The sequence below is a fragment of the Somniosus microcephalus genome, chromosome 3 (genome assembly GCF_052327205.1).
Source record: "Somniosus microcephalus isolate GS21.2 chromosome 3, FLI_Smic_1.0, whole genome shotgun sequence".
Classification (NCBI taxonomy): domain Eukaryota; kingdom Metazoa; phylum Chordata; class Chondrichthyes; order Squaliformes; family Somniosidae; genus Somniosus; species Somniosus microcephalus.
The window spans coordinates 43,160,177-43,736,892 of record NC_140989.1 but is presented as its reverse complement, the minus strand read 5'-3'; the positions used below and the strand labels follow the sequence as shown (position 1 = coordinate 43,736,892).

At 47.0% G+C, this 576,716-nt stretch overlaps 3 protein-coding genes across 4 annotated transcripts in view; 1 reads left to right on the top strand and 2 right to left on the bottom strand.

Annotated features, from left to right (window-relative positions):
• fmn2b (formin 2b) overlaps window positions 1-166,259 on the bottom strand; it is a 583,001-nt gene extending 416,742 nt beyond the window's left edge. For both annotated transcript variants that reach the window (XM_085980275.1, XM_085980276.1), the window contains exons 1-5: window positions 166,171-166,259; window positions 128,050-130,029; window positions 50,581-50,756; window positions 28,881-29,025; window positions 6,517-6,578 (exon numbers count right to left, since the gene is read on the bottom strand). In XM_085980275.1, the coding sequence (XP_085836401.1) occupies window positions 6,517-6,578; window positions 28,881-29,025; window positions 50,581-50,756; window positions 128,050-129,976 (2,310 nt within the window). In that variant the 5' untranslated portion in view covers window positions 129,977-130,029; window positions 166,171-166,259. The remainder of the gene's footprint in view (window positions 1-6,516; window positions 6,579-28,880; window positions 29,026-50,580; window positions 50,757-128,049; window positions 130,030-166,170) is intronic.
• A 60,352-nt stretch (window positions 166,260-226,611) lies between these two features.
• LOC147121008 (uncharacterized) lies at window positions 226,612-241,030 on the top strand. Its single transcript, XM_085977629.1, has 2 exons — window positions 226,612-227,533; window positions 240,883-241,030. The coding sequence occupies exons 1-2, from the start codon at window positions 226,632-226,634 to the stop codon at window positions 241,028-241,030; spliced, it is 1,050 nt and encodes a 349-aa protein (XP_085833755.1). The 5' UTR covers window positions 226,612-226,631.
• Window positions 241,031-274,932: 33,902 nt separating this feature from the next.
• chrm3b (cholinergic receptor, muscarinic 3b) lies at window positions 274,933-552,875 on the bottom strand. The gene is made up of 4 exons (XM_085980266.1): window positions 551,727-552,875; window positions 384,819-384,925; window positions 366,890-366,996; window positions 274,933-278,114 (listed from the first exon to the last, which is right to left on the bottom strand). The coding sequence occupies exon 4, from the start codon at window positions 278,093-278,095 to the stop codon at window positions 276,296-276,298; it is 1,800 nt and encodes a 599-aa protein (XP_085836392.1). The 5' UTR covers window positions 278,096-278,114; window positions 366,890-366,996; window positions 384,819-384,925; window positions 551,727-552,875; the 3' UTR covers window positions 274,933-276,295.
• Between the last annotated feature and the right edge of the window lie 23,841 nt (window positions 552,876-576,716).

The window sequence follows — 576,716 nt, the reverse complement described above, 5'->3', positions numbered from 1 at the left end:
GCAATGTCCGAGGTTCAACAACTTGAAGAACAGATTCAACTGGGAATCCTTTCAGTGGAAGAACAGGACACTGTAAGAATGGTCCCTGAACATGAACTAGAGAGCATCAGGGCGCAACTTTTCCGAGCGCTGAAAGCCAAAGTTCAAGAGGAACGTAAGGTGGAAGTATTGGAGAAAGAGGTGGATGAAATGGAGAAGACTCTGATCCACCGTGTTCCCAGGGAAGAGTTAACGGTCGGCCAACTCCTTCATATGCTGAAGGACAAGACTTTGCAAGGGGAACAATCTGAGCACGAGCTTCAATCTTCAGGGGGAACGAGTTCGGAGCTCTCAAAAGTCACGGAGATAGCTGAGGTGGCAACACAAATTTTACAAGGATGCCAAAAGTACGTTGAATCACGTCAAGGTGAACAGAAGAAGGTGGAAACCGTTACTTCAGTAGTAGGGTTAAATAGCCTGATAACGCAATTACCGATGGAAAGGAAGGTATTGAACTCACAAATGAGGTCCGTCGTGAAGGAATGGCAGATAACCCAGGAAGAGCGGGATGAATATGAATGCATGAAGGCGGCTTTTCAAGAAAGATGTTTAGGGAAGGAACCACCGTCAGCTAACGTCCAGACGGGTGAGGAGGATGAAGAAGTCTCTCTCGCTGGCCTAGCTCAGGACAAACCTGAATATTACCATGACCTGTTGAGTGACACTGAATATTATGAGGATGTGGTCTGCCCAGCTTGTGATGAAAACTCTCAAAGTGCTGAAATCCGGATGAAGCACTTAAGGTCTAAGGAACGTAGAGTTGGTGGCGCTACAGCTGGCAGCCGAGAAAGGAGCTCCGAGAGTTTCAAAAAGGCAGAAAAGAAAAAGAAGCAGAAGACAATAACTGTCTAAAATATTAGCACTTCTACCATTCCAGGCGGGACATTACGGAAGGAGCTAAATTAGTTGAAAAACTGGAAAATGTCAAGACAGCCAGTTGGTTGTAAAAGTCCGCACTGCTGGTTCAACAGGATGAAAGTTCAAGCTGTTACGTCAAGAAAAAGGCTATGGAGGAGTCACGCTAGCCAGGTGAACTGGCTACACCAAAGAAATGTTGTTCGGAATGAGTCAAGATCAGAGACTGAATCTATGAACTGTTTCCGCAGAGACGGAACCTGTGAACTGTTTCCACCGAGATTATATTTGTAAATTGTTTTATATGACATTGACTCCACCGAGATTATATCTGTAATTTGTTTTATAGGAAGTTGAAGATATGTATGTTTAACGGGGACTCAAGTAATAAGCTAAAAAGGGAGGATTGTAGTGTATGTACCCGTCTACCTTTAAGGGAACTATTGAATGTAACCGTTCACCTTTAAGGGAACTACTTTAGGTGTGGCACTATTTCTTTGGTTTCTGTATACTGTAATACCGATAGTGACCACACCAGTATATAAGTGTTGTAGCAGGATTTCTGGGGCAGATTCGCCCGGACCTTCGAATAGTAAAGACCTGTTTGTTTGTTACTTCTGAAGTCTGTGTATTTATTAACTGCACAACCCACAGACTTTACAATTTTATTCATCAATAATTGAACGATTGCCAGTAACGAACGCGGATATAGAGAAGGAGACCCGCAATGATCCGGCGCTGTCTCAGGTATATGATTTGACGGTGAGGGGATGGCCAACACATGGCGACTCACTGTTGCCAGCATTCTCATCCAGAAGAGAACAGCTGTCAGTATGCCAGGGGACAGTGATGTGTGGATCCAGAGTGGTGATTCCACCCAAGTTAAGGGAGAGAGTGCTAAATGAGCTACATGAAGGTCATCTTGGGGGGGGGGGGGGGGGGGGAGTGAAAATGAAAAGCCTTGCTAGGGCTTGTGTGGTGGCCGGGAATCGATCAACAAATCGAAGACCTAACTAAGAGCTGCTCAGGATGCCAGAAGGTCCAAAATGCACCACATGTCCCTCTACACCCATGGGAGTGGCCCTCCTCTCCATGGCAACGGGTGCATATTGATTTCGCTGGTCCATTCATGGACTCAATGTTCTTAATAACAGTGGATGCTCACTCGAAGTGGCCGGAGGCGATAAAAATGTCCTCAACCACTACAGAGAAAACGATTGCAGTCCTACGGACCATATTTGCCAGAAACGGTTTACCAGAGCAGATTTGCTCTGATAATGGACCACAGTTTGTGTCCGAAGAGTTTCGAAAATTTATGAGAAGGAATGGGGTAAGGCATTACACATCCGCCCTGTATCATCCAGCCACAAATGGATTGGCTGAGAGGTTCGTACAAACCTTTAAGAAGGCGATAAAGGCCATGCGCGACGATGAAATTCCACTACAGCATAAGGTGGACAATTTCTTATTAGCCTACCGAAACGCGACACATGCCGTTACCAACCAGACCCCGGCCATGATGTTCTTTAACTGAAGGTTGAGATCTCGTCTGGACTTGCTAAGACCAAATGTGCGAAGAAATGTTGAGGACAAACAATTCCAGCACATCAATGAGAAGCCGACAAGGAGCTTCAATGTAGGACAACCAGTCTTGGCCCGTGACTATCGAACAGAGAAATGGCAAGGGGCCATTAATGTACACAGTGGATGTCGGGGAGAACATTGTGAGACGCCACGTCGATCAGATCTTAGCGTCACAGGAACGAGTCAACCCCATGTCTCGAGTACCTGGGGATGAACCCTGACATACCGGTAGCATCTACCTCAGAACCAGTAGCAGTGGAACCCGATGAAAAGGGGCCAGAATCGCCTCTGCACCAAGAACAAGAACCTCAGGAAAGGCGCTATCCCGAAAGGGTCAGGAAGCCGCCCCAAAGACTGAATCTATCAATGGACTATTGTTGTTTAATGTACATGTTAAAGTGTTAATTGTTATTTGAATATTAGGGGTACTACTAATCTAAAAGGGGAGGAATTGTGGTGTATGTACCTTTAAGACAGAACTACTTTTACAGCTCCTGTATACTGTAATACCGGCAGTGACCACACCTGTATATAAGCCTTGCGCATGCCTCTGTACTCCCAGTCTTGAAACTACCCTCCTCCAGTAAATACCTGTTAATTGTTAAGTTACAGCATCCGTGTGGTTATTGAAAAACATCATACTCTCAGAATCACGGATCTAACAACTGCCAGTAATTAACACTTACCACGGCGTGAAAGGGAACTTTAGGCTGAAATGGACAAACCCTAAATTACTGTGGTGAGTTTACTTAGCATCCACCATGAAAATACAGGAACCTCATGCTAGTCAATGCATTTGAATGAGAAGCCAGACAGTGAGATGCCATTTTTGCAAAACTAATTGCGGAGCGGTGCATCTCCGACAGCAAGTTCGATTTCCACGTTTAATCGTGCATCTGCCCTTGCCTGAAGTTGCTGTACCATTTGCACATAAATAATGGCAAGCGCCATTAGCCTCACCGTTACCTTGATGGCAATATTTTGAGCCAATGTACTGTGGTGCCCATTACGGTATATATAGAGATATATATATTACATAATATTTAGAGAAAGGATACAACGAATGATACCAGAAATGAGGTTAGCGTTAAGAAAGGCTTAAAAAATGGGGCATTTTTCCAATTAGCAGAGGGAGTGTAAGGAAGGATCTAATAAATGTTTACAAAATTATGAAAGGCTTTGAGAGGGTAAAGCATGAAAGATAATTTTCACTGGTTGATGAATCTCTAACAAGGGACAGACTCAGGATCAAAACTAAAAGAATGAAGAGGGACATTAGAAGAAAGATTTTTTACAGACAGTGATCACAAGTGGCTAATGTGGCGGCATAAAAGGATAAAAATAAAAGGATGCCAAAAGAAAGGATTTGGATTTACCAGGAATGACAAGTGCTCACCATATGAGGTGCCGGATAGACAGTAAATGGGCTGCGTATTTTCACATTGGGTAAAGATGGTCAAGATTATGAAGATAATACTTCATAACATCCCAGCATTTTAATTCATAGTGACAATTTTTAAATTTTTCTTCCAACTTCCCTCTTAGTTTTGATCCAGATTCAGCAGCTTGATTCTTGAATGGGACCCCTTAACCAAGCAGGGCTTTTCTTACATTGATAAATATTTTACTGGTTTCACAAAGAGGCTTCTGCACTAAATTCAGCAGTGATAAATGAAAACACTTAAGACAGAGAACGGACAAGACTCCATTTTTTTTTTTTACATTTAGTCTTGTATTCTAGACCCCCAAACCACTGGGAAACTGGCTATTTCTATTGATCATGTCCAATACTGTCAGTATTTTAAACACTTTGCTCAAATCGCCCCTGCTGTAATGAACATAACATAGCACGCCTCTGGCTCCAGCCCCATCAGCCTTCTATTGGCTGCACGCTCAGACTCAGTTGAGTGGTTCACAACCCTTGACCCCAGAACATGGACTTCAAAATCCTCACTTCCAAATCCCTCCACGGTTTCACCCCACTTAAGCGGAGTAATCTTCACTAGCTACGCATTTAAGAATGTAATCCATTAGTACTGGATTACCACTTACTGGCCTCGCCCCCTGCCTCCTCACCAGTTTTTTCACTACACCATTGGAGGTTGAACTTTTGTCATCTTTGGAAAACAATCCCCAAGCCATTCTGCCTTGCTTCAAAAGCTTCTCTTTAACTATACCTTCCGTTCCCCTTCCCTTTAGATTTCCTGCCTCCCGACATTACAACAGTGACTACACTTCAAAAGTACTCCATTGGCTGTAAAGTGCTCTGGGATGTCCCGGAGGTCAGGAAAGGTGCTCTTGAAATGCAAGTCTTGCTTTCTTTCTTTCCATTCAACCCTCATATTATTGCTTAAACATTCTCCTACATGAGGGGAACTATAAAAAAAATGCAAAGTATCATTGTTGCATTTAGTGCTATGCACAATATTTCCATCAAGCAACAATATCAGATCTACAGCACTATTCCACTCTCTGCCTGCTATTGAAGCAGTAAATACGGGTTTAACTTTCCTTACAGCTGGTTAATTATTATATTTCAACAACGTTAAAACCAATTATGTTGGCCATGTGACTGACTGATGCACAATGTTTAACTTGAGACCCAAGCGGCTCTCCTCCCCCAATCAGTTATTGCCAAGAATGGTTTTTCCCCCTGGGAGGAGGAAAGGGATGAGGGCAGAGAAATTAATTCTTAAATTTGAACTCTAAAAAGCTTTGGGAAAGATAAAGCAATTTTGAAATGCTGTTGCTCAGTCCATAGTTCGATAGCTTTGAATAGCCAAAAAGTCTATTTATTTAAAATGTAAGTGAGCAATTACGACCTGTGTCAGACCAAAACACTGTTAAACTTAAGAACATGAAATGCAGTTTGTTGTCACTTTCATTGTGGAGAAATGTGAAGTTATCCACTTTGGTAGGAAAAATAGAAAAGCCAGAGTATTTTTTAAATGGAGAGAGATTGGGAAATGTTGGCACACAGAGGGACCTGGGTGTCCTTGTACACGAATCACTGAACGTTAACATGCAGGTACAGCAAGCAATTAGGAAAGCAAATGGTATGTTGGCCTTTATTACAAGAGGATTTGAGTATAAGAGTAAAGATGTCTTACTGCAATTATACAGGGCCCTGGTGAGACCACACCTGGAGTATTGTGTAGAGTTTTGTTTTCCTTACCTAAGGAAGGATATACTTGCCATAGAGGGAGTGCAATGAAGGTTCACCAGACTAAAGCCTGCAACTCTGCCGATGCACTTTATTATGGTCATATTTATGCTAATATATATGTACAAATGTATGTTGAAATGTTTAAGTGTCCTAATCCAAATTGTACACTCTCGGGAGCCGCAAGCCTACATTCCGTTGTACTGCACTTGTGCACTAACAATGACAATAAAAGTTGATTTGATTTGGTTCCTGGGATGGGGGGATTGTCCTATGATTGAGTAGACTAGGCCTATATTCTCGGGAGTTTAGAAAAATGAGTGGTGATCTCATTGAAACATACAAAATTCTTACAGGACTTGACAGGGCAGATGCAGGGAGGATGTTTCCCCTGGCTGGGGAGTCTAGAACCAGGGGTCACAGTCTCAGAATAAGGGGTCAGCCATTTAGGACTGAGAGGAGGAGAAATTTCTTCACTCAGAGGGTGGTGAATCTTTGGAATTCTCTACTCCAGAGGGCTGTGGAGGCTCAGTCGTTGAGTATATTCAAGACAGAGATCGATAGATTTTTGGATATTAAGGGAATCAAGGGATATGGGGATAGTGCAGAAAGTGGAGTTGAGGTAGAAGATCAGCCATGATCTTATTGAATGGAGGAGCAGGCTCGAGGGGCCAAATGGCCCACTCCTGCTCCTATTTCTTGTTATGACTTTGTTCCAAACAAGGGTGCTCCCCATGTCTGTTAAGTAGTTGAAGCATAAATCATCTAAATAATCTCAACAATTCTGATTTTTCACAGTTAACCCACACTACACGATCCCCTTGCATACATTATCAATGCACAGTAATAGAAATCATTTCAGAGTTGTAGCTTACTTGTAATGTGCGTAGTTCCTCTTTCTGTATCCTCTTCAGACTTAAAACAGCATCTTGATTCTCTGTAACAAGACAGCAGTTGTCCTGAGTCACCACAAGCGTGAAAAGCATTTATAGTCATTCAATAAGTTTGTTCGGTCTTCCTTTCTTTCCCAGTTCAAATAGTCAAATGTGCTCTTAACGCAATGGTAATTAATACAAAAAGGGGGGGGGGGGGTTGCGGGGGAGGCAAGACTCCCAGAGTGGTAGGCACACTCATTTACTTTCAGCAAATTCATCAACATTCATGCTCTAGCACTCCTTCAATGAGTGGAAATGTCAAAAGAAAAAAGCACAGTAGACAAGTTTCCAGTTGATTAAACTGAACTACCACAAAAGCGCCAAGCTTTGATGGATATTTTACAGATGTCACTTCAAAATATCAGCAAAGTAGAAGTGAGCAAAATCAGTTCCGAGATTCCCTTTTACTCGACTACTGCTGATTAACTTCAAGGTCATTTGGAGGAAGAGGGTTTAAAAAAAATTTTAAAAAACAAACTTTAAGTACATGTTCCTGAACATTGTGGCACTATTATATTTGCAGTTGTATATTTTTTGGCAAATTTATCCCAGCTCAACAGGTTAGTTATACCTTGAAATGAAAGATCAAGTAACATAGACCATAGACATTTTAAACCATTCTGTATGCTATCACAGTATACTTCCTTAGAATTTTCTTATCCATTTAATTATATCTAGACAAACTTCAGAAAGCAAGGAAATCCTACACTTTACAAATGATCAAAAGCAAAATTTGCCAAAATGTAAACTTTTACTTTCCTTTGCTAAAACCCAGTTCTGCCACACCACCAACCCCCGGCCCCACACATTACTTCAGCTCAGCCACTCACCCCTTCAAATTCCAGAATGGAACAGTCCCTTAAAATTTTAAGCTCTCTTCTGAAGAATCTGGCTTGACATTTTCTCTTGTTGGTCCATAAACTGATGTAACCATAGCAGCTAACCAGCAGTCTATTCTGAACTGTTCAGTTCTTTCAAACACTGATGCTGGCTCTCTGCCTGTGAACTGCTACACTTTTTTGCAGTTTGGCAGGAGGGGGGGGGGGGGGGGGGGGGGGAGCGGTGGGGGAAAGAGAAGATTGAAGTTGGGAAACTGCTCTACTGCACTTTGGATTTGCCAAATTAGCTGCAGAACAGAGACACCTAGCAAGGAGTTACAAAGCTGCAGTCAAATCAAAAGGACTCCTACGCCATAAACAATTGGAGCAGTTTCAGAAAATAACTTTGGCCTTCAGCTCACTGCCACGTATTAAAGTATTTAGGCCTCGATTTCCCAAATTCAGTGCCGACGTCAACCCATTCATTTTAAATGGGTTACCGTCAACATTTAAAAAAACAGAAAATCTAGGCCTCCGTGTTCAAGTCAGAGATGGCATGACAAACAAAAAAACCAAAAAGTTTGCAACCTTTCCCCAAGTCAGAGGAGGGGAATGTGCAGCAGAAATGATGTGCAGCAAAGAAGTAATTTATTCTTAGGCTGAACAGAAGCTCCATATAATTACTCAACAAATGTTGACCAGTTCCATCATGATCAGCTAGAGGTGCCAACCATCCCAGATTGTCCAGCAGTCTTCCGGAATGGAAGGTGAATCTGCCGGGCACCGTTGCTAGCGACCCGGCAGAGTCCCAGTAGTATTAGTGGCCGTACACAATAGCGACCGTATCGAATGGAGCACATCCGAGAGGACTTCCTGCCAGCGGGAGATAGGGAGGCCCTTGGTCCTTAGAGCTAGAGTGACTGCTTTCCATACTGTCCCGTTCTCTCGCTCCACTTGGCCGTTACCCCAGGGGTTGTAGCTGGTGGTACGGCTCGTGGCGATCCCCCTGGACAGCATGTACTGGCGTAGCTCTTCACTCATGAAGGACGCCCCCCTATCCGTATGGATGTAGCTCGGCATACCGAACAGGCAGAACAGGCTGTTGAGGCATTTAATGACCGTGGCGCTGGTCATGTCTGGGCAGGGGAAGGCGAATGGGAACTGGGAGTATTCGTCCACAATGTTCAGGAAGTAAACATTGCGGTCGACGGACGGGAGGGGGCCCTTGAAATCTAAGCGGAGCCGCTCAAAGGGCCGTGTAGCTTTGATTAAGTGGGCTCTATCTGGGCGGTAGAACCGAGGCTTGCACTCAGCGCAAGTGCGGCAGTTCCTGGTCAGGGACCGAACTTCCTCAATCGAGTAGGGTAAGTTACGGGACTTTATGAAGTGGAACAGCCGCGTGACCCCTGGGTGGCAGAGGTCGTTGTGGAGGGTCTGTAGCCGATCCCCGGTGGCGCTGGCACACATCCCTCGTGAGAGGGCGTCAGGGGATTCGTTAAGGGCCCCTGGCCGGTAAATGATGTCGTACTCGAAGGTGGAGAGCTCGATCCGCCACCTAAGAATCTTATCATTTTCAATCTTCCCCCTCTGTTTATTATTGAACATAAACGCTACTGACCGCTGGTCGGTAAGTAGGGTGAAGCGTTTGCTGGCTATGTAGTGGCGCACTGCCTCCACGATGGCTTGGGCCTCCTTTTCCACGGAGGAGTGTCTGATCTCGGGCCCTTGGAGGGTCCTCGAGAAGAAAGCTACGGGCCGCCCCGCCTGGTTGAGGGTGGCCGCCAAGGCGAAGTCAGACGCATCACTTTCCACTTGAAATGGAGTGTTCTTGTCCACTGCCTGTAGCGTGGCCCGCTCAATATCCTGCTTAATGCTTTTGAAGGCGGCGTGGGCCTCAGCAGAGAGCGGGAAAGAGGATGCTTTCAAGAGGGGGCGGGCTTTGTCGGAGTAGTTGGGGACCCATTGGGAATAATAAGAAAATAACCCCAGGCATCTTTTCAGTGCTTTGGGAGTGTTGGGCAGGGGCAGCTCCCGTAGGGGGCGCAATCGGTCGGGGTCTGGTCCGATTTCCCCATTCTCCACCACGCTGCCTAGTATGCAGAGGCGCGTGGTGTTGTAAACGCACTTGTCCTCGTTGTAGGTGAGGTTGAGTTTTTGTGCGGTTTTCAGGAACCTCTCGAGGTTCGAGTCGTGATCCTGCTGGTTGTGACCGCAGATGGTGACGTTGTCGAGGTAGGGGAAGGTTGCCTGCAAGTGGTGGTCATCGACCATGCGGTCCATCTCCCTCTGGAAGACCGAGACCCCGTTCGTCACCCCAAAGGGGACTCTGAGGAATTGGTAGAGGCGTCCGTTTGCCTCGAAGGCGGTGTACGGGCGGTCCTCTGGTCTGATAGGGAGCTGGTGGTACGCTGACTTGAGGTCGATGGTGGAGAACACCCGGTATTGGGCGATTTGGTTCACCATTTCTGATATGCGGGGTAGCGGGTAGGCGTCTAGTAGGGTGTACCTGTTGATCGTTTGACTATAGTCGATCACCATCCGTTTCTTCTCGCTACCCCTTACCACTACCACTTGGGCGCGCCACGGGCTGTTGCTGCGTTCAATAATGCGCTCTTTCAGGAGCCTGTCTACCTCGGTCGCGATAAACCGCCTGTCCTCCCAGCTGTACCTCCTGCTTTTGGTCGCTATTGGCCGGCAGTTAGGGGTAAGGTTCGCGAATAGCGAAGGCGGCTTTACCTTCAGGGTAGCCAGACCACACACTGAGGGGCGGCTGGGACCCACCGTACTTGAGCGTGATGCTTTGGTGGTTGCACTGGAAATCCAGGCCCAAGATCACGCTCGCACATAGGTTCTTCATGATTAATACTTTAAAATGATCATATACAGTTCCGTTAATGCACAATTGTACCGTGCAGTAACCCAGAATGGTCGATGTCTGGGTTTTGTCAGCCATAGAGATGGTACCCTGAGTAGGGACCACCTTTAGGGAGAGTTGTTGTGCCAGTTCTGGGTGGATAAAGCTCTCCGTGCTTCCACTGTCAATTAAGCATTTAACCCGGCACCCGTTTACCTCGATGTCCACCATTGATCTGGATAGCGGGTGCGGCCTGGTCTGGTCCACTGTGACCGATGCCACTGTAGGGCCCTGATCGATACAAGATGGCGTCCACGCTGTCTGCTCACAAGATGGCGGACCCCATGAGGTCGGGCAAGATGACGTCCAAGATGGCCGCTCCCACGGCGCACACGCGGCGGTGGCGGGTTTTCCGGCGGGGTCCCCTCTGCACACCTTCCCGAAGTGCCCCTTCTTACCGCACTTAAAGCAGGTGGTGCCTTTCGCCGGGCACAGGTTTCTGGTGTGCTTTGGCTGCCCGCAGAAGTAGCAGTTGGGTCCCTGACGCGTCGCGGCTGTCGTAGGGCTTCTGGGGGGGGGGGGGGAGAGCGGGGCCCAGCCGGTGTCGGGCGGGGAAGATGCCTTCCAAGATGGCGGCGCCCTCGGTGCACACGTGGGCTGAAGAGTAGGCGTCCGAGTTTCTCTGGGCCACATCCAGGGATCGCGCGGTGTCCGCAGCCTGTTTCAGGTCCAACCCCGTTTTTTCCAAGCAGTCTTTGCCGGATGTAAGTGGAGCTGAGGCCTGTGATGAAGGCATCGCGAACAAGCTCGTCAGTGTACACCGCGGCTTTTACATCTCGGCACTTGCAGTCTTTGCCAAGCATTTTCAGGGTGCTTAGGAACTCCTCCACCGATTCCCCAGGTCGCTGTGCGCGGGTGGCGAGCAGGTGCCTAGCATACACCTCATTCGTAGGCTGCTGGTAATGCGCCTTTAAGATGTCGCAGGCGGCCAGGTACGTCTCGGCGTCTTGGATGAGGGGGTAAACCCGGTGGCTTACCCAATTCCGCAGAATTCCGAGTCTCATCCTTGCAGCGTCCGTAGCGTCTTTGACGGCTGCGGAATTGTCCAGGAAGAATTCCATACACTCAAACCAGTGTCCGAAGCGTGCTGATGCGTCCGGAGCATGTTGATCCAAATCCAAACGTTCGGGTTTCAGGAGTTGATCCAGTGTTGAAAAAATAAGTTAATAAAATTGATGTGCCTCAATAATTCCGAGACTCGAAGGTAGCAGAACAAAACAAGGCTTTTATTAACTTAGAACGAAACACGTAAGCGAGAGAGATGTCGTCCTTCTGGAGATTGGGGCTAGACTGAAGCTAGCTTACAAACGGGGCCAGGTATGGGCGGAGCCCTACACACAGCACATTCCAGTATACAATACAGCACATTCCAGTACACAATACAATGAGGTCTGGGGGAAGGGAAATGACACTGAAACCGATCTCAGTCACAGGCAGTGATGAATGGAAATATTTCATCACAGCTACTTTGAGAAGCCCAAAGCTTTGACAGCAAATAAGACACAAATATCCAGTCTAACAACACTCATTTCAGGTACTGTACTCAAATCGCAAGCTGGTGATCAGCAGCAGGTTGAATTTAGAGTTCTATAGACCTAAATTATAAAATGAAACCACCAAATTATAGGGTGGGTTAAAGCAGCATAGATCATGGTCAGCTTGGCATAAGGTAATCAGAAATATCTTTCAGTACAGATTTTTGTTGCACAACTGATTTAAACACTGGTGCCAGAGTGATTTTAAAAGTAGAAACTCCTGCCTATTCTCACACAATGTTTAAACTTGAACAGCCTCGATTAATCCATAAAAGTACAAACACTCGAGCATTCTCTGCTGGTTGTGTGAATCTAATTCAGAGGCAGGTAGCATATCTTCACTGTGTGGCTGGACCCGGTTCTGTAGCTGACTGGCTCAGACCAGCAGATGCAGTATAAACACACACTGAAGCGTCAGATTCTGGACCAGAGAGACTGGAGAGCTACAAGCAACTGCGGGGCAATCATTTAAAACTTTACTAGGGATTTAATTTTAAAAAGACAGACACTCATCGATGACACCAAGAATTCAAACACCGTTTATAAAAAGGGAAGGCTTGTCCAATTTCTAGTAAAAATCAATCAAATGGGGAGTTTGCAGCTCAGCTACTGCAGAAGACCCAGTGGAGGTGGAAGCAAAATTTTGTAATGCACTGATTATACTGCATGTTTGGCATTGATACACCAGTCTTCCGCGTCACAGTTTCGTGAATTTTAATACTGATTCTAGGTAGTCTATGATATTTATAATGGAAACTGCCTATGTAAGCTTGTCACGGTCATTACACTCTCCCACCAGTGGTGGCACTGTAGCACCCTAATTTGCGACTCTCAGCCCCTCAGCTTGTATTGTGGAGAAACTCCTATATTCCAACCAACTCTACTTCCCAAATTACCACAAGTTTTACTAATTAACTATAATTCATATAAAAACAATATTATACAAAATAAAGGCCAGAATGTATGACTTCAAATGGGGACAATACATTCCGGTCCAATTATTCCCCACCCTCTCTGCACCTAAAGACTGCATAGTGTTGATTCCGTGTGCAATGCCACAAGAGATTATCGCGCGCATGCACGCACGTACGCACACACTGCCTGTATGCCCTGGAGTTCAGAAGAATGAGAGGTGATCTCTTTGAAATGTATAAAATTCTTAAGAGGCCTTGACAGGGTAGATGCCGAGAGATTGTTTCCCCTGGCTAAAGAATCTAGAACTAGGGGGCATAGTCTCAGGATAAGGGGTTGGCAATTTAGGACTGAGATGAGGAGAAATTTCTTCACTCAGAGGGTTGTGAATCTTTGGAATTCACTACCCCAGAGGGCTGTGGATGCTCAGTTGATGAGTATATTCAAAACTGAGATTGACAGATTTTTGGGCACTAAGGGAATCAGGGGATCAGGGGACAGTGTGGGAAGGTGGAGTGGAGGTAGAAGTTCAGCCGTGATCTTATTGAATAACGCAACAGGCTTGAGGGGCGGAATGGCCTGCTCCTATTTTTTCTGTTCTTATATACACATACAATCTAGGCATGGGTGTATCGGGCACAATACTAAAATTTGCAGATGAAATAAGGAGCACGGTTAAATGTAAAGTGGACTGCAGGCATCATAAGGGCGCCACTGATTAGTATATTGGGGGGGGGGGGGGATAGGTGTCAAATGAAATTTAACGGAGAGAAATGAGACAAATTATAGAATGGTTACAGCACAGGAGGCCATTCGGCCCATCCCGGCTCTCTGCAAGAGCACTTCAGCTAGTCCCGCTCCCCCGCCCTTACCCTGTAGCCCTGTAATTTTTCTTCCTTCAGGTACTTATCCAACTCCCTTTTGGAAGCCACAATTGAGTCTGCCTCCATCACACTTTCAGCCAGTGAATTTCAGGTCCAAACCACTCGCTACATAAAAAAGTTCTCTTATGTCGCCTTTGGCTCTTTTGCCAATCACCTTGAATCTGTGCCCTCTGGTTGTCGACCCTTCTGCCAAAGGGAACAGTTTCTCTCTATCTACTCTGTCTAGAACCCTCATGATTTTGAGCACCTCTATCAAATCTCCTCATAAGAACATAAGAAATAGGAGCAGGAGTAGGCCAATCGGCCCCTCGAGCCTGCTCCGCCATTCAATACGATCATGGCTGATCTGATCCTAACCGCCAATCCACTATCACAGAACCATCTCCTGAATCTAACAGAATTAGACACACGAAATAAGAGCACGATCAGGCTACACGGCCCCTGGGCCCGCACCGCTACCCACAGGGCCATGACCGCTCCGAACCTAGACTCATGTCCAAATTCCTGCCCGCTCCCCGTAACCCTCAATTCCCTTTACTTCTAGGAAACTGTCTGTGGTAAACCACTGTTATAGTTATCACTGTATATTGTTCTCACTGTTCTCACTGTCACATCACTACACGAGGTCGCCTCTTGTCGCACTGTTATACCTGGGCTGACCACCTCCGACTCCGCCCATTACCTGCCCAGGTATAAAGGTAGCTGACTGGCTAGTATTCCTCCCTGTTGGATCGGATCACCCACGAGGGTGGGCTCTGTTATTTAGCCAATAAAAACCTTCAGTTACGTTCTTAACTCGTCGCCTTTTATTGGACTAATTGATAGGCATATCAATTTTATTGGCTAAATTTTAAAGATGTCTGATAATGAACAGCAACAGCAAGGAGCTCACCCAGCAGCACAGCAACAGCAGCCTCCAGACAACGGGCCACACCAGCCGGCTTGGCTGCAAGCCTTGAAACCACCATACCTGGATCTAAACCCACAGGCACCAAACTCAGCCAACGACTTCAAACACTGGCTGGACTGCTTCGAATCGTACCTGGAGGAAGCCGTCGTCCCTCAGAGATCCAAACTAAGAGTCCTGAAAGCCCAAGCGAGCCCGAGAGTATATACACTCATCCAGGACATGACTACGTACGACGACGCCATCAACCTACTGAAACAGCAGTACCGGAGCCCGGTAAACTACATGTACACTAGGCATCTCTTAAGATCTCGCCAGCAACAGCCAGGAGAATCGATAGCTGAATTTTCACGAGCGCTGAGACAACTCGGCAGGAACTGTGACTTTAAAGCGGTGACGGCTACTGCGAACATGGAAGACAATGTCCGCGACGCCTTGGTGAGAGGCCTACGTTCCGACTACACACGGCAAAGACTGCTTGAAGCTAAGGACATAGACCTGGACAAGGCCGAAGCCCTCGCCCTCACCCTAGAGGCCACCCAGCAAGACCAGGAAGCGTTTGCCAGGTACTATTCGCGACCCTGGGACTCGGGCCCGACCCCCACCCCACCACCCTTCACAGCGCTGCCCCCGGGACCTACCTCAGCGTCTGCATCACGGATCCGACCGGGCCCGCTAGCCCCGGTACCGGCCCCGACATCAGGCAACCCCGATCGGGCCGCTGGCTGCTTCTTTTGCGGCCAGGAGAAGCATCCGAGGTCGCGCTGCCCAGCCAAAAACTCGACCTGCAAAACCTGCCTCAAGAAAGGCCACTTCTCCAAGGCCTGCAGAAGCAAATCCTCAGAAGCCAGCAGTGCCTCATGCGAACCCTGGGGGCGGCCATCTTTGTGCGGGGCAGCCGAAGCCTGCAGAGCCTCATGGGAAAACCAGGGGCGGCCATCTTTGTGCGGGGCAGCCGAAGCCTGCAGAGCCTCATGGGAAAACCAGGGGCGGCCATCTTTGTGCGGGGCAGCCGAAGCCTGCAGAGCCTCATGGGAAAACCAGGGGCGGCCATCTTTGTGCGGGGCAGCCGAAGCCTGCAGAGCCTCATGGGAACAGCAGGGGCGGCCATCTTTGTGCGGGGCAAACGATTTAAACAGAGCCTCATGTGAACTACGGGGGCCGCCATCTTCGCCGCCATCTTGTCATGACAACGACGCGCTCATCTACACCCTAGCTTCCGTGACCCTGGATCAAGCCCGCCCGCACCACCTGGCCAGCTCAATGATGGACATCAAAGTCAACGGCCACGCCACGACCTGCCTGTTCGACAGCGGAAGCACGGAGAGCTTCATCCACCCAGACACGGTGAGCCACTACTCCCTCCCCGTCCTGCCAACGCGCAGCCGCATCTCGATGGCATCGAGGTCGCACGCCACAGACATCAGCGGCTACTGTGTCGTGACATTGTCGGTTAAAGGGACAGAGTATAAAAATTTTAAACTCCTCGTACTCCCCCAGCTGTGCGCTGCCGTCATACTAGGGCTGGACTTCCAATCCCACCTCCAAAGTGTAACCCTAGCATACGGTGGACCCCTCCCCCCACTCACAGTCGACAACCAGCGAAAGTTAAACCGCCCACCGCGTAACACCTGCAGCCTATCCACCCTCAAGGTACCGCCACCTTCCCTGTTCGCTAACCTCACCCCCGACTGCAAACCTGTCGCTACTAAGAGCAGGCGGTACAGCGCTGGGGACAGAGCCTTCATTAGCTCTGAGGTGCAGCGACTCCTGAAAGAGGGCATTATTGAGGGGAGCAGCAGCCCCTGGCGTGCCCAGGTGGTGGTAGTCAAGACCGGCGACAAAAATCGCCTGGTTATCGACTACAGCCAGACCATAAACAGATACACCCAGCTGGACGCATACCCCCTCCCCCGCATATCGGACATGGTCAATGAGATTGCACAATACCGCGTATTCTCGACCATCGACCTCAAGTCGGCCTACCACCAACTCCCCATCAGCCCGGAGGACAGCCAGTACACCGCCTTCGAGGCGAATGGCCGCCTCTACCAATTCCTTAGGGTCCCCTTTGGTGTCACCAACGGGGTCTCGGTTTTCCAACGGGAGATGGACCGGATGGTTGACCAGAACGGACTACAGGCCACTTTCCCCTATCTCGATAACATCACCATCTGCGGCCGCAACCGGCAGGACCATGACGTGAATCTGGAGAAATTCCTCCGTACGGCCCAACGGCTGAACCTCACCTACAATAAGGAGAAATGCGTGTTTAACACAGCGCGCCTTGCCATCCTTGGCTGTGTAGTAGAGAACGGAGTCATCGGCCCCGACCCCGAAAGAATGCGCCCCCTCATGGAGCTACCCCTCCCCCACTGTCCAAAAGCACTTAGGAGAACCCTGGGGCTTTTCGCCTACTATGCCCAATGGGTACCCAATTATGCGGACAAAGCCAGACCCCTCCTGAAAACCACATCCTTCCCCCTCACGGAAGAGGCGTGCGCGGCCTTCTCCCTCATTAAGGGAGACATAGCCAAGGCCACAATGCACGCAGTGGATGAGTCAATCCCCTTCCAAGTGGAGAGCGATGCATCCGACTTCGCCCTAGCCGCTACCCTTAACCAGGAGGGTAGGCCGGTAGCCTTCTTCTCAAGGACCCTACAGGGCCCCAAGACCCGACACTCGTCGGTCGAGAAGGAAGCCCAGGCAATTGTGGAGGCAGTACGGCGCTGGAGGCACTACTTGGCAGGCAAACGATTTACCCTCCTCACCGACCAACGCTCGGTTGCCTTCATGTTTAATAACAAGCTGAGGGGCAAGATCAAGAACGACAAAATCTTGAGGTGGAGAATCGAGCTTTCCACCTATGATTATGAGATCTTGTACCGGCCCGGTAAACTGAACGACCCCCCTGATGCTCTTTCACGCATTACATGCGCCAGCGCGCAAAGTGATAGACTTCAGACCCTCCACAATGACCTCTGCCACCCCGGAGTCACCAGACTCTACCATTTCATTAAGGCCCGCAACCTGCCATACTCCATCGAGGAGGTCAGGACCATGACCAGGAACTGCCAGATCTGTGCTGAGTGCAAACCGCACTTCTATAAGCCGGACAGAGCAAGCCTGATCAAGGCCACCCGCCCCTTCGAGCGTCTGAGCATCGACTTCAAGGGGCCCCTACCGTCATCCGACCGTAATGTGTACTTCCTCAACATCGTTGATGAGTACTCCCGTTTCCCCTTTGCCTTCCCCTGCCCAGACATGACCAGTAACACGGTCATTAAATGCCTGAACAAACTCTTCGCCTTGTTCGGGTTCCCGAACTATATACATAGTGACCGGGGCGCCTCCTTCATGAGCGAGGAACTCCGTCAGTTCCTATTGGAGAGGGGTATTGCAGCAAGCAGGACCACCAGCTACAACCCCCGAGGGAACGGCCAGGTGGAAAGAGAGAACGCGACGGTATGGAAGGCCACCCTCTTAGCCTTAAAGTCTAAGGGCCTCCCAACCTCCCGCTGGCAAGAGGTCCTCCCGATTGCGCTGCACTCCATCCGGTCACTACTTTGCACTGCCATTAACACCACCCCCCATGCCTGAATGTTTGTCTTCCCCAGGAAGTCGACTACGGGAACCACCCTACCAACCTGGCTGACCTCTCCGGGACCCGTCTTGCTGCGAAAGCACGTGAGGGCCCATAAAACGGACCCCCTGGTCGAGAAGGTGAACCTCCTGCACGCCAACCCCCAGTACGCCTATGTGGCTTACCCAGACGGACGGGAGGACACTGTCTCCTTACGAGACCTCGCACCCTCACCCCCCCCTCCCAACCCCCCGAGTCCAGCCGAGGTAGACGGCATGCCGGAACCCCACGAGCCTTTGCCGACTACGCAGACACCAGCTTTAACACCGGATAATGTAACACCGCCGCTGCGACGATCGGAGAGGCTAACGAAGCCTCCGGACAGACTGACATACCAGAGCTGGTAATACACTTCACCCCGCCGGACTCTAATCTAAACAAGGGGTGAATGTGGTAAACCACTGTTATAGTTATCACTGTATATTGTTCTCACTGTCACATCACTACACGAGGTCGCCTCTTGTCGCACTGTTATACCTGGGCTGACCACCTCCGACTCCGCCCATTACCTGCCCAGGTATAAAGGTAGCTGACTGGCTAGTATTCCTCCCTGTTGGATCGGATCACCCACGAGGGTGGGCTCTGTTATTTAGCCAATAAAAACCTTCAGTTACGTTCTTAACTCGTCGCCTTTTATTGGACTAATTGATAGGCATATCACTGTCTATTTTGGTTTTAAATTTATGTAATGATGTAGCTTCTACAGCTTTTTGGGGCAGCATATTCCATGGACCTACCACCCTCCGAGTGAAGTAGTTCCTCCTCATCTCAGTTTTGAAAGAGCAGCCCCTTATTCTAAGACTATGCCCCCGAGTTCTAGTTTCACCCATCATTGGGAACATCCTCCCCGCATCCACCCGATCCAACCCCTTCACAATCTTGTATGTTTCAATAAGATCGCCTCTCATTCTTCTGAACTCCAATGAGTAGAGTCCCAATCTACTCAACCTCTCCTCATATGTCCATCCCCTCATCCCCAGGATTAACCGAGTGAACCTTCTTTGTACTGACTCGAGAGCAAGTATGTCCTTTCTTAAGTATGGACACCAAAACTATACGCAGTATTCCAGGTGCGGTCTCACCAATACCTTGTACAACTGAAGCAATACCTACCTATTTTTATATTCTATCCCCCTAGCAATGAAAGCCAACATTCCATTGGCCTTCTTAATCACTTGCTGCACCTGCATACTAACCTTTTGAGTTTCGTGCACCAGGACCCCCAGATCCCTTTGTACTTCAGTACTTTCCAGTTTCTTGCCATTAAGATAATAACTTGCTCTACGATTTTACCTGCAAAAGTGCATAACCTCACACTTTCCAGTGTTGTATTCCATCTGCCAAATCTCTGCCCACTTACTTAGCCTGTCTATGTCCCCTTGCAGGTTTTTTATGTCCTCCCCACTCACTACTTTCCTTCCCATCTTAGTATCATCTGCAAACTTTGATATGTTACACTCGGTTCCCTCCTCCAAATCGTTATAGATTGTAAAGAGTTGGGGACCCAGCACGGACCTCTGCGGAACACCACTAGTTACTGATTGCCAGTCTGAGAATGAACCATTTATCCCAACTCTCTGCCTTCTGTTAGATAGCCAATCCTCTATCCATGCCAGAACATCACCCCCAATCCCATGATTTTTTATCTTAAGCAATAATCTTGTGTGGCACCTTGTCAAATGCCTTTTGGAAGTCTAAATACACTATGTCCACTGGTTCCCCTTTATCCACCCTATATGTTACTTCCTCAAAGAACTCCAGCAAATTTGTCAAACATGACTACCCCTTCATAAAACCATGCTGACTTTGTCCTATTAAATTATGATTATCCAAATGTCCTGTTACTGTCTCCTTAATAATGGACTCCAAAATTTTAACTACCACAGATGTTAGGCTAACCGGTCTATAGTTTCCAGCCTTCTGTCTACTGCCCTTTTTAAATAAGGGTGTTACATTAGCAGTTTTCCAGTCTGCCGGGACCTTTGTTGAGTCCAGGGAGTTTTGGAAAATTACCAATGCATCCACAATCCCTACCGCCCCTTCCCTCAAGACCCTAGGATGCAAGCCATCAGGTCCAGGTGATTTATCCGCCTTGAGTCCCATTATTTTACCAAGTGCCACTTCCTTAGTGATTTTGATCTGTTTATCTCCTCCCCCCCCTTTAGCCCCGTTTGTCCAGTGTTGGGATATTCTTAGTGTCCTCTGCCGTAAAGACTGATACAAAATATTCAGTGTTTTTGCCACTCCATATTTCCCACCATTAATTTCCCGGTCTCATCCTCTAAGGGACCAACATTTACTTTAGCCACCCTTTTTCTTTTTATATAACTATAAAAACTCTTACTGTCTGTTTTTATATTTTTTGCTAATTTACTTTCATAATCTATCTTCCCTTTCTTAATCAATCTTTGTTATTTTTTGCTGTCTTTTAAAGTTTTCCCAATCCTCTATCCTCCCACTAGATTTGGCTACCGTTTTTATGCCCTTGTTTTTAGTCAAATACTATCCTTAATTTCTTTACTTAGCCACGGATGGCTGTCTTTTCTTTTACACCCTTTTCTTCTCAGTGGAATATATATTTTTTGGAAGTTGTAAAATAACTCCTTAAATGTACACCACTGATCATGTATCGTCTTACCCTTTAATCTATTTTCCCAATCCACTCTACTCAATTCTGCTCTCATACCTGCATAGTCTCCTTTATTCAAGCTTAGCACGCTTGTTTGAGATCCAACCTTCTCACCCTCTAATTGAATATGGAATTCAACCATGTTATGGTCAATCATTCCAAGGGGATCCTTTACTAGGACATTTTTAATTAATCCTGTCACGTTACACAGGACCAGATCGAAGGTTGCTTGCCCCCTGGTCGGTTCAGTTACCTACTGCTCAAGAAACCCATCCCTAATACAATGAACTCATCCTCAAGGCAGCCCTGCCCAATTAGATTTGTCCAATTAATGAGATAGTTAAAATCCCCCATAATTATAGATGTTCCCTTATTACAAGCCTCAACTATTTCCTGATTGATACTCCGTCCAACAGAGTTGCAACTGTTCGGAGGCCTATAGACTACGCCCACTAGTGTTTTTTTCCCCCTTATTATTCCTTATCTCCACCCAAACGGTTTCATTATCCAGATCTTTTGACCCAATATCATTTCTCTGTATTACAGTGATTCCTTCCTTTATTAACATAGCCACCCCACCTCCCCTTCCTTCCTGCCTGTCCTTCCTGATCGTTAAATAACCTGGTATGTTTAATTCCCAGGCATTGTCACCCTGCAGCCATGTTTCTGCAATGGCCACAAGATCATACCCATATGTAGTTATTTGTGCCATTAATTCGTCTATTTTGTTACGAATGCTACGTGCATTCAGATAGAGAACTTTCAAAGATGTTTTGTGACACTTAGTTCCTGCTTTTGCCCTTTTTATTACTTTACCTTTTACTCCATACCTTCTGCCCCTTCCTGACATGCTCTGGTTTTTAATTTCCCCACTGCTACCTAAGTCTATGACCTTCTCTGTTTTCATTTTTATTATTTGCTCTCTAGGAACCTCCCCCCCACTAGTTAGTTTAAAGCCCTCTCTACAGCCCTAGTTATATGATCCGCCAGGACTCTAGTCCCAGCACTGGCCAAGTGAAGCCCGTCCTTGCAACCTTCCCCTCTCTAAGGCAAACAACCGCAGTCCCTCATCCCTGGAATCATTCTCAAATCTTTTCTGCACCCTCTCTAAGGCCTTCCTGAAGTGCGGGGCCCAGAATTGGAGACAATACTCCAGTTGAGGCCGAACCAGTGTTATACAAAGGTTCATAACGTCCTTGCTTTTGTATTCTGTGCCTCTATTTATGAAGCCCAGGATCCCGTATGCTTTTTTAACCGCTTTCTCAACCTGCCCTGCCACCTTAAACGATTTGTGCACATATACCCCCAGGTCTCTGTTCATGCACCCCCTTTAGGATTGTATCCTTTAGTTTATATTGCCTCTCCTTGTTCCTCCTACCAAAATGTATCACTTCGCACTTTTCTGCGTTAAATTTCATCTGCCAGCCAGTCCATGTCCTCTTGAAATCTCACTATACTTCCAAGTTTTGAGACATCTGCAAATTTTGAAATTTTGCCCTGTACTCAAGAAATGCTGTGGTCCTAGTACCGGCCCCTGGGGAACACCACTGTACACCTTCCTCCAGTCCAAACATCAACCGTTCACCACTACTGCTTCCTTTCGCTTGGCCAATTTCGTATCCATGCTGCCACTGTCCCTTTTATTCCATGTGCTTCAACTTTGCTGGCAAGCCTATTATGTGGCACTTTATCAAAATGCCTTTTGGAAGTCCATATATACATCAACCACCTTGCCCTCATCAATAAACTTGATCAAGTTAATTAAACACCATTTGCCTTTAACAAATCTGTGCTGGCTTTCCTTAATTAATCCACACTTGTCCAAGTGACTGAACTTTGTCCCCGATTATCATTTCCAAAAGCTTCCCCACTACCGAGGTTAACCTGACTGGCCTGTCGTCGCTGGATTTTTTCCTTACACCCTTTTTTGAACAAGGGTGTAACATTTGCAATTCTCCAGTTCTCTGGCACCACCCCTGTATCTAAGGAGGATGGGAAGAATATGGAGAGTACCTCTGTGATTTCCTCCTCAACATCCCTTAGCATCCTAGGATGCATCCCATCTGGTCCTGGTGACTTATCAACTTTAAGTTCAGACAGCCTTTTGAGTACCTGCTCTACCAATTTTTATCTCAACCAGTATCTCCACAACCTCCTGGCAGCATCTTCTTCCTTGAAGATAGATGCAAAATACTCATTTAGTACCTCAGCCATGCCCTCCCACAAAGTGGGAGGGAGACTAAGGAGAGAAAATGCACACTAAATGGTAAAGTTTTAAGAAGGAATAGAAGAGCAGAGGGACTTTGGGATTCAGATACACAACTCTTTGGTGTCCTATTCTAGGTACTCTAGGATGGCAATGCCACAGAACTGGTACAGTAGAGATTTACTAAGATGGACATCATGGATGAGGGGTTTGGTTCTGAGGAGGGAATGGAGAAACTGGAATTATTTTCATCAGAGCAGACAAGGTTAACAGTAGATCCAATACAGGGAATCAAAATTATTCAGACTAAGTTTGATGAACTGAATCGTGAAAAATTACTTCTACAGGTCAATGAGTCATTAACTAGGTAACAAATTTACCACCAAAAAAAATTGAAGGAATGTTAGGAGAAACGCAGAGGATTTGTGCTTCAGTAACAGTGGTGGAAGCAGGATCCATAATGGCTTTTAATATTTGAAATAGTAGGTAGCCCTTTAAGAGCCAGCGTCGATGTAGTGGGCCAAATGTCCTCTTCTGTGCCATAAAATTCCATGATCTCATGGTAATTTCTTTTATATTCCTATCCTCATTTACTTATCCATAGTCTCCTTGCTTTGTGGCCACAGTACATGTAGCAGGTTACACATCTGGACAGCATGTGGCAAGCCCAGCAACCCATCTCAAACATTTGCAACTTGTCTCTTCAATTTTCTCAAACAATTCTCCTGTCGGATCACGGTTTACGCAAAAGCTGACTAATTCGCTATCAAAATTATGACATAATTGCAGCTTTTACTCTTAATCAAAATGGCAAGTGAGAATAGTTTTGTCCCCCAAAAATTGTTCTTTAGCCCCCATCAAGAGGTGGGTCCACAAGACAGTGCAATGGAAATAACTTGCAAAGCTATCTTTAATACCCACCTTCAATTTCCTCTACAGGCATGAATGCATAAAGTGAATAAGAAAAGCTAAGTTATTTCACAGGAGAGAGTGTGAGTTTTTAAAATTAAAATAATTCTGGAATCAGTAAGGTAGACCAAAGCAGCTTAACTGGTACAGAGGGTATTTCCATTACAACAGACAAAATTGCAAGGTGATTCGATAGAGGAGCTTGAAATTATAAAAAAGGGTTGGTACAGAGTAGGTAGAAACAGACTTTCCTGTGTTCGAGGGGTCTGGAAGCAGGGTGCATAGATACAAGATTAAATGCAAGATTTAGGACATGGGATGAGCAGCTTTTCCTCCCCGCCTTATTGTCTTTTGCACAAAGGGCATGGAAAGCTCTACTGAAGTTAACAATTGCAGCAGAGACCTTGTCAACATTTAGGAATAGGTTAAATAGGTAGCTGAAGAAAAGGCTTTTCAGGGTTGAGTGGGCCGAGATTGCATTAGTGTCATAAGATACCAGAGTCTCTGCTGATGGGACCTTCTTAAATGCATTAAAGTTTTATAATATAGTTTCACAGTACCAAATAAATAAATAAAATAAACTCTGGAGGGGAAAAGTACATGAAGATTTCCAGCCTTAGCTATCCAAACCATATGTAGGTATAACATTCTAATGTAAACTATGATGCAAGGGTAAGTTCGCCTTTAAGTAATTAACTGATTTGCAACGCATCAACTGCTAAACTACAAGTCAAATATTAAAGTTACATTAATGAAGAGGTAAATTTGTGACCCCCCTCACTTCAGTTCATTTGTCACTACCATTATCAAAATAGACATTTTCCCCTAAAATAATTAAATGAGGTCAGCAGGCATACAGATAGCCATCTGGAACAAAGAAATACCTAATTTTCCATCATCAACATGCACAAAGTTAGTTGTGAATCAATTCCTCAGCATACACAAGAGTTAACAAAAACAACATGTGTTTATATAGCGCCTTTAAAGTAGTAAAACGTCCCAAGGCGCTTCACAGGAGTATTAAAAGACAAAATATTTGACACCGAGTCACAGAGAGAAATTAGGGCAAATGACCAAAAGCTTGGTCAAACAGGTAGGTTTTAAGGAGGGTCTTAAAAGGAGGAAAGAGAAGTAGCGAGGTGGAGCGGTTTAGGCAGGGAATTCTAGAGCTTAGGCAACAGAAGGCACGGCCACCGATGGTTCAGTAATTATAATCAGGGATCCTCAAGAGGGCAGAATTAGAGGAGCACAGATATCTCGAGGCTGGGGCGGGGGGGGGGGGGTGGTTGTGGGGCTGAAGGAGATTACAGAGAGATAGGGAGGGGTGAGGCCATGGAGGGATTTGAAAACAAGGATGAGAATTTTGAAATTGAGGCGTTGCTTAACCAGGAGCCAATGTAGGTCAGCGAGCACAGGGGAGATCCGGGGTACAGTAGCACAGTGGTTATGGTTATGACTATCTCCAACAAGCCGTTTGATATTCAAATCACCGAATCCCCCACCATCAACATCCTGGAGGTTACCATTGACCAGAAACTTAACTGGACCAGCCACATTACTAAGGCAGGGGCTCCGACAAAAATTTTCAGAACCTCTCTGGCCACAGGGGTGGTATCAGAGGACAGCTAACATAGTACCATTATTCAAGAAGGGTAGTAGGGATAAATCAGGGAATTACAGGCCAGTGAGCCTAACATCAGTGGTAGGGAAATTATTGGAAAAAATTCTGAGGGACAGAATTAGTCTCCACTTGGAGGCAAGGATTAATCAAGGATAGTCAGCATGGCTTTGTCGGGGGGGGGGGGGGGCGGAGATCATGTCTAACCAATTTGATTGAATTTTGAGGGGGTAACTAGGTGTGGATGAGGGTAGTGCAGTTGACGTAGTCTACATGGACTTCAGTAAGGCTTTTGATAAAGTCCCACATAGGAGACTGGTCAAGAAGGTAAGAGCCCATGGGATCCAGGGCAATTTTGCACATTGGATCCAAAATTGGCTTAGTGGCAAGAGGCAGAGGGTGTGATGGTCGAAGGTTGTTTTTGTGACTGGAAGCCTGTGTCCAGTGGTGTACTGCAGGGATCGGTGCTGGGTCCTTTGCTGTTTGTAGTGTACATTAATGATTTAGATATGAATGTAGAAGGTATGATCAGTAAGTTCGCAGATGACACGAAAATTGGTGGGGTGGTAAATAGTGAGGAGGGAAACCTCAGGTTACAGGACGATATAGACGGGCAGAACAGTAGCAAATGGAATTTAATCCTGAAAAGTGTGAGGTGATGCATTTTGGGAGGACTAACAAGGCAAGGGAATACACAATGAATGGTAGGATCCCAGGAAGGACAGAGGATCAGAGGGACCTTGGTGTGCATGTACATAAATCCCTGAAGGCAGCAGGACAGGTAGATAAAGGTGGTTAAAAAGGCATATAGGATACTTATATTCTATGCCTCGGCTAATGAAGGCAAGAGCAGGGAGGTTATGATGGAGCTGTACAAAACGCTGGTTAGGCCACAGCTGGAATACTGTGTGCAGTTCTGCTCGCCACACTATAGGAAGGATGTGATTGCATTGGAGAGGGTGCAGAGGAGATTCACCAGGATGTTATCTGGGCTGGAGCGCTTCAGCTATGAAGAGAGAGACTGGACAGGCTGGGGTTGTTTTCCTTGGAGCAGAGAAGGCTGAGGGGGGATCTGATTGAGGTGTACAAAATTATGAGGGGCATAGATAGGATAGATAGAAAGGAACTTTTCCCCTTAGTAGAGGGGTCAATAACCAGGGGGCATAGTTTCAAGGTAAGGGGCAGGAGGTTTAGAGGGGATTTGAAGAAAATCTTTTTCACCCAGAGGGTGGTTGGAATCTGGAACTCACTGCCTGAAAGGGTGGTAGAGGCAGGAATCCTCAACATTCAAGAAGCACTTGAAACGCCATAGCATACAAGGCTATGGACCAAGTGCTGGAAAATGGGATTCGAATAGACAGGGCTTGATGGCTGGCGCAGACACGATGGCCGAAGGGCCTCTTTCACGACTATGACTATCTACAAGAGCAGGTCAGAGGCTGGTTATTCTGTGGCGCGTGTCTCACCTCCTGACTCCCCAAAGCCTCTGCACCACCTACAAGGCACAAGTCAGGAGTGTGATGGAATAGTCTTCACTTGCCTGGATGAGTGCAACTCCAACACTCAAGGAGCTCGACACCATCCAAGACAAAGCAGACTGCTTGATTGGCACCCCATCCATCACCTTAAACATTCACTCCCTCCACCACCGGCGCACCGTGGCTGCAGTGTGTACCATCTACAAGATGCACTGCAGCAACTTGCCAAGGCTTCTTCAGCAGCACCTCCCAAACCCTCAACCTCAACAACCTAGAAGGACAAGGGCAGCAGGCACATGGGAACACCACCACCTGCAAGTTGCCCTCCAAGTTACACACGATCCTGACTTGGAAATATATTGCCATTCCTTCATAGTTGCTGGGTCAAAATCCTGGAACTCTCTCCTTCACAGCACTGTGGGAGCACCTTCACCACATGGACTGCAGTGGTTCAAGCTGGCGGCTCACCACCACCTTCTCAAGGGCAATTAGGGATGGGCAATAAATGCTGACCATGCCAGCGACGCCCACATCCAGTGAAAGAATTTAAAAAAAATAAAAGCTTGCATTATGCAGTTTATCCTGCATCATGTCTCTTATTATTGATCAAACCAAGTTTAAAACAATCAAATTATTAGGTTGGTAACATGAACATATTAAACTGCAATTACTCACCATTCCTAATAATTTTTTTGCAGAGCATTTATTCTGTATAGTGATCTGAACAATTTATAAATATTTTTGCTTTTGTAGGAATGATACAGGAACCATTAAAACGTGTTATTAAAACTCGATAAATAGGTTCCCCCACCCCCCCACAACTTTTATTTTAAAAAGTTGTATGGTTCACAGATGATTCCCAATAGCATAAAATATCCTGCATTCAGGCCTCTGAAAATCCTGGTCAAGCCGGCTGCTCGGGGGTGCAAATCTGCACCCGGTGTTGGCTTGGTGGAAACCTCCCTGGATTCGAAGTAGCAAGATCATAATGCAACATTTTAAAATGCTGCAGTGTGTAAAAGATTAAAATAAAAAGTTACGATTTTGAGAAGCCTCATAGAATCACAGTTTTGAGAAGTCTCGTAGAATTAAACTTACAGATTTGCAATATATTTCGCAATCAATCTGAAATGGCACTGCTCCATCTCGGAGCTACCCCCTACCTTGATCCTTTCCTCCTGCACCAATTATCACGGTGATAGACTTCAGTGACACGAGCTATGGGTGGGCCATGATCGATGGGGCTGTCTTGAATGGTTGGCTACCTGCACTACAACCCTCCGGGGAAAGAGTGCGATTACATTGAAAAGCTCACTTCCTCTCCCTTTGTGGGCAATTTGGATCTTCTACAACAAAGTAACTTTCAACATGAATTATCTTCAAAACTGCCTGGACTGTATAGAGGGGAATCTGCGGAGACAGCCCAAACCACACATACTGCTGAGATTGCTCAGAGCATAGGATATCAGACTTTCCCTGCATCTAGGATATCAGACTTTCCCTGCATCAAGGGGTGAGGCCTGTGCTCTATCTAATGACTTTTCTTGCATCTGTGACTGCTTTTGTGCAACCAGCACGCCATTGGACTTTAACAGAAAGGACGCAGGGTCGGCACTAGACTACAGATGTAGCAGAGGCTGAGCCGACTGGTACAACTCCCTCTCTGCAGGGAAGCAGCCTTCAGTTGGCTGCCTCAGATCAGCAGAGGACAGACTGGGAAGTTGCTGTACAAAGAGAATCGCGATACAAACCACAACCAACGCACTTCAACCCCATTAAAGCAAGTCTTCAAATATTTCTCCCACCCCCGCACCCCCCACCCCCACCAACCCTGCCATCAAGTTTGCTCACCTGATTCAACATACTTCAGCTTTTCTTCAGCCCAGGGTTTTTCCGGTGGCCACATGGTCTGGATTCTCCCAGGGATACGACCTTCCATGTGATCACGTGACTGGGTTGGTTGGCTGACCGCTGCCCACGTGTACAGCTTGTCTTGCTGTAGTCAAGAAGAAGAAGAAAAAAAAAAAGGCAAGCGTTAACTTCGAGAAGTCTGATGAGGCAAGCAGCTCATCTTTCAAGGGGATTAAAAAAAAACTGATTCACAGACGGACACTGCTTCTTGCAAAAGGTTTTCAAAACTGTATTGCTGAGATAGGATACCCACAGTTTGAGGGGGGATAATCTTCAAATGATACAAGATAGGCTTTTGCTTCCAACAACACTAATCTCTCAAGTTCCCGGCAGCACCCCCATACAAAAAGGTGAAGGTGCGAGCTGGATTTCTTGTCTTTTGGAATATACTTCCTATGCAGTATTAAGTTATACCACTACAAATTTTAAGTTTTACCTGCCCAAGACATCCACCTGCAAAGGTAGGCATCGGTCTTTCCTTGGTCTGCAGATCGCCAGTGTGGACGCATACGACCTCGTCGAGTTTTCGCTGGACGGTTTTCTTCAACCTCAGCAAAGCTAGGTCAGCGTCTGCCTGCTTCATTTTACACAAAGTCGGCCCGTCACCCCACTTGGCATCCTTCCTCACTACCAGCAAGCTTGTGAAAATGTCTGGCACCTTGCCTTCTGAACTAGTAAAAGTGGAGGCGGTATGGGTCCAATTATTGTTATTACAGTTATCAAGAAACTCATTCCTTATGGGTGCTACATCAGTAATTTCCACTCCTGCTTCTGATACAACCTGATTACATTGATTGATTGATGCAGCGACAAAACTACCACCAGTACTGTTGCTGCAATTCAGATTGGGTGGCGGCTGGCCCATTCGCTCTCCCTTTGCATCATTGTCTCCAACAATTGAAGCATTTCCTTTTCCACGATTTCCCACCATCAGCTCCTCTATTCCATCACAAGCGTTGCTGTCATTGTTGTTCCATTCCGGGAGGTCCCATGCTTTTAACTGGTGTGTGGAAGCCAAGTGTTGCAGCGCAGTCCCTTCTGCTGCTCGTCTACTCTCCCGCTGAAACTCGGCAGGTTTTGAAGCGGCCTTGCCCTTCTGCTCAGCTGTGCAAGAGTTGGAAACAGTATTTTCTGCCGCTTCCAATGCATTGTTCAGGATGTCAGCCAAGTTTAGGCTATCATCTGCCGTCTCACAGGAGGACAGTTCAGTCTCACCTAGCATTTTATCACACGTATCTGCGGCCCCCTGATCACGAACAGACTTCCACAATTTTGTCTGGGCTTGAAGTTTCACCACACATCCTGTGACTTTCATTATCAGAGATCATATATTCTGTTGTCTCATAGATCAGTGGTAACAGCAGAATAATCCTTTGAAGGTTTAAAGAATGCCTCATTATTAATCTATATATTTCTTTACGTTCCAGTACCAGATGATATCCCCCACATCTCACTGCATCACAAGGCTCCCCCGTTCAATGCCTATGCTCCTGCAGGGCTCGGAGGTGTGCAGCATACAGACCGAAGAGATCAACTTCCAATGTAACTGATCCAGTATTAGAACACTAGGAGCAAGGTTGCACTAAATCATTAAACAAACAGCCAGGTTGCATCGACATGCCAAGCCTCTCCTGCATCCGGTTCGGAATTATTATCTGTGTACTAAAACCAGCATCGTCATTCACCGTAAAACTACCCACGTACAAACTACTCATTTGTATTAGGCACACGCACAAATCAAGGACACCGCAGGGTCATTGGAAGTCAAATGCTACTGGTCAAATCAGGCAGCAGACTAGCTAGAAAAATCAATTCGCATAAACTTGATCAGGATTCAGTGCCTGCTTCAGCAATGTGGCTGGAACACCAACATTCTCACGCTATAATCCAATCAGCTGAATATTCAAGACTTTCACACAACCAACAAATGCTGTGTTATATTAGGTTAACATCACGTGCCGAGAGTCACAGCACAAACACCGGGATATACTGCAGTACTACGACCGCCAGCAAAGGAGGCTGCTTTGTGCATCAAGAAAAACAAGTGAACGTTATTGTAAACAGGAGTGGGATCTTTGAAAGAACTAATTGACCAATTTGTGCCTCAACACAAGTTGACGAGAATACACGGTTTCAAACTACTACTAGCCAAAGGTCAACCAACCAAAGTGCTTTTAGTGGTATTATTTATTTTAATGAACCTAATTAATAACACCAATTGATACTGAGGCTCCAACTGTGCTCTCAGGTGCAGTAACACACAGCTCCCCTCCACCCCATTATCCAAGCCAGCTATGTGCATCCTTAACTTGCCAGGGCAACACCACCAGCCACTCAAATAGCAATGTGGGCAAGGTGCATGCAGTGATACGGCTCATCAATACCCCCATGTATTTTCTGATGGGGGTGTGTAGGGCATGATTGGGAGTGGTTGTGGAGCTCAGCTCATGTCCAGCCAAATATGGAGGATCACTTATTTGCCTTCAGCGCCAAACAGAATGACAATATAGAAATGGACACACACACACTCTCAGCACATCAGTGCTACAAGTACAGAGCAGCAGTATCAATTGGGCATTGCTGCTACCTGGAGATATTTTGAAATAAATGCAGCTCCTGCTTTGAAAACTGACTTTTTAAAGTAACATTGCATTGACCACCTGATTAAACTGGTTATGCTAAAAAAGAAATGACTAATAAATGTGACAGATATGGAGACAGATATCTGAATTTATTGCCTGGAGTTGGTGAGTCATCCTTTTCAACCACTGCAGCCCTTGTACTGATAATACTCACAATGGTGCTAGCTCGGGAATTGCAGGATTTTGAGCCAGCAACAAATGGTTGCACATGTCCAAGATTGGCATTTGCATAAATGGAACCTATTCTTGGCCAAGTTTGATAGAGATTTTGTCGACGTGATCCACAGCATGGGATGGATTTATGATTCAGACAGCACTCCTTCAAAGTAACGTTTTGAAAAGCTGCCGTGCCTCATTGGTAACTTTGCAAATATACCTATAGAAAGCTGCCTATTCATTAGGATAGGCCTTTCACCAGGAATTCTTCTGGAGTCATTCATGTTCATTTTTATTTGAAAAGTCTGTAAAAATCGATAAATGAAATAGCAAAAAGCACAAAACACTTTCATAGCACCTTTGAACTAGGCCAATTTACTACAGATGCAACGCTCCCAGAACTACCTGCTCTCCCACATGTAATGGGAGTCGAACATGCAAGATGTCAGTCTGTTACATTAATTTATGGCCTCAATTTCTCAATATATAGTGAAGACTGCTATAGAAAAGGCCCCATCTGTCATTTGCACCACTCCCTATTTGTATCAATGTTGGTTTATTTCTGCACAAGTATTACACAAATAGGGGCATAGATGAATAAAAGACAGACTTACATTTATATAGCGCCTTTCACAACCACCAGACATCCCAAAGCACTTTACAGCCAATGAAGTACTTTTGAAGTGTAGTCACTGTTGTAATGCAGGAAACATGGCAGCCAATCTGCACACAGCAAGCTCCCACAAACAGCACCCATAAACAGCAATGTGATAATGACCAGATAATCTGTTTTTAGCGATGCCGATTGAGGGATAAATATTGGCCAGGACATCGGGGAGAACTCCCCTGCTCTTCTGCAAAATAGTGCCATGGGATCTTTTACGTCCACCTGAGAGAACAGACGGGGCCTCTGTTTAACATCTCATCCGAAAGACAAGACGAACAAACAACTTTCTATAATACAAACGGACAGAGAAAGAAAGTTCAAGGAGACTATATGCTCAAAGGCCAATCGCATCGGTACATCTCCATAAAATAAAAATTAATATTTTAATCTGCATTTCACACTTTATGAAGGATGTACATCACGGCTTTATATTCAGATGAGTCAAGCAGGTCCCACCTTTCATAAGTTACTCAGAAGAAAAAAAAACACCCCATAAAACTCAAACCTTCGACCACTCCATCGCAGACAGAGTAAATCAGTGTGTCAGATCAGATAACGGTTTGAGCTCAAGAGGACATTCAAATGCAGTACTGAAGCAGTGCTGGACTGTCAAAGGTTTTGTCCCTTAGATTGAAGCATCAAAACAGAGTCCTGTTTGCTGGATCTAAAAGATCCATGACACTATTGAGTAATGTCCCTCTGGTGTCTTGACCAAAAATTGCTTATTCAATCAAAACCACCAAAAAAGTAGGATAACCTATCGATTTATGTGGGGAATTTATGTAGGTAAAATGACTACCATGTTTGTTAACATAAGTCACTATTTAAAAAGTAATATTACTTGAAGCACTTTGCGAAGTTTCAATCCAATAAGTTGCTATATAAATACAAAGTTATTTATAAAACTATAAACGTGCAGGTGATCAAGGCTAGGCAAAATATTAAGCTTCAGAGCTCGGATCGGAGACAGCCACTTATATGGTACAGTATTTTCATACAATTTGAGACAAATGGAGATTAACTCACTGTACACAGTTGGCCAAAAGTCTTCTGTATTGATATTCAAAAGCACCAGTTGCAAACTTTAAGTTTGTTAAAGTTTATTTTGAAAGCACTAATTATGCAATAAGGTTCAATTTTGTGCATGGTTTGCGAGTGCGGGTTAACTCGTTTACTTCCAGGAGCAATTTTGGGAGCATCAGCAAAAGCTGACTCATGTTCATGCTCTCGTTCGGTGTCAATTGATTTTTTTTGTTGTTGATTGCGCTAAACAGCAACCAAAAAGGGCCTCTCTAAATTCCTAAAGTTTTGCTTAATCTGTTCGGAGCCTGTGTTGCAGCAGTGGAACAAAGGCGGCGGCAGCATGCACTGAAACATGTAGGGCAGTGAGCAAACAAACGCATACAAATGCATAGAACAGCAAGGAGAATGCTGAAAAATCCCCAAGTTGTCCTGACGTGCTATAAACAGACCCATGCGGCTATCTAGACCACATGCTACCATTTAAAGCAAGGCCTGTTATGTTGCTGTAATAATGAATATCTAGACTTCAGTAGGCAAGAGCTCAAGTCTGAAAGGACAACATTGTTAAAATGTGAACTTTGTATTGTGATTATGCACTCAGGATCAGCACATTACGAGCAGGATTACTGACATTTACAATACTCGCTGGCGTTCAACAGATTGGCATGGCGTCAAACTGTGAAATTTTATGTTGGTTTATTTTTAATGCATTAAAAGTACTAGCAACAGCCCAAGGTTAAAATGTTCAAAGTGCTTTGGTCTGGATTCTCATTTATTGCAGTAGCCCACACTTCAAAGAGGGGCTTAACTGCCTCATCCTAACTCAGTTAATTCTCTAGTGGAAAGAATAGCTTGCAACAGTGGGGCATCTTGTACCCTGCAACAGCTAGCAAACCTGCTCATTTATACAATGCTCAAAACTACAGGAGCCCAGATCAGGGATTTCATCCACTTTATGCAATTTACAATGGCTAACAGATGCTAGATACTTTTTTACAGCCCTGCAATGCATTGATCTAGGGGTAAACTGCATTTTAGCTGAAGTTGTTGGACTGCAGATGTCACAGTACACGGTGTCTGCCAACACCAAAGTGTTATACCAGCCAGTGTCAGCAGTGGCTCAGTGGGCAGCACTCTCGCCTCTGAGTCAGAGGTTGTGGGTTCGAGTCCCACTCCAGAGGCTTGAGCACAAAAATCTAAGCCGACACTCCCAGTGCAGTACTGAGGGAGTGCTGCACTGTCGGAGGTGCAGTCTTTCAGATGAGATGTTAAACCGAGACCCCGTCTGCTCAGGTGGACGTAAAAGATCCCATGGCACTATGGCTGGGTTATCCCCAGTGTCCTGGCCAATACTTATCCCTCAATCAACATCACTGAATCAGATTATCTGGTCATTATCACATTGCAGTTTGTGGGAGCTTGCTGTGTGCAAATTGACTGCTGTGTTTCCCACATTACAACAGTGGCTACACTTCAAAAAGTACTTCATTGGCTGTAAAGCACTTTGGAGCGTCCGGTGGTCGTGAAAGGCGCTATATAAATGCAAGTCTTTCTTTCTAATATTTGAAACAATAAGAGTTTGCACTCCCATTTGAATTCCTCGAGGTCTTTCTCATGTGGTCTAACCTGACAGAAATAAGAGAAATGCTATTGGCACATGTAAAGATTAGCATTGTTGCACTGACCATGATTGAATGAGACATCTCAAAAGCAATTAAGGATTTAAAACAAGTGAAACGGTGTGTTTTTCAGTAGTTAATTGGATTTTTAAAGGCTGGTCCAGACTCGTGAATACTTGATCAGATGGCTCATGTATTTCCAGTGAACCTCTATCCCATATGGTTTCATTTCAAGAGACTCACTAAAGCAAGGTGTATGTATTGCAAATGACCACTTGTACACTGTAAGCTCCCAATATCTTTGCTTCTATTTAGTGCACAAAATTTGATTAGTTATGTTGAGTCTGTGTTTTCCAAATGTAGTTATGCTGAATAACTGGACACAGACAACAGAATACTTACAGGTCTTTAGTAATTGAGGGTCAGGGCTGAACTGAAATACAAACTGCTCCACAGAGTTTATATACCGGTGTGGTCACCACCGGTACTACAATATACAGGAGCCATCAGAAAGTAGTTCATCACCTTAAGGTAGTTTCTTAAGGTGGTACAGGTTACATACACTACAATTCCTCCCCTTTTAGCTTAACAGTGTACACCCCAAATTAAACATAACATGGATAACATATATACAACTTTCATACAAACTGTTCAAAGATTCAGTCTCTGAGGAGGCCTCCTGATCCGGGCCGGATAACGCCTTTCAGGGGTCTCTGGTTCTCGTTGCTGGGGTGACTCATCCATTTGATCTCTTATGGATTGAACATCATCATGTACGTTCGAGTCTGAGGTAGATGCTACAGGCTCAATAACTTCAACTGGTGTCTCTGCCGTAGACATGGGGTCGACCCTTGTTCTCGATTCCACAAGTTGGTCAGCATGACGTCGTATTACGTTCTCACCAACGTCTACCGTGTACATCAAGGGTCGTTGTCGGGCACGAATTGTTCCGGATTGCCATTTATCATTCCTGTAGTCCCTGGCCAACACTGGTTGTCCTATTTCGAAACTCCGAGTGCCCTTGTTATTTACGTGCTGGAATTGTTTGTTTTCGACTTCCCTACGCACATTGGGTTTTAACAAATCCAATCGGGACCGCAACCTCCTGTTATAGAACATTATGGCAGGGCTTTGATTTGTCACTGCATGCGTGGCGTTTCGATATGCCATCAGGAAATTGTCCACCTTGTGTTGTAGTGGAATATGGTCTTCACTCATGGCCTTTATCGCCTTTTTGAACGTTTGTACAAATCTCTCGGCCAACCCATTTGTAGCCGGATGATATGGGGCAGATGTATAGTGTTTCACCCCATTCTTCATGAATTTCTGGAATTCTTCTGACACGAACTGTGGTCCGTTGTCTGAACATTTGTTCCGGCAGCCCATTCCTTGCAAATATGGTTCTTGGAACTGCGATCGTCTTTTCAGAGGTAGTGGTCGACATCTTAATCACTTCTGGCCATTTAGAATGTGCGTCTACTGCTATCAAAAACATGGAATCCATGAATGGACCTGCAAAGTCAATATGCACACGTTGCCATGGGGTTGAAGGCCATTCCCACGGATGCAGCGGTGCAATTGGAGGTGCATTTTGAACTTTTTGGCACCCTGAGCAGCTTTTAGCCAGATCCTCTATTTGTTTGTCGATACCTGGCCACCACACATAAGCCCTAGCAAGGCCTTTCATCTGGACTCCCCCCAGATGACCTTCATGTAGTTCCTTCAGAACTCTCTCCCTTAATTTAGGAGGAATAATCACCCTTGTTCCATACATCAATGTTCCTTGACAGACGGACAGCTGCTCTCGTCTGGCTGAGAATGCCGGTAACAGTGGTTCGCCATGTGCTGGCCATCCCTTCACTGTCAAATCGTAGACCTGAGACAGTGTCGGGTCGTTTCTGGTCTCTCTCTCAATACTCGCATTGGTGACTGGTAAGCATTCGATGATGGTCGAGTGAAATATCTCGACAGGGTCAACTGCCGGTGCCTCTGCCGCTGTAGGTAGTGGCAGGCGCGACAGCCCATCAGCATTACCATGTTGCTTTGTACCTTTGAATTCGATATCATATTGATGTGCCCCTAGGAAAAGGGACCATCTCTGAAGCCTCTGCGCCGTCATAACTGGAACACCCTTCTTAGGGTTAAAGATGGAAACCAACGGCTGGTGATCTGTCAGCAGCATAAACCTTTGGCCTTGCAGGTAATGGTTAAATTTCTTAACTCCCCACACGAGGCTGAGAGCCTCCCTATCTATCTGAGCATAGTTGCGCTCAGCGGAGGTCAATGATCTGGATGCGAACGCGACTGGCCTTTCCAAGCCATTTGGCAACTTATGTGAGAGCACTGCCCCGATACCATATGGAGAAGCATCACAAGCTAAACGAATAGGCAGCGTTGGGTTAAAGTGAGCCAACAATTCCTTAGAGGTGATCAGTGCCTTGCATTTCTGAAAAGCCCGCTTACAGTCCTCACTCCACTTCCATGGTACTCCCATTTGCAAAAGAGTGTTCAGCGGGTGTAACACCGTGGATAAATTTGGAAGAAACTTGTGGTAATAGTTAATCAACCCAAGGAACGACCTCAACTGGGATACATTTTCCAGAGCGGGAGCTTTCACAACAGCTTCGATCTGGTCAGGTGACTTATGAAGCCCCTCCTGGTCAATGACGTGACCGCAGTACGAGATTCGCTTCTGAAAGAACTCACATTTCTGGCAATTAACTCAGAGTCCATATTCTTTCAATCTGGTGAGCACCTGCTCCAAATTCGCGAGGTGTTCCTTATCATCATCTCCTGTAATCAGAATGTCGTCCAGGTAGCATTGTGTGCCTGGAATTCCCTGTAATACCTGCTCCATGGCCCTTTGCCAAATCGCTGGAGCCGATGCCACTCCAAAAACCAGTCTATTATACCGATATAAGCCCTTATGTGTGTTGATCGAGAGATACTGGCGTGACGCTTCATCAACTTCCATCTGTAAGTACGCCTGCGCCAGGTCTATCTTGGTGAAGTGTTTCCCGCCAGACAGCGAAGCGAAGATATCCTCAATCCGCGGAAGCGGATATTGCACCGTGTGAAGAACCGGATTAACAGTGATCTTGAAATCGCCACAGATGCGAACCTTCCCAGGTTCCCCCGGCTTGTTGCTCAATGAACGCTTCATGACGGGAACAATGGGCGTGGCCCAATCGCTCCAGTCCACCTTTGACAGTACTCCTGAACGTTCTAGCCCTTCCAGCTCTGCTTCCACAGCAGGTCGTATCGCATAAGGTACCGGTCTGGCTTTGAAAAATTTTGGGTTTGCATGTTCTTCAACCTTGATGTTTGCCGTAATTCCTTTCAGTGTTCCCAGTCCCTGTTGGAACACCTCCTTAGCATCGTCCAATATTTTGGACAGTCGTTTAGGTTTGACATCGTCCTCTTTACAGGAATCTAGAGTTAGTGCTTGTAAGGAATGCCCGTCCATATTTATTCTCCGGATCCATTCCCGTCCCAGTAGTGGTGGACCTCCCTCAGGTAACACATACAAGTCCATTCCCTGACTTTCTTTACCATTGTAGACCACCTTTACCTTTATCTTTCCAATGGGGTATACTCTTTGCCCCGTGTATGTTTTCAATACAATCTCCGTATCCCTCAGGGGAATGTGTGAGAATAACCTTTTGTACTCTTGCTTATTCATGACTGTCAATGCCGATCCAGTGTCCAATTACATCTTCACTTGGACTCCTGCTATCCGAAGCATGACCCAGATAGTTTGGTGGTCTGCTGTGTTACCCACATTATGTATTTTTAGACAACCCAGTTCCTTACTGCTGGAGTCTGAATCCGTCTTCTGTTCATCCGAACTGTTCTCTGTCACCTTGTGTACTTTCTTGTACTTCTCCTGCGGCGGCTTTTTGTTGCTGGTCTTCTTTCCTGACCGGCATACTTTCGCTATGTGACCAAGTCTGCCACATTTCCTGCATTCTTTATCTTTGAACCAGCACTGGTTCTGATCATGCGTTGTCCTTCCGCAACGATAACACTTTACTGCACCCAATGCCATTTCATTGGTGCTGAATTCCGATGGCCTTTGCTGCATTTCCGCAGTGCCTCGTGCTGCTGCCTCGTGCGATGCTGCAAGCTTTGTCCAGCGTAAGATCCTTTTCCTCTAGCAGTCGCTTCTGGGTTCCTTCCTTTAGTAGCCCACACACGAACTTATCTCTGAGCGTCTGCTAGTCCTGTACCGAACTGACAGTACTTTGATAACTTGCGCAGTTCAATTAAGAATTCAGCGTTGCTTTCCTCTTTAAGCTAAATTCTTTTGTAAAATTTAAATCGTTCCGCTATCAGCAGTGGCGTGGGGTTTAAATGCTCTTGCAGGATAGTAACAATCTCAGCGAAACTCTTTCCTACCGGTTTATCTGGTGTTACAAGGTGCCTTAATAACCCGTACGTCTTCGCACCCATCGAGTTTAATATGGTTAGTGCTTTCTTATCCGCCGGTACCTCATTCGCTGTACAGTAAACTTCAACGCGTTCCACATAAGTGGCCCAATCTTCTACATCGCTATCAAAAGCAGTGATGTTACCCGTTATTGGCATCTTGTTGAGTTTCCTTTATTTTATTTATTTTTCCAAAATGGCGGCTTCCCACGCTTGGCGGCTTTTCCCGCGCTTATCTTCTTCCCCCGCCGACTAAAACGGCGATTACCGCGCTGTTGCCGTTCGCGCCTCCCAGGGATGATCACTGCCTGTTGCTGATGGTGGACTTCGTGGCCAGCAAATCCAAACCGGGTTCTCGATGCCTCCCGTGCGATGCGGTGCTCAGCAGGATGATGAGGGCGGATGCCCCTTTGACGCCCGTTCTGAGGACGAAGCTTCCTTGGATGCAAAACTGCCGCTAGGTACGATCAGACTCGTCGCCACTGTTGAGTCTGTGTTTTCCAAATGTAGTTATGCTGAATAACTGGACACAGACAACAGAATACTTACAGGTCTTTAGTAATTGAGGGTCAGGGCTGAACTGAAATACAAACTGCTCCACAGACTTTATACACCGGTGTGGTCACCACCGGTACTACAATATACAGGAGCCATCAGAAAGTAGTTCATCACCTTAAGGTAGTTTCTTAAGGTGGTACAGGTTACATACACTACAAGTTAGTCTATACAAACCAGGTTTAGCTTATGATATTTCCAATAGCCAACAAATTAGAAGACATAGCAGGAATTCTGGTCACCAAGCAACTTACTGCAATCAGGATTAATTCATTAGTACGATAGCAAAATACTGCAGATGTTGGAAATCCGAAATAACAACAGAAAATGCTGGAAAAACTCAGCAAGTCAGGCAACATCCGTGGAGAGAAATTTCCAGCATTTTCTGTTGTTATTTAGGATTAATTCATTGTTGGGAGCAGGGCACATTACCTTGAACACAGCATGTGAAAGGTAGCAAATGCAGATTAGAAAAGGAAAATGGCCCACTTACTGCATTTGAAAAGACATGACTTGTAATTCAAGGCATGAGGAAATCTGACTTTTCCTTACAATATAGGCATTACAATTTGATGCCTAAACTAAATATCTGAACAGACCTGATCACGTATTGTGATATTTTGAAAGGACTAATTTTGAACCGAGCGCGGGACTTGGCTACAGCTACTACCAGTTAAAGAATACTTGCATGCTTCATCACTTTCTTATTAGTTAGTGCGTAATAGTACCAAGTACACAATAATCATGCATGCGTACCCAAGCTTGTAAAAATATTTCCAAGACAGGGATAACTGAAGTATTGAAAATTGCAGAAAATACCAGAAATGCTCAGGAAACTGTTCCGCATCTGATAAGAGAATGAGTTACATTTCAGATGTTGACAGACCTGCTGTGTATCTCCACGATATAGCTTTCATTTCAGATTTCCAGCATTTACAATTTTACTTTTCAACACTTCATTGCATTTTTTCCATGTGCAATGGGATAAAATTTCTATTCTTTAACATCTCTCACCCCCCCCCCCCCAAATTGTTGAAATACACTACAGAAGCTTACAGCACAGGAGGCCATTCAGCCCATCATGTCTGTGGCGGTTCTTTGAAAGAGCTATCTACTTAGTTACACACCCCTACGCTTTCCCCCATAGCCCTACAATTTTCTCCCCTTTAATTCCTCATGATAAATTGGTCACCTTCAGTTTGAAAAGTTATCGATTTGTTCTACGAGTCAGGGCGCAGACAATTTCTTAACTGGGGCTAAGCCACTTGGAGACAGCAAGAAACACTCCAGCAATTATTTCCTTCTCATTTTTATTAGAAAAAAGCAGAATGATCGGGAAAAAATAGGCACATACACCACAACTTTTGCAAGTCTGATCCCATTAAGTAGCAGTTAATGAGCGGCTGCTTCGGATGAGACTTTAAACAAAGTTCCCGTCTGCTCTCTCGGGTAGACATAAAAGATCCTATGGCATATATCGAAGAGGAGCAGGGGAGTTATTCCCGGTGTCCTGACCAATAGTCACCCTCAAATCAACATCACTAAAACAGATGATCTTGTCAATATCACATTGCTCTTTGTGGGAGCTTGCAGTGCGCAAATTGGCAGTCATGTTTCCTACATTACAACAATGACTACACTTCAAAAAGTGCTTCATTGGTTGTAAAGTGCTTTGGGACATCCGGTGGTCGTGAAAGGCGCTTTACAAATGCACGTCTTTCTTTCTCAGGATCACTCTGACTGGTCCCTCAGTTATTTTTTAATGCATCTTCCCTCAAAGCACACTCAAGTAAAGCTCTGAACTGCCAGCAGGTTAAAAAAAAAAAGCATACTTATTGTGTTAAGAGTAAATTAAACCTCCAAGTAACTCATTTTCTTTATTCTTCAAAGTAATTAGTTTAAGATATAAAACAAGCTGCATAGCACAAGGTTGCATACATTTCATTATACACTGCACCTATTCTACAACTACATACTAAATGCTATCTCCAATTTCAATAGACTGGGTTTGGTCAAGTAAATGTCCTAAGCACAAATGTGTATGAATGGCCAAAGCTGCTTTCTAAATTGGCATTGGGTGTAGATTTTCATGCAGATGGATCAGTGAATGCAAGACATCACAAATCCCAGCTTGATTAAACATCTACTTCACAGCATATAGTTACCATTTTATTCTTGGCTCGACAGATGGGACACAGTTAAAAACGATGGCCCCAAGCAACTCAAATACAAAGCACCTCCCTTTAGAATTGCAGCTTTGTTCGCACATTCATTTTGATTCCTAATTTTCATTTCCACAGCAGCTGCGCAATGACAAGTCGTTTCCTACATTTGAGATGTCTCGAGTCTTTATGGCTATTAATTGGCCAGCAGAGGCCTACTTGGGCTTGCTATATAACATTTTCATCCCTTCCCTCTCCCACATAATCCTCTCTGTCCAAACAGAGGTGTCTCACCATGATGGAGTACTAGCAGAGAACAGCCTTGCTTTCAAGTTATAGATGAACTAAAGCTTGAACTCAGATCTATCTGAAAGACAGACATCTGTGCTTCATAACCATATTATTTTATTAGTTGTACCAGTAAAATGGCTATCCTGGTTTTGGAGTTATGTTATTAAATGCTTAACTGACAATTTATGGTTAATGTAAACTTGCTGCAGAGTTCTAAAGTCACAATAGAGAGAACATATACCTGGCATCTGGAATTTTAAAAAAAGGTACTTGATGCCTGGCTTAACTCCAGAGAAAAGCTAAGTGAGACTTCCTCCTCCAGGGGGTGAAATAAGTTCACACTGATGCCACACATGTAGTGCAAATTACAATGTTTGACAAAACAGAAACCTCGGCTTGTGATCCCATCACTAGTTGAAAAACATTTTCTACTTCATAATGTCGACCTTCAAAAATGGAAATGTCTGACTTTATGAGCAACCTTATTCACACACTGAACATTACATGGCAGTAAAGAAGTTCACCAAGTCCTGTGTTAAACAAGTACTGGCAAAATAATGGTCATCAATGCAAACAGCTCACAATCACGCAAATTCAGAGCTCAAAACAGTTCCGACAGTACCATTAGAACCAGCGACAGCAGCAAACCCTCAGTAAGGCTCATCTTCTCAAAAACCAGGCTGTCGATTGGAAGCTTTGAGTCATTGTGCCATATTTAGTCCTCCATTTGTGTCAATAAATCCTGCTTTGCAGCCTCCAAAAGGGTGGATCTGAACTCAGGAGAACCAAAGCTTTTCTCATCGATAAAGGAGTCATAAAAAAAATTCTGGATCTTAATGATCTTACGACAACAAATTAAGGAAAGGATTAAACTTCCCATTGCAGAAATCAACAGACCACAGAGACCAACATAACCCTGAAGCCTGAGCTTCTGGAACAGAATCTTAGCTTTTTAAAAGAAACAACTGCCAACAGGAGGTCCATTTCTGGACGACCTCTTCGCTACAAAATATGTTAAGAATCACGATGTGAAGAGAGTTCATTTGTGAAGCTTGAATTTGTTGAGGAGGGCTATTGCGGTGCTGCCTTGCATCATAAAGTACCTCTGTGGCAGATCTCCAGGGGAGGAGTCAGGGAAAGCGAGCGCAAGTCCCTTCTTATATAGAAATTTCATGACTTGGCAGGTTGATGTTACTCTGGGCATAGCTGCTAAGACTTGCTGGCTGTTTTTGAAGCCGAGTACAGTGCTTTCCACTTTGTCATAGGAAAGGAAGTTCTGGTATTTAGTCTAGCAGGAACCTCAAAATCCCCAGCCATACATTCCCAAAGAACAGAGTACCTTCCATAGTGGATTATTGATAGCTCAAAACATTGGCCTAGAAATTTATTTCTGGCGGTAGCGCATTATCTGATCGGCCGGCCGTTATACACAGCGCCCGATATTCAGCTCCACTGCAGTCAATAGAACCGAACAGCAGGCGCTGCCTATAACGGGCAGCCAATCGGATAGCCTGTCTTGCGCTGTCACCAGAAACAAATTTCTAGACCATTATCTCCAACCTCAAGCAAAGGCTTTGGCTGTAGCTACGCGTTGAGCTAATTATGACAATGCAGATCAACCCACTGTACTTGACAGCACACTATAGGGATTTTGAAAACGCCTTTTCTCAAAGCAGTCATCCAGTTCAGCTATCCCACCTTTTCTAGTGGTGCTGGAGCCAGAGCGCATCCTTACTCAATGTGGAAAACTACAGGTCAGCCCACAACCGGCTATTTTTTTTCCTCCTCTCAAGACAAATGGAACCTGTACAGGAGGCTTTTCCTGTAGGATAAAGTAGGGACTGGCGTGATGAGAAAAAAGCTGCAAACAGAAGACCATTAAATTAGAACAAGTAATTTGTTTTTAAAAATAAAGATATTGGACTCTTGGACTAAGTTGCATCATTTCAGATTTCCTAACTACTGTAGGATTCTCAAAATTAACAGATCCCCCAATACGAAAGAAAAAAAAACCTATTAAAAATGGCTTTGGACTCTTGCTAAAAACTTCAGGAGTGATAAATGGGCATGTTGGGCCTAACAAGGAGATTCAAGGTCAGAAACAGACTTGGCATTTTAAAAGGACATATTCAGGCATGTTTGGGAAAAGGCTGCTGCAGAATTTGGGATCCACCTCTGTAGTAGACAGTGAGTATACGAGGTAGTCAAACTGTCTGGGGGAACTGTAAACGTCACTCAGCCCCTATCAAGAAATTTTACATGCTAACAATAGGCCCACGGAAGAACAGCCTCACAGAACCCATCAAAATCATGAATAAAACAAATCGTTTCGCCAACCTACAAAGAATCTCAGGCCCCACAGGAAACTCAAAGCTTGAGGACAATTCACTACAATTAAATAAGAGCTCAACAGCTCAGGAAAACCATCCCGAAACTACTTCTCACATTTTTAAACTATTTCAACTCAGGAAACCATCCGGAAACCGCTTAAACAATTTACACAACTCAATGTTAACGAGCCTGCCAAAATCCAACAATAAACCTAAACTGATTTGGCGCATAGATTAGCAGGCCTTGATTAGTATAATTGGAGGCCTATTCAACTGTTAAGGGTACGTTCACGAAGTTCAACCACAAGGAGAGCCATCATCGAGTAACATCAAGATCAAGGAGCAAGCATCTCGAAGAAGTAGTAGTAACACACCGTCGACACCTCGCGGCACCAAGGGCCCCACGAAACAACCTACCGAATACTACCTTCAGCCAACCGGGTAATACTGGGCCACCGCGACCAACGGAAAATCAACTCGGAAGAAACCGAAGATTCGCAAGTCTTTTCCACTCTACAAACTATCCTGACTTACCCCTAGGTAAGATTTTATTCAAGAGACTCTAGGCCCTATTTCTAACCAAAGAAAATTGGGCACTCACCTGATAGATCCAATATGCACCCTACCGCATCAGCGGACTCACGAAGACTGACCAAATATGCAGGTGAAGTCCTCTACCGCGTCCGGGGTACGGCAGGCCCCAACTGACACATCTAGCGAAACCCAAAATCGCGAACTAGCTCAACTGTCAAGGAGTCGTTTTAGTGTGCATTATCCCTGGTCCTTCAGAGCCAAACTTAGCTGTCAAGGTGGGATTGGGAGGGGAAGAGAGATTGGTCTACTGTAATTTATCCCTCGTGTATGTTGAAGTGTTTCCCCATTTTATTAGTGTTATTATTGTGTTGTATTTGCTTTCTCAAATAAAAATCAAAGTTCTTGCGCCAAAATTCAGTTGTCTGCTGCACTTTTATCACAACCCCCAAATAAGTCCAAGGTCTAGAACCAAGGGAGTGGGAGCGATTCGAACTGCTCATAAGTCAGAGGTGAAGCTGACCCCAAACACCAACCCCTACACTATTTCCTCAGGTTTTCTCTCCCTTCCTTACAGTGCTGTATTTGATACAGTACCTTGTGTACATTTGGACACATCCCCAGGACACACTTGGGGACTGGGGGGGGGGGGGGGGGGGGGGGAAAGGAGGGGAAAGTGAAAGATTTAATGGCCATGTTAAACCCAGGGCTCTACGTACAAAAAGGAAAGTGAAAGATATCCCAGATCATGCATAAATGACACCAAAGGCAGTTTGGGAATCGCTCAAGTCCATACAGTCTTGTTATTTGCCTTCGCACCTGTATACCGAGGACTACTTTTCCACTTGTGATGCCAACACTAACCCATTTCAAGTGAATGGGTTACCCTGGGGTATACAGTCAGAAGGTCAAGGTGCAAGCTTCCATTGACATCCTAATCAGATTGCCACTACACAAGTTAGGACCAGAAACAGAAAAAGCTAGAAACACTCCGGTCTGTCAACATCTGTGGAGAGCACCAACAAGACATTTCAGGGATGGACAGTGATCAGAGTGGGAACTTATGATGAACAGCATTTAAAAAAAAACAGAAAAAAGAGTGACAGAAAAAAAATGCCACAATGCAACCACACACAGGAAAGAAATAATGACCTGTCAAGTGCTTAAGTGGAGCACAAGAGATAGTAAAATGGCAGAAGTGATATTAACACGTGACTATCAATTCTCACTACAGATTCTGACTGACCTGCTGAGTACTTCCAGCATCCTCACCACACTTTGCCTTTTGTTAAAAGTTAGGACCAGTTTAGTGAATAGAATAAAAAGATGTCAATAGTTCCAGCTGACCCCAATTGCTCCTACCTGGCTTGAATTATGGATAGTTCAAAAAAAAAGGGGAAAATGCATTTATTAGAGAGTAACAGTAACATGTACCCAATAGTAACGGTCAATCTACATATCATGAAGTGTTGCTGAAACCCCATTTTATTTGTTACCCTTGCCTGCATACCAAGGGAACTTAATTTTCTTAAAATGGAAAGTGCCTTCCTTGTGCTTCAACATCCCGTAAGAAAATTAAGTTACAGTGGCCTCGTCCTGAAATATGAATGGGTGCTACATGGCGTTTGTCACAGCTGCCCAGCATGGCAGCAGAGAAAATAAGCACAACGTAAATAATTACGATAGCAAAATACTGCAGATGCTGGAAATCCGAAATAACAACAGAAATTGCTGGAAAAACTCAAGTGGTCAGGCAACATCCGTGGAGAGAAATTTGAGTTGACATTTCGGGTCGAAACCCTTCTTAAACGTCAACTCAAATTTCTCTCCACGGATGTTGCCTGACCTGCTGAGTTTTTCCAGCAATTTCTGTTGTAAATATTTACCCCTTGCCTCTGCAATAGACTTTGGTCAACCTTGTTCTGCTTTATTAGCACGTGAGAAAGGGTAATGAATAGAATTAGGTTTCAATAGCACTTGCATGATTTGTAGATTGGCAATTGCTATTAGCTCAACTTCATAGTCAATACTTTCCCCCTCTTTTGAACTGTCCATAGTTACAATCAAGCAGATACATACATTTAGTTTGCCTCAGGCCCAGAACACCAACTTTTAATTCTAGCACTAGTGCAGCTGAGCTACATATCAAACATTGTACAGGCCATAGCGTGACATTTGTGCTGTTGACCCAGATTTTCCTGGGGACTGGATATGGCACATCTGCACTGGCGAGACCCTTGAAGGGTGCAAAGGAAAGGGGAAAATTATGAAGTAAATTACTTAGGCTGTCACTCGGTGTTCCATTTTTTCCCCTCGGTCATTCGCACCACTCCGACTGGAAGCTAATTTTCAAAGCTCCCTCCCCGCACAGCTGAAAACAATGGCGATCACGATTTTGCTGAATTCTCGCCAGTTTTCAAACCGCTGCCACTTAAGACTTAAAAATAATGGAGCTGGTGGCGCCGAGAGTTTTAGCTGATTGATCAGTTTGTAAGAAAATTTGCTCACACAATTAAATATGGGCTAGTGAACTGGCTGAGCACACCTGTGAATTGCTGGACTCTAATTCATGACAATTTGACATAGAAACATAGAAGATAGGAGCAGGAGTAGGCCATTCGGCCCCTCGAGCCTGCTCCGCCATCGAATGAGATCATGGCTGATCATCCAAACTCAGAACCCTGTCCCTGATTTCTCCCCGTATCCCTTGATCCCTTTAGCCTTAAGAAATATATCTAACTCCTTCTTGAATATATTTAATAAGTTGGCCTCAACTGCCTTCTGTGGTAGAGAATTCCACAGGTTCACCACTCTCTGGATGGAGAAATTCCTCCTCATCTCAGTTCTAAATGGCTTACCCCTTATCCTTAGACTATGACCCCTGGTTCTGGACTCCCCTGCCATCAGGAACATCCTTCCTGCATCTAGTCTGTCTAGTCCTGTTAGAATTTTATAAGTTTCAATGAGATCCCCTCATTCTTCTAAACTCTAGCAAATATAAGCCTAATCGACCCAATCTCTCTTCATACGTCATTCCTGCCATCCCAGGTATCAGTCTGGTGAATCTTCGCTGCACTCCCTCCATGGCAAGAACATCCTTCCTCAGATAAGGCGACAAAAACTGCACACAATACTCAAGGTGTGGTCTCACCAAGGCCCTGTACAACTGCAGCAAGACATCCTTGCTCCTGTACTCGAATCCTCTTGCTATGAAGGCCAACATACCATTTGCCTTCTTAACCACCTGCTGCACCTGCATGCTTACCTTCAGCGACTGGTGCACAAGGACACCCAGGTCTCGTTGCACTTCCCCTTTTCCCAATCTATTGCCGTTCAGATAATAATCTGTCTTCCTGTTTTTTGCCACCAAAATGGATAACCTCGCATTTATCCACATTATACTGCATCTGCCCAATCACCCAACTTGTCCAAAATCATACTGGAGTTTCTCTGCATCCTCCTCACAGCACACACGCCCACCCAGCTTTGTGTCGTCTGCAAACTTGGAGATATTACATCTAGTTCCCTCGTCTAGATCATTAATATATATTGTGAATAGCTGGGGTACCCTGCAGTACCCCACTAGTCACTGCCTGCCACTTGGAAAAAAAAAACATTTATTCAGACTCTGCTTCCTGTCTGCCAACCAGTTCTCTATCCAAGTCAGTACCTTACCCCCAATCCCATGTGCTTTAACTTTGCACGCCAATCTCTTATGCGGGACCTTATCGAAAGCCTTCTGAAAGTCCAAATACACCACATCCACTGGTTCTCCCTCATCTATTCTACCAGTTACATCCTCAAAAAATTCCAGTAGATTAGTCAAGCACGATTTACCTTTTGTAAATCCATGTTGACTTTGTCCGATCCCGTCACTGTTTTCCAAGCGCTCTGCGATTACATCTTTTATAATGGACTCTAGCATTTTCCCCACTACCGATGTCAGGCTTACCAGTCGATAATTCCCCGTTTTCTCTCTACCACCTTTTTTAAATAGTGGGGTTACATTAGCTACCCTCCAATCCATGGGAACTATTCCGGAGTAAATAGAATTTTGGAAGATGACCAGCAATGCATCTACTATTTCTAGGGCCACTTCCTTAAGTACCCTAGGATGTAGATTATCAGGCCCTGGGGATTTATCGGCCTTCAATCCCGTCAATTTCCCTAACACCATTTCCCTACAAATACTGATTTCAATACGGACAACATGGTCTAAATGGAAACTGGTCGACCAATTCCACCTAGAGATCGGGAATAATGCTTTTGATAAGTGCCAGACTTCAGCTTTGCATAAATGCCGGTTAAGACTTCACATTATCACCCTTGTTTATATAGTCAGCAAATCGTTGGGAAAATAGCTTATAGAAGCTTCAGTTTAGAATCAATTTTCCACTACAAACAGAAATGCTTCTAACTCCCATCCCATAATGACCATTAGCAATCACATTTTCTAGCTATCAAGCACATTTTAAGTAGTTCACATTCCAACTCATATTAGCTTAATTATTTAAGCACTACTCCCACATAGTCCTCAGCCCTGGTATACGCCATCAATGAGCCAGTCACGAGTCCGCTTCCACAGATATATTAGGCATAATTCACAAAGTTAAAAAAAGCAATCATGGTCTCATTCAAACTCCTAGCTAAAATCAACTCCCAATCTGGCAAGTGAAGAAAAGCTCATCATTGTACATTAGGGTTGCCAACTGTGGTGGAACTTATTCCTGCAGGTTTTACCACATGACCTCGTGCCTCCAGCTGCCCCCCTCCCAGTCAGTCAAACAGCCTTCTTCCCCCCGCGGCCCCCCCCCCACCCCATCTTCAATACTTTTATAACTCACAAAAGGAAAAAAAGTGTTCAAAGCCAATGAAAAAAAAACACAATTTCTTTTATTCCTAGGATTTTTCTCCCAGGGTTGCTTGCCGCAGTGTCCAGGAGATTAACCTTCAATTGCTGGAGAGGTCAGGATAATCCTGGAGGGTTGACAACCCCATTATACATATGCAGAGATACGCACACAGCAGCAAGTTCTTGATTTGTAAATCACTACCACACATTTAAAAAATCATAGCTCATACGTTTCAATCAGTAATTTGCAGATATGGCAGCTTCTGAGCTCCCCCTCCCCCCTCCCCCCTCAACACCACAATTTCGGAACGAAATTCCCAGGCAACTTTAATTCAGAGAAGACTGGATTCAGCAAGAATCTTACAGGAATGAAAAGAAACTCACGTCAAACTTGGTGCCGGTTTGCGGGACTTGTCCACAAAATTGTTCTCTGAAGCAGTCCCCAAATGGAAGTAGCAAACCCATGGCCAGAATACGACAGCAAAGCTTTTCCGCTTCATGTTCGCCTGCAAGCTGCACATTTTCCTGTTGCCCAAAAAGCTTTTCAAGTAAGGTTCTTCCTGTAAATAAAAAATTGAAGCACATGTTCAGAGAAACATTTAAAAGTCTTATGAACAGTAAGGAGCACTAATTTATCTGCCGAATTTGCAAGATAAACTCTTGTAGAGGTTACTGGATGACCAGTTGTATGCTGCCTCCATTTAAGTTGCAAAAAGCATCAAAAGGCACAAGTGCTACAGCCTTCAGTAGATTAGTTGGTCATTCAACAAGTGAACATAAACTCAATAATGCTTTCCACCATCGAAATATTCCACTTTTATTGATGTCTCAGCACATGAAAACAACTTTTTACATAATGTAGAACCTAGCACGAGAACCATTTTTTGAGATGGAAAAGGGGAAAAAAAGTCAGATCTTTGGACATTAGTATATACCACATACAGGAGATCATTTTATTACTGGATCCATATCATTCTCTAGCTCGTGTAATTGTACCATTGATGCATGAAACCATGCTCAATGCCCTACATGTTCAATTGCATTTTAACGTTAGAGCCAACAGGGCAACCACTCGCTACTAACATTGAGCGGCCTGCAAATTAAGTCTTACCTTTTTCCAAGGAAGTCCATTTTATAAACTTTTGCTTCACACTGGCTACAATTGTACCGAAGCTACTGTGAAGCTGAAAGGAGGCGGGACTCCCTCAAAAATGGTTTTATGCCACCTACCTAAATTTGATTCAGGGGACTACGCAGTTTGTATTAGTGCAAAGAAACTGCAGAGTGTAACTGGCCTATTAATGCACTGGCCTATTAATGCCAGGACTGGATATTAGAATGCAGCAGGATTAATAACAGATTTTAATTGCTGTGAATGACAAATTGATGCCGTACCTCACATGGGTTTAAACTGGGAACTGGGGGTTGTCTAACTATCTAACATGATTCAATACATATTCACAGCTCTTGTGACATTGTTCACAGTAAGGTGGAAGCTACACTGTTTGAGCAAGACAAGTACATGCCATGTAATACATGGTAGTCTGATGCTGAGGAGCAGCTGTGTTCAAACTGGTGCGTCTCTTAATTGGTGCAACACTAAATTAATTAGGGAGATCTTAAAGTCAATTGGAAGTCAGAATAAAGCAAGAAATAACTGGCTTTGTGTTTAAAATACTTTAAGTGTAACTCCTGAAAGTCAGTCAATTAGAAGCCATTTTAATTGTTGAGATTTATGCAATTTTGGGTGACCTCTGTCACTATCTTGCAATTTTGTTTCAACTGCTGTATCTCTTTGTATAAGAGATGAAAATAGTGCAAACAAAAGCAAAAACACCCTTCCTTCAGATCATATGCTCTGAACTTAGAAGGAAATCAGCAAATCAACCCTTCACTCAGCTAGAACATCAGACCTAACTGAGTTACAGCTGCCTAATCAGATGCGACTTTCTTCCGAAGGCTGTCAAGATGTTATTGTTTCATCAGCATTGGCATGTTTACATTTTGCATGAACCCTTCTGTGAGGCTCCTTCCCCAAATCCAATGCCTCCAACTCATCTCCAAACTTTATAGCCCCTCGAGGTTCAGATGGTACAGTGTAAACATAATGAGCCACCTTTGTCCCTCAACAAAATTGTCTGCAAGACCCAGTGGGAGAGGAAGAAATTGCATTTATATAGCACCTTACACAGCCTCAGGACGTCCCAAAGTACTTTACAGCCAATGAAATACTATTGAAATGTAGGAAACATGGCAGCTAATTTGTACACAGCAAGGTCTGGATTCACTGCAATTTATGTCCTGAAGGATACAAATAACTACAAAGAAAAGGTCTATACCTCATTAGGCCAAAAAAAAAGCAAAAACTACAAATAATTTTATCAGAAATTAAATGGCTAGCTTCCTCTGTTTGATTTACCAGAGCCAAGCTCAACCTTACCCAATGGCAGCAAGATACCTCTTCTCTAGGCAGATGTGGACTGCTATGAATAACAGGTTCTGTGTTTAATACATTTGCGATTTGCTCAGCTGAACACAAATACAAGTAATTCGATGACTTGCTGAATGGTTGGTTTGGATGCCTTCTGCAGATGCAAACCGTTGTCCATTTAACAGTGGATGTGTAGTAACCTGTACGTCAGAAAGGATGCCACTGCCAACAATCCTTGGATGACAAAGTCAGGCCCAACAAAGATCTTTATACTAATCATGTATTCCACGGCTATTAAACCCAATATCGCTTGTAGAATTTCCTGATTCTCGTATGAAAATTGCACCAGTGTAGGCTACAGCAAGCCAGCTTTACTGGATGATCTGTAGACAGTTGGCCAACTTGGACTTTTGTCCCCCACAATGAAATAGCTGAGGACCAAGGGATGCGGGATCAATCAAAAGTCCGTGTAGTCAGAGACCAAAATGTCAAACTGTAGGAGTCTACGTACTCCTAGCAAAAAATACTGAACTCAGAGGTTCAACAGAAAAGGTTTAATTGTTGAGCCCACATGTTGAACACAAAAAGGCGTCAGAGCTTACACCAAGTCGGACTGCTTTTCATCAGTCCACAGCTTCGACTGCCCCTCCCCCGCTCTGGGCTCAACTATGTTGCAGATCGAGTTTCTTAAAGGTGTGATCCTTCTTAAAGGCGTGACGCCCGATTTATAGTCTACGGACCGAAAAGCAGATTGTGTCCTTTCTGTGATCAGTACGCCACACAGCTCCCCCCAGAATCCGCTAGTAGGGAGTGTACGAACTGGCGTGGCGGCTTGATGGCACGGCCGGAACGGCTCTTGGCGGTTGGTGTCGGGAGTGGGGCGGTCGGACGCATCGGGCTCTTAGGCGGTCTGCCCCGCGGTGGGGGTTGGCCCACTTGAACGGGTTCGTCGGGCTCTAGGTGCACCAGCTTGAGCCGGTTGACCGACACCTTGTCAGTTCTGCCGCCCACTTCGAGGAGGAAGAACTTGTTCCCCATCTGGAGTACCTTGTAGGGTCCGTCGTATGGGGGCCGTAGAGGTCCTCGGTGGGCGTCATGGCGCACGAAAACAAATTTGGCCATGTGCAGGCTAGGTGGTACGCGGGTTGCTGGTTCGCCGTGCCGGCCGGTGGGTACCGGAGCGAACTGTTGTGCTCAGTTACCGAAAGCGCGGCGTTGCTGGTCAGCCGACCAGGGGGTCATGGCGGTGGGCAGGAACTCTCCAGGTACGCGCAGCGGCTGGCCGTACACGAGTTCTGCCACCGAGGCTTGCAGGTCTTCCTTGACCGCGGAGCGTAGGCCAAGTAGCACCCACGGGAGGCGGTCGATCCAAGCCTCATCCGAGGCTGGCGCGGAGGGACGCCTTCATGGACCTGTGGAATCACTCGCACAGTCCGTTGGCTTGGGGGTGGTAAGCCGTGGTGCGGTGAACGGACACCCCGAGGTTTCGGGCGATGGCGGCCCACAGATCAGAGGTGAACTGCGGGCCTCTATCCGACGTCATGTCGGAGGGGACGCCGAACCGAGCGACCCAGGTACCGATGAACGCCCTCGCGATGTCGGCGGTGGTGGTGGACGTCAGTGGAGTGGCCTCGGGCCAGCGGGTGGTACGGTCCACGATTGTCAGCAGGGGCGTGTGACCTTGTGATGGCAGCAGGGGGCCGACGAGGTCGATGTGGACGTTGTCAAACCTTCTTTCTGGCACGGTGAACTCCTCGAGTGGGGCTTTGACGTGCTGGTGGATTTTGGCACGCTGGCAAGCTATGCAGGATCTGGACCAGACACGCACATCTTTGCGCAGGCCGCGCCAGACAAATCGGTTGGCCACCAGTCTAATGGACGCGCGGGTGCCGGGGTGCGAGGCCGTGGACGATGTCGAACACCCGTTTTCGCCAGGACGCCGGGACTACGGGGCGGGGTTGCGCCAAGGAGGTGTCACATTTGACTGACGGCGGACGGGCCGCAGGCGACGTCGGTCAGTCGCAGCCCTAGGAGGGTTGTGGGTGCAGAGAGCAGATTGGGGTTGGTGTGTTGCTCCGCTGCCAGTTGAGCATAGTCCACTGCCAGGTGGGCGCCGTGGAGGGATAGGCAGTCGGCCACCACGTTGTCTCGACCGGAGACGTGCCTGATGTCCGTGGTGAATTCAGACACCGCGGCAGCTGGCGTTGTTGCCTGGCTGACCATGGGTCCGCAGATTTCGCCATCGCGAATGTCAGGGGTTTGTGGTCGACAAACGCGGTGAAGGGGCGGCCCTCCAGAAGAAATCTAAAATGGCAGACTGCCAGGTACAGTGCGAGCGCTCGCGGTCAAAGGCGCTGTATTTGGCCTCCGAGGGGCGAAGTTGGCAGCTGAAAAAGGCCAGCGGTTGCCAGGCCCCGTCGACCCACTGTTCGTACATGGCGCCGACCGCGTGGTCGGAGGCGTCAGTGGTGAGGGCCACCCTGGCGTTGGGCTGTGGGTGAGCGAGCATGGTGGCATCGGCGAGCGCCTTTTTGGTCGAGTCGAAAGAGGTCAACATGTCTGCTGACCACTCGATCGCCATTCTGTCTTTCTTACCCCGGAGGGCTTCGTATAGGGGCCGCATGAGGGAGGCCGCTCCGGGAATGAAGCGGTTGTAAAAGTTGATCATCCCCAAGAACTCCTGGAGGCCTTTGATGTGGTAGGCCGGGGGAACTGCTGGACGGCTTGCACCTTGGCGGGCAGGGGAATGGCTCCGTCCTGCGTGATGTGGTGGCCGAGGAATTCAATCCTGCTGAGGCCGAATTGGCACTTGGCTGGGCTGATGATGAGCCCGTGCTCACTGAGCCGCTGGAACAGGGTGCGGAGGTGCTCGATGTGTTCCTGCTTGGAGGAACTAGCTACCAGGATGTCATCCAGGTAGACAAAGAGGAACTTCAGGTCCCGGAGGACCGAGTCCATGAGCCGCTGCAAGGCCTGGGATGCGTTTGAGGCCGAAGGGCATTCGGAGGAACTCGAATATAGTCCAAAAGGGGTGATTATGGCCGTCTTGGGAACGTCCGTGGGGTGGACTGGCACCTGATGGTAACCGCGCACCAGGTCGACTTGAGAAGACTGAGCGGCCGACCAGTCTAGCCGAGAAGTCTTGAATGTGCGGTATGGGGTACCGATCCGGCATGGTGGCATCGTTTAGGCGCCGGTAGTCCCCACAGGGGCGCCATCCCCCATCGGGTTTCGTGACGATGTGGAGTGGGGAGGCCCAGGGGCTGTTGGAGCGGGGGATGATGCCGAGCTGTTCCATTGTGGCGAACTCTGCCCGCGCGATCTCCAGCTTGGCCGGGTCCAGCCTACAGGCGTGGGCATACACCGGTGGGGATGAAGTGTTCTACCCCGTGCTTAGCAACTTTTGCAGAGAAGGTCGGGTTGGTGAGGGCTGGGAACTCAACCAAAAGTGCCGAGTAGTCGTCCGTTGAGCGGGCACGGCACTGCCACGCCATTTCGGCGGGTTGGGGGGGGGGGGGGCGGCAATGGCGCCCGGGATAGGTGACATGATGTTCATGTCCACGAGGCGGCGCCGAGGCTTGTCAGCCAACAGGCCGTGGGCGCACAGGAAACCCGCACCGAGGAGCGGGGAGAGCACCTTGGCTGTGATAAACTCCCAGTGGTAGCGGTGGCCTGCGCGGTCGATGGCGACGGTGCGGGTGCTGTACGTCCGGATGTCGGTGCCGTTGGCGGCAGCCAGCGCAGGGCCGCCTCGCTGGATCTCGAGGGCGGACGCGGGGATGATGCTGCGCTGCACGCCTGTGTCGCATAGGAAACGGCGTCCGGAGGCGCTGTCCGTAACGTACAGCAGCGCGCCTGCTTGCCCCACGGCCATCGTGTAGGCCGGTGTGGGGGCAGTTGGAAACGTGCAGGGATGGCTGCAGCGGCGTGCCCGTGCACCGAACCGGGTATGGAAGTAGCAGTAGCCCTGGGTCGGAGGGCTTGGGGGCCTGGGGGGCCTCGTGGCCGAGCGATAGAGGGTGGAGCGTGCGCCAACGCTGTGGAGGCCAGGTCGGGGGTGACGGCGTGGTTGGAGCCGGCGGGCAGGACCTTGAGGTCCGTGAGGCTGGATGCCACGATCGCCGGGCGGATGCTGGGAGGTAGTTGGCGGATAAAGAGCGTGCGGAAGAGGGAGCCGGGCGGTTTCTCGTCGTTCAGAGCAAGCATGTGTGAGAGCAAGTCTGATGGCGTGGAGTCACCGAGGCCCAGGAGGTCGAGGAGGTGGCAGTTGCGCAAAAATTGGGAGGCTGTGAATTTTTTAAGGAGCGCGGCCTTGAGATGTGCGTACTTGCCTTCCTCCAAAGGGTTTTGTAGTGTTGTCCAGGCTTTCGTGATTGTGGAGCTGCCCAGGGAGGCGAGGAGGTAGTCGTACATCGTTGCGTCGGGGGTGATGCCGCGGAGTCGGAATTGCGATTCGGCTTGAAGGAACCAGGCAGTGGCTAGGTTCTCCCAGAACTCCAGCAGCTTCACAGAAACTGCGTTTGTGTCAGCCATGGTTACGCTTAGGAGTCGTCCTGAGCGTCGGAGTCACCAATGTAGGAGTCTACGTACTCCTAGCAAAAAATACTGAACTCGGAGAGGTTCAACAGAAAAGGTTTAATTGTTGAGGCCACATGTTGAACACAAAAAGGTGTCAGAGCTTACACCAAGTCTGACGGCTTTTCATCAGTCCACAGCTTCAACTGCCCCTCCCCCGCTCTGGGCTTAACTATGTTGCAGATCGAGTTTCTTAAAAGGTGTGATCCTTCTTAAAGGCATGACGCCTGATTTATAGTCTACGGACCGAAAAGCGGATTGTGTCCTTTCTGTGATTGGTACGCCACAAAACTCTCATTTCTATGGCCCGAGGAAAAAGAATGTTTGCATACTCTATTCTTAGAGGGTCCTTTGACTAAATATCCTCAACACACTCCTAAGGAAACAAGTTGCTTTAATTTGAAGGGAATCCTCAAAGTGAAAGCCATTGCACTTTTCCAGAGTCTCTTTTCTCAATCTGACAGATGTTGTCTTCATTCCAAAATAATTTTGATATGGTTTCCCTCACTGGAGTGTGTTCCAACCGTGCAGATTCAGTGCTTGAACATCAGTGAATAATATACAAAGCACCTGCTCATTTCAATTCTGATGTCTATCTTGACCCCAATGTTATTCTTGCCTCTGGTTGGACATACTATAAATCTTCTCAATCCAAAAGGGGAATTGTGTGTTGGCTGAGACAGGCCTGGCCAGTTGATACTAATAAGTGATGTGCATGCACTGTAATACAAAATACTTGAATATATCTCGTGTGTCATTAACATATGGACCAGAGGAAGTGACGACTCATTTTAAAATATTTGTCACTAGCCGTTTTATGTTAGTGATTTTGTCTCTGGAAAAAAAGGCGGGAATGTGGAGTTGAGGTTGAAGGTCAGCCATGATCTTACTGAATGGTGGAGCAGACTCGAGGGGCCTGCTCCTAATTCTTACAAACTGCTGATAGCTTTCTCTCAAGGCAGTAACATTGCTGGATGCAGATTGCTCCTGCAACCAACACCACGAGTTAACTTGTGCGTGAGTGAGCAATCACATGTCCCTACGTAACAGTGGTGACACTTCAAAAGCAGGCATCATTTACAATTTCTATCCTACAAAAACATCATTTGTCAGTCAAGATCATGGGATAGAGATTTTACACAGTATTTCAGATTTTTGCAGGGTGGAGCAGAAACATTTAACTGGTGGCCTATCAATAGAGATTGCAAATTTAAGACAAACATTTTTTTTTCCAAATTGCAATGTCCAACTTGCTGCATCTGCTCCGACGATGCCACCTTCCACACTAGTGCTTCTGACAGGTCTTCCTTTTTCCTCAACTGAGGATTCCCCTCTACCATGGTTGACACGGCCCTCGACCGGGTCCATTCTATCTCCCGCACTTCTGCCCTCACCCCTGCCCCTCCCTCCCAGAACCATGATAGGGTTCCCCTTGTCCTCACTTTTCACCCCACCAGCCTCCACATTCAACAGATCATCCTCCGCCATCTCCAACGTGATCCCACCACCAAACACATCATCCTCTCCCCTTTCAGCATTCTGTAGGGACCGCTCCCTCCGAGACACCCTAGTCCACTCCTCTAGCACCCCAGAGGCCTGGACTAATGATCCGGAGATGCAAGTTCAAATCCCACCACGGCAGCTGGGGAATTTATTTAAATTCAGTTAATTAAATAAGTCTGGAATTAAAAGCTAGTATCAGTAATGGTGACCATGAAACTCAGATTGTCATTAAAAACTCATCAGGTTCACTAGTCCTTTAGGGAAGGAAATCTGCCACCCTTACCTGGTCTGACCTATGTGACTCCAGACCCACAGCCATGTGGTTGACTCTCGACTGCCCTCTGAAATGGCCTAGCAAGCCACTCAGTTGTAACAAACCACTACGAAAAATAAAACTGGACAGACCACCCGTCATCGACCGAGGCACCAGCTTCAGACATGACAACGGCACACCCAGCCCAGACAACCCTGCAAAGTACTCACCAACATCTGGGGACTTGTGCCAAAATTGGGAGAGCTGTCCCACAGACTAGTCTAGCAACAGCCTGACATAGTCATACTCACAGAATCATACCTTTCAGCCAATGTCTCAAACTCCTCCATCACCATCACCATCACTGGGTATGTCCAGTCCCACCGGCAGGACAGACCCACTCGGGGTGGCAGTACAGTCAGGAGGGAGTGGCCCTGGGAGTCCTCAACATTGACGCCAGACCCCATGAAGTCTCATGGCTTCAGCTCAAGCATGGACATGGAAACCTTCTGCTGATTACCACCGATCACCCTCCCTCAGCTGATGAATCAGTACTCCACCACTTGGAAGAAGCACCGAGAGTAGCAAGGGCACAGAATGTACTCTGGGTGGGGGACTTCAATGTCCATCAAGAGTGGCTCGGTAGCGCCACTACTGACCGAGCTGGCAGAGTCCTAAAGGATATAGCTGCCAGACTAGGCCTGCGATAGGTGGAGAGAGAACCAACACGAGGGAAAAACCTACTTAACCTCGTCCTCACCAATCTACCAGTCGCAGATGCAGCTGTCCATGACAACATTGGTAGTAGTGACCACCGCAGTCATTGTGGAGACAAAGTCCCGTCTTCACACTGAGGACACACTCCATCGTGTTGTGTGGCATTACCACTACAGTAAATGGGATTGATTCAGAACAGATCTAACAGCTCAAAACTGGGCATCCATGAGGCACTGTGGGCCATCGGCAGCAGCAGAATTGTATTCCACCGCAATCTGTAACCTCATGGCCCGGCATATCCCTCACTCTACCATTACCATCAAGACAGGGAACCAACCCTGGTTCAATAAGGAGTGTAGAAGAGCATGCCAGGAGCAGCACCAGGCAAACCTAAAAATGCAGTGCCAACCTGAGGAAGCTGCAACACAGGACTACATGCATGCTAAAAAGCAGAAGCAGCATGCTATAGACAGGCCTAAGCGATTCCACAATCACCGGATCAGATCAAAGCTCTGCAATCCTGCCACATCCAGTCGTGAATGGTGATGGACAATTAAACAACTAACGGGAGGAGGAGGCTCCATGAATATCCCCATCCTCAATGATGGCCGAGCCCAGCACACAAGTGCAAAAAAGACGAGGTTGAAGCACTTGCAACCATCTTCAGCCAGAAGTGCAGAGTGGATGATCCATATCGGCCTCCTCCAAAAAAGGTCCCCACCATCACAGAAGCCAGTCTTTAGCCAATTCGATTCAGTCCATGGGATATCCAGAAACAGCTGCGCACATTGGATACAGCAAAGGTTATGGACCCTGACAATATGCCGGCTGTCGTGCTAAAGACTTGTGCTCCAAAACTAGCTGCATCTCTAGCCAAGCTGTTCCAGTACAGCTACAACACTGGCATCAATCCGACAATGTAGAAAACTGCCCAGATATGCCCTGTCCACAAAAGAACAGGACAAATCCAATCCGGCCAATTACCACCCCATCAGTCTACTCTCAATCATCAAGCGGCACTTACTCACCAATAACCTGCTCACTGATGCCCAGTTTGGGTTCCGTCAGGACCACTCGGCTCCAGACCTCATTACAGCCATGGTCCAAAACAGGGAAACACAGCTGAATTCCAGAGGAGAAGTCAGAGTGACTGCCCTTGACGTCAAGGCAGCATTTGACCGAGTGTGGCATCAAGGAGCCCTAGTAAAACTGAAGTCAATGGGAATCGTGGGGCTAACTCTCCACTGTCTGGGGTCATACCTGACAAAGGAAGATGGTTGTTGTGGTGGTTGAAGGTCGATCATCTCAGCCGCAGGAGTTCCTCAGGGCAGTGGCTTAGATCCAACCATCTTCAGCTGCCTCATCATTGACCTTCCCTCCATCATAAGGTCAGAAGTGGGGATGTTCGCTGATGATTGTACAGTGTTGCGTTCCATTCGCAACTCCTCAAATAATGAACCTTACAGCAAGACCTGGATGACATTCAGGCTTGGGCTGATAAGTGGCACGTAACAGTCACGCCACATAGTGCCAGGCAATGACTATCTCCAACAAGTGAGAGTGTAAACACTGCCCCTTGACAATCAACAGCAGTACTATCACCGAAGCACCCATCCTCAACATCCTGGGGGGTCACCATTGACCAGAAACTTACTGGACCAGCCACAAATACTGTGGCAACAAGAGCAGGTCAGAGGCTGGTTATTCTGCGGCGAGTGTCTCACCTCCTGACTCCCCAAAGCCTTTCCACCATCTACAAGGCACAAGTAAGGAGTGTGATGAAATACTCCACTTGCCTGGATGAGATTAGCTCCAACAACACAAGCAGCTCAACATCATCCAGGACAAAGCAGTCCGCTTGATTGGCACCCCATTCTCCACCACCGGCATACCATGGTTGCAGTGTGTACCATCTACAAGATGCACTGCAGCAACTCGCCAAGACTTCTTCGGCAGCACCTCCCAAACTCGCGACCTCTACCACCTAGAAGGACAAGGGCAGCAGGTGCATGGGAACACCATCACCTCCAAGTTCCCCATCAAATTACACACCATTGTGACTTGGAAATATATCACCGCTCCTTCATAGTCGCTGGCTCAAAATCCTGGAATTCTCACCCCAACAGTATTGTGGGAGTACCTTCACTACGTGGACTGCAACGGTTCAAGGCGGCGGCTCACCACCACCTTCTCAAGGGCAATTAGGGATGGGCAATAAATGCTGGCCTCGTCAGCAATGCCCACATCCCAGGAATGAATAATTTTTTTTAAATTTTTTTTTAAATAAATGCCTGGGACATTGCACCCTAGGCAAACAACAGGCTCACTTTTTTGCTTTTGGATTACTTGTAGGATTCCATTTCATGCATATTAAATTCATCCCCAGTTACATATCAATCATACCACTTTCATAAACTACAAAGCTGGTTTATTAAGAAAGAGAGAGAGAAAGAGAGAGAGAGAAAGAGAGAGAGAGAGAGAGAAAGAAAGAGAGAGAGAAAGAGAGAAAGAGAGAAAGAAGAGAGAATTATTTAGTGAAGTTAACAGTAACAGGAAGAGTTCAACTCAGTCCAAGTAACAGCAGCTTTGAACCAGATGATGAAAGGGTGAAATAGTGGAGTTCCTTTGACTGGCTCTTGTTGCTGACCTTGCCTGGGAAATTAAATGGACAAATGCTTCTCAGAAGGGAAGTAGCTGCCAGATCCATTTTGGTAATAGTGTTCCTATCTATGGACAATGCCATATCTAACTATCACATCAAAAATGTTTGATTATTGTCTCCATAATTCTATTTGAAATACAGTCTCACCTTTAAGAGAGCCTGACAGACAGAAGCACTTTACTCCAACAAGGGACAGGATGCTTTGCAAAACAGACCCACTTATAAGTTAGGAGAGATAGAAAGCCTGTAAATAAATTACTTGAAACATGGCCAAACTTCAATAGAATGGCTTCCTGGTTTTGTGTTTGACAAATCTATTAGAGTTCTTTGAGGATGTAACGAGCAGGGTGGATAAAGGGGGACCAGTAGATGTAGTGTATTTGGATTTCCAGAAGGCATTCGATAAAGTGCCACATAAAAAGGTTACTGCACAAGATAAGAGCTCATGGTGTTGGGGGTAATATATTAGCATGGATAGAGGATTGGCTAACTAACAGAAAAGAGAGTCGGGATAAATGGGTCATTTTCAGGTTGGCAAACTAACTAGTGGAGTGCCGCAGGGATCAGTGCTGGGGCCTCAACTATTTACAATCTATATTAATGACTTGGATGAAGGGGCTGAGTGTACTGCAGCCAAATTGTTGATAAAGATAGGTGGGAAAGCAAGTTGTGAGGAGGACACAGAGTCTGCAAAGGTTAAGTGAGTGGGCAAAAATTTGGCAGTTGGAATATAATGTGGGAAAATGTGAGGTTATCCACTTGGTAGGAAAAATAAAAAGCAAATTATTTTTTAAATTGAGAGAGACTACAGAATGCTGCGGTACAGATGAAACACAGTTAACATGCAGGTACAGCAAGTAATTAGGAAGGCAAATGGAATATTGCTTAGGTGGATGGAGTATAAAAAGGTAGGTAACATTCGCACCACACAAGTGCCAGGCAATGACCATCGCCAACAAGCAAGACTCTAACCATCTCCCCTTGACATTCAATGGCATTACCATCGCTGAATCCCCCACTATCAACATCCTGGGGGTTACCATTGATCAGAAACTGAACTGGGCCAGCCATATAAATACTGTGGCTACAAGAGCAGGCCAGAGGCTGGGAATTCTGCGGCAAGTGTCTCACCTCCTGACTCCCCAAAGCCTTTCCACCATCTACAAGGCACAAGTCAGGAGTGTGATGGAATACTCTCCACTTGCCTGGATGAGTGCAACTCCAACAACACTCAAGAAGCTCGACACCATTCAGGATAAAGCAGCCCGCTTGATTGGCACGCCATCCACCTTCAACATTCACTCCCTCCTCCACTGGTGCACTGTGGCTGCAGTGTGTACCACCTACAAGATGCACTGCAGCAACTCGCCAAAGCTCCTTCAACAGCACCTTCCAAACCCGCGACCTCTACCACTTAGAAGGACAAGGGCAGCAGACGCATGGGAACATCACCACCTACAAGTTCCCCTCCAAGCCACACACCATCCTGACTTGGACCTGTATCACTGCTCCTTCAGTGTCGCTGGGCCAAAATCCTAGAACTCCCTTCCTAACAGCATTGTGGGTGTACCTACACCATATGGACTGCAGCGGTTCAAGAAGGCAGCTCACCACCATCTTCTCAAGGGCAATTAGGGATGAGCACTAAATGCAGGCCTAGCCAGCCAGCGACGCCCACATCCCATCAATGAATAAAAAAAGTCTTGCTACAACTGTTGGTGAGACCACACCTGGAGTACTGCATGCAGTTTTGGTCTCCTTATTTAAAGGAGGGATATACTTGCATTGGAGGCAGTTCAGAAAAAGGTTCACTAGGTTGGTTCTGGAGAAGAAGGGGTTGTCTTATGAAGGGTTGAGCAGGTTGTGCCTATTCTCATTGGAGTTTAGAAGAATGAGAAATTATCTTATTGAAACATAAAAGATTCTGAGGGGACTTGACAAGGTAGATGCAGGGAGGATGTTTCCCCTCATGGAGGAATCTCGAACTCGGGGACATAGTTTCAGAATAAGGGGTCACCCATTTAAGACAGAGATAAGGAGGAATTTCTTCTGAGGGTTGTGAATCTTTGGAATTTTCTACCCCAGAGAGCTGCGGAGGCAGAATCATTGAATATAGTCAAGGTGGAGAGACAGATATTTGAGCTACAGGGGAGTCAAGGGTTATGGGGAGCGGGCAGGAAAGCAGAGTTGAGGCCAAGATCAGAACAGCCATGGTCTTATTGAATGGCGGGGCAAGCTCGAGGGGCCAAATGGCCCACGCCTGCTCCTATTTCTTATGTCTTTATGTTCTTTTATGGTGCCCCGACCTTTTCATCACTAGACATGAACAAGAGAGTGCTTAGAGACATGCCTTGGCTTCAGTCATGAAAAAATGAGTTGCAGAAGGGGAGGCATCCTAGAGGTTGCAATGTGCTGTAATTCCTTCTAATTTCACTTTGAGAAACATTAATTTTCATCTCCAGTCCTTGCATTCTATGCTCTCAATTCAAGTTAAATAATCAGCTTACACCCATGTGCTATGCATTACTCTCACCATTTTAAAAAACTCTGTCAAGTGCCCTCTCAGACCAAAACAAAGTTCAGTTTGGATTCCTTTTCTACTCTATTTACCAATTTCCCAGTTTAGAATACGTGAAAGTTACAGAAAATAATAAGCCATTCAACACACTTTTATCGGAGTCCTAACTGCCGCCATTGTGACCAGACAGGCCTGTCCACTTTGTTCTTTGAAGTGATGTGTTGCGATGGACTTGAATTAAATGGTTGTCTGCAACAGAAAGAATGAACTTGCATTTATAAAGCGCCTTTCACGACCTCCGGACATCCCAAAGCGCTTTACAGCCAATTAAGTACTTTTGAAGAGTAGTCACTGTTGTAATGTAGGAAACGCAGCAGCCAATTTGTGCACAGCAAGCTCCCAAACAGCAATGAGATAACAGCCGGATAATCTGTTTTAGTGATGTTGGTTGAGGAATAAATATTAACCAGGACACTGGGGAGAACCTGCTGCTCTTCCTCGAAAGCACCATGTGATCTTTTACATCCACCTCAGAGGGTAGATGGGGCCTTGGTTTAACATCTCACCTAAAAGACAGCACCGCCGACAGTGCAGTGTTCCCTCAGCACTGCACTGAATGTCAACCTGATTGTCTAACTAGGTTTGTTTTCAGCAAATATCCACACGATGTTAACTTAGAGATGCATCCTCATGAATAGGGGGTTGGAGGTCTAACTTTGTAAACTGCTATAATTCCCACCATTCACAACTTTGCTACAACAATCTTGTCCAAGTGTCACGCACGTTGATTCAAGCTACGCAATGCATTTTGGCATGTCATACTGAAAATTAAACTCCAGGTTTGAAATGAGGTTGAGAAACGGTCACTCATCCTGATTAGAAATCTTACTCCAAATTTCCCCCCCAGTGGCGACGGCCATGCAAGATTCAGAAGCTGTTTTCAGAGAGGGAGGGGATTACCCATATACAGAAACCACTCTGTCCACCAGTAAGACTAGACAGGGAGCGAGTGACTGAAGAGAACAATTAGTGAAACCTGTAAATTACAGACACCTTAGGGACTGGCATCAGCTGTCCTTTTTTTTTGCAGATGTCCTTATTTTCAAAGTGATTGCTGGGTAAAGAGCTCCCTATTCCACAAAAGCGGTTTCTTACACAAAATCCGCATGTCTCCTCACGCTGACCGGCCTACGCTGGCCTCATGAGAAAGAAACCAAGCTGTAAGGGGAAGCGCCAGTGATCCCGACTCAGTGAAAGTTCCAGATACAGCAGACTGTGTGCCATGTTTTAACTTGTAAAAAGGCTTGGTGCTTTGAAGGCTATCTGTAGTTCGTAATTTGCAAGTTTCAGATTGCCGCATGTATTTTACCATGCAAATTATTTGGGTCTCAGTAAGTGTCTGTTTATACAGGTTTTACTGTACTAAAAAGGAGTCTTATGCAAAATGTGGGCACTGATCTTTTATTAGCCAAATTGCTGCAATGCTGTTAACAGGAGCAGGATCAGGATCCTTCCCTGGGGAACTTTATAAATTCTGACTTAACAATCAACAGGTCTCTGGCAATGATGGCCATGGTGAGTCAGAGATTGAAGAGGAGCACACTAATGAGGATTTAAAAAATTGCAAGAGATTGCTTCGAGGCAGCGAATCAATTATTTTTTGCTTGGATCCTGGAAATAAACAGCCTTTCACATATCCATTGCTGGAGATAAATAACAAAAGAAAATGCTGGAAATACTCAGGTCAGGTAGCATTGTGGAGAGAGAAGCAGTTAATGGGCTGGATGGAGGCAGGACTACTACTTTGGGTTTTAGTCCCGCCTCCATTGAGATACAGCCAATCCACGTGATTTTCACTTGATTGACCTTGTTGAGCCCGCCCAGCGGGCTCAGCAGGCCAATTAAGGGCCACCCGGCAACAGGTGACGTCACAGATTGAAATTTCATCTGTCAAGACGTGTTGACAGATGAAATGTGTTTCACAGCTGTTTGAAGCCGTCAAACACTGACAGTCTGACTTCTAACCCGAGTCCTTCTACACAGACTCAGGTAGAACTGTCACCGGCACGGAAAGCTGCAGACTGTCACTTTTGACAGATCGCGGCCATTCTGCTGTGTGTGCCGGCTGAATGATGGACTCTTAAAGCCTTCCTTCCTCTAGGCTTCAGAAGGTAAGTACAGGTACTTTAAACTTCTTTACACACTTTCCTTTGCACTCATGCACCCATCACTCACCTGACCGCCGACATCTCGACCCCTCCAAGTCCTTCAACCCGACGGCTCTAACCTGGCGTGGTTTGGAGCCATCGGGAATCCCACACGACGCCCCTCAAAATAGGGATTAGGCTAAAAACTGCCTGTTAACAGGCACGAATCCCTTCCCGCCTCGGGTCGGCGGGTCCCAGTGCGGGGCGGGTACCCGCCTCCTTTGAAACTTACATGGAGGCGGGTTTTGGGCGGGATGGTGTCGGATCCCCGAATTCGGGATTTTAGCCCCCGCACACCTAAAAGCCCGCCTCACGGCACACTGAAAATCGACCCCAATGTTTCAGGTTGATGACTCTTAATCAGAACTGGAAAAAGTTAGAGAAGTAACAGATTTTTAAGCAAGTGTGGGGCAGGGAAAGGGTGGAGGGGAGGAAAGAACAAAGGGAACATCTGAGATAGGATGGAAAGGAGGAAAGATTAAAAGACAAAAAGGATGATGGTGCAAGGCAAAAGGAGATGGTAATGGGACAAGTTAAGAATCAAAAGACGACTCAAGATGAGGTGTAAATGGCAATGGCAGAATCAACAGCTGCCACGAGAGAAAAAGAAAAAAAATGTAGGGGCCGAGGTTATAGCCTGAAATTGTTGAACTCTATGTTGAGTCCAGAAGGCTGTAAAGTGCCTAATCGAAAGATGAGGTGCTGTAAATTTATTTTTCAAAATATTAACATGTTATAAAGGGGCTAAAAATAAACTGATTTAATAAGTTTTTAAATGAAAAAATTGATAACATTTTATTTCTGTTTTTTAAAACTCTTACGCTGGTAAAAGCAGGCCTTACACCTGCTTTTACCAGGCATAAGAATTTCAAAGGCATTTGCTGGGCAGAGGTTGGGCAAATAGCCCAACTCTCCGCCCACAGATGCCCTTTTCCTGGGGATGTGGAGGATCTGTCAAGAACAGATCACAAGTTCCGGGTTTTAGTGCATGCGCAGCACACGCCTAAACCCGAAACTTGCGCGGCCCTTACGGGCACGTACACATGCGCAAGGGCCGCAAATTACGGCCATTATCTTTATTATCCATCTGTTTAGCATGTGGGTTTGTATAGTGAGGGAGAAGTAATGTTTATAAACAAAGCATGAAGCTAATTTGCAACCGTCATCCTTTACTAAATAAATCTACAATAGTAGCTTGTGCCACAGAATGGCACTGCTTAAATAAGCTCTTATCAGGACAGTTTTGACCAAACTTGCATAGTGATATAAACCTTACAGAATATCAGCTGTTTGCAATAAAATATAATTTTAATGAAATAAAACTGGAGCAACTATTTTGATTATACCATGTATTCCACAACATTATTCTGCTGCTAAAGTGTAGATGTGTAACCACGCAAGATTACAGTGCAACATTCCACATTCTTGAAGTCGGTGCGTGGATTGATTACAGGTCAGACGCGATCTCGAAGTGTGATTGCCAAGGTTAATTTGTAGTTAGACATCGAGTGCGTAGGACGTTCAGTTGCTCTGGTGATGGCTTTCTTTGCTCTTTTTTGAAAAGTGACAGAGGAAAGAGGTTGCCACGTAAACACGCGTAGAGGGAGAGAGACAATAGTTGATCTTCCTTAGTATTGCTTGCATGTCAATGGATGCAGCTTTATTATGAAGTGGACATTCTGAAAAAGATGAAAAGTTGTTTGGGAAAGTATTGCTTGGAATGAGGGTTCAGGAGAGGGTGTGCGAGCAGTTCATGGGCCTGTAGCGACAAAGAAAATTAGAGATGATTGAGAAAATTGAGCAATAAAGGAGCAGTGAGTAGTTGAGGGAGGAGTAGTTAGGGCACAACCGTTTTTTGTAGGAATTGGGGTAGTGAGAATTTAAGTTGATGGCCAGGGAAAGTCAGTATTTGAGGACATGGTGTTATGTGGAGGATGGGCAGTGAGCATTTGGGGGTGGGTAGTGTAATGTAGGGGGGGGGAACTACTTTTTACAGCTCATGTATACTGTAGTAACCACACCTGTATATAGCACTGAGTAGTAATCTGTACAGTTCAGTTCCAGAGTGAGCCACGTTGAGTAAACACCTGTTGTACCGTTCCCCTGTAGTCTTGTGTCTTATTACTTTCGGACACAACATTGGCGACGAGACAAATTCGATCCTACCTGCAACTCTGCATCACCTCCCAGGGATTCGTTCCTGGAGACCAGTAGATTGGAGGTCAAGGCCAGAGACACGGGCGTCGACCATGGGCAACTGCCCAGTCATCCAGCAGAGACTCGAGAATTGCGGGGGAGGCTGTTGAGAGCCAGGCTTGGCTTTCCAGTCGCAGTGGTGCAGCGAAACGGGCTGGCAACAGGTAGTGCGCAGACCCTTCCCGGACAGCGGCGGGCTAGAGCCCGACCGAGCGGCACAGCAAAGGGCTGAGCAGCGTCGACGGGGGTGGGGGGGAAAGGAGAGAGACAGAGAGAGAGACAGAGAGAGACGCAGCTGGTGTTCAGGGGCCGAGCAGCATTGAGGAGAGAGAGAGAGAGAGACGCGCAGAAACCCGCGAGGCGCCGCCATTGCCACGAGGACCGCCGAGCGGCGTTGGCAGCAGCGCAGAAGAATCGCGCGAAACCTACAGGGTGCCGCCATTGCCATGAGGACCGCCGAGAGCGGCGTTGACAGCAGCGGGGGAGGAAGGAAAGCACGGGAGATGCCATTTTAAACCACACCCAAAATGCCGAAGAGTGGCAGTATCACCGCATTTGACAATGAAGTCAAAGATTGGACTACATATGTCGAACAAATAGAGGTATACTGCAAGGCAAATGAGGTGTCAGATGACAAGAAAGCGCCGGTATTGTTAAATTTAATGGGTGCAAAGACGTATGGCTTATTACGAAATCTAGTAACCCCAGCAAAGCCAGTGGGAGTGTGTTTTGGAGACATAGTGACGATACTACAGGAACATTTAAACCCCACACCGCTGCTGATAGCAGAAAGATTCAAGTTTCAAAAACGGAACCAGCATAAGGATGAAAGCAATGCTGAATATTTAACAGAACAGCGCAAACTATCGAAACACTGCCAGTTTGGAACGGGACTGGCAGATACCTTAAGGGCCAAGTTAGTGTGTGGGCTTCAAAGTGAAGGAACCCAGAAACGGCTTTTATCTGAAAAGGACCTTACGCTGGACAAGGCTTTCAGCATTGCGGTATCATATGAAGCAGCAGCACGGGGCGCTGCAGAGATACAACAGAGACCGCAAGAATATGGCACAAACGAAATGTCATACAGAACAGAGAAGTGCTATCGCTGTGGCAGAACAACACACGACCACAATGATTGCTGGTTCAAAGACAAAGTGTGCAGACAGTGTGGAATAGTAGGACACATAGCACGAGTCTGCAGGTCGGGAAAGAAAACCAGCAATAAGAAACCTACCAAAGAAAAGTACAAGGTACATAAGGTGACGGAGAATAGTTCAGACGAACAAAAGTGTGATACCGACTCCGAAAACAGGGAGCCGAGTTGTCTGAAACTACATAATGTGATCAAAACGGAGGATCACCGAACCATTTGGGTCACTCTCAAGATAGCAGGAGCCCAGGTAAAAATGGAATTGGACACAGGATCAGCCCTAACAGTCATAAACCAATGGGACTACGAGCGGCTATTCTCACACATACCCTTGAGAGAGACAAAAATTATTTTGAAGACGTACACGGGGCAAAAAGTCTACCCCAAAGGAAAAATAAGGGTGACCGTTATATATAACGGTATGGAAACTCCAAAACTAGACCTGTATGTATTGCAAGATGGAGGACCAACATTACTGGGGCGTGAATGGATCCGGAAAATACAGCTGGATTGGCATTCCATACAAGCACTGACTGTGGCTACCAAAAAGGATGACGACGTCACACCTGGGCGACTGTCAAAGATCCTAACCGACGCGCAAGAAGTGTTCCAGCAAGGACTCAGAACACTAAAAGGCATGACAGCAACAATTAAAATCGAAGAAAACGCAAGGCCAAAATTTTTTTTTTTTTTTTCTTTTTTTTTTTTTTTTTTTAAGGCCAGACCGGTACCTTATGCGATCTGCCCAGCCGTCAAAGCAGAGCTGGAGAGTTTGGAACGTTCAGGAGTACTGTCCAAGGTAGACTGGAGTGAGTGGGCTACACCCATCATCCCCGTGATGAAAAAGTCGTTGAGCAGCACGCCTGGGGAACCAAGGAAGGTTCGCATCTGTGGGGACTTGAAGGTAACAATGAACCCAGTCCTTCACACCGTACAATATCCACTTCCGTGGATTGAAGATATTTTCGCCTCGCTATCTGGAGGGAAACGCTTCACTAAGATTGATCTGGCCCAGGCGTATCTGCAAATGGAGGTAGAAGCAGCATCAAAAAAATACCTCACAATCAACACCCATAAAAAGGTCTCTACCAATACAACCGGCTGGTATTCAGGGTAGCATCAGCTCCGGCTATTTGGCAAAGGGCAATGGAACAAGTCCTGCAAGGGATCCCAGGGACCCAGTGTTATTTGGGCGACATCCTGGTCACAGGCGAAAATGACAGTGATCACCTCGCCAACCTGGAGCAGGTGCTCACCAGATTGAAGGAATATGGGCTCCGAGCTAAAATCGCCACAAATGCGAGTTTTTCCAGAAGCAGATCTCATATTGTGGCCATGTTATTGATAAAGAGGGGTTACATAAGTCCCCAGAAAAGATTGAGGCAGTAGTCAAGGCTCCAGCACCGGAAAACGTGTCACAACTGAGGTCGTTCCTCAGGCTGATAAACTACTACAATAAGTTCTTGCCAAATTTGTCTACAATACTACACCCACTGAACACCCTACTGCAAACTGGGGTGCCATGGAAGTGGAGTGACGAATGTAAACGAGCTTTCCAGAAGAGCAAAACACTAATCACATCGAAAGAGGTATTGGCCCATTTCAACCCAGCATTACCAATTCGGTTGGCGTGTGAAGAGTCACCCTACGGTATTGGAGCGGTGCTGTCGCACAAATTCTCGGACGGCTCAGAGAGGCCAATAGCCTTTGCGTCACGATCACTAACCTCAGCTGAGCGTAACTACGCCCAGATTGACAGGGAGGCCCTCAGCCTAGTGTGGGGAGTGAAAAAGTTCAATCACTATCTGCACGGGCAGAAATTCAGCTTGCTGACTTACCACCAGCCTCTTGTCTCCATTTTTAATCCGAAGAAGGGCGTTCCAGTGATGACTGCGCAACGACTACAAAGATGGTCACTCTTTCTAGGGGCGCACCACTATGAGATTGAATATAAGGGCACGAAACAGCATGGAAATGCTGATGGGCCATCACGCCTGCCACTGCCTACTGCGGAGGAAGCACCAGCAGTAGATCCTGTCGAAATATTTCATTCGACTATAGTTGAACACCTACCGGTAACTAACGCTCGTATAGAAAAGGAGACCCGAAATGACCCGACACTGTCTCGGGTAGATGATTTGACGGTGAAGGGATGACCAGCACATGGCGACTCACTGTTGCCAGCATTCTTGACAAGGAGAGAACAGCTGTCAGTGTGCCAGGGGACCTTGATGTGTGGATCCAGAGTGGTAATTCCACCCAAGTTAAGGAATAGAGTGCTCAATGAGCTTCATGAGGGTCATCTGGGAGGGCTAAAAATGAAAAGCCTTGCCAGGGCTTGTGTGGTGGCCGGGAATCGATAAACAAATCGAGGACCTGACCAAGAGCTGCTCAGGATGCCAGAAAGTCCAAAATGCACCACCACATGCCCCTCTACACCCATGGGAGTGGCCCACATCTCCATGGCAACGGGTGCATATTGATTTTGCTGGTCCATTCATGGACTCAATGTTTTTAATAGCCGTGGATGCGCACTCGAAATGGCCTGAGGTCATCAAAATGTCCTCCACCACCACAGAGAAAACTATTGCAGTCCTACAGACCATTTTTGCCAGGAACGGCTTGCCAGAACAGATTTGCTCCGATAACGGACCACAGTTTGTGTCCGAAGAGTTCCGGAGGTTTAAGAAGAATGGGGTAAGGCATTACACATCCGCCCCGTATCATCCAGCCACAAATGGATTGGCTGAGAGGTTCATACAAACCTTTAAGGCGGCAATAAAGGCTATGTACAATGACAACATTCCACTGCAGCATAAGGTGGACAATTTCCTGTTCGCCTACTGGAATGCGACACATGCAGTCACCAACCAGGCCCCGGCCATGATGTTCTTTAACCGAAGGTTAAGATCTCGCCTGGATTTGCTCAGACCAAACGTACGAAGGGATGTTGACAGCAAGCAATTCCAGCACATCCACGAGAAGCCAACAAGGAGCTTCAATGTAGGGCAACCAGTCTTGGCCCGCGACTACCGAACAGAAAAATGGCAGCCAGGAACGATATGCACGCAGCAGGGCCGACTAATGTAAACAGTGGACGTTGGGGAGAACATCGTGAGACACCATGCTGACCAGATCTTAGAGTCACAGGAACAAGTCAACCCCATACGTACCTGGTGAGGAACTCGACGTACAGGTTGCATCTACCCCAGAAACAGTAGCATCGGAAGCTGATGACCCAATCGACGACAGGGTGCCAGAATCGCCTCCGCACCAAGAGCGAGACACTTGGGAAAGGCGCTATCCAGAAAGGATCAGGAAGCCTCCCCAAAGACTGAATATATAAATGGACTATTTTCAGCTAATGTTGTATGTTAAAAGTGTTAATTGTAATTAGTTTGATATTTAATTGTTGAGTGTTATGGTACTGTTAATCTAAAAGGGGAGGAATTGTAATGTATATACCTTTAAGGGGGGGGGGGGAACTGCTTTTTACAGCTCATGTATACTGCAGTACCAGCAGTAACCACACTTGTATAAAGCACTGAGTAGTAATCTGTACAGTTCAGTTCCAGAGTGAGCCACGTTGAGTAAACACCTGTTGTACCGTTCCCCTGCAGTCTTGTGTCTTATTACTTTCGGACACAACAGGTAGAAATGGATGTTTGGGATCTGGACAATGAACATTTGGAGGATTACTGGACAATGGAGAGTAGGTAAACTGAACATATTGCTACAGAAACATTTCAACACTTCTTTATACACTGGGCCAGATAAATAGCTGGCACAGCTCTGGTTACAATGTTTAGATTGCATTTTCTAACTATTTGCACAATCCAGGCGACAGGAATGAAATGCTGTCTGTTTACCAAAGAAGCTTTCAAAATTTAATTTGTTTGAGGTATTTTAAGTTTGAGGGAAGATCACCTCTCCCAACTCAAAGTTAAACAAATGTTAATATCTGGAACTCTGCCAGAAAAAATATCATTCTGCAGATTACCTTCAATTTATATGGAATAAACTCAAAAATCCTTTAGTACAATGGAGAAGGGGAGCAAAGACCACCACTCACACTGAAAGAAGCTTACCAAAATACGATGGGAAATTCTGAACAGGTTCAGACTGTGCGATCATCTGTGCTGAGGCCTTCACAAAAATATTAGGAGGCTACTTAACCACACAAAAATTATTATAGGCACAACAACAACTTGTATTTATATAGCACCTTTAACGCAGTAAAACATCCCAAGCTGTTTCATAGGGCCGTTATTAAACAAAATTTGACACTGAGCCACATAAGGAGATATTAAGGCAATTGACCAAAAGCTTGGTCAAAGAGATAGGTTTTAAGGAGCGAATTAACGGAGGAAAGAGGTAGAGGGGCGGAGAAGTTTAGGGAGGGAATTCCAGAGCTTCGGGCCTCGGCAGCTGAAGGCACAGCCGGGACACTTTCGTCATGACATTTTGTTGAGCTCGCTGCAGTTTTACTTCGAGCCCAAGTGCAACAGAGAGAATAGGAAGATAGCAAAATACTGCGGATGTTGGAAATCCGAAATAACAGAAAATGCTGGAAAAACTCAGGTGGTCAGGCAACATCCGTGGACAGAAATTTGAGTTGACGTTTCGGGTCGAACCCTTCTTCAAAACTGGAAAGAAAAGATAGATCGGAGGCAGGGCTGCGATCGGACAAAAGAATAAAAGAAACAAAAGAAGTAAAAAAGACAATAAAAAGGTATAAGAAGCTAGACGAGATGGTAATAGGCTGAGATTAGGTGTAACGTGTACTGGCAGGGCAAGAGATAGCTGCCAGGTGTGAGAGAGAAACAAAAGGAAAGGGGGGGGGGGGGGGGGAGAAAAAGGAGTGGAAAAATTACAAGAAAAAATGAAATATGGGCCGAGGTTATGATCTGAAATTGTTGAACTCGATATGGAGTCCGGCAGACTGCAGAGTGCCTAATCGGAAGATGAGGTGCTGTTCCTCGAGTTTACGTTGAGCTTCCGTGGAACAATACAAGAGGCCAAGGACGGTGAGGTCCGAGTGGGAATGGAGCGGTGAATTAAAATGACAGGCGACCGGAAGCTCGGGGTCACCCTTACGGACTGAACGGAGGTGTTCCGCAAAGCGGTCACCCAATTTGCGTTTGGTCTCGCCAATGTAGAGGAGACCGCATCGTGAGCAGCGAACACAGTATACTAGATTGCGAGAAGTACAAGTAAATCGCTGTTTCACCTGGAAGGGGTGTTTGGGGCCCTGGACAGTGGGAAGGGGGGGGGGGAGGTATAGGGGCAGGTGTTACATCTCCTCCGCTTGCACGGGAAGGTGCCAGGCAAAGGGGAAGGGCTGTTTAGGGTGATGGAGGAGTGGACTAGGGTGTCTCGGAGGGAGCGGTCCCTGCGGAATGCTGAAAGGGGAGGGGAAGATACGTTTGGTGGTGGGATCACTTTGGAGGTAGCGGAAATGCCGGAGGATGATCTATTGAATATGGAGGCTGGTGGGGTGAAAGGGGAGGACAAGGGGAACCCTATCGTGGTTCCGGGAGGGAGGGGCAGGGGTGAGGGCAGAAGTGCGGGAGATAGAACTGACACGGTCGAGGGCAGCGTCAATCACGGTAGAGGGGAATCCTCGGTTGCGGAAAAAGGAAGACATGTCTGAAGCACTGGTGTGGAAGGTGGCGTTGCCGGAGCAGATACGGCGGAGACGGAGAAACTGGGAGAATGGAATAGAGTCCTTACAGGAAGCGGGGTGGGAGGAAGTGTAGTCCAGGTAGCTGTGGGAGTCAGTGGGCTTGTAGTGAATATTGGTCGATAACCTATCCCCAGAGATGGAGACGGAAAAGTCGAGGAAGGGAAGGGAAGAGTCCGAGATGGACCATGTGAAGGTGAGAGAAGGGTGGAAATTGGAGGCAAAGTGAATGAAATTGTCAAGTTCAGGACGATAGCAGGAAACGGCACCGATACAGTCATCAATGTATCGGAAAAAAGTGGTGAGGGAGGGGACCCGAGTAGGACTGGAACAAAGATTGTTCCACATAGCCCACGAAAAGGCAGGCATAGCTAGGACCCATGCGGGTACCCATGGCAACACCTTTGATTTGGAGGAAATGAGTGGAGTTAAAGGAGAAGTTGTTCAATGTGAGAACAAGTTCAACCAGGCAGAGGAGGGTGGTGGTGGATGGGGACTGGTCGGGCCTCTGTTCAAGGAAGAAATGGAGCGCCCTCAGGCCATCCGGGTGGGGGATGGAGGTGTAGAGGGATTGTACGTCCATGGTGAAAAGGAAGCGGTTGGGGCCAGGAAACTGGAAACTGAAAGTGGCGGAGGGCGTCCGAAGAGTCGCGGATGTAGGTGGGAAGAGACTGGACAAGGAGAAAAGATAGAGTCAAGATAGGAAGAGATAAGTTCTGTGGGGTGAGAACAGGCTGAAACGATGGGTCTACCAGGGCAGTCCTGTTTGTGGATCTTGGGAAGGAGGTAGAAGTGGGCTGTGCAGGGTTGGGGAACTATGAGGTTGGTGGCAGCAGGGGGGGAAGATCGCCAGAGGAGATGAGGTCAGTGATAGTCTTGGAAACGGTGGTTTGATGTTCGGTAGTGGGGTCATGGTCCAGGTGGAGGTAGGAGGTGGTGTCGGAGAGTTGGTGTTCAGCTTCCGCTAGGTAGAGGTCAGTGCGCCAAACAACAACAGCACCACCCTTGTCAGCGGGTTTAATGACAATGTCAGGGTTGGATCTAAGAGAATGGAGTGCTGCAAGTTCAGAGGGAGGTAGGTTGGAGTGAGTGAGGGGAGCAGAGAAATGGAGACGGCCGATGTCACGGCGGCAGTTAGTGATGAAAAGATCTAGAGGGGGCAAGAGGCCAGGGGGAGGGGTCCAGGTAGAACGGGAATTCTGCAAACGGGAGAAAGGGTCAGTTGTGCGGGGGGGGGAAGACTCCTAGCCAGAGAAGTGGGCACGGAGACAAAGGCGACGGAAAAAGAGCTCAACATCGTGCCGAGCTCGAAATTCATTGAGGTGGGGGCGTAAGGGGATGAAGCTCAGGCCTTTGCTGAGGACTGATCGTTCAGGGTCAGAGAGTGGAAGGTCAGAGGGGATAGTGAAAACACAGCAGGGGGTGAGATTGGGAGAAGGGGGGTCAGAGGAAAGTGAAGGGGGAAGAAGGTTCCAGAGGGGCGTTGGTGTCCACGAGTTGATGAAGCTTGCGATCCTTGACATCGGAAAGGAAGAAGAAAAGTTTTTCGTTGAAGCGTCGGATGAGTCGAAGGATGAAATGGAACTGTGGACCCGGACAGCTGAGATAGAGTGCGCTGGTGTTGCTGAAGAGAGAAGCCGAGAGTGTTCATGTGGCACCGCATGGCGTTGAGCATGGATCTCAGGATGCAGTGCGAGCAGTAGTTCGAGGAACGATGAATATCTTGGAGATATTTGTAATCCTGGGTGGATCCGAAGCACGAAGGGTGGAAGCTTAATTGGAATCCACGTGGAATAATAGGAAGAATAGATACAGGAAACTTTGGTTTATCCGGGAGGTTAACTGTCCGGAATGCTCGAGCCACCGGCAAAATTCAGGAGTCGGTTCAGTAAGTTTTTTTTCTTTTCGTTGCTTTTTTTTTTCCAACCAGTCAGGCTCTGCAAGGTCTAACTAAAGCTGTTGCTTAGCTACAGAGACGCTTGCAAGCTACGGCCGACTGTTTAGAAGCGGTTGCTAAGAAACAGGGTTTGTTGCTAGATACGGAGCTCGAAACCTCCGTATGTTTTAACATTAGCGCTGGTTAGTCCGGCAGTTTTGATGGGACAGCAACAGCTCGGTCCCGTCGGTGCCGGATATCAAAGTTTCGTGTAGTCATCTGCTTGTACTGTGCGTCATGTGACCATCACAGTTGTTTGTCTCAACTGCTGCACGTCAGGACTGACGAGGTTGGGAATGTATGAATCAGAAGTGAGGAAATCGGCTTAGCTAAAAAAAGATAATGGATAAAAAATCAGAACATTACACTCAACTACAAATTTGTCTCATCTGTCCAAGTACCTTCAGTAATATTTTACTGAAGTCGTCACTCTTTGCCTCTGCTGGGCCAGCGCTAGAACTATCTGCTGGAGGCAGATTCTGCAATCACCCCCATGATACACAAGCAGCATTTGGTCAGTGTGTTGCTCTTCAGCTTCCGACAATATCCGCTTCGTTGTGTGACAAAACTAGTTGAAGAAAAGCAAGATAAAACTCAAAACTACTTTTTTTTTAAATATATAAAAGTGCAACTTTTCTATTGAATGTTTTTAAAAACAGATGATGAATGAGTGACCCCCATTTGATCACTGGTTACACAAGATTTGTTTATACAGCTGCTGAGAGAGAGACTAAAATGCTAATTACTTGCAGTCCAGTGGAAAATACCAGACGCCTGCAAGTTAATTTATTATCTATTAACCTGTTAACTGTAGTGTATGTACCTTTAAGAGGGAGCTACTTTTACAGCTCCTGTATACTGCAGTACCGGCAGTGACCACACCTGTATATAAGCCATGAGCATGCCTCAGTACCCCCAGTCTTGAGACTACCCTACTCCAGTAAATAACTGTTGATTGTTAAGTTACAGCATCCGTGTGGTTATTGAAAAACATCATACTCTCCGAATCACGGATCTAACAGTGGCGACTCGAATCTACCTGCAACTCTGCATTTCCCTTCGAGGATTCGCTCCGGGAGGGCGGTGGAAGAAAGTCGAGGCCAGAAGCACGGGCGTCGACCACGAGCAACCGCCCAGTCGTCCGACAGAGTGAACATCGCAGGGGAGGCTGTGGAGAGCCGGGCTTGGTTCCCCAGCCATGACAATCAGCAACAGACTGACATGTACAGTGCAGACCCTTCCCGGACAGCGGCGGCTGGAGCCGACCGACGGCGGAGAAAAAGCAGAGCAGCGTCGACGGGGTAAGATAGAGGGTGAAGTGCACAGGGCGCAGCCGGGGGTTGAAAACTGAGCGGCGTCGAGGAAAAACAAAACGGAGAGAGGGTAAAGCAGCAGCCGGGTTCAGGACCGAGCGGCGGAAACAGGAAAGGCGCACAGAAAAAAAAAACGCGCAGAGCACAGCCAGGGCTCAAGGGCTGAACCGTGTCCGCGGGGAGAAGGGAGAGCACGGGAGACGCCATTAAGGAGGAAGAGCGCGAGAGGCGCCATTTTTAGAAGCCGCAGCAGAGAAGGGCGAGCGCGGGAAGAAAGGAAAGCGCGGGAGACGCCATTTTGTGCCAGCGGAGAAGAAGGGAAAGCGCGGGAGACGCCATTTTTGACAGTAAATCACACCCAGGGATGCCGAAGAGTGGCAGTATCTCTACGTTCAACAATGAAGTCGAAGATTGGGCGACATGTGTGGAAAATATTGTGGTGTACTGCAGGGCAAATGAAGTGCCAGATGCTAGGAAAGCACTGGTTTTGTTAAATTCCATGGGTGCAAAAACTTATGGGTTGCTGCAAAACCTAATAACCCCAGAGAAGCCTGTGAACAAGAATTTCGAAAGCATAGTAGAAATCCTACAGGACCACTTAAACCCCACACCGCTGCTGATAGCAGAACGATTTAAGTTCCATAAAAGGAACCAACACAAAGACGAAAGCAATGCTGAGTACTTAACGGAACGGCGCAAGCTATCAAAACACTGCCAGTTTGGAGTGGGACTAGCAGATACATTAAGGGACAAGTTTGTGTGTGGGCTGCAAGTGAAGGAACCCAGAAACGGCTTCTATCAGAAAAGGATCTTACACTGGACAAGGCTTTCAGTATGGCAGTATCACACGAAGCAACTGCAAGGGGCGCTGCAGAGATACAACGGAGACCGCAAGAATATGGCACCAATGAAATGTCCTATGGAACAGGGAAGTGTTATCGCTGCGGCAGAACAACACACGACCAGAAGGATTGTTGGTTCAAGGACCAAGTGTGCAGACAGTGTGGAAAAGCAGGACACATAGCAAGAGTCTGCAGGTCTGGGAAGAAAACCAACAGCAAGAAATCTCCACAGGAGAAGTACAAAAAGGTACACCAGGTGATGGACAGTGGTTCAGACGAGCAGAAAAGTGACAGACTCCGGAAGCAAGGAGCTGGGCTGTCTGAAACTACATAAGGTAACCAAAATGGAGGATCACCAGACTATCTGGGTTACACTCAAGATAGACGGAGTCCAAGTGAAAATGGAATTGGACACAGGACCAGCCCCAACAGTCATAAACCAAAGGGACTACAAGCAGCTATTTTCACATGTACCCTTGAAAGCTACAGAGATTGTCTTGAAGACGTACACGGGGCAAAAAGTCTACCCCAAAGGAAAAAAGGGTGAAAGTGATATACAAAGGCCAGGAAATACCTAAAATGGACATATATGTATTGCCAGATGGAGGACCACCACTGCTAGGATGTGAATGGATCCAGAAGATACAATTAGATTGGCATTCCATACAGGCACTGAAGGTTGAGGCCAAAAAGGATGACGACGTCACACCTGGACGACTGTCAAAAATGCTAACTGACGCAAAAAGAAGTGTTCCAGGAGGGACTCGGAATACTAAAAGGCATAACAGCAATGATCAAAATAGAGGAAACTGCAAGCCCAAAGTTTCTTAAGGCCAGACCAGTGCCTTATGCGATCAGACCAGCTGTCGAAGCAGAGCTGGAAGGGTTGGAACGTTCAGGAGTACTGTCCAAAGTAGACTGCAGCGAGTGGGCTACACCCATCGTTCCTGTAATGAAGAGGTCGTTGAGTAATACGCCTGGGGAACCAAAGAAGGTCCGCATCTGTGGGGATTTTATGATAGTGAACCCAGTCCTTCACACGGTACAATATCCGCTTCCACGAATTGAGGGTATTTTCGCCTCGCTATCTGGAGGTAAACGCTTCACCAAAATTGATCTAGCCCAGGCGTACTTGCAAATGGAGGTAGAAGAAGCCTCGAAACAATACCTTACGATCAACACTCAAAGGTCTCCATCAATACAACCAGCTGGTGTTCGGGGTAGCATCGGCTCCGGCTATTTGGCAAAGGGCGATGGATCAAGTCCTGCAAGGGATTCCAGGGACCCAGTGTTATTTGGATGACATCCTGGTCACGGGCGAAAATGACAGTGATCACCTCGCCAACTTGGAGAAGTTGCTCCAGATTAAAAGGAATATGGGCGACGAGCTAATCGCCACAAGTGCGAGTTTTTCCAGAAGCAGATCTCGTATTGTGGCCACGTCATCGATGAAGAGGGGTTACATAAGTCCCCTGAAAAGATTGAGGCAGTAGTCAAGGCTCCAGCACCGGAAAATGTGTCACAACTGAGGTCGTTCCTCGGGCTGGTAAACTACTACCATAAGTTCTTACCAAATTTGTCCACGGAATTACACCCACTGAACACCCTACTGCAAACAGGGGTACCATGGAAGTGGAATGACGAACGTAGATGAGCTTTCCAGAAGTGTAAAGAATTGATCACATCAAAAGAGGTGTTGGCCCATTTCAACCCAGCACTACCAATTCGTTCGGCATGTGATGCATCACCCTATGGTATTGGAGTGGTGCTGTTGCACAAATTCCCAGACGGGTTGGAGAGGCCAGTAGCCTTTGCATCTCGGTCACTAACCTCAGCCGAGCGCAACTACGCCCAGATTGACAGGGAGGCCCTCAGCCTAGTATGGGGAGTAAAAAAATTCAACCACTATCTGCATGGGCAGAAGTTCACCTTGCTGACTGACCACCAACCACTTGTCTCCATCTTTAATCCTAAGAAGGGCGTTCCAGTGATGACTGCACAATGGTTACAAAGATGGTCCCTGTTTCTAGGGGCAAATCAATATGAAATAGAATATAAAGGCACGAAACAGCATGGAAACACTGATGGGCTATCACGCCTGCCACTGCGTAGGAAGCACCAGCAGTGGACCCTATCGAGATATTTTATTCGTCAATAATTGAACGATTGCCAGGAACGAACGCGGATATAGAGGAGGAGACCCGCAATGATCCGACGCTCTCTCGGGTATATGATTTGACGGTGAGGGGATGGCCAACACATGGCGACTCACTGTTGCCAGCATTCTCATCCAGAAGAGAACAGCTCTCAGTATGCCAGGGGACAGTGATGTGTGGATCCAGAGTGGTGATTCCACCCAAGTTAAGGGAGAGAGTGCTAAATGAGCTTCATGAAGGTCATCTGGGGGGGGAGTGAAAATGAAAAGCCTTGCTAGGGCTTGTGTAGTGGCCGGGAATCGATCAACAAATCGAAGACCTAACCAAGAGCTGCTCAGGATGCCAGAAGGTCAAAAATGCACCACCACATGTCCCTCTACACCCATGGGAGTGGCCCTCCTCTCCATGGCAACAGGTGCATATTGATTTCGCTGGTCCATTCATGGACTCAATGTTCTTAATAGCAGTGGATGCTCATTCGAAATGGCCTGAGGTGATAAAAATGTCCTCAACCACTATAGAGAAAACGATTGCAGTCCTACGGACCATATTTGCCAGGAACGGCTTGCCAGAGCAAATTTGCTCTGATAATGGGCCACAGTTTGTGTCCGAAGAGTTTCGAAAATTTATGAGAAGGAATGGGGTAAGGCATTACACATCCGCCCCGTATCATCCAGCCACAAATGGATTGGCGGAGAGGTTCGTACAAACCTTTAAGAAGGCGATAAAGACCATGTGCGACGATGAAATTCCACTACAGCATAAGGTGGACAATTTCTTATTAGCCTACCGACACATGCAGTTACCAACCAGACCCCGGCCATGATGTTCTTTAACCGAAGGTTGAGATCTCATCTGGACTTGCTCAGACCAAATGTGCGAAGAAATGTTGAGGATAGACAATTCCAGCACATCAATGAGAAGCCGACAAGGAGCTTCAACGTAGGACAACCAGTCTTGGCCCATGACTACCGAACAGAGAAATGGCAACCCGGAACGATATGCACAAGGCAGGGGCCATTAATGTACACAGTGGATGTCGGGGAGAACATTGTGAGACGCCACGTCGATCAGATCTTAGCGTCACAGGAACGAGTCAACCATGTCTCGCGTACTTGGGGATGAACCCGACATACCGGTAGCATCTACCTACGAACCAGTAGCAGTGGAAACTGATGAACTAACCGACGAAAAGGGGCCAGAATCGCCTCCGCACCAAGAACAAGAACCTCAGGAAAGACGCTATCCCAAAAGGATCAGGAAGCCGCCCCAAGACTGAATCTATAAATGGACTATTGTTGTTTAATGTACATGTTAAAATGTTAATTGTTATTTGAATATTATGGGTACTGCTAATCTAAAAGGGGAGGAATTGTAGTGTATGTACCTTTAAGAGGGAACTACTTTTACAGCTCCTGTATACTGCAGTACCAGCAGTGACCACACCTGTATATAAGCCTTGAGCATGCCTCGGTACCCCCAGTCTTGAGACTACCCTACTCCAGTAAATACCTGTTGATTGTTAAGTTACAGCATCCGTGTGGTTATTGAATAACATACTCTCCAAATCACGGATCTAACATTAACAACTTAAACCAGCAAACTATTCTCAGGCTTTTAAATCCCAAGATACTGTTGGACTCATCTCTAGTAATATAATGGCCCAATTCTTGCTGTGAGAATTGTGGCGAGTTCACAATGCACGTTGTTATTAATGCGCAAATCGACCAGCAAGTTCAGGCAAAGAAGAGAAATGCCGCAAGTTACAAATCCCCATAAGCTACTGGTCAATTTATGCCGCTCACCTCGCACAAGCATCTCGCCCTCAACCTCCCAGTTATTAGGAACTTGCTGGATTTGCACATTAAGCTTGAATTAAACTCGCCGCAGAAACTTAGAGCATTTACTTAACAGTGAAAATTACCCTTTAACGATGCGATGGCTATGTTTAGTTGCCAACCTGGCTTCGGCCTTTATCTCAACTGCTCCCAATGGGCCTCTTAGCAGCACAACCTCCAACTCACCGTGAGCAATGCCACAGGAAATCTTCGAGTATTAAATAATTGAGCTCTTATAAGTAACATGGGCAGTTATGTAATAATCGTGAATCTCCAATAACATGGCTGAAGGGTACCGAGTGTGGTACTGCACATTCAGGCTCCAAATGAACTAGGCTATGCAAGGTCACAAGCTTGTGCCAACTTTTCTCCACACAGCGGGCATCTGATGCTTGTTGTACCCTAAAGAGGTATTGAAGGGAGCTCAATACTTGTCCAGAGATGGAGGAAGGAAAAAAAAATCAGATGACGTCAATGTTCACAATCTAGAATCTGTACCCCCAACTACAGAAAAAAACCAGAGTTTTTTTTAAAAAGCCTTTTTACGTTTCCTTGTTAATGCAAAGTCAATGAAGAGGCGCAGAGTTTTCAGGTGTGGTTTGATGCTGCTTTTAATCCAGCTGCCTACCAACAAAACCTCTAAGTGAACACTTGTTTTTCAATGACGTTAGGAACAATTGAGTTAAACAGCCACAGAGGATCTCATCAGCGGTGCTGTGTTACAAAACACGTCCTTCAACCAGGGGATTCCACCCACACTGCATCATCTGCAACGCACCTACTGTTGCTCACCATTGAGAAAGTATCCAGGTCTGTTGGGCTTTTTTATATTTTAAATCTAGTAGCTTCAAAAGGTGCTGCCCAAGCTTACACTTTAAAAAATAAATAAATAAAAAAATTTATAAGAAAAATAAACAAATATTTGGAACTGGTCTGGAAAATCATATATCACGTCGAAATACAGTGCAACGGCATGGAATTCAGAAAACCAACTGTATAATATTCTTGTCTAGCAACAGGTGTCAAAACTCATAATGGAGTCTATTCAGAATCAAAGCTGCATTTCTTTGTGGGTCTAAAACTTCACGTATGAGCATAGTGTAATAGATTGAAACCCTTTTACATGAATGTTTCCAGCCACGAAAGGAGTCCACGAGGAATAGCTTTATGAACCAGTAGAGTAAAACAAACTAATTTTTCCTAACAGCAGCTAAATTATAGGAAAGATTCGGATTTCCCTATTTGGAGGGAGCTGCAAATGATTTACGTAAATCAGATTTTCTGTATTAAAATTACAGATGTCAAAGCCACTCTGACCTGCAGACAATTACAAGTAGAAAGCTATTAACTCAGCAGTTGGCAATATGGTTTCTCCAGGAGCCTTGTAGATTACAGAAACATCAAAAATCATTTCTGTTCAATCTGATTTTTCACATCAGACGCATTAACTTAAAGTACCAAAAAAAATATGCGTGTCTATGTAAACTACTGACAAGAATCGATTGTAGAAGGACAATAAATATACCCATGAAATAACTAATGCTGTAATCAAAATTTAAGCCATAGAAAGTTAAATCAACGTGCAGATTATTATACAGGAGCCTATATTGAATAAATTGCTGTCGTCTGCACACTGAATGCCCCCTTTTGTCAATCTCAGCCAAGGGATGGGAAGGTGCTGATCTACCCGAAAGTTTCCATGAATACTCAGTTTGCTAAATAATCTAGGCTGACATCAGGAGTGAACATCCAAAAAAGGAGACAAACTTAAAACTTCAGGATATTACTCAGTGTGTTGGTGTCATTCACTCACTCATTCTCTTCTCCACTCACCACCCTAAACATCATTCTTGCTTTTCTTAAAAAAAAACTCCCTGTGGAGCTATGAAACCATTGAACTTTTGACAGTTCAGTCCCATCTGATATACATGCAGAAGGTCAGACATTGAAATGAAATTTGAAGTTAGAAACCATTTTGTGTATAAGCAACTATCTCAGCAATGCAGAGTCCAGAAAAGCAATAAACTTTACAAAGGGCAATTATCCAAGTCTTTGGCATTCAAATTTGGGAAGAGCAGTGACAAGTTTTGTGTGGGGGGGGGGGTGGGGGGGGAAGAGAGAGAGAGAGAGAGAGAGAGAGAGAGGGAGAGAGAGAGAAACAGTACCTCAGGGCAGCTTGGAATTGTTATCTACCCATCAGAACCAGTCATTGCTTCCAGTTTTTGGTTGATACTGGGCTTAAAAAAAAAAAAAAGTACAATGGTCTGATGCTCAGTAATTACTTATAAAACAAAAAGCAAAATACTGCAGAAATATAAAAACCTTTTTAAAGACATAGAAACCAAGAGGGAAAATAGTCCTGAAATCAAAGGTAATCCCACCAGTAATACATAGAGAACTATTTAAAGGATCCATGTAGATGTTGAAGGGCCACTGTGTAAATTCAGATAGGAAAAATGATTACTAGCGGCTTTTGGAGAGAAAGAAACCTAATTTTTTACGATTACATCACTTCACATAATACAATGCCTTGTTCATAAAGCAAACAATTAAATTTTAAAAGGAAAAGTTGCCAAGCACTTTTGAGGACTGTATCCCTTTATATTTACTTTTGGTTTTTGTTTAGTACAAGTTTAGACTCTCCAGAATAACCAAGTAAATGTCAACTACCATCACAGTTTAGTGCTCCAGTGGCTTCATATACACATCAAAATGGTAGAACAGGTCCTAACTTTGCATCTCCAGAATCTCAATAGAAATTTGCACTTTCCTCCTTAAAAAGAGCACTTTCATTAACAGCGTAAAATCAAGTATTTCAATCAATTCATGTCAATTGTGTTCCTCATCAACTCCAAACATTTGGGCATATTATAAGCCCAGTAATAAAATCAATGTTCCATACATAGCTCATAGTTCAATAATCTTAACAGTATTTACTTAAAAGAAAATTGTCCTGACATAGGTCACATCAGGTAGTATTATCGAACAAGTTGGTTATTCTGATCATGCATATCTTCAAGCGGAGACTCGTCAGCTAGTTGATTCATCTAATTTCTACATTTTTTGGAGTATGCTCATACAAGGTCCAAATGGGAGATAAACCCATTTCAGAAAGTCACTTTTATGGGAGAGGGTGGTATGGATGTTCAAACGGAGAACAACGTTTCCTCAAGAGTGTAGGATTCTCAAAATTCCCACATTTCCCAAGTTATCAATAAGGGACCCTGAAGGACAAGTTATTAATAAGGGTACCCTAAAAGGGAATGGCTTTTGGACTTTATGGCAAAACCTGCAAGGTTAAAGCAGGCCCCTGCAAACAGTATGTCAATCAAATCAAATCAGCTTTTATTGTCATTGTTAGTGCACAAGTGCAGTACAACGAAATGTAGGCTTGCGGCTCCCGAGAGTGTACATTTAGATTAAGACAAGTTAAGACAAGTTCAAAACCTTAAAACTGGACATCCTGGGCCTGTGGGAGACAGCTTTGATTTGTTATTTTGAAACCAGACAACTGGATGAGACAGAATACGTATTCTTCCCTTTAAAACAAATCAACTTAGGAAAAGACTTGATTAAAGCCCATCAAACCTCTGCATAAATAATCATTTACAGTTTGAGCTAGCTACCAAGCCAGGAAGACACCAATTAACATTATGTATAACAAAACACCCAGACATTAAAAGCCATTTAGCAATGAGACAACCGCCCAAAAACCAGTTAAAATGAATGGCTATGATCACCTTAACGAGCCCACCAAAATCAGACAAAGAACTAACCCTGATTTGGCGCGCAGATAACAAACTCAAAAACAGTATAATTGTAGGCCCACTGGTAACCAAAGACGCTAGCTATCGACCCGACACCAGAGGGGGGCCAAGTGAAGCCAACAGGAAGGCTCACGCAACATCATGGTGAGGGGGCACGGTGGGGCAGGCGCGACCGAAGACGACTAGGCCGCAACCGCAGCCTTACACGAGGACTGACCATGAGCACCACAGTAACAGAGAGGGCCGGGTAAGCCATACCTTCAGATCATTACCACTACACAGGTGATGGTCTAGGCCACCGCAACTGAGCCGACACCGAAGACCGCCAACTGAACCCCAGCCGCCACAAAACCCGACGACTAGACCACCGGAAGAAAACCCAAAGTTTTCCACTCTACAAGCTAAAGTACCCAACAAAGACTTTACTCTCCCTATTTCTAACCAAGAAAAGTGGGTACTTACCAGACAAATCCACAACCGCACCCATACCGCATCTGCGGACTCCACCCACCTGAAGAACCTTCGCAGATTCTAAGGCTGGGACTACGTGGCGACGGCAGGCCCCAAAGGACACAGAGCGAACCCCAAAAACGCAACCGGCTTAACTGACAGGATTCGAACGGTCAAGAAATCCCTGTTGGTGAGCATAATCCCTGGCCCCTTTTAGCACAATTTAGTTAGATATTGGGGGTGGGACAAGGGTAGGGGGATTATTGTGATTTTTTTCCCTTGTTGTGCCTTGCATTCCCCATTCCTAATTAAGTGTACTCTTCAATGCCTGTAACCATTCCAGTAATCCAAGTGTATAATTTGATTGTGACTAATAAACACCGTTTTCTTGCACCAAACCAGTTGTCTACTCCAATTTTGTATCGCAGCCTGTACCCAAGTCCGGAGTCCAGAACCAAAGGGGTGTGGGAGCAATTCGAACCGCTCAAAACAGTCAGAGGCAAAGCTGACTCTACACACCACCCCCTACAAGAGGAAAGTCAGGCCAAAGAAAGTTGATTTCAGCTGCACACATGAACTAGATCGAATGCAAGATGAGCACTGCCAGAGGTTAGTGTCTGTCTGTACTCCCAGAAGGAAAATGGAAATTCCATTTTAAAGAAAGGAAGTTAATTTAGAGAGAAATCCAGTAGGAAATAGTATTATAACTTTAGACATCTAATCTTGGTTTTCTTCTGAATAATTTGATATTTAAGGAATTATTTGAACTTCTCTCACCTTCTACCCATCTCTTAGACATCTGGGAAATTTGGAAATAATAATTAACACTTACATGTCGTTAAGGTACACGTTAGGATCACAAATAACTAAGGCTAGCACAGACTAACATAATTAAAACGCAGAGAACTTTGGGAAGCTTGACCTAAATTGCTAAACGCTGAGCAATGGGGGAAACTGAGTCTAGGATGGAACCTTGTGACCTAGATAACAAAACCACAAAAGTCTCGGAATAGAGGTAAGCAGTTCTTACAGCCCAGGTGACAGACAAGTGACCATCACAAGCAGGCTGATCTCTGCAACAAGTGCCAAGAGTAACGGTCAAAGCGATGTCTGCAGTTTCTCCAAGTAAAAGGTGTACGTGCAGAACATGTTTCTTGCGGGTTTTTGAGTATAAAAGTAGTTGCTGAGCACTGTATTGGCAGAATTCTCACGACCTTGCTGGAAGAGAGTCTTCTCAGTGTACACGTGAATAAAGTTATCGCTGTACCGTACCGAAGTATCAGCTGAGTCTGTTCAACTCAACACATGCCAAAAGGAGATTCCACATGACCAGAAACAAAACTTAAGACAATAGTCAGAATAAATAATCCTTCAGGAAACCTTCAATAGCCATATGGAAAAAACACTGAACCATGTTTGTCATTGATTAAGAACCAATACACTATCTTCTTATAAACTTGATACACGCATCGTTTGTTTTGTCCTATTTAAGCTTGCATTGACTTTGTATCCCTGCAAGCTGTTAGATGTGCTCAAACTTTAAAGTAAGCAAATCTATTTGTACAGTTTTACACATTTCTCCCAATACGACTATATACTTACTGAGAAGCTGCACATAATTGCAGAGTCACCCACACTAGATTAGCTTCCAGTTCACTCACAGATAAAGTAACCATGTCCATTGCCAAAGCTTTCAACTTCAGCAGGGGTGTAAAGTGGGCGATATCGGATCGGCCATTGATTACACACCCTGCCAGATTCTCTCTTCCATGACAAGGCAAATCAGGTGTACACAATGGGCAGCTGATCCAACATTCCCTGTTTTACACCCCCAAAGTTCTGCCCCATATTTTTGTTGGAAACTGAAGAGGGGCCTGGCCAAGGTGCTGATTTGTGATAGCTGGTATCATTTTATTTATAAAGATGTGACATAGTAACAGTTTCAGGAAGATGATCATTGACCTTCTAGTCCACATAGCCACAGTATTCCATTGGTGCATTTCTGATAACCCTGTTGACAAGAGGCTGTCCAGTTCCTTCTTGAAACCCATAGAGATTTCTTGTTCCACCACCTCTAGTGCTAATCTGTGCTAAATACTGGTATTGTATTAAGCTTTCAGGTACAATTATACTTACCAGTAAAAAAAATTCTTGCATTTCCTATTTTCATTTGTTGCCCTTAATTTGGAAATATGATTTATGCTTAAATTGTGTGCACAGCAGAAAAGCTTACTTGGATCCACTTTGTCCAAACTTTTCATAATGTTAAACACGATCATATCCCTGCTCAGCCTTCTCTTTTCAAGAGGGGGGGGGGGGGGGGGGGGGGGGAAGACCCAGGGTAGTCAATCTTTCCTCATACCTTTAAGTTGTGGGATCAATGCTATAGCCCTTTACTGTACCCCCCCCCCCCCAAAACACCACCAAATAATTGAATATCCTTCTTGAAATATGATGTGGCGATGCCAGTGTTGGACTGGGGTGGACAAATGTAAGAAGTCACACAACACCAGGTTATAGTCCAACAGCTTTATTTGAAATCGCAAGCTTTCGGAGCGCTGCTCCTTCGTCAGGTGAAGTCTTCACCTGATGAAGGAGCAGCGCTCCGAAAGCTTGCGATTTCAAATAAAGCTGTTGGACTATAACCTGGTGTTGTGTGACTTCTTACACTTCTTGAAATAGGAAGATCAAAACTGCACGCAGTCCTCCAGGTGTGCTCACAAAGCCCAAATACAGTTTTAAAATGACCTCTCCTAGATTTATGTTATACCCCTTGCTATGCTTCCCAACCTTCGGTTTGCTCTTTTTAACAGTCAGGTACAGGTTAAATATCTGACAGCGAGAGGGAATGGAAAGAGGAATTTTTTTTTAAATAAATGGAAGGGGTCAACTTCCCCCCCCCCCCAATCTCAAAATGCACATTTTAATAATATTGAAGTGAATAATTGAGTGAAAATAATTGTCATTTTACTAGGAATAGCATGGATTACAGAGTCTAGTTCTGTATATACAAGCCTCAGAATTAACACTGACCTATTGCATCAAGACCAACAAAGCATGCTACACACTAGCCTAGTATACAATAAGCCCCTCCACCTCTCCCAATCTGTTTCTTCCTTTAAGGTCCTCATTAAAATCCACCTCTGACCAAACTTTTAGTCACACTTCCCCATATATCTCTTTCTTTGGCTCAGCGTCTGCTTTTTCCTTAAGATACTTTTTCAAGTAAAGAAACTATTTCAATGCAGTCTGGCAGTGATTACTGCGGTCATGGTCTTAACCGCCCCCTGGCAAACTACCTGTAGATGCATAGAGTAGAAGTCACATGACTAAGGAAGGGCAGGTGTCAAACTCCTTACAGCAATGCAGAGCGCAGAATACATGCAGCAATGGGCAAGGAAGATCACTGATGAGTTACCACACCTGAGATTACTAGAGAAAAAGGGGTATGGAATTAAGAGGATAGAAACCTGGATTAAAAATTGGTTAGAAAGGAGGAGAGAAAGAGTAAGAGTGAAGGGGCAGTTTTTCAGCATGGAAGTGGGTAGTGGTGTCCCACAGGGTCAGTTCTGGGGTCACATCTATTCACTCTGTAGATCAGGGATTTGGATTATAGGCCTAGAATGAGTGGTGCCAAAATTTGCAGATGATACCAAAAATAGGAGGTATTGTTAATCCTTCAGACGACCAAAGCAAGTTGCAAATGTGAGGTTGATAAGATGGGGGTATGGTCTAGAAAGTGGCAGCTCAAATTCAATGTCAGTAAGTGTGAGGTGATCCATTCAGATGTTTTACCAAAAGGTAAGAAGAAAAAAAGGGAACTAAAAATGCCCCCACTCCTCCATTTTATCTTTTGGAACTTAACCACAAAGTAGCATGACCAATAGTAATACAGTAGAAAGCCCAGATCATCACATCCTTTTGATTAACGGTTGCCATGTGGCAACCAGCTTGAACTCCAAAGCGGTCATGTTCAAATCATGGCAAGCTGAAGAGGATTGGATTCATATGGCATTTTTAGTTGCAATATGATCATGAATCAGTCCAGGACCATGCAATTAGATCATGATCACAGGTTGAAATCAAATTATCTACCCGTCAATGTCAAGTCGTGATACAAGTGCTTACACTATGCGCACCATGAAATAGATGCTGCATTACCATTGACAGCAAAAGTATCATCTATAACAGTGATTTTCCTAACACTGCAAGGAAATAACGTTAAGTACAAATGCCCCTGCACTAATATGTTAGCAGCTGCAAACTCAGTTTATACTGGCTCAAGCAAACCACAATGTAATATTGACTTCTTTCCATGTTGCCATTTAAACAGAAGCAAAAGTGTTTTGTTTTAAGTGCTAAAATTCCCTATTACTGAAATAAGTTGCCTTCTTCCAAGATCTTTTTATAAGATAGAATCAAGTGGTTCTCTTCTTTACAATGTAACATTTATTTGCATTTTAGAAGCTATTTGACAATCACTGGATTCCACGTCCACTAATTTAGGTGCACACAGTTATAGGCTCACAACCCATTCGGCAAACTATTACTCAATTCATATGGTTGTCGAAAAGCCAAAAGCCTTTAGCTACCCTTTTCTTTGACTTTGAGAGCGGCTTGCTGCTGAGCAGTGGTGAACATCTGGAATACAGACTGGTGCACTGTCAGCCAAAACTGATAGGTGCAGCTGGGCTAAATAGTTGCCGGCTCACACACTCTCACTTATAAATGAATGGTCAAAGGTTGGACGGACTGGCTTCCCATGTAATAGAGCAAAGGCCCATCACTCTCTGGTTGTCATGACTCTTCATTTACAACATTTCAAAGCAAATAGGCTTACCATAATGATAATGCAAAAGGACTTGCATTTATATAGCGCCTTTCACGACCACCAGACGTCTCAAAGCACTTTACAGGCAATGAAGTGTAGTCACTGTTGTAATGCAAGAAACGTGGCAGCCAATTTGCACACAGCAAGCTCCCACAAACAGCAATGTTATGATGGTTGAGGGAGAAATATTGGCCAGGATACCGGGGATAACCCCCCTACGCTTCTTCAAAATAGTGCCATGGGATCTTATACGTCCACATGTGAAAGCAGTCGGGGCCTCTGTTGAATGTCTCATCTGAAAGACGGCACCTCCGACAGTACAGCACTGGAGTGTCAGCCTACTTGAACCCACAACGTTCTGACTCAGGAGGAGAGTGTGCTACCCACTGAGCCACAGCTGACCCAAATAGATCTGTAGGCTCTGTATTGGTGAATGATTCTGCTGTTGAGACCCAGCCAGACAAAAAAAATCATTTCACAATATTGAAGCTATTTGCTTCAGGAAAGTCACTTCTTTCATCCAGCAGTCAAGGGCATAATTTTCAACTTCCCTGCCTGGGGCAGTAACCTGATGGAGCAGAGCTCTCATCCCTTGTTGAACTGGCTTGATTTTTGATCCATTGAAACAATGGAACTAAATTTGGGCGGGTTCTACAATGGGTGGGTGGACCTGCTCCGCCATGTTACCACCCAGATGGTGGTGTTGAAAATCCCCCTTCCCCCACAAGTCTGCTAGGTACACTGGGAAATGTAGTGCAATTATAGACTGCAGCTCAAAGCACATCCATCAATACCTGAGAGGCAGGCCCATTTAATTTAATAGTAACAGGAAGCTCAAATCATTTATAGCCTTAGGGTAAGCTTCTATGAACAATGTATGGGGCTTTGTGATCCATTAAAATTACTCATGTGCATTCGATTCTGCAAAGTTTGAGGAATTTCACCTATTTAAACATTAGTTTGGCCCCAGCTGGAGTATTGTGTCCAATTCTGGGCACCACACTTTAGGAAGGATGTGAAGGCCTTGGAGATGGTACATAAGAGATTTACTAGAATGGTTCCAGGTGTGAGGAACTAGTTACATGGATCGACTGGAGAAGCTGGGGTTGTTTTCCTTAGAGCAGAGAAGGGCAAGAGGAGATTTGATGGAGGTGTTTAAAATCGTAAAGGGTTTAAAGAAAGAGTAAATAAAAGAGAAACTGTTTCCAGTCTTCTCCCCTTCTTCGGCAGTCCCTCGGAACCGAGGATGACTTCCAGTGGCTGAAGGGTCAATAACCAGAGGGCACAGATTTAAGGTGATTGGCAAAAGAATCAGACGACATGAGGAAACATTTTTGCACACAATTAGTGGTTAGGATTTGGAATGCACTACCCGATAGGGTGGAGGACACAGATTCAATAGTAGCCTTCAAAGTACTTGGAGAAAAAATTGCAGGTATATGGGGAAAGAGCAGGTGAGTGGGACTAACTGGATTGCTCTTTGAAAGAGCCGGCACAGACTCAATGGGCCGAATGGTCTCCCTCGGTGCTGAACTATTCTATGAACAATCTGTTAAAAAGATAAGCTATCTTTATTCTTTGCACACTTTGGGTTAACTTTTCCAAGGGCTGTGCAGCACACTGGGCCTGACTAACCTGATGGGTGGAACAGGCCAACAGGTGGCGCTTGCCTGCCACCTATTGCCTGAGGCCAGAGTAATTTCGATGCCTGGGATTCAGTTACTTGCAGCCGGCAACCTGCGGGCGCCAAACAGACATGCCAAGGCAGCTGACTAGTTGGGGAGGGTGGGAATCAGATTGATTACTACGTTTAGCCAGCTGACAGTTGGAGCGATGGGGTTAAGCCAGCTATTACAGGGGGGGCTGCAATAGCCAGCAGTGGGCTCCTCCCGGCCCCACAAATATCAAAGTTAAAATACACTTTGGCTCTTTTCTGAGCTGCTAACAACTGTCTCTTTAAGGGCCATTGCTTAGGCTGCTCAATAACTTTTTGTACCTCACAATTGCACATCATAAAACCCTGATTTTCACTTTACAAGTGGCCTCCCACCTGAATCAGAACCTTACATAAACAGGGAGGTAAATGACCGGAGGGCATTTTCACGCCATCAATCCCCCTTGTTGCCAGGAGGGGGGCCATTAAAATTGGCCCCAACAAGTCCACACAATTGAAACAGCAGTGTTCAATAGACCTTTAGCTACTTATATAAAGAAGCCAAGTGCAAGTGCTGGAAGTCTAACAAAAAGAGTGAATGCTGGAAATAAACAGAAGGCATGTCAACCTTGTAAAGAGAAAAGGTTTCGGGTGCAACCTTTCATCAGAACTGAATAAGTAAACCTTTTAGTCGGGCTGAAGAAAAAAAAGGGAGTAATGCAGAGAAAGAATTAATCGATACTGCTGAGAGAGAGAGAAGTTGATGGGTAGAATGATTTGAATGCATGAAAAATAACTGCTTTTATGTTGTTTTTCATTCAGCGTTCAGGTACCCAGTCTGCATGAATTGGCTTCCAGCATTTATGCTGTTAAATTTAGTTTTCCGTAACCCACTGACTGGCTCACAGACCCTCTGCTGTGCTATGGAAACCAATTTTTAACAGAAAATGCTCCAGGATCCAGCTCACTGACACTGGGCTCGAAATCTAAATTTAGAAAAAAAAAGCAGCTTTGTATTTAAAGAGAAAGATGACCTGGATGTAATACAATGCAATTTAATTAAAAACTCTTTAATCTGTATGCAAACCAAAAAAGTCAGCTTTTTTTAAAATGAAAGAATGTCCCCTTAAAAAGGAGGAGTGCTGCGCACTAGACTAGTATACAACAATTTTGGTTAGGCTGTTGGGAGAGCTGTGTCGAGAGGGTTACAGGACAACACAGTTTACACTATGGAAAGCATTGTTGAACCCTCGGGAGATACAATTTACATACGACTCTTCCCTCCTCACAACGACACAACAGGCGGCACTGAACATTTAAATTTTTAAAGCTGCACCCCTTTCACCAGCATTTTACATAACAGACTGCACTACAGGGTCTCCTAGCAACCAGGCAGCCAACAGGAAACCTAAAGTAACCAATTAAGGTGGTCCCCGCTGTCAAAACCACAAGGAAAGAAAACATTTTTTTTACCCCCTCTTGCTGCTTCAAGACGTCACATCTTAAGATAATGCCAACGTGTGCCATATCCCCGTCACAAATCACGAGCCTCTTTACTGACCTATTCCAAGCTCTAAAAACATTGCACTTGGTTTATACTCAAGTAGGAACAATCTGTGCTGCAAATCTCCAAAGAGCACAATATTTTTGGCATTTAACTTGTTTTTTCTACTTTTGAATTCAACAGTCCCTGTCGTAAAATCTTGCTTTACATATAGTCGTGTGTCCCACTCGTGTAATTTATAGAAAATCTATGGAATGGAAAATTGAGACCCTATTAACCCAGTGACCTGTAATAACTGGACGGTTTCTAATTAACACACACACACACACACACACACACTTGTGATTCATCATTGAGCTGCCTCCAAGCCTGGTAATTTGTTCCCAGAAAGAATAAAAGCAGATAGCTCCCTCGTACACAAATCCTTGGTTTCGGTTTTGACCAGACAGCTTCCGAAGCTTTAACCAATGGCAGAATCACAGTGCAATTAAACAAAGGTGAGGAACAATTCAGCAATTTCAGGTCACAAGGTTAATAGCACCGCAATTGAAAATAAAGTCTCAATTTTCCATTCTATAAATTTTTAGTAAGTTACAGGAACATGGCACAATACAATTCATAATTTCCTGCAAAGGCTCAGGTTCTCTTTTTGGAACGTCAAGTTAAATGCCAAAACTAAAAAAATTGTACACCGATTTAAATACCCTGCAGATTATACTCAAATGTGGTCTATATAGATGATAGATTTTTCCATTTAGGCTAGATTTTCTACCCACTAGCTGTAATATATATATATTTTTTTAAACTTAGGCCTGTGTCTCAGTCCAATGAACTCTATCCTTTAGTTTTTTCAGTTGCAAAATTAGGGATCATCACAATCAGAACTTGACATACAAGGTAGTCCTTCCTCTACAGGAGAATCACATCAAAAGTCATTGTTAAAATGTAGCGGTGTGGGATATAATTCTATTCTTTCGAATGACCCTAGAAGCGCTCATTTTTAACATTGGTCGTTGTAAGTTCTTGTTTTTTTTTTTTTTTTTTTTTTTTTTTAAGGTAACTGTCTGTCGAGTGCCACAGTCCCAAATGTTATCGTGCTCAAGGGCCATTGAAGAATACTCCAAAGTGCCACAGTACAGAATGATGGGACACAGTTTGCAATGTATGGCTGCAAAGCTAGCTATCTCAAAATGAACAATCCTGGACAATTGCTGCATGAAAGCTAGACAACCTCATAGGAAGTGAACCCTTTACCCTCCCCTTAAAAAAGTACAACTGTTATTTCTAATAAAATGATAGCTCCCATCATTAAAACACAAATCTTTCCGATACCAACACAGCACAGCATTCCAAAAGCATTCCATGTTTTCTTTTAATGTTCAGCAAGATAAGGAATGGTTATGGCACTGAATCCCAACTCTAGTGACATCCCACAGCCAAGTAGGCCATGAGTGAAGGCAAACTAGTTGCTGCATGCATAAATGAACAAGAGACATGCACAAAAAGGGAGGGTGGCTACAAATAGCCCTGTAGGCTGTATTGGCATCACTACCATTTTTGATGAGACGGTCTTCTTCATATTGACTAGACAAAGTTAGAAAGCCTCAGAATTCTTGAAAGCCCTCCCCAACCCTGCAAAAGCAGACAAATACCAGTGTTGAGGTAATATGCCTGCATTTCACAATATGAAAATAAAAAGTGTGACAGACAGGGCCCCAAATTTCCTGCAGAAACCTTTTTTTTTTTTTTTAAATGAGGGGTGGAGTCAAATGGATCTTCTACCTGCTGACTGATGTTTTCCCCCCAAAAATCCCACATAACCCATTCACCCATCACCCCTGTGCTCGCTGACCTACATTGGCTCCCGGACACCTCCATTTTAAAATTCTCATCCTGGTTTTCAAATCCCTCCATGGCCTTGCCCCTCCCCATCTCTGTAATCTCCTCCAGCCCCACAAACCCCCGCCCCGAGATATCTGCGCTCCTCTAAATCTGGTCTCTTGAGCATCCCCGATTTCAAACGCTCCACCACTGCCTTCAGCAGCCAAGACCCTCGCAAAACCTCTCTACCTCTCTTTCCTCCTTTAAAATGCTCCTTCAAAATCTACCTCTTTGACCAAGCTTTTGGTCACATGCCCCAATATCTCTTGTGGCTCGGTGTCAAATTTTGTTTGATAATCGCTCCTGTGAAATGCCTTGGGACGTTTTACTCTGTTAAAGGTGCTATATCAATACAAGTTATTGTTGTTTATGGTGCAAGTTCTGAGTTTGGGGCAGAGTTGGGGGGGGGGGGGGGGCTGGTGGGGGTGGAGAAAAGCAGGAGTTAACTTAGCTACTTTGCCACAGGGGGCTGTGGGAACTGGTAGTGCCTCCAAAAAAAACTTTGAGATTGCCTACTTCACTTCCCAGTGAATACCCCATTGCTCCCCAACCCAAAGCCTCAACACTGCTGGAGTTCAGGAGATTCTTCACTGTGCCTGGCATCGCGACACATTTCCCTCCCATCTAAAATCACCCACCCACAAATGGGCGGGCATTACTATGGCGCCAAAAAGATGCAGAACCCTGCCAGTGGTTCTGCCCCTCCCACCACCCTCCTGCCCCCCCCCTCCACCCCCACTGTTATAGATCTGCTCTCGGCAGCTGCAGGAATCTCAGGACCCAGGTCGCGTCACTTGCGGATTGTAAATACTTGTATGCACAATCCATAACCTGAAGATTGTTAATTTGCGCCATAATATACACCTCATATGGGTACAGTCTCACTAGGTTGACCATGGACTCCGATGCAATTAAAAAAAATACGTTCCTTTCTTCACCAGACAACGAAATTACTGAAGTTAGTGTACCCCAAAAAAAATCCATAAACTGAAGTTTGAGAAACACTCCCACAGCAATCTGGAATGCATCAAGTCGCATGTAATATATATTTTGAAAAGAAACGACATTGATTGAGCATTGTTACTTGGCATGAAGTTTGCAGTTATGGACCAAATCCATAGAGCATCTGCATCAGCTTAGAGATCAAATATATAGAAATGTTTCGGAAATGTATGCAAAATGTGCAGCAATTAATATGTAGCCAAATGCTACCTGTAGGTATGCGCACACAGGGGAGCAAGAGAGAGAGAGAGCGCGAGCGCGCGGAATGACAAACTACAGGAAGGGACAGAAAGGTATGGAGTAAAAGGTAAAGTAGTAAAAGGGGAAAAAGCAGTAACTAAGTGTCACAAAACATATTTGAAAGTTCTTTATCTGAATGCACATAGCATTCGTAACAAAATGGACGAGTTAACGGCACAAATAACTACATATGGGTATGATCTTGTGGCCATTGCAGAAACATGGCTGCAGGGTGACCATGACTGGGAATTAAATATATCAGGTTATTTAACAATCAGGAAGGACAGGCAGGAAGGAAGGGGAGGTGGGGTGGCTATGTTAATAAAAGGAAGGAATCACTAATACAGAGAAATGATATTGGGTCAAAGGATCAGGATAGTGAAACAGTTTGGGTGAAGATAAGGAATAATAAGGGGGAAAAAACACTAGTGGGCGTAGTCTATAGACCTCCGAACAGTTGCAACTCTGTTGGACGGAGTATTAATCAGGAAATAGTTGAGGCTTGTAATAAGGGAACAGCTATAATTATGGGAGATTTTAACTATCATATTAACTGGACAAATCAAATTGGGCAGGGCTGCCTTGAGGATGAGTTCATTGAGTGTATTAGGGATGGGTTTCTTGAGCAGTATGTAACTGAACCGACCAGGGGGCAAGCAACCTTAGATTTGGTCCTGTGTAATGAGACAGCATTAATTAAAAATGTCCTAGTAAAGGATCCCCTTGGAATGAGTGACCATAACATGGTTGAATTCCATATTCAATTAGAGGGTGAGAAGGTTGGATCTCAAACAAACATACTAAGCTTGAATAAAGGAGACTATGAAGGTATGAGAGCAGAATTGATTAGAGTGGACTGGGAAAATAGATTAAAGGGTAAGACGGTACATGATCAGTAGAGTACATTTAAGGAGTTATTTTACAACTTCCAAAAAATATATTTTCCACTGAGGAAAAAAGGGTGTAAGAGAGCGCCATCCGTGGCTAAGTAATTAAGGATAGTATCCGACTAAAAACAAGGGACTATAAGGTAGCCAAATCTAGTGGGAGGATAGAAGATTGGGAAGTCTTTAAAAGACAGCAAAAAATAACTAAAAGATTGATTAAGAAAGGGAAGACAGATTATGAAAGTAAATTAGCAAAAAATATAAAAACAGATTGCAAAAGTTTCTATAGTTATATAAAAAGAAAAAGGGTGGCTAAAGTAAATGTTGGTCCCTTAGAGGATGAGACCAGGAAATTAATGGTGGGAAACATGGAGATAGCAAAAATGCTGAACAATTATTTTGCATCAGTCTTTACGGTAGAGGACACTAAGAATATCCCAACACTGGACAAACAGGGGGCTCTGGGGGCGGGGAGGAGCTAAATACGATTAAAATCACTAAAGGAAGTGGTACAGGTAGACTATCCTTTATTCGAAAACCTCGGGACCAGCCGTGTTTCGGTTTTAGGAAAATTTCGGATTTCGGAAGGTGCGCGAAAACACTTCGGTTTTCAGAGGTAATTCGGTTTTCAGGAGTGCGGATAAAGGATACACTAGCCCTTATCTGAAAGGGTGGGATAAATAATGACTATAAATACTGTAGTTACAGGGATAAATACTGTAGTACAGTTTATTTGTAAGGAAAACATTCAGTAAAACTTCAAACATGTACAGGTACAAACTAAGCTAAATACCTGTACATAAACATGCAATAAAGGTACATTACATCTGGCTTGAGGATCTTGGAGAAGATGGTACATCAGTGTTGTCATCAGGTTGGAGTTGGACATCTGAAGATGGGCCAGGAACAGGATTCTCAAGTGATAAACATGACTACGACAGACAGCCTTTTTAAAGACTTCTTCCAGTGTCATCTGTCTCATTAACATTGGTTTCTGTCTAAGCAGTCTCTCTAATTGAGTAAACTTGCATAATCTCTTGCTCACTGATAAATGCACGTTTTTCAAGGCCAGCAATTAACTGATCACGCATGGTCACCATATCGTCTATGGGGATTTTTTCACCTATCGTCTATGGGGATTTTTTCACCTGTGTTCACAATGTCATCATCACTACTGTCCTCATGCTTGTCTTTATTTAACACCATTTCAGCAATTTCCCCATCACTCAATGAATTCACAACAGGTGCATCATTGTCAATGTTCAGCACTTCTTCGATGTCAGCTTCCTCTAACGTATTTACACTTTCGGATGATAAACCTTTGGCGTAAGTGAGGAGGTTTGATGTCATCTTCTCCTGACTGACAGGAAATCCTTCAAACTCGTCATCTGCAGGTCCATCTTCATGAAACATCGTTGAAGGCCAAAGTCTGTGCCAAGCATTTGTTAATGTTGGTTTGTCAACATCGTTCCAAGCATTAGCAACTGCATAAATGGCATCCTTAACATTGAATTCTTTCAGGAAGCTTTGGATTCCTTCGCCTCTGTTGATTGCATCAAGCATAGAGTTCAAAAAAAGTCTTTATACTTGCTCTTCATGGAGCGTAAAATTCCTTGGTCACAAGGCTGTATTAAAGATGTCACATTAGGGGGAAAGTTAATGCCGAAAACATAACTTTTCACAAGAAGTTCAGGAGGGGGATGTGCGGAGCAGTTGTCCAGGAACAATAAAATTTTGCAGTTTTCTTCCAGTCCAACTTGCCTGCAATGAGCTCGTGTCGCTGGTACGAAGTGGTTATTGAACCAGTGAGAAAATATCCCTTTGGTTACCCATGCTTTCCTGCTCGCATAATAATGCACAGGTAAATTGCATACACCTTTCAAACATCTCGGATGTTGGCTTTTTCCAATCACTACCAACTTTAACTTGTGTGCCTGCAGCATTGGCACACCCAAGAACAGTCAACCTGTCCTTAGCATCCTTAAAACCTGCTGGTGCACTCTCATCAGCCGTTGCTAATGTTTTTCTAGGAACGTAGCACCAGAACAGAGCGGTTTCATCAGCATTGTAAATTTGTTCAGGACCGAGGTTTTCATCCGATATTATTTTTGCAAACTCATCTATGTAATTTTCAGCTGCTTCATGATCAGCAGAAGCTTTTTCACCACAGATTTTCAGATATTTTATACCATGACGCTTCTTAAATTTATGCAGCCAACCTTCTGAATATTCACTCTCAACTTCAATGTTCAGTTCTTCATGGTATATTCTAGCTTGCTTCATGACCATCAAACCAGTCAGTGGCACACGTTCACCTCTGCGTTGTCGAATCCACTCAATCAGCACACGGTCAAGATCTTCATTTTTTGCCCTATGCAATGTTTTCCTAATTTTCATTAGTTTATGGTCATCACTGTCAGTGTAAAATTTCAACAACTTGTCTTTGTTTCTTTAAGTCATATACGGTGGTACTTCCTGTGGTGTATGTAACCTGTTCCACCTTGAGAACTTAAGCCTGTTCCACCTTAAGAGATGTACTACTTTCTCTGGCTGCTGTATACGTAATACCGGTGGTGACCACCGGTATATAAGCACTGTGTAGTAAGATTGTATTTCATATAGTCCTGACCTCCAACCAGTAAAGACCTGTTGAACTTTAAGCTTGTAGCCTGTGTGTTATTAATTACAACTAGAACACAGACTTGACAGTGGCGACGAGTCAGATTCTTACCCTGCGGCAGTTATATCCACGGCGGCTTCGTCCACAGAACAGGCGTCCGAGAGAGGTTTCCACCCTCATCACCCTGCTGGAAGACACGTCGCGCGGCAGACATCGAGAAACCAGAGTGCAGAAGACATCCTGAACTCAAAGCCTCCATCAGCGGCTGTCAGCTATCTTCTTTCTACCTCGGTAGTGGGTAAGCCGGGCAGCGACGCGACCAGAAAATCGGCCACGTTGGCTGTACAGACGGGGAGGGAAGACGGAGGAATAAGGGCGGTGAGGTCGATCGCGACCGGAGATAAGGGCCGGGCCGCAAGGCGCAGCGCGAGGACATCGATCGCGGCTGGTGATAAGGGCCGGGCCGCATTCGGGCTAAAAAAGGTGCAGCGTCTGGGGGCAACTGAAGGTGCGAGAGCCGCGGTGAAGCGGAGACAGCGTCGGGGGGAAGGGTGAAGACTGCCAAGCGCGGGAAAACCGCCATTTTGTAGGCGGACGAAGACAAGAGCGCGGAAGCCACCATCTTGGATAAAAATAAAAAGAAATTAAATTGCAACGATGCCTAAACATGGGAACATTAATACCTTTGATAGCGACATCGAAGATTGGGCTATGTATGTAGAACACATACAAAATTATTGTAAAGCAAATAAAATCCCAGATGCAGAGAAAGCACTAACATTATTAAACTTAATGGGTGCGAAGACATACGGGCAATTGAAACACCTTGTATCACCAGATGAACCGGCGGATAAGACGTTCGAGGAGATTGTCACGGTCCTGAAAAATCACCTAAACCCCACGCCGCTGATGCTAGCGGAACGATTTAAATTTTACAGCAGAAGGCAGCTGAAGGATGAAAGCAATGCTGAATACTTAATGGAATTGCGTAAGCTAGCAAAGTACTGTCAATTCGGAACAAGATTGACAGAGGCGCTACGAGATAAATTTGTGTGTGGTTTATTAAAAGAAGATACACAAAAGCGATTGCTCGAGGAGAATGAGCTGACGCTTGAGAAAGCGGTCACTATGGCAGCAGCACACGAAGCCGCAGAGGCACGGCAGTAATGCAGCTACGGTCACTGGAACTCAGTACAAATAAATTGTGTTTGAGTACTGTAAAATGTTATCGTTGCGGAAAGACAACGCACGATCAGAACCAGTGTTGGTTTAAAAACCAAGAATGCAGAACGTGTGGCAGGCTTGGCCACATAGCTAAAGTATGCCGGTCAGGAAAGAAGACCAGCAACAAAAAGTCACCGCAAGGAAAATACATAAAGGTGCACAAGGTGACAAAGACCAGTTCGACCGAACAGAAGTCAGATTCAGACGCTAGCAGTAATGAACTGGGTAGCTTAAGAGTACACAACGTTGGTAAGGATGCAGATCTCCAGACAATTTGGGTCACCCTTCAGATAGCAGGAGTCCAAGTAAAGATGGAATTGGACACTGGATCGCCATTGACGGTCATGAATAAGAAAGATTACAAAAGGTTATTCCAACATATTCCCCTACGGGATATGGAGATTATATTGAAAACATACACGGGGCAAAGAGTGTACCCCGTCGGAAAGATAGAGGTAAAAGTGGTCCACAAGGGCGAAGAAAGCCAAGTAATGGACTTATATGTGCTACCTGAAGGAGGTCCACCACTACTGGGACGGGAGTGGATTAGGAAAATGAATATGGACTGGCACTCCTTGAAGGCACTAATGGTAGATTCCGGGGAAACAGATGTCAAACCTAAACGATTGTCCAGAATATTGGATGATGCTAAAGAGGTGTTCCAGCAGGGACTGGGAACACAGAGGAATTACGGCAAACATCAAGATTGATGAACATGCACAACCAAAATCTTTTTAAGCCAGACCGGTACCCTATGCAATACGACCTACTGTAGAAGCGGAACTGGAAGCGCTAGAACGTTCAGGTGTACTGTCTAAGGAAGATTGGAGTGAGTGGGCTACGCCCATTGTTCCCGTTATGAAACGTCCTTCGAGCAACAAGCCAGGAGAACCAGGGAAGGTTCGCATCTGTGGAGATTTCAAAATCACCGTTAATCCGGTGCTTCACACGGTGCAGTATCCGCTTCCGCGGATTGAGGATATTTTTGCTTCGTTGTCTGGCGGGAAACACTTCACCAAGATAGACCTGGCGCAGGCGTACTTGCAGATGGAGGTTGAAGAAGAGTCACGCCAATACCTCACGATCAACACGCATCGAGGTTTGTACCGGTACAATAGACTGGTTTTTGGAGTGGCATCGGCTCCAGCAATTTGGCAGAGGGCCATGGAGCAGGTATTACAGGGAATTCCAGGCACACAATGTTACCTGGACGATATTCTGATTACAGGTGATGGTGATGAAGAACACCTCGCAAACTTTGAACTGGTGCTCAACAGACAAAGAGTATGGACTTAGAGTTAATCGGCAGAAATGCGAGTTCTTCCAGAAGCGGATCTCGTACTGTGGTCATGTCATTGACCGGGAGGGGCTTCATAAGTCTCCTGACAAGATAGAGGCAGTTGTAAAGGCTCCCGCTCCGCATAATGTCTCTCAGTTGAGGTCGTTTCTAGGACTAATTAACTATCACCATAAATTTCTGCCAAATCTATCCACGGTACTGCACCCGCTAAACGCTCTTTTACAGAAGGGGGTACCATGGGAATGGAGCGAAAACTGTAAGAAGGCATTTCGCAAAAGCAAAGAATTGATCACCTCAGAGGAAGTGTTGGCTCACTTCAACCCGACACTGCCTATTCGGTTGGCTTGTGATGCTTCTCCATATGGTATTGGGGCAGTACTCTCACACAAGTTGCCAAATGGCACGGAAAGGCCAGTCGCGTTTGCATCCAGATCATTGACCTCCGCTGAGCGCAACTATGCGCAGATCGATAGGGAGGCTCTCAGCCTTGTATGGGGAGTGAAGAAGTTTAATTACCTGCAGGGCCAAAAATTCACACTTCTGACAGACCATCAGCCGTTGGTATCCATTTTTAACCCTAAGAAGGGTGTTTCAGAGATGACAGCACAGCGTCTCCAGAGATGGTCCCTTTTCCTAGGGGCACATCAATATCAAATAGAATTCAAAGGTACGAAGCAGCATGGCAATGCTGATGGGCTGTCGCGCCTGCCACTACCTGAAGAAGAAGAAACGACGAAAGTTGACCCTGTTGAGTTATTTCATTCGACCATCGAGTGTTTACCAGTCACCAATGCAAGTATTGAAAGAGAAACCAGGAACGACCCGACACTGTCCAGAGTCTACGAGGTGACAGTGAAAGGATGGCCAACACGTGGTGATCCTCTGTTACTGGCATTCTCGGCAAGGCGAGACCAGCTGTCCGTCTGCCATGGTACTTTGATGTACGGGACAAGAGTGATTATTCCTCCCAAGTTAAGGGAAAGAGTTCTAAAGGAACTGCACGAAGGTCATCTGGGGGGAGTTAAGATGAAAAGTCTTGCTAGGGCTTATGTATGGTGGCCGGGTATTGACCAACAGATAGAGGAGTTGACGAAAAGCTGCGCTGGGTGCCAAAAAGTGCAAAATGCACCTCCGATCGCACTACACCCATGGGAATGGCCTTCAGCCCCATGGCAACACGTACATATTGACTTTGCTGGTCCATTCATGGACGCCATGTTCCTAATTGCGGTGGACGCACATTCCAAATGGCCAGAAGTGATCAAGATGAATACCACTACTTCAGAAGAGACAATTGCGGTGTTAAGAACAATATTCGCAAGGAACGGATTGCCAGAACAGATCTGTTCGGACAATGGACCACAGTTCGTGTCAGAAGTGGACAAGTGCGAAGTTATCCACCTTGGGTGCAGGAACGGGAGGGCAAATTATTATTTAAATGGCAATAGATTGGGAGAGGGGGAAGTACAGAGAGACCTGGGTGTTCTTGTACACCAGTCACTGAAGGCGAGCATGCAGGTGCAACAGGCGGTCAAGAAGGCAAACGGTATGCTGGCCTTCATAGCAAAAGGGTTAGAATACAGGAACAGGGATACCTTGCTGCAGCTGTACAGGGCACTGGTGAGACCACACCTCGAGTACTGTGTACAGTTTTGGTCGCCTCATCTGAGGAAGGATGTTCTTGCCATGGAGGGGGTGCAGCGGCGATTCACCAGGCTGATACCAGGAATGGCGGGAATGACCTATGAGGAGAGACTATGTAGTTTAGGGATGTACACACTGGAGTTTAGAAGATTGAGAGGGGACCTCATAGAAGTGTATAAAATTCTGACAGGTCTAGACAGACTGGATGCAGAAGGAATGTTTCCCTTGGCGGGTGAGAACAGAACTAGAGGACATAATTTAAGGATAAGGGCTAAACCATTTAGGACAGAGATGAGGGGGAATTTCTTCACTCAGAGAGTGGTGAACCTGTGGAACTCATTGCCACAGAGGGCAGTGTACGCCAGCTCATTAAATATATTTAAGAGGGAATTAGATATATTTCTACGGGCAAAAGGGGTTAAGGGTTACGGAGAGAAGGCGGGGACGGGATACTGAATTAAAGGATCAGCCATGATCTCATTAAATGGCGGAGCAGGCACGAAGGGCCGAATGGCCTACTCCTGCTCCTATCTTCTATGTATCTATGTATCTATGTAGAAGAATCCCAAAAATTCTTAAAAGAAGAATGGGGTGAAACATTATACCTCTGCCCCATATCATCCGGTGACAAACGGGTTGGCCGAGAGATTTGTCCAAACATTCAAAAAGACAATAAAGGCCATGAACGATGACCAGATTCCGCTACAGCAAAAGGTGGACAATTTCCTAATGGCGTATCGAAACGCCGCTCATGCAGTGACTAACCAAAGTCCTGCCATGATGTTTTATAACAGGAGGTTGCGGTCCAGGTTGGACTTGTTAAAACCAAATGTGCGGAGGGAATTGGAAAACAAACAGTTCCGGCATATTAATAACAAGTCCACTCGAAGTAGGACAACCAGTGTTGGCAAGGGGCTATGGAAACGAAAAATGGCAGCCCGGAACAATTCGGGCCAGACAAGGACCTCTGACGTACACAGTAGATATTGTTAACAATGTGATAAGGCATCATGCGGATCAACTGATAGAATCAAGAGCAAGGGTCGAACCCATGGTTGCGACAGAGACAACTGTGGAAGACGTTAATGAACCTGAAGCATCTAGCTCGGCAGGGACTGTACCTGATGATGATGTCCAATACATAGGAAACCAAAAAGCAGAGTCACCTCAGCAACAAAAATCAGAGACTACTGAAAGGCGTTATCCAGACCGAATCAGAAGGCCTCCTGAGAGACTGAACCTTTGAACTGTTTATACCTGAAGTTATATATGTATATATGTTATGATGTTATGTTAAATGGGGATATGACTATTAAGCTAAAAAGGGAGGATTGTGGTGTATGTAACCTGTTCCACCTTAAGAGAACTTAAGCCTGTTCCACCTTAAGAGATGTACTACTTTCTCTGGCTGCTGTATACGTAATACCGGTGGTGACCACCGGTATATAAGCACTGTGTAGTAAGATTGTATTTCATATAGTCCTGACCTCCAACCGGTAAAGACCTGTTGAACTTTAAGCTTGTAGCCTGTGTGTTATTAATTACAACTAGAACACACAGACTTTACACTTCCCACACCATATTCAGTAAGATGTCGCACAGATACACCACGATCAAGCTTCTGCAATAACTCCACTTTCTGCAATATCGATAATGAGCGATGCTTCCTTTTCTGCTTCTCACTGTTACCCATTGGGGTATCTGCAGCTCTTTTTAGCATTTTCACAAATTTCTAAGAGAGCTGCAAATATCTAAGAGCTGCAAATATCTAAGAGAGCTGCAAATATCTAAGAGAGCTGCAAATATCTAAGAGAGCTGCAAATATCTAAGAGAGCTGCAAATATCTAAGAGAGCTGCAAATATCTAAGAGAGCTGCAAATATCTAAGAGAGCTGCAAATATCTAAGAGAGCTGCAAATATCTAAGAGCTGCAAATATCTAAGAGAGCTGCAAATATCTAAGAGAGCTGCAAATATCTAAGAGAGCTGCAAATATCTAAGAGAGCTGCAAATATCTAAGAGAGCTGCAAATATCTAAGAGAGCTGCAAATATCTAAGAGAGCTGCAAATATCTAAGAGAGCTGCAAATATCTAAGAGAGCTGCAAATATCTAAGAGAGCTGCAAATATCTAAGAGAGCTGCAAATATCTAAGAGAGCTGCAAATATCTAAGAGAGCTGCAAATATCTAAGAGAGCTGCAAATATCTAAGAGAGCTGCAAATATCTAAGAGAGCTGCAAATATCTAAGAGAGCAGCATAACACCTGCGTGGGTCAAGCATCGGCAGCGTCGGGTCATGCTTTGCGCCACTTTCGGCTTTCAGAGGTTTTCTGGTTTCGCATGTGTGGATAAAGGCTGGTACACTATCTCTTATCCGAAATGGGGTGGGGGGGTCGTGGTCGTGCGCATTTCGGTTTTCAGAAGTCATGCTTTGCTCCACTTTCGGCTTTGAGGTTTTCTGGTTTCGGATGTGCGGATAAAGGCTGGTACACTTACGCGGAGCGATTTCGGTTTTCAGAAGTGCGAAAAAATGCTACACTATCCCTTATCCGGCTAGGCCTGTAAGTCGTGCGCCACTCTGGTCATGTCGTGCGCATGACTTACGCTGACCGAAAAACCTTCGGTTTTTAGAGGGTTTCGGTTTTCGGAAGTCCGGATAAAGGGTAATCTACCTGTACTTGGTAAAATAATGGGACTCAAGGCGGATAAATCCCCTGGACCTGCTGGCTTACATCCTAGGGTCTTGAGGGAAGTGGCGGTAGGGATTGTGGATGCAATGGTAATAATTTTCCAAAACACCCTGTACTCAGCAAAGGTCCCGGCAGATTGGAAAACTGCTAATGTAACACCCTTATTTAAAAAGGGTAGTAGGCAGAAGGCTGGAAACTATAGACCTGTTAGCCTAACATCTGTGGTTGGTAAAATTTTAGAGTCCATTATTAAGGAGACAGTAACAGGACATTTGGATAAACATAATTTAATAGGACAAAGTCAGCATGGTTTTATGAAGGGGAAGTCATGTTTGACAAATTTGCTTGCGTTCTTTGAGGAAGTAACATACAGGGTGGATAAAGGGGAACCAGTGGGCAGTGTATTTAGACTTCCAAAAGGCATTTGACAAGGTGCCACACAAGATTATTGCTCAAAATAAAAAAAATCACAGGATTGGGGGTAATATTCTGGCATGGGTGGAGGATTGGCTATCTAACAGAAAGCAGAAAGTTGGGATAAATGGTTCATTCTCAGACTGGCAATCATTAACTAGTGGTCTTCCGCAGGGGTCAGTGCTGGGTCCCCAACTCTTCACAATCTATATTAACGATTTGGAGGAGGGGACCGAGTGTAACATATCAAAGTTTGCAGATGATACAAAGATGGGAAGGAAAGTAGTGAGAGAGGAGGACATAAAAAACCTGCAAAGGGACATAGACAGGCTAAGTAAGTGGGCAGAGATTTGGCAGATGGAATACAATACTGGAAAGTGAGGTTATGCACTTTGGCAGGAAAAATCATAGAGCAAGTTATTATCTTTGTGATGAAATATATGCCTTCATCAGCCCCTGTGTTTTACCTGCTTTGTATTGTGTGAACCGCCCCCTTTTGTTCCTATTGTGTGTATTGGCTACGCCCCTGTCTTTTGCCATATAAAAGGTCTCAAGAGCTGTATGAGTCATTTCTACCAGACGAACCCGATGTGGAAAGACCTGCAATGCTGCAATGTTCTTAGTGATTAAAAGCCTTTAGTTGAATCCTTTAAACTCCTTGTCTGAGTTATTGAAGGCACATCAATTTTAATCACTAAAACACCAAGATGGAGCGACTCCTGAAACCAGAGCGCTTGGATCTGGACCCCTATGCCTCAGATGCAGCCACACAGTTCGGACACTGGTTCCAATGCTTCGAATTTTTCATTGCAAACTCATCCACCACCATAGCAGCCGCAACCGCCACCGGAGACATGAAACTGGGAATCCTGCGAAACTGGGTGAGCCATCGGGTCTCCCCTCTCATCCAAGATGCCACCAGCTACAGGGATGCCTGCACCATTCTGAAGGCCCACTACGTGCGGCCAATAAACGAGGTGTACGCCAGGCATCTTCTGACTACTCGCACGCAGCGGCATGGAGAGTCACTAGAGGGCTTTATGCTAAGCCTAAAAGTACTGGGCAGAGACTGTAACTGTAAGGCCGTGTCTGCCATCGTGTACACGGAGGAGCTGATCCGAGACTCCTTTATTGCGGGCCTCAGTTCTAATTACATTCGGCAGAAACTGTTTGAAAAGGAGGGACTGGACTTAAAACAGGCTATGGGCATAGCGCGATCGCTGGCTATGGCCCAGAGGAACTCTGAATCCTGTTCCTCAGGCCACGCGGCCCACTCCGCCTCGTGCGCGCCGTGGGGGCCGCCATCTTGGAAGCCATCTTCACCTCCCAGGTCTCAGGCCAGCCCAGCACCATCGGAGCCCCAGCCTCCACCCAGGAGCCCCACTACTGCCACGATGCATCGGGGCCCGAAATGCTACTTCTGCGGCCAGGACAAACACTCCAGGCATCTGTGCCCAGCGAAGGGCACCACCTGTTTTAAATGCGGGAAGAAAGGACATTTCAGCAAAGTCTGCAGAGGGAACCCCGCCTCCAACTCCACCACCGCCGCGTGCGCGCCGTGGGGGCGGCCATCTTGGACGCCATCTTGTCCACCCTCATGGAGTCCACCATCTTGCCCCGACTACACGGACCTCCAGGACCCACTGGTGGCCTCGATCACAGTGGATCAATCCAGGCCGCATCCGTTGTCTAGATCGACGATGGACATAGAGGTAAATGGGAACAAGGTTAAATGCTTGATTGACTGCGGGAGCACCGAAAGCTTTATTCATCCTAGCCTGGTAAAATGACTTTCACTAACGATAGTCCCCACACAGGGCAAAATCGCCATGGCTGATAAGACTCATACCTCAAAAATTACAGGTTTCTGCGCGGTTATGTTGTCGGTAAAAGGCACTGATTACAGAGATTTTAAACTGTTGATAATGCCAGATCTCTGTGTGAGCGTGATCTTGGGTCTGGACTTCCAGTGCCACCACCAAAGTATCACGCTTACCTACGGTGGGTCCCAGCCGCCCCTCACAATGTGCGGTCTGGCTACCCTGAAGGTCAAGCCGCCCTCTGTTCGCCAACCTCGCACCCAACTGTCGACCCATAGCGACCAAGAGTAGGTGGTACAGCTGGGAGGATAGACGGTTCATTGCGTCGGAAGTAGAAAGACTCAAGCGGGAGGGTATCATCGAATGCAGTACCAGCCTGTGGCGCGCCCAGGTAGTAGTTGTTAAGGGTAGCGAAAAGAAGTGGATGGTGATAGATTATAGCCAGACGGTTAATCTATACACCCAGCTAGACGCCTACCCTCCGTTAACCAAATCACGCAATACCGGGTGTTTTCCACCATCGACCTAAAATCGGCATACCACCAGCTCCCCATTAGGCCGGAGGACCGTCCATACACCGCCTTCGAGGCGAACGGACGCCTCTACCACTTCCTCAGAGTCCCCTTTGGGGTAATGAACGGGGTCTCGGTCTTCCAGCGGGAGATGGACCGCATGGTCGATGAGAACCAGTTAACAGCCACCTACCCATACCTAGACAACGTCACCATCTGCGGCCACGACCAGCAAGACCACGACTCGAACCTCGCGAGATTTCTGAAAACCGCCCTCAGACTCAATCTCACCTGCAACGAGGATAAGTGTGTCTTTAGCACCACGCACTTCTGTATCCTGGGCTGCGTGGTGGAAAACGGGGAAATCGGTCCGGACCCCGACCGATTGCGCCCCCTACGGGAGCTACCCCTACCAAACACTCCCAAGGCCCTGAAAAGGTGCCTGGGGTTTTTCTCCTATTACGCCCAATGGGTCCCCAATTATTCCGACTAGGCCCGTCCCCTCCTGAAAATCAACATCCTTCCCGCTCACGGCAGAGGCCCACGCCGCCTTCAACAGCATTAAACACGACATTGAGAAGGCCGCGCTGCGGGCAGTGGACGAAAACATCCCTTTCCAGGTCGAAAGCGATGCGTCCGACTTCGCTTTAGCAGCCACCCTCAACCAGGATGGGCGGCCCGTAGCCTTTTTCTCAAGAACCCTCCAAGGGCCCGAGACTACGCACTCCTCGGTAGAGAAGGAGGCCCAGGCCATAGTGGAGGTAGTGCGGCACTGGAGGCACTACCTAGCTGGCAAACGCTTCACCCTGCTTACCGACCAGCAGTCGGTAGCCTTCATGTTTAACAACAAACAGAGGGGGAAGATCAAGAACGACAAAATTCTCAGGTGGCGGATCGAACTCTCCACGTTTGAGTATGACATAATATATAGGCCGGGGGCCCTCAACGAATCCCCCGATGCCCTATCACGAGGGATGTGTGCCACCATCCACAGTACGCGTACGTCAAGCACGCCGATGGGCGTGAAGACACCGTGTCCATAAAGGACCTCGCCTCGGCAGGAAGCGACGATGACCCATCACCACCACCCCCAGAAGAACCTCCACCATCCCCAGAGGTATCCTCACCACCCCCAGAAGTACCTGCAACACCCCCAGCACATGGGTATGCCCAGGAGGGCACCACGGACTCCCGGTCAGAACCCGAGGTACTGTTGCGACGTTCAGGAAGGACTATCACACCCCCGGACAGACTAAATCTGTAGAAGGGGTGAATGTGATTAAATGTGCACCTTCATCAGCCCCTGTGTTTTACCTGCTTTGTATTGTGTGAACCGTCCCCTTTTGGTCCTATTGTGTGTATTGGCTACGCCCCTGTCTTTTGCCATATAAAGGTCTCAAGAGCTGTATGAGTCATTTCTACCAGACGAACCCAATGTGGAAAGACCTGCAATGCTGCAATGTTCTTAGTGATTAAAAGCCTTTAGTTGAATCCTTTAAACTCCTTGTCTTCGAGTTATTGAAGGCACATCAATCTTAAATGGCAAGAAACTGGAAAGTACTGTAGTACAAAGGGATCTGGGGGTCCTGGTGCACGAAACTCAAAGTTAGTATGCAGGTGCAGCAAGTGATCAAGGCCAATGAAATGTTGGCTTTTATTGCTAGGGGGATAGAATATAAAAACAGGGAGGTACTGTTGCAGTTGTACAAGGTATTGGTGAGACCACACCTGGAATACTGCATACAGTTTTGGTGTCCATACTTAAGAAAAGACATACTTGCTCTCGAGTCAGTACAAAGAAGGTTCACTCGGTTAATCCCAGGGATGAGGGGATGGACATATGAGGAGAGGTTGAGTAGACTGGGACTCTACTCATTGGAGTTCAGAAGAATGAGAGGCGATCTTATTAAAACATAAGATTGTGAAGGGGCTTGATCGGGTGGATGCGGTGAGGAAGTTCCCAATGATGGGTGAAACTAGAACTCGAGGGCATAATCTCAGAATAGGGGGCTGCTCTTTCAAAACTGAGGTGAGGAGAAACTTCTTCACTCAGAGGGTAGTAGGTCTGTGGAATTTGCTGCCCCAGAAAGCTGTGGAAGCTACATCATTAAATAAATTTAAAAACAGAAATAGACAGTTTCTTAGAAGTAAAGGGAATTAGGGGTTACGGGGAGTGGGCAGGAACTTGGACATGAGTCTAGGTTCGGAACGGTCATGGCCCTGTGGGTAGCGGAGCGGGCCCAGGGGTCGTGTAGCCTGGTCCTGCTCCTACTACTTGTGTTCTACTTATGTGTTAGATTTCAGGAGATGGTTCTATTCCTGTTCCTGGCTGGGGTGGAGATCACCTTTTACAGAAGGTAAGTACTGTAGAAAATATAGGGACAGAGTGATCTCCTGGACGAGTTTCGATCGCCTAGATGTGTCGGAGAGGAATTTCCCAGATTTTTTCTCCCAAATTGGCCATTGGGTTTGTTATCTGGTTTTTCGCCTCTCCCAGGCGATCACATGGGTTTGGGTGGGATGTAGAGTGATAGTAGATTTGAGGTTAGGATCAGATCAGCCATGATCTTATTGAATGGTGGAGTAGGCGCGAGGGGCCGATTGGCCTTCTCCTGCTCCTATTTCTTATGTTATGTAGTAGTGCTTCCTCCAACACCTGGAAGCATGCATTTGTTGAAATTCTATTAAAATAATGAACTTTGGGATGCGATTGCTTCCAAGTCCATGTTTACTGATTCATTCCTTCTTGCTGAATTTGGTCTGTACTGCCCATTGCAGTTTCCATTTGAAGTCCATTCACTCCATAGCAGTATTTTCACAACAGAATCAATCTTTCCATGATAACATTGCATCAACCTCAAACTTTGCTACAATAATCAAAATCATTTTTGCTAAAATCAAATATATATAAGCAACTTGGAGCAATGCCATAATTTTAGGGTGCTCTCTGGTAATGCAATGGCTCTTTTACAATAACATTAGTATAAACAGCTAGTCATTCAGCAGATGAAAAAAAACTAGCATGTATACAACCTTTTACATTTCCTGTTCTACAAGCCGTGAAAACATATTCGAACACAAGCCTCCATGTTCGAGAGGAGACTCCAAATACAGGCTAATTTCTTTAAGTATTACTTTATTCAGGGCTTTTCTTTCCCCCCTCCTCAGCAAAACATGCATCCTCTGTACCTTGCAATTTAAGGAAGATGTACTGGGGTATTACAGAACCAACAAGTACGGAGAGTGAATCACCACCAGGACTCCAGCTCCTGATCATGATACAATGAGCCTCACTGGAAGACATAAATCTGTGGATGCCAGTGAATGCCTTTGATGAATATTCACTGTTGTCACTTTTACACAAGAAAAGCAAGTTGAGCGAGGGACCACAGGCTGCTCGCACTCCTGTAACAGTACTTTAGCATGATCCAGTGCCTTCACTAAAGGAGGAGAATGAAAAAATCTCATGATTCTTCAGTGTTTGAGTATAAGATACATATTGTAAGCTTTCCAACAAGTCAGTCTTTTTTTTAAATCTTTTCTTGCTGGCATATGGTCCCATGGACATTGGCTAGCCTCCAGTGCCTCATCCAAGTGCCCATTATTTATGTTCAAGTTTTGGATGTTGAATGTTGGCAAACTTTAATTCAAATGGGGCATCACAACCAAACATGATTGCACCTGAAGCCCACACAATTGCACTTTCAGCAAAGATAACTTGAGTGTAACAAGGAGGTGAACCTAGTCAATTTTAACCATCATTCACCTCAGAGTGCTGAGGCCAACTGTTAACACCCCAACTGAAATCAACTAGTTCAGCGGAGATCAAGGTTTAAACCTTACTTGGTCTTACAGCGACTCAGCCAACAAGGCATGTCTATCATTTGTTTTGTTAAAAAGGTAGATAAAATATAAAAAAGGTCTCCCCACACATATACGGTTGCAGGAGAGGGTCACACGGGACTATATTTTTTAATGTTTCTTTCACACACACACAATCCTTGATAACTTACTACAAAATGCTGATGCGGATTGGAAACAGGGGGCTATTTGGGGGGGGGGGGGGGGGGAAAAGAGGGAGGAGGAGGAGCTAAACAGGATCAAAATCACTAAGGAAGTGGTACTCGGTAAAATAATGGGACTCAAGGCAGATAAATCACCTGGACCTGATGGCTTACATCCTAGGGTCTTGAGGGAAGTGGCGGTAGGGATTGTGGATGCATTGGTAATAATTTTCCAAAACTCCCTGGACTCAGCAAAGGTCCCGGCAGACTGGAAAACTGCTAATGTAACACCCTTATTTAAAAAAGGGCAGTAGACAGAAGGCTGGAAAATATAGACCAGTTAGCCTAACATCTGTGGTAGGTAAAATTTTGGAGTCCATTATTAAGGAGACAGTAACAGGACATTTGGATAAACATAATTTAATAGGACAAAGTCAGCATGGTTTTATGAAGGGGAAGTCATGTTTGACAAATTTGCTGGAGTTCTTTGAGGAAGTAACATAGGGTGGATAAAGGCGAACCAGTGGACGTAGTGTATTTAGGCTTCCAAAAGGCATTTGACAAGGTGCCACACAAAAGATTATTGCTTAAGATAAAAAATCACGGGATTGGGGGTAATATTCTGGCATGGATAGAGGATTGGCTATCTAACAGAAGGCAGAGAGTTGGGATAAATGGTTCATTCTCAGACTGGCAATCAGTAACTAGTGGTCTTCCGCAGGGGTCAGTGCTGGGTCCCCAACTCTTTACAATCTATATTAACGATTTGGAGGAGGGGACCGAGTGTAACATATCAAAGTTTGCAGATGATACTAAGATGGGCGGGAAAGTAGTGAGTGAGGAGGGCATAAAAAACCTGCAAGGGAACATAGACAGGCTAAGTAAGTGGGTAGAGATTTGGCAGGTGGAATACAATACTGGAAAGTGTGAGGTTATGCACTTTGGCAGGAAAAATCGTAGAGCAAGTTATTATCTTAATGGCAAGAAACTGGAAAGTACTGAAGTACAAAGGGATCTGGGGGTCCTGGTGCACGAAACTCAAAAGGTTAGTATGCAGGTGCAGCAAGTGATTAAGAAGGCCAATGGAATGTTGGCTTTCATTGCTAGGGGGATAGAATATAAAAATAGGGAGGTATTGCTTCAGTTGTACAAGGTATTGGTGAGACCGCACCTGGAATACTGCATACAGTTTTGGTGTCCATACTTAAGAAAAGACATACTTGCTCTCGAGTCAGTACAAAGGTGGTTCACTCGGTTAATCCCGGGGATGAGGGGATGGACATATGAGGAGAGGTCGAGTAGATTGGGACTCTACTCATTGGAGTTCAGAAGAATGAGAGGCGATCTTATTGAAACATATAAGATTGTGAAGGGGTTGGATCGGGTGGATGCGGGGAAGATGTTCCCGATGATGGGTGAAATTAGAAGGCATAGTCTTAGAATAAGGGGCTGCTCTTTCAAAACTGAGATGAGGAGGAACTACTTCACTCAGAAGGGTGGTAGGTCCATGGAATATGCTGCCCCAAAAAGCTGTAGAAGCTACATTACATAAATTTAAAACAGAAATAGACAGTTTCCTAGAAGTAAAGGGAATTAAGGGTTACGGGGAGCGGGCAGGAATTTGGACATGAGTCCAGGTTTGGATCGGTCATGGCCCTGTGGGTAGCACAGCGGGCCCAGGGGCCGTGTAGCCTGATCCTGCTCCTATTTCGTGTGTCTAATTCTGTTAGATTCAGGAGATGGTTCTGTTATAGTAGATTGGCGGTTAGGATCAGATCAGCCATGATCTTATTGAATGGCGGAGCAGGCTCGAGGGGCCGATTGGCCTACTCCTGCTCCTATTTCTTATGTTATGTTCTTATGTAATATCATGTTAGTTTTAGATTTGCACCAACATTAACGGTTTCAAAATGAAGTCAGTTCTGGTCTGGTATACGTGCCTTTTCAAACTCCATGGAAAAAAAGTGTTATCCCTTACCTTGAGAACAAAATAACAGCTTTATGACTAATAACTCAAGACAAGAATGGCAAGAAAGGTTTAGATCAGCAAAATCATTTGATACTCATGACAGGGACTGTCAAACCTCATTAATTTGAATGAGACTGCATTCGGCTTTAAAAATGTGGCTTAGAACTTGAACAAAATGTGGTCTATTTTTGGTGCGTCACCAGCCCCTCAGCTTTTGTCTGACATTGGCCTAGAAATTCGGGTCCCAATGCGCGAGTTCGCACGGGGTACTCACGCGTAGGCCCAACGAAAGTGCCGGTTTCATGCATGCACTGCGTGGGAAACCGGCACTTCCGTTCCCCTGAAAGAAGGGGTTCAGAGGTCGAACGTGTGCGCCGGAGAGGCAGCGCGTGCACATCGACCTTACGTTTTTTTGGGGGGTTTTTTTTGGCAGTGTTCTCCGAGAGGGTAAGTCTCCAGGAGTTACACTTTTAAAAAGCAGGTGTAAGGCCTGCTTTTAATAAGGTAAGTGGTGAATTAATTAAAATTAAAACATTTTTTCCACAGGTTTATTATTTTTAAATACTTTAAAGGTAAGTTTATTTTTAGCCCCGTTAGAAAATGTAATTAATTCTCTCAAAAATTTAAATTGTTTAAAATAGTTATTTCATGTAATTTATAGTTTGTTAAAAAATGATTTTTTTTTTAATGTGAGGTTTGTGAGATTTTTTGGGGCTTGTAGTATTTATAGGTTTGACAGCTCTTCCTGTCAAACTTATGACTGAAGCATTCCCTGCTACCATTGGCTCTCCATGGCCCACATGATCCCAGGGGATGCATCGAACTAACAGCGTCCGTGGGATACGCAAGCACTGTGCAGTTGGAGCAGGCCCAGGATCAGAATCCCACGCAGGCCCACAGCTCAACGGCCGGCGCGCTAGCTAAGTGCAGGTCAGGGGCTTGCACCCGCGGGAAGCCCCCGACCCGAGTTTCTGGGCCAATACTCTCTCCTGAGGGTTGTACCTACTTGCTGGCTCCCGTGCTACCAATCACCCAAGTAGCCATTATGCACTTGCAAGCCTGGACAATAAATGTCGACAGGCTACTTTCTTGCAGTGGGCAAGCAAGGTCAAGCCCAATTCAGACCACTTGTATGCACGCCCCCACAGGGACCATAGCAAGCTTTCCTCTCTCGAACCCAGAAGCACTGTGATCATTGTAGTGCTCCAACTGCCATCCCAGTCGAGGTTAACTAATTCAGTCTAGACTAGGGATCGAGCCTAGAAATTTTCCTCATCCACATTACCCAGATAGTCACTGGATAAATTTAGCTATCAGGGAAGCCCCAACATTCTCCTCCCTAATTTCCTATTCGGAGTATAGTTCCATGTACTTCAATGTTGTTGTGAGCTTATCTTTAGATTATTGAAATCTCACTTTTCATTCCTTCAATGTTGATGGCTTACTTAACAGTGAAGGATAGTGACATTCATATTTAAATGAAGCTTCACAGAGTTTCTGTCATTTTAGACATTACATTCATACTTTGAATGGCATTCTAAAAATATTCACTCAAGCACTAAAGAAGTCATGAATATTTATCGTGGCAACGACCAGAATTCTAAAATAGATCAAATCTCTGCCACAATCACTAATTCACAAAAGGTAATGACACCAAAGTCTATGCAATGTAGAGTCCCCATATTAACCTTGAGCTGTAAGAAAACACTGCCAAAAACCTGGCTTCCAGGCTGGATTCATTAGTCAACCCCGGTTAAGCCAGATGATGTTTGTGGCAGATTACCGCATCAGCACAAACACATCCACCCTGGTAATGTGACTGAACACAGTGTTTCAGTAAATGGCCTTTAGGGTAGAGAATCAGATACTCTGGTCAAAATCCACTGCTTTGCTCTCCTCAATGTGCATAAACAGCTCACTCAAACAAGGGGCAAGGCAGGTCCACCTTCCATCATCCTTCCTGTTCATAAAGCCCCTACCCACAGCCATACAAATGAACTTTGACAGACATGGGATAGAGCACAGAATATCATTGCGCATATGGCATTCTGCTTTAGATCATCAACTCCACTACTTTGCTCACCAGTATCTTCTAGCCCGTCAGACTTCAGTGGCCTCTCAGGCTATAAACTCAACAACTTCAAAGCAAAATCTATGGCCCAACCACCCTGAAAAATCTGGAGTCTAGCCATTGTCCCAGACAGAGATTGGCTTCAAATACCCAAGGGAACTGATGTTCAAATTCCCAGCCCATTGAAGGAGGAAAACAAAATTGTCCTCCCCTCCAGTCCAGCATCTATCCAGGCCATTCTTCCCATCTCACTACAAGGGAGAACAAGCACTATAAAGATAAACACACGTCCATGTCTTTTTAATCCATTGCATCCAATCCAAATCCTGGCACAGCTGTATTATGACCTTAACAAGCACATAACCAGTTCTTTGTGCAGGGAGATGGCCAAAGATATACCTATGAGGAGTGCAGCTTCCCAAGAGGGAAGGCATGCTGAGCCCCTCAAACCTCTGACACTTCTAAGGGGCGGAGCAGCTACAGTGGGCAAAACACCAAGAGCAGGTGAGCACGGCCTGAAATGAGGCTTTCCTTTCAAAATCTCTCGCTGGGAATGGAGCCAAGACTGACTAACCAAACCCAATGCACAAAATTCTCCACAGACCCCCCGGAAAAGATCAGTCACAGCCTGGAATCACCCAAAAGCATTACAGGCCCCGACAGCCTGGAGGGACACTCATTACAAGTTGTATCCAAAATTGGCTCAGTGGCAGGAAGCAAAGGGTAATGGTCGACAGGTATTTGTGTGACTATAAGGCTGTTTCCAGTGGGGTTCTGCAGGGATCAGTACAGGGTCCCTTGCTTTTTGTGGTATATATCAATGATTTAGACTTCAATATAGGGGGCATGATTTAAGAGGATTTCAGATGATACAAAAATTGGCCTTGTGGTTGATGGTGAGGATGAAAGCTGTAGATTTCAGGAAGATATCAATGGACTGGTCAGGTGGCAGAAAAGTGGCAAATGGAATTCAAGCCAGAGAAGTGTGAGGTAATGCATTTGGAGAGGGCTAACAAGGCAAGGGAATACACAATAAATGGTAGGATACTGAGAAGTGCAGAGGATCAGAGGGCCCTTGGAGTGCATGTCCACAGATCCCTGAAGGTAGGACAGGTAGACAAGGTGGATAAGAAGGCATATGGGATCATTTCCTTTTTAGCAGAGGTGTAGAATATAAAAGAGCAGAGAGGTTATGCTTGAACTGTATAAAAGACTAGTTAAGCCACAGTGAGAGTACTGCGTACAGTTTTGGTCACCACATTACAGGAAGGATGCGACTGCTACAGAGAGGGTGCAGAGGAGATTTATGAGGATGTTGCCAGGACTGGAGAATTTTAGCTATGAGGAAAGTTTGGATAGGCTGGGGTTACTTTTCTTTGGAACAGATGAGGCTGAGGGGAGACTTAATTGACGTATATAAAATTATGAGGGGCCTAGATAGGTCCTTCCTATTCACTATCTCCCTTAGCAGAGAGGTCAATAACCAGGGGGCATAGATTTAAAATAAGGGTAGAAGGATTAGAGGAGAGTTGAGGAGAACTTTTTTCACCCAAGGTGGTGGGGTCTGGAACTCACTGCCTGAAAGGGTGGTAGAGGCAGAAACCCTCAACACATTTAAAAAAAATTTTTTTTTTAATATAAAAGTACTTGGATATGCACTTGAAGTGCTGTAACCTATAGCACTACAGACCAAGAGCTAGAAAATGGGATTTTGGCCAGCAGACAGGATGGGCTGAATGGCCTCCATCTGTGCTGTACATTTCTATGATTACACAGAGGACGAGTTAGTCCAATAACACAGCTGCAACCTTCCAGAGGTTCTCACCACAAAGAGCTTCAGGCGTTGGTAGGAGATAAGCAGCACCAGAATCGCCGAGCTGATCGACAAGGACCAAATTGTGTCCTTTCAGCAGCTGACAAGCTCGACATTTCCCAGAGGATTGCTTTTGCTGCACACAGATCCAACACTGCACTGGGTTTAAAGTTCATGCTGCAGAATTCCATAGGCAAACAAGCCTTACTAGAACTGGTCAAAATGCAGATTCCTTGCCACCTCCTCTATAAACCACCCCTCACCACCCCCACACCCCCCCCCCCCACTCGCCCCACCCATCAAAATCCCATGGCTTATCTCATATGCCTCGATGCAAAAATCATCCTTCAGGTCATCGGATGATACTGAAATCAGAGGAATTGGATCCCTCACTCCCAAGGCAGCAATGCAAGGACGCACCGAGGCCGATTCGCATGACCACCAACAGCAGTGGGGGCAGAGTGACCAATTCAAAACACTCCATTGCCCACGCTGACTGCGCAAACTCAATTCCACCAATCCCCAAACGGGAGCCGACAAAAGGGTGGCTGTAGGGTCCTGCTCCAGCGCACATGATGACCCTACACCTGCCTTTAGGTTCTACAGACCACCAAAGCGGTGACTAGTCTCATCATACTTTTAGACCCACCACGTGGCATCTTAGCTTACTTGGTAGTATCCGCATGTCAAAGTCAGAAGGCTGTGGGGTCGAAGCCCCACCAGAACCTAGGCTGACACTTCAGTGCAGTGATTGCGCCACATCGTCAGGGGTGCCTCCGTTGGATGAGATGTTAAACCAAGGGCCTTGCCTCCCTGCTCTGGTGAATCATGTACTGCCATGGAATCTTTTCAATGAGAAGCAGGGAGCTGTCCTTGTGTTCTGGCACAACATTTCTGCCTCAACTGTCACCAGAGAAAACAAATTGGTCAATCTCATTCCGGTTTGTGGGACCTTTGTGTAAAATAGTTGCTGTATTTACCCACATAACCTCACTTCAAAACAAATTCATTGTGCGTGAAATACTTTGGGAAGTTTCGGAGTCATTTGTTCCTCGTTGGCATGGCAAAGAGCCCCTGCCACTCGCAGTCTCGTCCAGATTTGGTTCCAAAGAGTGGGTCCCACAATTTTTTGTCACAACTCAGCATCCGTCACAACAAACCTGGGCAATCTACCTGTGGAACGTCTGCCAGGCAGAGCAAGTAGCCCCCAAGTCTAGGCTGTGTGCCAAGAACACACCAGGAGTTACACACCCACTTTCTGCAGGCCCCCTCACCCAAAGCCCCATGCCCAGCCTGTGAATGGTCAGATCCTTGCCCACCACACAACTCCTGTCCTCCCACAGATACCAGGAGCCTCCTCCATCCAGCACCAGAGACTATCACTCCCTCATGTGACCCAAGCTTCCCGACAAGACTCCAACTTTGCTAACTCGTAAACAAATGAGAAAACCTGTAAAACTTGGCTTGAGCCCTTGATGCATGTATGAAATGAAAGCTCAAACAGCATTTACTCATATTCTGGGTTCTAGATTGACTCCAGGGTGAAAATTCTTCTACAACTCAATGTTTATCATATGATTCTTCAGAAAAATCTAGCGCCAAATTTAAGCTTTTAATCTCAATACTTTCGGGGATGATTTTGCCAGCCCTGGGGAGGCGGGACTGCAGAGAAAATGGCAGAATCTGGGGGCAGGCACCCATCCTGCCTCCATGCCATCTTCCAAGGAGGTGGGTAGCTGACCCACGCCAGATCCCGTCTCCGAGGCGGGAAGGGGATTACAGCCACTTAACAGGTAGTTAACATGCAGTTAAGAGGATTATTCCCATTTTTCCACCAGAGGTGCGGGCTTCCCGACGTTGGGAAACCCTGCCAGGGCCACCGAGGCGAGCAGTGGGTCTGCAGGGGTCAGAGGGGTGCAAAAGTGCGCTGTGGAGGTAAGTGATGGGTGCAAGAGTGGAGAGGTGAGTGAAAAGTGATAGAAAATGTTTACTTACCTTTGTTTCTTCCTGCAGGCTTCAACAGTTGGGGAACCGGAGACTCCCGCATCTCACTGGCAGAGATGACAGATGGCTGCTGCATTCTCTGATGCAACAGCCATCGGATTTCTGCTCAGCAGATAGGTTGATGAGTCTTGAATACAAGGACTCAAACAATAGAGAATGTCAGTGTTTGACAGCTTCACAGAGCTGTCAAACGATGACAATTCATCTGTCAAAAAAAGCACGGGTCGGCCACAAGTCGATGGAGGCGGGACTAAAACCCGACAAGCAGCAGTCCCGCCTCCAGCGCACCCCCATTGGCAAAAATCATCCCCTTCATTTCCAAACCAAATCCATTTTAAACCCCCATGATGGGTTTATAGTGACTGAATAAGTTAAATTCTACTTTTTTGTTCCATGATATGCTGGGGTTTTTACCGATATTTTGGGACCCACATTCTGTAATTTAATTCATTCTTCTGTGAAAACTGTAAATCAGTAGCCTTACTGATTACATTCATTGCAATCCATCATGACAAGGCATCTTTAGTGGAGTTCAAACAGCCTTCAACAGTCAATACTTCATTGGCTGAACAAATTTAATTTACAAATGGATCACATATAGCCTATAAAAGAGCTAATGTAGCAACAGGACACTTCAAATTAATTTTTGTTGATATTATATTTGCAGATCCGAAACTCCATTTTGTTGAGTGAGCACCCTGGCTTCCAAGCCAAACGGTTACAATATTGATGCAAACTTAACTACATTTAAATGTAAATCCCACCTCCAAGTCTAGTTGGAAATCAAATTCTAAAGTTAAGCAATGATTCCCAGTTTTTGAATGTGCGTGCAAAAACTTCATCCATAATTTTCCAATCCTCTCTGGCTACAGGTGTGGTGCCAGAGGACTGCTGACGTGGTACCCTTGTTTAAAAAGGGAGAAAAAGGGATAGACTGAGTAATTACAGGCCAGTCAGCCTAACCTTGGCGGTGGGAAAATTATTGGAAAAAATTCTGAGGGACAGGATAAATCTTCATTTAGAAAGACAAGGATTAATCAGGGACAGTCAGTGTGGATTTGTTAAGGGAAGGTCATGTCTGACTAACTTGATTGAATTTTTTGAGGAGGTAACAAGGAGGGACGATGAGAGTAGTGCGTTTGATGTAGTCTACAGGATATGGATTTTAGCAAGGCTTTTGACAAGGTCCTGCATGGCAGACTGGTCACAAAAGTAAAAGCCCATGGGATCCAAGGCAAAGTGGCAAGTTGGATCCAAAATTGGCTCAGAGGCAGGAAACAGAGTAATGGTCGAAGGGCGTTTGTGTGACTGGAAGGTGATTTCCAGTGGGGTTCCGCAGGGCTCAGTACTGGGTCCTTTGCTTTTTGTGGTATATATCAATGATTTGGACTTGAATGTAGGAAGTATGATTAAGAAGTTTGCAGATGATACAAAAATTGGCTGTGGTTGATAATGAAGAAGAAAGCTACAGACTGCGGGAAGAGATCAATGGACTGGTCAGGTGGGCAGAACAGTGGCAAATAGAATTCAATCTGGAGAAGTGTGAGGTAATGCATTTAGGGAGGGCTAACATGGCAAGGGAATACACAATAAATGGTAGGACACTGAGAAGTGCAGAAGATCAGAGGGACCTTGGAGTGCATGTCCACAGATCCCGAAGGTAGCAGGACAGGTAGATAAGGTGGTTAAGAAGCCATACAGGATACTTGTCTTTATTAGCTGAGGTATAGAATATAAGAGCAGAGAGGTTCTGCTTGAACTGTATTAAACACTAGTTAGGCCACAGCTAGAATACTGCGTGCAGTTCTGGTCACCACATTACAGGAAGTATGTGATTGCACTAGAGGGGGTGCAGAGGAGATTTACAAATATGTTGCCTGGGCTGGGGAATTTTAGCTATGAGGAAAGATTGGATAGGCTGGGGTTTTCTTTGGAACAGAGGAGGCTGAGGGGAGACCTAATTGAGGTGTATAAAGTTATGAGGGGCCTAGATAGAGTGGATAGGAAGGACCTATTTCTCGTAGCAGAAGGGTCAATAACCAGGGGGAATAGATTTAAAGCAATTGGTCAGAGGTTTGGAGGGGATTTGAGGAGAAATGTTTTCACCCAGAGGGTGGTGGGGTTCTGGAACTCACTGCCTGAAAGGGTGGTAGAGGCAGAGACCCTTGTCACATTTAAAAAGTACTTGGATATGCGCTTGAAGTGCCGTAACCTACAAGGCTACAGACCAAGAGCTGGAAAGTGGGATTAGGGTGGATAGCTCTGTCGGCTGGCATGGACAAGATGGGCCGAATGGCCTCCTTCTGTGCTGTAAATTTCTATGATAAACCAGGCTGCGTTTTTAATCCTGACCAGTCACCAAATGGTTAACCCTAAAATTACTGCTACAATATTTCAGATTCACGTTTAAACTTAAGCAGCCAAAAGTCAGATTTGAATACCTGATGTTAGAACATAACATAATAGAGCAGGAATAGGCCACTTGGCCCCTCGAGCCTGCTCCGCCATTCAATAAGATCAAAGCCACTTCCCTGCCTGCTCCCCATAACCTTTCACTCCCTTATCTTGCAAAAATCTGTCTATCTCCACCTTAAATGTATTTAATGACCCAGCCTCCACGGCTCTCTGGGGCAGAGAATTTCACAGATTTACGACCCTCCGAAGAAATGCCTCCTCATCTCAGCTCTAAAAGGGCGACCCTTTATTCTGAAACTATGTCCTGAAATGTTGCCCTTCCCTGCTTGGTAGTGTTCCTGTCCAGTTGCAAATGCTGATGAATACGAGGGTTCAGAGCAGAATTGCAATGTAAATAATGTTGACCATCATATTAGATTCAGAATGCCGGCTCTAGCTCAGTGGGTAGCACTCTCACCTCGGAGAGGGAAGGTTGTGAGTTTAAGTCCCACCCCAGAGACTTGAGCACATAAAACTAGGCCTACGCTCCAGAGCAGTACTCCGAGCGCTGCACTGTCTTTCGGATGAGACGTTAAACTGAGTCCCCGTCTGCTCTCAGGTGGATGTAAAAATTCCATGACCCTATTTTGAAGAGGAGCAGGGGAGTTATCCCTGGTGTCCTATCCAATATTTATGTCTCGATCAACATCTGAAAACAGATTATCTGGCCATTATCTCATTGCTGTATGTGGGAGCTTGCTGTGCGAAAATTGGCTGAGTTTCCTACATTACAACAGTGACCACACTTCTAAAAGTGCTTAATTGGCTGTAAAGTGCTTTGGGATGTCCAGTGGTCATGAAAGGCGCCATATAAATGCAAGTCTTTCTTTTTAATGGTGCAGCCTGATCTAATCCACAGTGCTGTGTGTTAACTGAACCAGCCATACAACTGAACTCACTGTGGGGTTAGCCCATCTCCAAGCACCTCTTGCCCAGTCAAACAGCAAATACTCCAACTTTCCATCCCTGCGACCACTATCTACATTTCAGTCATTTTCAATGCACGGCTGGTGGATTTTCTAAACCAATTTTAGTTTACAGACCGACTAACTCCGTACAGGACAACTTAAGGGACAGTGGAACCTCTGCAATAGTTAAAACCCAAGTAAGACCACACTCACCAGTGAAGATCTCGGGGTAGATGACGTCAGATAACGAAGCTCTTTTTGGGGGCCCCAGAGGTAGAATTTCTGGAAATCCCGAATGTTGCAAATTATCCACAGACCCTGCCTTCTTTATACCGCCTCTCTTTGGCCGTTTCAACTCCTCTGTCCAGTCAGCTGATCGACTGAGCGCACCCTTCCCACTGGAGAATCTCTGCTGTCTGGTTTGTTCTTTGCCCCGTTTCTGGTCAACTGTATGTCGCCTCCTCTGAAACAGAGGGCTCTGCGACGGCGAAACGGAGGGGGAGTTACTTGGAGAGCTCAGCTGCCTGGTCGTGGTTCTAACAAAGATGGCACTAACTGGAGGATACGGCCTGACCACCGTTGATGCGGCAACAGGGAACGGCCTGTACGATCGGAGCGTGCTTGCAGAAGTTTCTGGCTTCCGTCCATTAACACATTGGGCACTATTTTTAACTGCAGAGCCAGTTCCATCAAAAAACACATCTGAATCATACCCGGTGTGGCTATATGCCAGCATATTTTCAGCACTGTAGTCACCATCGTTCTCTCCAAGGCAGCTTTGATCAGCATCATTGCAAGTTAAATTGGCTTGATCACAAAGGCTGACCTTTTCAGGAGTTCGACAGACATTTGCGGAGAAGTCAAATCCATTTTGTGCGAATGCAACATCACTCACAGGGCCATTGCCCACCTTTGGGCTGTGGTCGGCAGCGGTTTCTATGGAAACCTGCCTCTCGTTTACTGCAGCCTTTAGATGCTCTGCATTTTCATTAAATCCATTACATTTAGCTAAAGTGCTGTAGGATTCCTCAGCTTTAGTCTCCGTCTCGTCCTGCTCAGGAAGGTTCGAGAGAGAGGCAAGACTGCCTACCTTGTCGGCCTTTGAGGAGACATGCTCCACATCTGGAACGTTTTCTTTGTTGGCAATGCCTGCCAGGGCTACAAATTGCTCAGTTTGTAGGAGGCTACTTTCAGTTTCTTTCTCCCATGTTTGCCGTTTCTCAGCAGCTGCGCTAATTGACCCCTGCTGCAGCTTAATGGCATGCTGAATATCAGAGAGCAAGTCCTCATGTTCTGTGGCTGAATGAAAGCTGTAAATATCTGTATCCGAGCCAGAGCTAACCCTTTGTCCGTCCTGGAGCTCCGAAGCAGCTGGAAGGCTGTCGTTGGTGATGTCTAAATGCTCAGCTTCAGTGTCCGATAGGCCCCCTTCATCAGCAGAAATGCTTATATCGGGAGTCTTTGTAACCGAATGGATGCTGTCTAATTCTTCAGTGTGCGGGGCCAGATTTTCCAATACATCATCCTTGGATCCACCAGTGCCATTCTTACCCCGTGACAGCGGTTTTCTCTTCCTAATGGAGAACACCGATCGAGAAGACTCGGATTTTTTCCGTCTGCTGCCGTCACTTCCCTTGCCGTGTTTTGCGTGCGTTTTCTTACCTCCCGACCCTTTCTTTGTGCCATCAGCATCCTTGGGCCTAGCGTCCTCCACGCATTCCTGCCCGTCGCCTCCAGCCTTTTTCAGCTTCCCGTCCTGGTTCCCCATGCTACCGAATGGCCAAAAGCTCTTCCCCTTCAAGCCATGCTCAGCCTCTCGGGTCCGGTCCGCCGGCGCCGAGCCGTTAGCTAAGCCAGCTGTCGTAGTGGCACCTCCCGGAGAAGCAGAGAAAACAAACGCTCGCTCGGTGCCGGAGATTCTCCCATCTGCTGTTGCAGTCTTTTTGCATAATGTGGTCCCCTCCTCTGGGACATGCTCAGTACGGTCTGTGCTTTTGCATGGGCTGTGAGCAAGCAGCCCGGCAGCCTTCTCCACACAAGGGATAAAGCACTTCTCGGTGATGTTATCGGTCAGTCTCTCAATTGTGTGAATGGCTTTCATAGCGGAGTCGGCATTTCTTTTAAAGAGGAGAAAATCCATCAGATGAGGTCAGAAGCACACGACTGAAGCTTTGAAACACTGCAATTGTTCTCCTGGAAGGAAGAAAAGAAAGAAAGTGAGGGGGGTTAAAAAAGGATTAATTACACACTGCAGAATTAGTTTAAAAATAGAAAAGATAAAAATGTAATGCATCTGTAGTTTCTGTTCCCATAGAAACAGATTATAGCCCACAAGGATACAGGATCCCTAGGGAGATCAAAACAGACTGCCGTGACTCCCCTCCACAAAAAAACAAAATCAATGGATTAGAAGCATCCTGGTCTGTCTTGGTGAAAGACTGATTGGTGCTCATCCTTTTTGCTTGCACCAGATGACACCAAAAGCCAACATTAAGCAAACGTTTTAAGCTTTGCTGAGGCTGTACATTTCCAACTGGTGCTTGACAACACAAAGACTTTCCTAGTAGAAATTAACTGCAAATAACAAATTCACTTGATTTTAAGCACAGGATCGCTCCTACAAGATAAAGCATGCTTTCACATTTAAAAGTGGGTATTACATTTCTAAAAGCAGCTGCATGCTTTACATTGTAGGAATAAGTCAGAATATAGAAGCTTTCAGTTCAAGATCCATTGCTGAGGCAAGGTGGATTGCTCGGTTAAAGCAGTTACAGATACAGACCTCTTGCGTACAAGATAAGCAATGACATGCACCTGTGTATATATGTGCATAAATAACACTAGTCATTGAGAGAGCTGGGGGGGGGGGGGGGGGGTGGGGGGTGGAGGAAGGGGGCAGGGAAGAAAAGGGAACAGCGAATGAGTCAACAATAGATCTTGGGAATACTGCTTCAGGCTCTTCTTCTGACTGACTGAATCAGATAACTGTAGAACAGAGAAGTAAGAGAGTGATAAAAATCATTACAAATTAAGAAACAATTGGCCTTAAAATAACCAGTGTCCTATAGTTTAATACAAGAACAAACTCAACACTCTATACATTTCCAAAAACATACAAATGATCAATTCTCAATGTGAACATGCTGTGTTGTGTGTAACCGGGTGACACAGGTTATACACACTTTGTGCTACAGACATTGGGAGCTGGACAGGCACAAAAACTGCAGTGCCTCATACCACATAGGTTACTTGGTCTGAAAAATTCAGCAGTTTCTTAGTTTCTGATCGTATATAGCCTGACATGCATGAGATTTAAAATTCCCCTCAAACTTGGGGTGGGGTCAAAAGAGTGCGAAGATGAAGGGTAAAGAATAGAATCTACGCAAATAGACCAATGAATGTTGAAATAGTCGGTGAATTTTGGAGACAAGCTCGATCCATAGGGATGAATTTTCCAAATACTCCAAACACATTGGCCTGGGTTTTACACGTATGCATGCCCAAGATTTTCCTCCCCATTCATTTTAATGCACAGGGAAGCTGGAGGCTGGTGAACAAAGGTGAAATATCCTGGCTATTGACTGTAGTAAAGATCTTCAGCTTGGTGTCCCTTTTGGTTCAGTTATAAAATATTCCACCAAGCATGGAACATAGAGCGGGAAGGTCCGAGGTTCCATCCCAGTATCAAGCTCTCTCTGCCAAGGTGGAAGTAAGTGTGCCGCGATTAGTACTCCTAAAATGGTGGTGGAGGGAGAAATTATAAAAAGGAGGCTCGACTATGATGCCCTCACAGTTGAATAGCCTATGGTTAGTCTCACGTGAAGGAAGGCCATTTAGGCAAAGTCTCAGAGGGCAGCTAGCCTTCATAGGACCAAGACTGGCCATCAGCCAGTGTATTCAGCAGAAGAGGAAAAATCTGGAAAAGGTGTTTATTTAAAAGAAAGACTCTCTAGATTTGCTCATGCAGCACACAGAATATATCCTTTCAAGCCACAGACTAATTGCTAATTCTTAATAATAGTTGTGGTAAACCACTTTTATCGTTCACTACCGTTACACTATGGTTATCACTGTTATATCACTGTTATATCGTTACAACAGTGTAAACAGTGATAACCAGAGTGTATCACTACACGAGGTCGCCTCTTGTCACGCTGTTATACCTGGGCTGACCACTGCTGACTCCGCCCATAGCTCCGCCTACTTGCCCAGGTATAGAGGTGGTCGACTGGCTGGTATTCCTCCTTGTTGGATCCGATCACCCACGAGGGTGGGCTCTGTTATTTAGCCAATAAAAACCTATAGTTACTTTCTTAACTCGTCGCTTTTCATTGGATGAATTGATAGGTATATCAATTTTATTGGCTAAATTTTAAAAATGTCTAACGAACCGTCAGACCAGTCAGACGCCCAGCTACAACAGCCACAGCAGCCGGCCTGGCTGCGAGCCCTCCGACCGCCGTGCCTGGATCTAAACCCACAGGCAGCAAACTCAGCCCTCGACTTCAAACACTGGCTGAGCTGTTTCGAATCCTACCTGGGAGAATCCGGCGTGCCTCAGAGATCCAAACTAAGAGTGCTGACCGCCCAAGTGAGCCCTAAAGTATTCGCACTCATACAGGACCTTACTACATACGAGGCCGCCATCAACCTGCTGAAACAGCAGTACCGGAGCCCGGTAAACTCTATGTATGCCAGACACCTCCTAAGATCCCACCCGCAACAGCCAGGAGAGTCTGTAGATGAATTTTTACAGGCACTACCAACACTCGGCAGGGACTGTGACTTTAAAACGGTAACGGCTGCAGAAAATACTGAAGAGAATATCCGCGATGCCTTCGTCAAAGGCTTTCGGTCCGACTACTCACGGCAAAGACTGCTCGAATCAAAGGACCTCGACCTGAACACAGCTGCAGCCCTCGCCCGCTCCCTGGAAGTGGCCCATCGAGACCTCGAGGCGTATTCCAGGTACTGTACTGCGTGACCCTGGGACTCCGGCCCGACCCCGGCCGCAATACCCCTCGCAACGCCACCTCCGGGACCTACCTCAGCGTCGGCATCCCAGAACCGATCGGGACCGCCACCCCCAGTACCGGCTGCAACATCAGACCCCCGCGATCGGGCCGCCGGCTGCTTCTTCTGTGGCCAGGCGAAACACCCGAGGATGCGCTGCCCTGCGAGAAACGCGACTTGCTCCCATTGCCAGAAGGCCACTTCGCTAAGGCCTGCAGGGGGAGAGCCACAGACGCCAGCAGTGCCTCATGCGAATTGTGGGGGCGGCCATCTTTCATCCAGGCCACAGATGCCAGTATCCCCTCGTGAGAGCGGCCATCTTTGATCAAGGCAACCGACACCAGCAATGCCTCATGTGAGTTGTGGGGGCAGCCATCTTATTCAACCTCGTGGGCGCCGCCATTTTGTCCACCACAGTCGACCGCCACCTTGTCGCCAGACCCGACCACCGCCTCACCCGCAGACTACAGCAGCTCGCTCAGCCATACACTAGCCTCCGTCACACTGGACCAAGCTCGCCCGCATCACCTGTCCAAGTCCATGATGGACATCAAAGTAAACGGCCACGCCACGACCTGCCTGTTCGACAGCGGAAGCACGGAGAGTTTCATACATCCAGACACGGTGAGCCACTACTCCCTCACTGTCCGGCCAACGCGCAACCGGATCTCGATGGCATCGAGGTCCCATTCTACAGACATCAGCGGCTACTGTATTGTGACCCTGTCGGTTAGGGGCACGGAGTATAAAAATTTTAAACTCCTCGTCCTGCCCCAGCTCTGCGCTGCCGTCCTACTAGGGCTGGACTTCCAATCCCACCTGCAAAGTGTCACTTTGGCATATGGTGGACCCTTCCCCCCACTCAGTCGACAACCAGCAGCCTTTAAACCGCCCACCGCATACCACCTGCGGCCTATCCACCCTCAAGGTCCCGCCCCCCCCTCCCTGTTCGCTAACCTCACCCGCGACTGTAAACCCGTCGCCACCAAGAGCAGGCGATACAGCGCCGGGGACAGAGCTTTTATTAGCTGTGAGGTGCAGCGTCTCCTGAAGGAGGGCATCATCGAGAGGAGCAACAGCCCCTGGCGTGCCCAGGTCGTAGTCGTTAAGACCGGCGATAAAAACCGCCTAGTCATCGACTACAGCCAAACCATAAACCGGTACACCCAGCTGGACGCATACCCCCTTCCCCGCATATCTGATATGGTCAATCAGATTGCGCAGTACCGGGTATTCTCCACCATCGACCTTAAGTCGGCCTATCACCAACTCCCTATCCGCCCTGAGGACCGCCAGTATACAGCCTTCGAGGCGAACGGCCGCCTCGACCACTTCCTTAGGGTTCCCTTCGGCGTCACCAACGGGGTTTCGGTCTTCCAAAGGGAGATGGACTGGATGGTTGACCAGAACGGGCTGCACGCCACGTTCCCCTATCTAGATAACGTCACCATCTGCAGCCGCGACCGGCAGGACCACGATGTTAATCTGGAAAGATTCCTCCGTACGGCCCAACGGCTGAACCTCACCTACAATAAGGAGAAATGTGTGTTTAACACCTCGCGCCTTGCCATCCTCGGCTGCGTAGTAGAGAACGGAGTCATCGGCCCCGACCCCAAAAGAATGCGCCCCCTCATGGAGCTTCCCCTCCCCCACTGTCCAAAGGCGCTGAAGAGAACCCTGGGGCTCTTCGCCTACTATGCCCAATGGGTGCCAAATTATGCAGACAAAGCCAGACCCCTCATGAAGTCCACCTCCTTCCCCCTGACGGCAGAAGCGTGCGCAGCCTTCTCCCTCATTAAGGGAGACATTGCTAAGGCCACAATGCACGCGGTGGATGAGTCTATCCCTTTCCAAGTGGAGAGCGATGCATCCGACTTCGCCGTAGCCGCAACCCTCAACCAGGAGGGGAGACCGGTGGCCTTCTTCTCAAGGACCCTCCAGGGCCCTGAGATCCGACACTCTTCGGTCGAGGAGGAGGCCCAGGCGATCGTGGAGGCTGTACGACGCTGGAGGCATTACCTGGCAGGCAAACGATTTACCCTCCTCACCGACCAGCATTCGGTCGCTTTTATGTTTAACAACAAGCTGAGGGGCAAAATCAAGAACGACAAGATCTTGAGGTGGAGAATCGAGCTCTCCACCTATGATTATGATATCTTGTACTGGCCTGGTAAACTGAACGAACCCCCAGATGCTCTATCACGAAGTACATGCGCCAACGTGCAAACTGATAGACTGCAGACCCTCCACAATGACCTCTGCCACCCCGGGGTCACCAGACTTTACCACTTCATTAAGGCCCGCAACCTGCCATACTCCATCGAGGAGGTCAGGACCATGACCAGGAACTGCCAAACCTGTGCCGAATGCAAACCGCATTTCTTTAGGCCAGACAGAGCAAGCCTGATCAAGGCCACCCGCCCCTTCGAGCGCTTGAGCATCGATTTTAAGGGGCCCCTCCCGTCCTCTGACCGTAATGTGTACTTCCTCAACATCATTGATGAGTACTCCCGTTTCCCCTTTGCCTTCCCCTGCCCAGACATGACCAGCACCACGGTCATCAAATGCCTGAACGACCTCTTCGCCTTGTTCGGGTTCCCGAACTATATACATAGCGACCGGGGCTCCTCCTTCATGAGCGAGGAACTTCGCCAGTTCCTATTAGCGAGAGGTATCGCTGCAAGCAGGACCACCAGCTACAACCCCCGAGGGAACGGCCAGGTGGAAAGAGAGAATGCGACTGTCTGGAAGGCCGTTCTCTTAGCCTTAAAGTCTAAGGGCCTCCCAACCTCTTGCTGGCAGGAAGTCCTCCCGGCAGCGCTGCATTCCATCCGGTCACTGCTTTGCACTGCCATTAACGCCACCCGCCATGAACGAATGTTTGTTTTCCCCAGGAAATCGACTACGGGAACCACGCTGCCAACTTGGCTGACTTCTCCAGGGCCCGTCTTACTGCGAAAGCATGTGAGGGCCCATAAAACGGACCCCCTGGTCGAGAGGGTGGTCCTCCTGCACGCCAACCCCCAGTACGCCTACGTGGCATACCCAGACGGGCGGGAGGACACAGTCTCCTTACGAGACCTTGCACCCTCGGGCACCCGAGACACCACCATTACCCCCCACCACCCCCCCAAATCCAGCCCAGGTAGACGGCCTGCCGGAACCCCACGAGCCTTCGTCAACCACGCAGACACCAGCATTAACACCGGAGACTGCAACACCGCCGCCGCTGCTGCGCCGATCAGAAAGACTTACGAGGCCTCCGGACAGACTGACATACCCGAACTGGTAGTACACTTCACCCCGCCGGACTCAAATCTAAACAAGGGGTGAATGTGGTAAACCACTTTTATCGTTCACTACCGTTACACTATGGTTATCACTGTTATATCGTTACAACAGTGTAAACAGTGATAACCATAGTGTATCACTACACGAGGTCGCCTCTTGCCACGCTGTTATACCTGGGCTGACCACTGCTGACTCCGCCCATAGCTCCGCCTACTTGCCCAGGTATAAAGGTGGTCGACTGGCTGGTATTCCTCCTTGTTGGATCCGATCACCCACGAGGGTGGGCTCTGTTATTTAGCCAATAAAAACCTATAGTTACTTTCTTAACTCGTCGCTTTTCATTGACTATTGATATACCTATCAATTCATCCAAACAGCTTCAATAAATAAATTTAAAGCTACATTCAGCTTCTGAATGGGACACCCTTCCAGCAGCTCTGTCACACTGTGTACCAACATTAATTTAGCTCTAGTAGAACATCTACTAGAACTCCATTATCGTTGTATTATGCGACTACAGTGATGGTAGAAGGCAAACTAGATGGACCTTGGTCTTTTCTTGTCGAGTAATTTCTATGTATTTACCAGCTATTCATTGCTATCTTAAGCAGTCAGCTCGGAGATATGTGACAGTGACAAAGTGGCCTGCCGACCAGCTTTCCTCTCCCTCTACAGAAGGGCCTAACATCTCTACAACAACACAAAAGAGACGGAGATCAGTGCCCATTGTGTGGGATCATGAATTAAACTTGAAACTTCCTGTTCTGTAGTACAGTATACCGTAATGCCAGTGCACCAAGCACAATATTACCCGCAGAAATAAGCATATGTTTACAATGCTACCAATACGGAGCGTTGGGTGGCAACCGCAGCTCAGTGTTAGCACTCTCGCCTCTAGTCAGAAGATTGTGGGCTCAAATCCCACTCCAGAGAACCGAGCACATAATCTAGACTGACACTCAAGGTGTAGTACTGAGGTAGTGCTGCACTGTCGGAGGTGCCGTCTTTAGGATGAGAGGTTATCCGAGGCCCCATCTGCTCTCAGGTGGACGTAAAAGATCCCATGGCACTATTTCGAAGAGCAGGGGAGTTCTCCCCGATGTCCTGGCCAATATTTATCCCTCAACCAACATCAAAGATTATCTGGCCATCATCACATTGCTGTTTGTGGAAGCTTGCTGTGCGCAATTTGGTTGCCACATTTCCTACATTACAAGCGACTACGTTTCAAAAGTACTTAATTGGCTGTAAAGCGCTTTGTGACATCCTGAGGTTGCGATAGAAAGACTTGCATTTATATAGTGTCTTTTTTTTTTAAACCAACATAAAATTTAAAAAGGCCATCATGTCAGGGGGAAACAAAAAAGTGTTCGTTTACATGAAGTAGTAAAAAGGAGGATTTTACTGAGATGTTCAAAACTCTTTAGGGGATCAACAAGTGGATCTGTGAGAAACTAACAGCCATGAATAACGATGAGGGAGAAAGGAATGGAACTTGGAAGAGGGAAAGGTGAAAGGAGCCGAAGGTCAGATTTAACCATTTCACAGAGGGTGGTGCATGTTTGGAATGGACTGCCCAGGGAGGCGATGCAGGCCAATAACACGAGTAACTAAGAGGCAGTTGATCAGGCATTTGCTGAGAAAAATCAATTAAAGGATTAATTGACTCGGTCTTCCCCAGTCCTACTCTCCTGGTCGCTACCATTAACAAAACAGCGTAAACATTAAGTGAGAACAGGATCATTCTTCACTGTCATGCCGCCACAGTGCAACAGTCTGCCAAATTTCCCCACAGAACTGTCATTGGAACTTGTGAAACCACTCCATATACAGCCACTAAAATGGAGTCAACTTTCATGTTTAAGAGCTTATTTCACATAGGATATGTGATTGCTTATGGAAATGCGTCACTTGAACATAGAATTCTGAAGACTTATCATCTCCTCAGCCTATGCACTTCCAGCATCCAAGAAGGGGAAGAGAGGGGGAGTTAACGTTTCAGGCCGATGACCCTTTGTCAGAGCTGGAAAAAGTTGGAGATCGAACAGGTTTTTAAGCAAGTGCAGGGGCAGGGAAAGGAGGGAGGGGAGGAAAGAACAAAAGGGAAGGTCTGTGATAGGATGGAAGGCAGGAGCGATTAAGAAACAAAAGGGATGACGGTGCGAGGCAAAAGGAAATGGGAATGGGACAAGTAAAGAAACAAAAGATGGCCCCAGGTGAAGTGTAAAATGGCAATGGCAGAATCATCAACAGCTGCCATGAGAGAGAAAAAAAAAATCAGATTTCCAGCATTTGTATGAGAGAGAAAGTGGTGCCTGGTCACTATCCCACTGCCTCTCCAAAGCTGTGCAACTGACTTTAGCAGCTCATTGGCTGAAGACATTGGGAAACCTGTCTGTCTTTACTCCAACACCACGATGTTTTATGTATCTAAAGTTTTCACTATTAATACTGCACTTCAAAATAGACATAACGAAGTAAAAATGAAACTATTCCAGAAGCAATCACCAAGTTTGTTTCATCAACACATTGATAGCTCACAAAAAGAGTTACATTTCATGATTCTGTAGGTATATATTTTGCCTAACAGATATATGCAAACAAATAGGACAGTAGAGACTCAACATGCCATGCCAGGATGGCGTCAGTGATCCTCCACCTGACCAGTACATTCATCCAGATACTAGTGGGAAGTCTAGTTGTGTTTGCAAAAGATCATGCAATGTTTACATCATTGGAGCACCCAAGGACTTTTCCTGCAAATAAATAATAAATGTTTAAAGACCAACAATATTTTGCCAATGTGATGGGATACACAAGGTCTAAATTATTGATTTATTCCATATACAGGGGCCTACAGCAAAGTGAAGCCTGGGTACAATACGAGTTAACCATATTCATACCTCCTAAACTTATCCTTATTTCCTTCAAACTATTCACAAACCTCAAATATTCCTGAACCATCTTCATTGCCAAAATTTCATGCTGGTCTTTAGAAAAATTAATTAGTTGCAGGACAAAAATAATGGTCATTACAAGTTACACAACAGAAAACTCTAAGGCCGGAATATTGTCGCCGCTCAGCGGACGGGATGGGTGGCGGGTCAGCTGTTAAATTTAAAGTGATTGACAGTGGGTCATCTTCCAAAATTCTATAGACTCTGGAACAGTTCCCATGGATTGGAGGTTAGCTAATGTTACCCCACTATTCAAAAAAGGTGGTAGAGAAAACAGGGAATTATAGGCCGGTAGGCCTGACATCGGTAGTGGGGAAAATGCTAGAGTCCATTATAAAAGATGTAATAGCAGAGCACTTGGAAAACAGTGACAGGATTGGACAAAGTCAACATGGATTTACAAAAGGTAAATTGTGCTTGACTAATCTACTGGAATTTTGAGGATGTAACTGGTAAAATAGATGAGAGAACCAGTGGATCTGGTGTATTTGGACTTTCAGAAGGCTTTCGATAAGGTCCCACATAAGAGATTAGCATGTAAATTAAGGCACATGGAATTGGAGGCAAGGTATTGACTTGGATAGATTAGTGGTTTGCAGACGACACAAAGCTGGGTGGGCGTGTGTGCTGTGAGGAGGATGCAGAGAAACTCCAGTATGATTTGGACAGGTTGGGTGATTTGGCAGATGCAGTATAATGTGGATAAATGCAAGGTTATCCACATTGGTGGCAAAAACAGGAAGGCAGATTATCTGAACGGCAATAGATTGGGAGAAGGGGAAGTGCAACGAGACCTGGGTGTCCTTTTGCACAAGTCGCTGAAGGTAAGCATGCAGGTGCAGCAGGCGGTTAAGGTGGCAAATGGTATGTTGGCCATCGTAGCGAGAGGGTTCGAGTACAGGAACAAGGATGTCTTGCTGCAGTTGTACAGGGCCTTGGCAAGACCACACCTCGAGTATTGTGTGCAGTTTTGTTCACCTTATCTGAGGAAGGATGTTCTTGCTATGGAGGGAGTGCAGTGAAGATTCACCAGACTGATACCTGGGATGACAGGAATGACATATGAGGAGAGATTGGGTTTATACTCACTGGAGTTTAGAAGAATGAGAGGCACTCTCCTTGAAACTTATAAAATTCTAACAGGACTAGACAGACTTGATGCAGGAAGGATGTTCCCAATGGCCAGGGAGTCCAGAACCAGGGGTCACAGTCTAAGGATAAGGGGTAAGCCATTTAGGGCAGAGATGAGGAGGAATTTCTTCACCCAGAGAGTGGTGAACCTGTGGAATTCTCTACCACAGAAGGCAGTTGAGGCCAATTCATTAAATATATTCAAGAAGGAGTTAGATATATTTCTTAAGGCTAAAGGGATCAAGGGATATGGGGAGAAGGCAGGGACAGGGAACTGAATTTGGATGATCAGTCACGATCTCATGGAATGGCAGAGCAGGCTTGAGGGGCCGAATGACCTACTCCTGCTCCTATCTTTCTAAGTTTCTATGAATCTGCTGTCAAACTGCACACACTGGACTTTCCCGATGTCGGGTCTCCCAGCGCTGAGCAGACCCGGCAGGCAGTGGTGGGGGGACCCAATTCAAATCATTAGTGGCTTGTTTACAGCCACTTAATGCTATTTTCTCAGCTTTTTGAATTTGACAGGTCACCCACCGGTTTCCCACTGTGCCTAGACCTCGTTTATAAAGCTGAGGCGGGAGGTCAGTGGCCATTGAATCAGCTGATGAGTTGACAACTTCAAATATCAAGTCAAAGCTCCCTGCTGATTGAGAAATGTCCCCTTAACCACTAGCTTCTCTAAACTGCATTTCCACTACAGATTCAGAATGCTGCAAGTCTTCACACAAGTCTCCATCCAGTCTGATCTCATTACCTCTCCCACCATTGACAGATCACTTCTGTCATCTCTGATTCACCTGTCATCTATTCCATCAGCATTGGTACACTTTATACCCTCGCACTTTGGTCCTTAGAATCCCAACATGATCAGCTTGAGCACCAGCAGCACCAGGCACACCAGCATCACCAACACCACCACCAACCTTCTCTGCAATCAACTGATGCTGCACAGGACACAGGGCATCAGCACTCGACCACATTGCTGCCCAGGATGCTAGGGATGGCCTCACCATGGCCAGATTTACTTCACTTGACGCTGTACATCCTGGCTGCCACATGATATGCCAGGTTGGCACCACCCCACACTAACACCATAAAGCATCCCTATAATGCCCAAGCCATTCCTTTCACATTCATCACTCATCAGCATACAGTTCCATACATCTCAGTGGTAGGGTTGCCAACTTGTTAGGATTGGCCTGGAGCCTCCAGGAATTAAAGAGTAATCTCCAGGACACTGCGGAGACCAAACCAGGGGACAAACCATTGGGGCATTAAACATGTGATTTCCCATTTTCTGTGAACACTGCTCTTTACTAGTTATAAAAATATGAGATGGGGAAAAAGGCTATTTGACCAAATGGGGCTGTTGGAGATGGGAGGACATGTGATGAAACCTCCGGGAATACGTCCAACCAGAGTGGTCTGCCCTCCTCAGTGGCTCGCTGGTAGCAGATTGCTCATTCTATCCACAGTTCCTGGCTGAGAGAAAGACCTGGGTCAGGGAAAGGGGCTGGGGGAAAAAAAAACAGATTGAAGGTTTCTCCTTTTAAAAAAACCAAGTATGATGGAGGAGGTGGCAAGGGGTGGAGGGCAGAAGGCAAGAATGGAAGAGGAAATACAATTAGAAAAGCAAAAGTATGCCAGTTATAAATTGTTCAAGCTTAGTCAACAATTTAGTTCAGGAAAATATTAACTCTGATTATAAACAGTTACCAGATTAACTAGTAAAAAAGGCAGACTTGCATTTCTATAGCGCCTTTCACAACCACCGGACGTCTCAAAGCGCTTTACAGCCAATGAAGTATCTTAACATCTTGCCAAAAATGAATTGCAGGAGGAAGAACGTGGCAGCAATAGCTAGAAAAGCATGTCCGAGCAATCACCTGAACTCCCAAAAAGCAAAATACAAAATCAACTCTGCAGTTTTGTATGGATGAGTCACCTGGAAATGTGCACTCCTGGCTGTAATATGCTCAACAGCTTTGACGAGTTAGTAACAATTCTTTATCCGTTAAACAATTAATTTGTACTTGAATTCAAAAATACATTGCAATATGCTTACTACTAAAATGTGAAGTAGCTTCTTTTTTTAAAAATAAACTGAGCAGACTAAAAGACTCATTGCATCATAAGCTTAAAGTAGTCACTTTATAGTTCTACATGACAACCTATTTCACCCGGTCGAGAGCAGTAGAACCGAGGCTGCAGCCTGCTCTTGAAGGAGTAAATTCAGAACTAGTCTGCAGAAACAATTTTTCAGCAAGCGATTAATCTATGGAACAGGCTCCCTAGGGAGACAGTGGGAAACACTGTTGATTTATTCAAATGCAAGTTAGATTGATTTCTTCCAGAAAATAACATTTTGGGCTACAGTATATGAGTGATTTGAGACATGACATGTGCCAAGTGTAGCAGGCTTGGGAAGAATAGGTGACTTTGGACCTATGGTTCCCAAAGCTCTCCACCACTGGGGGGTTTCCTCGTCTCATGTCTGGGTCTGTTGTAGACTAATTAATAGAGGTTGATTGCTAGGATTAGTCAACAGCTCCATCATCATTGTATCATGAGACTACCAGGGTGGCAGGTGGTGAACTGGATGGAGCTTGGCCTTTTCTCCCCCCATTCAGTAACTCGTATGTTCAAGAGTTTGTTTGTAATGACGGCTCGAGGAATGGATGGCAGTGGATAACAATCATTCATAACTTATCTACACAGTGTTTCTGCAGCTATATTACTTCAATACATTTTTAAATACTAAATACTATTTTAGGGAAAAGTGAAAAAATGCTTCAATCTTTAAACAGCGTCTTACTCTACCGATGTGCCTAACTAGCCCTCAGTGCAAACAGCACAAGTTTGCATTTGTTGGTGCTCAACCTGGAAGGTGCATTTACAAAGGAATGAAACAATCAGTCTGATGCCTTTCCACCAGGCTCAGCCAATAGTGTCTCAGGAGGCAGGTTTTAAATATCTGAATTACTGTTACAAGCATAACAAAAGAATACATGGTCCCAAATAGAATCCAGATTTACAACACTGCATAGGCTTCCGCTTTTGAAATGAAATCCAGACCAGAGTCCAGGTCGAATAACCAAGCAACACTTCAAATCGAAGATCATGCAAGAGCTATGGGCATTTGGAAAATGTGCACATGGGGCGGCTCACCAACATCAGTCACCTCTTTCAGAGGGCAAGGGAAATAACTTTTTTTTTTTTTTTTTTAAATATAAAAACAACCTCGCATAGCATTCACGCACCAAGGATTAACACTTCACGGGGAGGGACTTGCATATATATATAGCGCCTTTCACGACCACCGGACGTCTCAAAGCGCTTTACAGCCAATTAAGTATTTTTTGGAGTGTAGTCACTGTTGTAATGTGGGAAACACAGCAGCCAGGTTGCGCACAGTAAGCTCCCACAAACAGCAATGTGACAATGACCAGATCATCTGTTTTTGTTATGTGGATTAAGGGATAAATATTGACCAGGACACCGGGGATAACTCCTCTACTCTTTGAAATAGTGCCCAGGGATCTTTTACGTCCACCTGAGAGCACAGACAGGGCCTCTGTTTAATGTCTCATCCAAAAGACGACACCTCTGACAGTGCAGCACTCCCTCAGCACTGCACAAGTCCCTGGAGTGGGACTTGAACCCACCACCTTCTGACTCAGCAGCGAGTGTGCTAAATAAAGCTCATTTAATTTGATTTCACCAAAGTGATCTATTAAGATCAAAATTTTGCTATATGGAGAGTTAATTTACACTACAACTGTAATTTAGGCATGAACCAACTTTTCTTTGCACCAGCATTACAATCTGCAAGTGTAAGTGCAGCCTTAGTCCAGGCCTGTCCCGACACTGCAGCAAAACTAAAAGACTACATGGAGGAGCTGGTCTTGCTCTGCTTCATTTTTAAAGTCAAGTTAATTTAAACCACAAGCTGAGCTTTAGTGAAAAGCAGAAAGCTTCTCGTACAAGATGCGTTGAGCTCCCCCCAAACAGTTAATTGGCTAACACGCATCATCAGAAGCGGAACTGAGCCATGCAAACCAGAAGATCACAGGTTCAGAGCCTGATCTGTGCCAACTTAATTAATACCAGTCAGCACAGCAAAAGGCACCCTGCAATCCGTCACAGTGCCCTTTGCAATTGGGAAAGGGAAGAAAATCACTACTGCCAGAAAAGGCACACGTGGGAGGACGACAGGAACTGGTACAGCTATGACACTGAATGTGCAAGCTCCTAATCAGATCTAATTTTAGAATATATAAAAAGTACAGGACCTCTCACCTGTCAATTGCTGACAAAACTTGGTAAGGATTACCTATATCCAGAATTAAAAAGTTCTCTCTGGGGCAACGAGCCCAGGTGGGACCCACTATTTTCTTCCTAAGATTTAAGTAACGGTGTTCCAAAAACCTTGTCTGTGACATGCAGTCAAACATCACAGTTGCTCAACCAAGGGAACACAGTTCAAAGCTCCAGCCAATATTTCCACTTCATTTGGTTTATGGGACAAAAAGCAAATAAAAAACAAAAACGGGCATTTTAGGCTCATCATCCAGAAGCGTATATTTATTCGAAGTAAAGTAAATTTAAAGTGGCAAACATATACAAAATTAGCTTACTTAAATAAGAGGAAGCCTTTTATTTGCTAATCCTGTTTTTAAGATTGATTAATAAAAAACCATTCGACCCACACAATCACCGTTACAGACACTTGAGATATTTTTTTTGCCTTTAAAGGGGTTCGAGACATGCTGGATGAGAGAGTTATCTCGAAGCTCAGGAATTCTGTACCAGCGTTCAGTAAATTTTACAACTTAGTGATTTGATAAGTGTGGTCAACCACCCAGAAAAACAGAGCCAACAAAACAAGTACTTTGGCCTTTGATGTTTAGACAGTCAAGAGTAGAACCTCAGTAGTTTCACCTTCAGGACAGCTCATACTCCCCATTCCTTCCCTCCCTAAATAACTGAATGGCTGCTGGATTTTTTCTCTGATCTAACACTCCTCTCCTGACAGTGCAGACTTATTCTGAACTGCACCTCACACAAGTGGCCACTCAGTTTGCGGAATGGCCAGCGGCAAGATATTTTCCTGTGAAAAGCATCACAGCAGAGTTTGATCCTATCCCCAGCTGTTATCTGCATGCATGCACTTTCTACCAGGTGTCATTAGATAACAATCAGGAGAACATCTCCCAATGTACTACTTCTTCTTCTGGCTCATACTTACTGCTGCCACTCCAGCTAAGATCAACTGACTCAGCCAGACCAAGGATTGAGGCAGCATGCTCCCGATTGCTATAGTTCAGTATTACAACAGGTGGTGAACTTACCCATTGGGACATTGGTTTGGGTAGGGTGTGGTTGGGGGTTAATGTTCAACTCCACTCATTGGATGGCAACCTGGCAGAGCCCATTCTACAGGAAACTCTATTATCCAGCACCAACGGGACCAGCGTGGTGCCGGTTTATCAAAAAGTCCGGATTACAGAGAGATATAGTTAAAAGGCACGAGAGCTCCGTACACAGCAACAAATCCAGGCTTCCCTGTTGCTTAGCAACATGTGCAGGAACTCCGGCCACAGACCAAACATCCCTGTTGCTTAGCAACAAGTGCACGAACCCCAGTTACACAGCCACAGATCCAGGAACTGCCGCTAATATGAAGTAAAACTTACCTGAACCTACTCCTGAATTTTGCTGGTTAACAGAGATTTCCGGTTATTTAGGTGCCGGTTAAAAAAAAGTTTCCTGTAGATCCTGCCCCATTTTTGTTCCATTGAAAGCATTGGTTTCCTAATTGAAAAAGATAAATCGAGTACTGGCTTTTCAAATGGTGGGCCTCAAACATCATTAGATATATTCTGGTCGCACAAGACACAACCCAAGCATCAAAAGAAAATTGTGTGGAGTTTGAAGCAAGAACCAATCCAACAAGTGAAATAATTTCACATTGGAGACAACATTCGATTCTGTCTCAAACCTATACAGGGTGCAACACGTAAAGCAAAAAGTAGCAGTCTACCACTTCCATTATGGAAATGGTATCAATTGTGTTACAGCCTTCACTACATTGTGCTGCATTTTTATGTATTTGCATTTGAGCTGCCCTGTTTTGCAAGCTCTCACTCTGCTGTCCCTCCCGACAGTTTACTTGGGGAACTGGAGGACTGAACTAAAAGGCCCGATTTTAACACGGGCCTGTTTTGGGTGGGTAGACAGCAGTGTTAGAAACTCAGCTGCTGCTCCAGGAATGAGGCTCAAGACAATTTTATCTCCTGGGCCACACTTAAAGCCCACCAGTCGACTTACAAGCAGGAAGTGGTGGAAAATCACGCAGCCCTGGAGACCACCCGCCAACATCAGGTAGGAGGTGGGACCAGCTGCGACAGGAGAGGCCTAAGCTTTCCTTCGACTCAGTGGAGCATAAGAACGTAAGAAATAGGAGCAGGAGTAGGCCATTCGGCCCTTTGTGAGCCTGCTCCGCCATTCAATGAGATCATGGCTGATCTGCCTTAGCTCCATTCACCAGCCCTATCGCCATATCCCTTGATGCCTTTACTAGTCAGAAATCTATCAACTTCTGTTTTGAATATACACAATGACTGAGCCTCCACAGCCCTCTGGGGTAGAGAATTCCAAAGATTCACCACCCTCTGAAGAAATTTCTTCTCATCTCAGTCTTGAATGGCCTACCCTTTATCCCGAGGCTGTGGCCCCTGGTTCTATACTCCCCAGCCAAGGGAAACATTCTCCCAGCATCCACCCTATCAAGCCCTGTAATAATTTTGTATGCTTCAATGAGATCCCCTCTCATTCTTCTGAATTCAAGAGAATACAGGCCTAGTTTACTCAATCACTTCTCATACGACAGTCCTGCCATCCCAGGAATCAATCTTACATAAGAACATAATAGGAGCAGGAGTAGGCCAATCGGCCCCTCGAGCCTGCTCCGCCATTCAATAAGATCATGGCTGATCTGATCCTAACCGCCAATCCACTATCACAGAACCATCTCCTGAATCTAACAGAATTAGACACACGAAATAGGAGCAGGATCAGGCTACACGGCCCCTGGGCCCGCTCCACTACCCACAGGGCCATAACCGAGCCGAACCTAGACTCATGTCCAAATTCTTGTGAAGCTTTGTTGCACTCCCTCTATGGCAAGTATATCCTTCCTTCGGTAAGGAGACCAGAATTGTATACAGTACTCCAGATGTGGTCTCACCAAGGCCCTATATAATTGGAGTAAGACTTCTTTACTCCTGTACTCAAATCCTCTTGTAATGAAGGCCAGCATACCATTTGCCTTCCTAACGGCTTGCTGCACCTGCACATTCACTTTGTGACTCGTGTACAAGGACACCCAGGTCCCTTTGAGCTTCTGCATTCCCCAATCTTTCACCATTTAGGAAATACTCTGCCTTTGTTTTTTCTACCAAAGTCGATAACTTCACAATTATCCACATTATATTCCATCTGCCATGTTCTCGCCCACTCACCGAGCCTGTTGAGATCCCCTTGAAGCCTTTTCACATCCTCTTCGCAACTGACACCTAGCTTTGTATCATCAGCAAATCTGCTCCTCCTGACCCCACAAAGATTAAAAGGAAAATGACTTTTGTGCCTCTTCTAGCCCCAGTCCCATCTTCATCTGGCCGGGATAGATACTTGCAGCTTCCTGTTCGGGCAATTAAAGTTGCAGTCGGGTTCTGACACATCAATGGTACCGGACGTGCATATTAAAAAAGGATCCCGCTGGCTATGGGTGACTGTCCCGGCCGCCAGCTCAGTAGAACAGGTTAACAATCAGAGATCTTCGTGGGTAGCACGTTTAATGAGGTGGTCACACCGCAGGTAACGAGTGCACAGACAGACAAGGAATGGGTGACTGCCAGACAGAGTAAAAGAACTAGGAAGGTAGTGCAAGAGTCCCCTGGGTCCATCTCCCTCTCAAACAGATTTTACGTTTTGGGACCAACGACATAGGTAGGAAGAGGGATGAGGTCCTGCAGCAAGAATTTAAGGAGCTAGGTAGCAGATTAAAGAGTAGGACCTCAAAGATTGTAATCTCTGGATTACTCCCGGTGCCACGTGCTAGTGAGTATAGGAATAGGAGGATAGAGCAGATGAATGCATGGCTAATGAGTTGGTGCAGGAGGGAGGGCTTTAGTTTCCTGGATCACTGGGCCTGCTTCTGGGGAAGGTGGGACTTGTACAAGTTGGACAGGTTGCACCTGAACCAGAGCGGGACAAATATCCTTGCGGGGAGGTTTGCTAGCAATGTTGGGGGGGGGGGGGGGGGGGGGTTCCAAACTAAAATGGCAGGGGTTTGGGAACCTGAGCAGGGAGACAGAGGAAAGGAAAACAGGGCTAAAAGCAAAAGATCGGAAGGAGAAAAACAAAAGTGGCAGTCAGAGAAATCAACAGTTTAAATCAAACGTGGCCACAGTAAATAATAATTCTAATAGGTCTAAGAGTGTTAAAAAAAAGCCTGAAGACTTTGTGTCTTAATGCGAGGAGCATTTGTAATAAGGTGGATGGTGGATGAATTGGCTGTGCAAATAGAGGTAAACAAATATGATTTGGTTGGGATTACGGAAACATGGCTCAAGGATGGCCAAGACTGGGAACTCAACATCCAGGGGTATTCGATATTCAGGAAAGATAGGCAAAAAGGAAAGGGAGGTGGGGCAGCACTACTGGTTAAAGAATGGATTAATACAATTGGTAATGAAGGATATTAGCTCTGATGATGTGGAATATGTATGGGTAGAATTGAGAAATACTAAGGGGAAAAAAACATTAGTGGGAGTGGTATATAGACCTCCAAACAGTAAGGCGGAGGTTGGGGATGGCATTAAAAGGGAAATTAAAGAAGCGTGCAATAAGGGCACTGCAGTCATCATGGGTGACTTTAATCTACATATAGATTGGGCCAACCAAATTAGTAACAATACTGTGGAGGAGGAAATCCTGGAGTGTTTACGGGATGGTTTCCTGGACCAATATGTCGAGGAACCAACCAGAGATCAGGCCATCTTAGACTGGGTATTATGTAACGAGAAAGGATTAATTAGCAATCTTGTTGTACGAGGCCCCTTGGGTCGGAGCGATCATAATATGATCGAATTCTTCATTAAGATGGAGAATGAAGTAGTTGACTCAGAGACAAGGGTCCTCAATTTAAATAAAGGAAACTACGATGGTCTGAGGCGCGAGTTGGGTAGGATTGATTGGGGAATGGCACTCAAAGGGTTGACGGTGGATAGGCAATGGCAAACATTCAAAGACCGAATGGATGAGCTACAGAATTTGTTCATCCCAGTTCGGCATAAAAATAAAACAAAAAAGGTGACTCAACCGTGGCTAACAAGGGAAATTAGGGATAGCATAAGATCCAAGGAGAGGACATTAAATTGGCCAGAAAAAGCAATAATCCTGAGGATTGGGAGCAGTTTAAGAGTCAAAGGAGGACAAAGGGATTAATTAAGAAAGGGAAAATAGAATGAGAGTAAGCTAGCAGGGAACATAAAAACTGACTGCAAAAGCTTTTATAGATATATGTGAAGAGAAAAAGATTGGTGAAGTCAAGCGTAGGTCCCTTACAGTCAGAATCAGGGGAATTTATAATGGGAAACTAGGAAATGGCAGGCCAACTAAATACATACTTTGGTTCTGTCTTCACAAAGGAGGACACAAATAACCTCCCAGAGATGCCAGGGAACATAGGGTCTAATGAGGGAGAGGAACTGAAAGAAATCACTATTTGTAGGGAAATGGTGTTAGGAAAATTGATGGGACTGAAGGCCGATAAATCCCCAGGGCCTGATGGTCTACATCCCAGGGTACTTAAGGAAGTGGCCCTAGAGATAGTAGATGCATTGTTGGTCATCTTCCAGAACTCGATAGACTCTGGAACAGCACCCATGGATTGGAGGGTAGCTAATGTTACCCCACTATTTAAAAAAGGTGGTAGAGAAAAAGCAGGGAATTATAGACCGGTAAGCCTGACATCGGTATTGGGGAAAATGCTAGAGTCTATTATAAAAGATGTAATAGCAGAGCACTTGGAAAGCAGTGACAGGATCGGACAAAGTCAACATGGATTTACAAAAGGCAAATCATGCTTGACTAATCTACTGGAATTTTTTGAGGATGTAACTGGTAGAATAGATAAGGGAGAACCAGTGGATGTGGTGTATTTGGACTTTCGGAAGGCTTTTGATAAGGTCCCACATAAGAGATTAGCATGCAAAATTAAGGCACATGGGATTGGGGGTAAGGTATTGACTTGGATAGAGAACTGGTTGGCGGACAGAAAGCAAAGAGTTGGAATAAATGGGTCATTTTCCGAGTGGCAGGCAGTGACTAGTGGGGTACCGCAAGGATCGTTCTTAGGACCCCAGCTGTTCACAATATATATTAATGATCTGGACGAGGGAATTGGATGTAATATCTCCAAATTTGCAGATGACACAAAGCTGGGTGGGAGGGTAAGCTGTGAGGAGGATGTCGTGAAACTCCAGTACGATTTGGACAGGTTGGGTGATTGGGCAGAAACATGGCAAATGCACTATAATGTGGATAAATGTGAGGTTATCCACTTTGGTGGCAAAAACAGGAAGGCAGATTATTATTTGAATGGCAATAGATTGGGAGAAGGTGAAGTGCAAAGAGACCTGGGTGTTCTTGTGCACCAGTCGCTGAAGGTAAGCATGCAGGTGCAGCAGGCGGTTATGAAGGCAAATGGTAGGTTGGCCTTCGTAGCAAGAGGGTTCGAGTACAAGAACAAGGATGTCTTGCTGCAGTTGTACAGGGCCTTGGTGAGACCACACCTTGAGTATTGTGTGCAGTTTTGGTCACCTTACTTGAGGAAGGACGTTCTTGCCATGGAGGGAGTGCAGCGAAGATTCACCAGGCTGATACCTGGGATGGCAGAAATGACGTACGAGGAGAGATTGTGTCGATTGGGCTTATACTCACTGGAGTTTAGAAGATTGAGAGGGGATCTCATCAAAACCGTGTCAGGTCTGCACAGACTAGATGCAGAAAGGATGTTTCTGATGGCCAGGGAGTCCAGAACCAGGGGTCATAGTCTAAGGATAAGGGGTAAGCCATTTAGGACTGAAATGAGGAGGAATTTCTTCACCCAGAGAGTGGTGAACCTGTGGAATTCTCTGCCACAGAGGGCGGTGGAGGCCAGTTCATTAAATATATTCAAAGAAAGAGTTGGATATATTTCTTGAGGCTAAAGGGATCAAGGGATATGGGGAGAAGGCAGGGACAGGGTACTGAATTTGGATGATCAGCCATGATCTCATTGAATGGCGGAGCAGGCTCGAAGGGCCTACTCCTGCTCCTCTCTTCTATGTTTCTATGGATACTGCTGGGGGAGATGGTTTCTCAGGGGAATGCAGCAAGAGCCAAGTCCCTGGCACTATGAGTGGCTCAGCTGCACAGGAGGGGAGGGAGAAAAAAAAAGAGTGGGAGAGCAATAGTGATGGGGGATTCTATCGTAAGGGGAACAGATAGATGTTTCGTGGTCGCAGACATGACTCCAGGATGGTATGTTGCCTCCCTGGTGCCAGGGTCAAGGATGTCACTGAACGGCTGCAGGGCATTCTGAAGGGGGAGGGTGAACAGGCAGAGGTTGTGGTCCACATTGGTACCAACATAGGTAGAAAGAGGGATGAGGTCCTGCAACAAGAATTTAGGGAGCTCGGTAGCAGATAAAAAGCAGAACTTCAAAAAGGTTGTAATCTCTGGATTGCTCCTGGTGCCATGTGCTAGTGAGTATAGGAATAGGAGGATAGAGCAGATGAATGTGTGGCTAAAGAGTTGGTGCAGGAGGGAGGGCTTTAATTTCCTGGGTCACTGGGTCTGCTTCTGAGGAAGGTGGGACCTGTACAAGTCAGACAGGTTGCACCTGAACTGGAACAGGACCAACATCTTTGCGGGGAGGTTTGCTAGTACTGTTGTGGGGGGTTTAAACTAACTTGGCAGGGAGATGGGATACAGAGTGGAGCTATAGTAGAGGGTGATGCACAGCCAAATAGAGGGGAAAAAAACAAGTCAGCCTGGAAGGCAGAGCAAATATGTAACGGCACAAGGGAGTATGGAATGGATGGCATTTATTTTAATGCAAGGAGTCTTGCAAGTAAGGCAGATGAATTGAAGGTGTTGATGAACACATGGGAGTATGATATTGCTGCTATCACAGAGACATGGTTGAGGGAGGGGCAGGATTGGCAGCTCAATATTCCAGGGTACAGAATCTTCAGGTGAGACAGAGGGAGGAGCAAAAAAGGAGGTGTCGCAATATTAATCAAGGAGTCAATTACTGCTGTAAGGAGGGATGATATCTTAGCAGGTTCCTCTAATGAGGCCATATGGGTAGAACTTAAAAACAAAAAAGGGGGCAAGCACTTTGCTGGGAGTGTACTATAGGCCCCCAAACTTTCAGGGGGAAGATAGAGGAACAGATATGTCAGCAAATCTCAGAAAAGTGTAGAAATAATAGGTAACAGAAGGGGATTTCAACTTCCCCAATATTAACTGGGATAGTCAGAGTGTGAAAGGCTTAGAGGGTGTGGAATTCTTAAAGTGCATCCACGAGAGCTTTTTGAGCCAGCATGTAGAAAGCCCTACAAGAGAGGGGGCCGTACTGGACCTAATCCTAGGGAATGTAGCCGGGCAAGTGATAGAAGTGTCAGTAGGAGAGCATTTTGGTGACAGTGACCATAATTCGGTGAGATTTAAGGTAGTCATGGAAAAGGACAAAGATGGACTGGAAATAAAGGTTCTAAATTGGGGGGGGGGGGGGGGGGGAAGGCTGATTTTAATATGATAAGGCAGGATCTGGCCAAAATGGACTGGGATCAGCTACTTGTAGGAAAATCCACATCGGAGCAATGGGAGTCTTTCAGAAAGGAATGAGAGAGTACAACGTTAACATAGTCCCACCCTTGACGTTTACGGGAACAAGCCCAGGGAACCCTGGATGTCAAGGGATATACAAGAATGGGTTAGGAAAAAAGGGAGGCTTTTTGGCAGATACGAAGGACTAAAAACCATGGAAGCCCTAGAGGAGTATAGAAAGTGCAGGGGGGTGCTTAAAAAAGAAATTAGGAGAGCGAAGAGAGGGCATGAAAAAACACTGGCGGGCAAAATAAAGGAAAATCCCAAGGTGTTTTATAAGTATATTAAGGGCAAGAGGATAACCAGGGAAAGAGTAGGGCCCATCAGGGAACAAAGTGGCAATCTGTGTGTAGAGCCGGAGGATGTAGGTGAGGTTTTAAATGAATATTTTGTATCTGTGTTCACTATGGAGAAGGACGATGTAGGCATAGAAATCAGGCAGGGGGGACTGTGATGTACTTGAACAAATTAGTATTGAGAGGGAGGAGGTACTAACAGTTTTAGTGGGCTTAAAAGTGGATAAATCCCCAGGCCCAGACAAGATGTATCCCAGGCTGCTGTGTGAGGCAAGGGAGGCGATTGCAGGGGCTCTGACACAAATTTTCAGAACCTCTCTGGCCACAGGGGAGGTGCCAGAGGACTGGAGGACAGTCAATGTAGTACCATTATTCAAGAAGGGTAGTAGGGATAAACCAGGGAATTACAGGCCAGTGAGCCAAACATCAGTAGTAGGGAAATTGGAAAAAATTCTGAGGGACAGAATTAGTCTCCACTTGGAGAGGCAAGGATTAATCAAGGATAGTCAGCATGGCTTTGTCAGGGGGAGATCATATTTGACCAATTTGATTGAATTTTGCAAGGGGCTGACTAGGTGTGTGGATGAGGGTAATGCAGTGGATGTAGTCTACATGGACTTCAGTAAGGCTTGACAAAGTCCCGCATGGGAGACTGGTTAAGAACGCAAGAGTCCTTGGGATCCAGGGCAATTTGGCACATTGGATCCAAAATTGGCTTAGTGGCAGGAGGCAGAGGGTGATGGTCGAAGGTTGTTTTTGTGACTGGAAGCCTGTGTCCAGTGGGGTATCGCAGGGATCGGTGCTGGGTCCTTTGCTGTTTGTGTACATTAATGATTTAGATATGAATTTAGGAGGTATGATCAGTAAGTTCGCAGATGACGCGAAAATTGGTGGAGTGGTAAATAGGGGAGGGAAGCCTTAGGCTACAGGATGATATAGACGAGTTGGTTAGATGGGCAGAACAGTGGCAAATGGAATTTAACCCGGAAACGTGAGAGGTGATGCATTTTGGGAGGACTAACAAGGCAAGAGAATACACAATGAATGGTAGGATCCTAGGAAGGACAGAGGATCAGAGGGACCTTGGTGTGCATGTACATAGATCCCTGAAGGCAGCAGGTCAGGTAGATAAAGGTGGTTAAAAAGGCATATGGGATACTTGTATTCTATGCCTCGGCTAATGAAGGCAAGAGCAGGGAGGTTATGATGGAGCTGTACAAAATGCTAGTTAGGCCACAGCTGGAATACTGTGTGCAGTTCTGGTCGCCACACTATAGGAGGGGTGTGATTGCATTGGAGAGGGTGCAGAGGAGATTCACCAGGATGTTACCTGGGCTGGAGCACTTCAGCTATGAAGAGAGACTGGACAGGCTGGGGTTGTTTTCCTTGGAGCAGAGAAGGCTGAGGGGGGAACCTGATTGAGGTGCACAAAATTATGAGGGGCATAGATAGGGTAGATAGAAAGGAACATTTCCCCTTAGTGGAGGGGTCAATAACCAGGGGGCATAGTTTCAAGGTAAGGGGCAGGAGGTTTAGAGGGGATTTGAGGAAAAACTTTTTCACCCAGAGGGTGGTTGGAATCTGGAACTCACTGCCTGAAAGGGTGGTAGAGGCAGGAACCCTCATAACATTCAAGAAGCATTTGGATGAGCACTTGAAACGCCATAGCATAAAGGCTACGGACCAAGTGCTGGAAAATGGGATTAGAATAGATAGGGCTTGATGGCCGGCGCGGACATGATGGGTTGAAGGGCCTCTTTCTGTGCTGTATAACTGACAATCGGCGCTCCCAGCAGCTTCAGGATGGCTAGCTAACCTGGGTGATTCCAACTGCCCACCCGCCTGGTTTCTGTAGGGTTAATATCGTCCCCCAAAGCTTCAAATTTGTCGGCAAGAACGCACTCAAATCACCGAGGATCAAAATTAAAGCAAAGATTTGACTTCCCCCCCCCCCCGGCAAACGTTTTCCATTACTTCATAGCTGCAACTCTCATTTATATGCGTGATTTAGAAGAAAGCTTGCAATGTCGTGCTTCATTAATTGGTGGTTTTTTTAAACTTCTGTGATCAAACATATTGGCAGCAATTGCAAAATAGCTTGACTGCACACACTAATCAAAATAAGACAATTTGATTTATTGGACAATGGTTGCAATTGCCAACATTGCACGAAGGCACGATATTGAGGCTGACGGGAAGAATGCTAAAGAAACCCTGGAAATGGATTGCGCCAAATGCAGTTTTGGGCAAGTTTTTCTTTTAAAAACATAAGTTTTTATGTAGAATTAAAGATATCATGGGGGAGAAATTGGGTGGTGCCTCTTTTGGGTCGCTAACGTCACCAGGGCGCTAATGTTAGCGCCCCTCCGCCGGAAATTCAATAGTAGCGCCTCAAGCAGGAGGTGGAGCGCTACTGGAAGCACTCCACCTTGGGGCGCTACTACTGAGGATCGCAGCGCTACGTGCAGTAGCGTCGTGTCATTGCAGGCCTCCCTCCCCTGATTAAAGGGAACGGGCCTAGCGTTGTGCACACCAGGGCCCTGCTAGACCACCGGGGAGCCGTTAAGACAGCCCGGCACACAAGAGGAGTGCCGGGCTGAGCGATCGCAGCCGGCACTCCGAAAAGCAAAAGGGAAAGGGGGCAGGTGCTGGTAGTCGGCCAAAATAAAAATGGTTGCCCGACACCTGTCCCTTTAAATACCGCCACTGCAAAAACGCCCTCTGACCTTGTCGGACATATCGTTGGCGATAGGTCAGGGAACGCAAGTGAAGTTTGCGGCCGGGGCGCTACGCATGGCAATGACGTCATTGCCGGCAGCACAGCGTCGTGGGGTGCTACCAGCTACTGCCGCCGCTAACCTCCTGCTGAATTTTGCAGGGGCGCTCGGGGATTTGCACCAAGTCCCGTTCGCCCATCACCCCCAGGGTGCTGACCAACCAAATATTTCCCCCTACAACTTTAGATAAATACCACGAAACAAAGATGGAAACTAATCCCAAATGCCTCCCATGAAGAACGTTGGCCGGTAGTAACAGCTAGCAGTGAAAATACAGGCAACGTGAAAATAAGCATGAACGGAGACCAGAGGGTGATTAGGTTCGAGTCTCCGCCCCTGCTTCAGCTCATCTGCTGCTGAAACCCTCATCCATGCCTTGGTTACCTCTAGACTTGGAAGCTATTCCAAAGCTCTCCTGGCCGGCCTCCCATCTTGTACCCTCCATAAACTGGAGCGCGTCCAAAACTGTGCTGCCGTATCCTAACTCGCACCCGTTCACTCATCACCCCTGTGCTCGCTGACCTACATTGGCTCCCGGTCCAGCAATGCCTCAAATTTAAAATCCCTCCGTGGCCTCACCCCCTTCCCCATCTCTAATCTCCTTCAGCCCTACAACCTTCAGAGATCTCTGCGCTTCTCCAATTCTGGCCTCTTGCACATCCCCAATTATCATCGCTCCACCATTGGTGGCTGTGCCTTCAGCTGCCTCGGCCCTAAGCTCTAGAATCCCCTCCTTTAAGATGAACCTTTAAGCCTACCTCTTCGACCAAGCTTTTGGTCATAGGCCCCAATATCACTATTTGGCTTGGTGCCAAATTCGGTTTGATAACGGTCCTGTGAAGTGTCTTGGGATGTTTTGCTACATTAAAAGGCGCTATATAAATGCAAGTTGTTGTTGAGCTGATTAGAGAAGGCTGAGAAACTAAATATTTCTTCTAGTGTCCAGAAGATTTTACAAACTTTCAGCACTAGGACATAGAACATTCTATTTTGGGTACAGGTTGCCAATTAAAATCACCTCAAAGTCTTGGTCACCATCGTCCAACAGCCTTCCCGCAACCTTCCATTTTAACCTGCTCTTCGAGCAGGCGTTAAGGACAACCATCGGAAACCCGCAGAGTCATTCTTTTAAATATGCAGATTGGGCGCCGATGATGTCATCAGGCCGGACTGCTATTTTAACCAGTGGCCTGAGCGGGGAAGCTGTTGTGACTTTACTGCCAGGTGAAGTCAGTGGGAAGAAGAACTGGGGCCAGAAAAGGCAAGTTTAAAAAAAAAAAAATTAAACAAACACTTTGCCTTGTGGGGCCGGGGGGGGGTGGTGGCGAGAGCGAGAGCAGGAATGGTCCCTCGGACCCCACAAGAAAAGTTTGGCCTCCCCTCCCCTCCACCCCCGGCCCCGATAGCAAGATCTTCCCAGCACCACCGCCCCCCCCTCGTGGTGGCCTCGTGCAGCCTGACATTTAACTTCCACCTGCCGGCTATCAGCCATTCACCACCCCCCCACCCCCAAACCTAGAGCCGCCCAAGATCTCCTCCCTGTTCTGCCCAATAATGTGCCTTCAACCCAAAACCAAGCGAAACATCCCCTACTGCATCAGGGTACATTTCCCCCACATCTAATCTTCCTTCAAGGCTATATGGATATTTGTAGTTGTGGGGGAGGTCTGTACTGTGGAATTGCTGCAGCTAAAACTTATTACACATTAGGACTGTTCTAACTTTGAGAGAATGAGACTTTCCATCCACGCGGACTTGATATAAAATCAAATCTACAACACGCCAGAGCTTTGTTTTATATATTGGAAAATAATTCAAGTTCACTTTGGGAAATAATTCAAGTTCACAAAAAGTGAAGAGCGAGCAGGATAGCCCATGTAGATTGTTTAAAAATCAACCTTGGGCAGTAAAAAAACTTCCCAAAAGTGCACGCACACTTTTTTTTGTGTCACTCTGCAACAGAACACAGGCTAATTGGACACAAGCTTAAAATGTGAAGCTTTGTTAACTAATTGATTCACCCACAGTAATAAATCGCTGCACTTCCTTCATATCACATCTTTTAAACTTCAAATTGGAAGAAATTTCATAAGAATGGCAGAGTAGGCGCGAGGGGCCGTACGGCCTACTCCTGCTTCGCCATTCAATAAGATCATGGCTGATCTTCAACCTCAACTCCACTTTCCTGCCAGATTGCCATATCCCTTGATGCATGAATGCAACATTACTGTTTCACTTTGAGGATAATTGCAAAGACCAACATTTACAGTGCAATGCATAGTGATCCTAAGATTCAAAATGCACTTCCCAAACAAAGGCATCCCAACATGCTTGACAGCTTAGACGTTAAGCAGTTGTACAAAGCATAGTTGTGGTGACCCCTAGCGTCCAGCTATTTACAATACAACCATTTTACTTCAGAATTGCTTCAAATATTCCCCAGCAGTTTTTCAGTACATGAACAGGCTAATTCTTCAGAATCAAACATAAATTGCTAACAGACAAAAGGCAGAGGTGCAGGTTACAATTCAACAAACAAGTACTTTAGCTATTCAGCTCACCTTTTCCCCCAATCACAGGATATACAATTTATATCAGATATTCTAACTTATTCAGAACTAAATAATTGTAGGTAAAACTTACAAGAAAATGTTCCAAAAATGTGTGTTTCTTGGAAGGTAATCAAGCTAAAACCTGTGAATATTTAACATTGCAAGCTACATTATTAAATCCTAACCATCCATACATTCCACAAAATACATTGCTGAGATCCCAGCAGCACAAGGGACGATTATAAAAATCAATAAAATATTTGGTCATCTATATCTACACGCTTAGAATCTCCAATCCCATTCTTATTTATATAACTCATCTACGACAAGTTGAGAAACATCCACGATCACTAACAATTTGAAAGGTTTATCCTTGAATCCTTCTTATAGGGTTCAAAGATACTTGGCTCATAACTTATCCTTTTGACAAATGCTAGCCCTCTAATTTTGTGTTGACTAGTGTTTTTTTTTTAAAACTGGCAAATATTTATACAGCAGCACTCACAGCAGTTTATTCTAGGGCAAAAGCACCTCTCCCCACGAAAGGCATTCTCCGTTTCATTCTGCATTACATTACAGATGGCAAGAGATCAGTGACACAGCAATTAGACCCATTCATAGGTCAACCTCTTCCAATATTGTGCTGCACAAAGTCTCCACTCTGAAACTTGGGGCCATTCATAATTAACAAGAGTACAAAAGTGAGCAATGGTCCAGATGCATATTTTTACATATTAATTACGTTGGGAACAAGGTTGCCATACTTTTGTGCACAAACCTTTTGATCACATGCAAATATGTGAAGAGTTAACATTAATGTTACACACTAATATGCAGAAAAAACAACAAAATGATGGCAGTGTCAGATCATGCCAAAACAACAATTTGGCATCAAAATTAAATGTCCTTTAAAACTTAAATTGGCACAGAAACCCATTGAATTTGTGAAATTAAAAACCAATGGGCATAACATCGGCTGGGTTGAGCACATACGCTGCATCGCTGACCTGCTTATCCACTTCACGAAGAATAACCCCTTCACCACTGTTCAGGAGAAATCTAGAGACCAAGGACAATCCAAAACGCCTCTTCACAAAAAACAGCCTCCGTCAACCCTCTAATCTGCCCTCTCCATCCTCACTACTAAAGCAGTGAGGGGAACTCATGGATTTCAGCATCAGTAAAACGGAGGCTCTTTGGCTGCTCTGCTCCTTTGACCCATCCTTCACTGCCCCAAACATTGTCGGTTCTGCTACATCTCTCAGCTGCCCCTCCTGTCCTCTGCAAGACCCACACCAATTCTTATAACCCTTCCGAACACAGCCAGACTGTAGTGTATGTAACCGTCTACCTTTAAGAGACTATTGTATGTAACCGTTCACCTTTAAGAGAACTATTTTAGGTGTGGCACTACTTGTTTGGCTTCTGTATACGGTAATACCGACGGTGACCACACCGGTATATAAGTGCTGTGGCATGATTTATAGGGCAGATTCGCCCTGACCTTCGAATAGTAAAGTCCTGTTGTATGTTACTCCTGAAGTCTGTGTCGTAATTAACTGCACAACCCACAGACTTTACAGTGGCGACGAGTCCGATCGTACCCTGCGGCAACAATATTTTCAAGCAACGAAAGAGCGTCGAAAAGAGGCAACCGCCCTCGTCATTCGGCTGGGAGAAAACTCAAGGCTGCAGCAATAGAAAGGAGGAAGACTTTAGCGACAAAAACTTCCATCAGCAACAGGCACTGACTGTCCCTTCTGCCACGGTGACTGTGAGTAAGGGAAAGTGAAAAGAATAGCTGGAGGATAAGGGCTGGGCACTCGACCACTGTCGAGGGGGAAAAGGAGCCGGACAAAAAGTCGGGTCCAACGGCGTCGTGAGAGACCGCGACCGGCGGGAAAAGCCGGGCGGTGACCGAAGCCACGAAGCGCTGCGACCGGGAGCGTAGGCGCGGGAAGAGAGAAACTCAGCCGCAGCCGGGGAGAGAAGCACCAGACTGCGAGAGGGCTGGGAGGCGCGATTGGGGTCCGAGCGAGCGGGAGAGGCAGAGCCGACCAAGAGAGACTGCGCGAGAGCCAGTCCAGCGGCTGAACTGTCCTCCGTCAATGGGGTGTAACCAGCGCCGGTAGAGCCGAGCGAGCGGGAGAGAGGCAGAGCCGAGCAAGGGGAACTGTGCGAGAGCCAGTCCAGCGGCTGAACCTGTCCTCCGTCAACGGGGTACCCAGAGCCGGTCGCCCTGCCATAAAATTTAAAAAAAGGGAAAGCCTTGAAGCCGACACGCAGGCTGTGAACCTGAAAGCCAGCGGCCGTCGCCCGTGGGGAAAGTGTACCCCTCCCGCCAGGGAAGAAACGCGGGAAGCCGCCATTAGGCGGGGAAGAAGACAGAAGCGGGAAACCGCCATTGAAGTGGGCGGGGAGAGAAGATAAGAGCGGGAAACCGCCATTTTCGCGGGAAAACCGCCATCTTAGAAAAAAAAAGAAATAATAATTTAAAGAAATACTTGTGTTGTTCCCAAAGAGAGGAAGATGCCTAAGCGTGGTAACATCAACGATTTTAATTCCGAGGTAGAAGACTGGGCCACGTACGTGGAATGCATTGAGATCTATTGAGGCCAATAAAATAGAAGATGACAAAGCTATAACCTTGCTGAACTCGATGGGCGCAAAGACATACGGGCTCTTGAAGCATCTACTAGCACCAGCTAAACCGGCGGATCAGACTTTCGATGATATTGTGGCTGTCCTGAAGGACCACTTGAACCCTACACCGTTGATGTTGGCGGAACGATTCAAATTCTATGCGAGAACGCAACGGAAAGACGAAAGCAACGCAGAATACTTGGTCGAACTGCGTAGACTAGCGAAATACTGCCAGTTTGGAGGGAATCTGACAGAGGCATTGCGAGACAAGTTCGTGTGCGGGTTGGCAAAGGAAGGAACGCAAAAGCGACTACTCGAAGAGAACGACCTTACACTTGACAGGGCTGTCCTTATTGCAGCATCGCACGAAGCCGCAGTGAAGGGAACTGCGGAAATGCAGCTAAAGACAGCCGCACTAAGTGTGGATCAAATTACCTCGACAACAACAAAATGCTATCGTTGTGGGAAGACAACACGACCAGAACCAATGCTGGTTTAAGAACCAGGAATGTAGGAAATGTGGCAAACTGGGTCACATAGCTAAGGTATGCCGGTCAGGGAAGAAGACCAACAACCAAAGGACCAACAACCAAAGGAAGCCATCACAGGAAAAGTACAACAAGGTACACAAGGTGGCTGAGAAGAGTTCAGACGAACAGAATTCAGACTCAGACCCAAACGGCCAGGAGCTGGGTAGTCTGAGAATTCACAATGTGAGTAAGGAAGCTGACCTACAAACTATCTGGGTCATGCTAAAAATAACTGGAATCCAAGTGAAAATGGAGTTGGATACTGGATCAGCTCTATCAGTCATAAATCGAAGGGATTACCACCGGCTATTCTCACATATACCCTTAAGAGATACCAAGTTCGTATTGCAGACATACACGGGGCATAAAGTATACCCCATGGGAAAGATAAGAGTCAAAGTGAGAGATAGGGGTAAAGAACACCCAAGAATGAACTTATACGTACATGAGGGAGGACCACCACTTCTAGGACGGGAGTGGATCAAGAAAATAGACATGGAATGGCACTATCTAAAAGCCATAACGAGTGAGGACTCGGTGCAGACAATCAGCTCAGATTCTGAAACGGATGACGATAAGACCAACCCAAATATGAAAGACAAGGCTGAAATGGACTTGCCGACGAAGGTTGGAAAAACGAAGGCATGCATAAAGGCTTATGCTCCAGAGAAGAACAAAGTTTCAGAACAGAACTCCACCGAACAACGACAACCTAGTTCGACAGAAAATTCTGAGCCTGTTCAAGTTACGGACATATCCATGACGGAAGAACACCGAGCTCGGACTCAAACTTATTTCAAATTACAACAACAATTAGAACAATTGAGTTACCGTCTCGTACAAGAGATGAAAACAATGAAAAAGTTCTATGACACCGAATGGGAGAATCTGGAAAGACAACAGAAGCAGCTAGCTCAAGCAGAGAGCGACCATAGAGCCATCGTGACCAATTACCGATCACATCTCCCTTATGCTGTTCAGGAGTTAGAATATTTGCAGAAAGAAGCAAATGAAGAGGAATCTTCAGGAAGCCAGGATTTTATTCCAGTTCTTCTCTACGACTCGTTACAAGCAGAGTGTGAGAAGTTGAAAGAACAGTATGAACAGGCCCAAGCTACAATTCTGGAAGGGGTTAACTCGGCAACCTCCGAAAAGCTAGTTTCAGTGGAAGCATATGAGCAACTGAAGGTTGAACATGAGCAAGAAGTCCAAAGGCTGCAGGAAATTCTTGATGAGCTCAAGGCCAAGACAGACTCATCGGTAGAAGTTCCATCCATAAATGAGAAATTAGAGGTGAAAGACATGGCAGAACCCGAAAGACAAGATGTACAAGAACTCAAAAATATTAAAGGAAACCCAAGACAAATATGGGGCGGCAATGACCGAGATTCAACAACTTGAAGAACAGATTCAACTGGGAATCCGTTCAGTGGAAGAAAAGGGAACTGTAAGAAACACAGAGACTGTAAGAATGGCCTCTGAACATGAGCTAGAGAGCATCAAGGTGCAACTTCTCCAAGCGCTGGAAGCCAAAGTACAAGAGGAAAAGGTGAAAGCATTGGAGGAAAAGGTGGATGAAATGGAGAAGACTCTGACCCACAGTGTTCCCGTGGAAGAGTTAACGGTCAGCCAACTCCTTCATATGCTGAAGGACAAGACTCTACAATGGGAACAATCTGAACACGAGCTTCAATCTTCAAAGGGAAGGAGTTCGGAGCTCTCAAAAGTTATGGAAATAGCTGAGGTTGCAACACAGATTTTACTGGGATGCCAAAAGTACGCTGAATCACGTCTATGTGAACAACAGAATGTTGAAACAGCTGCTCCAGTAGAAGGATTGAATAGCCCGATCAATCAATCCCCGATGGAAGGGGAAGTGTTGAAATCACAAACGAGGTCATTAGTGAAGGATTTGCAGGAAACCCAGGAAGAGCGGGATGAATATGAACGCATGAAGTCTCTTCAGGAAAGATGTCTAGGGAGGGAACAACAGTCGGCTAACGTCCAGTTGGGTACGGAAGAAGTAGCAGGCCCTCTCGCTAGACTAGCTCAGGACGACACCGAATATTACCATGACCTGTTGAGTGACACTGAATATTACGAGGATCTGGTCTGCCCAGCTTGTGATGAAAACTCCCAAAGTGCAGAAATCAGGATGAAGCACTTAAAGTCTAAGGAACATAGAGAGATGGTGGCGCTACAGCTGGCAGCTGATAAGGGAGCCCCGAGAGTCTCCAAGAAGCAGAAAAGAAAAAGAAGCAGAAGATGATAACCATCAAAATCATTATCACTCCTACCAGATCATGCACGTGGGCCCTACAAAGGGAGATAAATCAGTTTGAAAGTAAGGAAAATTACCAAGGCAATACAGCTGTTTGTAAAAGTCAGCATTGCTGGTTCAGCAGGACGGGAGTTCAAGCTGTTACGTCAAGGGGAAGACTAGTGGAGGAGTCACGCTAGCAATGTGAACCGGCTACACCACAGCGATGTTGTTCGGACCGAGTCAAGACTAGAGACTGAATCTATACACTGTTCCCACAGAGACTGAACCTGTGAACTGTTTCCCACAGAGACTATATCTGTAAATTGTTTACCTGAAGTTGAATATATGTATGTTAATGAGAAATAGTATGTTGTAAGCTAAAAAGGGAGGATTGTAGTGTATGTAACCATCTACCTTTAAGAGACTATTGTATGTAACCGTTCACCTTTAAGAGAACTATTTTAGGTGTGGCACTACTTGTTTGGCTTCTGTATACGGTAATACCGACGGTGACCACACCGGTATATAAGTGCTGTGGCATGATTTATAGGGCAGATTCGCCCTGACCTTCGAATAGTAAAGTCCTGTTGTATGTTACTCCTGAAGTCTGTCGTAATTAACTGCACAACCCACAGACTTTACACAGACCACTCAACTATCCCTCCTCAGCTCAACATATAGTAACATTGTAAACTGCTCCTTGTCTGCAAGCATTGTCCTCCCACCTCCCCCGCCACCCTTAAATAGCTCACCCTCAACCTCACTGCTTGTCCAAGACCTGGCTGTAGATAAGCCAGAACGTTCAAGTTTATCATTGGAAAGAACAAAGCCATCCGATATAAACTTGTCAGAAATTGGCACCCAAGTCAAATTTCAACTCCCCAGCTACTCACTCAGGCTGAACATTGGAATGTTCTGTTTGAGCTTTCAAAATCCACATCCTATCCATCACAGTCCATTTCCACCTCCTCTATCAATACTTTATCTCCCACTTTGAAACACATCCACATTACTACCTCCAGGGTAAACCTCGCCATTGCTCACCTATGTAGATCCCAAGCTCCACTCTACCTAAACTGACTCATCCAAAACCTCACTACCTGCATCCTAAACTGTCCCAAGTCCTGCCGCCTATTAACCCTATCCTCACCCACTTCCAGTCGCTCCCCATCACCCAGTGTAGAGTTTGATAACAATATCCTCAAACTCTTTTACAGAGACCACCAAAGCCTGGCTGCATTCTTCTTATAGAATCGTAGAGCACAGAAGGGGGCCATTCAACCCATTGTACCTGTGCCAGCTTTTTTTGAAAGAACTATCCAATTAGTCCCACTCCCATTTCAGCCCCACATCGCAGGTCACCCTTCAATATTGGCCCCACCATCCATGGCAGAGCCTTCAACCATCCACCCCCTCCCTGCAGTTTTCTTCCTAAACTCCACCACTTTACTTCATCTCAGTCTCAAAATATTCTCCACAACCTTGCCTTTAGTCAATATTCCCTCCATTTCCCATTTCTCCTCTCCCTCCCATGAATCACACCACAGTATATTAAAACAGTACTAGACAAATGTAAGTTGTCAGCTTAGGCAATTGCATTGACTATATTGAGCACAAGAAAGAAATATTCCTACTGGTGAATCAAATGCCACACACACACACGTGGAATTTGAGTTCTGCCCATTGCAGAACTACTTGTTGCTTTGTCCCACAGCACCAGATGGATAGCAAGAAAGACACTGCATCAGAGCAGTTACAATTGTTTCATAAATTAAAGTCCTGGAGTTAGATTATCCCAGGCAGTCAGGAAGAAAATTCATAAGAGCTTTACCCTACAAGTGTTTCACTTAAAGAAAATCCACAATTGTGTAACTTGTATGTGGTGTATTGAAATGAGTACAGTTCACAGGGCAAAGTCTTTCATTCATTCATTCACCTTCTGCTGTTATGGTTAGTAGGTTCAGCATCAGTTGTCTACTGTTGATATTCACCACTCTTACCTCCAAGGTTAAAACACTAAATGACACTGAACCTTTAGGCCTCATGAAATGAGGTTTCTCATTTGTTAATTAAGTACTTCAACTAATCTCACCTGGAACCCATTTATTGGAGCATTAGTACAATTAAAGAAAGACACACACAGTCACACCCCTGGCTAAAGGGATCGTCTTTGGAGATGGAAAGGGCACTCAAAACAAGTATAAAGGGAAAGGTTACTTTATGATGTATAAAACCTCAATTTGTAGTTGCAATTTTGATAAAACAGTCACATTTTGATTTAAAAAACAATTGTTAGCAAGTAATGTGCTACAGCAAATTTAGCCTTACCCAAAAGACACATACGATGAAAGCAATAGCCCTTCTGACAAATTAGACTTGGAATAGACAGCAATCACCTGTGAGGATAACATTTAAAGTTGTTTGGGTAGCTTCAGAGTATTGCTTTACTTGATCACAACTTTCACATTTCTTAAACAGACATTTTGGATTTCACAAAGCCAAGAATATTATACTCCCCTGTACATATTAGTATCCACCACACATTTTGCTCAACATAAATAAACTATCAACTAAAACTAATACAATTTTACGAAAACGGGAGTGGGGATCGCAATGCAGGATCAACCTGCTCCTGTTCAAAGTAATGCAGGCAACACACTAACTTTGCTGCCTCTGCTCTATCCCCCCTGTTATGCTGCAGGCCAAGGGGGGTGGTAACTACAGCACCCATGACTGGGAGCAAGTTGTCTGACCAGAACCAAGGCCTTCTCCACTTGCAGCACCACTCCCCGTCACCTCACCAACTTTAAAAAGAACCAAACACTTCTACGAACTTACACAGAGCCAGTAGAAATTAATCAGTAACTGACCTGAGAGTGGTTGCTGATCTCTTTAAATATCGCTGGTGGGGTGTCCTTGCTCGTGCTGGGCACATGTTCAGCTGTGCGAGGTTAAGACGGGGTGTTAGCTCCAGCGTTGATTGACGAAAATGGCAGCGCTGGTGTCGTCACGATCTGCCCACTCGACATATTTCCGGAGCACGCTCCTAATGCCCGGCCTACGCCCTCATCAAAATGGCGTCTGGCGCGGCCTGCACCAGAGTGTGTGCGCGCAGCACTGACACCATTTTCCATACAAAACGGCACCCGTAGAGCTGAAAAATCTGGCACTACGGAGCCGAATTTCTATACGTAGTCTTATCAGTGATTATTGTGTAGGAGATTACAGCAATTCTATCAATAGTATTGGTTGTTCCATTATATCTACATCTTCGCAATTTACCTTTAATCAACGGATCTGCCAAGTCTTTTCCATTTTAGGTTGATCCAAGAAAATCTAATTCCGCCCATATTGATTCCCGATGAGTAATCTCCAGTTTGTGAGTACAGGAAACTCTTGTTTAAATGGCACCTAAATATCCGGAAATCTCTATTAATCGGCAAAATTCAGGAGTAGGTTCAGGTAAGTTTTACTGTATATTAGTGGCCATGTAACCGGGGTTCCTGCACCTGTGGCCGTGTAACAGGGACTCCTGGATCAGTGACCGTGTAACCGGTGTGCTGAGTAACGGGGCTCTCGTACCTTGGTAGGTATACCTCTCCATTATCCGGAATTTTTAATCAACCGGCACCATCCCGGTCCCGTAGTTGCCGGATATCAAAGAGTTTCCTGTACTGTCAATTCAATTCACAGTATGCTATAAAAGGTGTTGCTTTTGGCATTAAATAAATACAAATTATCTTTATTCTACTGATGTCCTTTTTGCTTCAGACTAGCTTTTCCATTCTAACCGATAAGTTCATGTCCATCTCAACACTAAGAGCTCATTGTGGCAGCAGCATACACAACTGTCAGAAAGAAAGATGATTTTCTGTCAATTTTAGTTCAAAGAACTGGTAAAGCTTCCAGCAAATTTGAAACATCGACAATGGATCAAAAATGAGAACTCATTTGCTGAAGATAAGTACTCCATCTATTTCCTGTATAACAGGTGCCAGTTATAATGCAGTTAAAAGGTTCAGATGAAGTCCATCAATTAAAAGAGAAAAGAAAGAATAATTTCTAAATGCCAGCTGAACCCAGAAATTAGATTCTATCCATTGAATCACTCTTTTCCAGCTGTTATTAAGATAATTTTCTTTTCTTTGTCACTGTAGGATTTACCATTTGAGCTGAAACATAATGTGCAGGTGATTTTAAGTCTTATGTTGTGTTTAATGAGCTCGGCCCACACTGTAAATACAGCCTCGCCCAAACTCGGAAAATGGGGTCGGGGCTGTTTAAAGGACAAGTGACATGTTTTAATGAGGCCTTCACGTGCCTGAAGCATGGGTACCAAAACTACCCTTCTGAAATTGCCTCGGCCAGGACCTGGGCATTTGATGTCCTGGGCCCAATAATACACGCCTCACTACTGTTGTGTGAGGTTCTGTCAGTAGCAAGGGCCCTTGCAAAACAAAGCCACACATCTGTCTTCTTTGCGTAAATAAGACCACAAAGGGACTGCAGAGCTTACTGGGTTGCCATACTATCCTTTCATCTATTGGTCCTGAGTTTCAATCCAGCCCAGACTGGTGAATGAGATGAAAATTTCCTCTCGCTGTCTCGCTCTCTCTGCATCTGTTAGATTTCCAATGAATGAGTTTGAGCGATCTCACCACCTCCCAGTGGGTGCATGTCCAAAGCACAAAACGTTCCTTAATTAGGTACAAATTGAGACTTTCATTCATGGAATCCAGAAGATTGGCTGGTATGTAAAACACAACTTTCATGCTGGTGCATGTGTAGGAGAGATCTTCCGAAAATAGGGTGAAAGCATATTGTTATGGCAGATGAAACGTAACACTTCGTCTGGACTGGAAGCATTTGAGGTGATGCTGGGTGTCAACGGTGGAAAACTATTCCATCCATTCATACTGATACTGCTCAGCTTAGTAAAGCAAAAGCCACCAATAACAAGTGGCCATTGTTATCCATATTTACATGTTTCCAGCATTGTGTATCATGAACGACTTTGTATTGGTTGTCCGTGTATCTGACTATATTTGCCTACGTAGCAAGAGTCATTGCACTTCAACAGTTATTGTGTGAAGTGCTTGGAGATTTTTATTTGTGCTGGGCTACTTGCTAAGAGCAAGTATTGATGAAGCAGCTGAAGATGGTTGGGTCCAAGATACTGCCCTGAGGAACTCCTGCAGCAATGTCCTAGGGCTGAGATGATTGGCCTCCAACAACCACAAACATCTTCCTTAATGCTAGGCATGACTCCAGCCAGTGAAGAGTTTTCCCCCTGATTCCCATTGACTTAAATTGTTCTCGGGCTCCTTTATGCCACACTTGGTCAAATGCTGCCTTGATGTCAAGGGCAGTCACTCTCACCTCACCTCTGACATTCAGTTCTTTTGTGCATGTTTGGACCAAGGCTATAACGCGGTCTGGAGCTGAGTGGTCCTGGCGAAAGCCATTGTATATGGGTATTTCCAATTATATATACTTAAAAAGGAAAACTTTGCCGGGCTATGAGGAATGAGCGGGGAATTGGGACTAATTGAATAGTTCTTTCAAAGAGTCGGTACAGACACGATGGGCCGAATGGTCCCCCTCTGTGCTATATGATTCTATTGACTCTATAAAATAATAGTGCTACACCTATAGCTCAGGCAACTGAAGATTGGACCGCAGATGCCATATCATAATCATAATCAACTTTATTGTCATTGTTAGTGCACAAGTGCAGTACAACGAAATGTAGGCTTGCGGCTCCCGAGAGTGCACATTTAGATTAAGACATTTAAACATTCAACATTCATTTGGCTTGTAATACATTAACATAAACATAACCATAATAAAGTGCATTGGCAGATGTGCAGGCTTTAGAGTTTATTTGTGGAGTTCAGTAGGATGACAGCCCTGGGAAAGAAGCTGTTCCTAAATCTGGTCGTTCGGGTGCGAATGCATCTGTAGCGTCTCCCAGATGGCAGGAGGGTGAACAGACTGTGGCTGGGGTGGGTAGGGTCTTTGATGATGGTCCGTGACCTCCGTAAACAGCGTTTCTGGTATATGTGCTCTATGGTCGGTAGCCGGGTGCCGGTAATGCGTTGGGCAGTTTTGACTACCCGCTGCAGGGCTTTCCGGTCATAGTAGCTACAGCTGCCATACCATACTGTGATACAGTTCGTCAGGATGCTCTCTATTGCTTATTGGTGGTCTGCAGTGCAGATAACCATAGGGCCAACCTAACCATAAAACCCTTCAATATTGTGCGTTTAGATGCACTACAATATAATGCTAAAGCTCAGCCTCGACTACTGCTACTCTTTATCATCAGTTCTCACCCTGTGCTTGGTGCTCAACTTCATCTTGATCTTCTCTTGTATTGTGTGTATCTGTGCTGGTGCCTGTTCCAATTGGGGATACAGATGGGTGGTATTGAGGAAAGTACTGTTCTTTGGGTGTACTTTGTAGACCACTGAATTATCCTTTTCTTTTGCTTATTGTATTGTCATTATTGGGCCAATTCACAGTTGGGTTTGCTGATGCTGTTAGGAACATAAGAACATAAGAAATAGGAGCAAGAGTAGGCCAATCGGCCCCTCGAGCCTGCTCTGCCATTCAATAAGATCATGGCTAATCTGATCCTAACCGCCAATCCACTATCACAGAACCATCTCCTGAATCTAACAGAATTAGACACACGAAATAGGAGCAGGATCAGGCTACACGGCCCCTGGGCCCCCTCCGCTACCCACAGGGCCATGACCGATCCGAACCTAGGGGGCCGAGGAATCGGCTAAGTGGGCTTTGACAGGTTGTGAGTAAGCAACAGAACTAAAAATAAAACAAATGATCCGGTCATTTTTCTCATTGCTGTTTGTGGGAGCTTGCTGTGTGCAAATTGGTTGTTGCGTTTCTGACATTACAACAGTGACTACACTTCAAATTGACTGTAAAGCGCTTTGGGACTTCCTGAGGTCGTGAAAGACACTATATAAAGGCAATTCCTTCCTCCTTCTTCTAGCATTGTTGGACCTGCCAAGACTCAGTTTGTCTGTAAAATGCTATCTGTTCTTTTCTGTTCTTTTCTAATTTTAGCGCCCCGAAAAAGTTAGCACCCCTGCGCCGTAAATTCAGTAGTAGCGCCCCAAGCAGGAGGCGGGACGCTACTGGAAGTGCTGCCCCTCCTTCTTGGGGCAGTACCAGTGAATTTCGTGGCGCTATGTGCAACAGTGCCACGTGCGTTGGCACGTAGCGCCGTGGTATTGCAGGCCTCCCTCCCCTGATTAAAGGGGAGGGGCCTAGCGCCGTGCGCACCGGGGCCCTGCTGGATCACCGGGGAGCGGGGTGCCGGGAAAACAGCCTGGCACTCAAGAGGAGTGCCGGGTTGAGCGATCGCAGCCAGCACCCCGAATAAAAAAGGGGAAGGGGGCAGGTGCTGGCTGTCGGCCAAAAAAAATGGCCGCCCGACACCTGCCCTTTAAGTAGCGCCACCGCGGCTGCAGAAACACCACCCTGACCCTGTCGGACCTATCGTCTGGCGGTAGGTCAGAGGGCGCTACCCAAGGTTGCGGGCGGGGCGCTGCACCTTGGGCCGCTACCGGCTACCGCCGCCACTAACCTCCCTCTGAATTCCACAGGAGGCGTTAGTGGTGCTGCGCCCGGGCGTGAGGGGCTTTGTGTCCCGTTGGTGCCCCCTGGGGGCGCTAACAGGAGGCGCAAAGCAACCCAACCTTTCCCCCATTAAAATACCATCGAGTTGTGAGCTATGGTATGCAGGAGCTTTCATTATGTGAGTACACTTCTGCATCGGAATTAAAAATGCATTGGCATCGCGCTGAGGTGCAAGGTCACAGTTGCTAGCAGCCTTTGCGAACCTCAGCCAAATTGCTGTTCTTCATACGTGAACCTATACGGTGAGCATTCAACCATAGGAGATGTGATTGGACTCAGCCCAATCCTATTGCCACCCAAGGTCCACAGATGCACATATTTCAACAGGGATCACTGGATTGTGATCAGTCGTGGGAGCTCTGACTGAGTCTTCTCCCAGTCTATTCGTCTTCCTTGATTGAGAGTGGCTGCCTCAATACAGGCAGATACTCCTGATCTAGATGGCTGAGTAAGGTACAAGATGATACATCTATCACTCAGCTGCTGAGTGGCACCAAATTCTAACTTGGCTTTGTTAGAGCAAAATTGTTTTCATAATCGTTTTTCTATATAACTAATTGATTACTATATATTATATTGTGGCAGAACCACTGAATGACTCTGGCTAACTGTATATAATTCTCTTTAACGATGTTCTAACACCAGCCTAAACCTGTACCATTGTGTTAGGCATTACTGTGTTTTGTACATAGAGTTTGCATGTATGGGGCGTGGCCCCTTTAAGAGCGTGGGAAAACGCGGGCAAACGCGATGACGTCACGTTGCAAACCACGGGGCTGCCCAGGCAGTCCTTTTGGCATCTCTGTTGAGTAAAGACCTGTTTAGTTGTTCTCTTGTGTCGATCTCCGTTATTCGTTCGAATTAGTTAATTCCTACATTGGTGACCCCGTTTTTGTGAACGTTTTCACATAAGAAGAGCACAGCATGGAAGCAAACGGCGTTTCGCTAAAGCTACCACAGTTCTGGGAGCAGCAAGCGCCCTCGTGGTTTATTCAGGTCGAGGTCCAGTTCGCCCTGAGGAACATCGATGCGGATCAGACCAAGTACCTTTATGTGGTCTCCGCACTCGACAGCTCTACCGCCTCTCAGATCGTCAGCCTCCTCGAAAACCCCCCAACGGAGCGCAAGTATGAAACCTTCAAAGCGCGGTTACTGCAGGTTTTCGGGCTCACAAAATTGGAGCGCGCCCGTCGATTACTCGCTATGCCTGGGCTCGGGGACTCCAAGCCTTCAGAGTTGATGAGCCAAATGCTCACACTCCTGGGCTCAGAACAGGAATGTTTCCTATTCCGCGAGATTTTCCTCAGCCAACTTCCTGAACAGGTACAAGCTGCCCTGGCCAGATCTGAAATTGAAGACTGCGCAACACTCGCTGCGGAGGCTGACAAAATTTTCGCTGTAACTCGGCAGTACTGCGCCGCCACGAGACACCCATCCCCCGCAGACGCCGCCCTAGCTCGTCAGCCTGCTGGGCTGTGTTTCTACCACACGCAGTTCGGCGCGAAGGCGAAGCGTTGCCGCCCTCCCTGCAGTTTTCCCCAAAAGAACAAACAACAACTGATACTGTGACCACCGAGGAACGGGTCTAACGGGCACCCCGCGGCCGCGATGGCGATCGGCAACGTGGGAAAATTGTTGTTCATCACTGATACTCCGGTCGTTGTTTTCTGTGCGACACCGGGGCGCAGTGCAGCATTTTACCCGAGTCCGCCCTCGATGTGCAGACGGGGAATCACGGCCCCACCCTTGAAGTGGCCAATGGCGGAACAATTCGGACCTTCGGCAGACAGCGAGTGGAGGTGTGCCTCGGGGGGCAACGTTTTCACTGGGAGTTTGTTACGGCCAGAGTTTCCCAGCCCCTCCTCGGCGCGGATTTCCTGGTCGATGTTAGGAACCGACGGCTGATCAACGCAGCAACTTTTAATTCTCTTCCGTGTTACCGCAGTAATACTACGTCACGCACCGTCTCCTGTGCGTTCCCAACTCCTGATGAGTTCGCTCGCCTGCTCGGCGAATTCCCCGACCTGACAAGACCCACGTTCTCCTCCACAGCCACGAAACATGGTGTGGAACACCACATCACCACCAGCAACCCCCTGGTCTACGCGCGGGCCCGGCGCCTGGAACCTGGCAAGCTGGCGGTCGCAAAGGCGGAGTTCGCAACCATGGAACGGTTAGGGATTATTCGCCGGTCGAATAGTCCCTGGTCTTCACCCCTCCATATCGCCCCGAAGCCTGGCGGCGGATGGCGGCCATGCGGCGACTATCGACGCCTCAATGACGCCACCACCCCTGATCGGTACCCGATCCCCCACATCCAGGATTTCTCTGCCCATTTGGCAGGGATCACCGTGTTCTCAAAGGTCGACCTCGTCCGGGGCTACCACCAGGTCCCAGTTCATCCACAAGACGTCCAGAAGACCGCAGTCATCACCCCATTCGGCCTCTTCGAGTTTTTACGAATGCTGTTTGGGTTAAAGAACGCCGCCCAGGCTTTCCAACGCCTGATGGACTCCGTGCTGCGGGACCTCAAGTTCCTCTTCGTCTACCTGGACAATATTCTAATTGCCAGTCCTACTAAGGAAGAACATACCTGTCACCTACGCACCCTTTTTCGACGCCTCAGCCAACACGGCCTGATTATCAACCCGGCCAAGTGTTAGTTTGGCCTGCACCAAATTGACTTCCTGGGGCATCGCATCACCTCAGAGGGAACGGTTCCTTTACCTTCGAAAGTAGAGGCGGTGACATCCTTTCCACACCCGCAGAACGTAAAGGCCCTGCAGGAATTCCTAGGCATGGTAAACTTTTACCACTGTTTCGTGCCTAAGGCGGCACTACTCATGCAGCCCCTGTACGAGACCCGCTGCCAGGAGCCACCATCGCCCTCACCACCGACGCGTCGGACTACACAGTCGGTGCCGTGCAACAGCAGTGGGTGAACGGGACGTGGCAGCCGTTGGCATTCTTCAGCCATCAACTACGGCAGAACAAGAGAGCATACAGCACGTTCGACTGGGAGTTGCTCGCCCTTTTTCTGGCCATCCGCCATTTTCGGTTCCTACTGGAAGGACCTCCTTTCACCACCTTTGTGGACCATAAGCCGCTAACCTTTGCAATGGCCAAGACCGCCGAACCGTGGTCAGCCCGACAGCAGCGTCAACTGACCTACATATCCGAATTCACCACGGATATACAGCACGTGGCCAGTAAGGACAACCTGGTGGCAGACTGCCTCTCCCGCGCGATCGTCAATATGGTTCATTTGGGCATCGACTACGCTCTCATGGCAGCGGACCAAGCTTCAGACCCGGAAGTCCAAGCTTACAGAACGGCCATCACTGGCCTCCAGTTGGCCGACGTCAAGTTCCATTCGGCAGGTACCACGCTGTTGTGTGACGTCTCCGTACAGGATCCTCGCCCTGTCGTGCCGGTCGTGTGGCGCCGCAAAGTGTTCGACGCCATACATGGGTTGTCACACCCAGGAATGAAGGCCTCTCAGAAACTGATGTCAGCGAAATTTGTATGGCATGGCATGCATAAAGATGTCCGCGACTGGGCCAACACCTGCGTGGTCTGCCAAAAGGCCAAGGTACAGCACCACATCAAAGCTCCGTTGGCCACCTTCACAGTTCCGGAGCGACGTTTTGACCATGTCAACGTGGACCTGGTAGGACCACTCCCACCCTCCCATGGTTTTTCACACATCCTGACCATGGTTGACCGCACCACCAGATGGCCGGAGGCGGTCCCCCTGTCGTCATCCACTACTTCGACGGACGTGGCCAGGGCATTCATTTCCTCCTGGATCGCCCGTTTCAGAGTGCCCGCAGCTATTTCATCAGACAGGGGACCGCAGTTTTCCTCCGAACTCTGGAATGCAGTGGCCCAAGGACCCAGTGTCAAATTACACCGCACCACAGCCTACCACCCACAGGCGAATGGCCTCTGCGAACGCTTCCACCGGTCAATGAAAGCCGCCCTGAGGGCCAGCCTCCAGGACGCTGGATGGGCAGACAAGCTACCGTGGGTCCTGTTGGGCCTTCGCATGGCCCCCAAAGAAGACCTTCACTCTTCATCAGCGGAGCTTGTGTATGGTCAGCCGCTGCGAGTCCCAGGGGACTTCCTACCAACATCGACGGAGCCATGGTCCGCGTCTGCCCAGCTTGCTAGTCACCAAGAGGCGGCCAGATGTTTCGCACCGGTGCCCACTTCACACCACGGGCTGCAGAGGTCACACATTCCCACGAAACTTCACAAGGCTGAATACGTTTTTATTCGCCATGACGCACATAGGGATCTGCTCAAGGCCCCATATACCGGTCCCTTCCGCGTGTTGGAAGCAGGGGACAAAACCTTCACGGTAGATGTCAGTGGTAAACCGGACCACATTTCGGTCGACCGCTTAAAGCCAGCACATTTATACCTCGACTGCCCCGTCGAGACAGCACAACCGCCGAGACGGGGTCGGCCACCCATCGTCGTTACGGCAGACCGAGTGCGACCGCCCGCCAGACCGCCAGCCGACCAGCAGCCTCCGCCTCGAGAGTACAGGAGTCGTTCTGACAGGCTCGTCAGACCCCCTCACCGTTTGACTTTGTCCGTTAAAGCGAATTCTGGGGGGGCGCATGTGGCAGAACCACTGAATGACTCTGGCTAACTGTATATATTTCTCTTTAACGATGTTCTAACACCAGCCAAAACCTGTACCACTGTGTTAGGCATTACTGTGTTTTGTATATAGAGTTTGCATGTACGGGGCGTGGCCCCTTTAAGAGCACTGGAAAACGCGGGCAAATGTGATGACGTCACGTCGCAAACCACGGGGCTGCCCAGGCAGTCCTTTTGGCATCTCCGTTGAGTAAAGACCTGTTTAGTTGTTCTCTTGTGTCGATCTCCGTTATTCGTTGGAATTCGTTAATTCCTACAATATATATAAAAAAAACTTAGCACTTCTGCCAGGCCACCCGTACCACCATTTTGAATAAGAGTAGGCTGAGTAAATCACAGGAGAGAATTTCCGCCCACTTGCTGCTTGACAGCACTACTTAGGCATCAAGCAATACAGTAATAAGTCCATCCATGCATTTGCAGCTATAAGGGACCCAGAGATAGAGCAGAGGGAGGTGGGACCAACTGTGTTCGAGTATTAATTCTTAATTCAGAGATTTGATCTCACACTTCACAGCACTATTACACCCCCACCCATTAAAAATAGTGGTAGATCCGTAAATGGGAGCGGTCATCTGTTATAATCACTCCCATTTACCGAGCTCCTGTATTTTCTCCTTGGGTGCTTTATTTGATAGTAGCAGTGATCTGCTCTCAGGAGCTCTGTCAAAGATCTTGGAACCAGACATCCAGATGTTAGGACCACCTCAATCACTCAGTGTTTCCACTGAGATATTATTTTTCTTCCCTGCCTTCCTGTGGGAAAGTTTCTCTTCGATGGCTTGTCCAAGATCCAAGGTTCAATCTGAGAAGAATTACAACAATAACAACAACAACTTGTATTTATACACAAGTCACAGTGTCAGCTGTGGTTCAGTTGGTAGCACACTCGCTTCTGAGTCAGAAGGTTGTGGGTTCAAGTCCCACTCCAGGGACTATGATCACATAAAGCTAGGCTGACACTCCAGTGCAGTGCTGAGGGAGTGCTGCACTGTCGGAGGTGCCGTCTTTCAGATGAGACGTTAAACTGAGGCCCCCGTCTGCTCTTTTTTAAAATTCGCTTATGGGATCTGGGCGTCGCTGGCAAGGTCAGCATTTATTGCCCATCCCTAGTTGCCATTGAGAAGGTGGTGGTGAGCTGTCTTCTTGAACCACCACAACCACCTTCCTTTGTGCTAGGTATGACCCCAGCCAGTGGAGAGTTTCCCCCCCCCGATTCCCATTGACTCAGTTTTATGAGGGCTCCTTGATGCCAGACTCGGTCAAATGCTGCCTTGATGTCAAGGGCAGTCACTCTCACCTCACCTTTGGAATTCAGCTCTTTTGTCCATGTTTGGACCAAAGCTGTAATGAGGTCAGGAGCCGAGTGATCTTGGCGGAACCCAAACTGGGCATCAATGAGAAGGTTATTGGTGAGTAAGTGCCGCTTGATAGCACTGTCAATGACACCTTCCATCACTTTGCTGATGATTGAGAGTAGGCTGATGGGGCGGTAATTGGCTGGATTGGATTTGTCCTGTTTTTTGTGGACAGGACATACCTGGGCAGTTTTCCACATTGTCAGATAGATGCCAGTATTGTAGCTGTACTGGAACAGCTTGGCTAGAGGCATGGCTAGTTCTGGAGCACAAGTCTTCAGCACGATAGCCTGGATGTTGTCGGGACCTATAGCCTTTGTTGTATCCAGTGAGCTCAGCCATTTCTTGATATCACGTGGAGTGAATCAAATTGGCTGAAGACTGGCTTCTGTGATGGTGGGGACCTCAGGAGTCGGCTGATATGGATAATCCATTTGGCACTTCTGGCTGAAGGTGGAAACACTTCACAGCTTTGTCTTTTGCACTCACGTGCTGGGCTCCACCATGATTGATGATGGGGATATTCATGGAGCCTCCTCCTCCCGTTAGTTGTTTAATGGTCCACCACCATTCACGACTGGATGTGGCAGGACTGCAGAGCTTTGATCTGATCCGTTGATTGTGGGTTCACTTAGCCCTGTCTATAGCATGCTGCTTCCACTTTTTAGCAGGCATGTAGTCCTGTGTTGCTACCCCAGGTTGGCACCTCATTTTTAGGTACGCCTGGTGCTGCTCCTGGCATGCTCTTCTACACTCCTTATTGAACCAGGGTTGGTGGTAATGGTAGAGTGAGAGATATGCCGGGCCATGAGGTTACAGATTGTGGTGGAATACAATTCTGCTGCTGCTGATGGCCCACAGTGCCTCATGGATGCCCAGTTTTGAGCTGTTCTGACTCTATCCCATTTAACATGTTGGTAATGTCACACACGATGGAGGGTGTCCTCGGTGTGAAGACGGGACTTCATCTCCACAATGACTATGCGGTGGTCACTACTACCAATGCTGTCCTGGACAGATGCATCTGCGACCGGTAGATTAGTGACGATGAGGTCAAGTAGGTTTTTTTCCCTCGTGTTGGTTCTCTCGCCACCTGTCGCAGGCCCAGCCTGGCAGTTATGTCCTTCAGGACTCGACCAGCTCGGTCAGTAGTGGTGCTACCGAGCCACTCTTGGTGATGGACATTGAAGTCCCCCACCTAGAGTACATTCTGTGCCCTTGCTATTTTCAGTGCTTCTTCCAAGTGGTGTTCAACATGGAGGAGTAATGATTCATCAGCTGAGGGAGGTAGGTGGTAATCAGCAGGAGATTTCCTTGCCCATACGTGACCTGAAGCCATGAGACTTCATGGGGTCTGGAGTCAATGTTGAGGACTCCCAGTGCCACTCCTTCCTGACTGTATACCACTGTGCCGGTGGGACAGGACATACCCAGGGATGGTGATAGAGGAGTTTGGGACATTGGCTGAAAGGTATGATTCTGTGAGTATGACTATGTCTATGTTGCTTGACTAGTCTATGGGACAGCTCTCCCAATTTTGGCACAAGTCTCCAGATGTTGGTGAGGAGGACTTTGCAGGGTCAACTGGGCTGAGTGTGCTGTTGCCGTGTCCATAGCCAGTGCCGAGGTCGAAGCCAGGTGGTCCATTTGGTTTCATTCTTATTATATTTCTTATCAGTTAGTTACAACTGAGTGACTTGCTAGGCCATTTCAGAGGGCAGTTACGAGTCAACCACATTGCTGTGGGTCTGGAGTCACATATAGGCCAGACCGGGCAAAGACAGCAGATTTCCTTCCCTAAAGGACATTAGTGAACCAGATGGGTTTTTACAACAATCCGATAGTTTCATGGTTACCATTACTGATACTAGCTTTTCAATTCCAGATTTATTTAATTAACACACTGGCGGCAGCAACGAGAGCGGCCCTGGGTGGAGACTGAGCGCGGAGACCGAGGAGTTAAAGAGCGGGGAGCGAGAGCGGCCCAGACTCACTGGCAGCAGCAGCGAGAGCGGCCCTGGGTGGAGATTGAGCACAGAGACCGAGGAGTTAAAGAGCGGGGAGCGAGAGCGGCCCAGATACACTGGCGGCAGCAGCGAGAGCGGCCCTGGGTGGAGACTGAGCGCGGAGACCGAGGAGTTAAAGAGCGGGGAGAGAGAGCAGCCCAGACTCACTGGCGGCAGCAGCGAGAGCGGCCCTGGGTGGAGATTGAGCACAGAGACCGAGGAGTTAAAGAACGGGGAGAGAGAACAGCCCAGACTCACTGGCAGCAGCAGCGAGAGCGGCCCTGGGTGGAGACTGAGCACAGAGACCGAGGAGTTAAAGAACGGGGAGAGGGAACAGCCCAGACTCACTGGCAGCAGCAGCGAGAGCGGCCCTGGGTGGAGACTGAGCGCGGAGACCGAGGAGTTAAAGTGCGGGGAGCGAGAGCGGCCCAGAGTCACCGGCGGCAGCAGCGAGAAGTAAAATGTAATCGAAGTGTGACGTCACCAGAAAGCAGGTAAGTGATTGGTTGGTGAGTATTTCTCTCTTTCTCGCTTTTTTCCAAACTTACTTTTTGTGGTTTATAGTTTCTAGGGTCTCTGCTGTGTAGTGGGGAGTAGTAGGGCCCTTGAGTATATCATTGAATTGTAGTGTAATTAGTGCTATTGATTTGATTTAATTTAATTTGAATTAATTAAAGGGTAATTCATGGCAGGACAGCTCGGCCCCTTGGCATGCTCTTCCTGCATTATGTGGGAAATCAGGGACACTTCCTGTGTCCCTGACGACCATGTGTGCGGGAAATGTATCCAGCTGCAGCTACTGACAGACCGCATTGCGGCACTGGAGCTGTGAATGGATACATACTGGAGCATTTGCGATGCTGAGGACATCGTGGATAGCATGTTTAGGGAGTTGGTCACACGGCAGGTAAAGGCTGCATAGGCAGGAAGGGAATGGGTGACCACCAGGCAGAGTTGTAGGCGCAGGCAGGTGGTGCAGGGGTCCCCTGTGGCCATCCCCATTTCAAACAGATATATCACTTTGGATATTGTTGAGGGAGATGGCTTATCAGGGGAAGGCAGCAGCAGCCAACTTCCTGGCACCTGCTGCACAAGACGGGAGGAAAAAGAGCGGGAGAGCTATAGTGATAGGGGATTCTATTGTAAGGGGAATAGATAGGCGTTTCTGCGGCCGCAAACGAGACTCCAGGATGGTATGTTGCCTCCCTGGTGCAAGGGTCAAGGATGTCTCGGGGCGGCTGCAGAGCATTCTGGAGGGGGAGGGTGAACAGCCAGTTGTCGTGATGCATATAGGTACCAATGCTATAGGTAAAAAACGGGATGAGGTCCTAAAAGCTGAATATAGGGAGTTAGGAGGTAAATTAAAAAATAGGACCTCAAAGATAGTAATCTCAGGATTGCTACCAGTGCCACATGCTAGACAGAGTAGAAATAGAAGGATATTTCAGATGAATACGTGGTTAGAGGAATGGTGCAAGGGGGAGAGATTCAAATTCCTGGGACATTGGAACCGGTTCAGGGGGAGGTGGGACCAGTACAAACTGGACGGTTTGCACCTGGGCAGGACTGGAACCAATGTCCTAGGGGGAGTGTCTGCTAGTGCTGTTGGGGAGGGTTTAAACTAAAATGGCAGGGGGTTGGGAACCTGTGCAAGGAGACAGAGGAAAGGGAAGCAAGGATAGAAACAAAAGACAGGAAGGAGAAAAGCAAAAGTGGAAGGCAGAGAAATCCAGGCTGTAAATCAAACAGGGCCACAGTAACTAAGAATTCTAAAAGGACTAAGAGTGTTAAAAAATCAAGCCTGAAGGCTTTGTGTCTTAAGGCGAGGAGCATTCGTAATAGGGTGGATGAATTAGCTGCGCAAATAGATGTAAACGGATATGATATAATTGGGATTATGGAGAAATGGCTCCAGGGTGACCAAGACTAGGAATTCAACATCCAGGGTTATTCAATATTCAGGAAGGACAGGAAAAAAGGAAAAGGAGGTGGGGTAGCATTGCTGGTTAAAGAGGAGATTAACACAATAGTAAGGAAGGATATTAGCTCTGATGATATGGAATCTCTATGGGCAGAGCTGAGAAATACCAAGGGGCAGAAAATGTTTGTGGGAGTTGTATATAGACCCCCAAACAGTAATGCTGAGGTTGGGGATGGCATTAAACAGGAAATTAGAGACGCATGCAATAAGGGCATAGCAGTTATCATGGGTGACTTTAATCTACATATAGATTGGGCTAACCAAATTAGTAACAATACTGTGGAGGAGGAATTCCTAGAGTGTATACGGGATGGTTTCCTGGACCAATATGTCGAGGAACCAACTAGAGATCAGGCCATCTTAGACTGGGTATTATGTACTGAGAAAGGATTAATTAGCAATCTTGTTGTGCGAGGCCCCTTGGGGAGGAGTGATCATAATATGATAGAATTCTTCATTAAAATGGAGAGTGAAGTAGTTGACTCAAAGACTAGGGTCCTGAATTTAAATAAAGGAAACTACAATGGTATGAGGCACGAGTTGGCTAGGATGGATTGGGGAACGTTACTTAAAGGGTTGACGGTGGATAGGCAATGGCAAACATTTAAAGATCGCATGGATGAACTACAGAATTTGTTCATCCCTGTTTGGCATAAAAATAAAACAAAAAAGGTGACTCAACCGTGGCTAACAAAAGAAATTAGGGATAGCATAATATGCAAGGAGAGGACATATAATTTGGCCAGAAAAAGCAGCAAACCTGAGTATTGGGAGCAGTTTAGGATTCAGCAAAGGAGGACAAAGGGATTAATTAAGAGGGGGAAAATAGATTATGAGAGTAAGCTTGCGGGGAACATAAAAACTGACTGTGAAAGCTGCCATAGATATGTAAGGAGAAAAAGATTGGTGAAGTCAAGCGTAGGTCCCTTGCAGTCAGAATCAGGGGAATTTATAATGGGGAACAAAGAAATGGCAGACCAATTAAATTCATATTTTGGTTCTGTCTTCACAAAGGAGGACACGAATAACCTCCCAGATATGTCGGGGAACATAGGGTCTAATGAGAGGGAGGAACTGAATGAAATCAGTATTTGTAGGGAAATGGTGTTAGGGAAATTGACGGGATTGAAGGCTGATAAATCCCCAGGGCCTGATAATCTGCATCCTAGGGTACTTAAGGAAGTGGCCCTAGAAATAGTAGATGCATTGCTGGTCATCTTCCAAAATTCTATAGACTCTGGAACAGTTCCCATGGATTGGAGGATAGCTAATGTAACCCCACTATTTAAAAAGGGTGGTAGAGAAAAAACGGGGAATTATAGACTGGTAAGCCTGACATTGGTAGTGGGGAAAATGCTAGAGTCCATTATAAAAGAAGTAATAGCAGAGAACTTGGAAAACAGTGATAGGATCGGACAAAGTCAACATGGATTTACAAAAGGTGCGTGACTAATCTACTGGAATTTTTTGAGGATGCAACTGATAGAATAGATAAGGGAGAACAAGTGGATGTGGTGTATTTGGGCTTTCAGAAGGCTTTCGATAAAATCCCGCATAAGAGATTAGCGTGTAAATTTAAAGCACATGGGATTGGGGGTAAGGTACTGTCTTGGATAGAGAATTGGCTGGCAGACAGGAAGCAAAGAGTTGGAATAAACGGATCTTTTTCCGAGTGGCAGGCAGTGACTAGTGGGGTACCGCAGGGATCGGTGCTAGGACCCCAGCTATTCACAATATATATAATCTGTGGTAAACCACTGTTATTGTTTTCACTGTCGTTCACTACTGTTATCGTTATTGCACATTGTTACCTCTTGCTACTCACTGTGTACCAATGCATGCCTCAGCTGGCTCCGCCTACATGACCTGGTATAAAGGTGGCTGCCCGGCAACCCACTTCCTTCTTGGAACCAGTCGTCCACGAGAGGCATGCTCTGTTCTTTAGTTAATAAAAACCTTTTCATTACTTTCCTAATTCATCGCCTTTTATGGAGTAATTGATAAGTGTATCATAATCATAATCATAATAATAATCATAATCAACTTTATTGTCATTGTTAGTGCACAAGTGCAGTACAACGAAATGTAGGCTTGCAGCTCCCGAGAGTGTACATTTAGATTAAGACATTTAAACATTCAACATTCATTTGGCTTGTAATACATTAACATAAACATAATAAAGTGCATTGGCAGATGTGCAGGCTTTAGAGTTTATTTGTGGAGTTCAGCAGGATGACAGCCCTGGGAAAGAAGCTGTTCCTAAATCTGGTCGTTCGGGTGCGAATGCATCTGTAGCGTCTCCCAGATGGCAGGGGGGCGAACAGACTGTGGCTGGGGTGGGTAGGGTCTTTGATGATGGTCAGTGACCTCCGTAAACAGCGTTTCTGGTATATTTATTTGCTCTATAGTCGGTAGCCGGGTGCCGGTAATGTGTTGGGCAGTTTTGACTACCCGCTGCAGGGCTTTCCGGTCATAGGAGCTACAGCTAGACAATGGAACTAGATGTAATATCTCCAAGTTTGCAGATGACACAAAGCTGGGTGGGCATGTGTGCTGTGAGGAGGATGCAGAGAAACTCCAGTACGATTTGGACAGGTTGGTTGATTGGGCAGATGCATGGCAAATGCAGTATAATGTGGATAAATGCAAGGTTATCCACTTCAGTGGCAAAAACAGGAAGACAAATTATTATCTGAACGGCAATAGATTGGGAAAAGGGGAAGTGCAACGAGACCTGGGTGTCCTTGCGCACCAGTCGCTGAAGGTAAGCATGCAGGTGCAGTAGGCGGTTAAGAAGTAGCAGTTCATAGTGAGAGTATTTGAGTACAGGGGCAAGGATGTCTTGCTGCAGTTGTACAGGGCCTTGGTGAGACCACACCTTGAGTATTGTGTGCAGTTTTGGTCGCCTTATCTGAGGAAGGATGTTCTTGCCATGGAGAGAGTGCAGCGAAGATTCACCAGACTGATACCTGGGATGGCAGGAATGATGTATGAGGAGAGATTGGGTCGATTAGGCTTATATTCGCTAGAGTTTAGAAGAATGAGAGGAGATCTCATTGAAACTTATAAAATTCTAACAGGACTAGATGCAGGAAGGATGTTCCCGATGGTTGGGGAGTCCAGAACCAGCCTAAGGATAAGGGGTAAGCCATTTAGGACTGAGATGAAGAGGAATTTCTTCACCCAGAGAGTGGTGAACCTGTGGAATTCTCTGCTACACAGGGCAGTTGAGGCCAATTCATTAAATGTATTCAAGAAGGAGTTGGATATATTTCTTGAGGCTAAAGGGATAAGGCAGGGACAGGTTACTGAATTTGAATGATCAGCCATGATCTCATTCAATGGCGGAGTGGGCTCAAGGGGCCGAATGGCCTACTCCTGCCTTATCGTCTATGTTTCTATGTAAATGCCCCAGTTGCCGTGCTGGGATTTGAACTCCCGTCTCTGGATCATTAGTCCAAGCCTGCTGGATTACTAGTTCAGTGACATTACCACTAGGCTACTACCCTCTCAGGTGGATGTAAAAGATCCCATGGCACTATTTCAAAGAAGAGCAGGGGAGTTATTCCTGCTTTAGGCACTTTGCAGCCTTCTGGACTTAACATAGAGTTCAACAACTTCAGATCATAACCTGGCCCCTATCATGTATATATATTTTATTATCCACACTTTTTGTTTGTGCTTTCTCTTCTTCTCTCCCACATGGCAGCTGTCCTTCATTCTGCCAGCGTAATTTACACTTCATCTAGAGCCATCCTTTGTTTCTTAACCTGTCCCATCACCATCTCCTTTTGCCTTGAATATTCTTAATGTCTCTCAATGTCTCTTAATCTCTCCTGCTTTCTATCCTATCACTGACCTTCCCTTTTGTTCTTTCATCCCCTCCCCCTTTCCCAGCTCCTACACGTGCTTAAAAATCTGTTCCATTTCCTGCTTTTTTCCAGTTCTGACGAAAGGTCATCGACCTGAAACGTTGGGGTAGATTTTCCTGGAGCCGTCAGGCGGGGTTTCAGGCGTGTAGGGGGAAATCCCGAATTCGGGGGTCCCGACACCATCCCGCCCAAAACCCGCCTCCACGTATGTTTCAAAGGAGGCGGGTACCCGCCCCGCACTAGGACCCGCCGACCCGAGGCGGGAAGGGATTAGTGCCAATTAACTGCCTGTTAACAGGTAGTTAACAGGCAGTTTTAAGCCTAATCCCTATTTTGAGGGGTGTCGTGTGGGATTCCCAACAGCTCCAAACCACGCCAGGTTAGAGCAGGCGGGCCGTCGGGTTGAAGGACTTGGAGGGGTCGCGATGTCGGTGTTCAGGTGAGTGATAGGTGCATAAGTGCAAAGGTAAGTATGTTTGGTGTGTCTAAAGTGTGTAAAGAAGTTTGAATTACCTGTACTTACTGTTGTGTTTGTACCGCTATACACAACTACATAAAATAATAAAGCAGTAGAGACTGAGAGTAACTTCAAGTGATCTTTACTGGGTAACTGGAACTTCGGCACTGACTATACAAATCGATACGCGTCTGTTATATACGTTCGCAACTAAAGATGTACATCCGCAAAACAAAGTAGTCCCTTAAATGTTGTATACATTACACTTCCTCCCCCTTTAGTTTAATAGTATATTAACGCAAAATTTCTATAATTAACATACAGTAACCTACAGTTTTCTTAAAAGTAACAAAATTCAAATTCCAACATAACATTTTATTTTGTCAACAGCCCTTTTACAAGTCAAGTCTCTGGGGAGGCCTCCTCTGCCTCTCTGGGTAACGTCTCTCCAGACTCTTTTGCTTTGGGGAATGAGACTGTACAGGTACAGGTGCATCAGGTGAGCTATCAGCACAGGTAGAGCTCTCAGCTGTGGATGAGGCTGGTGCTGATGCTGATGAATCAGGAGTGTCTGTTCCCATGTCAAGTGAGTCTGGGCGAGGTATAGGGGTGTTTTCCACCTGAGCATCCAGAATTTGGTCCACATGACGTCTCAAAACGTTCTCTCCCACATCCACAGTATACATCAGTGGTCCCTCTCTTGTGGATATTGTCCCTCGTTGCCACTTTTCCATCCGGAAATCACGAGCAAGAACTGGCTGTCCCACACTGAAGCTTCTTGTTGGCTTAGCATTCAAATGTTTGAACTGTTTGTTCTCTACATCACGACGTACATTCGGTTTAAGAAGGTCCATGCGAGATCTCAGGTTCCTGTTCAGAAACATCATCGCTGGAGTCTGATTAGTGGCTGCGTGTACTGCGTTCCGATAAGCAAAGAGGAAATTGTCTATCTTGTGTTGCAGTGGTAGATTCTCGCTGTACATTGCTTTGATGGCCTTCTTGAAAGTCTGTACAAATCTTTCTGCCAAGCCATTTGTAGCTGGATGGTACGGGGCAGATGTGTAGTGCTTGATTCCATTTGTCCTCATGAAACTTTGGAATTCGTCAGAGACAAATTGTCGTCCATTGTCTGTGCAGATTTGTTCTGGTAGGCCATTTCTAGCGAACATGGTCCTCAGAACTGAAATGCTCTTTTCAGATGTGGTTAATTTCATTTTAATGACTTCGGGCCATTTGGAATGTGCATCGACTGCAATCAAGAACATGGATTCCATAAACGGTCCAGCAAAGTCGATGTGCACACATTGCCATGGTGATGAGGGCCATTCCCATGGATGGAGAGGGGCTTGTTGTACTGTATGTACCTTTAAGAGCCCCTGTGTACTGTAATACCGGTAGTGACCACTTGGGTATATAAGCCTGTATAGTGTCTTGTATCTTTTAGTTCACCTCCAGACTTTGTTCAGTGAACACCTGTTAAACCAACTCCTGCATTCCGTGTCTCCATTAACACACGGATACAACAGTGGCGACGAATTGGAAACGGATTTACCTGCAATTCGGCAGCACCTCAAGGAGATCGATTCCTCAGACGAAAGTCGAAGAAAAAAAAAGAAAAAACTGTGGTTTCACCAGCTAGCCGGGCTGGTGGCAGGTACTGCACTAATCCTTCCTGGGCGGCGGGCTGGGGCTCGATCGGGTGGCTCTACAGCGGGGCCGAGCAGCGAGTCGGAAGGCGGAGACAAACAGAGACGGAGGGTGCAGCACTCAGGAGACGGGCGGCGCTGCAAAGCAGGTCGGTGTTCGGACCAAGCAGAGGGAGGGAAAAGTCCCAGAAAGTCCGGCGGGAACGAGTCTCCAACTAGTAAAAATATCTGTGTAAATAAAAACCACGGAGAACAGCGTTGTCAGCAGCAGCAGCGGCGGGAAAGCGCGGGAGGCGCCATTTTTTCTCGGCAGGGAAGAAAGGAAAGCACGGGAGGCGCCATTTTTGATTTTCAGGATGCCTAAGACTGGCAATATTACTGCTTTCGATAGTGATATAGAGGATTGGACCACATATGTGGAAAGAGTGGAGGTATATTGCACAGCGAATGAAGTAGACGATGATAAAAAGGCATCGGTACTTCTAAATCTGATGGGCGCAAGGACATACGGGCTGTTACGAAACTTAATCACTCCAGCCAAACCGATGGACAAGAATATTAAGGAGATTGTTGATACCCTACAGGAGCACTTAAACCCAACACCGCTGCTGATAGCAGAACGATTCAAATTCTTCAGGAGGAATCAGCACAAGAATGAAAGTAACGCTGATTACCTCACCGAATTAAGAAAGCTGTCAAAGCACTGCCAATTCGGGGCAGGACTGGCAGATTCTCTGAGACAAATTCGTCTGCGGTCTCCTAAGTGAAGGAACACAGAAAAGGCTACTTTCTGAGAAAGATTTGACACTGGACAAGGCTTTCAGTGTGGCTGTATCATACGAAGCAGCAGCAAGAGGAGCTGCAGAGCTACAGCAAAAGCCACAGGACTTCGGCACCCATGAAATGACATGGGGTTTCGAGAGAGATGTTATCGCTGCGGCAGATCCACCCATGACCAGAGGGACCGCTGGTTCAAGGACAAAGCATGCAGGCAATGCGGAAAGATGGGACACATTGCACGTGTATGCCGATCTGGAAACAAAAGATCCACTGACAGAAAAAAAAATCAATAAGGAAAAGTACAGAAAGGTACAAATGATGATGGACAGTAGCTCCGAAGACCAGAAGAGCGATAGCGACTCCGGAAACAAGAGACTAAGCTGTCTCAAATTACATAATGTAATTGCCAAAGAAGATTACCAGACCATTTGGGTTACCCTCACGATAGCGGGGTCCCCAGTTAAAATGGAGCTAGATACAGGATCAGCTCTGACCGTCATAAGTCGACGGGATTACGAGCGGCTATTTCCGCATATACCTTTGAAAGACACATCCATTATCTTGAAGACATATACGGGGCAGAAAGTATACCCCAGAGGGAAAATAAAGGTGCCTGTTGTATACAACGGCAAGGAAATACAGAAGTTGTATTTATACATTCTGAAGATGGTGGTCCACCACGGTTGGGACGTGAATGGATCAGGAAGATACGTTTAGACTGGCACTCCATTCAGGCACTGACGGTGACCAGTAAGAAAAAAAATGATGATGACGCCATACCTGAACGATTAAAAGACATCTTGGCCAATGCCAAAGAAGTGTTTCAACAGGAACTGGGAACCTTGAAAGGCGTCACCGCCTCAATAAAAGTGGAAGATGCGGCAATTCCCAAGTTTTTTAAGGCAAGGCCGGTGCCATACACAATTCGTCCAGCAGTCGAGGCAGAGCTGGAGAATTTGGAAAAGGCAGACGTGTTATCCAAGGTAGATTGGAGCGAGTGGGCAACACCCATCGTCCCGGTCATGAAGAAAACATTGAATAATGATAAATCTGAAGAACAGAGAAAAATTTGCATCTGTGGGGACTTCAAGGTGACTGTAAACCCGGTCCTTCACACGGTACAGTATCCTCTTCCGAGGAGAGAAGATACTATCGCCTCACTATCCGGAGGGAAACGTTTCACCAAAATTGACTTGGCACAGGCATATCTACAGATGGAGGTTGAGGAGGCCTCTAAAAAGTATCTCACGATAAACACACACAAAGGCCTGTACCAGTACAATCGACTGGTTTTCGGAGTAGCATCAGCTCCAGCTATCTGGCAAAGAGCTATGGAGCAAGTCCTGCAAGGGATTCCGGGGACTCAATGCTACCAAGACAACATCCTTGTAACAGGAGAAAACGACAACGAGCACCTTGCCAATTTGGAGCAGGTGCTCACTAGGCTGAGAGAATGGGGCCTACGAGCAAATCGCCCCAAGTGCGAATTTTTCCAGAAACAAATATCATATTGTGGCCATATAATTAACGAAGAAGGGTTGCATAAGTCACCTGAAAAAATTGAAGCGGTCATAAAAGCCCCAGCACCTGAAAATGTCTCACAATTAAGGTCGTTCCTGGGATTGATAAATTACCATCATAAATTTTTACCGAACTTGTCAACTGTTCTGCACCCTCTTAACGCACTGCTACAAATGGGAGTAATTTGGAAATGGAGCGAAGACTGTAAACGTGCCTTCCATAAATGCAAAGGCTTGATCACGTCCAAGGAAGTGTTGGCTCATTACAACCCATCACTGCCAATCAGACTGGTGTGCGATGCATCCCCTTAAGGCGTAGGAGCGGTATTATCGCATAGATTCCCTGATGGCTCGGAGCGGCCGATAGCTTTTGCGTCACGCTCATTGAACTCAGCTGAGCGTAACTATGCCCAGATCGACAGGGAAGCACTCAGCCTGGTATGGGGAGTGAAGAAATTCATCCATTACCTACACGGACAAAAATTTACCTTGTTGACTGACCATCAACCCCTTGTCTCCATATTCAACCCTAAAAAGGGCGTTCCCATTATGACAGCGCAAAGGCTACAGAGGTGGTCCCTTTTCCTAGGGGCACACCAATATGACATAGAATACAAAGGATCAAAACAGCATGGGAATGCTGACGGTTTATCGCGCCTACCGTTGCCAACGGTAGAAGAGGCACCTACAGTGGAGATGTTCCACTCAACCATAGTGGAATGTCTACCAGTAACAAATTCTACCATTGAAAAGGAAACGAGAAATGACCCGACTCTCTCATGAGTCTACGATTTAACGGTGAAGGGCTGGCCAGCACATGGCGAACCACTGTTGCCAGCATTCTCGCAAAGAAGAGAACAGCTGTCAGTGTGCCGAGGAACCTTGATGTGTGGATCCAGAGTGGTGATTTCACCCAAACTCCAGGATAAAGTGCAAAAGGAGCTTCACGAGGGGCATCTGGGTGGAGTGAAAATGAAGAACCTAGCCAGAGCATTTGTGTGGTGGCCAGGTATCGATGGAGACATCGAAGAAATGACCAAGAGCTGTCTAGGATGCCAGAAGGTCCAAAACGCCCCACCACAAGCCCCTCTACATCCATGGGAGTGGCCCTCATCTCCATGGCAAAGGGTACATATTGACTGCTGGTCCATTTATGGACTCAATGTTCTTAATCGCGGTTGATGCACACTCCAAGTGGCCGGAGGTAATAAAGATGTCCTCCACCATCACGGAAAAAACCATCACAGTATTAAGGACCATATTTGCCAGGAATGGGCTGCCTGAACTGATCTGTTCTGATAATGGACCGCAATTTGTGTCCGAAGAATTCAGGAAGTTCTTAAAAAACAATGGGGTTAAGCACTACACGTCCGCCCCATACCATCCCGCCACCAATGGATTGGCTGAAAGGTTTGTCCAGACCTTCAAGAAGGCCATAAAGGCCATGGGTAATGAAGACATAAATCTACAACATAAGGTAGATAACTTCTTGTTTGCATACAGGAATGCAACACATGTGGTTACAAACCAAACTCCCGCCATGATGTTTTTCAATAGAAGACTAAGATGCCGGCTGGATTTGATCAAGCCAAACATCAGAAGGGACGTAGAGAACCGGCAATTTCAAGGCATGAATGAAAGGCCAACTAGAACCTTCCAGATAGGTCAACAAGTTTTGGCCCGGGACTACCGTACCGAGAAATGGCAGCCTGGAACTATTTGCACACGACTAGGACCGCTGATGTATACCGTGGACATTGGAGAAAGCATAATAAGGCGCCATGCTGACCAGATCATAGAGTCATCCGAAAAGGGACAACCTACACCACAACTCTATACGCCTAATGATGAAGCAGAGATACCCATAGTATCTACCTCCGATCCGGTGATACTGGAACCAGATGAACCCGACACTGGCATTCAAGCCGAATCGACCTTGCCAAAAGAACCTACTACACCACCGAGGCGTTATCCGGACCGAGTCAGGAAGCCTCCAGAGAGACTGACTTATAATTGATTAACTGCAGCAAATGTGTAGATCATTGTTCTTGTAAACATGTTAATTAATGATTACTTAAAATGTTATGTACTAATTATCTAAAAGGGGAGGAATTGTAGTGTATGTAGCTTTAAGAGCCCCTGTGTACTGTAATACCGGTAGTGACCACTCAGGTATATAAGCCTGTATAGTGTCTTGTATCTTTTAGTTCACCTCCAGACTTTGTTCAGTAAACACCTGTTAAACCAACTCCTGCATTCCGTGTCTCCATTAACACACGGATACAACACTTGTGGTGGTGCGTTCTGGACCTTTTGACATCCTGAGCAGCTCTTTGTCAGGTCCTCGATCTGTTTGTCAATTCTCGGCCACCACACGTATCCACGGGCAAGGCTTTTCATCTTTACCGTACCCAAGTGGCCTTCATGCAGTTCATCTAGCACTCGGTTACGAAGCTTGGGAGGAATCACAACTCGTGAGCCACACATCAGTGTTCCCCGACACACTGATAACTGCTCCCTCCTAGCTGAGAATGCTGGATACAATGAGTCACCATGCGCTGGCCATCCCTTCACAGTGATGTCATAAACTTTTGACAATGTAGGGTCATTGCGTGTTTCTCTTTCAATGAGGGAGTTTGTTACTGGTAGCTGCTCAACTATTGTTGTGTGAAATACCTCTGCTGAGTCAACTGTTGTAGTTCTCTCTGAGGTCAGCAGTGGTAAACGTGACAAACCGTTGGCGTTGCCATGTTGCTTGGTCCCCTTGTGTTCAATGTCATACAGGTGAGCCCCTAGGAAGAGTGACCATCGCTGTAGCCGTTGTGCCGTCATCACTGGAAAGCCCTTCCTTGGGTTGAAGATTGAAACGAGAGGCTGGTGGTCAGTTAACAGTGTAAACTGTTGACCATACAAGTAGTGGTTGAATTTCTTGACACCCCACACAAGGCTGAGGGCCTCTCGGTCAATCTGTGCATAATTGCGTTCAGCTGTAGTCAGTGATCTTGAGGCAAAGGCTATTGGTCTTTCTGAGCCATCTGGGAACTTATGTGACAACACGGCACCAATGCCATGGGGTGAAGCATCACATGCCAGTCGAATAGGTAAGGATGGGTCAAAGTGAGCTAGCACCTCTTCTGAAGTAATGAGTCTTTTACTCTCTTGAAAAGCTTGTTCACAGCTGTCACTCCACTTCCATTGTGACCCTGTCTGTAGCAGTGCATTTAGAGGATGTAACAGTGTGGATAGGTTGGGCAAGAACTTGTGATAGTAGTTCACCAGTCCAAGATATGATCTCAACTGAGACACATTTTTCAGGTGTTGGTGCATTAATCACAGCTTCAATCTTGTCTGGAGACTTGTGTAAACCGTCCTTGTCAATCACATGTCCACAGTATGAGATTTCCTTTTTGAAAAACTCACACTTGTCTCGGTTCGCTCGGAGCCCATACTCCCGTAACCTGATGAGCACCTGTTCAAGGTTGGAAAGGTGGTTGTTGTCATTCTTGCCAGTAATGATGATGTCATCAAGATAACACTGAGTACCTGGGATCCCCTGCAGGACTTGGTCCATTGCCCTTTGCCAGATTGCAGGAGCTGATGCCATTCCGAATACCAGCCGATTGTACTGGTAAAGGCCTTTGTGCGTATTTATTGTCAGGTACTTCTTTGATGCATCATCAATTTCCATTTGGAGATAGGCCTGGGCCAAGTCAATCTTTGTGAAGTGTTCCCCTCTTGACAGGGAAGCAAAGATGTCCTCAATGCGAGGCAATGGGTACTGTACTGTGTGGAGGACTGGGTTAACAGTCACTTTAAAGTCTCCACAGATGCGCACTTTTCTTGGCTTTCCTGGTTTTGTGCTGGAGGTTTTCTTCATCACTGGAACTATAGGTGTTGTGTATGTACCTTTAAGAGAATAACTGGTCTCAGGCTGCAGTACCGGCAGTGACCACCCCTGTATAAAAGGCACTAGTGAGCCTCTGTAGTTTCAGTTTCCCGATTGACTTCATTCAGTAAAGACTTGTTTTGTTCAACTCCTGCTGTCCGTGTCTCAATCATTCACGGACATAATACTGGCGACGAGCAGATACGAACTTACCTACAGTCTGCACCACCTCCTGGGATCCATTCCTGCAGCGAAGTGAGCAGAGGTCGAGGCCAGAAGGAAGAAAGAAGCAGTAGAAACGGGCGTCGACCATGGGCATCCGCCCCTGTGTTAGCGGAGTTGAAGATTGCTGGAGAAGCTGTCGAAAGCGGGGCCTGGTTCCTGTCGACGGTGCTTCAGCTAATCAGGCTGGTGGCAGGTAGTACACTGATCCTTCCTGGGCTGCGGCGGCTGCGAACCCGAGCGGGTGGCTTGCAACGGGGCCGGGCAGCGTTGTCGGGAAGAGGAGAGAGAGAGGGTGGAGCACACAGGGCGCGTCCGGTGCTACGAAGCCGGGCTGCGTATAGACCCGAGAAGAGGGAGGCAAAGAGTCCCACAGTGTTGTTCCACGACGGGAAAATAATAAAAAAAAGAAATATTAAACGCGCAGGAAACCGCGAGGAGCTGCAGGTTGCAACGGAAACCACGGAAAGCAGCGCTAGCAACAGCGGGGAAGAAGGCAAAGCGCGGGAGGCGCCATCTTAATCAGCAGGGAAGAAGGCAAAGCACGGGAGGCGCCATTTTGTTAAATCGGGGAAGAAGGCAAAGTGCGGGAGGCGCCATTTTAGATTTTCAAGATGCCGAAGACTGGCTGTATCACTGCCTTTGATAATACAATAGAGGACTGGACCACGTATGTGGAAAGAGTCGAGGTATATTGCGAGGCAAACAAAATAGCCGATGAGAAAAAGGCATTGGTATTACTAAACTTAATGGGCGCTCGAACGTACGGCCTATTGCGGGACCTGATTACTCCAGCCAAACCGAAGGCGAAGAGTTTTAACGAAATTGTTGCTGTCCTACAGGAACACCTAAACCCTGCACCGCTGTTGATAGCAGAAAGATTTAAATTTCACAGGAGAACTCAGCATAAAGATGAGAGCAATGCTGAGTACCTTACGGAACTACGCAAGCTATCAAAGCACTGCCAGTTCGGAGCAGGACTGGCAGATACCCTACGGGACAAATTTGTCTGTGGACTCCTGAGTGAAGGAACACAGAAGAAGTTAATGTCAGAGAAAGAGCTGACGCTAGATAAGGCTTTCAGCGTGGCAGTATCGTACGAAGCAGCAGCCGGGGAGCTGCGGAAATTCAACAAAAGCCACAGGAATACGGCACCCACGAAATGACACGGGGATTTGCAAAATGTTATCGCTGCGGCAGAACTAACCATGACCAGAAGGACTGCTGGTCCAAGGACAAAATATGCAGGCAATGCGGAAAGATGGGGCACATTGCACGAGTTTGCAGGTCTGAGGAGAAGACCAGCGACAACAAAAAGGCTACTAAGGAACCGTACAAGAAAGTACAAAAGATGACGGACAGTAGTTCCGAAGACTAGATGAGCGATAGTGAATCCGGGAACAGGAGACTAAGCTGTCTCAAACTTCACAATGTAATCGCAAAAGAGGATCACCGAACCATTTGGGTCAACCTCACGATAGCAGGGTCCCAAGTTAAAATGGAATTGGATACAGGATCAGCGCTAACCATCATGAATCGACGAGACTATGAGCGGCTATTCTCACACATACCCTTGAGAGAGACATCCATCGTCTTGACGACGTATACGGGGCAAAAAGTATACCCCAGAGGAAAAATAAGGGTGCCTGTCGAATACAACGGCAAGAAAATATGGAAATTGTATCTCTACATACTGCAAAATGGTGGACCACCGTTATTGGGACGTGAATGGATCAGGAAGATAAGCTTAGATTGGCACTCCATTCATGCAATGACGGTGGACGGTAAAAAAGATGAAGACGTCACTCCTGGACGATTGTCAACAATCTTAGCTAACGCCAAAGAGGTATTTCAACAAGAACTGGGCACTCTTAAAGGCGTAACCGCCTCGATAAAAATAGAAGAGAATGCAATTCCCAAGTTTTTCAAAGCAAGACCGGTACCATATGCAATTCGCCCAGCCGTCGAGGCAGAGCTGGAGAATCTGGAGAAGGCAGGCGTGTTGTCTAAGGTCGACTGGAGTGAGTGGGCGACACCCATCGTTCCTGTCATGAAGAAAACGTTAAGCAATAAGTCTGAGGAGCCAAGGAAGGTTCGCATCTGTGGGGATTTCAAGGTGATGGTGAACCCAGTCCTTCACACAGTACAATATCCTCTTCCAAGGATAGAAGACATCTTCGCCTCACTGTCTGGAGGGAAGCGTTTTACAAAAATTGACCTAGCACAAGCATATTTGCAGATGGAGGTTGAAGAATCTCTAGGAAGTATCTCACGATAAACACTCACAAAGGTCTTTACCAGTATCATCGATTGGTATTCGGAGTAGCATCGGCTCCGGCGATATGGCAAAGAGCGATGGAACAAGTCCTGCAAGGGATTCCGGGGACTCAGTGTTACTTGGACGACATCCTTGTGACAGGTGAAGATGACAGTGAACACTTTAACAACCTAGAACAGGTGCTCACTAGACTACGGGAACATGGGCTACGAGCCAACCGCCCCAAGTGCGAGTTTTTTAAGAAACAGATATCGTATTGTGGCCACGTGATTGATGAAGAGGGGTTACATAAGTCCCCTGACAAAATTGAAGCGGTTGTTAAGGCCCCAGCGCCTGAAAATGTGTCGCAACTGAGGTCATTCCTCGGATTGGTGAATTACTACCATAAGTTTTTGCCGAATTTGTCGACAATTCTGCACCCACTGAACGCCCTGCTACGAACGGGAGTAGCATGGAAATGGAGCAATGACTGTAAGCGGGCCTTTCAGAAGAGTAAGGACTTAATCACTTCAAGAGAAGTATTGGCTCACTACAACCCAGCACTGCCGATCAGACTGGCGTGTGATGCGTCTCCCTACGGCATTGGGGCGGTACTGTCACATAAATTCCTTGATGGTTTAGAGAGGCCGATAGCTTTTGCGTCACGCTCGTTAACTTCTGCCGAGCGTAACTATGCCCAGATTGACAGAGAGGCCCTCAGCCTAGTGTGCGGGGTGAAGAAGTTCAATCACTACCTGCACGGTCAAAAATTTACTCTACTAACCGATCATCAACCTCTTGTCTCCATTTTCAACCCTCAGAAGGGCGTACCGATAATGAAAGCACAACGGCTGCAGCGGTGGTCCCTTTTCCTAGGGGCACACCAATATGACATTGAGTACAAAGGAACTAAACAGCATGGGAATGCTGATGGATTCTCACGCCTACCGTTGCCGACGGTGGAAGAAGAAGACCTTGCAGTGGATCCAATGGAGTTATTCCACTTGACCATAGTCGAATGTCTCCCTGTGACGAATGCAAACATAGAAAAGGAAACACGGAATGACCCGACACTATCACGGGTCTATGATTTAACGGTGAAGGGATGGCCAGCACATGGCGAACCACTGCTGCCAGCATTCTCGCCGAGAAGAGAACAGCTGTCAGTGTGCAGAGGAACCTTGATGTGTGGATCCAGAGTAGTAATTCCACCTAAGTTGACGGATAGAGTGCTCAATGAGCTTCATGAGGGTCATCTGGGTGGGGTAAAAATGAAGAACTTAGCCAGAGCGTTTGTGTGGTGGCCGGGAATCGATAGAGAAATCGAAGAGATGACCAAGAGCTGTGCAGGATGCCAGAAGGTCCAAAACGCCCCACCACAAGCTCCTCTACATCCATGGGAGTGGCCCTCATCTCCATGGCAAAGGGTGCACATTGATTTTGCTGGTCCCTTCATGGGCTCGATGTTTTTAATTGCGGTGGATGCACAGTCAAAGTGGCCAGAGGTAATAAAAATGTCCTCAACCACCACGGAAAAAACTATCACAGTTTTACGAACCATATTCGCCAGGAATGGGCTGCCTGAACAGATTTGCTCTGACAATGGACCACAGTTTGTGTCTGAAGAGTTCCGGAGGTTCTTAAAGAACAATGGTGTTAAGCATTACACACCTGCCCCATATCATCCAGCCACTAATGGATTGGCCGAGAGGTTTGTTCAAACATTCAAGAAGGCTATCAAGGCAATGTGTAATGAAGATATACCCCTACAACACAAGGTGGACAACTTCTTGTTTGCCTACCGGAATGCGACACATGCGGTTACCAACCAAACTCCAGCCATGATGTTCTTCAATCGAAGACTACGATGCCGCTTGGATTTGGTTAAGCCAAACGTCCGAAGAGATGCGGAGAACAGGCAGTTTCAGAATATGAATGAAAGACCAACCAGGAGTTTTAAGATAGGTCAACCAGTTTTGGCCCGGGACTACCGCACTGAGAAATGGCAGCCAGGAACGATTTGTACACGGCAAGGACCTCTCATGTATACCGTGGACGTTGGAGAGAGCATTGTAAGACGCCATGCTGACCAGATTCTAGAGTCACTGGAAAACGTCAACTGCACACCACGATCTGATACACCTGGCAATGAAATCGATGTACCAATTGCAGCTACCGCAGAATCGGTGATATTGGAAGCAGATGAACCAAACAACGACATTAATCCTGACTCAACCTTGCCAGAAGAACCTGATACCCCAAAGAGGCGTTATCCAGACAGAATCAGGAAGCCTCCTCAAAGACTGAACTTATAATTGCTTAAACTTAACCAATGTATCTAGCAACCGTAATTGTGATTGTAATTAGTTATCATTTAGTTGTTAAATGAATGTTATGTACTGTTTATCTAAAAGGGGAGGAATTGTTGTGTATGTACCTTTAAGAGAATAACTGGTCTCAGACTGCAGTACCGGCAGTGACCACCCCTGTATAAAAGGCGCTAGTGAGCCTCTGTAGTTTCAGTTTCCCGATTGACTTCATTCAGTAAAGACTTGTTTTGTTCAACTCCTGCTGTCCGTGTCTCAATCATTCACGGACATAATAATAGGTGTGGCCCATTCACTCCAATCCACCTTAGACAGGACCCCTAACTGCTCCAAGTTCTCCAGCTCTGCTTCTACTGAAGGGCGAATTGCATAAGGCACTGGTCTGGCCTTGTGGAACTTTGGATTTGCGTTCTCCTCAATCTTAATTTTTGCTTTCATGCCCTTAAGTGTTCCTATTCCCTTCTTGAACACTTCCTGAGAGTCAGAGAGTATTTGTGACAGTCTCTCAGGAGTGGCGTTGCTGTCCTCCTTTGCTGACACAAACAGTGCTTGGATGGTGTGCCAATCCAACTGTATTTTCCTGAGCCATTCGCATCCCAGTAATGGTGGTCCTCCATTTTCCACTACATAAAGGTTCAATTGCGGTATTTTTTTTTCTTTGTATGTCTCTGTCACTTTTATTTTACCTTTGGGGCACACTCTTTGTCCTGTGTATGTCTTTAACAGTACTTTATTGGCCTTAGCGGTATGTGTGAAAACAGTCGTTTGTAGTCATGTACAGAGATCACTGTTAAAGTTGAGCCTGTGTCCAACTCCATTTTCAGCCTAACTCCTGCCACTTCTGGAGTAACCCATATTATTCTGTGATCCCCTGTCTCTTTCACACTGTGTAGTTTTAGACAAGCCAGATCCTCCTCCTCTGAGTCTGTGTCACTTTTTTCTTTATCTGAACTGTCTCCAGTCACGTAATGTACCTTCTTGTATCTATCTTTGAAAGGTTTCTTGTTTTCAGTCACTTGATGTACCTTTTTGTTACTCTGTATTGTATCAGTTTTCGGCTTCTTATTTGCTTTGCAGACCCTTTCAATGTGCCCTCGTCTGCCACATTGTCTGCAGTCTTTGGCCTAGAAATTCGGTGGGGTTAGCGCCCAATTAGAGGCGTTAGAGGGTCTTGCGCCGGAATTATAGCTGGTAACGAAATTGCGTTGGGCCCTACCATCGGCGTTAGCCGGTAGCGCTGCGCCGGCACCGATGACGTCATCGGTGTGCGCAGCGTCCCGGTTGCCGTGGTAACCCGGCCCCAAGCCCAAATTCAGTTGCGGCCGCCTCGCCCGTGGCAGCCGCAACCAACGATTGTTGAAAGACACCTTTGCACCGGCGCATAAAGGTGGAGCGGCGGCCGGCCGCTTTCCCGGCGGCCGCCTGCCCGCACCTCCCTCCCTGGACTCCTCCACCACCCCCCCGCGGCACTGATGTGTGTGGCCCGCGAGCCCGGCTCTTCCCCGAGGTGCCGGGCTCATTTGTCGGGCGAATCGACCGGCCAGCGGTCGGCTGCAGGCAGCTCCTCCTTAACAGAAGGAGGAGGCCTGCAGTACCCAAGCCTGCCGCACCGCCTCGGGTGCCGCAGCGGGGGATTAGCGCCTCAAAACTGCACTGAACGCCCATAGTGAGGCGCAAAAACCCTCCATTAGCGCCCGCCGCCGTCTGGGCCCGGGGCAACCGAATTTTCGTCGGGCGCAGCGGCATTAACGCCGGCGCAAAATTTAGGGCGCTAAAGCCCTGGCGGGCCCACAACCGAATTTCTAGGCCTTTATCTTTAAACCAACAGTCATTGTGGTCATGTGACATTTTGCCACAGTGATAGCACTTCTTTTCTTGTTTCAGTGACATTTTATTCGTTGAATATTCCAGGGATTTTTGTTGAATTTCTAAAGTGCCACGTGCTGCTGCTTCCATTGATATTGCGATACTCAGAGCCTTCTTCAATGTGAGGTCTTTTTCAGACAGGAGCTTCTTTTGTGTGCTTTCACTTTGCATGCCACACACAAATCTGTCCCTCAATGCGTCTGATAAGCCCACTCCAAATTGGCAATGTTCTGATAATTTGCGCAACTTTGCCAAATATTCAGAAATGCTTTCATTTTTGCTCTGGTTCCATTTATGGAATTTAAATCTTTCGGCTATGAGCAGTGGTTTGGGGCTTAAATGGTCTTGGAGTGTGTCCACTATTTGTTTGAATGTTTTGTTTGCTGGCTTTTCAGGGGTTAATAAACTACGTAGCAGCCCATATGTCTTTGCACCCATAACACTCAGCAAAACAGTGGCTTTCTTTTCTACCTCCACTCCGTTAGCCTCACAGTACAACTCCACTCTTTCAATGTAAGTTGCCCAGTCTTCAATGCTGCTATCAAATGCTGCAATAGTGCCAATCATCGCCATTTTTTTTTTCAAACCCGTTTTTCTTTCTTTACTAGTTAGCTAGCGTCATGCAAGTCCTGTGCACTTTTCACTTGACTTATGTATCCCCTGCCTAGCTTAGCAAGCGTACTCCGTTATCTCTACCTTCTCGCTCCTTTCTTCCAAATTTCGGTGTCCTCTGGATGAGAGGCCAGAATAGGAAGACGTAGGTTCATAATTCTCATCGCCAATTTGTTGTGTTTGTACCGCTATACACAACTACATCTATCTATCTATCTATCTATATATATATATAATAAAACAGTATGTCTCTCTGTCTGTCTCTCTGTCTGTCTCTCTGTCTGTCTGTCCGGCTATACAATCAAAAGTTATAGAGCGTACCTACACATATGTTATATCAAAAGAAAGACTCTCACAGGCGTATTTACTTTTTGGTCGGACAAAAATTGTGCCGACGGTATCAAAAAACTTTCAAAATTCCGCTCATTATCCGCTCACTAGCATCGAGTGACGTGAAGGTTGACCAATCGTACAGTCGAGCGACCCGACGGTCGACCAATCGCTGCGTCACGGGGGCGGGTTCATTGCGTGTGCGGGCGGGCCATCCTAGAGTCGAGTGACGTGACAATTGACCAATCCTACAGTTCAGTGACCTGACGGTTGACCACGGTTGGCGTGTGTGGGCGGGCCTAATGCTTCTAAGTTGAGGTGAGTGGCCGCCATCTTGATTCCAAACTCTTCATTTCTTTTTCCCACTTTCTGCGTGTTTCTTTTCAAATCTAGATTTCCAGCAAAAAAAAAAGTTGCTTTTAAAACACAAATTGTTTTTTAAAAAAGTTAATTAATTTGTAAATCTTTTCTCTAACCTCTATAATTTTCCTACCTTTCACCGTTTTTGCAGGCAGGCCTCGAAGCCTGGGCCTCTGTTGCCCAGCCATGCCCATGCTACGCACCTCCCGTCCCGCTCAACAAGCGGCCCATGATCACCGCCATCTTTCTAAAGGCTGGCGGCGCGGGACTGAGGCGAGCGTAGCCATCGCCGCCATCTTAGTAAAGGCGGGCGGGGTGGGAGTCAGCGCGCGTGTCAACGTCGGCCCGGAGTGCAAGCGAATCGGCGGTCTTCAAGCCAGCTCGGGCGGGGCTCGGGAGGGCGGGAAGGGGGGGGAAGGGTTACCCCGGCAACCCGGCCCGGCCCTCTCTCACAGCCTCAAGCCGGCTCACGCCCGTTCCCGGGGCTTGGCTCCAGCGCAGACCCAGCCGCAATCGGCGGTCTTGAAGCCAGCTCAGGAGGGCGGGGCTCGGGGAGTGGGGCTCGGGAGGGCGGGGCTCGGGAGGGCGGGATGGGGGGGGAAGGGTTACCCCGGCAACCGGGCCCGGCCGTCTCTCACAGCCTCAAGCCGGCTCACGCCTGTTCCCGGGGCTTGGCTGCATTTGCGGCCGTGGGCCACTCACCCTCTCTCTCTCCTTCCCTCTGTCTCTCTCTCCTCCCCCCCTCCCCTCTCCCCTGTCCCCTCTCGCCCCCTCTCCCCCCCCTCCCTCCCCTCTCCCCCCTCCCCCCTCTCCTCTCCCCTCTCCCCCTCTCTCTCCCCCCTGCCTCTCCCCCCTCTCTCCCCCCTGCCTCTCCCCCTCTCTCTCCCCCCTGCCTCACCCTCTCTCTCTCCCCCTCTCTCCCTGCCCCCTCCCTCCCCCTCTCTCTCTCCCACCTCCCTCCCCCTCTCTCTCCCCCCTCCCTCCCCCTCTCTCTCTCCCCCTCCCTCCCTGCCCCCTCCCTCCCCCTCTCTCCCCGCCCCCTCTCTCCCCGCCCCCTCCGTCACCCTCTCTCCCCCTTTCTCTCTCTCCCTCCCTCCCTCCCTCCCCCCCTCCCTCCCCCTCCCTCCCTTCCTCCCCCCTCCCCTCCCTCCCCCCTCCCTCCCTCCCCCTCTCTCTCTGCCCCCTCCCTCCCCCTCTCTCTCTGCCCCCTCCCTCTCTCTCTCTCCCCCTCTCTCTCTCTCTCTCTCTCTCCCCTCTCTCTCCCCCCTCTCTCTCCCCCTCTCTCTCTCTCCCCCCTCTCTCTCTCTCCCCCCAGTCTCTCTCTCCCCCCAGTCTCTCTCTCTCTCTCTCTCTCTCCCCCAGTCGCTCTCTCTCTCCCCCAGTCTCTCTCTCTCTCTCCCCCAGTCTCTCTCTCTCTCTCCCCCAGTCTCTCTCTCTCTCTCTCCCCGTCTCTCTCTCTCTCCCCCAGTCTCTCTCTCTCTCTCTCCCCCAGTCTCTCTCTCTCTCTCTCCCCCAGTCTCTCTCGCTCTCTTCTCCCCCAGTCGCTCTCTCTCTTCCCCCAGTCGCTCTCTCTCTTCTCCCCAGTCACTCTCTCTCTCTTCTCCCCCCAGTCGCTCTCTCTCTTCCCCCCAGTCACTCTCTCTTCCCCCCCAGTCGCTCTCTCTCTTCCCCCCAGTCGCTCTCTCTCTTCCCCCCAGTCGCTCTCTCTCTTCCCTCCAGTCGCTCTCTTTCTCTCTCTTCCCCCCAGTCGCTCTCTCTCTCTCTTCCCCCCAGTCGCTCTCTCTCTCTCTTCCCCCCAGTTGCTCTCTCTCTCTCTTGCCCCCAGTCGCGCTCTCTCTCTCTTCCCCCCAGTCGCTCTCTCTCTCTCTTCCCCCCAGTCGCTCTCTCTCTCTCTTCCAACAACATGCCCTCAAAAAAGCCTCGGCACCGCCGGGCACTCCAGCTAGTAAAATAATAAAGCAGCAGAGACTGAGAGTAACTTCAAGTGATCTTTACAGGGTAACTGGAACTTCGGCACTGACTATACAAATCGATACGCGTCTGTTATATACGCTCGCAACTAAGGATGTACATCTGCAAAACAAAGCAGTCCCTTAAATGTTGTATACATTACACTTACCTTAACAGTCTTTCTTCCTCTAGGTTTCAGGAGTCCATCATTCAGCCGGCACTGAAAGCAAAATGGCTGCGATCTGTCAAAAGTGACAGCCTTCAGATTTCATTGCCGGTGACAGTTCTAACTGAGTCTGTGTAGAAGGACTCAGGTTAGAAGTCAGACTGTCAGTGTTTGACAGCTTCAAACAGCTGTGAAACACTGATATTTCATCTGTCAAGAACTCTTGACAGATGAAATTTCAGTCTGTGGCGTCACCTGTTGCCGGGTGGCCCTTAATTGGCCTGCTGAGCCTGCTGGGCGGGCTCAACAAGGTCAATCAAGGGAAAATCACGCGGATTGGCCGGACGCCGATGTAGGTGGGACTAAAACCCGAAAGTTGTAGTCCCGCCTCCTTCCCGACAGCTTAGGGAAAATCTACCCCGTTAACTCTGTTTCTCTCTTCACAGATGCTGCCTGACCTGCTGAGTATCTCCAGCATTTTCTGTTTTTATTTCAGATTTCCAGCATCTGCGGTATTTTCTTTTTGTTTTTGAGTTATTCCCGGTGTCCTGGCCAATATTTATCCCTCAACCAACATCATTAAAGCAGATTATCTGGTCATTATCATATTGCTGTTTGTGGGAGCTTGCTGTGCGCAGATTGGCTGACGCGTTTCCCACATTACAACAGTGACTACACTCCAAAAGCACTTCATTGGCTGTAAAGCGCTTTGAGTCGTCTGGTGGTCGTGAAAGACGCTACATAAATGCAAGTTTTTCTTTCTTTATACCACCCCTTTAACGCACTGAAATGTCCCAAGGCGCTGCACAGGATTATTATAAGACAAAAGCTCCCTCCCCCATCTCTTTGTAGCAGAGAGAAATGGTGCATTATTTTTAATGGGTGGGGGTGCAGTAGTGTTGTATTAGTTTGGAAACAGAAATGCAATTGAATCTAAGGCTACTAAATATACGAGCAGACAGAAGACACTGTGTGTTACACTGGTTTTCCACTAGGTGGCGCTGTAACATTGCTTTTGCAGGGGACTGCACTGTTACTTATACCATCACAATTGACAACAAGCGTTTCATTTGAATTCAAATCAGAGAGGTGCCCAAAGCAGTGGGTCGCTGAGAATTCCATGGCATATTTATGTTGCCGAATCGCTATCTTTCAACCTCTCTTTCTGCAGGAGAAAACAGCGCACAACACGATACAGGAGTCAGACCAGGGGAGGAACACGCAGCACCATGATCCTCACCGAGCTGGAGCAGCAAGCTATCGAAATTAGTCGCCCCTTGAGAGCTGACCGAATTAAATATTTTGAGGATGGGGGCTTATCTGAACAGGGTCTGTGACTATTATTTGTACCCGCTCATTTACCTCAGAAAAACACATAATCAGCCACCTTGATAACATCAAGTACACTGTGATGCCTGTCATCTGCTAATGTCCAACCAGTCAGTGCTTTGCCAACTTTAGTCCCTTTTCTTTTTCCTCTAGGTCCTTCTCAGCAGCAGGACTGTGAAGAAGAAGCCTTAGAGGAGGACAGTCCCCCCCTAAGAGGATGCACCATCACACGCTCCATCCCTCCCAAGCACCAGCACAGAGACTTGCACTCCGGGTGTGTTCGACAATGAGTTACAGGGGTCTCTGCACATGGTGATGTGCCCAGCACAAGTGAGCAGGATCAGGCAGGAGTGGCAGGGGCAGACCAGGAGATGGCTCGCCAGACCGTGAGGTCCTCTCCAGCTCTGCTGAGGACGACGGTGAGGAGGACTTCAGGGGCCCAGCTTTGAAAAGAAAACTGCTTGACTCACACAAGCAGTTATACAACGTACTGCAAGCTCTGCCAAGGGGATTCAGCACTGAGCCTGAATGTGTGGAGGAGTTCGCTTCTAACTTGTGTGGTGTCATTTCATAAGGCATCGCCAATCTGCAGTTTACCTCGGAGCGTGTGGCCAAGGACACTTTGGCTTAGCCCTCACATGAGGAGCTGATGCTTACCAGCCTTAGCATGATTGGTGGAAGCTCAAATGACTGCCATCATAAGAACATAAGAAATAGGAGCAGGAGTAGGCCAATCGGCCCCTCGGCCTGCTCCACCATTCAATAAGATCATGGCTGATCTGATCCTAACCTCAAATCTTCTATCACTCTCCATCCCACCCGAACCCATGTGATCTCCCGGGAGAGGCGAAAAACCAGATAAAAAACCCAATGGCCAATTTGGGAGAAAAAATCTGGGAACTTCCTCTCCAACCCATCTAGGCGATCGAAACTCTTCCAGGAGATCACTCTGTCCCTATATTTTCTACAGTACTTCTGTAAAGGCGATCTCCACCCCAGCCAGGAACAGGAATAAACCCATCTCCTGAAATCTAACACAGAATTAGAACACAAGAAGTAGGAGCAGAACCAGGCTACACGGCCCCTGGGCCCGCTCCGCTACCCACAGGGCCATGACCATTCCGAACCTAGACTCATGTCCAATTTCCTGCCCGCTCCCCGTAACCCTTAATTCCCTTTACTTCTAGGAAACTATCTATTTCTGTTTTAAATTTATTTAATGATGTAGCTTCCACAGCTTTCTGGGGCAGCAAATTCCACAAACCTACCACCCTCTGAGTGAAGAAGTTTCTCCTCATCTCACCTCCAGGTTCCCCTCTAAGTCACACACCATATCCAGACTTGGACATATATCACCGTTCCTTCATCGTCGCTGGGTGAAAATCCTCAAACTCCCTACCTAACTGCACTGTGGGAGTACCTCCACCACACAGAATGCTGCAGTTCAAGAAGGCGGCTCACCACCACCTTTTCAAGGGTAACGAGGGATGGGCAATAAATGCTGGGTTTGGCAGCAAATCCCACCTCCCGAGACCGAAGAGATAGGTAGACGCTGTTTGCTCGCCCACAGATCAGTGGCACTGTTGAGCCTCAGGGCCTCGGTTTAACCTCTCCTCTGAAATATAGCAGCATCCCATCAGAACTGCACTGAAGTGTGGCTCCAAAATTCAAGGCATGACTAAGGCAGAAACCCAGCAGATCTACAGACTGGGGGAGCAGAAAATGGGATGTAACCCAGCTCTGCCAAGCTCACACCCCGTTTCTTATCTCCGACCATTTTCTTTTAGGAGGGGCATGGGTGGATCTTCCATCCCATCAAAACTCTCCAATAATTTTCTAAATGACCTTTAAATAATAGTGTTGAACGAGTGAACGCAAATGGAAGATTTGGAGTGGGGGGAAAGTTCTGAGTGGGTGTCCCAGCACATAGTGTTGGGATCACTGCCGTTTCTAATTTACATCGGTGATTTGTATTCAGAAATTCGATGCAAATTTGTCACATTTTCCGTTGATACTAAACCAGGAGGGCAGTGGAGTTGAAAGTGGCAGCTCCGAAATTATCGAATGAGTTGGAAAAAATATGCAAATTGACAGAACAATGGCAGATAAAAATTAATGATAACAAATGTAAACAATTGCACATTGGAAGCAACACACATACTCCAGGAAGGGTGTCGAAATAACAACAGAAAATGCTGGAAAAACTCAGCAGGCCAGGCAACATCCGTGGAGAGAGAAATAGAGTCAACGTTTCGGGCCGAAACCCTTCTACAGAACTGAGAGAAAAAGCAGGAAATGAAACAAAAGGCAGTTTGGGGGCTGGTAAATGGGGGAGGGGATGATAGAAGAGACATTAAGAGATATTCAAGGTGAGACGAGATAGTAATAGGACAGGTAAAGAAACAGACAATGGCTCTAAATGCTCTAGCTTTCTTTCACTCTGCCAGTGCATTTCACACTTCATTTAGAGCCATTGTCTGTTTCTTTACCTGTCCTAGTGCAGGGAAGGTCCATGAGGCTGATCCGTAGTGTCAAAGGTCTGAGTTAAGAGAAAAGACTGGAGTAAACTTGAGCTTTACAGCCGAGAAATGTGCTCTTAAAGATGTTTTACATGATTGTTAAGGAAATGGAAAAGGTAAATATGAATATATGAAAACAAAGGACAGGAAAAATAAAATCTGTTGGTCCATCAAGGCTGTTCGAGACTTCTGCACATCATGGCCCCCAAGTGCCGCCCACCTCATCCACCAGCCATGCAATCTCCTGGTAGAGGCAAAAGCACCAGAGAAAAACCTCAGAAGTTCCTCTCTGAGCCCCAAAGACAATCAAACAAGTTCCAGGAGACCCCGTTGACTGGGAGACACAAGCCCCAGTACCCACGTGCCTTTATGTAGTTATGTTGGCCACACTCAGGACCTCATCAAGCTCCCTTTTGGATGCTTACAGCCAACCCACACTCACTACACAAGCCAGCATCTTGCTCCATAGGTCAATGAGTCTCTGTGAAAAGACGCACCATCTGGTATCTAATCTGGTTCTATGCTTCCATAACTTGTACTTGTGTTCCCCGGTGCTCCCCACCTACCTAATACAAATAGCCCATCCACATTGTCTGAATCTAATCCTTTCATTGTTTTACAGATCTCAGTCAAATCTTCTCAAAGTCTACACTTTTCTAGGGTAAAAAGCTCCAGCTTTGTAAGCTAATCGTGGTAACTAAGGGCCTTTAAACTAAATATCAATTTGGTAACTTTCCTCTGAAACGTTTCCAGTGGCTCTATTTTTCCCACCACATGAGGGCAGCAAAACTGCACACAGAATTCTAAATGAGACCTAACCAAGGCCTTGGTACAAAGACAGCATAGTATTTCCTGTTTTGTATTTAGTCATCCTGGCAAAACATCCCAGCGCTCGATTTGCTTTTGTCTCAGCTCTATGACACTGGTTGGGGACATTCAGAGATTCATGTACCCAAGTCTTTTTCTTACTCAGCAGCCTTGAGCATGGTGTACACACTCTTTGGGATTGCCCCTACCCACGCGCATAAGCTACATTTTCTATATTAATTGTCATCTTTCAGATTTCCCCGCTGCATCTAGATCTGTCTGTAAACTATTTTTCTCATCTCGGCTCCTAACACCCGCACATATCCTTGTATCATCTGCAAACTTGCAGACGGTTTCCTTGATGTCTTCATCCAGATCATTGATAAAGACAGTGAAGATCAGTAACACCGATCCCTGCAGGACTCCACAAGCCACCGCTTCCCACGCAGAACCACTATCATTCATAGTTGCCTTTTGTCAATAAGAATGCAACCAATTCCTATTCAGCCCAAAGATTTGCCCACTAATCTCACAGGACTCAGTCTCATGAAGTAACGGATCATGTGGCATCTTGTCAAAGGCTTTTGGAAAAAGAAGACACGCAAGCTCAGATTTTAACTCAGCGAATGGGGCTGGTGGGTGGTAAATGTGGTGGTCGGGCAATTCGCGCCGTCTTCCCAATGCAGTCGTGCCCACTATCATTTGTGCAGCCATGTTTTCAGGCATGAGAGAGGCGCCCAGCCCGGACAGGCAGCGGTCTAAATTAAATGTGAAAGCCGTGGCCTGATGATGTCATTGGCACTACAACGTGATATTAACTTGAGATTGTGGGAGCCCCGCGCAGTGGTAAACCCGCCAGTAAAAGCGGGCCGGATCGGTTTCTGAGAGAGGCACGGAAGCGGAAAGTAAAGGGTCACTGAGCTGCACCTGTACTTTTACTTTGTGCTTTGCCAGGAAAGTTCACAGCTTGCAGGTCACTTATTGCAAACATTTTGTGGCCTTATTAACCTCGGAAACCTGCACTTGGAGGAGGCAGAGCAGCTGCAGGAGTCATCTTCGTAAGTAGAAGAAGTAGGGCCACCTCAAAGCCTTGCAGAGTGCTGCATCTCGGCTGCTGCCAGGGTAGTCTGGCCCAGCTGACATGGTGGCACCATGGCGGGTATTGGTTGAGGGGGTGGCAAAGGAGCAGACGTGCTGACATCCTGAGAGAGGGCAACACACATTGCTCCCATGGCAACACTTGCATGGGGAGGGGACTCCTCATATCCACACATCTGTGGGAGAACAGACTGTAGAAGATGAGTGGCTCCTTCAAAGCCCCTTTCTATTCGGTCTGCCAATCTGTCCATGATTGGCAGACCTGTCTCTCCCAGGTGGAAGCCTTGGCTTGCATAGCAGCCATTTGAGCTTCCACCAAAGCTGCAAAATGTGCAAAGATAGACTCTCGGGCCGGAATTTTACCGGTGCTCAGAGTGCGGGTTTGGAGGCGGGTCCACTGTCAACATCACAAAGATTGACAGCGGGCTGGTATCCCGCTGAAAACCCGCCTCCTTGTCAGTTTCCCAAGTATCGGGACTGTCATCCCTGAACAGACCTGATACCAAGCGGCGGGTCAGCCAATTTAGATACTTAAAAGCTTGTTAAAAGGTAGTTAAGAACCATTTTCCCATATACTTACCATTTTACCAGGTTTTTAACGAAGTTCCCAGAGCGCGGGGATCACGTCAGGTAAGTAGGTCGGGTGTTGTGTCAGCATGGAATGATTTACTAACCTGACAGCTGCAAATGGTCTATGGAAGCTCCCATTTCATAGGTCTTCACTTTCCAAGGTTAAAAGCTGTTACTGTGGCAAAGCCACCAAGGGACTCCTGTATGACTATATAACTGCCTTTAACAGAGTGCTACAGCACCTATGTTTGTTTACTGTTTGTAAATAACCCGTTCTCGGTAAGTTCCAGAACCAGCGCGATGACGTCATCGCGTTGGTCACGTGACGTCCCAAACAGCGGGAAACGTGATGACGTCATGACGTCAGGCTGGGAGGTTCCCAGGTCAGACCTCGTGAAGCCAGCCTTAAGAAAAGACCTGTTGATTGTTTCTCCTGCATTCCATTGTTTGTTCTTTAGTTTACATTAAACTTTGTTTAATTATCGGACTGACTCGACCTCAGTATTTCAGCTAGGGATCTGACGATTCCTACATTACTTTCTGCATTTGGAAGATAGATTGAGCTTTATGCAGATTGCAAGTGTTTGGAGCAAACTCTCTATCCACTGTCACCTCATTGGAACAACCTCTCTCACCATTGCCAGTTCGCTTCTGTCATCTCAAGTTCACCTGCCATCTATTCCATCAGCATCAGTGCCCTTGAAAAAAATCTCACCTTGGTCACAGAATCACAGAAACCCCACAGTGCAGATAGAGGCCATTTCGGCCCATCGAGCCTGCACCGACACATATCCCACCCAATCCCCGTAACCCCTACACCAACACATATCCCAGTAACCCCACGTATTTAATCCCCCTAACACTAAGGGTCAATTTATCATAGCCAATCATCCTAACCCGCACATCTTTGGACTGTGGGAGGAAACCGGAGCACCCGGAGGAAACCCACGCAAACACGGGGAGAATGTGCAAACTCCACACAGACAGTCACCCGAGGCCGGATTCGAACCCGGGCCCCTGGCGTTGTGAGGCAACAGTGCTAACCACTATGCCACCGTGCTGCCCTCAGAATCCCACCACGATCAGCCCCAACACCAGCAGCACCAGGCACACCAGCAGCACCAACAACAACACCAACCTTCTCCGCAATCAACTGATACTGCACAGGACACAGGGCATCATCACCCGTGCACATTGCTGCCCGGGACGCCAGGAATGGCCTCACCATGTCCAGATTTACTTCACTTAACACTGTACACCCTGGCTGCCACCTGATGCAAATGGTTGGCACCACCCCACACCAGCACCATAAAAACAATATTTTTTAAATGGTGAGAAACTTTCAAATGTTGGTGTTCAGAGAGATTTGGGTGTCCTCGTGCAAGAAACACAGAAAGCTAGCATGCAGGTACAGCAAGCAATAAGGAAGGCAAATGGCATGTTGGCCTTTATTGCAAGGGGGTTGGAGTGTAAGAGTAAGGAAGTCTTGCTACAATTGTACAGGGCCTTGGTGAGACCACACCTGGAGTACTGTGTGATGTAAAAAGATTACTGAGCACTTGGTTTGAGTATAAAACAAGGCTTTAATCAACTGTTTCAAAACCATGAGATTCTAGTTACATCACTAATTCCTGGTTACAGAAACATCCTGAGCAAGCTGGGCCCACGCCTGAGTATTTATACTCCTTGGACGGCGCCACCAGCTGGCCGCACAGTGTTATTTCATGAGTCATTTCTCCATGAATGATAAGATTCATGACACTGCACAGTTTTGGTCTCCTTAACTAAGGAAGGATATACTTGCCTTGGAGGCGGTGCAACGAAGGTTCACTAGATTCCTGGGATGAGAGGACTGTCATGTGATGAGAGATTATGTAGAATGGGCCTGTACTCTCTGGAGTTTAGAAGAATGAAACATGTAAGATTCTGAGGGGGATTGACAGGGTAGATGCTGAGAGGTTGTTTCCCCTGGCTGGAGAGTCTAGAACTAAGGGGCATAGTCTCAGGATAAGGGGTCGGCCATTTAAGGCTGAGATGAGGAGGAATTTCTTCACTCAGAGGGTTGTGAATCTTTGGAATTCTCTGCCCCAGAGGGCTGTGAGTGCTGAGTCTTTGAGTATATTCAAGGCTGAGATAGATTTCTGGACTCATGGGGAATCAAGGGATATGGATATTGGGCGGGAAAGTGGAGTTGAGGTTGAAGATCAGCCATGATCTTACTGAATGGCGGAGCAGGCTCAAGGGGCCGTATGTGTTAGATCCGTGTATCTTGATGTTGTGTCCTTCAATAAATAGACAAGAGACTGCAGGGAACAATCAACAGGTGTTTACTGAATGAGGGTTACTCTAAAACTAACTGTACAGATCCCTACTCAGGGTTTATATGCAGGTGTGGTCACTGCCGGTACTACAGAATACAGGAGCTGTAAAAGTAGTTCTCCCCTTAAAGGTACATACATTACAATTCCTCCCCTTTTAGATTAACAGTACCATAACACTCATTTAACAATTAAATATCAAACTAATTACAATTAACACTTTTAACATGCAACATTAACTGAAAATAGTCTATTTATAAATTCAGTCTTTGGGGAGGCTTCCTGATCCTTTCTGGATAGCGCCTTTCCCGAGTGTCTTGCTCTAGGTGCGGAGGCGATTCTGGCCCCCTGTCGTCGGTTGGTTCATCCACTTCCGATGCTACTGTTTCTGGGGTAGATGCTACCTGTACGTCGGGTTCATCACCAGGTACGTATGGGCGAGACATGGGGTTGACTCGTTCCTGTGACTCTAGGATCTGGTCAACATGGCGTCTCACAATGTTCTCCCCAACATCCACTGTGTACATTAGTGGCTCCTGCCGTGTGCATATCGTTCCTGGTTGCCATTTCTCTGTTCGGTAGTCGCGGGCCAAGACTGGTTGCCCTACATTGAAGCTCCTTGTCGGCTTCTCATTGATGTGCTGGAATTGCTTATTCTCAACATCTCTTCGTACATTTGGTCTGAGCAAATCCAGACGAGATCTCAACCTTCGGTTAAAGAACATCATGGTCGGGGCCTGGTTGGTGACTGCATGTGTCGCATTTCTGTAGGCTAACAGGAAATTGTCCACCTTACGCTGCAGTGGAATGTCGTCATCGCACATGGCCCTTACTGCTTTTTTAAAGGTTTGTACGAACCTCTCAGCCAATCCATTTGTGGCTGGATGATACGGGGCGGATGTGTAATGCCTTACCCCATTCCTTTTCATAAATCTTCGAAACTCTTCGGACACAAACTGTGGTCCGTTATCAGAGCAAATCTGCTCTGGCAAGCCGTTCCTGGCAAAAATGGTCCGTAGGACTGCAATAGTTTTCTCCATGGTGGTGGAGGGCATTTTGATCACCTCAGGCCATTTCGAGTGCGCATCCACGGCTATTAAAAACATTGAGTCCATGAATGGACCAGCAAAATCAATATGCACCCGTTGCCATGGAGATGAGGGCCACTCCCATGGGTGTAGAGGGGCATGTGGTGGTGCATTTTGGACCTTCTGGCATCCTGAGCAGCTCTTTGTCAGGTCCTCAATTTGCTGATCGATCCCCAGCCACCACACATAAGCCCTAGCAAGGCTTTTCATTTTCACCCCTCCCAGATGACCTTCGTGAAGCTCATTGAGCACTCTCTCCCTTAACTTGGGTGGAATTACCACTCGGGATCCACACATCAAGGTCCCCTGGCATACTGACAGCTGTTCTCTTCTGGATGAGAATGCTGGCAACAGTGAGTCGCCATGTGCTGGCCATCCCTTCACCGTCAAATCATATACCCGAGACAGTGTCGGGTCATTTCGGGTCTCCTTCTCTATACCAGCGTTAGTTACTGGCAAGCATTCAATTATAGTCGAATGAAATATTTCGACAGGATCCACTGCTGGTGCTTCCTCCGCAGTAGACAGTGGCAGGCATGATAGCCCATCAGCGTTTCCATGCTGTTTCGTGCCCTTATACTCAATTTCATATTGGTGCGCCCCTAGAAAGAGGGACCATCTTTGTAGCCATTGCGCAGTCATCACCGGAACGCCCTTCTTTGGATTAAAGATGGAGACAAGTGGTTGGTGGTCAGTCAGCAAGGTGAACTTCTGCCCGTGCAGATAGTGATTGAACTTTTTCACTCCCCACACTAGGCTGAGGGCCTCCCTGTCAATCTGGGCGTAGTTACGCTCGGCTGAGGTTAGTGACCGAGGCGCAAAGGCTACTGGCCTCTCCAAGCCTTCCGGGAATTGGTGCGACAGCACCGCTCCAATGCCATAGGGTGATGCATCACACGCCAACCGAATTGGTAGTGCTGGGTTGAAATGAGCCAACAGCTCTTTTGATGTGATCAATGCTTTGCTCTTCTGGAAAGCTCGTTTACATTCGTCACTCCACTTCCATGGTACCCCCGTTTGCAGTAGGGTGTTCAGTGGGTGTAGTACTGTAGACAAATTCGTCAAGAACTTATGGTAGTAGTTCACCAGCCCGAGGAACGACCTCAGTTGTGACACATTTTCCGGTGCTGGAGCCTTGACTACTGCCTCAATCTTTTCAGGGGACTTATGTAACCCCTCTTTATCAATAACGTGGCCACAATATGAGATCTGCTTTTGGAAAAACTCGCATTTGTGGCGATTAGCTCGGAGCCCATATTCCTTCAATCTAGTGAGCACCTGCTCCAGGTTGGCGAGGTGATCACTGTCATTTTCGCCCATGACCAGGATGTCGCCCAAATAACACTGGGTCCCTGGAATCCCTTGCAGGACTTGATCCATTGCCCTTTGCCAAATAGCCGGAGCTGATGCTACCCCAAACACCAGCCGGTTGTATTGGTAGAGACCTGTATGAGTGTTGATCGTGAGGTACTGTTTCGAGGCTTCTTCTACCTCCATTTGCAGGTACGCCTGGGCCAGATCAATCTTAGTGAAGCGTTTCCCTCCAGATAGCGAGGCGAAAATATCTTCAATCCGCGGAAGCGGATATTGTACAGTGTGAAGGACTGGGTTCACTGTCACCTTAAAGTCCCCACAGATGCGAACCTTCTTTGGTTCCCCAGGCGTGTTACTCAACGACCTCTTCATTACAGGAATGATGGGTGTAGCCCACTCGCTCCAGTCCACTTTGGACAGTACTCCTGAACGTTCCAAACCTTCCAGCTCTGCTTCGACGGCTGGGCGGATCGCATAAGGTACCGGTCTGGCCTTAAAAAACGTTGGGCTTGCGTTTTCCTCTATTTTGATCGTCGCTGTTATGCCTTTTAGTGTTCCAAGTCCCTCCTGGAACACTTCTTGTGCGTCAGTTAGCATTTTTGACAGTCGTCCAGGTGTGACGGCGTCATCCTTTTTGGCATCTACAGTCAGTGCTTGTATGGAATGCCAATCTAGCTGTATCTTTTGGATCCATTCACATCCTAGTAGTGGTGGCCCTCCATCTGGCAATACATATAGGTCCATTTTTGGTGTTTCCTTGCCGTTATATATAACGTTCACCCTTATTTTTCCCTTTGGGGTAGACTTTTTGCCCCGTGTACATCTTCAAGACAATCTTTGTATCTCTCAAGGGTATATGTGAGAATAGCCGCTTGTAGTCCCTTTGATTTATGACTGTTAGGGCTGATCCTGTGTCCAATTCCATTTTCACTTGGACTCCTGCTATCTTGAGCATGACCCAGATAGTTTGGTGATCCTCCGTTTTGATTACATTATGTAGTTTCAGACAACCCAGCTCCTTGCTTCCAGAGTCTGTATCACTTTTCTGTTCGTCTGCACTACTCTCCGTCACCTTATGTACCTTCTTGTACTTCTCCTGTGGAGATTTCTTGCTGTTGGTTTTCTTTCCCGACCTGCAGACTCTTGCTATGTGTCCTACTTTTCCACACTGTCTGCACACTTTGTCCTTGAACCAGCAATCCTTATGGTCGTGTGTTGTTCTGCCGCAGCGATAGCACTTCACTGTTCCGTATGACATTTCATTTGTGCCATATTCTTGCGGTCTCCGTTGTATCTCTGCCGCGCCCCGTGCTGCTGCTTTGTGTGATACTGCAATGCTGAAAGCCTTGTCCAGTGTAAGATCCTTTTCTGATAGAAGCCGTTTCTGGGTTCCTTCACTTTGAAGCCCACACACAAACTTGTCCCTTAAAGTATCTACTAGTCCCGTTCCAAACTGGCAGTGTTTCGATAGCTTGTGCAGTTCCGTTAAATACTCAGCATTACTTTCATCTTTATGCTGGTTCCTTTTGTGAAACTTAAATCTTTCCGCTATCAGCAGCTAAGTGGTCCTGTAGGATTGACACTATGTTTTCAAAATCCTTTTCCACTGGCTTCTCTGGGGTTACTAGGTTTCGCAGTAAGCCATACATTTTTGCACTGATTGAATTCAACAATACCAGCGCTTTCCTGTCATCTGGCACTTCATTCGCCTTGCAGTACACTTCTATGCGTTCGACATATGTCGTCCAATCTTCGACTTCATTGTCGAATGCTGTGACACTGCCACTCTTCGGCATCCCTGGGTGTGGTTAGACTGGCTCAAAATGGCATCTCCTGCACTTTCCTTTCTTCCCCACTGACGCTGCTCGGTCCTTGAACACCGGCTGCGCTCTGCGCGTTTTCCTGCGCACCTCTCTCCCCCGTTGACGCTGCTCGGCCCTTGAACACCGGCTGCGCTCTGCTCTCTCTCGTTGACGCCGCTCGGTCCTGAACACCGGCTGCGCCCTGTGCGCTCTACCCTCTCTCTCCCCCCCGTCGACGCTGCTCGGCCTTTTTCTGTGCCGTCGGTCGGCTCTAGCCGCCGCTGTCCGAGAAGGGTCTGCGCAGTACCTGTTGCCAGCCCGTTTCGCTGGACCACCATGACTGGAAAGCCAAGCCTGGCTCTCGACAGCCTCCCCTGCGATGCTCAATCTCCGCTGGATGACTGGGGGGTTTCCCGTGGTCGACGCCCGTGCTTCTGGACTCGGCCTTCTTCCACTGTTCTCCAGGAGCGAATCCCTGGGAGGTGATGCAGAGTTGCAGGTAGGTTTGAATCTGCTCATTGCCAATGTTAGATCTGTGTATCTTGATGTTGTGTCCTTCAATAATTAGACAAGAGACTGCAGGGAACAATCAACAGGTGTTTACTGAATGAGGGTTACTCTAAAACTAACTGTACAGATCCCTACTCAGGGTTTATATACAGGTGTGGTCACTGCCGGTACTACAGTATACAGGAGCTGTAAAAGTAGCGGGGGGGGAATGTTATTTCTCACCATTCACTCGAACTCACCAAGGTGCACACAAATCTGTCCAAGAAGGCAAAGTGTTGAAAATAAAGATTTCAATGCTTGACAACACATTAACAGAAACTTTACATGAACATTGGCTAAAGCACACAAGTGCCTACCCTTGTGTGTTGTTAGTTGGTATGATTGGACAAAGATGAGGGTGAGTGTGAGGGGTGGCTAGTGAGATGGGGAGGTGATAACGTAGATAGAGAGGGATAGGTGGAGATGCAAGGTAATTTGGTGTAAGTAAGGATGTGCAGGAGTAGAGTAGGGAAGGCAGAGTGATGGGGATGTGATGAGTGGCACAGGAGGATGAGGTTGAGTGTGGCTTTGCAGTGACGTTTCGTGATCTACTGTGATCATTGAAACATCCCTGCTTGTGTCCTCCTGTGCAATGTGCAACCGGGCTGCGTTGGTGTCCTGGGGAGGTCTCTTCTGCCCATTGGAAGGGAAGAGGACCTCCTTGCATGCTGTGCCTCCCTCCATAAGCATATGGAGAGAGTCATGGGAGAGCCTGGGTACAGCCGTGTACCTTTGTGCAGTGCTTGTCAGTGTTTGCAGCACCTCAATGCTGTAGAACACTGGCAGCAGAACTGTCAAAATCAATTTGGACATGGTCCCTTTAAGGAAACTGGCTGATGACATGTTATCAGATCCACTTCCTATAGTTGGCCAGGAATCTCGCAGTGCGGGCTTGACAAGCCCAATCAGGGTGAAATCACTTGGAGGAGGTGGGATGAAGACGGGAGCGGGGTTTGAAGCCACTGTCTGCTCCGGCTGCACCGGACTCGCCACGCTTGGCGAAATCGCGACCTTGCTGTGAGTGCCTGACTGCAGTGCCCCTCAAGCTGGCCACACTCTTGATGGTTGGGTGCAGATACGTTGGTGCCATGCGAGAAGACACCACACAGGCTGCAAGCGGAGTCCTCCATATACTCAGCCATGGTGTTGAAACTCCTTGGCAGACTATCCAATCTTTTTTAAAAAATTCCTTGTGTGATTCCAGTGGTTTTCTTTGCGTGGTTGGGCCCTGTACACCACAGCGATGTCCTCCTCAGCAAAGCTAGGAGGGGGCATTCCCCTCTGGCGAGCTCTCTCCTGGGCTATCCCTTTCACTAGTACCTGTTGCTGCTCATTCGTGTTAGGCATCTCCCCACGTGCAGACCCCTCTGTCTGGTTCTGTAGCTCATGTGGAGTGCCGATGTCTGAGACGGTGCTTCCTCAGGAGTGTGTGGTAATGCACCAGGATGATGCCAGGGATAGGAAACTACAGATAAGAACAGAGACTTTAAAAATGGCCACCGTGGCTCTTTCGCCAGCTGGTGGAGGGTCTCGCGGCGACCGCCATATTCCTCTACTCCTTTGCACTGCCGGTAACTGGCAGCGCCCTGCAAAAAAAACGCGAACTTCGACACTAACGCTGAATTCAGCACAGGGTCCTAAACAGGCCAGGTTAATCTGCCAAGCAAGCAGACTGACGGTGGCTGACAGTGGCGATGTCTGCAGCTCTTAAAGGGACACACACATCATTCAGGTAAGTTTGAATTTAAGGGTTTGGACTGTTTTTTTTATTTTATTGAAGTGGTGGCTTGCTGCAATAGATGTGAAAAGTTTTTTAAGTGTGTAGGGAGTGCTGCTGGACGCTTGCAAGGGCTCAGATGGTAAATGAAGGTCTTTGAGAAGACAGAACATGCTGCAAAAACTCAACAGGTCATGCAACATCCGTGGAGAGAAAAACAGAGTTCACGTCTCAGGTCGAGATGTTGCCTGACCAACTGAGTATATCCAGCGTTTTATGCTGTCATTTCACATTCACAGCTTCTGCTTGCAGAGGGAAGAGGAAGACACAGAAGAGGAGGAAGCCAAAGAGGAGTAATCAGATGGAAGGATGCATCCCAGACAATCCCTTTGTGGCCAGCATATCCGGGGTAGAATCATTCACCTGCGCTCCCACTGGCTGGGCAGGCTGCATTTATTGGGTGTGTGAAATGAGGAAGGCACAAGGGTGGAGTTGTGCTGATGGGAGGGCGGGAAAGCAAGAGGTGCATGCCAGAAGGAGGATAACGTATGAGGATACCCACATCTTGTATCCATTGAGCCCTGCCATCAGTCAAGGGCTCAACCATGCCCCTGCCAAGCTTGGCCTGCACCATCTCCTCCAAGGGGGTGAGGTGAGGCTAGGATGGAAGATGTGCCTCGTCATTGGTGCAGATTGTTGGTAGGTGAGTGATTGAGGGTTGTGCATTGAGAAGTGTATGAGGTTAGTGGTACAGTTGGTAGGAGACGGCTTTTAGAGATGCATTCACTGACTTTGACCAGTGGTCTGAGATCATGAAGCTTCTTTGGGCACTGGAGCCAGGTGTAACCGGTTTTTGCAGTGGCCAATTTCCTATGGCCCCTGCCGCAATCGCCAATTATTGTAAGTGGTTTCGCCCTGCCCGTAGTGAGCACGCAAACCCCCTTACTACAAGTACTGGACGATAGGGATTACTGAGGACAGATTTGAACACGGACAGTGTTTTCGGGCTCACCTGTACAGTGTTTATTAAGGTTAACAAAAAAACACTCCACTCGCACACAGTACAAGCAGTGTTAACACAACAGTACAGTTTAAAACAGTACAACCCTGACTTGTCCAACAAGCCCCTGCCGTGCTGACTTACCATGGCCAAAAAAACACCCTCCCGTGAACTAAACTATCACAGGACCCTTCCAACGCTAAACCCCCTCTGGTTTGGTAGGAACATACAGACACCCCCTCACACAGCTAAGTGATCTTGTGGGTGTGTAGGCTTGGCGATGCTCACTTAGATTGCCCCTTTTATCTTGCTTGCAGCTTCCTCCCGTACGTCTCGGCTACCTGGTTCCGTACCGGCCTTGCGGCATGCGAGTCCCAGCCTTAATCAACGTTCGTCTCGGCTGGAAAAGCAAGGCTCAGCTCTTCTTGATGTTACATTGTGTGGAGGGCAGGCGAGAGAGAGTGAGCTATCCAAACTGCTCTTTTTATACCCCTCCAATACACAAACTGTTGTCTGTGGTTTTAATGGACACACATAACCTGGCGATCGAAAAAGGTAGACACAGACAGACCCGGCTACCAAGAGAGGACAGGATATGCTCTCACTGCAGTCAGGGAGTGATGGAGACAGGGATGCACTTCCTCACAGCTTGTAGAAAATATCAGGGCATAAGGGAGAATTTCTACCCAAAATTCACAAAAATATGCCCGGAATTCAGAAATTTGAATGACGACCAAAAACTCCCATACCTACTAGGGGAAGAGAGAAATTGCATAACACTAGCGGCACACTATGTTACAGCTTGCCATAAACAGAGGGACAACCAGTAAATATAAGAAAAGAGTATATATAAATTATATGAAAGTATATATTTATACACTCAGGGATATATCTGTTTATACACTGTATGGATAGATCTGTATTTTTGTGAACAAACATGAATGTTTTCCGATGCTTTGGCAACATAAGATATAACTTGTCATGCCAATAAAGCGATTTGAATTGAATTGAATTGAAAATTGAATGGTTTGAAATGGTTTTTGATCTCTTTTCGATCTTCCTGCTGATTAACTTAAGGAGTTCATCTTGACTAGAACAATGAGTCGTCAGCCTTGTTAATCAAGACTTGGGAGTGGGCCTCTCGGCCCATTGTTTCCAGGACAGCTCGTTTCAATACGAATGAGTCATCTCCAGCTTGAGTGGGTTTTACACTGCTCCCCCCCCCCCCCAACAGCCTGTCCAGTTTTTAATAGGGGTTAAAAATCCAAAAATCCATGAAGTCTGCGTCAACTGCTACACAGGTGGTGGGGGCGACACTGCTGGCAGTGATGGCCTTAGTGATGTACTCCCACATCATTCTTTCTGGAGGGCCTCCTGGCCCCTGTGGGTAGAGGGCCACTCTTGCAGTGTTGACCCCGCTGCACAAAGCTGGAGTGTTACGTGTGAGACCCTCAGTGCCCCTACCCTGGCTTGCTGAGCCATTTGTGATAGTGCTGAGCCAGTTTTACCATATTTTGAGGTTAGGAAGGTAATTCAGCTTTAACAGCTGAATATTCACATTTGGAATGTCTTTTCAATATTGAATATTTCTTAAAAGGCAGAAAGGGCTGAAAATGTATTGATTCACTGCATTTTATTTTATATTGCTTCAGTGTGCATGGCGCCATTAAATCTCAGACCTCTTCATTGCCCATAATTCCTTGCAAGCTCCACAGCTTCGCTCACAGAGGCTGTGGGAAGCTGCAACACTGGACCTGGACACAAACTTTGTAAGGAGACAAAAATAACTTCTTAGAATTAAAAGTTAGAAGTAACTATAACTTCTTAGAATTAAAATTAGTGGAAAATAAGTTTGTCTCCTATCCTTGCTTAGGAATGTAGGACCCAGATAAGACAGGAACTGTAAAGCTAATAAGCTGGTCTTTTGTCCTTGCTTAAGATAAGGCAAGACATACAGATTCTCAAAGCATGATGTAAGCACCTCCTGGCCAGAGCAGGAACAGATAAATTAGCCTGCGAATACTGTAAAGATGGGTTTCTGTGAACCATTCAGCAACCTCCCTGATAAGGGGCATCAAATGGACACAGCCCTTCGCCTATTCTGTAGACCAATCAATGATCGTAGAAGGGGGGTGCACGAGGGGTACACGCCTCAAGTTAGGGTATAATTGCTGTACGTATTTGATGCTCGGTGGAATAATCCTTTCTCTGGGATGAGACTGAGATTTTCCCCATGCATATGCATGAATAAAGATCGTGAAACTTATCCAAGGTGTCCGTCTGGTGAATTCGTGGTTGCTATAGGGCAAGTGTCGACCCCTTATCTCAGGGGTCCACTTGAGAGGAGGGAAAACTTCTCTTTTACCCCAACAATTGGCGTAGTCGGCAGGATACAGACTCTCCAACCTGAACAATGTGGCAGCTGTTGGGGTGAGTATCTTTTAAATACCACCTACAAGTTAGAGCTGATACATTGTGGGATGGAAGGGGAGATAATCTGTATAAAAGAACTAAGTATAGCAAACCATGAACTGATGGGAACTGAGGAATAAGCATGATATGGGTTATGAGTATGTCCTGAAGCATGGCCAATGAGGCAATACCAGCAAACCAGTATTGGTCATATACAGCCGGGGCAGACAAGAAGGAATACAAGAATAACCTAGGGGTGACGTACCGATCCCAGCAATAAAATAGGCGAGTTGCAAGTAGTGCAGAAAGTTTAAGCATACCTCTGACAACAAATCGCCAGAACAAAATTGTTGCAAGTATGGTCTCACCCTGCGAGAGTATTTAAGAGAGGTACCGCTGACAACAATCCAGTTGCAAGTACCGTCTCACTCTGCGAGAGTAAAGAAAGGGACGTACCGCTGACAACAATTAACCATGGGGAGTGAAAAACTCGAGTGGGGACTGGTGGGATCTCTGACACGCTATTTAGTGGACAAAAATAAAAGATGAATTGACAAAATGGTTAAAAACGATTGGCAACCGAACGACCCACCGGTAAAACAAAGAGAATGGTGGGCTAAGGATACAAAATTAAAGGAAGAAAAGCTTATCATTTTAGGGGCTCTCGCATTTTATGAGTTGAGTAGATGTACTCGAATTTGGACCAAAAACGGGTGCCAAAATTGTACCCGAGTACCAGTAATTTAAGAAAAGAAATGCGGGAATCTCAGTTTGTGTGAAAGTGTGTGTTAAAAGTGTGGAAGTTTTCTCTCTTTGAAAGTGCCTGTTCCTCTTTCGGTGTTTGAAAGTGCCTGTTGTGTTTGTTTTAGCTCCACCCAATCTTTTGTACAGAGCGCTAAAAGCTGTTTAACCCTTTGAAGACTTGTCTTGAATGATGGATAAGCGTGTGTTGTTTTAAGTTGTTAATTGTTTTACAAAAGATAAGCATCAGCCTTGAAGTTACAGTTGCCAAGGTGCCTGGAAGAAAATGAATTTGAATGTTTACAAGGCATGAGTGATTGTTTCGTTGTTAATGTGGCTTCTTTCTTTTCCAAGTGACACTGGTTAGTTTACAAAAAAATTGATCTGGATTAAATTGGAGTTATGAGGTTAATTAACCTATTAAAAGCAGACTTTCATTGTGGCCATGGTGAAATTCTGGTTGGTGTAAATTTGTGTAGACCGCATTGAATAAGATAACTCCACTCCGTGAGAACATCCGATAGTGGCAGGTCCCTCTACAATATTTAATTGACTACGGTACTGTGAGCCGTACAGAATGCGGGACTAAAAGTAAACCCTAGAAAGGTACAGGTAGGGAAGGACGAAGTAATCTACCTAGGATACATAATAACACAAGGGAAGAGACAAATGCCCAAAGACAGAAAGGTGGGTTAATAAAGAACAGTACCTTGAGAGCCAGGTGATAAATAATCAGAATCAGTATGACGTGTGGTCATTGAAGGAAGCAGATCAGAGACTTAGGGCTGCTCGATCGGGAGTTTGTGATTCTGTATAATATGGGGGATTTAAGGAAAATGTCCAGTAATATGAATAAGTTGGAGCTGGGAGGGGATCCTTTTAAAAGCTATAGCAGACGTAGAGCAGGCTGCAAATGAAACTCCGGCAGCATATGCCAACAGACTGTGGCCCACATGGGAGGGGCACTAGGACCGAGAGGACAGCTAGCAGGATCAGCACACAACCACTGGCTGCGTGCTTTGATTTCTCACAGTCTCCCGTACTTACAAGCAGCTGATATACCTATCAATTCGTCCAATAAAAAGCGACGAGTTAGGAACGTAACTAAAGGTTTTTATTGACTAAATAACAGAGCCCACCCTCGTGGGTGATCGGGTCCAACAAGGAGGAATCAGGTACAGCGACAAGAGGCGACCTCGTATCGTGATACAACAGTGATAACGGTGATAACAATACAACAGTGATAACTATAGTGTAACGATAAAAGTGGTTTACCACAGCAGCTATGTCAGATTTTGATCCGGAGATGGGGTAAATACAAAGGCTAAAGTTGTGAGGAAAATGACCCTGCACTTTGAGGCGTGCCAGACAGATAAAAGGAATATCGGGGTAATTAATAAGCCAAAAGGCAAGGTTTGTGAAATGAAAGCGGGAAGCCCTCAGAGATGGCAGCAGGAAGGGACCACGCCAGAGAGAGGAGGGGGTCAGGCAGGTACTAGGGCTATTTAATTATTGCCAGAACTTTATCCCAGAATATGCAGAAATGGCCCAGCCTATACAGGATTTGATCAAAGGGGGGAAACCATCCCAGGAGCCGGTGGACTGGGGCCCCGACCATGAAACAGCTTTTGTAAAGTTAAACAAGCCCTCGTAAGTGCTCCTGCCCTGGGATTTGTAATGTATGTACCTTTAAGGGAGAGAACTACTTTTTACAGCTCCTGTATACTGTAGTACCGGCAGTGACCACACCTGTATATAAACCCTGAGTGGTGATCTGTTGTTAGTTCTAGAGTAACCCTCATTCAGTAAACACCTGTTGAATCGTTCCCTGCAGTCTGTTGTCTGATTATTGAAGGACACAACATTAAGATGCACGGATCTAACAGGATTATCAGACCAGAATAGGCCATTCCACATCTATAACTACCACAGTAAGGATCATTACAATGCGGTAGTAACCCAGGTGCATGGGGATAGACAAAGGCCGGTAGCGTACTACACCACTAAGCAGCAGCCTGTAGCTGCAGGATTGTCCAGATGCGTTGCTGCCCTCGACTGCGCTGTGTGGGCCATCAGAGTTAGTGAACCAATAGTGATGTCAGGACAAATTATCCTACATATCCAGCATACCCTAGTAGAGTTGCTTAACACAGGGAGGCTAAGAACTGTATCAGATGCGCGTAGAGCCACATGGGAGACAATGCTCATACCCCCCCCCCCAATGGCACAGTAACAATAGTTAAAGACAACAGTAACAATCCCGCAGGGTGGATTATAACGGAAGGAGAGGAACATCAGTGTAACCCAACAGGAAGTGAAGGGAAACTAGTCATGTTAGTGAAGCCCTGCTCGAGGAAGCGGAAATGGATCTATATGTAGATGGGTCCCGGCGATATATAGATGGGACACCATGAACAGGATGGGCAGTGGTAGATGGCAATGGACAGGTCGGCTAGAAGGAAGCCGATCGGCTCAGGTAGGCATCAGGTAATAATGGTAAGTGACACGTGCGCATGCGTAGATATAAGGGGCACCGGCAAATGGAAACACTGGACCCAGTTGAAAAGGCATGGACCCTAATTAACTGGTGACGACCGGGAAATATGTTTTACAGGATCTTATCCCTTATAGGGGGAGCCGTGGGAGAAGCTGTGCAGGCCGGCCAAAAGGACCAACAAGGCCAGTACAGGAAACTTTCTGGTATCCGGCATGGACGGGACCGATGTGTTGCTGGTTCATCAACAATTCAGAGCTCCGTATAAAGCAACAAACCCTGTTGCTTCAGCTTCAAAACAATCGGCACAAGTTGCAAGCGTCTCTGTAGCTTAGCAAGAGCTTCTGCTACACCCTTGCACAGCAACAAATCAATTAAAAATAGTAACTAAAAGTAAAAAAAGTTACCTGAACCGACTCCTGAATTTTGCCGGTGGATAGAGCGTTCCGGTTATGTAGGGGCCGGTTAATCGAAAGTTTCCTGTATTACAGAAACTCGAGCGACGTTAGTTGTAATCAGGAGCAAAAGGGGGATTGGTAATAAAGAAAACCAAGGATAAAATACACTTTGGGGTACGCCAACGAATAATTACGGTGTTCCTAAACCTAACGGATATAACCATTCCCAGCTTTTGTGGAAAGGAAGCCGTAAACCTTTACAATAACTTGACCCTACGAGCTCTTGAAGGCCCTGAATCAAGAACCATGACATTTAATGTGAAAAGGAGGACAGGTAGAAAAGGGGACCGGGAGAAAGGAGGGATACTAGAAACGGCAGGCGTGGGATACGCGGCAGGGGTTGCGACGGTGAGCACTATAGGCCTGCATACCATAGACGATCGGGTTGATGCCCTAATCCGAATCTTACAAGAATTGTTGGGTAAGGAAGGGGATAATCAAAGACTGCAGGCACAGCTAGGTGATGGTACGGAGGGAGAATTGCTACAAGTGGCCCACCCATTGCGGGACCACGCCAGAACTATAAATTTGATAAACAAAGCAGGGGACGACGTGAGCCGGCAACTACAGTCGGAAACAGTTTGTGCAGGGTACGGAGCATGGATACTTAGTGAAGTACAACGTAACCTAGAGCAACTCCAAAATGGAGAAGTGCTGGATTGGATACCGAATGATGTATTTAACAATTGGACCTTAGATAAAAACATGACTCATACGTGTGAGGTACGGAGGAATAGTCATGCTTGGATACCAAAAGCTAGATGCATAACCGGACATTTAACTATAATAGGATTTGTACTATCAATACTGCAGTCTGATGTAACAAAAGGAGATCCCTTATACCAAACAAACAATATAGGGGAGATAAGGAACCAAACTCGCTTACGCTACCCTGACTTGTCCAGACATGTGATTAAAGAGAACAACAGTACCAGGGGTATTAACATAGATGATTGTTATAGAAATAACCAAGTTGTTTTATGTCGAGAACCACCGAGAATGACCAAGGATGACTGTGGTTATGGCCGAATGGAAGGGTGCACATTGAGTATTACGCCAATGACACGGGATTCCGAAACAACCGCCGCCCCGCGGGGGAATGGAAAATGGTGTGTGAGCACCGCCGCCCCACGGGGGAATGGAGAATGGTGTGTGAGCACCAAGGCACTGCCCCACGGGGGACTGGAGAATGGTGTGCGAGCACCGCCGCCCCACGGGGGAATGGAGAATGGTGTGTGAGCACCGCCGCCCCGCGGGGAAATGGAGAATGGTGTGTGAGCACCGCCGCCCGCAGGGGAATGGAGAATGGTGTGTGAGCACCGCCGCCCGCGGGGGAATGGAGAATGGTGTCTGAGCACCGCCGCCCCGCGGGGGAATGGAGAATGGTGTGTGAGCACCCGCCGCCCCGCGGGGGAATGGAGAATGGTGTGTGAGCACCAAGGCACTGCCCCGCGGAGAATGGAGAATGGTGTGTGAGCACCGCCGCCCCGCGGGGGAATGGAGAACGGTGTGTGAGCACCAAGGCACTGCCCCACGGGGAATGGAGAATGGTGTGTGAGCACCGCCGCCCCGCGGGGGAATGGAGAATGGTGTGTGAGCACCAAGGCACTGCCCCACGGGGAATGGAGAATGGCGTGTGAGCGCCGCCGCCCCGCGGGGGAATGGAGAATGGTGTGTGAGCACCAAGGCACCGCCCCACGGGGGACTGGAGAATGGTGTGCGAGCACCGCCGCCCCACGGGGGAATGGAGAATGGTGTGTGAGCACCGCCGCCCCGCGGGGGAATGGAGAATGGTGTGTGAGCACCGCCGCCCGCGGGGGAATGGAGAATGGTGTGTGAGCACCGCCGCCCCGCGGGGAATGGAGAATGGTGTGTGAGCACCGCCGCCCCGCGGAGGAATGGAGAATGGTGTGTGAGCACCAAGGCACCGTCGCCCCACGGGGGAATGGAGAATGGTGTGTGAGCACCGCCGCCCGCGGGGGAATGGAGAATGGTGTGTGAGCACCGCCGCCCCGCAGGGGAATGGAGAATGGTGTGTGAGCATCAAGGCACCGCCCTATGGGGAATGGAGAATGGTGTGTGAGCACCAAGGCACCGCCGCCCCACGGGGGAATGGAGAATGGTGTGTGAGCACCGCCGCCCCACGGGGGAATGGAGAATGGTGTGTGAGCACCGCCGCCCCGTGGGGGAATGGAGAATGGTGTGTGAGCACCAAGGCACCGCAGCCCAGCGGGGGAATGGAGAATGGTGTGTGAGCACCAAGGCACCGCCCTATGGGGAATGGAGAATGGTGTGTGAGCACCGCCGCCCCGCGGGGGAATGGAGAATGGTGTGTGAGCACCGCCGCCCCACGGGGGAATGGAGAATGGTGTGTGAGCACCGCCGCCCCGTGGGGGAATGGAGAATGGTGTGTGAGCACCAAGGCACCGCCGCCCCGCGGGGGAATGGAGAATGGTGTGTGAGCACCAAGGCACCGCCCTATGGGGAATGGAGAATGGTGTGTGAGCACCGCCGCCCCGCGGGGGAATGGAGAATGGTGTGTGAGCACCAAGGCACCACCCCGCGGGGGACTGGAGAATGGTGTGTGAGCACCAAGGCACCGCCGCCTCGCGGGGGACTGGAGAATGGTGTGTGAGCACCAAGGCACCGCCCCGTGAGGGAATGGAGAATGGTGTGTGAGCACCGCCGCCCCGCGGGGGAATGGAGAATGGTGTGTGAGCACCGCCGCCCCGCGGGGGAATGGAGAATGGTGTGTGAGCACCAAGGCACCGCCCCGCAGGGGAATGGAGAATGGTGTGTGAGCACCAAGGCACCGCCGCCCCGCAGGGGAATGGAGAATGGTGTGTGAGCACCAAGGCACCGCCGCCCCGCAGGGGAATGGAGAATGGTGTGTGAGCACCAAGGCACTGCGGGGAATGGAGAATGGTGTGTGAGCACCAAGGCACCGCCCCGCGGGGAATGGAGAATGGTGTGTGAGCACCGCCGCCCCGCGGGGGAATGGAGAATGGTGTGTGAGCACCCGCCGCCCCGCGGGGGAATGGAGAATGGTGTGTGAGCACCAAGGCACTGCCCCGCGGGGAATGGAGAATGGTGTGTGAGCACCGCCGCCCACGGGGGAATGGAGAATGGTGTGTGAGCACCGCCGCCCGCGGGGGAATGGAGAATGGTGTGTGAGCACCGCCGCCCCGCGGAGGAATGGAGAATGGTGTGTGAGCACCAAGGCACCGCCGCCCCACGGGGGAATGGAGAATGGTGTGTGAGCACCGCCGCCCGCGGGGGAATGGAGAATGGTGTGTGAGCAGCAAGGCACCACCCCGCGGGGGACTGGAGAATGGTGTGTGAGCACCGCCGCCCCGCGGGGGAATGGAGAATGGTGTGTGAGCACCAAGGCACCGCCGCCCCGCGGGGGAATGGAGAATGGTGTGTGAGCACCAAGGCACCGCCGCCCCGCGGGGGAATGGAGAATGGTGTGTGAGCACCAAGGCACTGCCCCGTGAGGGAATGGAGAATGGTGTGTGAGCACCGCCGCCCCGCGGGGGAATGGAGAATGGTGTGTGAGCACCAAGGCACCGCCGCCTCGCGGGGGACTGGAGAATGGTGTGTGAGCACCAAGGCACCGCCCCGTGAGGGAATGGAGAATGGTGTGTGAGCACTGCCGCCCCGCGGGGGAATGGAGAATGGTGTGCGAGCACCGCCGCCCTGCGGGGGAATGGAGAATGGTGTGTGAGCACCAAGGCACCGTCCCGCAGGGGAATGGAGAATGGTGTGTGAGCACCAAGGCACCGCCGCCCCGCAGGGGAATGGAGAATGGTGTGTGAGCACCAAGGCACCGCCCTGCAGGGGAATGGAGAATGGTGTGTGAGCACCGCCGCCCCGCGGGGGAATGGAGAATGGTGTGTGAGCACCAAGGCACCGCGGGGAATGGAGAATGCTGTGTGAGCACCAAGGCACCGCCCCGCGGGGAATGGAGAATGGTGTGTGAGCACCGCCGCCCCGCGGGGGAATGGAGAATGGTGTGTGAGCACCGCCGCCCCGCGGGGGAATGGAGAATGGTGTGTGAGCACCAAGGCACTGCCCCGCGGGGAATGGAGAATGGTGTGTGAGCACCGCCGCCCCGCGGGGGAATGGAGAACGGTGTGTGAGCACCAAGGCACTGCCCCACGGGGAATGGAGAATGGTGTGTGAGCACCGCCGCCCCGCAGGGGGAATGGAGAATGGTGTGTGAGCACCAAGGCACCGCCGCCCCACGGGGGAATGGAGAATGGTGTGTGAGCACCGCCGCCCCACGGGGGAATGGAGAATGGTGTGTGAGCACCGCCGCCCCACGGGGGAATGGAGAATGGTGTGTGAGCACCGCCGCCCCGTGGGGGAATGGAGAATGGTGTGTGAGCACCAAGGCACCGCCGCCCCGCGGGGGAATGGAGAATGGTGTGTGAGCACCAAGGCACCGCCCTATGGGGAATGGAGAATGGTGTGTGAGCACCGCCGCCCCGCGGGGGAATGGAGAATGGTGTGTGAGCACCAAGGCACCACCCCGCGGGGGACTGGAGAATGGTGTGTGAGCACCAAGGCACCGCCCCGTGAGGGAATGGAGAATGGTGTGTGAGCACCGCCGCCCCGCGGGGGAATGGAGAATGGTGTGTGAGCACCAAGGCACCGCCGCCTCGCGGGGGACTGGAGAATGGTGTGTGAGCACCAAGGCACCACCCCGTGAGGGAATGGAGAATGGTGTGTGAGCACCGCCGCCCCGCGGGGGAATGGAGAATGGTGTGTGAGCACCGCCGCCCCGCGGGGGAATGGAGAATGGTGTGTGAGCACCAAGGCACCGCCCCGCAGGGGAATGGAGAATGGTGTGTGAGCACCGCCGCCCCGCGGGGGAATGGAGAATGGTGTGTGAGCACCAAGGCACCGCCGCCCCGCAGGGGAATGGAGAATGGTGTGTGAGCACCGAGGCACTGCGGGGAATGGAGAATGGTGTGTGAGCACCAAGGCACTGCGGGGAATGGAGAATGGTGTGTGAGCACCAAGGCACCGCCCCGCGGGGAATGGAGAATGGTGTGTGAGCACCGCCGCCCCGCGGGGGAATGGAGAATGGTGTGTGAGCACCGCCGCCCCGCGGGGGAATGCAGAATGGTGTGTGAGCACCCGCCGCCCCGCGGGGGAATGGAGAATGGTGTGTGAGCACCAAGGCACTGCCCCGCGGGGAATGGAGAATGGTGTGTGAGCACCGCCGCCCCGCGGGGGAATGGAGAACGGTGTGTGAGCACCGCCGCCCCGCGGGGGAATGGGGAACGGTGTGTGAGCACCAAGGCACTGCCCCACGGGGAATGGAGAATGGTGTGTGAGCACCGCCGCCCCGCGGGGGAATGGAGAATGGTGTGTGAGCACCAAGGCACTGCCCCACGGGGAATGGAGAATGGTGTGTGAGCACCGCCGCCCCGCGGGGGAATGGAGAATGGTGTGTGAGCACCAAGGCACCGCCCCACGGGGGACTGGAGAATGGTGTGCGAGCACCGCCGCCCCACGGGGGAATGGAGAATGGTGTGTGAGCACCGCCGCCCCGCGGGGGAATGGAGAATGGTGTGTGAGCACCGCCGCCCACGGGGGAATGGAGAATGGTGTGTGAGCACCGCCGCCCCGCGGGGGAATGGAGAATGGTGTGTGAGCACCGCCGCCCACGGGGGAATGGAGAATGGTGTGTGAGCACCGCCGCCCGCGGGGGAATGGAGAATGGTGTGTGAGCACCGCCGCCCCGCGGAGGAATGGAGAATGGTGTGTGAGCACCAAGGCACCGCCGCCCCACGGGGGAATGGAGAATGGTGTGTGAGCACCGCCGCCCGCGGGGGAATGGAGAATGGTGTGTGAGCAGCAAGGCACCACCCCGCGGGGGACTGGAGAATGGTGTGTGAGCACCGCCGCCCGCGGGGGAATGGAGAATGGTGTGTGAGCACCAAGGCACCGCCGCCCCGCGGGGGAATGGAGAATGGTGTGTGAGCACCAAGGCACTGCCGCCCCGCGGGGGAATGGAGAATGGTGTGTGAGCACCAAGGCACCGCCGCCCCGCGGGGGAATGGAGAATGGTGTGTGAGCACCAAGGCACTGCCCCGTGAGGGAATGGAGAATGGTGTGTGAGCACCGCCGCCCCGCGGGGGAATGGAGAATGGTGTGTGAGCACCAAGGCACCGCCCCGTGAGGGAATGGAGAATGGTGTGTGAGCACTGCCGCCCCGCGGGGGAATGGAGAATGGTGTGCGAGCACCGCCGCCCTGCGGGGGAATGGAGAATGGTGTGTGAGCACCAAGGCACCGCCCCGCAGGGGAATGGAGAATGGTGTGTGAGCACCAAGGCACCGCCGCCCCGCAGGGGAATGGAGAATGGTGTGTGAGCACCAAGGCACCGCCCTGCAGGGGAATGGAGAATGGTGTGTGAGCACCGCCGCCCCGCGGGGGAATGGAGAATGGTGTGTGAGCACCAAGGCACCGCGGGGAATGGAGAATGCTGTGTGAGCACCAAGGCACCGCCCCGCGGGGAATGGAGAATGGTGTGTGAGCACCAAGGCACCGCCCCGCGGGGAATGGAGAATGGTGTGTGAGCACCGCCGCCCCGCGGGGGAATGGAGAATGGTGTGTGAGCACCGCCGCCCCGCGGGGGAATGGAGAATGGTGTGTGAGCACCAAGGCACTGCCCCGCGGGGAATGGAGAATGGTGTGTGAGCACCGCCGCCCCGCGGGGGAATGGAGAACGGTGTGTGAGCACCAAGGCACTGCCCCACGGGGAATGGAGAATGGTGTGTGAGCACCGCCGCCCCGCGGGGGAATGGAGAACGGTGTGTGAGCACCAAGGCACTGCCCCACGGGGAATGGAGAATGGTGTGTGAGCACCGCCGCCCCGCGGGGGAATGGAGAATGGTGTGTGAGCACCAAGGCACCGCCCTGCAGGGGAATGGAGAATGGTGTGTGAGCACCAAAGCACCGCCCCGCGGGGGAATGGAGAATGGTGTGTGAGCACCGCCGCCCCGCGGGGGAATGGAGAATGGTGTGTGAGCACTGCTGCCCCGCGGAGGAATGGAGAATGGTGTGTGAGCACTGCTGCCCCGCGGAGGAATGGAGAATGGTGTGTGAGCACCGCCGCCCCGCGGGGGAATGGAGAATGATGTGTGAGCACCGCCGCCCCGCGGGGGAATGGAGAATGATGTGTGAGCACCGCCGCCCCGCGGGGAATGGAGAATGGTGTGTGAGCACCAAGGCACCGCGGGGGAATGGAGAATAGTGTGTGAGCACCAAGGCACCGTGGGGGAATGGAGAATGGTGTGTGAGCACCCGCCGCCCCGCGGGGAATGGAGAATGGTGTGTGAGCACCGCCGCCCCGCGGGGAATGGAGAATGGTGTGTGAGCACCAAGGCACCGCCCCGCGGGGAATGGAGAATGGTGTGTGAGCACCAAGGCACCGCCGCCCCGCGGGGAATGGCGAATGGTGTGTGAGCACCGCCGCGCCGCGGGGGAATGGAGAATGGTGTGTGAGCACCGCCGCCCCGCGGGGAATGGAGAATGGTGTGTGAGCACCAAGGCACCGCGGGGGAATGGAGAATGGTGTGTGAGCACCGCCACCCCGCGGGGGAATGGAGAATGGTGTGTGAGCACCAAGGCACCGCCCCGTGGGGGAATGGAGAATGGTGTGTGAGCACCGCCGCCCCGCGGGGGAATGGAGAATGGTGTGCGAGCACCAAGGCACCGCCCTGCAGGGGAATGGAGAATGGTGTGTGAGCACCGCCGCCCCGCAGGGGAATGGAGAATGGTGTGTGAGCACCAAGGCACTGCGGGGAATGGAGAATGGTGTGTGAGCACCAAGGCACCGCCCTGCAGGGGAATGGAGAATGGTGTGTGAGCACCGCTGCCCCGCGGGGGAATGGAGAATGGTGTGTGAGCACCAAGGCACCGCGGGGAATGGAGAATGGTGTGTGAGCACCAAGGCACCGCCCCGCGGGGAATGGAGAATGGTGTGTGAGCACCGCCGCCCCGCGGGGGAATGGAGAATGGTGTGTGAGCACCGCCGCCCCGCGGGGGAATGGAGAATGGTGTGTGAGCACCCGCCGCCCCGCGGGGGAATGGAGAACGGTGTGTGAGCACCAAGGCACTGCCCCACGGGGAATGGAGAATGGTGTGTGAGCACCAAGGCACCGCGGGGGAATGGAGAATGGTGTGTGAGCACCAAGGCACCGCCCCGCGGGGGAATGGAGAATGGTGTGTGAGCACTGCTGCCCCGCGGAGGAATGCAGAATGGTGTGTGAGCACCGCCGCCCCGCGGGGAATGGAGAATGGCGTGTGAGCACCAAGGCACCGCCCCGCGAGGAATGGAGAACGGTGTGTGAGCACCGCTGCCCCGCGGGGGAATGGAGAATGGTGTGTGAGCACCAAGGCACCGCGGGGGAATGGAGAATGGTGTGTGAGCACCAAGGCACCGTGGGGGAATGGAGAATGGTGTGTGAGCACCCGCCGCCCCGCGGGGAATGGAGAATGGTGTGTGAGCACCGCCGCCCCGCGGGGAATGGAGAATGGTGTGTGAGCACCAAGGCACCGCCCCGCGGGGAATGGAGAATGGTGTGTGAGCACCAAGGCACTGCCCTGCAGGGGAATGGAGAATGGTGTGTGAGCACCAAGGCACCGCCGCCCCGCGGGGAATGGCGAATGGTGTGTGAGCACCGCCGCCCCGCGGGGGAATGGAGAATGGTGTGTGAGCACCGCCGCCCCGCGGGGGAATGGAGAATGGTGTGTGAGCACCGCCGCCCCGCGGGGAATGGAGAATGGTGTGTGAGCACCAAGGCACCGCGGGGGAATGGAGAATGGTGTGTGAGCACCCGCCGCCCCGCGGGGAATGGAGAATGGTGTGTGAGCACCGCCGCCCCGCGGTGAATGGAGAATGGTGTGTGAGCACCGCCGCCCCGCGGGGAATGGAGAATGGTGTGTGAGCACCAAGGCACCGCCCCGCGGGGGAATGGAGAATGGTGTGTGAGCACCGCCGCCCCGCGGGGAATGGAGAATGGTATGTGAGCACCAAGGCACAGCCCCGCGGGGGAATGGAGAATGGTGTGAGCACCAAGGCACCGCGGGGGAATGGAGAATGGTGTGAGCACCAAGGCACCGCCCCGCGGGGGAATGGAGAATGGTGTGAGCACCAAGGCACCGCGGGGGAATGGAGAATGGTGTGTGAGCACCCGCCGCCCCGCGGGGAATGGAGAATGGTGTGTGAGCACCAAGGCACCGCCCCGCGGGGGAATGGAGAATGGTGTGTGAGCACCCGCCGCCCCGCGGGGAATGGAGAATGGTGTGTGAGCACCAAGGCACCTAACATGACAGTTATGAATAAGGGAGGAACCACCTCCTGTGCCATCACGGATACTGACTTCTGCTTTACCCTACAAGAAGAGACGCATATAAATGGGTATATCATCCTATCATATATCCTGAACTAAAAGAAGAAACTATTAGTGGGACAGTGACGGACACTATCTGAGAAGGGTATACAAAGGCAATAAGGCCACAAGGAAAACCGATACCCGAACTGAATGAAGAACAGACCCAACTGGAGCATGACATTCAGAAGCAGAGACAAAAGTATGTTATTTTGATGGAAGAAATAGATAAGCTACAAAAGGACACTGAAGAAATGTTGGCTAGTCGGCCTTGGTATACTAAATTTCGGAATGCTAGACTCAATGTGCAAATACACCCCTGGATAAGGATAATATCACATGTATTGGTTGTCGTACAAGGCATTGTATTGGTGATCTTGTTGTTGTTATCCTGTCAAAAATGTAGCAGGAATAAGAGACAAGCCATAGCGAGAGCAATAAGTAAAAACTGGATAAGGCAAATTTTAAAAGTCCGGCAGAAAGGACTTATCTTATATAACCTCGATGGGAAAGTCAAGAGGCTGATCCTGCAGTTTGGGAAGTAGCTACCCAAACAGAGGGACAAACCTGGGGTTCACCCACGAGAAAGTAATAGGGAAATGGCCTGGCCTGGGCATATCGCCAAGGGCCATAAGGGGGGATTGTAAGGAGACAAAAATAACTTCTTAGAATTAAAATTAGTGGAAAATAAGTTTGTCTCCTATCCTTGCTTAGGAATGTAGGACCCAGATAAGACAGGAACTGTAAAACTAATAAGCTGGTCCTTTGTCCTTGCTTAAGATAAGGCAGGACATACAGATTCTCAAAGCATGATGTAAGCACCTCCTGGCCAGAGCAGGAACAGATAAATTAGCCCGCGAATACTGTAAAGATGGGTTTCTCTGAACCATTCAGCAACCTCCCTGATAAGGGGCATTGAATGGACACAGTCCTTCGCCTATTCTGTAGACCAATCAATGATCGTAAAAGGGGGGGTGCACGAGGGGTGCACGCCTCAAGTTAGGGTATAATTGCTGTACGTATTTGATGCTCGGTGGAAGAATCCTTTCTCTGGGATGAGACTGAGATTTTCCCCATGCATATGCTTGAATAAAGATCATGAAACTTATCCAAGGTGTCCGTCTGGTGAATTCGTGGTTGCTATAGGGCAAGTGTCGACCCCTTATCTCAGGAGTCCACTTGAGAGGAGGGAAGGCTTCTCTTTTACCCCAACAACTTCATCCAGGATCCCTCCAGCAACGCCACCAGGACGGCGTTGCACAGAAGGTGAATGCTGTGCCACCAATCTCCATGTCCCCCAGACCAATTTCACTCGGTTAGTGTTGCGGCCATTAACTGCAGTTGCCGGTGACTTTGCTGATGACTATGAATTTTTTCCCTTGGGGCTATTTCCACTAGAGCAGTGAAGACTCAAAGATGACTTAATCGAAGCTTTTAAAATTTATGAAAGATTTTAATAGAGTGAATCAGGAAAGACAATTCTTCTGGTTGGAGAGCCAAGGGGCCATCCATCCTTGCCTCATTTACAAATCCTTCCATAGCCTTGCCCCTCTCTACCTCTGTAAATTCCTCCAGCCCTGCCTGCCAGCCCATGCTATCTACTCATCCAACTCTGGTCTCCTTTGCATTGCCGTCCATCCTCTGTTCCCGTTTGGATTGCTGAGCCTTTTGCCATTCCAGCCCTACCTTCTGGTACTCTATTCCTAAATCTCATCACTTTTCTACCTCTTTCCTCTTCTTGGTCTGAAACTTCAACATTTATTTGCTTGGCCATGCCTCAGATACCTACCCTAACACTTCTATCACTGCTTGGCATAGGATTGTACCTCTGCAAAGTGCCTTGGGACATTTCCTGTATAAATGCAAGTTGCTGTAAATATATAGATAGAATGGAAATGCTAAAATTGTAGGCATGATACATTTCAAAATGTTGTGATGTGCGGAATCTTTAAATTGATCTTTCCCCTTCCAACTGCAAATTGCGACAGTGTTCCCATGGGTTTTCCTGTATTTCTGTTGGGTAAGAGCTGGAAGGCGGAGTTAATTGCAGCTGAAGACTGATGCTCTATTCCTGTGGCATTAACAACAAATTTCAAGACGCTCTGGGGGGATAATCAAGCAAACTTCAACTATTGTCTCAGAAGAAAGTTAATTATTTTGAGTTAAGACGCTTGGTTAGTTATGGAATGGTACTATTTCTGATGGTAGTTACGATGATGGCTTTCGAAGACTGAGTAACAGAGAAATAACATGCAGGAATGGCTTCTTTTAAAAAGCTTGATTGTAATAACTCAGTGGTGTGCTGGTCTCTGTTTGAAGGCAATGATGTCAAGGAAATTAAGGTATAAGTCTCTCTCTCTCTCTTAGGCAGTCCCTCGGAACCGAGGATGACTTGCTTCCACATTAAAAATGAGTTCTCAGATGACTGATGAGTCCAATGCGGGACCTACAGTCTCTTTCACAGGTGGGGCAGACGGTGGTTGAAGGGACGGGTGGGTGGGGTGCTTGGGTTGACGTGCGCTCCTTACGCTATTTGCGCTTGGCTTCCACTTGCTCCCGGCGAAGAGACTCGAGGTGTTCGGTGCCTTCCCGGATGCTTCTCTGCCACTTTGTGCGGTCTTGGGCCAGGGATTCCCAGGTGTCGGTGGGGATGTTACACTTTTTCAAGAAGGCTTTGAGGGTGTCCTTGAAGCGGTTCCTCTGCCCACCTGGAGCTCTCTTGCCGTGCCGGAGCTCCGAGTAGAGCGCTTGTTTTGGGAGTCTCGTATCGGGCATGCGGACGATGTGACCCGTCCATCGGAGATGATCGAACGTGGTCAAAGCTTCGATGCTGGGGGTGTTGGCTTGAGCAAGAACACTGACGTTGATGCGCCTATCCTGCCAATGGATTGGCAGGAACTTGCGGAGGCAGCGTTGGTGGTACCTCTCCAGTGCTTTGAGGTGCCTGCGGTACATGGTCCATGTCTCTGTGATGAAACAGTTTCACTCTATTTCTGTCTCTCCCCACTCTGGACTCTTTCTCCAATTTCCTTTTCATGATTGTTTCCTTCTAACCTTCCCTGAAAATGATACCAAATATAGGCTCTAAAAATCAGTAGGACACAGTCCTGGTAGTTACATTGGGATTGCGCCACCCCACCCCCCCTCCTCCCAAGCCTTCCAGTGCCAACCCCACTAGAGTTTGTGAGGTCAATGGGAGGCTACCTCATTTACATGAGGCCAGGTGTCCACGCCACTATCGGCACATCTCAAGCACCCGCCGGCCCCATGATGCTGGAACCTCCAGCACCAGGCCGCCATGAGGGGTCCCTCCCCCGAGTCCCCATCGGGCCCCTGATTGATGCACAACTTGCAGCAGATCAACTGAAACAAGGTCAGCTACTTGGCCACAATGGCGGGTCAGAAAGGAAGCTGTGACTGAGGTGCATCAAGAGATTCTGCAGACACAGTCAGCCATCCACACACCACTACTCGTGAGACTGAAGGCAATGACGCTTTCAACATTTACACTACAGAGAGTCCTTGCCAGCATCCGCAGGGCACATCTCACCACTCTGGTAATGACAGAGCTGGAGCCGTGTTTTGCTACGCGCCCAACTACACTTGGCATAGACTTTGCAGCATCAGAGAATGATCATTCATTTTTTCAAATTGCTGCTTTCTTCAAGTGCAGGGTCTCATTGTCTGTGCATAGCAGTCATTTGTGTGTGAACATCAATTTGCAACAGTAGGCAGAGTTTCTTCTCACTCAACCATTGCCTCTTTAAGCAGATCCTTTCTGAGACATTATCGAGGGAGTGACATGGTCTGGAGACTCTGGTGGAAGGGTACCTCCGAGTTGTTGTTCTTCTCCTTTGTTGTAGCCTTATCCTGCATGCCTCTGTCATTTCTTCTTGCTCCTGTTCCACCTCCATTAAATGGACATATATTGGAATGCCCATAGTGAACCCCATGGTAAGGACTCCACGAAAGAACATTGAGAAGTAACCTCTTTATGTTTAATTTCAGTAATTGATTGTTGGTGCCATTATCAATAAAAAAGGAAGCAGTTGCCCTCTTTTAAAGGGGCACAACCAATAAAACTGTAACTTAAACAAAGTTTAAAGGAAACTTAACAAATTAAATCAAAATTCCGTTTTGGGGGGTGATGCAGCACTCCAGTCCCTCCGGTCAGTGCCCACTGGTCATGGAAGGCTTCAAGGTGGACACCGCGTGCTCCATCTCCAAGGACACCTGGCGCAAACATAGCCGCGGAAGAGAGGTAAGCAGTCGGGCTGAACAACCCCCTCGACTGCACGCGGCCTGGACCTGTTAATGGCCACCTTGGCCAGGCCCAGGAGCAGTCCTATGAGGTGGTCCTCCGACTTGCCTGCTCACCTCCTCACCGGGTGACCAAAGATCATGAGCGTGGGACTGAAGTGCAACCAGAAATTGAGGAGCAGCCCCTTCACATAGTGGAGGAGGGGCTGCAACCTCTCACACTCTATGTATACATGGAACATGGACTCCTTCAGGCCACAGAAAATGCAGGTGGTCTAGAAGTCTGTGAACCTACTCGAAACCTTATTGCACGGGACTGCCCCATGCAGCACTCTCCACGCCAAATCCCAATAGATAAAGGAAGGACTCCCATGTAGAGAGTCCTCCATTGGGGATCCCCTCCTCCTCCAGATGGCAAGGTGGTGTGCCAGGGCACGTCTGGACGGCAGACAAGGATGATAAAGTGAAGAGTGTGCAAGAGTAGCTTGTTCAGGAAACCCCTCTTTGCAGAATGGAAAGGCATGGAGGAGATTTCCCAGAGACAGCTCAAGGTGTGAGGTGCCGGCTCCCAAAGGAGATTTCAGGGCCTGGCACCGATGAGAAATTCCGTCCGAATTGGGGTCAGTTCGGACAGGATCGCCCCACACACTTAAGCCTCCTTGACACACCGAGTGGAGTCAGGGCCAAGTGCCATTTTTAGCGACGGGATGGCTTTGGCTGCAAGCCGGACGCCTTGCCAGGACATGTGCTGTTCCAGCTCTTCTGGTGACATCCAGACTGCTCCTCTGCCATCCAGTTATTCCCTGACTCTGGTCATCTTGCCAACCAGGGCCCTGCCCTCTGCCAGCCACCTGAACCCGTGGTCGTGGAGGTGCGGGTTCCTGAGCAATGGCTCCCAGAGGATAGCCGCCACTCCTGATGGGGGAGAACTCCGCCTGGAGGCGACCATGTTCCAGATCCTGATCAGTTCCTGGTAGAAGACAGGCAGCTCCTGCAAGGAGGCACGGTTACCCCCCAATTTTACAAACAGGAGCTGCGTGTCATAATTGAGGCTGTGCATCTGGCGGAAGAAATACGTCGCCAGCGCACACAATCTAGGAAGATCCGCGATGTACAGGTACCTCTGCAGGGTCCGAAGATGGAAAGTCGAAGCCTGGGTACGCACGCACACCGGTGCCTGACCGCCCTCCCTAAGCGGGAGACTCAGAACTGTGGCAGAGACCCAAAGCCTCCTTTTGTCCCAGAAGAAGTCAATGAGCTTCCTCTGAATCTTGGCGACAAACTCGGGGAGGGATCAAAGTGACCAACCGGTACCACAGTATAGCTCGACCCCTGTAGGACAGCACTCAGAGAAGTCCTGTCCTGCACCCTGGACTTTGACCTCCAGCGCTTCCCAGTTCGCTGGCCAGGTTTCCTCGGCAGGGCAAAGATAGATTCTCAGGTACAGGAGCTGCGTTGTACCCCAAGGAGTCGGCAGGGAGTTGACCCACCATTGACCCACCAGGACTCCAGAATATTTCTCTCAGTTGAACATAAGAACATAAGAAATAGGAGCAGGAGTAGGCCATTCGGCCCCTCGAGCCTGCCCCGCCATTCAATAAAATCATGGCTGATCTGATCTTGGCCTCAACGCCACTTCCCGCTCTCTCCCCATAACCCTTGACTCCCCTGTAGCTCAAATATCTGTCTATCTCCGCCTTGAATATATTCAATGATTCCGCCTCCACAGCTCTCTGGGGTAGAGAATTCCAAAGATTCACGACCCTCTGAGAGAAAAAATTCCTCCTCATCTCTGTTTCAAATGGGCGACCCCTTATTCTGAAACTATGCCCCCTAGTTCTAGATTCCCCCACGAGGGGAAACATCCTCCCTGTATCTACCCTGTCAAGCCCCCTCAGAATCTTAGATGTTTCAATAAGATCACCTCTCATTCTTCTAAACTCCAATGAGTATAGACTCAACCTTTCTTCATAAGGTATAGACTCAACCCCTTCATCTCAGGAATTAACCTAGTGAACCTTCTCTGAACTGCCTCCAATGCAAGTATATCCCTCCTTAAATAAGGAGACCAAAACTGCACGCAGTACTCCAGGTGTGGTCTCACTACAACCCTGTACAGTTGTAGCAGGGCTTCCCTACTTTTATACTCCATCCTCCTAACAATAAAGCCCAACATTCCATTTGCCTTCCTAATTACTTGCTGTACCTGCATGTTAACTTGTTGTGTTGCATGTACGAGGACCCCCAGATCCCTCTGTACCACAGCATTATGTAGTCTCTCTCCATTTAAATAATAATTTGCTTTTTTATTTTTCCTACCAAAGTGGATAACCTCACATTTTCCCACATTATACTCCATCTGCCAAATTTTTGCCCACTCACTTAACCGATCTATATCCCTTTGCAGACTCTGTGTCCTCCTCACAACTTGCTTTCCCACCTATCTTTGTATCATCAGCAAATTTGGCTACAGTACACACGGACCCTTCATCCAAGTCATTAATATAGATTGTAAATAGTTGAGGCCCCAGCACTGATCCCTGTGGCACCCCACTAGTTTCAGTTTGCCAACCGGAAAATGACCCATTTATCCCGACTCTTTGTTTTCTGTTAGTTAGCCAATCCTCTATCCATGCTAATATATTACCCCCAACCCCATGAGCTCTTATCTTGTGCAGTAACCTTTTATGTGGCACCTTATTGAATGCCTGCTGGAAATCCAAATACACTACATCTACTGGTTCCCCTTTATCCACCCTGCTCGTTATATCCTCAAAGAACTCTAGTAAATTTGTCAAACACGATTTCCCTTTCATAAAACCATGTTGACTTTGCTTGATTGTATTATGATTTTCTAAATGTCCTGCTATTACTTCCCTAATAATGGATTCTAGCATTTTCCCAATGACAGATGTTAGGCTAACTGGCCTATAATTTACTGCTTTTTGCCTCCCTCCTTTCTTGAATTGGGGCGTTACATATGCGGTTTTCCAATCTGCTGGGACCTCGCCAGAATTCAGGTAATTTTGGTTGATTACAACTAACACATCCACTATCTCTGCAGCCACTTCTTTTAAGACCCTAGGATGTAACTCATCATGTCCAGTGGACTTGTCAGCCTTTAGTCCCATAAGTTTGCCTAGTACGTACTTTTTCTCTAGTGATAGTCATTGTTTTAAGTTCCTCCCTCCCTATAGCCCCTTGATTATCAATTATTATTTGAATGCTTTTAGTGTCTTCTACCATGAAGACCAATACAAAATATTTGTTCAAAGTCTCTGCCATTTCCCTGTTTCCCATTATTAATTCCCCAGTCCCATCTAGTTTACTTTCAAAATCTATCTTCTCCCTCTTTATTATTTTTTATGATGTGGACTGAGGTGGACAAATGTGAGAAGTCACACAACACCAGGTTATAGTCCAACAGCTTTATATTCAAATAAAGCTGTTGGACTTTAACCTGATGTTCTATTATTTTTTAGTCATCCTTTGCTGGTTTCTAAAAATTTCCCAATCCTCTGGCCTACCACTAATCTTTGCAACATTATATGCCTTTTCTTTCAATTTGATACCATCCTTAACTTCCATAGTTCGCCACGGATGGTTCAACCTTCTCGTAGAGTCTTTCTTTCTCACTGGAATAAACCTTTGCTGAGAGTTATGAAATATCTCCTTAAATGTCTGCCACTGCTTATCTACCGTCTTACACTTTAATCTATTTTCCCAGTCCACTTTAGCCAACTCTGTCTTCATACCTTTGTCATGCCTTTATTTAAGTTTAGGACACTAGTTTCAGACCCAAGTTTCTCACCCTCAAACTGAATTTGAAATTCTATCATCCCCGCGGAGGACGCGGCCAAGTAGACAGTGAGAAGCAAAAGATTTCCTCGTCTGAACATGCTGAAAGGCAGCTTGCAGAATCCCATCATTGCATAGCTGTGAAATGATTTTTTGATTAATTGCTTCAGTTAAAGTTGACATTTCAGACAAAGTTTGTGCTATTTAAAACCTGTTCACCACATCCTGGTTGGGCAAGTCATTCAGGAAATTTACAAGCTTAACCTAATTCAGGTGGTATTCTTCTGTAAATTGCAGAATTTCTGGGACAGCAGGTTTAGCAGGTTTTGCCCTCATGACTTTATCATTTGTATACAGGCACCACTGGAGGGGTAAAAAACAAAGACTTGCATTTATATAGTGCCTTTCGTGACCTCAAGAAGTCCCAAAGTGCTTTACAGCCAATGGTGAAGTGGGGTCACTGTGGTAATGTCGGAAATTACAAGAGAAATGCAGGGAACAGCACCAACCGCTGTACATGGCCTTCTTTGATCTCACAAAGGCCTTCGGCACTGTCAACCGTGAGGGATTATGGAGCGTCCTCCTCAAATTCAGCTGCCCTCAAAAGTTTGTCACCATCCTCCGCCTGCTTCACGATGACATGCAAGCTGTGATCCTGACCAACGGTTCCACCACAGACCCAATTCACGTACGAACTGGGGTCAAAATCGAGAAGAGCGTTGGTGTGTCATCGTACCAACGCTCTTCTCGATCTTCCTTGCTGCAATGCTCCATCTCACCCCCAGTAAGCTCCCCACTGGAGTGGAGCTAATTTACAGAACAAACGGGAAACTGTTCAACCTCCGTTGCCTCCAGTCCAGATCCAAGGTCATCCCATCCTCTGTCGTTGAATTAGAGTATGCAGACGACGCTTGCGTCTGCGCTCACTCGGAGGTCGAACTCCAAACTGTAATGTATGTACCTTTAAGGGAGGAACTACTTTTTACAGCTCATGTATACTGTAGTACCGGCAGTGACCACACCTGTATATAGCACTGAGTAGTAATCTGTACAGGCAGTTCCCGTGTGAGCCACGTTGAGTAAACACCTGTTATACCGTTCTCCTGCAGTCTGTGTCTTATTATACACAGACACTACACAAACGATCGTCAACACCTTCACTGAAGCGTACGAGAGCATGGGCCTTACACTAAACATCCGTAAGACAAAGGTCCTCTACCAACCTGTCCCCACCACACAGTACTGCCCCCCGATTATCAAAATCCACGACAAGGCCTTGGACAATGTGGACCACTTTCCATACCTCGGGAGCTTACTGTCAATAAGGGCAGATGTCGACGACGAAGTCCAACACCGCCTTCAGTGTGCCAGTGCAGCCTTCGGTCACCTGAGGAAGAGAGTGTTTGAAGACCAGGACCTCAAACCCGGCACTAAGCTCATGGTCTACAGAACAGCAGTGATACCCGCCCTGCTGTATGCTTCAGAGACATGGGCCATGTACAGCAGGCACCTCAAAGCACTGGAGAGGTACCACCAACACTGCCTCTGCAAGATCCTGCATATCCAATGGCAGGATAGGTGCACCAATGTCAGTGTTCTTGCTCAGGCCAACATCCCCAGCATCGAAGCTTTGACCACGCTCAATCAGCTCCGATGGACGGGTCACATTGTCCACATGCCCGATACGAGACTCCCAAAACAAGCGCTCTACTCGCAGCTCCGGCACGGCAAGAGAGCCCCAGGTGGGCAGAGGAAACGCTTCAAGGACACCCTCAAAGCCTCCTTGAAAAAGTGTAACATCCCCATCAACACCTGGGAATCACTGGCCCAAGACCGCACAAAGTGGAGGAGAAGCATCCGGGAAGGCGCCGAATACCTTGAGTCTCTTCGCCAGGAGCAAGCAGAAGCCAAGCGCAAACAGCGGAAGGAGCACACGTCAGCCCAAGCACCCCACCCACCCGCCCCTTCAACCACCGTCTGCCCCACCTGTGACAGAGACTGTAGGTCCCACATTGGACTCATCAGTCACCTGCGAACTCATTTTTAATGTGGAAGCAAGTCATCCTCGATTCCGAGGGACTGCCTAAGAAGAAGACAGGCACCACTGGAGGGGAAAAAAACAAAGACTTGCATTTATATAGTGCCTTTCGTGACCTCAAGAAGTCCCAAAGTGCTTTACAGCCAATGGAGAAGTGGGGTCACTGTGGTAATGTCGGAAATATGGCAGCCAATCTGCGCACAGCAAGCTGCCACAAGCAGCAATGTGATAATTGTTAGATCCGTGATTCTGAGAGTATGATGTTTTTCAATAACCACACGGATGCTGTAACTTAACAATCAACAGGTATTTACTGGAGTAGGGTAGTCTCAAGACTAGGGGTACAGAGGCATGTGCAAGGCTTATATACAGGTGTGGTCACTGCCGATACTACAGTATACAGGAGCTGTAAAAGTAGTTCTCTCTTAAAGGTACATACACTACAATTCCTCCCCTTTTAGATTAGTAGTACCCATAATATTCAAATAACAATTAACACTTTAACATGTACATTAAACAACAATAGTCCATTTATAGATTCAATCTTTGGGGCGGCTTCCTGATCCTTTCGGGATAGCACCTTTCCTGAGGCTCTTGTTCTTGGTGCGGAGGCGATTCTGGCCCCTTTTCATTGGTTAGTTCATCGGTTTCCACTGCTACTGGTTCGGAGGTAAATGCTACCGGTATGTCGGGTTCATCCCCAGGTACTCGGGACATGGGGTTGACTCGTTCCTGTGACGCTGAGATCTGATCGATGTGGCATCTCACAATGTTCTCCCCGACATCCACTGTGTACATTAATGGCCCCTGCCTTGTGCATATCGTTCTGGGTTGCCATTTCTCTGTTTGGTAGTCACAGGCCAAGACTGGTTGTCCTACATTGAAGCTCCTTGTCGGCTTCTCATTGATGTGCTGGAATTGTTTATCCTCAACATTTCTTCGCACATTTGGTCTGAGCAAGTCCAGACGAGATCTCAACCTTCGGTTAAAGAACATCATGGCCGGGGTCTGGTTGGTAACTGCATGTGTCGCGTTTCGGTAGGCTAATAAGAAATTGTCCACCTTATGCTGTAGTGGAATTTCATCGTCGCACATGGCCTTTATCGCCTTTTTAAAGGTTTGTACGAACCTCTCAGCCAATCCATTTGTGGCTGGATGACACGGGGCGGATGTGTAATGCCTTACCCCATTCCTTCTCATAAATTTTCGAAACTCTTCGGACACAAACTGTGGTCCATTATCAGAGCAAATCTGCTCTGGCAAGCCGTTTCTGGCAAATATGGTCTGTAGGACTGCAATCATTTTCTCTGTAGTGGTTGAGGACATTTTTATCACCTCAGGCCCCTTCGAATGAGCATCCACTGCTATTAAGAACATTGAGTCCATGAATGGACCAGCAAAATCAATATGCACCCGTTGCCATGGAGAGGAGGGCCAATCCCATGGGTGTAGAGGGGCATGTGGTGGTGCATTTTGGACCTTCTGGCATCCTGAGCAGCTCTTGGTTAGGTCTTCGATTTGTTGATCGATTCCCGGCCACCACACATAAGCCCTAGCAAGGCTTTTCATTTTCACTCCCGCCAGATGACCTTCATGTAGCTCATTTAGCACTCTCTCCCTTAACTTGGGTGGAATCACCACTCTGGATCCACACATCACTGTCCCCTGGCATACTGACAGCTGTTCTCTTCTGGATGAGAATACTGGCAAAAGTGAGTCGCCATGTGTTGGCCATCCCTTCACCGTCAAATCATATACCCGAGACAGCGTCGGATCATTGCGGGTCTCCTTCTCTATATCCGCGTTCGTTACTGGCAATCGTTCAATTATTGATGAATAAAATATCTCGATAGGGTCCACTGCTGGTGCTTCCTCCACAGTCGGCAGTGGCAGGCGCGATAGCCCATCAGCGTTTCCATGCTGTTTCATGCCTTTATATTCTATTTCATAATGATTCGCCCCTAGAAACAGGGACCATCTTTGTAACCGTTGTGCAGTCATCACTGGAACGCCCTTCTTAGGATTAAAGATGGAGACAAGTGGTTGGTGGTCAGTCAGCAAGGTGAACTTCTGCCCATGCAGATAGTGGTTGAATTTTTTTACTCCCCATACTAGGCTGAGGGCCTCCCTGTCAATCTGGGCGTAGTTGCGCTCGGCTGAGGTTAGTGACCGAGACGCAAAGGCTACTGGCCTCTCCAACCCGTCTGGGAATTTGTGCGACAGCACCGCTCCAATACCATAGGGTGATGCATCACATGCCAAACGAATTGGTAGTGTTGGGTTGAAATGGGCCAACACCTCTTTTGATGTGATCAATTATTTACACTTCTGGAAAGCTTGTCTACGTTCGTCATTCCACTTCCATGGTACCCCTGTTTGCAGTAGGGTGTTCAGTGGGTGTAATACCATGGACAAATTTGGTAAGAACTTATGGTAGTAGTTTACTAGCCCCAGGAACGACCTCAGTTGTGACACATTTTCCGGTGCTGGAGCCTTGACAACTGCCTCAATCTTTTCAGGGGACTTATGTAACCCCTCTTCATTGATGACGTGGCCACAATACGAGATCTGCTTCTGGAAAAACTCGCACTTGTGGCGATTAGCTCGTAGCCCATATTCCTTTAATCTGGTGAGCACCTTCTCCAAGTTGGCGAGGTGATCACTGTCATTTTCGCCCATGACCAGGATGTCGTCCAAATAACACTGGGTCCCTGGAATCCCTTGCAGGACTTGATCCATCGCCCTTTGCCAAATAGCCGGAGCCGATGCTACCCCGAACACCAGCCGGTTGTATTGATAAAGACCTTTATGAGTGTTAATCGTAAGGTATTGTTTCGAGGCTTCTTCTACCTCCATTTGCAAGTACGCCTGGGCTAGATCAATTTTGGTGAAGCGTTTACCTCCAGATAGTGAGGCGAAAATATCCTCAATTCGTGGAAGCGGATATTGTACCGTGTGAAGGATTGGGTTCACTGTCACCTTAAAATCCCCACAGATGCGGACCTTCTTTGGTTCCCCAGGCGTATTACTCAACGACCTCTTCATTACAGGAACGATGGGTGTAGCCCACTCGCTGCAGTCTACTTTGGACAGTACTCCTGAACGTTCCAACACTTCCAGCTCTGCTTCGACAGCTGGTCTGATCGCATAAGGCACTGGTCTGGCCTTAAGAAACTTTGGGCTTGCATTTTCCTCTATTTTGATCGTTGCTGTTATGCCTTTTAGTGTTCCGAGTCCCTCCTGGAACACTTCTTTTGCGTCAGTTAGCATTTTTGACAGTCGTCCAGGTGTGACGTCGTCATCCTTTTTGGCCTCAACCTTCAGTGCCTGTATGGAATGCCAATCTAATTGTATCTTCCGGATCCATTCACGTCCTAGCAGTGGTGGTCCTCCATCTGGCAATACATATATGTCCATTTTAGGTATTTCCTGGCCTTTATGTATCACTTTCACCCTTATTTTTCCTTTGGGGTAGACTTTTTGCCCCGTGTACGTCTTCAAGACAATCTCTGCAGCTTTCAAGGGTATATGTGAAAATAGCCGCTTGTAGTCCCTTTGGTTTATGACTGTTAGGGCTGATCCTGTGTCCAATTCCATTTTCACTTGCACTCCGTCTATCTTCAGTGTAACCCAGATAGTCTGGTGATCCTCCATTTTGGTTACCTTATGTAGTTCCAGACAACCCAGCTCCTTGCTTCCGGAGTCTGTGTCACTTTTCTGTTCGTCTGAACTACTGTCCATCACCTGGTGTACCTTTTTGTACTTCTCCTGTCGAGATTTCTTACTGTTGGTTTTCTTCCCAGACCTGCAGACTCTTGCTATGTGTCCTGCTTTTCCACACTGTCTGCACACTTGGTCCTTGAACCAACAATCCTTCTGGTCATGTGTTGTTCTGCCACAACGATAGCACTTCCCTGTTCCATAGGACATTTCATTGGTGCCATATTCTTGCGGTCTCCGTTGTATCTCTGCAGCGCCCCTTGCGGCTGCTTCGTGTGATACTGCCATACTGAAAGCCTTGTCCAGCGTAAGATCCTTTTCTGATAGAAGCCGTTTCTGGGTTCCTTCACTTTGCAACCCACACACAAACTTGTCCCTTAACGTATCTGCTAGTCCTGCTCCAAACTGGCAGTGTTTCGATAGCTTGCGCAGTTCCGTTAGGTACTCAGCATTGCTTTTGCCTTTGTGTTGGTTCCTTTTATGGAACTTAAATCATTCTGCTATCAGCAGCGGTGTGGGGTTTAAGTGGTCCTGTAGGATTTCTACTATGTTTTTGAAATTCTTGTCCACAGGCTTCTCTGGGGTTATTAGGTTTTGCAGTAACCCATAAGTTTTTGCACCCATGGAATTTAACAAAACCAGTGCTTTCCTAGCATCTGGCACTTCATTCGCCCTGCAGTACACCTCAATACGTTCCACATATGTCGCCCAATCTTCGACTTCATTGTCGAACGTAGAGATACTGCCACTCTTCGGCATCCCTGGGTCTGATTTAACTGTCAAAAATGGCATCTCCCGCGCTTCCCCTTCTTCTCCACTGGCACAAAACGGCGTCTCCCGCGCTTTCCTTCCTTCCCGCGCTCGCCCTTCTTCTCCGCTGCAGCTTCTAAAAATGGCGTCTCCCGCGCTCTTCCTTCTTCTCCACGGCTCAATGGCGTCTCCCGCGCTCTCCCTTCTTCTCCCCACGGACACTGTTCAGCCCTTGAGCCCTGGCTGTGCTCTGCGCGTTCTTTTTTTGTTGTGCGCCTTTCCCGCTTCCGCTGCTCGGTCCTGAACCCGGCTGTTGCTTTACCCTCTCTCTCTCCGTTTTGTTTTTCTTTGGCGCCGCTCGGTTTTCAGCCCCTGGCTGCGCCCTGTGCACTTCACCCTCTGTCTTACCCCGTCGACGCTGCTCGGCTTTCTCTCCGCTGTCGGTTGGCTCCAGCCGCCGCTGTCCGGGAAGGGTCTGCGCTGTACCTGTCGTCAGTCTCTTGCTGATCGTCGTGGCTGGGGAACCAAGCCCGGCTCTCCACAGCCTCCCCTGCGATGTTCACTCTCTGCCGGACGACTGGGCGGTTGCTCGTGGTCGACGCCCGTGTTTCAGGCCTCGACTTTCTTCCACTGCCCTCCCGGAGCGAATCCTTGAAGGGAAATGCAGAGTTGCAGGTAGATTCGAATCGACACTCGTCGCCACTGTTAGATCCGTGATTCTGAGAGTATGATGTTTTTCAATAACCACATGGATGCTGTAACTTAACAATCAACAGGTATTTACTGGAGTAGGGTAGTCTCAAGACTGGGGGTACAGAGGCATGCGCAAGGCGTATATACAAGTGTGGTCACTGCCGGTACTGCAGTATACAGGAGCTGTAAAAGTAGTTCTCTCTTAAAGGTACATACACTACAATAATGACCAGATAATCTGTTTTTGTTTTGTTGATTGAGGGATAAATATTGGCCAGGACACCGGGGATAAGTCCCCTGCTCTTCTGCGAAATAGTGCCATGGGACCTTTTATGTCCACCTGAGAGAGCAGACAGTGTGGTGTATGTAACCTGTTCCACCTTAAGAGAACTACCTTAAGAGATGTACTACTTTCTCTTGGCTGCTGTATACTGTAATACTGTAATACCGGTGGTGACCACACCGGTATATAAGTGTTGTGCAAGGATTTGCTGGGCAGTTCAGCCCTGACCTCCGAATAGTAAAGACCTGTGTGCTTTTCTGGCTGTCTCAAGCAGCAAGAGGAGAAGGAGCTGCCAAGGCAAGAGAGTGGAGAGTGGTGGTCTCCTGACCAGGTACTGGAGGAGAACGTCAGATCATCACCTCCACCTCCTCCAACACCATCAACACAGCTGAGGTGCCTGGAGAGACAGGACAGAGGAGGAGAAGGAGAAAGGAGGCCTACATCAACATCAACCAGGGGAGAGGCCTTTCCTATTACTGCCTCCCCAATTGGCCTCCACTTCAGGAGAGGGAGAGAGGGGAGAGAAACCAACTGTTTGGAAGGAGGGAAGAAACATCTTCCTGAGTATCTACAGGTGGGTGTTATTTGGGGCACTCTCCCAAGACTTTGTATTTTAGGTGGGGGGAGAAAAGAAGAAGCAAGGCCGGATCATCAAGGGGTGTAGTGTGTGGCTCTTGCTAAAAGCTAGGCCACACACACCACTAATTAGCATCCCTGCTATTGCCTGCCCTGGGAGAGCTGGAGCTGCCCAGGTGAAGTCCTTAATTTCATTTCATTTAATTGCATCGTTAAGACCTGTTGCAGGACTGAGCCTGGGCTTCTCCAGCTTTTCCAGGTGAAGACATCTTCTCCCCCTGCCAGAAGACCACTACCACCAAAGACTTTTAACTCCATCGGAGAGTGCACCCCTGCCAACACCCACCCACCATCCTGAGTGGCAACACTGCCCTTTGCGGCCTCCCTCCTTCCCACCCCCCACTCTCTCTCGCTCTTTGTCTCTCTCTGCCTGTCTCTCTAAGGCACCTTAGTTTCATTTTTTTTTTTAATTAATTGCCTATTGAGCAGAGGGGAAGAGGGCCCCTCTCCCAATTTTAATCAATAGGGGGAGAGGTGTGTCCTCATTTTAATCAGCTCCCTCTGCTCAATAGAGGACAAAAAAATATATATATATTACCCGAGGCCATTAAAACCTTCAGGCCTGTGACTTGGGGTGAGTGTAGCCCTTAAAAAAGCACCCAAGAATGGCGACTACATCTTCGCCAGTGGCGGGGCAAGCCAAGACTTATGCGGGAGCGGCAGCCACAGCTGCCCCCGCTGCTTCTGCTGCCCCGTCACCATTTAGACTGATAACCAAAAAGCTTGGGGTGAAGAGCTACACTCACCCCACTATGACCATCGAGGCCTGCGTCAAAGCCATGGCTGGGGTTGTCGGCCCCTCAGCCATCGTTGCGGTCTCGAAAATGTATGGGAAGGCTGTGTTCTTCCTGGGGTCGGAGCGGGCGGTGTCCCTGGCTGTCACCAAGGGGCTCACCGTGGGCGGGACCTTCCTGCCGGTGGATCCTCTCGAGGCCACCGCGCAGAGGATCATCATTTCCAACGTCCCACCCTATATTCCCGGTGAGCTCCTCCTTCCCTATTTGAGTCAACTTGGGGAGGTGAGGTCAGGGATCACGCCTATCCCGCTCGGCTTCCGGGAGGCCAGCCTTCACCACGTCTTCTCCTTCCGGCGCCAGCTGTTTATCCAGCTGGCGCGGGAGGAGGACACTGGCGGGGCGTTCGTCGTCCTCCACGAGGGGACCGCCTACCGCGCCTTTTGAACGTTGGACGGTGTGCGGTGCCACGCCTGCAAGGAGGTAGGGCACATTAGAAAGAACTGCCCCGCCTCCAAGGCCGCCAGATCGTCTGGCGTAGCCGAGGCTGGCGCCGCCGCCGCTCCTCTCCCCGGGTCTGGCCGCGCACCCCAAACAACTGATGCGCGGTCGTTGTCGGAGGCCGATGCCATCAAGGCCTCCGGCGGGGGGGAGGGAGTGCGTCCGGCCGGAAAGAAGGTGCGGGGAAAAAAGAAACACCTTGGGGTGGGTCCCCTCGTGGAGGGCGAGCCCCTGGACCTGGTGCCCCTGACACCCACGCTCATTGTGGAGTTGGTCGGGGCAGACGCGAGCGGGAGGGGCCTCGTGCCCGAGCCTGTGGCCGCGACCGCCGCAGCGGTAACGCCAATACCTGCGGCCGGGCTCGGGCCCGAGGAACCCGACAAACCTGCTCCGCCGGAGGGAGCAGAGGAGGAGGCCCCTGTAGGCATGGAGGTCTCCCTCGCTCCCTCCGCGCTAAAAAGAAGGTGCGACACCCTGGAAGAGGAGGAGGACCAGGAGGAGGAGGGTCCCTCCGAACAGGGGGAGTCGTCGCCCGCCGCGGGTGCTGCATCCCCCCCCCACCGCTGTCACCATCACCGGCGATCGGCAGGGGTCGCCTGTCCATCGGGAGGCTGAGGCAGATGTGCCTGTCCAGCACGTGCCTCCCGGGGATGGGGACGAGACCCTGCCCGTGGGGGGGGTCGCGGAACAACCCGCGGCTGAAATAGACTATCTATCGGTGCCGTTACCCCTCGACGGGTTGGGCGGCCTGGGGTCTGGGTCGGGCGAGTTCGAAGAAAGTGAGCTCGCCCAAAGTGGCCTGGATATTTCCCAGGGGCTGCTCGACCTGGTCGAGGATTTAACCAAAGACGCCCCATCTGCCGGGTCAGAGGCCGGTGGCGCGGAAGAGGAAGGCCCTCTGACTGTGTCTCGGGCGCCGGACGTCCTGGGGGAGTTCGGATTTGTGTTCTCCCCAATTTCTCCGGTCGATCTGGCGTCTGAGGCGGAGGGGGGCTCCGAACCGCCGCCGCCGTCTTCTGACCCGGCGCCCCCGGAGGAGCCCAGGGAGGATTCCTCCGCCACCGATCCTGGGTGTGGGATCCGGGCGGAGGCGGGGCCGGCTGTTGCGGCCGAGCCGTTCGCTGCGCACTGCGCGGTGGACGGGTCGGCCGCTGGTGACGACCCCCTGGAGGAGGATGGGGACTCGGTGATGGGCACGGAGGACGAGTCGGACTCCGGCGCCGACGAGGTGGTGGACGGCCTCGTGCCCCTTGCCGAGTCTCCCCTCATTCCCGTAAAGGAACTCCGGGATTTTATGGCCACGTGCCTGGGTCGGCGCGGGAAGGTCCAGCTGGCCCTCGACAGGTAGTCGGAGCTGGCGCTGCTCATTGTATCCGTCCGCGCCGCCGTTAAGATCATGGGCACGAACGAGGGTGTGAACCCACTTGCGCTGCGTCGGCTCAGAACATTTCACACTGGGCTGCTGAGGAGGTGGCGGCTGACTAGCGGCTGCGCTTCCTCCCCCCGTTAGTTGTAGGTAGAGGTTGCACTATGCTTCTGACATGAAGATAACCATAGCCAGCCTCAACATCAACGGCAGCGGGGAGGCGCGCCGCAGATTCAATAACTTCTCGGTCCTTCGGGACGGGAAGTATGCGGTGTGCTTCCTGCAAGAAACCCACACCGTTCTGAGAGACGAAGCCACGTGGCTCCTGGAGTGGCAAGGAGGGGTCAGCATGAGTCACCTCTCCATTAATTCCAGCGGGGTGGCTATCTTGCTGGCCCCGCATTTTCAGCCGGAGATCTTGGGGGTCAAGGAGCACGTGCCGGGCCGCTTGCTCCAGGTCACTGTTCGCCTGGGGGGCGTGCCGCTCCATCTAGTGAACGTGTATGCCCCTCAGGCCGGTGCGCAGCAAGTGCGCTTCTTTGAAGAAGTGCCCGCTCTTCTGGGCTCCATCGACGTGGGCGAGTGCGTCATCCTCGGGGGGGATTTTAACTGTACCCTCGAGGCGAGGGACCGTACGGGTCCCCCGCGATGCCCGCCGGCGATGGAGAAGTTGAGGGACCTGGTCGGGTCCTTCGACTTGGTGGACGTCTGGCGAAATCTTCATCCCGACTCCAGCGCCTTCACTTACGTGAGGTCTGGAGGAGCAGGGTCCAGAATCGACCGCCTCTACATTTCCCGGGCGTACGTATCCTGCGTTCCGGCGGCTTCCATGCGGCCGGTGCCGTGCACGGACCACCACCTGGTGTGGGCGGAGCTCGTTCCGCTGCGCGCTCGGGGGGGGGTCCGCGTACTGGCACTTTAACAACCTGCTGCTGGAGGACGCGCGGTTCCGGGATTCGTTTTGTCGTTTCTGGGCCGACTGGAGAAGGAAGCAGGGGGGCTTCCCCTCCTTGAGGCTGTGGTGGGACATGGGCAAGACTCACGTGCGTCTCTTCTGTCAGGAGTATGCAAAGGGGTCGACCAAGAGGCGGGAGGCCCGGGTCGGGCGGTTGGAGAAGGAGCTGCTCGACCTGGAGTCCCGTCTCGGTCAAGTCGTCGGGGACTCGGCCCTGCGGAAGGTGTATGAAGAGAAGAAGGGCGCGCTGAAGGACCTGCAGCTCGTCGGGTCCCGAGGCGCGTACGTGAGGTCGCGGATCCAGCTCCTGCGGGACCTGGACCGCGGCTCCCCCTTCTTCTACTCGCTGGAAAAAAGACGAGGGGTCCGTAAGCAGCTCTTGGGGCTGCTGGCCGACGACGGATCTCTGGTCTCGGATCCGGAGGGAATCAGTGCGGAGACCCGCGCCTACTACGGGGCTCTGTTCTCTCCGGATCCGTCCAGCGAGGATGCGCACAGAGTTTTGTGGGAGGACCTGTCGAAGGTCAGTCCGGAGGGCGCCGAAAAATTGGACGCTCCGCTAAGCCTGGCGGAGCTGACCGGCACCCTCCGCCAGCTCTCTAGGGGAAAGTCCCCGGGGCTGGACGGGCTGACCGTGGAGTTCCACAGGGTGTTCTGGGACGTCTTGGGGGGCGACTACGCGCGGGTCCTGGGGGAAAGTTTGGCGACCGGGGAGATGCCCCTCTCTTGGCGCAGGGCGGTCATTCTCCTGCTGCCTAAGAAGGGCGATCTCCGCCTCCTTAAGAACTGGCGCCCGGTCTCCCTCCTCAGCACGGACTATAAAATCTTTGCCAGGGCTATGTCTGCTCGCCTTGGCACCGTGCTGGCCCACATGATCCACCCCGACCAGTCCTACACGGTCCCGGGCTGGACCATCCACGACAACATCCATCTGGTCTGGGACCTGGTCCACCACTCCCAGAGGGCTGGTCTGTCAGTCGCCTTCCTCTCCCTGGATCAGGAGAAGGCGTTCGACAGGATGGATCACGAGTATCTTTTCGGGACTCTGCGCGCATTCGGGTTCGGGACGCATTTCGTCGCCCGGATCCGACTTCTGTACGCCGCCGCAGAGTGTCTGATTAAAGTTAACAGGTCCTTGACGGCGCCCCTTCGCTTCGGGAGGTGGGTGCGTCAGGGATGCCCCATGTCCGGTCAGTTATACACCATTTGCGTGGAGCCATTCCTGCGCCTCTTGCGGAAGAGGTTGACGGGACTGGCTCTGCAAGGGCCGGGCGTGGAGGTGGTCCTCTCGGCTTACGCCGATGACGTGCTCCTCACGGTCACGGATCCCGCTGACTTGCGGAGGATGCGGGAATGCCAGCAGATTTACTCGGACGCATCCTCCGCCAAGATCAACTGGGAGAAATGTTCCGGACTCCTGGTGGGTCAGTGGCGGGTGGACTCCCTGCCGGAGGAGTTCAGGCCTTTCGCCTGGAGCACCACGCACCTCCTCTATTTGGGAGTCTACCTTAGCCCTGCCGAGGACGCCTGGCCGGCGAAATGGCAAGAGCTGGAGGCCAAAGTCACCGCTCGCCTAGGACGCTGGACAGGACTGCTCCGAGTGTTGTCCTACAGGGGTCGAGCGCTGGTCATAAACCAGCTGGTGGCTGCCATGTTGTGGTACCGGTTGGTCACTTTATCCCTCCCCCTGCGTTTGTCGCCAAGATACAGAAGAAGCTTATCGACTTCTTCTGGGACAAAAGGAAGCACTGGGTCTCTGCTGCGGTTCTGTGTCTCCCGCTTAGGGAGGGCGGTCAGGCGCTGGTGTGCCTTCGCACCCAGGCTGCGACTTCCCGTCTTCAGACGCTGCAGAGATACCTGTACGTCAAGAATCCTCCGAGATGGTGTGCGCTGGCGACGTTTTTCTTCCGTCAGCTGCACGGCCTCAATTATGACACGCAGCTCCTGTTTGTGAAAGTGGGCTGCAGGCGTGCTGGCCTGCAGGAGCTGCTTGTCTTCTACCAGGAACTACTATGGGTTTGCAACTATTTTGCTTCCAGACGGAGCTCTCCCCCGTCAGGAGCGGCGGCTCTCCCTCGGGAGCCGCTGCTCAGGAATCCGCACCTCCGTGAATGTGGGTTCGGGCGGCTGGCGGAGGGCGGGGCTGTGGCTGGCGGTGTGACCAGAGTCGGGGACCTGCTCGATGTCGGAGGAGCGGGCTGGATGGCGCCGGAGGAGCTGGCGTGGCGCCTGTCCTGGGCCAACGTCCGGCTCGCGGCCGAAGCCATCGAGTCGGTGAAAGCGGCACTGGGCCCCGATTCCACTTGGTGTATCGAGGCGGCTCAAGCACGTGGGGCGATCCCGTCCGAGCTTACTCCCGTCCGGACGGAATTCCTTATTGGCGCCCGGCCCCGAAACTCCCCTTGGGAGCCGGCGCCTCACAACTTGAGCCGTCTCGAGGAAATACCCTCCGTGCCTTTTCATTCCGCGCGGAGGGGTTTCCTGTACGGGCTGCTCCTGCACACTCTCCACTTTGCCATCTTCGTCTGCCGTCCAGACACGCCTTGGCGTGGCGTCTTGCCGACTGGCGGTGGCGGAGGTCCCCAATGGAGGGCTCTCTACGCAGGAGTCCTCCATTGTTCCATCGGGGACTTGGCCTGGAGGGTGTTGCACGGAGCGGTCCCGTGCAATAAGGTTTTAAGTAGGTTCACGGACTCCCAGGCCGCCTGTGTTTTTAGCGGCCTGGAGGAGTCCGTGTTCCACGTTTATATGGAGTGTGAGAGGTTGCAGCCCCTCTTTCACTACTTGAAGGGGCTGCTCCTCGATTTTTGGTTGCACTTCAGTCCCACGCTCTTGATCTACGGTCACCCGGTGCGGAGGGGAGCGGATAGGCTGGAGGACCTCCTTGTGGGCCTGCTCCTGGGCCTGGCTAAAAGAGCAATCAATTGGTCCAGGCAGCGGGCAATCGAGGGGGTCGTCCAGCCGGATCGCCTGCCTCTCTTCCGCGGCCATGTTCGCGCCCGGGTGGCCCTGGAGATGGAGCACGCGGTGTCCGCCGGTACGCTTGAGTATTTCCGCGACCGTTGGGGGCGCCGCGGGGACTGGAGTGCATCATCAATTTGGAACACCAAATTTTAATTTGATTTATTAAGGATTAGTTGAACTTTTGTTTATTTACAGTTGATTTGGTTCAAATTTTGGTTCAAATAAAAAGAGGACCTCCGAATAGTAAAGACCTGTTAAAAGTTATTCTTGTTGTCTGTGTCCAGTGATTGATCCTAAACATAACTGGGACACACAGACTCAACAGACAGGGTCTCAGTTTAACATCTCATGCGAAAGACGGCACCTCCGACAGTGTCAGCCTCGATTTTTGTGCTGAAATCTCTGGAGTGGGACTGTGAACCCACGACCTTCTGACTTGGGGCGAGAGTGTTACCCACTGAGCCGTGGCTGAGGTGTAGCACAGTGGGGCTGGGGTGGGGGAGGCAGACAGACAGACGACTCTTCTACCAGCAGCTAATTCTACTGAAATTTAATGTGTATTTTAGAATGGGCATATCTGACCTGACCTAAATACTGGTCCCCTTATTACAACAGATCTACACCAATTTTGCATCAAAAAAAAATCAGAATTTGTGACCCATTGGCTTCGATATTTATTCAGGGCCGGGAAGAGAGCGTGTGGGGAGGTAGGATTTTCGGATCGAAAACCCGGAAGTAAGGGTTTCCCGGATGTCCTGCAGAAATTAACCGCAGGACATTGTTTAAACTTTTTAAGCAGGTTTCCCACCCAACAGCCAGCCAGATTGACGGGCAGGAAAGCAGCTGGGGAACGGATGCCTGGTACGTCTGACATCACAGGGGTTGCGGGGGTCTTGGATATCGCGGGTGGTGGACATTGCGTATGGGGGGGCGGCCGGACCTCGCATGGGGTGAATCGGGCATTGCGGTGGGGGAGGGGGATGGGCGGCGTTGGGAGTCAGCAGATCATGTGGGTCCAATCGTGTGCAGGATAGCTGTAGCCTTTTGGGCCTGGGGGAAATCTTCTTGTTCCTCCTGGCCTACAAACAATGGTATAAAGGCACTTTACTCATGGATCTGGCCCTTCACGCCTCCTTTAACCTGCCAGAAATCCCGAGACCCGGGAATACTGACCTCCATGTGTTAAAAATAAAAATCCAGTTCAACTGGAGGCAAGCAGCCTTCTTAAAAGATTTTAGTGACCCACCCACCTCCTGAGAGAAGGTTGGTTGCCCAACACCCCGACTTGCCTCCGTTAAAACCGGAAGTGGGGGGGTTGTGGTCAGATTTGAGAATTACATTTTTTTTTTACCATCCCAGCCATTCCCAACCCACCCGTTCTTGGAGGTTAAAATTTGCTCCATTGTGTCTCGGAATTCTAGAGCCAATCCTTTGGGTATTTAAACACTTTGGTGGAAAAATTTGTGTTGCTGGCTGTTAATGGCCGCAACACTAACCGAGTGAAATTAGTCTGGGGGGCATGGAGATTGGTGGCGCAGCGCTCACCTTTGGTGCAACGCTGTCCTGATGGCGTTGCTGGAGGGATCCGGGATGAAGTTTGTGTCCAGGTCCAGTGTTGCAGCTTCCCGCAGCCTCTGTGAGCGAAGCTGTGGTGCTCACAGGGAATTGTGGCTAATGAAGAGGTCTGAAAATTAAAGGGGCCATGCACACTGAAGCAATACAAAATAAAATGCAGTGAATCAATACATTTTCAGCCCTTTCTGCCTTTTAAGAAATATTCAATACTAGCTGACATGCCCGGCGGTGCCGAGGCTTTTTTGAGGGCATGTTGTTGTTGGAAGAGAGAGAGAGAGCGACTGGGGGGAAGAGAGAGAGCGACGGGGGGAGAGAGCAACTGCGGGGAAGAGAGAGAGCGACTGCAGGGAAGAGAGAGAGCGACTGCGGGGAAGAGAGAGAGCGACTGGGGGGGGAAGAGAGAGAGCGACTGGGGGGAAGAGAGAGAGCGACTGGGGGGAAGAGAGAGAGCAACTGGGGGAAGGGGGGGAAGGGGGGTAGGGGTAGGCGGGGAAGGGGGGTAGGGGGGTAGGGGAAGGGGGGTAGGGGAAGAGGGGAAGTGGGGGGAGGGGAAGGGGGGAGGGGAAGAGGGGGAGTGGGGAGGGGAGAGAGAGGGAGGGAGAGAGGGAGGGGGGAGGGGAGAGAGACAGAGGGAAGGAGAGATAGAGGGCGAGTGGCCGCTCCCGCTCTCCCGAGCCCCGCGCTCTCCCGAGCCCCGCCCCCCCGAGCCCCGCGCTCTCCCAAACCCCGCCTCCCCGAGCCCTGCACTCTCCCGAACCCCGCCTCCCCGAGCCCCACTCTCCCGAGCCCCGCCCCCCGAGCCTCGCGCTCCCGCTCTTCCGAGCCCCGCGCTCCCGCTCTCCCGAGCTCCGCCCTCCCGAGCCCCGCCCCCCGCCTGAGCCGGCTTCAAGACTAGAGACAGAGACGCCGCCGCGCAACCTACCGCGTGAGGCCCGGCCGGACTCAAGTCGCGCTCCGGGCGGAAGTTGACGTGCGCGCTGACTCCCGCCCCGCCCGCCTTTACTAAGATGGCGACGCTCGGCTCAGGCCCGCCCCCTCCAGCCTTCACAAAAATGGCGGTGATCGCGGGCTTTTTGTTGATCGCGACGGGAGGTGCCTAGCTCGGGCGTGGCTGGGCAACAGAGGCCCAGGCTTCGAGGCCTGGAAAAATGGTGAAAGGTAGAAAAATTATAGAGGTTAGAGAAAAGATTTACAAATTAATTAACTTTTTTAAAAAACAATTTGTGTTTTAAAAGCAACTTTTTTTTGCTGGAAATGTAGATTTGAAAAGAAACACGCAGAAAGTGGGAAAAAGAAACGAAGAGTTTGGAATCAAGATGGCGGCCACTCACCTCATTTCAGAACGATAAGGCCCGCCCACACACGCACCGATTGGTCAACCGTCAGGTCGCTGAACTGTAGGATTGGTCAATCATCACGTCACTCAACTGTAGGATGGCCCGCCCGCACACACAATGAACCCGCCCCCACTCGATGCAAATGAACGGATAATGAGCGGAATTTTGAATGTTTTTTGGATATCGTCGGCACAATTTTTGTCCGACCAAAAAGTAAATATGCCTACAAAAGTCCCCTAATGATGAGCTTTCTTTTGATATAATATATGTGTAGGTACGCTCTATAACATTTGATTGTATAGCCGGACAGACAGAGACAGAGAGACAGACAGACAGAGAGACATACTCTTATATAGATACTAGCTGGGGGGAGCCCGGCTTTGCCAGGGCTGTTTTGGGCCAGGCGGTTTAAATCGAGTGCCAGGCTTTGGGGCCCTGTCTGTGTCCCTTTGTGAATCTGGTGCCGGGCAACATTTTAAATCGAGTCCCAGGCTTTTGGGCCCTGTCTGTGTCCCTTTGTGAATCTGCTGCCGGGCAACATTTCTACCTTTTAATACCTGGAAAGATGAAAGTGAAAGTACTTATAAAACGTTTTTGGTAAATCTTATGTTATTTTTAAAAGAGATACTAACTTTTTCAAAGCTGGATGATCCAAGTAGTTTGAGCTGGAAGCTGAAGCAATGGCAGTGAAACAATGGCTGCCAGATCCCTGAGATGAAAACGATTAGTCCCGCCCACACACACACACACCGATTGGCCAACCATCAGGGGACCGTACTGTAGGATTGGTCAATCGTGACAGCACAGGATTGGTTGAACATTGACGTCAGTCAATCAATGCTAAGTAGCAGATAATGAGTTGAATTTTGAAGGTTTTTTGCATAAGGCGCGAACAATTTTCGTCCGACCGAAAAGTAAATACGCTTACGAGCGTCCCGGAAGCGTAAGCTTTCTTCGGAGGTAACGTGCGTGTAGGTACGCCGTATAACTTTCGAGCGCATAGCCGGACAGATGCACACGTGAGGACAGACAGAAGGACAGACAGACAGATCGATTCCTTTATATATATAGACTAGCTGGAGTGCCTGGCGGTGCCGAGGCTTTTTCGAGGACATGTTGTTGGAAGAGAGAGAGCGACTGGGGGGGGGGGAAGAGAGCGAGCGACTGGGGGGGGGAAGAGAGCGAGCGACTGTGGGGGGGGGAAGAGAGCGAGCGACTGTGGGGGGGGAAGAGAGCGAGCGACTGTGTGGGGGGGAAGAGAGCGAGCGACTGTGGGGGGGGAAGAGAGCGAGCGACTGTGGGGGGGGAAGAGAGCGAGCGACTGTGGGGGGGGAAGAGAGCGAGCGACTGTGGGGGGGAAGAGAGCGAGCGACTGTGGGGGGAAGAGAGCGAGCGACTGTGGGGGGGAAGAGAGCGAGCGACTGTGGGGGGAAGAGAGCGAGCGACTGGGGGGGAAGAGAGCGAGCGACTGGGGGGAAGAGAGCGAGGGGGAGGAGGGAGCGAGGGAGAGAGGGGGGCGAGGGAGAGAGGGGGGCGCGAGGGGGGGCGAGGGAGAGGGGGGGCGAGGGGGAGAGGGAGAGGGGGGTGAGGGAGAGGGGGGGCGAGGGAGAGGGAGAGGGGGGAGAGGGAGGGGGGGCGAGGGAGAGGGGGGAGAGGGTGGGGTGAGGGAGAGGGGGGCGAGGGAGGGGGGGCGAGGGAGAGGGGGGGCGAGGGAGAGGGGGGGCAGGGGCGAGGGAGGGAGGGGGGCCGCCGGGGAGGGAGGGGGGCGCCGGGGGGGAGAGAGAGAGAGAGAGAAGGTGGGGGAGAGAGTGAGAAGGGGGGGAGAGAGTGAGCAGGGGGGAGGAGGAGGAGGGAGAGTGGGAGGAGGGGAGGAGTGTTTTGAGGGGGTCAGCGAAAGAGGAAAAATTTTTTTTTTTCAAAAACGGGTGTTAAGAAGATGGGAGGCCATCTTGAAAGTTTTTTAATGTTTTTAAAAAGCTGCCACGGAGAAGGAACACGCATTCTTGCTGAAAACACCAAAAGTTATTTTTTTTAAACAGCTGTTAAGAAGATGGGACACCATCTTCATTGTGTTTTAACGTTTTAGACATTGTGTTTTTACGTTTTACACATTAAAAAAAAAAAAAATCGCTCCTAACAAATAAACACACAGGTGAGAATAAAGATGGCGGCCACTCACCTCAGTTCAGAACGATAAGGCCCGCCCACACACGCACTGATTGGTCGATCGTCATGTCACCGAAGCATAGGATTGGTCAATCATCCTGTCACTCGACTGTAGGAGGGCCCGGCCGCACATGCGACGAACCCGCCCCCGCCACACATTGATTGGTCGACCATCGGGTTGGTCGACCGTATGATTGGTCGACCTCAATGTCACTCTATGGTAATGAGTGGATAATGAGCGGAATGTTGAAGGTTTTTCGGATACCGCGGGCGCGATTTTAGCCCGGCCAAAACGTAAATACGCTTAAGACCGTTTTGGAAAGGTAAGCTTTGTTTCGACGTAACGCACGCGTAGGTACGCTCTGTAACTTTTGAGCGCATAGCCGGACAGACGCACACCCGAGGACAGACAGAAGGACAGACAGAAGGACAAACAGACAGATAGACAGAAGTATCCGTTTATATATATATATAGATAGATAGAATTAAAAAGAAGTTCCAAAATGTGAATATTCAGCTGTTAAAACTGAATTACCTTCCTAACCTCAACAAATGGGAAAACTGCCTCAGCACTAACACAAGTGGCTCAGCAGGCCAGGGAAGGGGCACTGAGGGTCTCACACGCAGTACTCCAGCTTCGTGCAAGGGGCCAACACTGCAAGAGCGGCCCTCTACCCACAGGGGCCACGAGGCCCTCCAGAAAGAACGATGTGGGAGTAAATCACTAAGGTTATCACTGCCAGCAGTGTCGCCCCCACCACCTGGCTCCAGTGCCCAAAGAAGCTTCATGACCTCAGACCACTGGTCAAAGTCAGTGAACGCATCTTCAAAAGCCGTCTCCTGCCAACTACACCACAAGCCTCACACACTGCTCAATGCACAACCCTCAATCACTCACCTACCAACAGTCTGCACCAATGACGAGGCACATCTCCCATTCCTAGCCTCACCTCACCCCCTTGGAGGAGACGGTGCAGGCCATTCTTGGCAGAGGCATGGTTGAACCCTTGGTCAGTGCCGGGGCTGAAAAGATACAACAAGTGGTATCCTCATACGTTACCCTCCTTCTGGCATGCACTTCTTGCTTTCCCACCCTCCCATCAGCACAACTCCACCCTTTACCTTCCTCATTTCACACACCCAAGAAATGCAGCCTACCCAGCCAGTGAGACTGCCGGCAGATGATTCCATCCCGGATATCACGGCCACAAAGGGGCTGTCTGGGATGCATCCTTCCATCTGATTCCTCCTCGTCTGCATCTTCCTCTTCTGTGTCTTCCTCTTCCCTCTGCAAATGAATGCTGTAAATGTGAAATGACAGCATAAAATGCTGGAAATACTCAGTTGGTCAGGCAGCATGTTGATCTGAGATGTGGGCCGTAATTTCACCTACCGAGGCGGGTCCGGTGGGGTCGGTGGCGGGGTGTGACCCCACTGCTGGCTCCATCCCGCTCTGTGATAAGAATTTTACACTGATTGGGCTTGTAAAGCCGGCCCAGCACGCTTCCTGGCCAATTGAAGGAAGCGGGTCTGATGACGTCACTTGATGACGTGTCATCAGCCGGTTCCCTTAAAGGGACCATGCGCAAATTTACTTTGACAGTTGTGATGTCAGTGTTCTACAGCATTGAGGTGCTGCAAACACCGACAAGCACTGCACAGAGGTGCACGGCTGCACCCAGGCTCTCCCATGACTCCCTCCATATGTTTATGGAGGGAGTCACAGCACACAAGGCGGAAGAGACCTCCCCAGGAGATCAATGCAGCCTGGTTGCACATTGCACAGAAGGGCACAAGTCGTCAGGAGGACCAGGCTGCAGTGGAGCAAACCTTTCAATTACTGCAAAGCCACACTCAACCTCATCCTGCTGTGCCTCTCATCACATCCCCATCATTTTGCCTTCCCTACCCTACTCCTGCACATCCTTACTCACACCAACTTACCTTGCACCTCCACCCAACCCTCTCTATCTACATTATCACTTCCCCATCTCACTAGCCACCCCTCATACTCACCCTCATCCTAGTCCAATCATACCAACTAACAACACACAAGGGTGGGCACTTGGGTGTTTTAGCCAATGTTCATGTGAAGTTTCTGTTAATGTGGTGTCAAACATTGAAATCTTTATTTTCAACACTTTGCGTTCTTGGACAGGTTTGTATGCACCTTTGGAAGTGGCTTAGTGAGTTGCAGTGAATGGTGAGACATAACGGTACCCCCCGCAATGGTGATGAGTGTGAAAGGAATGGCTTGAGAATTGTAGGAATGCTTTATGGTGTTGGTATGGGGTGGTGCCAACCTGTCGCATCATGTGGCAGCCAGGTTGTACAGTGTCAAGTGAAGTAAATCTGGCCATGGTGGGGCCATCCCTGGTGTCCTGAGCAGCAATGTGGCAGGGTGCTGATGTCCTGTGCAGCACCAGCTGATTGCGGAGCGAGTTGGTGTGAATGTTGGTGCTGCTGGTGTTGGAGCTAATCGTGGTGGGATCTGAGGATTTTTTCAAGGGCAACGATGCTGATGGAATAGATGGTGATCTGTCAATGGTGAGAGAGGTTGTTCCAATGAGGTGACACTGGATAGAGAGTTAGCTCCAAACAGTTGCAAGCTGCATCAAGCTCAATCTGTCTTCCAAATGCAGTAAGCAACAGCTTCTAACTTTGGAAAGTGAACACCTATGAAATAGGAGCTTTTATAGACCATTTGCAGCTGTCAAGTGGTGCTCAACACGTGAATTTCTAGCCCTTAGTTATATTTGGTGTTTCCCCCCCAGTCCTTTCCCCCAAAACCTATTAGGATATTAGGAAATTGTGAAAATTACCCCCATGGTTTTGCAATGAGCAGAGGCATAAAACTGGTGGCTGCGGATCGGCTGCCTGTTAGACACCCTGCCCCATTTTCTTTTCCAAGGGTTTTTCATTCTCGTGCTCAAAGTGAAAATTACTCCTCCTTATTCCAATGGAGACCATCTTGCTTAGAAAGAAGTGCTTTCCTAATCTTGACTTCTTTAAGTTAAGGTGTATGTTGGATGTGACCCTGAACACTGCAGACCAGAGCATTCTCCAGATACAAAATGAGCCATTACCTTGTAGGGAGCACAAGATCTGTGAATTAACCCCTGTTGTTTCATTAGTAATGAATATAGAGGCCAAATTTGGCCAGAGGCTTAATACATCTGCCCAAAACTGACAAAGTACGTAAAAACCAAATTAATAAAAGGTCACAGGTCAAGGTCATCTCTCTACCAAACTGCTTTTTTTGAAAGGTACAGCTAATGTATTAATGACTTGTTTGGTATACTAGGACATCGTGTTTTGGATTTAGGGGTCTAACTCTCTCCAGGTATGACTGCTGGTGTCCACTGAGGCTATTTATTATCCTAGATTAGTAGGGGAGAACATTGGTGTCCCTTCAACGGGTGTCTTTGACCGTTGGGTAGGATTCCATTAAGTGGAGTTCTTTGATTGGGTGGCCACAGTTACTTGTGCTGCACTCACGCACATTGCTGTTTTGGGAGTGCGAAGCACCGTTTTAGATGTGTGGACACGGAAATAGAATTACCACCTGGTTCAGCAGCACGATCGTAAACTGGAGCAGGACCTCAAGCTGGAACAAGGGACCTCAAGCAGGAGTGGCACCTTGACCTGAAGTAGAGAAAAGATGGGCTATTAAATCAGGTCCTGCACATGGCCTTATGGGCCTAAAACGGGTGTAACAATAACCAATTTAGCAGGGTGGAGGCATGCGCTCGATCTGCATGGGTGTTCAAACCACTGCTAAATTGGTTGCCCCCCCGCCCCGCCATTCTGCTTCCCAGTAACACTGGATCCACACTTCCTTGATGGATTCTCTGATTGTGCCTGAAGTGGGCGCAGCAATGTAAATTACATGCAAGTGAATGTTGGATGGCAGGGGGAGGTGGCTGGGCATTTTCTTGTTAGAGATGTCAGTGCTTGGCACTTATGGGATGTGAATGCTACATGACGCTTGCCAGTCCAAGCCAGAATGTTAGCCAGGTACTGCTGTAAGCGGACATGAGCTAATCTGTTTTCAGAGGAGTTGTGAAGGGAGCTGAATATTATGGAATTGTCAACAAACAGCCCTACTGCTGACCTTATGAAAGAGGGAAGGTCACTGATGATTGGGTCAAGGATGCTGCCATGAGAACTCCAGCAGTAAAGGTCCTGAGGTTGCGATGATTGGCCTCTGATGACCACTATCATCTTCCTGTGTGTCCGGAATGACTCCAGCCATTGGAACATTTTACCATTAATCCCCATTGGCCTCAGGTTTGCTTATTTTAATTTATTTTTCCTGATTTTATTTTATTTTATTTTAAATATTTTATTTTATTCCTCATGGCTACGGCCAATAGTGCACCCCAAGTGCATCCATGTGCGTGTGGTACGTGTTTCCTTCGTCCTAATTACATCTTAGGGGAAATTTGGGTGCTGAGCTCTCGGTCCTGTTGACACATCGGCGGCAGCAGCGAGAGCGGCCCTGTGTGGAGACTGAGCACGGAGACCGAGGAGTTAAAGAGCGGGGAACGAGAGCGGGGAACAAGAGCGGCCCAGACACACTGGCGGCAGCAGCGAGAGCGGCCCTGGGTGGAGAATGAGCGCGGAGACCGAGGAGTTAAAGAGCGGGGAGCGAGAGCGGCCTAGACACACCGGCGGCGGCAGCGAGAAGTAAAAAGTAATCGAAGTGTGACGTCGCCAGAAACAGGTAAGTGATTCGTTGGTGAGCATTTCTCTCTTTCTCGCTTTTTTCCAAACTTAATTTTTGTGGTTTATAGTTTCTAGGGTCTCTGTTGTGTAGCGGGGAGTGGTAGTAAACAAGGGCCCTTGAGTATATCATTTAATTGTAGTGTAATTAGTGGTATTGATTTGATTTAATTTAATTTGAATTAATTAAAGGGTAAGTCATGGCAGCACAGCTCAGTCCCGTGGCATGCTCCTCCTGCACTATGTGGGAAATCAGGGACACTTCTTGTGTCCCCGACGACCATGTGTGCGGGAAGTGTATCCAGCTGCAGCTACTGACAGACCGCATTGCGGCACTGGAGCTGCGAATGGATACATACTGGAGCATTCGCGATGCTGAGGACATCGTGGATAGCACGTTTAGGGAGTTGGTCACACCGCAGGTAAAAGCTGTACAGGCAGGAAGGGAATGGGTGACCACCAGGCAGAGTAGTAGGCGCAGGCAGGTAGTGCAGGGCCATCTCCCTTTCAAAGAGATATACCACTTTGGATAGTGTTGAGGGAGATGGCTTATCGGGGGAAGGCAGCAGCAGCCAACTTCCTGGCACCATGGGTGGTCCTGCTGCACAGGACAGGAGAAAAAAGAGCAGGAGAGCTATACTGATAGGGGATTCTATTGTAAGGGGAATAGATAGGCGTTTCTGCGGCCGCAAACGAGACTCCAGGATGGTATGTTGCCTCCCTGGTGCAAGGGTCAAGGATGTCTCGGGGCGGTTGCAGGGTATTCTGGAGGGGGAGGGTGAACAGCCAGTTGTGGTGGTGCATATAGGTATCAACGATATAGGTAAAAAACGGGATGAGGTCCTAAAAGCTGAATATAGGGTGTTAGGAGGTAAATTAAAAAATAGGACCTCAAAGGTAGTAATCTCAGGATGGCTACCAGTGCCACGTGCCAGTCAGAGTATAAATAAAAGGATATTTCAGATGAATACGTGGCTAGAGGAATGGTGCAAGGGGGAGGGATTCAAATTTCTGGGACATTGGAACCGGTTCTGGGGGAGGTGGGACCAGTACAAACTGGACAGTTTGTACCTGGGCGGGACCGGAACAGATGTCCTCGGGAGAGTGTTTGCTTGTGCTGTTGGGGAGGGTTTAAACTAAAATGGCAGGGGGTTGGGAATCTGTGCAGGGAGACAGAGGACAGGGAAGCAAGGATAGAAACAAAAGACAGGAAGGAGAAAAGCAAAAGTGGAAGTCAGAGAAATCAAGGGTGTTAATCAAACAGGGCCACAGTACATAATAATTCTAAAAGGGCTAAGAGTGTTAAAAAATCAAGCCTGAAGGCTTTGTGTCTTAATGCGAGGAGCATTTGTAATAAGGTGGATGAATTAGCTGTGCAAGTAGATGTAAACGGATATGATATTATGGAGACATGGCTCCAGGGTGACCAAGACTGGGAATTCAACATCCAGGGGTATTCAATATTCAGGAAGGACAGGAACAAAGGAAAAGGAGGTGGGGTAGCATTGCTGGTTAAAGAGGAGATTAACACAATAGTAAGGAAGGATATTAGCTCTGATGATGTGGAATCTGTATGAGCAGAGCTGAGAAATACCAAGGGGCAGAAAACGTTAGTGGGAGTTGTATACAGACCCCCAAACAGTAATGCTGAGGTTGGGAATGGCATGAAATGGGAAATTAGAGACACATGCAATAAGGGCACAGCAGTTATCATGGGTGACTTTAATCTACATATAGATTGGGCTAACCAAATTAGTAACAATACCGTGGAAGAGGAATTCCTAGAGTGTATACGAAATGGTTTCCTGGACCAATATGTCGAGGAACCAGCTAGAGATCAGGCCATCTCAGACTGGGTATTATGTAATGAGAAAGGATTAATTAGCAATCTTGTTATGCGAGGTCGCTTGGGGAGGAGCGATCATAATATGATAGATTTCTTCATTAAAATGGAGAGTGAAGTAGTTGACTCAGAGACTAGGGTCCTGAATTTAAATAAAGGAAACTACGATGGTATGAAGCTAGGATGGATTGGGGAATGTTACTTAAAGGGTTGACGGTGGATAGGCAATGGCAAACATTTAAAGATCGCATGGATGAACTACAGAATTTGTTCATCCCTGTTTGGCATAAAAATAAAACAAAAAAGGTGACTCAACCGTGGCTAACAAGGGAAATTAGGGATAGCATAAGATGCAAGGAGAGGACATATAATTTGGCCAGAAAAAGCAGCAAACCTGAGGATTGGGAGCAGTTTAGGATTCAGCAAAGGAGGACAAAGGGATTAATTAAGAGGGGGAAAATAGATTATGAGAGTAAGCTTGCAGGGAACATAAAAGCTGACTGGATCAGACAAAGTCAACATGGATTTACAAAAGGTAAATCATGCTTGACTAATCTACTGGACATTTTTGCGGATGTAACTGGTAGAATAGATAAGGGAGAAGCAGTGGATGTGGTGTATTTGGACTTTCAGAAGGCTTTCGATAAGGTCCCGCATAAGAGATTAGCGTACAAAGTTAAAGCACATGGGATTGGGGGTAAGGTACTGTCTTGGATAGAGAACTGGTTGGCAGACAGGAAGCAAAGAGTTGGAATAAACGGGTCTTTTTCCGAGTGGCAGGCAGTGACTATTGGGGTACGGCAGGAATTGGTGCTAGGATCCCAGCTATTCACAATATATATAAATGATCTAGATGAGGGAACTAGATGTAATAGCTCCAAGTTTGCAGACGACACAAAGCTGGGTGGGCGTGTGTGCTGTGAGGAGGATGCAGAGAAACTCCAGGATGATTTGGACAGGTTGGGTGATTGGGCAGATGCATGGCAAATGCAGTATAATGTGGATAAATGCGAGGTTATCCACTTCAGTGGCAAAAACAGGAAGACAGATTATTATCTGAACGGCAATAGATTGGGAAAAGGGGAAGTGCAATGAGACCTGGGTGTCCTTGTGCACCAGTCGCTGAAGGTAAGCATGCAGGTGCAGCAGGCGGTTAAGAAGGCAAATGGTATGTTAGCTTTCATAGCGAGAGTATTTGAGTACAGGAGCAAGGATGTCTTGTTGCAGTTGTACAGGGCCTTGGTGAGACCACACCTTGAGTGTTGTGTGAAGTTTTGGTCGCCTTATCTGAGGAAGGATGTTCTTGCCATGGAGAGTGCAGCGAAGATTCACCAGACTGATACCTGGAATGGCAGGAATGACGTATAAGGAGGGATTGGGTCGATTAGGCTTATATTTGCTAGAGTTTAGAAGAATGAGAGGGGATCTCATTGAAACTTATAAAATTCTAACAGGACTAGACAGACTAGATGCAGGAAGGATGTTCCCGATGGCGCGGGAGTCCAGAACCAGGGATCACAGTCTAAGGATAAAGGGTAAGCCATTTAGGACTGAGATGAGGGGGAATTTCTTCACCCAGAGAGTGGTGAACCTGTGGAATTCTCTGCCACACAGGGCAGTTGAGACCAATTCATTAAATATATTCAAGAAGGAGTTGGATACATTTCTTGAGGCTAAAGGGATCAAGTGATATGGGGAGAAAGCAGGGACAGGGTACTGAGTTTGGATGATCAGCCATGATCTCATTAAATGGCGCAGCGGGCTCGAGGAGCCGAATGGCCTACTCCTGCTGCTATCTTCTATGTTTCTATGTCCCAGTGGAGAGCATTAATTGATCTGAGACTGCACCAGGAGAGAAATCTTTGCCCTCTACTTTTTTTATATATAGTTCTTTGGTGATGCCATCAGACTCAATGCCCACAGCCCGGAGTTTCACGACATTTGTGAGTCTAACCAACTTGCATTTCTGTTTCTGAATCCAGAGGTGGAACTTTTTAACTGGGAGGAGGATTCGGGGGGAGGGGCGGGGTATGGGGCGAGTGCCAAACATGGCCAAACCAGGCAACTGACCGGGCGATTTTAACTTTCTGGCCTCATCTGCCACCGGTCAGCTCTCCGCCCAGAACAGAGGGGGAGGGAAAGCAGCAGCAGCTGTCCGGCGGGTGAGACTGGGAGTTCGGGCAGCACGTGGCGAAAACATACGTTGCAGCGGCTCGCACGGGGGGCAGCCCGGCACAAAGGAACCGAAAATTCCCTTTCGGGGCCCAGAGAAGCACTCCTGGTCCTCCTGGCCCCGCAAGAAAAGTAAAATGAAGTAAATGGCTTCTTCTGGTCCCGGATCCACTTCTCACCTGGCGGGAAAGCCGCAGTGGCCCAAGACGCCATTGGACCCCTACCTGCATATTTAGAGAAGGACCCCGCAAGCTTTCATGCTTCTGCCTGCTCAGAAAAGCAGGATAAAATGGAATCCAGCGGGACATCGGTGGGCAAGTCGCCTGGTCAGTTTTTTTAATGGCGGATAGAGTTAAAATCGTCGCACAGGTCTTTGGTGTAGATTAGAAAATTTCAGAGCTCGGATTCCAGGGGAACTCCACTCAATACATCTTCCCCCAGCCTGACATCACACCTCATCAACTACTGGGGGTGCTTTCCTGGGACTAGACGCTGAGATTATTCCAAAATATGATTCACTAGTCGAGGGGCAAACTCAGTTCAAAACGGAATCAGGTCTGCTCTATTTCTGGTACACTTAACACTGTTTTCCTGACTATGAAATGAGATTAACTATTTAGGAAGCTGGATGAAATTTCAAAAGTATGACTTTGTCTCTATCCATGTCACAGACTAATCCTTGAGCAGAAAGGTCAGACTAATTTCTAATATAAGGGCAATTTGATGCCACGATCCATTATCTAAAAGCTTCTTAACTGCAGTTTTAATAACCTTACTTTTGGAAGCTAATATAAAGCATGTTGTATTTGGGAAATGTTCTACACATTATACTTGTACATGAACACGGAGAAGTACTGATTTTTGTCTGTTGAGGGTAGGTATATATCTGAATCTCAAACCCCAAATCTGAATTTGTCTTTATTTGCATCTCCTGTATTGCCACTGAAATGGTCCGATCATTTGCGCTCTGTAATTTATTCTGTTAATGTGCTGATTTCCCTTTGATGCATAAAAAGGAACAATTGATTCACAAAATGGATGCGCTAACTGGAAAATCAACTTATGTTAGTGGATTTATATAGAGTGCGGAGAGTGAGTAGTGTCAGTGAGGAAGGCATCGAGTGGATGGCTAAAAGACAGACCAATGTCAATGATGCTTATGAGGGACGGAATTGTTCAGAGGATGTGTCACTGATAGTTGGAGAACCTAGCTTGTGTTACCATGGACGTACAGTGGTATCACGTCCAACAGAACATTAGGTATTGATTTTTTAAAAAGACAGACATAAAACATTACTAGCTTAGCAACAGGGAATGGCCCATTTTAAATGGCCCATGAATGTAATATCAACAGGATTCTCTGCAGCGATTCACAAGATGCACTGCGGCAATTCACCAAGCTTGACCACTATCAACAAGAAAGACAAGAGCAGCAAGATGATGGGAACACCATGACCTCCCCTCCAAGTGACACACCACCCCCACTTGGATCATATACTGCCGTTACTTCATCGTTGCTGGGTTAATAGCCTGGATTTCCCCACCTAATACCATTGTGGGAGCACCAACATCACAAGGACTTACAACGATTCAAGATGGCCCATTGCCATCTTCTCAAGGCAACTAGGGATGGGTAATAAATGCGGCTTTGTCAGGGTTGTTCACATCGGGTGAAATTTTAAATAAAACATGGGCCGGAATTCCCCCCCCCCAAAAAAAAAGGTGGGTTTGGAGCGTGATGGCAGTTAAAGTGTTAAAAATGGGATTCCCAGCCTGCAATCTGCCCGCTTCCGGTTTTGCTGACCAACCCGCTCCCAGGGACTGTTAGCTCAATTTAAATATTGTAATGAGACTGGAAGCCTCTTTTTCACCGTCCATTTTGTGTTTAACTGCCTGTGGATGGGTTTCACACAATTTATGAAGCCCTGCAGTTAAACAGAGGCAGGGACTGCAGCATTCAGGAGGTAAGTGGCTTTATACCTAACTCCTGGATCCAGGATCCTGACCACGTCCACCCTCCATGATCGGAGACACCCCACGAGGCCTCCGATCACGCCCCCAGTCTTCCCCCCCCTCAATGATGATGATGAGGCCGGCCATTATCCTCCGGTGGCTGGCCCCAATCCTCTCTCCCTCCCCCTGCCGATTTCCGGCCAACCTCCCCCCGATCCCTAGCCATGATCCCTGGCCGATCCCCCCCACACTGCCGATTCCCGATCCCTGCCGATCCACTCCCACCCCCTGATCCCCGACCCCTACCAATCCTCTCTTCCCCAGCCCCGACCGATTGCCAATCCCTCTTCCCGCGAACCCTCCCCCGGACCGGCCCCTCGCCTAACCGCCCGCAGGGAGCCAGCCTCTCCAGCTGGCTGGCTGCGGGCGGGAATCCAAGGCCTCTCATTCAAATCTGGCCCATTTGTTAAAGCCTCCTCGGAGGCCCCCAGTCCGCCTCCCTTGAGAAAATTCCGGCCATGGTATTTCACGTTAAACTGGCTCATTTGATTTTACTTTTTATGTTCTTATGGAAAAGTGGACATTTTTCCTATAATATTGCCTGTACCACTGACTCATTCAGGAAAATTCCTAATCTATCACCACGAATATATAGTAATGGTGCAAAGAATTTTATAAAATTTTTGCATGACTTTTATTGCTGCTATAAAACCAATTGATAGAACATTACATTCAATATGTAAATGAACACGTCAAGTTATAGAACCAAATTAAACTTCAAGTCTCATTTACTAAATTTTACAACGTCATACAAGAAAGGTTAAATTACAGGTTTTTTTTTTCCTATTGACATTGAATTATGTTGTAAGTCAGCATTTTTACAATACTACCCATTGGGCCTGGCACTAAGTATGAACACTAAAAAGTTTATTCTGTGTTTTTCTAAAATCTTCTTAAAACTTGTTGGAGCTATTATGATGTATCCAAAATTAAACCCCGGACCACATACATTAATGGCTGTTAGTTAAAAACAGACTGAAACAAAAACAGCATATTTAAGAGTACATGGTCCTTTTTTTTTGCAGTGACAATAATTTAGACCCAGAATATTTTCTTTTGGTTGGAATATATAAAGTAAATGTAAAACAAAATTGATATACATCATATAAAATCGCCTTTCACAATTCTTGGACTCTGACTGTCCGTTTAAAAAAAAATTATGCCGGAGAATACGGATACTGCATAAATTTCAAGATGTTTGATGACAAATTTTTCCACTGTCGATTTAAAACCTAGCTTTGCTACACCGAAGGTAAATTACGAACAATTAGTAATCCAGCAGTTGATGAAAGAGAGTTACAAGTCCAAATCCCAACTCCAATTGATATTGGGTTAATTTTCATTTTGTGGTTGGCCTCCTACGTAGAACACAGTTTGGCAGTGGGGAATATAATTTTTGTAGGAGTTGGGGCGAAGAGGAGGTTTATTTTTTTTAGCAGAACCGGTTCGGTCCCATTGAACTACACCATGTTGGAGCTGATCACACAGCCCAACCCAAATGCTTTTATTTTCTTAACTGAAGGAGGATGTGTGTGGCAGTAAGGGGGCCGGCAAGAAGAGTGAAAGGATAACTTGGTGGGAGCTGAGGGATAATGGCTGGAACCATTCGTGAAAATTGAGGTATGGCAATACTCTCGAGGTTTGAGATGCAAAATCCAGTATCTGTACTTGCTGTAATGAGATAATAGCATTAAGGACTTAAGTGTTATATTCATGTCAAATAAATATTAAGCAAAAGCATACATGAATTTTATATGAACAGAAAGACAAAATTATACAATTTAAATACACCAACACTAGTTTAAATACTTGTACTGCTGTCTACATCATGTAAACACCATCCGACACATAATACAAAAGCAGCGTATACTTCAGCCAGGTGCTCACAACACTGATAGCCTGTATGCTCTTGACCAAAGCAGTTAATTGGTACCAAACAGAAACAATCACAATCTGATAAATGTACTGTAGCTTCAGGAAGCCTCACATGGAATCCTTTTGCGGAAAACAACAGCTTGTCTCGGTTGATACTGTTGTCTGCGCCTTTTTCTCTTTTCCCATTGACAGAGCAGTAACATTTTGAAAGTGTTTCTGAAGGTTTTGTTGCACAGTGCATAGCACATGGGATTCACCGTGCTGTTGACATAGCACAACCAATAGCCTAGGCGCCACAGTGCATCGCGAATGCATTTGTCGCAAAATGTGTTTACCAGTACCATTATGTTATAAGGTGTCCACGTGATAATAAAGGCAAGTAAAATTGCGCTGAGTGTCTGTGCAGCCTTTTTTTCTTTTACAAGTGACATTCTTTTACGTTTTGTAATCTGAGTTCTCGTTTTCGAGGCAAATGCTTTAGTAACTGTGGCTTCTCTGAAAGACAAAGGCATAGATGTGGATGACTTTGCTAAAGACGCAATGCCTCCGGAAGTCTTTGAAGGATGGATTGATGGCATTGACTGAACAGGAAGCTTGCCAAAATGCTGGTGGAAGCTATTGCCTTGCTCATCTGAGTCCTTGAACTCTTGTGATCTGAATTTTCTTTCCTTTGCATTAGCATCCCCTTTGGCAAGTTCATCTCTGCAAAGATCCATGTTATCTACATTTGTGGATTTAGATAGGCTGGCAGCCGTCTTAAGCCCAGGTAGGTTTAGCACAATGGAGTAAATTGCCCTTGTTTCTGATACCACATCATCCTCATCAGATGAAGCTGAATTATCCAAAGAGCCACCGCCATCATTGTTGTTCCAACTATCACTGCTGCTTGCCTCTTGTTCACCCTCAGTGTTGGCCTTCCATGTTTTTGCGGTTGGCCAAAAGTGGCACCTTCCATGCCGCTTTCTGCCTTTCGTTCCTGCCTGCTGCAGTTCATTGCTGCTGCAACTCCTGGAGCTGCCTGTTTGAGGAACAAAGTGTGTGGTTTCCATGTCGCTGGTAGAGGCCTGGAGAGCTGCCAGTTCTTTGGTGCGTTTCTCAGTTTCCTTGTAGATTCTCCAGTATAGGATTGTCATGATGGTGACAGGCAAGTAAAATGCAGCAATGGCAGTACCAAAAGTAATTATTGGTTCAGATAAAAACTGTATGAAACATTCATCGGGCGGCACAGTTCTTTCGCCAACAAAGTATTGCCAGAACAAAATGGCAGGGGCCCAGAGTATAAATGAGACTATCCAAGCCAGGCCAATCATTATTCCAGCTCTTTTAGGAGTTCGTTTAGCTCTGTAGGTGAGTGGTCGTGTAATTGATAAGTATCTGTCAAAACTTATAACTAGAAGATTCATGACAGAGGCATTGCTGGCAACATAATCAATAGCAAGCCAAAGGTCACAAGCTACGTTACCTAAAGCCCATCTGTCCATTATGATGTATGTCGTGTACAGGTTCATTGAAATCACTCCAATTATCACATCTGCAAAGGCGAGACTTAGAAGAAAGTAATTGTTCACTGTTTTTAATTGTTTGTTCACCTTAAATGCAACCATAACAAGAATGTTTCCTATGATCGTCACCAAGGAGAGTATTCCTGTGAAGAAGGCAATCAAAACGACTTGCCAAACGGTGTGGCCTCCAAGAGGGTCCGTTGTACTATTACTTATAACAGACGCATTCGATTCCAGAGAGATTGCGGGAGAATGTGCGGCTGAGCTGAACAAGCCATTGGCACTTCCATCTACTGGCCTGTCACCAAGAAACACTTTTTCTTGTGAGTCGTCATTCCAGGAGAGGCTGGAATTGAAAAACAAGGGGGAAGCTGTGCTGTTGTAGTCTGGGATCATTGTGGCCTTCTGGCATATTCTGTAAAAAAAAAAGAAAGCAAAATAATGGTTGGTTCTACGCAAAGAATAAACAGTGATGTAAGAAAACTACTAGGCACTTGGTCTAAGTGTTAAACAAAGCTTTAATCAACTGTTTTACAACATGGAGGTCTAGTTGTGTCCTTCACTAGTTCCTGTTAAGAATGTCCTGTGCAAGCTGGGCCCGTGCCCGAGTATTTATACTCTCCCTGGACAGCGCCACCCGCAGGCCGCTCAGTTGATTCATGTCAAATAGGATTTGTCAAAAAGGAACAACAAGGTCTTATCCTCGAGTGTTTGTGCTAACATACCCCCTCCACACTGCCGTACACACACTTCTTGTTTGTTACAACTCTCTGTCGCGCTTCAAGTGTCCCATTCACATTTCTGAGTTGCACGTCAAAAACTAAGTATAAGGAAGCATATGAACTCTCCAAGAACACAAAATAACAGAGCAGGGATGCTGCCATTCTCTTAATTGACCTTTGTATGAACCCAGTGTCTACTTAATAGCGATTAGACATAGCAGCCACACACCTACACTTTAACAACGATACATTGGCCGGGAATTTCCTCAGAGCTGCTCCAGCTCCACCACCGTCACTTGGCTGCAAGTAAACAGGGTTTTCACCGTGCTTTCATAGAAACATAGAAGATAGTAGCAGGAGTAGGCCATTCGGCCCCTCGAGCCTGTTCCGCCATTTAACGAGATCATGGCTGATCATCCAAATTCAGTACAAATTTCAGCAATGTTAGGGCAGCGAAGAAGGAGCAGCTCCCAGGAAATTCCTGTCAATTGTGTTTTATATAATTTACTGTTCCTGGAATTGTGAAAAGATGTACATCCTCTGACATACAATGAGTAGTGCCATAGGAGATCAGCTAGTATAAAAATTTCCGTGGCCTTCTCCTGCTTCCTTGTCAGAAATTTGGTAGGAGGTCAGAAGAACCACCAGGGAAATGGCGTGACCAGCATTTATGCCATTTCCCCAGGCGTTCTACTATTCTCCCGCCATAATTACAGCGAGAGTGAGAAAACCTCAGGAAATTCAGGGCTAGTATGCCTAGCATGCATTTTGTTCATCATGTCCCACTTCTGGTGTCACTTTAGCATCAGACTTTAAAAGTATGTAAATTTCATCTACTTAATTTGTTCAAATTTTGTATTCATAAAACAACAAGTCACAAGTCCACAGCTAGACTATGCGCTAATCAACACATAGCAAGCGGGCAAGCAAAACTACCCAATTAGAAAAGTCCCACTCGAAAACAGGTACCAATCAAATTCACCGAAAATTTTGTAAAGTCGGTTTGAGTCACCATCTTGAATTTTTCCCCAGTTGAAAAGTTAAAGGATAAAACAAAGATTTAGAGCATAAGAAACCCATAAACACAACACATTCTGCATAAAATTCTTAATTATATTCATGCACAATGTTGTAAATCCATGGAAAACCTGTTCTGAATTTGGAGCACTTGGCTGAAGTTTGCATTTATTGAGTTGGCTTTTGCTGATGGTTTTTCTGTAAGTTTCCTCCTGATTGGCTGCTGTCCCTGCCAATCATGGCATGCCCAATCCCCTCTTCATTTTGGTTCCAGAAGAGGGTTGTGCTAAGACTTGCTGTTTGTAAGCCCTATCCCCTTGCAATCCAACCTAAAAATAACATGACGAAATGTCAACGACCTGAAACGTTAACTCTGTTTCTCTCTCATACAGACGCTGCCTGACCTGCTGAGTATTTCCAGCATTTTCTGTTTTTATCTCAGATTTCCAGCATCCGCAGTATTTTGCTTTTGTATACTGAAAAAAACCTGTTCCTTCTTCAGTCAATCTTTTCAAAATAAAATAAATAGCTATCCAATTTCTTCCGAGTAAATATTGCTGAAGAATCAGTTCAGGTTACATAGAATTACACAATGTACAGCATAGAGACAGGCTATTCTGGCCAGCTGGTCTATGCTGGTATTCATGCTCCACATGAGCCTCCTCCCACCCCTCTTCATCTAACCTGCTCAGCATAACCTTTTATATAAAAACTGTTTACAACATGCTAAATGTTGACAAATTTGGAAGCTTTATATTTTACAATGAATTCTAAATAGTTGCAGGATCTGACTTAATATCGGGTGCTTTCGGCCCGGAGGTTGAAAATTACAAGCAGCTTGCAATCTGCACGGTTCCCTCATCAAACAACAAATTCTGATTATCTGGAGGACCTATTTATTTTATAATTGGGCGCTGTGGTCTTAAAGGTACATAGCTGATACTTAGTGGGATAATACATTGTGCATTGCATGGCACAGTATTCTTGTCATCTGTAAGCAGCAGTGCAGAAGATATGCTAATAAATTTACAAAACTCACAAAAATAAAGATGGGAAGAAATGCAGTATGCAGTGCAGTCCTTCCAACTGGAGCCAGCACTTGCATAATACTTCTGAAGCTGGTCTGCTGGGAGCTCAGTCTCAGTTCTCATCGTCTGCACAGCTGTATGTTTTTAGCGGTGCAGTCGGAGAAGGGAAACTGGCACCCAAGAAACTTAATTCTTTTTTAAAAATATTTGTTCCTGGGATGTGGGCGCCGCTAGCAAGACCAGCATTTATTGCCCATCCCATTGCCCTCGAGAAGGTGGTGGTGAGCCACCTTCTTGAACCGCTGCAGTCTTATTATTGTGTTTTGTAACAAAGGGCAGTTAAGAGTCAACCACTTTGTGGGTCTGGAGTCACATATAGGCCAGACCAGGTAAGGAAGACTGATTTCCCTTCCCTAAAGGACATTAGTGAACCAGATGGGTTTTTATAACAATCCATCAGATTTCAGTAGTAATTATTCCAGATTTATTTAATTAACTGAATTTAAATTCCCTAGCTGCTGTGGTGGGATTTGAACTCATATCTGCCAGATTACTAGCCCAGTGACATTACCACTAGGGTACTGTTCCCTTGCAGCAACAGTGTGAAAACAATGGCCTCGAGTGAAAACAAGTATTCAAAATCAAAAGGAAATTTCAACTACTATGGAAAGGAAGCTCGGGAATAGAATTTGACACTAACCTAAAACCTGGCTTCAAGTTCAGTTGAGAATGAAAGGGTTTTTTGTCTTCTGTTTCTGACAACTGTAAAATTCTTAAGTAAGCATTTACATGCAAATAATTTGTGTGTGTGTGTGGGGCGGGGGGAGATACTTTGAGCAAAAGTGCTCAACAACAAGGCCACAAAAATGAATAAACTCCACCCACAAATCAGTTGTTGAGATCAGAAAATGTTGAACATAATTACTGCGAAGGAGATGATTTGTCATAAGGCTTCACCCTACATGGGCTGCCAAGGTTAATCCCAAGATTGGCAAAATAACCAGGATGATAGCATAGACCCCTTATTGTTTCAGTTTGAAAGGGACTGTGAGTTGAGACATCCCACAAACTGGCTCGTCTGGCTTTGGCACACATTCTTCAACATCTGCAACCTGTCGCCTTTTTAAACTCATGAAGATGCACTTCATTTTAAAACACATCCCATAAACATAACACAATTGCGAAATCTTCTCCAGTGAAGAAAAAAAAGATCAAAAATCCCAAAACAGTAGCTAAGTAAAATCAGAAAATAAAGGAGAGAAGATTAGAAAAAATGGTGAGTTGGGAAAGGCTTTCGTCTAAAGGATGGGACAGAGTAGACAGAAGCAGTCTGTTTCCTGTGGTTGATATGATAAGAATGGCTGACAGGCTGAGCAATTGATCCATCAACAGTCATTATTCGGGAGACTTTCACTGTCCATGGGGAAGCTTTGTAAGAAAGAAAATGGATTGGAGAGCTGAAAAGAAGAATGAGAGGTAGAAAAGATTTTAGAAATTCAGAAGGAGAATGAAATGGGCCTGAAGAAGGATGGCTCTGAGAAAGGATAAAGCTTGGGAAACAGATTGCTGGATGGGATGGAAAATTCAGCCATATATGAGAACATTGAAAAACCATTTTAACAGTGGCAATAAGAGACATGTAAAACATGGAGTCTAAATGAGTTTGGTAAGTACAATACATGGAGAACAAGCAAATATTAATCCATTTGAGAGGCTGGAAAACAGGTTGCCAATATCACTCAGTTAATTCCATTGCTCTCCATTAATGCTTCATAATCATTTAATTTTCACGTGATAGGATATTTCATGTGATCCCTGGAACATTTCTTCATTAGTACTACACCCTACAAAAAATCAAAAATTGGAGTCTCAAATTCTCTTTGGAAACATCTCTGTCCAGTTGATGGCACTCAACACATACAAATATATTTAGCCCACAAATACATCTCACTAAGTTCTGCGTGCCCTCCAAATGGTATGTCACAAAGTGAGCCCAATTTACAGTGTGCAATTTACACAAGTGGTCTCACGTGCCACTGCTTTGCGCTCACTGCATAAGATACACATCAAGCCCATAAGTTCCTTGTAACTTATACTTCTCAATGCTTATTTTGCTTTGTACTAAGTCTGTGGACCTTATATATTGAAGGAGGCACCTGAGTGACTCAGGTTTATGGCAACTATTGTTGCTTTTGCCTAAGTTGTAGAATAGCCACTATTTTTCACTGGAATGAAACTATGTTATTCACTCTAAGTTCCAGACAGTGGCTCAGTTGGTAGCACTCCTCGCCTCTGAGTCAGAAGGTTGTGGGTTCAAGTCCCACTCCAGAGGCTTGAGCACTAACATCTAGGCTGACACTCTGGTGCAGTTGGAGGTGCCGTCTTTCAGATGAGATGTTAAACTGAGGTCCCGTCTACTCTCTCAGGTGGACGGAAAAGATCCCATGGCACTATTTCGAAGAAGAGCAGGGGAGTTATCCCTGGTGTCCTGGTCAATATTTATCCCTCAATCAGCATCACTAAAACAGATGATCTGGTCATTATCACATTGCTGTTTGTGGGAGTTTGCTGTGTGCAGTTTGGTTGCTGCTTTTCCTATATTACAACAGAGACCACACTTCAGAAAGCACTTCATTGGCTGTAAAGCGCTTTGGGATGTCCAGTGGCCATGAAAGGTGCTATATAAATGCAAGTCTTTCTTTCTCTACCCGGCACAGGCATGATGGGCTGAATGGCTTCCTCCTGTGCTGTATGATTACATTCTATGAAAAGAAAACAACTGTCAAGTGAAGGATAATTAATTGTTTTGTTTCTAAGTTATTTGATTTTCCCTCATTTCACTGCTCACAGTTGCACCCATGCTTTGCATCCTACTCTGGCTGAGAGGCTGCAGAAACAACCTGCTTCCAGGCTGCTCTCTGTTGTGCTTTCGTGATGAAAATTAGGTATCCTTTCCGGGGCAGTGTGATGGAGCAGTGGGCTGAAGCTCCAATGGTATGGCTGAAATTTGGCGCTCTCTCTCTGGGGAGTTGTAGGATTGTGTCTTCGTCCTGCTACCCTGTGGCACAGCAGGTTGGAGCCTCAGCTTGCTGCAGCACTGTACTGCTCCAAGAAGATTACGTAATTACCTTAACGCCCATTGAGGATCCTGTATGAAATGTGTGATCATACAGAGAGCACTGGGGAAACTGGATACAATACTTAATCTAACAAGTAGCATATAACAACAACTGAACAGTATGAACACATTTATAGCATATACTTGCAAACTAACTTGGGCTCTTACCAGCACAAGACACATTGGATTTCTTTTCACAGCACACACATTCTCAATGATGGCAGCCTTTTATACTGTCCTGCGGGCAGCCTGCCAACTAATGCTTGAAGTAGTGCTTGAAGTCCGTATCATGGAACGTGCAACAATCTCCTATTATGGTAGCTCCCCACAGAATATAGCGATCATCTTGATTTAGTCTTGAAGAAAACTCTTAAATATGTTGTTGACAAGATACACAATGGAATTCAATAGTTTACAGGACACTACACCACTGAGTGAACGGGCAGGCACAGCTTATTTGACTGTGGTCCCACGAGTTATCTTTCTCACATCAGTTGGTGGTTTATTTCATCTTAAATTACCGTTTCTCATTGTTTAACATTTGTTTTGCATCTTCCAAATAGATTTCAATATATAGTGTACATTTAGTGTAATGTTGGACAGAGAATGATTGATGAGAATGGATTTTTGAACATTGTTGTGGTGCTATGGAATTCCTGTTATTAAACCATTTATCAGCAGGAAAGAGAAGTGGCGAGACTTCACCTATCTGGTGGAATCCAAGTGAAGGAAACAGATTCGAACTTTGATATGGGTTTGTGTACGTCAGGATTGTAATTATGTGGAATTGGTTGTACAACTGTGCAGTGATTTATTAAATCATAAATAAACCTGAATGTTACAACTGCTCCTTTTGTAAAACACCACTCTCAACAAATGCACTTATTTGAAAAGTGTCTTTTTCCTCTCTCACAAAGTCGAGGGGTAAAATTTCCAGCCCACAGGTTCCAAATTGGGTATCAAGTTGGGTGAAATACATGTAACAATAACCACATCAATACAAAAATATCTTGCATTTATATAGCTCCTTTAACATAGTAAAATATCCCAAGGTGCTTCACAGGAGCAATTATCAAAAAATAATTTGATACTGAGCCACAGAAGGGGATATTAGGACAGGTGAAAGAGGTAGGTTTTAAGGAGCTTCTTAAAGGAGGAGAGTGAGGTAGAGAGGTGGAGCGGTTTAGGGAGGGAATTCCAGAGCTTAGGACCCAGGCAGCTGAAGGCACGGTCACCAATGGTGGAGCGATTTAAATCGGGAATGCGCAAGAGGCCAGTATTGGAGGAGCGCAGAGGTTTCGGAGGGTTGTAGGACTGGAGGCGGTTACAGAGATAGGGAGGGGTGAGGCTATGGTGGGATTTGAAAACCAGGATGAGAATTTTGAAATCGAGGTGTTGCCGGACCGGGAGCCAATTTAGGTCAACGAGCACAGGGGTGATTCCACTGCACCGCAGAGAGGACCTGCGGGAAGGAGGGAGGAGGACAGTAGCAATATGTGTGTGTGTGTGTGTGTGTGTGCTAGGCCGTTGTAGCAGAGCCTGGTCTCCAATCGTCTTGGATCCCCTTGCCATTGGACCAAGACCTTGCTCTGTCAAGCCCGTGTGGTAGCTGGTGTGCAACAGCCACCCCACGTTAAAAGAATTCACGCACAGGCATCTTCCACCCTTTAAAATTAAGTTCGGGACCTGGAACGTCAGGACCCTCATGGCTTGCATTGGACTCATCAGTCACCTGAGAACTAATTTTTAATGTGGAAGCAAGTCATCCTCAGTTCCGAGGGAATGCCTAAGAAGAAGAAGAAGATTCCACTGCACCGCCTATATAGTTCACACTCGTGCCCAATAGCAGAAATGTAATTTTGCAAAACAAATAATATTTATACACTTAGGAATTTCCTGTTTATTTCTGGTATATGAGTCACTTTTTTTTTTAAAAAGGTGGCAGTATTGAAATTCAATTATATTGAACGTTTATTTCTAAGTACAGTCTTTTGTCAAACTCATCAAAAAAAAAATCATCTCATGTCATCTTTCTCCAAACATCGTAAGAAATAGGAGCAGGAGTAGACCATACGGCCCATTGACCTGCACCGCCAGTCAATAAGATCATGCTGAACTTCTACATCAACTCTACTTTCCTGCCCTATGCACATATCCCTTGATTCCCTTGGTGCCCAAAAATTTATCGACCTCGGTCTTGTTAAAATGCAATGTGAAATGTCAGGTAAGGTTTACGTTTTTTTGTGAATTGCAGCACATTCCACTGAGGAATTGATGGCAGGTTACACGTCACTGCTGACCTGATCTTCTGTCCAGATCTCAGGAAAGATAAATGTGCGTTTTAATGATCTTGCGAGATAAATCTGCAGCCAAGGTGGATAATGCTGCTTCGGAGGGGCAGCCACCCACTCGAGTGCTGTAAAATACTTCCGTGGGAAGCCTTTTGAGCCTTGCCCCAGTGTGTTAGAAATCCAGCATTGAAAACTGTGGGTGTGCTTGCATATTCCCGCCAAAGTATCAGCGATATATCATGAGCCCAACATTAGACAAGGTGCCCTTGAAAAGTCTGCAGTTGACATTCAGTGGAATTGCCACTACAACGAGTCTTCAGTCCTCTGACACTGATAACAGCTGGACTTGAACACACTTGCTTTAAGCTGTGATGCTGTGCCTCATGGTGCTCTGTCATTACTTGCAGTGAGACCTGGCTGGATCCCATCTGTTCAGAGATACAGGAAATTAAAATACTGATTGCCTTTTAAACGTGGCCTCTTATCCTGATGTGTTAGTTCCACAAAAATTTTTATTGCAGTAGCTGATACCTTGAATGATGTATGGTATTTCGTGCGAGTCCAATCAACGTTGTAAAGGATTAAAACATGCGAGTGATAGAACATATGTAAGACATAATTTTTATCTAAATAAATCTATAAGGCAAACAGTGAACTAATGAACAAATAATTGCAAAACGATTTGGTTACACCTGTCACTTGAGAGCTGAAAAGGATAAAAGAAAATGCAAAAAGCTGGTAATCTGAAATAACCTGGAAATACTCAGCGAACAGTGAAGAATTAGGCCCAAGGGCAAATGGAGCTAGATGTTCGAAATACACAGCAGGTTTATTCTTTGCAAAAGGACAGCGTCATGTTTCACTGGTAGAGCTGTTGCCAATACGCCGAAGTCTCACAACCAGTTTACACTCAAAATATGAACCTGTCCTTTCTCTTTACAGATGTTGACAGACTTTTAAAGAGTACAAGTTGTTGTTGAAAGACCTTGTAAAAAATTATATTCATTATAGTAGAGGCTGACATCCTTTTCTGTGTAATTTTAGCGCAATAGGCTATCAGAAAATTTTAATCTGTAGATGCCTTTGGTAACCAGAGCTAGTTTTTTGTTTCATATTTTTTTAATTTGTTTTAAGGAAGTGCACTGTCAAATATCTGGTCCCACTTGGGTCCAATTCTTCGCTATTAGTACAATCCTTTCATTTGCGAATGTTTTGTGATGATTAGGCAAGACACTTGGCAAATAGAATGGCCTGGAAATTGCGGTTGGAGGCTTGCCGCCCGCATATGTCTCTGAACCGCAAGAAAACTCCGTACTTACCTACTGCCTCCGGAGCTTCTGACTCTTGCGGTCCTGGGCCTGCAGGCGTGCGCCTGCGTGAAGGCCCACGCATCCCAGGGGCGCTTACGGTTCGTGAGCGTCCCTGGGATCACGTGGGCCGGCTCAACCAATGACACCCCATAAGCAGAATAGGAATCCCCATAAAAATATATTTTAACAACACTGAAATAAAAATAAATGATTTTCAGATTCCAAGTTAATTGAAATACCATTCAATTAAACATTTAAAATAAAAATTTAATTTTTTGAATAATAAATTTAAACATTTTTAATAGGGACAAAATTGACCTTTCTAAAAATTCATTTAATGGATGTGGGCGTCGCTGGCAAGGCCTAAACTAATTTAAATGCAAGTGAATGTTTAAATCATTTTAAAAATTGTATTTTAACATTTATTTAAACCCTTATGTTGGTAAAACGAAGGCCTTACGCCTGCTTTTACCAGGCGTAAGAGTTTGGTGGGTATCTGCTGGGCAGTAGTTGGGCAAAGAGCCCAACCCTGTGCCAGCGAAAGTCAATTTCCAGCGGATGGGTACAATCCGTCAAGGAGAAACTTAACAGATCACAAGTTCCAGGTTTTCGCGCACGCGCATCGCATGTGGAAACCTGGAACTTGCGGGGCACTTACGATGGCGTACGCCATCATAGGCCCCGTAAAATCCAAGCCACTGTCTTTCCTTTTTAGGCACCCATTTAATACTTTTTAAATGTTGCCTCGGAAGACAGCCTTCTCTTATACCAATGTGACATTTCTACTTCCCACACCAATGATTTTGTGGCCTCTTTGAATGAAATGAGAAGACGTGAGATTTCATTCAAAGCCCGGGACACCTGAAAATAGGTCCCACGAATTTAGCGGTGGGTGCAACGCCTGCACAGATTGTGCAACAACCCCCAATGGTGTCACTAAGTTGGCGTTCCTGTGTGCATGGGGCAGACGGGTACCAGAAAGGCACCCACAGTGATGCTCACGCGCCCCTGTCCCATGCAAATGAGGATCCCTCCCACTGACACCGCAAACTCCAGTGGGGTTGGTTCTGGAGGGCACAGCCGGGTATGAGTCATAGAGTTAGTCATAGAGTTTTACAGCACAGAAAGAGGCCCTTCGGCCCATCGTGTCTGCGCCGCCCATCCATCCCTGTCCAGTCTAATCCCATTTTCCAGCATTTGGTCCATAGCCTTGTATGCAATGGCATTTCAAGTGCTCATCCAAATGCTTCTTGAATGTTGTGAGGGTTCCTGCCTCTACCACCCTTTCAGGCATTGAGTTCCACATTCCAACCACCCTCTGGGTGAAAAAGTTCCTCCTCAAATCCCCTCTAAATCTCCTGCCCCTTACCCTGAATCTATGCCCCCTTGTTATTGACCCCCCTACTAAGGGGAAAAGTTCCTCTTTATCTACCCTATCTATGCCCCTCATCATTTTGTACACCTCAATCAGGTCCCCCCTCAGCCTTCTTTGCTCCAAGGAAAACAACCCCAGCCTGTCCAGCCTCTCTTCATAGCTGAGGCACTCCATCCCAGGTAACATCCTGGTGAATCTTCTCTGCACCCTCTCCAAAGCAATCACATCCTTCCTATAGTGAGGCGACCAGAACTGCACACAGTACTCCAGCTGTGGCCTCACCAGCGTTTTGTACAGCTCCATCATAACCTCCCTGCTCTTATATTCTATGCCTCGGCTAATGAAGGCAAGTATCCCATATGCCTTTTTAACCACCTTATCGACCTGTTCCGCTGCCTTCAGGGATCTATGTACATGTACACCAAGGTCCCTCTGACCCTCTGTACTTCCTAGGGTCCTACCACTCATTGTGTATTCCCTTGCCTTATTTGTCCGTCCAAAATGCATCACCTCGCACTTTTCAGGGTTAAATTCCATTTGCCACTTTTCCGCCCATCTGACCAACCCGTTTATATCTTCCTGTAGCCTGAGGCTTTCCTCCTCGCAATTTACCACCCCACCAATTTTCGTGTCATCTGCGAACTTACTGATCATACCTTTTACATTCTCATCCAAATCATTTATGTAGATCACAAACAACAAGGGACCCAGCACCGATCCCTGAGGTACCCCACTGGACACAGGCTTCCAGTCACAAAAGCAACCTTCGACCATCACCCTCTGCCTCCTGCCACTCAGCCAGTTTAGGATCCAACGTGCCAAGGCACCCTGGATCCCATGGGCTCTTACCTTCTTGACCAGTCTCCTATGCAGGACTTTGTCAAAAGCTTTACTGAAGTCCATGTAAACCACATCCACAGCATTTCCCTCATCCACCCCCCTAGTCACCCCCTCGAAAAATTCAATCAGATTTGTCAGACATGATTTACCCTTGACAAAGCCATGCTGACTATCCCCGATTAATCCTTGCCTCTCCAAGTGGAGACTAATTTTGTCCCTCAGAATTTCTTCCAATAATTTCCCTACCACAGATGTTAGGCTCACTGGCCTGTAATTCCCTGGTTTATCCCTGCTACCCTTCTTGAATAATGGTACTACGTTAGCTGTTCTCCAGTCCTCTGGTACATCCCCTGTGGCCAGAGAGGTTCTGAAAATTTGTGTCAGAGCCCCTGCAATCTCCTCCTTTGCCTCCCACAGCAGCCTGGGATACATCTCGTCCGGGCCTGGGGATTTATCCACTTTTTGGCCTGCTAAAACCGCTAGCACCTCCTCCCTCTCGATGCTAATATGTTCAAGTATGTCACAGCCCCCTTGCCCGATTTCTATGTCTGCATCGTCTTTCTCCAGTGAACACAGATGCAAAAAATTCATTTAAAACCCCGCCTACATCATCTGGCTCTACACACAGATTGCCACTTTGGTCCCTAATGGGCCCTACCCTTTCCCTGGTTATCCTCTTGCCCTTAATATACTTATAAAACATCTTAGGATTTTCCTTTATTTTGCTCGCCAGTGTTATTTCATGGCCCCTCCTCGCCCTCCTAATTTCTTTTTTAAGTATGCCCCTGCATTTTTTATACTCCTCTAGGGCTTCTTCCGTCTTTAGTCTTTTGTAACTGCCAAAAGCCCCCCTTTTATTTCTAATGCATTTTTGTATATCCCTTGTCATCCAAGGTTCCCTTTGCTTGTTGGTCCCACCCTTGACCTTTACAGGAACATGTTGGCGTTGTACTCTCTCTATTTCCCTTCTGAAAGTCTCCCACTGTTTTGATGCGGATTTTCCTATAAGTAGCTGCTCCCAGTCCAATTTGGCCAGATCCTGCCGTATCATATTAAGCAGGATAACTACTGGGATTGCAGCCAAGGAATTTTGAGGCCAAAGACTAAATGTATTTGATGCAAATCGGCATAAATCTGAACGGAACGCACTGCAGATTCCAACTGAACCTGCAGGAGTCCCATTTTTGCACTGTTTAATAGTCATAAGATAAATGAAAAAAAAACTTGACAATCTGATTTGTCTATGCTTTGTTAAATAATAAATTACACGTTATACAAACAAGATAAATGACAGGAAGTGCTCTGGTACAATGGGGGCAAATATCTGTGGCGGTTTCACCCGCTCGCCCTCTATAACTAAGGCAGAAGAACCTTGGAAATCCCGGAAAAAACAGTTTTCCTGGGGTTCCCAAGGCTCTTTCACCGAAGTCCCATCAGAGGAGCGGGTGAATCCCTGCTGGAAATTCCGCCCCCCCAATATCTGCACCATTCCATCTCACGCCATGCGAGTAAGTAGGTAATTCTCATTTGTAGCATATTATGACATTATTTCTCATGCTGTGTCCTTCAGTTGTCCCATAAAATAAGTGAGACTTTAATGGCATGAATTAGATTATCAAATTTTCATTCCTGATCAAATTGTCCTGTAAATCCTTAACTTGTTTCACACACAAAAAATAGATCTTGACAATCCCACATCTCCTGAGGCACAGTAACAGAAAAGGTGAATTACTGGCTGGCAGTCTACTTTAGAAAAGGTTTAAGTATCTATCTCTTTTTTTTCCCTAAAGTGATGCTGACATCCGCTAATCTAATTTACACCTAACAAAATCCTGCTGCTTTAACCCTGAGCACTGCAATCGCATTTCTGCATCGCACTCGAAAATATATACAGAGATTACAATTTCACCCTTGGCTACTTTCACAGCCCCTGCGCACAGATCTTACACTTGCATTCGTTCTTAAAGCGGCAGTGTAAATTTACTGTGAAATTGCAGTCCAGAGCTCTGCTCTAGCTGTACTCTGCCTCCAATATTTACCCTGGCCAATATTTATCCCTCAACCAACATCACCTGAAGCCAGATGATCTGGTCACAATCTCGCTGCTGTTTGAGGGAGCTTGCTGTGCGCAATTTGGCTGCCGCGTTTCCGACATTACAACAGTGACTACACTTCAAAAGTGGTTTGGGATGTCCTGAGGTCGTGAAAGGCGCTATATAAATGCAAGTCTTTCTTTTTTTTCCCATCCAGACCCACCCAAGATGCACATTGGTGCTCTTCTGTACCAGTAAACCAGCGTGAGTCGGGACCCCTAGTTCGGTGAACAGCATGCTGGGAGGTATGCATAATGTGTGCACGCCGGGTTATAGCTGGAGCTTTTGCTTTCTCCAGAACTGAGAGAGCCAATAAATAAACTTAGGTACATGGCACACGATACAGGGTGTAAATGGGTGTACATGCAGAATGCTACTCTGAGTCACTGGAGAAGCCAAGGCATCTAAAGTATGCAGCAAGTTTAACCTGGCTGCCAAGACTGAGGCAAAGCTATTTAATATGTCTCATTTGTACCAGCCAAATTAGTATAACTAGGACATTAAAGCTACCATTGGTATTAGCGTAGCCTGAGTCAGCAGCGTGCACATGGCATGCTGCACAAAATGTTGCTAGAAAATTAGCTGCATTTCTGAACTACAGAACAGCTTGACAATTATCAGTTGGAACTTTTCACACACCATTGCTCTTTTGTTCTCTTAAAATAAGAAATTGCAGAATTTTCAAGCTGTTCTCAACTTCAAAGGTTAAAAAAGACTTAACTTGCCAGCTTTTCTGTGGTAGAAATCGCCAGCAGTAGTTTTAAAGCTTTGAGTGTGGTCACAATATCTTTATAACAAGAGCCATGTGTCAACCTTGTCTCAGTGGTAGCATTCCTAATGTGGAGGCAGAAGGTCATGGGTTCAAGTCTCATTCCAGAGAGCTGAGCACATAATCTAGGCTGACACTTAAGTGTGCTACTGAGGGTGTGCTGTACTGTTGGAGGTGCCATTGCAATGGAACATTAAACCTGTGCTCTCAGGTGGATGTAAAAGATACCATGGCACTGAAGAAGAGCAGCGGAGTTCTCCCTGGTGTCCAGGCCAATAATTATTCCCTCAGCAAAAGCACCAAAACTGATTATCTGATCATTTATTACAACATTCATTACAACAGGGACTAAAGTACTTCATTGGCTGTAAAACATTTTGATGGCTTCAATGGCGAGTAAAATCAGGCGGGGTGTAAAACGAGCGGCTGATCCGATCCAATCAGTTTTTCGCTGGATGGGTAAGGTTAAAATTGCTTCCTCAGTCGAGTCCTTCCCTTAGAACATAATCTAGACTGCCACTTCAATACAGTACTGAGGGAGTGCTGCATTGCCAGAAGTGTTAACCTTTTGGATAAGGTTAAACCAAGGATTTCTTTTCTTTACAATTGTGCGTTATGGTCTTTGTAATTTTAAGTTTGTAATGTAAGTCAAAAAGAGCTTAGTATGAAATATGTAATAAAGCTGCTCAGATAACAGTTTTGGCGTAGTGTTACCTACGATCTTCTCAGCAGATCAGAATGAAGGATTAAACATATGAGGTGTTTAATTGTGGAGAATTTTCTGAAAAGTAGCTCTTAGATTTGCTTTGTCTTCAGTATTCCTGCCCTGAAATTGTTTGGTGGTTGGAGAGAGCCAATGTTTGATCTCCGCAAAATGTTCATCATATTTATAATCACCATCAATGATGTATCAAATAGTATCACCAAGCATTGCTCCAAACGCGTACCTTTGCTTATTTACTGTCCACAAAGCCAGTTTAACGTTTTAATTTTTTTAACATAACAGGCCAGAGATGCGTCAATTACTAGGCTATCTAGCTAGTGCTTGGATGAAAGATGTGGTACATTCACTGCATAAAGTCAAGATTTATCGTCATTTCATTTGGGATGTATGGAGACTGGCATTTTTCCCTGTAGTTCACATAAACAACTATGCACACCTATCGGCTCAATAAACAAGTATTTTGTCCACATAGTCTCTCGGGGATGGACAACCTGCTATCAGCTCACAGCACATGTGTGAGATGTCAGAATTGTTTCTCTGTGGTGATAAATAACCACTACCAAATGAGCAGGGAGACGAGATGAATGGGCAGCAATAATACTGAAAGGTTCAAAAACGGTCCTTGGCCTCATCATAGTACAGATTTTAATAATGAGGTTTGAAATTACTTAGCCCTGTCCATCTGTGCATGTGTTTGGTGTAAGCTTGTAACTGAGATTGATAGCAGCTGGATTGCACAAGTATGGTGTGAATGAGGTGAGATACAGACCTATACTCCCATTTGAATTTATCCATATAAAAATTGAAAAATTATATAAAATTACTTAGAATTTAGAGCACAAAACAGGCCATTCGGCTCAACTGGTCTATGCCAGTATATGTAATCATCTGGCAGTTTTCTCTGACTATATATGCTGTGCCTATATGCTTCTCTTCACTTCACCTGACGAAGGAGCAGCGCTCCGAAAGCTTGTGATTCCAAATAAAGTTGTTGGACTATAACCTGGTGTTGTGTGACTTCCTACATTGATCTATTGAGAGGCTGAGAGCCAGTATAGGTCAGTGAGAACATGTGTGATGTGCGAGTGGGATTTGGTGCAGGGTAGGATATGTTGAAGTTTATAGAAGGTGGAGGATGGATGGAAGGTTGGCCAGGAGAACATTTGATTCATTCGGAGGTAATTTTGACTACAGTGGAAAGTAAAATCAGATGGTCTGACAGCACATAAGCAGTGGAGGGGTTGAACGAGGTTGTAAAGAAGTAGAACTGGGTGTCATTAGCATAGATTGGAAGCTGTCCTTATATCTGCAGATGATGTCACCAAGGGGGCAGCATGTAGATGAGGAAGAAAAAGGGGCAAGTATTGACCTCTGTGGGATGCCAGAGGTTATAAAGATGGGAAGAGAAGACATTGCTAGGAATGCTCTGGCTATGATCGGATAGTTAAAGGTGGAACTAAGCAAAGACAGTCCCACCAAGCTGGACGACATCAGAAGAATATTGTTCTAGGCTGCAATAAAGTCAAGGAAGATGAGGAGGGAAAATGTACCCAAGTCACAGTTGTGATCTGAGCAGATACCTAACCTGCTAGTTTTTAACTGCCCAGTTTCCGCCAGATGTGTAGGGTTAAAATCGACCACAACAGAATTTCAGTGTATCAAAAGACGGGAAGAAGACTCAACGGAAGTGATTCCCGCTGTGAATTTCCCCCCTGCACATCTCCTTTACACAGCTGGTGTGCGCCTTCAGACCCAGGAATTGTGGGCCCAAGTTTATTTAAGGTAAGAAAAGTTTAAAGAAAATAAAGAATTCACAGTGTTATCAGTGAAACCTTTACAGTTGAGTTTTGTGCTTTTGAATGTCTTCATGGACATTTTTATTTGGGGGCTTTTCATTCCAGTTGAAGCCTGGGATGTTCGTTTTGCCGATTCCTCAGCAACTCGAACACAGAGGACCAAGCCAAATAGCACGTTTGCCTAGCTGTCAAGTGTAAAAAGATTCTGCTGCTTTAAAGACACGTTCTTATTTTCTGATTGGACAGGTCATTTTATATACTCTTAGACACAGCTTCCTGATTAGAAATCGGATCCAGAGAGAAAGAAAATTCTCACAACACCTGCCCATCTTTGTTCATTGCATTCGTGGCCCTATTAAGCGAATGGATAAGACCCTAGTTCTGCTGCGTTCCTGTGGTTGAACTTTAATTTTTTTTTTGGTGCCCTCTCCACCTTTTGGGTTCTATCCCCACCACACATTGTGCTGCGATGGTTCTGCTCCCCACCTACTCCCCGTGTGCTTCGTTCCCCCAGCCCCCGTCCGGCCCTCTCTCCCCCAGCGTGATCTGCTCTATGGCTTCTCTGCAGCTTTGCTCTATTCCCTAACATCCACCCGGATCGGAATAAGATTGTGCTAAAATTCACAATTTCCCGCCATACTCCGACTACCTATGAACAATGTCACAGAAGATCAGCTAATACTACATACAAGACACTTTATTTTATTTGTTGTTGCAGCCGTTCTTGAAAAATTACCTGAAAAATGTTGATAATTGCTAATGGATCCAAAATATTAATTGTTCCTTTGCATGTAACTGATTCAATCTAATTTTTAAATGTTGATGGGATTACCTCCCATTGAATTGAGATTGTCTTGGCTCGCGATCAACAATACTCCGCTTGAAATAAATTAGCCGCCGCTCCTGGGAATTTTAATGCGATTCATTTGGAATAGAGTTCACCATTTTATGTTTGGTCTATACCTGGCAACTTCGAAAGGTTACTCTAATAAATATTGATGCCGTCTTACTGTGATTATACATTTACCAAGATAAGTTGAATGGTCCGGCCAACCCCACCTGATCAGCTGCTTTTAACGCTCCTTTGGATTTGACTAACGCCTCTCAGATTACAGTTAGAAAGAAAGAAGAAAGAAAGACTTGCATTTCTGTAGCGCCTTTCACGACCACCGGATGCCTCAAAGCGCTTTACAGCCAATGAAGTACATTTTGAATTGGAGTCACTGTTGTAATGTGGGTAAAGTTTAGGCATACGAACTAACTTCACAAATCACAGTGCATATCTTTGCATTGTAAAATTATTTGTTCCTTTGTGTTTTTGTTTATCTTACTGTTCCTTTGGACATCCTGCCTGCAGTTTCATTCATTCGCATTCTCCTTCAGTCTGGAAGGCAGAATGACCTGGGGCAACACCCTTCTCCACAATTGTTAGCAAAGCTGCCCAGTGAACAAATTAATTGCCTGCTTATGGAACAAAAGCAAAATACTGAGGATGCTGGAAAGCTGAAATAAAAACAGAAGCTGCTGGAAGCACTCAGCAGGTCAGGCAGCAGCTGTGAAGAGAGATACGGAGTTAACGTTTCAGCTTGATGACCTTTCATCAGAACCAGTGAGAGTTAGCATTTCAGGTTGATGACCTTTGACCGAGTTCTGATGAAAGGTCAACCACCTGAAACTTTAGCTCTGTTTCTCTCTCCATGGATGCTGACCTGCTGAGTGTTTTCAGCATTTTTATGGAATGGATTGGCCCCACCAGTGTTTTTTTCCACCAACCCTGGCAACTGGTAAATGTTCCATGTAGTAGCCAAACCAACAATGGCAGGAACTGACCCAATAAGGGTGAAAGGAAGAAATGACAGATGGGATTAAATGTTGTAATCCTCTCCCTAGCAGTTTAATGTGGTGCTGCCGCAACTAACTGGCCACCTTCGCAAATCTATAATCATCGATTACAAATCTATTGTGCTATCATTCACCATATAAGACAGCTGTCCATAAAAATAGCTCACTGCAACATGTACACTGCTCATGTGAGTCCTATTTTTGCAGATTTGATGGCAGCATCTAACCTTTTATTGCAAATCAATTCAATCACTTCAAATTGATTCCCATGGTGACTGTACTTCCCATTATTATTAAGCTAAAATGATATTTTACCAAAGGTGTGAGGCCCAGGCCATTTTAACACCTGGGTGGGCAGAGTTGAACATTAAACCTTAAATTTCCCAGTGTGACCACTCAATTGAAGCACCTCAGCCAAAGTGACTGGGTCTGAACCTGTACATTGTAGCTTTTCAAATGTTTTTGAAGATTGTGCTGTCTGGTTTTACTCCCCTGTGTTGGTCTTTACTGATTTCAAGGTTAAAACAAATACACATTTGACAGGTCAAGTGACTGTTTGAATAAGAAATGGAAGCAAGCAACAACAACAACTTGCATTTATAAAGTACCTAAATGTCCCAAGGTGCTTCAAAGGAGCATCCTGGTTCGACGAGAATGACCAGGAGATCCAGGAGCTAATAAGCTGCAAGCGCAAGGCATTCCTGATCTGGAAACAGCAACAGAACTCGAGAGCAAGAAAGCAGCTCTACAGAAGCCTGAAGGCCGAGGTCCAACAAAAAACTCGCGACCTAAAGAACAGATGGTGGGTGGAGAAAGCACAGGAGATCCAGCAGCTAGCTGACAACCACGACGTGCGTGGATTCTTTAGCGCAGTCAAGACCGCCTACGGCCCAAGCACCCAAGGCCCTACCCCACTGTGGGCCAACAACGGAGAGGTACTCATCAAGGACAGAGAGGCAGTCAGTGCCCGTTGGAAGGAGCACTTCGAAGATCTCCTTAACCACGACTCTGTCTTCGACACGAGTGTCCTCAACTCCATCCCACAGCATGCTACCTGCCACCATCTCAGCACAACCCCAGCCCGGCATGAGGTTGAAAAGGCCATCCGACAACTGAAGAACAACAAGCCGTCAGGAGCAGATGGAATCCCTGCCGAGGCACTAAAGCATGGTGGAGAAGCATTACTGGCGTGAATTCATTAACTAATTTCTCTTATCTGGAAGGAGGAGAGCATGCCAGGGGATCTCAGAGATTGTAATTGTGACCATCTTCAAGAAAGGTGACAAGTCCAATTGCGGTAATTACAGAGGAGTTTCCCTGCTGTCTGCCAAAGGGAAAGTCATCGCAAGAATCCTCCTCGATCGCCTTCTCACAGTGGCCGAAGAGCTCCTCCCAGAGTCGCAATGCCCACTAAGGGGCACAATGGACATGGTCTTCACCGCACGTCAATTATAAGAGAAATGCAGGGAACAGCACCAACCGCTGTACATGGCCTTCTTTGATCTCACAAAAGCCTTCAACACTGTCAACCGTGAGGGATTATGGAGTGTCCTCCTCAAATTCGGCTGCCCTCAAAAGTTTGTCACCATCCTCCGCCTGCTTCACGACGACATGCAAGCCGTGATCCTGACCAACGGTTCCACCACAGACCCAATTCACGTACGAACTGGGGTCAAGCAAGGCTGTGTCATCGCACCAACGCTCTTCTCGATCTTCCTTGCTGCAATGCTCCATCTCACCCTCAGTAAGCTCCCCGCTGGAGTGGAGCTAATTTACAGAACAAACGGGAAACTGTTCAACCTCCGTCGCCTCCAGTTCAGATCCTAGGTCGTCCCATCCTCTGTCGTCGAATTACAGTATGCAGACGACGCTTGCGTCTGCACTCACTCGGAGGTCGAACTCCAAACCATCGTCAACACCTTCACCGAAGTGTATGAGAGCATGGGCCTTACAATAAACATCCGTAAGACAAAGGTCCTCTACCAACCTGCCCCCGTCACACAGTACTGCCCCTCGATTATCAAAGTCCACGACAAGGCCTTGGACAACGTGGACCACTTTCCATACCTCGGGAGCCTACTGTCAACAAGGGCAGACGTCGACGACGAAGTCCAACACCGCCTTCAGTGTGCCAGTGCAGCCTTCGGTCGCCTGAGGAAGAGAGTGTTTGAAGACCAGGACCTCAAACCCGGCACTAAGCTCATGGTCTACAGAGCAGCAGTGATACCTGCCCTGCTGTATGCCTCAGAGGCATGGGCCATGTACAGCAGGCACCTCAAAGCACTGGAGAGGTACCACCAACACTGCCTCCGCAAGATCCTGCAAATCCATTGGCAGGATAGGCGCACCAACGTCAGTGTTCTTGCTCAGGCCAACATCCCCAGCATCGAAGCTTTGACCACGCTCAATCAGCTCCGATGGACGGGTCACATTGTCCACACGCCCGATACGAGACTCCCAAAACAAGCGCTCTACTCGCAGCTCCGGCACGGCAAGAGAGCCCCAGGTGGGCAGAAGAAACGCTTCCAGGACACCCTCAAAGCCTCCTTGAAAAAGTGTAAAATCCCCACTGACACCTGGGAAGCCCTGGCCCAAGACCGCACAAAGTGGAGGAGAAGCATCCGGGAAGGTGCCAAACACCTTGAGTCTCTTCGCCGGAAGCAAGCGGAAGCCAAGCGAGGGTAGAAAATGGGAGGCCAGCTAGGAGTGCGTTTGAATAGTCAAGTCTAGAGGTAACAAAGCCATGGATGAGGGCTTCAGCCGTGGATGAGCTGAGACAGGGGGGAGTTGGGCGATGTTACGGAGGTGAAAGTAGGCAGTGATGGCGTGGATATGTGGTCAGAAGCTCACCTCGGGGTCAAATACAACAATAAGGTTGTGAACAGTCTGTTTAAGCCTCAAACAGTTGCCAGGGAGAGGGATGGAGTCAGTGGCTAGAGAACGGAGTTTGTGGTGGGGACCGAAGACAATGGCCCAGAAATTCAGGTCGGGGGCTTCCCGCGGGTGTAAGCCTCCGACCTGCACTTACCTTGCGCGCCGGCAGTTGAGCTGTAGGGCCCCGTGGAATTCCGATCTGGGGCCTGTCCCAGCTGCCGGCGCGCAGTGCTTGCGTATCCCAGGGGCGCAGTTAGTTCGATGCATCCCCTGGGATCACGTGAGCCATGGGCAGCCAATCGGAGGAGGGAATGCTCCATTCATAAGTATTGACAGGAAGACCTGTCAAGACTTATAAATACTACGGCCCCAAAATAGCAGTAAACCTTCAAATATTTTTTTTTTTAAATCACACTTTTTAAATAAACTATAAATGACATTAAATAACTATTTTAAACAATAATTTAAATTTTTGAAAAATATAATTTTATATTCTAACGGGGCTAAAAATAAACTTACCTTGTTTTAAAGTATTTAAAAATAATAAACCTGTGGAAAAAATGTTTTAATTTTAATTAATTGACCACTTACCTTGTAAAAAGCAGGCCTTACGCCTGCTTTTTATATTTCTAAATCCTGCAGGCTTACCCTCGCGTGAAAACCTGTAAAAAAAAACTAAGTTTGATGCGCACGCGCAGCCTCCCCTGCGCACGCGTTCGACCTCTGAACCCCTGCTTTCAGAGGAACGGAAGTGCCGGTTTCCCGCGCATGTGCAGTGCATGCAGAAAACTGGCACTTCCATCGGGTTTACGGGTGAGTACCCCGTGGAGACCCGAATTTCTGGGCCAATGGCTTCAGTCTACCCAATATTTAGTTGGAGGAAATTTCTGCTCATCCGGTACTGAATGTCAGACAAGCAGTCAGACAATTTGGAGACAGTGGAGGGGTCGAGAGAGGTGGTGGTGAGGTAGAGCTGGGTGTCATCAGCATACATGTGGAAACTGATGCTGTGTTTTCAGATGATGCCATTGAGGGGCAGCATGTAGGTAAGAAATAGGAGGGGGCCAAGGATAGATCCTTGGGAGTCACCAGAGGTAACGGTGCGGGAAGAGAAGTCATTGCAGGTGATTCTCTGGCTACGACTGGATAGATAAGAATGAAACGAGGTGAGTGCAGTCTCACCCAGCTGGACATCGGTGGAGAAGCATTGGACGGGGATGGTGTGGTCAACTGTGTCAAAAGCTGTAGACAGGTCGAGAAGGACGAGGAGGGATAGTTTCCCACTGTCAGGAGCAGAAGAGAAGTTAGTTTGATTAAGCTATTGCGTTCATTAAAAAGAAAATCAGAAAATGAATCTCCAGATAACTGTTTTCATTATCTGAGACCTATGACAAACTTCTCTGTTACATTCTAGATTCTGGGTAAACTCTCATAACAAAATGAAGTGCTTGTTTGGTTCCAATTCAGGAAGTGTTTAATTCCTGTTGCATGCCTGCAACAGTGAATGAGCTATGAAGCATCTTGCTGTGGTTTTGTGGGGAAGCAATTGGGATTAGATTGCTTCTGGCGGTGACGAGTTGTGTTATTTGCGCTGGGGTGGGAAAACAGCCCCTCCCCCTCAGACTTGCAATTTAAAAATATCTATTGCTACCTTTCTTCGTCTAAATATTGAATCCATATTTTTAGCACAGGTTTTCTGGTCAGAAAACGAAATATTCTTTTTATGTTCACGCAATGCATTAGAGCAATGGTTCATCTGTTAATAAGACGCTTAGCTGTGCAAACATTAGTACAAAGTGTTTGCAGCAAGCTAACACGTGTACTTAACAGCACACAAAAAATTCTTATCTGTACAACCTGTCTGAATGTTGAACCAATTAGAAAATCATCGTATCAACAGTGAAATACTAACTCCTGTCAACACAATTGACAGAGCAGTCCCATGAGAAATGAACAGGCCAGTTAGTTAGTTCACAGTTTGCATCAAGGTGCAATGGCCTGGGCTTCTTCCCACTGTGCAAAAAAATAGGAGTAAAGTGGCCGCAGTTGCAAGCGCTGGGAGTCTGCCTCCAGGAGCTTTCGCTTTGGGCTAACACAGGTGCAAAGCAAAGTTTAAAAACAGAAAGTTGGTAGGCGGTTCGTTATTCATCTTTAACCTGGACAGATGGCAGCGAGGAGCCGACAGAGGCCAACTGTTTCTTCACTGCACCACGGAAAGATTTAAGCAGGTACTGGTCTCATACTCGGCCCGAATTAGACCGGGCCGTCGGACCGCGGAGCCGGCGACGGTGAGGTGGAGGCCGCGGCGACCGGAGGATGTGTTGGGCGAGTCGGGCGGAGGAGTGCAGCGCATCGGGACGCAGCAGCAGACTCGACGACTCGCAGTCCGACTGGGAGGAGGGGAGCCGGGAATGGTGGCCAGAGGGTGAGCGGGAGAAGCAGGCCACCGCACGTGGAGCTGAGCTGGCAGCAGTGAGGAGGAGGCCGCGGTGACGAGGAGGACGGAGTGGCTGAGGGACATTGTGCTCCCACTGCCACTGGATGCCAAAGGGTTGACTTTCTGAACACGGCGCTGTAAAAATAGCTGATGTGTCTCTGTGAGCTCCCACAGCTTTATTGTGGGAGTGATTGGGGAGTAAGCATTCCATTGTACTAGTTACATATGGCAAATAAAGAATCTTGAATCTTGAACTGCGCCCTTAAGTACTTCGGACATAAAACATTCATTATCGGCAGTAAATGTAACTTTTTTTCCACTTTCAAAATTCCTATTTATAATTTAATAGAAACATCCATTCTTGCAGAATGAAAGCATTTTCAGGCGATAGAAGTTTAAAACAAAACATCCAGTAGAAGTATTTAAAAATGAATAGCCTCAAGTACAAAATGAACAACAAATTAATATTTAATATACATGTTTACGTCAGCTTAATGACTGTGCACTGCATCTAAAGAGTAAGGCTCCCAACAAAGCAAGTCTCTACAGTTTAAATGAGTATAATCAGGTGATCAGTACAAAATTACATTTTTATTTGTTCACTGGTGCACAGTTTCCTCAAACAGAGATTAATGAATCACAAGGTGAGGCAACTCATGTGCACTAGCAGACAATTCAACAGCATTGCATGAAGCCGGGGAATAGGCTTGCCTGGTCATCTTATCAGTCAGGACATGGTGTATTGCACAAAGGTTGGGTCTCAGTGGTAGGATTAGTGCCTCTGTGTCAGAAGGTTCAAGTCCCACTCCAGAGACTTGAACACAAAATCTAGGCTGACACTCCAGTGCAGTGCTGAGGGAGCGCTGCACTGTCGGAGATGTCATTTTTCGGATGAGACGTTAAACTGAGGCCCCATCTGCCCTTTCAGGCGGATGTAAAAGATCCGGTGGCACTATTGGAAGAGGAGATGGGAAGTTCTCCCCAGTGTCTTGGCCAATATTTATCCCTCAACTAACATCACTTAAAAAACCGTATTATCTGGTCATTATTACATTGTTGTTATGTGAACTACATTATTACTATATACTTTATTTTCAGATCTTAATGAAGGGGTTCCCTATGGCGTTGAAATGTTTTATTGTTTCTTAGTATAGATTTGAACATTAGTCTGTCTCCTGACTAATCAAGAGTCCAATTTTTAATGTTAATTCAGCTTCTGACATATCATTGCTAAATACATAAAAATTACTCAGGAGATAAGTGTGAAGTAATGCTCAACCTCTATCAATCTGGTAACAAATCAACGTGAGGTAGCAGAGATGTACTACAGTAGACCTCCCTGGTAGCAGTCAACCACTGATTAAAAAAGTAGTGTGGTGGTTCCACCGGGTGTCCCTTACACATATAATGTATATAATTCACTTTAACCTAACTGTACGTGTATTACTTACCTGTTTGGGCCATTGCCCCTTTAACTTACCTGTGGGGGCCGTTGCCCCTTTAAGATGCACCCTAACGTCACGTCACGCATTGCGTGATGTACGCGCGACAGCCGCCGGCACAGCCCGGCCTACCGCGACTTCGGCCGCATCGGCCGGCAGACATGAGCGACGCGATCCCCCGCGGCAAGCGCCGGCTCAGCTCGGCCTCCAGCTCCTGCTACCGCGGTCGCGACTTCGGCCTCAACGGCCAGCCTCCGCACCGGGTGAACGCGCCGACGTATCGGCGCGGGTCACGTGACCGCCCCAAGCGCGGGCCAACGCGCTAGCGTCAGGACGTGGTCACATGACATCCGAAGAGCGGGAAAACGTGACTAAGCGTGATGACGTCATCACGCTCTCCCGAGGACTACGGACTCAGTCCTCGTGGAGTCCCCGTCGGGGTAAGACCTATCTCGCATTGCTCCTGTATAAAGCCAGCTTACCTGTTGTATTTCGTCAGTTCCAGTTAATAAACAATTAATGATTATTCATCCGAACTCGAACTAAATTATTTAGTAGGCATTCGTCCCGAGAGGTCAACACGAATACCTACAGTAGAATATAAAACAACAAGAACATAACATTCAAAGCTCTTCATACCCCAGTTATCATTTCCTTGAAGGAAGGAACTCCAATCATGCAGGTCAAGGCAGTGTTTGGAATCTTATTGATATTATTTAAGGCCAGCGCAGAAACTGATATCAGCAGTTTGACTATTTGCAGAAATGGTCAACCTTTATGTTGCTGTGTAAGATTAAAATGATTGAACTCGTTTTATATGTTAATAAATTGTATAATTTAGCCAGCAAAACATCAAGTTGACCAACTTTTTATGTCAATTGCTTTTTTAAAGTTCAATTTAAAATCAAGGGTATCTTTATTCTTTCATCATATTCTGACAATATGAGATACACATTGACAACAAGGGAAATGTTGATTTGCTTTCCATGATCTTGAAACAATCTCAATTGTTTGCTATTTTAGACTCATAAATATCAGCATCAAATTCTTCTACACATGTTGCCAGCAAAGGACCATTAATTCAAATCCACATGTGAATACCTGCAAAGAGAACTTTGCATGGAGGCAGCAGCTGGTTCCCAAGATAATAGAGATTGGAAGCCAGTTGATACAACAAACACATCGGCCGCAAATTTAATTCCGGAGGCGGGATGGGGGTGGGACAGCTGGTTTCCGGGTTCCAGTCCCGCTCCCTGCCGCATTCAATTCTGCATATGTGATTTTACCTTGATTGGCCTTGTTAAGCCCACCTCTGCGGGCTTACCAGCCAATTAACAGGAAGCAGGTCTGATGACGCCATTTGATGATGCGTCATCAGCCGGTTTCCTTAAAGGGACCACATCCACTTGGAGTTTGACAGTTGTTCTGTCAGTGTTTGACAGCATTGAGGCTCTCCAGTGACTCCCTCCATATGATTATGGCACGCAGGGAGGTTCTCTTCCCTGCCAAGGGCGGAAGAGACCTCCCCAGGACACCAACTTATCTTGCACCTTCACCCAACCCTCTCTATCTACTTTATCACTTCCCCATCTCACTAGCCACCCCTCACACTCACCCTCATCCTATTGCAAGCATACCAACTAACAACACACAAGGGTGGGCACTTGAGAGGTTTAGCCAATGTTCATGTGAAGTTTCTGGTAATGTGTTGTCATACAGTGAAATCTCTTTTTCAAAAAGTGCCCCTTATTGGACAGATCTGAGCGTACCTTGAGAAGTGTCTTACTGAGTTCTAGTGAATGTTCAGACATAACTCTTCTGCCCCCTCCCCCCCCGCTATAGTGGTGATTGTGTATGGAATGGCTTGGACATTAAAGGGATGCTTCACAGTGCTGGTGTGGGATGGTGTCAACCTGGCATATTATGTGGCAGCCAGGGTTAACAGCATCAAGTGAAGTAAATCTGGCCATAGTGATACCATCGCTGGCCTTTCGGGCAGCAGTGCTGTCAGGGGCTGATGCCCTGTGTCCAGTGCAGCATCAGGTGATGGCGGAGAAGGTTGTTGATGAGGTTGGTGATGTTGGTTTTGGGGCTGATCTTGGAAGGATTCGGAGGGCCACGGTCTGATTGTTTCATTGGCTCCGATGTTGCTGCACTAGATGGCAGCTGCAGGTGAGATGACAGAAGTGATCTGTCAATGGTGAGAGAGGTTCTCCCAATGAGGTGGCACTGGACATACAGTTGGATCTAAAAACTTATAAGCTAACGAAATCTCTATGTATTAAAAATGCAGTAACCAACATTTTCTGTGTTCTGAAACTCACCGTCTGCAACATGGCATTCTTTACACCACTTCTGCAGCTGTCAGCTTTTAACAAACATCAGAGCAGATTCAAAACATGCCAGGTTGAGCTGGCGTGTTCCCTGAATAGCGGGTAACCAGTGGGGGAGAAGGTAAAATTAGAATTAAGTCTCAAAATAGTCTTAAATTGGCTCTGAACAAGCCATTTAAGTACTTAAATTGTATCCCCCGCCACTTGGTGTTGGGTCAGTTCTGCGCTGACAGACCCGACACCTGGGAGACTTGCGTGGAGGTGGGTTGATGCCGGGTTTCCTACCCGCTGTCAATCTTTGCGATTTTGACAGCGGTCATGCCGCCAATCCTGTTTTGGTCGCCTTATCTGAGGAAGGATGTCTTCTCGCCATGGAAGGAGTGCAGCGAAGATTCACCAGGCTGATACCTGGGATGGCAGGAATGACGTATGAGGAGAGATTGGGTCGATTGGGCTTGTACTCGCTGGAGTTTAGAAGAATGAGAGGGGATCTCATCGAAACTTATAAAATTCTGACAGGACTGGACAGGCTAGATGCAGGAAGGATGTTCCCGCTGGCGGGGGAGTCCAGAACCAGGGGACACAGTCTAAGGATAAGGGGTAAGCCATTTAGGACAGAGATGAGGAGGAATTTCTTCACCCAGAGAGTGGTAAACCTGTGGAATTCTCTGCCAAAGAAGGCAGTTGAGGCCAATTCATTAAATATATTCAAGGAGGAGTTAGATATATTTCTTAAGGCTAAAGGGTTCAAGGGATACGGGGAGAAAGCAGGAACAGGGTACTGAATTTGGATGATCAGCCATGATCTCATTGAATGGCGGAGCAGGCTCGAGGGGCCGAATGGCCTACTCCTGCTCCTATCTTCTATGTTTCTATGCCCCCTCAGCATGATTAAATTCACGGCCATCATTTCCATCAGCTCTTCAACTCTATCCCAACATTGCACAAAATCCTGGTGTCAATTGTGCAATCAAATTTAGCGAAAAAAAGTTTATCAACGGTAACCCAACTGTACATATGGCAGCTTTTAAGACATTGGCTTCCGTGGAAGGGAATAGATGGAGCAACTAGTATTTCCGAAAGGATCAGGAAAAGTGACCTTTATTATACAGAACAGAGAAACAGGCCATTCGGCCCAACTAGTCTGTGGTGGTGTCGATACTCCACTCTCGTCTCCTCTCATTCCATCAACCTCATCTCAGCCTTTCTGTTTATTTTTGTCAAAGTTGTTTTAAAATGTAATTTTATTTCATCAGTTGCTTGTGTTTGTAGGAGATGTTTGGGTGTCGCCCATCAGGAATAAAGGAGTATTGGCACATCAGTGTGAAATAAAACCTTTAAGGGGAAAGTCAAATCACTTTAAAGTGCTGGAATATATATTGTAGTGTTCTTTTTTTTAAATCCCCAAATCCATGAAAATTTTATAATTAAAAAAAAAGCCAAGTGCTGGATAGATATAACTCAGTAACAATATAATTACATATTTTCATTAGGTACAGAGTGATCTCGGTATAAATATTAATCAACCTGAATTTCCTACATTACAACAGTGACTACACTTCAAAAAGTACTTCATTGGCTGTAAAGCGCTTTGGGATGTCCGGTGGTCGTGAAAGGCGCTATAGAAATGCAAGTCTTTCTTTCTTGAAGTAAATCTTCAATTTGACATGGAAATACGTTTCCCTTTGGACAAGCCTCGGGAAAACTTTGCTGCTTTTGGCAGTCGGATGGTTTAATGAAGGGCGGTGTTTTTAATCGATGTACGATGATACTGTAGCAGCATTGGGGCAAGTAGCAGCCGTCAGAAAAGGGCGAATGATTGATTTAACGGTGAGGTATCCATGTCGAGGGTGATTATTTGTACGATAGATGGTTCATTTGAATATATAGCAAAGGGGCGCAGTGAAGCCCCATTTGCAAGAAATGAATGTATATCATAATATAGTAAAAGAAAGAAAGACTTGCATTTATATTGTGCCTTTCATGGCTTCAGGACGTTCCAAAGCACTTTACAGTTAACAAAGTCGTTTTTGAAGTGTAGTCACTGTTGTAAATGTAGGAAATATGGCAGCCAATTTGTCCACAGCAAGAACCCACAAATAGCAATGAGATAATAACTAGATAATCTGTTTTTTTTAGTGATGTTGGTTAACGGTTAATACTGAACTCCCCTGCTCTTCTTCGAACTAGTGCCATGGGGTATTCTACGTCCACCTGAGAGAGAGACTTAGAAAGGGACCTTTAAATAAACATTTCACTTTCAAGATACAGACAATCTGACAAAGCAATTTAAAAAGCCTAATAGATTACTGGAATATTTGTCCAGAACAGTAGAATATAAGTCTACAGAAGTTTACAATGCAGTAGTCAGGCCACACTTAGACTACTGTATACAGTTTTGATCAAACAAAAAAGAGATATATGTATTAGAAAGAGAACAGAAAACAGCAATAAAATTTATCCTGCGTATAAAGGGGATGAGCTCAGAGGAAAGATTGGGGAAGATTAAACTCTAACTCCAGAAAGAAAGTAGTCAAAAGAGGGATTTGCATTGAAGTACATGGTATAGATAAAGTAACCCCGATTATTACTGCAAAGTAAGACAAGAAAGTAGGACAAATGGACATAAATAGAAATTAATGAAAAGTAAATTTAAAACTGCTCTCAGGGAGAACTTACTCAAAGATATATAACATTTGGAATAATCTACCAAGCAAGATAATATAGGCAAAAGTCACAATTTTCCGCTTCAAAATTCCTGCCTATGCCAGGAACACGTATCAGGAAACTACGCAGACTTGACCCTTGATTTTTCAATGATTCATTGTAATTGAGCACCTGCGTGGAAAATCTCAGCCAAAAACACTTCCCTCAAAATCCAGAGAAGAAAATCCATTGAGGATGCCAGAAATAAGGAAGTAGGTTTCCCACCAGCTCAGGGTCTGTTAGCAACTTCTGCTGTCTTTCTGTCTCATCCTATTCTCTGATTCACTAACTGCCAGCAAAGCATATTGTTAAGCCCTTCAACATGTTACTCATTCTACTGAAAGTTGTACGTGAAGACTGCTCATCAGGACACCCTTGCAATCTACGCTCCGCTTCTCTTCCTTCAGGTGTGCCACAGTAAGGAAGCTAACTCCACTACATCTGGTCATACCAACACTTCATTCCATTAACACTCTCTCTCCCAAGTATCAGCTCAGATTTATCCATCCCAGGGGATTTAGAATATAAGCTGAAGGGGGTGCACTGGGTGAGACATACAGCACGAATAATCAGGGGCGGATGGTGGTGCAGAGGAGGAGGAGGAACCTGTGGCCCAGAGGGACAGCTATTATTCCACCTTGGCTGTTGACCCTGGGGTTCTGTACCCTACATGACCTGCTTTTAAAAGAAGGATGCTTTCTGTGCATCAAGTGTTAGTCCAGGCATTGAGGACTATACCAAGCAGTGTGCTGCAGATGGTGGCTAGGGTGAAGGAATCCATCAGCTGCATATGCTCAGCTTTGCATGACAATTACTCAACATAGTAGTCGGCTAGGGAACATCTGGCAACTCCAGGCAGATATGTGGTGGAGCACCCCCCAACTCCAGCTGGTCACTTGGTTTACATATCTATGGAGACCCCCCCATCCCATAGATGCTCGGGTGTGCTGGGAATTTAATTTGTGATATACGTTAGAAAATACTTCATCCAAACTAAAGGAGTTTAAAAAAATGATGTTTTAAACAGAAATCAATTCTCTCACTGTGCAAACAGGTATGACCAGAACAAATGATCAACCCTCTGTGTTGCTTTCAGCTCTCATGGTATTAGCTTCAAAAGACGGCCCTCCCCTGCGAGGCTGTTTCCATCTACCAGCTTTAGTGTGCATACATCTGTTTGTATTCTCTGCAGACTGAGATCAGCTTCAAGTGCTAGTCAATAGAGTGAAGAATTTGCTACGATATCTAGTTGCGTACTTCGCCTTGTTGCATAATATTTCATACAGTGTTTGTTGGATCTCCAAATCTCATTAGTCAAATAATGACACCTGGAACATGTATTGTTAGTTTGCCATAGTTACTAAAATGGGTTTGTGACACTAATGGGTTAGGAGTAGACATATACCAGATTTTCTAGTCAAATTAAATCACTGATCATATATTCAATCCTTTTTCACTGAATAGCCCAACTCCCACTGTAAAGAATAAGTTTTTTTGCACATTATATTGTATGCCTTGAGAACTATTCTGGAGTACTCCTGGAATCCAAAGATTTTATTTTTCAAATGTAAAGATATTTGGATCTGATACTTTTGGCTGTTTTCTCTCCCCATCACCCCTACAGTGAGCAGCGTTCTACAGCAGACAGAAGATGCAGGCAGCCTGTTCCCAAGATGCTCCTAAAAATGGCCAGCAGGATAGAGTGGTGACTCACCTACAACAAAAAGAAAATACTGCAGATGCTGATCTGTAGTCCTGGGTGTATCCAAAACACGAAGGGTGGAAGACTCACCTACTAGTTTGCTTCCGCTTTCTATTGCTCACAGGATAGTTTACAGGCATAGACCTAAGTCTATCCATCCAAAAAAAGAGACTGCTAGGGTTTTTCCTTTCCTGAGCTCACCAGGCCACTATTTTCCACCCAATAAAACAATTAGGGGGGTGATTTTGCCAGCCCTGGGGAGGCAGGTATGGAGGCGGGATTGCCGGGAAAAATGGCAGAATTTGGGGGCGGGTGCCCAACTCGCCCCCAACCCGCCTCCATGCCATCTTCCTAGAAGGTGGGTAGCCGTCCCACGCCGGGTCCCGTCTCTTTGGAGGCGGGAAGGGATTAAAGCCTATTAGCTGCCTGTTAACAGGCAGAAAATAGGATTATTCCCTTTTTGCACTCACAAGTGCGGGCTTCCCGAAGGCTCCAAAACCCACCAGCTCAGCGAGGCGAGTACTGGGTCTGCGGGGGTCGGTGCAAAAATGTGGTGTGAAGGTAAGTGATGGGTGCAAGAGTGCAGAGGTGAGTATCTGATGTAAGTGCAAAGTCTTTTTAAAAGTGTACTTACCTTTGTTTCTTCCTGTAGGCTTCAGTCGGTTTGTATGCGGAGAGTCTCGCACCTCCGTGTTGCAGATGAGAGATGGCCTTTGCATTCTCAGATGCAACAACTATCTAATTTCTGTAAAAGAAAGACAGTTGATGAGGTCTTGTATGCAAGACCTCATCAAACTGCAGAGAATGTCACTGTTTGACAGCTTCACAGAGCTGTCAAACGATGACAATTCATCTGTCAGAAATTTTTGACAGATAAAACGTCATACGTTGACGTTCTCTGCAACCGGCTTTCCCTTAATTGGCCTGCTAAGCCCGCTGAGCAGGCTTAACATGGTCAGTCAAGGGAAAATAGCGTGGGTTGGCCACAAATCAATGGAGGCGGGACTAAAACCCGATTTTGTGAATGGGGGCGCGTTGGAGGCGGGATTGCTGCTTGTCGGGTTTTAGTCCCTCCTCCATTGATTTGTGGTTATATTGGGGAAACTTAGGTATTTGAGAGATGTGTAACATAGCATGTGGCCTGACCGGCAATGAGTGATATATCTCCTTTTCTTATTTGCATCCAACTGCATCTGTCACCCCAGTTGCAATTGGTAAGAAAAGGGCATCATGATTTGCCTTGGGTTGAGACTCAGTATTGACTGAGTTGACTCCCATTTCCAACATCATTAAAGCCAGGCGCTGTTCCCACTGGTTATGAAAGAAAGAACTTGCACCTATATAATGCCTTTCATGTCCTCAGAACGTCGTAAAGTGCTTCACCGCCAAGTGTAGTCACTGTTGTAATTGGAGGAAAATGTGACAGACAATATGCGCACAGCAATTTCCCACATATAGCAATGAAATAAGTATCTAGTTAATCTGTTTTACCAATGTTGGTTGAGGGATAAATGTTAGCCAGGACAACTGCAATGCTCTTCTAATAGCAACATGGCATAATTTACCTCCACCTGAGAGGCAGATGTGGCCTTGGTTCAACATCTCATTCAAAGGATGGCACCTCTAACAGGGCAGCATTCGCTCAGTTCTGTTCTGAAGTACCAGCCTAGACTATGGGCAGAATTTTGCGGGGGTCAGCGGGCACAATTGGTGGTCGGGTGGGGAAAAAAAAATTTTTGACTGGGTCGGGACCCCGCCGCCACGCGCCTTTCCCAAATGTCGGGTCTGACAGCGCTGAGCAGACCTGACACGCAGGGGCGGGGGAGGCAATTGAAATCATTAGTGGCTTGTTTACAGCCACTTAATAATGCTTTTTTTCCCAGCATTTTGATTCTGACAATCGGCCACCGGTTTCCCGCTGTGCCTAGACCTCGTCAGTGAAGCTGAAGTGGGAGGTCGCTTGCCATTCTTTCAGCTGATGGGTTCACAGCTTCAAATGTCAAGTCAAAGCTCCCAGCTGAATCAGATAAGTTCGCTTAGCCAGTAGATTCTCTAAACTGCAGTTCCGCTATAGATTCAGAATGCTGCAAGTCTTTACACAAGTCTCCATCCAGTCTGACCTCATTATCTCTCCCACCGTTGACAGATCGCTTCTGTCATCTCTACGTCACCTGCCATCTATTCCATCAGCATTGGTGCCCTTGAAACTATCTCACCTTGGTCCTCAGAATCCCACCAAGATCAGCCCCAACACCAGCAGCACCAACAACAACACCAACCTTCTCCACAAGCAACTGATGCTGCACAGGACACAGGGCATCAGCACCCGACCACGTTGCTGCCCGGGAAGCCAGGGATGGCCTCACCATGGCCAGATTTACTTCACTTGACGCTGTACACCCTAGCTGCCACATGATGCGCCAGGTTGGCACCACCCGACACCAACACCATATAGCATCCCTGCAATGCCCAAGCCATTCCTTTCACACTCGCCACCATTGCGGGGGGAACCGTTATTTCTCACCACTTACTGCAACTCACTAAACCACTTCCAAAGCTGCATACAAATCTGTCCAAGAACACAAAGGGCAGGATTTTCATTGGGCCGTGGAGGCGGGATCGGAGGCGTGTGGGGGGTTAAAATCCCGAAACCGGGGTCACGAACCCATCCTGCCCCCAACCCGCCTCTATGCCAGTTTCGAAGGAGGTGGGTACCCGACCCACACTGGGACCCGCCTCCCCGAGGCGGGAAGGGGATTAGTGCCAATTAACTGCCTGTTAACAGGTAGTTAACAGGCAGTTTTTAGCCTAATCCCTATTTTCATTCTTGAAGTGTGGGATTCCCGACAGCTCCAAACCACGCCAAATTAGCGAGGTGGGCCGTTGGAATGAAGGGCTTGGAGGGGTCGAGATGTTCTGTGGTCAGGTGAGTGATGGATGCATGAGTGCAGAGGTAAGTGTGTTTGGTGTGTTTAAAGTGTTTAAAGAAGTTTTACTTACCTTTACAGCCTTCCTTCCTTCAGGTCTCGGGAATCCCTCATCTCACCGGCACAGAAAGCAGAATGGCTGTGATCTGTCAAAAATTGCAGCATTCAGCTTTCTGTTCCAGAGAGATCTCTAACTCATCCTGAGAGGAAGGAATTAACTTGGAGTACAGATTGTCAGTGTTTGACAGCTTCAAACAGCTGTGAAATGCTGATATTTCATCTGTCAAAAGCTCTTGACAGATGAAATATCAATCTGTGACGTCACCTGTTGCTGGGTGGCCCTTAAATGGCCTACTGAGCCCGCTGGGCGGTTTCAACAAGGTCAAGCAAGTCAAAATCGCGTGGGTTGGCTAGAACTCAATGGAGGCGGGACTACAACCCCGAAAGTTGTAGTCCCGCCTCCTACCCGCCTCCTCAATGAAAATCCAGCCCAATGTGTTCAAAATAAAGGTTTCAATATTTGACACCACATTAACAGAAACTTTACATGAACTTTGCATAAAACACCCAAGTACCTACTCTTGTGTTGTTAGTTGGTATGATTGCACTAGGATGAGGGTGAATGAGGGGTGGCTAGTGAGATGGGGATGTGATAATGTAGATAGAGAGGGATGGGTGGAGGTGCAAGGTAAGTTGGTGTAAGGATGTGCAGGAGTAGGGTAGGGAAGGCAGAGTGATGGGGATGTGATGAGTGGCACAGGAGGATGAGGTTGAATGTGGCTTTATACTAACGTTTCGTGATCTACTGTGATCATTGAAAGGTTTGCGCCACTGCAGCCTGGTTCTCCTGACCACATCCCTGCTTGTGTCCTCCTGTACAATGTGTAACCAGGCTGCGTTGGTCTCCTGGGGAGGTCTCTTCCGCCCACTGGAAGGGAAGAGAACCTCTCTGCGTGCTATGCTTATGGAGGGAGTTATGAGAGAGCCTGGGTGCAGCCGTGCACCTCTGTGCAGTGATTGTCAGTGTTTGTCTGTCAATGCTGTAGAACACTGACAGCACAAATATCAAAATCAATTTGCAAATGGTCCCTTTAAGGAAACCGGTTGATGACGCGTCATCAAATGACGTCATCAGGCCCGCTTCCTTCAGTTGGCCGGCAAACGCGCTGGGCGGGTTAAACAAGCCCAATCAGGGGAAATTTATTTTGGACAGCGGGCTGGAGCCAGCACCAAGGCTGGGACCCGCTATGGACCCGCCGAGGTTCATAAAATCCAACCTTATGTGTCCAAGTTGCTGGAGTGGGACTTGAGCCTACAACCTTCTGACACAGATGTAAGAGTGCTACCAGTGAGCCAAGCCTAACACTTTAGTTATATTATCTTTTTTTCCTTCCTTCAGACTTGTTTTTAAGTCATTTTATGAATTATGCCCTCCCCCATATTATTGTGACAGTGCAATTTAGCTGTTTATATTGTTGATCTCTTCATTTTAAATAAATGCTGTACTGAGTTTCGAAATCACAGTAGAGCAGTTGGCACCACCTGGACTGCTTGTTGATGGTTCCTGTAGATAAATTGTGCTTTGAACTGATGCGTTAATTGGAGACAGTTGGCTTGGATTGCAAATGGAAGGTGGGCTTTGACAGCTGAGGTTTCACTTAATGTGCTGCCTCTTTCCTCACAGATAGTTATGTGATTTAGTCTACTCTACAGGTAGCTGGTGGCATTTGCATATTATAACACCTCTACTTCCTGCCGAGTTCTCGCCATATTGCGTTGCAAAAGGATCCATTTCAGAATTGTCTAAGTCTTCCTCATTGTAATAACTGGTAATGTTAGGATATTATTGCAGGATTATGTCTTTTTATAAGGCAGAATGCTGTTGTTCTTTGCTCTGCAACCTTGGAAAGGAATTTTGACTCAAAGTTGGACTCTGAATGCGGTTCTCTAGTTCTTTTCTCAACTTAGGCCTGTGGGAAGTAAACCTCCATAGTGGGATCTGGCATCTTGTACACCACCAAGACAGTATTCAAAGGACTCAAAAGACATTTAAGAAAGAAAGACTTGCATTTCTACAGCGCCTTTTACGATCGCAGGATGTCCCAAAGCGCTTTACAGCCAATGAAGTACTTTTGAAGTCACTGTTGTAATGTAGGAAACACAGCAGCCAATTTGTGCACAGGAAGCTCCCACAAACAGCTATGTGATAATGACCAGATAATTTTTTTTTTAGTGATGTTTATTGAGGGATAAATATTGGATAACTCCCCTGGCTCTTCTTTGAAATAGTGCCATGGGATCTTTTACACCCACCTGAGAGAGCAGACAGGGCCTCGGTTTAATGTCTCATCTAAAAGAATTGGACTGTTTGGATAGCCACGGTTCCTTTGAGTGGTGGGCCGTGTGCGGGTCATACCACTTCGTGGTCCAGTCGGCGTTTTCAGCCTAACTGACTCCAACCAACTCAAACAATGGTAGGCGGCTACCATTGCACCGTACCCCGTAGGAGGGGCTTAAAAAAAAAGAATTTGTTTGACTCTCAGGTCAACTGAGACGGGGCCTCAGACAAAATCGCCTCATTATCCATTCAGTCGGTCCTACACGACTGAAGTTTCCGCCAATTAACACCCTTACTGGCGTGAACAATGACATGTTTTCCGGTACCAACCGAGGGCTATCCAAACGTACCAATGAATTTCTATGTACATTGCTTAAATAATGACTATTGAACCATGGAAGACTATCTCTAATGAAGAAAAAAATGAAAAATTAACAGTATTGTCTAGCACATAAACCTTTGCAGATATTTTAACATGTATAGCAACTTGTAAATAAATATTGCAGCAATTTTAGTCTGTACAACTAGTATGGTGTATGTTATTGCCATATCCAAATAGACTAAAGATGTAGTGGGAATTTACTGCAGTTAGGCTAACTATTAGACCTGGCCCTTGTTAGCCTGTGCAAATAAAAGGTGCACTTCAAGTTCACGAGGAGAAGATCCATTCAACAAGGCTGAATATAGTGTCATAGAGTCATACGGCACAGAAGGAGGCCATTCAGCCCATCAAGTCCACGCCGGCTCTCTGTAGAGCAATCCAGTCAGTCCCATTCCCCCGCTCTATCCCCATAGCCCTGCAAGTTTATTTCCCTCAAGTGCCTATCCAGTCTCCCCTTGAAAACATTGAGTGTCTCCACTTCCACCACTTCCGTCGGCAGTGAATTCCAGGTCCTCCCCACACACTGCGTAAAAATGTTTTTCCTCACATCCCCCCTGTATCTCTTGCCCAGAACCTTAAACCTGTGTCCCCTAGTCCTTGTACAATCAACTAGTGGGATTGGTCTTTCCCCGTCTAGCCTATTCAAACCTGTCATAATCTTGTACACCTCTTAACAAATCACCCCTCAACCTCCTTTGCTCTAATGAAAACAAATCCAGCTTCTCCAACCCGCCCTTGCAGCTAAAATCCCCAATCCCCGGAACCATTCTTGTAAATCTCCTCTGCACCCTCTCAAGGGTGTTCACATCCTTCCTAAAGTGTGGTGACCAGAACTGGATGCAATACTCCAGTTGTGGCCTAACCAGCGCTTTATCCATGGTATGAGAAAATAGTCCTTTATTTATTTATGGGAGGTGGGTAACAGTGGCACAGTAGGGTTTATTGCCCTTCCCGAGTTACACTGATGGCTTTAAGAGTCAACCGCATAGTGTGGGCTTGAAGCCACATGTAGGCCAGATCAGGTAGGCATGGCCGCCTTTCCTGAAGGATATTAGTGAACCAATGGGTTTTTACAACAACCCAGCAGCTTTCATGGCCATTTTCTGGTACTAGCCCTCACATTAAAAGATGTATTTGTTTCAGTTTCACAACATGCCATGCTAGGATTCTAACTCTCGGGTAGACATTCATCTCGGACGGTGGCGCATAACAGGCAGTATTGGATTGGCCGCCCATTAGACGCCACACCTGATACTCAGTTCCATTGATATATGTAATAATTATCATTTAAAAAAAATTTATTTCCAGGATAAATTACTTGATTTTCTTTTTGGGTGCTGGAGAATGTTCCCTCCAAAATTTCGTTGTTGTGCATGGCCAGTTTTTTCAATGCCCAGTATCTTTAAATTTTTTGCGCGGCCTTTTCAGAGTTGATGAGCTGCCTGTGCGGTACCTTCAACATTGCTGTGCGCCCGCTGAGAGGAAAATTTGGTGCTGGATTGGCTAAAAAAATTCCCACTACATTTAATGAAAAAACCCAAATGTTCCATTTTGTTCTTACCAAAAATTGGGTTCAGAGATGCATGCGCATTGCATCCATGATGTCACACATAGGATGCACATGTATCTCTGGACTTGAATTGTCGGCGGGTATTTTTTGAGCTTACGCTATACAGTAGCAGCACTATTCCCAGAGCACAAACAGGAAGTGACAAACATCTGTATCCTCTGTTTTATTTGGGTGGGATACAAAACTCATTTCAATGCAGAAGTGGAACTTTTCATGTGAGTCATTAAAATGTTGCATCCTTAGGAACTGATACATAGCAATACTTCTGCATTGCAGTATAAACCAATTTGGCAGCCAGCGCACTTTCGGAAGAGATTGGGCATGAGAGATCACAGCTAGAAATTAGTCCCGCCAACTCTTAATTTTCACAAAAAAAGGGTGCGAATGGGACCAATTTTTTCCCCAATAACTTTTCATAGAGGTAGATGAATGTATGGAATGGAGTGACATGGGAAGAAGTGAGGACTGATTGTATCAGCAAATTCAAGAGGTGGGTGGATAAGTACCTAGTAAAAACTTTGACAGAGCGCTCTGTCAGGTATCATGGAATACAATATTCCCCAGACACTCCGTCTGGACAGATGGCCTTTTCTAGTCCTGTACAATCCTATATTCCTAATCAGACTCAACTGCAAAATAGTCTGCTGACATTCACTGGCAAGCTCAATCGTGAAGAATAAATAGCTGCGTGATGTACTGAAGGCTTGCCTGTATCTAGGTATCTATATCCAAGCATCACTCACTACTTTAAGGAATGAACTTGGAGGGTGGGGGAAGAGAAAAAACAAAGAATAAAACCTGCATCCGTAGTATTTCGCCTTTGTATTAGTGTTTAATTCGCTGCCACTTCGCTTCTAGGAATGCCCACCTTGAAGAAGTTCTGCTCTTCTCTCCGACGGGATTTCCGTTTGTCTCTTTTACCTTGTTCATCTTCATTGCTTTCTGTTTCCCTTCTCGTGTTTGATCAGGTATCTACCAAAACTCGCTTTCACAGCCACATCTCTTACCTTAGCAACTGTCTCCAGCTCCGACTTATTCCGTGTGGATTCCAACTGAAATTCCACCCTTCAGGTTTTGGATCCACCCAGGATTACAGCTATCTCCAAGATATTCAGCGCTCCTCAAACCACTGCTCTTGCCACATCCTGAGATCCACGCTCAACGCCATGCACCACCACATGGACACTCTTGACCTCTCTCTTCAGCAGCACTCTATCTCAAAGCTGTCCTGGTCCGCAGTTCCATTTCATCCTTCGTCTTATCCGGCGCTTCAGGTGTCAAGGATCGCAAGCTTCAACAACTCTTGGACACCAACGCCCCTCCGGAACCTTCTTCCCCTTCACTTTCCTCTGACCCCATCCCTTCTTCCAATCTCACCCCCTGCTGTGTTTTCACTATCCCCTCTGACCCCAAATGACCAGTCCTCAGCAAAGGCCTGAGCTTCTTCCCCTTATGCCCCCACCTCAATGAATTTCGAGCTTGGCCAGATGCAGAGCTCTTTTTCTGTCTCCTTCGTCTCCGTGCCCACTCCTTTGGCCAGGAGTCTTCCCTCCCGCACAGCGGACCCTTTCTCCCGTTTTCAGAATTCTCGTTCTACCTGGGCCCCTCCCTCTGGCCTCTTACCCTCTCTAGATTTATGACTAAAGCCCCTTGTCCTCACCTTCCACCCCAACAGCCTCCATTCAACAGATCATCCTCCACCATTTCCGCCACCTCCAGTGTGAGTCCAGCAGCAAACAGATCTTCCCCTCCCCTCCCCTTTCAGCATTCCAAAGGGACCGCTCCCTCCGCAACACCCTGGTCCACTCCTCAATCACCGCCAACACCCCCTTCCCTTCGCCCGGCACCTTCCCCGCAAGTTGCAGGAGATGCAACACCTGCCCTTTTACCTCCTCCCTTCCCACTGTCCAGGGCCCCAAACACCCCTTCCAGGTGAAACAGCGATTTACTTGTACTACTTGTAATTTAGTATACTGTATTCGCTGCTCACGATGCGGTCTCCTCTACATTGGGGAGGCCAAATGGAGATTGGGTGACCACTTTGTAGAACACCTCCGTTCAGTCCGTAAGCATGACCCCGAGCTTCCGGTCGCCTGTCACTTTAATTCTCCGCTCCATTCCCACTGTGATCTCTCTGTCCTTGGCCTCTTACGCTGTTCCAACGAAGCTCAACATGAGCTCGAGGAACAGCACCTCATCTTTCGATTAGGGACTTTACAGCCTTCTGGACTCAACATCATGTTCAACAATTTCAGACCATAACCTCGGCCCCTATTTTTTCACATGGCAGCTGTTGATGATTCTGCTATTCCCGTTTACACCTCTTCTAGACCCATCTTTTGCTTCTTTACTTGTCCTATTACCATCTCCTTTTGCCTTGCCCCATTATCCCTTGTGTCATTTAATCACTCCTGCCTTCCACCCTATCACAGACCTTCCCTTTTGTTATTTCCTTCCCTCCCCTTTCTCTGCCCCTGCACTTGCTTAAAATCTGTTACATCACTAACTTTTTCCAGTTCTGACGAAAGGTCATTGACCTGAAACGTTAACTCTGTTTCTCTCTCCACAGATGCTGCCTGACCTGCTGAATGTTTCCAGCATTTTCTGTTTTTATTAAAGAATAAAACCTGATGTGGTGCCATCAGTAGAAATATTCATACACTTATTTAAGTCAAATGCAACTTTGTAAGATAAGAGAACTCATTCTTTATGTGTTGAATGTTGCAATGAACTTTGGCATGCTTCCAAGTTCTTCAACAATCTGACAGTATTTCTGTCAACATTACACAGTTGTGTAAAGAAGGCTTTTGTATTTAGTGCTGTAACAGGTGCACACTCCCAGGAGAGGTAAAGAATCTATCATAAGTAAGGAAATGAAGGACATTTACCTGCAGCTGCGACCAACAGAGTCAATAAGAGAATGTGGTGAGAAGCAAGCATAACGAAAAACATAATACTAGTCTTTAGAATTGACTCGCACTGTTCTTTATAGACTAGCGATCTCACGGTGACCTAATCAGGGACAGAAAATTCCACTTGCCAATTACCCCATAAAGGTTACTTTATAGCTTCAGTGAAACATAAAGCACTCCCCAGTTTGGAAGTACGTCCCTGCACCTCCAAACTGCTTATTGTTGTTTTCACTGCTAACCCTTTCTATCTTGTTGCAGCTCACCCATATTCTATTGGGGTCTTGTATACTTCATTGGAGCCAATAAGGCAGCTGCCCAATTTTGGCAGGTGCCTGGGCCACCCACATGAAAGACCCCACCAAAATGGCGGGGGACTGGACATTGGCAGGAAAGGGTTGTAAGTGCTGCGCCATAACTTTCAGCACTCCATGCCCCACTCCCGCCCAGTAGAGGGGATGAAAATTGGCCCCCACAAGTAGCAAATTTATTTCTTCTCCATTTTTCTCCCCTCCTCTCCTTACACCTGCTGGAGTAAAAGGCCATAAGTGTTGGTTGCGTTCTAGTATCTCGCTCAATTTCCTATTCTTCATGTCTGGGCCTAAGCGGTGAGGGTCAACAGGCTATTTCACCATGGACCGTTTCACCAACACACTCAGTGCTGCCCTGACCCTTGAATTTACTGTTTGCAATATTAACATACAAACATTTAAGACAGTCCTCTGTCAACTATTTCAATGCAGGTGTTAAGCTATTTATTTAACTGGGTTAATGTCTCCACTAAAATAGCAAAGGGATGTCACACAAATTTGTTAACTGTTCATCTGCTAGTATCACAAATGGTAGCTTCTAGCACTGATGTCCAGACACGAATGAAGAAGGCCATCTGGCCCATCTTAATTCATCCACCCAGAACAACCCCATTGCGGTATCTAATTGTTTCTTAAGTGCTCCAGGGTTTTCACTTCTACCATTCTGCCCAGAAGTCCATTCTAAACCTTGATCACTCTCTGTGAGGTACCAGTCCTAAAATTACCTTTTACTAGTTTGAACCTTTGTCCCCTTGTCCTACTCCCTACAGTTTAATTTAAAGCAGTATTCCGGATTAACCTTTTCCATACCATTTCGCTGGTTTTTATTTTTTTTACAGAGGCCAGCGCCGGGAGGAGCAGAGAGCGGCGTTACAGTGAGTACTTAAACTCATTTTCGCGGGCTTTTTTTTACAGAGGCCAGTGTTGGGAGGAGCATAAAGCGGCGGTACAGTGAGTACTTAAACTCACTTTCGCGGGCTTTTTTTTACAGAGGCCAGTGTTGGGAGGAGCATAAAGCGGCGGTACAGTGAGTACTTAAACTCACTTTCGCGGGCTTTTTTACAGAGGCCAGTGTTGGGAGGAGCAGAGAGCGGCGGTACAGTGAGTACTTAAACTCACTTTCGCGGGCTTTTTTTTACAGAGGCCAGCGTCGGGAGGAGCAGAGAGCGGCGCCGCGGTACAGTGAGTACTTAAAATCACTTTCGTGGGCTTTTTTACAGAGGCTTACAAATCTCACAGACCGGCAGCGGCGTTCCGGAGCCACGTCATGATTCAAAAAGTGATGCGGGCAAGAGGAAGCAGCTGATTGGGTGAGTACAGCCAGGTGAGTATTTATACTACTCTATATGGCTAACAAGGGAAATTAGGGATAGCATAAGACCCAAGGAGAGGACATATAAATTGGCCAGAAAAAGCAGCAAACCTGAGGATTGGGAGCAGTTTAGGATTCAGCAAAGGAGGAAAAATGGATTAATTAAGAGGGGGAAAATAGAATATGAGAGTAAGCTTGCAGAGAACATAAAAACTGACTGTAAAAGCTTCTATAGATATGTGAAGAGAAAAAGATTGGTGAAGTCAAGCGTAAGTCCCTTGCAGTCAGAATCAGGAATTTATAATGGGGAACAAAGAAATGGCAGACCAAATAAATACATACTTTGGTTCTGTCTTCACAAAGGAGGACACAAATAACCTTCCAGAGATGTCGGGCAACATAGGGTCTAATGAGAGGGAGGAATTGAATGAAATCAGTATTTGTAGGGAAATGGTGTTAGGGAAATTGGCGGCATTGAAGGCCGATAAATCCCCAGGGCCTAATAATCTACATCCTAGGGTACTTAAGGAAATGGCCCTAGAAATAGTAGATGCATTGCTGGTCATCTTCCAAAATTCTATAGACTCTGGAATAGTTCCCATAGATTGGAGGGTAGCTAATGTTACCCCAGTATTTAAAAAAAGGTGATAGAGAGAAAATGGGGAATTATAGACCGGTAAGCCTGACATCGGTAGTGGGGAAAATGCTGGAGTCCATTATAAAAGACGTAATAGCAGAGCACTTGGAAAACAGTGACAGGATCAGACAAAGTCAACATGGATTTACAAAAGGTATATCATGCTTGACTAATATACTGGAATTTTTTGAGGATGTAACTGGTAGAATAGATAAGGGAGAACCAGTGGATGTGGTGTATTTGGACTTTCAGAAGGCTTTTGATAAGGTCCCGCATAAGAGATTGGCGTGCAAAGTTAAAGCACATGGGATTGGGGGTAAGGTACTGACTTGGATAGAGAACTAGTTGGCAGACAGGAAGCAAAGAGTTGGAATAAACGGGTCTTTTTCCGAGTGGCAGGCAGTGACTAGTGGGGTACCGCAGGGATCGGTGCTAGGACCCCAGCTATTCACTATATATATTAATAATCTAGACGAGGGAACTAGATGTAATATCTCCAAGTTTGCAGACGACACAAAGCTGGGTGGGCATGTGTGCTGTGAGGAGAATGTAGAGAAACTCCAGTATGATTTGGACAGGTTGGGTGATTGGGCAGATGCATGGCAGATGCAATATAATGCGGATAAATGCGAGGTTATCCACTTTGGTGGCAAAAACAGGAAGACAGATTATTATCTGAATGGCAATAGATTGGGAAAAGGGGAAGTGCAACGAGACCTGGGTGTCCTTGTGCACCAATCGCTGAAGGTAACCATGTAGGTGCAGCAGGCGGTTAAGAAGGCAAATGGTATGTTGGCCTTTATAGCGAGAGGATTCGAGTACAGGAACAAGGATGTCTTGCTGCAGTTGTACAGGGCCTTGGTGAGACCACACCTTGAGTATTGTATGCAGTTTTGGTCGCCTTATCTGAGGAAGGATGTTCTTGCCATGGAGAGAGTGCAGCGAAGATTCACCAGACTGATACCTGGGATGGCAGGAATGACGTATGAAGAGAGATTAGGTCGATTAGGCTTATATTCGCTAGAGTCTAGAAGAATGAGAGGGGATCTCATTGAAACTTATAAAATTCTAACAGGACTAGACAGACTAGATGCAGGAAGGATGTTCCCGATGGCGGGGGAGTCCAGAACCAGGGGTCACAGTCTAAGGAAAAGGGGTAAGCCATTTAGGACTGCGATGAGGAGGAATTTCTTCACCCAGAGAGTGGTGAACCTGTGGAATTCTCCACCACAGAAGGCAGTTGAGGCCAGCTTATTAAATATATTCAAGAAGGAGTTAGATATATTTCTTAAGGCTAAAGGGATCAAGGGATATGGGGAGAAAGCAGGGACAGGGTACTGAATTTGGATGATCAGCCATGATCTCATTAAATGGCGGAACAGGCTCGAGGGGCCAAATGGCTTACTGCTGCTCCTATCTTCTATGTTTCTATGCTTCTATTCACTATCTTATACACTTCCATTAGATCCCCTCAGATGCATTTTTTCCAGGCTGAAAATCCCAAATATATGCAGTCTTTCCTCATAACACCCCCGACACGAGGGATCAGCTTTTCTCTGCACTGCTTCAGTGATTGAATGACTAACTTGCTTCTTGGTGACTAGAACTGGACGCAGTACTCAAGATGCGGTCTAACCAAAGCCCTGTATAGTTTGATCACAACTTCCTCTATTGTTTTGTCGAAGTAGTTCAATGTTCAATTATCTTTATTGATCGCCACTCTGCATTGATTGGCATGTTGAGTATTGAGTCTATTAAGACCCTTAGGTCTGTTTCGACTTTATCCTTACCAATTTGAACACCTCATGTTCACTCCTGATAACTGATTCCATTATTTTACATGGAATTGAAGTAAGACTAACGGGTCTGTGGTTGCATGTGTCAGTTTTATCCCCCTGTTTGAATATGGACCTCCCTCGTGTCCAGTGATGCTCTCACAGTGATCGTCATGCTTCACAAATCTCCACCCAAGTCTCTATTAGCCCTGGGGATTAATTTGTTTTAGACCCTTTCAGTTTGTCTAGGACTTCCATTTATATTGATGGAAGAGGTTATGCTTTTCAGTTGTCATTATCCAGCACTGCTCCTAATAAATACTCAATGGAGATTTATCAGATTATGGCCTCATTACACAGATTTCACAATGTAATATACACAGTAGTCTTGCTATATACAGGTAGCATATATATTTTCACCTAATTCAATGTTACACTTGTGTGCATGATATTATACAACGATACGGATAATATTAAAATGTAATCTATAGCAATATAGTGAAGCGAGGTGTGCGGGTACAACACAAGATTCTTAAATGTGACTTAACAGGATTTATGAAATCAGCTGACGTGATCTTGTCAGCTTTTGACTGAAATGGGAATGGGCATAAGGAATAGATGGTTTACAATGACCAACAGGGGCAGTATCAATTTTTAAAAATTATGATTTGACTGCTCTTTGTATCTCTAAACATGGTGTGGCGGAATTGTTCACGTTGTGAATGGAAAGACACTTTGGGTAGGTGTTGGAAGAGAAAATAGTCCCAGATTTCTGAGCTGGATTGTCCATCAGAACACTGATCTTTTTGCTGATTCGTGACTGTCTGAGGTCACTGCCAACTGTAGTTGTTTTGGACAGCTTCGATCTCCATGTGCCTCCGGAACAACCTACTTTTTTGTTCAAAGGCAAAATACTGCGGATGCTGGAAATCTGAAATAAAAACAGAAAATGCTGGAAATACTCAGCAGGTCAGGCAGCATCTGTGGAGAGAGAAACCGAGTTAACGTTTCAGGTCGATGACCTTGCGTCAGAACTTTTTTGTTTATGTAAGGATCACATGAGGAAATATGGCATGGAAAAAGCATTTAGCCCATGGAGCCTGTTATTTCCAAAGACTGTATACAATTTGCCCTATTATGTTCACTTTCCAATCCACTCAATCTCACCACTTTGATGATGTATGTACAGTGTTTAATAAGGATTCTTCATGATATTAAAGTTTCTAGGGCTGATATTCCAAGACTCACCCTCTGCTCTGGCTATGATTGGACTTTAGGATCATAGAGGGTAAGAGGTGAGGGCAGGCATTTTCACCTTCAACCTTCTGCCTGCCCGCCGATTGGTGGGGATCCGGGGGAAAGCCACAGCGCTATCTTCTTTGGAAAACCCCTACCCTGGGGTACTTAACAAGCTGTAGACTAGGAAAATGAGGCAGGAAGCCAGGAATGCATCTTCCCACCTCGTTAGAATCACCATGTTAGGCCAGTGCTTGTATTAGCACAGGCCAGCCTAAGCAACCTGCACCCCCCGCCCCCCATCCACAGCCCAAGCCCTGAAGTCCCTGACCACCTTTAAAAGGATGGAGATCCAGCAATGTGTGTCTCAGCCCCTTTTCCCTGATCTTTGTCCCCAGAGAACTAAGCGTTCCATAGGAAAAAAGGTCAGAAAAGTCAGTAATTTGGAGTCTTCAGCATATTATTCTAAATAATAACTTCCTCCCCATTCTTCAGCCAATTTTCTCCCGTCCATCATTCTCTCTTGAAGGAATTGATGTCTTGTTGGGGTGTACTTCTATCAAAGCTGTTTGCACCCTGGTACGTTGCCCCCAAGTGGCTATTCTTGTAAGAACCATGACAGTATGTTTCGGTACTTTATTCAACCCTGGGGGAAGCATTAGATCTGAGCCTGATCCTGTCCCCACCCAACGTCCACACAATTGTAGTCCTACCAGACTCTCTGAATAGTGATCAAAATATTATTAATTTGCTCATTTAACAGACAAGATGAAATTGATCTTGTGCATGTGATATCATAGAAGTTTACAGCACAGCTTTTCGACCCATCGTGTCTGCGCTTTCCAGCTCTTGGTCTGTAGCCTTGAAGATTATGGCACTTCAAGTGCATAGCCAAGTACTTTTTAAATGCAATGAGGTTTTCTGCCTCTACCACCCTTTCAGGCAGTGAGTTCCAGACCCCCACCACCCTCTGGGTGAAAAAAGTTCTCCACAACTCCCCTCTAATCCTTCTACCAACTACTTTAAATCTATGCTCCCTGGTTATTTACCTTTCTGCTAAGGGAAATAGGTGCTTCCTATCCACGCCATGTCGGCCCCTCATAATTTTAAACACCCCAATTAAATCTCCCTTCAGCCTCCTCTGTTCCAAAGAAAAGAACCCCAGCCTATCCAATCTTTCGTCAGAGCTAAAATTCTCCAGTCCTGGCAACATCCTCGTAAATCTCTTTACCCTCTCTAGTGCAATCACATCTTTCCTGTAATGTGGTGACCAGAATTGTAGGCGGTATTCTAGCTGTGGCCTAACGAGTGTTTTATACAGTTCTAGCATAACCTCCCTGCTCTAATATTTTATGCCTCGGCTAATAAAGTAAAGTATCCTGTATACCTTCTTGACCACCTTATCTACCTGTCCTGCTACCTTCAGGGATCTGTGGACATGCACTCCAAGGTCCCTTTGTTCCTCTACGCATCTCAGTATCCTACCATTTATTGTGTATTCCCTTGCCTTGTTAGCCCTCCCCAAATGCATTACCTCACACTTCTCCGGATTGAATTCCATTTGCCACTTTTCTGCCCACCTGACCAGTCCATTGATATCTTCCTGCAGTCTACAGCTCTCTTTCTCACTATCAACTACACGGCCAATTTTTGAATCATCTGCAAACTTCTTAATCATGCCCCCTACATTGCAGTCTAAATCATTAACGTATACCACAAAAAGCAAAGGCCCCAGTACTGAGCCCTGCGGAACCCCACTGGAAACAGCCTTCCAGTCACAAAAACACCCGTCGCCCATTACCCTTTGCTTCCTGCCACTGAGCCAATTTTGGATCCAACTTGCCACTTTCCCTTGGATCCCATGGGCTTTTACTTTTCTGATCAGTCTGCCATGTGGGACCTTGTCAAAAGCCTTGCTAAAATCCACATGGACTACAAGTCTGTACACTAAAGGGAAAACTGTACAACACATTGCAGAAAATCAGTTTCACACTTAATGTTTCGACTGCACTGCTAATCATACTTGGAAGTGGTGCCGCTGACGTGACATTTATAGTGTTTTACTGTCTGGGAACTTAAAATACTTATCTACTGATTCACAGAAATGTTGCTATCGGTAATTTGGCATGACTCTAATTTCTGATGATTATATAGTTCCTGGCAAGCTGGAACCTAAAATCAAATGTGTTCACTCGTTGTGTTTGTGGAAATTACAGGAGATATCCAACCGAGGGTTTAAATGAATAGCCGTACTTTAAAATAACTATCTGAAGAATTGCAAATGTAATAGGCTGTCCATTTCTGGCACTCGAGACTATATTGAACACCCTATTCTCTTCAGTTGCTACGCACTACCCAATTGCAAGTTCGAGAAGAAATGGGATAATTTTAACACATTTTTGAATCAGGGCTGTAATTCTCCCATCTGAAGCAGTAAGTTCAGGTGAGTTTACAAAGAAATAAGTGCTAATGTATGAATTATTTTGTTGTTGCCTGTGGAAAGATTTGCAATTACAACGATGCTTTCAGTTGTTTGGAAAGTGCACTAACTAAATAAAGTCGTTACATAAATCGAAATCCAAGACACAGCTTCATGTCAGCAGGTAGATTGAAGCAGATGATTTTCAGCAACAGAAGTAAGGGCCTGGCTAGAAATTATTTTGTTCACTCCACAGATGTATAATAAAAAAAAAGCCCACTATTGTTTCGAAAGGTCACTACTTTAGATTATGATTTAATGTGAAAAGAGGATTGGTATGTTGCAGAGTGTCTTGCAAGAAATGTTACCAGTTTGATATGTAGGGGTCAGTACAGTGCTGGGGTTAGGACATCATTGCTTTGCCAATCCAGTCTTATATGTCAGTCGTTACAAAGAGGATAAATTGAAAATTTAAAATCACATTGCAAAAGGTTGCAGCATCGACTGCAGCACAAGCTTATGCAGCAACTGACATGAGGGATGTGGTGGGGTGGGGAATTTCCTCCGCTCGCTGTGTGGTAGTAACAGCGGAAATGTAGCAGGAGGAATTCCCGGCAGGGGTTATTTAGCTATGGCAGAATCTGGCATGCCTTCAATGGGGCGGGAATTCTGCCAGCCATAAAGATGTACCTCCAAGTTTGGGGGTCAGTCTATTTTTTTTTGCAGAATTGAGGTGGGGTTCCCGGTCTCTACCATGGAGTGAACTGGGTGGAGAAGGGTGGGAAATGGCTGTGGCAGGTCTCTGTGACCTGTAGCTGCACCGTGTGGCCTCTAGGGCAGTCGAAGAGGCGTTGTACAGCCAGGAATGAATGGATTACCCGATTCGCATGCAATTCGACAGTGCCTGCCCATATTTCGGCAGAAATATTGGGGGGGGAATTTTAACCTAAAAAACTGGGTGGATTGGGGGCGTGGAAGTAGTTAAATTCTTAAAAATCGGAACCCTGATCTGAACCCGCCTTCAACCCACCCACTTCCGGTTTTAACAGAGGTGGGATGGGGGCGGGCAGCCAACCCGCTGCCAGGAGCAGGGATGTCAATTTAAATATTATAATGAGGCTGGAAGCCTCTTCTTTAACCATCATTATGTGTTTAACTGCAGCTGGTCGGGTTTTACACACCTCATAAAACCTGACAGTTACAGCAAGGCGAGGACTGCTGCATCCAGGAGGTAACTGCCTCTACTCTTACCTCCTGGATCCAGGGTCCCTACCTAGCCCACCCCCCACGATCTGAAACCTCCTCGCGAGGCCTCCGATCACCTTGCTGGACCCCTGTCCCCCCCACCGATGATGCTGAGACCGGCCCCGATCTTCTCTCCTGCCTCAGGCCCTTCCGTTAAAGTCATCAGCGCTTGCGGGAAACCTGTTCTCCCAGGTTTCCCGACCGTCTCGGAGCCCCTCCGCCCCCATACCGCATTCCCCATTAAAATTCAACCCATTATACAGACAATGTAATTTCTGGTGGGAAATGTCAGAAGTAGTAGGGGGACTCGGGAGGAGGTGGAGCAGATCCCAAGAGTTTTTCCATCAAATTCCATCCAGTTTGCTACTATTCACAGTTCAATATCATCAGCAAACTTTGATATCCACCCCTTTATTAAAAATCCAGATTATGTGGAATAAAAACGGCACCCTATTAACCACTGCCTGTCAGTTCGATAAACATTAATTTACCACAACCCTTTGCTGTCTATCTTTCAATCATCTCTCTGCTCATTCCACGACTTTCCCTTTTATGCATCGGGCCTAATTTTCTCAGCAGCACTTGATCCTTCTGGGGGTTCATACATACTACATCTCCTGCATTCTCAATCTATACTTTCCATTATCCTCTCAAATAATTCTACCAGTTTAGTCAAACATGCCCCCTTCACAAATCCATGTTGATTCTCGCTTATCAGACAATTCACTTTTAATTATTCATTTAATTTAATCTCTAATTATGGTTGTTAGTAATTTTCCTGCTACTGAGGAAAGGGAGTTGGAGAGATGGAGGTGTTTAGGGAGGGCATGTTTGCACTGACTACACTTCAGAAATAATTTGTTGGCTGTGAAGCACTTTGGGATGCCTTCAGGACTATAAAAGGTCCTTTATAAATGTAAATTCTTTCTTTGTTTACTTCTTTCATCCACAAGGATTTGCAAACTTCCTTCATTCTTTTCTATAAACACTGAAGCAAAATATTCATTAAGGAACATTGCCATTTCCTTACCGATTCTAACATGACTATACACATCTGACTGGCCCTACCCATTTCTTAATGATTCTCTCTGTCCTAACGTACTTACAAAAATCTGTGATCTGACATTGGTTTCAAGTGTCTTTCATATTTCTTCTTAGCTCTCTTTACCTTTCTATTTTTGTTACTAATTGTACCTTTGTATTAAGCTTCTCTTTTTAGCTGTTACTTGTAGCCTAACAAAACTGCTCATTTGTGGAACGATGACCCTGGAGGAAGACCCTCTTTATCCTCACTGGTATTTTCCTCGACAGTGTTTTACCAATCTCACACTTAAATATTTCCCACTATTTCTGCTGTTTTTAACCAGTTACCTGTGATCCCTCCAATTTATCCACTCTTTCATTCCATTGCTCTTCTCCAATCAACCAACATTCCTTCGACTTTATTTATTCCTTCTCTGCTTTACTACTAAAGCGAACTATGTTTTGATCGTTCATTGCTAATGTTTCTCCTACCTTCATGTTGCTGGCCTGAACTGGTCCATTAGGTGGAATAAAATCCAGTATTGAATCTTTCCTTATAGGGTTTTGTTAAATAACGATTCAGAAAACACTCTGGGTTCCTCCAAGAAAATAGACCCTTACTGTGCTTTAGAACACTTTCCTCACAATTAAAATGGAAAATTTGAATCACTGGCATGGTAAGAGTTAATGATGAACACTGAAGTCCTGCAATGATCCCCACTCCTTCACTAAATGCTATTCATTGGATTCGATATTCTTAATAAACACAGCATTTGTATTTTCAGTCCTACGGACCTCTCTCATCAAAGTACTCCCACCACCAGTATCGATAGCACTTTGTAAGAATCCTATTGCATATTATTAACTGAGTAAAGAATAATAGATTGCCTACCTTTCAACTATCCTCCACATACAAACTCCCAGACACTCTGCCTTGCAAAAATGAGTGCTTGTTTCTACAGTAATTGTCGCTCCGCCTTATTCTATAGAAAAAGAACTGAAATGTAATCCAAGGAATGAGGAAAGATGCAACAAATCTTTGCTGATATAAAATCTTGTTTCCTGGGTGTGCAATCATGTGGTTTGAAGAACATAGATGTCTTTATTGAACATAATTTTATTGCGTATAACTAATTGCTATATTATGAAGGATTTCATAAATTTTCACAGGCATTTCATTTTTCGTGGAACTAATCAGCAAATTATAATCTCCACTCAAGTTACAGGGCATGCAAAATGAGTCACTACATTGCGTTTCTGCAACAGATTTTTGTAAGGCAGTTAGGACAGAGAGACTCTGGAACAGTTCCCATGGATTGGAGGGTAGCTAATGTAACCCCACTATTTAAAAAAGGTGGTAGAGAAAAAACGGGGAATTATAGACCGGTAAGCCTGACATCGGCAGTGGGAAAAATGCTAGAGTCCATTATAAAAGATGTAATAGCAGAGCACTTGGAAAACAGTGACAGGATCGGACAAAGTCAGCATGGATTTACAAAAGCTAAATCATGCTTGACTAATCTACTGGAATCTTTTGAGGATATAACTGGTAGAACAGATAAGGGAGAACCAGTGGATGTGGTGTATTTGGACTTTCAGAAGGCTTTTGATAAGGTCCCGCATAAGAGATTAGCGTGTAAAGTTAAAGCACATGGGATTGGGGGCAAGGTACTGACTTGGATAGAGAACTGGTTGGCAGGCAGGAAGCAAAGAGTTGGAATAAATGGGTCTTTTTCCGAGTGGAAGGCAGTGACTAGTGGGGTACCGCAGGGATCGGTGCTAGTACCCCAGTTATTCACAATATATATTAATGATCTAGATGAGGGAACTAGATGTAATATCTCCAAGTTTGCAGACGACACAAAGCTGGGTGGGCATGTGTGCTGTGAGGAGGATGCAGAGAAACTCCAGTACGATTTGGACAGGTTGGGCGATTGGGCAGATGCATGGCAGATGCAGTATAATGTGGATAAATGCGAGGTTATCCACTTTGGTGGCAAAAACAGGAAGGCAGATTATTATCTGAACGGCAATAGATTGGGAAAAGGGGAAGTACAACGAGACCTGGGTGTCCTTGTGCACCAGTCGCTGAAGGTAAGCATGCAGGTGCAGCATGCGGTTAAGAAGGCAACTGGTATGTTGGCCTTCGTAGTGAGAGGATTCAAGCATAGGAGCAAGGATGTCTTGCTGCAGTTGTACAGGGCCTTGGTGAGACCACACCTTGAGTATTGTGTGCAGTTTTGGTCGCCTTATCTGAGGAAGGATGTTCTTGCCATGGAGGGAGTGCAGCGAAGATTCACCAGACTGATACCTAGGATGGCAGGAATGACGTATGAAGAGAGATTGGATCGATTAGACTTATATTCGCTAGAGTTTAGAAGAATGAGAGGGGATCTCATTGAAACTTATAAAATTCTAACAGGACTAGACAGACTAGATGCAGGAAGGATGTTCCCGATGGCGGGGGAGTCCAGAACCAGGGGTCACAGTCTAAGGATAAGGGGTAAGCCATTTAGGACTGAGATGAGGAGGAATTTCTTCACCCAGAGAGCGGTGAATCTGTGGAATTCTCTACCACAGAAGACAGTTGAGGCCTATTCATTAAATATATTTAAGAAGGAGTTAGATATATTTCTTAAGGCTAAGGGGATCAAGGGATATGGGGAGAAAGCAGGGACAGGGTACTGAATTTGGATGATCAGCCATGATCGCATTGAATGGTGGAGCAGGCTCGAGGGGCCGAATGGCCTACTCCTGCTCCTATCTTCTACGTTTCTATGTTTAATCATGGAGGGCATTATAGGTTGCACAGCCAATATACCAGGACTCTTAAGAAACTTGAAACATTCCTTCCTTTGAGATGACTCCTGATGGGTCCAAATAGAAATAAAGCTGGGTTTTTCCGTCTTCAGCGACCATGATTTCCCACCAATTAGATTGAGTGGGCAGAAAACTGCTGCCGTCAAGCGCAGAAGTGAAACTTCAGCCAATCAGTTTGTCTATTTCCCTCAGTATGCATATTTTCACACGTTAACTTTGCACAAGGGACCGAATTCGACTTGAAGTAATCTTCTGACACATTCTGGCCTAGAAATACATCCCAGGCTTTGGCACAAAGTGGGCGATATCAGACGCCCGTTATAGGCAGTGCCTGATATTAAGAACATAAGAACATAAGAAATAGGAGCAGGAGTAGGCCAATCGGCCCCTCGAGCCTGCTCCACCATTCAATAAGATCATGGCTGATCTGATCCTAACCTCAAATCTTCTATCACTCTGCATCCACCCGAACCCATGTGATCTCCCGGGAGAGGCGAAAAACCAGATAAAGACCCAATGGCCAATTTGGGAGAAAAAAATCTGGGAAATTCCTCTCCGACCCATCTAGGCGATCGAAATTCTTCCAGGAGATCACTCTGTCCCTATATTTTCTACAGTACTTACCTTCTGTAAAGGCGATCTCCACCCCAGCCAGGAACAGGAATAAAACCATCTCCTGAAATCTAACAGAATTAGAACACAGTAGGAGCAGAACAAGGCTACACGGCCCCTGGGCCCGCTCCGCTACCCACAGGGCCATGACCATTCCGAACCCAGACTCATGTCCAATTTCCTGCCCGCTCCCCGTAACCCTTAATTCCCTTTACTTCTAGGAAACTATCTATTTCTGTTTTAAATTTATTTAATGATGTAGCTTCCACAGCTTTCTGGGGCAGCAAATTCCACAAACCTACCACCCTCTGAGTGAAGAAGTTTCTCCTCATCTCAGTTTTGAATGAGCAGCCCCTTATTTTAAGATTATGCCCCCTAGTTCTAGTTTCACCCATCATTGGGAACATCCTCACCGCATCCACCCGATCAAGCCCCTTCACAATCTTATATGTTTCAATAAGATCGCCTCTCATTCTTCTGAACTCCAATGAGTAGAGTCCCAATCTACTCAACCTCTCCTCATATGACCACCCCCTCATCCCCGGGATTAACCGAGTGAACCTTCTTTGTACTGACTCGAGAGCAAGTATGTCTTTTCTTAAGTATGGACACCAAAACTGTATGCAGTATTCCAGGTGCGGCCTCACCAATACCTTGTACAACTGCAGCAATACCTCCCTGTTTTTATATTCCAACCCCCTAGCAATAAAAGCCAACATTCCATTGGCCTTCTTAATCACTTGCTGCACCTGCATACTAACTTTTTGAGTTTCGTGCACCAGGACCCCCAGATCCCTTTGTACTACAGTACTTTCCAGTTTCTTGCCATTAAGATAATAACTTGCTCTATGATTTTTCCTGCCAAAGTGCATAACCTCACACTTTCCAGTATTGTATTCCATCTGCCAAATCTCTGCCCACTTACTTAGCCTGTCTATGTCCCTTTGCAGGTTTTTTATGTCCTCCTCACTCACTACTTTCCGTCCCATCTTTGTATCATCTGCAAACTTTGATATGTTACACTCGGTCCCCTCCTCCAAATCGTTAATATAGATTGTAAAGAGTTGGGGACCCAGCACTGACCCCTGCGGAACACCACTAGTTACTGGTTGCCAATCTGAGAACGAACCATTTATCCCAACTCTCTGCTTTCTGTTAGAGAGCCAATCCTCCACCCACGCCAGAATATTACCCCCAATCCCATGATTTTTTATCTTGAGCAATAATCTTTTGTGTGGCAATATTCTGTTGCATAGAGTCATAGGGCTGGATTTTGCCAGTTTGGGCGGGCTGGGGCGTGTCAGGTGGCATTCATGACAGGACTCCGAAGTGAAGTGGGGAAAAAGTGCGATTTTCCCCTAATTGGGCAATTGATTTCCAGCGTGTGGGAACCCCTGGCCCAATGAATCTTTTCATACAGAAAGTCGCCTCCGATGATGTCATCAGTGCTGCTGGATTTAAGTCCTGCAAGCAGCCTCGCTTCTTCTGGAGACTGCAAACTTTATGGTGATTGTAGTAAGGAATTCATTGATTGACCATGTCCACCAGCAAGCAAAAGTGTGCTCCACGCTTTGATGAACCCCCCCCCCCTCCAAGCTCTGGTGGAGGGAGCAAGATCGAATAAGGAGGTGCTCTTCCCTTCCTCAGGGAGAAAAAAAGGCACCCCAGCAGACTAAAGCTGTGTGGCTGCAAGTGGCCCAGGAGGTCAACTCCACATCGATGAGCTGCAGAACCTGGCTACAATGAAGGAGGAGGTTTCATAGAAACATAGAAGATAGGAGCAGGAGTAGGCCATTCGGCCCCTCGAGCCTGTTCCGCCATTTAATGAGATCATGGCTGATCATAAGTCAATGACCTTCTCCGCACAGGAAAAGTGAGTATGACTTTCCCATCTCCTTCAATCTGATCCCCATTGCCTCTACTCACCAGCACTCTGCTTTGCTAACCTCTTCCTCCACATCCCACTTTACACTTAAATCTCTGCACCCTACCCATTGCCTCTCTCTCTATGGTCACATTCACTTAACTATTCGACCATGTAGCCCTCACACTCCCTATCACTGTGATGCAACATCAACAACAACTTACAACACACAGGGAGGGCCCTTTGTCTCCTTCTAAGCATCTATGCTATGCATTCTCTACACTCATTCTCACTCAAACTCCACTTGTGTCCCTCATTGCAGGAAAAGAGAGACCACAATAAGAGGGAAAGAGCCATGACAGGAGGAGCGCCACCCTCAGTAGCCCAGCTCACCGCCTGGGAGGCCCTGCAAATCGCCGGGATCGAGGAGGATTCCCAAGTGGGGGGCGGACAGACAGGCGCATCACAGCAAGGACAGAATAGTTTGGTATCTCTCTCATTGACATTGCCTGAGTCACTGATAATGAATCTGATGCTCTAACAGATTGACTTATGATCATCTGCACTATTCAATGTGCATGTAACCTTGACCTCACATCTCTTAACTCTTTCCTTTACTCCCCCACAGGACCATCGAAAGCCCCCCGTCCCCACTGTCCAGGAGGAAGAGCCTGAGCTTCCAGACTTCTCAGAGGAAGCTGCAACCTCTGAGGGTACAGCGTCAACAGAATTCAGCGCACCCAGCACCAGCGCAGACACTCACACCTCAGTGGGACCTTCGCGAGATAGAGTAGTGTTGTCACCTGATGTATCACAGCTCACAAGTGAGCATCAGCAGATGGTGGAGACAGGGCCAGCAGTGGAGAGTCCTAGTCGGAGGGCGCAGGACTCTGCCAGCTCGGCTCAGCTGCATGTCGACCCTGTGCCTCCGGGTCCATCCAGAAGGAGAGCGGTGCTGGAACTCCAGGAACAGGTGCAGGAGTCTCTGGCAGGTTTTGTCTCCAGGGTTGCTGCGAGTGTGGAGCGAATGGAGGAATCCATCGCGAATATGAGCAGAGCCTTTGTGGAGGCATTGGCGCATGAACGCATCACCGCAGAAAGGATGGCAACCTCCGTGGAAAGGATGGCTAACTCCGTGGTAAGGCTGGCTACCGTAGAGGAGAGGATGGCTACGGTAGAGGAGAGGATGGCTACGGCCATGGAGGAGCTTAGTCGCCAGGGTCTTGAAAACATGGTCATTGTTCAGAATAGAATGACATCTCTTGAGGAGCGATGGTCAGCTATTGAGCATAGAAACCAGACCTTCATGGAAGTTCTCTGGAGTAGGACTTCCAGTGCAGAAACGGGTCCTCATGGCGCTCCTGAAGTGCAGCAAGGTGATGTCAAGCCACTTGCTAGCTCTGAAGTGGGGCTAACCCATGAGCGGGATGTTGGTGGCAGACAACAAGGAAGTGGGGGGTCCTCTCCAAGCGCTCACACAACCATGCCACTGCAAAGCCCTCTGTCAGAGTCCCACCAGAGTCCTCACCCAACTGAGATGGGCGTCTCAGTCACTGCACAGCCGCAGGAGCAGCAGACTGTTGCCGAGCCTTCACAGGTTCGCAACCCCAGAGGATGCCCGCCAAAGGCGTCAAGACAGGAGCAGCAAGAAAGTGAGCAAGGGACCTCCACGTCTGCTGAAGCCACAGGGGAAGCACCACATAGGAGCACGCGTAAAAAGGAGATAATGCACAAGTAGTCACAAGGGTAGCCACTTGGGTGCTGTGATGTATTGTATTTGGACCAGCCATCCTTGTCATGGTATCATAAACAGATTTGATAGCAAACTGTTGAAGTTGTGCCCTGTGTCATTTCGCAAATGGGTCTTTCACATTGAGGGCTTTGTGCGACTTGCAATTTTCAGTATGGTGGTCAGAGTGATAGGAATCCGCAGGTTCTTGTCCATTGTCGATGCTCTTGTAAGAAGGTGCGAGACAAAGGTGTTTGTTTGTGCAGGCTAAGCAAATCTGGCCAACATGAGTGCGTCCCTTGCATCCCGGGCAGCAATGTGGTCGCGCTCTGGCGCCTTCTGGCCTGTGCAGTTTCAAGTAGGTGAGCAGCAGCTTGGCGCTACTGCTGTTGGTGCTGCTGTTGTTCAGGGTTCTGCTGCTGCCGCGGCTGGTCTTCGTCCGAATCTGATGTCCAGGAGGAAAGGAAATAAATGGTTCCCATGCTTCTGTTATATACCTCAGTTGAGGAAGCACTCAGGCAAGGTGGGGAGAGGGGTTTCCCAGGAGGTCACACTGGAGATGAGTCTCAGGCTCCAAACTTCCACAACAATGAGTAGGCTTGCTAAAAGTTCCCCCAGACCTGAGGCAACAAAGTTCTGCCACCTGCAAAAGATGATTGCTGAAAACTCCCTTTTAAAGGTGGAGCTGCAGCTGTTATTAAGCAATCCACTTGTGAGGCTGCCAGGATTAACTGGCGTGCTCCAGAGGAGGCGTGTAGGATGGGGGAAATATCTGAAAATCAGAAAGGCCTCTCAAAATTGGATTATAGAGGCAATTAAGTGGTTGTTAAGGGCCTATCCCGCCTCTTGGTCTGAAACCCCAATTCTGGGAAAATTGCTCAGAGGCGGGATTGGGCCTACATACCATTTTTTGTGATTTTAACATCTCACACGCCTCCAATCCTGCCTCCTCAGGCCTGGCAAAATCGAGCCCATAAGTCATAACGGCACAGAAGGAGGCCATTAGGCCCATCGAGTCCATGCTGGCTCTCTGTAGAGCAATCCAGTCAGTCCCATTCCCCCGCTCTATCCCCGTAGCCCTACAAGTTTATTTCCCTCAAGTGCCTATCCAGACTCCACTTGAAAACATTGAGTGTCTCTGCTTCCATCACTTCCGTCGGTAGTGAATTCCAGGTCATCACCACTCACTGCGCAAAAAAGTTTTTCCTCACATCCCCCCTGTATCTCTTGCCCAAAACCTTAAATCTGTGACCCCTAGTCCTTGTATCATCAACTAGTGGGAACAGCCTTTCCCCATCTAGTCTATCCAAACCCGTCATAATCTTGTACCCCTCTATCAAATCATCCTTCAACCTCCTTTGCTCTAATGAAAACAAATACAGCTTCTCCAACCTGTCCTTGTAGCTAAGATCCCCCATCCCTGGAATCATTCTGGTAAATCTCCTCTGCACCCTCTCAAGGGCCTTCACATCCTTCCTAAAGTGTGGTGGCCAGAACTGGACGCAATACTCCAGTTGTGGCCCAACCAGCGCTTTATGAAGGTTCAGCATAACTTCTCTACTTTTGTACTCAATACCTCTATTTATGAAGCCCAAGATCCCATATGCTTTGCTAACCACTCTCTCAATATGTCCCACCACCTTCAGGGACCTATGCACATTAACTCCCAGATCCCTCTGTCCCGGCACACTTTTTAAAACTGTGCCATTAAGTGTATATTGCCTCTCCCTGTTCCTTCTGCCAAAATGCATCACCTCACACTTCTCTGTATTAAATTCCATCTGCCACTTGTCTGCCCATTCTGCTAGCCTTTCTATGTCCTGTTGCAGTCGATTGATATCATCCTCACTGTTTGCCACACCCCCAAGTTTGGTGTCATCGGCAAATTTAGAAATTCTACTCTGTATTCCAATATCCAGGTCATTTATATATATCAAAAAAAGCAGTGGCCCCAGTACTGACCCTTGGGGAACACCACTGTCTACCATCCTCCAGTCTGAAAAACAGCCATTTACCAAAACTCGCTGTTTCCTATCCTTAAGTCAATTCCTTATCCAAGCTGCCACTGACCCACCTAGTCCATGAGCCTCAATTTTGTTAACCAGCCTTCTATGTGGTACTTTGTCAAACGCCTTCCAAAAATCCATGTAGACAACATCCATTGCATTCCCTTCATCAATCCTCTCTGTTATTTCAATTAGATTAGTCAAGCACGATCTTCCTTTTACAAACCTTTGTTGCCTCCTTAATTAGCTTAAACCTCTCCAAATGCCTGTTAATTTTTTCCTTGATTATTGTTTCTAAAACTTTACCCACCACTGATGTTAAACTGACTGGCCTGTAGTTACTAGGATTGTCCTTACACCCTTTCTTTAACAATGGTGTCACATTTGCCACTTTCCAATCCTCAGGCACCTCCCCCACATCTAGGGAAGATTGGAAAATTATGGCAAGCCCTTCCACTATCTCCTCCCCCAATTCCCTTAGCAATCTGGGATGCAAGCCATCTGGACCAGGCGACTTAGCCACCCTAAGCATTTCTAGTACATCCTGTCTATCAATTTTCACCCCTTCCATTGCTTCTATCTTTTCCACTGCTACCGATATTTTGTCAGCATCCACCTCCTTAGTAAACACTGATACAAAGTACTCATTGAGTATTCTAGCCTTGCCCTGCGCCTCTAAGCATATATCGCCTTCTTTGTCTCTAATAGGCCCCACCCCGCCTCTTACTACCCGCTTACTGTTTAAAGTTCCCTTTTATGTTAACCGCCAATCTACACTCATATTCTCTCTTTGCGAATCTTATTTTCATCTTAACATCCCCTCTCAACTTATTGTATTTGGTCTGGTTCTCCCTTGAAGAATTTATCTGACATGCATCATACACCCTCTTTTCTTGTTTCATCATCTTCTCTATCTCCCTCGTCATCCAAGGAGCCCTTGCTTTGGTTCCCTTACCCTTCCTTCTTGTTGGAATGTACCTAGCCTGTACTTGGAACATCTCCTCCTTAAAGATCACCCATTCTTCCATTACAGTTTTTCCTGTCAGTCTTTGGTTTCATTTTACCCTGGCTAGATCCTTTTGCATCCCATTGAAATTAGCCCTATTCCAGTTTAGAAGTTCCATTCTAGATTGTTCCTTGCTCCTCTCCATTGCTAATCTAAATCTTATGATACGATGATCACTCGTACCCAAGTATTCTCCCACAGACACTTGATCGACCTGGCCCAACTCATTCCCCAGCACCAGATCCAGCAATGCCTCCTTCCTAGTTGGGCCAAGAACATATTGGTCAAGGAAATTCTCCTGAACACGTTTCAGAAATTCCTCCCCCTCCTTTCCCTTTACCATAGCATTATCCCAATCAATATTTAGGTAATTAAAGCCCCCCAATATCACCTCTTTGTAGCTCTTGTATATCTCTGCGATTGGGGGAGATGGCTTATCGGGGAAGGCAGCAGTAGCCAACTTCCTGGCACCATGGGTGGTTCTGCTGCACAGGACGGGAGTAAAAAGAGCGGGAGAGCTATAGTGATAGGGGATTCTATTGTAAGGGGAATAGATAGGCATTTCTGTGGCCGCAAATGAGACTCCAGGATGGAATGTTGCCTCCCTGGTGTAAGGGTCAAGGATGACTCGGAGTGGCTGCAGGGCATTCTGGAGGGGGAGGGTGAACAGCCAGCTGTCGTGGTGCATATAGGTATCAATGATATAGGTAAAAAACGGGATGAGGTCCTAAAAGCTGAATATAGGGAGTTAGGAGATAAATTAAAAAATAGGACCTCAAAAGTAGTAATCTCAGGATTGCTACCAGTGCCACGTGCTAGTCAGAGTAGCAATAGAAGGATATTTCAGCTGACAATGTGGCTAGAGGAATGGTACAAGGGGAGGGGATTCAAATTCCTGGGACATTGGAACCGGTTCTGGGGGAGGTGGGACCAGTACAAACTGGATGGTTTGCACCTAGGCAGGACCGGGACCGATGTCCTAGGGGGAGTGTTTGCTAGTGCTGTTGGGGAGGGTTTAAACTAAAATGGCAGGGGGTTGGGAACCTGTACTGGGACACAGAGGAAAGGGAAGCAAGGATAGAATCAAAAGACAAGAAGGAGAAAAGCAAAAGTGGAAGGCAGAGAAATCAAGTGTGTAAATCAAACAGGGCCACAGTAAATAATAATTCTAAAAGGACTAAGAGTGTTAAAAAAACAAGCCTGAATGCTTTGTGTCTTAATGCGAGGAGCATTCGTAATAAGGTGGATGAATTAACTATGCAAATAGATGTAAATGGATATGATATAATTGGGATTACGGAGACATGGCTCCAGGGTGACCAAGACTGGGAATTCAACATCCAGGGGTATTCAATATTCAGGAAGGATGGGAAAAAAAGGAAAAGGAGGTGGGGTAGCATTTCTGGTTAAAGAGATTAACACAATAGTAAGGACAGATATTAGCTCTGATGATGTGGAATCTGTATGGGTAGAGCTGAGAAATACCAAGGGGCAGAAAACGTTAGTGGGAGTTGTATACAGACCCCCAAACAGTAATGCTGAGGTTGGGGATGGCATTAAACAGGAAATTAGAGACGCATGCAATAAGGGCACGGCAGTTATCATGGGTGACTATAATCTACATATAGATTGGGCTAACCAAATTAGTAACAATACTGTGGAGGAGGAATTCCTAGAGTGTATACGGGATGGTTTCCTGGACCAATATGTCGAGGAACCAACTAGAGATCAGGCCATCTTAGACTGGGTATTATGTAATGAGAAAGGATTGATTAGCAATCTTGCTGTGCGAAGCCCCTTGGGGAGGAGTGATCATAATATGATAGAATTCTTCATTAAGATGGAGAGTGAAGTAGTTGACTCAGAGACTAGGGTCCTAGAAACATAGAAGATAGGAACAGGAGTAGGCCATTCGGCCCTTCGAGCGTGCTCCGCCATTCAACAAGATCATGGCTGATCATCCAAACCCTAGCACCCGGTCCCTACGCCGACAGCCATCCCACCCAAGCCCTATCCCCATAACCCCGTAACCCCACGTATTTAATCCCCCCTAACACTAAGGGCCAATTTTTATCCTGAATTTAAATAAAGGAAACTACAATGGTATGAGGCACAAGTTGGCTAGGATGGATTGGGGAACGTTACTTAAAGGGTTGAAGGTGGATAGGCAATGGCAAACATTTAAAGATCGCATGGATGAACTACAGAATTTGTACATCCCTGTCTGTCATAAAAATAAAACAAAAAAGGTGGCGCAAACGTAGCTAACAAGGGAAATTAGGGAGAGCATAAGATCCAAGGAGAGGACATATAAATTGGTCAGAAAAAGCAGCAAACCTGAGGATTGGGAGCAGTTTAGGATTCAGCAAAGGAGGACAAAGGGATTAATTAAGAGGGGGAAAATAGAGTATGAGAGTAAGCTTGCAGGGAACATAAAAACTGACTGTAAAAGCTTCTATAGATATGTGAAGAGAAAAAGATTGGTGAAGTCAAGCATAGGTCGCTTGCAGTCAGAATCAGGGGAATTTATAATGGGGAACAGAGAAATGGCTGAACAATTAAATACATACTTTGGTTCTGTCTTCACAAAGGAGGACACAAATAACCTCCCAGAGATGTCGGGGAACACAGGGTCTAATGAGAGGGAGGAACTGAATGAGATCAGTATTTGTAGGGAAATGGTGTTCAGGAAATTGACGGGATTGAAGGCCGATAAATCCCCAGGGCCTGATAATCTACATCCTAGGGTACTTCAGGAAGTGGCCCTAGAAATAGTAGATGCATTGCTGGTCATCTTCCAAAATTCTATAGACTCTGGCACAGTTCCCGTGGATTGGAGGGTAGCTAATGTAACCCCACTATTTAAAAAAGGTTGTAGAGACAAAATGGGGAATTACAGACTGGTAAGCCTGACATCAGTAGTGGGGAAAATGCTAGAGTCCATTATAAAAGATGTAATAGCAGAGCACTTGGAAAACAGTGACGGGATCGGACAAAGTCAACATGGATTTACAAAAGGTAAATCGTGCTTGACTAATCTACTGGAATTTTTTGACGATGTAACTGGTAGAATAGATATGGGAGAACCAGTGGATGTGGTGTATTTGGACTTTCAGAAGGCTTTCGATACGGTCCCACATAAGAGATTAGTGTGCAAAGTTAAAGCGCATGGGATTGGGGTAAGGTAATGACTTGGATAGAAAACCAGTTGGCAGACAGGAAGCAAAGAGTTGGAATAAATGGCTCTTTTTCTGAGTGGCAGGCAGTGACTAGTGGGGTATCGCAGGGATCGGTGCTAGGACCCCAGTTATTCACAATATATATTCATGATCTAGACGAGGGAACTAGATGTAATATCTCCAAGTTTGCAGATGACACAAAGCTGGGTGGGCATGTGTGCTGTGAGGAGGATGCTGAGAAACTCCAGTATGATTTGGACAGGTTGGGTGATTGGGCAGATGCATGGCAGATGCAGTATAATGTGGATAAATGCAAGGTTATCCACTTTTGTGGCAAAAACCAGAAGGCAGATTATTATCTGAACGGCAATAGAATGGGAGAAGGGGAAGTGCAATGAGACCTGGGTGTCCTTGTGTACCAGTCGTTGAAGGTAAGCATGCAGGTGTAGCAGGCGGTTACGAAGTCAAATGGTATGTTGGCCTTCATACCAAGAGGATTCGAGTACAGGAGCAAGGATGTCTTGCTGCCTTGGTGAGACCACACCTTGAGTATTGTGTGCAGTTTTGGTCACCTTATCTGAGGAAGGATGTTCTTGCCATGGAGGGAGTGCAGCAAAGATTCACCAGACTGATATCTGGGATGGCAGGAATGATGTATGAGGAGAGATTGGGTCGATTGGGCTTATATTCGCTGGAGTTTAGAAGAATGAGAGGGGATCTCATTGAAACTTATAAAATTCTAACAGGACTAGACAGACTAGATGCAGGAAGGATGTTCCCGATGGTGGGGGAGTCCAGAACCAGGGGTCACAGACTAAAAATAAGGGGTAAGCCATTTAAAACAGAGATGAGGAGGATTTTCTTCACCCAGAGAGTGGTGAACCTGTGGAATTCTCTACCACAAAAGGCAGTTGGGGCCAATTCATTAAATATATTCAAGATGGAGTTAAATATATTTCTTAAGGCTAAAGGGATCAAGGGAGAAAACAGGGACAGGGTACTGAATTTGGCTGATCAGCCATGATCTCATTAAATGGCGGATCAGGCTCGAGGTTCCGAATGGCCTACTCCTGCTCCTATCTTCTATGTTTCTATGTTTCCCTGCAGATTTGCTCCTCTACCTCCTTCTCACTATTTGGACTCCAATGGAGCGAAATATTAGGCTCTGCCTATAACGGGTGGCTGATGCAGTACCGCCCGTTTTGCCAAACCGCCCGAGTCGAATTACTAGGCTCTAGTTTCGAAATAAAGTCAACATCATCAACAAGCAAAACCAATCTTTAAGTCACACATCTGGGCCTGTCTCAAATCACATGAGAAATCTTCACACATACATTTTCCTTATTTGGGCTATGGAATAACTGGTATAGAATGGTTACCACAATTATTTTGAGAATGTTTGGCATGCAAGGTTCGAAATAAATGCAAATATTATTTGATGTTTGAAAATTCAGCCTTGACTGGATTAACTGGAACTGACATATTCCTGCTAACCTCTTGCCAGCACACACAACAGGCTGTCATATAATGGCCCCCACCCACTGCGTAAATTATCTTTGCAACCTAAGTCTGTTCAGGGCTGTAGTGATCTTTGCCAGAACTGACAGTCCTGTGTCAGTCTTGCAGTATGCCCGCAGGTTCATCTTCCAGCCTATGAAGCTTCTTTCCCCAGAGACTGACGAGAATGTGGAACTCACTAACATGTGGAGTAGTTGAGGTGAATGGCATGGATACATTTAAGGGGAAGCTAGATAAACACATGAGGGGGAAAGGCATAGAAGATTATGCTGATAGGGTGAGATGAGGTAGGGTGGGAGTAGGCTTGTGTGGAACATAAACACCAGCATAGACCAGTTGGGCTGAATGGCCTATTTCTGTGCTGTAAATTCTATGTAATTCTATGTAAAACTGCTCTGTTACTGCCACACTGGTGCATTGTAGCCTCTGTATGTGTTGCCACTGCGATAAGTCAAGGCAGGTGCAGTTTGCAGTCTCCTAAATTGGACTGCAGCTTGCCTTACATCCCTATATTCTATGTCCTCTATTTATTTAAGCAAGATAAATAAAGAGGGATTCTCATAGGGGCACCCATATGCTGATTACACAGGCAAAAATGGATGTACCTTGACTTATCAGAGAGGCAAAGCATGCCGAGGCTATGCTTCACCAGTGTGGCAGTGATACAATTGTGTCACGTACTGCAAGATGATCCTTTCTCCTTTAGAAGAGGTCTACTTTTGGTGCAAAGGCTGGAAAATGGCATGGATATTTAAATCATGTCACAAATCACTTCCAGCCATCCTGTTGTCATTTTGGAGTCTTTCCTGAACTCAGTATCTGTTATATTATCAATATAATGTCAGCCAGTGGCTCAGTTGGTAGCACCCTTGCCTTTTGATGTCAGAAGGTTGTGGGTTCAAGTCCCACTCCAGAGACTTGAGCACAAAAATCTCGGCTGACACTGAAGGAGTGCTGCATTGTCGGAGGTGCCGTCTTTCGGGGTTGACGTTAAACCAAGGCCCCCATCTGCTCTCTCAGGTGGACGTAAAAGACCCCATGGCACTATTTCAAAGAAGAGCAGGGGAAGTTATCCCCGGTGTCCTGGCCAATATTTATCCTTCAATCAACATCACTAAAACAGATTATCTGGTCATTATCACATGCTGTTTGTGGGAGCTTGCTGTGCGCAAATTGGTTGCCGCGTTTCCTACATTACAACGGTGACTACACTCCAAAAAGTACTTCATTGGCTGTAAAGCACTTTGGGACGCCCGGTGGTTGTGAAAGGCACTATATAAATGCAAGACATTCTTTTTCTTTTTACACTCTATATAGCTCAGTTGTTGCTGTTGAAGCTTACTTCTGTATTATTTCTGATTTTACTGTATCATTGAAGCTGGTAATTATGCCATGAGATACTACCCAAACAATTAACTCTCTGAAATTGCTTGCTCTGCTATTTTTGCAGGAGTGTTTATCCATTTACTTTAATTAGTGGAGAGAGGAATTTGAGGTAAATGCACTATGCATTAGTACGTTAGTATTCCAGATCATAATAACTTGCTGCGTAAAAGAAGTTCTCATCTCACCTCTGACTCTTTTGGCAATTAGCTTAAATCTTTGTCCCTGGTTGTACAGAATCTGCCGTGATGCTCCCGGTCAAATAGCTTGTAAACACTCACGCCTAGATTCACACATGAAGAATCACCACTTGATCCAATATTCCAGCAATGAGTTATCGGTCTTGAGGGGAGAAGGAAGTGGAGTGGAAAAATAATTGGAGGAAAGGGCGGAACATAACAACATTAAATAAATACAATGCAGCCAGCTAAACCCAGATTGTTTACTGACTGCGTTTTCTTTACATAAATGAAGACAAATTAACTGTTAGGCAGAACTTGTCTTTATTTTGTTTCTTCGAATGAATCATTCATAATATATGCAAAGTGGTGAGTTGTCGTGTTATTCAAATTGGGAAAAGGGAAGAGTAATTTTTATACTAAAGGTCCTATACCAAAAATATAACACAATCTTCCAATCCTGTAGCTTTTATGAATTTAATTTTAATTTTATTTCAAACATTTTGATGAGTTTCTGTGCTACTCAAGGTGACCTGTATCAGTGCTAGGGAATGGAATAAAAACAGAAAACGCTCAGCAGGTCAGGCAGCATCTGTGGAGAGGGAAACAGAGTTAACGTTTCAGGTCGATGACCTTTCAGGGAATGAAAGACTGTTTCGCCGATGTAAAGTAAAGCTCTCTGTAAACCTAGGCTTCAATTCCACACATGAACTATTCCTACATCACAGAGTCAGTCACACCTTTTGTCCCACATCATGACTCAGTATTTTTCTTTTTCCTAAGGCAATAGAACTTTGGCACCACAGCAGTTAAAAAATGTTTTTTTTTAAAGTACTGACACCAGTCCAAAACTGCATAAGCAATTTACTAACAGGCTTTTGTATATCACTACACAGATGAACTACTTTAAACATGGAAATTTTACTTTCAATGTTTACTTTAAAGTAGGGTTTACTTTAAAGTGATGAAGAGTCCCAACCTGAAACATCTTTTTCTCTTTTCCAGCGTAATACGGGTACGGTAGCATAGTGGTTATGTTACTAGGCTAGTAATCCAGAAGGCCTGGACTAATAACCCGGATGATTTCAAATCCCACCAGTAGGGGAATTTAAATTCAGTTAATTAAATAAATCTGGAATTAAAAAGCTTGTATTGGTAATGGTGACTATGAAACTACCAGATTGTTGTAAAAACCCAACTGGTTCACTAATGTCCTTCAGGGAAGGAAACCTGTCTGGCCTATATGTGATTCCAGACCCACAGCAATGTGGTTGACTCTTAACTTTGAAATGGCCTAGCAAGCCACTCAGTTGTAACAAAACCACTACGACAAAGTCTGCACTGTGGGAGTACCTTCACCATGCGGACTGCAGCGGTTCAAGAATTAGGGATGGGCAATAAATGCCAGCCTTGCCAGCAACACCCACATCCTGTGAACGAATAAAAAAAAAATACCAGAATTTTCTGTTTTTGTTTCAGAGCTTCAGGATTCACAGTTTTTCTTCTTAATCTCTGAAAAATGTATTTTGCTAAGTTCTTATTCTAACTGTCTTAAACTGTGATCACTTAATATTTCACCGACAGATTCAGAATTAACCTGAGAATAAGCCATTTGGCCCACTGAAGCTCATGGCTGGTAGCACTGCAATTCATCCGGCCTAACATCCAGCTGCATTTGGAAAGTCTCTAATGCCTTTGACTCCACTACTTTGACTGGTAGATTATCCCAAATGTTCATCAGCCTTTGAGTAAAGCATTTTTTTCTTCAATAATATGTTTAAAATTCGCTTTTAACTAATGCAAAGTTATGGCCTATGGTCCTACTAGCCTGATTTACCTTGAAGTAGCATTCTGGGTTTGCGTTATCTATATGTGTGTTAAGATGGCCCAGGCCTCACGTTGGTGAGCTAGGGCTCGATTGACGCTCGGCCTATCGGATCTACACTCACCACTCAACCCCAAGTTAAAATCGGGGTTGAAGAATTCGGTTTCTTCACACCATGGCAACCTTGCATATCTCATTTCACATGTTTGAGGTAATTGCCAAACAATCTTGACCTGATTGGGGTCTGTATAAGGTAATGACTTTCTGCTGAACCTTGCTGAACCTCCAGACAGCATGTGTGTATTGCCATACAAACAGACCTTCGTGTAACCAGAGGAAAAACTTTTTTATGCAACGAGTGGTTAGGATTTGGAATGCACTGCCTGATAGGGTGGTGAATACAGATTCAATGGTAGCCTTCAAAAGGGAATTGGAAAAATACTTGAAGGAGAAAAAATTGTGGGGATATGGGGAAAGAGCAGGCGAGTAGGACTAACTGGATTGCTCTTCGAAAGAGCCGGCGCAGACTTGATGGGCTGAATGGCCTGTTTCTGTACTATACTATTCTATGATTCTATTTCTACACAAAAAAATTCCTTCTGAAGCAATTGATAAAGCTCCATCTTAACTTCCAGTACATTAGACTTGCTGCAATTTCATATTAACAAGAAAATACAGAAATATTTAATATGATACAGGGCCGAGCCTAGGTCTGTCACATTTGGCTTTGCTTTATAATCCAGAGATTACTGTTAGCGGTACAAATGCGAAGTTGTGAGAAGGATGCAAGGAGGCTTCAAGGGGATACAGACAGGCTAAGTGAGTGGGCAAGAACATGGCAAATGGAATATAATGTGGAGAAATGTGAAGTTAGCCACTTTGGTAGGAAAAATAGAAAAGCAGAGTATTTTTTAAATGGTGAGAGATTGGGAAGTGTTGGGGGGGAGAAATTCAGTAGGTTGCGCCACCCGTTAGCGCCTTAAGAGGGCGCTAAGTGGGTCACAAGCCAACTGGCACCCGGGCGCAGTACTGCCCATGCCTCCTGCTAAATTCCGCGGGACGTTAGTGGTGGCGCTAGCCGTTAGCACTGCACCGCTGCCGATGATGTCATTGGGTGCGCAGCGCCCCGCTGACACCCCGCCGCGATATTTGCCGGCGCCCCCTGATTTATTGCCGGACGCGATGTCCGACGGGTTCAGGGGGGCCTACCTGCGGCTGGGGAGGTGCAAATTAAAGGCGAGGTGCTGGGTGGCCATTTTTGTTGTTGGCCGCCTGCCAGCACCTGCCTGCGCTCCGTCCCCGGCCTCCTGAACCGCCGCCCCCCCCCCCCCCCCGCGGAGTGCCGGCTGCGCTCCAAGAGCCCGGCACTTCTCCTCGGTGCCAGGCTCTTTTGCCTGCACTCCCGATCCTCGGGGGCCCAGCTGGGCCCCAGATCGCGCTGCACAAGGCCCCTCCCCTTTAAGAAGGGGAGGAAGGCCTGCAATACCACAGCGCGACGTGCTGCAGCGTGTAGCGTTGCGGCACGTAGCGCCACGATATTCACTCACAGCGCCCCAAGAGGGATGCGGGGCACCTCCAGTAGCGTCGCGCTTCCCTTTGGGGCGCAACCGCTCAATTTCCGGTGCGGGGGCGCGAATGTTTCCGGGGCGTTACTTTTAGCGTCCTGGCGAGGCTGGCGCCCCAAACGGGGTTATACTCAATTTCTCTCCCTTGGTGTTCAGAGGGACCTGGGTGTCCTTGTATATGATTAACTGAAAGTTAACATGCAGGTACAGCAAGGAATTAGGAAAGCAAATGGTATGTTGGCCTTTATTACAAGAGGATTTTGGTATAAGAGTAAAGCCATCTTACTGCAATTATATAGTGCCCTGGTGAGACCACACCTGGAGTATTGTGTACAGTTTTGGTCTCCTTACCTAAGGAAAGATATACTTGCCATAGAGGGAGTGCAACGAAGGTTCACCAGACTGATTCCTGGGATGGGGGGGATTGTCCTATGAAGAGAGATTGAGTAGACTAGGCCTATATTCTCTAGAGTTTAGAAGAATGAGAGGTGATCTCATTGAAACAGAAAATTCTTACAGGACTTGACAGGGTAGATGCAGGGAGGATGTTTCCCCTGGCTGGGGGGATCTAGAACCAGGGTTCACAGTCTCAGAATAAGGGGTCGGCCATTTAGGACTGAGATGAGGAGAAATTTCTTCACTCAGAGGGTGGTGAATCTTTGGAATTCTCTACCCCAGAGGGCTGTGGAGGCTCCATCGTTGAGTATATTCAAGACAGAGATTGATAGATTTTTGAATATTAAGAGAATTGAGGGATATGGGGATAGTGCAGGAAAGTGGAGTTGAGGTAGAAGATCAGTCATGATCTTATTGAATGGTGGAGCAGGCTCGAAAGGCCAAATGGCCTACTCCTGCTCCTATTTCTTATGTTCTTATATCACATTCCTCTCTTTCCGATTAAAAGGAGACGTTAACCTGTCTTGTTGATCCTAAAGTGTTGATCCCTTCATTAAAACATCTGAGAGGGGAATTTAAAAACATGTCAAGTGTTCACATGTAATTTCCAGGCTTATATCTCTTATTTGTAACATTAAGTGATTCCGAAGAGGATTAAATGACTATGGCTTATGAGAGCTCTGCATAATAACCATCAGCAAAATATGTTCTGAGTGGTGAATCTATGTAGTAATAAGCAAAAGAATTGTTGGTAAATGAATCATGCAGCCTGGATCCATTGTCAGCTGTCCTTCAAGTTGTAGTGGTACAATGATTGCAATAATGAGAATATTATCACACACAGACACATTCATGCCATAAGGTGCTGTTCTCTTCTGAAATAAAATACATTTGAAACCAATACAATAAAAGTGATGGTACAATTCCTACAGCCAAGCAGTGAAAATGAATTACGCTATCAAATGTTACAGGTGTTGTAAATGATGGCTGCCCACAACAGATTAATCTAAGTGAGTGGCAGATGTAATATTATCCATGTGAGGTGATTGTCAAAAAGACATTTGACTGTGGCAGGCTCCTATTCACAATAGCCACTGCTGGGACCCTCCAGTCTATTAACATCACTTTACCAACAGCTGTGGCTGTCACTGTCCTCAGCGCTTGCATTAATTACTCAGAACGCTCGACAGTCAAACTGGAAGGGCTACAAAGGAGACAGTCCCTCAAAACAGACACTGTCACCCTTCACTTGCACATGTTGAGCTTAGTTTTAAGTCCCTGCATCTCTCCTCCCCACCCACCCCACACAAACAAGTCTGAGATTACTCGGTAATGGTGAGAAAGGGTTACCGTTAGAAAAATATTCAGTCTTAGTCACTATTCACACCTAATCAGGGGACCGAATCACCACAGGAAATTCGTAAGAAAGAACGAACGAACTTGCAATTATATAGCAGCTTTCACGATCTCTGGTTGTCCCAAAGTGCTTTACAGCCAATGAAGTACTTTTGACGGGTAGTCACTGTTGTAATATTGGAAAATTCATGAACTGATGAAAGTTAAGAATGTAACTATAGTTCTTTTTTAATAACAGTTTTATGCTTATGTTGCAACCAGGAATATCTCCCATGTTCTGGAATTACTTCCTCTCCCTTACTTTTATATGAAGCTTGTGCGCCTTCAACAATAAAAAGAGAAAGACTTGCATTTATATGGTGCCTTTTATGACCTCAGAACTTCCCAAAGTGCTTTACAACCAATGAAGTACTTTTGAAGTCTAGTCACTGTTATAATATAGGAAATGCAGCAGCCAATTTGTGCACTGCAAGGTCCCAGAAAGAGCAATGAGCTCATGACCAGAGAATCTGTTTTAGCGATGTTGGTTGAGGGATAAATATTGGCCAGGGCACTGTGAAAGTTTCCCTGCTCTTCTACCAAGTAGTGCTTTGGGATCTGTTACATCCACCTGAGAGGGCAGACAGGGCCTCCCTCAGTACGTCACTGGAGTGGCAGCCCAGATTTTGTGCTCAAGTCCCTGGAGTAAGACTTGAACCGACAAGCTTCTGACTCAGAGGCAAGGTCCATTGAGCCTGGGCTGACACATAAATTGCCCAGAAAAAGCAGCAAACCTGAGGATTGGGAGCAGTTTAGGATTCAGCAAAGGAGGACAAAGGGATTAATTAAGAGGGGGAAAATAGAGTATGAGAGTAAGCTTTCAGGGAACATAAAAACTGACTGTAAAAGCTTCTATAGATATGTGAAGAGAAAAAGATTGGTAAAGTCAAGCGTAGGTCCCTTGCAGTCAGAATCAGGGGAATTTATAATGGGGAAAAAGACATGGCAGACCAATTAAATACATACTTTGGTTCTGTCTTCACAAAGGAGGACACAAATAAACTCCCAGAGATGTCAGGGAACATAGGCCTAGAAATTGAGTGGGGTTAGCGCCCAATTAGAGGCGCTAGAGGGCCTTGCGCCGGAATTATAGCCGCTTCGGAAATTGATTTGGGCCCTACCATCGGCGTTAGCCGGTAGCGCTGCGCCGGCACCGATGACGTCATCGGTGTGCGCAGCGTCCCGGTTGCCGTGGTAACGCGGCCGGACGCCGAAATTCAGTTGCGGCCGCCTCGCCCGTGGCAGCCGCAACCAACGATTTTTCAAAGGTTTCTTGCTGGACTTAGCGCCGGCGCATTAAGGTGGCGCGGCGGCCGGCCGCTTTCCCGGCAGCCGCCTGCCCGCACCTCCCTCCCCGGACTCCTCCACCACCCCCCCGCGGCACAGATGTGTGTGGGCCTCGAGCCCGGCACTTCTCCGAGGTGCCGGGCTCATTTTTCGTGCGATTCCACCGGCCAGCGGTCGGCTGCAGGCAGCTCCTCCTTAACAGAAGGAGGAGGCCTGCAGTACCCCAGCCTGCCGCACCGCATCGGGTGCCGCAGCGGGGGATTAGCGCCGCAATCCTGCATTCAGCGCCCATTGCGAGGCGCTGACACCCTCCATTAGTGCCCGCAGCCGTCTGGGCGCGGCGCAGCTGAATTTTTGGCGGGCGCAGCGGCAATTAATGCTGGCGCTAAATTTCGGGCGCTACAGCCCTGGCGGAGGCAAACTCAATTTCTAGGCCATAGGGTCTAATGAGAGGGAGGAACTGAATGAAATCAGTATTTGTAGGGAAATGGTGTTAGGGAAATTGATGGGATTGAAGGCCGATAAATCCCCAGGGCCTGATAATCTACATCCTAGGGTACTTAAGGAAGTGGCCCTAGAAATAATAGATGCATTGCTGGTCATCTTCCAAAATTCTATAGACTCTGGAACAGTTCCCATGGATTGGAGGGTAGCTAATGTAACCCCAATATTTAAAAAAGGTGGTAGAGAAAAAATGGGGAATTATAGACCGGTAAACCTGACATCGGTAGTGGGGAAAATGCTAGAGTCCATTATAAAAGATGTAATAGTAGAGCACTTGGAAAACAGTGACAGGATCAGACAAAGTCAACATGGATTTACAAAAGGTAAATCATGCTTGACTAATCTACTGGAATTTTTTGAGGATGTAACTGGTAAAATAGATAAGGGAGAACCAGTGGGTGTGGTGTATGTGAACTTTCAGAAGGCTTTCGATAAGGTCCCGCATAAGAGATTGGCGTGCAAAGTTAAAGCACATGGGATTGGGGGTAAGGTACTAACTTGGATAGAAAACTGGTTGGCAGACAGGAAGCAAAGAGTTGGAATAAACGGGTCTTTTTCCGAGTGGAAGGCAGTGACTAGTGGGGTACCGCAGGGATCGGTGCTAGGACCCCAGTTATTCACAATATTTATTAATGATCTAGACGAGGGAACTAGATGTAATATCTCCAAGTTTGCAGACGACACAAAGCTGGGTGGGCGTGTGTGCTGTGAGGAGGATGCAGAGAAACTCCAATACGATTTGGACAGGTTGGGCGATTGGGCAGATACATGGCAGATGCAGTATAATGTGGATAAATGCGAGGTTATCCACTTTAGTGGCAAAAACAGGAAGGCAGATTATTATCTGAATGGCAATAGATTGGGAAAAGGGGAAGTGCAACGAGACCTGAGTGTCCTTGTGCACCAGTCGCTGAAGGTAAGCATGCAGGTGCAGCAGGCGGTTAAGAAGGTAAATGGTATGCTGGCCTTCATAGCGAGAGGATTTGAGTACAGAAGCAAGGATGTCTTGCTGCAGTTGTTCAGGGCCTTGGTGAGACCACACCTTGAGTATTGTGTACAGTTTTGGTCACCTTATCTGAGGAAGGATGTTCATGCCATGGAGGGAGTGCAGCGAAGATTCACCAGACTGATACCTGGGATGGCAGGAATGACGTATGAAGAGAGATTGGGTCGATTAGGCTTATATTCGCTAGAGTTTAGAAGAATGAGAGGGGATCTCATTGAAACATAAAATTCTAACAGGACTAGACAGACTAGATGCAGGAAGGCTGTTCCCGATGGCGGGGGAGTCCAGAACTAAGGATAAGGGGTAAGCCATTTAGGACTGAGATGAGGAGGAATTTCTTCGCCCAGAGAGTGGTGAACCTGTGGAGTTCTCTACCGTAGAAGACAGTTGAGGCCAATTCATTAAATATATTCAAGAAGGAGTTAGATATATTTCTTAAGGCTAAGGGGATCAAGGGATATGGGGAGAAAGCAGGAACAGGGTACTGAATTTGGATGATCAGCCATGATCTCATTGAATGGCGGAGCAGGCTCGAGGAGCCGAATGGCCTACTCCTGCTCCTATCTTCTATGTTTCTATGACAAAACATCAAAGGCAGAACTTTCAACTTTGGTGGGGGTGCAGAATAAGTGGTAGCGGATGGATGGGAACGAAAATCAGGCCGAGTGTATACTGGGCGGCTGATCCACTGCCACCAGTTTTGCCTCTTAATGAAGTTGAAAGTTTCTCCCCATAGTGCACACAAGGTAAAGGAACCCAAAAGGCGAAATTTCCCAACATCAGGCTGCCAGTGGGAGCCTTGCCTGCAGTCAGCACATATCGGTCAATCATGTGCCATGCATGCCCAGATTTATGATTAGAAAATTTACTCCTAATTTATCAATGAACCAGAGTTCTGTTTGGTTGAATCAGTTCTACATTCAGTTTCCATTGAAGACAATTCAAGCTGGTTTAGGATTCTCTTGTGAGATGCACTAACATATGACTGGCATCAGGGAACCATCTGCTTCCTCTGTGAATGGAAAAGGAGAGTATCTTCCAAGCCTTACTTCCTTGATCAAGCATACGTGCTAAATAGACAGCAATTAAAAAAAAAAATGGAATAAAGGTTTCCTGTGGTCTGTTTGGGAGATGTTGGTAAGAGTACAAAATATCATCAGTGTAAACTCTCTTACTTATCTGACTACTGTAGTATACTCATTTACTCTATTGAAAATAGATGTCACAGTGTGGTAACAGAATCATTAAACAGATATCGAACTAGAGTCGCAGGGTTATAAATACTCTGCTGAGTGATTGTCCATATAATACATGAATCATACAAACACAAAGAATGTTTTTCTTTTACTTTTGTCCCCCTATCATCAATTTTCTCCCCTCCTTTCCTGAACCTATTTTGTTGGGATAAAACTTCTGAGCTGCATCCTCACTTAACACTCATTTCCAGTAGGGTCACTGGACAGCGATCAGGACCAGGAAGCCTGCCCAATTTTTCACTAGCTAACCCAAGAGTCCAGAGACCAATTGTAGCACCCCCATCATTGGCCTGGCTGAGGTCATCCCAATCAACACAGACTGAAGATCAAACCTGGGACCGATTTGGTTCGAGTGGCTCACTCGATAATCCTGCTGAGCCATTAGGGGGGCTTTAAATGTGTTTTTTTGACATTGCTGATGGTCTTTATGCAGGAAGCATCACAACATGCTCCCAAGCAAATAATCTCACACAAGAACATCATGCTCACATCAATGTTATTGTTGCCCTTTTGTTGTAAGTTTAATATTTTGGTGCATGTTTCCTTTCACACAGGTAAACGGGCACCTGTAAAATATTAAAAAGGCTCTCACATGCACACATATGCAAATACATACTACATAATCGAGGCCATTTAACTTTAAATTGTTCATTGTTAAATCAAGCACCACCCATAGACTAATGAATAACTCAGTGAAAATCTCCAGCTACAATTACATAGGATTACATAGGATATACGGCACAGAAACAGGTCATTTGGCCCAACCAGTCCATGCCGGCGTTTATGCACCACACGAGCCTCCTCCCATCTTTCCTCATCTAAATCTATCAGCATAACCCTCCATTCCCTTCTACCTCATATGCTTGTCTAGCCTCCCCTTAAATGCATCTATACTATTCAATTCAACCACTCCCTGTGGTAGCGAGTTCCACATTCTCACCACTCTTTGGGTAAAGAGGTTTCTTCTGAATTCCCTGTTGGATTTCTTGGTGACCATCTTATATTGATGGCCTCTAGTTATGCTCTTCCCCACAGGTGGAAACATTCTCTCTCTATCCACTCTATCAAAACCTTTCATAATTTTAAAGACCTCTATTAGGACACAGCTCAGCCTTTTTTCAAAAGCAAAGAGACCCAGCCTGTTCATCCTTTCCTGATATGTATACCCTCGCATTTCTGGTATCATCCTTGTTAATGTTTTCTGCACCCTCTCCAGTGCCTCTATATCCTTTTTATAATATGGCGACCAGAACTGTACGCAGTACTCTAAGTGTGGTCTAACCAAGATTCGATACAGGTTTAGAATAACTTCCCTACTTTTCAATTCTATAACTCTAGAAATAAACCCTGGTGCTTGGTTTGCTTTTTTTATGGCCTTGCTAACCTGTGGCGCAGCTTTTAGTGATTTGTGTATTTGTACTCCGAGATCCCTTTGTTCCTCTACCCCACCTAGACTCGCACCATCTAAGTGATAAGTGACCTCCCTATTCTTCCTACCAAAATGTAATACCTCACATTTATCTGTGTTGAACTTCATTTGCCAATTATATGCCCATTCTGCAAGTTTATTAATGTCCTCCTGTAAGTTGTTGCATTCCTCCTCAGTATTGACGATACCCTCCAATTTGGTGTCATCCGCAAATTTAGAAATTGTGTTTTTGATTCCGAAGTCTAAATCGTTAATGTAAATTGTTATAAGCCTGGAGGAGGTTACAGAGATAGGCAGGGGTGAAGCCATGAAGAGATATAAATGTGAGAATGGGAGCCAGTGTAGGTCAGGAAGGAGGTGAGTGGGACTTGGTGCAGGATAGGATATGGGTAGCAGAGTTTTGGATGAGCTGAAGTTTTTAGAGGGAACAGGATGGGAGGCCGCCCAGGGGAGCATTGGGGTAGTCAAGTCTGGAGGTCATTGTACAGAATTTTAATTCTGCAAATGCTAAGATCACACAATATGCCCTTCAGCAAACCACAGTTATCCACAAAGCATCATTTTGTTTATTTGTAGATCCCTACGTAAATCAGGTGGTTAATACCTGGAAGTGGAACTGTCATTCTTTATGGCGAAATTTAATTTAAATGCCTTTGAGTATAAGACAGGCTGAAATATAGAAAATTGCCTTTTGGGTTGGGTTAATATTTGCATTGCTGAACCCTGAAATGGTTTCATTTCTGTCTCATGCATTTGGTTAAAATGCTCTTTGTATTTTGTTTGAAAATACAGTTAAAAGGTCCCTGAAAAGTCATTGGCAAAGATTCTTCATTGCGTTGTAAACATTTGGCACAATTATGTAATTTCCATTGAAAGATACTTTGCATGTATGCTCATGAAAGCTGTGTTATTTAGACTATGCAAAACAGTAATGACTTTCTCCTTAAGTCCATATTTTTAAGGCTCAGCAAGTTGAGGGACAGTAGTCCTGGGGAATGGACCACTTCCAATTCAGGTATTCTGTGTCAGCATCGAGCACACCTAGGTTTTGTGCAGTACAGTCAGATGCAAAGTAAAGTTGTCTTCTATCTGCCCCTACTGCAGCAGGATGTATTTTTTTTCCACAGCAATCATCTTAAGGCTAATTAATGCCAGTTTCATGCTGTAGACCCATGCCCACAATGAATGGGGTTGAGACAGCCCAATCTTATTACACATGGGGCCAGTAAAGTCAGCAAACAAAGACTTTCATCTCGGGTCCCCGAGGTGAAGCGCCAGCATCTAATTCACTGTGCCACCCAGTACCTTGTAGCAGTTTATAATGCAACGACATTCACAGCTGGCAAGTCTGTTGGAGTGCTTTATTGGGCACTTATGTCAATGGTGTGATCACTATGCCTTTATGTTTAGAATAATAAATCAATTTACCAAATGTACTGAACTGATTAGAATTGGAATTTGGAACAGGCCGAAACCGGGCTGTCCTCCAACTGTTAATGAAATCGTTAGTTTATAAAAATGGAAGATGCTGGAAACACTCCGCAGGTCAGGCAGCATCTGTGGAAGAAGGAATGACAATTATTGGTGTAGATTTTGCTGGAGAAATAAAGGTGAGGCTAACAGCGCTCACCGTTATTAAAGTGTAAATCGGCCTGCAACTTCTAGCGATTGCACATGCGCAGTGAAACACAGAAATTGGGAAGTTGCTGTCCGAGTTGCCCTGCTCCTCTAGAACTTGCGCTATACTGGTGTCACGCCGAGATACGCGGCAATGAAATACACGGAACAGCGTGAGGTTGCTGTACTTACGTGATATACACCCGCTAAACTCCCCAGAAAAAGTTAGGGCTTGTCCATTCCAGTTTTAACGGCGTGCTAAGTCTTAATTACTGCCAAACAATCTCGCTGGCACTGAAAACTAACTTTTACAAGTGTGGAGTCTCATTCCTTCAGCTTTTAATTTTTGTTGGAGATTTAAAAAAATAAAAATGTTTTAATAATTTTTTTAAACTTTTTCTTTCTGTCTCTTTTTATCTCTTTCTATTAATCCCATCTTTCTTTCCTCTCTTTATTACGCTTTCTGTACCTGATTTGGCATTAAATTAAATATTCTAACTGACACTCCCTGGTTCAGACTCTGCAGGCCTCATTAGCGATTCTTCAATCTGATTGGTTAAAGAGATACACAGTTGCTTGTCCTGTTCACACAGGTCTCAGATCCCCTGTAGAGGACACCACGTCGAAATGGATCTCTAATCACTACACGTTCAAGTGCAAAATCCCATGGAAAATCTGTGGGCCAGCGTAAGTGTAATGAATGGCTGGTGCTGTTCGTTCAACGCTGGGTGCAAAATCCTGGCCAATTACTTCAGTCTTATGACCCTTCGTGTTCAGGTGAAGGGTCATAAAATCTGAAAGTTTAACTTTTTTTCCTTCTTCACCCAATGTTGCCTGACCTGCTGAGTGTTCCCAGCATTTTTGGTTTTTGTTTCAGATTTCCAGCAGCTGCAGTATTTTGCTTTTTGTCTTTATAATTACAGTTTTTATAAAACTCAGAAACCTACAGAAAAGATCAAGACATATAGTACAGGTCACCACCAAGGTTGTAAAGAAGATGAGGTAAGTTCAGTAATGAAGCAGCCCATACCAGTCTACAAGACCTGCACAACATCCAGACTTGGGCTGAAAAGTGGCAGGTAACATTCGCGCCACATAAGTGCCAGGTAATGACCATCTCAAACCAAAGAAAACCCAGCCATCTTTTCCTGCCCTCCAATGGCACCATCATCGCCGAGTCCACCAACATCAATCTTGGGGGGTCAATAATGACTAGAAGCTTAACTGGACCAGCCATGGCCTCAAGGTAGCAGTACGGTAGTGTAGTGGTTATGTTACTGGACTAGTAATCCAGTAGGCCTGGACTAATAATCCACATAGAACGTGAGTTCAAATCCCACCATGGCAGTTTGAGAATTTGAATTCAGTTAAAAACAAAATCTGGAAATAAAGAGCTGATCAGCCTTCATGCTATTGGACTCAGTATCTACCCACTCCACCACCGATGCAGAGTCAAAAGAAATAAAAATCGAGAGAGATGTAAAACGGGCTATCGATTTGCTATCGCCCATTTTATACTATCGCTTGAAGTCAAAATGTCCACCCCTTGAATACAGAGATACACATTCACCATATAAATTGAACACTCACCCCCCAGTAACTATTCTAGCTAAATAGAACAGCAGCAAGCATGATGGTTGAACTCAACAGACAGGCAGCAAATCGGACAGATCTGGATGTCCGATGTAGAGCACGGAGCATCAGGAAATGCATGGCAGATGCAGTATAATGTGGATAAATGTGAGGTTATCCATTTTGGTGGCAAAAACAGGAAGACAGATTATCTGAACGGCAATAGATTGGGAAAAGGGGAAGTGCAACGAGCCCTGGGTGTCCTTGTGCACCAGCCGCTGAAGGTAAGCATACAGGTGCAGCGGGCGGTTAAGAAGGCAAATGGTATGTTGGCCTTCATAGCGAGAGGATTCGAGGACAGGAGCAAGGACGTCTTGCTGCAGTTGTACATGGCCTTGGTGAGACCACACCTTGAGTATTGCGTGCAGTTTTGGTCGCCTTATCTGAGGAAGGATGTTCTTGCCATGGAGGGAGTGCAGCGAAGATTCACCAGACTGATACCTGGGATGGCAGGAATGACGTATGAACAGAGATTGGGTCGATTAGGCTTATTAAATATATTCAAGAAGAAGTTAGATATATTTCTTAAGGCTAAAGGGATCAAGGGACATGGGGAGAAAGCAGGGACAGGGTACTGAATTTGGATGATCAGCCATGATCTCATTAAATGGCGGAACAGGCTCGAGGGGCCCAATGGCCTACTCCTGCTCCTATCTTCTATGTTTCTATGAAATCAGACCTCTCCCCATATCCCTTGATCCCTTTAGCCTTAAGAAATATATCTAACTCCTTCTTGAATATATTTAATGAATTGGCCTCAACTGCCTTCTGTGGTAGAGAATTCCACAGGTTCACCACTCTCTGGGTGAAGAAATTCCTCCTCATCTCTGTCCTAAATGGCTTACCCCTTATCCTTAGACTGTGACCCCTGGTTCTGGACCCCCCCCCCACCCCCACCATTGGGAACAGCCTTTCTGCATCTAGTCTGTCTAGTCCTGTTAGAATTTTATAAGTTTCAATGAGATCCCCTCTCATTCTTCTAAACTCCAGCGAGTATAAGCCCAATCGACCCAATCTCTCCTCATACGTCATTCCTGCCATCCCAGGTATTAGTCTGGTGAATCTTCGCTGCACTCCCTCCATGGCAAGAACATCCGCTGGGCGGGCTTAACAAGGTCAATCAAGGGAAAATAACGTGGGTTGGCCAGAAGTTGATGGAGGCAGGACTAAAACCCGACAAGTGGGAGTCCCGCCTCCAAAAGCTCCCCATTGGCAAAACCCAGTCCATGGAGGCCAATAATACAATGGCAGGCTTCCCACTCCTATATGATTGGATGTGGAGGCCTGAGACCTGCTTGCATCCAAGGTGCCCAGTGCTCCTCAATGCAGCTAGCCAACATGAAGGGGCACTGAAAGAATGTGCACAAACTGTGCCTAAGGCTCATTAATGCCCCCCAAAAATAAATAAATTAGAGGAACAGGTGCCGAAGAGGAGATCCAATTAAAAAAAAATCAATCTCATGTCCAGTGACCTTTGCTGCCACTGTGCTATCTCTGCCTTAGCTCCCTCTCCTAGAATTAAAATTGCTGGCTGGATTCCATGATGGCAGCCAGCAAACCTGGCCTCCCAAAATTCTGGTCTCCATTACCCCAGCACTCCCACCCTCACAAGTGACATGCCCAGAGAATTAATAGCACAGCTGCATCATCAACACCATCATGTAGCAAAGTAAGTCTTGCTGAAATACAATGATGTGCAACAAACAGCCATCTCTGGTGTAATAATCTGTGTCTGATGTGGCTGTCCTCCCTCCTATTGATGAAAAAGGTAGTCTTTACACGCAGGATAACGGCATGCAGCTTCAGGGGTCAGGGGAAGGAGCTTTAATTTAATTAGGTTTACATTTGTAACTCAGAAGCCTTGCTGATCCTCCTCTGTATTTCTGCATGCACCGTAGAGTCTGGGTTATAAATCACAACTTGTCTATAAATCATTGAAACATTTGCAGCCTTGTATATGCAAACTAAAAATAATACAACCTGCATTTACATTGCACCTATCATCCTGAGATATCTGAAAGTGCTTAATGAATTTACTTTTGGAATTGAGTGACTGTTATTGAGTCGGCAAATTTACCAGCCACAGTGTATCAACAGTGTCATGCACATGGCAAGGAGATGAATAATCAGTTGATCTGTTTTTGGTGGCTTTGATTAAGGGAATAATATTGGCTCGGATACTGGGAAAACTCCCTCCTCTTCTGCGTACTGTGCCATGGGATATTGAATGCCCACATGAATCACCATAACAAGCAGAAAGGGTCTGTCTAACGCCTTAACTCACAGGAACAGGGCATCATGTGCGCAGGGCCTATACATCAGTCTTCATGGTCCATTTTTGAGATAAGGTGGGTAAGTATAATTAAAATAATATAGGATGTTAATGCTGATTTTCGTTCCACTGGTACATGTTCAGAATAAGCATATAAGTGAGTGGCAAACGGTAAAAGGCTGGGCTCTGCATCCATTGAAGAGTCAAAAACCGTAGGCAAATGTTTGAATTATCATCCATTTTATGCAGCAAATCTGACAGATTGACACAATTAAACAGGATTGTTCTTTTGTTGCACTGTGTTATGAAGATTAAAATTATACAGTTGCCTAAGGGTTTCTCGGTTCAGATGAATGATATTAATAGAAAAGCTTGCTTTCCTAAACTACCACGACACTATTTCCAAACCCAGTACAGTACCATGTTTAGTTTTACGACAGCAAAATACTGCGGATGCTGGAAATCCGAAATAACAACAGGAAACGCTGGAAAAACTCAGCAGACCAGGCAGCATCGGTGGAGAGAGAAACAGAGTTAACCTTTCGTCATCGACCTGAAACGTTAACTCTGTTTCTCTCTCCACCGATGCTGCCTGGCCTGCTGAGTTTTTCCAGTGTTTCCTGTTATTCCATGTTTAGTTTTGTTTTGCCTCTGAGTACTAACGATTTCTACTTGCCTGCAGCCTGTGTGCCAATTTGAAGCACAAATGATGGTGCGTATGGAAACGCCCGTGGTACAGAATGTCCCACCCTCCCAGACAAATTTAAATGTGCAAATGATGTAAAATGTCAAATCCAGCCCAGAGTGCAAGTCTTCTCACTCTACTGGTGAGTCTGAGCGAAATTAATTCAGACAGTCGCAGCCTTGCTCTTAGTAAGCATAAACCAACAAGACAAAACTTCCAGTAACTGGTGATTTCACTCAAGAGTGACTCCAAGAATGGCTGCTGATGGAAGCGTCACACCAGTGTAATAGATGTGCTTTGACACTTGGATTAAGGTCAATTGTTGGGACGATGTACAAAGAATCCCACTCAGTTGGTGGCAGTTTCAGTTCTGAGTCAGGAGGTTGTGGGTTCAAGCCCCACTCCAGGACACAATCCAGGCGACTTACCCAGGTGCTGGGGGACCTAGAGTTGCCAACCCTCTAGGATTGTCCTGGAATCTCCAGGAATTAAAGATTAATCTCCTGGACACTGCCGCGAGCAAACCCGAGAGAAAAATCATCGGGACATTGAAACAAATTGAGATTCCTTTTTATTTTCCATAAATGCTTCTGTTTATTAGTTTATTAGGAGAAGGACGATGTGGACATAGAAATCGGGCAGGGGGACTGTGATATACTTGAACATATTAGCATCGAGAGGGAGGAGGTACTAGCGGTTTTAGCAGGCTTAAAAGTGGATAAATCCCCAGGCCCGGACGAGATGTATCCCAGGCTACTATGTGAGGCAAAGGAGGAGATTGCAGGGGCTCTGACACAAATTTTCAGAACCTCTCTGGCCACAGGGGATGTGCCAGAAGACTGGAGAACAGCTAACGTAGTACCATTATTCAAGAAGGGTAGTAGGGATAAACCAGGGAATTACAGGCCAGTGAGCCTAACATCAGTGGTAGGGAAATTATTGGAAAAAATTCTGAGGGTCAGAATTGGTCTCCACTTGGAGAGGCAGGGATTAATTAGGGATAGCCAGCATGGCTTTGTCAAGGGACGATCATGTCTGACCAATTTGATTGAATTTTTCGAGGGGGTGACTAGGTGTGTGGATGAGGGTAGTGCAGTGGATGTGGTTTACATGGATTTCAGTAAGGCTTTTGATAAAGTCCCGCATAGGAGACTGGTCAGGAAGGTAAGAGCCCATGGGATCCAGGGTGCCTTGGCACATTGGATCCAAAACTGGCTTAGTGGCAGAAGGCAGAGGGTGATGGTGGAAGGTTGTTTTTGTGACTGGAAGCCTGTGTCCAGTGGGGTACCGCAGGGATCGGTGCTAGGTCCCTTGCTGTTTGTGGTCTACATTAATGATTTGGATGTGAATGTAGGAGGTATGATCAGTAAGTTCGCAGATGACACGAAAATTGGTGGGGTGGTAAACAGCGAGGCGGGAAGCCTCAGGCTACAGGACGATATAGATGGGCAGATGGGCAGAACAGTGGCAAATGGAATTTAACCCTGAAAAGTGTGAGGTGATGCATTTTGGACGGACTAACAAGGCAAGGGAATACACAATGAATGGTAAGACCCTAGGAAAGACAGAGGATCAGAGGGACCTTGGTGTGCATGTACATAGATCCCTGAAGGCAGCAGAACAGGTGGATAAGGTGGTTAAAAAGGCATATGGGATACTTGCCTTCATTAGCCGAGGCATAGAATATAAGAGCAGGGAGGTTATGATGGAGCTGTACAAAACGCTGGAAAGGCCACAGCTGGAGTATTGTGTGCAGTTCTGGTCGCCACACTATAGGAAGGATGTGATTGCTTTGGAGAGGGTGCAGAGGAGATTTACCAGGATGTTACCTGGGCTGGAGCGCTTCAGCCATGAAGAAAGACTGGACAGGCTGGGGTTGTTTTCCTTGGAGCAGAGAAGGCTGAGGGGGGACCTGATTGAGGTATACAAAATTATGAGGGGCATAGATAGGGTGGATAGAAAGGAACTTTTCCCCTTAGTAGAGGGGTCAATAACAAGGGGGCATAGATTCAAGGTAAAGGGCGGGAGGTTTAGAGGGGATTTGAGAAAGAACTTTTTCACCCAGAGGGTGGTTGGAGTCTGGAACTCACTGCCTGAAAGGGTTGTGGAGGCAGAAACCCTCACAACATTTAAGAAGCATTTGGATGTGCACTTGAAATGCCATAGCATACAAGGCTACGGGCCAAATGCTGGAATATGGGATTAGATTAGACAGGGCTTGATGGCCGGCGCGGACACGATGGGCCGAAGGGCCTCTATCCGTGCTGTATTACTCTATGACTCTATGACTATTATATAAAGATTGAAGATTGCAAAAAAGGCTGTTTGACTGGGCGGGGCAGGCTGGAAGAGGGAGGTCATGTGATGCAACCTTCAGGAATGCATCCCAGTCAGGGGCCCGTTGTTTCGTGTCCAGACGGAGACCTCCTGCCGCCAGACATTCCACTCCTGCCTGTCAGCCAGCCACCATCTCCGCCAGCTTTGGGCAGGAGGTTGACTGGGAGCACATAGACGAAGCTTGGGAGTTAACATTGTCCAGGCCTCGCGCTGTCAAGCTCAGTTTGCCGACTCCCTCAGCCCCTCCCACCTGATTCCCACCACTGAGTTAACATTTGTGATGCTGATGTCATTGTGCATGGTGAGTATGAATGAAAACTCATTCAGATTATAGAGGTGTTGAGATCAAAGTAAAATGTTGCATTATTTTAGCATTAAATTTACACACTTTGCCGATTTTTTTTGTAACATTTATTTTAACTTAGAATCATAGAATAATACAGCACAGAAGGGGAGGCCATTCAGCCCATCATGCCTGTGCTGGCCTACGTAAGAAAACTACTAGGCACTTGGTCTAAGCATTAAACAAAGCTTTAATCAACTGTTTTACAACATGGAGGTCTAGTTGTGTCCTTCACTAGTTCCTGTTAAGAATGTCCTGCGCAAGCTGGGCCCGTGCCCGAGTATTTATACTCTCCCTGGACAGTGCCACCCGCAGGCCACTCGATATTATTTCAGAAGTCTTTCTTCCATGAATGACTGATTCATGTCACTGGCTCTTTTGAAAGAGCGAACCAATTAGTCCCACTCCCCGGCTCATTCCCTGTAGCCCTGCAAATCTTTTGCTTTCAAGTATTTATCTGAATTTTGAAAGTTACTATTGAATCTGCTTCCAGCACCCTTTCAGGTAGTGCAGTCCAGATCACAACAACTTGACATCATTATCTTATCAAAAGAGGGGAGACTTTAACCTCAAAGTCAGGCGGGTGCTGGTCAAATGCTCGTTTTAACAACCCCCCCCCTCCCAGCTCGATTTTTACTCTCCACTGACTTCAATTTCCCCCAGCGCCCATCTAGTTAGGCTGAATTCACCCCTAAAGTCCCGTTATAATCAAATTGATAAGGAAAAAATGGTGGGCACATTATAGTATCTCCAGAAGAGCAACATTCCTCTCCGTCGACTGGAACTAGGCTGGCCCCTTAAATGTGGCGAGAAAGACTTGTGAAAAATGGCTGGGAACTTACCAATAATTTGATTGACAAGTCTTGCTACATTAAGCTGTAGCGACGTAACCTGGTCCTGGAACATTCATTATATATCGAGCTGCCTGAAGTGATGTGTCTTATAGAAGCTGCAAAAGTAACAAGAAAATACATCATTTGATTTAGCTCGTCATTTATAACAACCTTGAAGATACTATTTGAATATTAGCATATTAACACAACACTTTTACATCGTATTCCCCTGATCACCATTTTATCACCTTCATTAAAATAGCAGACGCAGGAATATTATTTGAACCCATTAAGTATTTGCATTATAATATCAGCAACATTGATTTTTAGGCTAAAATGATTTTAAATAATTTGTTTTCCATATACTTGATAGCATGGGTTTTGAATTGCCACAGATACATTAGAAAAGCAATTAATGCGAGATGTGAAGAAAATTGACTGCTAATTGTCCTTTAACACAAAAAAAAGTTTTTTTTCACTCCCGAGCTAGTGTTGGGTTTACAAGTATGCTGTTTGCACGTTACTGTTTTCTATTTGAGAAAAAAAACGAGAGAAACATTTACTGAATACAATGAGCAATTTTTGGCTTTAATTCGGAAATCTCCTTTCCCTGCATATATTGGTCATCTAAGGGTGCATTGAAACAGCAGAGTAATTTTAATAAACTGTGTTCCTAGATAGCTGAGCCCAAATCAGAAATTGAGACAAGGGGCCCCCACGATTTTCTGGCCATTAACTTGAAAAGCTAGAAAATCATGGGAAATGCAAACCCCAATTCTTGACATGCGCTTCTGCTAGGCTCCAGACCAGGAGCGAGAATTTATAAAATTACCCCTTACAAGTTTTGGGTTGGTGTAAGGCACTTTCGTTTTCACATCAACACTAAACTTAAAAAGGCTTGACCTGCATCTTGAGCCCCCTCCTCTCCAGTGTCAGCTGGGGCCCGGACTCCAGACTCAGGCTGCATTGACACTGTAACTGCAGTGTTGATGTGAAGCAAAACCACTGCACACCGGTGCTACAGTTTTGTAGGGTAAATACATCCTAATCTACATACAATGGTGTAGATTTTCATCTGATTCGGTTCACTGAATGTGCCGACATCATTCCAGCATCATTAATGTGTGCTGGATTTAGGCAAATGAGAAAAGATTTTGATATCCGGCCCATAAGTATGCGAAGGATTGGATAGAGGGATTGGACTAAAAATTCTCCAAGAAGTTAACACCATTCTTTCCCCATTTTGACCTGTTAAAATTTCTGTTGGCACCAAAATTAATGGTACAGTTCACCCAAAGGAATCCTTTAGAGGAACAGATAAAGTTTTCTTTGGTAAGTCTCAAGAAACCACAAGGCCGCCCACCCTACTTGTAATGATCAGTAACATGTCATTCTAGAATGGTATACTAGGTGGAGCTGTATGTATATAAGAGTGGGGCTACCCACGAGGCACCAGGCTACCCACAAGGCAGTAGTCAAGATGGATGCCTGCACACAAAGTCCTCATGGCTGAATAAAGTGACTAGCTCAAGCTAGCTGTTCATAATGATAATGTCTATTTATTTATGAACATAACATGGTACCAGGATTGGTAAAATCTGCTGAATATTGTGAAACGCGACATGGAGACTTTGAAGCCACCGGAGGGTTTGAAACTCATGGGGAATGTCGACTACAATTGGTGGACTTTCAAACAACAATTCGAACTCTACATTGCTGCCATCGGGTTTGGCACGAAGCCAGACACAAGGAAAATAGCGTTGCTGCTCATGGTTGCAGGCCCACAGGCAATAGAGGTATTTAATACGTTTGTATTTGATCAAGAGGAGGACAGAGAAAAGATGGAAGATGTGCTAAAGAAATTTGATACACATTGTTCTCCCAAAAAGAACAAAACCTATGAGAGGTACGTGTTCCGTTCACAGACACTGCAGCAAAATGAGACTTTTGATAGCTTTTGAAACTGAAAGCACAGGCATGTAATTTCTCTGAACTGAAATCATCCATGATTCGTGACCAGATTGTGTTTGGTATTCATGATAAAAAAGTCGGGGAACGTTTGTTGAGAGAAACCGAACTAACATTGGAGAATGCTGTGAAAATATGCCAAGCCATTGAGCTAGCTCAAAAGTACACGAAGACTTTCAGTGAAATTAATAATAATGCGATTGTAGTAAGTAACTGTGCTGCTGTCAGTGCTGTGTCCTACAAGGGGAAGAAACATGGGCAGAACAGAAATGAAAAGCAATTGGAGGAAGGAATTTTAAATTGTAAACGCTGTGGTTACAAACACCAGTCACAACAATGCCCAGCATTTGGGAAAATGTGCACAAAATGTAATGGAAAGAATCACTTTACCAAACAATGCTTTTCAAAAGTAAAAACAAAGAAAGGGCAACAAGTCAATGTGATTGAGGACACTGATTTAAGTGAGACATTTTCTGTAGGAATGGTGTCATGTGACAATATCAAAAAGGATACAGAAAATGTGCAGCCCTCAGGAATGGACAATGCTGAACATAAAGTTAATGCAGTAAAAGAGGACAAATGGATGATCCCACTGCAGGTAAATGGAGCATTAGTTACATTGAAACTAGACATTGGGGCAAAAGCAAACTTAATCAGTATGAGTGACATTAAAAATATGAAAGAAAAGCCCAAAATACAGAAAAAGTCAGTACTACTGAAGGACTATAATGGACAGAAAATAGATAGCTTAGGTGTATGCAGACTTAAAGTGACAGTCAAAGACAAAGTGCATCATCTCATGTTTTCTGTTGTGGCTGAAGGACTTGATTCACTACTAGGTGACAAAGCTTGTGAGGACTTAGAACTGGTCAAGAGAGTCTACCGTATAAACTGTGCCATAAGCAGACCAGATGAATCAATGGATTCTGTAGTGAGTAATTTCCAGGATGTGTTCAAAGGATTTGGAGTTCTACCATTCACTTACAAGATCCAGCTAAAGGAGAATGCTCAGCCAGTGGTACATGCTCCACGGAGAATTCCAGCACCCCTGCGTGTCCGGCTCAAGAAAGAACTGGACAGAATGACCACACTAGGAGTCATCAGGAAAGTCGAAGAGCCAACAGACTGGGTTAACTCCATGGTATGTGTAAAGAAAAAGAACAATGATCTAAGAATATGCATGGATCCAAAGGACTTAAATGCAAACATAAAACGTGAACACTACCAGATTCCCAAGCGAGAAGAAATCACCAGTGAAATATCAGGTGCCAGATACTTCACAAAGCTCGATGCCTCACAAGGATTTTGGCAACTAAAACTGGATGAAGAGAGCACCAAATACTGTACCTTCAACACAACATTTGGCAGGTATTGTTTCCTCAGAATGCCTTTCGGGATAATATCTGCATCTGAAATCTTTCATGGAGCGATGGAACACATAATTGAAGGTCTGGAAGGAGTTCGGGTCTATATTGATGACATCATCATCTGGGGCTCCACACTGAAAGAACACAATGAGAGACTGACTAAAGTGCTACAGAGCATACGCCGGAATGGACTGAAGCTCAACAAAGCCAAGTGTCAGTTTGGCGTCCAGGAAGTCACTTTCCTAGGAGATAATCTATCTGGTAAAGGAATAGAGCCAGATATGGAAAAAGTAAACGCCATACTCAACATGCCCCGACCCACTGACAAAAAAGGAGTGCTACGCATCATGGGGATGATAAACTTCATTGGAAAGTTCATTCCTAACTTGTCAGCCAAGACAGCCTGTCTGCGAGACCTGCTACATAAAACAAATGAGTTCGCATGGACAGAAAGACATGAACAAGAGTAGATGAACCTCAAAACAGTGCTGACAACCACACCTGTACTCACCTTCTTTGACCCAACAAAGAGAATCAAAGTGTCAACGGATGCATCAAAAGATGGCCTAAGCACGGTCTTGCTACAAGCAGAGGGTGAAGATTGGAAGCCTGTTGCCTGTGCCTCCAGGTCTATGACTGATTCTGAGTGTCGATACGCCCAGATTGAAAAGGAATGTCTAGGCTTGGTAGTTGGACTAGAAAAGTTCCATGGCTACATATATGGACTTCCCACCTTCACAGTTGAGACAGACCACTGCCCACTGGTTGCCATCATTAAAAAAAACCTGAATGAGATGTCTCCAAGGATTCAACAACTCATGATGAAGCTGCAAAGATATGACTTTGAACTGATCTACACACCAGGCAAACACATAGTGTTAGCAGATGCACTATCCCGAGCACCCACAATGAGTCATGTGAGCTCTACTGAAGAAGACGTGGATGTTCATGTGAGTATGGTCACTGCTGCGCTGCCCATGTCAGACACAAAATCAAAGCAAATAGCAGAAGAAACAGTAAAAGATACAGTGTTACAAACAGTAATAGAGAACATTCACCATGGTTGGCCAAAAGGTTCCTGTGCAAAGTACTTTCACATCAGGTCAGAATTGAGTGTCGCAAGTGGACTATTACTAAAACAGAACAGAATAGTCATTCCACAGGCTCTACATCAAGACATGCTCAAAAGGATTCATGAGGGACACCTCGGAATTGAAAAATGCAAAAGGAGAGCAAGAGACACTGTTTATTGGCCTGGCATAAATAAGAACATTGAGAACATGATAGGCAAATGTGAGACATGTCAGAAACACCAGAACAAACAAGCAAAGGAACCAATGATAGTAGCTGACTTACCAACAGCACCATGGCAAAAGGTTGGTATGGACCTCTTTCATTTGAATGGTAAAGACTATCTAATAGTGATTGACTACTATTCTAACTATCCTGAGATGGCGCTGCTCTCAAGCACATCAGCAAGCAGTGTTATAATGCATGTTACATCTATTTTCGCCAGACATGGAATTCCCAGGATTGCCGTTAGCGACAATAGTCCGTGCTTCAACTGTAAGGAGTGGCAACAGTTTGCAGCACAGTATGACTTTCAGCACATCGCATCCAGTCCTTTGTATGCTCAGTCGAATGGTAAGGCAGAAAAAGGTGTTCAAGTTCTCAAACAGCTACTGAAGAAAGCGACAGAAAGCAAGTCTGATCCTTATCTCGCCCTGCTGAGCTACCGAGCCTCACCTTTAGACTCTGGTTCTTCACCTGCTGAACTCCTAATGGGTTGCAAGTTGCGCACCACGCTACCCTGCTGTGCAAAAGAAAAGCAGAGTAAGGAACTAAGACAGAGACTTCAACTGTTAAAGCTGAAACAGAAATCAAACTATGACAAGTCATCCAAAACTCTGAAACCATTGACAAGGGATGATGTTGTCAGGATTGAGGATCCAGATGCATGGAACAGGAAAGCTACAGTTCTTGAGGAAGTAGGACCAAGGTCATACACTGTTAGAACTGAGGAAGGACAGATTCTCAGGAGGAACCGTCGTTCCCTCCTGAAGACACAAGAAACTATCCAAGAGCAAATCGATGACAATGCCGCAACTGAATCTTGTCACTCACCACCAGAACAATCTAACACAAACACACATACAGGCTCTCATGAAAACACATCAGACTTACCTGTGCTGAGAAGATCCACACGTGAAGTAAAAAAGCCTGATAGACTTAATCTTTGAGTATAAAGTAAAGCTTTGAAAATGTGTTGACTGTTGTGAAAATGTTTATGTTTATAGAGCACTAACAAAAGTGTTACTGATATCATCTTTATCGTGTTTCTTGAAAGTTGATTGATATTGATTTTGTTTAACCTCAAAGAAAGGGGGATGTAATGATCAGTAACATGTCATTCTAGAATGGTACACTAGGTGGAGCTGTATGTATATAAGAGTGGGCTACCCACGAGGCACCAGGCTACCCACAAGGCAGTAGTCAAGATGGATGCCTGCACACGAAGTCCACATGGCTGAATAAAGTGACTAGCTCAAGCTAGCTGTTCATAATGATAATGTCTATTTATTTATGAACATAACACTACTGATACACAGCTTTCTGTTTTCGGGTCCAGTAGAATGGTAGGGGAGTGTTACAAGTTTAGAGTCTTGCCTTAGATACATTCTTGGTACAGCCGTGTTAGTTACTCCTGTAAACGCTCTGAGCATCTTATGTTTATGGGTGTCCCCGGTCTTAATTAGCCATGGCCAAGACTTCAGCAGCTTCTCGGTCTAGTTACTGAATTATTGATGCTCCACAGGCCTCTGATTTCAGTGCCCTATAACACAGGGGACAGGCACCTAATGGCCATCAGCACTATTGGTGCCAAAATCCCATTATCCACCTCTGTCACTATTTACAACCCCAGCCTTCCCTTCCCTCTATAATTTACAGCCTTTTGGTTTTACAATTTGCAATTCAGGCTTAAGGACAAAGGGGAAAACCTCTTGTCCAGGATTGCAAGTTAAAAAAATAGGTTTTAAAGCTTTCAGTCCACAGGATTGTTGTCTCAAACTTCAGGGATAGGTTAGTGATTGTTCCCACTGGGCCCATAAGGAAAGGAGATTTTGAAGAGTAATTGCTGAATAACTGCTAATGAAAATATAAAATCTCTTCCTGGACCTGTACACAATTACCCAAAATAATCTGTAGCAAAAATAGTCCAAGAACACTGACGACGTAGACAATTTATATTCCCACAACCATTTTGTCTCTTGTAGCTTCACATCGACTGAATGCCCCAGGGTGGTTGTCAATCTTAAGTGCATCTTGCAAATAATGTCGATGGGATTCCCATGGGATTTATTGTGAGAATTCCAACAACAAGGTTCCTTTTTGCCATGGTTCAAAAATCATTTCTATTCGGCAACCGCTCCCGCTTAGAAGAGCACAGACCATTATCTCCTGCCGGGAAGCTGGTGGGAGGGGTCAGGGATCCCAGTCGGAGTCGGAGGCATGGCAGAATTTAACTGTGATTAGGCACTTTACAAGCTTCCAGACTCAACGTTGAGCTCAACAATTTCGGATCATAACCATTGCTCCCATTTTTTTGCACAGCATGTGCAAGTAATGATTCTGCTGTTTATTTAATCTCTCCTTCCTTCCACTCCATCACAGACCTTCCTTTTTGTTCTTGCCTCCCCTCCCCCCACCCCCTTTCCCTGCCTCTGTACTCGCTTAAAACCTGTAACATTTTCCATTTCTGCTGAAAGGTCACCGGCCTGAAACGTTGGGGAGAATTTTCCGGGGGTCAGTGGGCGCGATCAGTGGCGGGTCGGGACCCACTGTCAACCTATCGCCTCGCGCCATTACCAAAGGTCGGGTCTGTGAGCGCTGAGCAGACTCGACACGCAGCGGCGGGGGAGGCAATTCAGGTCATTATGACTGTGTTAACAGAGGATCAACAACAACTTTAAGCTCACCTTTAGAATTTACCAGCTTGCCAAGGGGGTCCACGCTGCTCGGGGATCACGTCTGTTAAGCTGGGCGGGAGTTGAATGGCCATGGAATCATTTCATTACTTGACAGCTTGAAATGTGCTATAAAAGCTCCCATCTCACAGCTGTTTACTTTCCAAGCTCAGAAGCTGTTGCTTATTGCATTTGGAAGACAGATTGAGCTTTATGCAGGTTCCAAGTGTTTGGAGCAAACTATCCATCCAGTGTCACCTCATTGGAACAACCTCACTCACCATTGACAGATTGCTTCTGTCATCTCAACTTCAGCTGCCATCTATTTCATCAGCATGGGTACGGTTATAGTATCTCACCTTGGTCCTCAGAATCTGACCACGATCAGCCGCAACACCAATATCACCAGGCACACCAGCAGCATCAACAACAACACCAACCTTCTCCACAATCACCTGATGCTGCACAGGACAGAGGGCACGAGCACCCGACCGCATTGCTGCCCGGGGCGTCAGGGATGGCCTCACCATGGCCACATTTACTTCACTTGATGCTGCACATCCTGGCTGCCACATGATGCGCCAGGTTGGCACCACCCCACACCAACGCCATAAAGCACCCCTACAAGCCGTTCCATTCACATTCATCAGCATTGCAGGGGGTACTGTTATGTCTCACCATTCACTGCAACTCACTAAGCCACTTCCAAAGGTGCACACAAATCTGTCCAAGAACGCAAAGTGTTGAAAATAAAGATTTCAATGCTTAACACCACATTACATGAACATTGGCTAAAACACATAAGTGCCTACCCTTGTGTATTGTTAGTTGGTATGACTGAACTAGAATGAGGATGAGGGCGGACTCGGAGGTTGAACTCCAAACCATCGTAAACACGTTCACCGAAGCATACAAGAGCATGGGCCTTACACTAAACATCCGTAAGACAAAGGTCCTCTACCAACCTGCCCCCGCCACACAGTGCTGCCCCCCGATTATCAAAATCCACGACAAGGCCTTGGACAACGTGGACCACTTTCCATACCTTGGGAGCCTACTGTCAACAAGGGCAGACGTCGACGACGAAGTCCAACACCGCCTTCAGTGTGCCAGTGCAGCCTTCGGTCGCCTAAGGAAGAGAGTGTTTGAAGACCAGGACCTCAAACCCGGCACTAAGCTCATGATCTACAGGGCAGCAGTGATACCTGCCCTGCTGTATGCCTCAGAGACATGGACCATGTACAGCAGGCACCTCAAAGCACTGGAGAGGTACCACCAACGCTGCCGCCGCAAGATCCTGCAAATCCATTGGCAGGATAGGCGCACCAACGTCAGTGTTCTTGCTCAGGCCAACATCCCCAGCATCGAAGCTCTGACCACGCTCAATCAGCTCCGATGGACGGGTCTCATTGTCCACATGCCCGATACGAAACTCCCAAAACAAGCGCTCTACTCGGAGCTCCGGCACGGCAAGAGAGGCCCCAGGTGGGCAGAGGAAACGCTTCAAGGACACCCTCAAAGCCTCCTTGAAAAAGTGTAACATCCCCACCGACACCTGGGAAGCCCTGGCCCAAGACCGCACAAAGTGGAGGAGAAGCATCCGGGAAGGCGCCAAACACCTTGAGTCTCTTCGCCAGGAGCAAGCGGAAGCCAAGCGCAGGCAGCGCAAGGAGCGCACGTCAACCCAAGCACCCCACTCACCCGCCCCTTCAACCACCGTCTGCCCCACCTGTGACAGAGACTGTAGGTCCCGCATTGGACTCATCAGTCACATGCGAGCTCATTTTTAATGTGGAAGCAAGTCATCCTCGGTTCCAAGGGACTGCCTAAGAAGAAGAAGATGACTGAACTAGGATGAGGGTGAGTGTGAGAGGTGGCTAGTGAGATGGGGAAGTGATAATGTAGATAGAGAGGGATGGGTGGAGGTGCAAGGTAAGTTAGTGTGAGTAAAGATGTGCAGGAGTAGGGTAGGGGAGGCAGAGTGATGGGGATGTGTTGAGTGGCACAGCAGGGTGAGGTTGAGTGTGGCTGCAGTAGTGTTTCGTGATCTATTGAGATCAGCAAAAGGTTTGTGCCACTGCAATCTGGTCCTCCTGCCCACATCCCTGCTTGTGTCCTCCTGTGCAATGTGCAACCAGGCTGGGTTGGTCTCCTGGGGAGGTCTCTTCCGCCCATTGGAAGGGAAGAGAACCTCCCTGTATGCTGTTCATCCCTCCATAAGCATATGGAGGGAGTCATAGGAGAGCCTGGGTGTGGCCGTGCACCTCTGTGCAGCCCTTGTTAGTGTTTGCAGCACCTCAATGCTGTAGAACACTGACAGCACAAATGTCAAAGTAAATTTGTGCATGGTCCCTTTAAGGAAACCGGCTGATGACAAATCATCAAATGACGTCATCAGACCCGCTTCCTTCAGTTGGCCTGGGAAATGCGCTGGGCGGGCTTAACAAGCCCAAACAGGGGAAAGTCATGTCGGAGGCTAGGATGGAGCCAACAGCGAGGCCGCGACCTGCCACCAACCTCGCCCACCACGGACCCGTCGAGGTGGAGAAAATCGCGGCTGTTAACTCTGTTTCTCTCTGCACAGATGCTGCCTAACCAGCTGAGTATTTCCAGCATCTTCTGTTTATATTGCAGATTTAAACTGCCCGGTTCTCATGGGAATCTCGCTGTGGTCAGGTTCCCAGTGGAAAGCAGTCGCTGGATGAAAATCGGGCGGCCTGGAGCTAGCCTGCCAACACCGGAAGGCGGCCGCCAGCAGAAAGGTCGGTGCAGGTAGGAGCAGGATCTCGCGGCTGGGCAAGGAGGAGCATGCACGAGCCAGCAGAGGCCCCGGACTTTCCTTGTGGGGCCTGGAGGATGACTCCTACTCCTCCAGGGCCCACTAAGGAACGTCTGTGTTCCCGACAGGTTTATTTAGTGGGCTAGCCACGGCAGCACCCCGCTCCGGAGGCAATTAAATTTCCATCGGGGCCCATGTACCTCCTGGGACCCCGATTTGCATTTGTTAATGAAATTGCCACTGACCCCATCACACATTAAAGTACAAGGTGTTCATACAGATCCAATTTGCCAAAGCTTTTTGGCCCTGTCTAATTCTTGCTTGTTCACAAGCAGTAAGTTTATATTAGGTCTGGTAACAGACAAGGGTGCCAAAGATATTCCTTCAAGTGAGAGCTGGATCTGTTTCTGGCTGGGGTGGAGATCAACTTGTTCAAAAGGTAGGTACTGCATAGAATTATCAGGGCCAGAGTGATCGCCTGGACTAGTTTCAATCGCCTAGGGGTGTCAGAGAGGAATTTCCCAGAATTTTCTTCCCAAATTGGCCTGGGTTTTTATCTGGGGTTTTTTTGCCTCTCAGGAGATCACATGATTTCAGGTGGGGTAGGCAGTGTATATATTGTGATGCATAAGGTATCACGATTGTGTGGGTCAGCCTGGATGGACCAGAGAGTCTTTTCCTGTCTGTTATTGTTCATATGATATATGTATATATTAAAACCAGTAGAGCAAATTGACCCAATATAATAGTATTTCAAGTGGAAACACTCTAAATAAGGGTTGCTGGCAACGTTCCCTATAAGGGTGCGTGGCTGCATAGCTCTCTGCCGGTCTCGCACATCCCGGGACCGGCTTTTACAATGTAAACTTCGCACATCGCGAAACTGTGAATGGGCCACGCAGCCCCTTAAAGCACCCACAAAAAATAAATAAGAGGGAACATTAGTTGCTGGAATCCTCATCCAACAATGTGACTGTGTGAAATCTGAGGCTTGCTCCAATATGAATTTTTGAAGTTCTTCTATGAGGACAGGATCATCTTCAAGAGCCATCTGTCATCACCAATATAAGATAGCCGGTTACCAAACCTATCGTGCTGACTACACAACTGAGATGAGGAAATAAAACAGAAAAATCTGCCCTCAGGTCAGCTAAGTGTACAGCAGGCACCTCAAAGCACTGGAGAGGTACCACCAATGCTGCTTCCGCAAGATCCTGCAAATCCATTGGCAGGATAGGCGCATCAACGTCGGTGTTCTTGCTCAGGCCAACATCCTCAGCATCGAAGCTTTGACCACGCTCGATCAGCTCTGAGGGATGGGCCACATCGTCTGCATGCCCGATACGAGACTCCCAAAACAAGCGCTCTACTCGGAGTTCTGACACGGCAAGAGAGCCCCAGGTGGGCAGAGGAAACGCTTCAAGGACACCCTCAAAGCCTCCTTGAAAAAGTGCAACATCCCCACTGACACCTGGAAATCCCTGGCCCAAGACCGCACAAAGTGGAGGAGAAGCATCCGGGAAGGCGCCAAACACCTCGAGTCTCTTCGCCGGGAGCAAGCGGAAGCCAAGCGCAAACAGCGGAAGGAGTGCATGTCAAACCAAGCGCCCCACCCACCCGCCCCTTCAACCACCGTCTGCCCCACCTGTGACAGAGACTGTAGGCCCCGCATTGGACTCATCAGTCACCTGAGAACTCATTTTTAGTATGGAAGCAAGTCATCCTCGGTTCCGAGGGACTGCCTAAGAAGAAGAAGAGCACACTTTATGTGTGAGGCTAAAGATTGGCACCAGGCTATGTGACCATGGAGTGCATTGTGGCAGAGGCGGAAGTTCATTCCTCTGTAACGGTTATTCTGGATGTTGCATAGAATGCTTTATTGCATGTCATCATAACCATGACAACCTCATAATCTTTTATCACATCTCCACCCCAACAATGACATTTGTGTGTGTGAAACTGATGCAATGGCAAATTAGTTAACCCTGTACTAGAATTATTATACACCTAGGATGGATGTTGCTAATACTATGATATATATTTCCACAGAGAAACCAGGCACATCCGACAATATCTAATTAACTGCATCATTGGACAGGATAGCAACCATTGATTTTCAATGCCATACAAAAAAACGTTTCTGATACAGCTACCACAGAGTAGAGCTTTGAGGGCTTTTTAAATTTCTCTCACCAGTTTTCTCTCCTGAAGGTACTATGAATTTTTGAAGTTCTTCTATGAGGCCGGGACCACCTTCATGAGACATCTGTCATCGCCCATAAATGATAGCCGGTTACAAAACCCACTTGCTGGGCACCAGTATCTCACTCAAGTCACCGTTATTCATCTGCAAGCACTGTCAGTGAGTGTCTGCAGCCTATTCAACTGAGGCAGCAACACAGCTAAGCTTACCTAACATCCACGCTATACTTGCAGGCAGGCAGTGATCACAAGTGACAACCTGCCTGATTTTCCTTCACCTAACCCAAGGGAGCTGAGGCTAACTGGAATGTTGATTCCACTTTCACTGAATTCAGCCAACTTGGCAATGGTCAGGGTGTACACCTGGGTCTTCCTGGTCTCTATGGTCTCATACAAACTGTATAGTCTTCTTGAGCCTTTTACGTGATGTGATTTGAGTATTACCAGTTGTGAATTGGCTTGTATTGTGAGGCACTGAGGATATGTTTCTATTACCCTTTCACCAGTGTATGCTAAGAGGTAGGTGTGTGTGTACGTGTATTGAGCGGAGAGAGAAGGTGCAGGGCTGAAATGGTTTCTCCTAAAGTTTTCCAAGGAATTTTTAAAGCCTGAAAAATGAGGGAACAGCATTTCTTTTCAAAATGGTTCCAAAACAGTTATCCTTCAGGAGATTGTGTGAGAAAAGGAGAAGCTGGCGTGAGTTCCCTGAGTCTATCACTCTGGGTACAATGACTCTCAAACTAAGTGGACTCAAAGAGCTTGTATAGAGATCACCTGGTTATGCAATCAACAGCTGATGTCCCACAGCTTCAACACAAGCAGCCATAACATGCTATATTTATATAGCGCCTTTCATGACCACCGGATGTCCCAAAGCGCTTTACAGCCAATTAAGTACTTTTTGTAGCATAGTCACTGCTGTAATTTAGGAATCACGGCAGCCAATTTGCGCACAGCAAGGTCCCACAAACAGCAATGTGATAACCAAATAATCTGTTTTTGTGATGTTGATTGAGGGATAAATATTGGCCAGGACACCAGGGATAACTCCTCTGCTCTTCAAAATAGTGCCATGGGATCTTTTATGTCCACCTGAGAGAGCAGACGGGGCCTCGATTTAAGATCGAAAAGACAGAACCTTTGACAGTGTAGCAGTCCCTCAGTACTGCGCTGGAGTGGGACTTGAACCCACAACCTTCTGATTCAGAGGCGAGAGTGCTACCAACTAAGCTACAGTTGAGTTGTATAGTCGCACAATACATTTATGTACCACTCCATTTATACAATGTTAAATTTAAAACAAAAATACCAACCCAATTAAATGTTTTTTTTGTCATTTTTACGCCTAGTGTCAGTGTCAAACATCCTGGATGCAAATGTGTTTGATGGAAAGGGAAGCTCACTATAGCCTGTCCAACTACAGGAAACTTTGGTTTATCCGGAGGTTGTATGTCCGGAAACCTCGATCTACCGGCAGAAATCAGGAGCCGTTTTGTTAGGTTTTTTTCCTTCTCGTGGCTTTGTTTTCAACAGTCGGGCTCTGGAAAGTCTCTCTGAAGCTATTGCTAAGCTACAGAGATGCTTCCAAGGTACGGGCCGACTGTTTACAAGCTGTTGCTAAGCAACAGTGTTTGTTGTCAGATACGGAGATGAAAACCTCCGTATGCTTCAACATTAACTGTGTATGTCCGGCAGTTTTGATAGATCGGCAACAGCTCGGTCCCGTCGGTGCCGGATATAACAAAGTTTCCTGTAACATGCGTTCATTGCAGAAGAGCATCCCATGTGGCAGTGGTATGGATTTTTCATTATATTTTTTTTTAAGTTCAATTTTCATTCCATCAGTCTGGTCTGGATTTGAATCCAGGTCTCAGAAGTGAAAGAACAGTGTGCTGATGCCCTTTACAACCTAGTTGTCCTCCTTGCTCATTTTACTTTATTGCCTAGTGAAATGGTCCTTTCTGTTCTCAGTCCAATTCCTAATAGGAGCCATGACTGGAACAGATCATAGTTTACAATAATGATACTTTTGATACAGAGGAAATGTCTCAGAATCTCAAAATGCCAAACAAGAAAGGAACATAATCTTTTGTTTTATTTTTAATGTTTCTATTAAGTAGACAGCTGACTCATTCAAGTCTTTGAGCACTGTCTCTATTTTCTCTCTTCAGATAAATACAGTGTTGAAGGTTTTACCTTTCATGACACTGCTTGGCACATGGACAATGCCTAGCTGCCAAATAACTCACTCCAAGTTGTTCAGTTTTGCACTAAGATAAAAAGAAAAGCTACCAAGATTACAACTCCTATCTTTGTTTAGTAACTTTCCTCTCTCTCTCTCCTCTTAGGTTGTCCTGTGCCACACACAATTTTCTGCCCAAGAGGACCTGTTCCCAGGACTCTGCCAAGCCACTTATGTAAGCAGGCACTTGGGCGTGCAAGCGTGGCATGGATTGAATCGTTATCTGCTTTTCCTTGTGTGGGAAGCACATTTCCTGTACAGATAGCCCAGCTAAGATCCAGATATCACTGTGTGTGGAACCCTGGATGTACACTTGAGGTCCATCATTTTGTGCCACAGCACATTGATAAGCAAGCACACAATACAAGCAGACTGCCCTCTTTGTTAAAAATATGGGGGAATATAAACATGTTCCAAGACTCCATACAATAATGACTTCAAAAACTGGCACTAAATATTTATTAAAAAGGTTCATTTCTGTATTTGTTACAGGGCGGGTTTGAAAGCTAGGATGCTCAGTGCTTGAAATTTGTGCTTCATTTATGGCGGCATGACTTTCAGTGCTTGTGACACCAAGTGGTGTTTGCAGAGGCTTGACTCCATTCAACTCTGTTGTTAGTTGACAGATTGAAACCAAGTCAAGATGGCGCAACCTAGGGCTGCTGAACGAGGCAGTCAGTTCTCAGAGGTGTGAAAATTTTAAGATCACTTTTTTTAAGACAAGAATAAACCTGTGCGATATGGGAAATGCTGTGCTCTAGCTCAACTGCTGTGCTGCGGTTAGCTTTAACTGATTATCTCTCAGGTAAGAACATGTTGATTTGCTGTTGCTTAGCATTTGTCTGAAGGGCGTCATATAGACTTATAAAGCATCTGTACAGCTGTGCTATACTGACTAGATTTATGTCTTTTGAGCTGTGGGCATGAAACCATGAACCTGTCGAGTTGTTGCTAGATATCAAAGGGCATCTTTAGAATGAGTAACTCATGGTAGACGCAATGAGGCTGGGATTTTTTTGTTCAGTTAATCTGCTAATTAGCATGCCTTGCCTCCTCCCTCAGTCACAATATTGCCAGGATTGTTCCATTATTATTATTACAGCTTTAGTGCACTTACTCCTTTTGCGAATACAATTCGCGACTCATCTAATCCAATGTGTATGTGGTTACTGCTGCCTAACAATAATTTTATAAACCGGACTGAAAATGCAAACCAGACGTATGATAATTGGAGCTGCTATTCTTAGTGTACTTAACTGATCCTGCATAGAAACATAGAAGACAGGAGCAGGAGTAGGCCATTCGGCCACTCGAGCCTGTTCCGCCATTTAATGAGATCATGGCTGATCATCCAAATTCAGTACCCTGTCCCTGCTTTCTCCCCATATCCCTTGATCCCTTTAGCCTTAAGAAATATATCTAACTCCTTCTTGAATATATTTAATGAATTGGCTTCAACTGCCATGTGTGGTAGAGAATTCCACAGGTTCACCACTCTCTGGGTGAAGAAATTCCTCCTCATCTCAGTCCTAAATGGCTTACCCCTTATCCTTAGACTGTGACCCCTGGTTCTGGACTCCCCCGCCATTGGGAACATCCTGCATCTAGTCTGTCTAGTCCTGTTAGAATTTTATAAGTTTCAATGAGATTCCCTCTCATTCTTCTAAACTCTAGCGAATATAAGCCTAATCGACCCAATCTCTCCTCATACATCATTCCTGCCAACCCAGGTATCAGTCTGGTGAATCTTCGCTGCACTCTCTCCATGGCAAGAACATCCTTCCTCAGATAAGGCGACCAAAACTGCATACAATACTCAAGGTGTGGTCTCGCCAAGGCCCTGTACAACTGCAGCAAGACATCCTTGCTCCTGTACTCGAATCCTCTCGCTATGAAGGCCAACATACCATTTGCCTTCTTATCGGCCTTCAATCCCGTCAATTTCCCCAACACCATTTCCCTGCAAATACTGATTTCATTCAATTCCTCCCTCTCATTAGACACTATGTTCTCCGACATCTCTGGGAGGTTATTTGTGCCCTCCTTTGTGAAGACAGAACCAAAGTATGTATTTAATTGGTCTTCCATTTCTTTGTTCCCCATTATAAATTCCCCTGATTCTGACTGCAAGGGACCTACGCTTGACTTCACCAATCCTTTTCTCTTCACATATCTATAGAAGCTTTTCCTGCAATCAGACCTCCACAGCACTGTTTGGTCTTGGATGTTGTATTGGAACTGTGAAGCATTAAAGTAATTTGGAAAAGTGTCTGTGAGAAAACTGGCCTTTGCTGCGCAAGTTGCTTGAAGGAAGGTCATCATCTGCCTGGGAACATTGGCAAACAGTGCGCCTTCAAGCACAATCGCAAGCGCAAGGTGCGTTCCTGAATGGAGCCTTCTAACAGAATTACCAATTCACATTCTGCGCAAGCAGCATGTTATTTATTATGGTGGGACAAAGATCAAGGCTGGAGCTGAACTGGCACAGAAATGCATTAGAGAGAGTGCTGCATTCATCAGTTACACAGGCCTCTAATGGATCTCGGTGTCAAACAGCAAATCCGACAGAGGTGAAATCAGCTTCTTGACATCAGAGGACAACTTGTGCTTTACGGTTTTATTTTACAGTATATTGACTTTTCATTCTTCACAAGGAAGTGAAAGTCACTTAAATATGTTGTTCTGGCTAACCATTGGCAGGAAATTCATTTTTGACTGGGTCATTAATAGAGCACTTACGGGAGATTATTAGAACAGATGAGAAACTCCATGGAAATTGTCGCCTTACACAGAGCTTTAGCCCAATTATTGATAACAAAGATAGTCGATATTGTTACTCAAGATAACTCTTTATTGGTAATTAGTTATATTAAATTAATTGTTGTCGACCTGTAGGTAGTTTTATTTGATGGAAACCCAGATTGTCAGCTGTCGGCTATGGCTCAGCTGGTAGCACACTCACCTCTGAGTCAGCAGGTTTTGGGTTTAGTCCTTCTCCAGAGACTTGAGCACAAATCTAAGCTGACTTCAGTGCAGTACCGAGAGAGTGCTGCACTGTCAGAGGTGCCGTCTTTCAGATGAGATGCTAAACCAGGGCCCCGTCTGCTCTTGTAAAGATGTAAAAGATCCCAAAGCACTATTTGGCGAAGAGCAGGGCTGTATGTGGGAGGTGCTGTGCGCAAATTGGCTGCCACATTTCCTACATTACAACAGTGACTACACTTTAAAAGTACTTCATTGGTTGTAAACCATTTTGGGATGTTCTGAAACTGTGAAAGGCGCTATATAAATGCAAGTTCTGTTGAAAGTTCGCTTGCACATAAATTATAGATCTCTACGCTTCTATACAAGAATCACAATAATAAAACTTTGGAAAACTCACAGATGTTGAATTAATGAGATAAAGACTACTTACATGTGCCCTGCGAGTAATTCAGTAGAAGTTCCACAGTCGAGCCAAAATATAAGCAGAACAAGATTGAAAGTGTTTGCATCACCACATTTTCTTACATCTCCGTTCACCTAAAGATTAGCAAAACAGTAAAACTGGTTATTCTGATAAACATAAGCTGCAAATTACATCTGGCAACATCAACAAACCAACATTTAAAATGTTTGCCTGAAAGTCCTTTGCCCACTATTTCAGCAGAGGTGTTAATCTACTTAAATGGGTACAGGAAACTTTGGTTTATCCGGAGGTTAACTGTCCGGAATGCTCGAGCCACCGGCAAAAATCAGGAGCCGTTTCGTTAGGTTTTTTTTCTTTTCGTTGCTTTTTTTTCACCAGTCAGGCTCTGCAAGGTCTCGCTGAAGCTGTTGCTAAGCTACAGAGACACTTGCAAGGTACGGCCGACTGTTTAGAAGCTGTTGCTAAGCAACAGGGTTTGTTGCCAGATACAGAGCTCAAAATCTCCATATGTTTCAACATTAGCACTGGTTTGTCCGGCAGTTTTGATGGGACGGCAACAGCTCGGTCCCGTCGGTGCCGGATAGCACAAAGTTTCCTGTATTAAGTATTAAGGGGGAAAAATTCAGTTGGTTTGCGCCTCCCGTTAGCGCCTTAAGAGGGCGCTAATGGGGCGCAAAGCAACTAAAGCCCATGCGCGGCAATGTTTGCGCCGCTCACGAAATTAACTAGACATTTTGCAGTGGCGCTAAACACTACCGCCACGATCTCCTGCGCCAGCAGATCGTGACGTCAGTCGAGTGTGCAATGCCCCGGTAGCGCCTGGGACCGGATATTGAGTGGCGCCCCCTGCCTTACCGCCTGCCGCTAGCAACGACAGGTTGAGGGGAGCGTTTTGCAGTCAGGAAGGGACTGGGGGAGCGCTATTTAAAGGCGACCGCTTCCTGCCTTTTTTTGTTGGTGACATTTTTGCACCACGCATTCTGAGAGAGACTTCTGGAGAGATTCAACGCTGTGTGAAGGAGTTTTGGGTACTGAGCAGCACTTTGCAGGTTCATTTTGATTTGCCCTTCCTTGTTTCGATTTAGAAGAGACTGTGGGGGCTGCACTCTGAGCTCTTTCCCTGGGCCTCTCCATTGTTCAGCAGATTTGATGTACAGGTCTCTCCAGGCTGAGATTCAAGGCTGCAATGAGCAGGATGTGGATGGAGAGCAAGATCAACCCTCCCCTTTAAGAACTGGCCCGCGCCATTGTGTCTGTGTTCCATTGCTGACTGACATCACATGAGCTTCACCAGCGCTCTGAGGTAGCGCCTCGCTCCTCGGCCTTTGCACCTTGAGAAGTGTGTAGCGCCTGATTTAGCGCTCCAATGAACTCCGGGGGCGATAAAAGCCAAGTTTGCAGTTGGAGGCGATAATTAGCGCCAAGCACAAAACTATGCGCACGGCCGATAATCGCGCCCCAAACGGGGCGATACTGAATTTTTCCCCCTAAATGTCATTAAAGAAAAATCATTCCTGAATCAGGGATTCACATAACTTCTATATTGACTCCTTTTATTTTTGCAGGTTCGTAACAAAAATTCAGTAAGACCATTTGACCAAAGTCAATATTTTGATTGAACAATTTCAATAGGAAGAGTTAGTATTTCAGATCCCATAAATAAAGTCAGTTAATTGTTGATTAACAGAATATATTGGGGTCAATAATGCGACAGTCTGACTGCCTGTCAATGGGTGTGCAGTGGGCGACAGCACCCATTAATAGAGGTCACATGTGCTGGGTGAGCATCAGGCAGAAACCAACACATTATCAGCCTCCATGTCTTCAAGTTCATAGTCTAGAGAAACAGGGATTGTTCATCAAATCCCCAGAGCAGTATTTCTGGATTGCACCACACCAGTACACAGGCTCATGGTTCGAACTGACTGCTTCCAGGGGTGTGCCATGCCATCTGCTAAATCTGAATTTAATCCATGCCATTTTAATTCCCGTTGTGCAGATGGGTTTTCTTTGACTGAGTTAATTCTGTGACGCTGAACACCTGAAACCTGAATGAAACAGCTTCAGTTAGTTGAATGCCCGACTTTTAAGAGTCCAACACTCGTCCTTAGTAAAGTCTAGGGGCTAGATTTTCAGTATAGACAGTTTTGGGGCGCTAACCTTAGCGCCCGCCCGAAGTTAGCGCCCGCCCCAAAGTAGCGCCCCGTTGCCGGAAATTCAGTGGCTTCGCCCTAAGAGGTTGGTGGAGCGCTAAAAGAGGCGTTCCACTACTATCTTTAGGCGCTAAGCCGGCGGTGCAGAGCGCAGCGCCCGAGCTCGGGCGCAGCGCACGGCAGACACTCTGGTGCCAGTGAGCTCTTAAAGGGGAAGGGTGCATGTGTCTTTTTCGGAGGAGGAGGAGGAGGAGGTGGTGGTGGTGGTGGCCGGAAACATAAATACACCGTTCACAACAACACACTGGATCCTTCCACACAACACATGCAGACTGCCGTTTATAGTGCAGGAGGAGTGCCCTTTAATTTGCGCTCCCCAGGGTGTGTTGCATTCCATTTTACAAACGCTCTGGACGCCAGCCGCAGAATGGGGCGGTCCGACTGAAGTTTGGATTCGGGGCGGCCAAAGGGCGTTGCACGAGGATGTGACGTCATTTTCTGCGCGCGCATCCGGGCGGCCGCTAAACTTTGCGCCGGCGCTAACGGGCAACTTAATTTGGGGCAGGGCGCAAACTGCGCTGCGCCCGGGCGCTACACGAATAGCGCCCGAAAATCACTTCTCTTAAGGCGCTAACTGCTGGCGCAAGCAACTGAAAATCTAGCCCTAGAGCTTAGGCACTTGGGGCTAGATTTTCAGTTTAGGCAGTTTTGGGGCGCTAGCTTTAGCGCCCGCCCGAAGTTAGCGCCCGCCCCAAAGTAGCGCCCCGTTGCCGGGAATTCAGTGGCTTCGCCCTAAGAGGTTGGTGGAGCGCTAAAAGAGGCGTTCCACTACTCTCTTTAGGCGCTAAGCCGGCGGTCCAGAGGGATAGCGCCCAGGCGGGGCGCAGCACGGGTGCGGTCATTTTTGCACTGACAGCAGACCCCGTGGTGCCGACCAGCTCTTAAAGGGGGAAGGGACGAATTAGTCTGCTGCCACGCCCTGCACACTGCAGCCTTGCAAAGAGGCCTCAACACTACTGCTCAGCCCCAGGGAGTCATGGCAACGCCAGAGAAGGCCCGTCAGCGTGCCCTGCGCTTCTCAGAGGGTGATCTGGACATCATGCTCACAGCTCTGGAGGTGAGGCGCAAGATCTTGTTTCCAGACAGTGGGAGGAATCCAACCCACCACGACTACACCAAAGCCTGGAAGCAGATCGCCCAGAGGGTGACATTCACCGGCGAGGCCCCCAGGACCCACACACAATGCCGTAAGAAGTACAACGATCTGACCAGGATTGTGAGGGTGAGTAGCCTTTCCAGTCTCCTCCTCATTCTTGCATGTACACCTGACATGATGGGCAAAGGGACCTGAAAGTCCTTTTGGCCAGCCCTCAGCCAGCAGCATTGGGACAGTCATGAGCATCAAATGGCCATTCGGCACTCTACACTTTGGCCAAGCTATTCCACCATGGGAGGCAGTGCACACTACATCAGGGCTTCACTCTGTCCAAGCTATTCCACCATGGGAGGCAGTGCACACTACATCAGGGCTTCACTGCGCCCTTACAGCCCGTCCTTTCTCTTGCAGGCTAAAGTAGCGTTTAATCGCCAGGCCCGTGCCAGGGGTGGCCGCGCCAAGCTGCAGGAGCTCACTCGGCTGGAGGAGCGCGTGTGTGTGCTCATGGGAGCACGTGTGATTGTCCCCACAGCGTGCGGTGTATCCGACCCTCCACTGCCCGGCAATGGTAAGGACCTCGCCTTTTGGCCCTCTCGCGTCGCACTGGCCCATCCGAGCTATCTCCTTTGCCACTGTCCCACCAATGCGCTGAATCCCACCAGTCCTAACTCCCTCGCTGACGCCGTCTCCTCACTCTGAAGCTACTCTTGTGCATTCCTGCTTTCAGCTGGTGACGACCAGGACCCTGAGGCTGCCAGTGACAGCACCTCCAACCAGGAGGAGGAGGAGGAGCAAGCCGGACCTTCGGGGGAACAGTCACGTCCCGCAGGAGAGGAGGAAATGCTCGACACCTCCTCACTGGACGAGTGCCTGGAGGAACTGTCGCAGGGCAATGCAGCTTCTGGGACCAGTGGCGTCCAGCCACCCAGCAGCCGTGCGCGTGGCCCGCGGCCTTCCCCCCAAAGGGGGGAAGGATCAGAGGGGAGTGCTGCTGCTCGGCAAACTCGCCGTCACCAACGCGGCAAGGGTCCCCTAGTTCGGCCCCCTCCTCCCCAGCGGGAGAGTCGCGACTCCAGTCCGGACACCTTCACTTCGGAGGAGGTGCGGAAGCTCGATCAGATGGCCGACGACTCGGACCGGCGCCACACGGAGCTCATGAGCGTGGTGGGGCGCATGCCTGAGGCCATCGAGTCGCTGGCGACCAGTGTGCGCGAGTTCGGGGCAGCAACTGCCGCGACTGGCCGCATGCTAACTGATGCCGTCAAGACCCTGGCGGATGTGATGCGCGCGCACACCAGGACCAGAGGGCCACTCACTGCTGCCACACGCGCTGTCTCAGGCAGGCATCGCCAGGGCAGGCGCCGCGCTGGACCATCCCAGCAAGCCGGCCGTCGGCTGATTGCTGCGGATCCTGCAGTGCGGGCCCGGCCGAGTGCCACCGCGCCACAGCACCAGCCAGCGCATCCCAGACGCCAGCTGGCCCACATTGCACCATCCGTCGCCGCCATTCCCCCTCTGGGGCGTCAAGGGCAAGCGGCTGCAGCTGATGGTGGCCAGGCTCAGGCGCGCCACTCAGGAGACGGCCCCTCGAGGCCCAAACGCCGTGTAGGCCGCCCCCCAGTGGCATCTGGCGGAAGGGCATCTGAGCCTCAGGCGCCTTCCCCCAGCCTCGCAGCAGCCACTGGGCAGAGCTTGCGAAGGAGCAGCAGGCAGGGCAGGGGAGGCAAAATGCTGGGCAAGGTCTCGCCCTCGCGGGCCACTCAGTAGAGGGTGTGGCCAGCTTTCCTTTAATATGGCGGTGGCCATCTTTATTTTGCCCATGGTTGTGCTTTTGGAGGGCTTTTTTTTTGCGTTAGGCCGACGTTGAGGCCCGGTTTCAATAAAGGTGGAGTGGCTCCTCCCCAGTTTGTGGGAGTGAGTCGTTTGTTGGGCTTTTTGTGGGGCCCGTTTATTGTTTTTGGGGATTCATGTGGGAAGGGCTTTTCATTTTTGTTTAATAAAAAATTATCTTTATTCATGCAGTCTCCATGGTTGTTCTTCTTAGTGTTTGTTGGCTTCGCCGGCTGAGGGCTTGCGGAGCGGCTGCATTCATCTTCCCTCATGGCCCCTGGCCATTCCCTGACAGGGGGCTTAGAAGTACCGTGTAATAAGGTGGCGTCGTGCGGCCCTTGGCCCTGGTCGCTCCCTCCTGGGAACGTACTCCTGCTCCTCCTCCTCCTCCTCCTCCTCCTCCTCATGCTCCTCCTGCTCCTCCTCCTGAGGTGCTGGTCCAACGTCAGGTGGCAGTGCCTGAGTCCTGCGGATAGCCAGGTTGTGTAGCATGCAGCAAACCACCACAAATTGGGAGACCCGGTCCGGCGAATACTGGAGAGCTCCTCCGGAGCGATCAAGGCAGCGGAACCGCTGCTTGAGGACCCCAATAGTTAGCTCGATGATGTTGCGGGTGGTTTGATGGCTCTCGTTGTAGGCCTCTTCAGCAGCGGTCCTGGGCGCGCGGAGCGGGGTCATGAGCCAGGTGCACAAAGGATAGCCTTTGTCCCCGAGTAGCCATCCTCTTGGGGGAGGCTGTGCCTGGAACATGTCATGCACAGTACTCTGCCGCAGGATAAAGGCATCGTGGCTGCTGCCTGGGAAGCTGGCATTGACTGCCATGATGCGCTGCTTGTGGTCACAGACCAGCTGCACATTCAGAGAATGGTAGCCCTTCCTGTTGCGATACTGCTCGCCATGCTCCAGAGGGGCCCGCAAAGCCACATGCGTACAGTCAATGGCGCCCTGCACCAAGGGGAATTCCCCGAGTCTGGAAAATCCCAATGCGCGCTGATGCTGGCTCTCCAGGGCCATGGGGAAGGAGATGAATTGGCTTCTCCTTCTGAACAGTGCTTCGGTCACCTGGCGGATGCAGCGATGCACGCCGTACTGGGAGATGTTTGCTATGTCCCCAGCAGCGTATTGGAAGGAGCCGGTGGCATAGAAGTTCAATGCCACTGTCACCTTCACTTCCACCGACAGAGACGTCCTGCACCTGAGCTTTGGCCGCAGATCTCGGCGAAGCAGGTGGCAGATCTCTGCAATCACCCCCTTCCGGAATCGGAGCCTTTTAACACATCGCGCGGCACTCATGTTTAGGTAGGAGCGCTGCTGGCGGTATAGCCTGACTGGGTAAGGCCTACGTGGCCGACGCCTGTAGCCCCCTCTGCCTCTAGCCAGGGCTGCCCCTCTCACAATACGTCTGCGAGCCCTACGGACATGGAGCTGCAGCTCCGCGTTGGCACCCCATGCAACCCCCATCAAATCCTGGCAAACACTCTAATTTCCAAATGGCCACTTGCAGCGCTGTTGCCTGAGTCCAAAAATACCTGGCTCTTGCTGCTTGAAACCAGTTAGCTATCCTCCTTGTTGTGTCTCCAGAAATGCGTTGCACAAGACTGTTTTCTGAAATAATGGATGGCCTTTATACTGGAGAGGACGTTCCCTTTAATTAGCGCCCCCCGGGGCCCGCGCTGGTTGTGTTGCGTTCCTTTTTCCAAACGCTCCGGCCGCCCGCCGCACAATGGGGCGGTCCGACTGAAGTTTGCAATCGGGGCGGCCAAAGGGCGTTGCACGAGGATGTGACGTCATTTTCTGCGCGCGCATCCGGGCGGGCGCTAAACTTTGCGCCGGCGCTAACGGGCAACTTAATTTGGGGCGGGGCGCAAACTGCGCTGCGCCCGGGCGCTACACGCATAGCGCCCGGAAATCACTTCTCTTAAGGCGCTAACTGCTGGCGCAAGCAACTGAAAATCTAGCCCTTGGATCTTTGTTTACTGGCTTGAGTTTCTAATGACTTCCACGTCAGCCTTTGAGAGCTGAATCAATCTGTGACACCCTGAGCTTCAGCTCTGGCTCCAGTGTAATTTGGTTGGGTCTGAAATATCAAACGGCCGATCCAAAACAGAAGCAAAAAAAAAATGTAGCCACCTCAGCCCTTGTTAGCAGAACACTGCAGGCGCTCGCTCTATAAGACAGATAGCTTAACGAAGAGGGTGCAGAGCATCGGAACTGTGAGGGGGCAGTGACCGGCGGCAGAGCTTAAAAGCGGCGGCAGTTGCGAGGTGAGGCCCGATCAGAGCATCGGACCTGTGAGGGGGCAGTGACCGGCGGCAGAGCTTAAATACCGGCAGTTGCGAGGTGAGGCCCGATCAGAGCATCTGACCTGTGAGGGGGCAGTGACCGGCGGCAGAGCTTAAAAGCGGCGGCAGTTGCGAGGTGAGGCCCGATCAGAGCATCGGACCTGTGAGGGGGCAGTGACCGGCGGCAGAGCTTAAAAGCGGCGGCAGTTGCGAGGTGAGGCCCGATCAGAGCATCGGGCCTGTGAGGGGGCAGTGACCGGCGGCAGAGCTTAAATACCGACAGTTGCGAGGTGAGGCCCGATCAGAGCATCGGACCTGTGAGGGGGCAGTGACTGGCGACAGAGCTTAAAAGTGGCGGCAGTTGCGAGGTGAGGCCCGATCAGAGCTTCGGACCTGTGAGGGGGCAGTGACCGGCGGCAGAGCTTAAATACCGGCAGTTGCGAGGTGAGGCCCGATCAGGGCATCGGGCCTGTGAGGGGGCAGTGGCCGGCGGCAGAGCTTAAAAGCGGCGGCAGTTGCGAGGTGAGGCCCGATCAGAGCATCGGACCTGTGAGGGGGCAGTGACCGGCGGCAGAGCTTAAATACCGGCAGTTGCGAGGTGAGGCCCGATCAGAGCATCGGACCTGTGAGGGGGCAGTGACCGGCGGCAGAGCTTAAAAGTGGCGGCAGTTGCGAGGTGAGGCCCGATCAGAGCATCGGACCTGTAAGGGGGCAGTGACCGGCGGCAGAGCTTAAAAGCGGCGGCAGTTGCGAGGTGAGGCCCAATCAGAGCATCGGACCTGTGAGGGGGCAGTGACCGGCGGCAGAGCTTAAATACCGGCAGTTGCGAGGTGAGGCCCGATCAGAGCATCGGACCTGTGAGGGAGCAGTGACCGGCGGCAGAGCTTAAATACCGGCAGTTGTGAGGTGAGGCCCGATCAGAGCATCGGACCTGTGAGGGAGCAGTGACCGGCGGCAGAGCTTAAATACCGGCAGTTGCGAGGTGAGGCCCGATCAGAGCATCGGACCTGTGAGGGAGCAGTGACCGGCGGCAGAGCTTAAATACCGGCAGTTGCGAGGTGAGGCCCGATCAGAGCATCGGACCTGTGAGGGAGCAGTGACCGGCGGCAGAGCTTAAATACCGGCAGTTGCGAGGTGAGGCGCGATCAGAGCATCGGACCTGTGAGGGGGCAGTGACCAACTCAGCAGCAGAGGAGAGAGGTAAAAAGTAGTCCAAGTGTGACATCACCAGGAAGCAGGTAAGTGATTGGTTGGATTGGTTGGTGAGTATTTCTTTCTTTCTCCTTTTCATTACAAGCTTAAATTCGGCGTTTTTTTTCTAGGGTCTCTGTGGTGTAGTGGGGACAGTTGGTAAATAAGCGCCCTAGAGTGTATCTTTAACTGGTTGTACTTAATAAGGCCTTTCTGGTGCAGAGTGACTGTTGGTAAACCATTTAACTGGTGTAATTAGAGGGATTGATTTAATTTAAATCCAATTAATTAAAGGGGATACTAGCATCTAAAATCGGGTAACAATAAAAAGTTTAATTAATTACATAGAATGGAGCAGGTGATGTGTTACTGTTGCGAGATGTGGGAGCCGGTAGACCCCATTGAGGCTCATGGTGATTACATCTGTGACAAGTGTCTGCTGCTACAGGATCTCCAGCTCTGTGTTGATGAGCTGGAGTCTGAGCTTCAGACACTGCGACACATCAGGGAGGGGGAGAAGTACCTGGACTCAGTTAACCAGAAGGTGGTCACACCTATGAATTTAATTAATTCAGATGTAGCACATGGCCAGGGTCAGGACGGTGTGACTACGAGCGAGGCAGGTACGGGGATCCAGGAGGTAGTGTTGGAGGAGCCGCAGCCCTTGCTCTTGGCCAACAGGTTCGAGGTTCTTACTCCCTGTGTGGACAGGAGCAGGGACTGCAGGGAAGATGAGCAACCTGGCCACAGCACCGTGGAACGGGGGGCCATTCAAGAGGGGGGAGTAAATAGAAATGTTGTAGTGGTAGGGGATAGTATTATTAGAGGGATAGATAGAGTTCTCTGCAGCCAAGAGCGAGAGTCCCGTAGGCTGTGTTGCCTACCCGGTGCCAGGGTTAAGGACATCTCCTCTGGGCTGGAAAGAAACTTGCAGTGGGAGGGGGTGGATCCAGTCGTCGTGGTCCATGTTGGTACAAACGACGTAGATAGGACTAGGAAGCCGGTTCTGTTAAAGGAGTATGAGCAGCTAGGGGTCAAATTAAAAAACAGAACCTCAAGGGTAATAATCTCTGGGTTATTACCTGAGCCACGAGCAAATTTGGCAAGGACAAATAAAATTAGAGAGTTAAATGCGTGGCTCAAAGACTGGTGTGGGAGAAATGGGTTTTGCTTCCTGGGACACTGGCACCAGTACTGGGGCAGGAGGGAGCTGTTCCGTTGGGACGGGCTTCACTTGGCCAGTGCTGGGACTAGAGCCCTGGCGGATCATATAACTAGGGCTGTAGAGAGGGCTTTAAACTAACTAGTGGGGGGGAGGTTCCTAGAGAGCAAATAATAAAAATAACAACAGAGAAGGTCATAGACCTAGGTAGCAGTGGGGAAATTAAAAACCAGAGTGTGTCAGGAAGGGGCAGAAGGTATGGAGTAAAAAGTAAAGTAATAAAAAGGGCAAAAGCAGGAACTAAGTGTCACAAAACATATTTGAAAGTTCTCTATCTGAATGCACGTAGCATTCGTAACAAAATAGGCGAGTTAATGGCACAAGTAACTACATATGGGTATGATCTTGTGGCCATTACAGAAACATGGCTGCAAGGTGACAATGCCTGGGAATTAAACATACCAGGTTAATTAACGATCAGGAAGGACAGGCAGGAAGGAAGGGGAGGTGGGGTGGCTATGTTAATAAAGGAAGGAATCACTGTAATACAGAGAAATGATATTGGGTCAAAAGATCAGGATAATGAAACAGTTTGGGTGGAGATAAGGAATAATAAGGGGAAAAAAACACTAGTGGGCGTAGTCTATAGGCCTCCGAACAGTTGCAACTCGGTTGGACGGAGTATCAATCAGGAAATAGTTGAGGCTTGTAATAAGGGAACATCTATAATTATGGGGGATTTTAACTGTCATATTAATTGGACAAATCAAACTGGGCAGGGCTGCCTTGAGGATGAGTTCATTGAGTGTATTAGGGATGGGTTTCTTGAGCAGTATGTAACTGAACCGACCAGGGGACAAGCAACCTTAGATCTGGTCTTGTGTAACGAGACAGGATTAATTAAAAATGTCCTAGTAAAGGATCCCCTTGGAATGAGTGACCATAACATGGTTGAATTCCATATTCAATTAGAGGGTGAGAAGGTTGGATCTCAAACAAGCGTGCTAAGCTTGAATAAAGGAGACTATGAAGGTATGAGAGCGGAATTGAGTAGAGTGGATTGGGAAAATAGATTAAAGGGTAAGACGATACATGATCAGTGGTGTACATTTAAGGAGTTATTTTACAACTTCCAAAAAATATATATTCCACTGAAAAGAAAAGGGTGTAAAAGAAAAGACAGCCATCCGTGGCTAAGTAAAGTAATAAAGGATAGTATTCGACTAAAAACAAAGGCATATAAGGTAGCCAAATCTAGTGGGAGGATAGAGGATTGGGAAAACTTTAAAAGACAGCAAAAAATAACAAAAAGATTGATTAAGGGAAGATAGATTATGAAAGGAAATTAGCAAAAAATATAAAAACAGATAGTAAGAGTTTTTATAGTTATATAAAAAGAAAAAGGGTGGCTAAAGTAAATGTTGGTCCCTTAGAGGATGAGACCGGGAAATTAATGGTGGGAAATATGGAGATGGCAAAAACACTGAATGTGTATTTTGTATCAGTCTTTACAGTAGAGGACACTAAGAATATCCCAACAGTGGACAAACAGGGGGCTATAGGGGGGGAGGAGCTAAACACGATCAAAATCACTAAGGAAGTGGTACTCGGTAAAATAATGGGACTCAAGGCGGATAAATCACCTGGACCTGATGGCTTACATCCTAGGGTCTTGAGGGAAGTGGCGGTAGGGATTGTGGATGCATTGGTAATAATTTTCCAAAACTCCCTGGACTCAGCAAAGGTCCCGGCAGACTGGAAAACTGCTAATGTAACACCCTTATTTAAAAAGGGCAGTAGACAGAAGGCTGGAAACTATAGACCGGTTAGCCTAACATCTGTGGTAGGTAAAATGTTGGAGTCCATTATTAAGGAGACAGTAACAGGACATTTGGATAATCATAATTTAATAGGACAAAGTCAGCATGGTTTTATGAAGGGGAAGTCATGTTTGACAAATTTGCTGGAGTTCTTTGAGGAAGTAACATATAGGGTGGATAAAGAGGAACCAATGGACGTAGTGTATTTAGACTTCCAAAAGGCATTTGACAAGGTGCCACACAAAAGATTATTGCTTAAGATAAAAAATCACAGGATTGGGGGTGATGTTCTGGCATGGATAGAGGATTGGCTATCTAACAGAAGGCAGAGAGTTGGGATAAATGGTTCATTCTCAGACTGGCAATCAGTAACTAGTGGTGTTCTGCAGGGGTCAGTGCTGGGTCCCCCAGCTCTTTACAATCTATATTAACGATTTGGAGGAGGGGACCGAGTGTAACATATCAAAGTTTGCAGATGATACTAAGATGGGAGGGAAAGTAGTGAGTGAGGAGGACATAAAAAAACCTGCAAGGGGACATAGACAGGCTAAGTAAATGGGCAGAGATTTGGCAGATGGAATACAATACTGGAAAGTGTGAGGTTATGCACTTTGGCAGGAAAAATCGTAGAGGCAAATTATTATCTTAATGGCAAGAAACTGGAAAGTACTGAAGTACATAGGGATCTGGGGGTCCTGGTGCACGAAACTCAAAAGGTTAGTATGCAGGTGCAGCAAGTGATTAAGAAGGCCAATGGAATGTTGGCTTTCATTGCTAGGGGGATAGAATATAAAAATAGGGAGGTATTGCTTCAGTTGTACAAGGTATTGGTGAGACCGCACCTGGAATACTGCATACAGTTTTGGTGTCCATACTTAAGAAAAGACATACTTGCTCTCGAGTCAGTACAAAGAAGGTTCACTCGGTTAATCCCGGGGATGAGGGGATGGACATATGAGGAGAGGTTGAGTAGATTGGGACTCTACTCATTGGAGTTCAGAAGAATGAGAGGCGATCTTATTGAAACATATAAGATTGTGAAGGGGTTGGATCGGGTGGATGCGGGGAGGATGTTCCCGATGATGGGTGAAACTAGAACTAGGGGGCATAGTCTTAGAATAAGGGGCTGCTCTTTCAAAACTGAGATGAGGAGGAACTACTTCACTCAGAGGGTGGTAGGTCCATGGAATATGCTGCCCCAAAAAGCTGTAGAAGCTACATCATTACATAATTTAAAACAGAAATAGACAGTTTCCTAGAAGTAAAGGGAATTAAGGGTTACGGGGAGCGGGCAGGAATTTGGACATGAGTCTAGGTTCGGATCTGTCATGGCCCTGTGGGTAGCGGAGCGGGCCCAGGGGCCGTGTAGCCTGATCCTGCTCCTATTTCATGTGTCTAATTCTGTTAGATTCAGGAGATAGTTCTGTGATAGTAGATTGGCGGTTAGGGTCAGATCAGCCATGATCTTATTGAATGGCGGAGCAAGCTCGACGGGCCGGTTGGCCTACTCCTGCTCCTATTTCTTATGTTCTTAAACCAAACTGGTGGAGGGGATTAAAAAAAGTGTTCACATTTCACCCAGTCACTGCACTTAAGAACAATGCAGTTGTTGCTGAGTCTCAATCACTGGTTTCATGTCCCTGGGTGAGGCTCTGTCAGTTTCCAATAAATGAAACGCACCAAAAAAACAACAAAATTTGAAGACTCTTGAATGGTACTCAGTGTTCAGATTTCCTTCCATTATATTCCAATATGTTACAAAAGTAAAATGTGTCCATTTCATATGTATTCATGGCAAAACAACTTTTACACCAATAGTACATCTCCTTTGTCATAGTTCCCAGGAAGCCAGACGATGCACTGTTTTATAAGGATGGCAGTGTTATGTATTATTCTGCTGCTAAGGTGGACCTGTGTCAAATTAAGCCAGAAAGTCTACTTGTCGTTAAGTGAACACAGGCTCAAGCCAGAATTTACTCTATTGTTAGATAGGGAACTTCAAAGATTGGAATGTGCTTTTCTGGTTCAGTCTGCGGCTCAGAAATACTTCCCATTTTAAGATCGTTTGCTCTCGAGGCTGTAGGTCAGAAACCAGGATGAAATGCCTGGGCTTTCTTTTCCTTAAAGAACTATATTATTGCTATGATTATTTTTGAAGCACTAGGGCGCAAACATTGTGGCTCTGCAGTACCTCGGCAAATTGGTTCCAGCATATCTGCCAGGATCCACCCATCAGAGACCTCTGGCACGGACCCCACCAATGTAAGCACGGGCAGGAGCTGGTCACCTCATTTAAATAATGGGGGCAGATGCCCATACCATTAGGGGTGCATCTCAGGTGCAGATGAAAATTGCAGTCTGGGGTGTTAGGCAGAGGGGGGACTCCCTTCCCCTCGTCTCATCGCCCCTTCACCTTATCCCCCCACCTTATCCCTTCCCCATCCCGTATCCACCTTCCCCCCCCCTTACCCCACCCTTATCCCCCTCCCCCCCCCACCCTATCACCCTTCCCCCCCAACCTTATCCCCCTACCCCCCCACCCTTATCCCCCATCCCCCCCAACCCTACCCCTCACCCCCCAATCCACATCCCCTACACCCCATTCCCCCACCACCCAAACCCCACCCTCCCAATACCCAATCCCACATCCCCATCCCCACAACCCCACCCACCCCAACCCCCCCATCCCCCCCAACCCCACCCCCAATTCCCCCCACCACCCCACCAACCCAACCCCACCCCATCCCAACCCCATCCCCTCCCCTCCACATCCCCCCATCCCCCATCCACCCAATCCCCCCTCCCCCCATCCCCCCTCCCCCCACCCCACCCCCCACCCCACCCATCCCCCTACTCCCCATCCCCCCTCTCCCCCATCCCCCTCCCCCCATCCCCCACTCCCCCCTCACCCCATCCCCCTTTCCTCCCCATCCCTCCTCCCCCCAATCCCCCTCACCTCCCCATCCCTCCTCCCCCCAATCCCCCTCACCTCCCCCAATCCCTCTCCCCATCCCCCTCCTCCCCATCCCCCCAATCCCCCTCTCCTCCCCAATCCCCATCCCCCTCTCCTCCCCATCCCCCACTCCCCGCCATCCCCCTCCCCCCAATCCCCCCACCTCCCCATCTCCCCCATTCCCCCCTCATCCCCCATTCCCCTCTCCCCACCATCCCCCTTTCCCACCATCCCCCTCCTCCCCATCCCCTCTCCCACCAATCCCCCTCCTCCCCATCCCCTCTCCCCCATTCCCTCTCCCCCAATCCCCTTCCTCCCCATCCCCTCTCCCCCATTCCCCCCCAATCCCCCTCCTCCCCATCCCCCCTCCCTCTCCTCCCCATCCCCCCTCTCCTCCCCATCCCCCTCCCCCTATCCCCTCCCCATCCCCCTATCCCCATCCTCCTCTCCACATCCCCATCCCCTCTCCCCCCACAAACCCCCTCTCCCCCATCTCCCTCTCCCCCAATCCCCCTCTCCTCCCCAAACCCTTTCTCCCCCCCAAACCCCCTCTTTCCCCCCAAACCCCCTCTCCCCCCCAATCCCCCTCTCTCCCCCCAAAATCCCCCTCTCCCCCCAATCCCCATCCTCCTCCCCCCAAAATCCCCCTCTCCCCCAATCCCTCTCCCCCCAAAATCCCTCTCCCCCCAATCATCCCCCTCTCCCCCAATCATCCCCCTCTCCTCCCCAATCCCCATCCTCCTCCCCCCAAATCCCCCTCTCCCCCCATCCTCCCCCATCCCTATCCCCTCTCCCCCATCCCTATCCCCCCATCCCTCTCCCCCCAGCCCTTTCCCCATCCCTTCCCCCCAATCCCTCTCCCCACCACCCCACCAATCTCCCCCCCACCAATCTCCCCCCCACCCCACCAATCTCCCCCCACCCTCATACCCCCCCATCCCCATATTTCCCTCATATCCCCTCATCCCCATATCTCCCTCATATCCTCCATCCCCATATCGCCCCCCAAAAATAGTCCTTGTACCAATCAGCTCCCTTTATAAAGGGAGCCATTAATTTTTGCAGAAATTCTTTTGATCTTTGTGAGTCCAGGGCACAACCCACAACTATTCATTTATGTGTGTATTGGGTCAAGTCAACTGTAATGCTCCCTCTGTCAATTAGCCAGCCAATAGGTACGTACAGGCCACATATGAAGAGTGATCACATAGATGAGGAACAGGAGGGCTGCCATTGTCCATGGAACTGTATTCCAGCTTGAGTCAGTGTCCTCAGGACGGTATGTGGTAAAATTGGTGGAAGGAACCATAGTTGAGGCAACAAAAGTGTAGATATAAATATACAAAACAAGGTACAACAGGAGAAAACAGAGCTACCAGCCCTCCTTCAGGCCTACAGTAATCTGTGAAACACACTAATTGAATAAGGATACACTAATATATCTAGATTTAAATTTGATATGTATGTGCATAAAGTAAATGCTTGTATGACCTGTGGACCAGGCACAGTGTTCATGTATCCTGGATACCGGTACAAAATGAATGCCCTATCTCAATGAAAGCTTTGCAAAACAAACAAAAGAGAAACACCGATTGTCTGCTAATAAACACTGAAAGAAAGAACATTAAATGCTCAGTGCTCTTTTTAATCATTCTGAGGTAATTAACCATTCCTGGAACAAAATAAAAGTGTGATAATTCCAACTTCACGTCAACATTTCACTGAGATCATTAAACACCAACCTTGTAGTAACAAACAGCAACGAGAAAAAAAGGAAGTTTATCTGGTAATTCGAATAACCATCAAATCTAAAACACTCAAAGTGCTATTAAGTAATTAGGAAAGTAAATCTACTGCCTTTGTCCAATTAAAACTCAGAGACACACCAGATCCCTGGCACTCTTTAACAGTCTTCACCTGATTATTCCAAGGAGTCAGAGAAGAACCAAACTGGAGAATCATTGAACAATACATACAACGGCCTAGCAATTAGCCGCCGGTGCAAACTGGACACAGGGAACGATCCGAAATAACAACAGAAAATGCTGGAAAAACTCAGCAGGCCAGGCAACATCCGTGGAGAGAAATTAGAGTCGACGTTTCGGGTGAACCCTTTTTCAAAACTGGAAAGGAAATGAAATAGATCGAAGGCAGAGCTGCGATAGAACAAAAGAAGAGACATTAAGAGGTATTCAAAACCAGACGAGATGGTAATAGGACAAGTGAGGACAAAAGACGGCTCAGATTAGGTGTGAAGTGTACTGGCAGAATGGGAGACAGCTGCCATATGGGAGAGAGAAAAAAAAGGAAAGCGGTGGGGGGGGGGGGGGGTGGAGGGAAAACTCAAAACAAAGGGGTGGAAAAAAAATATAAGTAAAAATGTAATAGGGGCCGAGGTTATGATCTGAAATTGTTGAACTCGATATCGAGTCCGGAAGGCTGCAAAGTGCCTAATCGGAAGATGAGGTGCTGTTCCTCGAGTTTACGTTCAGCTTCCGTGGAACAATGCAAGAGGCCAAGGACGGTGAGGTCCGAGTGGGAATGGAGTGGTGAATTAAAATGACAGGCGACCGGAAGCTCGGGGTCACCCTTACGGACTGAACGGAGGTGTTCCGCAAAGCGATCACCCAATCTGCGTTTGGTCTCCCCAATGTAGAGGAGACCGCATCGTGAGCAGCGAATACAGTATACTAGATTGCAAGAAGTACAAGTAAATCGCTGTTTCACCTGGAAGGGGTGTTTGGGGCCCTGGACTTGCCTGTAAATGGCCGAGCAACCCACCTGAAGCAGGCGTAAGGCGTAACTATGCAAATTGAGGTTCTACGTCAGTTGTAGAACTCTGATTGCAAAATTCATGGTAAAATGGGCAGAGCGTTGCCCTGCACATTCGGTCTAGGAGAGGCAGGACACTCCTCCTGCATCCACACAAAACAAGCTCCGGCCTGCTGCCGCCTCATTCAAGGTCCTTCCAGAATGACCTCTCCACGCCCGACCCAAGCTGCTGACCAACGCAGTGTCGGAGCTGGCCGATCTCCCGCCCTCCTTGATCACGAGCTGCAGCGGGGCCCCCGTTTGGCGCCTGCAGTTTGCAGTCAGAGATTTAATTGAGGCCCAAAGCTGAATTTGGCTTCGGCCTCAGGGGCTGCAGTGTTGATGTGAAGTCAAATTTCTCCCCACTGTATTCTTTAAACGTGCCGTCAGCCTTCAGGGACCTAAGCTCTGGAATTCACTCTCTACCAATTTTCAATTCAATTCAATTCAAATCGCTTTATTGGCATGACAAGGTACATCTTATGTTGCCAAAGCATCGAAAAAACATTTATGGTTGAACACATAAATGCAGATCTATCCATACAGTGTATAAACAGATATATCCCTGAGTGTATAAACATACATTCATATAATTTGTATATACTCTATTCTTAGATTTAATGGTTGTCCCTCTGTTTATGGCAAGCTGTAACATAGTGTGCCGCTAAGGTTACACAATTTCTCTGTTCCCCTAATAGGTATGGGAGTTTTTGGTTGTCCTTCAAATTTTTGAATTCAGGGCATATTTTTGTGAATTTTGGGTAGAAATTCCCCCTTATGCCCTGATATTTTCCACAAGCTGTGAGGAAGTGCATCTCTGTCTCCACCACTCCCTGACTGCAGTGAGAGCATATCCTGTCCTCTCTTGTCAGCCAGGTCTGTTTGTGTCTGCCTTTTTCGATAGCCAGGCTATGCTCACTAAGTCTGTACATAGTCAAGGTTTTTCTCAATTTGCTATCTTTTACCGTGGTCAGGTAGCCATGTTGTATTGTCTGTTTAGGGCCAAGTAGCAATTGAGTTTGTTTTGGGTTTTTGTTGTTTCTGCCCAATATGACAGATATTTCTCTCTCCTCCTTCATATACTCCTTAAAACCTACCTCTTTGACCAAGCCTGCCCTAACATCTCCTTTGGTTCGATGCCAAATTTTGTCTGATAATGCTTCTGTGAAGCGCTTTGGGGGTGTTTTTGCTACGTTAAAGGTGCTATATAAATGCAAGCTGTTATTAATTACACAAATCTTTGCCTTTAATCTAATTTACTCTTTCCACAGACTTATTTGTAGAGACTGGTACCTTCTGAAGATGACACCAATGCACACTTCAATGTTCAGTTACCAATTTCTTCTGTACACATTGTGAACCATTTTCAAACCTACCCTGAAAGTAGAAAAACCTAATGGGTATTTGTGAGACATACACATGGATTTAATAGTATGTTTTCTGAAATGCTGCCGGCAATAGTTTTATTATTTATACATTCGGTGTGTCAACCCCGACAGTCAGTCGAAATAGGCTACAAAGGCAGCTCCGTAGCATTCTCTTCAATAGGCCATCGACAAGCCTGAATGCTGGGGTGCAGCCGAGCACAACCCTAGTTTGTTCCTAACACCACCCCCCCCCCCGCCGCCTCTTCATCTTCCGCCAGACTAAACCAAAAGTCGTTTGATTTCTGCAGCCAATTCAGACGGACAACTGTAACTCTAAGGCAACTGCCTGCTCACATGGGCTAAGGAATTACTCACACGAATTGTTCCACAATCATAACTGCAGCAGGACTGTAAGCTGTAATTACCGGCATGGTGCAATTTTCGCTTACCTGGAAAGGAAAATCCATCAGCGCGCAAGTTATGTGACATCCCTAAGTGGCAGACATGCACCAATAAAGGCAGAATGTGGAGCTGCAGGCAGGAACAAATGAGTTTGCCGTCGTGACTAGTTTGTTATAAGGAGCTTGAGAAGTTGTTGCTAGAGAGGTAATCAAATTAGCCTGCTATCTTGAAAGACTTTTGCCATAACCAAACAATATTAATTGTTCCAGTTTTCACCTGATTACTATCAAAGAAGTTGATCGTTTTGCCATTCTGCTTAATATTAAATGCATTGATTTTTTTTTAAAAACAGGTAATGTATTTCGGGGTGAATTAAGACTAGTATGAGGGTGCTCGTCTGTGTATCTGACAGCAGCTAGTATATGTCTTATGGTGTAAGCTCGAGGAACAGCACCTCATCTTTCTATTAGGCACTTTACAGCCTTCTGGGCTTAACATCGAGTTCAACAATTTCAGACTATAAATTGGCCCCTGTATTTCTTTTTTCCCCCCTCTTGTTTCCTCACATGGTAGCTGTTAATGTTGCTGCCATCATCATCCACACATCATCTAGAGCCATCTTTTGTTTCTTAACTTGTCCCATTACCTTTTGCCGTACACTATCATCCCTTTTGTCAGTCAATCTCTCCTGCCTTCCACAGACCTTCCCTTTGTTCTTTCCTCCCCTCCTCCCTGCCCCCGCTTAAACATCTCTCCTCCCGAACCTTTTCCAGTTCTGACAAAGGGTTCGACCCGAAACGTTGACTCTGTTTCTCCTCTCCAATGCTGCCTGACCTGCTGAGTGCTTCCAGCACTTTCTGTTGTTAGTACATGTCTTATGTCTGGCTTGTTTCCATTTGAATGAGCATGGATCAATCTGCAGGAGATTTTCAGGATAGTTGCGAATGTCCGGATGCACCTGTAAGCCCACAGGCACAATGGCAAGGCAGAAGCTGCTCTTCAACTTTCCCTCAGGCTCTGCCCCAAAGTCTGAGTGAAGCCAAAGCATTCACTGTTGTCGCTGGTGCTTGTATGCTGAGCAAAGGCTGCAAAGGTCTCACAGCCAATTCTCAGTGTGCTTAAAGAAGCCATGCAGCTGCAGGAAAGCCTGCCCACCAGTAACGACTCCCGGCAAGAGATTTCCGTCAATTCGCTGCTGGACACTTCACGGGTCCAGAAATAGTGCAGCACTGCCTTGCCTCTCATCTGGGATTTAGCACAAAACTAAATACAGTATCAGGAAATGAGGAAGGAAATACTGACCCCCCCCTCCCCCCACCCCCATCATCTCCAGAGTCCAAGATACTTTTGATGTTTACACTGTGCCATTAAAGAAATCAATAGATCATTGATTAGAAAAAACAATGGTAGGAAGATCACATCAAATCACCAGCAAACACAAAAGGAAACCTAGGATAATATAACTCATTTGCTGAAAGATTTTTCTTTGCTCATAATTTATCTCTTGGCACTTAGTCATAAACCTGCAATCTTTGTACTTGTGTTCTGTGCCGGAGCAAGCAGAAGCCAAGCGCAAACAGCGAAAGGAACGCACATCAACCCAAGCACCCCAACCACCGTCTGCCCCACCTGTGACAGAGACTGTAGGTCCCGCATTGGACTCATCAGTCACCTGAGAACTCATTTTTAATGTGGAAGCAAATCATCCGAGGGACTGCCTAAGAAGAAGTTCTCTCATAAAGACTGCTCTTAACTCTAGTATATGTACTGGAAGCTTAGCATGTTTGGGGAACGTACGTTGACTACACCCAGCTCCACCTCACCACCACCTCCCTTGACCCCTCCACTGCCTCTCTGTTGTCAGACTGCGTGTCCCACATCCAGTCCTGGATGCGCAGAAAGTTCCTCCAATTAAACCAAAGCTTTGTCTTCAGCCCCGGTCACAATGTCCGATCCCTAGCCCCCTCACTGGCCACTGTCTTAGGCTGAACCTGACGGTTTGCAACCTCGCCGACCGATTTGACTCTGAGCTCAGCTTTTGACCCCGTATCCCATACATGTTTAGAAGTGTCTATTTACTGAGGTCAGATAGCTGCAGGTTTTACTGGCTTTTAGGCAGCTTTACTTTTCAACCTGTAAAAACATGTTTGCTGTGAAAACAATTAAACAGTGCAAATCTAGATTTTACAAATTGTCACTAGCCTTTTCTCCCTTTATATTCATTTGCTAAACAATAACTTTCCAATTCAGTAAATCTGGAGGTCTTTGGCAATCCTGGGAAGCAATGGTCCCAATGCGTGTAATCTTGCAATGTGTTAAGAGTCTGGCGTGACTCAAATGGGAAGGAAGTGACTCATCTACACACTGCTGAGCACTAACTGTATGTCTGTCAGCGCACTTAACAATCCATGGCCAGCCCAAGCCTGGAGTTCTGAGGGCACTAACAAAGCAGGTTCAATCTGCAGAAGAGAACAATCATTACTTGAGAGGGTGGTGGAAGCAGATTCAATAGTAACTTTCAAAAGGGAAATAGATACATACTTAAATAGGAAAATGTTGCAGGGTTATGGGGAACAAGCAGGGGAGTGGGACTAATTGGTAGCCTTTCAGAGAGCCAGCACAGGGGACTCAACATCGAGTTCAACAATTTCAGATCATAACCTCGGCCCCCATTACATTTTTGCTTATATTTTATCCACATCTTTGTTTTGGCCCTTTCCCCCCACCACTTTTTTTTCTCTCTCCCACATGGCAGCTGTCTCCCATTCTGCCAGAACATTTCACACCTAATCTAGAGTCGTCTTTTGTCTCCACTAGTCCTATCACCATCTCGTCTCGTTTTGAATACCTCTTAATGTCTCTTCACTTCTTTTGTTCTCTCCTAGCCCTGCCTTTCGATCTATTTCATTTCCTTTCCAGTTTTGAAAAAGGGTTAGACCTGAAACGTCGACTCTATTTTCTCTCCACGGATGTTGCCTGGCCTGCTGAGTTTTTCCAGCATTTTCTGTTGTTATTTCAGAAAATGTATGGTTCTATGTTTCCGTAATGACCCAGTGTTCCAAACTAATTTGGAGAGGTGGATGAATGAGAAACCAGATGCCTGAAGTTAGTGAGATTTCTGTAACTGGAATTAATGAGTTCCAAAAAAAATACAGGTGAGTTTTTTTTTAATGTATTTGTTCACGGGATGTGGGCGTCGCTGGCAAGGCCGGCATTTATTGCCCATCCCTAATTGCCCTTGAGAAGCTGGTGCTTTCTTGAACCGCTGCAGTCCGTGTGGTGAAGGTGCTCCCACAATGCTGACTTTGTTGTAGCGGTTTGGTACAACCGAGCAGCTTGCTAGACCATTTCAGAGGGCAGTTAACAGTCAACCACATTGCTGTGGGTCTGGAGTCACATATAGGCCAGACCGGGTAAGGACGACAGATTGCCTTCCCTAAAGCACAATTAGTGAACCAGTTGGGTTTTTCCGACAATCTGGTAGTTTCATGGTCACCGTTACTGATACTCGCTTTTTTTAATGCCAGATTTATTTAATTAACTGAATTTAATCCCCCCAGCTGCCGTGGTGGGAACTCACGTCTCTGGATTATTAGTCCAGGCATCTGGATTACTGCCCTCTGAAATGGATGAGCAAACCGCTGAGTTGTACCAATTAAAAAGGGCAACTAGGGATGGGCACTAAATGCTGGCCTTGGCAGTGATGCCCACATCCCGTGAATGAATAAGAAAAATTTACCTGTAATTACGTTGGTTCAGGAACCAAAATCATTTTTCTGATGTTTTATTGTGATTTTTTTCAGTAACATTTTTCAATTTATTCTCACTGAGACCTGCTCTGTATTTTCGGTTTCTTTGAATGAATCTTTATAGCTTCAGTAAGAGTCACATTAAAAATTGAAAAGCATGTTCTTATAATGCTGAATGAATGTGCATGAATGAATGCTCGATGGCTGGAAATTTTCATTTTTATACTTAAAAGGAGGACTATAATGGTACAAATTCCACACACTCCTCAGGTCTCGATTTTTTAAGCTGATTTCTGTTCGTTTCTGCTGGATTTTAAATGCTGGTGTATGCTAATGAGATTGGCAGGAAATTTAAGAGTAAATTGATATTGGCAAAATGGACACACGAAATGGTGGAATTTTGGGTGCAACTTCCCAATTACACCCCCACAGGAAATTCCGCACCCAAGTAGCAAAGAAAACCTGGGCTAACTGTGACCTGAAATAACTGGGGGAAAAAAGCGCAGGAAATGCTTAGGGATCTTTTTCTTGCAACTTGATGAGACTCAGTTCTTGTAGCATTCTGCACAAAATGTCCGAGACTTCTACCTGGGCAGGTGGAAATTTTGATGTGGCCTGTTGCCTAATTGGTTTTCGTGAATAAAGAATGAATTGTCCTCGTGCTGCAGAAAGTGAACCCAAAACAAAATGATGACATGCGTGCGAGTTCCCTTCAAGTTTTCTTACAATCTGTATCCATCAGCGCTACTGAAATAAAACTCGCCAATCAGGACGCGTCTTTAATAACGCTTCTTTGACACTTTTCGAACATCAAATTTGCCATTTCCGTCGTAATATAGTAATGGTTTTTGCATGAGAAGACCATTTTGCCTACTCTTCCAAATTGCCCCATCAGTTTCCTTACCGTGATTCTGGAACTAATAGCCCTGTATCCACCCAATAGGAATCCATCCAATTTTTAAAAAAATACCATGGTTTTATGTTCGACCATCCTTGCTGTAATCTTTTCCACAATTCTATTTCCATCTTACTAAAAATATTGCCTGAAATTCCTGTTTTCTTTGACATCCTTAGCTTTAAACTGTGTGCCCTAGTCTTCGATTCAATCCAAATTCTCCTTAACTATGAAAATCTCAATGACAACTATCAAGTCCCTTGCCCGCCCCCCCCCCACTTTACATTACAACAGTGACTACAGTCCAAAAGTATTTCATTGGCTGTAAAGCGCTTTGAGACGTCTGGTGGTTGTGAAAGACGCTATATAAATGCAAGTCCTTCTCATCTTCAACATCAGACTCAAAAGTCACACCCTTAACTACACATCCCAATATTTTATTATTTTATTTGCCTCCTTCACAACTGTCAAACACTGAATTGATGGTTTTAATATTAAATGCCTTCCTGCACTCCAGGTCGGTAACATCCACTGCCTCATCCTTTTGCACCAGATCTGCAACCTCCTCAAAGTAATACAGAACATTGGCCAACAGCAACAATGTACATTTATATAGCATATTCTCCTGGCATTCATGTAAATACATCTTAGACCAGTCTACGTCGTCCTTGCTGTTCTCACAGGATTACCTTGTAGGAATCAACGGATTCCTATCTAAATCACTGAGGTCGAGTCAGTTCAGTAAATTAACCGAATTTAATTAAACTGGTGAACAAAACAAAAACATGCAAACAGGTCTATACAGTAGCTTGTTCCACGAGGTCTGAACTCAGAACCTCCCACCTCTGTCGTCATGACGTCATCACGTTTCCCACCACTCGGGGCACCACGTGACCAATGTGATGACGTCATCGCGTTGTTTCAGGGTTTTTACAAAAAGCTTGTTTACACTCAGCAAACGGACATAGGTGCTGTAACATTGCTTTAAAGACAGTTATTCATTTGTACAGGAGTTCATTGGTGGTTTTACCACATGCGCCCCCCCAGAAGTGTCTTTAATCATCAAAGTCAATCGCAGAGCAGGTCGGACAATCCTGTCGGAGCGACTCCGATATTCCCGGAGAGGAATGGATGGTGCAGGAGAGGAGCTGGGCCGCGGGGCTGATGGGCCAGGCATAGCGGCCTTGAGGTGGTCCACGGAAATGTAGTCGGGCGTCCCGCCGACGTCTACCAGAAAACTCTTGGCGCCCGCCTTCAGTACCCGGAAGGGGCCCGTGTATGGTGGCATGAGGGGACTACGGTGGGCATCGTGCCATACAAAGACGAATTTAGCCCTCATGAGCGTTGGCGGAACATGTGACGCAGGCAGTCCATGCTGTGAAGTCGGAATGGGCCGGAAAGCGTGCGCCGCGGCTCGGTGAGCCTCCAGTTGTTCAGTGGCGGACCATGGACGCGTCGGCGATGGGAGAAACTCGTCAGGGACCCTGAGCGGCTGGCCGTAGACCAGTTCAGCGGCCGATGCCTGCAGGTCCTCTTTAGGCGCCGTGCGCAACCTGAGCATTACCCATGGCAACTTATCCATCCACGCGGTCCCTTGGAGGGTAGCCCGCAGCGATGCCTTCAGAGAACGATGGAAGTGTTCGCATAACCCATTGGCCTGCGGGTGGTAAGCCGTGGTGTGATGGAGCTTGGTGCCCAATTCTGAAGCCACGGCATTCCACAAAGCAGAGGAGAACTGCGGCCCGCAGTCCGATGAAATGTCCGACGACATGCCGAAACAGGCAACCCAGGACGAAAGAAAAGCCCGGGCGACGTCCGCGGAGGTGGTGGACGTCAATGGAATGGCCTCCGACCATCTGGTGGTACGGTCGACGATCGTCAACAGATGCGTGAACCCTTGTGACGGTGGTAGTGGGCCCACGAGGTCGATATGAACATGATCGAATCGCCGCTCCGGTACCTCGAAAACGGCGACAGGGGCTTTAACGTGGCGCTGCACCTTCGCTCTCTGGCACACGACACAGGTGTTGGCCCAGTCGCGCACATCTTTTCGCATTCCCCTCCAGACAAACTTGGATGCTAACAACTTCTGTGAAGCCCGCACACCCGGGTGGGCGAGGTTGTGCATGATATCGAAGACTTTCCTGCACCAGGATGACGGAATGATCGGGCGTGGGTCTCCCCGGGAGACATTGCAGAGCAAGGATGTGCCGTCTGAGTGGAAAAGTACGTCCACTGGCCACAGGCCGGACGAATCGGAACGGAAAGCGTGCGTCTCCGGGTCAGCCGCTTGGTCGACCGCCATTAGTGAATAGTCGAGACCCAGTAATGAGGATATAGAATGCAAAAAAATGGTAACAACTCGCTTCGCATAGCCAAGGACCCTGTCAATCTAAAATGGAGGATCCTGTCAGCATAAAATGGTGGTGAAATGTCGACATCGCTGAGTCACTTGCATATTGTAAGAAATGATCATGTTAACTCAAGAAACTGTGAAGGCAGTAGGAAGTAAAATAAAAGAAGCTAAACTGATCTGTGGCTGCTAATATGGCTGGCACCCACGATGTCACACCTTGCTGGTGGAAACAGTGTAGGGCGGAGTGCAGAGGTTATACAGACAATAGGCGATCAGAAAACACATTACCATGATTGCAAACGCATTACCATAATGATTAGGTGATCGTGAAACCATTACCAGCATATTTACTTAACTATAAACCATTCAGTGAAATGTGACTTCTTTGTTTCATACTGCCAGGCCAGGAAATCAAATTAAATGTATACGTGTACAGCTCGGGATTGGTGCAGACTGTACGATGTGTTAATGTCTTCTCAAATGCAAGTATAATAATGTGGCACACTGTATGAAAGATTGCTTGCTCTGGTTTAACCTGTCGGGACTCTTCTGGAGTCAGGACTGTGCTGTATCAGAGTAAGTCTCCCGGGATGACGGAATAAAAAACTGTTGAACTCCACCAGTATTCGACTCAGTGTTTGTACTGAACCAGATTGAGGACCAAAAGAATCCGTTTCAACATTTGGTGTCAGAAGTGGGATCTCAACGGACGATCACCGAGAATTCGCGAAATTAAGAGCCGAACTAGTTTTGGACGTGAGAGGAGGAAATGGGCCCCCGGAGTGAGTATGTTTAAATTTACCACCTCGGTTTTCCTCTGATCCGTAAGTCCGATAAAAGTTTTGCCACTCGCTAATTCTTGCGTGGTGTCCCGACGAGATCTGGGTCAATCTGGCGAATACTGTGTAAAATTAGGAAATAAGTATCCAAGTCGGGTAACGCGCCGGCCTCGTATTTCACTTGGCCCGCTCAGGCTCCAATTGGACTAAAAAGTAGATAAGTAGTGATTTTAGAGAAGAGAAAAAGAATACTTGAAAGAAAGTAAAAAGAGAGAGTCGGGGACTCTAGAGCTCGAGCAACTTGTACTCAGGGAGTGCAAGATAAGGGTCGTATAAGTTGAATAATTAGAGTTTAAGAATACCTGTACCAGGCGGTGACAGAGGCTAAATTTACGATTTGAATAATTAGGCTAAGAATACCTGTACCAGACGGTGACAGAGGCTAAAATTACTATTTGATGAATATAGACGACTCACTGTGTTTTTGTTTGGTCTAAGTATTGTAGTTATTGTATTGTGGTGTTTAGTTTTGTGTGCCGGTATCCGTGAAATATACGAGACACTTTTAAAAACGTAACTCGAATCCTGAAAGGGAGCCCTTAGTGTAAGAGAACCATGGGTAATTACCTAGACACAACAAGTGACGAGGGCAGTGCCTTACAAACATTATGTGACAAATATCCGGATAAAGCCCAACAATTGAGGCTACTCTCAGGAGGTTTAAATAAAAAATTAGGCAGCGAACAATGGCCACTAGGGGGTCCCAAAAGTTTAGAAATGGTTAAACAAGCTCAAGAAATGATTTGGAAAAAGAACATGGGAAGCAAGACTAAAAAACTAATTGGACTCTGGCGACAGTACTGCCAAGAAATTAAAGACAGTTCCCTATTAGCCAGCTGGCAAGAAAATGCTGTTAAATTAGGAATAAAGTTAACCGAAGGAGGAAATCCTAAACCCATTGAAATACTTAAGAAAGAATGTGCACATGAGAAAAGGTCAAAATCTGAAAAGGCGCCAGATAAAAAGGATAAAAATGAACTACGTAGTTCAATGGTTGGCCTTAGGTTGAAAGAGGGAGACGGAACAGATGAGGACTTAGACAATTGGATGTACAGAACTCCTAATGCGCCACCTCCTCAGCCACCCCAGTACATCAATATTTACCCCTCCCTTCCAACGTCGGCCTCGCTAGCGATGCCTAATACTACCCCTCCAGCAACCCTCTCCGCAACCAGTCCCCCATTCACTCCAGGAATACCCCCAACCACCTTACCCGATAGTGCTACAGGCGTTACTGATCCCATAAGTAGTCGGACCCGGTTACAAATGGCAGGACAGACAAACCCTGTGCCAAATTATACTCCTACCCGGAGTGATAAGAAAAAGAAAAAGAAGGAAGAAGAGAAACGGGAAAATAAGAAGAGTCAGACAGTTAGTTCAACATAAATCCACTCAGGAAAGCGACACTGAGTCATGTAGTGACTTTACACTGGCATATGATCGAAGTGGAAAGGATAGGACCCTTGAGGAGTATTTTAAAGATCAGGAAGGTACCGAATGGACAATCTACCTCAAGGCTGTAGTAACTGGACCTGAGGGAAAAGCAGAGTTTGGGCAGGTTCCCTTACACTTGTGGAAGCAGCCTTCAACAGTGGCCCCTCATATCACGCGTGAAGTTAACCAGCCTTTCCATGCCAAAGATTTGGGGCCCATGGTAAAACGAGCGATCGATCAGGCAAACCCTGAATGTCACCAACCGCAACAGTTACCCGGAGGTCTGATGGTCCAATTTTACCAAAACCCTGAGCCTAGCCTGACTGTGGTGCACCGTCATGTAGGGAAAGACATACTGGAGTATGTGAATCCACAGGTATGGGCAGAAGACCCAACGCATGTAGGTCTAACCGGCATAAAACCCATTGAGATCCCAGTGAAGGAAAATGTGACCTTGCCGACGGTACGACAATACCCTTTGAAACACCAAGCTCTTCCGAGTATAGACAGACTCATTAAGGGATTGTTGGAGCAGGGAATTTTGGTAACTTGCCAATCCAGTTGTAATACACCCATCCTGGCTGTTCCGAAGCCTGGTAAGCCTGATCAGTTCCGCCTAGTGCAGGATTTACGAGCAATAAATGCGATTGTTCAGCCACTTCATGCGCTAGTACCTAATCCAGCACACATCTTGGCCTCGATACCTGCTGATGCTACAGTTTTTGCGGTAGTCGATCTCCAGCACGCCTTTTTCTCCCTGCCATTGGTCACTACTAGCCAATACCTTTTTGCCTTCACTTACAACGGTCAGCAGTATACGTGGACTCGATTACCCCAGGGCTTTGTGAATTCACCTACCCTGTTTTCGCGGTGCCTTCAACAGCAATTACAGACACTGACATTAAATTGTGGCTCCAATCTGATCCAGTATGTGGATGACCTTCTCATTGCTAGCCCTGATGAGCTAAGTAACAGAGAGGACACTATTCAGTTGTTGAACTATCTCTCAGAATTAGGATATGTGGTATCTCCAGCGTAAGTATTGGTGGCTCAGAAGACAGTTAAATTTCTTGGAGTTATGTTATCAGCCGAAAACCGCAGTTTGGAAACTAGCAGAATACAGCCAATATGCGAGACGCCAACCCCTAAAACGGCCAAACAAGTCAGGCAGTGGCTGGGAATGGTTAATTATTGTCGACAGTGGATACCTAATATTGCAGTATTAACCAAACATCTGACTCCCTACATGGCTAAAGAGGGAGAGTTTGAGCTGGAACTAGAGGCACAGCAGGCATTTGAGGAATTAAAACAGGATCTGGTCCAAGCACCAGCCCTGGGACGACCCCTATATGATAGGCCATTCCAGTTATATTGCACAGTAATGAACGATTGCTCAACAGCAGTTCTGGCTCAGAAGCATGGAGATAAGCATCGACCGGTAGCTTATTATTCATCAAAACTGGATCCGGTAGCCTTAGGACATCCCTATTGCACCCAGATCCTTACAGCCATCTACAACAGTCTACAGTCAGCTGCTAATATGACACTTCAGCAGGACATTATCGTGTATAGCTCTCACTCAGTCACTGCGTTATTGGGGCAATTGCAGACCCAACACCTGACTACCGCCAGGCAAAATAAGTATGAAATATACTTACTGAACAATCCTCGGCTAGCATTTAAACACTGTAGCACTATCAACCCTGCCAGTTTCCTTGCATATCCGCCCTCCGAGAGTGATGAACCAAGCCATGATTGCTTAAACCTCATTAAGGATGATACCTCAGTCCGACCTGATCTGTCCGACACTCTTATTGCAGATCCCAATATTACCATGTATACGGACGGCAGTTCTTCAGTTGATGAGATGGGAAAACGAATTTCTGGTTATGCAATTGTAAATCAGGAAGGTGTCACCTTAGAATCAGCAGCCTTTGAATCCCCTTTTTCTGCCCAGCAAGCTGAACTGTTTGCACTCATACGAGCTTGTACTTTGGGAGAAGGATTAAAAATCAATGTACATACAGACTCTAGATATGCCTTTGGAGTAGTTCACGACTTTGGACAATTGTGGAAAAATAGAGGTTTTCTGACCTCTTCGGGCAGCCCGATCTCTCACCGTCAGTTAGTCTCAGATCTCTTGCAAGCCCTTTTACTCCCCAAACAGATAGCTGTGATTAAATGCTCTGACCATACCACTGGCCAAAACCCGGTAGATATAGGAAACCGCCGCGCTGATGAGGCGGCCAAAAATGCTTCTAGGAGTCACCAAATGATTGTGCCCCGAATGATGAGGCAGACTAAAAATTCCAAAAAGAATCAGTCTACCTCGGAAAAACTAATGCCAACCATCCAAGAGGTGATTAAGTTGCAGGAGGACGCTCCTGGTAGTGATAAGCATTTGTGGAGAGAATTGGGATGTGTATATGACCCTTTATCAAAACTCTGGACTACTCCCGTGGAACAGACTTGCATGTCTGATGAGCTAGCTTTATGGGTTATTGAATGTGTACACTTTGCAACTCATTGTGGTGCCAGAGCAGTTGGTGATTTGTTTTTAAGTACTTGGTGGCATCCAAGACTTCAAGCTATAGCACAGAACATTAGCGACCGATGCCTGATTTGTCAACAACACAACCCTGGAAAGGGAGTGCCTTGCGAATGGGGAAAAACCCCTTTACCTGAGGGTCCCTTTGAGACCCTGCAAATGGACTACATTGAGTTGGAAAGATGTCAGTGTTACAAATACGTACTTGTCATTGTAGATGTATTTAGTAAATGGATCGAGGCATATCCAACCACAGACAATAAAGCCTCTACTGTTGTTAAGGTATTGCTGAGAGAGATCATACCTCGGTATGGTATTCCAACTCGGTTAAGTTCTGACAACGGTCCTCACTTCACTGCCGAAGTGAACAAGGAACTTTGTACCCAGTTGAACATTCATCAGCAATTGCATTGTGCTTATCGACCACAGGCTGCAGGACTTGTCGAAAGAACCAATCAGACTCTGAAGAACAAACTTGCTAAACTGGTAGCCGAAACCGGCTCCACTTGGTTGAAATTGCTTCCTGTGGCTCTCTTTCAGATCCGCACCACACCAGCGGGTAAAGCACAACTTACACCTGCTGAGATTATCTATGGTAGACCACTCAAGACTCCCTGGAACCAAAATGCTCCTACAACGGTGCATTTTCACCATATGACTGAAGAAATTACGACCTATGTCTTGGCTCTTACTAAGGTTTTGCGTGGGCTGCATTCACAGGTCCGTGCTGCATATGGTGAACTTCCTGACTTATCTGGTTCTCTAAAAATTGAACCAGGTTCGTATGTGATGGTTAAGAACTGGACTCGTAAAAGTCTAGATCCAAGGTGGGAAGGTCCATATCAGGTCTTACTAACAACCCCGACTGCAGCTAAGGTCGAGGGAAGAAGCGCATGGGTGCATTTCCACCACTGTAAATTGATTGGAGAAACCAATCAAAAGGGGGGGAGATAATCAGTAGTAAATCAGTACAGTATAGTAAATCAGTACAGTATATAGTAGATTTTACGAACAATCATTAATTTTATTTTGATTGATCAGCCATTGATAGGAGACTACAGAACTCGTGTTCGGCCTTGATAGAGGTGACTGCAGCTTTTACGAGGTCTGGTGTTGTGTTTGGATTGTTCTGGCCTGCTGAAATCCTACTCTTATTATACTTATTATACGATTTTAATTTTTAATTTTAAGTTTTAATATTTTAAGTTTTTAACTTTTGATCTTGTGTAAGCACTTTGTTTTCCAGATTAATAGTTAATAAGTAGCATTGATTGATCACCAAGAATCAAGATGAGGACTTTATTACTGCTTCTGAGCGTTATCCTGCTCGCGGGTGGGGCGTTCAATCGACTGAAGAAATGTAAGAAAATCACACCTGGAAAAACAGTCCATCTGTGCCGAAGAGATATTCTCCAGTGCAAAGACAAGAATCTTAAAGCTTTCGGATCCTGGAACGTGACTAAATGGGACTTCTGTAATGGACTATTAAAAAAGGAAACCATCAGAAGAAATTAAATTTGAGAAGGAATTAATGGAGGAGGAGTATAATAGACTCAATAAGATAGAGATGGACCAGTAGGATGAAGCCCAGAATCACTGGGTACCTTAGATGGTTATCATGGAATGATAAACTCAGAACCTCCCACCTCTGACGTCATGGCGTCATCACGTTTCCCGCCACTCGGGGCACCACGTGACCAACATGATGATGTCATTGCGTTGTTTCAGGGTTTTTACAGAAAGCTTGTTTACACTCAGCAAACGGACATAGGTGCTGTAACATTGCTTTAAAGGCAGTTATTCATTTGTACAGGAGTTCATTGGTGGTTTTACCACAACCTCCTAATAATTGGTCCAAACGGTTATCCGTTTGGACCAATTATTAGGAGGTAATCCTGTGAGAACAGCAAGGAGGACGTAGACTGGTCTATCCCCCTCCCCCTGCTTTCTTAGTTTAAATCCTCACCAATTGTTTTATTTATCCGCTCAGTGAAGGTGAATGTGCCACTTTGATTTAACTGAAGGCCATCCTGTCAGTAAAGCCTTCCCTTTCCCCAGAATTTGAAACCCTCCCTCTTACACCATGGACCACAAATTGTGGTCGGCGGTGTACCTCCGGAGTACGCCAGCGACCTGCGAAAAGAATACGCACCTACCTGATGACGGCCCTCCTGCGTAAACTTGCACGTTGACGCTGCGAGTAGGAGGGCAGCGGAATGGCCCAGGGACGCAGCCTGCGTGGAAGCCTATCTGGGATCACATGGGCCTGGTCCTCCAATCAGAAAACAGATTGTCTTTCATTCATTTAAATTACTTCACTACTGCAGCCTTTAAAATACATTACAGATTTAGCTTTTATCGTGGGAATCCAATTCATTATTCATAATTCAATAGCAAAATACTGCGGATGCTGGAAATCTGAAATAACAACAGAAAATGCTGGAAACACTCAGCAGGTCAGGCAGCATCGAGGAGCGAGAAACAGTCAACGTTTCGAGTCTGGGACCCTTCATCAGAACTGGAAAAGAGCCATCTTTTATTTCTTAACTTGTCCCATTACCTCTCCTTTTGTCTTGCACCATCATCCCTTTTGTCAGTCAATCTCTCCTGCCTTCCATCCTGTCACAGACCTTCCCTTTGTTCTTTCCTCCCCTCCTCCCTGCCCCCGCTTAAAAATCTCTCTTCTCTAACCTTTTCCAGTTCTGACGAAGGGTCACCGACCCGAAATGTTGGCTCTGTTTCTCGTTCCTCGATGCTGCCTGACCTGCTGAGTGTTTCCAGCATTTTCTGTTGTTATTTCATTATTCATAATTCCCCCTTCTAAACAAATACTGTGAACTGTGCAGAAAGTTATGAAATGTAAACGTTATTTTTTTTTAAAACCTGCAGCTTTAACAGACACTAGGATTGGTTCTCATTAAAGCTTTTAATGTTCCTGGATGTCATTTAATTAAAAAACAAAAGCATTTTTGTCATCTCGCGTATCCCCTAATACTGTTCAAATAGGCCCTGCGCCTGTTCCCACCCGCTGTAAAACTTCCGTACTTACTTGCTGGGCAGTTGGTGGGCAAATAGCCCAACTCTACGCCAGCAATTAGGTTTCCGGTGACGGAGCGGATGGCCTGTCCACGTGTACGTGGACAGACCGCAAGTTTGGGATTTAGCGCATGCGCTCAAAGGCAGAATGTCAGCATACTCTGAGAGTACGCCATCATACCCACTGTAAAATCCGAGCCCATGTGTTAAACCACATATTGACCTGCCTAATCTGTTTCAAAATCTATAAACAAAATGTGGATGTAAAAGAAGCCGTACAATATTAGATAACAGGGTATTAAAATTAAATGGAAATCCTCACCTGTCTGAACAACTGAATTATTCATAGGGCATCCATACTTTGTAGATAATCTTGAGGACAAAATATCCGATTTTTCCTACAGTTGATATAATGGTGGAGCGATTAAAATTGGGGATGTGTAAAAGGCCAGAATTGGAGGAGCGCAGAGATCGCTGCGGGTTGTGGGGCTGGAGGAGGTTACAAAGTTGGTTGGGGTGAGGTCATGGAGGGATTTGAAAGCAATGATGAGAATTTAAAAATTGAGGCGTTGCCGGAACTGGGGCCAATGTAGGTCAGAGAGCACAGGGGTGATGGATGAATGGGACTTGGTGCGAGTTAGGATACGGGCAGCAGAGTTTTGGATGAGCTTAAGTTTATGTAGGGTGGAAGATGGGTGGCCGGCCAGGACAGTATTGGAATAGTCAAGTCTCGAGATAACAAAGGCATGGATGAGGGATTCAGCAGCAGATGAGCTGAGGCAGGGGCGGAGTCAGGCGATGTTACACAGGTGGAAGTAGGCAGTCTTGGTGATAGAGCGGATATGTGGTCAGAACTCATCTTGGGGTCTGGTTCACAGCAAGGTCCCAAAAACAGGAATGAGGGAATGACCAATCGGATATTTTTGAATGCTGTTGGTTGAAGTATAAATATTGGCCAAGAATTCAACTGTTCTTCGCAATAGTGCCACGGGATCTTTTATGTCCACCCGAGAGGACAGACGGGGCCTCGGTTTAATGACTCATCCGAAAGATGGCACCTCCAAGAGTGCAGCACTCCCTCTTCTTCCTTCTTAGGCAGTCCCTGGGGGACCGAGGATGACTTGCTTCCACACTAAAAATAAGTTCGCAGGTGACTGATGAGTCCAATGCGGGACCTACAGTCTCTGTCACAGGTGGGGCAGATGGTGGTTGAACGGGCGGGTGGGTGGGGTGCTTGGGTTGACGTGCGCTCTTGTGCTTGGCTTCCGTTTGCTCCCGGCGAAGAGACTCGATGTGTTCGGCACCTTCCCGGATGCTTCTCCTCCACTTTGTGCGGTCTTGGGCCAGGGATTCCCAGGTGTCGGTGGGGATGTTGCACTTTTTCAAGGAGGCTTTGAGGGTGCCCTTGAAGCGTTTCCTCTGCCCTCCTGGGGCTCTCTTGCCGTGTCGGAGCTCCGAGTAGAGCGCTTGTTTTGGGAGTCTCGTATCGGGCATGCGGACAATGTGACCCATCCATCGGAGCTGATCGAGCGTGGTCAAAGCTTCGATGCTGGGGATGTTGGCCTGAGCAAGAACACTGACGTTGATGCGCCTATCCTGCCAATGGATTTGCAGGATCTTGCAGAGGCAGCGTTGGTGGTACCTCTCCAGTGCTTTGAGGTGCCTGCTGTACATGATCCATGTCTCTGAGGCATACAGCAGGGCGGGTATCACTGCTGCTCTGTAGACCATGAGCTTAGTGCCAGGTTTGAGGTCCTGGTCTTCAAACACTCTCTTCCTCAGGCGACCGAAGACTGTACTGGCACACTGAAGGCGGTGTTGGACTTCGTCGTCGACGTCTGCCCTTGTTGACAGTAGGCTCCCGAGGTATGGAAAGTGGTCCACGTTGTCCAAGGCCTTGTCGTGGGCACTCCCTCAGTACTCAACTGTCAAACTGGATTATGTACCCAAGTCTCTGGTGTGGGATTTGTATCACAACCTTTTGAGTCGGAGGCGAGAGTGCTGCCACTGAGTCAAACATGTACACCATTATTTGAAGTAATTGTTAATTAGATTATTATACAAGTATACAAAAACATTGGTAAGGAAAAGACCAGCTCATATATATTGGAAGGTAAAACAAGAAATGGAAGTATACACTCAAAATGGAAAAATGGTGAAAGATGTTAATGAACAGAGAAACAAAGACCTAGGAGTTCAAGGCCTAGAAATTCGGTGGGCTGCGCCACCAGTTAGCGCCTAAAGAGGGCAATCAGTGGCTTTAGTGCCACTGGCCACGCCTCCCACGCTATTTAGCGGGGCGCTAATGGCGGCGTTAGCCTGTAGCGCTGTGCCGCCACCGATGACGTCATTGGTGTGCACAGTGCCCCGCTACCGCCCCGAGCGCAATATTGGGTCGCGCCCCCCCGCCCCCGTAGCGCCGGTCGCAAATCGCGACCAGTTCACGGGGCCTACCTGTGGCGGTAGTGGTGCAAATTAAGGTGGAGGTGCGGTGCGGCCATTTTTTTCGGGGACCGCCTGCCAACACCTCCTCGCGCCGCCCTCCCCGGCCTCCTGATCCCCCCCCCGGGCAGTGCCGGCTGTGTCCCGAGAGCCCGGCACTTCTCCTCGGTGCCGGGCTCTTTTGCCGGCACTCGTGATCAGTGATCGCGCTGGTGCAGACCCCTCCCCCTTAAGAAGGGGAGGAAGGCCTGCAGTACCGCAGCGCGCCGTGCCGCAGCATATGGCGCTGCGGCATGTAGCGCTGCGATATTCAGTTTGTGCGCCCCAAGCGGGACGCGGGGCGCTGGTCCCTCTTGGGGCGCTCCAACTGAATATCAGGAGGGCGCAAGCGGCTCCGCCTGGAGCGCAAATTCCGGCGCCCAGGCGAGCTTGGCGCCCCAAACGTGGCGCCACCGAATTTTTAGCCCCAAATATATAATAAAGTGTAAGTGCAGGTAGATAAAGATATAAAAGAGTCAATAGCATTTTGGGTTTATAAATAGGGCACAGAGACGATTAAAGACACAATGCTGAATTTATACAAGGCTTTAACTAGGACACAGTTTGAGTACTGTGTGCAGATTTGAATGCCCCATTAAAGAGGTGTTGTTAGAGCCAGAGAGACCATTCAGCAGAGATTCACCAGGATGATGCCAGGATTGAGAAACGATAGCCCTCAGGAGAGACTTCAGACACTGGGATCGTTTCCGCTAAAACATGAGTTAGTAAAGGTTTCTAAAATTATGCACGGCTTAAATTGGGTGAATAAGGAATGACTATTTCCTCTGGATGGGGAGTCAGTTGTAAGGAGTCAATAATTTAAAATTATCACTAACACTGAGGAGAGAGATTAGGAGAAATGTCTTTACTCAGGGGATTGTTGCAGCAGGGAATGCTTTGCCACAGGGAGTGTTCAGGCAGAGACCATTGCATCTTTTCAGAGAAAAATGAATAAATATTTGAAGCAGAGCAAGATACAGGACTATGGGGAAAGAGCATGGCAGTGAATAAATCCAGCAAAGAGCCAACACAAATATGACAGACTGTACAGCCTCCTTTTGTGCTCTATAATTCTATGGATTTTTCTGTGTCTCTGCTTTGTAAATATTTCCATATGCACATTTTCCTCTGTGGAACTGCTATGTAAATATTTCCAAATGTAGACACACTGCTCTATAAATATTTCCGTATATACACACACTCGCTGTGAATCTGCTCTGTATGTATTTCAACACACATGTTGCATTTTCTCTATGAATTCCCAGTTTGCATGCTTTTCCCTCGATGTCGGATGCAACATCTTCAAGATGTTGATCAGGTGAAGTAAGAATCCCATGTGGCATACAATGAGGGTGAAGGAATGGCGGGGATACTTTGCCTCAGCTTTCACTGAGAGCGATACAGCAGTGGGAACGATAAGGGTCGAGAGCAAAGGATGGAGCAGTTAGATAGGATATTGTAGATAAGGATATTGTAGATAAGGAAGTCATACTGAGAAAACTGGTGGAACTCCAGGTGGAAAAGGTTCTGGACTTTGATGTCATGTATCCTCGAATGCTAAAGGAAGTCAAAGAGGAAATAGCAAAGGTTCTGATCACATTCTTGCAAATATCCTTCGATATGGAAGTTGTGTCAAAAGATTGGAAGGCTGTCAATTTGAAACCTCTGTTCAAAAAGGCAGAAAGGAATAAATCAGCTAACAATAACATCAGTGATTTTTTTTTACTGTGACTTGCTCTGTATTTTCTGTTTATTTGAATGCATTTTTATGACTTCCATATGAGTCACATAAAAAATTGTAAAGTTTCCACAACTGTATAATGTTAAAATGCTGAGCCGAATGTTCACGAATGATGGTTTGAAACTTCTAATTTTTATACGTAAAGAAGGAACGTTTCACACATTCCTCTGGCCCCGATTGTTGACAGTGATTCCAAGATTAGAGAAACTGAAACAATCTGTTAGAGGTGTTCACATTTTTGAAAAAATTTGATACGGTAAAGAGGAAAGCAAATATTTTCACTCGTTAGTGCGTCGGTAACTAGAGTGCATAAATTTAATGTAATTACCAAAGGTTGTTAGGATATAGAATGCACCTTCCAGCAACATTGGTGGAAACAGAATACATAATAGGTTTTAAAGGAGAAACAATAAATATTTGAAAAAGTTTAAGAGAGTTCCGAGAACCAGCACAAGAGAGTTGGGCTGAAGCAACTGCTTCTATGCTGTAAAGATCTATGATTCTATTGTAAAGCTATTTTACTTTGAAATCCAAAATCCCTTTGCCTGGTTTTTAAATATGATCAGCATTTACATCCAATGATGAAATGACAACTAAGAAATATTAACTGCACATAGCTTATTAAAAAAAACTTGTAATCATTAAACTGCCATAGCTCTTCCAAATATTAAGGGGGACATTTTCCTTATTCATGGAAAATTATTAAATATGCTATTGCTGGTGATACTGCAAAGCTGCTAATAGAAATAGCAGGCACTCTTGATTTTACTTAGGCTAGTTTTGTGCAATAAAAATGTGATAAAGGTACCCAGGAGAAGCTAACCAATATTCGAGTACAGGAGCAAGGATGTCTTGCTGCAGTTGTACAAGGCCTTGGTGAGACCACACCTTGAGTATTGTGTGCAGTTTTGGTCGCCTTATCTGAGGAAGGATGTTCTTGCCATGGAGAGAGTGCAGCGAAGATTCACCAGACTGATACCTGGGATGGCAGGAATGACGTATGAGGAGATTGGGTCGATTGGGCTTATATTCGCTAGAGTTTAGAAGAATGAGAGGGATCTCATTGAAACTTATAAAATTCTAATAGGACTAAACAGATTAGATGCAGGAATGGTGTGGAGATGCTGGTGTTGGACTGGGGTGGACAAATGTAAGAAGTCACACAACACCAGGTTATAGTCCAACAGTTTTATTTGAAATCACAAGCTTTCGGAGCACTGCTCCTTCGTCAGGTGAAGTGGAGAAATGCATAAAGACACAGCTTATATAGTCAGAGAATAATGCCAGATGATTACAGGTAATCTTTCTAACTGCCATTTATCACACCTCAGCAGAGAGATAATCACAGCGATCAAAGGTGTGAATGGTGTCCAAACAGGTCAGCCAGGAAAACATTACATCAAAGAACAATGAGGTGGGGTCACAAGGGGTCAAATGTTGCAGATGCTGGGGTCTGTATGAAAAACAAAAAACAGACAAAAAAAACATTTTTTTTTGCTGGAAATCACAGCAGGTCCGGCCGCATCTGTGTAGAGAGAACAAGCCAATGACAACTCGAGTCTGGATGACCCTACGTCAGGTGGGGTTACATGCTGTGATTTCCAGCAAAAAAAATGTTTTTTTGTCTGTTTTTTGTTTTTCATACAGACCCCAGCATCTGCAACATTTGACCCCTTGTTACCCCACCTCATTGTTCTTTGATGTAATGTTTTCCTGACTGACCTGTTTGGACACCATTCACACCTTTGATTGCTGTGATTATCTCTCTGCCAAGGTGTGATAAATGGCAGTTAGAAAGATTACCTGTAATCATCTGGCGTTATTCTCTGACTATATAAGCTGTGTGTTTATGCATCTCTCCACTTCACCTGACGAAGGAGCAGCGCTCCGAAAGCTTGTGATTTCAAATAAAACTGTTGGACTATAACCTGGTGTTGTGTGACTTCTTACATAGATGCAGGAAGGATGTTCCTGATGGCGGGGGAGTCCGGAACCAGGGGTCACAGTCTAAGGATAAGGGGTAAGCCATTTAGGACTGAGATGAGGAGGAATTTCTTCACCCAGAGAGTGGTGAACCTGTGGAATTCTCTACCGCACAAGGCAGTTGAGGCCAATTCATTAAATATATTCAAGAAGGAGTTAGATATATTTCTTAAGGCTAAAGTGATCAAGGGATATGGGGAGAAAGCAGGAACAGGGTACTGAATTTGGAAGATAGGAGCAGGCTCGAGAGGCCGAATGGCCTACTCCTGCTCCTATCTTCTATGTTTCTATGTACTCACCAACAATCATGCTCCTTTTACATCGCTCTAAATAGATAATGATCTACTTCACTAGTATAAAGGATGGATAAAGTCCTAAAGACAGCTGTGCAGGAAGTAAAAATGCCATCTTCTGAAATGGTTGGATGAAATACAGGGAAAGTACATTTCTCAGAGCGTGACTTGGAGACGTTATTTAATGAGCTGTTTGAAAAACTGAACAAGTCAGCTCGCTAACCTTGTAAAGACGCACGATGTGTGGGAACATATGAGACCGTGTCAATTTAGGTTCCAATAAAAGAGGAATGTTAAAGGGTATGGGAAGCAAGGAAGAGAGACCGGCTTTAGACTAGGTGGCTTATGTAGAGAAGAACACTGGGGCAGTCTTGATGGGTGGAAAGGAATGTTTTTTGCTGGAACGTTCAGTACTCCCAGGCATGGAAAGAGAAATGGAAACTGTTCTATAATTTGAACAGCTAAGGAAAGAACGATGCAACACATCTGACTTGCCTTAAAAAGGTGCAGGATGGTTACATGATGATATGAATGTAAAAGTCTTACAATTTACAAAATTCCACAAAAATAGAGAAGATGGAGGGATATCCAGAAAAAGGTGTACAACTTGAATAAAAACAGCTGCATACAGTGACACCACTATTCCCGGCCAGAATGGAGATGATTGGATAATTCCCCTGTCAATAACACTTGGAGACTGCACTGCTGTAAGTGACTGGGATTGATTTTATGCACATAATTTGTGTTGTGTAACTATCCTCCACTCACTGCATTTTACAGGAGAAATCACCGTGCTTTTATCGGGAGACATTGCTGTAGTTTTGGTCATGAGTTCTGTTTGCTGTAGTTTGTAGAGACTCTGTTTAAATAGACTCTGTAGACTGTTTGCAGTAGTGCGCTGTTAAAACAGACTTTACTGGCTGTAAAATACACAGTTTGCTGTGAATCCTGCCCCACCTCCAACTCATTGGCTGAGACAGTGATAAAATTGCCATGGTGATAAACTAGGGTGACCATGCATAAATATAGGCTGCCATATATGGAGGTTCCCACATATTTAAGAGGTGCTAATCCCAAAGTAAGCTGCACGTCAGACGAGTTTGCTTGAATACTTTAGCATACTTAACTCAAATTGATCCAATAATCTATAATATGTAGTTCTAGTCTACTCAATTCTCAAACAGTCTCTCAAACTTTCTGTGTGTGCAAGTTATTTTACAAGCTGGTGAGCTAAAATCTCTGTAGCTGCCTAAAATATGCAGTCCAAATTATCCACTCATTCAATGCATATTTTTCTTCTTACAGAAAGTAATCATACAGCTGAAAGCACTGGCTGTAGACAACCAAACTGGTGTAAATAACATAAAAGCCTAGAAATTATGTTTACTGTATTCATATTAAACTATTTTGTCAGTTGTGGCTCAGTTGGTAACATCCTCACCTTTGAATCAGAAGATTGTGGGTTCAAGTCCCACTCCAGAGACTTGAGCACAAAAATCTAGGCTGACACTCCAGTGCAGTGCTGAGGGAGTGCTGCACTGTCGGAGGTGCCGTCTTTTGGATGAGATGTTAAACCGAAGCTCCGTCTATTCTCTCAGGTGGACCCAAAAGATCTATGGCACTATTTCGAAGAAGATCAGGGGAGTTATCCCTGGTGTCCCGGCCAATATTTCTCACTCAATCAACATCACTAAAAACAGATTAGATTATCTGGTCATTATCACATTGCTGTTTGTGGGAGCTTGCTGTGCGCAAATTGGTTGCTGCGTTTCCTACATTACAAAAGTGACTACACTTCAAAAAATTACTTAATTCACTGAAAAGCACATTTGTGACATCCGGTGGTCATGAAAGGCACTATATAAATGCAAATATTTCTTTCTTTCAGGAAATGTTAAATTATTGTTTCACCTATCGCACATCATACTTCCTAGGCTACTATTGTTAAAAGTGTGAAGAACAGATCAAGCAGAACATTAATTTATTTTTTTTGTTATGCGTTCATGGGATGTGGGCATCGCTGGCAAGGCCAGCATTTATTGCCCATCTCTAGTTGCCCTCGAGAAGGTGGTGGTGAGCCACCTTCTTGAACCACTGCAGTCCGTGTGGTGAAGGTACTCCCACAGTGCTGTTAGGGAGGGAGTTCCAGGATTTTAACTGTGCAACGATGAAGCAATGGTGACATACTTCCAAGTCAGGATGGTGTGTGACTTGGAGGGGAACTTGGAGGTGGTGGTGGTCCCATGCACCTGCTGCCCATGTCCTTCTAGGTGGTAGAGGTCGTGGGTTTGGGAGGTGCTGCCAAAGAATCCTTGGCGAGTTACTGCAGTACATCTTGTAGATGGTACACACTGCCGCCACAGTATGCTGGTGGTGGAGGGAGTGAATGTTTAAGGTGGTGGATGGGTTCCAATCAAGTGGGCTGCTTTGTCTTGGATAGTGTCGAGCCTCTTGAGTGTTGTTGGAGCTGCACGCATCCAGGCAAGTGGAGAGTATTCCATCACACTCCTTACTTGTGCCTTGTAGATGGTGGAAAGGCTTTGGGGAGTCAGGAGGTGAGACACTCACCGCAGAATACCAAGCCTCTGACCTGCTCTTGTTGCCACAGTGTTTCTGTGGCTGGTCCAGTTAAGTTTTTGGTTAATGGTGACTCCCAGGATATTGATGGTGGGGGATTCGGTGATGGTAATTGTAGTGTATGTATCCGTCTACCTTTAAGAAAACCATTGTATGTAACCGTTCACCTTTAAGAGAACTATTTTAGGTGTGGCACTACTTTGTTGGCTTCTGTATACTGTAATACCGACGGTGACCACACCGGTATATAAGTGCTGTGTCAGGATTTATTTGGCAGATTCGCCCTGACCTTCGAATAGTAAAGTCCTGTTTTAAGTTACTCTGGTAGTCTGTGTATTAATTAACTAAACAACCCACAGACTTTACAGTAATGCTGTTGAATGTCAAGGGACGGTGGTTAGATGCTCGCTTGTTGGAGATAGTCATTGCCTGGCACTTGTGTCGCGCGAATGTTACCTGCCACTTATCAGCCCAAACCTGAATGTCGTCCAGGTCTTGCTGCATGCAGACATGGACTGCTTCATTATCTGAGGAGTTGCGAATGGCACTAAACACCGTGCAGTCATCAGCGAACATCCCCACTTCTGACCTTATGGTGGAGGGAAAGTCATTGATGAAGCAGCTGAATAAGGTTGGGTCTCGGACACTGCCCCGAGGAACTCCTGCAGTGACATCCTGGGGCTGTGATGATTGGCCTCCAACCACCACAACCATCTTCCTTTGTGCTTGGCATGACTCCAGCCAGTGGAGAGTTCCCCCGTCCCCGATTCCCATTGACTTCAGTTTTACTAGAGCTCCTTGATGCCACACTCGGTCAAATGCTGCCTTTATGTCAAGGAAAGTCACTCTCACCTCACCTCTGGAATTCAGCTCCTTTGTCCATGTTTGGACCAAGGCTGTAATAAGGTCTGGAGCTGAGTGATTGTGGTGGAACCCAAACTGGGCATCAGTGAGCAGGTTATTGGTGAGTAAGTGCTGCTTGATAGCACTGTTGATGACACCTTCCATCACTTTGATGATTGAGAGTAGACTGATGAGGCGGTAATTGGACGGATTGGATTTGTCCTGCTTTTTGTGGACAGGACATACCTGGGCAGTTTTCCACATTGTCGGATAGATGCCAGTGTTATAGCTGTACTGGAACAGCTTGGCTAGAGGCGCGGCTAGTTCTGGAGCACAAGTCTTCAGCACGATAGCCAGGATGTTGTCGGAGCCCATAGCCTTTGCTGTATCCAGTGCGTTTAGCCGTTTCTTGATATCACGTGGAGTGAATCAAATTGGCTGAAGAATGGCTTCTGTGGTGGTGGAGACCTCAGGAGGAGGCCGATATGGATCATCCACTCGGCACTTCTGGCTGAAGATGGTTGCAAACGTTTCAGCCTTGTCTTTTGCACTCATGTGCTGGGCTCCACCACCATTGAGGATGGGGATACTCATGGAGCCTCCTCCTCCTCTTAGTTATTTAATGGTCCACCTCCATTCACGACTGGATGTGGCAGGACTGCAGAGCTTTGATCTGATCTGTTGATTGTGGGATCGCTTAGCTCTGCCTATAGCATGCTGCTTCCGCTTTTTAGCATGCACATAGTCTTGTGTTGAAGCTTCCCCAGGTTAGCACCGCATTTTTAGGTATGCCTGGTGCTGCTCCTGGCATGTTCTTCTACATTCCTTATTGAACCAGGATTGGTCCCCTGGCTTGGTGGTAATGGTAGAGTGAGGGATATGCTGGGCCATGAGGTTACAGATTGAGGTGGAATATAATTCTGCTGCTGCTGATGGCCCACTGCGCCTCATGGATGCCCAGTTTTGAGCTGCTAGATCTATCCCATTTACCACAAGAATTTCCTGCACTAAATGATATAATTGTCTCTCAAGATGTGAGGCAAAATGACTTGATGCTGAGAGCTGCTCACTGTGAAAAATAAATATCAGTGAGATTGATGGGCAGAGTGAGCTGATCCCTCACAGCCCTGGCCCACAACTTATTTTAAGATGTTAGTAAATCACTGTTAAAGTGCTTAGCACTGAATTTGCTGCAATTCAGAACTTAGAATACTTCTCTACTATATATAAATACAGGGTAAAAATTCCAGTGGCTGTTCCCACCCAGTCTTTGACTTCACCTTAACCCCACCTCAAATCTATAGGCCGGGGGCATTCCACATGTTTAACAGTAAGACAGGAACACCGACCCAACACTGGCAGACCATGATTCAAACATGGGATTGATTGCTGTTTGCTGATGTAGCCCAGAACAGCACACACGCCGGCTGCCAACAGAGGCCACTGGGCTTATTGATGAGGTATCTGGCGAGATTCCCAGCGTAGCCTGGGAGCACCTCCGGGTACACCACCAAATTGTTGTTGACATATATGGGGTGTGGGTTTCTAACTTTAAAATGTACAGCTGCAAGTCTAGACACAAAAACAATATATTTGCATAATTTAAAAAAACAAGATTTCCATTGTCACTCGCTATTGATTGGCTCACAAGAAAAAAGGAAAGAAAGAGGGAAAGAAGGAAAGAAAAGAAAGAGAGAAGGAAAGAGAGAGAAAGAAAGAGGGAGAAAGAAAGAGAGATAAAGAAAGAGATAAAGAGAGAGAGATAAAGAGAAAGAAAGAGATAAAGAAAGAGAGAAAGATAAAAAGAGAAAGGGAGAAAGAAAGAAAGAGAGAAAGAAAGAGAGAGAGAAAGAACTTGCCAAATTGCTTTGCAGCCAAAGAAGTACTTTTGAAGTGTAATAATTATTGTAAAGTAGGTAAACACCCTTTTGGCGCCCCACAGCTCACCAGATTGAGGCCCACCCATATAAGGTCACCCAGGCTGTCAGTTCGGTAAGTTCAGAGGAGAGGGCATTGCGATCACAGAGGAGGGGGGTACCAGGAAAGGAGAGGCCAGATTACTTTTGTGGGGCCTGGAGGAGCACTTCTGCTAAATCCTGGCCCCACGAAAATATCCATCATACCTTGGCTGTGCCTCTTCTCCTCTAACATCCATGGAAAGGATTGGAGCAGGCACGGTGGCACCCAGTGGTAGGGCCCTTTCAAGATGGCGCTGGCCGCATCGTCAGGGTTACTGGGATGCTAAGGCTACCAATCCCACTTTGAGGCCGTTACCACCCCATTAATGCCAGGTGATACAAATTAAAACCGACCCCAATGAATGAAGCCATCATGGGGCAGAATCACTACATCCTGAATATCAACAAACGATCAGTCCAATTCTTTAGCTTAGAAATTCAATGGCGCTGCACTTGTTTTACAGGCGAAAAACAGGCGCCTAAGTGTCCAGCATGGCGCTCTGTGTGTATGCGTGCTCCTTCCGTGCTGAAAATTCAGCACATACTATATTGGTTCGGGCTGCTCAGTCAGCCTCTGGGGAATGCCTGAAACTGGCGTTAGGCCCCCTGATTTTCCATACGCAAATCGGAATCTTCAGGCGCCTTAAAGGGACCACCCGAGAGGTAAGTTAAATGTTGTTTTACTTAACCTTCTGCCCCTCCCAGCTCCACCTTAAAACTGCATGCCACTGCCACCGCCCACCCACCCCCCCGCCAATCCTGGACCCCCCGCCCCCCCTATGATCGGTGAGCTGCCTATGGTCCTGCGAATAGCCACCAATCGATTTGCCTTGGTCCTGCCACCGGCCTCTTTAGGCACAGTCCAAATTCTAGGCCATTGAATCTACAAACGTTACACAAATAATTAAGTAACTGGTTACATTTCAATAGTTGTTACATTTCGTAGTTAACTTATTTACTGCCTGCATTTCATAACTAGTCGTGAAATTTCAAAATTGCATCTTTTCAATATATTTTTTTATAAATCATAATGACATTTCTATCAGCATTTATTCATTTGAATAACTTGATCAACGTTAGTTTGGGTTGGTTTATAAGCAATGCCACAGGAACTGAACTTGTATTTGAAAAAAAAATGAACTGAAGTTTTAGGTGGGACTGTGAGACAACCGGAAGGTCAGTGAGATTCACTGAAATTCAGACTCTCTTAGCACAGCTTAGCACACTCGCAGACCTGGCTTGGCAAATCAAGCTGAACCTGTACATCTTCCAGGCACAGGCAAATTTATCCCAGTCTCTGTTCCTTTTGTTTTGCATGAAGTCTTCTTAAATGTCATCAGTCAGAATATAATATTCCCACTTCCAAGAAGTGTACAAATGGGAAATTCCATTTTATACTCAATGTTAGGAGAATTTTCACCCTCCTCCCCTCATCAAAATGGCACAGTGTTTAATCAGAGGTCCAGAGTTCTCTGTTTTAATGTCCCAGCAATCTCTTCAAACTATTAATGGCTGCTCTTACTGTGGAAATCTTTCACTTTGAAATGTGTTTTCATTGCATGGATGAAATTTTAAAAAAGAAATGGTGCTAGGAACTAGATTTTGGAGCAGTGTTATGTGACTTAAAAAGGGCATATCATTCATGAAAAAGTGTTTGGCAACCCTCTTCTCATTACCCACCTGTGGAAAATGGGTGTTCTTTTTTTTACCAAGAACTGGAAGACGCCCTCTTTATAGTCAAAACATGCTACCTACGGACCAAATGAGATTTTACTGATCCTGGTGCAAAGTAACATCTGCAATGCTTTATTGAAGAAAGCGTCATGGTTCAGTGAAACTCAAGACATTCAAAACCACTGAATTATGGTTTTCAAGGAAAAATTGAGTTACAGAATGCTGTCTGCAAAAAGCCAGTAAAAATCCTGTAATCTCATGTAATAAAAATTCAGTTTGACTTACTCAGTCACTGTAAACCAGTGGCCCGAGTGACAATTTGTTTTTCTTTTGACAGCAAACTGCAGGGTACACGGATTTACGGAATGCAGCAGCAATAATGGCTTACAAAAGACAGTCTTTTTAAAAGCAGAAGCTTATCATACCTGAGTGTGCTGGCAGCTGGGAGTCTGAGCTCTCAGCACCTCCGCTGGCTGTGTCCAACAGTCACAAATTGCACACTTGCTCTTGTGTCAGGTCCCTCAGCCTAACCTTTTATGCATGTATGCTTACAGTCACGCTGTACATAACTGCTGATGTAAACGCCCGATGTTAAGCCAAGTTAGACTGTTTGGTGACAGGTTTCTAGGGTTACTATTATGCTATTTGATTTGTACATCTGACCCAAACACATTATTAACTTCTCCAGCAAAAAACAAAATCCACTTAGTTCATTAGGCCTGCTCTTGTAGATTAGTACTGCTGGCAATCTGAAATCTTACCAGGGGCTGTTGCATTAAAACTCAGACTGAACCCTCATAGCTGCAAGGGCACACTGAGTACATTATTGGAGTTAGATGGAGTACATTATATTAGTGGGAAGCTCAGCCAAACTGACCATTAGATGGGGCATTAGGGTGCACGTGCAGGTAAATTTACGAGGTTAAAAGAAAAAGTTTTTGAAGGAGCAATGTCTAAAGGAGGCAGCAGCCATTATAAGCACAATGGTGTGGGTAGCCAGTAGTGACAGAGTAAGAGAGGAATAGGTCAGGCAGCATGAAAGGATTCCAGGTATAATCCTGTTGCAACTTCACAGTGGCTATGCATTTCCTTGGTCTTTTGGGAAATACTATGAGGGCCTGGGGAACTTCAGTACTGATTTGGAAGCTGAAGGGATTGGTATAATACAAGTTAAGGCTCCTTTGTTTATATGCAATCAACAAATATTAAAGTGTTTGTGCATTGACATAGCGATGCATGATTTCACCTGATTTAGATCTGACATTTGTTTTATTACTCATCGCCACCATTACAGTTTCATAGCATGAAAGGTTTTACACCTGGCAACGCCTCAATTAAAAAAATTATCATCCTTGTTTACAAATCCCTCTATGGCCTTGCTCCTCCCTATCTCTGTAACCTCCTACAGCCCTCCGAGATCTCTGTGCTCTTCCAATTCTGGACCGTTGCGCATCCCCGATTTTAATTGCTCCACCATTGGCGGCCGTGCCTTCAGCTGCCTCGGCCCTAAACTCTGGAATTCCCTCCCTAAACCTCTCTGCCTTGCACTCCTCCTTTAAGACGCTCCTTAAAACCTACTTCTCACCTGTCCTAATATCTCCTTACATGGCTCGTTGTCAAATTTTGATTGATCGCTCCTGTGAAGCGCCTTGGGATGTTTTACTACGTTAAAGGCACTATATAAATGCAAGTTGTTATATGCAAAGGACGTGGTGAACCGGGGCAAGTCACTGCAATGGGAGAATCTATGAATCTGTGCCATGGAACAAAGTTTCTGATCTCTGGAGAGCAGTTGCTGCTGAGAGAGTCCTGAGCCAGACTGAGTGTCGATTGCATGGGGCTGTAAAGGGAAGAGATCAGATGCTGTGAGATTTGTCCAAACTAGGAATGGATTAGTTGGGACTGGGGCTTCAAATAAACCATCTGTTGGGGGGGGGGGTGGTGGGAAGAAGATAAAATTATAGGATTTGGCTTGGGGATGAAGCTAGGCTAACTCAATTGGAGGGGGCGAGGGAGGGCGAGAGAGGTACAGGAAACTTTGGTTTATCCAGAGGTTAACTGTCCGGAATGCTCAAGCCACCGGCAAAAATCAGGAGCCGTTTCGTTAGGTTTTTTTTCTTTTCGTTGCTTTTTTTTCACCAGTCAGGCTCTGCAAGGTCTCGCTGAAGCTGTTGCTAAGCTACAGAGACGCTTGCAAGGTACGGCCGACTGTTTAGAAGCTGTTGCTAAGCAACAGGGTTTGTTGCCAGATACGGAGCTCAAAATCTCCGTATGTTTCAACATTAGCGCTGGTTTGTCCGGCAGTTTTGATGGGACGACAACAGCTCGGTCCCGTCGGTGCCGGATAGCACAAAGTTTCCTGTAGAATACTTCTAAACTTGGGAAGGAATGACTGCTCAAAGATTCAAGTGGTGGTGGGACAGCGGGGTAGATCTTGACTTTGTGCATAGCGTAAAACGGGCGATAGCGAGTCGGCAGCCAGTTTTACAACTCTCCCAATTTTTATTGCCATTGACTTCAATGGAAATAAAAATGGGGTTGAGGTGTAAAAGGGGCGATCTACCCCAATGTGCTTGATTTGGGACATTGATTGTGGGGTCCTAAGTCGGGAGGAAAGCAGCTGTATCATGAAACACTGACTTTGGAAAAAGCTGGCAGAGAAACAAAATAATGTTTTGAAAGGAATGCTGGAATATAATGTAAATCTTCTTTCATTGTTTGTGCAATTAATGAACATGAATGCATTTGTATATTAATACAACATTGTGCAACTGCCCTTTATTTGGATTGGGAATTTCTATTATCACTCACCTCAACTATTTCAGTCTCATGATACTGCAAGTCCTGTATATTATAATTTAAATTAGGGGCCAGAACCATGGTAGGAAATCATTCCCAACTCGCTGGCATCAGTATCTTCTAACATCAGCAGTTCTCAGTTGTTCTTTTCAAACAAATCAAGCTGCAGCTTGTTTTGTTTCGAGGCTTTTAGGTTTACTAACAGGAGGAGACAAAAGTGCCCAAGGTTGAAAGGAGATGCTTTCATCGGTATCCGCTAATCCGAGAATTTGCCCAACAAGCCAGTTATTTGACTGGGAAACTGGAAGGTGTTTTCCACAGCCTGCTCTCTCCCGTGTCTCCTGTAGGGGTTTCCGAGCAGCCTCGGGTCTGGGAGCAGGTCACCTGCCCATTCCTTTGCAATAGCAAAAATACTGCAAGTGCTGGAAACCTGAAATAACAACAGAAAATGCTGGAAAGACTCAGCAGGTCAGGCAGCATCTGTGGAGAGAGAAAAAAACCAGGGTTAACATTTCGGGTCGATGCCCCTTCGCCGGAACTGTCTCGATCCTGACGAAGGGTCATTGACCCGAAACGTTAACCCTGGGTTTTTTCTCTCTCCACGGATGCTGCCTGACCTGCTGAGACTTTCCAGCATTTTCTGTTGTTATTTCTTATGCCCATTCTTTTGTCCATGGATAGTGCTTGGCATGGGGAGACAAGGAGAGGAAAAAGGAAAGGAAAGCAAGGAATTTTGAAAAAATAAATCTCTAGAAAATAAGAAACTTCGTTAGAAATGTAAACAGCACATTTCCAGCGAGATGGTGTTATTCAGGATATTCGAGGAGCTTAGAGATGAGCGAACAGATCTGTACTTTGACTCCCCTTTCAGGAGGACTTGTAGATCTCTTTTTTTTGCTTTGCTTATTTGCTTTTGACATGTGCAAGGGGTAGAAATTGTTTAAAAATAACGTTCCTGTGAAAGGCCTTGGGAGGTTTTACTACGTTACAAGCGCTATGTAAATGCAAGTTGTTGTTGTTGATTGAATAGAATGGAATATTGTGCTGTTGTTTATAACCACGGGCTGAATGCATCCCACCAGTAACCACTGTATGTTCTGGTTCCTTAAAAGAAAAACCCACGTTAAACGCATCATTATGCCCCTTGCACGTGATCACATCAGGACTCTGCTGGCTCTTCTCCCTCCCCTCCATCCAACAGGGAAAGAAAAGAGAGTCATCAAGTGCTTTTTTTGATAAATATGTTGCCCCTTTAAGGAAAAGCAGCACACGGGATAAACAGATAGACTAGAAATGGCACAACTGAAGCAAGGCAGGTGTGCAAAAACGTAAACCAACACGGGGTGCAGTGCGCACCATACAACTCGCAGGGCACAAGGCCGTTCGCTGCACAGTGAACAATAACGCTCTGGTGCTCTGTTTAAGCTGCTGAGCATTCATTGTAATCATCTGCCAAGGTATCTGGTGAAAGGACCATCAACGAGATAGTGTCAAGCTCATTGTGCTGCGTCAGTGAAATTGTTGTTGAGGTGCAGAATGCCACTGCTACCACGAGTTGGTGTGATTAGTGACACGGCCGACTGGCGATAATTAGAGCAGCTGTACGAGAGACTTTTAACATAGAACTGGGAGAAGATTCATTAAAGCCTCAAGACCGTTATGGGAACATTTCTTCAACTTGCTTCATTGACATTCTCGGAGGACACTTACCTTCACATAAGATTCCGTTAAAGGCCAGCGCCAAAAGTAGCTCTCAGTTACTGTTTAAGCTCACTGCGCTATACGGCTAATGTAATTTGGTACCATATAAACAATTCAAACCTACCATTCATTTTGAGAACATGAATTGTGCGATACAAGATTGAACGTTTTGGCTTTGCTTTGTGCTTACAAGGTTTGCTGTGCTATGTAATTGAGCAAGTTCCGTGACAGATTTAATCTAAACATTTTGCAGTTCAGACCCTTCTTAGCTTAAGAGATGCTAACAGTCTCATCCATTGGGGTCAACTGTCCCCGCTACACTGCCTACATTTGTCTGCCCCCTTTTCAGTTGGCATCCCCTCCTCCAGAGGGCTTACAGAACTGAGCAGTACACATTGAACAGTCAAATGGATACTATACGAATCTCAATTATTAACAATTATTAATAGGAGCTAAAAAGAAAAGCTGGAAATACACAGCAAGCCAGTCAGCACCCGTAAAGAGAAAAGGCTGCCTTTTTCAGAACTGAAATTTAAGAGATAAGTGAGGCTTTTAATAGTGTTGGAAAAAGATAGAAAGAAAATGATGGATGGGAGATGGGAGAAAATATGGTCATAGAGAGGGAGTTAATGGGTTGAATGTCCTGCAAACTGCTTAATGGTAGACTGCAGATGATATAAAGAGAGGTAATGAAATGCATTAAAAGAACAAAAAGGGTTCAAATAGTTAAAGGGGGAAATAATACAATAGCAAAATACTGCGGATGCTGGAAATCTGAAATTACAGAAAATGCTGGAAATACTCAGCAGGCCAGGCAGCATCCGTGGAGAGAGAAACAGAGTTAACGTTTCAGGTCTGGGACCCTTCATCAGAACTGGAAAAAGCTGGAGATGTAACATTGAAACATAGAAGATAGGAGCAGGAGTAGGCCATTCGGGCCCTCGAGCCTGCTCCGCCATTCAATGCGGTCATGGCTGATCATCCAAATTCAGTACCCGGTCCCTGCTATCGCCGCATAACCCTTGATCCCTTTAGCCTTAAGAAATATATCCAACTCCTTCTTGAATATAGTTAATGTATTGGCCTCTACTGCCTTCTGTGGTAGAGAATTCCACAGGTTCACCACTCTCTGGGTGAAGAAATTCCTCCTCATTTCTGTCCTAAATGGCCTACCCCTTATCCTTAGACTGTGACCCCTGGTTCTGGACTCACCGACCATCGGGAACAGCCTTCCTGCATCTAGTCTGTCCAGTCCTGTCAGAATTTTATAAGTTTCAATGAGATCTCCTCTCATTTTTCTAAACTCCAGTGAGTACAAGCCCAATCGACCCAATCTCTCCTCATACGTCATTCCTGCCATCCCAGGTATCAGCCTGGTGAATCTTCGCTGAACTCCTTCCATGGCAAGAACATCCTTCCTCAGATAAGGCGACCAGAACTGCACACAATACTCAAGATGTGGTCTCACCACGGCCCTGTACAACTGCAGCAAGACATCCTTGTTCCTGTACTCAAACCCTCTCGCTACGAAGGCCAACATGCCATTTGCCTTCTTAACTGCCTGCTGCACCTGCATGCTTACCTTCAGCGACTGGTGCACAAGGACACCCAGGTCTCGTTACACATCCTCTTCTCCCAATCTATTGCCATTCAGATAATAATCTGCCTTCCTGTTTTTGCCACCAAAGTGGATAACCTCGCATTTATCCATGTTATATTGCATCTGCCATGCTTTTGCCCAATCACCCAACTTATCCAAATCATCTTGGAGTTTCTTGGCATCCTCCTCACAGCACACATGCCCACCCAGCTTTGTGTCATCTGCAAATTTGGAGATATTACATCGAGTTCCCTTGTCTAGATCATTAAGATATATATTGTGAATAGCTGGGGCCCAAGGACCGATCCCTGCGGTACCCCACTCGTCACTGCTTGCCACTCGGAAAAAGACCCATTTATTCCAACTCTTTGCTTTCTGTCTGCCAACCAGTTCTCTATCCAAGTCAATACCTTGCCCCCAATCCCATGTGCCTTAACTTTATACGCTAATCTCTTATGCGGGACCTTATCAAAAGCCTTCTGAAAGACCAAATACACCACATCCACTGGTTCTCCCTTATCTATTTTACCAGTTACATCCTCAAAATATTCCAGTAGATTAGTGAAGCACGATTTACCTTTCGTAAATCTATGTTGACTTTGTCCGATCCTGTCACTGTTTTCCAAGTGCTCTGCTATTACATCTTTTATAATGGACTCTGGCATTTTCTACACTACCGATGTCAGGCTTCCCTGTTTTCTCTCTACCACCTTTTTTGAATAGTGGGGTAACATTAGCTACCGTCCAATCCATGGGTACTGTTCCAGATTCCATCGAATGCTGGAAGATGATCAGCAAAGCATCAACTATTTCTAGGGCCACTTCCTTAAGTACACTAGGATGCAGATTATCAGGCCCTGGGGATTTATCGGTCTTCAATCCCATCAATTTCCCGAACACCATTTCCCTACAAATACGGATTTCACAGAAATCACAGAAACCCCACAGTGCAGATAGAGGCCATTTCGGCCCATCGAGCCTGCACCGACACATATCCCACGCGATCCCTGTAACCCCTACACCAACACCAACACATATCCCACCCTATCCCCGTAACCCCACGTATTTAATCCCCCTAACACTAAGGGTCAATTTATCATAGCCAATCAACCTAACCCACACATCTTTGGACTGTGGGAGGAAACCGGAGCACCCGGAGGAAACCCACGCAAACACGGGGAGAATGTGCAAACTCCACACAGACAGTCACCCGAGGCCGGATTTGAACCCGGTTCCCTGGCGCTGTGAGGCAACAGTGCTAACCACTATGCCACCGTGCTGCCATTCTTTCTTTCAGTTCCTCCCTTTCATCAGACCCTATGTTCCCCGACATCTCTGGGAGGTTATTTGTGTCCTGCTTTGTGAAGACAGAACCAAACTATGTATTTAATTGGTCTGCCATTTCTTTGTTCCCCATTATAAATTCCCCTGATTCTGACTGCAAGGGACCTACGCTTGACTTCACCAGTCTTTTTCTCTTCACATATCTATAAAAGCTTTTACAGTCAGTTTTTATGTTCCCTGAAAGCTTACTCTCATATTCTATTTTCCCTTTCTTAATTAATCCCTTTGTCCTCCTTTGTTGAATCCTAAACTGCTCCCAATCCTCAGGTTTAATGCTTTTTCTGGCCAATTTATATGTCCTCTCCTTGGATCTTATGCTATCCCTAATTTCCCTTGTTAGCCACGGTTGAGTCACCTTTTTTGTTTTATTTTTATGCCAAACTGGGATGAACAAATTCTGTAGTTCATCCATGCGGTCTTTGAATGTTTGCCATTGCCTATCCACCGTCAACCCTTTGAGTGACATTCCCCAATCAATCCAACCCAACTTGCGCCTCAGACCATCGTAGTTTCCTTTATTTAAATTTAGGACAGATATTAGAGCAGGTGCAGCGACAGGGGTTGGGGGGGGGTGTTAGGAGCGGAGGAAGGAATTGAAAGAATATACTGTGCTTATGTAAGAGGCAGGAAAGATAAAATGTTGCAAATGGGAATGGCAAAATAATATAGCATGAAAAATGGGGGCAGGGGTTATTGTCTGAAATGGTTGAACTCGATGTTGAACCCGGAAGGCTGTAAAGTGCCTAATCGAAAGATGAGGTGCTGTTCCTCGAGCTTACATTGAGCTTCATTGGAACAATGTAATAGGCCGAGGATGGAGAGATCAGAGTGGGAGTGAGGAGGAACTACTTCACTCAGAGGGTGGTAGGTCCATGGAATATGCTGCCCCAAAAAGCTGTAGAAGCTACATCATTACATAAATTTAAAACAGAAATAGACAGTTTCCTAGAAGTAAAGGGAATTAAGGGTTACGGGGAGCGGGCAGGAATTTGGACATGAGTCTAGGTTCGGATCGGTCATGGCCCTGTGGGTAGCGGAGCGGGCCCAGGGGCCGTGTAGCCTGATCCTGCTCCTATTTCATGTGTCTAATTCTGTTCGATTCAGGAGATGGTTCGGTGATAGTGGATTGGCGGTTAGGATCAGATCAGCCATGATCTTATTGAATGCCGGAGCAGGCTCGAGGGGCCGATTGGCCTACTCCTGCCCCTATTTCTTATGTTCTTATGTTCTTATGTGAAGCGGAGAATTAAAGTGACCGGAAGATCAGGGTCACCCTTGCGGGCTGAATGGAGGGGTTCCGCAAAGCGGTTGCCCAATCTACGTTTGGACTCCCTAATGCAGAGGAGACCGCATCATGAGCAGCGAATACAGTATATTAAATTGCAAGAAGTACAAGTAAATCGCCGTTTCACCTAGAAGGGGTGTTTGGGGCACTGGACAGTGGGAAGGGAGGAGGTAAAAGGGAATGTGTTGCATCTCCTGCGCTTGCATGGGAAGGTGCCAGGCGAAGGAGAAGGGCTGTTAGGAGTGATTGAGGAGTGGACTAGGGTATCGCGGAGGGAGCAGTCCCTTCGGAATGCTGAAAGGGGAGGTGAGGGGAAGATGTGTTTGGTGGTGGGATCACGTTGGAGGTGGCGGAAATGGCGGAGGATGATCCGTTCAATGTGGAGGCTGCTGGGGTGAAAGGTGAGGACAAGGGGAACCCTATTGTGGTCCTGGGAGGAAGGGGAAGGGGTGAGAGCAGAAGTGCGGGAAATGGAACGGACACAGTAGAGGGGAATCCTCGGTTGAGGAAAAAGGAAGACATGTCGGAAGCACTGGTATGGAAGGTGGCATCGTCAGTGTTAGATCCGTGTATCTTAATGTTTGTCCTTCAATAATCAGACAAAAGACTGCAGGGAACGATTCAACAGGTGTTTACTGAATGAGGGTTGTGATAATAATAATAACTTCCGGGAAGTTATGTGCACATCACTTCCTGTGAACTGTGAACTGTGAACTCTGTGCATACATCACTTCCTGTGCATACGTCACTTCCTGCGTTTGGACTAGTATAAATACTGAACTGCTCAGTATTGTAAAAGGGCTTCACCTAGAGGCATGGTGAAGACCGCTCTTGTATATAGTTTAATTATAAGTTGCTTAAAGCTTACTTTAAAGTTCCTTGATGTGTGAGTCTTTTTATTACATCAAGGGTTACTCTAGAACTAACTCTACAGATCACTACTCAGGGTTTATATACAGGTGTGGTCACTGCCGGTACTACAGTATACAGGAGCTGTAAAATGTAGTTCTCCCCTTAAAGGTACATACATTACAATTCCTCCCTTTTTAGATTAACAGTACCATAACACTCATTTAACAATTAAATATCAAACTAATTACAATTAACACTTTTAACATGCAACATTAGCTGAAAATAGTCTTATTTATAAATTCAGTCTTTGGGGAGGCTTCCTGATCCTTTCTGGATAGCGCCTTTCCCGAGTGTCTTGCTCTTGGTGCGGAGGCGATTCTGGCCCCCTGTTGTCGGTTGGTTCATCAGCTTCCGATGCTACTGTTTCTGGGGAGATGCTACCTGTACGTCGGGTTCATCACCAGGTACGTATGGGCGAGGCATGGGGTTGACTCGTTCCTGTGACTCTAGGATCTGGTCAGCATGGCGTCTCACGATGCTCTCCCCAACGTCCACTGTGTACATTAGTGGGCCCTGCCGTGTGCATATCGTTCCTGGCTGCCATTTTTCTGTTCGGTAGTCGCGGGCCAAGACTGGTTGCCCTACATTGAAGCTCCTTGTTGGCTTCTCATGGATGTGCTGGAATTGCTTACTCTCAACATCTCTTCGTATGTTTGGTCTGAGCAAATCCAGGCGAGATCTTAACCTTCGGTTAAAGAACATCATGGCTGGGGCCTGGTTGGTGACTGCATGTGTCGCATTCCGGTAGGCGAACAAGAAATTGTCCACCTTGTGCTGCAGCGGAATGTTGTCATTGTACATAGCCTTTATTGCCTTCTTGAAGGTTTGTACAAACCTCTCAGCCAATCCATTTGTGGCTGGATGATACGGGGCGGATGTGTAATGCCTTACCCCATTCCTTTTCATAAATCTTCGAAACTCTTCGGACACAAACTGTGGTCCGTTATCAGAGCAAATCTGCTCTGGCAAGCCGTTCCTGGCAAAAATGGTTCGTAGGACTGCAATAGTTTTCTCCGTGGTGGTGGAGGACATTTTGATCACCTCAGGCCATTTCGAGTGCGCATCCACGGCTACTAAAAACATTGAGTCCATGAATGGACCAGCAAAATCAATATGCACCCATTGCCATGGAGATGAGGGCCACTCCCATGGGTGTAGAGGGGCATGTGGTGGTGCATTTTGGACCTTCTGGCATCCTGAGCAGCTCTTTGTCAGGTCCTCGATTTGCTGATCGAACCCCGGCCACCACACATATGCCCTAGCAAGGCTTTTCATTTTCACCCCTCCCAGATGACCTTCGTGAAGCTCATTGAGCACTCTCTCCCTTAACTTGGGTGGAATTACCACTCGGGATCCACACATCAAGGTCCCCTGGCATACTGACAGCTGTTCTCTTCTGGATGAGAATGCTGGCAACAGTGAGTCGCCATGTGCTGGCCATCCCTTCACCGTCAAATCATATACCCGAGACAGTGTCGGGTCATTTCGGGTCTCGTTCTCTATACCAGCGTTAGTTACTGGCAAGCATTCAATTTTAGTCGAATGAAATATTTCGACAGGATCCACTGCTGGTGCTTCCTCCGCAGTAGGCAGTGGCAGGCGTGATAGCCCATCAGCGTTTCCATGCTGTTTCGTGCCCTTATACTCGATTTCATATTGGTGCGCCCCTAGAAAAAGGGACCATCTTTGCAGCCGTTGCACAGTCATCACCGGAACGCCCTTCTTTGGATTAAAGATGGAGACAAGTGGTTGGTGGTCAGTCAGCAAGGTGAACTTCTGCCCGTGCAGATAGTGATTGAACTTTTTCACTCCCCACACTAGGCTGAGGGCCTCCCTGTCAATCTGGGCGTAGTTACGCTCGGCTGAGGTTAGTGATCATGGCGCAAAGGCTATTGGCCTCTCTGAGCGGTCTGAGAATTTGTGCGACAGCACCGCTCCAATGCCGTAGGGTGACGCATCACATGCCAACCGAATTGGTAATGCCGGGTCGTAATGGGCCAATACCTCTTTCGACGTGATTAGTGTTTTGCTCTTCTGGAAAGCTCGTCTACATTCGTCACTCCACTTCCATGGCATCTCAGTTTGCAGTAGGGTGTTCAGTGGGTGTAGTATTGTAAACAAATTTGGCAAGAACTTATGGTAGTAGTTTACCAGCCCGAGGAACGACCTCAGTTGTGACACATTTTCCGGTGCTGGAGCCTTGACTACTGCCTCAATCTTCTCTGGGAACTTATGTAACCCCTCTTTATCGATAACATGGCCACAATACGAGATCTGTTTTCTAAAAAACTCGCATTTGGGGCGGTTAGCTCGGAGCCCATATTCCTGCAATCTAGTGAGCACCTGCTCCAGATTGGCAAGGTGATCACTGTCATTTTCGCCCGTGACCAGGATGTCGTCCAAATAACACTGGGTCCCTGGGATCCCTTGCAGGACTTGTTCCATTGCCCTCTGCCAAATAGCCGGAGCTGATGCTACCCCGAATACCAGCCGGTTGTTTTGGTAGAGACCTTTATGGGTGTTGATTGTGAGGTATTTTTTTGATGCTTCTTGTACCTCCATTTGCAGATACGCCTGGGCCAGATCAATCTTAGTGAAGCGTTTCCCTCCAGATAGCGAGGCGAAAATATCTTCAATCCGCGGAAGTGGATATTGTACGGTGTGAAGGACCGGATTCACTGTTACCTTAAAGCCCCCACAGATGCGAACCTTCCTTGGTTCCCCAGGCGTGCTGCTCAACGACTTTTTCATCACAGGGACGATGGGTGTAGCCCACTCGCTCCAGTCTACCTTGGACAGTACACCTGAACGTTCCAGACTCTCCAGCTCTGCTTCGATGGCTGGGTGGATCGCATAAGGTACCGGTCTGGCCTTAAAAAATTTTGGGCTTGCGTTTTCTTCTATTTTAATCATCACTGTCATGCCTTTTAGTGTTCCGAGTCCTTGCTGGAACACTTCTTTCGCGTCAGTTAGGATCTTTGACAGTCGCCCGGGTGTGACGTCATCATCCTTTTTGTCAGCCACAGTCAGTGCCTGTATGGAATGCCAATCTAGCTGTATCTTCCGGATCCATTCACGTCCTAGTAGTGGTGGTCCTCCATCTGGCAATACATATAGGTCCATTTTTGGTATTTCCTTGCCATTATTTATAACGTTCACCCTTATTTTTCCTTTGGAGTAGACTTTTTGCCCCGTGTACGTCTTCAAGACAATCTTTGTATCTATCAAGGGTATATGTGAGAATAGCCACTTGTAGTCCCTTTGGTTTATGACTGTTAGGGCTGATCCTGTGTCCAATTCCATTTTCACTTGGACTCCTGCTATCTTGAGTGTGACCCAGATAGTTTGGTGATCCTCCGTTTTGATCACATTATGTAGTTTCAGACAACCCAGCTCCTTGCTTCCGGAGTCTGTATCACTCTTCTGTTCGTCTGAACTACTCTCCGTCACCTTATGTACCTTCTTGTACTTCTCCTGTGGAGATTTCTTGCTGCTGGTTTTCTTTCCCGACCTGCAGACTCTTGCTATGTGTCCTACTTTTCCACACTGCCTGCACACTTTGTCCTTGAACCTGCAATCATTATGGTCGTGTGTTGTTCTGCCGCAGCGATAGCACTTCACTGTTCCGTATGACATTTCATTTGTGCCATATTCTTGCGGTCTCCGTTGTATCTCTGCAGCGCCCCGTGCTGCTGCTTCGTGTGATACTGCAATGCTGAAAGCCTTGTCCAGCGTAAGATCCTTTTCTGATAGAAGCCGTTTCTGGGTTCCTTCACTTTGAAGCCCACACACAAACTTGTCCCTTAAAGTATCTGCTAGTCCCGTTCCAAACTGGCAGTGTTTCGATAGCTTGCGCAGTTCCGTTAAATACTCAGCATTACTTTCATCTTTATGCTGGTTCCTTTTGTGAAACTTAAATCTTTCTGCTATCAGCAGCGGTGTGGGGTTTAAGTGGTCCTGTAGGATTGACACTATGTTTTCAAAATCCTTTTCTACTGGCTTCTCTGGGGTTACTAGGTTTCGTAGTAAGCCGTACGTTTTTGCACCCATTGAATTCAACAATACCAGCGCTTTCTTGTCATCTGGCACTTCATTCGCCTTGCAATATACTTCTATGCGTTCGACATATGTCGTCCAATCTTTGACTTCATTGTCGAACGCTGTGATACTGCCACTCTTCGGCATTTTTGGGTGTAGTTAGACTGGCTTAAAATGGCGTCTCCCGCGCTTTCCTTTCTTCCCCGCTGTGGCTTATAATGGCGTCTCCCGCGCTGCTGCCAACGCCGCTCTCGGCGGTCCTCGTGGCAAATGGTGACGCCCTGTGGGTTTCGTGCGCTGCTCCTGCGCTGCTGCCAACGCCGCTCTCTGCGGTCCTCGTGGCAATGGCCGCGCTTCGCGTTTCCTGCGCGCCTCTCTCCCCCGTCGACGCTGCTCGGCCCTTGAACACCGACTGCGCTCTGCGCGTTTTCCTGCGCGCCTCTCTCCCCCGTTGACGCTGCTCGGCCCTTGAACACCGGCTGCGCTCTGCTCTCTCTCGCATCTCTCCCCCATTGACGCCGCTCGGTCCTGAACACCGACTGCGCCCTGTGCGCTCTGCCCTCTCTCTCTCCCCCGTCGACGCTGCTCAACCTTTTTCTGTGCCGCTCAGTCGCGCTCTAGCCCGTCGCTGTCCGGGAAGGGTCTGCGCAGTACCCGTTGCCAGCCCGTGCCGCTGGACCACTGTGACTGGAAAGCCAAGCCTGGCTCTCGACAGACTCCCCTGCGATGCTCAAATCTCCGCTGGATGACTGGGCGGTTGCCCGTGGTCGACGCCCGTGCTTCTGGACTCGGCCTTCTTCCACTGTTCTCCAGGAGCGAATCCCTGGGAGGTGATGCAGAGTTGCAGGTAGGTTCGAATCTACTCGTCGCCAATGTTAGATCCGTGTATCTTAATGTTTGTCCTTCAATAATCAGACAAAAGACTGCAGGGAACGATTCAACAGGTGTTTACTGAATGAGGGTTACTCTAGAACTAACTGTACAGATCACTACTCAGGGTTTATATCCAGGTGTGGTCACTGCCGGTACTACAGTATACAGGAGCTGTAAAAAGTAGTTCTCCCCTTAAAGGTGCATACATTACAGTCAGAACAGACACGACGGAGACGGAGAAACTGGGAGAATAGAATAGAGTCCTTACAGGAAGCAGGGTGGGAGGAAGTGTAGTCCAGGTAGCTGTGGGAGTCAGTGGGCTTGTAGTGGATGTTTGTCAAAAGCCGATCGCCAGAAATGGAGACAGAGAAGTCAAGGAAGGGAAGGGAAGATTCGGAGATGGACCATGTGAAGGTGAAGGAAGGGTGGAAATTGGAAATTAAAATAAAATAAAAAGGGGGAAATAACATGGGAGAGATTCACATAAACTAAATGGCTTGAAAATGGGGGAAATTGGGCAGGGGAATCTGAAAATGGAATGGGTCTGAAATTGGAACAGAAAATGGAGGTAAAACACAAATTGGTCTTCCAGTCCCAAAGAGGAAAAACAAGCCAGGTCCAGAGCAGGAGCACAGACTTCCTGGCAGCAGTGTGGTCTAACAAAGGGTCTACACCCCAAACCTTAGCCCGCCTCACATCAACAATTACATAGAATTACGTAGATAGAATTACATAGAATATATAGCCCAGAAACAGACCATTCGGCTCAACCAGTCCATGCCGGCGTTTATGCTCCACTCGAGCCTCCTCCTATCCTTCCTCATCTAACTCCATCTGCATAACCCTCTATTCCATTCTTCTGCATATGCTTATCTAGCCTCCACTTAAATGCATCTGTACTATTCGCCTCATCCACTCCCTATGAAACATAGAAACATAGAAGATAGGAGCAGGAGTAGGCCATTTGGCCCCTCGAGCCTACTCCGCCATTCAATGCGATCATGGCTGATCATCCAAATTCAGTACCGTCCCTGCTTTCTCCCCATATCTCTTGACCCCCTTAGCCTTAAGAAATATATCTAACTCCTTCTTGAATATATTTAATGAACTGGCCTCAACTGTCTTCTGTGGTAGAGAATTCCACAGGTTCACCACTCTCTGGGTAAAGAAATTCCTCCTCATCTCAGTCCTAAATGGCTTACCCCTTATCCTTTGACTGTGACCCCTGGTTCTGGACTCCCCTGCCATCGGGAACAGCCTTGCTGCATCTAGTCTGTCTAGTCCTGTTAGAATTTTATAAGTTTCAATGAGATCCCCTCTCATTCTTCTAAACTCAAGCGAATATAAGCCTAATCGACCCAATCTCTCTTCATACGTCATTCCTGCCATCCCAGGTATCAGTCTTGTGAATCTTCGCTGCACTCCCTCCATGGCCAGAATATCCTTCCTCAGATAAGGCGACCAAAACTGCACACTATACTCAAGGTGTGGTCTCACCAAGGCCCTGTACAACTGCAGCAAGACATCCTTGCTCCTGTACTCGAACCCTCTCGCTACGAAGGCCAACATACCATTTGCCTTCTTAACCGCCTGCTGCACCTGCATGCTTACCTTCAGTGACTGGTGCACAAGGACACCCAGGTCTCCTTGCACTTCCCCTTTTCGCAATCTCTTGCCGTTCAGATAATAATCTGCCTTCCTGCTTTTGCCACCAAAGTGGATAACCTCACATTTATCCACATTATACTGCATCTGCCATGCATCTGCCCAATCGCCCAACCTGTCCAAATTGTACTGGAGTTTCTCTGCATCCTCCTCACAGCACACACGCCCACCCAGCTTAGTGTCATCTGCAAACTTGGACATATTACATCTAGTTCCCTCACCTAGATCATTAATATATATTGTGAATAACTGGGGTCCTAGCACCGATCCTTGCGGTACCCCACTAATCACTGCCTGCCACTCGGAAAAAGACCCGTTTATTCCAACTCTTTGCTTCCTGTCTGCCAACCAGTTTTCTATCCAAGTCAGTACCTTACCCCCAATCCCATGTGCTTTAACTTTGCACGCTAATTTCTTATGGGGGACCTTATCGAAAGCCTTCTGAAAGTCCAAATAGACCACATCCACTGGTTCTCCCTAATCTATTCTACCAGTTACATCCTCAAAAAATTCCAGTAGATTATTCAAGCATGATTTACCTTTTATAAATCCATGTTGACTTTGTCCGATCCTGTCACTGTTTTCCAAGTTCTCTGCTATTACTTCTTTTATAATGGACTCTAGCATTTTCCCCACTACCGATGTCAGGCTTACCGGTCTATAATTCCCCATTTTTTCTCTACCACCTTTTTTAAATAGTGGGGTTACATTAGCTACCCTCCAATCCATGGGAAATGTTCCAGAGTCTATAGAATTTTGGAAGATGACCAGCAAAGCATCTACTATTTCTAGGGCCACTTCCTTAAGTACCCTAGGATGTAGATTATCAGGCCCTGGGGATTTATCGGCCTTCAATCCCGTCAATTTCCCTAACACCATTTCTCTACAAATACTGATTTAATTCAGTTCCTCCCTCTCATTAGACCCTATGTTCCCCGACATCTCTGGGAGTTTATTTGTGTCCTCCTTTGTGAAGACAGGACTAAAGTATGTATTTAATTGGTCTGCCATTTCTTTGTTCCCCATTATAAATTCCCCTGATTCTGAATGCAAGGGACGTACGCTTGACTTTACCAATCTTTTTCTCTTTACATATCTATAGAAGCTTTTACAGTCAGTTTTTATGTTCCCTGCAAGCTTACTCTCATACTCTATTTTCCCCCTCTTAATTAATCCCTTTGTCCTCCTTTGCTAAATCCTAAACTGCTCCCAATCCTCAGGTTTGCTGCTTTTTCTGGCCAATTTATATGTCCTCTCCTTGGATCTTATGCTATCCCTAATTTCCCTTGTTAGCCAATGTTGAGTCACCATTTTTGTTTTATTTTTATGCCAAACAGGGATGAACAAATTCTGTAGTTCATCCATGCGATCTTGAAATGTTTGCCATTGCCTATTCACTGTCAACACTTTAAATAACATTACCCAATCCATCCTAGCCAACTCGCGCCTCATACCATTGTAGTTTCCTTTATTTAAATTCAGTACCCAAGTCTCTGAATCAACTACTTCACTCTCCATCTTAATGAAGCATTCTATCATATTATGATCGCTCCTCCCCAAGGGGCCTCGCACAACAAGATTGCTAATTAATCCGTTCTCATTATATAATACCCAGCCTGAGATGGCCTGATCTCTAGTTGGTTCCTCAACATATTGGTCCAGGAAACCATCCCGTATACACTCTAGGAATTCCTCTTCTACAGTATTGTTACTAATTTGGTTAGCCCAATCTCTATGTAGATTAAAGTCACCCATGATAACTGCTGTGCCCTTATTGCATGCATCTCTAATTTCCCATTTAATGCCATCCCCAACCTCAGCATTACTGTTTGGGGGTCTGTATACAACTCCCACTAACATTTTCTGCCCCTTGGTATTTCTCAGCTCTACCTATACAGATTCCACATCATCAGAGCTAATATCCTTCCTTACTATTGTAATCTCCTCTTTAATCAGCAATGCTACCCCACCGCCTTTTCCTTTTTGCCTATCCTTCCTGAATATTGAATACCCCTGGATGTTGAATTCTCAGCCTTGGTCACCCTGGAGCCATGTCTCCGTAATCCCAATTATATCATATCCATTTACATCTATTTGCGCAGCTAATTCATCCACCTTATTACGAATGCTCCTCGCATTAAGACACAAAGCCTTCAGGCTTGTTTTTTTAACACTCTTAGACATTTTAGATTATTGTTTACTGCAGCCATGTTTGATTTACACCCTTGATTTCTCTGACTTCCACTTTTGCTTTTCTCCTTCCTGTCTTTTGCTTCTATCCTTGCTTCCCTTTCCTCTGTCTCTCTGCACAGGTTCCCAACCCCTGCCATTTTAGTTTAAACCCTCCCCAACAGCACTAGCAAACACTCCCCCTAGGACATCGGTCCCGGTCCTGCCCAGATGCAAACCATCCAGTTTGTACTGGTTCCACCTCCTCCAGAACCGGTTCCAATGTCCCAGGAATTTGAATCCCTCTCCCTTGCACCATTCTTGTAGCCACATGTTCATCTGAAATATCCTTCTATTTCTACTCTGACTAGCATGTGGCACTGGTAGCAATCCTGAGATTACTATCTTTGATGTCCTATTTTTTAATTTACCTCCTAATTCCCTATATTCAGCTTTTAGGACCTCATCCCGTTTTTTACCTATATCGTTGGTACCTATATGCACCACGACAACTGGCTGTTCACCCTCCCCATTCAGATTGCCCTGCAGCCGCTCCGAGACATCCTTGACCCTTGCACCAGGGAGGCAACATACCATCCTGGAGTCTCGTTTGCAGCCGCAGAAACGCCTATCTATTCCCCTTACAATAGAATCCCCTATCACTATAGCTCTCTCACTCTTTTTCCTCCCGCCACGTGCAGCAGAACCACCCATGGTGCCAGGAAGTTGGTTGCTGCTGCCTTCCCCCGATAAGCCATCCTGTTCCAACAATATCAAAAGCGGTATATCTGTTTGAAAGGGGATGGCCACAGGGGACCCCTGCACTACCTGACTGCACCTACTACTCTACCTGGCAGTCACCAATTCCCTTCCTGCCTGTGCAGCCTTTACCTGCGGTGTGACCAACTGATTAAATGTGATATCCACGATGTCCGCAGCATCGTGAATGCTCCAGTATGTATCCACTCGCAGCAATGCGGTCTGTCAGTAGCTGCAGCTGGATACACTTCCCGCACACATGGTCGTCTGGGACACAGGAAGTGTCCCTGATTTCCCACATAGTGCAGGAGGAGCATGCCATGGGGCCCAGCTGTGCTGCCATGACTTACCCTTTAATTAATTTAAATTAAATCAATACCACCAATTATACTACAAGTAAATTATATACTCAAGGGCCCTTGTTTCCTAGCACTCCCCACTACACAACAGAGACCTTAGATAGTATAACCACAAAATTAAGACCTTCTAAACTTTATAAACTATGAACCTTAACTGTCAAACTATATAGTAGTATAAATACTCACCCAATCAACTGCTTCCTCCAGCCCGCGTCACGTTTTGAATCGTGACGTGGCTCTGGAACGCCGCCGCCGGTCTGCGAGATTGGTAAGCCTCTGTAAAAAAGCCCGTGAAAGTGAGTTTAAATACTCACTGAACCTCCGCTCTCACCGCTCCCGACAATGGCCTCTGTAAGAAAGCCCGCAAAAGTGAGTTTAAATACTCACTGAACCTCCGCTCTCACTGCTCCCAACAATGGCCTCTGTAAAAAAGCCCGCGAAAGTGAGTTTAAATACTCACTGAACCTCCGCTCTCACTGCTCCCGACAATGGCCTCTGTAAAAAAGCCCGCGAAAGTGAGTTTAAATACTCACTGAATCTCCGCTCTCACCGCTCCCGACACTGGCCTCTGTAAAAAAGCCCGTGAAAGTGAGTTTAAATACTCACTGAACCGCCGCTCCCGACACTGGCCTCTGTAAAAAAGCCCACGAAAGTGAGTTTAAATACTCACTGAACCTCCGCTCTCACCGCTCCCGACACTATGGTAGCGAGCTCCACATTCTCACCATTCTCTGGGTAAAGCTGTTTCTTCTGAATTCCCTATTTGATTTTTTGGTGACTATCTTATTTTGATGGCCTTGAGTTATGCTCTTCCTCACAGGTGGAAACATTCTCTCTGTATCCACGATATCAAAACCTTTCATAATTTTATAGACCTCTATTAGGTCACCCCTCAGCCTTCCCTTTTCAAGAGCAAAGAGACCCGGCCTTTTCATCTTTTCCTGATAGGTATAACCTCGCATTTCTGGTATCATCCTTATAAATCTTTTTTGCACCCTCTCCAGTGCCTCTATATCCTCTTTATAATATGGTGACCAGAACTGTACACAGTCCTCCGTGTGGTCTAACCAAGATTCAATACAAGTTCAGCATAACTTCTCTACTTTTCAATTCTATCCTTCTAGAAATAAGCCCTGCAGTTTGGTTTGCTTTTTTTATGGCCTTATTAACTTATGTCGCTATTTTTAGTGATTTGTGCTCCTGGTTTCCTTTGCTCCTCTAACTCATTTAGACTCTTATTTTCTCCTTATTTTTCTTACCAAAATGTAATACTTCAGACTTATCTGTGTTGAAATTCATTTGCAAATTATATGCCTATTCTGCAAGTTTATTAACGTCTTCTTGCTAATACTAATTATTAATACTTTAGTCATGTTGACTTGGAGGGTGAAGACTTCTCCGGGCTACTATGTGTCAATGACATTGTAAACTTAGCAGGAATTGTTTTTGTAATAACAACAGAAAACGCTGGAAACACTCAGCAGGCCAGACAGCATCCATGGAGAGAGAAACAGAGTTAACGTTTCAGGTCTGGGACCCTTCATCATGTTCACTATCACAAGCAAACTTGTAAAAGTATTCTAAAAGAACATTTACAATGTCACAAGAAATAGTGATCAAGGGAAATCACTCTGCTGTGTTTACAATTTGGATGACACAGAGGTTAATGGGAGTTTTAATAGAGGTGTTCAAATTTATGAGGAGTTTTGATAAAGTAAATCAGGAGAAATTGTTTCCACTTGCACTTCCCTTCCAGGTCACACACCATCCTGACTTGGACATATATCACCGTTCCTTAAAATCCTGGAACTCCCTAATGGGATTGTGGAAACACCTTCACCACATGGACTGCAGCAGTTCAAGAAACATTGAAAAATAGAAATTTACAGCACAGAAGGAGGCCATTCGGCCCATCTTGTCCGTGCTGGCCGACAAAGAGCTATCCACCCTAATCCCACTTTCCAGCTCTTGGTCCGTAGCCTTGTAGGTTACGGCACTTCAAGTGCATATCCAAGTACTTTTTAAATATGATGAGGGTCCTGCCTCTACCACCCTTTCAGGCAGTGAGTTCCAGACCCCCACCACCCTCTGGGTGAAAACATTTCTCCTCAAATCCCCTCTCAACCTCCGACCAATTACTTTAAATCTATGCCCCCTGGTTATTGACCCTTCTGCTAAGGGAAATAGGTCCTTCCTATCCACTTTATCTAGGCCCCTCATAACTTTATACACCTCAATTAGGTCTCCCCTCAGCCTCCTCTGTTCCAAAGAAAACAACCCCAGCCTATCCAATCTTTCCTCATAGCTAAAATTCCCCAGCCCAGGCAACAACCCCGAAATCTCCTCTGCACCCCATCTAGTGCAATCACATCCTTCCTGTAATGTGGTGACCAGAACACTATAACTAGTGTTTTATACAGTTCAAGCATAACCTCCCTGCTCTTATATTGTATGCCTCAGCCAACAAAGGCAAGTATCCCGTATGCCTTCTTAACCACCTTAACTACCTGTCCTGCTACCTTCAGGGATCTGTGGACATGCACTCCAAGGTCCCTCTGATCTTCTGCACTTCTCAGTGTCCTACCATTTATAGTGTATTCCCTTGCCTCGTTTGCCCTTCCCAAATGCATTACCTCACACTTCTCCAGATTGAATTCCATTTGCCACTGTTCTGACCAGTCCATTGATGTCTTCCTGCAGTCTGCAGCTTTCTTCTCCATTATCAACCACACGGCCAAGAAGAAGGCCCACCACCACCTTCTCAAGAGCAACTAGGGATGGGATCAAATGCTGGCAGTGATGCCCACATCCCAAGAATGAATTTTAAAAACACCACACCTTGCCTCAGTCAGCCCAGCAAAATCATGAGCTCACTTGGGGTAATGTTCTGACTTCCTGCCGACCGAATTTCAGGGGTGCATTGATTATCTGACCATTTACAAGAAGTCAGCAAGTCAGCCACACATCAGTCCCAACTCATATTTTGACATTTTTTTCCTTTATTCACAGGATGTGGGTGTTTTTTCCTTTCTTCACAGGCTGGCAACACCAGCATTTATTGTCCATCCCTAATTGCCCTTAAAGGCCATTTCAGAGGGCAGTTAGGAGTCAACCACAATGCTGTGGGTCTGGAGTTACATATAGGCCAGACCAGGTAAGGACGGCAGATTTCCTTCCCTAAAGGACATTAGTGAACCAAATGGTTTATTACGACAATCCAGCAGTTATGTGGTCACCATTACTGATACTAGCTTTTCATTCTAGACTTATTAACTGAATTTAAATTCCCCAGCTGCCATGGTGGGATTTGAAATGTGCAAATACAGTTCATTCTGCAGTCAGTGACTTGTCACCCTGTATTCTGCTCATATCGCAAGAGATAAACCCCACTGTTGCCAATACAGAGCAACATGGATGACTCCTACTGGAAATTCCACAACCCAACCTTCCCAGTTAAAGGAACACAAGCAGCTGAATAGGGGAATAAAACTGAAGGGAAAACAGGTCGGAAAATTAAATCATGAGCTTGTGGTAGTTACAGCTAATAGCAATGAAATGGCCTGAGACACTGGGCTGGATTTTGCCAGCCCTGGGGAGGCGGGTTTGGAGGCGGGACTGTCGGGAAAATGGCAGAATTTGGGGGCGGGTGCCCAACCCGCCCCCGTGCCATCTTGCCTGGAGGTGGATAGCCGTCCTGCGCTGGGTCCCGTCTCCTTGGAGGCGGGAAGGGATTACAGGTAGTTAACAGGCAGAAAATAGGACTATCCCGATTTTGCCCACACAAGTGTGGGCTTCCCGAAGGCTCCGAAACCTGCCAGGGTCACCGAGGCGAGTCGTGAGTCTGCGGGGGTTGGAGGGGTGCAAAAGTACGCTGTGAAGGTAAATGATGGGTGCAAGTGTGGAGAGGTGAGTATGTGAGGTAAGTAGAAAGTGTTAGAAAAAGTTTACTTACCTTTGTTTCTTCCTGCAGGCTTCAATCGCTGGGTATGGGGAGAGTCTCGCACCTCCGCGGCAGAGATGACAGATGGCCGTTGCATTCTCCAATGCAACAACCATCTAATTTCTGCAAAAGAAAGAGGTTTGATGAGGTCTTGAATTCAAGAACTCATCAAACTATAGAGAATGTCAGTGTTTGACAGCTTCACAGAGCTGTCAAGTGGTGGCAATTCATCTGTCAAATATTTTTGACAGATGAAACGTCATATGCTGACGTTCCCTGTAACTGGCTTCCCCTTAATTGGCCTGCTAAACCCGCTGGGCGGGCTGAATAAGGTCAATCAAGGGAAAATAGCGTGGGTTGGACAGAAGTTGATGAAACCTGACAAGTGGGAGTCCCGCCTCCAAAAGCTCCCCATTGGCAAAATCCAGCCCTCTGTCACAAGCTTCGAACAAGAACATTTTCTGTCATTAGAACTCTCTAAATTTGACCATGACTCTTTGTGCTTGTTAATCAAACACAATTGTGCCTCCCTTGGTGCCATATTCTGACTGCCGCCAGTCTCTGAGCCATAAGTGTTTATTGCTATTTAAGAATTACTTTTTATACAATTAACGTTACTTGGTTTTTCTCTCAATTGCAGATACCTAAATAAATCAAAAACATTTTTTTCAAACAAAGCAAAATGGCCTCTGCTCTGCAAAAGCATCGTCTCAACAATTCAATTAACAGGCATGGAATAAGAATGTTGTAGTGGTGTCGGACACAATCCCTTTGAGGCCTGATGTGTCCCTTCTACACCAGATCCAAAAAATAATCCGGTATTCCTTTCCTCCCATTTTCTTAGACCACCTTCTTTGAGCATATACTTAGTTTAAATTGTATTCTGTAAAACTCAGTGTTGCACCTTTCCAGAATATTAGCTGAGGCGATACAGTGTGGTGGCAGAATTGATTATTTTTCACAAATTGAAAAGTCCTGGAGGGACTGGCTTCATTTAGCAGCTTGTTATTAATGTAGAAATAATCAATTTCCCTGACAGCTGGAAACCAAGATTTGACGTTTGTACAGGATTTATCTCTCGGTCCAACTTAATTTCGAGAGATGGAGAAGTAGAACCGTAGAATAGGCAGGGAAATGCAAATAAACTATGTGTATTCAAATTTCTGGGGTCAGGGTAATTAGCATATTTCAGGCGGGCTCCGGGTGGCATTCCTGGTTCCAATAGGGAGCCATCTCGAGAGTAATGCACAGTTTAGGTAGGGGCTGAAATTCCACAGTGATTCCGCTGGTCTCAACGCCATAGATCTAACGTGAGAACAGTCAAAACCCCAGGGAAATGGTGGAGACTCAGCTCAATTTCCATGAGTTTCCGATTTGGCTTGTTGTGGGCGGAATTTGTGTTTCACGCTTTACAACCCAAATGACAGACCAGTCGAGGCCAGGAATGGGGACTTCCCCAAGACAGGAGTTCCCACTGTTGGACCTGAAAGGGGATCCCAGTGGTGGTTGGTACGGCCAGTAACGTGCGGCATATCGGCTGCTACAAAGGTGCATGTGGGCCCCGCCAGCGGGGGCCAGTCTTGGCAAATCGTCTCGACCACTAGAGAATTGAGAAACCTTATTTTTGGGACTGCCGTCAGATCAGCCCAATGATTAGAGGGGAGCGATTGGACCAATGCCTAGGCCAGGAGGGCCTGTGTAAACCAGAGCTTCTGGCAATAGAGGGCAGGCAGGTGCCAGAAATGTTGCCTGACATGGCTCTTGCACCCATCTGCCTATGCTAATGAGGCGCCCTCCCACAGACGCTAGCGGGGTCAGTGCTGAAGGGTATCATCAAGTGTGATCTTGACGGAACCACTGGGATCACAACTCAAGCAAAGTCTGCACCATAATTTTTTAAAGCAACCATTTGGCTGTGCAATGTTCCCAGAGCCAGTTATTAGCCAGTGCAACAGAAATCATAATATATCGGCAAATTGGAACTAACTCCGACTACCCACCTTAATGTATCAGATGTCAGAAGCAGTCTCATGTGATGCTAATCAGACCACCATCCTTGAGTTGGCCCGTTTACAGGCTTGCCTGAATGCTAAATATCTTTGGCATCCATGAAATGGAGGAAGAATAGATTTAATGATCCACTGGTGACAGGTACTGCCTCACTTTGGAGAGGTGCCAGGTTTGTGGAAGGGCCGACATGCAAAATTCAGCTCCCAAATGTGGGATTTTGGTCGACAAGTTTGAAGAGTAATTTCTGGTTGGCTCTGTTGTGTCACATACAGTACTTTGAAAGAACTGGTTGCGTTGATCTACATAAAGCAAACAGTACTGAAGCACGTAGGAGATAACCAACAGTGATTCACTTGATGGAATTCTGCCCACAGAGGAGGACAGTGAAATGCTTTAGAAGCATTGCATGGTATTTCAGATTGCTTATTTGTTTAGTTTCTTCGCAGAGCCACTGAAACATGGCTTTGACATTAAACGAGTAGATAACCTTGAAGCACATCCATTCCATGGGTTTGATGTCAGTGGAAACGCGAGACATAGCAAATACTCTGATGGACAGAAATAAATACGGACAATCTATGATCAGTCATGAAAGGTGGCCTCCAATGGGATCCTTATGCTAATGCCATTGTTCCAGCGTGTCTATTGCAATGTTTGCTGAATTAAATGAATAATATGCAAGGCTCCACAAAGAAGCCCTGTGAATATATATTTAAAAGAGAAAAATGGAAATAAAACTCTCTGTCTCTTAGGCAGTCCCTCGGAACCGAGGATGACTTGCTTCCACATTAAAAATGAGTTCTCAGGTGACTGATGAGTCCAATGCGGGACCTACAGTCTCTGTCACAGGTGGGGCAGACGGTGGTTGAAGGAGCGGGTGGGTGGGGTGCTCGGGTTGACGTGCGCTCCTTCCGCTGTTTGTGCTTGGCTTCCGCTTGCTCCCGGCGAAGAGACTCGAGGTGTTTGGCGCCTTCCTGGATGCTTCTCCTTCGCTTTGTGCGGTCTTGGGCCAGGGATTCCCAGGTGTCGGTGGGGATGTTGCATTTTTTCAAGGAGGCTTTGAGGGTGTCCTGAAGCGTTTCCTCTGCCCACCTGGGGCTCTCTTGTCGTGTCGGAGCTCCGAGTAGAGCGCTTGTTTTGGGAGTCTCGCATCAGGCATGCGGACAATGTGGCCCATCCATCGGAGCTCATCGAGCGTGGTCAGAGCTTCGATGCTGAGGATGTTGGCCTGAGTGATAACAACTTTGAAGAACAACAAGGCCTCAGGAGCAGACGGAATCCCCGCCGAGGCACTAAAGCATGGTAGAGAAGCACTATTGGCACGAATACATGAACTCATTTCTCTTATTTGGAAGGAGGAGAGCATGCCAGGAAATAAAACACAACAGAGGCAATTTGTAAGGAAGTACTTTTCGGTAATAGAAACAGAAAATGCTGGAAATACTCAGCAGGTCAGGCAGCATCTTTGGAGAGAGAAATAAAGTTAACATTTCACGTCGATGACCTTTCATCAGAACAGGTCATCGGCCTGAAACATTGGCCCGGATTTTACGGGGCGTTTGACAGCGTACGCTCTGTGCCAGTGTAAGTGCCCCGCAAGTTCCGGGTTTCCAGATGCGATGCGCATGGGGGAAAACCCGGAACTTGTGATCTGTCAAGTTTCTCCTCAGGAGCTCCACCGCATCTGCTGTCAATTCACTTTCGCTGGCGCAGAGCTAGGCTATTTGCCCAACTACTGCCCAGCAAATACCCACCAAACCCTTATGCCTGGTAAAAGCAGGTGTAAGGCCTTTGTTTACCAGCGTAAGGGTTTCAAATAAATGTTAAAATAATTTTTTTTAAATGATTTAAACATTCACTTACATTTGAAATTGGTTCAGGTCAATTACGTCCTGGTTAAAAATGATTAAACATAGAAACATAGAGATAGGAACAGGAGTAGGCCATTCGGCCCTTCGAGCCTGCTCCGCCATTCAATGAGATCATGGCTGATCTTCGTCTGAGATCATAGCTGATCTTACCAGTTCAGTACCCCGTCCCCGCCTTTTCTCCGTAACCCTTAATCCCCTTAGCCTTCAGAAATATATCCAATTCTCTCTTGAAAATATTTATTGAATTAGCCTTCACAGCCCTCTGTGGCAGGGAATTCCACAGGCTCACCACTCTTTGAGTGAAGAAATTCTTCCTCATCTCTGTTTTAAATGATTTGCCCGCTATTTTTAGACTGTGGCCCCTGGTTCTGTGCTCCCCTGCCATTGGAAACATTCTCTCTGAATTCAGCCTGTCCAGGCCTGCCATAATTTTATATGTTTCAATGAGATCCCCTCTCAATCTTCTAAACTCCAGTGAGTACAAGCCCAAACTATTCAATCTCTCCTCGTAGGTCATTCCCGCCATTCCAGGTATCAGCCTGGTGAATCGCCGCTGCACTCTTTCCATGGCAAGAACATCCTTCCGCAGATGGGGCGACCAAAACTGTACACAATACTCCAGATGCGGTCTCACCAGCACCTTGTACAGCTGTAGTAAGGTATCCCTATTCCTATACTCGAACCCCCTTGATATGAAGGCCAACATACCATTTGCCTTCTTAATCGCCTGTTGCATCTGCATGCTCTCCTTCAGTGACTGGTGCACAAGAACACCCAGGTCCCTCTGCACTTCCCCATCTCCCAATCTATTGCCATTTAGATAATAATCCACCCTCCTGTTTTTACCCCCAAAGTGGATAACCTCGCATTTATCCACATTATAGTGCATCTGCCACGTATCCGCCCATTCCCCCAACCTGTCCAAATCGCACTGTAGCCTCCTGACATCCTCATCAGAGCCCACCCCTCCTCCTAGTTTAGTGTCGTCAGCGAATTTGGAAATATTGCATCCAATTCCCTGATCCAGATCATTTATATATATTGTGAACAGCTGGGGTCCCAGGACAGATCCTTGCGGCACCCCGCTGGTCACTGCCTGCCACTCCGAAAACGAGCCGTTTATTCCAACTCTCTGTTTTCTATCCGCCAGCCAGTTCTCTATCCACGTTAATACTTTGCCCCCAATCCCATGAGCCTTAATTTTGCATGATAATCTTTTGTGTGGAACCTTATCGAAGGCTTTCTGGAAGTCAAGGTACACCACATCCACTGGCTCTCCCCCATCTATTTTACCAGTTACTTCCTCAAAAAATTCCAGCAGATTAGTCAAACACGATTTACCCTTTGTAAATCCATGTTGACTCTGTCCGATCCTTTCCCCATTTGTCAAGTGCTCCGCTATTTTATCCTTAAATTTTTTGTTGTTTTTGTCCTAGACCCAACCATCTTCAGCTGTTTCATCAATGCCCTTCCCTCCAACATAAGGTGAGAAGTGGGGATGTTCACTGATGACAGCAGTGTTCAGCGTCATTCACAACTCCTCAGATAATGAAGTAGTCCATGCCCGCATTCAGCAAGACCTGGACGACATTCAGGTTTGGGCTGATAAGTGGCAAGTAGCATTCGTGCCACACAAGTGTCAGGCAATGACTATCTCCAACAAGCGAGCGCCTAACCACCGCCCCTTGACAATCAACGGCATTACCATCACCAAATCCCCCACCATCAATATCCTGGAGGTCACCATTGACCAGAAACTTAACTGGACCAGCCACATAAATACTGTGGCAACAAGAGCAGGTCAGAGGCTGGGTATTCTGCGGTGAGTGTATCATCTCCTGACTCCCCAAAGCCTTTCCACCATCTACAAGGCACAAGTCAGGAGTGTGATGGAATAGTCTCCACTTGCCTGGATGAGTGCAGCTCCAACAACACTCAAGAAGCTCGACACCATGCAGGACAAAGTAGCCCATTTGATTGGCATCCCATTCACCATCTTAAACATTCACTCCTTCCACCACCGGCGTACATAGAAACATAAAAACATAGAAGATAGGAGCAGCAGTAGGCCATTCGGCCCCTCGAGCCTGCTCCACCATTCAATGAGATCATGGCTGATCATCCAAACTCAGTACCCTGTCCCTGCCTTCTCCCCATATCCCTTGATCCCTTTAGCCTTAAGAAATATATCTAACTCCTTCTTGACTATATTTAATGAAATGGCCTCCACTGCCTTCTGTGGTAGAGAATTCCACAGGTTCACCACTCTCTGGGTGAAGAAATTCCTCCACATCTCTGTCCTAAATGGCTTACCCCTTATCCTCAGACTGTGACCCCTGGTTCTGGACACCCCCGCCATTGGGAACATGCTTCCTGCATCTAGTTTGTCTAGTCCTGTTAGAATTTTATAAGTTTCCATGAGATCCCCTCTCATTCTTCTAAACTCCAGCGAGTACAAGCCCAATCGACCCAATCTCTCCTCATACGTCATTCCTGCCATCCCAGGTATCAGTCTGGTGAATCTTTGCTGCACTCAATTCACAATTCACAATTCAAATCGCTTTATTGGCATGATAAGTTGCATCTTATGTTGCCAAAGCATCAAAATACATTTATGGTTTAGCACATAAACGCAGTTCTATTCATACAGTGTATAAACAGGTATATCCCTGAGTGTATAAATATACATTCGCATTGTTTATATATATTCTTTTCTTAGTTTACTGGTTGTCCCTCAACTCCCTCCATAGCAAGAACATCCATCCTCAGATAAGGCGACCAAAACTGCACACAATACTCAAGGTGTGGTCTCACCAAGGCCCTGTACAACTGCAGCAAGTCATCCTTGTTCCTGTACTCGAACCCTCTCGCTACGAAGGCCAACATACTATTTGCCTTCTTAACCGCCTGCTGCACCTGCATGCTTACCTTCAGCGACTGGTGTACAAGGACACCCAGGTCTCGTTGCACTTCCCCTTCTCCCAATCTATTGCCGTTCAGATAATAATCTGCCTTCCTGTTTTTGCCACCAAAGTGGATAACCTCGCATTTATCCACATTATACTGCATCTGCCCAATCACCCAACCTATCCAAATCATACTGGAGTTTCTCGGCATCTTCCTCACAGCACACATGCCCACCCAGCTTTGTGTCGTCTGCAAACTTGGTGATATTACATCTAGTTCCCTCATCTAGATCATTAATATATATTGTGAATAGCTGGGGTCCTAGGACCGATCCCTGCGGTACCCCATTAGTCACTGCCTGCCACTCGGAAAAAGACCCATTTATTCCAACTCTTTGCTTCCTGTCTGCCAACCAGTTCTCTATCCAAGTCAGTACCTTGCCCCCAGTCCCATGTGCCTTAACTTTACACGCTAATCTCTTATGCGGGACCTTATCGAAAGCCTTCTGAAAGTCCAAATACACCACATCCATTGGTTCTCCCTTATCTATTCTACCAGTTACATCCTCAAAAAATTCCAGTAGTCAAGCACGATTTACCTTTTGTAAATCCATGTTGACTTTGTCTGATCCTGTCACTGTTTTCCAAGTGCTCTGCTATTACATCTTTTACAATGGACTCTAGCATTTTCCCCACTACCGATGTCAGGCTTACCGGTCTATAATTCCCCGTTTTCTTTCTACCACCTTTTTTGAATAGTGGGGTTACATTAACTACCCTCCAATCCATGGGAACTGTTCCAGAATCTATAGAATTTTGGAAGATGACCAGCAATGCATCTACTATTTCTAGGGCCACTTCCTTAAGTTCCCTAGGATGTAGATTATCAGGCCCTGGGGATTTATCGGCCTTCAATCCCATCAATTTCCCTAACACCATTTCCCTACAAATACGGATTTCATTCAGTTCCTCCCTCTCATTAGACCCTATGTTCCCCGACATCTCTGGGAGGTTATTTGTGTACTATGGCTGCAGTGTGTACAATATACAAGATGCACTGCAGCAACTCACCAAGGTTTCTTCAGCAGCACCTCTCAAACCTGCGACCTCTACCACCTACAAGGACAAGGGCAGCAGGCGCATGGGAACCACCACCTCCAAGTTCCCCTCCAAGTCATACACCATCCTGACTTGGAAGTATATCACCATTCCTTCATTGTCACTGGGTCAAAATCCTGGAACTCCCTCCCTAACAGCACTGTGGGACTACCTTCACCACACGGACTGCAGTGGTTCAAGGCGGCGGCTCACCACCACCTTCTCAAGGGCAACTAGTGATGGGCAATAAATGCTGGCTTTGCCAGCGACGCCCACATCCCATGACCGAATTTTTAACAAAGGTTGAATTCAATGGTATTTTAATTAATTTTGAACCTGTGACCATTTATTTTTATTTCAGTTTTGTGAAATTGTATTTTTTAAGTGATTCCTATTATGCTTATGGGGATTTTGTACGTAAATGGAATCCCCATAAGCAGAATAGAAATCCCCTTTTGTCATGTGTTGGGCAGGCCCACGTGACCCCAGGGACGCTCACGAATCGTAAGCGGCCAGGGTGCGTGGGCCTTTACGCAGGAGCACGCCTGCAGGCCCAGGGCTGCCAGAGTCAGAAGCTCCGGAGGCAGCAGGTAAGTACGGAGTTTTTTTGTGGTTCGGAGGTGTATGCGGGCGGCAAGCCTCCGACCGCAATTTCTAGGCCCTTAATTTTGTTTCTCACCCTACAGATGCTGCCTGACCTGCTGAGTATTTCCAGCATTTTCTGCTTTTATTTCAGATTTCCAGCAACCGCAGTATTTTGCTTTTGTACTTTTCATTAATAGTACTTATCCATGGAGTCACCTTCTCCATTCATGGTAACTTCAGACATGATGTCATGTATATTTAAATCCAAATAGCTATGAAAATTATTTGAACCATCAAATTGTCCACACCTGTTGGTACCGACCTTGCTATCAGACTGATGTGTGGTATTAATTGCCTATCACTATCCCATCTCGTTAGGAGGAGTACTTTCGTACCGACATGAAAGCTCCTACTTTTCACATACCTGCTGTATATCCTCTTCTTCTTCTTCTTCTTAGGCAGTCCCTCAGAACCGAGGATGACTTGCTTCCACACTAAAAATGAGTTCTCAGGTGACTGATGTGTCCAACCTACAGTCTCTGTCACAGGTGGGGCAGACGGTGGTTGAAGGGGCGGGTGGGTGGGGTGCTTGGGTTGACGTGCGCTCCTTGCGCTGCCGGCGCTTGGCTTCCGCTTGCTCCCGGCGAAGAGACTCGAGGTGTTCGGCACCTTCCCGGATGCTTCTCTTCCACTTTGTGCGGTCTTGGGCCAGGGATTCCCAGGTGTCGGTGGGGATGCTGCACTTTTTCAAGGAGGCTTTGAGGGTGTCCTTGAAGCGTTTCCTCTGCCCACCTGGGGCTCTCTTGCTGTGTCGGAGCTCCGAATAGAGCGCTTGTTTTGGGAGTCTCGTATCGGGCATGCGGACGATGTGACCCGTCCATCGGAGCTGATCGAGCATGGTCAGAGCTTCGATGCTGGGGATGTTGGCCTGAGCAAGAACACTGACGTTGGTGCGCCTATCCTGCCAATGGATTTGCAGGATCTTGCGGAGGCAGCGTTGGTGGTACCTCTCCAGTGCTTTGAGGTGCCTGCTGTACATGGTCCATGTCTCTGAGGCTTCAATGCTGTATATCAATAGTATATAGTAAAGCTTAAGCAAGCAGTTTTCATTTTCTTGGATGTCTTGCCCAGAGTGGTTTTACAGTTAGCTGCACTTGTGGAAGCATTGGATTAAGAGTCAGTAGCTAGGAATGGTGGTTGGCACAAAGTGTATTGCTGAGCTGATAGATGTCTATTCATACTCATCAGAAGCCAGTATTAAAGTCTTCAGTGCTGCACAAAACTGGCAGCGAATCGATGGCCCGTTTTCTAGAAAATCAGGCGGGGTGCAAAAATGGGCTGCTGATTCATAATCGTAGGTTTTGCGCTATCGCCCAAGACCAATTTCACCCTCAATATCTGTTAAGTTTATATGTACCTTGTGATGAAATAACTCTGTGTTCTGGATTGTCTGTTGTTGTACTTGTTAATGTCTGGAATGTTTTACAGGTGTAACCACTAATGTTCCTCCCTAGCTCCGCCTTTATGGATCCTCCTGATTGGTGTGAGTCTTATTTATAAGAGCTGGGTTTTACTCATAAGGGCTGGGTCGGTGATGAATGATGGTTGCCCTGTGTTAGCCTGATGCCAAGGTTCTTACTTAATAAAAGCCCTGAGTTTGAAGCCTTGACCTGGACAGAGAGTCAAGGCAGGGACTGGACCTGCTCAGCTCATTCTCAGCCTTGCTGTCTAAGGAGAAACAGAGTGGAAAGTGGTGGTCTCCTTCTACCATCAACTTCAACTACTGAGGTGCCTGGAGAGAGAGGACAGAGGAGGAAGGGGAAGGCCAACTTCATCATCAAGCAGGGGAGAGGCCCTTCCCATCACTGCCTCCCCAAATTGGCCTCCTTTTCAGGAGAGGGAGAGAGGGGAGAAACAACCACCGACCAACCTTTTGGAAGGAGGGAAGAATAAGAACATCTACAGGTGGGTGTTATTAGGTGCACTCTCCGAAATACTTTGTTTTGTAGGTGGGGGGAGGAAAGAAGACAGAAGACAGAAGGCCGGAACACCAAGGGGTGTCTGTGTCTCTTGTAAAACACTAGGCCACACACACCACTATTAAAACACCCCTTCCACTGCCTGACCTGGGACAGCTGGAGCTGCCTAGGCGAAGTCAATCAACCCATTTAAGACCTGGTGTAAAGGACTGAGCCTGGGCATTCTCCAGCTTTCCCGGGTGAAGACATCTTCTCCCCCCACCGGAAGACCAACAACAGACTTTATTTTTCCATCGGAGAGTGCACCCCTGCCGACACCCACCCACCATCCTGAGTGGCGACCCTGCCCTTGCGGCCTCCTTCCTTCCCACCCTCCACCTCTCTCTCTCTCTTGGTCTCTCTTTGCCTCTCCCTCTGAGGCACCTCTATTTTATATACATTAATTGCCACTTGAGCAGAGGGGAGAAGGCCCCTCTCCCAATTTTAGTTAATAAGGGGAGAGGTGTGCCTTCAATTTAACAGCTCCCTCTGCTCAAGAGAAGACACTAATTAACCTGAGGCCATTAACACTTTCAGGCCTGTGACTTGGGGTGAGTGTGGCTCTTTTAAAAAAAAACACCCATAATGGCGACTACTTCATCGCCGGTGAGTGGGTCAGCAAGGTCATAGGCGGCGGTGGCAGCCACAGCCACGGCTGCTCCCGCTGCTTCTGCTGCCCCGTCACCTTTCACTTTAATAACTAAAAAGCTTGGGGTGAAGAGCTACACTAACCCCCACATGACTATTGAGGCCTGCGTAAAAGCCATGGCTGGGGTTGTCGGCCCCTCAGCCATTGTCGCGGCCTCAAAAATGTACGGGAAGGCTGTGTTCTTCCTGGGGTCGGAGCGGGCGGTGTCGCTGGCCGTTGCCAAGGGGCTCACCGTGGGCGGGACCTTCCTGCCGGTGGATCCTCTCGAGGCCACCGCGCGGAGGATCGTTATTTTCAATGTCCCGCCCTATATTCCTGGTGAGCTCCTCCTCCCCCACTTATGCCATCTTGGGGAGGTGAGGTCGGGGATCACGCCTATCCTGCTCAGCTGCCGGGAAGCCAGCCTTCAGCACGTCTTCTCCTTCCGGCGCCAGCTCTTTATTCAGCTGGCGCGGGAGGAGGACACTGACGGGGCTTTCGTCGGCCTCCACGAGGGGACCGCCTATCGCGCCTTTTGGATGGCGGACGGTGTGCGGTGCCACGCCTGCAAGGAGGTGGGGCACATCAGGAAAAACTGCCCCGCCTCCAAGGCCGCCGGATCGTCTGGTGCGGCCAAGGCGGGCGCCGCCGCTGCTCCTCTCCCCGGGTCTGGCCGCGCCCCCCAAACAACCGATGCGCGGTCGTCGTCGGAGGCCGATGCCATCAAGGCCTCCGGCGGGGGGGAGGGAGTGCGTCCGGGCGGAAGGAAGGCGCGGAAAAAAGCCAAACACCTTAGGGTGGGTCCCCCCGGGGAGGGCGAGCCCTTGAACCTGGAGCCCCTGACACCCGCGCTCCTCGCGGAGTTGGTCGGGGCAGACGAGGGTGGGAGGGACCTCGTGCCTGAGCCTGTGGTCGCGACCGCCGTGGCGGAAACGTCAATACCTTCGGCCGGGCTCGGGCCCGAGGAACCCGACAAACCTGCTCCACCGGAGGGAGCAGAGGAGGAGACCTCTGGAGACATGGAGGTCTCCCTCGCTCCCTCCATGCTAAAAAGGCGCGACCCCCTAGAAGAGGAGGAGGACCGGGCGGAGGAAGGTCCCTCCGACCTGGGGGAGTCATCGCCCGCCGCAGGTACTGCGTTCCCCCCCCCCCCGCTGTCATCATCACCGGCGATCGGCAGGGGTCGCCTGTCCCTCGGGAGGCTGAGGCAGATGTGTCTGTCCAGCACGTGCCTCCCGGGGATGGGGATGAGACCCTTCTCGTGCGGGGGGGGTCGGGGAACAACCCGCGGCAGAAATTGATATTCTTTCGGTGCCGTTACCCCTCGCCGGGTCGGGCGGCCTGGAGTCTGGGTCGGGCGAGCTCGAGGAAAATGAGCTCCCCCAATGCGACCCGGACATTCCCCAGGGGTTGCTCGACCTGGTCGGGGTGTTAGTCCAGTACACCCCATCCGCTGGGTCGGAGGCTGGTGGCGAGGAGGTGGAAGGCCCTCTGACTGTGTCTCCGGCGTCGGACGTCCTGGTTGAATTTCAATTTGTTTTCTCCCCAATTTCTCCGGGCGTTCTGGCGTCTGAGGCGGAGGGGGACTCCGAACCGCCGCCGTCTTCTGGCCCGGCGCCCCCGGAAGAGCCCAGGGAGGAATCCTCTGCCACCGATCCTGGGGGTGGGATCTGGGCAGAGGCGGGGTCGGCCGCTGGTGGCGACCCCCCGGAGGAGGACGGGGACTCGGTGATGGGTGCGGAGGACAAGTTGGATTCCATCGCCGACGAGGCGATGGATGACCTCGTGCCACTCGCCGAGTCTCCTCTCATTCCCGTCAGGGAACTCCGGGATTTTATGGCCGCGTGCCAGGGTCGTCAAAACAAGACCCAGCTGGCCCTCGACAGGTGGTCGGAGCTGGCACTGCTCATCGGGTCGGTCCGCGCCGCCGTCAAGATCATGGGCGCGGACGCGGACGTGAGCCCGCTCGAGCTGCGTCGGCTCAGGTTGTTCCTCACTGGGCTGCTGAGGGAGTGGCGGTCGACTAGCGGCTGCGCTCCCTCCCCCCATTAGGTGTAGTGGTGGTGGTGTGGAGATGCCGGAGTTGGACTGGGGTGGACAAATGTAAGAAATCACACAACACCAGGTTATAGTCCAACAGCTTTATTTGAAATCACAAGCTTTCGGAGCGCTGCTCCTTCTTCAGGTGAAGTGGAGAAATGCATAAAGACACAGCTTATATAGTCAGAGAATCATGTCAGATGTTTACAGGTAACCTTTCCAACTGCCATTTATCGCACCTCGGCAGAGAGATAATCACAGCAGTCAAAGGTGTGAATGGTGTCCAAACAGGTCAGTCAGGGAAACATTACATCAAAGAACAATGAGGTGGGGTCACAAGGGGTCAAATATTGCAGATGCTGGGGTCTGTATGAAAAACAAAAAAACAGACAAAAAACATTTTTTTTGGCTGGAAATCACAGCAGGTCCAGCCGCATCTGTGTAGAGAGAACAAGCCAATGTCGACTCGAGTCTGGATGACCCTGCATCAGGTGGGGTTACATGTAGCGTGACATGAACCCAAGATCTCGGTTAAGGCCGTCCTCATGGGTGCGGAACTTGGCTATCAGTTTCTGCTCGACGATTTTGCGTTGTCGTGTGTCTCGAAGGCCACCTTGGAGAATGCTTACCCGAAGATCGGAGGCTGAATGTCCTTGACTGCTGAAGTGTTCCCCGACTGGGAGGGAACACTCCTGCCTGGTGATTGTTGCGCGGTGTCCGTTCATCCGTTGTCGCAGTGTCTGCATGGTCTCGCCGATGTACCATGCTCCGGGGCATCCTTTCCTGCAACGTATGAGGTAGACAACGTTGGCCGAGTCACATGAGTATGTACCATGTACCTGGTGGGTGGTGTCCTCACGTGTGATGATGGTATCTGTGTTGATGATCTGGCATGTCTTGCAGAGGTTGCTGTGGCAGGGTTGTGTGGTGTCGTGGTCGCTGTTCTCCTGGAAGCTGGGTAATTTGCTGCGAACGATGGTCTGTTTGAGGTTAGGCGGCTGTTTGAAAGCGAGTAGTGGAGGCGTGGGGATGGCCTTAGGTGTAGGTAGAGGCTGCACTGTGCTTCTGATATGAAGATAACCATAGCCAGCCTCAACATCAACGGCAGCAGGGAGGCTCGCCGCAGATTTAATAACCTTTCGGTCCTCCGGGAGGGGAAGTATGCGGTGTGCTTCCTGCAAGAAACCCACACCGTTCCGGGAGACGAGGCCACGTGGCTCCTGGAGTGGCAAGGAGGGGTCAGCATGAGTCACCTCTCCAACGTTTCCAGCGGGGTGGCTATCTTGCTGGCCCCGCATTTTCAGCTGGAGATCTTGGGGGTCAAGGAGCACGTGCCGGGCCGCTTGCTCCAGGTCACTGTTCGCCTGGGGGGCGTGCCGCTCCATCTAGTGAACGTGTATGCCCCTCAGGCCGGTGCGCAGCAAGTGCGCTTCTTTGAAGAAGTGTCCGCTCTTCTGGGCTCCATCGACGTGGGCGAGTGCGTCATCCTCGGGGGGGATTTTAACTGCACCCTCGAGGCGAGGGACCGTCCAGGTTCCCCCACGATGCCCAGCAGCGATGGAGAAGTTGAGGGGCCTGGTCGGGTCCTTCGACTTGGTGGATGTCTGGCGAAATCTCCATCCCGAATCCAGCGCCTTCACTTACGTGGGGTCTGGAGGAGGAAGGTCCAGAATCGACCGCCTTTACATTTCCCGGGCGTACGTTTCCTGCGTTCCGGCGGCTTCCATGCGGCCAGTGCTGTGCACGGACCATCACCTGGTGTGGGCGGAGCTCGTTCCGCTGCGCGCGCACGCGGGAGGGGGGTCCGCGTACTGGCATTTTAACAACCTGCTGCTGGAGGACGTGCGGTTCCGGGATTTGTTTCGTCGGTTCTGGGCCGACTGGAGAAGGAAGCAGGGGGGCTTCCCCTCCTTAAGTCTATGGTGGGACGTGGGCAAGGCTCACGTCCGTCTCTTCTGTCAGGAGTTGCGCGAAGGGGTCGACCAAGAGGCGGGAGGCCCGGGTCGGGCGGTTGGAGAAGGAGGTGCTCGACCTGGAGTCCCGTCTCGGTCAAGTCGTCGAGGACCCGGCCCTGCGGAAGGTGTACGAAGAGAAGAAGGGCGCGCTGAAGGACCTGCAGCTCGTCGGGTCCCGAGACGCGTATGTGAGGTCGCGGATCCAGTTCCTGCGGGACCTGGACCGCGGCTCCCCCTTCTTCTACTCGCTGGAAAAAAGACGGGGGGTCCGTAAGCAGCTCTTGGGGCTGCTGGCCGACGACGGATCTCTGGTCTCGGATCCGGAGGGAATCAGCGCGGAGGCCTGCGCCTATTACAGGGCTCTGTTCTCTCCGGATCCGTCCAGCGAGGATGCACGCAGAGTTTTGTGGGAGGACCTGCCGAAGGTCAGCCTGGAGGGCGCCGAAAAATTGGACGCTTCTCTGAGTCTAGAGGAGCTGACCGGCGCCCTCCGCCAGCTCTCCAGGGGAAAGTCCCCGGGGCTGGACGGGCTGACCGTGGAGTTCCACAGGGCGTTCTGGGACATCTTGGGGGGCGACTACGCGCGGGTCCTGGGGGAAAGTTTGGCGACCGGGGAGATGCCCCTCTCTTGGCGCAGGGCAGTTATTGTCCTGCTGCCTAAGAAGGGCAATCTCCGCCTCCTTAAGAACTGGCGCCCGGTCTCCCTCCTCAGCACGGACTATAAAATTTTTGCCAGGGCCATGTCTGCTCGCCTTGGCACCGTGCTGGCCCACATGATCCACTCTGACCAGTCCTACACGGTCCTGGACCGGACTATCCACGATAACATCCATCTGGTCCGGGACCTGATCCACCATTCCCAGAGGGCTGGTCTGTCGGTCGCCTTCCTTTCCCTGGATCAGGAGAAGGCGTTCGACAGGGTGGATCACGAGTATCTCTTCGGGACTCTGCGCGCATTCGGGTTCGGGACGCATTTTGTCGCCCGGATCCGACTTCTGTACGCTGCTGCAGAGTGTCTGATTAAAGTTAACGGGTCCTTGACGGCACCCCTTCGCTTCGGGAGGGGGGTGCGTCAGGGATTCCCCATGTCCGCTCAGTTATACACCCTTTGCGTAGAGCCTTTCCTGCGCTTCTTGCGGAAGAGGTTGACGGGACTGGCTCTGCAAGGGCCGGGCGTGGAGGTGGTCCTCTTGGCTTATGCCGATGACGTGCTCCTCATGGTCACGGATCCCGCTGACTTGCGAGGATGCGGGAATGCCAGCAGATTTACTCGGACGCATCCTCCGCCAAGATCAACTGGGAGAAATGTTCCGGACTCCTGGTGGGTCAGTGGCGGGTGGACTTCCTGCCGGAGGAGTTCAGGCCCTTCGCCTGGAGCACCACGCACCTCCTCTACTTGGGAGTCTACCTTAGCCCTGCCGAGGACGCCTGGCCGGCGAACTGGCAAGAGTTGGAGGCCAAAGTCACCACTCGCTTAGGACGCTGGACAGGACTGCTCCGAGTGTTGTCCTACAGGGGTCGAGCGCAGGTCATAAACCGGCTGGTAGCCGCCATGTTGTGGTACCGGTTGGTCACTTTGATCCCTCCCCCTGCGTTTGTCGCCAAGATGCAGAAGAAGCTCATCGACTTCTTCTGGGGCAAAAGGAAGCACTGGGTCTCTGCCGCGGTTCTGAGTCTCCCGCTTAGGGAGGGCGGTCAGGCGCTGGTGTGCCTTCGCACCCAGGCTGCGACTTTCCGTCTTCAGACGCTGCAGAGATACCTGTACGTCAAGAATCCTCCGAGATGGTGTGCGCTGGCAACGTATTTTTTCCGCCAGCTGCACGGCCTCAATTACGACATGCAGCTCCTGTTTGTGAAAGTGGGCGGCACGCGTGCCAGCCTGCAGAAGCTGCCTGTCTTCTACCAGGAACTGCTATGGGTTTGGAACTACGTCGCTTCCAGGCGCAGCTCTCCCCCGTCAGGAATGGCGGCTATCCTTCGGGAGCCGCTGCTCAGGAATCCGCACCTCTACGTCCGCGGGTTTGGGTGGCTGGCGGAGCGCAGGGCTGTGCTTGGCAAGGTGACGAGAGTCGGGGACCTGCTCGGTGGCGGAGGAGCGGGCTGGATGGCGCCGGTGGAGTTGGCGCGGCGCATGTCTTGGGCCAACGTCCAACTCGCGGTCAATGCCATCGAGTCGATGAAAGCGACACTGCGCCCCGGCGCCACAAGGTGTATCGAGGCGGCTGAAGCGTGTGGGGCGATCCCGCCCGAGCTTTCCCCCGTTCGGACGGAATTCCTCATTGGCGCCCGACCCCGAAACTCCCCTCGGGAGCCGGCGCCTCACAACTTGAGCTGTCTTGAGGAAATACCCTCCGTGCCTTTTCATTCCGCACGGAGGTATTTCCTGTACGGGCTGCTCCTGCACACACTCCAGTTTGCCATCTTCGCCTGCCATCCGGACATGCCGTCTTGCCTTCCGGCGGAGGTGGAGGTCCCCAATGGAGGGCTCTCTATGCGGGAGTCTTCCCTTGTTCTATTGGGGACTTGGCCTGGAGAGTGTTGCACGGAGCAGTCCCGTGCAATATATTTTTAAGTAGGTTCACGGGCTCCCAGACCGCCTGTCTTTTCTGCGGCCTGGAGGAGTCCATGTTTCATATATACACGGAGTGTGAGAGGTTGCAGCCCCTCTTCCATTATTTGAAGGGGCTGCTCCTCGATTTTTGGTTGCACTTCAGTCCCACGCTCTTGATCTACGGTCACCCGGTGCGGAGGGGAGCAGGCAGGTTGGAGGACCTCCTTGTGGGTCTGCTCCTGGACCGGGCTAAAAAAGCCATCAATTGGTCCAGGCAGCGGGCGGTTGAGGGGGTCGTCCAGCCAGATTGCCTCCCTCTCTTCCGCGGCCATGTTCGCGCCCGGGTGGCCCTGGAGATGGAGCACGCGGTGTCCGCCGGCTCGCTCGAGTACTTCCGTGACCGGTGGGCGCCGGGGGGACTGGAGTGCATAATTGATTTGGACAACCAAATTTTAATTTGATTTGTTAAGGCTTATTTAAAGTTTAATTAGTTACAGTCTATTTGTTTATGTTTGGTTCAACCAAAAGAGTGCCTTTATGGATCCTCCTGATTGGTGTGAGTCTTATTTATAAGAGCTGGGTTTTACTCATAAGGGCTGGGTCGGTGATGAATGATGGTTGCCCTGTGTTAACTTGATGCCATGATTCTTACTTAATAAAAGCCTTTCGTTTTAAGTTTTAACATCATGGATTCAGGCAGTTACTTGGCACATCAATTTTATTAAGTAACAACTTTGGAAGATGGATCGATTTTTGAAACCAGAGCGTCTGGATATCGATCCCCATTCGGCAGATGCGTCGAAGAAATTTACGCATTGGCTTCGATGTTTTGAACACTTCATCGCATCGATCGATCCGACGGTTAACAAGTTGGGTCTTTTAACCAACTTGGTAAGTCATCAAACTTACTCTATATTTGAAGGTATTACTACGTATGAAGAGGCCCTTGCAGCTCTTAAGGCCCAGTACCTTAAGTCGGTTAATGAAGTATATGCCAGGTATCTTTTGTCTGCTCGCAGGCAATTACCCGAGGAAGCCCTGGATGATTTCCTGCAGGATCTTAAGGCTTTGGCTAAGGATTGCAACTACAAGGCTGTCTCTGCCATATTGTATCAGGAAGAAGCCATCTGCGATTCTTTCATATCTGGCCTCCGATCTAATTATATTAGACAGAGACTCCTCGAGAATGACTCGTTAGTTTTAAAAATAGTCGTTGTTACGGCTCGATCGTTAGATGTAGCCCAGAAGAATTTAGAAGTGTATGCATCAGCCCATGCGTCTCTCTCAGCCTCGTGTGTTCCGAGTATGGAGGCAATGGAGCCTCCACTTAATCCTACTGTTGTGGCTGTACCCCATGGGTCTAAGTGTTATTTTTGGGGCCAATCTAAACACTCCAGGCAAAGATGCCCAGCCAGAGAGGCTACTTGTTTTAAATGTAAGAAACGGGGACATTTTAGTAAAGTGTGTAAGGGTAATCCTGTACCCGATGTCTTCTCTGCTGCCACCTATCGTTTTACTCTAGCCTCGGTTACGGTTGACCAGACCATACCGTGTTCCTTGTCGAAATCTATGATGGACATTAAGATTAATGGTCGTCCTACTGGGTGTTTGATAGACTGTGGCAGTACTGAAAATTTTATACATCCCAACCTTGTTAACTCCTGTTCATTGAAGGTGTATCCTACTCGAAGTGAAATTGTGATGGCATTCAAGTCTCTTACTTCGGAGGTAACTGGATATTGTAAAGTCACATTGACCGTTAAGGATACGGAGTATAAGGACTTTAAACTCCTTATATTACCTCAGTTGTGTGTGAACTTAATTTTAGGCTTGGACTTCCAGAGTCAGCATGAGAGCGTTACCCTTAAGTATGGTGGGTCTCAGCCTCCACTCACAGTCTGCGGCCTTTCTACTTTAAAAGTAAGTCCGCCTTCTTTGTTCGTGAACCTTGCTCCTAATTGTAGACCTATAGCGACCAAGAGTCGACGGTATAGTTCAGAAGATAAAACATTTATAAAAGAGGAAGTGGAAAGGCTTCAACGGGAGGGAATTATCGAACACAGTAATAGCCCGTGGCGTGCCCAGGTGGTGGTGGTTAAAAATAATGAAAAGAAAAGACTTGTGGTCGATTATAGCCAGACTATAAACTTGTATACCCAATTGTACGCCTATCCTTTGCCTCGTATTTCTGAGATGGTGAACCAGATAGCTCAGTATCGCGTGTTCTCCACCATTGATTTAAAGTCTGCCTACCATCAACTCCCTATCAAAATAGAAGACCGACCTTATACGGCCTTCGAAGCTAATGGGCGCCTGTACCAATTCCTTAGGGTGCCCTTTGGAGTGACGAATGGGGTATCCGTCTTCCAACGGGAGATGGATCGTATGGTGGATGAATACGTGTTGGAGGCAACATTCCCGTACCTGGACAATGTTACTATCTGTGGGCGTGACCAACGGGAGCATGATCAAAATCTCGCGAAGTTCCTAGAGACGGCAAAGAGGTTAAACCTGACCTACAACGAAAACAAGTGTACCTTCAATACTACACGTTTGTGTATTCTTGGTTGCGTTGTGGAGAATGGGGTAATCGGGCCGGATCCTGAAAGATTACACCCACTTAAGGAATTACCTTTACCTCACACTGTAAAAGCTTTAAGGTGTCTGGGATTCTTTTCGTACTATGCCCAGTGGGTGGCGAGCTACTCAGATAAAGTCCGACCTCTTATTAAGTCGACGTCTTTTCCGCTATCGGCGGAAGCTCAGGAGGCTTTCTGTAATATCAAACGGGACATTGAGAAGGCAGTGGTATGTGCCGTGGATGAGAAGATCCCTTTTCAAGTGGAAAGTGATGCATCTGATTTTGCTTTGGCAGCAACTCTTAACCAAGCTGGTAGACCAGTAGCTTTCTTCTCTCGTACATTGCAAGGACCAGAAGTTCGACATTCTTCAGTGGAAAAGGAGGCGCAGGCGATTATCGAAGCAGTCAGGTATTGGAGACATTATCTCGCTGGCCGACGTTGTACGCTTATTACTGACCAGCGATCTGTGGCCTTTATGTTCAATACTAAGCAGAGAGGCAAGATCAAAAATGATAAGATTTTAAGATGGCGAATAGAACTGTCAACATATGACTATGATATTCAGTACAGGCCTGGAGTATTTAATGAGCCATCGGATGCTTTGTCACAAGGAGTATGTGCTAGTCTAGGTATTGATAAGCTTCAAAGTCTCCACAATGCACTCTGCCACCCTGGGGTTACCAGAATGAACCACTTCATTAAGTCCCACAATCTACCCTACTCTATTGAGGAGGTCCGGACAATGACCAGAACCTGTCGTGTTTGTGCTGAATGCAAACCCCGCTTCTATAAGCCGTCCAAGCCAGCTCATCTTATTAAAGCAACTCGACCATTTGAGCGTTTGAGTCTCAATTTTAAAGGTCCCCTTCCATCGAGCGACTGTAATGTCTATTTTCTTAATATTATAGACAAGTACTCTCGGTTCCCTTTTGTTATCCCCTGTCCGGATGTGACCAGTGCTGTTGTAATTAAATGCCTCTGCCAACTGTTTTCTTTGTTTGGCATGCCTAACTATATACATAGTGATAGGGGTTCTTCCTTTATGAGCGAAGAATTGCGACAGTTTTTGCTATCGAAAGGGATTGCAACGAGTAGAACTACCAGCTATAACCCTCGTGGTAATGGGCAGGTCGAGAAAGAAAATGCGACAGTGTGGAAGGCTATCGTATTGTCTCTGAAGTCGTGAGTCCTGCCGACCTCTCGCTGGCAGGATGTCCTGCCAGACGTGTTGCATTCCATAAGGTCTCTTTTGTGTACAGCGATGAATACCACCCCTCATGAAAGGATGTTTAGCTTTCCAAGAAAAGCTACTAATGGAGTATCGTTACCCACATGGCTGACAACCACAGGCCCTGTGCTGTTGCGCAGACATGTGAGAGGCCGCAAGACTGATCCACTGGTGGAGGAAGTACAACTCCTTCATGCTAATCCCCAGTATGCGTACATTCAATATCCGGATGGGCGAGAGGATACGGTCTCTATTAAATATCTTGCACCTGCTGGAGCTCAAAGAGTTCGACTCTGAGAGTAGAGTTTTCAATCGTGGTATTGGATCTTCAGAGACACAAACCCGCAGTGTCGAAGACACTGATGATTCTGGGAATTCGGATGAACCGGAGTTGGTACTCCGGGAGGAGCCTCGGCAAGAGTTACGTCATTCCCAGAGGACTATCAGACCTCCTGACAGACTGAATCTATAGCAGGGGGTGAATGTGATGAAATAACTGTGTTCTGGATTGTCTGTTGTTGTACTTGTTAATGTCTGGAATGTTTTACAGGTGTAACCACTAATGTTCCTCCCTAGCTCCGCCTTTATGGATCCTCCTGATTGGTGTGAGTCTTATTTATAAGAGCTGGGTTTTACTCATAAGGGCTGGGTCGGTGATGAATGATGGTTGCCCTGTGTTAACTTGATGCCATGATTCTTACTTAATAAAAGCCTTTCGTTTTAAGTTTTAACCTCATGGATTCAGGCAGTTATTTGGCACATCATACCTGTGCTGAGGCTGGTTAGCTGCCGAGGGACCTGATTGACAAGGTGCCTCTAAAGACTGAAGGTAACTGGTCCTGCGATATTTTCAGCATTGAGTGACTTTGGGTAAACTAGAAATGCCTCTAACGTTGAATCTTGAAGTTGAAGGAGACTAGTTTATTGATACAGATCAGAGCCAATGAAATATCCACTCTAGTGCAAGTTTGTAGATATGTGGCTGTTCTGTTTGGATATATGGCTGTTCTGTTTGGAGATGTGCCTGGAAGTTTCTACTAGCAGCGCTTTCTGTGTATAAAGTGTAATACTGACAGAACAGTAGGGATGACGAACAATTGCATTACTCTTCAGTAATCATGAAGGTTTTCGGGATGCATGAGACGAAGGTCACAAGCCTTTGTACACAGAGACCTATCACCCTACTTTACAGGCTCAGTCCCAGAATCATGTTTGCTGTTCCTCTCTGAGCTCCCTACAACAAATCAGTTCCCTTTTAAAAATATGCCGATTGAAATTCTGATCACCTTCACTAATAATTAGCCCGTAATTTTCCCATTGCCGAGCATGCGGGTCAGCAGTAAAAATTGCTGAAACAGCCAGCGCGTCGGGAACCTGCCGTCATCCTGCCGGCTTCCGCATTTCGCTCAGGAGTGTTTGGAGGCGTGCCATGGACCCGATCGGGAGAGGCGGGCGACCTTATTCAAGTAATTAAATGCTGGTTGAGAGATGCTTAAGAGGGATTTTAACACCTGCTTTTGGCTTTAACTTCAGGAGCACGGGTGTCGCATACCTCGGGAACCTGGCCTGTGAAGGGGAGGGGGAAGCTCAGTGGCCATTGTGCGAGTCCATTAATTGACAGCTGGGAAAAACACATAAATACTCCCACATTACACCTGCTTACTTGGCTAATGGAAAGGCTCTTGTTGACTCCATTTTGTACAGAGATTTAGCTGTCAGCAGTTTGCAGGTCATTTCTGCAACCTCAGAAGCCACTCTCACCACATTGCTGGTCACTATCACAACACTGAGGGATTGGGCCTCTGATCTCCACTTTACCTGCCATCTATTACATTAGCATGGGTGCCGCTTAGGCTCTCTCACCTTAGACCTCAGAATCAGACCAAGATGAGCCCCAGCACCAACAGCACCAGCAGCAGCCACAAGACCAGCTGCAGCAACCACAACAGCAGCCTTCTCCTCAACGACCTGATGCTCCACACGAGAGAGGAGGTCAGCACAGGGCTGGACTGCACCAGAGGCGATAGCCCCAACACAGGCAGAGGTTGAGCTTCCTCAACATGACTGAGCAGCAGTACTTCAGGAGGCTCAGGCTATCGCGCCAGCTCGTGGCAAACATTTGTAGCTTGCTGGAACAAGACCTGCTGCCCAGAGGACCTGGTGGACACTCCTTGCCAGTGCCTGTCAAAGTTACCACCGCCCTCAATTTTTTCGCCTCAGGCTCCATCCAGGGATCTGCAGCAGACATTTGTGGGACCTTGCAGTCAGCCGCCCACAGATGCATCACCCAGGTAACCGATGCCATGTTTCACAAGTCAGCCAATTATATCAACTTTGTCACTGATGAAGCCAGTGTTACTGAGCGGACGCTCGACTTTGCGGCTCTGGCTGGCTTCCCACAGGTGCAGGGCGTCATCGACTGCACACATGGCCATGAAGGCACCCCTTCATCACCCAGCAGTGTTTGTGAACCGCAAGGGCTTCCACTCCCTCGATATGCAGCTCGTCTGCAACCATCAAAAGATCATCATGCATGTATGTGCCAGATTCCCTGGTTGCTGTCATGACTCTTTCATGCTGCACCAGTCCACCCTCCCTCAGCTTTTTGAACCTCCAAACAGACTTACCAGCTGGCTGCTTGAGATAAGGGCTATCCACTGAAGACGTGGCTGATGACACCCTTGAGGAGGCCAAGTACTGAGGCTGAGGAACAATATAATGAGAGTCACATGTCCACCAGATGTGTCACAGAGCAAGCAACTTGCATGCTGAAGATGCGCTTCAGATGGCTTGACAGATCTGGAGGAGCCCTTCAGTACGCACCAGCGTCTCCAGAATCATCATTGTTTGCTGCGCGCTGCACAACACAGTGCAGCAGTGAGGATTGGAGCTGCAGGAGGAGCAAGGCGCAGAGCGCACAGCCTCTTCAGAGGAGGAGAAGCAGGTGGAAGACAAGAAGTAGGAGGAACCTGAGGTGGACATGGCACCAGAAGTGGCGCACATTGCTGCCCTGGGGGCCCGGGGTGGCCTCATAATGGCCAGATTTACTTAACTTGCTCCAATTCACCCATATGACTGACACACACTGTACTAAGTCCCCCCGCCCCCCTCCAACAATACCATAAAGCATCCCTACAATGTCCAAGCCATTCCTCTCACCCAAACCCCCAGTGCTCGAGGTTAAATAATGTCTCACCATTCACTCCAAGTGACAAGGTCACTTCCAAGGTAGCAGGCAAAAATGGACATGAGCGGAAAGTGCAAAGAAATACATTCATCTGTGTCATAAAAATAACTGGAACTTAACACTAACATTTGTTCAAGCACCCATGTGCATCTACTTGTGTGTCTTATTTCTTTTCCAAGTGCATCTACACGGTCCAACCCCTGTGGCTACAGCAGAGGCAGGCTGCTCACTTCCCTGCTGCGACTGCCTAGACACTTTTGGCGGATGTCCTCTGGGTTTTGGAGCCTGTAAGGGTCCTGCCAAAGACTGCTCCTCCTGCATCTGTGCAGGGGTAGATTTGGCCATTGGGATCTGAAGAAGTGTGTGGAGCTCTGACTGAGGAGGAGGCAATGGGGGAGAAGTGTGAGCACTTTGAGAAGAGCCCCCACTTCCATGTCCCCTGTCACTATCATCCCTCTCATGGGCCATCCGCACTTCCCTGCTAGCAAGGAGCTGCACAGAAGTGGGGTGATGCAAGCCCAAGTCTAAGTTAATATCCCTCCTATAGAGGAGGTCTGAGAGCATCTGCCATCTGTTGTCCACAGCAAGCATGTGCTGTATGCAGGTGGCCATCCTTTTCATGGAACAGCACATCGTTGCCATTGCCTGCGACATGGTGGCGCTCATGTTGGAGCTGGATCCTCCAGTCTCTGCACATTTGCAGACATCCTGGCTGCAAAAGCTGCCAGAGCCTCATGCAATTATTGCTGCCCCTCCAAGATCACACTCTTTCTCAAAGGCCCCCGAGGCTTAGCGTCTGCATGCAGCTCAGCGGAGCTTGGAGCATCCTGCAGCTTCTGGCGAGGAGTCTCCACTGCTGTCCCTGTCAACACCATCTGCTCTTGCTCACTTGTGCAGTGTGAGACACCAGGTGACAACTCTACTCTATCTCGCACAGGACCCACCGAGGTGTGCGTATCTGCGCTGGTGCTGGGTGTGCTTGGGTCTGCTGACGCTGCACCCTCAGAGGCTGGAGATTCCTCTGAGGAGTCATCTCCCTCCTCTGGCTGGACAGTGGGGGTCGGGGGGGGGGCACTTGATAGACCTGTGAGAGGGAAAGGGATGAATTACAAGTGTTATAATAAGAATGGGTAACATTACCATTATGCTCATGTTGACATTTCACTGGCTGCTGACATCAGTCCCCATATGAGTGACTGCTGAAAACCATGTGGCTGTATAAGATGTAATTCTGTCACCAGGTTGCTGGGATGTCCCCCTCTCTCTGTCTCCCACCACCAACAGCTCTCTAACTCAAAATAGCTCCAGTGCCTCCTCCTTTGCTGGAGTCAATTGTGTGAATATTGGAGGGCCACCTCCGGTTCTCTGTCTCTCCTTATTGTTCTGGGCTCTCTTCTCCTGCAAAGAGGGAAAGAAGACAACTTTGCGTGAGAGTGATGGAATGAGTGTAAGGAATGAATGTGTTCTATCTGTACAGGGTGACTATGAGTGAGTGGCGTGACATTGCTAGATGGCCTCCTTCTTGTTAGATCCGTGATTCTGAGAGTATGATGTTTTTCAATAACCACACGGATGCTGTAACTTAACAATCAACAGGTATTTACTGGAGTAGGGTAGTCTCAAGACTGGGGGTACAGAGGCATGCTCAAGGCTTATATACAGGTGTGGTCACTGCCGGTACTACAGTATACAGGAGCTGCAAAAGTAGTTCTCTCTTAAAGGTACATACAGTACAATTCCTCCCCTTTTAGATTAACAGTACCCATAATATTCAAATAACAATTAACACTTTAACATGTACATTAAACAACAACAGTCCATTTATAGATTCAGTCTTTGGGGCGGCTTCCTGATCCTTTCGGGATAGCGCCTTTCCTGAGGTTCTTGTTCTTGGTGCAGAGGCGATTCTGGCCCCTTTTCGTCGGTTAGTTCATCGGTTTCCACTGCTACTGGTTCTGAGGTAGATGCTACCGGTATGTCGGGTTCATCCCCAGGTACTCGAGACATGGGGTTGACTCGTTCCTGTGACGCTAAGATCTGATCGACGTGGCGTCTCACAATGTTCTCCCCGACATCCACTGTGTACATTAATGGCCCCTGCCTTGTGCATATCGTTCCGGGTTGCCATTTCTCTGTTCGGTAGTCACGGGCCAAGACTGGTTGTCCTATATTGAAGCTCCTTGTCGGCTTCTCATTGATGTGCTGGAATTGTTTATCCTCAACATTTCTTCGCACATTTGGTCTGAGCAAATCCAGACGAGATCTCAACCTTCAGTTAAAGAACATCATGGTCGGGGTCTGGTTGGTGACTGCATGTGTCGCATTGCTGTAGGCTAATAGGAAATTGTCCACCTTATGCTGCAGTGGAATTTCATCGTCGCACATGGCCTTTATCGCCTTTTTAAAGGTTTGTACGAACCTCTCAGCCAATCCATTTGTGGCTGGATGATACGGGGCGGATGTGTAATGCCTGAACCCATTCCTTCTCATAAATTTCCGAAACTCTTCGGACACAAACTGTGGTCCATTATCAGAGCAAATCTGCTCTGGCAAGCCGTTCCTGGCAAATATGGTCCGTAGGACTGCAATCGTTTTCTCTGTAGTGGTTGAGGACATTTTTATCACCTCAGGCCATTTCGAGTGAGCATCCAGTGCTATTAAGAACATTGAGTCCATGAATGGACCAGCAAAATCAATGTGCACCCGTTGCCATGGAGAGGAGGGCCACTCCCATGGGTGTAGAGGGGCATGTGGTGGTGCATTTTGGACCTTCTGGCATCCTGAGCAGCTCTTGGTTAGGTCCTCAATTTGTTGATCGATCTCCGGCCACCACACATAAGCCCTAGCAAGGCTTTTCATTTTCACCCCTCCCAGATGACCTTCATGAAGCTCATTTAGCGCTCTCTCCCTTAACTTGGGTGGAATCACCACTCGGGATCCACACATCACTGTCCCCTGCCATGCTGACAGCTGTTCTCTTCTGGATGAGAATGCTGGCAACAGTGAGTCGCCATGTGTTGGCCATCCCCACACCGTCAAATCATATACCCGAGACAGTGCCGGACCATTGCGGGTCTCCTTCTCTATATCCGCGTTCGTTACTGGCAATCGTTCAATTATTGACGAATAAAATATCTCGATAGGGTCCACTGCTGGTGCTTCCTCCACAGTAGGCAGTGGCAGGCGTGATAGCCCATCAGCGTTTCCATGCTGCCTTTATATTCTATTTCATATTGATTCGCCCCTAGAAACAGTGACCATCTTTGTAACCGTTGTGCAGTCATCACTGGAACGCCCTTCTTAGGATTAAAGATGGAGACAAGTGGTTGGTGGTCAGTCAGCAAGGTGAACTTCTGCCCATGCAGATAGTGGTTGAATTTTTTTACTCCCCATACTAGGCTGAGGGCCTCCCTGTCAATCTGGGCATAGTTGCGCTCGGCTGAGGTTAGTGACCGAGACGCAAAGGCTACTGGCCTCTCCAACCCGTCTGGGAATTTGTGCGACAGCACCGCTCCAATACCATAGGGTGATGCATCACATGCCAAACGAATTGGTAGTGCTGGGTTGGAAATGGGCCAACACCTCTTTTGATGTGATCAATTCTTTACACTTCTGGAAAGCTCGTCTACGTTCGTCATTCCACTGTTTGCAGTAGGGTGTTCAGTGGGTGTAATACCGTGGACAAATTTGGTAAGAACTTATGGTAGTAGTTTACCAGCCCGAGGAACGACCTCAGTTGTGACACATTTTCCGGTGCTGGAGCCTTGACTGCTGCCTCAATCTTTTCAGGGGACTTATGTAACCCCTCTTCATCGATGACGTGGCCACAATAAGAGATCTGCTTCTGGAAAAACTCGCACTTGTGGCGATTAGCTCGTAGCCCATATTCCTTTAATCTGGCGAGCACCTTCTCCAAGTTGGCGAGGTGATCACTGTCATTTTCGCCCGTGACCAGGATGTCGTCCAAATAACACTGGGTCCCTGGAATCCCTTGCAGGACTTGATCCATCGCCCTTTGCCAAATAGCCGGAGCCGATGCTACCCCGAACACCAGCCGGTTGTATTGATAGAGACCTTTATGAGTGTTGATCGTGAGGTATTGTTTCGAGGCTTCTTCTACCTCCATTTGCAAGTACGCCTGGGCTAGATCAATTTTGGTGAAGCGTTTACCTCCAGATAGCGAGGCAAAAATATCCTCAATTCGTGGAAGCGGATATTGTACCGTGTGAAGGACTGGGTTCATTGTCACCTTAAAATCCCCACAGATACGGACCTTCTTTGGTTCCCCAGGCGTATTACTCAACGACCTCCTCATTACAGGAACGATGGGTGTAGCCCACTCGCTCCAGTCTACTTTGGACAGTACTCCTGAACGTTCCAACCCTTCCAGCTCTGCTTCGATGGCTGGTCTGATCGCATAAGGCACTGGTCTGGCCTTAAGAAACTTTGGGCTTGCATTTTCCTCTATTTCAATCGTTGCTGTTATGCCTTTTAGTGTTCCGAGTCCCTCCTGGAACACTTCTTTTGCATCAGTTAGCATTTTTTACAGTCGTCCAGGTGTGACGTCACCATCCTTTTTGGCCTCAACCTTCAATGCCTGTATGGAATGCCAATCTAATTGTATCTTCCGGATCCATTCACGTCCTAGCAGTGGTCGTCCTCCATCTGGCAATACATATGTCGATTTTAGGTATTTCCTGGCCTTTGTATATCACGTTCACCCTTATTTTTCCTTTGGGGTAGACTTTTTGCCCCGTGTACGTCTTCAAGACAATCTCTGTAGCTTTCAAGGGTATATGTGAAAATAGCCGCTTGTAGTCCCTTTGGTTTATGACTGTTAGGGCTGATCCTGTGTCCAATTCCATTTTCACTTCTGTGGTGTGATTGTATTAGGATGAGGATGAGTGTCAGTGGTGGTTAGTCAGATGGGGATGTGAGTATGTAGATAGACAGAGGGGGATGCGTGGACATGCAGGGTAGGTTGGTTTGAGGAATGATGTGCAGGAGTAGGCCTGTGAAGGCAGAGTGATGGGGATGTTGTGACAGGTGCATCAGGATGAAGGTAAGTGTGGCATTGCACTCACCTTTCCTGACCTCATGAGATCATTGAATCTTTTCCTGGTCTGGATCCATGTCCTCCTGACAACATCCCTGCTGCTGACCTCCTCTGCGATCTCCAACCATGCTCTTCTGGTGTCTTCGGGTGGTCTTTTATGCCTGTCAGCAGGGAAGAGGACCTCCCTGCGTGCTCTCACTGCCTGCAGAACATCGAGGGATGCATCGCTAAACCTTGGTGTGCCCCTCTGCCTTTATGCATCCATGAGTGACACTTTTTTAACCTTTGTAATAGTAGCCAGACCTCTGGAAATGACCTTGCCCACTCCTTCATCAACCTTCAAATGAGATGCGTGCAAGGCTGCTTTAAATATGGGCGCTGGAAATGGATCATCGATGATGTCATCAGACCCGCTCCATTTAATTGGGCTGGGAAAGGCGCATGAGTCTTTCAATTGGGCCCATTAAGTAAAAGTCGCTCTGAACAACACGCTGCTCACAACATCGCGTTCCCGATACGCCACACACCCCGCACGCCCACAACCCGACTCCAAGGTAAAGATTCCGGCCTCAATGTGCTCACACTACATTACTGTGTGCACTTTTGCAACAGTTTGGGACTTGTACCTTTATGGCCTGGAAGGATTTTGTTTTAATTCATGTCAATCCACTTTTCAAAGGTTAGCTCCCCAGGATACAACATTTCTAAATCTAAAATTCACAGTCAATTCGGATATTAATTAGGAAACAATGGGAAATCATTGAGTACAATCCACAGCAGTTTGTACCCTGGTGATGGAAAGGTTCCCAGGGTGGATACCAGACAGGCCATTCATCATAGACTGATTATTCTTGTGTGTGACATTAGCTTTGAGACAATGGGATCCATTAAGGTCTCGTCCTGGTTATGTTTTGCCATTATTATAGAATGAAATACAGTAGGGCACTTTTTTACACAGCGAGTGGTGATGACCTGGAATTCGCTGCTGACGGAAGTGGTGGAAGCGGAGACGCTCAATGTTTACAAAGGGAGACTGGATAGACACTTGAGGGAAATAAACTTGCAGGGCTACGGGGATAGAGCGGGGGAATGGGACTGACTGGATTGCTCTACAGAGAGCCGGCGCGGACTCAATGGGCCAAATGGTCTCCTTCTGTGCCATTATGACTCTACGGCCTAGAAATTCAGTATCGCCACGTTTGGGGCGCTATAGTCGAGCGTGCGCTAAATTTAGCGCCCGGCGCAAATTATCGCCACCTTCAGCAAAATTGACTTCCTTCGCCCCAAGAGGTGCTTGGTGCGCTAAAGCAGGCGCTGCACGACTATTCTAAGGCATTAAGCCGGAGAGGTGAGGCGCTACCACCTACGGCGGGCGCAGTGCAGGTTTGGCCAGTTAGCGACTGCAGGCAGACACGCTGGCGCCGGTCACCTCTTAAAGGGGGAGGGTCGATTTGGCTTGCAGCCATGCCCTGCACATTGGAGCCCTGATTCTCGGCCTGGATTGACCTGCTGCGACATTCTAACGCCTAGGACCATGGAGAGGGCCAGGGAGCGAGCGCAGCGGTTCAGTGAGGGGGCCCTGAAGGTTCTGGTTGGCGCAGTGGAGCGCAGGCGATCTATCCTGTTTCCGGACAGTGACAGGAGGCTGCTGCCCAACGAATATCGAAAAGCTTGGAGGGAGGTGGCACACAGAGTGACCTCCAGCAGCATGGTACCTAGGACCCCTGTGCAATGCAGGAAGAAGTTCAACGACCTCACTCGGGTTGTCAGGGTGAGTACCCTTTCCAGTATCCTCTTCATCCCTGCATGTGCACCTCACTTTATGGCCAAAGGGTCCTGAAAGCCCCAATGCCCAGCCCTCATCCAACACCTATGGGCCTTTCATGAAACTCACATGCACATTCACCACTTTACACACTCTAAGGGCTATTCCACCATGGGAGGCAGTGCAGCCAAGATCAGGGCTTCACACTGTAAGGGCTATTCCACCATGGGAGGCAGTGCAGCCAAGATCAGGGCTTCGCACTGTAAGGGCTATTCCACCGTGGGAGGCAGTGCAGCCAAGATCAGGGCTTCACACTGTACTCAGAGCCCGTCCTTTCTCTTGCAGGGTAAGCTGGCGCACAATAGGAGGCAGCAGCAACGGACCGGGGGAGGCCGTCCTGAACTTAAAGACCTCAGCGATCTGGAGCAGTGAGTGGAACGGATTATGGAAGGCCGCATGATTGGCCCCGTCGCCACTGGAGATGCCGACCCTGTTCTGGACAGCAATGGTAAGGTCATCACCTTTTTGACCTCTCTCCTTCCACTTGTGCCTCACACCAGCATCCTTTGCCACTATCGAACCAATGCAGTGCATTGCAGCACTCGTGCCTCCCTCGTTGCCGCCCTGTCCTCACGCTAAAGCAACTCTTGTACCTCCCTGCTTTCAGATGCTGATTCACCAGGTGAGGAGGCGGGCCCTCAAGCTGCCACTGTGAGTGATTCTGAAGGCGAGGAGGAGGAAGAGGAAGCCGGACCATCAGTGCCACCCTCAGCCGAGGCAGCCCATGGCCATAATGGGGACACATCTTCCCTGGAGGGGAGCAGGGGGGAAGGGTCTGAGGAGGGTGAAGCTCCGGGGCCCAGCGGGCTGCAGCAACGCGGGGGGGGGGGGTAGGGAAGCTCGGCGGCCTTCTCCCCGGAGGGAGAGTCTGGCCTCCAGTCCTGCTACAGTGAGCGCAGAAAAGGTGCTGCTCCTCGCTGAAATGGGCGCCCAGGCGGAGCAGAGGCACACTGAGCTCATGGCTGCAGTGGCAAGGATGCCTGACTCCGTAGAGTCACTGGCAAGGAGTGTACAGGACTTCGGTGCAGCACTGGCAAGGAGTCTGCAGGACTTCGGTGCAGCACAGGCAAGGAGTCTGCAGGACTTCGGTGCAGCACAGGCAGCTTCCACGCAAGTGCTTAGTGGTGCCATGCAGTCAGTGGCTGGTCTGATGCAGACACAGATTAGTGCCACACGGGCACTGACTGCTGCCACCCTCGCTGGATCGGGCAGGATTCGCCGGGGCCCTCACCGCGCCGCAATTGCTCCGCATGCTGCAGTGCTGCCCCGTGCGAGTGCCAATGTGTCGTCCAACCAGGGAGTGCCTGTGCTCTGTCAGGATGGCAGCATTCCCGCTGCCAACACTGTCACTCCTCCACTGCAGCTGCCACCACCCGTAGGACAGACTGTTGCTGCCCATGCAGAGTTGGAGCAGTCAGCAGCCGGGCTCTCCAGGCCCAGAGCTGGTCCAGGCCGTCCCCCAAGGGCATCTGCCGACTAACTATCTGACACTCAGCAGCCTTCTCCCAGCCTTGCTGCAGCCACTGGGGTCCCATTGCGGAGGAGCTGCAGGGTGGGAAGGGGCCAATCTCGCAAGCGAAGCAGATCACCCTCGCAGGCCAAAAAGTAGGAGGTATGGCAAAATGCTGTGAATTTTTTTAGTGAAGGTTGAAGATCATGGTCATTTTTGGTTAACTCTTTTGTTCATTGTCTGCAGGTTGTTCGAGCCAGTTATGTGTCTGACTTGGGGGTTTCTCTGTATTTGTTTGTCATGCGGGAACGGCACAGAGTTTGTTAAATAAATAATTGTCTTTATTCAGATTGTGCATGTTTGCTCTTTGAACTATTTGTTGCCTTGACCGGCTCAGGGTTTGCGGAACCGTTCCATTCATGTTCTTTCAATGGCACAAGCCATTCCCTCAGAGGGGGCCTAGAACTGACTTGCAATAAGCCGCTGACGGACGGCCCTTGCACTTTGTGCCTCCCTCCCGTCTTGGTGCTCCTCCTCCTCCTCTGGTGGTGCTCCAATGTCTGCTGGCAGTGGCTGGGTCCTGAGGATAGCCAGGTTATGCAGCATGCAGCACACTACAACGAAATGGGAGACTCGCTCAGGCGAGTACTGAAGGGCTCCCCCGGAATGGTCCAGACAGCGGAACCATAGCACGCCGATTGTGTGCTCAATGATGTTCCTGGTCGCTTGATGGCTGTCATTGTATCGTTCTTCAGCAGGGGTGCTGGGCGCACGGAGCGGGGTCATCAGCCAGGTGCACAAAGGATAGCCCTTGTCCCCAAGAAGCCAGCATCCTGGGTGAGCCGGGGCCTCGAAAAGGTCTGCCACAGAAGTCTGGCGCAGGATGAAGGCGTCGTGGCTGCTGCCTGGAAAGCGGGCATTGACAGCTAGTATCAGCTGTCTGTGGTCACACACCAACTGCACGTTCAACGAATGGAACCCCTTCCGGTTGCGGTAATCCTCGGCATTCTCTTGAGGCAGGCGCCCGCAAAGCCACATGCGTGCAGTCAATGGCGCGCTGGACCATGGGGAAGCCCGCTATTCTTGCAAATCCCATTGCGCGCTCTTGCTGCTTGTCCAGGGTCATGGGGAAGGAAATGTACTGACGTCTCCTTTTGAAGAGGGCATTCGTGACTTGGCGGATGCAGCAATGCACCGCAAACTGGGAGACATTGGCAATGTCCCCAGTAGCGGATTGGAAGGAGCTGGTGACATAGAAGTTGAGAGCCACTGTCACCTTCACTGCCACCGACAGAGACGTCCTGCTCCTCAGCTGAGGCTGCAGATCTGTCTGAAGCAGGTGGCAGAGCTCAGTGACCACCTCCCTTATGAATCGAAGCCTCCGAATACACTGCGCCTCAGACATGTTGAGGTAGGAGAACTGCTGGCGGTATATCCTGGGAGGGTAAGGCCTCCTGTGCCGACGCCTGTTGGCCCTCCTCCGTCTGGCCATGATTGGCACTCTCTCTCGGCGTCTCTGAGCCCTCTCAATGCAATGGAGAAACCCAACGTTTCCACCCATTGCAGCCCCCATAATATGTGGCCACTCAAGGCTATGGCACTGAAAAATCAATCCAACTGCAAAGTTCTGGGCTGAAGCCAGAAGTACCTGTGCGAGCGCTGGCTCAATGCAGAAAGCTCTCTCCCTTTGTCTCTGCAAATCTCTCTCTCTTACACAGAAGGAGTGGTCCAAAAATGGCTACCACTAAGAAGCCAGGAAGAGCCCCCTTTAAATAGCACCCCCCCAACCCCACAGCTACTGGGAACCGTTCCAATCAACCAGTCGCTGGGAGCGCCAGGCGGAAAGGGGGGCGTCACTGAAGTTCCGGTTCGGGGCGCACCAAGGGCGTTGCACCATGAAATGACGTCAGGATCTGCGCGCGCAGCTGAGCGGGCGTTGCGGTTTTGCGCCGCCGCTAAATATCCGCTCAATTTCGCGAGAGGTGCAGGTCTCGCCACGCCTGGGCGCTAGCCGCTTCGCGCCCCACTTATCGCCCTCTTAAGGCGCTAGCGGCTGGCGCTAACAACTGAATTTCTCCCCCTATGACTCTATAACTCACCTTACCGATACATACAGATGCTGTAAACCCTACCATCAAAGGGATGGCGTTTCATTCAAGGTAGTGTCATTGATTTGCAGGCATTTGCCATTGATTCTCAGCATACAGAATTGAGGGAGTGGTCAGAGAACTCTCTATGTTTTTTGCTCTCTGTCTCTTTTTCTCTCTGTAGGGGCAGTGTGAGTCAGTCAGGTAGGTTGAGAGACTCCATACCTGGATACAAATATGTACAGCTTTTAACAGAGGAATGAGGACCAGTCAGCTGAGGAACAACAAACTTTTGACTGAAATATTGGCAAAGTTGCATATTCTTATTCTGTTCATTATATCTTCTATGGAACATAAACCAGTTTGTTGGCTCATAATTGAGCATCATCTCACGAGAGTGCTTTTCAATCCACCTACTGTAAAGACAGGAGAACGAACATGGCAGCATATGCAAAATTATAGTATCAAGTATAGGTAACAAGGGGGTCTATATTACCATTCCCTGGGCCACACTATCATTTAACTGAAGAACGTGCAGTAAAATTGCACTCCAGAGCATGGGAGACTAGATGTCCACTTACGGGAATGACCGGTGATGCCAAACACTAGATAATATCTAGTGCAGACATGTGAAATTTATAACTGCTATTTTTATGCAGGCGTTGGTCCATTTAAAACATTTACAGCTCTCATGTACTACAGAGTTAAAATGATTTGCTTGACTTTTAATTAATTGGCAATGAGATGTTTCCTGCATGTTGTGCCGAAATTAACCACAGGTCGCCTTTTTAATTTTTTAGCGGGTTTCCCATCCAACGGCTCCGCTGCCTATTGGGCAGGAAAGCAGCCGGGGAGCGGATGTCAGGCAAGTCTGACATCGCGGGGGGTGGTCAGACATTGTGGAGGGGTGAATTGGACAATTGGATATCACGGAAGGGTTGGAGTCGGCTGATCAGGGGGATTCGATCGCACGGAGATAAGTTTGTTTGGCATGGGGGTGGGGGGCAACACTCCTGCTCCTCTGGGCCCACAAGCAGTGCAATAAAGGCACTTACCTCAGGGAGCCGGCACCTTCTCACCTTTTTACCTGCCAAGATTCCCGAGGCCCAGGAATCCCGGCCTCCATGAGTTCAAAATAAAAAAAACTCTTAAAACGGAGGCACGCAGCCTTCTTAAAAGATTTTAGTGATCGTCTCGTCTCCCGAGAGCGGATTGGTTGCCCGCCCATCGACTCACCTCCATTAAGACTGGAAGTGGGCGGGTTGGAGTCACGTTTGAGAATTTTAACATTTTTACCTTCCCGCTCGCCCCTAAGGGTTAAAATTTCCCCAACAAGTCATCTAAATACATTTTATAAAATACTATGATGAAAACAAAAGACGTGCAGTATGTATATCCTCTACTGGCTGGAGGGTCAGTAACCAGATGACATAAATTTAAGATAATTGTCAAAAAAGCCAAGGGGAGACAAGGAGAATTTTGTTTACACAGCAAGTTGTTATGATCTTGAATGCGCTGCCTGAAAGGGTGGCGGAAGCAGATTCAATAGTAACTTTCAAAAGGGAATTGGATATATTCTTAAAAAGGGAAAATTTGCAGGTCTATGAGGAAAGAGTAGGGGAGCAGGACTAATTGGTAGCCTTTCAGAGAGCCGGCACGATGGGCTGAATGGCCTCCTTCTGTGCTGTATGATTCTATGATGTAGATTACAATTCATATGTGCTTTTGGAACATTTGTGCACCTTTACTGCTATGTTCTGTCTGGCCAATGGGATAGTGGTAGCTGGTTACTGCACTCAATTACCTACCTGGGGGGGAACAGGGAAAAAGGGGGGTAGATATCATTTTGGAATTGAAAAGGTCACTTCATTTCTCAATGCTGACATTGAGTTCAATAGCTGCAAGAAAGAAAACATTTTAAAATTGATTGATTGTTACAGATATTTGCCTCAAAACTCCACGATTGGCAGCATCTTGGCTTAATTACCGAGACACATCTGCCAGGAGCCTCCATCATTGATTCCAGAGGAGGAAGTTCCTGATTTCGGTCCCAATGGCAGGTTCCCACCTACAAGGGGCACATCTGGGGCAGCCACCCACTGAGGAGGCCACAAACTCTGCCAGAAAATTGCCTGGCTTGTGGGTGGTTGCCAGTCCCTCCAGAATGAATAGCGAGATGCTCCCACGCTTACCTTTATAAGGGGGTGGCTTTAAAAGTTTCCAAAATAATTTTGGCTCTTTTCTTTTGGAGTCCAGGCCGTGGTCATCTGGCCTAATTTCTGGCCATTCTGGAGGACTCTTACCAAAGTTGTGGTGGCAGTATGACAGAATGGCCACAGATTTACTGTGCCATGAAGTTCAAAGTCGAAACTTTGCATCAGGAAATTACTTGGCACGTTTTTCTATTTTTCCCCCCCCCCACCTTGTCACCATCTCCATCACACCACTATCTTTTTTTGTTCAGAATTTAATAGGGGAATATTTATAGAAACGAAATCATTTTCTTGTCCAAGTCTAACAAAATTGCAAGAGTGAGATGAAGGGACGCAGGTGCAAGCTGATTGATGATGGACTTCAGGAGGCTCTTCGAGTGATCAATATATGGAATGGACTTCTACATAGAATAGTGGGAGCAAAATCGTTTAATAAAACAATTGCAAGCTGCAATGAGGGAACTTTCAAGACTTCCTGGATGCACAAATCAATATGGGCTGAATGGCCTTCCACACCTGCAATCATGTGCTCTAATGAACCTCGTCACTCCAAAATAAATTGTCTGCCCTTCTCTCTCTTACGTATTTTTTTCGGGCTGAGTATATTTTTTCCTCCAAAATGATGCCAATCACACTCTGAAGTACTCAAGAAAGGCCTGAGCCATTTGCCTTTGGATTTCTCTCCCACCCTGCAACTTTCCATTCCGATGTGCAAGATGTTGGGGCATAATAAAGAACGACTAGGTTCTTCGGCACTTCTGCATTACACTAAAGATTGCCACAACTCTAACGCTCCAGGCTTGGGCTGCTCAGGACAGATGACACTGAACCACTAATTTGCTTCTGTAACAATGTGACAGAGATGGCTTCATCTATAAAATACCCCAAACAATCCACACCTTTGGAAGCAACAACCAGTCCTGGGTATTATTCAGTTACAGCTGCAAGAACAATTGGCCTTTTGTTTCTTACACTGTTTCTACATTTCTGAATTTCATATCCATCTGTCTCTCCCTGGATTTAGTTGAACTGCTGCAGGGCCTGACTCTTTGTTACTGTACTCTGTTTGCAACTGACTGCTGCAATGCAAACTACAGTAACAAAAAGGATTGCTACTTTGGCTTTGAAATATAGCCAAGGGCTAAAAGATTTCCACTCTCTTGTAGTCAAAGACTATGGGATATTATTATTATAGGGACATATTTTAGTGGGAAAGCTAACTCTTGAGTGTGAAGTGGGGATCACAGCTTTGTACTCATGTCTGCTTCTTCACTAAAAATAGCAAAAAGAATCTAAATGCTATATGCTATTGTATCACTTTATACCAATTTATACCAGTCTGAGATTATCGGTTAACATTATCGGTTTCAGTCAGGAAGTGCCTTGTTTATACCTCCTGGCTGATACTACAATTCTCCTGCCCAAGTTAAAGTTCTCTATATGCTTAGCTACCACATCTATTCCCAGTGTTTAAAATGTAAATGTTTATATACATGCCAACCATCAGTGTTTCATGCTTACAGCAGCCTTTTTAGGGGTCCAGTCAGGCTGTCAACATTTGCTGACAAAAATCAGTGTGAAATTGGTCTTCTCTCCTCGCTATGCACCCCTCCACCCACTCCAACCAGCGTCCAGCTACAAATTAATTGACCCGGGGTCCCATCTCCTCACTACCACAAATAGAGGGGGTTCCAGCCACTGTATACTGTGGGAGGGAATTCTTGCAAGAACAGAAATCCCTGTCTACAGTATGCAGTGGCCTGAATCACTGTTAATAGCAGCATTGAGGAGAGAGGGGTCCCAGTCTCATCCAGTCCATTAGCAGCCAAACTCAGGTAAGAATGAGATGGGGTGAATGGATAATAATGAAAGGAGAACTGGATAGCAATGAAGAAAGAAAAATAAAGACTTACATTTATATTGTGGCGTTGCCACATTGGGGAAATACTGTGTGTATGTAGATAAACCTGTATAATCCCCTTTTAACTGCTGTATTCCCCTCCCCCCGCAAGACAGTTGCAAGCTGAGAGGAATAAGGCATGTTCAGACTTGCCTGCTGCTGAGAGAAGGAAAACCACAGGTTTCAGCAGGTGACCAATCCGTGAGTCATCACAGGTTCGCGGGCTTCACGAATTCAGTACTGTATTGTGAGAGTTGGAGTAAAGACCTATTTCTTGTAGCTCGCTGTGTTGCCTATTTCTTTACGCGGGAGACCGTAGTCCCCCACATTGGTGACCCCGAATGTCGGCGGCCAAAGCCCCCGACTCACGCAGCCCTACAGAGGCCAGCAACGACCCGACGGCAACCAGCAGCAGCCCGATGTCGGCCGGCGCCGTGTCCTTGAAGCTCCCCATCTTCTGGGAACACCAAGCACCAGCTTGGTTCGCGCACACGGAGGCCCAATTCACCCTTCGCAGGGTTCAAGACGATGAAGAAAGGTACCTCCACGTAGTCTCAGCACTAGCAAGCTCCACCGCCGCCGAAATTCTCGACCTGCTGGGGAACCCACCACAGACCGGCAAGTACTCAACCATTAAGGGCCGCTTGCTGCAGGCTTACAGCCTGTCCAGTGAGGAGAGGGCCCGCAGGCTTCTCTCACTACCAGGCCTCGGCGACTCTACCCCGACCCAGTTGATGAGCCGGATGCTTGCACTCCTGGGCTCGGAACTGCAGTGCTTCTTGTTTCGGGCCCTTTTCCTCAGCCTGCTTCCTCAGCAGGTACAGACTGCCCTCGCGGGGTCCCCGATCTCGGACTGCGTACAACTGGCAGCCGCCGCGGACAAAGTCTTCGCCGTCGCCCAACTCGGCTGTGCAGCCGCGAGGCTCCCCGACACCACCGAGCGCGCGCCGCCATGCCAGGCCGCAGAACTATGTTACTACCACGCGCGTTTCGGCCACAAGGCCCAACGCTGCAGAGCACCCTGCTCTTTCGATCAAACCTAGGCCCGCTCGACCGCACCCCCGCCGCCATGATGGCCATCGGCACCGCAGGTAAACTGCTGTACATAACCGACTCCCTTTCAGGGCGCAGATTCCTTTGCGACACCGGAGCCCAATGCAGCATAATTCCTGCCTCCCAGCTCGACATCCAGGCAGGCCGCAGCGGCCCACCCCTCGTGGCGGCAAATGGCGCAGCCATCACTACTTTCGGAAAGCGACGGGCCAAGTTTTGTTTCAACGGCCAGCAATTTACGTGGGATTTTGTGACAGCCTCGGTGGCACATCCCTTGCTGGGCGCCGATTTTCTTTGCGCCCACGGACTCCTGGTCGACGTCCGCGACAGGCGCCTGATCGATGCAGCAACTTTCGCTTCACTGGCCTGCCAGCAGAGCAACAGCCCGGCCCTCGTCGGGTCCTGCTCCGCCCCGGCGCATGACGACTACGCCTGCCTACTCGCAGATTTCCCGAGGCTCACACAACCGACCTTCTCAGCCGCGGCAGTCAAGCATGGTGTCGAGCACCACATCGCCACTACGGGACCACCAGTGTTCGCCCGAGCCAGACGCCTGGACCCAGCCAAGTTGGCGGTGGCCAAGGAAGAATTCACCACGATGGAGAAACTGGGCATCATCCGCCGCTCGAACAGCCCCTGGTCGTCCCCCCTCCACATTGTGCCCAAGCCGGGCGGTGGCTGGCACCCCTGCAGCGACTACAGACAGCTCAACGACGCCACCACGCCCGATAGATACCCCATTCCGCACATCCAAGACTTCTCGGCACAGCTAGCAGGAAAGTCGGTCTTTTCTAAGGTTGACCTGATTCGCGGCTACCATCAGGTCCCCATCCACCACGCAGACGTCCAGAAGACGGCGGTCATCACCCCCTTCGGACTGTTCGAGTTCCTGCGCATGCCCTTCGGGCTCAAGAACGCCGCACAGGCCTTCCAACGGCTCATGGACTCCGTCCTACGGGACTTGAGCTTCCTGTTCGTCTATCTGGACGATATCCTCGTGGCTAGTACCAGCAAGGCCGAGCACATCGCGCATTTGCGCTCTCTTTTCCAGCGCCTCAGCCAACACGGGCTAATCGTCAACCCGGCCAAATGCCAGTTCGGAGCAGCCCAAATTGACTTTCTCGGCCACAGAATCTCGCCAAGAGGAGCCATTCCCCTACCTTCCAAGGTGCAGGTGGTGGCGGACTTTCCCCAGCCCACCTCGGTCAAGGCGCTGCAGGAATTTTTGGGGATGGTCAATTTCTATCACCGTTTCGTGCCCAAGGCTGCCTCACTCATGCGCCCCTCCACGAAGCCACCAGGGGCAAAACGGGCAAAGAGCAACTCACCTGGTCCAGCGAGATGGCGACAGCCTTCCACCAGACCAAAAGCGCCTTGGCCAACGCCACACCACTGGCCCACCCCATCCCGGGCGCCAAAATCGCCCTCACCACGGACGCCTCGGATTACGCCGTTGGCGCCATCCAGCAACAGTGGGTCAAAGGCGCGTGGCAGCCACTGGCATTTTTCAGCCGACAGCTGCGCAAGAACGAGCAGGCCTACAGCACGTTCGACAGAGAGCTCCTGGCCCTGTTCCTGGCAATCCGGCACTTCCGTTTCCTTCTGGAAGGCCGGCTGTTCACTGCATTTGTGGACCATAAGCCGCTCACTTTCGCCATGGCCAAAGTAACCGAACCCTGGTCCGCGCGCCAACAGCGCCAACTCAACTTCATCTCGGAGTTCACCACGGACATCCGCCACATCGCCGGCAAGGACAATTTGGTGGCCGACTGCCTCTCAAGACCCTCGCTCCACGCAGTGCACCTGGGCGTCGACTACGCCAGCATGGCGAGAGACCAGGCCGCCGACACGGAGATCCAGGCCCTCAGGACGTCAACCACCAGCCTCACTCTGGCCGACATCCACTTCCACGCAGCAGGCACAACTCTCCTGTGCGACGTCTCAGTCCCCTCGCCTAGGCCGGTCGTTCCATCCGCCTGGCGCAAGCGAGTTTTCGACATCATCCATGGCCTCTCACATCCAGGGATGCGTGCGTCTCAGAAACTCATGTCCGCCAAGTTCGTCTGGCCTGGACTCCACAAGGATGTGAGAGACTGGACCAACACATGCGTGGCGTGTCAGCGCGCTAAGGTCCAGCAGCACACCAAGGCGCCATTGGAGTATTTCCCGGTGCCCAAGAGGCGTTTCGACCATGTCCACGTCGATCTGGTAGGCCCCTTGCCGTCGTCGCACGGTTTCACACACTTGCTCACGATCGTCGACCGCACCACCAGATGGCCCGAGGTGATTCCTCTCGCCTCCACCACCACGACCGACATCGCGCGAGCATTCGTCTCGACACGGGTGGCCCGGTTCGGCGCACCGACCGACATATCCTCGGACAGAGGTCCCCAGTTCACCTCCCACTTGTGGAATGCCATCACCGCCGGCCTCGGCACCAAGTTGCACAGGACAACAGCCTACCACCCGCAGGCCAACGGGCTCTGCGAGCGCTTTCATCGTTCCTTGAAAGCCTCCCTCCGCGCCAGCCTGGCCGACACCAGCTGGATCGACAAACTACCCTGGGTCCTCCTGGGATTGCGCACCGCGCCCAAAGAGGACCTCCGCGGTCGAGATGGTCTACGGCCAACCGCTCAGAGTACCAGGCGACTTCCTCCCCCTGACAACGGAGCCGTGGTCGGCCGCCAGACAGCTTTCCCTGCACCAGAACGCAGCCCAGCAATTCCGTCCAGTGCCCACTTCGCAACACGGCCCGCAGCCGTCCTACGTGCCTCGAGACTTACGACATGCGGAGTTCATCTTCGTGCACTGGGACGCGCACAGAGGCCCGCTGCAGGCACCATACACCGGCCCCTTTCCAGTATTGGAGACGGGGGACAAAGCTTTTCTTATCGACGTCGGCAGGAAGCCGGACCTTATTTCAGTAGACCGCCTCAAACCGGCGCACCTGGACCTCAGCGTCCCGTTTCGGCCAGCTCCTCCCCCACGGCGGGGCAGACCTCCCGCGTTGGCGGCGGCCCCACAAGAGGACCAAGACACGCCAGAACCTTACTTCCCGGCCACCGCCCCACCTTCGCCGGCAGCCCGTCCAGCCAGCCCACCGGCAGACCAGCCGGCAGACCAGCCACCAGACCAGCCGACGAACCAACCCGCCGACCTCCCAGACAGTCCTCCTCACACGCCAGATGGCTACTACAGCCGCTTGGTCAAACCTCCGCAGAGACTGACTTTTACAGTTAACGAGGATTCTGGGGGGGCGTATGTGGCGTTGCCACATTGGGGAAATACTGTGTGTATGTAGATAAACCTGTATAATCCCCTTTTAACTGCTGTATTCCCCTCCCCCCGCAAGACAGTTGCAAGCAGAGAGGAATAAGGCATGTTCAGACTTGCCTGCTGCTGAGAGAAGGAAAACCAATCAGGTTTCAGCAGGTGACCAATCCGTGAGTGATCACAGGTTCGCGGGCTTCACGAATTCAGTACTGTATTGTGAGAGTTGGAGTAAAGACCTATTTCTTGTAGCTCGCTGTGTTGCCTATTTCTTTACGCGGGAGACCGTAGTCCCCCACAATATAGCATTTCACAACCTTAGAGGTCCCAAAGTGCTTTACAGCCAATGAAGTACTTTTGAAGTGTCGTCACTGTTGTATTATAGGAATTACGGCAGCCAATTTGTGCACAGAACGCTCCCACAAACAGCAATGTGATAATGACCAGATCATCTGTTTGGGTGATGTTGGTTGAGGGATATATGTTGGCCAGGACACCAGAGAGAACTCCCCTGCTCTTTTTCAAAATGGTGCCTTGGGATCTTTTACGTCCACCTGAGAGGGCAGACGGGGCCTCGGTTTAATGTCTCATCTGAAAGACAGCAGTATTGCCAAATAGATGGCAATCAACACGGCAATGGATGGCAATGAGGGGGAATGGGTAACAATGACGGGCAAAGGGAAGGGCAATAAAGGAGGTTAATGTATGGCAATGAACAGGTAAAGTTAGTGGCAGTGTTAAAAAAGGAATTCCATTATGGTGTTAGAACGCAAGAATGTTTTACGGATTGCATTAAAGCAGAATCCATACGCATAGAATTAACAAATATGAAGTGAAACGATAACATTTTTGACGTGCATTACAGGCCACCAAACAACGACTGAAGATGAGAGAGATCAGCAAACAGTTCAGAGAGATTTGTAAGAACAGGACAATAACATTGAGTGATTTTAATTATCCCAAGACAGACTGGAATAAAGACAATGCATGTGGCTTTTTTAGAATGCTCTATGACTGCTTCCTAGATCAGTATGTTTCCAGTCCAAGGAAAGAAGCGCTGTGTGATTTAGTTCTGACTTGGGAGAGTGAGCGAACAAATGGCGAAGAGCAACCACGACGCAGGTTCAATATAAGATTAGAAAAGGATAAGAAAAAGTCAAAGATAAGAGTGCTGGACTGGAAAAAGAATTTGAACTGGAGACTATCTAATAAAACAGCTTTGTTCAAGAGGAAGAGAAGGATAAACCAGGTAAAGATAGACCAGTTACTGAAACATCAGGCATTTCCTTGGGGGTTCAATTTTCCATAATGTCCTGCCAACTATCCACCCGACTTACAGTGGGAGACTGGTGGAAGCGGCAGTATATTCAGGGCCAGTGTCTCTGTAAAGTAGTGTGGGATTGGATGGAATGCAGTATCTCTGTATCACTTTGGGACATCCTGAGGATGTGAAAGATGCTTTATAAATAGAAGTCATTCTTCCTTTAGTCACTGTAAATCTGAACCCACTTTGAAGTGATGCTAAAATGGCATCCTCTAAATCACCAAAATCTCACTGGTTTACAGTTCCTTTAGTAATAGAGAAACCAGGAATAACGCCTTTACATATGGTTCTCAAATACAGGCTGTGCAGAGGGGCCACTATTACAACGCAGGCCATCTTCCAACATCTTTACTCATGCTCACCATAAAGGACAACCTCCATAATCAGATACGCTTCTCTTACGAACTAAAACTTAACCGTATGCCTGTAGTGAATAAGATAAACAGTGTACTATAAATAAAAACAGCGAATGCTGGAAATACTCAGCAGCTCAGGCAGCATCTGTGGAGCGAGAAACAGAGTCAACGTTTCAGGTCGATGACCCTCCATCAGAACTGGAAACAGTTAGTGATGTAACAGATTTTAAGCAAGTGCAGGGGCAGGGAAAGGGGGGAGGGGAGGAAAGAACAACAGGGAAGGTCTGTGATAGGGTGGAAGGCAGGAGCGATTAAAAGACAAAAGGATATATAGGCCTAGAAATTCAGTTAAGGCCCGCCAGCAGGCTAACGCCCAAAAGTTAGCGCTGCGCGTGGAGCCAGGTGCGCCCGTCAGATATTCGGCTTTTGCGCCCCAAGTCGGAAACGGGCGCTATTCCAGGGTGTGCCCGCCCCCGCTTGGGGCGCTGAAACTGAATTTCTGCGCTTTAGGCCCCGCTGCGCCACCCGCTGCGGAGCGGCAGGCTGCGGTACTGCAGGCCTCCTCCTTCTCTTAAGGGGGAGGTGCCTGCAACAGCGAGATCGCCGCTGGATTGTGCCAGCAAATGAGCCCGGCACCACGGAGAAGTGCCGGGCTCGCGGAAAGCAGCTGGCAATGCCGCGGGGGGGGGGGGGGGGGTGGAGGAGGCCGGGGAAGGAGGTGCGGGCAGGCGGCCGCCGAAAAAGCGGCCGGCCGCACTTCCACCTTAAAGCGCCCCAGTAGCGCAGCAGTACGGCCCCGTTTTTCAATCGCTGTTTGCGGCCGCTGCAGAAGAGGCGGCCGCAACTAAATATGGGGTTTGGGCCGGAAACGGGGCGGAACCGGGGCACTGCGCACACCGATGACGTCATCGGTGTCGGCGCAGCGCTACCGGCTACCGCCGCCATTACCGCAGTGCTGAATATCAGCGCACTCTCTTACACTGGCGCAGAAACCCTATTTGGGCGGTAACTGGGCACAAAGCCCACTGAATTTCTAGGCCATAGTGTGCCTCTGGGATATCACTCGGCCCTCTTACTGCTGGCTTATACCAGAAAGAGTATGGAATGCCCACAGTATGCTCCTGGTCTATCTGATTGGTGGAGAAACTCCACCCTGACAGACCACATATTTCCGATGAAGGAGGAAATGCCAAAGAAGAAAGATACACAAAAGTTAAACCAGCCGGTAAAATTAGCACTATAGTACTTAACGTTCACTGGTACATTGAACTGTTTTCTGAGCCTAACAAAACACTTTGCAATTTTTCGTGCTTTATGCTGAAATGTTTTATGAGCTTTTAAGCAAGAGCTTGCCCTTAGCACTCCTGGGGCTCCTCTTGTCGCAGTGACTTGGAAATATGGTCAGTCTTGAGTGAACTAAAGAAATGGCCAACCGATTTTACGTTTATCGCCGCCCAAGAGGTCTCCAAGCACAGAGCAGTCAATCAAGACAGCTTCAAAGACACAGCGGAGTATCCTGACACAATCTGAAGGGCAACAGCTGATAGGCTGCCAGCTCTCACGTACCCAGGAAGTGTAAAGTGCATCGTCTGCCCTTTATATGATTAATTGCCACGTCGAGCATTCAGAGCTCCTTTCTCACAAGTAGCCTGACTTGCTGGACTCGTGAGGAAAGAGTTTTCCCATTTTGATTCCAGTTGGTTCAAAATCATTCACATTTCCTTCTGTGTAATTAAAGTCATCAAAGAAAAATAAAACCTTACAGAGCCATAGTTTTAGAATATGCAGAGGGATTAGTTTAAAATTTTGTCACAGCCACTTTTATCAAAAGCAGCCACGTGCACAAATCATTCTATATAACTTGAAAAAATTATACGCAGGAAAAAGCCGCTGTCTATAGCCCCACTTTTCTGTGCCGTGGAATGGGAGAACTTGAATTCATGCTTAATGATTCCCCACATGTTCAGTTCAGAATCTCTACCATGGCATCAAGAGCAGCTGCTGAAGAGAGACCTGCCACTTCTCCAAAGGAAGAAAGATGAAATTAAGGGGAGAGTTGCCTCAGGCACTTCCTAGCAGTCATTTGCGGAACACCTTTGGGAGCAAGTCATACAATTAGGTGGTGGTGTGCATGGTGGAAAGGCCGAGAGTGAAGATTTTCCCATGTTCCTATAAATCAAGAGAGAGCTGCATAAGTATCTGGTGAAAAATTTAATAGAGGGGTACGAGAGGTATCATGGGATGTGATATTCCCGAGGCACTGGGACCTGCCACATGGACTTTCATGGTCCTGTACATTCCCATGCCCCTGACATTGTAACCGTGCTCTCTGCAATTGCTGTCTTCACTGTTTAATGCAGAATTCTGCTATCAAATGAGCTTTTTGCTGAAAATGAATGCAGATGAATTCCTCTCAGACCAAGAACCACTTACAAGGTGCAACTTCTAGTGAAAAGATGGAGGGCAAGATGCAGAATCCCAGAGAGAACTGGCAATTCTTCTACTGTCACAGCTGCTTCAAGAATTCTTGTCTGCCAAACAAACACATAGGTACAGTAGCATAGTGGTTATGTTACTGGACTAGTAATCCAGAGGCCTGGACGAATGATCCGGAGGGTGTGAGTTCAAATCCTACCATGGCAGCTGGGGAAATTTGATTTAATGAAATAAATTTGGAATAAAAAAACTAGTATCAGTAATGGTGACCATGAAACTACCGGATTGTCAGGAAAAACCCAACTGGTTCACTTTAGGGAAGGAAATCTGCTGTCCTTACCCGGTCTGGCCTATATGTGACTCCAGACCCATAGCAATGTGGTTCACTGTTAACTGCCCTCTGAAATGGTCTAACAAGCCACTCAGTTGTACCAAACCGCTACAACAAAATCAGCATTGTGGCAGTACCTTCACCACACTATTATGTCCGTGTATAATTGAGACACAGACTGCAGGAGTTGATTATAACAAGTCTTTACTGAATGGAGACAACCTGGAAACTGAAACTACAGAAGCCTGCTAGGGCCTTTTATACAGGGGTGGTCACTGCCGGTACTGCAGTCTGAGACCAGTTATTCCCTTAAAGGTACATACACAACAATTCCTCCCCTTTTAGATAAACAGTACATAACATTCATTTAACAACTAAATAATAACTAATTACAATTACAATTACGGTTGCCAGATACATTGGTTGAAGTTAAGCAATTATAAGTTCAGCCTTTGAGGCGGCTTCCTGATTCTGTCTGGATAACGCCTCTTTGGGATATCAGGTTCTTCTGGCAAGGTTGAGTCGGGATCAATGTCGTTGTTTGGTTCGTCTGCTTCCAATATCACCGATTCTGCGGTAGATGCAAATGGTACTTCGATTTCATCGCCAGGTGTATCAGATCGTGGTGTGGAGTTGACATTTTCCAGTGACTCTAGAATCTGGTCAGCATGGCGTCTTACAATGCTCTCTCCAACGTCCACGGTATACATGAGAGGTCCTTGTCGTGTACAGATCGTTCCTGGCTGCCATTTCTCTGTGCGGTAGTCCCGGGCCAAAACTGGTTGACCTATCTTAAAACTCCTGGTCGGCCTTTCATTCATATTCTGAAACTGCCTGTTCTCCACATCTCTTCTGACGTTTGGCTTAACCAAATCCAAGCGGCATCGTAGTCTTCGATTGAAGAACATCATGGCTGGAGTTTGGTTGGTAACCGCATGTGTCGCATTCCGGTAGGCAAACAAGAAGTTATCCACCTTGTGTTGTAGGGGTATATCTTCATTACACATTGCCTTGATAGCCTTCTTGAATGTTTGAACAAACCTCTCGGCCAATCCATTAGTGGCTGGATGATATGGGGCGGATGTGTAATGCTTAACACCATTGTTCTTTAAGAACCTCCGGAACTCTTCAGACACAAACTGTGGTCCATTGTCAGAGCAAATCTGTTCAGGCAGCCCATTCCTGGCGAATATGGTTCGTAAGACTGTGATAGTTTTTTCTGTGGTGGTTGAGGACATTTTTATTACCTCTGGCCACTTTGAATGTGCATCCACCGCAATTAAAAACATCGAGTCCATGAAGGGACCAGCAAAATCAATGTGCACCCTTTGCCATGGAGATGAGGGGCACTCCCATGGATGTAGAGGGGCTTGTGGTGGGGCGTTTTGGACCTTCTGGCATCCTGTACAGCTCTTCGATTTCTCTATCGATTCCCAGCCACCACACAAACGCTCTGGCTAAGTTCTTCATTTTTACCCCTCCCAGATGACCCTCATGAAGCTCATTGAGCACTCTATCCTTCAATTTGGGTGGAATTACTACTCTGGATCCACACATCACGGTTCCTCTGCACACTGACAGCTGTTCTCTTCTTGACGAGAATGCTGGCAGCAGTGGTTCGCCATGTGCTGGCCATCCCTTCGCCGTTAAATCATAGACCCAGGAGAGTGTCGGGTCATTTCGTGTTTCCTTTTCTATGTTTGCATTCGTCACAGGGAGACATTCGACTATAGTCGAGTGGAATAACTCCACTGGATCCACTGCCAGTTCTTCTTCCACCGTCAGCAACGGTAGGCGCGACAATCCATCAGCATTCCCATGCTGTTTAGTTCCTTTGTACTCGATGTCATATTGGTGTGCCCCTAGGAAAAGGGACCACCTCTGTAGCCGTTGTGCCGTCATAATCGGTACGCCCTTCTGAGGGTTGAAAATGGAGACGAGAGGTTGATGATCAGTTAGTAGAGTAAATTTCTGACCGTGCAGGTAGTGATTGAACTTCTTCACCCCCCACACCAGGCTGAGGGCCTCTCTGTCAATCTGGACGTAGTTACGCTCAGCTGAAGTTAACGAGCGTGACGCAAAAGCTATCGGCCTCTCTGAACCATCAAGGAATTTATGTGACAGTACCACCCCAATGCCGTAGGGAGACGCATCACACGCCAGTCTTATCGGTAGTGATGGGTTGTAGTGAGCCAATACTTCTCTTGAAGTGATTAGGTCCTTACTCTTCTGAAAGGCCCGCTTACATTCATCGCTCCATTTCCATGCTACTCCCGTTCGTAGCAGGGCGTTCAGTGGATGCAGAATTGTGGACAAATTCGGCAAAAACTTATGGTAGTAATTCACCAATCCGAGGAATGACCTCAGTTGCGACACATTTTCAGGCGCTGGAGCCTTAACTACCGCTTCAATTTTGTTAGGGGACTTATGCAACCCCTCTTCATCAATCACGTGGCCACAATACGATATCTGTTTCTTAAAAAACTTGCACTTGGGGCGATTGGCTCATAGCCCATGTTCACGTAGTCTAGTGAGCACCTGCTCTAGGTTGGCAAGGTGTTCACTGTCATCTTCACCTGTCACTAGGATGTCGTCCAAGTAACACTGAGTCCCCGGAATCCCTTGCAGGACTTGTTCCATCGCTCTTTGCCATATCGCCGGAGCTGATGCTACTCCGAATACCAGTCGATTATACTGGTAAAGACCTTTGTGAGTGTTTATCGTGAGATACTTCCTAGAGGATTCTTCAACCTCCATCTGCAAATATGCTTGTGCTAGGTCAATTTTTGTAAAACGCTTCCCTCCAGATAGTGAGGCGAAGATATCTTCTGTCCTTGGAAGAGGATAGTGTACTGTGTGAAGGACTGGGTTCACCGTCACCTTGAAGTCCCCACAGATGCGAACCTTCCTTGGCTCCTCAGACTTATTGTTTTAACGTTTTCTTCATGACAGGAACGATGGGTGTCGCCCACTCGCTCCAGTCTACCTTAGATAACACGCCTGCATTCTCCAGATTCTCCAGCTCTGCCTTGACGGCTGGGCGAATTGCATATGGTACCGGTCTTGCTTTGAAAAACTTGGGAATTGCATTCTCCTCTATTTTTATCGAGGCGGTTACGCCTTTAAGAGTGCCCAGTTCTTGTTCAAATACCTCTTTGGCGTCAGCTAAGATTGTTGACAATCGTCCAGGAGTGACGTCGTCATCCTTTTTACCAGCCACCGTCAGTGCCTGAATGGAGTGCCAGTCTAAACTTATCTTTCTGATCCATTCACGTCCCAATAACGGTGGTCCACCATCTTGCAGAATGTAGAGATACAGTTTCCGTATTTTCTTGCCGTTGTATTCGACAGGCACCCTTATTTTTCCTCTGAGGTATACTTTTTGCCCCGTATACGTCCTCAAGACAATGGATGTCTCTCTCAAGGGTATGTGTGAGAATAGCCGCTCGTAGTCTCGTTGATTCATGACGGTTAGAGCTGATCCTATATCCAATTCCATTTTGACTTGGGACCCTGCTATTGTGAGGCCTCGCAATATACCTCGACTCTTTCCACATACGTGGTCCAGTCTTCTATTGCATCGAAGGCAGTGATATTGCCAGTCTTTGGCATCTTGAAAATCTAAGATGGCGCCTCCCGTGCTTTGCCTTCATCCCCGACAGATCAAAATGGCGCCTCCCGCGCTTTCCCGCCACTACCGCTGCTGCCAACGCTGTTGCTGGCGATTATATTTATTTTACTATCCTGTAATGGCGACGCCCTATGGTCTTCGCGCCTCCCCAATCGCTGCTGCCAACGCCGCTCTCCGCGGTATTTTTATTTTTCTATCGCGCTTCAATATTTGCTCCGTTAATTGAAGAACCGTTCCCGTCGTGGAGCAGACTCTCTGGGACACTTCCCTCCCTCTTCTTAGGTCCGAACGCTGCCCGGCTTCGAAGCACCGGCCGCGCCCTGTGTGCGCCACCCTCTCTCTCTCTCTGCTTCCCGACTCGCTGCCCGGCCCCGTTGCAGAGCCACCCGATCGAGCTCTAGCCCGCTGCAGCCCAGGAAAGATCAGTGCACTACCTGCCACCAGCCCGATTAGCTGGGAAACCACAGACTGGAGAACCAAGCCTGGCTCTCGACAGTTTCTCCTGCACTTTTCAATTCGATGATTTGGAGGGCGGTTGCCCATGGTCGACGCCCGTCGCTCGAGTTTCTTTGGATTATTTTATTTTTTATTTTTTTTCTTTCTTCTGGCTTCGACCTTCAATAACGTCGTCTGAGGTGCTGCCAAGTTGCAGGTAAGTTCGTTTCTTACTCGTCGCCAGTATTATGTCCGTGTATAATTGAGACACGGACTGCAGGAGTTGATTATAACAAGTCTTTACTGAATGGAGACAACCTGGAAACTGAAACTACAGAAGCCTGCTAGGGCCTTTTATACAGGGGTGGTCACTGCCGGTACTGCAGTCTGAGACCAGTTATTCCCTTAAAGGTACATACACAACACACACGGACTGCAGTGGTTCAAGAAGATGGCTCACCACCACCTTCTCAAGGACAATTAGGGATGGGCAATAAATGCTGGCCTTGCCCGTGATGCCCACATCCCTTGAACGAATAAATTTTAAAAAAAATTGTGATGCTATTTAGTTATGATATACTTTTATTCCTTTTCCTTTATTTTCTTGTTTCCATGGATTTATTTAGCTTTCCTCATTCTTTCTATCTCCTTTTTATTTTCTTACATCTCTGTTCTTAATTTTTCTTCTACTTTCACATTTTTACTCCTTTTCTTCTATTCTATATTCTTTGAGCTGATTTTTAAAAAGATCTGTCCTATTCTTGCCAGGTCTGGTCCACACCTTCAAAATGGCTGACAGGGTGCATAGCATATCCAAATGTGCTGTCTGTTACTACATCTCCCAGTAAAACTGACAAACTGACTGGAATTGAATTGACAGAAGATAAAATTTTAGCGCTTCATAGCTATATTCCTTAGGCTCGAAAGCTTAATGACAACCTGAACATCAGAGAGTGAATCATGCCCTCTTAAAATGATCAAAGTGCTTTTAGGGTGCCGTAGTGGCATGGCACAGTACTACTGTACGTTGGAGTGTGTTTGAGGTACAGTACACACTAGCTTCTTCTTCTTAGGCAGTCCCTCGGAACCGAGGATGACTTGCTGCCACATTAAACATGAGTTCTCAGGTGACTGATGAGTCCAATGCGGGACCTACAGTCTCTGTCACAGGTGGGGCAGACGGTGGTTGAAGGGGCGGGTGGGTGGGGTGCTTGGGTTGACGTGAGCGCCTTGCGCTGCCTGCGCTTGGCTCCTGCCTGCTCCCGGCGAAGAGACTCGAGGTGTTCGGCGCCCTCCCGAATGCTTCTCCTCCACTTTGTGCGGCCACACTGCTGAAGAGGTGCCAAGTGAAGGTTGAGGGTGGTAAATTGGTTTGCGCCTGTTTTCGGGCTTGCACCGGATGGTGCAGACGCTGCACGCGCCAGAAGAGGCCAGCCCAAGGACCACCCGATATTGGTCCTTGGGCCTCATCGTAATATTTCAAATGAGCTGCCGATGCCTGTCGCTTCTGCAGAGCAGCGCATCGCTCTGGTCCCCTTGGTAGTTCAGGCTGCCTACCTTACCAGCAGCGCCCCAAGGTAAGTCCTGGGAGGGGGGAGGAGTGCGGGAAAGTGGCCGAGCGCAGGCCAGCAGCAGCCTGGAATAGTGCCAAGGACCCAGGAGGGGCGCCCCTAATCTGCCCGGTTCCACATTCAGGTAATTATTATTTTTTTTAAAACATACCTTTTTGGAGGCAGGCCCTATAAGGACCACTGGTTAGTATTACCTGGTCTCCATGTGACCTGAGTGCATTAGGCCTGACGCCTGCCTGGCCAATTTCTGGACGGGTTCTAAAACAAGCGTTAGGCCCCTTATTAGCAATATCAACGATCCTAATACCTGGCTGAGGGAAATTGGAGGAAAAGTGGTTCCCCCTCGACATTCCGATGCATCTCCTAATGGCTGGCTCAAAGTAGCATTAGAGACATTTGGAAGCTGTTGACTCTTGACCACAGGTTGTGTGTGTAAATAAACAAGGAAACGTCAGACTATAAATGACTTGTTGCGGATTAAGGTGATATAGTGTACATTGGTGACGCAATGCCATAGAAGACGTGGCTACAAAATGTTACTTGGTGAATGGGTTGAAAGGTATTATAGTAAACTCTTGTTTAAACGGCACTTTATCATCCGGAATACTTTAATAACAGGCAAAATAGATATATCTCAATACAAAACAACACCTCAATAACCGGTAATCTTGCCGAATCCATCCAGCACTCGTTTTGCCGAGTCCGAGTCTCCCGCGGTGGCCAAGTTAGTCAGTGGTGATGGTGAGTGGAAAAGCAGCACCGTGGTAGGTATACCTCTCTGTTACCCAGAATTTTTTATCAACCGGCACCATCCTGGTCCCATAGGTGCCGGATAAGAAAGAGTTTATTGTATTATACCTTCAGCAACAGCCAGTAGTTGCATCCATTTGTCGCAATGTATTTCTGTGAATCTGATCATTATTAAGTTAGACCACAGTATGTTTAGAGCTGAAATTTGATATGGTAAACTTCCATTAAGGAAGCATCACTTTGACTAAACAACATGAGATAGTTTGGGCCTCCAGTTATTTAGAAGTTAATACTGCACCGTGCAATATCAGTAAATTGTCAACATATCCGCATGAAATTCTTCTATATGTGTCCGCTTTGGGTTCAAGTCCCACTCCAGGACTTGAGCACAAAAATCTAGGCTGACACTGCAGTGTAATACCGAGGGAGTGCTGCACCGGCAGAGGGGCCGTCTTTCAGATGAGACGTTAAACCGAGGCTCCGTCTGCCCTCTCAGGTGGACGTAAAAGATCCCGTGGCACTATTTCGAAGAAGAGCAGGGGAGTTATCCCCGGTGTCCTGGCCAATATTTATCCTTCAACCAAAAGCAGATTATCTGGTCATTGTCACATTGCTGTTTGTGGGAGCTTGCTGTGCGCAAATTAGCTGCCGCGTTTCCTACATTACAACAGTGACTACACTTGAAGAGTACTTCAATGGCTGTAAAGCGCTTTGGGACATCCGGTAGTCGTGAAAGGCGCTTTATAAGTGCAAGTCTTTCTTTTTTCTTTTATCGGCCATTTTAACATAAAACAAATGGGTTAATGCCTTTGGTAAAGTGGCAGGTGAAAGAATTTAATAGCAATCCACCAACACATTTGATTGCCAATTAAAATCAACTTTAACATGGCCTAGATTCATGGTGAACAAATGTATCGTCCGTTTTGCCTTCTGCGTTAAAAAAAATCATTGTAGCCCATCGCAAACACTTCAAAGAAACAGGAATGGCTGCCTCGCACTCAATGTGCAAGAGAGTCCATGAGCGGGCAGCGACTGCAAAAGATTAAATATATTTACAGATGGGAACAAAGAGATGGCAGAGATTCTCCTCTGTAAATTGCACAAAATGAAACTTCAGACTTTAGGAGAAAGAGTTGATGGAAAGATTAAACCGTGCTTTGGTTTCCAATTTCTCCATATATAAATAAATTGTCCAATACCTGCACCCAGAATGTGTCCATTACTTCAGGTGGAAATGCCATTGGAAAATAACCATGATCTGGAGTACAAGGAAGGATCTGAATGGATTATGACAGAGTGAACATGAGGAAGACAAATAACCCTTCTCTCCTCCATATCTGCATAGTCTGGGGAATTTGTAACTTAAAAGGCAGCAATGTAAAATTGCTTTTCCAGACACAATGCCTAATGATGACTGGCTACACAATGCAGAGGAAAGAATGGACTGTTGCAACCTTTGGAACACAGTAGAATGGAAAATATTTTGTCATTTTACTCTTCATCGTCTTTTCAAGATTTTTTGGTGCTGGCAGAAAATCCATCACAGCTTAGAATGTAGAATGAAGTGACATAAATGTGTGCTTACTTCTTGTAACCGTCCAAACACAAAGGGATTTTCAGGAACAGGAAAATTCCTTTGGCCCTAAAAAACCCACTTATTTTTCAGCGATCAACTTCAGGTATTTGTAAATGACCCAGATAACATACAAGAAATGGAAGTCATGGTGACCGCAGAATGATCATATTTAACACGATCTGGGACCCAATTATAACAAAGACCAGGAGCCAGGTTTTTAAGCTTTAAATAAAACTATTTCAAAGAGACGAGGGATACATTGAGGCAATTGGATTGGAGAAGGATATTTGTCAACATTTCAGTCGAAGACAACTGGAACGCTTTTAAAAGAATAATGCTGCATGTGCAGGACAAATACATACATACGGACTGTGGGGATTCAAGCCAAAATGTGGGTACGGGTAAGAAACTGGTTGAAAGGTAGAAAACAATCGGTACTGATTAGAAGGATAATGCCAGGATGGCGGGACATACTGAGTGAGGTGCCTCAAGGTTCAGTGTTGGGACCACTACTGTTTCTAATCTACATCAGTGACTCGGATTCTGGAACACAATGCAAACTGGTTAAATTCATAGATGATACCTAACTAGGAGGGACAGTAGAACTGAAGGAGGCAGCTCAGAAACTAAAGAATTGGCTAAGCAAAATACGTAAGTGGACCAAACAATGGCAGATTAAATTTAATGCTGGCAAATGTCAAGTATTTCATGTAGGAAGGAATATGGGAAACAGTCATACTTCATGAACGGTGATGAAATAGCAAATGATGACGTTGAAAGAGACCTAGGCCTCTCAGTAGTCTCAATGCTTAACATGCCCAGGAAGGCAGAGCAACAATCAATAAAGCCAACTGTTGATCTGCAAAGCCAAATCAGTAACATATAAGTCAGAGGAAGTTGTGATCAGACTGTACAATGCTTTAGTCAGATCACACCTTGAGTATTGTGTGCAGTTCTGTTCACCAAGAAGCAAAGGAGTCATTTAAGTATCCTGCCAGAACTCCTGTGAGAGACTAGTAGAACAACTGCAGAATTTCAGCCCAAACCTCTTTAAATTTTTAGTCGTTCCCACTACTAAGGGCTTTATTTGCTCTTTTCACTGAAGTTAAGGCACTACAACCTCTGAGTCTTTTTGCTGTTTAGCTCACTGTTTCATTTAACACAAATTGACTGTTTTAGTCCCTTGCTTCCATTATTCTACCCTTATTAAAATTTGATTGTATCTATCTCCTACTGGCCGATTACCCCCAAAAAATAAATCAACAACAACTTGCATTTATATAGCGCCTTTAACGTAGTAAAACATCCCAAGGCGCTTCACAGGAGCGTTATAAAACAAAATTTGACACCGAGCCACATAAGGAGATATTAGGACAGGTGACCAAAAGCTTGGTCAAATAGGTAGGTTTTCAGGAGCGTCTTAAAGGAGCAAAGAGAGGTAGTGAGGCAGAGAGGTTTTGGGAGGGAATTCCAGAGCTTAGGGCCAAGGCAGCTGAAGGCCCGGCCGCCAATGGTGGAGCGATTATAATCGGAGATGCTTAAGAGGCCAGAATTAGAGGAGCGCAGATATCTAGGAGGGTTGTGGGGCTGGAGGAGATTACAGAGATAGGGAGGGGCATGCCATGGAGGGATTTGAAAACAAGGATGAGAATTTTTAAATCGATGCGTTACTTAACCAGGAGCCAATGTAGGTCAGCGAGCACAGGGGTGATGGGCGAACGGGACTTGGTGCGAGTTAGGACACGGGCAACAAAGTTTTGGATGACCTCAAGTTTACGTAGGGTAGAACGTGGGAGGCTGGCCACAAGTGTGTTGGAATAGTCAAGTCTAGAGGTAACAAAGGCATGGATGAGGGTTTTAGCAGCGGATGAGCTGAGGCAAGGGCAGAGTCCGACAATGTTCCAGAGGTGGAAGTAGGCGGTGTTAGTGATGGCGCAGATATATGGTCGGAAGCTCATTTTGGGGTCAAATATGACACCAAGGTTGCGAACAGTCTGGTCCAGCCTCAGACAGTTGCCGGGGAGAGGGATCAGTCGGTGACTAGGGAATGGAGTTTATGGTGGAGACCGAAGACAGTGGCTTTGGTCTTCCCAAAATTTAACTGGAGGAAATTTCTGCTCATCCAATACTGGATGTCAGACAAGTAGTCTGACAATTTAGAAATAGTGGAGGGGCCGAAAGAGGTGGTGGTGAAGTAGAGATGGGTGTCGTCAGTGTACATGTGGAAAATTACACTGTGTTTTCAGATGTTGTCGCGAGGGGTAGCATGTAGATGAGAAATAGGAGGGTGCCAAGGATGGATCCTAGAGGGACACCAGAGGTAATGGTGCGGGAGCGAGAAGAGAAGCCAGTGCAGGTGATTCTCTGGCTACAATTAGATAGATAAGAATGGAACCGGACGAGTACAGTCCCACCCAGCTGGACGACAGTGGAGAGGTGTTGGGAGGAGGATGGTGTAGTTAACCGTGTCAAAGGCTGCAGACAGGTCAAGAAGGACGAGGAGGGATAGTTTTTTGATGAGGTAACAGAGAGGGTTGATGGGGGTAATGCGGTTGATGCAATGTACATGGATTTCCAAAAGGCGTTCGACAAAGTGCCACATAATAGGCTTGCCAGCAAAGTTGAAGCCCATGGAATAAAAGTGGATACGGAATTGGCTAAGTGATAGGAAACAGAGAGTAGTGATGAACGGTTGTTTTTTGGACTGCAGGAAGGTATACAGTCCTGTTCCCCAGGGGTCGGTACTAGGACCACTGCTTTTCTTGATATATATTAATGACTTGGACGTGGGTATACAGGGTACAATTTCAAAATTTGCAGATGACACAAAACTTGGAAGTATAGTGAACAGTGAGGAGGAGAGTGATTGACTTCAAGACAACATAGACAGGCTGGTGAAATGGGCAGACACATGGCAGATGAAAAGTGTGAAGTGATACATTTTGGTAGAAAGAATGTGGAGAGGACATATAAACTAAATGGTACAATCCTAAAGGGGGTGCACAAATAGGGAGACCTGGGGGTATGTGTGCACAAATTGTTGAAGGAGGCAGGACAGGTTGAGAAAGCAGTTAAAAAGGCTTACAGGATCCTAGGCTTCATAAATAGAGGTATAGAGTACAAAAGTGTGGAAATTATGATGAACCTGTATAAAACACCGGTTCGGCCCCAACTGGAGTACTGTGTCCAATTCTGGGCACCACACTTTAGGAAGGATGTGAAGGCCTTAGAGAGGGTGCAGAAAAGATTTACAAGAATGTTTCCTGGAATGAGGGACTTCGGCTATGTGGATAGACTGGAGAAGCTGGGGTTGTTCTCCTTGGAGCAGAGAAGATTGAGAGGAGATTTGATAGAAGTGTTCAAAATCATGAGGGGTCTGCACAGAGTAGATAGAGAGAAACTGTTTTCATTGGCAGAAGGGTCGAGAACCAGAGGACACAGATTTAAGGTGATTGTCAGAAGAACCAAAGGTGACATAAGAAAAAAAAAATTTATGCAGCGAGTGGTTAAGAACTGGAATGCACTGCCTGAAAGTGTGGTGGCGGCAGACTCAATCACTGCTTTCAAAAGAGAGTTGGATAAGTACCTGAAGGAAAAAAATTGCAAGGTTACAGGGAAAGGGTGGGGGAGTGGGACAAGCTGAGAGCCAGCACAGGCTTGACGGGCCAAATGGCCTTCTTCCATGCTGTAACCATTCTATGATTCTACCTTTGTCAGGGAGGATAGGAGGGCAGTGAACTCCGAGGAGAGAGTACATGATGAGTTGAGATGGGGGTTGAAATCACAGAGGATGAGAAGTTGCTCGATGCAGGGGCTGAGGGAGGAAAGCAGTGAAGATATCTCAGTGAGAAAAATTTTATGGTACTTGGGTGGGCAGTAGAGAACAAGCATTTTAAATGAGAGGGATGAACAAAGTGAGATGCTCAAAAGGAGGAGAAAGTGCCAGAGGAGTAGGGGGACAGACCAAGGTCATTCTGAACCTGGTTGCGTTCTTCTTCATTATTTGTTCTACCTCTGATTTTGGTAGCATCTGCAAAATTGGAGAATTTGATAACCATATTCACAAAGCAGCAGGAAAAAGTCATTTAGAACCAATAATGAAAACTGTTATCAATTACTCATAGTCATAGAGTTATACAGCACAGAAAGAGGCCCTTCGGCCCATCGTGTCCACGTCGGCCATCAAGCCCTATCTATTCTAATCCCATTTTCCAGCACTTGGGCCTAGAAATTCAGTATAGCCACTTTTGGGGCGCTAAAGTTTGCGCCCGCCGGAAAGTGGAGGCCACTTCGCCGATATTCAGTAGCTTTGGCCAAGGAGTTTGCTCGAGCGCTAAAACTGGCGTTGCACCCCTATCTTTAGGCGCTAAGCCGGCGGTGCAGACTGATACCGCCGAGGCCGGGCGCAGCGCAGGTGCGGTCATGTTTTGATTGACAGCAGACACCCTGGCGCCGGCCAGCTCTTAAAGGGGGAAGGGTCGACTTGGTCTGCTGCCACGCCCTGGATACTGCAGCCCTCCAGCTAGGCCTAAACACTGCTGCTGGAGAGAAATAGCGCCAGCAACGATGCAGAGGGCCCGTGAGCGAGCGCAGCGCTTCTCTGCCCATGATTTGAAGGTGCTGCTTAGGGGTTTGGAGAAGAGAAGAGATATCTTGTGCCCGGACAGTGGCAAGAAGGCTCCCAAGAGGCTGTACAGGAGAGCCTGGAGGGAAATCGCCCAGAGGGTCACAGCCAACAGCGATGTCCCCAGGACTGGTGACCAATGCCGGAAAAAGTTTAACGACCTCACTCGGTTGGTCAGGGTGAGTACCCTTTCCATTGTCCTCCTCATCCTTGCATGTGCACCTCACATTATGGGCAAAGGGACCTCAAAGGCCTAATGGCCAGCTCTCCTCCAGCAGCTATGGCACTGGCATGGACATCAATAGCACTTTCTGCACTTTACACACTGGCCAAGCTATTCGACCATGGGAGGCAGTGCACACAACAACAGGGCACCACACTGGCCAAGCTATTCGACCATGGGAGGCAGTGCACACAACAACAGGGCACCACACTGGCCAAGCTATTCCACCATGGGAGGCAGTGCACACAACAACAGGGCACCACACTGGCCAAGCTATTCCACCATGGGAGGCAGTGCACACAACAACAGGGCACCACACTGTACTTAGAGGCCGTCCTTTCTCTTGCAGGCCAAGCTGGCCCAGAATCTGAAGAGCCGGACTGTCACCGGGGGAGGCCGTGCCCAGTTCCAGGAGCTCAGTGACCTGGAGGAGCACGTGGGTCGACTCATGGGTGCCCGGGTGATTGGCCCCGTTGCAATTGGAGATGCCGACCCTGTGCTGGGCCCCAATGGTAAGGACATGAGCGTTTGGACCTCTCTCGTTCCCCTTGCGCTTCAGATCTACATCCTTTGCCACTGTCCGACCAATGCGCATAATGCCACCACTCATGCCTCCCTCGCTGACGCCCTGTCCTCACTCTAAAGCTACTCTTGTGCCTTCCTGCTTTCAGCTGGTGAGGAGGAGGTCCCTGAGGCTGCGAGTGTCAGTCCCTCGGAAGAGGAGGACGACGAGGAGCAAGAGGAAGGCGGCACATCGGGGGAACCCTCATCCGCGCCAGGGGATGGCAATGGAGGGGACACGTCTTGCCTGGAGGAGAGCCAGGGGGAAGTGTTGCAGGGGGGTGTAGCTCCTGTGCCCAGTGGCATCCAGCCACGCGGGAAGGGTTGGGCAGCACGGCTGCCTTCTCCCCAGAGGGGGGAAGTGTTGCAGGGGAGTGTAGCTCCTGTGCCCAGTGGCATCCTGCCACGTGGGAAGGGTCGGCCAGCTCGGCGGCCTTCTCCCCAGAGGGAGAGTCCGGCCTCCAGTCCGGAGACGGTCCTCGCCCAGGAGGTGCGCCTCCTTGATCAAATGTCCGCGGACTCGGATCGTCGGCACACCGAGTTCATGGGGGTTGTGGGACGGTTGCCTGAGGCCATTGAGTCCCTGGCTCATAGTGTGGCCGATTTCGGGGCCTCACAGGCCAGGGGTTTAGAAGAACTCGCGGCAGCACAGGCCAGGGGTCACGAACAATTCGGGGCAGCACAGGCCAGGGGTCACGAAGAATTCAGGGCATCACAGGACGCCAGTCGGGCCGATTTCAGGGCAGCACAGGCAGCGAGTGCAGAGTTGATGAGTGGTGCCGTGCAGTCACTGGCTGGTCTGATGCGGGCACAGGCCAGGGCAGTACGGGCACTCACTGCTGCCACACTCGCTGTGTCACGCACGCATCGCCAGGGCACCCGCCGCACTGCTGCAGCACAGCGGTCTGGGCTTCACCAGATTGCTGCGCTTGCTGCAGTGCCAGCCCGGCCGACTGCCAGTGTCTCTGGCGACCAGCGAGCGCCTGGCATCAGCCAGCTTGCCCCCATTGCTGCAGCCGCCACTGCCACTCCCCCAGCAAAGCTGCGCCGAGCTGCTGGAGAGACTGATGCTGCCCAGCCACAGCTGCAGCAGTCAGCAGCTGGCCCCTCCAGGGCCGGAGCTCGTCTAGGCCGACCCCCAAGGGCATCTGCCGTCACGCATTGTGCCCCTCAGGAGCCTTCCCCCAGCCTTGCAACACCCACAGGGCCCAGGTTGAGGCGGAGCAGCAGGTCGGCCAGGGGCCGGAAAAGCCTGGACAAGGACTCGCCCTCTCGGCACACAAAGTAGAGTGTGTTGCCAAATGTTTTTTTATAAGGGGGTGTTTGTGTTCTATATGGGGGGGGTTTATTTTGGTAAGGCCGAAGATGAAGGCAAATGTTTTTTTATATGGGGGTGTTTGTGTTCTATATGGGGGGGGTTTATTTTGGTAAGGCCGAAGATGAAGGCAAATGTTTTTTTATATGGGGGTGTTTATGTTCTGTATGGGGGGGTTTGTCTTGGTAAGGCCGAGGATGAAGGCCATTTGGATGGACAAGTTTTGTTATTCCTCCCCAGGTTGTGGGAGTGAGATATGTTTTTGACTTTTTTGGGGGTCTTGTCTGTTTTTGGGTTTCATGTGGGAAGGGCCCCGAGTTTGTTAAATAAAGCTTTTTATTTATTCAGCTTGTTCATGTGTGATGTTTCAAGTGGTTGTTGCGTTAACCGGCTGAGGGCTTGCGGAGCAGCTGCATTCAGGTGCGTTCATTGCCACAAGCCATTCCCTGACAGGGGGCCTAGAAGTGTCGTTCAATAAGCCGCCGACGGACGGCCCTTGGACTTTGTGGCTCCCTCCTGGGCTGGTACTCCTCCTCCTCCTCCTCCTCCTCATGGTCCTCCTGCTCGTCCTCCTGAGGTGGTGGTCCAACGTGAGGTGGCAGTGCCTGAGTCCTGCGGATAGCCAGGTTGTGCAGCATGCAGCAAACGACGACGAACTGGGAGACTCTATCCGGCGAATACTGTAGAGATCCGCCGGAACGATCCAGGCAGCGGAACCGTTGCTTGAGGACGCCAATCGTTTGCTCTATGATGTTCCTTGTGGCTTGATGGCTTTCGTTGTATGCCTCCTCAGCAGGGTTCCTGGGCGCGCGGAGCGGGGTCATGAGCCATGTACACAAAGGATAGCCTTTGTCCCCGATAAGCCATCCTCTTGGGGGAGGCTGTGCCTGGAACATGTCAGCCACAGTAGTCTGGCGCAGGATAAATGCATCGTGGCTGCTTCCTGGAAAGCGGGCATTGACAGCTAGGATGCGCTGCCTGTGGTCACACACCAGCTGTACATTGAGGGAATGGTAGCCTTTCCGGTTGCGGTAATCCTCGGCATTGTCGATAGGTGCCCGCATAGCCACATGCGTGCAGTCAATGGCGCCCTGCACCATGGGGAAGTCGGCGATCCTCGCAAATCCGACTGCACGCTGCTCCTGCCTCTCTAGGGTCATGGGGAAGGAGATGAATTGGTGTCTCCTTGCGAAAAGGGCATCGGTGACCTGCCGGATGCAGCGATGCACGGCGAACTGAGAGATGTTCGCTATGTCCCCAGCAGCGGCTTGGAAGGAGCCGCTTGCATAAAAGTTCAGAGCCACCGTGACCTTCACTTCCACCGACAGAGACGTCCTGCACATCAGCTGTGGACGCAGATCTCTGTGAAGCAGCTGGCAGATCTCTGCAACCACCTCCCTTCTGAAGCGCAGCCTCTTAACACAATGCGCGGCAGTCATGGTGAGATAGGACACCTGCTGGCGGTATTCCCTGAGTGGGTAAGGCCTACGTTGCCGACGCCTGATGGCCCCTCTGCGTCTAGGCATGGCTGCCCCTCTCACACAGCGTCTGCGAGCCCTTCGCACATAATGCTGGAACTGAGGGTTGGAACCCCATGCAGCCCCCATAATATACTTGCAAACAGTGAAATCACAATGAGACAAATTTGCAAGCTCTGGCCAGAAGCCAAAAATACCTCTCCTATGTTGGCCCAATTCAGTAAGGTCTCTTCCTTGGTCTCTGTCCAGAAATCCGTAGCACTAAAGTCATTGCAGCAAAATGGCTGCCCTTTATAGTTCAGTCTAAGTGCCCTTTAATTAGCGCTCCCCGAGGCCCGCAGGGCCTCTGCTGCGTTCCACTTCACAGTTCTTAACAGTGCCACGCCCACATTGGGCGGGCGCCACTGAAGTTCCGGTTTGGGGCGCACAAACGGCATTGCACGACGAAATGACGTCATAAGCTGCGCGCGCAAACACTTTGCGTCGGCGCTAAATGTCAACTGAAGTTGGGCGTAGGCGCAGATCGGTCTGCGCCCGGGTGCTAAGTGCCTAGCGCTCGAAATCTACCCCTCTTATGGCGCTAACGGCTGGCGAACGCAACTGAATTTCTAGGCCTTGGTCTGTAGCCTTGTATGCTATGGCATTTCAAGTGCTCATCTAAATGCTTCTTGAATGTTGTGAGGGTTCCTGCCTCTACCACCCTTTCAGGCAGTGAGTTCCAGATTCCAACCACCCTCTGGGTGAAAAAGTTTTTCCTCAAATCCCCTCTAAACCTCCTGCCCCTTACATTGAAATTATGCCCCCTGGTTATTGACCCCTCTACTAATGGGAAAAGTTCCTTTCTATCTACCCTATCTACCTCATAATTTTGTATACCTCAATCAGGTCCCCCCTCAGCCTTCTCTGCTCTAAGGAAAACAACCCCAGCCTGTCCAGTCTCTCTTCATAGCTGAAGCGCTCCAGCCCGGGTAACATCCTGGTGAATCTCCTCTGCACCCTCCAATGCAATCACATCCCTCCTATAGTGTGGTGACCAGAACTGCACACAGTATTCCAGTTGTGGCCTAACTAGCATTTTGTACAGCTCCATCATAGCCTCCCTGCTCTTATATTCTATGCCTCAGCTAATGAAAGCAAGTATCCCATATGCCTTTTTAACCACCTTATCTACCTGTCCTGCTGCCTTCAGGGATCTATGTACATGCACACCAAGATCCCTCTGATCCTCTGTCCTTCCTAGGGTCCTTCCATTCATTGTGTACTCCCTTGCCTTGTTAGTCCTCCCAAAATGCCTCACCTCACACTTTTCAGGGTTAAATTCCATTTGCCACTGTTCTGCCCATCTAACCATCCCGTCTATATCGTCCTGTAGCCTGAGGCTTCCCTCCTCGCTATTTACCACTCCACCAATTTTCGTGTCATCTGCAAACTTACTGATCATACCTCCTACATTCATATCTAAATCATTAATGTACACTACAAACAGCAAAGGATCCAGCACTGATCCCTGCGGTACAGCACTGGACACAGGCTTCCAGTCACAAAAACAACCTTCGACCATCACCCTCTGCCTCCTGCCACTAAGCCAATTTTAGATCCAATGTGCCAAATTGCACTGGATCCCATGGGCTCTTACCTTCTTGACCAGTCTCCCATGTGGGACTTTGTCAAAAGCCTTACTGAAGTCCATGTAGACTACATCAACTGCACTACCCTCATCCACACACCTAGTCACCCCCTTGAAAAATTCAATCAAATTGGTCAGACATGATCTCCCCCTGACAAAGCCATGCTGACTATCCCTGATTAATCCCTGCCTCTTCAAGTGGAGACTAATTCTGTCCCTCAGAATTTTTTCCAATAATTTCCCTACCACTGATGTTAGGCTCACTGGCCTGTAATTCCCTGGTTTATCCCTACTACCCTTCTTGAACAAGTAAGTCTCCTACTGACAACAACAACTGGAATTTATACAGTGCCTTTAACATCAAAAAACATCTCATGGTACTTCACAAAGATATAAGAAAAAATGGTTGCTGAGCCAAAGAAGGAAAAATTAGGAGGGATGAGAAAAAGTTTGATCAAGGACATGGGTCTTAAGGAGGGTTTTAAACGAGGTGAGAGTTGGAGCGGTTTAGAGAGGGAAATCAAAGGTTTAGGACCTAGGTGACTGAAAGCATGGGTAGCAAAGGCCGGGCAAAGGGAGGAGAAGATGCACAACAGTCTGGTGTCAGTGGAATGGAGTTTGGTGGGGGTGGTGTAGCACTGGAGGAGGTTATACAGGTAGGCAGGGGTGAGGCCATTGAGGGATTTAAATGCAAGGATGAGAATTTTGAAGTCGAGGCACTGGATGATCGGGGGAAAAGTACGTCAGTGAGGATAGGGGTGATGGGCATGTGGGGCTTGGTGTGGGGCAGCAGAGTTTTGGAGTAGCTGAAATTTATGGAACCCTGGCTAGGAGAGCATTGGAATAGTCAATTCTGAAGGTAACACAGGCAGGAATGAGGGTTTCAGTGGCAGATGGGCTGAGGTAGGGGGTGACGCTAAGTGATGTTATGGAGATGGAAGTAGACACTGTTCATATTGAAGAGGATATGGAGTTGGAAGCTCAGCTTGGAGTTGAACAGCTTGTGAATAGTCTAGCTCAGCCTAACACAGTGGGCCAGGAGAGTTGGTGGCAGGGTTACAGAGTTTGGGCCGGGGGCTAAAGATGATGGCTTCAATGTTCACAATGTTTAGCTGGAGGAAATTATGGCTCATCCAAAAGTCAATGTTGGACAAGCAGTCTGACAATGCAGAGGCAGTGGAGTAATCGAGAGAGGTGGTGGAGAGGTAGAGTTGGGTGTCATCAGCATACACATGGAAACTGGCCCCAAGACTGTGGAATGACGAGTATCTTGGGCGTTCACGCTCACATACCTCCTGTTGCCCTTCTATTGGGTGCATGGCTGACAAAGTTAAGGTGTAAGAAGGAGAGAAGAACAAGCTAGGTAGGGAATAAGAGAGTGAGATTGGAAATACAGTGAAAAAATATACACATTAAGAGACAAGGTTCAAGATAAAGATAGACGTGAGAGAGAGAGGAGACATAAGCAAAGAGAAGAAACAGGAGATACTGCAGTATGCAAAACATAAATAAATTATCTACTACATGTTTACACATTTGTTTGCAAATGTGAGTACTGTGGAATATTAAAAAACATTACATTTTACATACCACTCTGGGAGACTCTTCTCTTGATATTCAGTCTCTGCTGAAGTTTGGAATGGATGTGTATAACTATACACATCAATGGAAATATTATGTATACACTGGTGTGATTTACCAGCTTGTACAATTTTTGAAAACTCAACATACTGAAAGTTGTAATGCAATACATTCAAACTAAACTGAAAATAGCCAGGCCCAATTAATGCTTACATGGTAATGGGGTGTCAATTAATCACTGCACCATCAACATTTTTTCAGTTAGGTTATTATAGCAACAGCTTAAAAACACAGCAAAGGACCAAAAAAAAAGCAAAGACGGAGCTGAACTTGTGATGGATAATAACAAGGGTCTCGAGCTGCTCTTCACTGGGATATTTAGCATGGCACAGCACTGACTTCAATGGAAAACAAAATCAGGCAAGGTGCAAAACTGACTGCCAATTCACTATCGCCTGTTCTGCATTACCACCGAAGCTGACTTTCACCCCAACTTATTTTATAATCACAATGATTTCTCAAAACCAATGGATCTACTCAGGAATAATAGTTTGAGTTATCAAAAAGTAAGTATGTTTTTTAATATGACGTCTGGAAATAATAGCATTAGTTTGGAATCTGACCCTTCAGTAACGAAGTTTCTATCTAGTACAATGTGAATATTATATTCATGCTGTGCTTCTACTACTGTTTACACAACAAACTGAATAAGGACTCCTGCATTTGACTGGAGCACAAGCATATCAGTTACTGTATTAGAAATGCAAATTGAGCTGCATTCTACAACAATAGCTGTATCTTTACTAAAAAATTAATTTGCATTAAAACTGTTAAGAGAACTGGCTTCGGCATTAAAAGTTTAGATTCAATCAACATTATTTTATTTTTATATTTACATTTATATTACAGAAAAAGCCCCAGTGAATATCGGCCACTGAATACAATGAAGGCTGGGTTATTTGAAGCTAGGCAATGTAACAGTAAATGCAAATTTATACTAAGGAGTGCTATATATTAATAATCTCTGTTCAATCTAACATGCTGTACTTCTCTCACTTATCCCTCCTCCCTCACGAAGCATAACCGTCAACATTGGGGAAATATTAGGAAATATTAGTGTTCTGAGAAAGAATTCTATTGGAGCAAAAGACTTCTTGGTTAAAAACATGTCCTTATGAGACTAAAGCTAAATCCCAGTGTACAGACCAGACTGGCTCAGGTTAGACTTAGTACAATCACACTGTTTGGATTATTTAGATTAAATCCAGGCAGGTCCACAAATGCAATGTTGTTGATTTATGATGGACATGTCTGTCTGTGGATCAGTATGGAGACAAGGAAGTATTGATGTGGAATGAGACACTATTAATGCAGATACAAAAGCAATGATAATGTTAGATTACCTATTCTAGTTTTCCTTATTCTGTTAGAGAAGTTGAACCATATATCAAGTGGAATTGCTGTATTCCAAATGGGGTAAAGAATCAGCTCAGAAGACTATCCCTTTAAGAAATTTGTACCATTGTACCGTCTCTTTGATCACATAATCCCACATGGCTGAATGACCTGCCACGTATTTTGAGTATTTTCTATTATTTTATATCTGCAGTGTGCCCCGTGAATACAATATTTTGCCCAAAGGTGTTGAAATGCGTTGACCCTTTTTCAGTGGGGTACTGTCCATAATTCATTCACTGTCCATAATTCATTCACTCTGGAAAACAATTGGAATTTTTGCAATTAGCTGTGCAAACAGACACTTCTCAGTTATCATTGGAATTTTATAGAGCCTTCCAATCAGACCTGAAAGCCATGAGTGCAATCAAACTGAAGTTCTCCCCTGCAAGCATAGTAACGAACTACATCTATAACTGGAGTCTTTCTTAGTACCAGGGTGTTCTGGTATCTGGGTCTCTGGTTGAGAGGCTATATGAGTACTTTATTAAAGGAGATGTGAGCAGAGTCAGGATCACAGAAACCCTGGAGTCCGGTTGTCTCTGTTTGCAGGGACTTTTCTTTGTCTGAAAATGTGGTTTACGCTTCCTGGAGTTCCTGGTAAAATGTGTTGGTTTCAGGTTAATCAGTCAGCACTACCATGCCAACCACAGCAGACAATACTGAAGCGTTACTGTCTTTTACCAGTGCCAGGATCAGCAGCTGACATCTTGTGGGCCAATAACACAACCAGAGTTGATGTCACGCTGGCCATCTTAAGAAAGCCAGCAGTATGCAATGAGGACTTTTTCTGGCAGCGTTATTCAGCAAGCCTATGAGAGGAGTTAGTGGGAGAGTAAAGCAATCTGGTGCCAACTGCTCCTGTCTGCATTACTCTTGGTACTATTTGGAGCTACAACCATCTGAGCTTCAGGCATCTGCATCAACTAGCAGTGACGGCTGCAACAAGCACTGCAACACCAACAACTGAATTTTATTTAAGACATCAGCCCCGATTTTAACCTGAAATGGGAGTGCGGCGTGCGGTGGAGTGTGGGGGGGGGGTGGAGAGGAAGGAGAAGTGCCTACAAAGACACCATCGTAAGGCCCTGGCAATTTTTACTGTTGGGCCTCATTAAAATATCCCGACACTGACTCCTGTCCAAAGCCGGCATGGTTGGCATGGAGATCCAAGGGCGGGAGCGGTGTGTCTGCAAGGAAATGGTCTCCAGTAAATTAAGTGGGGGGGGGGGGTGTGTGTGGGTGGTTCTGATGATCATGGTCAGAGTGGTGAGAAGGGGAGCAAGCCCAGGGCAGAAGGGTCCAGGGTTTCCATCCATGAGGAGCCACTCCTGTTCCTCTCCGGCTCAGATCCTGCTTGTTGCCAGCTTTTGCTGGCAGCTCCAGGAACTGCGTACAATTCACAAATTTCACGGTTAAAATAGCGTCGGGATCCAAATGACATCATCGGCCCCGACATTTAGCTATTTGTGAGGCCCCCGCCTGTGGCAGGCAGCCTAGACACTCCCGAACACCCGGGAGTTAGCGTGGCAGGGTGCGTGATCACTGCAGCAACGCAGCAGGTAATACCCAGCCACCATTTTAATCCCTCACCTGCACCATTCTCGGGGCAGGGTTAAAATTGGGGCTATCAACACTTTATCCACTCAATCAGACCAGGTGGACCAGCTGCAGAACCCTGATGCTCCAGCAGGATGAGGGGGTACGAGTACAGAATGGCTTCCACCCCTCCTCCCTGGACTCAGGACTGACACTGCTCAGCCAGTATGTTCTTTCCGGGAATGCTCCCGAGAACTCCCAACGCAAGCTCAACGTCCTGTCCGGCCTGAGGCTATTGCCGCGTTTGTTGGCAGAAGCAAACTCCGAGAGTCTGGAGGATTTTCATTTGGACATACCTGTCAGTGGTTGAGTTGCATGGAGTGCATCTGTTGAATTTGGAGCACATTTCACACTTCTGAAAGTGAATCAATGTCAGAAGCAGCATGAAAAGGACTCGTGGCTATCAGTCACTGGGAAGGATCTCCATATTATCCGATGGAAATTTTTAAAACTGGGAGTCTTGGGACGAGACGGCTGAAAGAAAGCTGGTTTGGATAGACTTCTATTAAATAACAAGGAAATATCGACCCAGGAAAATGGCATTGTTAAGGTGAAACCTTAGCAAATCTTTTCAAAATGTAATATACTTTCATGAAAGCCTTTTACATAACTATTGCCAGATTGTTGCAAACTGCGCTGAACTCATCCCTGAAGAAAATATGGATAATTGGCGTAAAATGAACTCATTGGGGTACTCGCAGACAACAATCAAAGTGGTTGCCAATAAAATGAGAAGAACGAGGCCGTGTATGAACTGATGATCACCTGATCAGACATTCTTACAGGGAAAATGTCCTGTTTATTCCCCCCCCACCACCGCCACCCCTGGAATAACAGCGATTCATATTTGCTGTATTAGGCATGTTTTGTATTTCATATTTCATTTGCAAATATAGCCTTTGTCTTATTTGATATTTCTCACATGTTTATCTTCATTAGGTTGTCTCTCCACCCCTGTCCCCGTGCATCCCCCAGTGTTGCACAACACCCACCAGCTAGTACGGCCGATGGGCTGCTGTGGAGCCCCGACCAGTCCAGCTCTGGAACTAGCTGCAGAAACGGCATGGAAGCGGATTGACTTGCGCTCCACCTCGCCTTCCCTTGCGTGATCAGAGAAAGTTCCCGGCCTCTACTTCCTTCCATTGATGGCGTTGCTGAACTTACCATTCAGGGAACAGCTGGGTGGGACAGCTTTCCTACCCCGTGGCACTCGCCTTTCAAATTCAATATTTTTTTATTCCGAAAATTCTGGTGTGATAATTGGTGCCACAGTATCATATTAATGCCTCCGAGCCCTGATTTGAAATGCAGTCGGGTTGGGCCCTTGTAATTACTTTATTTTCAAAATAGATTCATGGGCATCTGCTGCTTCAGCTGGTTGAATTGAAATTTGCTCGGCCTTTTCCACAGAAGCAAAGCGCAAAACCACAGTGTGATTGACAGGTCACATCTGGAAATCAATTGTGTCTTGTCAATCAACCTGTGGGCTCGTATGGCTGGAAACAGCAATGAAGTGTTCCAGGCTCCAGTTCCATTGACTTTACATTAACATTTAAAAAACCTCAAGGAGGAAGTATAGTTTATGATGAGCTGTAGTTGATGTCTGATGGGAATTTGATACTCTGACTCTGACAACAAGTGTTTAGGATCAAAGGCAGAAGAACTATTCATAGAATCATAGACTGCTACAGCACAGCAAGAAGCCATTCGGCCCATCGTGGCTGTGCAGGCTCAACTCGCTGTGTCAATTGTTTTCCCTCATGTCCTCTGGTTCTTTTGCAAAGCATTTTAAATCTGTCCTCTGGTTACCGACCCTTCAGCCACTGGAAGCAGTTTCTCCTTATTTACTCTGTCAAAACCATTTATGACTCTGAACACTTCTATCAAATCTCCCCTTATCCTTCTCTGCTCTAAGGAGAACAACCCGTTTCTCCAGTGTCTCCACGTAACGGAAGCCTTTCATTTCTGGTACCATTCTAGTAAATCTCTTCTGCACCCTCTCTAAGGCCTTGACATCCTTCTTAAAGTGTGGTGCCCAGAATCGGCTACAATACACCAGCTGGGGCCTAACCAATGTTTTATAAAGGTTTAGCGTAACTTCCTTGCTTTTGGACACTGCACCTCTATTTATAAAACCAAGGACACCCGTGTGCTTTTTTAACAGCCTTCTCAACCTGTCTTGCCACCTTCAAAGACTTGTGTACTCTCTGTTCCTGCAACCCCTTTAAAATTATGCCATTTAGTTTATACTGCCTCTCCTCATTATTCCTACCAAAATGAATCACTTATTAAACAAAAACAATGCATAAACTGACATGAAAACACCAGGGTAATGCTGCAGTTAACTAAAGCTTTCAGCAAACTAATCAGAGAGCTGGCGGGGCTGCACACCAAATCAGCTTGCCCTTAACCTTTTTGATGAGATTGCAAAGATCTCCCTCGAATTCCTCACTGAATGAGCACAGAACAGCTTCATCAGCAGCATTGTGAAAGACTTCACACCATCAAGAGGAATACAATTAAATCTCTCCATTAGCAGGTAGCTGTGTCCGTCAGTATTTTCCAAATGACCTTAAACAAAGAGTACGAGCCATCAGATTCCTATGAAGCATCAAACTGGCTTCTGTTGGATCATACCAAAACAGCATTAAAAATAACACAACAAAAATAACTCTAAAAACTACTGATGTAGGACCTCTCAGTTATTTTACTTCATTCTTATGAAGAAAGGTTGAGCAGGTTGGGCCTGTACTCATTGGCGTTTAGAAGAATGAGAGAGGATCTTATTGAAACATATAAGATTCTGAGGGGTGTTGACAGGGTAGATGCAGGGAGGATGTTTCCCCTTGTGGGGGAATCTAGAACTAGGGGGCACAGTTTCAAGAATAAGAGGTCGCCCAATTAAAATGGAGATGAGGAGGAATTTCTTCTCAGAGGGTCGTGAATCTTTGGAATTCTCTACCCCAGAGAGCAGTGGAGGCAGAGTCATTGAATAGATTCAAGGTGGAGATAGACAGCTATTTGAGCTACAGGGGAGTCAAGGGTTATGGGGAGCGGGCAGGGAAGTGGAGTTGAGGCCAAGATTAAATCAGCCATGATCTTATTGAATAGCGGAGCCGGCTCAAGGGGCCGAATGGCCTCCTCCTGCTCCTATTTCTTATGTTCTTACGGTTTTATAATGGGCAGTGGGAATGGATGCTGGGGCATTATGCAATCTAACAACTATAGAGAGGATTTTCCTGGGTCTGGCTGCAGCACCGATCAGAAAATTGATCAGGTCAGGGTTGCCAACTCTGGGTGGACATATTCCTGTAGGTTTCATCACATGACCCCCTGCCTCCAACCGCCCCGCCCCCACACTCCCGCCTTTGGTCACCCGACACGTCCATCATCATGGTGCACAGCCTTCCTATGCCAATCGGAAAGTGGATAGACTCTTCATTACCCGATTGGATGATTCTTCACCGTCAATCAAACAGCATTCCTCCCCCCCACCCCATGACCAATATTTTTATAACTGGTAAACAAAGGTGTTCAACTTGTTTCCAAAACCGCTATTTTTTTGTTATTACCCCTATGATTTTTCTCCTGGGTTTCTCACAGCAGTATCCTGGAGATTCATTTTTAATTCCTGCAGACATAAAGGGGCAAAAATTGCAGGGCTATGGGGAAAGAGCAGGGGAGGGGTGGGACTAATTGGATAGCTCTTTCAAAGAGCTGGCACAGGCACGTTGGGCCAAATGGCTTTCTTTTGTACTGTACGATTCTATGATTCTACAAGAGCTGCTTAGTAATGAGAAAAAGTCACTCAGCCTACCCAGCAATGTTCCCTGTCGTTTTTTTTTGATGCGCGGGCCCTTTAACTAGCGGTGCGGCCCATTCAATTTTTCGCGCATGCGCGGTTATTTCCATTGTAAAGCCGGTGAGCGGCCGGCACGGGACCTCTAGACCGCTGTGCAGCCGCGTGGTCACACAGCTTAGCCCATCAGTTCTCGGCCATTTTTGGAACCTAAACCCATTTCATAAGAACATAAGAAATAGGAGCAGGAATAGGTCACTTGGCCCCTCGAGCCTGCTCCGCCATTTAATAAGATCATGGCTGATCTTGGGCTCAAAGCCACTTCCCCGCCCGCTCCCCATAACCCTTCACTCCCTTATCTTGCAAAAATCTGTCTATCTCCATCTTAAATGTATTTAATGACCCAGCCTCTACGGCTCTCTGGGGCAGAGAATTCCACAGATTTATGACCCTCAGAGAAGAAATTCCTCCTCATCTCTCTGCCCTGTGTTGAATCAGGAAATGGTCCAATTGCCTTCTGAAGGGGAGTCAGTATTCGTTAACTAACTGTGAAGAAATGATTTCCTAAGCTAACCTTAGCACATGAATTTCTTCAGCTTAATGATGTCCTCTTGTCCACCTCTGTACATTGACCTTATTGGTTCTTCTCAGTAGCTTAAAAACTTGAATCCTTTGCTCTCACCCCACCTCCTGGACTGAGGCAGGCTGGCTTAACTCTGTGCAGATGCTCACGTCTGCTCATTGTCAGACCTCCTCGGACAATTGTGGGGAGAAAACCGACCATGTGTGACCTTCACCGGAAACTAACTACTCCCAATGATGCCAAATAAAATGTCACTGCCACAAGTCATCTGCCTGACCTCTCCACCACAGAGGGTGTAGCACAAATCCAAGAAAGAGGAAAATTAAACAAATAGATTACTTTCCTGTGCCCGCCCTCAACCCCCCACCCTCCCACCTCCACCGCCACACCCCACCTCCCCCCGATGGTTGTGACAATTCACACTGCAGTGAAATCTTACTGCAGCTTTGCTTCTAGGGTTTATTTTAGGCACGTGATTATTATGCCATCACTCTGTCAGGTTTCACAGTAGAAGCGGAGCCAGCAGCACTGTCTCAAACCAACTGTGCGAGTGTTGCTGATAAGCATTAAGTGGCACATCAAAAAAGCCAATTATTTGACATATATTGATAAGTCATTCCACTGTATAGTGACTGTTTAACCCTCAGCCAAGTGAGGTTTAACGCCTAAACATTCAACTTCATTGAAAGAAAAACACCTCGTCAACAATTTACTAGACCTGAACCACAAATTTTGTCCGATTGGACAGCTGCATTATTCATTTAATCAAGTGACAGCCTCTGTCAATTAGGTGATACGGTGTAAAACTAGGTGGAAGGCTAGGCAAGACAGAAAATTGGTTGTTACAAAAAGTCACCTCATAATAACTAAACATATGGGTCCCTTTTTTCTACAGTATTACAATCAGTGACAATATTGATGACTGTTGTCTCATTGTGTTCTCTAAGGTTCTTAGAGAAACAGAAGTTGTAGTATGCTATTACATAGTATGGTATATAGTATTTACAGTACAGAATCAGGCCATTCGGCCCAACAGGTCCATGCCAGTGTTTATGTGCCACACGAGCCTCCTCCCGCCCTTCTTCATCTCACCCCATCAACACATCCTTCTGTTTATCTAGCTTCCCCTCAAATGCATCTACGCTAGTCATCTCAATTACTCCTTGTGGTAGCAATTTCCACATTCCAGCCTCTTGAACCCGTCCCACCATTCAGTCAGATGATGGTTGATCTGTATCTCAACTCCTTTGATACCCTTACCTAACAAAAATCTATTGATCTCAGTCTTGAAATTTCAATGGATCCAGCATCCACAGCCTTTTGGGTGAGAGAGTTACAGATTTCCTCTACCGCTTCCTCTACCGTGTGAAAAACCGCTTCCCAATTTCACTCCTAAATGGCCTAACTCAAATTTTAAGACCACCAGAGGAAATGGTTTCTCTGCATCTACCCTATCAAATCCTTTTATTGTTTTAAACATCTCAATTAGATCACCCATCAATCTTCTGAACTCAAGGGAAGTTTATGCGGCCTGTCTTCATAATGTAGCTCTATAAGCCCTACTATCATTCTGATGAATCTGCACTGTACTCCTTCCAAAACCAATATATTGTTCCTGAGATGCAGTTACTCCAAGAAGAGGTGTGACCAAGGCTCTGTACAACTGAAGCATAACTGAAACAATGTAGTTAACGGCATAACTTCAGTAAAAAGCGAAATAGTTCACCAATAGTTTAGCGGATGAATGCATTGCATGTGGTGGTGTGAACTATACAGGTCAGGAAGTTCCGAGGCGAGACATCTGCTGAACTGGCTGATTTTAGCTAGTTCAATAGTGGGGGCACCTCTAATGGCTGGAAGGAACTGTACTTGAGCACAAATGGGAAAAAATCAGTTCTTGATTGCTGTTCAATGACCAACTATTGGAAGACCACGTAGGTGGACATTAGCGAGGACAGAATCGCGCGTGGCAGTGACGTCCCACCTAGTCGAATAGCAAGATAAAACTCACCATCTGGGTTCGCACATGGCCACACGTGAGAGGTAGCCGAAGGTTACGGACACCTGTAGAATCGTGCCCCAGCGTGAGTCAGTGTCTTCAGGAGAAGAGGGCAGATTACCGAGGAGAAAAAAAAGCAAAGAAACATGACAGAGATCAACGTAACGTCTCTGTACACAAGGAATCCTCCGCCGGGCTCAGCAGCAGCCAGCTCCCGTGCATGGTTATGCAATTAATGCCGGATTTAGGGCCGAATTCGAATTGGCGAAAAGCTAGAATTACTGGGGGAGACTTGGCTGGTGATGCGATGCTGCAGCTCCATTGTCAACCAGGTCATTATTTTCACATCTGCAAGCAGACAGGGCGAGGTACCTTCACACAGCGAGAGTGGCTCCTGCGACAACTTTTCGCACTTGTAAAATCATCTTCGTGGTCGCACAGTGGGCCATCTGAGAGTAACAGAGCAGCACGAGGCACTGAGCCCGACAGTAACGGAGCAGCACGAGGCACTGAGCCCGACAGTAACGGAAGCAGCACGAGGCACTGAGCCCGACAGTAACGGAGCAGCACGAGGCACTGAGCCCGACAGTAACGGAAGCAGCACGAGGCACTGAGCCCGACAGTAACGGAAGCAGCACGAGGCACTGAGCCCGACAGTAACGGAGCAGCACGAGGCACTGAGCCCGACAGCGTGGGGGACAATCCTTTAGCAAGGGTTTCCACCATACATAATAACAACAGAAAATGCTGGAAAAACTCAGCAGGCCAGGCAACATCCATGGAGAGAAAATAGAGTCAACGCGGCCTGCTGAGTTTTTCCAGCATTTTCTGTTGTTATTTCCACCATACATGTTGATGCAGCTCCTTCACACTGGCAGGCTCAGCTGCTCCACTCAGTTGTCCATTCGGACTTTGTCCACAAAAATGTTCAATGATAATTCTTTATCATTTTCACACAGTGCGTGCTGGGGGTAGAATTCAACTTGGGCGGCGGAGCAGCCACCCATTGCACACCCTGCCCGATTTTAATTTCCATTACAGCCCGTGGAAAAGAAAATGAGACGGGGAGGCGGCCGATCCGCTCCTGTCTGCGGCCCGGCCCAAGTTGAATTTTATTTTCACTGTTTTGGAATATAAAATATAACTTGAAATCAAAGTCTTAGAGGATAACAACAATTTACATTTATATAGTGCTTTTAACACAGAAAAAATGGCTCCAGGCACTTCACAGAGGTGTAAACAGGCAAAAGAAGGCACCAAGCAAAGAGAGACTTGCATTTATATAGCGCCTTTCATCACCTCAAGACATTCCAAAGCACTTTACAGCCAATGAGGCACTTTTGAAGTGGAGTCAATGTAGGAAATGAAGCAGCCAATTTGTGCATAGCAAGATCCCACAAATCAATGCTATGAATGACCAGATAATTCTGTTTTGGTGGTATTGGTAGATGGACAAATATTGGTCAGGACACCGGGGAGAATTCCCCTGCTCTTCTTCGAAATGTTGCTGTAAGATCACTTAGATCCATCTGAGAGGCCAGATGCGGCCTCGGTTTAACGTCTCACCCGAAAAGAGATATTAGGAGGGGTCAAACGACGTGGGTTTCAAGGAAGGTCTTAAAGGAGAGAGGGAGACGGAAAGCTAGAGGGGTTGAGGGATGGAATTCCAGAGTGCGGCACCCAAACAGTTGAAGGTGACATAAATCGTGCCATTCATGTAGAAATGACTTATGAAATATACTGGGCGGCCTGCTGGTGGCGCTGTCCAGGGAGAGTATAAATACTCGGGCATGGGCCCAGCTTGCTCAGGACATTTTGTAAACAGGAACTAGTCTTCCATGTTGTGAAACAGTCGATTAAAGCCTTGTTTAATACTCTGACCAAGTGCCTAGTAGTTTTCTTATGTCAGAAGGCACGGCCACTAATGATTGGGCAAAGGGAGTGTCCCTCTACCAATACCACCAAAACAGAATTATCTGGTCATTCATAGCATTGATTTGTGGGATCTTGCTATGCACAAATTGGCTACTTCATTTCCTACAACAGTGACTACTCTTCAAAAGTACCTCATTGGCTGTAAAGTGCTTTGGAATGTCTTGAGGTGGTGAAAGGCGCTATATAAATGCAAGTCTTTCTTTGCTTGGTGCCTATTTTTGCCTGTTTACACCTCTGTGAAGTGCCTGGAGCCATTTTTTCTGTGTTAAAAGCACTATATAAATGTAAATTGTTGTTATCCTCTAAGACTTTGATTTCAAGTTATATTTTATATTCCAAAACAGTGAAAATAAAATTAAACTTGGGCTGGGTCGCAAAGCAGGCAGGAGCAGATCGGCCACCTCTTACACACCCCGTATCATTTTCTTTTCTACGGGCTGCAGTGGAAATTAAAATCGGGCAGGGTGTGTAATGGGTGGCTGCTCCGCCGCCCAAGATGAATTCTACCCCCAGCACGCACTGTGTGAAAATGACAAAGAATTATCATTGAACATTTTTGTGGACAAAGTCAGAGGGCTAGAATTCGGGGAGTGGGGGGGGGAATATAGGGCTGGAGGAGGTTACAGAGATAGCGAGGGGTAAGACCATGAAAGGATTTAAACTTGAGGATGAAAATGTCAAATTGGAGACGATAGGGAGTGGGAGCCAATGTAGGTTAGCAAAGACAGGGAGGATGGGAGAGGGAACATGGGATGGGAGAGGATACGGGCAGCCGAACTTTTAATGAGTTTATGGAGAGTGAAGAATGGGATACCGGCCAAGAAAGTATTGGAATGGTCGTCTGGAAGTAACAAAGGCATGGATGATGATTTCAGCGGCAGATGGGCTGAAGCAGGGGTGAATGTGGGTGATGTTATGGAAATGGCAGTAGGTGGTCTTGTGATGGAGATGATATGAGGTTGGAAGCTCAGCTCCGGGTTGACTAAGAAGCCAAGATAGTGAAGAGCCTGGTTCAGCGTGAGACAATGCATTAACCTGCCTGGAAGTAAGGAAACTCATGGCAGAATTTCAGCCTCATTCAAGGAAACATTATTGAGAAGGAGATTCACCAGATATCTGGCCACAAAATTAGGCAACTTCATAGAATGTAAGCTAATGAGCCAAGGACTATTGTGCAATGGTTGAAAATGTATGAGTTTAGTTGGTAGAGCTTCTGTGTTATAAAAAATAGTTTCCTCCCAGTATTCTAGCCAATATTTCTCCCCTAACAAATGCCACCTAAAACAAACTGATTAACTGGTCATTCATTATGGGATGTTGATGGTGTATAATGTCATGTTTGAAACTGGCAGGCCTCCCACATTTCACCCTATGTAAACTTGAGGTCATCCAAAACTCGGCTGCCCGTGTCCTAACTTGCACCAAGTCCCGTTCACCCATCACTCCTGTGCTCGCTCCCAGTTAAGCAGCGCCTCGATTTCAAAATTCTCATCCTTGTTTTCAAATCCCTCCATGGCCTCATCCCTTCCTATCTCTGTAATCTCCTTCAGCCCCACAACCCCCCCCCGCCCCCCAAGTTATCTGTGCTCCTCTAATTCTGTCCTCTTGAGCATCCCTGATTATAATCGCTCAACCTTTGGTGGCCGTGCCTTCTGTTGCCTAGGCCCTAAGCTCTGGAATTCCCTGCCCAAACCTCTCCGCCTCGCTACCTCTCTTTCCTCCTTTAAGACGCTCCTTAAAACCTACCTCTTTGACCAAACAATTGGTCAGCTGCCCTAATTTATCCTTATGTGGCTCGATGTCAAATCTTTTGTCTTAAAATACTCCTGTGACGTGCCTGGGGACGTTTTACTACATTAAAGGTGCTATATAAATACAAGTTGTTGTTGTTTGTCCATATAATAAAAATATCATTGCATTCCAACACGGTGCAGTGCTTTGAGACATCATAAGGTACTATATAAGCTTGCATATTTCTTTTGTAAAGTAAGTATTTTTTAAGTGTTTCTGTGGTATACTATAATCCTAACAAAACTACCCAATACAGACTACCACACAAGGATCATTATTCAGGATAGCAATTTATCAGACTCAGCCTGCAGCTGGTAGGATCCTTATATCATGGCTCAGCTAGCTGAATTAGATATTAATGTTGTTTGATGTGATGCACAAGGTCTGTGACCGTCCATTTGCTTCAGGCAAAAGGAATGATATCTGTCTTTTTAAGGTCTTTTGTGTTGTCATGACATCAATATATGTTCTGAATTTTATCAGCACCGATGGTAAATTGGCTTTTGCTTTATGAGCATTTAGAAACTTATAACTTTTATTGACTTCGTCAATTTCTGTTAATTGCTGAAGGTAGTTCTGGCGAGAATGTCTTAATCATTAGTCGTTAGCAGGCCCATCATCACTCTAGAACTGCACCAAACGTTCTGGATTGCCCTATTCACCATGGTGACCACCAAAAAAAGGAGCAAAAATAAAATAAAACTGCCATCACCAACTTCATCAAGTATTAAAAGAAATGAATAGCCACTTCCCCTTTAGCTCAATCGGTAAATGTACTGCCCAGTGTGCAACCGAGCCATACGCACCAGCAAGGTCAAGGTTCAATCCTTGGCTTGTGATAGTAATTGTGAGACGGTGAGAGAGCGGGGAGGGGGTCGTAGCAGCTGGGTAACCCAAAAGTACGAGTTTCCTGGTGGTCCGGCCGAATTTAACAGCAATACCTCTTCAAAAATTTTTGACTCTGTTTCCCGGCCGGCAGCCAGCCAGCCAGATTGAGAGGCTGACCGGCAGGATGGACTGCAGCCCTCAGACATAGCTGGGGAGCAGGCATTGGAGGGAGAGAGGGAAGGAGAGATGGGGGTGGGGGACATCATTGGAAGGTCGCAGAAGAGATGGGGGGAGGGGGAACATCAGGGAAGGTTGCAGAGGAAATCAGTGGGGCCAGAGAAGACATCTGTGAGGGGTTGTGAGCATGCTCCCTTTCATTTTTTTGAGGTGCGTGGCCCCTTTAATGGGCTGCGCGGCCCATTCAATTTTCCGCGCCTGGGTGGTTTTCTATTTAAAAGCCGGTGAGCCGGCTGCACGGGACCTCCAGACCGCCACGCACCTTAACGGATACATTGGCTGTGAGTAGATTGGGGGTCCGATCACTGGGGTGGGCTGGGGGGGGGATGTCCAATCGCGGGGCTCCGATCACGGGGGGGTAAACAGGGAAGCTTGGTGGGCTGTGGGGGGGCGGAAGCACTCCTGCTCCTGCCCGGGAAACCTGGCCTCGGGAATCCCAGTTAAAAGTAGAACTCTGGTTAAATTGGAGGCAAGCAGCCTCATTAAAATATTTTAATTATGGACCCTTCTCCTGAGAGCAGGTTAGGTGCCCACACCCAAACCTGTCTCTATTAAAAGTGAAAGTGGATGGGCTGGAGGCCGGTTGGGGTTGGATTTGGTGTGGTCTGAGTTTCCAGAGGGTTTATCTCCCAACTCCTCCACTTACTGCCAATTCCCAAGGCTACCATTGGACGGTCTTGGGAAGTGGCAGTAAAAGCGGTCTTATAGCGGCCTCTTGCCCCCTCCAAGTCATGCCCAGTACTTATTTGCTGAAGGCGTCAGTCTTGGCTGTGTTTTTTGAAAGCATTCTACTGCTTCATTCGCCAATATTCTCCACGGTGGCCTTGTTCGCCCCTTATGGGGAAACATCTGAACTCTGCTTGACTCCAAAATGCAACTCATCCAAAACATCATAGACCGCATCTTCACCCGCACTACAACCCACACCATCACCACCCACCTGTCCATGTCTAGTCTCACTGTCTCACTGTCCTCACCTTCAAATACCTCCATGGCTTCACCCCACCCTAAGTCAAAAATGTCCTCCAACCAAATATCCTTGTACGCAACCTCCTGTCCCAACACCGGCTTAATCCTTTCTTCCATTTACTCTGTTCCGCTAGCAGAAGTAATTCCTCCACCCATTATGCCCCTGTCCTCTGAAACTCCCTCCCTCAGCATCTCCTCCCCTGCCTCTAAAAGCCTGCTTAAAGATCCTTCTCTGTGACAGGACATTCACTTCCAATCCCTCTTTCTCCTTCTGCTAAGTGTCTACTCTTTAGCCACAGTCCTGCAAAGCCCTCTGAGACACCTCTCTATATATGAGTATCACAGAAATATAAGTTACTGTTCTTGGCACCATTACATTTATTCTGATAGCTACCAATGCCAGTCATGTTACCCATCATAAAAGAAGCTTCCATGTAGAAACACCCCACATATTTATAGTTGCTAACAAACACTGCCATGTATTATACAGAAGTCTTGCGAGCAACTGCAATGAAAGTAATTTTATCTCAGGATTTATATGGTTATAAACCAACATCAATGAGTTAACTTGTAATCTCTCCTGCCCAGTCATTAGTCTCTATATAACAAGATTAGTTTGAAGGACATTTCCACCCTTTCCTAGATGTCAGCTGTGCAGAGCTTTGAAAAGATCACTGAAATTAACTGTTTTGTGTGAATTATGTTGTGATGGGCTTGGGTCCACCTGAATTCCAAACCAAGAGAAGGCTGGAGATTGAAGAATAAGGGTCAGCTGTGGCTCAGTGGGCAGCACCCTCGCCTCTGAATCAGAAGGTTGTGGGTTCAAGTCCCACTCCAGGAACTTGAACACAAAAATCTAAGCTGACACTCCAGTGGAGTGCTGCATTGTCTGAGGTGCCATCCTTCGGATGAGACACCAAACCGAGGCCCTGCCTGCTCTCTCAAGATCCCATGGCACTATTTTGAAGAAGAACATGGGATGTGTCCTGGCCAATATTTATCTGGTCATTATCATGTTGCTGTTGCAAATTGGCTGCCATGTTTCCTACATTACAACAGTGACTGCACTCCAAAAGAACTTCATTGGCTGTAAAGTGCTTTGAGACGTTCGGTGGTCGTGAAAGGCGCTATATAAATCCAAGTCTTTCATTTTCTTATTCCAGGTGGACGGTGAAAGTTCCAGCTACTTCTCTTAACATTGAGTGTATCTTCTGAGGTTGGGACATGCCACAACCAATTGCGCAGGAGGACTAAGGCAGTTTTAGGACAATATCGGCAAGTGATCTTTGAAGAGACATTATAAACTTTCCCGTTGACTGAATGAGACACTGCCTGATGTAGCACTAATATATCCCAATGTGTATCTAATATTACTTTTGCCATTTAACCATCTCCTGTTTTCTACTTGATCTCTTTACAGGTCATTCTATTCCTTTTCTGTGGTTGTTGTGTATTCTTTCCCTCCCACTTCCCTTTGTTCTGTTCCTTTTAAATGCTGTTCGTCTGACATGTTCCCCAGCTTTGATGAAGGACCACACCCGAAACATTAACTCATCTGTTCTTTGCACAGTTGCGGTCTGACTAGCTGAGTGTTTTCTGCTTTTGCTCCATGTATCCCACTTTCTATTCCAGGTCTTTGCTGAGTTAAGTGGCCTCAGTGGGGACAGCAATTGGGTGCTACAGATCAGACAGGGGTCCTGGATCTGAGCACTATCCAGTGACCTCTGGTGCAAAGTGTAGTGTGCATCACATTATCACACATCCTTCTACAACCTCAACTTTTCTGCCTGCCAATCTGTTGGCTGCGAGATTTTCCAAGAAGGCTATTTCAGGAACTCAAACAGACAACAATTCCCTTTCAGTAAGCTGCACTGCCCTTGCTCAGTGGTAGCACTCTGAGTGAGAAGTGCATGGGTTCAAGCCCCACTCCAGAGACTTAAGCTGGCTGGCTGGCACACCAGTGCAGCACCGACGGAGTGCTGCACAGTCAGAGGTGTCATCTTCCAGATGAGATGTTAAACCAAGGCCCCGTTTACCCTCTCAGGTGGATGTAAAAGATCCCAAGGCACAATTTCGAAGAAGAGCAGAGGAGTTCATCCCACTGTCCTGGCCAATATTTGTCCCTCGGCCCACATCACAAACAAATTAACTGGCCATTATCGTATTGCTGTTTGTGGGACCTTGCCGTGCGCCTCAAAAGTACTTCATTGGCTGAAAAGCGCATTGGGACATACCGAGGTCGTGAAATGCAAGTCTTTCTTTTTTGGTCTAAAAAGATATCCTTTAAAAATCTTCCACTACTCAAAGAAGATGGGACTGAACAATCATTACAATTTTACACACGAAAGGCAAAACAAGATAAAACAAAAGCAGTGAACATGATTTCTGTCGAGAAATGATACATTGGAGAAATGGCTTTACATAGTGAATGCATAACGGAGTGTGACATTGTCTCATGTGTAAACTTAGTAAAATTGACAGAGTAAAAGCAATAAAGATGATTTATAATAGATATAGTGACACATCACTGAGTATGAACAGTACAAATTTGGGCAGTTTAGCCGCATTAATAGCAGGGTGAGGAATGTTCAATCAGTTCCAATCTCATACGTTGACAGGTGTGGAAGAAGTCAGGTGCTTGCGGGGAAGTTCTTCAATGAAATGTATACACTGCACATCATCAGTGCACCTGAAGCACCAGTGCAAACACAGCCTAAATAAACACTGAAACAAGTCCTCGGTAATGTCCTGGTCCTACACTTTGCAGTCTAAATAAAAATGAGTTATCCCAGGAGTGCGAATGATAGCTTCACTGCCAAGCAACACGCTAACTCACTGCGGTTAATTAAAACCAAGGGTGCTTGAAAAACGGCAATGACAAGCTGCTGGAGCTCAACTTTGTTCGTTCTCAGTAGAAGTGCTGAGTGCCACAGACTCTGCATTATTAGGAAGAACGAGATTGCTGTCATTCTCTTTGTGTCACCCTTGGGCATTACATATAAATGGCAAATTGATTACACTGAAAGGAGTCATCTGTTTCTCTTTGTTCTGAGTACAGTACTCAGACACAGTCCTTGGCTGAAGGAGAAGTGTTCCAAATCAAGACAATAACTGGCCTTTTCTCGAGGTCCTCTCAAGCCCGTGTTTAGTAAAGCTGACTAGATTATAAAATAATTTGGTGAGGGAGCGGGGGAAATTAGTTCCGACTGATCGTGATGTTCTGCTCCAGTGAGTGCAGCCACCAGCTTCTATCCAGTTCATGGAAAAGAAGTTCACAATGGTCTCAGCAACTCAGTACAAATATTCAGATAGATAAGCGGAAAAAAACTCACAAGTTCATCCAAACACCCCCATCGGATGTCAGCTGTGGCTCAGTGGGCAGCACTCTCACCTCTGAGTCAGCAGGTTGTGGGTTCAAGTCCCACTCCAGAGGCTTGAGCACTTCATTAGGCAGACACTCCCAGTGCAGTTCTGAGGGAGTGCTGCACTGTCTTTCAGGTGAGACATTAAACCGAGGCCCTGTCTGCCTTCTCAGGCGGACGCAAAAAGATCCCACGGCACTGCTTCGAAGACGAGCAAGCAAGGTCCCCTCAGTGTCTTGGCCAATATTTATCCCTCAACCAACATTAGTAAAGACAGATTATCTGGTCATTATCACGTTGCTGTTTGTGGGAACTTGCTGTGTGCAAATTGGCTGCCGCGTTTCCCTACATTAGAACTCCAAAAAGTACCTCATTGGCTGGAAAGCACTTTGGGAGGTCCTGAGGTCGTGAATTCCTCCTTATGCAAAATATGCAAAAGCCTCCTTAAAACAATTTATTTGACGATGCCTGTGGTCACCTCTCCAACTCTTTCTCTGTTGCTGCTGCGTTATGTATGCGAGTAAAAAAGCAAACAGATTCACACGGGCAATGGGAGAACAGGTATATGAAGAGTGAGCCTGATCCTGCCCTCCTCAGATACACACATGTTCGCTCCCAGCAGCCATCACTGAAGAACCTTCCGGGAAGAGGGGGGACGGGAGGAGTACTTTGGGTATTTTCTCTGCCCTAATCCAGAGTACTTTGGCCAGTTGTAACACTCCTCCTACTATCCATCTGCCAGCTCAGCCAGCACAGTCCAGAGATCGAAACTGGTCCGTGTAGCTCAGAAAAGCATGGGATAGTTAATTTACCCCATTAAGCATTGGGAAGCTTCCTCCTTGTATATGATTAGATGTATTGGAAGTGGTGCAAACAGGTAATCAACCCTGGACCTTGATTCTATTTCGAGGCCATTAATAGGACACTGTAACCATGAAATATTGTCAGATTGTGATGGAGCTGATAATCAGTGGGTGAATATGGTCTAACTTTGTGGGTGAAAACCATGGCCTACACTTTCTGTTTTTTCCCTCCCTTCCTTAACTGGGGCATGTTTCCAGAAGGGTGGGATTTCCACTCTTACTGAGGATGTCCCCCTCGCCTCTGACCGTATTTCCAGCCACTATGTCATTAACATATGGGAGGCGAAATCCCCAGACTCCCACAGGGGATTGCAACAACCTGGGGGGCAGAGACACGCCATGCCAGTCTCTGGGGCCTGACACAATGGGAGAAAGAGGCCAGGTGGAAAGAGGAACTGTGTGGAATTTTCTTTTAAATCTTAAAACGTTACCTTTTGTTAGTGGGGCCTGTAAATGGCCACACTGGCAGCAAGGCCCTCTCTGAGTGCTGGGTGCCAGGGCCCAACAGGCAGCTCCATGTTCCCACGTTCCTGCAGTGCAAAGGGCAGGAAGCACGGAAGAGGCACATTTCCATGGCCATATTACATAGGATTACAGAGGATATACGGCACAGAAACAGGCCATTCGTCCCAACCAGTCCAGCCGGCGTTTATGCTCCACACGAGCCTCCTCCTGTCTTTCCTCATCTAAATCTATCAGCGTAACCCTCTATTCCCTTCTCCCTCATATGCTTGTCCAGCCTCCCCTTAAATGCATCTATACTATTCGCTTCAACCACTCCCTGTGGTAGCGAGTTCCACATTCTCACCACTCTCTGAGTAAAGAAGTTTCTTCTGAATTCCCTATTTGATATCTTGGTGACTATCTTATATTGATGGCCTCTAGTTATGCTCTTCCCCACAAGTGGAAACATTCTCTCTGTATCCACTCTATCAAAACCTTTCATAATTTTAAAGACCTCTATTCGGTCACCCCTCAGCCTTCTTTTTTCAAGAGAAAAGAGACCCAGCCTGTTCATCCTTTCCTGATATGTATACACTCGTAGTTCTGGTATCATCCTTGTAAATCTTCTCTGCACCCTCTCCAGTGCCTCTATATCATTTTTATAACATGGCGACCAGAACTGTACGCAGTACTCCAAGTGTGGCCTAACCAAGATTCGATACAGGTTTAGCATAACATATATGGGCAGCTGAATTTCTCCCCACCCCCAATGGACCAGCTAGTGGAACGATGGGATCACAGTGAGTTTCCTTCCACCTCAGCCAACCCCAGATCTTCCGAGAAATCGGTGGGGGAGGCAAATATGGTACATTTCAGAGGTGTATATATACACATAATAATGAAGACTATCAACTAAGAGCTAATGACAGTGCTCATTTTCCTCCCAAGATGTATTCTGATCTAAGTCTGGGGTTGTCGAGTGCAGCTCAAATACTTCTTTACAGTTAGGCAGGGGAAAATCTGCATTCAAATCTGCTCGGAGGTTTTCTTACACCTCCCAGTGGACAGCCACTGAGCAGCACTGATGATGGTGCAAGTCACTAGCTAACCCCCTCAGCGGTGAGTGATCTTGCACATGTCACTGAGTTAATGAAGAGATATCAGCTCATGTATATTCCTCCTAAATCAATGAGAGACTTCACCTGATGTTTATTTGTCTATAGGAATAATGAATTATCCATGTTAATTAAATCCGGCCCCTTCCCCCACCCCGCCACCCCCCCAGTCATTGACAAGGTCTCCTGTCTTTCATATATCAGGATATATACAGCCAAGATATCTCATCACAATAATCCTTTTCAGACCATATAATTTATGGTGGGACATCTCATCATTAGCACCAAGGAATATATGCAAATTGATGAGATATTTTGCATGTGCATAACCAAAGATTGTGCATTCCCCATGCCAATGCTGCAATGTTTTGTCCTGAGTATACTCCCTCCCCTCTCTTGTCAATGATGCAGCACTGAGAGCTGTGTGTATCTCATACCCAACCCCCAGGCTTTCCATCGCTCCCATTTACTCAGCCTTCCTATTTCCTCAGTTATTCAATGTCTTTAGTGTCTTAATACCTTTGTCTATTAGTAACTGTTGCATTACTCCACCAATGCTTCCTTTCTATATTTGTTTGTTTGATTTATTAATATGCCTGCCTGGCATTTATATCTCAATGTTTTTACGCACCCAAAATGTTGACTGACTGTCCTCTCGTCAGATGCTGATTCACATGCTGAATGTTTCCAATGTTTTACGGCTTTTTCTTCAGTATTCGAGCATCTGCAGTATTTTGCACTTTAACCTGCATATATCCACCGCCCCCCCCCCCGCCGGAGCTAATGACAAGGTGCCCCATCATCCTCTTTAATCAAAAGGACACTTATGGCAGTGAGCACGCCTGCCACTAGAGGTCATGTGCAAGTGAAAAAGGGCAAAGCATGCGTACTCATCTCCTGCAGCACAAAGCTGCGACTCAGGAAAAAAATAACTCTTATATTTTAGATCTCATAATATATTCCAACATCAAATCTCAATTGTACAAAAAATAAAACATGCTGAACCTTCAAGTTCTATTGTTAGCACTCGCCCACCCCAAAGCAAAGAAAGAGTTCACCAGTATTGGTGTGGAGGTATTGCCACTTGGCTGCAGATTGTTTGTTTTGTTGTTAACAATGATTAAAAAAAATTGTATTTATATTTCAGCTTTAATGTAAAAAGAAATTTCCCAAGGCCTAAAGAGGGGGAAATGGACACCTAGCCAAAGGAGGAGATATTAGGAGGAATGACCAAAACGTTTTAAGAAGGATCTTAAAGGAGACAAGGGGGTGGAGGATTTTAGGTGGAGAGGTTTTGGGGGAGAGATTTTGGGGTGGGAGGAGTTTAGAGGTTTAGGGACGGAATTCCAGTGCATGGGGCCGAGACAACCGAAGGCACATCTTCTGATGATGAGGCAAGTGCAGCAGGGGATGCACAGGGGGCCAGAATCGGAGGAATGGAGAGTTCGAGGAGGGGTGGTGGGGCGGGGGGGGGGGGGGGTGCGGTTTGAAGCATTGGAGAAAGTTATAAAGATCGAGAGGGTTGAAGCCATGAAGGGATTTAAACAAACAAAGCAGAATTTTAAATGTTAGGGATGGAAGTAGGCAGTCTTTGTGACAGAAGGAGCTAGGCACGGAAGCTCAGGCCAGGGTGAAACAGGGCACTGATGTTGCAGTGGCCGGGCTGGGGGAAGAAAGCTGTGGTGCGGGTACAGAGTTTGTGGCTAGGACGGAAGATAATTACTTTATACTTCACGCTGTTTAGCTTGAGGAAATTGTGGCTCATCCAAGCCTGGCTGTCAGACAAGTAGAATGACAACACAGAGGCAGTGGAGGGATTACAAAAGTGGCAGAGAGATATAAGGGAATGAAGCTAACTCCTTGTCTGCAGATGCTGCTGTCAAGGGGCAGCATGTAGAAGAGGAAAAGACCAAGCAAGGATAGATGAATCAAGGGCACTAAATAAAAAAAACACACATGCACACACACACAGGGATACACACACATGCACACAAATATATTACAAACATATCTATTTATAAAAGAGACAGAAAAACATAAAAGCAGAGATACAAACACATATGTACACGCAAACTCATGCACATATGCATAGATATATTTTGCAAATTTCATATAATTTACAAGAAATCCCTTTTCTGACTCTTTCATTACAAAATCACTGCACATATACTGACACCACAGAAGCAACTTCAGTATTTAAGGGATTTTCCAGACCTGCTTAAACAGATTACAGAGGAAAATCTTTATTCAAGGAAGGGTGAGAGGCCGGTGTCATTGGCTTGTGATTTAATGGTGTATTTCCAGCACAAGAACCCAAAGACAAGATGTAATGAATCAGAAAACACGTTGCAGCTCTCAAAATATCACTAGCTGATCTGTTGAGTGACACTTGTAGAAAGGAATTCAAGGTACTTTGGGCTAGATTCTCCTCTTTGCAGTGGGGCAGGACTTCCGCCTGCCACGCTGGCCTCACGGTCACCCTGAACCATTTTCCCCGCAGGATCTCTGCCAGCAAGAGGGTGGCTGCCACTGCAGAAGAGGGCAATCCGGGCGGTAATGCCACTTGGGCAGCCCCTGTCACACCAGAAGAGATGGCCAGCCAATCAAAACGGGCAGAAGATTCTTTTTCAGGCCTTGGCTGAGAACGAGGCCTAAAGATGTTAGTGCTGTGGGAGCTGTTAAGGCCACTTCTCGGCCCTCTCCCTCCACTGAAGGAATTTGTGGACTTAACACTATTGCTCCGAGACCTACCGCCATCTTTCTCTTAGTGCTCTCTGGGGATGGTGGAGAAAGGAGACAATCGGGCCAACAACCTGGGCCAGACGAGTATTTGCATGTGGTAGGTGGGGAAGGGGCAGCTGGCAGAGGTGCCAGCAGGGCAAGGGGGAGGGAAATCGAGCTTGGGGCAGAAACGTGGCAATCGGCTTAATGCTCAAGCGTGCCTCTTTTCCCATTGCTGTCGTGCCCAATTACAGGCGGGATAGTAGAGGAAAATCCAAGTCTTTCTGTTCTGTTAATTAAAGAAACAATTGGAATTATAAAATGTTTACTAATGTATTAATTTATGAAATTCTTAAAATAAAACGTGGGTGAGGAGGGGACAGCCGATTGCAGGAAGTGGAAATTGAGAAGGATAAGTGAGATGCATTGAGTTAGCTCTGGGTTTAAATCAAGCCCAGGCTGAAGGGGTTAAAGTTTCCTCTTACTCACCTGTGAGAGTCATACATGAATGACCTTAGGTGCTGTTAAACTATAGGCCCACTGGTTGTCAAATGTGTGTTCCATTGATGAGTATTGACATCCCTCATCTGAATGGGAACAAACATCCACCAAAAAGGATCAATTCTAAAGGAAGGGAGGAAAGTTCAATCTAAGGGTTGTAACCTTGTTATTTTATTTTTCTGAAAGAATTACAAGAACTCCATGGGGAATCAGGACCAGTTTTCTGCAGCTAAAGTGGGCCCCACTGTGCCTGGCTTCTTTTAAGCCTGAGTAGCAGTTTTAAGCAGGTATCCAATTAAATAATGTTATAGTGCAGTGCTTACAATGACAAAGAACTGTCCTTCCAAATTAAACTTGTATTTCTCGGTGTACTGCCTACCATACTTTGCAACGCGCATACACTAGAAGATAGGTAGGAGACAATGAGCAGTCGAGGACATCATTTAACCATTGGGAAATTGACTTCAGGAAATTCTTCACTCTTAATGTTTGCAGTTTTCTGACTTTACAATGGTGCAATTAAAATTGAGTGTTTCCAGCATTATCTGTTTTTATTTTGAGACAATACAAATGTCTGCTGACTTTCTTGGCTCCTTAAGAGTTGAGATTTTTGCTGGCTCTCATTAACTCTGTGATATCATGGAGAGCAAAAAATATGCCTTGCAACAGAAACAAATTCACAAATCTGTCATGTCACTGTAAAGGGATACTTAAAAAAATATATACTGAAGCATGGGGAGGGGCACAGATTGCATTATATTCTTTCACCTCTGGGATCTGGGTTTGAACCTAGCTCAACCTGATGATATGAAATTGCTCTCTCTCTCTCTCTAATACAAGAGTCCTGAGATACTGGGGTGCTCAACGAATTGTATACATTTAATCAAATATTAAATGTATTTTATTGAGAACTCCATAGTAAAAAAATTAAAAGATTAGATATCCAGTTGTAAAACTATTATTTAACTATAGCGTTCGGAGGTGTCACTTGGCAGGTCAAACAGCAAGGTGAGGAGGTATGGACTCCTTCTCATGGTGCACCTTGGCAGGTCAAACAGCAAGGTGAGGAGGTATGGACTCCTTCTCATGGTGCACCTTGGCAGGTCAAACAGCAAGCTGAGGAGGTATGGGCTCCTTCTCATGGTGCACCTTGGCAGGTTGACTGGAAAGGAACACCTCCTGACTACACTACTCAATTTTGCCCATGGCAGGTCGACCATGAGCTGGAGAGACAATCCTCCACCTCTCAATTGGACCCCACAGGCAGGTTGACTGGGAAAATGTCAGTTCCTGTACCATTCAAGCATTTCCCTTAGTAGGTTGACCGGCAGGGGAATTGGTTCCTGCCCCTCACGGCAGTGTACCTCACAGCAGGTTTGCTGGCAGATACACGAGGGGGCAGGAGGAAGAACCTCTCTATGGAACTGTCGAGTGTGACAGGCCAGCTCTGGAGTGGTTGGACAAGCCAGGCATTTTTGACTGAGAAGGATAATATGGACGTAAATTGGTTTGGAGGGAAACTGCCAAATACAGAGATGAGTTGACAAACCCGACAAGCTGGTCTTTAAAAACAATATTTTCATCAGAATCACTAGTTGGCTGACTATTCTTTTCTCACCAATTGTCTAAATTAAGGGCAAAAGGTTAAAAGAGTTTCACTTAAAGGTAAATTCGTGACAGCCCAGGGAAAGTAATGAACCCTCCATTTGCCCATTCGCACAACATGAATAGTTGGTATAATTTTTGCCTTTCCTTTAAAAAATTGTCTCCTCTCACAGAAAGACGTTCCTATATTTGGGCTCAATTACTTTATAGAATCCTTGAATTTGTTTTCCCAGCTTGTGTTGCCATTTCGGGTAGTATCTTTTAATCAGCAGTTATGTGTCTGTGCAGAATGCCTCCTGATAACAACCTTGTGCAACACTGTAAATAGTCATCATACTCTGAAGGATAGCGTCATTCCCATAAAAATTACAATGTCATCCGACAATATTAAAAATCAATATGTTTCTCATTTGCAGCAAAAAAATACAGTACATAGAAAACTATTATGAGCCAACAAATGAGAAACCAGATTGATTTAGCTGAGGGGTTTCAGACCACATCATAAAGAGACGGACGCTTGGCCGTATTAAAACTATAATCGCAATTCAACTAAATTAAGAAGATAACAGCTCTTATAACCCCTTTCCATTTGTTTTATTTTTTTTTAAATGTACTTAAATACAGTTTGTTTTGTTTCGTAGTTTTTAAGATGTGTGTGTGCGGGCTATTATTGGGGGTATGATTCCCCGAGGTGTTAATTGCTCTCTGGTATCTCATCAGATGCCCAATCTTGATCCGTCAGCCCAGACTATTTGACTGTTGGCGGGGGGAGGGGGGGGGGGTGCCTCACAGTCAAGCCTGAACCTGTCGTTGCAAACATCTCACACACGTGGAAGGGTCACTAGGTAGTGATCAGAAGCAGGACCCATGGATGATTCCCTCCTCCTCCCTAGCCCAGGAACGCCAAGTCCACTTGCCGCAGCCCTGTTGAGATTAGCTAGGTCAGGTCAGGACAGAACAGGGGTAGAAATCCGGATTTTCCTTGGTTGCATGGCTCAATGGCACAGTGTATTTCCCTTCGAACTTGTGGGGGGAATGAGTTGTGATTTTGATTTAATTGATGATGGCTGATGTGCACATTATTTGTCCTTGAGGCATGATGACATTCATGAAAAGGTATCAATGACTCCGAATCAGTACATTGCAAGAATCAGTACCTACTAGTTCACACTAACTTTATTAATCCAAGGGCTATAAGATGTCACTTAACCCTTTAAGGCCTGATACTGCATTGCAGACATCCAAAGAGAGAGAGTTAACCCTTTGAAGACTGAAGCAGATTTTTTTTCCCCCATATCTAAATCTTCTCATGCCTTATTTAAAAAAGAAAATAATCTATTTAAAGCAAGCCATGAGCTTTAGAACCATTCTACAGGTCTGTACGTGTTGCTGATTGTGATTATTCAGCAACTGTTACTTGCATATTTACAAATGTTAAGTATTTAAATTCAGTTTGTGTTTTACAAGCAGCAGGGGTGGTTGGGCTGCTTTTAATTTTTTTACAGTGTACAAAAATTAACAAATCTCACAAAGACACGGCACTTCAGGGGAGTCTGCTGTAAATGTTCAAAAGTCCATCAACCTCTGATTACTCATTTTAAAGAAAACATTTGAACATCTTTACCACATGATCTCAGTTTTAAACCAGTCTATCTGTTTGCAATAATTCATATAGTGAGAGATTTAAACAACCAGTTTGTTTTTCTGTGACAAGGTGTGCAGTGTTCAGTAAGGAAAAGCATAAGCGAGGGAGAAGGCACCCACCGGTCATGGGATTAAGACTTGCTGTTTATTTTTTTTCAAATGGCAAAGTCAAGTGCAAAAGTGAAGATCCCGGCAGGCTGTGAACAGCAATAAATGGACACACCGGCCGGGCGGTTAGAACCAGTAATTAATGCCAGCTGCTTTTCACGCAGGTTTTCCTCAGGGGTGGGAAGAGGATTGTGTTTTTTTTTCCCCCTTTCTCTTTTGTAACTGTTCATGACTGACCCAACTTCCCACAGTCGCTCTCAAGTGCCGCATTCCTGGACCACGAACCCGTTACTCTCAGCTTTAATTGGTCCACATCTAATCACCTTGTCCGTAGGGACTCACGGAATCGAATAATTAGTAGTTAAAAGTCAAAAGGGCGCCCTGGTAAAAGACCCACTGACAGAAACGAACAGCAGATCTAAAGTCAAATATCGATTCCTTTCCTTTTAACCTGCCGAAAGCGTGCAAATTCCTCGGCAGTAAATCACGGGCACCAGAACTACGCTGACTTCAATGGAAAAGCTCATCCGATATAGGCTGCGTGCTTACCAATTCCTGCAGTCGGAGGTTGTGGTGACATCGACCTCTCCAGTCGATCCAACACAAGCACACAATACAGTGGCATAGCCGTAACTTCATTTCATCAAAGCTGGACCATTAGAAAAAAATCATTACCCCTCAACATACTTTTAAAAATGAGATCTCCAAAATGCTGATGAGCAAATATCTTGACTATCAAAAAAGAGGAAAAATGATTTTGCAACATTTGCCAGCTATAACATAGTTGATGATACGACACCAGGAGCTGGATTCCTATCTAAAGTTTCAGTAAAGTACAGCATTATCAGGAGCGGTACAGGATGCAAAAGCTGCATAAAGAGCCTTGTTTGGAGGATAATACGCCTGATCTTTAAGTACTTTAGCTGTCACCGAACTGGCAGTGCAACACATCGAGTAAACATTATCAGCGTCACAGTACAATTACAATGGGCTTTATTTGAACCTTCCACATAGCTACAAATAACAACAAAAAATGCATCTCTTACCTTTCCCCTGCTGTGCACACGTGAATTGGATGTAATATACAGAATAATCAGTATGGTAACTTTGCTGTCCCATCGTATACATTAATCCACCAAAAGCTTGTCCAATTCTAACAAGGTTCCTCTCATTGTGGCGCCTCCAGTCTCCTTTCAGTTAGTCCCTGTGTTAGCACTCTCTACTACAGACTGCTTTTGGCTTCGAACCTCTGTTTAACTGACTTGTACTGGAATGCCTTCAGGCACTTGTGAATTGCTGCCGCCCATGTGCTGGGCTGATTTGTTGCTGTGCTTGTGATGTCACGGCCGGCACACCTACTTGATCTATATGCACAGTGAGTTGAAGGATAGATGAAGAATGTTGATGTACAAAGCGACAGGCCGTGCTACTCTCTGCTAAAGTCGCAGATTTGCTCACCTCTCCTGGACAAAGGTCATTTTCAACTTCCTTCGGCTTTTAAAATACATTGAGATAACAGATCACACAAACATTTGCAGGTGGTCCTGCCTCTCAAACACTGCCTGCTTTTCCTGCTCATGTATACTTTGCAATGATAACTACTAGTGGCCGGTGCAGCTGGTGTTATACCAGTTAAATGAATTATCCACTAAATATTAAAGTCATTCAATGTAAATCTGCAATCCATAAGAGGTAAACATCGCCAGTCAATGAGAAAGACAAACTGCAATGTATCAATTCCTTACACAAGTAAAACTTTATCATCTTGTTGCAACCCGAATTTCACGCAGAAGCCCTCTGCATCATTCCTGCTTAGTATTGCCAAATTTTACTTTCCAATCATACAAACGTTCCAACAGTAGTTATATGTTTAAGCAATAATGGATGAGGAGATGCGTGTATTCATTTTTTTTTTTAAGCAGCGAGGGTAAACCTTTCATCGGCACGGTTTAAAAACTGCCCAACACAGCCACGTCTTTGAATTCATCCTTCAAATTAGCCTTTGTATTCCATTCACTGATCTGCCAGAATGGGAGATAAAAAAAATCAATCGCCATTTTAAAATTAAAATGTTACAACCTCCCAAACCTCTGAATGGTTTTCCAACTTCTAAATGCAACTATTCATGTGAACAGAATCTTAATGCAGAGATATAAGGAGGCCACATTCAATTTCTAAAATCAACCTTCTGAGTGAGTATATCTTGAGGGCTAACTACAATAGCCAATCACAACATTAATAGCGATTCCTCAGTTATCTCATTTGTAAGTCATTCAGTAGAGTACTTATTAACCCCTGGAGATAATTTGTATCAATTTTTTTTTGTTTAAATGTGACATAAAGATTTGCGAGCTGCAATTCCAATAATGCATTCTGTAGTCATCACAACACACAGTAGAGAAACTTGAGCAGGTTCCAAATCTTAGCAGTACTCCAGGGCTGAAATACAGCTTGAAACTAATTGTTGGTAATTGTGATCGCTTATAACATATCCAGAATAGCATTTCTCATTTTCTTTCCCTCATTCATCCTTCCTCTCGAGAATGTAGCAGCTAGTGGTGAGACAGTCCCACGGCACTCCTTGTGGAAGGGAACATCTTTCGAGTTCCAGTCCAGGCAGCGAGTGTCCGCAGAGCATTTGGTCACGGGATCCACTGCAACCAAGTCCGATCCTGTCCTCGTCTGACATCCAGCAGAGATCATACAATAGTGATCGGCATGGGTAAATCGGACTATTTACTTCTTTCCCCAGATGAAGGTCACAGGGGAGCCTGTTCAGACTGAGAGCAGCTAATTCAGCGCCCAGCAAGAAATCAATTTAGGGCTTTCTTGGTCCTTACGGCTCATTAGCACGCAAGGTGAAGCATTTACACCCGCAGCCAGCAAGGGCGTGCAATGTATTTTCTTTTTAAATCCTTTCGTAATTCTATCTGCTTTTCTTGTTAGTGAAATACAAAAGGGGGAAAAAAAGTGCCTGTTAGGCTGTTTCCATAGCCAATACAGACAGGTTCCTCTTTAAATAGACACTTCGGAGCAGCTTTGTAATGAAAGCAGGTTTAACTTGAAACCTAGTTGTGTCATGTTTTCTTCCCTTTTCCACTATTCTTGGCTATTAGCCAGTGCACTAGTGGTATGTTGATGTAAAAGAGTTAATTTTCAATGAAAGACCGCTTGACTTTTATTTCTTTCTTTCAGGCAGAGAAAAGAAAGAAAGACTTACATTTCTAAGGTGCTTTTCACGACCTCAGGACCTCCCAAAGTGCATTACAGCCAATGAAGTGCACTCACTGTTGTAATGAAGGAAACAAGACAGCCAATTTGTGCACAGCAAGCTCCCACAAACAGTAATGTCATAATGACCAGATAATCGTGATGTTGATTGAGGGATAAATATTGGCCAGAACACCAGGCATAGCTCCCCTACTCTTCTTAGAAATAGTGCCATTAGATCTTTTACATCCACCTGATAGAGCAGACAGGACTGTGGTTTAATGTCTCATCCGAAAGACTGCACCTCTGACAATGCAGCGCTCCCTCAGTACTGTGCTGGAGTGTCAGCCTGGATTTTTGTGCTCAAGTCTCTGGAGTGGGACTTGAACCCACAACCTTCTGACTCAGGAACAAGGCTACCCACTGAGCCACGGCTGAGGTTGGGAGAAGGCAGAGAGATGCGCGTGGTTGACTGAAAATGTTGTACAGGAAACTCTCTTTTTACTGGCACCTAAATAACCGGAAATCTCTCTTAACCGGCAAAATTCAGTAGGTTCAGGTAAGTTTTAATTCATATTATGGCTGTGTAACCGGGGTTCCTGCACCTGTTGCCATGCAACAGGGACGCCTGGAACTGTGGCCGTGTAACTGGGGTTCCTGCACCTGTTGCCATGCAACAGGGATGCCTGGAACTGTGGCCGTGTAACTGGGGTTCCTGCACCTGTTGCCATGCAACAGGGACGCCTGGATCTGTGACCGTGTATGGGGCTCTCGTACCTTAGTAAGTATACCTCTCTGTAATCCGGACTTTTTGATCAACCGGCACCACGCCGGTCCCATCGGTGCCGGATAAAAAAAAGAGTTTCCTGTATTTGACAGACGAGAGGAAATAAGGCGAGCACAAAAAAATGCAGAAAGATGTTTTTGTTTTGTTTTGAATGTCATTGCGTCCCTGTGACAGGGCCGGTGGGGGAGGGACAATCTGAGAAGAGGTGACAGCATCAGAACATTAGAGATAGATAGAGACCAAGGGGATAAGGAAAGACAGGATTGAACAGACAGATGGGTGGGATTAAAGAACAGCAGAGAGAGGAGGAGAAAAAGAAACAGTTACATAGAAAAGCAGAAAGAGGGAGAAAATATTACAAAACCTGTAGCGGGAGAGGGAGAGCGAGCAAGTGAGAGAGACACACACAATTAAACAGGGAAAAGACAAACATCTAGAGAAAGAAGAAAAACATACATTAACTGCAGAGAAAGGCAAAACAAGGCAGGAAGAGAAACATTACAGAAATTGTAGAAACAGAAAAAACAGGAATGAAGAGGAAATACAGAAATACCAGATAGACTATGGAAATCAGAGAGAACATACTACACAAATGGGAGAGAAATAATACAGTAACCAGAAATAAAGTGCTGCATAAAACAGCATACATTTATTTCACACGTTCCATTTTGATTCATAAATTAATGTTTTTTGGCCCATTTTGAGCTTGTCTTTAATGACTATTTGACTGCAAGGCTGAAAATGTAGGAAAATTGATTTGAGCAGCACTATAGCCCAGTGAAGGGTGAGAACAGAGAGAGACAAAGCGTATTGGGAAGGGGTGTAGAGAAAGGGAAAAATACTTTCTTGGGGATCAGGTTCAGGTGGCACAGAGCAAGCGAGAGATACAACATGGGATGGAGGTGGGGAGAAAGAGATGTGACACAAGAGGAAGAGGGGACTGCACAGCCAAGAAAAGAGGTGGAGAGATAACTTGCTGTATGAGGGGTGGATTAGAGAGAACAAGTGCAGGGGAAAGGGAGAGAGAAATTCTGTTGGAAGTGGGGGAAGAGATGCAGCCCGATGACAAAGGCTCCAACACAAAGAAAGAGTTTGGGGAGGGGGAATATTAAGAGTAATTATGTGATTTGTATTGGCAGGTCGAAGGACATAATCAATGCCTGAAAATTTGGGGGGAGGAATATTCCAACTTCCTCCCCTCAGTGGTTGCACCTTTGCCTATTGAACCAAGGGAGTATTGTGGGAAGAGGGAGGGAGACACACAAAGAATCCCAGTGATGGTGGGTAGGGAGGATATTGTCTTACTCTCATCCTGATGGGAGTGGGATAGGTATTTATTGTTGCTCACATAATAAAATTGCCAGTGTCTACTGAGCACACCCATCAGAGAAAAGCACCACGGCAACCCATAAGCTGATGCAGCTGTCACTGCTAGCCGCAAGCTGATCCATTCTCCCACCATCTTCCCCCAACCCATAGAAAAACATGGGTGAAACACTTGTAGGACATATGCCAGGTGGAACGGGTGAAATACAGACTCTACCTGTGCTCTGGAAGCACCAGGCATTTGGAGCCCTTTCCTGGATACCCATGGTAGCCAGACATCCCAACCCGCACCCAGAATAGACGAACTGGAATGCGGTCACACACTCTCACGGATTCTCTTCCAATTGGCTGGGGCACGAAAGCCCCTATAAGGTAACAAAGCTTTGTGAGACCCGTGTGCAGGTCGGACCCCGACATCATCCTGACTCAGCTAAGGGATGCCACTAAATTGCCCCAACCCCCCAAAGCATGTGATTCATATTTCTCTTAAATTTATGATTGAGACCAGCAAGAAAAGTGAGCTCTGCAGTATTAGTAACATACGGGACATTTAAAAGCCAATATTTCATTGTATTCCCCTGAAGGTACTGAGGGGGAAAAATTCGGTATCGACCATTTTGGGGCGCTAACATCGCCTGGCCGCTAACTTTAGCGCCGGCGACCGAAAATTGAATTTTAGCGCACCAAGAGGGAAGTGGAGCGCTAAATCAAGTGCTCCAGTTCCTTCTTAGGGCGCTAACGTCGGAGAGTGGGGCGGAGACTTCAGCAGCTCTTCACACTGGGCCGTGCAGCGCTGCCATGTTCAAAGGCTCCTTCCCTCCTTTAAAGAGAAGGGCCATCGTTGCAGGCTCTGCAACAGAAAAATTACCTACCTGGACCACCAAGGCAGCCACGATCCTGCGCAATCAGCCCAGCACTCAAGCAGAGTGCTGGGCTGATCGATCGCCGGCAGGAACCCGCGAAACAAACTAGATCATAAGTGTAATGCATGTAACTTTAAGGGGGGGAACTATGTTTTACAGCTCATGTATACTGCAGTACCGGCAGTGACCACACCTGTATATAACACTGAGTAGTAATCTGTACAGATCAGTTGCAGTCTGAGCCATGTTGAGTAAACACCTGTTGTACCGTTCTCCGCAGTCTGTGTCTTATTATACACGGACGTAACATTGGCAACGAGGCAGGTTCGAACCTACCTGCAACTCTGCATCACCTCCCGGGGATTCATTCCTGGAGATCAGTGGATTGGAGGTCAAGGCCAGAGACTCGGGCGTCGACCACGGGCAACCGCCCAGTCATCCAGCAGAGACTCGAGAATTGTGGGGGGAGGCTGTCGAGAGCCAGGCTTGGCTTTCCAGTCGAGGTGGTCCAGCGAAACGGGCTGGCAACAGGTAGTGCGCAGACCCTTCCCGGACAGCGGCGGGCTAGAGCCCGACCGAGCGGCACAGCAAAGGGCCGAGCAGCGTCGACGGGGGAGAGAGAGCGAGAGGGCAGAGCGCACAGGGCACAGCCGGTGTTCAGGGGTCGAGCAGCGTCGGAGAGAGGGAGAGAGAGAAGCACGCGAAACCTACAGGGCGCCGCCATTGCCACGAGAACCACCGGGAGCGGCGTCGGCAGCAGCGGGGGAGGAAGGAAAGCGCGGGAGACGCCATTTTAAGCCATTGGGAGACGCCATTTTAAACCACACCCAAAATGCCGAAGAGTGGCAGTATCACTGCATTTGACAATGAAGTCGAAGATTGGACTACATATGTCGAATGAATAGAGGTGTACTGCGAGGCAAATGAGGTGTCAGATGACAAGAAAGTGTCGGTATTGTTAAATTTAATGGGTGCAAAGATGTATGGTTTATTACGAAATCTAGTAACCCCAACAAAGCCAATGGAAGAGAGTTTTGAAGACACAGTAACGATACTAAAGGAACATTTAAGCCCCACACCGCTGCTGATAGCAGAAAGATTCAAGTTTCACAAACAGAACCAGCATAAGGATGAAAGCAATACTGATTATTTAACAGAACTGCGCAAACTATCGAAACACTGCCAGTTTGGAGCGGGACTGGCAGATACCTTAAGGGACAAGTTTGCGTGTGGGCTTCAAAGTGAAGGAACCCAGAAATGGCTTTTATCTGAAAAGGACCTTACGCTGGAAAAGGCTTTCAGCATTGCGGTATCATATGAAGCAGCAGCACGGGGCACTGCAGAGATACAACAGAGACCGCAAGAATATGGCACAAACGAAATGTCATATGGAACAGAGAAGTGCTATCGCTGTGGCAGAACAACACACGACCAGAATGATTGCTGGTTCAAAGACAAAGTGTGCAGACAGTGTGGAAAAGTAGGACACATAGCACGAGTCTGCAGGTCGGGAAAGAAAACCAGCAATAAGAAACTGACCAAAGGAAAGTACAAGAAGGTACATAAGATAACGGAAAATAGTTCAGATGAACAAAAGAGTGATAATGACTCCGAAAGCAGGGAACTGAGTTGTCTGAAACTACATAATGTGATCACAACAGAGGATCACTGAACCATTTGGGTCACTCTCAAGATAGCAGGAGTCCAGGTAAAGATGGAATTGGACACAGGATCAGCCCTAACAGTCATAAACCGACGGGACTACGAGCGGCTATTCTCACACATACCCTTGAGAGAAACAAAAATTATTTTGAAGACGTACACGGGGCAAAAAGTCTACCCCAAAGGAAAAATAAGGGTGACCGTTATATATAATGGTAAGGAAACACCAAAACTAGACCTGTATGTATTGCAAGATGGAGGACCACCATTACTGGGACGTGAATGGATCCAGAAAATACAACTGGATTGGCATTCCATACAGGCACTGACTGTGGCTGACAAAAAGGATGACGACGTCACACCTGGGCGACTGTCAAAGATCCTAACTGACGCGAAAGAAGTGTTCCAGCAAGGACTCGGAACACTAAAAGGCATGACAGCGATGATTAAAATTGAAGAAAACGCAAGCCCAAAATTTTTTAAGGCCAGACCGGTACCTTATGCGATCCGCCCAGCCGTCGAAGCAGAGCTGGAGAGTCTGGAACGTTCAGGTGTACTGTCCAAGGTAGACTGGAGCAAGTGGGCTACACCCATCGTCCCTGTGATGAAAAGGTCGTTGAGCAGCACGCCTGGGGAACCAAGGAAGGTTCGCATCTGTGGGGACTTTAAGGTAACAGTGAACCCGGTCCTTCACACCGTACAATATCCACTTCCGCGGATTGAAGATATTTTCGCCTCGCTATCTGGAGGGAAACACTTCACTAAGATTGATCTGGCCCAGGCGTATCTGCAAATGGAGGTAGAAGAAGCATCAAAAAAATACCTCACAATCAACACCCATAAAGGTCTCTACCAATACAACCAGCTGGTATTCGGGGTAGCATCAGCTCCGGCTATTTGGCAGAGGGCAATGGAACAAGTCCTGCAAGGGATCCCAGGGACCCAGGGTTATTTGGACGACATCCTGGTCACGGGCGAAAATGACAGTGATCACCTTGCCAACCTGGAGCAGGTGCTCACTAGATTGCAGGAATATGGGCTCCGAGCTAACCGCCCCAAATGCGAGTTTTTTAGAAAACAGATCTCGTATTGTGGCCACGTTATCGATAAAGAGGGGTTACATAAGTCCCCAGAGAAGATTGAGGCAGTAGTCAAGGCTCCAGCACCGGAAAATGTGTCACAACTGAGGTCGTTCCTCGGGCTGGTGAACTACTACCATAAGTTCTTGCCAAATTTGTCTACAATACTACACCCACTGAACACCCTACTGCAAACTGGGGTGCCATGGAAGTGGAGTGACGAATGTAGACGAGCTTTCCAGAAGAGCAAAACACTAATCACATCGAAAGAGGTATTGGCCCATTACAACCCAGCATTACCAATTCGGTTGGCATGTGATGCGTCACCCTACGGCATTGGAGCGGTGCTGTCGCACAAATTCTCGGATGGCTCAGAGAGGCCAATAGCCTTCGCGTCACGATCACTAACCTCAGCTGAGTGTAACTACGCCCAGATTGACAGGGAGGCCCTCAGCCTAGTGTGGGGAGTGAAAAAGTTCAATCACTATCTGCACGGGCAGAAATTCACCTTGCTGACTGATCACCAGCCTCTTCTCTCCATTTTTAATCTGAAGAAGAGCGTTCCGGTGATGACTGCGCAACGACTACAAAGATGGTCACTTTTTCTAGGGGCGCACCACTATGAGATTGAATATAAGGGCACGAAACAGCGTGGAAATGCTGATGGGCTATCACGCCTGCTACTGCCTACTGCGGAGGAAGCACCAGCAGTGGATCCTGTCAAAATATTCCATTCGACTATAGTTGAATACCTACCGGTAACTAATGCTTGTATCGAAAAGGAAACCCGAAATGACCCGACACTGTCTCGGGTATATGATTTGACGGTGAAGGGATGGCCAGCGCATGGCGACTCACTGTTGCCAGCATTCTCGACAAGGAGAGAACAGCTGTCAGTGTGCCGGGGGACCTTGATGTGTGGATCCCGAGTGGTAATTCCACCCAAGTTAAGGGATAGAGTGCTCAATGAGCTTCATGAGGGTCATCTGGGAGGGGTAGAAATGAAAAGCCTAGCTAGGGCTTATGTGTGGTGGCCGGGAATCGATAAACAAATCGAGGACCTGACCAAGAGCTGCTCAGGATGCCAAAAAGTCCAAAATGCACCACCACAGGCCCCTCTACACCCATGGGAGTGGCCCTCATCTCCATGGCAACGGGTGCATATTGATTTTGCTGGTCCATTCATGGACTCAATGTTTTTAATAGCCGTGGATGCGCACTCGAAATGGCCCGAGGTCATCAAAATGTCCTCCACCACCACGGAGAAAACTATTGCAGTCCTACGGACCATTTTTGCCAGGAATGGCTTGCCAGAACAGATTTGCTCCGACAACGGACCACAGTTTGTGTCCGAAGAGTTCTGGAGGTTCTTGAAAAAGAATGGGGTAAGGCATTACACATCCGCCCCGTATCAATCAGCCACAAATGGATTGTCTGAGAGGTTTGTACAAACCTTTAAGAAGGCAATAAAGGCTATGTACAATGACAACATTCCGCTGCAGCACAAGGTGGACAATTTCCTGTTCGCCTACCGGAATGCGACACATGTAGTCACCAACCAAGCCCCAGCCATGATGTTCTTTAACCGAAGGTTAAGATCTCGCCTGGATTTGCTCAGACCAAACGTGCGAAGAGATGTTGAGAGTAAGCAATTCCAGCACATCCATGAGAAGCCAACAAGGAGCTTCAATGTAGGGCAACCAGTCTTGGCCCGCGACTACTGAACAGAAAAATGGCAGCCAGGAACGATATGCACACGGCAGGGCCCACTAATGTACACAGTGGACATTGGGGAGAGCATCGTGAGACGCCATGCTGACCAGATCCTAGAGTCACAGGAACAAGTCAACCCCATGCCTCGTCCATACGTACCTGGTGATGAACCCGACGTACAGGTCGCATCTACCCCAGAGGCAGTAGCATCGGAAGCTGATGAACCAACCAATGACAGGGGGCCAGAATCGCCTCCGCACCAAGAGCAAGACACTTGGGAAAGGCGCTATCCAGAAAGGGTCAGGAAGCCTCCCCAAAGACTGAATATATAAATAGACTATTTTCAACTAATGTTGCATGTTAAAAGTGTTAATTGTAATTAGTTTGATATTTAATTGTTAAATGAGTGTTATGGTACTGTTAATCTAAAAGGGGAGGAATTGTAATGTATGTACCTTTAAGGGGGGGAACTATGTTTTACAGCTGATGTATACTGCAGTACCGGCAGTGACCACACCTGTATGTAACACTGAGTAGTAATCTGTACAGATCAGTTGCAGTCTGAGCCACGTTGAGTAAACACCTGTTGTACCGTTCTCCGCAGTCTGTGTCTTATTATACACGGACGTAACAATAAGAACATAAGAAATAGGAGCAGGAGTAGGCCATTCGGCCCTTCGAGCCTGCTCCGCCATTCAATGAGATCATGGATGATCTTCTGCCTCAACTCCATTCACCGGCCCTATTGCCATATCCCTTGATGCCCTTACGAGTCAGAAATCTATCGACTTCTGTTTTGAATATACCCAATGACTGAGCCTCCACAGCCCTCTGGGGTAGAGAATTCCAAAGATTCACCACCCTCTGCGTGAAGAAATTTCTTCTCATCTCAGTCCTGAATGACCTACCCTTTATCCTGAGGCTGTGGCCCCTGGTTCTAGACTCCCCAGCCAAGGGAAACATTCTCCCAGCATCCACCCTATCAAGCCCTGTAATAATTTTGTATGCTCCAATGAGATCCCCTCTCATTTTTCTGAATTCAAGAAAATACAGGCCTAGTTTACTCAGTCTCTTCTCATACGACAGTCCCGCCATCCCAGGAATCAATCTCGTGAACCTTCGTTGCACTCCCTCTATGGCAAGTATATCCTTCCTTAGGTAAGGAGACCAAAATTTTACACAGTACTCCAGGTGTGGTCGCAACAAGAAAGGTAAGCTTTTTTTCCACTTACCTCGGCCACCTCGCCTTTAATCATCGCCCCCGAAGTGGCCGGCCGCTCGATGCACGCCTCCTGCAGCTGTCGGTGTTTTCGACCGGCGCTGCTGCAGGGGGTGGAAGTCAGTTTTGGGTCTGGGGCGAAGTACTTTTGAAGTGTAGTCACCGTTGTAATGTAGGAAGCGCGGCAGCCAATGTGATGATGACCAGATAATCTGTTTTTAGTGCTGTTGATTGAAGGATAAATATTGGCCAGGTCACCGGGGATAACTCCCCTGCTCTTCTTCGAAATAGTGCCATGGAATCTTTTACATCCACCTGAGAGAGCAGACGGGGCCTCGGTTTAACGTCTCATCCGAAAGACATCAGTTATTGTACATTTGCGTTTATGTGATGAATTCTGGAAAGAAAGAAATGTTTTGTGGCTGCACAGATCTCTTTTTGTCTGTGATAGAAAATGCCTACTTGATAATTGTCAAAGAAATTTCAGTGCTGGGCAGCATTAACATATTGCCATGAACTCCTGCTAACATGTCAGCATTATGGTAATCCTCTGGTGAGCTAATTCCTTCACTGAAAGCAATGATAAAGCCACTGTCTTCATAACTTCGCAGAAGGTTAATTAATGTCAAAATGGGTCAGTTCCTGTTCAATCACAGAATCACAGAAACCCCACAGTGCAGATAGAGGCCATTTCGGCCCATCGAGCCTGCACCGACACATATCCCACCCGATCCCCGTAACCCCTACACCAACACATATCCCACCCTATCCCCGTAACCCCATGTATTTAATCCCCCTAACACTAAGGGTCAATTTATCATAGCCAAGTGTTTGAAATACACTTGTTTTCATACTGATGCTATAGCTATGATTGAGATCAACAAAAAAATGGCTGAGCAGTGCTGGATACTAATAACATATGGAACATTTTAAATACCTACAATTCTAAGAATTAATCCTAGCACTCCATTCATTGCCCCTTGTAGGCATCAGATCTAGGTTGAAAATCTGGCCTAGCCTATGGCCATCCATTTAACATGATACTTCTGCAGTCATCAATTTGCTGAACCATTCCCTCACCTCCATCTTCAATCCCCTTGTCCCCAGAAAGACCTGTTCCCTCTCTCCCTGCTGTGCTCCTCATCTCCATCTCCTCAAGTCCAGGGATGCAGACTTGATCATATCTGGTGCACAACTAGTTGAGCCAATTATCACCAGCTGGACCACCCCAAATGCTATTGGGCCTCCCTCTCCTCTGCCAAATCCACTATCGATTACTATCCAGGAGAGCAAAGATAACGCCTGGCTTCTTTTCTCTACTACCAACGGGCTCCTCAAATCCCTCTCCTTTGCCGGCTCCACCCTCACCTCCAACAGTGAGTGCGAGGAGCTCATGGACTTCTTTGTCACTTAAATTGAGACTATTCATTTAGGATAGGATTAAAGGATTTGTCACGATAAATAGAGAAAAACTATTTCCTCTGATGAGGAGCCCACCACAAGGGGACATAACCTTAGAATTAGAGCTCGGCCATTCATGGGTGATGTCAGAAAGCACTTCCTCACACAAAGGGTAGTGGAAATCTAGACCGCTCTCCCTCAAAAAGCTACTGAGGCTAGTGGTCAATTGAAAATTTCACAACTGAAATTGATAGATTTTGTTAGGCAAGGGTATTAAGGGTTATGGAACCAAGGCGGGTAAATAGAGTTGAGGTACAGATCAGCATGATCTAATTGAATGGCGGAACAGGCTCGAGGGGCAGAATGACCTACTCCTATTCCGATGTTCCAGTGCTTCCCCCCGTGCCCGCTAAGCCAAACCTTCCCCAGGCTTCCCCTGCCCTAGCTTTGAACCCATGTCTCTCTCTAATTTCCTTCCCATCTCCCCCTCATGCTCACTCCTGATGCATCTTGTCCATGAGACCCGCCTCCTGCTCTCGACCCCATTTTCACTAAACTGCTGACAATCCAACTTCTCTTCCGAGCCCCCATGCTACTTGACATTGTAAACTATTCTCTCTTCTCACATACTGTCTCCCTCCATTTCAAATCCTCCATCATCACTCCTCTCCTCAAAAAGGCCAACCCTTGACCCGTCTGTCCTTAAAACTACTGCCCCATCTCCAAACTCCCTTTCCTTTAAAAAGTCCTTAAAAGTATTGGCTCCCAAATCCGTGTTTACCTTTCCCACAATTCGCTGTTTAAATCTCTCATCAAGTTATTCGCCTCTGCCACAGCACTGAAAGGACCGAACCATGGTCAAAAACCCCATCCTCCATTGCTTCTCCTCGATAGCTTTACTTTTATTCCATTCTAACCAATCCAATTGTAGTCTGTCATCTCCAGCAAAGGCTTCTCTCCACTGCCTCTGTGTTGTCAGACTGCTGCCCGACATCCAGTCTTTTGTGATGAGCTGCAAGTTCCTTGATTTAAACATTGGGCTGGATTTTCCCGGGTCCCACCCGCAGTGTGCATGCGACATGAAGGGTGGGTATCCCTGCCCGGAAGTCAGCCTGATTGACAGGCTGGCTTCCAGTCGTGCGGGGAACGTGGACAAGAAGGCCACTCGACAAGGTAAGTGCTGGGTCCAGGATGGTTGCGGGGTGGGGAGATCAGATCCCCTTGCGAGGGGCTGTCTGATCCCTAACCCTGGGTCCGAGTCCCGATCCTGGAGGGGGGGATCCAGGCCCCCGGAAGGGGCAAGCTGATGATGGGGGAGCTTGGGGGGCCAGGATGAAGCTCTCCTGCTCCTCCCGGCCCACAAGGATTGCTCCGAAGCTGAGGCCGCTTCGTTGCAGCCACCGGGAATCCCGAGCCCCGGGGTCCCCGGCCGCCTGCAGTAAAACTTACAAAGCAGGTTAAAGTAGAGGCCCCCCACCCCTACTACCCCACCCCCCCCCACCACCTCCCATCCCTCCTGAATGAAAGGTGAAAGTTGGGGGGTTGGAGGCAGGTTGGGGTCGGGTTTTACATTTGTATGACTTTCACTTCACCCCCACGCCTCCAACCCACTTGTTCGTACCTCTGAAAATTCCGGCCATTGTCTTTAGCATCTTCCCTCTCCCTCGCCATTGGCTCAAGTTGAACTGGATTGTTCGCTACCTCAGTATCTTATTTGATTCTGAAAAGAGCTTCTAACCCTCTATCCTCTCTATCACAAAGACCGCCTACTTCCACTTCTGTAACATCACCCACCTCTGGCCATCTGTTGCTGAAACCCTCATCCATGCCACTGTCACCTCCATACTCAGCTATTTCAATGCTTTCCTGGCTGGTCTCCCATCCCCCACCCTCCGCACTCCTCAGTTCATCCAAAACTCGGCTGCCTGTGTGTTACTAATACCAGGATAACATCAGCATACATGTGGAACTTGACCCCATGTTTGTGGATGATGTTGCCATGAGTCAGCAAGTAGATGATGAAGAGAAAGTGGCCAAGGATAGATACTTGGGGGACTCGAGAGGTAGAGGTGCAGGGGCTGGAGATGCTCTGTCGAAGAGTGGATAGCTAAGAGTGGAATTAAGTGAGTCCAGTTGAGCTGGACAACAGAGGAATGGCAGTTAGAAAACTGTAGTCAACTGTGTCAAATTCTGGAGAGAGGTCGAGGAGGGTGAGCAAGGAAACTGCGTTATGGTCACAGTTTTTAAATATTTATTCATTTATTGGATGTGGACGTTGCTGGCAAGGCCAGCATTTATTGCTCATCCCTATTTGCCCTTGAAAAGGTGGTGGTGAGCCGCCTTCTTGAACCGCTGCAGTCAGTGTGGTGAAGGTACTCCCACAGTGCTGTTGGGGAGGGAGTTCCAGGATTTTGACCCAGCGACGATGAAAGAACAGCAATATATTTCCAAGTCAGGATGGTGTGTGACTTGGAGGGGAACTTGGAGGTGGTGGTGTTCCCATGTGCCTGCTGCCCTTGTCCTTCTAGGTGGAAGAGGTCACGGGTTTGGTAGGTGCTGCCGAAGAAGCCTTGGCGAGTTGCTGCAGTGCATCTTGTAGATGGTACACACTACAGCCACGGTACGCTAGTGGTGGAGGGATTGAATGTTTAAGGTGGTGGATGGGGTGCCAATCAAGCGGGCTGCTTTGTCCTGGATGGTGTCGAGCTTCTTGAGTGTTGTTGGAGCTGTACTCATCCAGGCAAGTGTGCCTTGTAGATGGCGGAAAGGCTTTGGGGAGTCAGGAGGTGAGACACTCGCTGCAGAATACCCAGCCTCTGACCTGCTCTTGTGACAGAGGATGTCAGTTGTGAGCCTGATCAGAGCCTTTACAGTGCAGTGGCAGGGACAGTTACTGGTATCAGGGAAGAAATACTTAACACGATGTACGGCTTTCCTCTGTTCACTATTTTAGCTGAGGTACACTTAAAATAAATGGATTAATGCCCCAGGTAAAATAGTGGATTGAGGAATGTCATAAGCACACATTGGGCCGTATTTTCTGATCGGAGGCTTCCCGCGTGCGGAGGCCTCCGATCTGGAAAAAATCTACGCATTTACCTGAGGGCTCCTGAGGTGCGTATAGTTCCGATCCTGGGCCTCTCCAACTCCAAGTGCGCAGGGCCCACGTATCCCAGAGGCACATGTGGTTCGCAAGCATCCCTGGGATCACGCGGGCCATGGGGAGCCAATCAAAGAAGGGAATCTCCCTTCACACACTTGACAGATAGAACTGTCAAATATATGAATGGAGATCACCCCAAAAACACTGTAAAACATTGAATAATTTGTTTTAATCACATTTTTAATAAATTAAATATTTTAAACAAAAATTTAATTTTTTGAAAAAATAATTCAAGTATTTTACGGGGCTAAAAATAAACTTACCTTTTTTAAAAGTATTTATAAATGATATATGAGTGAAAATGTTTTTTTTAAAACTTTTTTCAAATCTTATGCTGGTAAAAGCAGGCCTCACACGCTTGCTTTTACCAGGCGTAAGATTTTTTAAGTGATTTCAACAGGCGGAGGTTCTGCAGAAAGCGGAACTCTCCGCCCGCGGAGACCCTTCTCCAGGGCAGGCGTCCGATCTGTCAAGAGCATTCTCGACAGATCGGAAATGCTGGTTTTCAGCGCATGCGCTGTGCATGCCTGAACCGGCATTTCCGATGTCCCTACGGGTGGGTACACAGCGCGTACCCGCCCGTAGGCATCGGAATATCCGGCCCATTATCAGCTAATATCGCCAAGTGCAACTTGTAGGCTTTGGTTCCTCGTATGTGACTTCACATTGTACTTTGCTCTTTTTCATTTGACAGAATTTGGCAAAAATAGAAGATAATTCATGAGGAGCTGATCTTTATCAAACACAAGAATCTGTCATCACACCTGCTGACCGCCCGGCCTGTCTTGGCTATAAATCTGGTTTCTTTTCTCTCCTCTCCTGAAGCTACGGACTCGGCACTAGTGCATGGTTGCGTGGGTACAAACAGCCTTGCAGTACTTCACCCACGTGACCATGCCTTATGTGTGAGCCTAGCTGGAGAGTGTTAGCAGGCTATTCAGCTATAGGGGCTTCACTGCCAAGCTCGATCCTGTTCTCCCGATGTCCACCCACATACACTTTCCAGCAGGGTCCCAGGACCGTCATCAGGAGTGGGAAGCCTGGCAGATTTTTCCCTTTACTAGGACAGGGGCAATAAGGTCAACTGCAGGCCTGTTTGAGAGACGTTGTGCTGGATTTTCATTGAGGAGTCAGGTAGGAGGCGGGACTACAACTTTCGGGGTTGTAGTCCCGCCTCCATTGAGTTCTAGCCAACCCACGCGATTTTGACTTGATTGAACTTGTTGAAACCGCCCAGCGGGCTCAGCAGGCCAATTAAGGGCCACCCGGCAACAGGTGACGTCACAGATTGATATTTCATCTGTCAAGACCTTTCACAGCTGTTTGAAGCTGTCAAACACTGACAATCTGTACTCTAAGTTAATTCCTTCCTCTCAGGATGATTTAGAGATCTCCCCAGAATAGAAAGCTGAATGTTGCAATTTTTGACAGCTCGCAGCCATTCTGCTTTCTGTGCCGGTGAGATGAGGGACTCCCGAGACCTAAAGGAAGGAAGGCTGTAAAGGTAAGTAAAGGTATGTAAAACTTCTTTAAACACTTTACACACACCAAACACACTTACCTCTGCACTCATGCACCCATCACTCACCTGAACACCGGACATCTCGACCCCTCCAAGCCCTTCATCCCAACGGTCCGCCTCCTCTAACTTGGCGTGGTTTGGAGCCGTTGGGAATCCCACACTTCAACATTAAAAATAGGGATTAGGCTAAAAACTGCCTGTTAACAGGCAGTTAATTGGCACTAATCCCCTTCCCGCCTCGGGGAGGCGGGTCCCAGTGCGGGGCGGGTACCCGCCTCCTTTGAAACTGGCATGGAGGCGGGTTGGGTGCGGGATGGTTTCATGCCCCCCCGATTTTGGGATTTTAACCCCCCACACGCTCCAATCCTGCCTCCGTGGCCCAATGAAAATCCTGCCCGTTAGCTCAGTACAGATTAGAGATTAAACCTGGCATTATAGCTCCGAACTACACTGCATGGTACAGTTATCGAGGAGCTTTTTGTTTTACTGGTAATGAATGGCAAAGGAGAAGATGGACCCGGATGCAGTGTTGTTCATGGTGACATCATGAAGTCACAGAAGGCGATCCAATTGTGTGGGATTTGTGGCATTTTAATTGCTGCAACAATGGTCGTCTTGCAGGTCTCTCAGGGAGCACCTTTACTGCAACAGGCTCGTTGTGAACTTTGCATAATATACAAAATCAGTGCAGAAAGAACACAGGACAGTAATAATGTATAAAGAGTAAAATAATACAATGTAATCAAGACTCAACATGTACAATGGATATTAGCTCCAATGTAGGCTAATTGTACATTATAGAGATAATTAGCTGGTTTAGGCCCCAGTGTATGGCATGTTCACTGGTGACGGTGGGTTGTCAAGGGGACGTTTCTCCTGCAGCAGGTGGCTGCTGTATAAACAGCTGTTTTCTATTAAATTCTTTATCTTTAACAATTTCTCAATGAATGAAATTAAAAACTCATACCTCATGAGTTAAACAGAGCAGGCTCAGGAGCTCTTGTTGTCTCCAATCACGGCACGACACTCCCTTAAGTGCTCATAAATACTCAACAACAAGATGCCACAGTACAACATGCAGGAATTTCAAGCTGCTACATTAGAGGGTGCACAATCCTTTTTTTTAAATGAACTACATCGAATGCACGCCCTGTTGTTGTGGGGGCGTATTAGGCCCCTGGTTTTAATTTGGCCCTCTGTTCTCACCAACCGTTTCCCTTCCCAAGAAAGATAAATGCCAGGAATTTCCTTGGGGGTTCTCCCAATTGGCCGTGGGTGGAAGATTGGTGGCGACCCTGTTTATTCGCCTATCTGAGGTTTCTGCCGATTCTCTGCTGAAGTTATGACGGTCAATTGGAAACCTTCACCCCCTGCCCCCACCCTGCTCTCCCCATGAGAAAATCCCTGGTGAAACAGTTTTAGAAGTGTGTTTAAGATTTGCACGAGTTCAGAGGCTGAACCTGAACAGCAGTGATGACACAGCTATGAGCTGGTGTACATATGTCCTTCCCCTCCCACCTCTCTTCAAAACAACTTCCAACAAAATGGCTCCTGAAAACACAGCTCGTATTTTCCAAATGTGTGCTGCCGATGTAGCATATTGGAAGAAAGAACTTGCATTTATATAGCGCCTTTCACGACCTCAGGATGCCCCAAAGCGCTTTGGAGCCAATGTAATTTTTGAAGTGTCATCACTATTGTAATGTAGGGACAGTTACTCGCGCCATTATCAGCTCACGCTTCCAGCAAGTCTAACTAACAGCGTACGCCAGGAGATACCTCACTCCGGCAAGATCGGGCCCATTCTTTCTACTACAGCAATCATCATTCTTCATTAAGTATGGAGCAAGGACAGCAGTGCACTGACACAATTACTGCACTGATAATCCCCTGCAGATCGACATCACCTGACTCAAATCCTGAATCGAGTTGCACATCAAGGCAGTGTTTAGTAAAAGCATGTTTCCTTGAGTTTTAGTGATGTTCAAAATAAAAATGCGTTTTTTTTAAACTGATTTTTTAAAAAATATTCATTCTCTGGATATGGGCATCACTAGCAAGGCTAGTATTTATTGCCCATCCCTAGTTGCCCTTGATAAGGTGGTGGTGAGCCTTCTTGAACTGTTGCAGTCCATGTGGCGAAGGTACTATTTGGTAGGGATTTCCAGGATTTTAACCCAGCAACGATGAATGAATGGCGATTTATTTCCAAGTCAGGATGGTGTGTGACTTGGAGGGCAACTTGGATGTGATTTTTTATTTAAATTGGTCTATGGGAGATGGGCATCGCTGGCAAAGGCCAGCATTTATTGCCCATCCTTAATTGCCCTTGAGAAGGTGGTGGTGAGCCGCCTTCTTGAACCACTGCAGTCCGTGTGGTGAAGGTACTCCCACAGTGCTGTTAGGGAGTTCCAGGATTTTGACCCAGCGGTGATGAAGGATTGGTGATATATTTCCAAGTCAGGATGGTGTATGACTTGGAGGGGAACTTGGAGGTGGTGGTGTTCCCATGCGCCTGCTGCCCTTGTCCTTCTAGGTGGAAGAGGTCGCAGGTTTGGGAGGTGCTGCCGAAGAAGCCTTGGCAAGTTGCTGCAGTGCATCTTGTAGATGGTACACACTGCAGCCATGGTATGCTGGTGGTGGAGGGAGTGAATGTTTAAGGTGGTGGATGGGGTGTCAATCAAGCGGGCTGCTTTGTCCTGGATGGTGTCGAGCTTCTTGAGTGTTGTTGGAGCAGTACTCATCCATGCAAGTGGAGAGTATTCCATCACACTCCTTACTTGTGCCTTGTAAATGGTGGAAAGGCTTTGGGGAGTCAGGAGGGAGGTGAGACACTCGCCACAGAATACCTAGCCTCTGACCTGCTCTTGTTGCCACAGTATTTATGTGGCTGGTCCAGTTAAGTTTCTGGTCAATGGTGACCCCCAGGATGTTGATGGTGGGAGATTCGGCGATGGTAATGCTGTTGAATGTCAAGGGGCGGTGGTTAGACTCTCACTTTTTGGAGATAGTCATTGCCTGGCACTTGTGTGGCGCGAATGTTAGCTACCACTTATCAGCCCAAGTCTGCACGTCATCCAGATCTTGCTGCATGCGGGCATGGACTACTTCATTATCTGAGGAGTTGTGAATGGTGCTGAACACTGTGCAGTCATCAGCAAACATCCCCATTTCTGACATTATGTTGGAGGGAAGGTCATTGATGAAGCAGCTGAAGATGATTGGGTCTAGGACACTGCCCTGAGGAACTCCTGCAGCGATGTCCTGGGGCTGTGATGATTGACCTTCAACCACCACAACCATCTTCCTTTGTGCTAGGTATGACTCCAGCCAGTGGAGAGTTTTGCCCCCGATTCTCATTGACTTCAGTTTTACTAGGGCTCCTTGATGACACACCTGGTCAAATGCTGCCTTGTCAAGGGCAGTCACTCTCACCTCACCTTTGGAATTCAGCTCTTTTGTCCATGTTTGGACCAAGGCTGTAATGAGGTCGGGAGCCGAGTGGTCTTGGCAGAACCCAAACTGTGCATCAGTGAGCAGCTTATTGGTGAGTAAGTGCCGCTTGATAGCACTGTCAATGACATCTTCCATCATTTTGCTGATGATTGAGAGTAGACTGATGGGGCGGTAATTGGCCAGATTGAATTTGTCCTGCTTTTTGTGGACAGGATATACCTGGGCAGTTTTCCACACTGTCTGGTAGATGCCAGTATTGTAGCTGTACTGGAACAGCTTGGCTAGAGGCGCGACTAGTTCTGGAGCACAAGTCTTCAACACAATAGCTGGGATATTGTCGGGGCCCATAGCCCTTGCTGTATCCAGTGCGCTCAACCATTTCTTGGTATCATGTGGAGTGAATCGAATTGGCTGAAGACTGACTTCTGTGATGGTGGGGACCTCAGGAGGAGGCCAATATGGATCATCCATTTGGCACTTCTGGCTGAAGATGGTTGCAAATGCTTCAGCCTTGTCTTGTCTTTTGCACTCACATGCTGGGCTCCACCATCGAGGATGGGGATATTCATGGAGCCTCCTCCTCCTGTTAGTTTTTTAATGGTCCACCACCATTCATGACTGGATGTGGCAGGACTGCAGAGCTTTGATATGATCCATTGATTGTGGGATCGCTTAGCTCTGTCTATAGCATGCTGCTTCCGCTTTTTAGCATGCATGTAGTCCTGTGTTGCAGCTTCCCCAGGTTGGCACCTCATTTTTAGGTACGCCTGGTACTGCTCCTGGCATGCTCTTCCCGTGTGCCTGCTGCCCTTACCCTTCTAAGATGAGGGCCAATTTTGTCCCACTGATTTTCTACCAAAAACAAACAGATTTTTAACTAGGCAATAAAAACTGACTTTAAAAGTCCTTATATATGGGCTTGCTTGAAGAGGCTGTGTGTGGGATTATGAAGGTGATTTAAGCACTGGAATGGAGGCCAGAAGCTTCAATTTAAAGCTCCAAGCTTGATAGAACCGGAGCCAGTACCACACAGGATTAGTGCTCCCCTATAAAATATGGTCCCCCCTCCATCAGAATAGAAACTACAAAAACACTTGATGTAATTGCTGGATAGATCCTGCAGTTGTTTCTTGAAAGAGTTTATTGAAAAGACTGCACAAGTAGCTTTCTTGTGTGTGGGAGTATAACACAGTAGTTGATGGACTATGTTAACTGGTTCATTCGACCAGCCAAGTGCTGAAAGTTTTTGGTTAATTGTGTCGGGCTTTGCCAAGTGCTGAAAGTTTTTGGTTAATTGTGCCGGGCTTTGCCAAGTGCTAAAAGTTTTCGGTTAATTGTGTCGGGCTTTACCAAGTGGACCAGTGTTCATCTTGAACCTGGGAATGCTGCCGGCTGTGAAGCTTGAAACTATATGCAATTGCCGCTCAATGCCTTGGAACACACTTTAATCATTTTTCACTTAAATGTTTGAAATTACTACATTTTTAACAGTTATTTTGCATTTTATTACTGACAGCAGATGTCTTAGTTTCTCTCATTTCCACCCAGAGCCTCCCTCACATTCTCCATCCCCATTGATTCGACTTCTCTCAGGTCCAGCTTTGTTTCATACAATATAGATGTTTGTTCATTTTTACATCTTTCTGAAAGATCTACATTGTTTTTGTAGAATTAAGATATGGTTTGTCCTTTAAATATCAGTGTTGTTAGATTTTTATTTAAAGATTGTTTTTGCCTGTTATGTACCTATGGCATCTGAGATTCTACAAAAGACCCCACAAAATGGCCACTGAATGTTTCTGCCATTATTCTTGTATTTTAACTAACCAGTTTTAAAAAGGAGCACATTACTAAAGAAAGGAGCACTTTGAATAGAAAGAAATCCTCCCCTTTTAATCACCAATCACACATATTTTAAGCCTCTTGGTATGAACTCTGCTTCAGCTACCATCATCCATTGTTGAGCCTGCAAGCTCCTTCCAAAAAAGGAGTCAGATATTTGCTTGAGGAAGAGTTATACTGAAGCGTAGGGGGAGCAACCGGGAGAAGGGGATTAATTGGACGGCTCATCTGGGGAAAGCAGACTTGATGTGCCAAAAGTTCTATTGCTGTGCTGTAATGTTCGACGATTCTAAGGAGATCAGGCTGCTGACGGCCACTCGACTGAGAATCTGTCAGAGAGCAGTTCTCGCCGAGCCAGCGCCTGGGCCTGGAGGTCGGGCAGGAGTGCTTAAGGGATTTTAAAATTCAATTTGGCCGAGCGCATAGTAGAACATGCAGTGAAAGGAAGAATTAAAAATCTGTTAAATTCAATCAGGTAGGATATTTTAAAAAGTAGTTTGATTTGTGCTACCCAAATTTTGGAGGGGGGTGGGGGGGGAAGAAAGCGGAGACTACTTTACATTTCTCTTCCCGCAGGAATATTTCTTCACATGACTAGAGATTATTAAATCAATGATAATGATTTAAAGATACTACCATGGCAAATATTGATGTACTGGGATTGCAGATCATTCCTCAGATTACAATGAGAAAAAGTGATTGAAGTTGGCAATTGGAATGAGCTGCTACCATAAGAAAATGATCACAGATGTATTTCACAAATGAAAACCTGGAGGGAAACACCCCCCAACAAACTAATCATGAAAGTGTTATTTACACGAGACTGCTTGCTTGCTAACTTACAAATCACACTGGCACCAGATTTCCTTTATTTCTGTTGCACTGCAATTAGCCAAATTGCACGAAGAGAAATAGCTATGTGCAATCAAGCACCAGGAAGAAATGTTAGATAGTCAATTACACACGGGGCAACTTGAGACGTATGCTAAGTGAGCAGAAATTGTGAACTGAAACTCCTTTGAATCAACCCCAGCTTCAAACAACAATTACTTGCAATCATATCGCACCTTTAACGTAGCCAAAATGTCCCAAGGCGCTTCACTGGAACGTCTGAAGACTGTCTTCTTTCTACAGTCTTTCTAGGCCTCCATCACTCCCCAGGACAGCCTGTGGCCCCTCCACTTCTTCCTTCAACAGCGGTTCAACTGGACCCCATCCACCACCACCCACTTCTGCCAGGCTGAACCTGTTCTCATCTTGAGCAGCTTCTTTTTTTAAACCCCATTCAGTTCTGTCAGACGAAACGTTTTGCTCTGGGAACCGGCATGGGTTCCAGCTATGATAGCAAAATACTGCGGATGCTGGAAATCCGAAATAACAACAGAAAATGCTGGAAAAACTCAGCAGGCCAGGCAACATCCGTGGAGAGAGAAACAGAGTTAACGTTTCAGGTCGAAACCCTTCGTCAGGACTGAAAAAACACAGGAAATGAAACAGATTAAAAGGCCAGTTTGAGGGCTGGGAAATGGGGATGAAAGAACAAAGGAGAAGTGAAGAAACATTAAGAGGTATTCAAAACCAGACGAGATGGTGATAGGACTAGTGGAGACAAAAGACGGCTCTAGATTAGGTGAGAAATGTTCTGGCAGAGTGGGAGACAGCTGCCATGTGGGAGAGAGAAAAAAAGGGGGAAGGGCACAAAACAAAGGTGTGGATAAAAAATATATATAAAAATGTAATGGGGGCCGAGGTTATGATCTGAAATTGTTGAACTCGATATTGAGTCCGGAAGGCTGTAAAGTACCTAATCGGAAGATGAGGTGCTGTTCCTCGAGCTTACGCTGGGTTTCCGTGGAACAATGCAAGAGCCCGAGTATGGTGAAGTCTGAGTGGGAATGGGGCGATGAATTAAAATGACAGGTGACCGGAAGCTCGGGGTCATCCTTACGGACTGAACAGAGGTGTTCCGCAAAGCGGTCACCCAATCTGCGTTCGACCTGAAACGTTGACTCTATTTCTCTCTCCACGGATGTTGCCTGGCCTGCTGAGTTTTTCCAGCATTTTCTGTTGTTATTTTGGGTTCCAGCTATGCCTGTCTTTTTGCAGGATAGGTTGAACATTCTTGGTTTCAGTCTTACTCAGACCCCCTCCCTGGCCTCCTCTTCCATTATATTGATGACTCTGTGGGTGTTGGTTCTAGCTCTCGCTCCAGTTGTGAGAATGTTATTACCTCTGCTTCTAACGTTCACATGTCCAATCTTTGACTCTTTCCCTTCTTGGGCTTTTCGCGCTCTAATCTGCTGATGGATTTTCCAATGACATCGATTACAAGCCCAGTGACTCCCAGAACGACCAGGCTAAGAGCTAGCTTCAGCATCAGACAGTCATGGATTCCTGATTCACTCCAGAGATTTGAGCACATAATCTAGGCTGACGCTCCACTTTCATTGACAGGTTAAACCAAGGCACCATCTGCCTATTCAGGTGGCCATAAAAGATCCAAGACAATATTTGAAGAAGAGTTCTCCTAGTGTCCTGCTCAAAATTTATCCCTCAACTTACATCGCCAAAAAAGATTAGCTGGTCAAATATCTGTTTCTGGAACTTTGTGGATATTCGGGCGCATGGGGTGCACAGGGAATGATAAAGCTCGAGTCGCCCCCGATATTGGGCACCAGAACACGAGCTGGCGGATAGTAACAGGCAGCTCGGCAGCAAAATGGGATTGAAGATCGGGCCACTGCGATGTCAGCAGCAACCCTCAGGTAAGTGGCGGAGGGGGTGGTCAGGGGG

Bases quoted from the DNA above. Each gene is read 5' to 3' on its own strand.
- LOC147121008 (XM_085977629.1), top strand. From the start codon at position 226,632: ATGACATTTAATGTGAAAAGGAGGACAGGTAGAAAAGGGGACCGGGAG. The intron at 227,534-240,882 runs GTGTGTGAGCAC...CTTGCCAACCAG, and splicing joins CCACGGGGGAATGGAGAATG to GGCCCTGCCCTCTGCCAGCC.
- chrm3b (XM_085980266.1), bottom strand. From the start codon at position 278,095: ATGATCCCAGACTACAACAGCACAGCTTCCCCCTTGTTTTTCAATTCC.